Genomic DNA, 495,074 nt, shown 5'->3' on the forward strand with positions numbered 1-495,074 from the left:
GTTATTTTAAATACAAAGCATCCCACCTGACCAAGGCTTTGGACTCCTGCTCAGGCAGTTACTGTGCAGAACTTGGCCAGTGGTGGGCAGATGTAAGCCCATGGAGTAATGCCCACTGCTCCAGGTGGGATTCTGAGAAGCAAACATCACCTGAACTGTCCAATCTGCTGGAAGGGTTAGTCCTGGACAACTGGAGGCAGAGCAGGATCTTTTCCCATCCTTTTGCTGGTGAAATCCAATGAAAGAAAATAGTAGCAATCCAGTTCTTGCAACTGGTTTGAATCTCTATAAATGCACTTCACTTTTTTTTTTCTTTTCCCGTTCCAAGTATGGAATTTCCTTAAACTATAAAATTTGAAAGCAGATTTGATTCAACAAAATCTCTCTGCATGATAACTTTTGAAGTATGGTGAGGAACTCAATTTAAAACACTTTAATTCAATCAGCAGGCTGTAGGAACTAATTTACAGTGGCCCACAGGCCTGCTAAAATTAGTCATGGTTTTATGTTTTTGGAAAAAAACTCTTTAGGGGTGGCTCTGTTGTTACAAAGAACAGGACTTTTGAGTATATGACTGTTGGTAGGGTTAAATTCAAATATGCAAGTGCAGTAGTTTGAGGAATAAATTCCAGAAGCTGTTCAAGGCTGAGCTGCATTACAGAGCAACGATCAGGTTGGGTTAGGCAGAACTGCCGTGGACTGAAACATCTGGAATAATATCACATTTCCCCAAAGTGGAATTTTCTTTAAGAGCAGCAGCAATTGCTGATATTTGAGAGGGTGGAGCGAGCAGTAACCTACAAATGGCTGGAAAATGAATTAAGAATTTATAGAGTGAAATATTGAGACTTTGTCAGGAATCATGATTTTGATTATGATCTCTTGTTTAAAGCATCAGCTAATTCTGAGAACTGGGGCTTTCCAGGCTGTGGGGATTGGTTGGGCAGTTGCTGCCGCAGCCAGAACTCGGCTCCTTGGCACTTGGCTTTTTAGTCTTTTGATGAATTCCGGTGAAACAAGTTGTGGCAAACTGATTTGGAGCTTTGGAGCCAGAATATGCATGAAAAATCTTGTATGAAATGAGAGATTGTTTTGTAAAGAATTTGAATGTAGTTCAGTTAAAATATGCTTGATTTAAAACTGTAAATGCTATTTTGATTTTTAAAAGAAGGATAAAGGTTTCCTCAATTCCTGCATTATGGGTGTATTTTACTCTTGAAGGATACTATAGAAGACTTGAAGTCTCAGTTGCATATTAAAGTACTTTTTATTAAAAATCTGCTTTGACTACTGAGATATTTTGTATGATTGTGACTTCATCTGTTAGTTTGGAAGGAAATATTTCTGGAGAAGAAAAACATTTCCATGCAAATGACAGTTGTACAGAACAAGAAACAGAAAGGTGCTTAATCACAAGTGAGCTCACCCATTTTAATTTACCTTGGACCATAACACCAAAAAAATAATGTCATTTGGAAAAAAACCCCTAATCAGATATTTACAATATCCATTTTTTCCATCTTGTGAATTGTCCAACACTGCAGTTAATGGTTTACATCAAGCTTTCAGTACATTAAGAATGTGTGCTGCTGTACACACCCCAAAACCAGCCTGAATCCACATTTTAGAAACAACCTAAATGAAGGGGGATTTTAAACAATTTCACTGAACAATAAAATTCAACTGAGTAACTTAAGCCGAATTTCTTAAATCTGAGTCACTAAAGAGCTCCCAAAATGTCATGCACAATAGATTATAACAAAGGAGCAGAACTTCTCTGAATCTTTGCACCGTGTTTGTTACTGCAACTCAAAGTGCTACTTTGAGGTTAGAATTACTTTACTCCAAGTCCCAGCCTAAATTTAGCTCCAGGATTCACATACTGCACTCACTTCATTGGAAGAGTTTGGTTTTCTTGCAGCATATTTGAGCTAGTTTTGCATCTCCTTGGGGAATAAATTACAGCCTGAATGAGAGCATTCACACGTATTTATGGCATTAATGCTCTGTGCATTAATGAGGGGCTGGGTGCAGTCAGCCTTTAAAACTAATGCTACCTCTAGCCCCCTTCCAGGGCTTCATTTAATTTTTGTATCAATTGCCATCAAGGGCAGTGAGAAACAATGAAACATTTTTTATTCTGACAATGTTTCTTTGCAAACATAGCAATAAGTTTCTCACTTTAGAATTTCTATCAGAGTGAACTTTTCCGCCCCCCCAAGCCCAGCTCCATGTAACTGCACTTGTACAGCAAGTTGTTTCACATGCTCCAAATAAAAATGTAATAAATCCAAAGTAAGAAAAATGCTTATGAGCCAGTTTAAGGTGTTATGTAATACTAGTTACATAAAGTTTTGGATGTCTTTATACTTTTATGGCATTATTGCCTTCAAAAAGAACACAAACTGCAATTTAATTTCAAAACATTTGGTAGTAGTTTTGTCTTAAAATACATAAATTTGGCTTGTAGATGTGGCTACATCACGGAATGAATTTAGAGCTCTCCAAAGAAACAGCAGGTGTGCCCAGTGCTAAATAAAACATCTCCTGTATGCCAGCAGAGATCTGATCTGCACCAGCCCAGGATTTACCCCGAGCTCTAATTTTGGTGACGGGTAATGTTTTCAGACAAACAGTCACGAGCACACTTTCATTTTATAGCACTATGCTCAGAACTGTTGGGAAATTCTGATACTTTCAAACCTTCTCTAACTTTGAAGTGTGTTTTCCACACAGAACTATTTTATAACTGGTCAGCTATCAGTATTAGATCAATGCCCGATTACAGTCAGTTGTTTGCAGGCAGCAATCAGAGTTTCAGCGCTTAAAAATACATCTAAAGAGGCTGTTGAAAAACACAGTATGAGCTGTGCTGTAGGTTAGCTTGGATGGGATTATAATCCCTGAAACTCTGACCTGGTGGGCTGCAAACATAAGGATTTATTTAAAAGCTGTGGTCAGGATCTTGTGTTACCTGTGCCTCTCTTGCCTGTGGCCTGCACAGGAGGTGAACGGAATCAGTCACCAGCTGAGCTCTTCCTCTCCTGTCTCCTGTCCCGCCTGAGTGAATTCACACCCGGAAGGAAACACTTTAGTGAAAGAAATGTAGTACATCCCAATACAGCCTCCAGAAATAGTCTCCCACCTGAATGATTTCCACAGCAACCAAAGATGTTACTTTTAATGAAATTTGCTGTTACTTCACTATTCCAGGCACAGCTTTGAATGTAAGCAGCGCTGCTGAGCTATTACCTGACAGCCAGAAGCCTCTTATTCATTAGAAGTATTTCTAAAGGGATAGAATTTCCCCTTTTGCCAAGCATTTCTTGTGCCCCCTGTGTACTGAAGGGCAGTCATGAACCTGGACACTCACAGAGCATTAACTGGTAATGTCTCATTCTCACTGAAGTATCTCATTAGAAGTATCTGGGAAATTGATTCCTCATTCACCTAATATGGAGTTCAGTTAACTTCATCAGCCTAAACAGTGGGTCCTTGGTCTGGACTTCCCTTCAAGGCAGAGGAAAGGGGGAGATGGCTCCAGGGTCAGGGTGTCTCACTGAGTAAGTTAATACTTGAGGCTGGGAGACAGCTCTTACCTCACTAATCAGGAAGTTTGTACAATCAGTTTTGAGTCACAGATGTGAAGGTTCCCCAGCCACTGATGCAAATGGAAAGGTTTTTAACCACATATTTCAGTTAACTCTTAGATTTGCTTGATGGCTTTGGTATGAGAGATCTAAAACTTGTAGATGAGAAGCTCCTCCTGTAACAGGGTGGTTGGGCACTGAACACCCACAGGCACCAGCACCAGGGTGTGCCTGCAGCATCCAGCTGTTCTAAATGTTGCTGTGACTTTCTTTCAGTCTCCATGGCAAGTGAATTTGGTTTCTTTAACCTATTCTTATGGCTCTGAACTAACAGCAATTTTAAGCACACCTAGCTCAGCTTCATGTTGCCAAATCCTGTCTACTTTAATTAATAACATTCAGCAAATTATGGGGGCTGTCCTGTGACTTGTTGCTGTAAGGAGCTTCTGGATATATAGAGTTGGATCCCAAAACCAGGGGCATTCTCCACAGTAACCAGTGGTTATGAACTTGTACCTGGCAACCTGATCCCTTTGAAAAAACATTTCAGAGTAACCCGTAAGAAGTAATGCTGAAATGAGAGAGAAAAGTCCTGTAAATTTTCCCACACATGCAGCACTCAGTCTGGGATCCCTAGTAATGTAAACTTCATTTTCTGTGCAAGATTTTACTGCATTTAGTACCAAAAAGAAAAGCTTAAGCTAACAACAAAAACCAACATCTTAAGCAGAGAGCAATATAGTTTAAAATCTTGAGGTCAACGTATTAGTGCTTCAAGAAGAGTGAGTGCACCTGGGCTTGGCCAGCTGTCTCTCTGGGAACTGTGGGGTTTTTTCTCTTCTCTGTTGTGCCCTAGTATCCAAAACAGACACTTTTCATGAATGTGCTGGCAAGGAACAGCGTGTGATGGGATTAGTGATGAGGCGAAGCCAAAACACTTATCAATATTGTATCTGTTTACTTCCTCAAAGAAGGCTCCCTTCAGAGGCACGTGCCTCTTCACTTGTAACCAAACCCTCTGTGCTCTCCCTCGCTTGTTGAAAATTGATTTGCACATGCTTTGCTCCAGTGGAAGTCTCTTGGCTTGTCCCTGTGAAATGTCACTGCTGGTGGGTGTAGCTGGGCGTGGGTGTTCCCTGCCCTTGGGATGCTGGCACGGCACACGGGTCACACGCCTGCCTCGAGGAGTGGCTCTGTCCAGTCCATCAAGGCTCCCCGAGTGCCACAAAAAGGGTAGTTGTGTCTTTAAAAAAAAAAAGGGGGAGCTTTCAGGTCCCAGTCTTCTCTACTTGCTCCTCCCCAGGGAATGGACGCAATTTGACCTTCCTATATTATTTTGAACTAGGAATAAGCCTTTGATGGAAAGGTGGAAAAGCGCAGTGAAAAAAATTCCCAGGATCATGTAAGCTGTAGCTAATGAAATGTGGATTTACGTGACCACCCATAGCTGATGCACATTTTATGCTTGACTTCTTCCATGTGATGAGTCCACTGCTAGCAGGGGCAATAGTTTCAATTATATGCTCCATATTTTTTAGGACCTTGTACACTGCCCAGACATAAGGGAACTAATCCACGAAGTGTGCAAATGAAATGAATCTAAGTTCTTACCTGAAGCAGTATCCAGGCAAAGTAAAAAACTAAGCCAAATGCTTTTTAAAAGCTTGAAAATGACAATAATTAGCTCATGTTTTAATGTTAATACATTCTGGCCATGTGCGTAGTATTGTAATGCTCATAATAAGTGCAAAAATGGGGAGAATAAGTCCAAATTTTTAATTTTTAAAAAAGTCATAAACTGGACTTTGTGTGAATTCTTTGGGGTGTATGAGCACAGGAGTATTCTTACATTCTTTCCACTTATTTGACCTCAAAGAACTGGTAAATGGAGAGCTCCAGAACACCTGATAGATCTACTTAAAGCTCCAGGTCAGTAGCATGCTTAAGCACATGCTTAACTTAAAGCATACAATTAATCACATCCCTTGTCCACAGAGTAATTAAACTTGTGCTTATGTACTTTGTACAGCACAGTACCTGCCTGCAGGCATTCTCTGAATAATGCTGTGCCTGAGAAAGTGGTGAATCAGAAAGTGATTTTTGGCTGGAGTTTGAAAATGAGCTTAAAAGAGTGAGTTAGGCACCCAGAACTTGTTAGATTTGAATAGCTACGGAAAAGCTGGTCTTCTCAGCAAAGCCGAGTAAATAGCAAGGTGTGGCCATTTACTTTACGGTAATGCCTCAGTTTTGTTTAAATGAAATTATTTTAAAAACCCTTTTGCTTGGTAATTCTCTGCTGCTCTCCTATAACTCTGCTTCCCTCAGTGCTGGGCAGACCAGCAGAGCCCAGGTGGGGCAGCCTCTTGCTGGCAGCTTCTCTCTTAACTCACTGGTTATGATTTAGGTGGGCCAGCACTGGCAGGTCAAGGCCAGCAACATGGCTGCTTTTCCTGTCATTGATCAGTCTGGGCAGGGCTCTGTGGGAACACACTCCTCTGGAGCCATCACGCATAGGGGCACTGCTGGTCATTATCCATACCCCTCAGCCCTCTCCAGCTGCTTCAGCACTGCTGGGGCTAGAGCCTTGGGTTACAGCTGCACTACTGAACCCACCAGCCAGTGGTACTGAGCGTGGTCCTGGGCAGAACTGTGACCTGGGACTCCTCCAGCCAGTACTGGACATTGTCTGAAACTCAGCAAGAGCAATGGGCCATTATCAAGAGGCTGCTTCAATGTGTCCCCTTTCCCCCCTTCTTTTGGAGACTTTAACAAGACAGCAGTGGCCAGACTGGGCTGGCTGGCCATGCCCTGGTTAATTTGCTAGGAATCATGGAGCCTCTTCCAGCAACAGCTCCTCCCCTGGCTTTTTTCTCCTACTGCTCTACTCTTCTCCCTTCCTGTCCCTGTCCTGGTGCCAGCCAGTTTGATGTGTCAGCCATCACACCAGCGAGCTCCCACCTGAGCTGCTCTGGGTGGGTGATTTGACCAGGCAGCACTGCCATCTTCTTTGCCAACCTCAGCCAGGTCATGGTCTCTTGCGCCTTGAGTGTAATGTGGCAGCCTCTAGTAGCTTGTTGATGACTAATTGTTTTATTTTATATACTTTAAGTCAGCTGCTTTAATCTGCTTTTTCTCCAAGGCTCTGTGTATAAATGCTAGTGAGGTCACCATGCTGAGGCTAACCAGGGCAGCATTAAAAGCTCCTCTTTGAAATATTGTCACCTGGGTATCTGAATGGTGGGAGGCTCCTTTGCAAAGCAGTCTCTATGGAAAGTCTGTGTAATGTGTTTGATTATCCAACCTTGCCATTTTCAAAGGGACCCAGTCAAGATGAACAGAGCCTAGATGTACCATCTCCTAAAAATAACTCTGGCTTTCTAGCTCTTCTGCTGATGTTGGGAGTGGGAGAAAAAAAAAGTGATGCTCCAAAAAGGGGATTGTAAAGACAGGAGATGTCAAATGCACGTGGTCAAACCCACCTCTTGTCAGCCCTGGATAAGCACGCTGGAGGATGGGTGATCTACCAGTGGTGCTCCACTGTTCCTGCCCTTTTGGGTCCCAGGCAGCTTCCCCCGGGCACTGGCTTTCCCGGCCAGGAGCTCAGCTGGGCAGCTCTGCTGGAGACAGTGACAATGGGGACATGGTCTGTTCCTTGGCAAAGTGAGACACTTCCTGAATTCTCCTAATGTGTGTATTTTTAATTTTTTGTGGGTGAGGGACAGGGGCAGAACTGGCCAGGATGGATCACAGTTCTCACTGTGCATTCCTTTTGTGCTGTACAGTTAATACTTTCCTGGGGACTGCTCCAGTAATTTTCAAGACGGTGATCAGCCTGATCTTGGTTTTGAGAGAAAAATCAGAGCCACCCCTTGTTCCAGAAAGCAAACCCCACAATTCATGGTTTCTGGAAGTTTTGCCAGCATTTCTCCAAAGCGGCTCATTAATTTCAGGGCCATGCTGATATGGGCTGCTCTTTTGGTGTTGTGTCCACTGGCTCATGCACCTCAAGTCAGCTCCAGGTTTGGGAAGTGTACAGTCCCAGAGTCCTCAGAGCCTTGGTGTACTTTCAGCTGCTCTGAAAGCAGCCCTTCGGCTTCTCCAAGCTACATGGATCCAGCACTGCTGCCATCTACACCCGGAGGCTGAAGCTCTTGTCTGGGCACAGCAGGATCGGCAGCTGCCCAGTTAAAAGGCTCAGATCTCTCCTGCGAGTGGGTGTTACTCACTTGGTAATACCAGTCCATTCCAGCTGAGGATCTGTCCCTTTGTTTTGTGTATGGGACAATTTGTTTTCAATTTTTCTTTCTGAAAGGAAACTGTCAAGACAAAATTCACACTTAAAAAAATTAAGGGAAACAGCCTTTTGTCCGTTTCTAACAATCCCCTTCCATGACTAAAGCTGGAAGAATTCTAGAAACTGCAATAATTTTCTACCTTCACTTTGGTTTTGTTCTGCTCTTGCATTTTCTAAGTTTCAGATACAGCATAACAAAAATAATTTGAGTTAACAGTGTAACCTAGAGATGTGTGCTTTAATCATCAGAATCTGATTGTGCTTTATCTGGAAGTGGGACGGGGGCAGCAGGGACCTTAGGCAATATTCACTCTTCTTGCAGTGCACAGCCTGGTGCTGGCTTTGCAGTCCAAGAGAGAACATGCAAAACCTCTGTGGAGGGTGTTCCCCTTCAGCACATATCCGTGCTCACTCAATTCTGCCAATGACCCAATGCCAGTCAAATAAAACTGGGGGTGAGACAGCCTGCCCAGGCTGCAACAACTCCAGTTACTGCATTTCTGTGCCCTGGGTCTGCTCTGCCTGCTCGTGGTGGGGTCCTGGCTGCCGGGGAGCTTGTGCTCTCCCTGGGGCAGGGGCTCATCAGATTTTCTTCCATAGTGGTACAGCAGCCAGTGCTGCAGGAACCTGGTCCTGCCTGGGGCCCCCCTCAACTAGAAAGAATTGTTTATTGTCAATCCAAGGAGAAGAAAATAAAAACAAAAAACTTTTTAATATAATAACAACATGCATCTCATTTTCATTTTAGTCCTAAAAACTACTTGATGCTCATTCCAAAAGAATTGATTCCTTAAATGAATGAAGCAGCCAGGAGTGCTGCTTTCAGTGTGGGACTACTGATGCTCTGACTCATGTTCTGCTTCTCCCGGGCTCTGGCTTTTATGCTTCATTTAGGACACCAACGTCATTAGCATTTAGAGGGCTGCTGCCTTTTTATTATTATTATTATTATTATTATTATTATTGTTGTTGTTGTTGTTGTTACACTACTGTTGTAACTTTCTCAAAAATGCAAATAATATTTGGATTCAATCATGGCTCATGTTTGATTACCAAATCAAGGCATAGGGTTTGCTTTCAGTTGACTTACAGAAGAAATTGTAAATGAAAATAAGGTGTGGCTCTGTGTAGTTCTGAGAGGGTCTCCACGGTTTTTGGATGCCAAGTTGTCTGTTACCTTGGAGTTTCATCCCATGTGGGATGGGTGAGGATGTCTTGTGTTGCAGAGGACTGGGACCTTTGTGACTCCCCAGGCATCCCTGGTCACACCAGCTGCATGTGTATCCCCGGAGATGGCTTGTGTGAATGGCAGCACCTGCAAACATGATGCTGGCTAAGGGTCCCTTGCTGAGACACCAGTGTGGTGCTTTTTCTACAAGACGAAGGAAAAGAAGAAAAGCCCTGAGAGTGCTGAGGGGTTCCCTGCTTTGACACAAACTGTCCTGGAAATCCTTGAGCATGTCACAAAGTCCTTCTCAAGGGCAACAGCTTGCAGGGATGCTTGCAAGCCCATTATGGGATGGGGCCCACCCCAGCTCTCTACAGGTAGAATTCATGGGGCAACAACAGAGCAGAACTGTGAGAATCTGCCTGTAGTTTCTGTTGAGTCCACTGTCTTCAAAATACTGATTGTTGCCCTAAGAACATGAAGGGCTGGGGTGGGATTTCCAGGAGGACTTATGAATGAGGGTTGAAAATTCCCAGCCAAATACTTAGCCCCTTTTTAGTTGGAAATGTATAGATCTTCCTCAGATATTACTTTAGCTGAAAGTTGTTAAGAAATCAGAAGTAATTCCCTAAAATTCTCAGCCTTTTTTAATAAATTAAAGGCAACTGCTACTGCAGATGGATGTGAACTTTCCTGCTGGGACCTGAGTGCTGCAAGTCCCCAGGGGAGCTCCAAGTGCCCCTGGGGTTGCAGAGTATGACCCAGTGTGGGATGTGTGGGGCCAGTCAGCCCTGGGGTCTCCACTTCCCCTGGCCAGAGACCACTGCTCACGTGGGTGCCGGAACAAGGAGTAATGATGAGGTAATCCTGCCTTTTGCCCCTCTGGCTGGGGTGTTCCAGGGCTGCCTGCAGCGAGCTGTGCCAGGCTCCATTTGGTGGCATCCTTGCAAGTGACAGACGAGCCATCTGGCATTCCACTGAAACTCAGCATGGCATTCACTTAAAAGGAGCCCACAGGGATGGCAAAGCAGTTGCACACCTTCCCCTGCCACGTGGGCTGGGCGCTGGGGCACTTCTGGGCACATCAGCAGAGCCATGTGTGCCACGCTGGAGAGAACGGACCCTGTCAGACCCTTCCCTCCTGGGGACCGACTGAGCGGCAGCAAGAAAAATGAGGGACTTTCAGGGGCAGCTGTGTTTTACTAACCCAGTCATAATGCCCCTAAAAATCCTTATTGTTCTTGCAATAGTCAACTGTGGCACAGGGAGGCCTGGAAGGAGAGCTCGAGGGCAGAAGGCCCTCGGGAAGGAGGGCAGTCAGGTTGGAGCAGGGTGTCAGGCTGGGGACAGTGTTTCTGTAGGAACGGAACTACAAGGACATGGAGTTGTTACCCGTGGTGTGGAGCATGTGCTTCTTATGATGCTCAAGGCATGAGAACTGGAGCGCAAAGATGGAGAAATTAAACAAGCTGAGTGCTTTCCCTCCCTATTGTGTCTGTCTGACATTTTCCCCCCACCAGAAATAAATGCAACTAGAGAGATGCACCCCAAGCCCACAGAAAGAGCCCTTACCCAAACCATTCCTCCCCTCCCAAATCTGTTTTACTCTTCTTTCAGCAAACTCATTGCAGGTCTCTGGTCATCCACAGCATCTTTCTCTGAGCTTTATTCCTGCTCTCATATCTCAGATCAGACCATGATGAAGTAATTGCGTGCAAGGAAGCAATTTGTTAAACAGAACCATAATATTCAATTATTTGCCATCTTTATGAATTCTAATACTTTATTTTCATTTCTGAGAGCTTCTGTATGCTGAGTAAAAGTTTTTATTTTCATTGAACTCCGCAGCAATGTTCAAAGCTTTTATCCTTTTATAACTCCAGGGGTATGGATACACAAATTAATGGCTCCCTGGCCCCACAGCAGCAGCAGTCCTTTCACATTGTCTGTGTGGATTACTTATTCATTACCTTTCTGAAAAGGCTTTGTTTATGGCTTTTAGCATTTTTATCAATTAATTGATATGTTTATCAATTCATTCTGCTTTATATGCTCATGCCAATAGATTAGGAGTGCATGCTTTTTTCTTTTTTTTTTTTTTTTAACTGGGTTTTATGGCTCTGGAGCAAGATTTACTCATTTGTTATTTGTCATTCTCAGGAGCATTTCAACTGCTTTTCTTAAAGCTGAATTCTTTATAAAGGAGAAGTGACTAGAAACCCTGAGCTGAGTCCCAGGTCTGGCTTAACTTTGTAAGGCACACTGACACACCGAGGCTGCTCCACTTAAGGTATGGTATGAACCAGGAGCTGATCCCATGGCTGTGGAATGAGTGTTCACATGGAGTTATCCTGCTGTAGTTATTGCAGCTGCTGTGTAAGCAAGTCCCAAAGGACAAACCTTGTTCCAGTGACAGTGTGACAGATAAGAGAGACAATGGGCACAAGGAAGGCACCGCTGTCAATGAAGGATGGATTCTGTTCAACCCACAGGGAACAAAGAAACCTGGGCTGCTCAAGGCCACACAGAACTGTCCAGGAGTGTCCTTTGTGCCAGCTGATTCCAGGAATGTGACACTTTTGGAACTGTTGTTGTGTTGGGACTTCCTGCTTTGATTGTGATTTCTGAGACTTGTGATTTCTGAGACTGCCTCATCATAGGAAACCCCAGATCTGCTGCTCCTCTCCACAAGGACTTCTGTATCCAGCAACTCTCCTGTCTTCTTTGCATACTGAAATGAGATGAAAAGGCTTGAATATTTCCTTGGAAAGATGGGTAGATGGAATTAGTTAATCTGTTCTGATTCTGACACCTACAAGTCAACTGATCCAATCACCTCTTCTGCTAACAGGCTGCGAAGCAACATTTACTACTGTGGAATATTCTTTGTGATGAAAAGAGGAGGATCGGGAATGGGGGTTTGTAACTTTTTTTGGATGAGTTTCTGTTACAATTTTTATCTTTAGTATCAACACTTTAAATAAGGATATTTCTATGTTAAAATAAACACATTTTTTGCCCTGAAACACTGCAATATGCCTCCCCAGCCTCTTCCTACATCAGCTCTGCCACTGTGAAGAGAAGCCACCCATGGATTTTAAGGTCAGAAGGACAAGTCAGAACTTCTAAGAGAGGATGCACACAGAACAACTCCTGCAGTTCATCCTGCAGCCCAAACCCTGATGAATGGATCTTTTTCTTATGTGCTGTGGGAACTCTGCCTATAGAAATGTCCGAGAAGCTGTTCCAGAGCTTTATAACCTTGTATCTTGTTCCTTGTGGCAAGCTGCAAGTTGCCTGCTTATCCTGGCCTCTGTGGACAAAACCCTCCATGTGTGTGACTGCACGTGGGAAATAGGAGAGCGCTGTGGTTTAGTGCTGTTTTTGTCAGATCTGTTCCCAAAGCAGCTCCCCCAGGTGCCACACTGCCTGTCAGAGAGGAGGGCTGGTGCAGCAAAGGTCTGTAGGTCACTTGGTACATGGCCAGAGGCTCACATGCAGGATCCCTTGTGCACATCCTGCTGTGGGATCCAGCCCTGCTGGTCCCTCTTTAGCACTTGAGGACATTGTCAACAGACCAAAGTGCATTTCTTAGTGCCCACACTAAGACTTCAAGAACAAATCTGACTAGATTGAATTTTCTTTCTTTTTAAAGTTCAGTGCTACTTAACACCTCCAATTTAGCTTGGATAAAAATCAGAAATACCTAAAATACTTTTTAAAGTTCAGTGCTACTTAACACCTCCAATTTAGCTTGGATAAAAATCAGAAATACCTAAAATAAAGGTGTTTTGAAAAATACATGCAGGCAATTATGGGTTTTTTTCAGACTCAGTCTCAGGTGATACCCTCAGCTTCTAGTGCTGTTAAACACTGCCCCAGACTTCCTTCAAGTTGCCATCCCTAGTCTGTGCTAAGCATCATGAACATGAAAATAGATCCCGTTGAAATAAAACACCCCGGTCCTCACATGCACACAATTTTTTCTCTGAAAAACAGGTAACAGCAGATGAACTAAGCCTGAGCCACCACTGATGCTGCTTTGCCCATCCTTGGAAGGTGCAGAGCATCTGGATTGGTGATTGCCCACAAAGAACTGACCCAAGGCAGCACAGAGCAAACGGTGCAGGGTGAGATCCCAACAGGGAAAAGGGGAAAAAAACCAAGAAATTTCTCTTCAATTGCAAGTAATTCTGTTAATGCCTGCAAGGAGTCTTTCGCTGCAGGGGATGCTTGCTGAAATGCCCTGCACTGTTATCAGCTGCTCTCAGTGCACAGCTCCTGTCCAGAACAGTTTAATGTGGTACGTTCAATCAAACAGTAATTGTATGTCAGACACATACATGGCATAAAAGCAGAGCAGGAAACACATTTTGCAGGCAAATTTATGGATTTCTTTTATTGAAGCCCTGTGGTACTTTGCTGTAGTTTCTGATTAATAAATAGGTGCTTCACAGAGGAAATACAGTTATTTAGGCAAACTCCTCATAGCTTAAACATTTGATTTTCAGCAAGACTGAATAAATCCAAGCTTTCAAGGAACCTTTAGCTTTAGCAGGTGGTTATTTGGCTTCGTCTTTTCAATTGGACCAGAATCGGCCACGTTTCACCATGAGAACATTTGCTGGAGTTGGTGGGAAAGAAAATACAACTTCTCCAGTGGGATGGCTGGGCCAACCTTCACATGAGCTGGACCTTGTTCTGGTGCCCAGTTTGTATTGCCTGGGGTTCAAAGGCTGATACTTGGTACTTTTTAAAGAAAAGCCAAAACAATACCCCAGCAAAGTAAGCTGGCATCCCTGGGTCCTAGTTTCAGCACACAAACTCATCAGCTGATCTAGAACACCATGATTGTGCCTTTCTCTGCCACATCAAGTTTGAAAAACTTGTTATGTCATTGGAGCAGGATTTGCCTTCTTAACCTGGAAGCCCAACAGACAGAAAGTCCTCTTGTTACTGAGCTTGAGGCTGCTTTACATGCAGCTTAAAAAAAAAAAAAAAGAAAAAAAAAGAAAAAGTATGTGCTGTTTACTTAGTACTAAGAATACAAGAAAAACAGTTGGGGTGTCCCAGGTAAATAATGCTGTCAGGTCTAATGATTTAAATCCCACATTATAATTGTGAGGAGTCCTCTTGGCTATTTGTTCTGGTGCCATGGGCCCATGACCTGGCTCAGTGTGACAAACACTGAAGGGGGTCCCTGATGATCAGTGTACCTGCAAAATGTTCCTTATATTTTTAAGTTGATATTCCTGTAAACTTCACCTTTTCTTTCTATCTGTAAACTCAGACTGGTTCTTTAAGCTCAATAGGAACACCTTCATAGACAAGAAATGCAGAGCAATTCAGAGTTGTAGCAACCCAGTTTGTAAATCATGGTACCAGTAAGCCGTGGAGCTGGGCATGATGCATTTAGTCTGTATTCAAAGAAGGCATCCCCAGACTCCTCAGGCTGCTCATCTACCTCATGAGAGAAGTTGAGCAGTACTAGGACTCTCTGCTGCATTTCTGAACCTGTGGAAGAACAATTTGTTTTCTCCTTAAACTTACTGTGACTTTTACTCAGCGTTTTTAAAGGAAAAATTAAAGACTTACTGGTTTCTACAGCCTACCCTTTACGAATATACTCCCAGTTAATCTACTTCTGATGATTCATTCACTTCTCCAACAACAGACTGACATCCTGAGTAGTGCCTGCATATACAAGAGGCATTTTCAATCATTCCAGAATAAAGTGGAACAGGGAAGACTGATGATCCAGTAGGACTCGGTGACATTTCCAGTGTGCCATTGCACAGGACGGGTTGGTACCACACTCAGACCACAGCCCCATTACAGTTTATTCTGATATTTATGTCTGGTGCCACAGATCTTATGCCATGTGTAGTACCAAGTAGTGTTTGCTCCATGACAGTTGAGAAGCAAATCTATGGATCCCAGTGTGTGGATTTCCAAGTAGTTACAGCTTGTACTTAATTGGGGGAAAGGAAGCCAAAGGAAATCATGTGCATTGGAATCAAATACCATTTTTAGGAGTGTGTATTTCAACAGTGATTAAAATAGCCAGGGACCAAGGCACACTCACGATTAATGGTCTCTGTGAGCTGAGGACATGTCCCACAGCCTCAGTCCCTCCTGAGAGACACCCATGAGGAGCAGGGACTGCTTGGTTAGGCTTTATCTTCCTTCATTGTGTGGATCAGCTTTATCATGTGGCTTGAATTACTCTCTCCTGTTTCTGGAGCCCGTGCTGTGTGTGAGCAGCTCCAGCCCAGGCTGAAGCAGAGGCACATCCCTGCATCCTGTTCCCATGGGGCCAGCATGGAAGGCACTTCCTGAGCTCTGCCTGGCATGCTGAGCTGGTGCTACACTTGGAACAAGACCAACCAAATAATTATTTTAAAGCCACTCATTTTTTTCTGACTCTGTTCTCCTTCACATTTTGTGACTTCGCTAGTTCCTGAACCCCTGCATGTCCCTCTGGCCAGTTGTAGATACACCACTGAGCAGTGGAGCAGTGACTTCCCCAGTGGGTATAGACGATTTCATGATGGACAAACCTGTGAGACACATGAAGGTGAGTTTGGAGGCCCTCACTGTACCCTGTCCCTGTACATGACACAGCTGGGTACCTCAGGACTGCTCAGCCCTGCTCAGTGAGGCTCCCTGGCCAGCCTCAGTGGGATATGGCAGCAGAGCTGGCACTTTCCAGTTCTCTGATATTTGATGCCAGATGAGAAACTCCCCAAGGCCCTCAGATCTCCTGGAGCAGCTGTGAGTCTCTCTGAGGGTGCTGGGCAGGGTTGAAACACACACAGGAGATGAGATGAGGGCTGTTCCACGCTCCACCCTTGCTCCCTGTGTGGCAAAAAGCACAGGCTTAACCTCTGCATGCCTCCCACCCCGATTGAACCAGAGACAGGGAACTCTCCCTGTCTCAGTGGGTTTCTGCAGCACTTAATTGATTTGTGCTGCTAAACAGCCCCACAGTAAATGAGTACAAGGTGTTAAAGAAGGATGCGTTAGTGGGAAAGATCCAGCTGAAACAAAGCTTAGATAGAAACCATGTGTGTGCTGCGAGAGCACTCTCACCCCGTTCCCAGTGCCTGGCCCTGCACAGGGTGATTAATGCTTTACAGAAACCCTGGCTTGTTTTCAGGCCTCTGGCTTGTCCTGGAGCATCTCTACAACCCAACTGTCCAGTGGGCATTGCTGCTTCAGAGCCCAACCAAGCAGCCAAGTGGCACCAAGGAATGCAGCTGCCCTGTTCCAGCAGCATGCAGACACCACTGCTTTGTCCATTAAGGATGTCTTTTCCTGCATAGAGACAACAATACAAGGCAGTGCTGTAAGAAAACTTGAAAAAGACACAAGTGAGGAACTTCTGGGAATTCCTCAGGTTTTTTTTACCAGCTGCAGAGGAGGGTGAAAACTTTTGGCTACAAAAATATTATAGTTTATGCTGTTAAACAAATCAACATTTGTCAACAGGTAGCTGAATTATGTCCAACTCTGTTGGCAGAGCCAGAACTGATTTTGCTCCCAATGCTATTGTATAGTTAACAGCTGGCAGCAAGCTGGCAGTGAGGGCTGTGCTGGGCTGATAAATAACCCAACCAGCAACAGAAGTGTCTCATGGAGTGACTGCAGCTCTGGCTGGAATGTGTGGAGTAAACGCTTGTTAACAATCTGTGCACAGGCAGAGAACTGCCTGATGAAAAGGTACTAGAAAAATGTTATTTAAATATGACACAGATTTCCTAGAGTTATCAAAAGAACAAACCAGGTTTTAGGTCTAAGAATACCAAACCACAGCAGCGAACCAGCAAATGTTAGCATTTCTCACTGACTGAAACCAAGTCTGGTAATAATGAGTGAAATGTCCCAACCAGTTCTAAGATATGAAGGGCAAGCCAGAAAACCAACAGAGAAATATTTCTGTAGTTGTTTCACAGCCCCCAAATTCTGCTGGAGAATTTTCCATTCTTCCAGATGTTTTCTGAGGGAGGGAGGGAGAGTGATGTTCTGATTTCAAATGCTGTGTTTCTTCTAAGCCAATGAGACCACTATGTACCACCTGGGAGAAGGCAAGGTGACAAGAGACAATGCCCCATGAGGCTCATACCATGATGTATCACTGCCCTGTGTTCTGTACTTAACACTGCTCTGGTTTTGTCTTTGCTTTGCAGGCATTTTATTTTTATCATGGGTAAGACCAGGAATGTGTGTCTCTGAGAGAGAATGAGCATGGGGCTACAAGCTTCATCTCAGTGCAAATAATATTTTGGCAGGAAATGAGCAGGACATTAAATTAGGGGCCTAATGGCTGAATATTAAACATTTCAAATTTTGAGTTCCTTTAAATAAGCAGCTACAGAAAAAGGAGAAGCCTGACAAAATTAGCAGGTCCAAAAGCACCAGAGGAATCCACTAAGGGTGACTTGTTTTTTGATGCAAATTTAAAAAGACTTTTTATTATTATTTTTATTAGTAGCTGTATATGTCAACAGCCTATTTCCTCAATGCCTTTTGAGTCCAGATTAGCCAAAGTTTTACATATTGGCAGACTTGCTACAATGGAAGGGAAATGCCAATGGAATAACTTTAAACATGATCCAATCCCTGATGATTCATTGGATGTGTTAAAATTTCCTTTGGGACCATGTAAGTAATGCAGGGACTGGAGTGCAGAGTGCCTGTGACTCAGCTCTCTGAGGCAGCGGGAGGATGTCAGAATTACTCACTGGGACAGGAGGAATCTCATTTATCTATTTATAGGCAAGGCTGAGATGAGCTTGAACCATTAAAGAGCTGAATTTGCCAGTTCCCATAGGGGAGGAGGAGGGAAGGACTTCACTTTAGTTGTTGAAATCAAAGCTTCCTTCTTTTCCCCCATTTTCAAAGTTGGTGACTGGCCAGTTATGCTTTCTCCTGCTCACACAGGCAGCACAAGGCTCCTCCTCCTTGTTAGAGGCCAGTGCCCACTTTTCCAAAATCCTGTCTGCTGCACGTTTCTAGGAATACAGGGCTCAGCATTACTGAGCCAGTCTCCCACTATCACAATCAATTACATCATATCACTCTTTTTGGCAGGCTATTCCAACCCTTCATTTTAAATTTCCAGCCCTAATATCATTTGTTCTTTTGCCAGCATCGTAATTTAGTTTAAACAATTCTCTTTTTTTCTCTGATCTTTACCTATCAGATGTATTTACCAAAAACAATCCTATCTGCTCTAGTCTTTGTTTTGAGAAACTAAACAAATGAAGCTCTTCTAGTCTCCTCTTGTTCTAAACCCTCTGATCATCCTTAATGCCCTTCTCTGTACCTGCTAATCTTCCTTGAACATGAGTGAACCTGTATCTTCTAGTACTCTGTTTGCCTTTCCATATCAGATTGGTGGCTCACAGTTATCCCTCAGAGCAAGTAATTCTCTCTATGTGGTTTTTTTAACCACCCTGCTTTTGTCCTTTTCAAGTGAGTAATGCGATATTCTAGTGATTAATTTTTAACTGCCTGTCTTTATACTTGGTCTATTCTATCTCAAATTCTGTCATTAAGTTATTGCTGATTGATGTTCTGATCCTTCTCTGTATTAGCAAAGCTTGTGTCCTCAGCAAATTTCTTTATGACATTCCTACAGCTGTGCCAGAGTCATTAACAAAATAAGTAGGACAGGCTCAAGACTGACCCTTGAGGAGTTCCACTCTCTGTCCAGCATTTCCCCTTCCCACAGAATTCCTTGTCCTTGGCTTTAGCAGTTCTGCATTTGCCATCCACACTAATCCCCATCTTCTCAACTTCAACTACTAATTTCCCATGTGGTGTAATATCAGATTCTTGACTTATGTCTGGATAGAGTGTATCACCTGTATTTCATTTGTCTTGGAAAAAAAAAAAATCAGTCATCAAAGAGAAATATGAGGTTACACTGAGCTCCTTTAATGTGCCAGTTCTTTCCAAATCCTGAGGTGGAAATCTGCCAGGGCACCTTGATCTGAGCACATGGAATTCTTTAAGCTTTTCCTTCCGTCTTACATGTGATAATTTTCATTCCCTTAAGTATGTTCCTACTAGAAATCCCATCTTTGCCCTATTGTCCAATATGATCATCTATACTGAAAACGTAGGTAAAGCAGTTTTAATTGATTTTGGACCAAATGTAGACTAGTCTAATCTCAATCCCATCCTCACTATATAATGACCATGTTTTTCCTCTTTTCCTCTTCTGTATTTATCTAACTGAAACCTTCTACCATCTGCTTCATTTCCTTTTCAAAATCTGATTCACAACTTTACTTTTGATATTTCTCATTCTACTCTTATATTTTCTGAACTCAGCAAATTAAAATGGGAAAACTGAGGCAAATAGTTCCTCCAGTCTTGCCCCAACACTCTTCTCTGATGCCACACTCCTGGCAAAGATGACAGAGTAGCTCATAAAGCAGGCCCAGAACTGCTGGACTAAACATGCCCTTGGCACAGGGGCTCAGCCCTGTGCAGGGTGATGGGCTCCAAAGGCAGGTGGTCATTCCCCCTACAGACCTCTGATTTCAGTCCCTGGCTGCACCTGAACCAAACATCCCATTGCTGCTCAGACCTTCTGCCCATCCCTTGTCTGCTCTCACCAAACTCCTGCATGTGTTTGGGGCTGGTTTTGGAGTGTTTCCCTTCAGGGTTTGTCCTCTTGCATGTTCCAGCTAGTTTTGGAATCCAGTTCCCATCGCATTCAACTCCTCAGGTCTTCAGTGCAGTTGATTCCACTAATTTGTTCCCTTAATTTCTCAACATTTGTCATTTGAGAGATGAATACTTTGGTGTGTGACTACAGACAGTGCTGGAGATTCAGCCCTAATAAGGTACCCTTAAAAACTCTTAGCCAGAGTCTTCACAGGCTCTGGATGACTCAGAGCTCAGTGCTTTAGAGACAGTGAAAGAACTTCACTTGCCTTTCTTGTGCGTATAACCCTTCTGAGGGTGAACTAGCATTTTCATTTTATAGACAACTGAGACATAAAGATCACACTTCAGAACATACTGCACTCTATGAGGAATTAGTTAAGTGCCTGAGGTGAAGTACAAAGTCTCCTAACCCCACTGAGATTGCTGCAGCAGCCAGACCTTGCTCACCTGAAAACGAGGTGCCTGTGCCAAGCTATTCACTTTGAATTCTGTCTGGTTCTTGAAGAAAGCAAAGCTCACCCAGACCATGGATTGACCTGTTCCAGACATGCAGCAAGGACAAGCAGCAGAGGCTTAGCTTAAACTGGCTGCACAGGGCTTATTCTAAAAAAGAGGAAACCAACACACAAAACACATCATAAAAAAGTAAAAATCACTGTCATGTAGGGTATCTGTACTCAGAGTGGGACTTGAATCTCAGCAGGGGGTCACCCACCCACCCACTGACTTTTCCCACTGCTATGAGAATCATTCCAGGATCCTGCCTGTGACATGTCCTTGCTTTCCCTGTTTTCTGAGTTGCAGAATGGCAGCAGCACAGCCCTCACTACCCAAAACAGCATGAGAGACATACCACAGCACTAAGACCATGCTGCTGTTCCAAAAAGATGGAAGATGGATGGAAGCTCTTCCATTGGCAAACTGATGCATGTTCCATCCCCGTAGAAGAGATGAAATGGCAGAGCAAAGCAAATTTCTCTCCTCTCCATTAATATACTGTAAATATTGGAGAGGGAGAAAAGCTGTGCCCCACTCCCAGAGCATGTCTGCCTCAAATTCACAGTGCTCTGCTGGGCACCTACTGACCTTGGCAGTGTCACAGGACTAGTGTTTGTCTAAAAAAGTAACCTCCTTGTGAACAGGCTCTTTGCTTTGGGAAACACAAAGCAGTCTTGTCTTCCAAGTGTCCAAGCCTTTTCATGTCTGTTTAGTCCTTCAGTAGCATTTATTTTTGGCCTTGAGAGAAAAACACAACTCCACATTAAAGGGATGGTGTCCAGTTAAACCCACAGGCTGCACCACGCTTTGCTCCCCCCTTGCAGGGGAAGGCAGTGGAGGAGACCAACAAAAACAAGAGAAAATTCTATTGCCTGTTGGGCACAAAACTGCTTTTGCTTTCTAGTGAAAAGGAGCAGAGCATCCTCAGCAGCACAGAGCAACTGGCCAAACAGGCCAGAGCCTGGATGCCTGAGGCTTGTGAGTAACAGTAATAGCAAGGCCAGAGGCAACATTTCCATTTGTCTTCATTTCCAAAAGCCTTTCCAGCTGAGATAGCTCAGAGCAGGGAGACATCAGCGTTCCACATTGTTGTCTTGAGTTGTGGTGGGTCTAACTCTGGCAATGCCAGACTTCAGCACTTCACCTATAAATGACAACAAATCAGAAACACACCTTTCATGCTGCCCCTCAGTGCCCACAGCCCTTCCAGCCCCTCAGGACAAGGCTGCTCATGCTGTGTGAGGAACTGAGGAAGGGCTGCAAGTCACCAGTGCCTCCTGAGGCAGCTGCAGGCACATGTCCACCCTGTTCCAGGTAAGTGCTAAGCCAAAGTGCTCAGGCTTCAGTGGATTATGCTCACCTGTTTAACTCCATACAGGAGAGGTATTCCCAGACACAGTGCCAGCTTTGTCACCTCCAGCAGAGTCTCATGACTGTGTGTGGCCTGAGGCAGCTGCAGAAGGGCTATCTAAGGGCTCACAAAGCTGAAGCCTGAGGCACAAAGTTCAAGGCAGAGATTCTGTATGGACAGTATGTGTGGTCAGGACCTGCATTCCTTGGGGTAGAGGCAAAGAGGACAGCAGGACTGCCTCAGGAGCTCTCCTGATGGGATCTGTAAGAGGAAATAAGCTCATTTTGGCCACAAACTATGTTTTGGGCCACCCATCAGCATTCAGCATCCCAGGTCAGGGAGCTGTGCTCCCAGCCTATAGCACAGTGACTGAGCTGGGCCTCTAGGACAGTCACTAAAGCACTCTGCTCTCAAGCTCCACAAGACAGCAACCACAGCCCTGCTCTCTGAAATCAAGGGGACTCTGGCCACAGTCCTGATTCCTCTCCCTCCTACATCAATACCTTATCTTTTAGGTCCACAGACTTCAGTGATTGGAGCTGTCAGGCCATGGATGTCCATGAGGGCATGGCTGGGCCCAAGGAAATGGAGGACAGAAGCTGCAATCTGTGTCTGCCTCACGCTTAGCGAGTTAGGGGAATATTAACAACGCATCACTCGGAGTAAGTGCTCCTGGTCGACCTTGGCAAGGGGCACTTTGAGAAGGATAAAACTGCATTTTCATTCCTGAGAATCCTCCTCCAGTAATAAGATGTCCCCCATGGGATGCTAATAGCACGTTGGTATTGTCTGCAGAGTAGCTGGGGGCTCAGGGCTGACATTGCTATACCATACACACAAACCACCACTGAATGTCACCAGTACAGATCCAAGATTTACAAACACACAGGTAGGCTGTCCTCTAATTAGTCTGGGAATCTAAAAAAAGAAAACAAGCTCAACCCAAACCCCTCAGTAATTTTGTATTCCTTCCTTTGCATATAAAACATCATTAAAAGAATTAGTAAAACAGATGCATTGTATCAGTAACTGACAAATTAAGAATTCAGTCATGGTTGTTCAGAAACCCACTGCCTCCTTGTAGTACCAATAATGATTATTTATAGCCTGCTCTGAAGGAAAGCAATCCAGAAAAACAGAATGATTATAATGTAATGCACTCATCCCCAGGGAGAAGTCTGGTGCAAGTTGCAGCCAACATCTCACACCATTTTCTTGTCTTGAATTTTAAACTTTATTCTAAGTACTGTTTGTGTATTTTGCAGAGAATGTCTCAGTTCCTCTATAACAAGTATCCATTTTATTGCTGCTGAATTTCATTGAACTTATTCCTGTTATAAGAGGCAGATTCATATTACTGCTTTATAGAGCAATCTCTTAGCTGCCTATTCACAAGAATGTGCAGCCTGGCAAAAGAATGAGCTGAGGGAATGAGCTGGGTGGCAGATGAGCTATTACTCTCGATATCACCACAGCATCTGGAGCAGTTACACGCAGCACTAACACAGGCTATGAGAAATTCTCTGCTCTCGAAAAGAGCTAACAAAGAAAATACACAGAGGGTGGGAGGTATGGAAGAGCCATAGAAAAGAGAAGAAGCTGTACAATGTCACATCGCCAGCAATTGAGAAAGGCAGGAGCAAAGTCCTCGTCTCAGCCCCCTCCAGTTTTATGCTGCCTTTGCTCATTTTTGGTTCTGCATTTGGATATGATGCATCTTTAACTGGAAGTTCAATTCAGAAAAAGAAAGTAATTTTTTTCTTATTTGCTAAGAAAACTGCCTTTCTGCTGTTTGTGCAGACAAATTCTTTCCCATGATTTATACCTGTCTCCTGTGCTGAAGACATCAGTCTCTGCATGGATCAAATCTTAATGAAGCAAAGCTCTCTTCTCAGAAAAGAATATTTCCCATTTTTTTCTGCAAGCATTCCTCCTCACAATTTCCCTTGTTTAGCCCTATGATAATTTTATGATGCACTCCCAACATAACTCACAGTACTTCTCATTATTGTGTGCCACAAGTGTTTACAGAGCCATTTTTGTGGCGGATACCAGCCTTTAGACATTCCACATTTCCTGTTTCGCTGGAGCCAATCACTCACTGTTCACTACTGAGATGCAAGTCCCTAATTAATTTATACACAACAAAGCACTTCAGTCATTGCAATGAAAGCGTAATGGAGAGCAGACCATTAGCAAAAATTTGCTATCAAGCATGGAGAAATTATTTCCTTTTCATGTTTCCATCAATATTAAGATTGATTAATCATCTTGCAAAAAAAACCCCTCCCCCAATACCAAACTGCCTTTATACTTTTCCACCAATGCTGGATGGGATACCTGTGCCAGTTTTGTTTTCTCTCACATCAAGGAAACCTCTCTGATATGGTGAGAAGAACTGGGGACTTCACAAGGGACTTCACAACTGGTTCAACCCTACTCATATTCTCTTTATAGAATCAGAACATAATAGCCTGGTTTTAATGAAAAAAAAAATCAAGATTAAATTCAATATATTCTGAAGGAGTGAAAATTCCTAGCAACAGCTGAAAGAGAAGTGGAATCTATAAATGCCTCTTTCATCTTTATCAAATTACTATTCAGCACAGTCACATTTATTAATAACAACATCCCTTAAACCACATTGTGAAAATCCATTAGCAAGAAATGCTTTGAAATGCTCAACAGGCTGTAACAGATGATTTACCAAAAGCTGAAACAATTAAATACTATGACCAGAGTGGGCATTTTCATGGGCCATGGAACTTGGCAGGGGAACATTATGGTATGATCAGAAATGGACAGTTTGCATAGCATAACTTTTAAATTCTATAATCTCTATTAGGAAGGGGATAGGCAAGCTAAGAGGGTTTTCTGACTTTTCTTTCATCTCCCTTCCTTATGTACTCACCACTAAAATTGCTGATGGGCATTTCAAAGTCATCACCTGTGGCATTTGTTACACACTGAGGTACCAGACTGCTCTGAATCAGGTTTGGAGAGGAACCTGTGAGAGCAGATCACTGCTCCCAGAGGAAACATCTTCTGACTGTCCCAAACCCTGACAAGAAGAGCCCTCTAAGAAGTTTAATTGTCCCCATGAGGGTCTGACCAGGGGGGCAATCACTGCAGTTTTTTCTCCTTCAGCACACCCTGCACTGGCCCTGGAAATTCTCATACTCCCCTCCTGTATCTTTACTTGTCCTTTTAAACACAGTTTAAAATCACTGCTGATCAATTACTGTGAAATAACTGGATATTGACTCTAAATTCAGGAGGAGGATTCTGTCCTTATTTTCCTGCAAAAAAATTGCCATTCCTGGCTTTGGTGCACACCCCACAACATAGAAGGTTCACTCAGGTCCCGGGGGATGATTCCAGAGGGACAGACTGAGAGTCCTTCTCTCGCTGCTTCCAGCTTGGAGCAGAGAACAATAATGGCACAGAGAGCCCGCTCGTTCCCCAGCCGTGACTGCGGCTATCGCAGCCTCCCGCTGCACCAGCGAAAGGAGCTTTGTGATGACATTTTCTTTGTTGCTGCAGAAGGCAAAGCCTGAGTCAGGGATTACAGGGAAAGGTAAGGGGGAAGGGGCAGGAGACGCAACCACAGCTGTGGAGGGAGTGAAACAGCAGCTCTGGGGTCTCCATGCACTTTCTCAGCTTCACAGGGCGTTGCTGTGGGCTGCATTAGGTTTTGGCTGACCTGCTGATAGATCAGGCTCCCCTTACAGATTTGGTCATTCCCCAAATCCATAAAGAGATGCCTGAGGCAGGTCAGATTGCTTCTGAGGCAGATACAGTGCAGCCCAGTTCCCTCCAGAGTGAAAAGCTCTTTGCACGTCTAAACTGTAGGTTTAATTCAGCCCAGCTGACACACAGACCTGAGTCACACACCAGCCACCCTCGTGTTCGTCTGTCCCCTTGGGGCCTTCCACTTAGGAGCACAAAGCAGTGGCAGAACAAATTTGTGGCAGAATGTATCTTCTGTAATCACACACAAGCCAACTTGTTAGATCATTTTCTGTCCCAGCTGAAATTGCAGCTCCGTGATTGCTTGTGATTGAGCAGAACTAAAAAACACATAATTACACAGGCCAAGGCACAGACATGGGCAGCTACAGATGCTGGTGCTTAGCTGGGAAAGTCCAGCACATGGTGGAGAAAAGTTGGAAATGATGTGTACATTCCACCTCATCCCCACTGCATAGCTTTTGGCCTTCAACTTGTGCAGAGCAAAAGGCTGGAATTTCTCAGGTGTAATGACAGATTGTGTGGCACAAAAACATCAAAAACTGTGTCAGTGCTTGAGCTGCTGGGTTCAGCTTGCCCAGCCAGATGAAAGCAGTCTGGACTAATGCTGGTGAGACAATACTTGGCATCTCACAGGCACATCATTCTTGGCTGTAACATGCCCCTCCTGGTTCATGTTCTATTTTCTCTGTTGTTGACCTCCAGTGATGGAAGAAAGGGGTTGGACAGGGAGATGAAAAGGAGAAGGCAGTAGATGGTGCTGGGAACAGAAGAGAGGCCTGAAGGAATGGGAAAGAGAAGGAACAGCTGTGAGGGGTTGGGAGGGAAATGGGGACAGGGAATGAAAGAGATATGCTTCCCCTTTGGGATGGTAGGCTGAGCCAGTGTGAACAAACCAGGGCTAATATGAAAGGGAGGAAACCAGAGAAGAGAAGAAAGATGGAACAAGGGAGATCACAGAGAATAACAGCAAACAGCACTAAGAGGACAGAGATGAAGGCTGGGACATGTTGGGGAAAAGCAAACCATGAAAAAAACTTCAGGAATATTATGCAAAAGACAGAGAGAATTAGAAAAAAAGTCCTATGAAAATGCCAGCAACCCAGCTGCTGAAACTCCTGTACACTTACGTCAACGTCACACCACAGATCAGCACCAGGGGAGGAGGTTTGGGGTTGATTTTTAATTTCACAGAAAGGCTTTCAGCAATGCAGAACATGAACTTCAGCTCCCACTTAAGTCAGAGTGGTTCAGAGGTGCTTACAGCCACAAGAACACAAGACCCAGCCTGATAAAGCCCATGAGATGGGAAGCTACATGACAACCTTGAGAACAACCAGCCTTTACCTTGTCCAACTCCCACCTCAAGACCCAGGGTGATAAGGACCAGCACATGCAGGGAGGGAGCCCAGGGCAGGGACACTGCCCAGCCCTGCCCTGCACCACAGCAGCCATTTGCACCCTTGTCCCCGATGAGCAGTGAGGTCCTTCATTTACATGTCTAAGCTTGAGTAGGGGTAAGAGGCATCCTCTTTGCTGCTTGAAGTGAAATGTTTGGCTTATTGGCACAGCTTGTTTAATTTGGCTGTTAGTGCTCAGTCAGTGTTATTAAAGAAAGCAATAAAAACACATTAAATACAAGGAGCTACATTAAAACAACATGGAGTTTGCAATATAAACCAAAAAAAGCAGGAGGGCTGAGTATGGAGACATCCATTCCCTCCTTCAATCATCCTCTTCTTCCTAAATATGGAGAGTATTATGGTGGAAGGGTGGAGGGCCCAGGGGTCACCATTCATCTGGGAAATGTCAGATCTGTATCCAAGTCTGGCTCCTTCTCCCAGTGCCACGGTGGCTGCTGAGGTCACAAATGGGGGCAGATATTTCACTCTGATGCAAGATAAGAATTCAAAAGCACTGAGCTCCCAAAACTGTAGCTTCTGCCAGAGTGCTGCTTCAGTGCAATCTCCCCAGAGGCAACCGGTGTCCATCCTCAGCCATATCTCCCTCCAATCTTCATAAACCTTCATTAAAGTGATGGTTTATGGCATGTAAAGTGTTCTTCCTCTCCACACATGGCTGCTGAGCTGCTTCCAGACTCAGTTCTTACACTTGCCATGTTTTTCCATTTTCTTGTGACCATATAATAAGGGGCAGGTCCCATCACCACAGAGAGGGACTGAGACACGTCAGAGTCACACCAGCCACATCACCTGTCCTGGCTGGTGCTCACTGCTTGAGCCCAGCTTTTGCAGCTCCATCAGATTTCTTGGGTTCTGCTCCAGGCTTGAGATTTTTAATTGCATTTTATTAACTGATCTGAGCCACAGCTGTGTCCCCACATTTCTGCTGCACCATGAAAACCACAATTGCATGTTACATCTGGGACAATGGTGAGGTGATTGTTGTGAAGCCTGGGATTCCTAAGGAAACAAACCATTACAGGTATTGACTCTGTGTGTGTGTGTGTGTGTGTGTGTGTGTGTGTGTGTCTGAGTTGTTCTAGAATAGCATCAGACAATTTCAACACAACAGAGGAGAGGACATCTCAAAGCTCTGAAGCTCCCAGAGGTGACTGGAGAGGACAGCTGGAGGATACAGATACAGACACCATTAGTATTCCCCAAGGAAAAGGCAGTGGTGAGTGCTCCCTTCATGACAATGGAGACAGCACATGGGTGAAAGCTCTTCATTAGACCTGCTGATCAGGAAAATACTCCTTAATAACCTCAGTGTGCCTGAATACCTTCTCTTGCCGCTCCCATGGGAGCTGGACCCTGCACAGTTGTTACATTCACAGCTTTCCCCACTCACCTGCCCTTCATCCTGAGGCCCAAATTCCAGGGGAAGGGGGTACCTGAGTGCTACTGCAAAATAGCAACAGAGGCAGCAGTGAGAGGATCCAGGTGCAAAATGTTGGAATTGCAGTGCTGCCTCTCAGCACATCCATTGTTACTGCCCAGGGGCAACTCTGAGAACATGGTGGAAGTTACAGGAACTGGATCACTGGCTTGAGCAATGTCCCTTTGAGGGCATTCACTCCCCAATGCCATGAAATGACAAGTTATTATTTAACAGCAGACCTCACAGGGAGGAATGTTTTTCTGTATTCATGGCCTCTAACAAGCATAGCAATTGTTTACTGTACTCTGAGCAACTCAACAGTAGCTATAATGTAATAATTATAGAGAATCCTTCCTAAAAATGTATTTCCAATGCATTAGCATAAATTCAGCTGGCAATGAACACACGAGTTCAGCCCAGCTTCAGAATCAGCTCATGCACTACATTTTGTGATTTTGTGCAGCTGTGCAAGGACCCTGGTGTGGAGCTCTAGAGCCAATGCCTTGCAGTGATGGAGGGAAGGACAAGAAGCACACAGAAGCAGACAGAAGAGCCATAGGTTCTGTTCTCTGTGGTCAATGACAAACACAAAACCAGGACAATTTTCAATCTGGATAAACTGAGGGTTTGGAAATCATAACATAATTTTTTAATCTGGGTGCTGACTTGTTGGTCTCTGGTTTTAGAGGTTCAGTCTGAGTCCAGGCTGCACCAGCATTTTTCATGGAGATGATTCATTATTATTATTTTATTTAATCCCCACACACTAGAATAGCATTTAGAGGACCCTGCAAGCTCCTTGGAGGATCCTTCCTTGTGCTCAATATTAGTGAACTCCAGCTCATGCTAGTGTGCCTCAACTTCCTCACCCGCAAATAAGGCCAAGACATAAACCCCTCAACCTGTCCATTCAGGTTTTGGAAACAATTCTAGCACCTTGAAAGAAGGTTTCCCTAGAAGCCCAGTCTGTGATTTATTGCTTCAATTAAAAAGGGTGTGTTTTACAATCCACAATCTGTTTACACCTCTTACAGATCTCTCTAAAAAGACCTGGGCTCTGGTAGCTCATGGATTTAGCACAGCTTGTCGAACAAGCAGGCTCACCAACCTTCCACAACACACAGCACTTCTGTGTAACTTTGCAGGCTGTGTTTGACTTGTCTGAACTTGAACAGTCACCACTGATTGATTGGCTTCTAAAAATACCCACCCGCCATGTTTCCAAGTCTGGAGAGCTCTTGTTGATTTAGATGGAGACTTCCTTGCTGGTCAGAGGCTGAGACAGACATCTGACACCCAGGCTCTGCTCCTGCCTCCTGCCCTGGGAGGGACCAGCAGAGAGACCCAGGCCTGCTCCACACACTGACAGCTCTCAGCTCTGGGGGAGGATGAAAGCAGCCCTATACACCTCTTCTCTTCCTGCATCCCCTTTTCCAGGCTCCCCCTGCAGCTATTGGTACTCGATGGGATGATCTGCAGCCACTAGGATCTGGAAGTGTCGCCACAGTGAGGGGAGAGCTTCCAGAGGTAGCCACTGCCAGCAGAAGGCATGGCAGCACACCCTGGAGAGAGATACTGGTCCTTGTCACAACAGCCACCAGGAGAAAAGCCAGGCTGCCACCTCCAGCGGAGGCAGTGGATGTCCTGTTGGTCTGTAACCTCTCACTGATGGCACTTCTGTCCCAGCTCCCAGATCCATCATCAAGCCAGCTCTAAGAGAGAGCTCCATCAGAGGATAAAAGCTACTTTGGGCTCCCTGGGAGACCACAGCTCGACGGTTGCCTGTGGAGTACCAGGCTGATAGAAGGAATTAATGTTATTCTGGGAGCATGTGGGCTTGGAAATGATCACTGCAGCCAGACTCCACTTTTACAGCTCCACATTCAATCCCTTTTGTGTACAGGTTACAAAATGGGACCTGGCTCTGCTGCCCCAATCCAAGGTCTTGCAGAACCCATTGTTCCAAGACTCAGAGCCCTGCCAGTTTTCATCTTAAGTGTATTGGATGACAGTTCATAATTATTCTGTCAGCCAAAGATTTCCTTCCTTTTATATAATATTCTTCCTCTGCAGCAGCTACAGAAAGCAATGCCCTCACTCCAGCTCTCCCACACTGAACGACCAACACCCCTTTGGCTTTTCCTTGCGAGCACCACTCACTGTCCCAGTCACCTTCTAAATTCCACTCTGGATTTATTCTTCCAAAAGATGGATGATGAGAACTGTCCGTGGCTTTTCAGATGAAAGTTCAGCTGTTCCTTGTACAGTGGCAGGAGTGGTTTCTCATCTTTTCTGGAAACAGCTTGCCCGATAGACCCTATGATCTCATTTGGCTTTTGTGTTCAGTTTTAAAAGGGGTATAAAGCAGGCTCTCCACTATTTCACTTCATTTTATTTTAGTGTTTGTTATCTGGAAAGAAGAGGATAGTTAAACTGCCTTTTTAATTAAATTCCTTTAAATCTTTGAAAACAATAAAGAAAGAAAGATAGCAAACAAAGTACGACAGAAGAATTACCATGTGTATGACCAGTGGTATTTTTTTCCCGTAGCACATTTATATATAAATCTCTTTTCCAAAAACTTGCAACATTTCTCCGTTGCTCATTCTGTCTCCTGGGTTACTTGACACCTCACAAGAGGAGCCTTGTGCCTCTGCTCTTTAGTGGGACATGAGTCTTAGGAACTCTGTTGAAATTCTCCTCTAAATAAAGAGTATTCCTAATTTCTGGAAGGTGAGAAGAGCTTGGGGTATTGCATCTTCTCCCTTTGCTTCTCTCCATCTTCACAGAGCTAATGAAAAAGGCTCTGAGCAGCAGTAACTTCATTAAACCATGGTCCCTTTGGACACACAGACTTTTTTCTGTAGGTCTGGGAAAAGCTCCTAAGAATTTACATGAGCAAGGAGACAGTAAATAGGCTTAGGTTGGCTGTAAAAAGGTTTAAATCTGCAGTGTCAAATGTTTAGAGCTCCACAAATTAAAAATAAAGTTGAAAAGCCATGGCTTAGCTGAAATAACCTGACAAAGGTCCTCTGCTGTCAGCTCAGAATGTACAGGATGAAGTCTCATGCTTGCACTGGATGTGGAAGAAGGGGGTCTGTCAGAAGCTCAGACCCTGACATTCAATCAGTTCAATGAAGACATCTGAGTGCAGAGCTGCATCCTGCTGCATCCTGCTGCATCCTGCTGCATCCTGCTGCATCCTGCTGCATCCTGCTGCATCCTGCTGCATCCTGCTGCATCCTGCTTCATCCTGCTGCATCCTGCTTCATCCTGCTGCATCCTGCTGCATCCTGCTTCATCCTGCTGTATCCTGCTGCATCTTGCTGCATCCTGCTGCATCCTGCTGCATCCTGCTGCATCCTGCTTCATCCTGCTGTATCCTGCTGTATCCTGCTGTATCCTGCTGCATCCTGCTGCATCCTGCTGTATCCTGCTGCATCCTGCTTCATCCTGCTGTATCCTGCTGTATCCTGCTGCATCCTGCTGCATCCTGCTGCATCCTGTGTCTCAGTGTGCTGGAACCATCAGTCCCAAGAGGTCGGGGCAGTTGGAAGCACAAGTGTGACCAAGTTGCTCATCTGCCATTGCTCCAGCTGGCCACAAGTAGAACAGAGGGGATGTAAAACACTGTAGGTTTGACTCATAGGGCAGTCTAAAATCCCATGATATTAAGACTGGAATGTGTTTTTCATTTTCACTGGAACTGGGGAATCAGCAAGGTGCTGATGTGCAGGTGCTCTGTGGGACAGTCTGCACTGCAGCAGCACCTTAGAGCTCCCTCCAAAGCCAGACCTTTGTGGCAGCTGCTGCTGCTACTTTCAATGTACATTCAGCCTTTTTAAAGTACAGATTTCAGAAATGAAGGACTGGGTACTGAGGGATACTTCACTGTCTACCAAATGGCTCTCAAACATTGCTTGCTGCTTGCCCTTTAGTAATAGCTACATTAGGCAAGGTTTTTACAATTTGCCTGATTTCTTTTTTATTAATTGCTGTTATATGTTTGTTTTTTGTTTGTTTTTTTTTTTTTAATAAGGAGACAATGCTTTCTGTGTCTCCTTCCTCAGATACCACTGCTTTCCCAGGGACCTCTCAAACACCGAGGCCAGAAACCAAGTTCAGTTATTGTAGGTTGAAGTTAATCTAAAATTGGTGACTTGTCAATTTTAGTAGTTTTAATTTCCCAACTGTCTGCTTGGGTTACACACACATAAAACTTTTAAATAATATGCCTTCTCTCTCTCCCCACATAGAAAACCACTGTGTTTCCCTATTCTCCATAGAGTATGTGACCTCTAGCTGCTCTCCTTGCTTATCAAGTTAAGGAATTCATTCAGCTCCTCAGCAGCTCCAACCACTGACTCTCCATTCACATCCCTCCAAAGGCCCCACCAGCTCCTCGATCAGTTTAGAGAGATTTATACTTGTGTGCTCCTTCATATCCTTCCTCCTCAGGCTTTGATTTACCATTGTGGCTTCCTTATCACTCTATAGCACTTCCTACATGTTTGTCTTTATAGCTCCTTGTTTTCCCTCTTTGAAATCACCCCTGAGTTGTGTTTCCTTAATGGCAGTGAGAAAAATCCATCCGTCAGAGAGGCCTTTGCAAGGAGCTGTGCAAACCTGAGCTCCTGAGGAATGCAAACGGCATTCTGCTCCTCACACTGGCCCTAAGCACAGGAAGAACTTTCAACCTATATCAAACTTCCTTGAGCAGTTCTCAGACCCTTGCCTGCTTTTACATTTCCTGTGCATTCTCTGAAGAAAAGCTTTGTGCCCTCCACAAGGCATGAGGAAATATGACCTTTTTCACCTGTTTTCTCAGTGCCCCCTCTCAAAGAGCCACTCCAGCCCAGCATCACTTTCTCTAGCACAGACAGTTCCACAGCTGCACAATTTTGCTCTTCATTTCTTTTTCTCCCTCCTGGGTTTTGTGATCTATTCATTACACAGTTTGTGTTACCCCATTAAAAAAACATGACTAATGAGAAAATGCAAGGTTGTGCTGGAAAGGACAGTGGCTGGGGTGACCACCACTCTGAGGATCCCCATTAGAGCCTCTTGGGGTCCCAGGTGAACCAGTCTGGACAAGAATGATGGATCAAAGGGAGCCACAGCCCCCTCAGTGCTCAGCTGCTCCTTGGCTGGACCCAAGGTTCAAGCTCCTGATCTTTTAACTCAGCCTTTGAAGTTACTTTCACATTCATTCTCCTGCTCCTAAATATTCCCCTCTGCAGGGATTAAAGCTGGTAGTAAAATATCTCACAAATGTTTATGATCACTATTACACCTGTTCCTAGAAGAATTTCACAGTCAATTGAGTCACATTATTCTTTTCATATTGGCCTTTCCTGCCCTGGTATCCAGATTTCCCAATCACACAAACCAAGAGAGAGCCTTGGCAGGTTATGAATTCAGAGCATTCTTTAAAGTGTTTTAAACTCAAATCCTCACCAAATGCAGACATGCAAGCCGGGCAGATAATGAGATGTCTTCAACCAGCTGAACTGCAAAAAAAAGAGGGAATGTTTCCTGTAAACATTGCCTCTAAAGCACTGGGATGTGTATGGCCAAGAACTCAAGCCAGCTGCTATAATTTCTAGATCAATTTTATCCAAATAAAGGCATTCCTACTCTACATCACACAGCTTTGATCCTTTAGGGAGGAATTCCAGTTACCAGTGTGAGTTCATACTGATCTGGATATAACCAATACTCCAGCATGCAAGGGGCTGGGCAGAAAAGCAGGGGGAAAATTTAAGCTTTCTTTGGCATTTATTCAACTTGAATTTCCCAATAGAAAAACAAAAGCTCAGCACTTCTGGGTGAAATTCCCCCATGACAGAGTAAGGTTTGTCTTTCAAAAGAGGAGCTAAGGCAGGCACAGTCAGGCCATTTGGAATTAGACTCTACAAACTCAAGCTAGAAGCAGGAATAGGAAATAGAGCCTTTGAGAGTCCCTACTCCCACCAAAATCACCTGGAAATCCCAGGTGCTGTAAGAAGAGAAGATTCTCCATTTGTAAAATATTCCTGGTCAGAGTTCAAGCTTCACTGTGATCACTCACTGCCAATCAATTTTCAGCCCCTTTTCTCTTGTAACCTACTTCAGCTGTTAGCACCAAGCAGCAATAAAACCATATCCATGTTCACTCAGAAATCACATTGAAATGCCTTGATGCAAAGGGAGAAGTTTCACATCCTACACATCAGATTTCATGTGGGAACAACTTTCAGACTTCCAGCATAGAATAATTTTTCCAATAGGAAAAATCAAGTCCTATAGTAAAGGCTGATCTAATAATTATATTCACAAGGATCACTCCCCATCTTTGAATGTCCATGAAATTGTCACAGAGGTACCACAGCTATATCCTCCTCTAATTCTATGGAAAATCTTATTTCATCCACTGAGATACAGTAACTTCCAGCACAGTGTTCAATAGTTATAGCTCTGTCCTAAAAGTCTAATTGCACAACACAGTAAAAATAGATGCAACACGAGCACTTACAAAAATGTACTGCAATGTCAAACAGCTCTGCCAAAAAAACACAATGGCAGGCCTTGGTCCTGCAAAGCCCCACATGCAGTCACGCTGCTTTTTCACACATTTGGAATAGCTTTTCTAAAATCCATGCAACTACCCATAACAGGCAAGGCCTTTTGCAGGACCAGGGGACTGCTTTACTTGTTCTACTGGTGGAAAATTAGATCTGTTCATTCCTATATAACCTCTTTCAAACAGTATTGAGTTACCTACAAGTTACTAAAATTAGACTAACAAATAAATTACTTTGCAGCCGAGCTGATAAAATGTGACTGTTTACATATGATTTCATCCTAGAACTAAGATTAAAGACTACTTCAAACAGAGCCTTTATCCAGTATGTCACATAAAATTCAGTTTGGTTTCAGCAGCGCCGAGAATGACTTTAACAACCTTGTTAGCCACAGATTAAGAATGGAAAAGGTCCTACTTGGCACCAGGTGTGCCATCAATAACAACTGGGATGCAGGGGAGCTGCAGGATGACTGAGCTCCAGTGCCAAGGAGGAGCTCCAGGGCTGGAGCTGTGCCACGCATAGAGCACAGGCACAGCCAGGCACAGCAGCTCCAGAGCAGCGCGTGGGGACAGGAGCTCCTGAGACCTCCCTCCTCACACCAGCTCTGCCTGAAGTCCTCTAAGCCTGTGGTGGATCCACTGGAAAAATTCAGCAACTATCCCTGGGAATCCAAAATTGCCTAAATCAGTGGTTTCTAGCCCTAATGAAGTCCCCTCCTCTTTTGCTGGTTTGTGTTTTGGATGAAATAAGGCACGAGGCTGATGTTCCTCACCTTTCCCTTGGCAAGGGCACCATAGGCATGTGTTTCAATACATGTTAAGGTTCTTGTCCATCTCTGGGAAAGTCCAGCACTCCAGAGGCACAGGCAGAGGTGAGCACAGCCTTTGTTGGCACAGCCAGTGGAGCTCCTGCCACCCTCCTCTCTGGAGCCCACAGGCACCTGGCACCAAGGCCAGGCTCAGGGACAGGCACCTGGGCACTTCTCATGACAGCTGCCATCTGTCAGCATTTTACCTGGCCATGCCTGTACCTTACCTGGCCATGCCTGTACCTTCTGCCCTCCCTCTCTCCAGGGGACTTCTCTGTGGTGCTCCACAGTACCGGTACCGCCATGCTACACCCTCTAGCTCTCCCCTACAAAAGCATCTTTCTGCTGGGGTGGGCAATCAGCCACTCTCAGGTTAGAGTGGGGTGACTTGCAGGCACTATCACAGAACAGATGTGAGGCGGAAATGGGCTGGAGTAGGAAGAAGGTACAGGCCTACAGGACCCCAAGCCTCAAGTGAAGCCCTGCAAAGTCCTTTCTGCTCATCCAAGGCAGAATTCCAGCACCACAGGTTCTCCCAACCCCACCAAACCACACAGGGAGAAGAGAAAATCTGTTCCACATTAAAGATATCTAACAATCATTTTTAAGCACAACCACAAAGGCTTTGCATGAGCAACCCTTCTCATATTTACCTCCCATGCAGTCCCAAGGTCCCCCAAAATGAACCAGAGACACTCTCCACATCAGAACAGTCTGGTTGCAACAGCTGCCCTGTGTATAAGCACTGGACAAGCTTTCCCACCAAAAACCCGCTACAGAAACTTTGCAAGCCCATCTTTTAGGTTTTAGCTGTTGCTCTGCAAAATCCAGGTCTATATGGACAACACACAGCACATTGGGATGGCATCCAAGGATTTAGCGGGCATTGCCAGCCCTGGCTCACCTCCAGCACGTGAAGTCAGCACAGCCAGCCTGACTGACCACCTACAGGTGAATTATCTCCTAGCTGTTTGTTGTAGTCAAGACAGGAAAATAAAGGGGAGGACAGACATTTCTGTCCCTGGGAGGATAATTTTAGATGTTTGTCATAAATCTCCCAAAGGTAAAAAGCAGAAGAAAAGACCTGGAATCCTCCCTTCTGCTGTGCAGTAGATAAGCTGTGATTCAGCAGGAAAGTCCTTCTGAGTTTTTCCTAGTTCCCATTACCACAGTGCCCAAATATCCCATTGTGAAACAAAGTCTCCCCCAGCGAGGTGCAGTGCCAATGCACAAGAAACATCAGGGGGTTTACAAAAGAGAAGAGCAACCCTGGCGCCTGATATTCTGAAAACGCTGTGCAGCCGACCTTTGGGAAGCAGTTCTGAAATCCCTCTCATCAAAACAGAGGCTCCTAAAATCACCTCTCATATTTTATAATGTTGGTCAGATCTCTGCCCTGACAGTTTAGCAATGGAATTCAAGTTTATGATCTGTACTCCACAGCCTTTACTTGCTGCAATTTACTGCATGTTAAGTCCCAAGTAATTGCAGAGAGCACGCACAGAATTATCTTCCTGCTTATATTGCATGTGGTTTGCATTGTTTCGCTTTTATGGTGTGCTCCATGCTATTAATGCCTTGTGTTTCTATAGCATCTCCCTGGTGAAGGACTCAACGGTGTAGAAAGGTAAATGCAGCTGAAGAACACGGCAAAGTCTGGCAGAACCTCCCACTCTGTAACCATTTTGACAATTTAAAGTTGTCTTGTAAAGTGCTGAGTGGTGCCTTTCTGCTCCTGCAAGAAGCCTGTGCTCCTCTGTAAACTGCTGCCAAGCTGGTGCAGGACCAGACTAGTTTATCCCTGCAGTTCCCCTGGGTAAGTGACTCTGAGCTCTCTGCCCTTTCCACCGTGCAGAGCCAGCGCCTGCACGTACCCATTTCCTTGGGAAGCTCTGCAAAAGGGCAAAGCTGAAAAATGCCCTGCTGTGCAGCCAGCCCTGATCCAGCTCTTCCTCCCCTGCAAGTCCCGAGGGCTTTACTAGCATGCTACTGTCAGTACCAGGAAAAAAGGAAATTCTCCTGAAGGTGTTTGGGAGTCAGGACTAAGTGTGCTGACAATTATTTTCTTTGCACAGAGCTGCCATGTGTTCAGGTTCTTCTGGATAGTTCTTTTTTTCCTCATACAAATCATGCATAGCAGAATTAGAAGACTTTATATATTTGCTGAAAAGGTGGAATTTTTAAAGGGAAATAGAGATAAGCAACTGCTTGTCTAGGATTCCTGGCTATCCAGCAGCCAGTTTGAGAATAGCAGTTGCTGGACTTTTGGCATTCCTGGTTTTGTCACATATATAAGGATCAGCTACACAACAGACACATGGCCCTGAAGATCTGAGCCTGCTCTGTGCTTCTGCAACAATCCCAGTGTCTGAGATTACCCTGTCTGTGCAGATCAACTGCACAGAACACACACAGGATGCTTCCTGCAAATGCTGCATTCATTGTGCCAATAGACAGATTTCTGCAAGGAAATATTTACCTCCACTTGGCTTTTAGCAAGTCTTCCTGTACCTCAGCCTGTCAGTGGGATGCTGTCATCAATCCACAAATCCTGCAAACACCCAGGACAGATATCATTTCAGTTGAATCAAAAAGGTCACCCAAGAGCAGCACAATAACACAACCAACTCAATCACACGGGGTATTTGTCAGATCTTGTTCCCGTGTGTTCTTCTCAAATCTGACTCTCTTTAGATTCTGACTGAGACATCACACTTCTGCCTGTGCCCCTGGTACTCAGACATATGTTCAGCTTTGGTTAAATTTGACTTCTTGTTGTGTTACGCAACTGAGTTTTACTCAGTGTTATCTTTTGATTGACTCCTCCACTATTCCCCTCCCAACGGATTAATCTGAGGCCAATGACAGCCAGCAAATACTTACTAGAACTCTTGTCTTTGGCAGCACATGCTGGCAGTAAGTGTTTTCAGGCAGTTTGAGAAGTGGGTGTCACTTACATTAGCTCACTCTAAAATCTTGACTCACCCTTCATGCACATAATCCCTCCTGCAAATTCTAGGCCATGGATTTTAATAGAGTTTCCAAAGTAGGTGTGAGGGCCACTAACTGTGCTAATTTAGTTCCTATTGATTTATCTTGTCTCCTTTCATGGCATCAAATTGTAAATGCTTCCTTTGCTTCACTGGGTGTTTGTTCCCTGTGTGACAAGTCTCTAGCATTGATGGAATGTGTTAGTGAAAAGTGCCTTGATGTCTGTTTTCAATATCACAGGGACAGAGCCATCATCCAGTGACAGTCCCACTTTGGGAGAGCTGTCTCGTTCAGCTTCTACCCATGTAGCCAGAGAGGAAAGCTGGGCCCTGTGACGTGAAGACTCCATAGTAAGACACAAATAAAAGTCCAGAAGACATTAAATACACCTGTCTTTAGCACTGGAGGTCAGACTTGCTGTCAGTGCAAGTCAAAGAAGTGGAAGTCCATGGTACAGCACTGCAATAGAGGAAAACTTCATTAGTGTGAGCAAAGGCAGCTCCATCCAGCCTTTCGTATGCCGGTTTAATTAGGGCTTGATCCAGGCCTGAGCCATGAGAAAGGCCTGTGCTCCAGCTGCTTTTACTTCTCACTCTTGATTTGAGTACTAATCACATATTTTTTTGCAAATACAGCATGAAGCATTCCCTTTAGTGAAAAGGACATTTAGATGGAGCCTACAAAGACCATAAATTTTCTCTTTGGTTATAATTATGTATTAAATTAATGTTGTTTTTTAATGAACAAAACAAGTGACTTAATCTTTGTAATTACACATTTGAAAAAAAGAAGAATTAAAATGCCTTTTGCAGTGTGTCTCCCCTGCCTCCTGCACTGGGAATCCCAGCCTGTGCCTCTGAAGGAGATATGCTGGGACGGGCAGCTGCCAACTCAAATCCACAAACTTCTGGTTGTGCCAGTTTGTGAATTACAGACCTGCTGTCTCCAAATGACTGGTTTTCAAAGCAAAGGCAGCCATCATTTCAAAGGCTGAGAAAGAAATATATCATAAATCAGTGTATATGGATTTTATTTATAAAGATCTAATTAAATTTTGTTCTGTAATTCCAATGTGCTGTTTACACACACAGTGTATATTTTTTTTCCTCTTTTTGGCCATGAACACAAGCAATATACCTTCCCTAATGTGCCTGTTTTTATGCTGGTAAAGTAACATCTTAGCCTATTGTAACTTGTTGCAGTGCACTGTAGAATTTTTATAGTATGTTACAGTCTGGTTTGGAGATCATCCAACCAAGTAATCTGCTTCCTTTTAAAAAAATAACATAAAATGCTGCATTTTTCATAATATGTATAAAGCCATGCAGAAATCCAAGCATGGAAAATAAACAGAGCATTGCCAACACCAAGCACTTAGCAGTCCTGTCCTAGGCCACAAAATCACAAGTTTGACTTACAAATCTTGAGATTTCAATGAAACATAATTTTGGGTTTCCTCTATTTGCCTTTCTTCCTTTTAAAACTTTTTGGTTGTTTATAAGCTATTCTGTACAATCACAAAAGTTGTCAATTTACCTTCAGCTTTAAAAAATGCTGAAATTATCACATAATTACAGGATATGAGGGACCAGACCTTTGAAAAACAACTGTAACAAAATCCATGGTAAAACTGCAAAAGTTGGTGCCACTGCAGGCTGAAATCCACTACTTGGCATAGAACTGACACATCCTCATCCCTTTTAACCCTCTCTGGGATGCTCAGAGAGCTAAGCAGGAGCTAAGACTGCCCTAAACACATGCAGCAGTTGCTTGTCTCTACTTCCTTTTGAAAATTCTAAAATTTCAGCTTACTATTGGATAGGTTTTCTGCTACCAAACCAAACAGGATTCTAGGCTGGAAAGGGTATTTCAAAATAGCTTGAAATGTTTAGTTCAACCTAAAATATAATTTCCTTTGGAAGAGTTTTGAATACTTTTTTCCCCCAGGAAACACTAAAAAGACAGCATTATTGATCAATCCACATCAGGCACTGCTTCCCCCCACCTGTTCTGCATAACTCTTATTCAGAAGCTGCTGTTCTCACTGCTCTTGTACTGGTTCAGCTTCCATGGAGAGACATCCATGCCCTTCCCTAAGGACAGGCAAGTCTGGTGTCACTGAGAGCTTGACCAAACCCATGTGTGGCTGGGGCTCACCCAGGGATGCACAAGGGGTTTTGGTGCTGTCGTGGTTTTACACACAAGAGTCACACAGAGTTCCCACACCTCTACACGCACTTGTTAGTTACTTTGTTTGTTAAAGGGCAAAAGAAGCACCATAGCCTGTGCAGTGGCACTGCAGAACCGTGGCTTGGGAAGGGCTGGCTGCATTCTCATCCTCCACCTGCACCCAGATCCTTAAAGTTCCCAAGATGGGCCTGCTCAGATTTCCCTGGTAAAACAAAAGCACTTCATTGTAGTGAGCAGGGCCAGACAAACAAGCATTAAATGACAGGTCACCTGTCTTCTGCAGCCCAACCTCAGGCAGGACTCAGAGGGCCTTGCAGTAACAAGCCAGGTGCCAAGCACCTCTCCTTGGCTCTGCCCTGTGCCTGGAGTCAGCACTACATCCCAGGCACAGCAGGGCCCATTGCTCACTGCCCCAGGCTGTCCTGATTCCTGAGAACTCATGTACCTGCTCAGGAGTGGCCTTGGTGAGCCTTCACCAAAGCACCCAAAACCCAGTTGCAGACTGGGGGGCTGGGAACCAATTTTACCATCCTGGGCCAAAAGCTCAAGGCCCAGTCATGTACACAATGTGCTCAAGGAGCCCTTCCTTACATGAGCAGCCCCACAGCTCAGGCAGGAGTGCCTGGCTCCACCATGGATCCATTTACAGATGATTTGTTCTGAAGTACATTAATTAGAGGGCATCTTTCACTGCGGAGCTGGTTGCCAGTAGAAGGACTGTGAGCTGCAGATCTATTCTCAGTGTTGACATGTAAGGGTAGCATCGCTTCAGCAGTGATAGGAAGGTGTTGAAGGGATAAAGCCCACCCTCCCAGTAACTTCAGCTCTGGAATCACAGCAGGCCATGAGCCAGCCAGGCACTGATTTGCTCTGTTCCACAGAGCATTATAATGCATTCCCCAGCATTAACACTAAGCAAGTGCCTGTGGGGATTGCAAAAACCTCACTCTGTGCTTGGCATGCTCATAGGTAAAAGGCAAACGTATGGGAAAGCTAACAAACAAAAAGCAGTTGGGGAAAGATACAGGCTCAGATCCATTTTAGATGCCCAGTTCCTACTGACAAATCCCCAGGAGTTTGAAGGATACACACTGAACTTCAAACTCAGGGCCTCAATGCTGCTGTGGAGTGGCTCACACTGACCTCCTCAAGATCACACAGAGGGTGCACCAATGCAGGGAAAATCAGGCCTGCTCTGTCACCTTCTCCATCAAAGTACACAGGTGTGAGCCAGACAGCTTCACCTTGCTGAGACAGAGGCTGGGTTGGAGTGTAGCAGCATTAGTGGCCAAGCTCCCATGTCCACAGCCATCACAAGAGACCCCCTGGTCCCGTGGGACATTGTACCCTGTTCCCATCAGCCCACAAAGGCCTTTTGCTCTAGTAGAAAAAAAAAGAAATAACAAAGTAGCATGGTTCTCTGTGAAATTCCATTGTTCCTTTAATGTCCCCTCACATCTACCTCAGGCCATGCTGTGAGTCAGTTTGACACATACAAGGGCTGTTTCACAAGGCAGTGTTATGTGTGCCCAGATGTGATCAATCACACAGAGCAAATAACCCTCTCTGACAACTGCCCAGTTCCAGCAAGGTCAAATGTCACTCCTGTGCCAGTGGCAAGCCAACAAGCCTTCACACCTACACAGGGCAGGGTCCTCACAGGACTTGTGAGAAAAGGGCCTCGTGAACGTCATCCTAATGCCATGTCCCCCAACAGTGAGGGTACTATACAAGAATGATTTCTGCCCTGAAAAATGAATCAAATTCTGCCCAACTTTTAGGCCAAATCAGCTCCTGTGTCCACAGTGAGCTGTGAGGCTCCAGGAGCTGCCCTAACATCTACCTGTGCTCACAGGACACTCACAAAGTCACGACATTAATTTGTACGTGGTCGCCAAACAGCATGAGAAGGTTGTGGGCTGCTGGCACAGCCTGAGCTGTCATATAGGATGGAGAGTGGGTAAGAGAACAGACTGGGGTCAATATGAAGTGAAGAACTGTTCAGGAATGCCTTGCTGAAATAGTCCCTGAACTCTGTGAAGACTTTGCAAGCAGCACTGTAAACAGCTTTCTATTGGGTTTTGGCCCTCAGCTTGTAAGGGCAAACCCACAATTAAAACAGGCTGCAAAACCAGGGAAAATAGCAGCACAGAGTGCCACAAATCCCCTGAGAGGAGAAATTCTTCATTCAGTGTCCGGGCAAACACTCAGTGCAGATGTAATGGCAGAGGTTTCTGCAGCCTCTTCTGCACAAGGTTTCCCCCTGGGTGTCCCAGCATAGGAGGGCAGCTCTCCATGGGAGCCAGCCACATGCGGGCTGGGGACAGCCTCCAGATCTGCCTAGAGACAGGCAGGAGGTGCCTTCCAGATCAACACTTGCTTCTACAAACTCCTCCTGTGCTGCATGAGCCATGCCCAGGTCCCCACCGAGGGTGGGTGTCTGCAGGCTAGGGCTCAGATCTGAATGGGGTGGGAGAGACAAGATGTTCGACTTGTACCCTTGTAAACTCTGCTCTAAACTAAGGGGCAAAGCCATTAAGTAAGACAAAAGCAAATAAAAAATCTGGATGGTGAAAGAGCCTATGTGTGTGGAAAAGACGGTATTGACCCAATAGGGCAGGGAGCAAAAACTGCAGCTAAGAATCACAGCTTAGGACAGCACGGTCTGAACCACAGCGACATATTTAGACCTCTGTGTCACAAAATCTCCTTTTCTCAAGGCAGCACCCAGCAATCTGGGCAACAGGTTGTCCAGTGGCACCGGGTGTGAGGATGGCAGGAGCAAACCCTTCTGTGGAGGAGCCAAATGCTCCAGGAGCACTTATCCATAGCAGAAAGTGAGCTACGGCACTCTCCACAAAGAGCTGTCTTGCTAATTGAGCAAGCCAAAGATTTTCTGGAAGGAAAACAAATATATTTGCAGACAGGCTAAAACAATAAAGGAAAATTTAAAAGGCTGAACAAAGGGCCTGCAAATTCAGTGACAGACGTTACAATCTCAGTAGCAGCAGCCTGCAAGTGGGCAGTGGGGTCTCGCTGCCCTGCCAGTGCAGCACCAGGCTCCAGAAACCTAAAAGATGTTTCACACAGCACTAAATTATCAAAGCCAGAATCTGCATCTAGCATTCAGGAAAAAGGAGAAGTGCTGAAGCCGTGCAGTCTCCTTGGGGAGGAGCCAAACGCCAGGGAAAGACGGAGGTGTCGGGGTCTGAGCTGGGAGGAGACGCTCGAGGGGCACCGGGGACAGGAGGTGGCTGCGAAGGTCCCCGTGGATACGGCAGGGAACAGGGAGCCCTGTCCCTCCTCCCTTGGGAAGCTGGAAAGATTACACAGCTTCATCATACACCTTTTCCAAACAGAAGACATTTTATTCTTCCTATGGTTCAACTGTCTGAATCAGCTGTAAGGCTGCAGACCTGCGGGGTGGGAATGTAAAATCCTGAATGCCTGGTGAGACTTTGTTGTCACCTTGAGGCAATGGCCGGTCACGGGAGCATTGAAGATGGACACTCACCAGGGAAATTCCCAGTGCTCCATTGTGCTTTGATACCCAAAGCTGCAGAGTGAAGGAATTAGTCATAAAGAATGTGGCACGGCAAAAGACATTTTTCCAGAAGAGACCCATCTATAAGTGGCCATTTTCTCCAACACAAACCACAAGCCTTTGGCAGATATTTAAGGATGATTATACTGATATTCTCATCTTCTAGGAAAATTAGGACGTGCCTAAATTCATTTATATTTCCTACTTCTAAGCCTGACTGTAAAGATGTGCTTCTCTCCCTGCATTTCCTTTAATGCCACAATAGAGGGGTTTCCTCACAGAATTCACAGACAAAACTCTCCAAAGCACCATTAATCGAGCTGCTTTCCATGGCTGTGGAGAAGCTGGATGGAGGTGGGTGCCTGGCTCTGGGAGTGGAGTGAGCAGCCCCAGATCTACTTGCCTCTGGAAGCAATTACTTAATGAGGAATCCGCCTAAATCCTGGTCTAACTGCTAAATTAGATGTTAATTATTGTGTTGATATTCTGTTCTCCCTGACTTTCAAAGTTGGAACTGCTGCCTGTTCCATTGCTGCCTGTTCTGTTCCATTGCTGCAGCACTGCTTGAGATGCTTCAGCCAAGGCAGGGGTTGGTGGGATTAATCCAAACTGTCTCTTTTCACACACTGTGGGCCACATTTGTGGGGTAAAATCCAGAGTCATTCCTTTGACATGACATATTTCATAGTCATGACTGAAAACTAGTGGCACAATAGGAAATAAGGAATTCTAGATTTACAGCAATGAGACTAAAAGAAAAGCTAGAATTTGCCTATCTTTGACAATTAATTGGGAGGAATACAAGGTGTGAATTTAAAGCACTGTAGTGATGACTGAATTGTTCCTCAAAGATACGCTTTGTTCCAGAATAAAACAGTAGAATTTAGGAATAAGTGTTCCAGGGTAGTATTGTGCTATTCTGCAACTCTGGAGTAACAAGTTCAGCAGTGAAGATTTAGCAAGGTGGTCATTTTATGCTTTATCTTCTGGCCATGAGAGAAACTCCCTTCCACCTTATTTTTTTCAAACCCAGTTGACTCCCTCTCCTGAAACGAGTTTCTGTTTATAAATGCAGTGGGAAATTCTACAGGGTTCACCTGCACCACTTCCTTTCAGCAATAGCTTTTATTGTTTTTATTTAAAGTGAAAAAAAAATCACACAGCAAAGAAAACCAAGCATTTGTAGGAGTATGGCAACGTTTTCCATACATGCTTTCCCCATGAGTCAGGGTCCATCCTGTGCACTGACACATCCTGCAGACTTGCTCCGACTCGTGGGGCAAAACCATGGGTGTGCACAGCACAGGGAGATACTCAGAGAAAACAGAGGGAAAGTTCTGGATCCAGGAGCTGCCACAGGAGACACAGTTCCCAAGGCATTTTCTGCCAGGATATCAGTGTGCTGGCTGCTCACTTTGCTCTGCACTATGAAAGCTGTGGAGGTGCTAGAAAGCAGCTCTTTGTTGATGGGCTCAGCGTGTTTGGAAGAGCTCTGAGAGGCTGCAGTCACAGTAAATACCCCTGTGCATCTCACAGCTTCTGCTGAAACTGGGAAACTCAGGCTTGCCTAAGCCTGAGGAGTGATTCCAGCTGAGGTTATGCATACAGAGCACATGGCTGTTCCCACAAAGTACCACACCTGGACACATTTATCCTGGAATAAAATGTGACTTGATACTACCCACTTTACTCCCTTGGAGAGTTCAGTTGCACTGGCTTTAGAAGTGGATTAGGGTAAGACAGAACAACGCTCTATTTATTCCACAATGAGTTGTGCAGGAATACAGATGATGGAATGAGTCCATCCCTAAAATTAAACCTAGAAAAGCACACAGTGAATTGCATATATTAATAACCAGTATGTATCATTTCAGTGCTCAGAGGACCAAATGGCCTCCTGATTTGGACAACTCAGGTGGCTATCTGTCAGCAAGATTTCCTCTCCAAAACATTGTTATCTAATCTGAAAGCTAGGCAGATAATTCAGTGGCTTGGACTGTGATTTATAGCCCGGTGTATGAGTCCAAACCTCCTGAATGATCTTAATTAAACTCTGAGGGTGAAAAATTAATCACCATAGTTATTTTATTATGCATGAACAGTAAAAAAACCCTTCAAATTTACATAATGTCTAACAAAAAATTATTTAATAGTCACATTGAGACTCATTATTATTAATTATTTAACTTGTCCTTTTATCATTGGGGAGGAACAAGCAACATTTTGGCACCAAGTTTCTGGACAGGAAAAGGAAAAGGGTTGCTTTGGTATTTCTGCCTTCTTCCACAGGTGGCCAGGCTCCATACCTGCTCCAGTTCACTGCAATAATGCCCAGTGCCTCCTCCACTTCCCAGAAACACTTCTTTATCAGCACTCTGTCTCCAAAAATCACTTTCCCAGCAATATATAACATCACACTGAACACCACTAATAAATCTCCAAGGTGTCCCTGCATGGAAATAATTTGCTCTTGGTGCTGAGCAGGTTTCTATGTGCAGGTTTCTCAAACAGGCAGAACATGAGGGACAGGAGCTGCCCTGCAGATCCCTGCCCTGCAGGTGCTCCTGAATGAGCCCCACTTTGTGTCACCATCACATGCCCAGGACTCAGCTTTACCTTTGGGATGTCTCTGACACACATCCTGCATGGGACTCCTAGATGAAGTTGTTTTCACCCCTTGAGTCTCTCCAAGGCCCTGGGTGACAAACTGAGCCTCAAAGTAGCAGGTTGGTACCAGCCAAGCCCTGCCCTGCTGCTGGGGTGAAACAAGCTCTCTCTGCTCTCTGTGTATTGACTACTCTCTGAAGGGAAAGTTACCCAGGACATCCTCACAGATCTCTATGACCTCCTCAGCCCATTGCAGCATCTCAGTTACTGAAGAACCAGGCTCTTCCTCTGAGGAGATGAACAAACTCCTCCTTGAGGTCCTGTCTGCCCTAAGAGGACTCAGGGAGAGACACAGCCAAGGGAGGTCTCCTCAGAAACCTCCCCCAGTCCTTCCCCCACGCTCCATCTGCAGGTTTTTCCCAAGACACTCACTGGATGGCTGTGCCAGGAGCAGGACGTGCGCTGGGCTGGCCGCCTGCACACGGTGGGGACCATAAATCACAGAACCACAGTGCGGGACGTGCCGTGGCACCCGCTGAGAACAGGGGAGCACATTGGCAGGGCTGTCCACATATCAATGCATCAACCCAGAAGAGAGCCCCCAAGGTAAAGATAGCAACCTGCTTTATCAAATTATCACCTTAATGAGCCAAGATTGCAAATAATAGACAATTGTGTGCGCTAATGGCTTGGTATGGAACGAGGTAAAACAGAATATGGACTGGCATGAACTCTGCAGAACACAGTAGACTATTTATACTAATATTCCTTAAGAATACCTATAAGTAATGTTGAATTTGAGAAAGTATCCCAAAAATCAGCTTCAGAAGGAAGTGAAGGAGCGCCTGGCAAACTCTTACGTGCTGCATTGCATTTGCAAGCTAATCTGGAAAATTCTTACACCACGAGAGTCCTTACTATGAGTTTCATCATCGGCGAGAAATCATTGCCTCATGGTAATATCAGCAGAGATCAGCCTGGATGCTCCTCTGCAGCCCTGCTGAAGTGGCTCCCAGACCTTGTGGGGTAACATCACTCTTCACTCCCCACACTGAGGAACCACAGGGGAGGACTGAGCTGCTCTGCTGCCCTGAGCTCCACTGACACACCCAGCAGGCACCCCCAGCTCTCAGAAAAGGAAACTGAGGCAGAGATCACAAAAGAGGTCAGAGATCATGTACAGCAGCTTGGAGATTCCAGATTTTCTGGCCATCTATAACCTCACCTACAGGATCACCACACAGAGGAAATTTCACTTACAAGTGCTGCTCCTACAGGTCTTTAAGTCACCAAGGTGACAGCATGTCCTGACACCGCCAGGGCCACCCTACCAACCTCCTCTGCAGCAAGACAGGCAGAATTTCCAGGCTCTTCTAAGTAGAATGGGAAGTGGGAATGTAACACCATGGAGTAACTTAGACACAATTGAACCCCCTCGTTTGGTAGCCCCAAAAGACATGCCCCACCTCACACCATGTCATGTGCCTGTGCCAAAGTGCCACTGGAGGAAGACTCGGAGGATGCTGAGGCTGCACTGGACCTGCCCCAGAGGAGAGGTGTTAAGTCAGTGCAGTATATATTTATACACCAGTCTTCAGAGAACAGCAATGCCCACTTGTCCTCAGATCTTTGTATGCCTGGGGAGAGGTTTCCAGTTACACAAATTTATTGCACAGTGACACCCAGAGATCTGGTTTCTTGAGAGAGATAATGAAGTCCAGGACCTTCTGGCAAGGAGCAGAAATGTCAGTGTGACAAGCTGATCGCTTACTATACCATAACTTAATACATCCTGTGCATGCTTGGGAGGATGTTTTTGATGAACTGGCAACCCAAATTAGCAAGGAATTTTTAGCATGTGCCTGGTCTTCTCATACGTCAGGTATCAAGATTCACCTTGAATGGGAAGATCATTCCTGAGCATGACTCCATTTGCTCTAGCCTGGCAGTTTATGACCCCAAGGTGCTTGGAGGGATGAGTGGAGAGGGGAATGTCTGCAATTATTCAGGGAAAGCAGATGCTGTCAGACAAGGCTGTACCACTGGCTCCTCCGAGCAGAGCAGCAGAGACAGCTCCCAGCATTGCCTCTTGGTGACCTGGACAAAAGATGGACAGCAATATCCTATTTTCCAAACAGAAGAGGACCGTTTGGGAGTGTTTTGGAATACTGCCTGATCTCAGACAGTTACCTAAGTCCTTCTTTTGTAAATCCCTGTAAGAGTAGGAAGCCAGGTTGGTGATTTTTTGCTTCCAGTGAAACCAAGGACTCTGCAGGGGCATTGCAATAATGGAATTAAATCCTGAAATGGTGAACTTAAATATTGCAATGGTGGATCACAGAGGGAAGAAACAGGGTGGCTGACAGGAATGTGGGCAGTATATAATTCAAACTGCAGAGGAGGAGGACAGGTTTAGGCCTACAGTTTGTTATCTCACTGCAGTCAGATCCTGTTTACTAGACTGACAAACACAACAGCTCGAGAAGTGAAACTGTTTATTTGTAGTAAACTGCTGATGCTCACAGCTTTTGCTCCATGTGCTTCTCGTGTTGCTTTCCCATCCTTCCAAATATAATCTTCTGTGGCAGGCAAGATCTGGAAGGCTTTTAAGCAGGAGTCTCTTCCCAAAGGGCACGGTGCAGTGCAGTTTGGCCTTTACATATCACTGCCACTCAGGATATAGAAAGAAATTATCTTTCTGGAGATTGAACAGGAATCCATACAAACTCAGAAACAGGCAGATTAATTGCTAGGAATAATATTACCAAACCTGTATACCATGTGCAGTGCATGGTTGTGCAGGGTGTTTATGTGTACCTATGTGTGTATATTTACAGAGTAGCTGAGTAGGTGTATGTACATAAAATCTGCCAAGAATTTCACAATTTAAGTTAACTGAGGGAAGGGCAAAGAAGGCTGTGGGCAGGGAACAGAAGGATGCATCCATTTCTTGTATGAACTGGATGAATTGTTAGTCTGGGGAAGTCTCACTTATGTGCCTGCCCAACCTATGAATTCAGCTCCTGATCCTTATGGGAGCCATGGAAAGTCCAAAACCATCCTTTCCTCTTTCTCCTCCTTATGTTATCTGGATGAAGAACTACAGCTTCTATAGAAAAGGAAGCAAAAGAATTTCCAAGATCCAGAGAGAAAGAGTAGGGCTCTGAAGACAGAAAAGGATGGATGTGACATTAAAAACCACCCAGCAGTTTACCAGTACAGAACAGGTACCCAGGTACTGCCAGGGCCCACAAGGCTGCCCATGGTCCGAATATGCTTTGAGAAAAGCAGCTCAACAAGGAAGCCATAGATGCCACAGTAAAATATGTGCTCCTCACATGCAGTACTAAGTAAAATGCTGGCCCACTGAAGTCCATGGGAGTTTTGTCACTGATTTAACTGGGGCCATAGTTCTACCCTGTTCCTTTATTTCTTCCGTTGATAACATTGTAAACAGCCTCACTAAGATATAAAGTGGAAACATGCTCAAGGCATCCTAGTGATGAGCTACATTGCTGTAGGTGGCAACTAAACTGTAAATAAAGCTGTAACTCTTTGGACTTAGCCCACAACAATGCTTTTTCCTAACTAGAAATTCAGGCTTGATACATAGCAGGGAGAATACACTGACTCAAAAAAAACCTCCCAGGGCAGACTGACATGGAAGACCAAATTGATTCCAGGAACACAAATAAGTGACCTCTCTATTTTAAAAAAATCATTCTTTCTCTGCAAAGCTCCGGCACATAAAATGTACATGAGCAGATCTGAAAAAAAAAAATAAAAAAATCAGCAAAAAACCCAAGCAAAGTCTGCCATCAGCTGAAAACAGAACATGCCAGATGACAGCCCTCTGGGCCTAGGGCTTTTAATTGCACTCCATACAGATCTTGTTGGAGATGAGTTGGTTTGGTTTAGGAGTTGGCTCCTGAGCCCACACCTCCCAGATTACTGGGTTCTCCATAAACCTTTTAAACACCCAAAACTTTTACAGGGGAAGCACCAAATTGCCTACTTTGCAAGGAAGAACTGAGGATAATGGGACTGATATAAAGACAGATCTACTTTCTTGCTCTCACTGGCAATCTGGGCTTTCTTGTGTCAAATTCTTCTCTTGTTTTATTCCCCAAAGCAGTACTGCCAGGGCAGCCCAGCCTTTGGGCACAGCCAAGCCTGGGTGCTTACCTGGGAAGGGATAGGGAAAGTCCCAGCTGCACTGAAAAGTCAGGTAACAGAAAGAGGAGAGGAACAGATCCTGAGTTTAGGAAATAATTTGCTTTTGAGTTTTAAACAACAACAATGCTAGTATGGCCACCATTTGGCATTTCTAAAAGCTAGTAGAACCCCCTGCAGAATAATGAGGTTTGAAATGGTGATTCCTGAAGCGAGTTTTTCTCTGGTCTATATTGCAAATCCGTGCTTCTCTAGACTGTGGCACTCAGCAGAGCAGTGCAGTGCCATGGGACAAGTCACCAGATGTCCTGCTGACCATGAATGTTCCTGGAGCTGTGTGAGCAAACCTCTCAGCAGAATGCCAGCAGTACACAAACCTACACCTGAAAGACATACAGGTGTTTAGATCTCCTAATCTGAGCTCCAAATCTCACTCAGAGCCATCTTTGGTTCCTCGTGCATCTTTTGATCTAATCCTTGTCCTGACTTGTGTTGGTGATATTGCCACTGGCAACAGGCAAAGTCAGGAATGTAAGAACAAAGGAAGGTAGAACAGAGACCATCCGGGCCATAAAGCCCAACATCATGAAAAACTCATGAGCCTGAAACTTACCTGAATCTCTTACTTTGTCAAATAAAAGCTTTTTCATCACCCTGGAAACAAACTGGTACAGATATTTTCAATTTGGTCAGTGAAACTCCATTTGGGTGGTATTTTATGTTAAAAAAAATTGTATCAATGAGATCGAAATTATTTTGCTTGTTTTCACCTTTCAGATTAACAGGAAACTATGTTATTGCTACAGAATTAGTTGACTGGGTTGATGCTGATTTAAACCGGTGAGTATTGGAGTAGCTGACATCTCAAAGCCAAGCTTGAGATGATCAATTCTGCATGTGAGAGCTCCTCTGATTTCCCTGGCCTTGCACAATGGCCCAGCTTGGGCAGATCAATCACACTCTGGACATTCCAAGTGGAGATACAGCTCTTATCAGCTCATCAGGGCAGATACAGCAACAGCTGGAGATACAGCACATATCTGCTCATCAGGGCAGCACACAACAGAAATTCTGGCACTGATTGTCCAAGGGAAGATGAAATAAGAAAGGACTCTCATCACTGTGAGACTCAAGATGTTAGAGACAGCTACCAGACATAGAGACAGATATCAGTAAAGCTGTCCTAAAAAACAACATCCAGTACTATTTACTGGGAACCCTGTTTTTTCAGTAGCATCACACATAAAATGCCTGCTCCTGTTCCCATCACAATTAAAAGCAATTCCCACTGTCTGGCCTAAGGATCAGGCCCATTATATATGTTAAGAGTTAGATCAGCAGCTTGTAAAGTCTCTGAAGGGTTTTTATGATGCTGCCTAATTAATTCAGAAGCAAATAGATTGTTTCTCAGGAGGTGAAAAGCAGGAATTATTTAAAAGCTGCCTTTAGGCAAACTACTAGAGAATAAGAAAAATGTAACTACTGGTTATGTCAGATTTCATTTTCCAGATCAAAATTCATTGTGTCAGCTCCTTTTCTTTGTTGTGATTCTTTAAAGATGTAACGAGAGCCCTGTGTCTGTAGGAAAAGAAGGTGCTTTGCTGAGCCATGCAGCATCTCACTGTACTTTTCCCCACCTAATAAATATCTTCCAAATGGGAGTCTGTGAGGAAGAGCCAGAAAAAAAAAATGGAAGTGCTTTCCCCTCTTCTCCAGGTTGCCTCTTCACGGGACAGGAAAACTTTTCACACATTGAATTGTGCAATAGAAGGGGTATTATGGGTCAATTATTTAAGTGTTGCATGACTTTAACCCCTTATATTAACTTCTGCATAAAAGAATAAGAAAGGAGCTCTTATCCAGAGGTCATGTCTTCTAAATATGGAAATACAGGTTTGCAGAGATAGCAGAGCTGCAGATAAAGTCCCACAGCAGGTCAGTGACAGGGCTAGGATTAGCCAGAGTCCCCTGTTTTTCCCAGCACAGCCTGCCTTCAGATTTATAGTTGCTGTAGTTTGGCACAGATCTGCTGAGGCAATTGAAACTACATCTGCCCACACCAGGTCTGGCTTTGGCAACTGTTTTTAGAAATTCTGGCTGGAACACCAGAAGACCAGAAAGGCACCAAACACCCAAGTCCTGGGGTGAGTCAATAAACTCAGATCCCATTATCCCCTCTGAAACAACCCAGCTGAGGGGGAAAGTGATAGGAGAGCTACAGATACATCGTGCATTGGTAACTTAGAAAAGCTTACTTAGTGTAAGCTCTGTGTGTAAGAGGTTTGTGCTGCTTAATCCTGTCTAAACCTGCTAAGACACTGCTTTTTAATTCAAGGTTTGACAAAGGAGGGTGTTAAGCCCTGTCCTGCACAAAGGAGCAAACGGTGTGAGGACCCTGAGAAAAGCACAGCAAGTCCAGTGCGAGGCCAAACTGAGCTTTGTGCCAGTCCCAGGCCTGTGGATGGGCAGGAGGGAGGATTGGCAGGCACAGCACAGCCTGGCTGGATCCTGCTGGAATCAGTGGAGGTGCTGTGGCTGAGGAGAGGAGGTGGCTGCCCAGGGAACCCATAAATAGGTGCTGCATGTTAACTCAAACAGCTGCACAGTTTCAGGCATGAAGTAGCCAGATGACCAACCAGAGAAAAAGCATTTGACCAGAAGTCTTTCCTACTTTGCAATATTTTCCCTGCTTTGCCGCAGTACTGCTGCAGAGGCTCTTCAAAACTGATTCACTTCGTGTTGCCTGGAGGATGTGGGAATCATTCCTGTGCAACAGGACGAGCAAAGGCCTCTGCATTATTCACTCCCACTGCACTGGCAGCCTTGTTGGTTCTCTCCACACACACTATGAATTTCACCCACAGCAATCAAAGCCCAGCTTCTGGACCAAGGTGTGTCTTTGCAGCTCCCTGGCCATGGTCTGGCTTTCCAGGGAAGCTGCTGCTTAGCTGGTTTTCCTTTTGGGGGCAGGGGGTGTTACATGGGGATTTTGAAGACCGTTAAATATTCAAACTTGGGCTTAGCCAGTGAGATTCAGAAAGCATCAATGTCTGAGCAGGCTGGCTCACCCTCCTGTTTTTCTGGGATGCCCTCCAGGTACCTGAAGACTGTAAAGCAGAGAAAAGAGGAGAGTCAATAATTCACGCTTTTACAGGACCGAATTTAGATAAGCCTGAGCAAACTAAGCCAGCCACGCACTCTGCTGGGGCTTAGCTGCTTCAGTCTTTAAATATTTTGTCCTTGGCTCCTTTGAATTCTAAAGGAAAATTAAGAAGCTTGTTGTTTTAAGAGGTTTTGTAAATCTCCTTCATTTAATTCTCTTCATATACTCTGTCTGGGTGTGTTCTCATTACAGCTAGGAAAGACCTGAAGATCTTGTTTCCAGGTTCTTCAGTGTGGGGCAGATATTTGAATTCAAGTCATAAGAATGTGAACACAAAAGAACAAATGTTGAAGAATTTCCTTACTCACTAGTTTTCCCTGTCTTGACTTACGTCTTGGTGACTCTACTGGTAATTTCTGCATTTTTTCACAACTACAGAGCCAAAACCATACTTGATGTGAATGTGCTGAAATTTACATTTCTTCAAAGAGTTGTCTCTATTTGATACAGTTGCTGTTTGGGCAACTAAGATAGCCTTGAATAATTTCTGACTTCGGTGGGGTTTTGATCTCAAGTCTGTACAGCAAAGCAAGAACTGTGGCAAGGGGACAAATGGCCAGGGACAAATGACTAAAGCCTGTTGTGCAACACTGACCTCTCAAGAATACCTGAGACAAAATTCCTTTGCAAATATCACACAGGTGAAGTGCTGTGCAGAACCGGGCAAGTCACTTTTTATGTGTCCTCCCAGGAAGTCTGGGGTGCAATGGGGAGACAGAGCAATAAAGAATATCATTGGGCCAGGCAGCTTCCAGTTCTCTTTTCAAAAGGAGATAGAGACAAAATAAGAAAAAAAAAAAAAAAAAAAAGGAGGGGGAAAAAAGGAAACAAACCTTTCAAACCTCTGCCTGCTGAGAGGAGACCCTCATTTAGTCATTATTGTGGGAGCCTTGCAGAGTCTAAAGGAGATTCAGATGAGAACATCTACTTACAATTATTTCATAGTCTTTGTAATGTTTGCAGCAAACTAATGCAAGCAAGGACTCATTTCTGTTAGTCAGGAAAGTGTTTATGTTGGCAGAAAAATGCATCTTCCAAGCCTGCTGATGCAGCATTACAAAAGACAACAGCAGGTTACTCAAACTGGAGATCAAACCTGTTTACTTTGATGAAAGAAATAGTCTAAGGCACCAAAGGGTGCAGCTACAGCTGACAGGCCAAACACTGAGTCCAATCCCTCAAATGCTTCCTCTTCTGAGGCCAAAAGTCTAAATAACACAAATGATGGGAATATGCACAGCAGCTCTGTTATTTCTAGCTGTAGTTAGGAATAAAACCAATCAGGCCATTTGTCAAGGTGCAGCCATGCAAAACACAGGGGCTTTATCTTAAATGACACACATAAGTAACATTTCCATTGAAGTTTTTTGGTTGCTTTAGCCACAAACTGGCAGTCACCCTTGCTAAGCAGAAAATGGTTAGGTTTTAATAAGCTCTCCTGGGACTGCTGGACAGCAGGGATACTTCAAGACAGTTTATTACTATTTTCTCACTCTCAGTCTCCCTTGGGTGACTTCTGCCTTATCCATGCCAGAGACACTTGGGCTGCCTCCAGGCAGGACAGCTCGCTTCAGCAGAGCTTCTTCCTTTGTGTGAATGTGACCGTGCTGCTCTCAGCAGGCAGCCAGAGCGTCTCTGTCCCACATTCCTGACACTGGGACACCACTCCCATGCCGGGATGTGCACGGCACAGACAGCCAGGCACGTTGCACACAGCCAGCTTGAATAGGAATTGCCGGCACCGAGCCAGAGCTAATAAGGCTGGCGAGACCTGAGCTGACTCCTGCAGTCATGAGTGCAGGGAGCCAGGTCAGAGCAGTGCTGTACCCTCCTGTAGCCAGGAGTGCTGGGAAACAGGGCACAACGAGGAGCTCAGATCCTGCCCAGTTCATTAGCACCAGCTACCCTTCTGCCATGCAGACCTGCCTGGCTATTTTAGATTACTCTTCCCAGTGCTCGTATCACCTAATTAATTTCTCTCTTTACCCAAACCATCCGGGCCTCTAGCATGCAATGGAGAGCTGAGCGTGTTAGAAATGAATTTATAACAAAATTAGAATACTCCAGTGAGTTACAGCCAATCTGCAGCACAACAGTTTTCAGCCAGATGGTCAGGCTATCATAACCATCTAGTCTGAGCTCCTGATTAACGTGGGTCACAGAATTTCCTGTGGCCCATTGGCAGGTTTAGCTCCAAGCATTATTAGTCAACACAGCACCAGCCTGGTTCTCCATCACCCATGTGGTGGCTTGAGCAGGGCAGCCAAGCAGGATGGGTCTTTTTAGGTAGACAGCACTGCTGTCTGCAAGATCCAGAGACGTGGATCCACAGCACTGGCATGTGCTGGGAGCTGCAGAAGCTCGGAGAGCTGGGACTGGGCTCTTGCAGCTCCTGTTGGCAGGGGAAGGAATCACAGAGTCCTGCCCCCAGTTGTAATGAAATCAAGTGGAGTTTTGCTTAAGTAAGGGCTGAGTCAGTCATGAGTCAGGATTCATGGATTTGGCCCAAAACACACATACATTTAAAAATAATTGCCTTGAGTGCTTGGATAAGTTTTCAGCAACACTAGGGAGATGTGAATAATTTTGGTCCAGTAGGAAGATCAAAGATTGCTGCAAATACCCCTGTTACCCAGCCTCATGGGTACTGTTCAGCCCAGCCACAGCAGCTCCTTGCTTCCCAGGGTGAGAACGTCAATCCATGGGTGTCAGAGAGTGAAATCATACCTACTCTTTGATGTATTTATATGGGTGGAGATTCCAGGTCATGCAGTGAAATGGAGTTACTCACGCTCTTTTGTTCCCAAGGATTAAAGCCTTTATCTTCATATTCTCAGCAGGAATATCATGTTTTGGGAAGGGAATCCTAAGATCTATACCAGTTGTATGCTACTGTTCTTTTAAATATATATGATATGTGGTTAGCCTTCAGGACAGAATGGAGAGGCATCAGAGCAAACAAATGAAGTAACAGTACAGTGAGTGTGTGGCTGTGAAGAGCTGAGCACAGCCTATTGGTACAGGGCTGATCTTCCTTTCCCTCACTCCCACAGAGCACTCATCACTTGTAATCATATGGGAAAACTGCACCAGCAAAAGAACGCATTGTTAATATTCCTATGTTGATTCTTTTCTGCCTGTGATATCTTGCCCTAGCTTGAACAGCCCCAGGCACATCTATTACACACATCCAATGGAGACAGTTCCTTATGGTTTGAAGGTAAGGAGGAGATCCATGAAAGCGTTTGCCTGCTTGGTACCAAGTTCATACCCTAAATCATGAGCATCACCCCAACACACAAAGTAACTTTAGAAAGAGGAATAATATCACAAGGTAACAAGTATCAGCTATTCTGTAATAATCGTCTTTTTGCCTTCTCTACCCCCTTGGCAAATACAAAGTAAGCTGAAGTAGTTTTCCCTGCCACAAAAAAAAAAAAAAAAAAGGGATAACTGCACTGATGGGCAAGAGCATGAACAAGGCACTTGTGGTGAAGAACCTGACATGCAGGAACCTGTTACATTGTGGTAATTCACCTGTATGTCAGAGAGAGCCCTGAGCACAAGCGAGACTCCAAAACAGTGCAAATCATAAGTTGGGAACAGATAATACTGGGCAGACAAAGCTGCAGAACCTCAGCACTCCTGTCATGGATCATGCAGGCAAGCCCTCATGCTATGCACTGAAATCAAGCTAAGCCATTTGGCACGGGGGTGATTATTTGCTTTGGTGACATCTCCTAGTGATCTACCTTGGCAGGCTAGAAGAGGTGTGAAACAGGACAGCTATTAGAACTAATTATCATTATTTGCCTTCAGCAGGTGCTGAGAATTTCACTGCAGATGCTGAGAACTTCACTCAGTGCTGGGTGGTGTACAGAACACAGCAAGGAACAGGCAGGATACAAAGGATACACAACTAATGAGAGCAATGTCAATTCAGCTTCAAAACATCTTAAATTATGTGCCTCACAGTCACTTAGCAAATCAGACCTTAAACCACAGTTTCTATAAGACACCACTACATAGCAGTAATGGAGCACATAATTTCTTTTCATTCCTCAAGCCAGCTCTTGGGGGAGCATCCTGTATCCACTGGAAAAGAATATGATGCCTAATGCTCATGGTTTCAAGGCAAAGTAAATATGTCAAGGACACCCTGAAGCAAATACAGCAAATCCCAAGTGAAGATTTAAATTTAAAAACCTGTTCCATAAGTTTATGATGCTATCTTTGGGTTGGGTTAGTTTTTATTTTATATTTTAGTTTTTATTTTATTTTTATTAACATTTGAGTGAGATGGACACTTGGTAAGGGCCAGAACAAGTAGAGAAACAGCCAACAAGAGACTGGTGAGCAGCTGGGATTGATGAGGACAGTACAATATGAAGCAGCCGTGCCACAGGCACTTCCCTCATACTCAGCATTTTACAGGCATATCTAAGAGGACTTCAATATGGGATTTCATGTTCTATTCCTTCACTGGACAACAAAATTGCACTCATGTGCCCTCAGAACAGACACTGACTGTGGGCTCAGAAAAACACTTTCACACAGATCCCAACAAGAGCCTTTTCCTCATCCTGCCATTCCTTGGGTAATCAATGACCCAGTTGAGACTGTGAGAGGGCCAAGGACTTGCAAAAGACTAAAGCACATGTTTAAGACTGAGCACAAGAACAGTTTTACTGAAGTTCAGCACATTTATGAGTGATTTCATGGAGTTGGGCTGAACTCTGCAACTGCTCATCTTTCTTGCTGATTGCATCTGCATCAAGAAAGGGTGGTTATGAGAACAGGAATCAGCTGTGAGTTACATGGAAGGGAAAGGTGAAGAGAAATCAAGGAGGAAAGTTGGTTGCTAAGGAAAAATCAGGGTCTGAAGATAGACTTTTTGGCTTTTCCAGCAATTACAAAACCTCCCCAGCTCCCAGATGGGAGGGTTCAAGTGAGCTGCCTGTCATAGCTGTGACTCTAGTGTTCATAAAGGTCAGCCTGGCCACAGAAAAACACAGGCACAGCCAAATGCCAGGCATTTGTTTGGCTCCAAGAGTCACTTGCTGCTTTAAAACTGCAAATGAAATGCACCACGAAGTTGGAGCACACCAGGACTTGAGCTTTTTCCAGCAGCACAGAGATGTGGGATGCTGGCCATTGCCAGCAGTGCCTGTGGCTGGGAGAGGTGAGGGCAGGCAAGGGTCTGGGCTCCTCACTTCCCCCCAAGTCATTGCCCAGCCTGCATCCTGCAGCAGCCTTGGGAACATTCATGAAGGCTCAGTGACTCCACAGTTTTATCTGTGGTGGAGGACAGGACAAGTTACTGAGCTGAGATTTGTCACTGGGACGGGATAGGCAGGGGCAGGACTCACAGGACCAAGTTTTATTTCTGGCCTGCTGGATGATTATGGATGAAAACTCAATTTCCCACTCTTTAAATTGGGATTAAGCATATTGGCCTTTGTAAAGGTCCATCAGATAGAGGTATCTGTGTATTTGGAAGAGAGGTAGCACTGCTATGCCTGGCATTTATTTACATGCTTTAAAGCACAACTGGCTTTTTCTCTGGGTGTTTGTGTGGTGCACTGTATCATGGTGCTGCTGCCTCCAGAAATCACCAGTTAAATGAATCAACACTGTGTGTGTCAGGATCTGACCTACTGCATTTGGTCAGTTATTGGAAGGATGATCAGACAGCAACAGGAATTTCTTCTTGAGAACAGGCAGCCAAAAGAGCATCATTTACCCCATAACACAGAGACGCTGGGCATCCCACGCCTTCCTCGCAGGAAGCCCAGGGCTCTGCTCCAGCCTGTGTGCGCTGGGGTGGGCACAGCACTGGGCAGGGGGGACAGGTCACCCAGAGACACAGAATCACAGAAGTCAGGCCTGAATGGCTGAGCCCAGGATATGGCCCCATTGCCCGTGAGGGTGTCCAGGGCATCCACAAGTGGGTGAAGGCACTGAGCAGGTTCCCAGCTCTCACTGTTGGGCATCTCAGCCCATCATGTGCAGGTACTGTAGCAGCGAACTGAATAAATTTTTCCTCTCTTGATAGTATTAAAAACTTATTTCTGAGTAATTTTTATAAATCTTCACCAGCTACTGTGACCCTTTAGTCCCTTCACCCCATCCTCTAGTCCCATGGGCCAGGTCCATGAAGCTGAACCATGCACCTCCTCTGCAAGTCAGAGTGCCAAGAGTGCTGCTGAGAGCAGGACTGGAAATCACAGGCAAAATGCTCTGCTCCGTGGGGATGCTAGCTGTAGAAAGGAAACGATTCTGGTTTTTTCCAGCAATGCAACTATTCCTGACAGCTCCAGCCCCAGCATGTGCAAGAGCTGGGGTAAGATGATCAGCTCTGTGATAAAGCTGGATATGACCAGATATGTTTAAATTCAGCAGGCAGAGGCCCTTCTGTGGCTGTCCTGGGATCGGACACACCAGCACCAGGACCGGACCCACATCCCTGACGCAGGGAGGGATTTCCAAAGTGAGTGGGCCTGGCCGTGGTGTGCACAGCCCTGCTGCCAGCCCTGCCGTGTCCCCATCGCCGAGCACCTCCGCGGGCACTGGCGCTGGGAGAGGCCACCCCTGCTGGGGAGCAGATCAGGCTCGGGATGCCACAAGAGGGAGCAAAGCTGCCGGCTGGGTACGGAGGGGAGCGCTCGGAACCACCCAGGGACCCTCGGGCTGCGGTCAGCCCCTGCCTCTCCTGACACCGCTAGAAGGGCAACACATGGCACTGCCATCACGGAACACAATTTCTACCAGAAAGAAAAAACAGGCACAGGAGTGAGCCATCAAAACCAATCAAGTAGTGAAAGCTGATCAGCATCTCTAGATTTCACAACTATGGATGTGTGTATGTGTGTATGCATAAACATATATATATATATATATATATATATATATATATATAAAAACACCTACATGTCTATAAAAAAAATCTTCCATTATCCCTTAAGGCATTTGATTGTTTTGTTAATTCCCAGGATGTAATCTGTTTTGCATTAAGTGGGATGTTAAGCATCTAATTGTCAAGCGTTGATAAGCCATGGGAAATTTTATTACAAGATAGGCATCAGCTGAATGGAGATAAAGCACATCAGACACTGAGGTGTGATTTCCAGGTGAGATCAGTGTATACCAGCACCGGGGCATGCCAGGGATGAGCTGCAGGAGTGATACAGGTGGAAACGGGCAAATTGAGGACTTACAGATCAAAATCTGCTATTTTCAACTGCTCCCTGTTCCCAGCTGTGCATGGCACTGACAATTTGCACCTGGACTGATGACATCATTTGGAAAAGGCCCCAAATTTCATGCATTTAATGTAAAAGCCATTATTTACACCTACAAGTACCAAAGCATCTAAAAATACTATCAGTTACCCGTAAGTACCAGAGCAGAGACTGTAAACATGTTTTTCTGCCTCCTCTTATCTCTTCAAATGAGACCCAATTTACCGCTTGGCCCAGCCCCTTGCCGGCCAGCCCTGCCACGTGCAGTTCATGCCCTTGTAAATGAGGATCAGACACATTTTTGCAATTCAAACTGAGATTATTGTCAGCCCCAGTAATTGCTTGATCTTGTGATTGGCAGCTTTACGTTCCTCCTGCCTGTGTACCTCACAACGTCTTTCACTGTGGACAGAGAGGTCTCTGAGCAGAGGCTCTTCCCATGTCTGCCCCAAGCACAGCACGTGCTTCCACCCATCCATCTTGCATCAACATCCAATAACAGGGTGTCAGAGGCTACTTCATGTCCTGTCCCATTGCTTTTATTACTAGAACTCTTTAATTGTCATTAGACTGACAAGCAACTTTGTCTGGAGTGGCACAAGCAGAAGGAAAGGAAAGCAGATCCCCTTGGAGCTGGGTGAGTGCTCTTTCACCAGACAGCATTGCATCAGCAGGGTCCTGTTATCTCCGTGACCTTCCAACGCTGGCTGCTCTCTGTCATGCTTTGGGAACAGCAGAAGCAGATGCAGAGATTGGGGGTTGTGATACCAACACCCTTTGAGCTCTTTAACCTCAAGTACTGTTTGTTTTGCTTGGCACTTCCCACCGACCACGGCTCCTCCAGTGCAGCCCTGCAGTTCTGAGCTCCCGACCAGAGACTGGCGGTAGCTCTGAGCCTGTCCCCAGCCCGCCCAGCTGCCACCTGCACCCCTGGTCCTTTGGATGCTCCTTGCATCAGCCTCTCCAGAGGCAGCAAATGCTGCTGATGGACTCGCAAGCAGCCCTTCCACAGCACCCAGTGACTCCAAAATAAGCACTTGGCACATCCACCTTTGTTTTGAATTGTGACAGCACTGAGGAGACATTCACAATAAGATAACCAGTTTCTGAAATTTCCTGATTATATGCTGTTAAAAAGCAACTGGCAATAAGTTCAATTCTAGTTCTTTCAAGAAGCTGATTTTTTTCCTTTGCTTTCTTTTCCCGTTGTTGTCAGAGAAGGTGGGAGAGGAAGCCAAGCAGGGAATGCAAAATTCCTGCATATTTTAGGGACAAAAAGCAGTTGTCATTTCAGAAGGTATTTTTAAGAAACGTTCGCTTCATCAGTTGTCAGGCAATTCTGTTCTGCATAGTGCTGCTGCAGGCAAGGCAATAACACAAACTGGTATTATATTGTACATAAAAATAAGGATATATTCTCAGCTGAATCAGAGCTGCCTTCTCACCAGGGCTCTGACAGTCCTGATGGGTGCTCAGGGCTAGTGACTCAGCAGCCACAGGTGACTCAGCACTCACAGAAATCAATGGAAGCACCTCCAGAACTTTTTGTAAGAGCTGAATTAGGCCACATTTTAGCCTGGTAAGGGAAACTCACTTCTGACAACTTGACTTTGTAGCTTCAAGTAATTTTCTGTGTCTGCTCTAAACTAGCTTCAACCGAATTTTCACAAAGACAGCATTTCCCCACTGGCTTCTTGACCCAAAATAGCCTGAATTTCAACACTTGCAGTTATTTGAGCTCAAATCTTCTATGTGTTGCTTGCAGCGACTGTAGGGATCTAAGAGACTTTTGACATGAAATCCTTTGGCTTCAAACAAGCATTTATGAACACAAACCTTTTTTTTTTTCTCATTATCTTCTCTTTACCTCCTTTTTTTTCCTGTTAAGGTGGAATGTGCATTCTTTGGGTCAGAAAGCACTATCTACAGCCATTAGGACTTCAGTTCATTGTTATTAAACAATGTGGTGGAGGTGTACCTCTGCCTCTCAGACATTTGCCAGTTTTCTTTAGGATGAAATTCTTAGTGGTAGAAGAAGCTTGTTAAAAAATGAGAGGGAAAGGGAAGAAAAATATTCAGTTGCTTTGTAAATAATTTTGCCCTGCTCCTGGTATTTTTGGCTGTCTGGCTGCATTCCAGCCCTTTATCACTTCCCCATGTTCCACCTACAGGAGCCCCATGAGCAATGGCTCAATGCTGAGTTACCCCAAGCCAGTTCTGGTGACCCCACACTTAGAGGGCAAAGCCCTACCACAGCTATGGGCTCCTGAAAGCCTCATATGTTACCTGAACCATCCTAAAGAAACATCCTCTTGAGTTAGCAACCACTTTTGGGTTTGAATGGAGATATGGAGGACCTGGCATTGTTTTGTGCAGTGCCAGGGAGGGCCTGGGAGGTGGGAATGACGCCTCTTCTGGCATTTAAATCAGCAAGGCCCAGCCTGTTCATGCTGGGCAGCCCCTCAGGCAGATGCCAGCCCTGCCACCCTGTGCCCACGCCAGCCACTCGGGATGGATGTGGGAAAACCACAGCACACCCACACTCAGAGTCACAGGCTCCTGTCCTGGCTGAGTCAACTCAGCCCCTTATTTTGCAGGGAAGATATGCAGGATCTGATGGAGATTATCAGTTGTGTATGGGCAGGAAGCGGCTGCTTGGCTTCAAAGAGCAAATAAGGCCATCAAAGCGATTGTCAGCCACAAACACTGCCTACTCACCCAGCAGAGCTGAGCACCACCTGGGCTCAGACTCCAGCCTGTCTTCAGGAGCCACTGAGGAGTCAATTACTGTGTTTACTGCTCGCCACTGCTGTCAGCTGGCAGACTCAGCACAGCCTTGAGGAGAAGAGCCATCCTTGCTTTTTGCTCTCTGCTTATGCATCAGCAGCACCTCAGTCTGGAGCTTTACCCTGAGATGCAGCTGTTGTACCTGCACCATGTACAGGAGTCAGGGAGAGCTGCAACCAGGGACCAGCTCCCCACCCTTCTGCTCCCCAAGAATGCCACATAGACACGTTTGGAAGTAAAGGAGTGGTGTCAGGACACACTGTGGGTCAAGGCAGAAGAGAAAGATACCTGGGAAAGGAGAGGGATCCTGTTTAATCCCAAGGGCCCATTCCAACAGAGCACAGAAATAAGAAGCAGGCAGGAAAGGTGACAGGTTTCTCACCCTGGTGAGCACAGCAGAGGGGACTCACCACCCTCAGAGACAGACAGGATGCCAGGGGAGAGGCAGAAGTGGATGAAAACAAAGCAAACCTTCTCAGTTGACTCAGGGCAGGAGCAGGGACAAGACAATCTTCTGCCAAAGCACCACCTCAGGAGGACTCAGATGGAAAGAATTTCTCTTGCGGGCAGGAGGGCAAGTCAGATACAGTATCTAAGCACACTACCCCACCCTTCTCTAGGCTTGTCCTCGGTTTTGATATGCAGCGTGCAAACCTGGAATGCATTCATAAATAAATGTCAAATTCTCAGATGTATTGTCAGCCTTAAAGAAAATGAGCAAACTTAATTAAAAATCCCACTGTTTCTTTGACTCATTACCTGAGTCACATCTTCAGCCTTGCCGCTTTTTATACTTTTAACACAGAAATACACGTATCTTTATACACATTTTACATTATACATTTTACACTGAAATACATTATATCTTTAGCACTGAAATACAATGAACACTTGTAAACTCCAAGAAGTCAGCAGGATGATACTCCAGTGTCTGAGGAAGTCATCCATAAGCTGTAGCAACAAGAGGCTCAGGAAGTCTGAGGAATCCCTATGCAATACTCTCATGTGATAATGACAGGCAGATTGCCACTTACTGAAATCACAAGATGCCAAGAACCCACTCCCATATTCCCTACCCAGTGAGGACATATTTTGCTCCATCAGGTGACAGCACAGACCTATTGGGCTCCTGATGTCTGTAACTAAAACTCTTCTCACAGTGGGCTGGTGCATTCCCCCCTTGAAGTCTCAGTTTGTTCCAGATTTGTTCCTCTCCCGACCCACAGTATCCCGCCTGACACTCGGTGTTAGAAGGAAGCCAGTTCTGGCACCACAAACCATTCCCATGGCTGGCCACGTCCCATTTCTTCCTGGCTTCAAAGGAGTGGCTGTGGGCAAGATGCCGTGTGACAGGGCAGGTTGGGCTGCCCGTGCCTCCCCCCAGGGAGCCAGGCAGGCTCTGTCCCAGCATGAGGCCCCAGAAGCAGTGCCTTCATTGTTTGTGCATTTCCAATGAGGATGAAAGATGCTCCTGAATCCCAGCCCTGACCACAACTGACAGCAAAACCCGCAGAAGGCACCTAACCCTTACACAGCAAGGACAGACCTGCCAGTGCTATCCTATGAGAAGACTTCAGCCAAACCACAACAAACTCCACCATTTCCATGGGTTTTGGCTGAGGTCTGCTTTAAAATCCTTCCTTTTCCAGGACAACCCCTCTCTGGACCCATTTTGGTTCATCACAAAGACAGTGGCAAACATCCAATGATTTCAGTAGTAGGTGCGTTTTAGGAAAATTTTTCACAAACAGGGATAACTGGAAGACTCGCGACATACCTACCTGGTCCAGCACAAAAATAACCTGGCTGGTGGTTTTGCTGCAGTCAGGAGGCAGCAGGCTCTGAGGCGTTCAGCAGCAGCTCTTCCCTGCCCAGCACGCCAGGCAGACACATGGACTAGCTGACCCACCAGGCTCTCTTTCAGATATATTTTGTATTATTAAAGAGTTTCACCATTTTACTGTATCTTACTTGTTATTAACAAGGTTTATCATCAAGGTTTGTCACTAGAGAACAGGCATTTACACCTGATGAAACAGAAGAGAATGGGCCAGCTGCCACTGTGGTGATACCTCTCACTTTTCAACAGTGGCCAAGGACATGTAAGAGCAAGCAGAATCCACCTCAGTAATTTTGCAAACTAGGCTGTCAAGCTCGAGTGCCAAGAAATCTACCTGTTGCAAAATGCAACCTAAACATCACATCATTGTAACATCTGCACTGCCTACTCCCAACTAGGTTTAATACAAGCTGGCCTTTTTCAGCGCAGCAATGGGGCCTGTATTCAGGCCCCCAGTGAGAAGTTTAGCAACCCTCTTACACTGTCTTTTCCCAAGATATTAGAATTGGGTCATAAAAATTTTACTCCAGAGTGGCATTTTGCAGAGACACCCCTCAGCTCAAGTGCAAATAGGTTTTGGTAGCAAAGTGAAAAACTTCCATTTCAGCACTGAGGTGGCCAGACTGTGACACCAGTGTCACCATTTCCCAAGGAGGTTTTTGCCTTCTCATCTCCTCTTCTAGACCCATGCAGTAATGCTGCTTTGTTTAAGGGTCACTGAAGGGCAGTGGGAATTTTCCCATCACCTTCAGAGCCCCATAAAAACATCACTCACTGCTCCATTTGCATTTGTTTCCTTTTTGGTACAGCATGATTTCACCTAGGACAAGCCTAAGCTCAGACAGCCAGCTCTATTTAGTAAAGCAATATGTACATAAGCTTTAGGTCCCAGGATTTAAGAATGGACTTAAAAGCTTGGCTGATATCAGAACTGCACATCCATTTTATTCATTATTCATGGCCCTGACGGTGCTGGAGCTGCCTTCAGAGAGCTCTTCAATACTGCTTTTGACATGCAGAATCACCAGCCCTTGTTGGCAACCACAGCAATTCCCCTCCACTCCGGGAATGCATTATTAATTGTGGAATTTGGATACCAGTGGATGTCTTTACAGTTTCCAGACTCTCACAGTTGAGAAAGCAGGGCCCATAAAAGGGCACTTTGGGACTATTTCCTGCTTAGAAAACAGAGAAAATAAAAATTCAGCAGTTTAGTCCACTTTGGACCTCTTGAAGACTGAAGATCAGGCTCTAACCTCAGCTCCACGGCTCATCCAGAGCACATGCCGAAAAGTTAATGGAATTCCTTCAGACGTTCCCCAGCACGGCTGAGATCAGACACTGGCCCACACTGTCTGGGCCGGGAGATATTCTGAGCCAGACTCCTCACCCTCAGCCTTGGGAACATTTTCATAATGGAACACGATGTTTGCAAAAACGAGTCCAAAGGTGGCTTCTCTGTCGGTAAATATGTCAAGAGCGAATTGGCAAGGCGACTCCTGCATCCCTGGAATGCGCAGGAAATAGCTGCGACTGTACTTACCCAGCACACAAACAGCCTCATTCCCAGCACCGCCGCCATCCTGACATGTCACAGCGGCGCTGATAAAAGGCCACACCACACCATGTGCCCTAAAAATGGCTTTTAAATCTCAGCCCAAGCCTTTCACTACAAGCTCATGAAAAGACAACCGTTCCCTCAGCCTGGCTGTGGTCACAGAGCAGAACAGGAGGGAATTGGAACCACTTCCCAGTCCTGTATCCATGTGTAACCTCCCAGGCAACGTAAACCTTCACTTTGCTTGCCAATGTTGCCACACAAATCAGCACACCAGACTTGGCAGGAGTTTAGCCAAATTTGGCACAAGCTTTAAGTCAGTTCATTTCACAGTTGCTCAGAAAAACAAATCTGTATCATGAAGGTTCTTCAGAGCACTCACGTTTGTGTTTTGGTTCTGGAAGAATAAAAAAAAAGAGCCAGATTCTGCTCTGATTTACTTTGGTGCAAACCTGGAGTAATTTTACAGGCTTTAATCCTCCAGGTTAAATTGCTCTGTATTCAATCACAATGTAGCTCTCAATCTGACACAATGGATGATTAAATTAGGTGAGATAAGGGGGGGTTTTACCTTGTCATTAGCATCAAAATATAATTTGTGAAGCTTAACACCATTTCTAGCTGGGTTATTGATTTTGCTAAATTCTCTGTCAGAACCTTTATTTCAACAATCTTGTCTAAAATAGTTAATTAACTGCTGGCAATATTCCACTCTGCACTAAGAGTAAACAAGAAAAAACATAATTTTGTTTTAACTTTTAAATAATTTTCTACTTCACATCCACTGAGAAGTGTTATTTTTTGACTTGCGATTTGATTTTTAAAAAAAAATATTATCTGTGAAAAGCTATCAATGTCTTAAATATGGGGTTTTTTGGTTTTTTATTATAAGGAAAGAGACACTGGAAATGTACTAGTTAAATTTTGCAATAAAAGTAAGTTAAATATCTGACAGTACTGCTTTGTAAAGAATTTTAAGAGAAATCAAAATTGGATCAAAGCTATGTTCAGTACTACAGCATATTTACAGCAAGTAATTTATCATTCTTCCATTAAAGTGGGCTAACCTTGATAGCCAAAAAAATAGGTTTAATTTTATTTAGAGTCTGATTAATTTCAGTAGTGAGTACTGCATGCAATTCAAATCACATGTGTTTTATGTAACATCATGTTAATTAAAGGCTGAATACTACACTTTGTACATGAGCCAGGCAGGGACGGGGAACTCAGAGCAGAGCAGAGTTACAGCCACGATAACATCCAACAATACACAGCTCCTTAAAATACCTAATGATGTGGTTCTTACTAACCACACTAACCTCTAGGAAATGGATTTTCTGTATTCTAGATGCTTACAAACACTACTCTGGCTGTAAACTCTGCCCACTTCAGATGCCAGAACTGAGCATTCTTCTTTGCAGGGATGGGGGCTGGGGGTTTGCCGATCCTGTGAATCCCCATCCAACTTCATGGCACTCCAAAGCAAAGTAAAACACAGCAAAGAAGCAGAAACTTTGAGGAAGATGACAATCTGGGAAAGCAGGGAAGATGCCAATCCACATCAAAGCTGTTTATGAGGCACGGTCACAAAATCTGAGAAACACCAAACATCGGGGTTCAAGCATTAGAAGTTCTTGTCATTGTGGCTTTTGGGAATTCACAGGAGCACATGTTGGGGAGGGAATGAGAGCTCAGCTAAAACACAAGGGGTTTCAGAAAAAGATATTTCAAGCACAAGTTCTGTAACAGAAAGAGTAGCATGACTGGAAATCATGTTGTCAGTACGATAACAAGAAGGCCAAGTTAGCTGGGACAGTGTGGTGTTTGTGTGAAGCCTGTCAGGAGCATTTGATGCTAAAAAACCCCAATACTCAATAAATTAGAGAGAGATCATCTCCTTGAAAGGAAGCTAAGTATAAAATAGAAGTTGCCTAAAATAGGGGTTTGTGAACTGCAGTTACAGGAAAAGAAGGAATGTGACAGGCCAGTACCCCACTGCCTGGCTGGTGTGGGAAGGGACCAGGGACCTCTGCACTGCGATCACATCCCCAGCACATTACACACTCTCCTTTTTAGGTCAGTCAAGCTCCATCTTAATGATTATTAAGACATTTCTGCCACCTCCCCTTTTGCTGAAGGTGGCTCCAGAACCTCTCTGCTCTGTACTTGGAGACTGCCTCTAGTTTCCAACTTAAATTCATCCATGGCCAGCTTATAAATACTTGTCTTCTGGCCAGAACTGGGGTTCAAGCTAATTCAAACCCATTGAAATTAATGAGTTTTTTTCCCCATTGACTTCAACAAGCCTTGAATTAAGGCCCTGTGTGTGGACAAAAAGGTTTAGGGCAGTTTTTGTAAGAGGAGAGTTTTATCCTGTTGATTTTGGCCTCTCTCCTCAGCCTGCTGTGAACTGTCTGCCTTATTTTAATGCTGTATTCTCATCCTGCTCTAGTGCAAAACTCCTATTGAAATCCAGGACAGCCTTGCCAAGTTGTTATTAATTACTGTGGTTCTCGAGGCTCAGTCCTGCAAACTGATCTGCATGAGCTCAGAGCTTTCTCTTCAAGGATCTGCTTTCAGGATCTGGGCTGTAGGGCTGCAGAACTGAGCACCAAAGGGACCGATCCCATGTCATCCAGCTCTGCCACCCTGGTGCCACTGCAGCCCCAAGGAGCTCGCAAGCCCAGCTCTGCTGTTTTCCTTGGAAGGCAAGGAGGGGGCCAGCAGGGAAACAGTCCTGCACAAGCAGCCTTGCCTTGAACACAGAGCTTTCCAGGCCAAAATAACACTTTGCCTGTTGGAGTTCAAGCACAATTGAGCTGTGCTGGAAGAGGGCATAGCTGAGCTCTGTCTCCGCAGTCAAAGGGAAGAGAGCTGTGTTTTGAGGAAGCAACAACTGCTGTGGGATTTATCTTCTGTGGTTGGAGCATGGAATATTTCTTACCCTAAGAAATGGCAAGGTGTCACACACGATGCATGCGAGGTCAAAAATTTATCGATATGTGGGCAATTTGTTGTATTTCCAGCACCGGGAAATCCTTCTTTTATTACAAAATGAGATGTGGATCCCATGCCTGCCTTCAATACTGAACCCGGTACTTAGTGGTGCCAGGATTGCATTAAAAGCAAGCTTTGGGTATGTCTGTATTGTTCATTTTAGCTGAATGGTGAAAAAATCTGGGAAAAGCTGCTTTGCAGTGGAAACAGAAAAATCTCAACTAGTTATTGAAAAAAGTTATGAGCTCTTCAATTAGACCACAGGCATTTTATAAGGCAAGCAGGTCGGGGTGTACTTTACGCCCTGAACCTGAAATGTCAAAACAGTCATGTGACATATTTGCATTGAGTTACGTAGGATGAGTTTAGATCTCACTAATCTAGCTAGTCAGATGCCTGTAAAAATAAATAAGAACCTAAAAAAGAGTGACATCAGCCATAACTGCTTATTCTGCTCCAGATCTGGCAGGTAAAAACAGCAAGAAACCAAGTGCATTATGCTGTCTGGGCTCTGTGCCTATTTTTCATCATGTAGGGAGCCAGGCCAAATCCTTGACACAATAGCAATTTTTGCTCAATGCCAACTATTCCCAGCCTGGCAGTGCGAATGCAGAGCTGGCTCCTGAGGTCATGGAACTGTAATGGCATCCACACTGCAACGAACATCCCTGCTCCAGGAGGGGAAATGGCTGTTACATGTGAGGCCTGGATTCAAACTCATGCTGTGAGGAGATGAGTGACAGCAGATGAGAACATCCTGAATTAAAGTCACCCTCTCATACCAAGCCACAGGTAATGCATGACCAGTGGCCTAGAGAAAGGCTGGGAAACAAATTTGCCAGAAGAAATGCTGAAGGCTCCAATTCCAGGTGTCTGTGTGAGCTATGACATAGCAACTGTCACTCATGGTAAGTGGCAAGTGACATCTATTTAGATGAGCTCCACTCAGTCAGTGCCATGATAACAAAAGCACTTCACCTCACTACACCCTTCCATGGAGACAGGAACATCTGACAATGGCACAGTAAAGAGTTTAGCTGTCAGGCTGCTACTCACTGCAAACACAGAGGGCTTCTCCTCACCTTTATGGTTGATCATCATGTCCTCTATATTGAACAGTGGGTGGAATGACACTGGCTTAATAATAAAAACATACTGAGATAGACAAGCTAAAAAGTAAAATTATGTATCTGCCACCAACCAGCATGCCCAGCACATGTTCTGTTTGAAAAGGGAGTCCCTTGTCTTCATGCTAGAGAGTCACGGCAAGAACGATCAACCTGCTCAGCCGGGAAGACGCCAAGCCCTTTCCAAGCAGTTCAGAGTCAAAATGTCCTTAAAACTCATTGTAGCAGGAGTAACGGTGTCCTCAGAGGTGAATGAATGTCCTGGAGTACTCAGAAAGGCAAAAAGCAACACTGCTGAGCACTTGTGTCCATAACACATGGGCACATGTTGGTAGCAGTCACCATAAACCATGGGAATCCTCATCCACCCACAGCTCGTTACTGACACCAACAGTGCCTTTACCTGAAAAGGGGTCAAGAGGCTCCCTTCCACCACAAGGCAGACAAGCAGAACAGTACAGCTCTGATGTTCAAGTGTTCCTACCTGCTTTTCTATTCTAACAGTGCCGGTGCTCACTGCTCATGCCCATTTAAACACCATTTTAACCAGCAGCCAAATAGAATAACTAAGAACAGGACACTAAGGCAGCACATAAAGCACCCTGATTCACGTCTCACTGAATGGCAGCATCTGTACAGACTGGGCAGAGGGGAAAACAGGTTCTTCTCCATGTCATCTGGCCTTGGCAGCAGCAGTTTGGGTGATTTCTAAAATCCCATTGCCTAGCACCAAGCTGGCAAGAGAAGAAATAGCCTCATCACTATCTCTCTCTCTCTCTCTGCTAAGGGATGCATTCTATATTTATCTGCAATCAGGAGAGAGAAGAAAGAAGAGTTCTTTGAGCTTTATGCAAAGTAGATTGAAAACTATCCAACTATTTAAAAATTACTTTAAGAAAACCCCAGAGTAGCAGTGATGAGCCTCTGCATCAGGAGAGAACTCCCACTGCCTGGGGGATGTTTGTGCTCCCAGCCACAGGCACCCTTTGGTGCACAGCCCCACTCACACATGGGCAGGTTTAACAGCACCAAAACAAGTCCTAAATGCATGTGTGACCCCATGGTACTTGAGATGCGATTCAGGGCAGCCTGGCCCAAAGAGAGGGGCAAGAGCCTGCACATGGAAACAGCGAGGAGTAGCTGCAGTAAGGAGTAACCCTGTGAGAGCTGATTCACCTGTCTGCAGTCTGCTCCACACAGCACTCACAGCGGTTCTTTCCAAAGCTTAGGCAAGAGTGTTACACTTCATGGCAAAACCATCTCCCACTGACTGAGTGGAGGATTCCAGTGTGCAAACTCCTCCTGGGAGAACAGATGCTGGCCCTGGCAGCTGTGCATGAGGCCAGCCCACACTGAGAGACCATGACCCGCTCACATCCCTCACTGCCAGGGAGCAGCACTCACAAGGTGCTCCTCTGCCCCTGCTGAGGAATTTCCTGCCTCCACTCTTCCTGCTCAGCTGAGTTAGATGGGAAAGGATTCCCAATACCAAATAAGCCTCAGGCAGACAGCCAGGTTTCCAATCCCCTTGCCAAAGGGGAGACCGTGCTTCTGCTTTTCCAAGTGCTCTGTGATCTTGTACTTGCAAAGCTTCTGGAGGCTTTTTCCTCCCACTGCGCATTAGCAATTCATTGAGTGGCTTCTACGGGTCTGAAAGGGAACAAGACAAACTTTTAACATATGAAGTGGAAGAACTGTAGAAGCCTCCCCAAGAGACCATCATTAAGCCCAGAGCAATAGGATCAATAAACTGCTGCACCCTCCAAAGATGGCAGAGCCATGGTGGTGACAGGGTAAAAAAAGCTGCCACCTCCTAAGGATGAAGAGCTGTGTATCTTCCAAAGCTCCCCAGACATCTTATTAGACTTCAGGAAAGTTACTTCTCTTTCCCAGTCTCCCTCTCTGTAAAGTGGTGATAAAACTTCACAGGAGGCTCAATTCATTAATTCTGAAAACATTCAAATACAACGGTAAAGATTCTCTGTAAATATGCAAACCCACAAACAAACCAGTATTTGTAGGGGAGGAGAAACCACAGGTGGGGCTGAGAACATCCAGAATTTGCAGTCTCTCCCAGCAATGTGCTCCTGCAGTTTCCTGGAAAAAGGCTGTTCTGATACATGCACTGCTCTTGTAATGTGAATTTTGTTCAATGGGCTAATATTATTATTTCTAAATTTACTAATACAGGATACAAAACCATCTGTATTCATGAAAACCTGCAAGTTTACAAGCTCTCACACACAGAAACAGAAGCCATTTCAAACACCATGCTGTATTTAGAAGGCTGCTTTGAAAATCTGGCTCTTAGGATCACCTTTGGTTGCTAAATAAACTTCTCTGGAGTAACCACAGCCCACACAAAAATAGTTACAACACAGCTTCATGACTTTAAGTGGAAATGGGTGTTGGTAAGAAGCATGCTCAATTTTTCTTCACTGAAGTTGAAATGTAAAAAAAAATACAATATAAGCTCTGTAAGCAGATTCTTCATGGTAAACAAATATGCAGAGATGCAGAAAATGCTAAGTGATCATTTTTAGAACATTTATTTTTGGCAGGATAAACAGTTTCAGACTCTAAGCAACTTCTCTGTGTGTACAGAATCTCCAACTGTGAAAAGAAAACAAATAGCAGAGTTTCATTTGTTATAATCAGGGTTTTTTTCATGACTGTTTAGAATAAAGCTGGATCACATTTAGAGTGGCTTGGAAATTCATTGTTTAGGCATTAGTCTCCAGTGGTAAACATCCTACAATATGTGTATAATATAGCAACTATTTTTGTACTTCAAAGCCTTCCCTCATATATTGGGAAGGTGCAGGATAAAAACAACCTCTTCTTTTCCCTTCTAGGGAATGATGGTTTCATTGCTTGATTTCACCCAGAAGAGATCCCTGATTATCCCTCACCAGACTCATTTATTCACATAAAAATTAGCCCCAAACACCAGACCACAAATTGCACTTGAGAAATCCAACTCTCTGGAGTAACAGGAGTATAATGGGGGGACTGTACAGTCCTGGAGCCTTATCATTCCCCAACTCCTTGGGGCACAGAGCTTTTTTTAATACAGGAACTCACTGTTGACTCTTCAGGACTGAATATCCTGCAGATGAGGAAATGTGGAACAACAAGGACAGACACTCAGCTGGTTTGAGTGATCACATCTCCATGGTCAGTGCCCCACTGCCCTCCCAGATACCATCACTCCCCTCTCAGAGCAGGCCTCTTTCATCACTTCAGAGGAAGAGAAAGTAAGTTCAGGAGCAGGGATGAAAACTGCATTTTCTCATTTTGAGCATCCTAGTGGAAATATGACTGCTCAACACTTCTGAAAGCACCCAGCCGAGCTGTCCCACTCCGAGTGTCCAAGGAACCAGCAGCCAACATGAGTCAACGCTCTGGGAAACATCAGCCTGCCAAGGTCACGTAAGTCTGTGGCAGGAGAAGTAACAGGATCATCTGGCTCTTCTCCTGTTTCTCAGCCACAAAACTTTCTTCCTCCCCTAACAATTACATATGTGGGTTTCCTTAACAGTTTCTTTTTACATTTCTGTTTAAATAGCACAGGGAAAAGGAAGGGGAGACTTGATGTGGAAAATTAGTTTTGGAAATGTTGAGCAGTGTATACTTGCCAACTTCTGCTTCTCCAGTCAGTTCACTGTCGATGCTCTCAGCTCTCACCGAAACGCTATTTTTAGGCTGTACGTCAGATTTCACAAGTGAGACTGACAGGATTTTTAGAAAAATCAGAGGTTTTTCCCTGAGAATTAAATGAGAAAAACAATGTGGGAATACTGCTTCCCACTTTGTGCTACTGAGGCTCCACCACAGCTACTCCAGGGCAAAGCTCCAAAGGGACCCAACTGCACAGGAGCAGCTTTTCCAGAAAGCATCAGGGGATTCCCAGCATGAGGGAGATGTGCAGGAGATTTCCAGCAGAGAGATGTGCAGAACATTCCCATCACGAGGGAGATGTACAGGTCTTTTACACCTAATGAGACACAAGGAGTTTGAAAATGTTCTGAGGAGGTTTGCAGCAAATCAAAGCACAGGCACAGAGTGGGGCTTCAGAAACACAACTTTCTAATAAAATCCCCCAGCTGTTGCTGGAGCTGCCAGGTGGCTCCTTAGGGGCAGAGGCAGCTGCAGAGCCCCTGTGCCAGGAGCTCCCACTGCTGCCCCAGCCCAGCTTGGGCACAAGGGCTCCCCAGACCTTCACCACCACTTCCTCCCACTGCTTGGTGTCATCTGCTAAGCTGCAGCATTTGAAGGAGAAGGCAGGAATGCAGAGGTGGCACTTTCTGCTGCAGTGAGAGACCAGCAAAATCTGTAGGCAGCAACAGCCATCTCCAGTGCATTGTTTGCTGAGCACTTGTCATGCTGTTGGACACGCACATTAAGAAATTAGAGTTTCTACATGGTTATTTCCTTGAGCTGACAGGTGTCTAAAGCCAGTTTCCAGCTCTGCTTACCATCCAAATATAAGGAACTTAGAGCAGGTTTAACTTTCGGGTATTTTTTTTAATAGAGAGACTCTGTGTTTAACATCTTTGCTAAGACTGTTTTGATGAGGCCATGCACATATTGACAGCCCTGGCAGAACAGGGCTGCAGGGAGAACATCTCATGCACACATAAGCCAATGGCTCAACCAAAAAAGTACTGCTGTAAAAAGACTTACTATTGCAATGCCGCTGAGCAATTTTTTTCAATATCCACGTGGATATTTGAGACTGCTTGGTGATGATGCAGATTGTTTTGAATATTTCAGGGTCATTTATCCATAAGAGATTTTAGACAAGTAATCCAGCCAAATTTCAGCTTGCAGATCAGCATGTCCAGATATTTGACCACACAATCCTACAGAGAAAACATGGTGTCACTGTGTTAGCTGAGGGTGGTGACTTCACACAGGTGTAACTGAGTGCAGAATCTACGTCCCAAGGGTTTTCTGGTGCTTCCTGAACCTGACAAGATTAATTTAGTGATTTGGAAATGTGTTGCCAAGCCCAAGTCCCCAGAAGACTGCATAGCAATAGGAAGATTAAAAGCAGATGGTTCAACAACCAAGGTTTTCTAGTTAAACTTTTAACAGACTTAAAATTCTTGGGCTTCATGTAATCATCTTCATTCTTTCCTTCAATTCAGTGTGTGTTAGTATCTTTGGAGCACTTTCTTCAGACATGAAGCCAAATTCATCATGCTAATAATACGACCTCAAAAAACATACCTTTATGATGGGCTTAATAAGAGGTTAAGGAAATGTTGACTCTAGCTCAACAAGGCTCTGTGCAATTAGACCATCTCCATGTGGCTATTTATTTCCAAAAAAGGATGCTGGCATCTAAAATATGAAGAGAGACGATTTCCAGGAGGAGCTTTAGCAGATGAGCCTGCTAAAGACAACTCAAACACTGTTTAAGCTGACAAAGGGTCTCCTCTATTAAGGTGAGGCATTTGAAAAGGGTCAGTGTGGGAGCCGAGGGTCACACAATGGTCCTGATTTCCTGCTCCCTTGGAACCACTAAACCCCTCTGTCAAGTCTGGCAGGAGTAGGTGTGATGTGGGTCAGGCTGTCAGCATCTCAGGCCTCAGGAGACCTGTGATGGAGAGGAGCAAGGCAGGAGCAGTTGGAAGCAATAACAGTTCTGGAGATTACCTAAGAAACTTAAGAGTTCCTCTGTCTGCTTCAGGCTTTCTCCTCTCCCCTTGCTCTGACTTTGAGTCTTACAGCTTTGACCCATACCAGGCCAGCCACAGTTTGTTGTGCCAAGGTCAGGCTCCCCCTCAGGCCAGTAGGATCCAGACCCCGACCAGTCCAGCTTCAAGTCCTGGGATCATCTCTTCTTTAGGTTTTTTTCATCTCCAGTGCTAATCCTGAGCATTGGTGTGACTGAGACAGAAAAGCAGGCACATCCAAGCAAGTATGTGCCTGGCTGAATTGTAGTGACTTGCTCCAAACTCCCAATTAACATCAGAATGAAGACAGGACAAGTGTCTCCCATTTGTCTACTAAAAATTTTCCCTTTCTGCAGAAGTGGCAGCTAAAACAATCCCTCAGACATTCCACATCAGGTCCAACAAACACCAAATACAGACCAAATACACAGAAACTCTCTGCTGGGAATTTCTTCCTCTGCAGTGTCTTATAGCACCAGAACTAACTTCAGGACAACTTCATGCAGGGCCACAGAATGCCAGTGCTGAGCTACCAAGGACACAATGCCTCTTCTTTGTGTCACCTGCACTGAACAGCCTCAGGATTTGCTTTCCAGGGGTCATTTGGGTCAGCCTTCACAGAAACACTCAGGGGAGGAGGACACCAAGCAGCAAGAATTTCTCTCCATGAACAAAAAGGTGTTTTAACAGCCTTTCTTGCCCAAATACCTGTAGTACCAGGGCAGCATTTCTCATTACCCACCCCAGGGTCCACGAGGCCTTGAAGACATGGGTTTCCCCCACACAGGTCAAGCCCATGTCAGCACATTGCCCATGCCAAAACAGAGCACAAGAAATGTCTGCAGTGCCTGATACTGCAGCCTTCATCCAGAAAACACAGCTGGCCTGATTCTTCCCATCCCTGAAAAGAGACTTGCAGGAATGTTTTAGACTCCCCCCACTGCTCCCCATTTCTGGGTGCCCACCATGTTGTGCCACTCCTTGTGCTGCAGTGAGTCCCACTTTACCCTTTCCCAACATCCCTTTGAAGGCAAAGTTAGTTGCAAGGGCAAAACACTGCACCTGCAAATGCTGAGGAGGTCTGCTTTGAAAAAAACAAACCCCCAAAATACACTTGGACACATGAATAGAGCAGCCAAACCTCAAGTTAAATCTTCCATATGAAGTGTAAGGAATCAAATAATAATCCAGAAGAGATGTCTGCAAAATAACTTGGCTCATAATGTTTTCATTTGGGTTAAATTAAAATAATTGTAAATCTTCAGTGCACAGCACGAGAGCTGCATTCTGTGTAACACTGTACGTATCCTATTAAGCTTTAAGTCAGTTCAATCCTACAAAAATGCTTTGAAAACCAGACTGAGTTGCCCTTCCTTGGGCAACCAATCACACTACTGCAAGAAAGAAGAGGCTTTGTGAGTGAATTTTCTCCATTGTAGCTAACCAGAGCTAAAAGAGGCGCAGAAGAAATATTCCTTGGAACTAAGTGGAAAAGCATCATTACACATTGATCACTTGAAGCTGCATTAAACCTCAGCTGTGCATTAATTAGAAGCCAGTGCCAAGCTGACCACCTCAGACACAATCATGGTTCATCTAATGATCCATTTGTAATGACTCCCAAGTTGTGACTTCCTGGGCATCCTGGAGGTTTAAGGGAAGGTGTCTGGCCTCCAAGGTTCTTCACACACAGAACTGAACCCTGCTGGCTGCAACTCAGGTCTGTAGGGAGCAAGAAACTTTGGATATTGTTTACCAGCTTTTTGCCAGACAGAAAAACCACCTCCATTCACAACACTGTTAAATCATTGTACATCACTACAGATCACATTTGGAATGGGAATTTACAATGAAACTATGCAATGGCTCCAGAAAACCATCAAATTCCTGCCACTCCTCCCCTCATTTTTAATAATTTTGACTCCACCATCCTGTCTTAACAGCTTGAGGGCATTTACAGAATTGGTGTGAACACAGCACAGGAAAACTCAGCTGTAGCCATGCCCGTAGAGCAGAGTCACCACTCACACCTGGGTCTTTCTGAAGCTCCCATTGACTTTGCAAGACTTGGAATTAACCAGTACATGTCTCTAGTTCAACTGTAAACAGAATATTAAAACTCCCACCCCACAGTTGCTTTGGTATCAAGTGCCAACCCTAAAGAGGGCTTAAGAATCTTTTCTAAAGGTGGCATTGAAGGGCAAAAGTCAATGATCAATTGGCATAGTTCTGCTCATTAGTTCTTGTAGAGGAAGAGTTCAGAGTAAGGTAAAACCCCAACACACGAGTTTATTTCCAGAGCTCTTTCTGAAATTGCTTCTGCATATTGGTGCCAATAAATGTCACATTCCCACTAGATACAGGCATACGTTTTTATTTCTAGTTGGCCAGATTAATGACAAGGAAAAAAGGAAGAATAAAGCAAAAGCTGCAGCTAGCAATTACCTATCTCTGATCTGCAGCCTTCTTTCTCATTACTCCTGCAACTCTCATATTTAGAGGCAGCTGAGCTCTCCACATGCAGTTTTAATGGAACACCTATCCCTCAGCATCCAACCGCAGATTCAGCTGGGACTGCAGTTGCAAATAAAAACCTTTGTACTCTTCCTGAACAAGCACAGCAATGATAGTGTAGATAATACCTTGTACAGCTGAAACAAGAGCCATGCAAAGATTTCGAAAAGCTTTACAGACATTCATAATTTAAGACAATCCACATCCTCCTAAAGGTGATACTGGATCCTCACTTTGCAGATGAAGAATAGAGGCATTAAAAAATTTAGAGATTGAGGGACATGGAAAGCAAGTCAGCACTGAACAATGTCCTGCTCACATACATCACAGCAACTAGACCTTGTGATGGTTTCTGCAGGCACTCTAACTATTGCCACATGCTGATGAAGTTTGCTTTATCAATTTCTCTGTTTTATTTCATAAGTTACTCTTGGATACTGTTACCCCATCCCTATTAACCTCATCTTCTCTGCTCTGGATGCAACTGTTTCACACCAATACCAATTACACAGCCTGTATCACCCTGTCTGGCAGCCCGTGGCGACACTGGAGACACCATTCAGGCATGACCTGATTTGGTGAAACAGCTACAATGTTTTAGTTCTTTTTGATATATTATGATATAGATGTTATAGATATTATGAATAACTTATTACATGCACCCTACTTCTATTGCGTTTCCACTTTCTGCCAGTGTTGAAGTCATGGTTCAGTGAGGTGAGCTGTCCTTTCCAGAAGGAACCTGGGGCGCCAGCCTCGTTAAGCAGGGCCTCCTCCATCCTAGGGCTTTCATTCAGCATAGGCTCTGTTTACTGAGTAACACTCAAAAGTTTCAGACCCTAGTTTCGAAGTTTTAATTGATGCACACAGGAAAGCTGGATTAGGCGCTGTCTCTCCTGATGGATCTCTCCCTGCAGACTGTGAAACTGGGGAGTTTAAAAGCAAAGATTTTGCTCTTCACTGCCATAAAATATATCTTCTCACTCTATAATTAATCCCAGTGAAATGAAAGAAAGCAGTCTTAACAGATTCACCTGTTGTGGTGCAAAGTGCAAAAAGACTGATTGAATATACACTTTCAGAGGTGCAGTTTGGCTTTCTTAATGTACCTCTTTAATGAGCATCTTGGACTTGAAAATCACAGAGCACAGGACAGGCCAGAGACACAACAAGAAGAGGCTTCTACAACACAGACAGAGGTGAAGCCACACTCCCATATACCAAATTAAAAATTTTAAAAGTAAATATAAAGACAGTCTGTCTCATGAAAAGCCAAACCCAAATATAAGGCTCACTCCAAAGAACAAGCTTAAAGCAGAGAATCCAGTTTGCTGGCCACCTTTTCCCCTGCTACTCTTCCCTGGTCAAGGGGTGAAGGAGGGCAAAATCAAGGTCTGCCCACCAGTTCACCACAGGAATAACCCCTGCACAGGGATTGCTTTAGCCAAAATCAGACCCATGACTCTGGTGAACAAGGGAAGTGGCACAGTCCTTGCAGAGGGCAGTGAGGGTGCAGCCTTCCCCCTCTCCAGGAATGTCCAACCTCTCTCTCACGTGTAGGCCAAGGGAAGGGCACAGCCAAGCACACACACCCAGGACTGAAGGAACACCACCAGGAACAAAGCAATGCAGTGCTCAGAGATGTGCCTTCACCTACATTTTCAGGTGCCTCTTGAGCAATTCCAAGAGCAGCTGCCTGCTGGCCTCTGCTCTTACCCAAAATACATCCCTTCAGATTACAATTTGTGCAAGAGAGCACAGCACATGAGACCAAACAGAAATTAGTTACAGAAAAATTTCATGGATCTTGAGAGCAGTGAAATCCTAGAAAACAGACTTGCCCCACTAGAAATCAAGAAAGCCTTCCTCAAGATTACACTAGCCCTGTGCTGAGGACACAGGCACCAGGTAAGCCATAAGGTGATAATTCAATTGCAACACTTAGGACTCAGTAAATATACAAGAAAAAATTATGCTACAGATGCTGGTAGATAGTTGTGCAGTAGGACTGAGCTAAAACATAAACGGTATTATGGAGATGAAATAATTGTATTTTTATACTTCAAAAGAGTAAGATAAAAAGCTGAGATTTTACTGATGGACTTTAGTTAAGGAATTAGTCATCATTATACAATAGCAATTTGAATATCCTATCACAGCACGTGTTACAAGAAAATCATTCAAAGTTTGGATACGTTTTAGCTGTATCAATTAAAATTGTACATCACAGTATAACATCAGATAGCAAAACTTATTCCAAGGAAGTATTTACATAGAGCTATTAAATGACAAGGATTTTGTTTTAATTGGTGAGTAAATGGAGCTGGAAGTTGCTGAAGAGATCTCTAGCAACCAAGATCACTGGGGCAGAACAAATTGGTTTACTCTGTTTTGTGTGTCTGAGTTCTAAGCCTTCCAGATGCAACAGCAAATGCAATAATAATATTGTCTAATGAAGATGGGTTTAAATAATAAGTTTGGGATGAGAAAGCAAAGCAATGACTTGTGTAGGGAAGTAGAGAAGCTGACAGGTTTTCTGCCTGGAAAGGGATGTAGGAAAGTGGATCACTGAGATAAACTAATGGAAATTCTCCAGAAACAAAGGCATCATTTAGGTATGTAGGACAGCTTTACTCAGACTCAGTAATTTGCTGCAGCACCAAGAAAGTTTAGTGGTACTGCAGGCAAGAGTCAAAGCCCTAGGAGATGGTAAAAAGGTTTGGAAAATATGGCCAAACAAATCCAGATCTGTCATAAACTTTCATACAGTGCTTACTTGAATGGACAAGGCACTGCAGCACTGTCCTTTCCAACTGATCTAATCCAGAGACTGCTCTGTCAATGTGGACACATCCTCACAAGGACTGAATACTTCCCTCGGCACCACTATCAGCAAAGCTTTACTCCTCCAGTCTCCCAGAGAAGCTGCAATCACCATCTGTACAGATCTATGGCCATGATAATTTACACCAGCTGGAAATCTGACCCACCTATTTAATGCAAGGGAACAGGCATGACTTCTTTCCTGCTGCATTGACTAAGATCTCCCCAGCCATACTCTGAGAACACTTCAGGCGTTGGGATATCAACCACAGAAAACTGAGTGGAAATCCCCAGGCAGGAATAAAACATATGTTTAATAAATGATTCTACAGAAACAGAAAAAAAAAAAAAACACCAACAAAACAAACCAGAGAGAAAGAGGGGGAGGAGAAGGAAGAAAGGAAAAGGTTTGCAATTGTGAGATCATTAGAGTCCGACCATATAAGTGATGACTAAGTGTAATCTTGTGTTTCAAGAAGATGAAGAAAAACATGTTTTTGAAACTGTTGAGGCTGGTGTTCCCAGTCAACAGATATTCCTTTATTGGCCTGTGAGTGACCCTTTCAACCTGGGCTTTCCTCCAGCCCATGGGTCCATGGCAATGACTAGAGGGGAGAAAATCCCCGCTACTGGCCAGCTGTGCTCCAAATTACCTTACTCAACTGTGCCTATAAATGTAATTGCATGTTTCCATGAAATTGCATCAGAATGACCTGCTCACCCTGACATAGTTCATATATCTGTGATCTCTGTCTCTGTAGATAAAAATCTCTTTCTTCTGCGTGTGTCTGAAGATTCTGAACAGAGTCAATTCCCCACTAGCCAAGGAAATGGAGAGAGCAGATAGCCCAGATACAGCCAAACTCTGAAGAGTGCAAAACACAGGTAAATTATATCCTCAAATGGACAATAAGAATATGAAATACAGAAGTTTAGTGCTGCTGCTGAGTACAGACCACAGATAAAAACTGGCAGACCTGCAGCAGGCAGCACATGTGGATACGCCACACTGAGCCCAGCTCAGCATCTCCAGTAGTTGATTTCCATGGGGACAGTGGATAGTGGATATTTAGGAATAACTGCAATTCAAACTGGTGGTGTACAACAGTGTGAACAAACAATGAGAAAAACCCAAAATCCAGTTTAGGTGAGAGCAGAAATATTTCCTGCTAACCCAGAGGAAGTGTCTGTCAAATTGAGTAACTGAGAACTCTCTATTGTCTCGGCTCAGCGTCCCTTCCCAAATTCCATCAGTATTTACTCCTTCTCATGCCCCTTTTCTCTTTCTTGGCTCTTCCCCCACAGGCTGAAGGAACTGGTACATGCAATTTCTATGCTAAAGGAGTGCTGTTCTATCCCCGAGCAGCCCAGAGCAGAGCTGCGGTCCAAGCAAAGAGGAAAATCAAACACAAGCAGAGGCGTAACAGGAGGACGTTTTGGTGGCTCTGATGAAAGAGGAATGCCCTGGTGCAAACTGCAATTTGGGTCACAGTGTGGCTGGGGAAGGAGAACATACAAAGCCCCAGATGGCTAGAGGATGATGTTTGGCAAGAACCTGGGAGATCCACCTAGAAAAATCTGAATCTAAGACAAAGGAAACCTATGATTCAATTTCAAGATGTCAGGTCAGCCATGAAGATAGATATAGACAGAGAGGAGGAGAGGTGAGAATGCACCTCCTTTGCTTTTAAAAGAAAGGCCAGAGAAGAAGAAAAATCAACTAAACATAACAGTCAGTGAAATAAGTAAAACATCTGGGAGGTTTTCTTGGTAACAAGCTAATGTAAATAGACCTTTGTGTTAGGTCATAAATGTGACTTCCACAAAGATGTAAGTGAACTCCCCTCATTCAAATGCTGCTGTGGGCTGGACATTTCCATGGAATTCCCTCCCTGGACCACCACTGTTTCCTGTTGGGCCTTCACATGGCAGAGCAGTCCCACTCCTGACAATGACTGAAGCTCAACACTATTGTAACCAAAAACCAAAATGTGTTCCCATTAAAAAAATCTGGATGATAGCAATTAATTCCACATTTTTGTGAATAAATATCATGTGTTTTGTGCCAGAACACTTTGGCTTGTTCGCAGAAGCTAACAGTGACACATAAATCTATTTTCCCTGTTGCTCAACAGACCATCTCACTCTGCCAACCAGTTTTCACAGGGAAAAGGGTTTTATTCTGTGTCTCAGTCAGCACCTTCCAAGGTCCTTGCTCCCCATCTTCATATCAACCTGTGTGTTACAAAATGCACTCAAAGCTACTGATGTCCAGGTAGTCCTGTGACTGCTTTGAATTTTCACCAGCCACTGATATGAAACAAATTCATTTCCAAGAGCCACCCCACCATTTCCCAGGAGTGATGTCATTCAACTGGAGTCAATGACCAGGATTTCTCCCCTCTCCTGTAGCCAAACCCAGCAGAACAGATGTGCTGTGAGCATCCCTGATATCACAGCTATGCTGAACGACCCATCCTGTTCTCCCTCCCTGTGGCACAGCTAGGAAAGAGCTCCCTTCTGGCATCAGTGATTTGGGTTAATGTGGAACAAGGAAGGACCAACACCTGAGCAGAGAATGGCCAAGTCATTCAGAAAAAAAACTGATATACCCCTGTCTTTTCCCAGGGGTTTACTTTGTTTTACTCTGCTGATTTTGGTGTGTTGCATTGCAGAAGTGTAAAACCAAAGGAAAGCTGTAGGATCTGGCTGTTCTGAAGCTTTACAGATGTTTGCTGGCTTTATGTGGGAGAAACATCACTATTTTATTGACCAAACTCTTTTTTGTTTTAATATGGAAAATCTCAGTGGCACTTCACTCCATTTGTCTCTTTTTTCCTTCTTTAGTCATATGATAATGTACACTTATAACCAGTGAATCATCCCCCCAAAAAGTCATAAAGAGAAAAATAGCTTGTATGTATGTCTCAGCGGTCAATGAATCATTGACAACAGGTATAATGGGAATAATTATATACTGCTGAGAAACTTTACCCAAAGCCCAGCTCAGAGGCTAGTTTCAAAACTTCTGAGCTGTGCAGTTGGATACAAGGCTGTGAGTGCCAGGTTAGGAAGCAGCCAGGAGAATTTCAGATTTGTATTATTGCAAGGAAATGTCTTCCCCAAGTGTCTGTTATGTGTTGACAAATTGTTTATACTTAACCAAGCAATAATAATGAACAGTCTAAATAGACATTGATTTTTATGTTTTTAATTCACTTTTAGTGGGAAAATATCTTGGCAACAGAAATATGGATGTCAAGCTTTGGATGCCAGCCACTGCTTTAGAACTATGCTATTTTAAGCAGTATTATGTATTATTTGGTAAAACAACATATATTTTTAGGGTCTAATCCTGGAAGTTCCTACTCCAATGAGCTTCAGCCTTTCAATCAAAGTTTCTGGAATTACACATATGAATGTAAATTTGTAGCAGACTGGATTCAGACAAAAAAAAAAAAAAAGTTTCAGTTTCAACACAGTTTGTCTGCTGCCTTCCTAGAAATAGTTGAAATATAAATGTGAGGCAATTGCTTCAGAACACAAGTGCAAAATCCTTCTCTAAGCCAGCTCAAAGAACTGGAGCAACTACAGAAGACATGTCCATGGACCAAGTCCAGCTCCAGAAGAAGGCTTTGCTTTCCAGTGCAGGTCATTGGCTATTTTGAAGAGCATCTGTCACACAGAGCAGTCAGGGCTGCCTCCCAGGGCTGCTGGCTCCACTTTTCACCTGGATTTGTAGCCTGGGCTGAGCTCAGCCCACTGCCAGCTCTGGCAGCCCCAGAGATTTTGCACATCATTGTGGAGCCAGACCCCACAACCACCCTTGGGAACAAGGACAACAACTATTTTTTCTCAGATCTGCTGAAGCCTCTTAGAAAGATGCACAAATGTGCCCTCATGATAACACAGCTGTGTCCCTTCCACCAGTGCACAACAGGAATTCTCCTAAAGAACAGAATTCCTCACAGAAGGAAAATTTACAAAATAAATTAAGGATGAATCAGATCCATTGTGTACAGCATGAACTCTGGCATCCACCAATGGCAAACAGAACCCCTAAGCATCTAATATACTTTTCCTCTCAAATATCCCAACGGTGCAAGAAGATGGTGATCAGCCCCATCCTGCTCCTGTCACAGCCATGCAGAACTGTGCACCAGCACCAGCAGTTAATTCAGTGAAGCTGTAATTGCCCATACCTGGGAGGAGATGGTGATGACAGAAACTCTTTCAGTGGGGACAAAAATGGTACCTTCTGAGAGCAAATCTTCTGATCCATCATAGATATCTGCCTGAGGATAAGCTGAACAACCTTCTGGAGGTTCCCATTTCTCCTTGTCAGCTGCAAAGGGAGCATGACTGCAGCTGTGGCCAGCTCAAACATAAATGTCTGGGATGCCTTGAGTTGGAGCAGAAATATTTCACCTTTAGCTGAGAAAGTAGTTGAAGAGAGATGGGTGGCTGCTGTTGCATTTCTGGGAAACACAAGATATTATACGACCTGTTAATTTATTCCACAGTTTCCCTTTATGCTTTAACAATACTGTTCAGCATTCAATTCAAGTCATAACATTTAATGACTTGTGGTCAGCTCAGCTTATCCTGTATTTCTGTGCCAGCTTAAAAAATAAACAGAGCTGTGTCTACTGAATGGCACAATCAGAGGAATTTTTACCCTGCTCCTACCACAAAACATGTATCAGAACATACCAACACAATTTCAGCTCAGTTCAGAGAACATGGGACTGTTCTTTACATCCTGGTATAGGAGACTGAGGGAGTTGAACAGTTTGGTTATGAGCATCACACTTTAGGGGACATGGAAGACTCAGGAGAGCTTCAAATTAACACTACTTTCATTTCAAACACGTCCAGTTGCCTCAGATAGGAGATGCAATGTGCTGGGGGCTACACAGTTACTTGGGAGTTGTTTCCAGCACTGAGTTAACTCAGCGAATAACCAGAGTCATGTCCTCACTCATACAGAAAAGCTGTGGGTTTGGAGGTTGCCTTTGTAGGGGTGGCTGTCCTCCAGAGAGTAATGTGGCATTGTCATGTATGAGCCACCCCTCTGTCAATTCTATACACACAGTGAAGGGTTAACTCCACTGCAGGGTAAACTCCATGCTGCAAATAACTCCCCCAGGAAGAGGTAATCCCTGTCCTAATGAATTTACAACCAAAATCTCCACATAAGGTGTGGCAGGAGGCACAAAGCCAAGAAGAGGTACAGAAACTCTTACAAAAGCACCTTTGCTGTGCCAAGCCTGGAACAGAATTTAAAGCTCAGCTGGTGACAAACAAAAATTTGCAGAAGATGCTCCATACTTTAAGCAATGGGAAGAAAACTGAAGCGTCTTCCTCCCTTAAAAGGTCCCCGCATACTCAAGTGATTCCAGCACAATTTATAAAATAGATTTGTAATTTCTTGGCCTCAAAACCATTCTCTAGACATACCCAGTCTCTGAATCTGCTGCACAGACATTCTCCATGTTCTCAGCTTTCTGGTTTAAAAGCCATCAACCAACCTATATACCTCCATTTCTTCAAAATCCTACTTTAATATAATTTTGGCAAACAGGACGGTAACTATTTAAAGCTGTTCTGTGGGTTGTGTGCTTTGAAGAAGAAACCATTACCAGATACTTCAGAAAATTTCCATTTATCTTCTGTTGTTTCTCTGCTTTTATGCACCTTTCCTACCAGCTGCTGGACCACTGCCTGCCAGCCCACCTCCCCCTTCTCCAGCATTCCACATTCAATGGGCTCTTCTGCAGTCAAAAGCTTTTTCCTATCTCGTGGTGCCTTTATGTTAGAGAAATAATTTGTTTGTTACATTCAAAAGCAAATTGCTTGGTCCTGCCTTTAAAAATGTATGACAGAGTTAGAGTCCATTTTTTTACCCTTTTGCTTGGAAACCTGTACAATTATGATCTTAGGATGAAAAGTGGATTTTTTAGTAGATCAGGCAATGAGACAGGCCATTTCATCACAAGTGTCTATGTGGAACTTGGAGTGGTTTCTTAAATCTATCATAATAAAGCCACAGAATCAAATTGAGTTCATTTCTGAAAACTGAAGCCCTTACCCCATCTAAACCAAACTGTTTCTGGAGTTGGCTGATGTGAGGGCAAAGGGTGAGGAAAAGAGGGAGTATCTTAAAATACTTTTTTATATCCTCTTCCCTGTCCTAAGCTATATACTTTGGGTTTCACCCCAATGGAGACACTTCCCAATGCTCACTGTCCACTTTCCTGCCTATCCCATGAAAAACAGCAGTTAACTACTGAGCTCTTTGCCTCCCCCTTTAAAAGTCTTCAGCATCCACAGTTCCTGCAGTTACATTCTTGTAAACTCTAGATTCATATCTAATAATATGGAAGTTCTTCTGTAGTATCTCCTGAAGCAGGATTTCCAAGCTGTGCAGTGAATATGTATTAACTTGCAGATCAAAGCTGCCCTTGTCATTACATTAATGATCAACCCGGTCAATATTTTACAACACAGATTCTGCACAACCTTCAGATCCAGCCCTAGGAAAATGTCTTCATTTCAAAGAGATGGCTCTGAAACTCCTCAATGACCCCTACTCACCCACCAGCACCACTCCCTACTTATGGGAACTGGGGTACATGCTGCAGTTCTTTCTTCAGGACATCCTGAAGAAAGAAAGGAAGGAAAGAAGAAAGAGAAAAAAAGAAGAATTAGAGGAAAAGGAGAGAAAAAGAGAGAAAAAGAGAGAAAAAGAGAGAAAAAGAGAGAAAAAGAGAGAAAAAGAGCAAACCGGTCTGTGGAAGAGTTCTTGCTGAAACTTTGGAAATGCAATCTTTCTCCTCTTCTGGAGGAAAAGGCAGTGCTCAGAGCATGTGGCAGAAGTGTCACACAAGAACAGGAGATGAGTGGGGGTATCTGGCAGCAGTGTGTGACACAAGCACACAAATCCAGGGGCTTCCAAGGTAGCAGCACCACCAACAGTGAACCCCATCACTACCCTTCCCCTACACCTTCCCAAAGCCCCTCAGTGCATGAGACCCTCTGCACAGGGAGGCCAAAATCCCAACCTGCCTTTGCTCATATTTCCTGAGGGCTGCTAAAACCATGTGCTAATCCTGTCAAAGCTCTCTCTCTGCGTCCCTTGCCAGGGGTGCTCACATAAACCCGCCTCATGTGAGCAGCCACCCCAGCACACGGAGGCGCGGGCTATTTTAGCACAGCTCTGCTTTCACGTTACCGTGCTGGGTCATGTTACACACCCAGTCACAACATACTGAAATACAATACCACACCAGAACAGATATGTGACAAATTCTCCTCCAACCACACAAGTGCCTTATCCCTGTCCTGATCCAAAGTACAGCACTGCAGAGCTCCTGCCAATCGGGCACAGACGCAGCCACGCAGGCACAACTTGAGCTCAAGCAGAGGATGGCACTTCAGAAGTTGGGAAGGAGGGAGAAATAAAAAATATATCTTGTTGTTTATCTGTATTTCACATGGGTGTTTTGTTCAGTTATGAGGAATTCCCTGTTTCCTTCAAGAAATTACACCAAGGACCAAGCACCTGCCAAGGAGGGTGGCTACGGTGCTGCAGGAAGAAGAAAGGAGAGGAGCAGCACCTCCTACCCCACACTCCACAGCTACTTCTACATTAGAAGCTTTAATACATCTGCTTGGCAACATCTATTGCTTTAAAATGGAATAAAGGCAAGTGGTGCAAGAAGTAGGAAGGGTAACAGTATATTCCAAAGACAGGGACAGAGGCAGCAAAAGAAAAAACTTCGTTATTGGGAACCAAAGGATTTCCTCTGAAATCCTGGTTCCATGCATGGGGTCACTGGAATTCCTCAGGTTGCCATTGACTGCTTTGTAGATACAGGGCAGGCAAACTTTGTGCCTCAGTTTACAAACCTGCAAAGGTAGGAATATGAGCACTTTCCCTGCTTCAGCAGAACTTGTTGTGGCTTGGAGGTTTGCAGAGTGCTGCAAGATCAAAGGATCAGAAAAGCATTACATATTCAGCACAGGTCCGTGCACTATTTGAAGATCTGGAGGCAAGGCAGGTTGCTTAGCTTGCAAAGGAAAGCAGGAAACCAGATTTCACAAGCCCTTTTATTGTAATTACTGGGGATTGAATTGGTGCTCTGAGAGATGGGCACACCAGGCTGGCATCTCCCAAATAGCACTTACCTCAGAGGTCTCACAGCCTCAGCATCACAGCTTCAGCATTTGCCCTAAGAGCACCCTAGAAGTAAAGACAATGAGACGAGTCTTCTCTTTGTGAAAACACAAGATTTTCTTAAGTTTGAGAGTCACTTTCAACAATTTGCCTCTTGCCAACTTCTCTATATCACCCTTCCATTTGCTGGGAAACACAATATAAATCCTGGCATCCACAACACTGTCACAGGTTGTGGTACCTTGAAAGTTCTCATATTTCTGCAGAAGCAATAACTCTTCTGCTTGTCACTGTAAGCCGAGGTCTTTCTTACAGCACACACAAAGAAAATAAATGTATTCCAGGAAAGCACAGAGATGAATTCACAATTACAAGTGGGAATCAGTGCTTTTGTAAACACAAACAGACAAAAATTTATGGCACAGATCTCTTTTTCCAGCTACCATGAGAGGTCATTTGAGTCAGACAACTTGACTAGGGACCTGTGGTAGCACGTGGACTCTGTTACACTCCCTTTCATGCCTTCAAACTCATGCTGCTGCCAGTACATCCACAACATGGTCTGGTCCTCCCTGGGGCTGGTCCTCCCTGGGGCTCCTTGAGGCCACAGATCCCCAAGCTCTGGACCTCAATAAAATAAGGGGCTTGCTATTCACCATAATTTCAGGATTTCCACAGTTCCTAACTCATCAATCATAAATGCTCATAGTGCACCCACCTAAAACCAGTCTCCTGCTTGTTAATACTTCCTACCCACCACACATGACGGACAATGAATATAAGAGTCAGTAATGACATTCTCATAGGCACACACATGTCCATTAGAGGTGCTGCACCTGCCACACCTCTCCCTTTTAAAATCAAAGTATCTTAAAATGTTAAGAAATAAAGTGTTTGCCAAAGATTAAATGTTGATCCAGTGCTCAACAAAACCAGTGGGAGTCTCCACTGATTTCAGCACCAAGAGCTTCACACAGCTCTGAATGCACACAAGTCACACAGGATCCAGTCAGAGCTCTTGATACCTGGCAGGCTCCGACCTCATCTTGCCAATGCAAGCAACTGGACAAAATGGAAGCAAAAATCAGTACAGATAATTTTTTATAATTTATCCAGGCCCCTGATCTAGGGCTGAGACACACACAGAAAAAAACTGTAAAAGGTGCAGAAAATGCAGTGAAATAAAACTGCAAAACTGCCAGGGAAGGTTGGGTTTGGTGCTTCAGAAGACATTATTGGAGTGTAGAAACCTATGGAACCTGGGATGGTGGAAATTAATAAAACTTTTATGAGCATTGCAAGAATACAAAGCCTTACATGAGAAAACAAAAAGCCTTAGAAAAGCAGTCAAATGAAAGCCCATGATAATGCTGACATTACCTGAGAGCCTCATTACAGAAACAAAGCTTGGGAGCAGACAGCACCAATCCTGGGCTTTCCTCAACAGCAAGGACAGACGAGATTTTATAAAAAAAGCTTCTCAGCTGTACAGACGGCAAATAAGCTTTTTGGGAATGATGCCAAATGGAAGAGGAATGACAATGAAACCAAATCTGAAAGAACCAGAAAAGAAGTTTACATGGACATTGCCTGTAAGATTGACAACAGGACTAAAAAGCAGCACCTTCCAACCCCCCCCCCCCCCCCCCACAAAACCCACAGGTCTCTACATCCCACAACCTGAGCTGGTCATCTCTGGGCTGGAATGATGTTGGAAACCTCCACCAACAAGGGACTCAAAATGGTGTCTTAATCTGCTACCTTGGTCAAGTAGAGAAAGGCATAAAAAAGCTCAGTGACTACAAACTGAATCAAGAAGTATTGAGACATGAAGTAACACAGAAGTTCTTCACACTAATTTACGACTGTATATGCAAGCTGTGGGACATGGGTGCTGGGGCCTCACCTGAAGTCTCAAAAGCTGAAGTACTCCAAGGGTTCTGTGCATATCTGGAATATTCAAAATGAATTTCCTTCTAATTCTGAGGTCCTTTTCACTAAAAGCTTAAATTGAGAATGGATGGTGTTCTCAGAGGCACGTTCCAGTTCAGCCACTTCTTAATGGCTGTAATGCAGAAAACACTGAAATGCCACAGGCTGTAACATGCAGGTGTTCAGGCAAAAGAATCACAGGGGTCCCTATAGGCCTTGAAATCAGTGAACTGTGCAGAGAGCAATTAAACACTCACAATTTGAGATGACTTTGGCTTCCTTTGCTGAAAGGCTCAGTATGCAGCTGGTCACCTCTTCCTCAGAAGTTTTGCTTGGCAATCCTGAGTGTCAAGACAGAACAGAATCTGATGTATGTGTGCATATATATATACATATACATACATATACAGATATATACAGACACATATGGCCCCTTTGTGTGACTCCATGGAGCAAACCAGAGAAGGGATCAGACTGACAAAGGAAGAGAACCTCTCCTGGAGCATTTGCAGCTGGCACTGTGGCTCAGTGACCGACCAACATCACATGCAGTGGGGAAGCTCAAGGCAGAGGTTCAGCTTCCCCACCAAATAACAGCTAAAGAGAAACCACAGCTCAAGTAAATTGAGGTGCAGAACTCGGGGAGCTCTCAGGCTTGGGGAGTTCTCTGCATCCCTTCTCTTAGGCTGCTATTGGTAAGTAATTCTACCAACTGACTTAGCTGAGGCAGTGGTTCAAACCAGAACACATCCGTACTCCCAGTGACCAAAAAAGTGAAGCTCTGCTAAAGAACGTCTACAAAATTATTCTCCCAATTTGAGAAAACGACTTTATTCCCAGAAGTACTCAGAAATGTGTTTAAATTGCCTACTGTGTTTACATGCCACCCTGTAGTATAATGAAGGTATAAGCATGGACTTACAAGCAAGAACCTTGTGCTGGGTATTTGAAGGTATACTGGGGAGCCAAGGGAAAGAAGAATACACTTGTCTTCCTGCCAGGTCTTTTAAGAAACACCAAAAAAAAAAAACCACCAAAAACAACAACAACAACAAAAAAAAAAACAACCCAGACATCATTAAATAGTAATATCATGCTGTGAACATAAACTAAAAAAAAAATGCACTAAGAAGTATATACTGAAATGAGGGACAAAAATGACACTGGATAGTCTAATGAGTACAAAGAAATGTAATATTGCATCTGTACAGCATCTCCCAATCTAACATTCAGTGGGAAACTGGTATCCTCACCTCCCAGAGAGGAACTGAGGCAAAGAATGGTTATATGACTTGCAAAATGCTGTATCAGATATGGGAAGGCACCCTGCAAGGTGACTCAGTGATCTCTGCCCCTACACACCAGCCAGAGGAATTGTTTCCAAGCCAACACCCAGGTCACTAAAGCTGATAAGGACCCAGGGCCAGGGACACTGCTGCTTGTAACAATCATGTGTCCAAGCCTTGCAGATACCTGGTTTAGTACAGAGAGTGACTATTTCTGATTAAAAGTTTAGAGCATAGCACAGCAAGCCCACACATCTGACAGATCCCAAAGTCTCATCTGGAATGAATCAGTATCAATTCAGACTTTATTTAAACATATTGTTTAAATACAGTTTATCCCTCCTCATGCTGGGTTGAGAAGTTCAGTGTTTCAAGCATATTCTCTTGCACTGAAATTTTCCTCTCTTTAGGAAAAACTTGAGAACACGCAAGTGCATAATTACAGTGGTCAGATATCTTCATCCTATTATCATCAATCTGTGTTGCTTTTCACAAGAAATCAGACTGACGTGTCTGTGGGACTGTACCCACAACACCACAACAGCAGTGCTTGGGAATAGTGACAGCAGGGACCAGATGAGCCTACAGAACATTGTGCCACATGCATAATATACATAGCTTCAGTACATGGAGAGAAAGCTCCCAAACTTCGTGAGCCAAGAGAACTAAGAGCAAAATTTATAGATCAGCTATGTATTTTATTTTTTATAACATTATGTACCTCTGTGACAAACAGCAATTCCCTAGAAATTCACAATTTGGCTTCCAATAAATTTGTCCTCTGGACTATGTTATTTGCTGCTGTGACATCAGCACTCACTTCTGCAGCTCCCTTGAATGACAGCGTAAAAATGCTGGTTACACTGATGGCACAAGATGCTCTAGCCTGAGATAGAAAACCCTTTCATCAAATGCACTTAGACCTTATCTAGAGAAGGCATCATGACTTAAGGAGCTGCTCGCTCAGCTCTGGTCAGCAGATCAAGCAGTGCAGTTTGTCCCTACTCAGCAAAGCAAGCACAAATCCTGAATGGCAGTAACACACCCATGCCTGAAATAAATAGTGTGCTTAAGTGTTTTCCTGATTGAACCTGGACTGCAGCCTGAGGACTAACTGAGCACCTTCTGCCACCTTCCAGAATGTGGAAGAGTACCTGGCTCAGAAGAGCAAGGTACTGCAAGCCTCTACTGACTTCCACAGCACTTTTCCTCTTGGGTAATTATTGGCAAAATCCAGCTCAAGAGTACCACCTAGCCTTCCTCCAACATTTTACAGACACTAACCAGTGAGCTCAACATCACCAAATTAGGTAGCTATTAACTCTTGCACCTGTCCTACAACAGATTTAAAAGATGGACTGAGGACCAGGGTAGGTCAAACTCTACCACAGCATGAAGGGGTGCAAGAAACACGGATTTTTTGGCTGTATCCCACACAGCCTTTGCTCAGAAGGCAAACTTCTCTCTCTGCCCTCCTCCTGTGCTTTCTGCCACATTCATTCCCTCTTAACAGCCAGTGCCAGAGCTGAGCCAAAGGGACTGACTGACTCAGTAAGGGATGCCCAAGCCTTTGTTCAGTGGGGGAGACATCAGTGTCAGTCCCATGGCACTGCCTCAGGAAGGGGACAGCTTCTCACAGCCCTTTTTCCCATAACGATGGACTGGAGAATGTTTGTGTGCTCAGGAATAATCACAGTATAATGTCACAGCCCACCCTCAGTATTTTATAACCCCCAAAGCCACTGACTCATATCCAGTCCAAGTGGTAGCCAGCCTCTCCACAGGCCCACTGTGGCCACCAGTGACACAACCACTTCTGAACTGAAGTACAGCAACACATAACATCAAACAGCAGTATCTTCTTATAGTTTAGCCTAGGAAACAGAGGATAGAGCCCACTCCAGGAAATACAGGGGCATAAATTACCCTGGTGGGTACCTACAGCCCAAAGCACAGTTCTCCCACATAGCCTGGAAAGTGGGAAGGACAATGTAAAAGCACCTGTGTGGTGTCCTAATTGCTGCATTGTGCCGGCCAGAGGAGAGTCAAACTGAGCCTGGAAGCAGCTCTGCAGCCTGAGTAACAGCCTGGTCACAAAACAAGGTCACAAAGAGAGAGAGACTCCTGGCCATGAGCAGGGAGGCCTCAGCAATGCTGGTTTGTGCCCTCAGGACTTGGTGGCTGTAACCTCTGATTGCTCAGGAAACTCTCCTTCAATGACAGTGTAAACCCAGAGTTGTCCAGCCTGGAATCGTGCCAGACCTCTGGCATGAAATTCCATTTACTTGGAGGAAAAAAATAAATCCAGATTATCTGAGTGAACAAGAAGAGACATGTTGCAAAGGAAATGCAGGAGATCTGGGATTTGTTCTTAGCTCCACCCAGCCATGCTGATTATAATCCTTTGTTTGCCTTTTTTTTTCTATTTAGATTATAATTTCTTCAAGACAGAGACAGTGTCTTGGTATTTGTTTACACAGAGTTTATACATCAGTCCCAGGGATTACTGCAAGGAGAATAATCTTTAATGACCACAAATCACTGCGACCTCTGTTTTAGAAATCCTCTAATGTGTGTCAAATAGATGTTCAAAAAGAGGCTCCAAACTAATTACAAGGTCTAAGATACCACAACAGCTCACCACTCCAGTTGCTGTCCATTAAATTTAGCTAGGAAGCAAATCCCTGTATTCTTGGCTCTAACTTACTTTCTCAAGCAGACTGGCAAATGAGTCTCAGTGTGACTAGGAGCACTGTGCCCTTCCTCCAACAGACTCACACTTGACAGAGAATTAAGAGAAGTCACTTCCCTTTTTGCCACATTAAAACCAAAGCAACAAAAACCTAACAAATAAACAAAAAAAAAACAAACCAACCAAAATTAAACAAAAAACGCCTCTACAATCACAGAGAAAGAAATTCAATACTTCAGAGAAGTAAGACAGACAGAATGCCCTTGTACTGGGGGCTTTAAAATAAAAGTACAAAGTCCAAGGCAAAGCTGACCTTAAAAGTGTACCTGGAGCACAGGCAAGAAGACAGACAGGAGAGAAAGAAGAAAAGTGCCAGGAGTGGGAGGGACTCTCTGATCGGCATCTGTTAAACACAGAGCTGCATCTTGAATTTTCTCCTAATTTCTGAGCAGCAGTGTCAAGAGGGAGTGCCAAAGGATGAGCAGCAAACCATCTCTGAGCCCAGGCAAACCCAGAACCCAGCACAAGCCTTACTGCCAGATTTGTTTCTCCAGAACTGCCTGCCTTCCACCAATGGCTGACCACAGCTCCTCCACCTTCACTCAGGTGTTATAGTTACTTTACTTTAGCATAGTCCTAGAACTAAAATCCATTAATCATCAACAAATTCCATAGTTTCAAGGGGTTTCTCTAACCAACAAAACCCTGCCTCAGTTTTTCATCCTGTATGTTCTCCAGAAGTGGCATCATGAACACTGTAAGCTTTTCTTCAAAGGAAGTTTGGTTCTCTGCAATCACTACCTGTCTTCTCTTTAGCACCTGTCCCCTTCCTAGGGAAACAGAGTCCAATCCAAACGGAGCTGTGCAGAGATTAGAGCAGATGAGATACGGGTTTGCTGTATCTCAGGTTTGTGCAGACTGCAGATCCAGGATTTGTTTAGAAAACTGACTCTGGTTTACTTCACATGTCCACTCCTATTGCGCTTCTTCCAGTTGAGATAATTAAAGTACTTGAGGAAAAATTGATTGTTCCCTAATATTCATTCAGCCCTGTATAATGAGGCTCATTTTGGTCCTGAAGTCAGTCCCGTTCAAGCAAAGTGCTTGTTTGCATTTAAGATCTTACGGGATGTTAAGATGAATCAAGGTGCTTGGGGCTGTCAAGTTGAAAGCTTAATATCTTCAAATTGCTGTCCAGGTTACTTTGAAATATTTTATAATGTACCTTTCTTTCCTGGCAAATTACCATTAATGGGAAAGGAGCTCAGAATTACCTACCAGAAGCACCAAAGTCCCTCTAATGGTAACAATTATTCATTCTAACTTTTTTTATATACAATTTTTCCTGTAGTACCTTCAAATTACCTGCAATTCCAGCAAATGTTTTACGTTAATCTAAACTCTGATTCTATCTTAGTCATTTTTCTCAAAGCTGCTGCCTTGAGGAACCATGCAAAGCAATATATAAACAGTGATTTCACTCTTCTGACTGGGCATTTGCTGCAAAAAAATCCCCTTGCTGTTTTTAAAAAGGCCGAATCTGCTTCAGTTGGAAAGCAGGACTATTCAGGTATCAATCCAAGACTTATTGAAACCAGAAGAATATATTCAAAAAACTGCTCTTCAAAGGGGTTAATAAGTCAACAGTGGATATTTTCATGTGGAGTTATTCAATTTTAGACAATTATCATAGTCATTAAAGTCAACAGGCTCTCTCTTAGCTACCTAAAATACTCAAGAACATGTTTATTCAGAGTTCATGTCTTAAAAAAATAACATCCATTTAGAAATGAAGAAGAAAATAGAAGAATTTTAGAAGAAAATAGCGGATTTGCAGTGAAATAATGAAGAATAAAATATTTCTGTGCTGAAATACCTGCATGCCTCACATGGATCCCCTTGCTGAGAGTCAAAGTCTCCAAATGAAACTCATTTAAGAGAACTGTAGAAAACTTGGGAACTGAAATTATAACAGAGAGGAAGAGTGGTTTGAGAGCATACCAGCAGGCAGGACATTTGTGACAGGGTGAATCTGGGTGAATTCCCTGATACTGTGGCAGAACTCCTGCTTGAGCTTGGCTGAGCTGCTCACCCTGTGCAGCTCCCACCTGGAACACTGACCTACACTCACCTCTACCCACCCCAGCCCTCTTCTCTGGAGTGAAGAAAGACTCCCTCAAAACACATTAGCACAGTGCTTTTGAGCACAAATCAGCTTTATTCTGGAGGGAAAGCTGGCCACCAGCATAATTCAAGCAGCTGCTGAGCACAGTGAAAGCCCTTGCCCCGGTGTGAGTGGTGCCATGCAGCCAGGAAACAGCCACTGCTCTGTCATGTATTAACCCAACCCAATTCAATTTTTTTTTCTGATGTCCCCCAGGCAATTTCAGCAATGCACACTAATTCATACTGTGGTCACAGAGTAATTTTACCACAAGCAGTGAGGGAGCCCCAGTTCTGCTGGGCCATCAACCCCACCCCAGAATGGCACCACAGCAGACGCTTCCCAAGGGACTGGGACCAAGGAAAGGAATCTCCTGCAGGAGTTCAGCAGGTAGCAGGTGGGAGATGCTGCAGCCTCCTCTGCTATGGAAAGCTTTCAACTGGTAGGTCCCAATATCAAGACTGATAAGCTACAGAAGTGTTGACGCCAAATGAGACTCTTTGCAGCCATGAGTTGCCCTTTTTACTGTTCTTTTAATATTCTGTCTGAGCATTAGGTTGAGGCTTTTTTGATTCAGTCCAAAACAAGAGGGAAAAGCTGCCTGTAAGGTACTTGCCCTTGCTGAGCTGGAGAGTATTTCAGAGAAGATGGAGCCCAGAAGGATAAACTCTGGACACTCAAGGGCTGCATGAGAGAAACATGGGATATCCAGTTATATACTAAGTTCCAGGGACAGAACAAGCATCTGGATACGGAAGTTAGTATAATGTCCCCAAGGATCAGAAGAAATGTGAAGACAGAAGATAATGGAATAAGGTTTTTAGGGAAAACACTAAGCACTGCAATACACAGGCACACTGTCAATACTGAGGCACTCAGCAAGTTCAGTATGTCTCTGTTTTCTCCCTTAAGCCAACTGCAGTGACTAGCAGGATGCTGGGATGATACTATACTTTCATATGAGAACAAAACAAAACCAAACCAACAAAAAAATTGCAGCCCTCCCAGGAACCACTGCCTGTTTATGAACAAACAAACCATTAAGGCTCTCAGGGAAATGGAATACTCTGGTCCCACCAACAGTGAGCAAGTAAGTAGGAGTGAGATGTAAAAGCTGTGTAGAACACTGCAACAGAGCTGCAGCTCTTTCAGAGTTGAGTGCAAGTACTTACCTTCCCAGTTATGGTACCAAATCAATCTCATATGCCCTATATTTACCTGCACTTGTGCTCTGGCCTCTCTCAGATTGCAGGATATAAATATTTTTTCTTCTTTTCTTTTGTAAAGGGATTGTCTAGACAGTTGTCTTCACATCAGACAAAAAGCGATCACACAGGAAATTCAAAGGAAAATTGATGTGGGCTACTATAAAATAGAGGTATTCAGGATGAGAATGGTAGTTCTGTTCCCTAACAAGGTTCTCAATGCGGGGTGAGTGGCCCACCTGTAAATACCAACCAGTTTTCACCATCCTAGCTTTGCTCTCAGGATGAAGAAATTCAAAGGAATCAAAGGAATCCTTCAATTTTCATCTCAGCTCCACTGAAACCAGCGAAAGCTGCCCCATGTAAACCACTGCTGCATCACTGGGTGTGACACTGAACATCAAAATCACCCACACGGGACTCAGGTCAGCACTGAAAGAGAAAATCCAGTGGGAGTAAGTGTAATTCCCATCAATTTGTAGCAAATGAGTGGAAAACAGACATTAAATAGAGTTTCTGCTCTTTCCCTCTATTAAACATGCTTAAAAAATAGATCTTTGAATCATCTCATGATTCATCAACACGATGTATTGAGTGACCTATCTGGTCACATGGGCAGGTGACACATGAGTGGAGCAAAGTTTCAAGATCAAGAAAGAATTTGGCTGTGTCAATACAGCAGGTGTCAACCTGATTCATTAATTTTCATAGTAACTATGCCTCTATGTGAACTAATTAAAGAGAATTTAGAAGTATTTTAATTATTTCTGGAGCCATACCAACTAAACAAGAAGAGTTTTGATATATGTTTTATGTTCCTATATTTCTTTTTCTTCTTCAGGCAGTATTACAATCAGGATGGACAAAAACCTAAGTCTAGTTCATCAAAAATTGTCAAAGTTGCTGTGTATGAAATGAATGGATTTTTCAGTTTTTCTTTGCTTCTTTTTAATTTATACAATATGTTAAAATGTTCATCATATTTCTCTATAAAGGCAAATATCCATAGCCTTTGACAAGACTTTAAATGAAAAGTTAAACTACAGTAAAAAAAAAAAAAACCCAAAAAAAACCAACCCCAAAGACATACAGTTTAGAAGAAAACTGTATTTTAATAATGTTTAAATTTTAGATAAAAGACCATTTCTCAGTTAAAATCTTTCCCTCTTTATTTTGATTGTTATGCTTTCAGAATTCTAAAGCCCACGTAGGAAACAAGACAGGAAAGAATGAAGGAAAAAGAGGTTCAGACAAGAAATGTATCCAGACCACTTCAAAAACTCTATCAATTTACATCAATTTCTCAAGCCAATGTAATTTATAGTGTTGGTCTTAGAGATAAAAAATTTATATTTAAACATAAACTTAGCTAATGACGGAGAACTTGCAATTAATAATTATATGTTTAAATCCCACAAGAAAGTTTTACTTTTTAATATGACCATTTTTAGGCAAAATGATTTCTGAATTGCTGCTGTCACAGCAATGACAATATTTTAAGAGACTCTAGGAGTAACTCTTCCAGAAGCAATTGCTTCATCTTCTATAAAAAGTCATGTAAGGCATTCAGTAAGACAGTATTCATATCAGAGCAGCTGAAACTCCCAGGGCAAACATGACAAGAGGATTCCTCATGAAGCTCTTAATGCTTCCATAACATTTTTTCCTGCCTATTTTTTTGGTTTTCAAATAATATGTGTAATTTTTTACTGCCAATAAAGTTTACTGGTATTTTCATGCCTAACAGTCACTCATGGTGGAAATCAGAGCAGGGATTAAGGGGGATGCTATTTTTAAAGTTCTTCTGGCAGAAATTGCTTTTCCTCCATGCAAGGAAGTGAGCTGTGGCTAGCGTGCTCTCCTGCAACAGGCAAAGCATGGCTACAGGAGACAAAACCAGAAAGCCTGGAGGAAGGGCTTAGGCTTGAGGGCTGGTTTTTATTCCCCATGGTGTGCCACACAAGGTGAAATTCATCCTTTTAACAAGAAACAAGAAAAAAATTAAGTATGCATCACGCACACTTTGTTTGGAGAGCGGAAATGGGAGCTGGGTGGCAGGACATCTTCAATTTCATGGGACTTGAGTAAAATCCAATTAATAAAAGAACTGGAAAATCTGAGTGGAGGGCAGAAAATCCTCATTCCTTTTGCAGTAACTCTGAGACGGGCAGGCATAGTTAGAGTAGTAGTTAGAGGGCAGCAGCCACTCAGCTCCATGTCAGGGGTGCCAATTACCCCCTCATTCACTAAGTAAACTTTAAAGTATTTCTGTTGGGAATGATCATGCTTGGAAGTCTCTAGCTAAGCAGTGATGTGATCATACCTGAGCTCCCTGCAGCTTTGGCATTTTCCTTTGTCATCTGTTTGCTGAACTTCCCCAGTCTTGTGCAGCTGTTCCCATTCCCCAGCTACAGCAGGGCACTGTCTCAGCAGCAGCAGCAACAACAAAAGACACAAAACCCATCCAGTTACCTCAGCAGAAGTATTAAATTATCTAGTGTTTAACACATTTGAGGTAAAGACCTGAACTACAAAACCTACGGTGCATAAGCCAAGGAGCCGCGATCAGGCCTGGAGGCCGGGGCCTGGCAGCCGTGTCCGGGTTCCTCCGCCGCTGTGCCGGGGACAGCCCAGGCCGAGCCCTGCCCGGGTGCCTCGGCTCCCCTGCAGGAGTTAATGCTCACCGTGTGTCGGAACACCGGGGCAGCCTGGGGCAACACTGGGAGGCAGAGAGGAGCTGGGGTCGGAAATAAGTGGAATTCCTAAGCCGGTCAGAAAGGCTGGCGGCAGCAGTCCCACAGACTGCGTGGAAGCAGGCGTGTTGCTTTGTTTACCTCAAGCTTTATTTTTTAAAGCACCATGACAGCTCTGAGACTCAAGCTGTCTCAGACTAATCTATTTTCCCCTCAACACCTTGCAGCGAGCCGTCCGCCAGCTTCCCGTCCAGGCCGAGGTCAGGAGCTCCCGCAGGGCCGAGCGGCGGCGGAGCGCGGGATGGGGCGGCCGGAGCAGCAGGATCAGCCCGGTCTGACCCTGTGCTGTCCCGCTCCATGGCCAGGACCAGCCCGGTCTGACCCTGTGCTGCCCCGCTCCATGGCCAGGATCAGCCCGGTCTGACCCTGTGCTGTCCCGCTCCATGGCCAGGACCAGCCCGGTCTGACCCTGTGCTGCCCCGCTCCATGGCCAGGACCAGCCCGGTCTGACCCTGTGCTGCCCCGCTCCATGGCCAGGACCAGCCCGGTCTGACCCTGTGCTGCCCCGCTCCATGGTCAGGACCAGCCCGGTCTGACCCTGTGCTGTCCCGCTCCATGGCCAGGACCAGCCCGGTCTGACCCTGTGCTGTCCCGCTCCATGGCCAGGATCAGCCCGGTCTGACCCTGTGCTGTCCCGCTCCATGGCCAGGACCAGCCCGGTCTGACCCTGTGCTGTCCCGCTCCATGGCCAGGAGCTCCGCACACCCCGGGCTTGGCACTCGGCAGAGTCCAAACACAGTGCTTGCTTCTCCAAGAAGTCCCATCTCCTCTACCTGCAAAGCAGCAAGGCCTTGAGGAGCCAGAGCAACTGAACTGAAATACTGCTTTATTTACTCCACTTCGTACAGGTTTGAATTCGGAGACTCCCATTTTTACAAGGCTGCAAAATAAACTCTGAGGCACAAAAATGATTATTCCATTAAGCAACAAGGATTTGTGAGCCCTGTGTTCGGCTGGGTTTCTCTCACCAGCATTTTACCAATCTTTCTAACACTAGAGATGAAAAAATTCATGAGCCAGACTTCTTAAAGATCAGAAATTTGTGAGCTTTTTCAAAATCTGAATCCCCAAGGCTCCCTTGAAAATCACTAAGACAAAAAACTTGCCAGGGTTTTTTACATAAAAGCTGAGTCTTATGCAACATCTTAAGTCTAGGTGCTGGGACTTTCCAAATAACACTAATTAAGGCAGTACTCACGATAAGATCCTGAGAAGTGATCCCACAATTTTTGTAGGATAAACAAGAATAAAATTAAATATTACTGTAGTTACAACTAGATGTGGGTCTTGAAAAACCTCACCAAAAATCCTTTACTTTTCCCAGTTTGCCTTCTATTTAGATTGTACTTCCTTGAGCCAAATCTTTCCCTATTCTTTATACAGCACATGGGGATAGTGAACTTGTTGGTAAATTCTGGACATTGACATAAACCAAAAAATACCAATGTGCAGGGAATTTTATTTTGGATCTCAAAATACAGGTGGAAATTCCCTGATGGGAAGTATCTGACTTATGCACATCTAACTGTCTATATTAGAGAAACTTTCTTTTTCTGGAAGTTTTGGACTTAGCCAAGCACAACCAAGGCAAAATTCTTCCATTGCAAACAAAAGGATCAAACAAAACAAATCTCTGACTTTTGGGATTTTACAGGCAAGGCTAGAAAAATGTGCTTGAAGCAAAAGTGTTTATGACTCTTCTTGCACAGCTGACCCCCATTTCAGGACAAAACATAAACAAAATGGGATCTAATTTGTGTCAGGAACCTCTAACTATTAGCACAGCACACAGTTAACAGCTCACATTAACAGTTTAACTTGAAAAATCCTAACACATCCCAGTGATGGGTAGAAGGCAGACAGCAGGGCTTGCTAACTGGGTCATTCTTTACTAGACATCTTTGAGTGGTGGTTTGGGTTCTCTTAAAACTGCTGGCTAATGAAGTAATTCATGGTTAGTATCCTCTTGTCACTGCAAAAATAATTATTTCACATACAGTATTAACAAAATCTAAATTTACACTCAATAATTTTCCTCAATAGCCATGCAGACTCAGAGCAGTGATGCTCCCAGACCAGCTCCCCGCTCAAATGACACCAGAGTAAAAGGCAGAAAAATAGAGCCAGCAGTTCATGGCATCAGCATCCTCTCTGCTACAACAGCCTGTAAGAGATGAGAGTAGAGAGGAAAAGAAATTGGTAACATTTAGGGGACAGAAAAGCCCATGCCTGAAGTAAGGACCATGCCAGGTCCTCTTCCAAACTTCCTCAAGTCCTGAAGTAAGAGCACAGACAATGCACTGCCACTACCAATGACACCCGGGGAGAGTCCTTCCTCAAGCTCCTCTCAATGCCTGGATTTTGGCTGGGAGAATTCAGAGCATTTCCACCCCTCTCCAATATTCATCTGTGTTTATTATTTTTTTGCCTGCACGACTGACAATGAGCAATCCTGTTCACATATTTTCTAAAAGAGAGAGCACAGTTTGTTTATGTGTCAGCTATACATGCCAGTCCTTAATATGTCTGGGGTTACTAGGAAATAAATGGACTTTCTATGTCATATTTAGATCCCCTTCCCATCCCTCACCAGTCCCCCAATGTGTATGTCTCCTTTGTGCCCTCACAGGAGATTTGCAGCATACACAACATTCTACCCTCACCTCTATTCACTCTGATGCTCAGAGGGCATTTTTTAAAGTATAGGATATTTTTTCAAGGACTTGACCATTTATCATTCCAATGGAAAAAGTTCTCAATGATTTCATGAGGACTGGCCCTTCATCAATAACTGAAACAGCTTTTACAGGATGACCAGATTCCGCAACTTCAACCACCTCCTCACAAAGAAGCAATGGAAGAATTTCATCAGATTTAAGTGCTACAGTGACTTTTATTCCTGGAGCAGGAACCAGCCTGAAGGGAGCTAAAGGTCCCTTAGACATATTTATGAAACAGTTCAGACTTTTTCCTGAGCATTCAATTCTCAGACCTGCAGCCGAAAACCTGACAGGAGTGCATTTTTCCTTAATTGAATTTTTACACATAAAATACTAAGAACCCGAAAAATGAAAATTCCAAGTCAGAAACCATCACATCAAAAAACTGGCCCTGATTTGCACCACTCACTGCCCCACACATTGAGGCTCCTCTGCCTTTGACAGGGACTGACCAGAGCTGAGGAGTGCAGGCTCTGCCCCAGCCCTCCTGGAACACTGTGACACTGCCTGGAGCACTGTCAGGAATGCCTGTTGCACTGACACTCAGCTAAAGGAGAATTGAATGTCAGACATTCCATTTTCTCATCCTTAAGGAACTGCTCTACAGGCATGTCAGGCACATCCCTCTAGATTTAACTAGTCTAAGCATTTAGATGTCCATTCTTCCTTTACACTAACACAAGCATTAAGTCCATTGTCAACCTCCAGCCTAACACCAACATGAACATGGTAAAAGAGAAATGCCCTGAATCCGCTTTTGAAAATTATTTACAAGAGCCAGGATCTCAGGGGAACGAAAATCAGCAAGCAAAGTTAATAAAAACATTCCCAGACTGTCATCTTAATTAGCTTCAGCACAATATTTAATGTGGTTGAACAGCATGGGATGGTTTGGGAAACTTAACATCAAGTGCAGCAGGCATGCAGTGCCTCAGCAAGAAAGGGATAAAATCTCTTTCTGGGACACAGCAAACTTGCTGGGAAATTATTTGTTTGCTGGGAAACAATATCTGGGTGCAGAATGAATCTGCTGCCCAGTTTTGGCTGGCAGAGGGGACTGAGGACAGCACTCATTCCTGGCTGGCATAGGATGCAGTCCTTTCCCTTCATGGCCCAGCATGGGGCACTGGGGAGAGCCTGAGTCCCCCACCCTAAAAGGGCTTTAAAGTCTGGTAGGGGAGGATTAGAACACCTTTTAAATAGAAGGGGATCAAACTTGGGACTCCCAGATTGGATCCCAGCCTCTAACCCAGTACTGTACAGAGCAAGTGCCAGCATTTCCTCCTCCTTGGGCAGCTTTACAAATCTTGGTTCTTCTGCCCCAAATCCAACAGCCCAAAAGTGAAACATTTTATGTGGGGTGGAGTGGCAAATGGAACATCCTTTTGGACACAAAGGAATTGACTTTTTGGTTGTCAAGCCAAAAAGTCATGCATATGCACAGGGCATTACTGAAATACGCAAATAATTTAAAAACCTTGAGCATTCAGACTAATAAATTTGCACTACTATCTCCCCTCTTGCAAAGAGTATCAAATGATCTTTAACTGGTGAAAACCCTGTTTTTGTAAATGTAAATGTCAACCAAGAGTCCAACCCAAAATTGTCCCAGATTCCTAAGGACACTTTTGAGGATCAGCTTTAAAGATCACTGCAGGATCAAGCCCTTCATCTTATAAACTGGCTCCATTTCCTGAATATATCCACCGGTGCTAAGCTCAAACTATTTGTCATCTTCACAGTAATTTGAAAAATATGTTAAGAGAACCATTATATTAAAATCAAGACTAAAACAGCTGAAAACTCTGGGTGGGGGAAGGAAAGTTATCATTGAACAGAAAAACTAAATCCCTGCTACAGTAATTTACAGCTCCATTTATGCTTTTGCACCATCTGAGGATCCTGGCCCCATGGCTGTTTTAAAGGAGGTCAAGGAACAAGTCTGAGAAGCTATGTACCAGTTTCCTAATAAGATTGCCTTGTCTCACATTTCTGCTGATTTCTTTCATACGTTCAAAGTTGTTACAGCAGCTCATAAAGAGAAAATAAAGATTAGACACCAGCCTTTGCCCTTGAGACCATCCCTGACCTCTGGTTTGCCATTTACATTTATTACAAAAGATCCTGAAATGTTTTTGAGTCATGGAAAAGCATCTGATGGTTACAGAGGGTTTTGCACCAATAATGTTCTGTTTGTCGGGTCTCCTCAGATAGAACTTTGCAAGGATATTGAAACTCCCATAGTTGCAGGCAATAAACACAACTATGCCAAAGTTGGGAGGAGGAGATGGAGGGGGATGGTTCCTTGCACACCACTGTTTTCTTATCCATCTGGAATTAGGAAAGCACGCCTGAAAGAAAGAGCCAACAGCTTTGGATAAGTCAGCCCAATTCCTCGGCTATGACATACTCCCTGCATGCACGCACGAGAGAGAATGTGAGTAGCTCATTTGTCTGTATTCAGCCATTATTTAAAATAGAACAAATTAAAAGATTCACCATGGCAGTAGGAAAAGACTTTTTAAAGGATTTGCTAACCAGCCTGGTCTGGGCTGAGGCGCCTCCTGCAAGAAGCAAAACAATCCTGCCTTCAAAATTGGATTTAAGAGGACTTGAGAGTGTTCACATCTGGTAAAATCTGACCCCAGATCAGTGATTCCCTACAGGCTTGTGTCTTTAAAATCAATGGGAATCACACTGGAGACATAAGTGTGGTTAGCTAGGAGTCACAGCAACAAGAGGGCAAGAGTGAGCTGCTGTGACTGATGAGCTCCTGTAAAAAAACATCCTCTCCTGTTTCCCTCCTTTCTAGAGTCGGTTTTCTTCATTTAACTAGACATAATTTGTCCTTGCTGAATAGCTATAGCTTTCTTTTACTGTGCCACTCACAAACTGCCCATTGCTACCACATGCTGCACTACAGCCTAGAGGAGAACAAGGAACTATTTCCCATGAGCATTCATATATTCGTTTCAATTCAATATAAATGTGAGCTTCATTATGACCTTGTTAGCACCCCCTCTCCTGTTTACTTTCCATTAACATTCAGCCTGTCAAACTTTGTTAGCACAAATGACCATAGAAATTGTGAGCTGCTTGAATTCTTGCTGTTTGAAACATATTTAGTGGGTGAAATTCAATCTGTCCAGCAGGCCAAGGGAGTGCTGCCATGCCCCAGCCTTCTGCTGACTTGCAAATTTTGGGAGTGTTCACAAGCAAAATGTGATGACAAGAGTAAGTCTCTCTGAGTAAGAGAAAACAGAAAGGAGACATGTGACTGCCAGGCAGCAGCCCCAGGTACACTCCTGCTCCATCACAGATGGGAGAAAATGTCAAAGGGAAGGAACTGATTCTCCCCCACCTCTGTCACCCATTAGACAATTAGAGAGGAAGAACACCTCAAACACAATGATATTTATAAAGAGATAAAAAGTGGAGGGGGAAAAGTAAAATTAATTACAAGACTCATGGAGCTTTGCAAACCACCCAAGTGTTTTGCATGCAGCCCACACCATCCCACCTGTCCCAGGAGGACATGACTTCCTGGGTGAACTCACTCTTCCCTTTAGTCTCAGATAGATTTCTTGTCCCCAGAGGAATATTATAACATATGGTCAACTTTTTCACATAATACCTAGTTCCCAATCTCACACAAAAACTTCCACAATATATGTCACTTTGACATGGATTTAAACATGATAAACAGTGTAGTACAATCTCCAGCTGTTTGAACAATTCTGGTCATAAACTGCCTCACTGCACTGTCATCATGCTCGTTTCTGCAGTGAGCCTTTGTTCTTTTTTATTCCTTGCATTTTTTTCCTTCCACTCCAAGATATTTTGAAAGAAAAATGCATAAATTCAAACTTCAAATCAACATTCCCTTGGGTTCTTCATGCAAAAAAAAAAAAAAAAAAAAAAAAGGAAGAACCTCAATTTTAAATTTCAGAGACGGACAAAAATTATGTGGCTTCTTTTTTGAAATCTGGTCAGGCCATTCTGAAATATCAGGCACAATGTTTCTATGAATACTGGCAAAGAAGATTTCAAGAGTGGAAGAAAACACAATCCAGGAAAATTACGCATTCCAATATTTCAGTTCAAAATATCCAGGTCAATATTAGGTTCATTTTTATTAAATAAAATTACAAGATCAAAAAAAGCTTCTAGAGCAAATATCTTGTTTATTAATTTATTAATAACTCTCAGAAAAAAATACTTTGGTTTCAATCAATTGCCATGATTTCCTTTCTCAGTTTTTTTTTAGTGTAGCCTAGAAGAACAGAAAAAACCCCCTCCCTTTTTCTGTGCAGTTTTAGTAAAATAAACTTAACATCTAGCGGTGTTGATTAGAAGAGGTTAATACCCACTGGCAGGCTGTTTTCTAAGCTCCATTTCTGGAGGTTCCCTGTGCTGGTTGGATATGAAATCCTATCTCCCCCTGCTCTAGTGACACACAGTCCTGGCAGAAAGCTCCTCTGCTCCAAATGCTCCTGGGATACTCGAAAATCCTGGAGAATATATATTTTCCTACTGTTCTTCTATGATGGCCCAGGATACACTGAAACACTGAAAGATGAGCCCTAGAAAGTCAAGCTCTGAGTCTACCCCTGGCTGTAGTTGCAGGGGGTTTATTAAAACCCTTTCCCATGGAGTTAAGCATTTCTTCAGTGCTCCAGCATAGCTGCAGAATGAATTTAAATTCCTCCCTGCCAACCCAGGTGTGGAGGAATATATTTTAATATCATAAGAAACACAGAGAAAAGGGAAAGGAGTATTTCACTTCATTAGTGTGCTTTAAAAAGGAGAGATCTAAGATAAGGATGAAGGGAAATTTAGGGCAGGCTTAGGAACGAGTTCCCAAGGGAAACCATGGAAGTCCCATCAAGTGAGATATTTAAAATTAAACTGAATAAAGTACAAGAAAGTACATGGCACAAAACAACTCTGCATGCAGTAGGATCAGCTGCACAAAGTGTCTGTTTTCACTCCTGGTTTCTGTTGCTTTCTTTCACTTGTGTCCAAGTATCCCAGGAGCGCTTGCTCCTCCATAGCATCACCCTCACTCCTCAGGCAGCCTGGGACAGCTCCAGTGATCTTAACTGGTTTAGCTTCTTGTTCCATTCCTATCTATAAACACAGACGGACACATTATTATAGGCTCATTTGTGCTGAGTGATAACTTGTTCTGGTCTGGCTTGTAGCTTTACATTTTGCTCCCAATGAAGTTGATCACTGTCCCAGTGCTCAGCAGGGAAGAAGGAACTGGAGCCTCCCATCATTTGTGCCCTTTGATTTCCCTCTGACAGAGAGGCATCATCTTGGGAACAGCTAGCAGGTCCCTGGACAAGGCTTTCAGAGGTCATGCTGCTGTAAGTCAGCAGAGGCTTGGTGGCACCCTGCTATGGCAGGGCCAGCAGTGAAGAAACCACAGGCAGGTGCCTGTGTGGGTAACTTGTTCTTCTCACTGCTCAAACTTGGGACAAAATGGGTTCTGATTTGCAAATACAATGGGACTATTCTTCGTGTAAGAGAAAGAATTACCAAAATCAAATAGGTCAAAAACCATGTTGGCTCATGCCAGGAAAGTCATTAATATAACTAAATACTGTTAACAGAGAATAAGATGAAAACCACATGTCAAGGCTGGGGAGAGGAGGATTTGATTAAAGATGGTCTAACTGATTCGGCAGCCATTAAGATTTCTCTCCAACCGGAGCAGTTCATTCCTGCCAGGAAGGAGGCACTGGGTCCAACTCTCTCCTCACTTGCACCAGTCCTACACTGGTGAAAGCCATCACCTCTGCTCAGGCAGCTCCTCCCAGGCAGCTCAGCACAGAGAGGAGCAGAATCCTGCCCAGAAAGGCCTGTGGCAATTGTACAGGATCAGATAAAACACCTCAGGAATGCAGCACTGAGTGGAGCACCAGGTAATGCTTTCATTTCCATCCTTGGCTTATTCAGTCCCAGCTTTCATTTAGACTACACACTGGTTGGAGAAAAGAGTTTTAACATTAATTAGTTTAAAGGGTGGGGATTACATTTGCATTTTAATAGTGTGGAAATTAATTATCTGAACAGGGAGCAACAAACTGTGGGAAGGGCTGCTCTATGTTTTCTGTTTACCAGATGGAACCAACCCTGGATTTTCTTACTAACTCCCTCTCTGATTAGCTGGCAGCAACCTGGTGGACAGGGAGGCTCCAACCCTGCAGAGCAGACAGATGCAGTATGGGGGATCATTTGTACTGGGGTACAACTGGGGGCCCCAGTTGAGCTCAGACCTGTCTGGGATGGATTCTGCCCCACCATACAATGCCATAAATGACTGCAGGAGAAGCAGACAGCACTTAATGCAGGAGACAGAGTGGAGCCATCTGTGACCTGCAAACTGTAGCTCCAATAGCCCTTTCCCCAGAACAGAACCCAGACCAGATTTGGGAAATGCATCAGAGGACCAGCATGGATCACACCACTTCCCAGGGTAACCTATCTCATACTGATGATTCTAAGAATGCTTTAAAATTAGTTATTAATTCCCAATGCACCTACTAGAGAATTAATATCTTTATATCCCATTTATCAATATGCTAACTGAGGTCCGGTCCATTAATGTGTTGCAGTGATCAATGGCAGAGCCAGAAACAGAAGTCAAAATTCTGCTCCAGGGAGAGTTTGTTCATCAGATAAATAGGTGCATGCACATTTGTTTTATACCTGCATAAACTCAGGGAGACAACATGCTTGCCAGAAGTTTAACAATTAATCTCTGCAAAAGCCTGGAAAGACCCAAAAAATTCCTGGGAGGGAGAAAAAACCCCAAAAAAAACCTTTATCCTAACACATCTTTACTCAGGGTGCTTCATTGGCTTCATTGTTCACATGAGTCATATGCAGTGCAGCATCCATCCCAAAGATGAACCATAAAAAGGCTCTGCCTTGGGGACCATCAGAGTTTTGATTTTTGCAAGGATAATCCCACAGATGAAGAGGCCATGGTTATCTGTCCGTTGAATCTGGCAGAAGAATGTGCTGCTGCTAAAAGTGGCCTGGCCCACACAGACACTGGTTTTCCCAAAGCAGCTGGCAAGAGTGAGGAAGCAAAGGGAGAGGAAAATCTCTGACACAGGGCAGAGGAGGGCTCACCGCGTGCTAACCACAGCAGCCAGGATCTCCTTGCAGTTTGCCCCTCTCAGCCAGCAGAGTATGGAGCCCCCAGTAGCCCCAGAAATCCAGACTGGGCTACAGGGACAGTGCCAGGGCTCTCCCAATTGCTGAACAGGGTTATGTTCCAGCGGCCATCCAGTTTGAAACATCCAACCTTTGTGTTTCTGGAGTGGAAGCTCCTGAGTGGAGCTATTACTTCCTTGTTTATGTTGCTGCACTGTAGGTCTGGACTGCTAAAATTGCACCCCATGAGCACAGAACAAGAGGCTGTAGACAGCTGCTGTATCTTATTTGTGCCTTATTTCCAATCAGGCTCCTGCCTGAAACCTCAAAACCACAATATCAGCCTCTTGGAAATATGCAATAGCGACCAACAGGGTAGTGCTGCTTGTTTAAGACCAATAAAACATGAAGTTGGATGAATGCCACCCACAGAGCTGATTTCTTCAACATTTTCTACACAAAAACCTACCTACTGACTTCAGCAGGAATTGCAGATATGTATAGTAACAAATTTTGAGTTACAGTTCCTAGAAATCAGAAACAAAAGCTTGTATCCAGCACTAGAAATAGAGTTTTGTGGTGGTGCAGGGAACCAACCTGCATGTTCACACCCCTGGCCTGTATGAGTAACTGGACAAACCAGCTGCCCCTTGCAGCTCATCCAGAGTAAGTTTCTCTTTAGACAAGAAAGTGGTGCCATCACGTCTGCAGAGTGAGGGTGGTTGGTTGGGGTTTTTTTTAAATATATCTTAATTTTGGTTACACTACAACTCTTAGTCTTCAAAGAGAAATTATCACAAAGAGCCTGCAAAAAAAATCCTCAAGCACAGCTACCTGTTTCTTGGGGAGCTCTCTATCACAAATACTGAATTGTCTCGGAGAAATTAAGGGAACAGCAATTCTTTTGCTGCTTGCTGGCTCTCCCAGAAGAGCATCCCACCCTACAGCAACACCAAAAGATGGAGGGATGGGTGTGTATGGAATAGGCACATCTGGTGATGGCAGCCTGAGCCATAGGCATGTGTTTCACATATGTACTTGCATGATATATTTGGTACATATTTACCATAACAATTTGTACTGCAAGCAATATTTCAGTTTCTTCTTAACTGTGGTGGCAGTCTTAAGGAAGGTCATGAGGAGATCTTAAGGAAATCATCTTCCTCAACCACCGATTTTGGTTGTTGACAGACACTTCATACTAAAAAAGGTGCTGGTTTGTTTCATCTCAAGGTGCTCATTCCCTTTGTAATATAATCAGTATTTCTTCAGGAAATAAGGCCTTACTGGGTGAGCATCTGAACATTAGTCTCAGGATTAAAAGAAGCAATTTTCAGCCAGCACAGAGGCACACCCACACACACGACCTGAGAAAGATCCAAGGAGACAAAAGGAAAGAAAAGGTACAGTTTAGCTTAAAGCTGCTCTCTGTAAAAAAAGCAATGAACAAGAGCTCTCAAACTACAGGCTATGAATGAAACAAAGAGGCTTGGGGAGAACAGTGGAGTGATTTGGAACAAAGGGAATTTGGTGTGTACAAAGAGCAAGGACAGGAACAGCAGCTAAGTGAGCTAGGAGGATGTTCTAGGATGGCACAGAACACAATTTATGGTCATTAATCTCTGCAAGAGAGGCAGCCTTCTTTTGTGCCATCTGTTTCTAATTACTGTCCCAACTAAGCTCTAGGCCTAGATTGCACAATTCAAACTCAATTCCAAACCACCCAAAGTGCTAAAGGTTTTGGAAGGCACAGGAATGGGAGTATCGGGCATAAATTGCAGGGTTTGTGGTATTTACACAAGAGCACTCAATTAGTTCATGCACAAGTGCCAAAACAATACACGTGAGGACCCTATTGGGTCACACATGAGTGCAAAATTGCTTCACCCATGTACACCACCCAGAAAATTTATGCAGGAATGATCCAGCAGTTCATGCATGAGCACCCAATTAATGCAGGAGTGTCCAGTTAGTACACACACAAGTGCCCAATCAGTCTGTGCACAAGCAGCCAATTAGTTTGTTCATAAGGGCACAATTAATTAATGATGAGCACGTGATTGGTTTGTGCATGGCTGCCCAGCTGGTACATGCACAAGCACCCAGCTAGTGGTACACAAGTGCCTAATCAGTGTATGCTTGAATGTCCTATAAGGTCGTGCTTGAGCACTCCAACAGCATGCATGAGCACCCAAACAACTGAGGGATGTGTTTCATGCATGAGCACCCAATCAGCCCATGCATGAATGCCCATGCAATTTATGCTTGAGAACCCAAATATTCCATGAACAAGCCACAGTCAGTTTGTGTATCAGCACCCCAATATTCACCCCGAGTGCTGCATTGGGCAGGTTTTGGTAGCTGGGGCTGTAGTGATGCCTCTGCCAGGTGCTGGGCACAGCCTGTGCCCAGCCAGCTGTGAACTGGTGAAAAAACCCCAAATGCTCCAAAGCATCAGCTCATCAGAAGAACCCCCGGGATCTCATCTCAGACATACTCAAGAAAGTGCAGCTGTAAGCATTTGAGAAATGTGGAGGGAGAGATGGCTGAGAAGGTGTGGGGCTGGAGATGTGCTCTTGGAAGGAAGCAATCCATGTGCAAGGAGTGCATCCCAAGGGACTGGCTCCAGAACAATTCATGGGTACTTTTAATTTCTTTAATTCTGCGTGTATTTTACAGAAGTGTCAGGAACGTCACATCTGGAACCAGGAACAGAAGTTGCCTTAGAAACTCTGAGCCAGCTGCTTATGATTCTGCAACATGCCCACAAGAACTCAAATCCAGAGAGTAATGACTGTTAGCCTCTAGAGAAAAATCTCACTCTAACAAAATGCACTGACTTCAGAAGAATAAAGGATGAAGCTCTACAACCTGTGCTACACAGGAGCTCAGATAAGATGATATAATGGCAGAGTGGTCATAAAATCTGTGATCTTATCAGTCCAACCTGCTTAGGTCTCTTAATCACTGGTAAGTCCAGCTTGCACAACTTTCCTTGTTCAGGCACAGAGAAAAACAAGGTGCTATGTATTAAGCCTTGCTCATGCCAATAAAAATGTACTACAGGAATGAATGCATTTATTAACTCTCAGCAGTGGTGCCAATGGTTTTGGCTCAACTACAGTTTCCTGGCCTTGGACACAGGGTCAGAAATCTCTAAGACTTTTGAATCTTGCCCTGCACTAAGTCTGAGCTGGAGCTGTCTGCCACAGGGGAGAGAAAGCAAAGCATAGGCAGCCCTAAAAGATAAAATTTTCAGCATTCAAACAGAACAATTTAAACATTTGTAAGAGCAGGGGAAAGGCTGGCTTCAAGATGTTTTGGATCAGTTCTTTGCACTTAGATACAGTTGGATGCAGAGAAGGGCCAGCCAGAGCCCCCTGGCTGGGAGATCTTGCCACAGCCTGGAAGGGGAGGCTGTTCCTAAAAACACTCAGGAGAGCACTGGTGATCCAAGCCCTTGCAGGAGAATGGCAGATGCAGGATTGCCTGTAAGGGAAGAGGAAGCCCATTTCTACCCAGCTGGAAACCAAACTCACAAAAGCAAGATTATTTATTATTTACCAGAACCAGTAATTTCTTGATATAACTGGGAAAAAGCGCTACAAACTCAGACCTTTCAGCATTTTATTCAGAAAATTACCATGGAAGGACAGCAACAAGTCCTTACTACCTAGAAAACAGCAAATGTGGGCATAAACAGGCATCTCTATTATGTTTCCTTCCCAGCCACAACTGTCCCATAACTGTAAAAACCTTGCCATTAACTTCAGGCACCTACCTCCTCCTCTGCATGCCCGAGCTCTCCTTTGCCCAGGACTGGATGTATTTCTTCATTTCATTGCATATCCAGTGTCTAGAGAGATGAGAGGCAGATAACTCACTAGAGACTACTCATGCTCAAACCCAACAAAAACACATTTAGCATTTGCCCATGGCCAGCCGAGCAGGGTCACGGTCAACCTGAGCATTCGGAATGTGTTCAAAGGTGTATAATCACAGTGCTGGCACATCTCTGAAAGTGACTCACCCGAGTTCTTAGAAACACCTATCTCAGTAAAAGACAATAAAAATTATGTTCTTAAGGTCCAAACACTCTAAGCTGTACTTTTAAAAAGTCAATGTCTAATGATTCATGTCCGTAAGGCATCTCACTGGGTCATATCCAACCAACAGCAAATGGCAGGCACGGAGAGTATGTCCTGGCAAATCTGGCCTGAAGCACCTCCTCTGAAAATGGGTCTTGGTCTCCTAAATCCCCAAGCTGTTAACTAATAAATACATTATTAGATTCTGAGGCAAAAAAAAAGACTTTATGGCTGAAAAATTAGTGGGTTTGTGCAGAGACATTTGGAGAGACATAGCACATGCTCTAAGGACAATTCACCAAACAAGATTTACTGGACTCCTGCTCTGCTTTCAAAACAATCCTCTTTACTAGGTGAAGTCATTAACCTCATCAGGTGGAGCCCCCCCATCCAGGCCCAAAGGACAAAATTAGCCAATTTTACTAGAAATCTTTCAGATTCAGATTTCATTTACACCTCCCTGTCAGTTCAAAATCAGGGACCCTTCTCACTGTCTGAACATACTCTGGCCACAGAAACAAAAAGTTTTACATTTCTACAAGAAGCCTAACAGCTTTTTCACTTCAAAAGTAAAATCCATAGATACTGAACATTTCTTCATGTGCTGAGATCCCTGCTGTTACTGCTGAAATTTAACCTATCAGAGTAGGCATTGAAGGAGACCATCAGCAGTCTGTGGTTAAATCCTCAAGGGGAGGTAAGGACCTGAACACCTGTGAAAGCCTGTATTTATAGGTTTCAGCAGAATCTCTCTCTGCCCATAGTACTTTAACATAAACATGAGCTGTATGAAAAGGCCCTGAACAGCCACCCTGCACCTTTTTCATAACACAGCTTTCTCCTTTTGTCCTCCCTGCCTGCATGGGAGGTTTTTCAGGGGAATCTTGCCAATAATACTGTGAGCTAGCAACAGCATATTTTGGACAGAGCAATATTAGCTAGGAGAAAAAAAAAATAAAAAATTAAGAAAAGCACATTTAATTAGGCTAGGATGTGATGTCATCAGTGATACAAAGCATCATTAAATATACTTGACCCAGCTAATGAATTGCAGGCTAGTTTTACAGACATGGATAATCTTGACATAACTAAATGGTTCACAAATCGCTGGCATTAATTCTTAGAGTGTCAGTGGGTTTCCACATGAAACAGGAGAAAAAGGATGTTGCAAGAAGATCAGCAGGATTATTTAGGAGCCTGCTTGATTGATTTTCAAGCAGAGTCTTGATTGATTTTCAAGCAGAGTTTTGCAATTAGGCAAGAGGATGCCCCGTTCCATGTAGACTTAATGTGCAGACTCGGTGGTTGAGAAATAACATGCCCTAGAAGCAGAGGTTCAAGTCCCTGTGTGTAGATGGGAGAGCCCCCACTGCTGCTCCCTCACAGGACAAGCCAGCCACATTCACATCATGCACACAGGGAGCTCCTCCTGTGGCCCTGAGCACTTGCCTGGCCCCCATTTCCACAGCATCTAAGCCCCACTTTGCCTTGCAATACACTCTGGGTGCACTGATCCCCATGACAGTGCTGCAGGGTGGAAAATACTTTCACAGCAATTTTACAGATATTAAAGGGAGGCATCAAGAAATTAATTAACTGCCAAAAGTCACAGAAGAAACCTGTGGAATAGAAGGGTACTGAACAGAGGTTTTCTACACTTCAGATCACTGTCAAGAGTTTGTACTTCTCTTCAGAGCTATTTCTTGAAAGATGTCTTGGCTGTAGCTGTTAAATTCTCTCCTTATCATAACAACTGATTTGTTTGTAGAGAGATGATGCATGTGTGTAAAATGTGCCCATAAACCATGATGAGGTTATTTCATTTTCAAACAGAAACTCCAAACATTCCAGAGTTAAAAATAAAAGTAGCATTTAGCTCTACAGGGCATGTTTTCTGTTCCAGACAAGATTATTTCTGCTCTTGTTTTAAGAAAGTAATAATTTATTTTTTTACCATTCATATACCAGGTGTTTCTAGGGGTGTGTTTGGCCCCAGATCAGCTCTGGATGAAGCAGCAACACAGCACATCCTTGCTGGCAAATGAATCTCTACACATTTGGGAGCTACAGACTGCATGAACCATAAATCTCCTTCAGTGTGAGTGCCTGGACTCTTCTCTAGGTCTGTTACAAAGCAGATAACAAATGGGGTCACTGAACAGTACAGAATAAAAGCTTGTATGGGGCTGGAATATGTCAAGCTTTACACTGAGAGATTAGGATTTGTTCTTCTAGTGCACTTGGGCTCTTCTCAAAGCATCAGCTAAGGGACAAAGCAAGGAAAAGGCTCAGCACCTGCCTCCAGGCAGGCAACGCTGCAAGGCTGGGTGGGCAGAGGGACACAGGATATTCCGTGTTACAACCACATACATGGACAAGCTCCCAGGGCTGTCAGCAGTTGGGCACAACCATTCCCAGCATCTGTGTGCCCTGTCCTCTTTGCCGAGTTTTTTGCTTCTCTCAAGGAAGGATCCACAGAAGCCTGAAATAATGCAAAACACAGGGAGGAAAGGCAGGAGTGCAACTGATGATTCCCAGCTCCTCCATCCCACTCTGTTTCAGATCCCAAATAAGGATCCCAAGAAGAAACCAAAACCATCTCTATCACAGGCAGTATTTTAAAACCTCATTGCAATCCATGCAAATTTCCAGAAAAAGATAAATCTGCTTTACACTGACATACCTTTTCAACAAAGCTACTTGAAGTAAACTGGACATGTTTCTTAGTATATATTATCTGGCCAATGTACCAGTACTATTTATTGCTTTTCAAGGCACGTAGTGGGTATTGTATCAAATGCCTCCATAAGGCATTGTGAAGAGAGTTTTTCTTTCCACATCTGAAACTCCCTGTACAGGGCAGGTCTTTAGAAAAGAAAACATCAGTGAGAAGCAAAATACTTGTCAGAGGGAAGAGAATCACACACTGAGACTTTACTAAACCAGCTTTTATCAGAGCAAACTTTCTTCTACAAAGAAATATTCACGGCTCTGGGAAAGGAAACACACTTATCAGATCAGTGCTGTTTGCATAGGAAATGAAAAACGGTGACTGTTTATAACTTAAAGTGTTTTTAATGAACTTAACTGCTGTATTTTAGTCTGGGAGGAAGAGTAAAAGTGCTTAGGAAAACAAGCAGTACAACTGAGATTATGAGATCTGGTCGCTCCCCTGGAACCACTGTGTGGAGCTGGGATTCCTTCACCTTTGCCAGTCTTGTTTAATGGCATGTGGGATAATTGCAGCCTGGCAGAGAGGAACAGGCCTTCTGCCAAATGTGAAAGTGAGCTGCTGGTACCTGTGTGACCTCCCTGTGGGATTCAGTAAAACTCCTGACTGAACCACCAAGCACTTGCCTGTTCACTGGTTGCCTTTCCAGTGGGTTTCTTACGTGACAGTCTCTGAAGACAGCAAAGCATGTTCCCACTTTTCTGCTTCTGTGGCTCCAGCTGGGGTGTGCTGCAGGTAACAGTGCAGACAAGTCCAAGTCTGAAACCACTAAAGACAGCGAGTTAGAACAAGAATCTGGGAGTGTAACAATTTCATTAATCATCTTCATTATCTTGGCACACATCAGGAACTTATTAGGAAAACTTAGGAGCTAAGCAAAGGGGTATGAATACTCAAAAAACTGCAATTAAAAGAGGACAACACACACCCAAAGGAAGATCAAATGAACACTAATCTGTTAAAAAAGGAAAGAATAATACAGAATATTGGAGAATAGGTCCTTATCACCAGTATGTACCACACAGCCAGATCCTTCTACTTCTACAGAGCCCAAACAGGTTTCACTGTTCCCCAACAGCTGCAGGGCTGGAGCTGGAATGCTTTGGGAATCAGGTGCACAAAAGGCAGTGACTGACCAGACTGACCATGAGGTAGACTAATCCAGGCAAAGAGTTAAACAGAGAAAGAGCAGCTGAGTCCACCTGTAGTGGGCTTGCTGTCAGGTCTGGGACCTCAGCATGTTTCCAGGTTGCCAACGTGTCCTTAAACACTGGCCTCTATAATAAATGCACTTACAGATTGCAGGGAAAGTCTGGCCCCTCCTCAGAGTGACTGACAGCTGGAAATGGATTCAAGAATTCTCCAAGAGGATTTTCTGGAAAGAGAGGTTCCTAGACATGTGTTAGGAAACAGATCTCTCACACAGAACATAAAATCCTGCAAATTTGGACAAGGTAGAAAAACAACCACTTGGGGACTTTCATTTGGGTTTTTTTCAAGATGCAGTTTAAAACACTGTTCTTGGTAAATTTCACAAGTGGAGAAAAAGTCAGAGTATAAGCCTGGCTTTAGCATAGGGAAACCAAGACCTGTCTGGGTTTACATGGAAAAACTGAGACTTGATAGAACGCTGACCTCTGAGGAGTCTCAAGGTATTTCAATGGCAGACACTGAACTTTGGGCAGCCCATTTTGTTGTGAAAACACCAGGCAACAATTTTGGCTGACACAAGCTACATCTGGCATGTCTAAACATTGCAAAAATCTCCTTTGAATGCCAAGTGACTGGTGTTGCAAGGACTTTTGAAAGCCCATAGCAAAAGGACCGCTTAACCTTCCATGTGACAGTACCACTGAAGAATGGAAAGGTGCCTCCCCCCGATGTACTGAAATAAAAGTAGAAGAGGGATGTTCCCAGCAACACAAGCTGAGACACAAAGCAGTCTCATATTGGGATTTCAAGCACAGGCCATAATCTGTCTTTTGGAAAATAACAGAGTCCCTATTCAGTTCAAAATGGGGAGAGCAGCCACTCCTCAAAATGTGTTCCTTAACCACAACTGCTGAAAATTGCACTTTCTAGAAAAAACTTCAGGGCACCAATTGGGCTGCTTCTGATTAAGATAAATCCAGACCTCCAAAGTAAAAATAAAACAGCAGAGGACATCTCAATCAGCTCATACACAGAGAAAATTAAAAAGAAAGACAACTTCCATTCTGCCTCCCTCTGCTCCAAGCACCCAAGAAGTGAAATGCTTAAACAGTTCAGATCTAACCTCGTATTTAAACTCCTACCCGTTTACACCACCTTGGGGGTATGTAAAAGGGTCTAAATACGAGTATAAATAATTATGTGTAATCAAGAATTCAGGCTCCCTTTGCCTGAGGTGGAAAAAAACCCATGCTCATTCCAAATACAAATTCATTTTGGAAATGAATTTTCATGACTGATCAGCGTATCTGCTAATCAACATATCTACAGTCTAGCCTCATAGCATGAATGCCAAGAACAGACAGTACTGATGACAAAAGATGATACAATTTGCATGTTCGTTGAATTTATCAGAGTATGATGGATACCCTGTGCCCTGGGCAGATAATTAAATGTGATTGATTTGAGTTGGAATGGACCTAGCTGAAACCCATTTCAGAAATGTGTTTTTTCTCCAAAGGAATAGCAGAGAGCAGTGACCAAGTCCCTGACACACAATCTTTTCATTCATTGCAGAATTTCAAGGTTGCTCTGCTCAGTCAGAGTGCCACAGGACCACCTGTTCTGCCTGAAAACAGCAGGTCATGACTGTGGATGTGAGCCCTGAAGATGCAGTTGCAGAGCATCCTTTGGTGATGATCACAATGCCTCTCACCAGTAGCTCTGACCTCTGACCAACCCTGCCATGACAAGGCCACCTGACAGATTTCTGACTCAGCTCCTGGAATCTCTTTGCCTTGTGTTGGTGTAAAACTGGGGTCTTTTCAGAACACAATGAGTAAGCCCTACAGACCTTCACTGCTGCACTAGCCCCATCTCCCTCAATCCCTGATCTCAGCTTCATGCCAATAAGGCTCAGTTATTGCATTTAAAACTCCTAGCACACATCCTTCAGAGTCTTTTATCCTAAACCCTTGGCAGAGAATTGTTTAGAATGTGGTAATGGCTGTAAGGAGGGCTTGGATGGGCCTTTGTTTCCCCAACAGCATTAGGACAGGGATACCCTGCAACGGGTTTGCAGCCCTCATCTGTCAGAATCACTGTTTGTTAATTCATTAAATCACTGGAATTGTCAGCCCATGGAAGCACACAAGTGTTATGTACAACTAGGAGGACTAAGTAAGGAAGCAGGCAGGTTTCTAAATACAGTCAGAGCTTGCAACCAAGGAATCATAAAGGCAGATACCTCAGATATCTCTATCATCAATGTCAGCAATTTTGCATAGACATGTAGAATCATCAGCAGTTGCCAAAAGCATCTGATGAATTCTCATGTAGCCACTATCAGTGATTAATTAGGATTTAGAATCTGGCCTTTCTTACTACTTCCCAGTCCAATTATCTGCTTGTTAAAATGGACTGCTTCACAGCTGGAAGGTTCTTGTTAGATTGTCCACTTTGGGATCTGCTATTTTCCAGACACTGAGGATGAGGCATAGCTGGAGAGAGAATATATAGATCAACTTTTGTGCAGCTGCCTCTTACCCAGCCCTTCCCTTCTGCAGCCTCACTGAAGAAAAGAAAAATCAAAACCCCAAACACGAGTCAACATTTCAGGAGTGACCTAGTTAGTTACTGTAGGTTTGGATCCTTCCCATTCTTGGCACTCAGCATTTGCAACTGTGTACATGAAAACCAGCTCACAGAAACACAGATTATTTTTCCCATAGCACTTCAAAATAAGATAAAGGCTGAATATGGCCTGGAAATTCAACACTGGATTCATACTTCTATCTGCAATTTTCAGGCTGTAAACAGGAAAATTATTGTTTCAAAGGAAGAAATAACCCAACAGTGGTGATCTGCTGTATGTGCTTGTGTTTGCATCCAGTTCAAGACGACTGCAGAAGTAAATGAACACCTACTCATTATTTAGATCTAGAGATGGAAAGGCAGCATCTACTGGCCTAATTCCCATGTATCTACTCCCTGGAAATATTATACTGTGAACTTCAGCACCACTAACTCTAGCAGCAAACTGAATGCTGAGGTACATGATCTGTACTGGGTGCTCAAATATGGCTCTGGCCACTTGGCTTGTTATGGAAAGTACTGAGACCTGAGAAACCTTTCCTGGCTCTTCATTCCCATCCACTGACCTCAGATCTTGTAACATATTTGCTACGTAAAGTCACCCGTTATTCAGTAGCAAGGATTAGCAGCTGCAGCGAAAACCTGTGGGCCCTGATGTCAGACCTGTGGGCAGAGGCACTGAGCTCGGAAACTAAAAATTCCTAGTTCAATTTATAATAGACATGATTTAAACAATCGCCCTGGATTTGAAGACCCCAAGTGGACAGGAGGAGCGGGCTCAGCACATCCACCTCACACCAAATTGCTGGCCACTACCACATCCCTACCAGCACATCAAGGCAGCTGCACAAGTGCCCTTTAAATTGATAATTCTAAGAAAGAAAAGCTCTCTGCAACAATCCTGGCTCCGCACAGAATCTGCTGTTGGCTTCTCTAGCTGAGCCTGCTGCTGCATATCCACTTGGCACAGCCAAAGGAAAGTGCACTTTATCCTGCATCCGTCAGCATCGGTGACAAGCAGATTCCACATAAGGGCATGAAATAGTACATATCAGGGACAAGGTACTCGTAAGAAATGTGAGAGATTTAAACAAGAATTTCCATCTTTGCCCTTCTTCCCTGGGAGAATGGACTTGAGGTGCTGCTCAGGAAGAGGAAAGATTTTTTTCCAGAACTGCCAAAGAAACTTCTACAGAATGGCAGCAAATTTTCCTCTCTTTGCACAGTTTCTAATACACTTGGAACTGCTGTGAGCAGTGCTTAGCCTTCTGCATTTCATCTGAGCTCTCATTCACATCAGCAATCCCTGCAAAGAAATGCAAGTTCCCTTTTCCCAAAGGAAGAAGTTTAAATCAAACAGCAGCACCTCAAGACGAAGAGGAAGTTTTTAAAGGCCAAGGTCATATACAGACTGAGCAAAGTGGACAACAAGGGCCTGGGCTCTGGGACAGTGCTTGAGTTGTGCTCCCGAGCTCTGCTGCCAAAATGTAGAATCTGAAGCAGCCCAGCCTGGGAAACAGGTCTCCCAACACTGTTCTGAAAATCAAATCCACATTGCTGTAAAGCCCTTAATGCTGTCATACAGAAATCTCTTTGAAACAGCAGATAATTATTAAAATAGTACAAAAGCTAAGAGTTACTTTTTCACAGCTCACTTCTCCTTTTATAGATGATAGGCAAAAAAAAGAGTAAAATACCTGACTGATTAAATTCATATATTTGCAAAGGTATGTGTGTTTGTGCACATCCATGAACACTGCTGCCTGCCTTTCCTCTCAATTCCCAGGCAATTCCACAAGTTCCTAAATCCCCTTTGGCTAATCAGTTCAGACTATATATGGGCAGCCCATTTCTGGAGTAACAGATGCTCCTAATTTAACCTTCAACATCACGCCTAGAAATTGTCCCATTTGGATGCCAGAGTCCCTAATTTGGAGCAGTGCCTGTCAGAACAGGGATGGTCACAGAGTGAGTTTCAGAGCCATTGAGAACAATGTGAACTATTAAAAAGGAAAAATAAAATAACCATGCCAGAATCAGTGCTCAGTAACACATGCTGCAGGGAGAGGGCAAGGCTGCAACAACTCAGCAAGAGTTGAAATTCAGGCAGGGGAGAAGAATCAAAAATAGTTTATTAGTGAATCAGAGACATAGAAGGAGAGACAGTGAGCAATGGAACAGCACGTGGAGAAGGAGCTCTGCTGGAAATAAATGCACACATTATCACGGACAGAAAATAGAAGAAGTCTGAAATAGAGCTAGTCCAAAACAAATATTTCTGTGAATAGAAACATTTTAAAATAATTTTCTTCCTACTGAGTCCACAGGGTTCTTTTGTATTTGCAATATGTGACAGTTCTAGCAAATAATGTTGTAAGTAGGAATGTTGTAAACAAGAGCATATTAATCATATGTTGGCATATATGCAAAGAATTCACATACAAAAGCATTTTCACTGAAATCCTAGAGTTACCCTCATCCAATCCAAAAAGAGAAACAAAATCACATGTGTAAAATGAAACAGCAGATTATTTGAATTTAAAATACAGCATTGCCAACTCCAGCCATTCAGATGTCATCAGTGAAAACTTCTGCTTCCCACTTTTCTCATGGAAGCTGATATTGATGAATTGAAAGAGCAAACTCACTAAACAGTGAGGCACAGACAAACATGGTAAAAAACTTGTGTGTCTTTTTCCAGCAATTATACCAGTAGGTTTCTCCCAATAAAACCTTTTGCCACCCCAGAGAGGTAAGTGGAGAAAGGAGGAATGAATTTGCCTAAAAATATATGATAGAAATATCATTTACAAAACAAATGAGTTTAGCAATAGCTGGAACCCAGTTACTGGAAAGCAAATGAAGATCTTGGATGAGATGCTCCTTGAGACAGTTTGAATCACTTTCCTAGTATCTGATCCCAGTGGTCTTCAGAGTATGTGGAATTGATGTCACATTGTCTTTAATGTGAGTCAGTGGCAGCCAGGAAGTTAAAATTAGAGACATATTTGCAGCCATGTGTCCCCTAATGAACATGAAGAAAACATTTTTGAAGCAATTTACAGGTTATTCTAGGTGGGAATTGAACTGAAAACATTGATTTGCTTTGTGAGGAATCACTGAATCATGCACTAGTCTCAAGATACCAAGGTGCAGTAATTAAAGATTTTACACCTGCAGCAATTCCATCTTGGAAAGGCTCACTTTAACTGAGAGCAGGTGCATTTCTCAGCTTATTCTAAAACAAAGAGTTGATCCAGAGGTAGGAAAAACACAGGCTTTTTTTGGAACAAAGTCTGATTTAAAAAGAGATTAAAACCAGCAATATTCAGTCTAAACCTTTACTCAGATCTGGCTGTTTTTGGAGTTCTCTGTCACTCGGGTCCAGTCCCAGCTGAGGCTCTCTGGAGAGTCACTCTCGTCTCTTTGGGGTACATAAACTAACAGGAGCTGAATGCAGCTGAATTCCTCCTGTGCACATTGCCAGTGAAACCCCTTGAAAAGAAGAAAAATGTGTTTATTAATTTGTTGATTAAGTTTGTTTTGATTTCCTCAGATTATTTGTATCCACATTTAACAGAAGTGGTGGAGACTTGAAAATATTAAGTGAGTCATATACTGCAGGTTTTATTTGCTTCTACATTTTTATATATAAATAGTAAAACCAGCAATTTTTAGTATTTATTTCTCAACACAGATAAGGGGGTTACCATGGCTACCAGTCTCCAGTAACATGGTTTAAAAGGACAAAAAAAGGAAACCAGACTGGAGCTTGAAATAATCAGGTTGTTCTGCCCAAAACGTACACCATGCGTGTTATGGTAGGAACGGGGGACTAAAATCAGACAGCCTGGAAAAATACAACACTGAAAACAAAAACAAGGAAAAGGAGTCAAAAAGGTATGTGAGCCATGCACAAACTTCAGATTCAATATATTTTCAAGTACACAGAACACCTCAGCAGGACGTAAGCAGCTCTGGCTTTGAAGCAAACACAATAAAGTCCCTGAAAAAAAATTAGAGAAAACTGCTTCCTAAGGAGGTTCATGCAGCTCCACAGGCAGTGCACACAGGACAGCCCAGTCCCTGGGATGAATGTCCATTTTTATGCCCAGGTACAAAGATTAAACACTGCCCAGCCCCTGACCTGTTGTGAGTGACATGGAAAATTCCTCATCATGTCCATGCCCTTCTTCCTCCCCTCTTGCAAGGAAAAACACAGATAAAACCCAGTGCTGTAAACTCAAGATGGAAGTTCTTGGTATTGCTCTGCCCAGATGCCCTGTCCAAGAAGACAACAAGCATGACTTGCTTCTTCCAGAGTTTTTTCACCCTTCTGTTTTTATTAGAGAAGAGTTTAATGGTCTTCAAATATGGAAATCTGATGCTTCCAACACCTGAGTTTCTGATCTACTGAAGGCTTTAGACAGATATTTGAACTATTTTATTGATACAGTACAAAGGACTCTTTGCAAACCAGACTTTCACCAAGAACAGGCAAAGATATATTCTTATATTTTAAAAGCTGAGCAAAGGATGCATTAAATAAAGGCCTGAGAAGAATGTGTGAGGGTGATTCATTTTATATTGATACACACACTGTTCACAAAACTGTAGACTCATCTAAACAGTGTAATATATTTAGAGGAGGAAAAAATTACTTGGCTGCACAGGATGACGCACTTTCCAATTCACTCTCATATGAACAGGATGAGTGTAGTGATAATTTATTGAGAAAAAGTAATTTATGCATATGCAATTGGGACTTTAAATCATAAATATGGCTGTGGGACTCAGATTTTTTTAAAAATACCTTTTTTCCTCTCCCCCTCTCAGCTCCACTAATATCATCCTTCTATTCCCTTACTACTGATACCAAGTGTTTAGAACACACTGGCCCATCCAGCAACAGGCCCCTTTGTGTACACTTTGTCTGAACACTGCTCAGTGGCAGTGGGGAAGGCCTGGTCCTTTCACAAGATCTGCCTCCTAATTTGTCTCGTTCTGAATTTTCTCATTACTTTAAATCACATGAGCAAAAAACAAGATGCCCCCTTGGCAATGCCAGCAGCATCAGCAAATTTTAACAATAGTTTGTTTGTGTGCTTTTCAACCTCATGATGGCCTCTGAGTATTTGACTCAAGAGCTTGATATTTGTTGGAAATTCTGTAGTGCCAGAGCATATTCTTTGTAGAAGAGTTAGAAGTACAAGTTTTTTTTCAAAAGCAACATAAAAATATCTCTCTGAAGATGAGGGGACAGCTTTTTTATATATTTAAATTTTAAAAGGTCCTAATTATACAAGTAAAATATATTTTTCTGTCCCTCACTAATTTATCCCCACATGCCCCTCAGGCACAGCCCAATGAACTGCAGCAGCACTGAAGCAGTTTTTCCTCCTGCTCCAGAAGCAGTGCTTTGTGCATGTTATTTTAATGAAATATCATGATAGCTCATTAAAGAGAATGGCAACAGAATTGTGGATTCTCTCCTGTTCCCAAATTACATATACAAATGAATGCTCACTTTGCTTCACAAGGTAGAGGCAGAGTTCAACTGAGACAGATGTCTGCTGCATCAATTGTGCTAACAACCCCCTCTGACAGACAGCCCCAGGATAAGGCTCTGATTACCACAGCTAGACCTTTCTTATGGGTCACTGGGGAATTATGATTAGACTATACACATTTTTCTTAGAAGGCAGAAAAACAGGATAGAATGAGTAAGTTCTGGCTCACTAGAAGCTTTTTTTTTTTTTTCCTCAGGATGGAGATGCTCAAGCTCCTAATGAATAATACTTTGTGAATGTCTTAACATGGATGGAAGAAGGAGGAGGGACAAAAAGCAGCAAACAAGAAAAGCAGGTAATGCAAACTTGTAGACTGCATTCTGCAAAGCTTTCAGGAAAACAGCATGGGGATTGGCTTTAGCAGAATAGTGTGAGACGCACAGACAAAGCACCTGAACAGCCCACAACTCAACCAGAAAGGATGCAGAGATGTGCAAACACTCCACAGTAAAGTTTTCAGAATACAAGTCCTGGTAGTTGGCAGCTCAGTTCTTGCAGGAACAAGAACTTGGATTGCCAGGGCTGAAAGACTGAGCTCACAGGGAACTACCCTCCTACCCTGCTGTTCCTCTGCAGATTTGCAGCCAGGCTAATGAGAAATGCCCAGTGAGGACACAGTGCTCCTCTGCACTGTGTCACTGAATCCCTGGGGACTTTGGCCTCACTCCTGATGAGCCACCTGACCTCAGGATTAAAATCCAAAGTCAGGAAGGACAGATCAAGCCCTTCAGTTCTCGAAGTGCATAAAAAGGGGAAAACAATCCCTGCTGCAGCTCTGTGAGGCATTTCTCTGCCTAGAAAGGTCTATGAGACTTCCCTTAGCTGAATAAACTGCAGAGTTCAATAATTATTTTATAAGCATCACAGTGGGCTAGAGAGGGGAAACATATGCATTGGTTTATTCTTTGCTATACTACCAACTTCATGTGGGATCTTAGCAAGTCATCAGCCTCTCCTGGACCTCATTGCCCAACTCACATTTTAAAAAGTCTGTGGTATCTACAGACAGGCAAGATCAAATAACAGAACTTTACCATTTTGAAGTTCCCCAACTCTGTTTCATATCAGCAATTAATTTGTTTCAGCATTGCTGCTGGAATTAATAGTTCACTGTTTCAAACAAAATTGTGGTAAAAGAGAGAGAAATTAGAAGAGTAGGACCTTTCATTTAAATATGAGATGTTCAAATGCTAAAACCTGACATGAAGAACATGGTTCTTTGCTCAAGGAGGTACCTAGGAAAATCCTCCACAACCTAAAGAAAATGTCCTGACAAGAGAAAATACCAGCAAAAAGTGCCTGAGGTCAGTTATGCCTTTTAGAAGCTCCTTGGTCATCTATTCTTCCATCCTCAACAGAGCAAAGGAAAAACTTGAAGGTGAAAGATCATAGTTGTTCACCAGATTTACCATAAGAGACATAACCGAACTGAAGATAAAGCACCACTGTCCTTATCACACAGATCATGAAAAGCATTTGACAGCCTGGAGTAGGTTCATTCTGGAACACCTTGAAGCTCTCTGCCCTGCCAAGGAGAACCAGGAATGTCCTCCAGGCTTCCTGTGGAGATGCAGCATGTGCAGTTCGGCAGCAGAGGCTGGAGCACTGGGTGGGGTGATCTCCTGCCAGCCTGGCACTGCCCCGTGGCTCCCCAAGGAAGCAGAGCAGAGACAAACACAGCTGGCACCACACACCTGCCCTGCTCTGCTGGAGGAATGGCTTTGTCAGAGGTGCTGTCCTGCCCTCAGGGTCGATTTGAAGTGTCCCCTCTGTCTCCTCTGGGATTGAAGGGTTCTCCTCACCTGTTACCTGAGAAGTAAATCTTCCTGTAGAGTCATTCATTCCTTACAATTGGACCCTTCCCACGTGTGAATCCAGCACTGTGTGCTCGTTCAACATGGTGAGTTTGTGCTAACCTTCCCATGGATGCTGTAGGACTTCACACAGATTTAATACAGTGGCATTATTATTAAAAAAAAAAAATTAAAAAGTAGAAAGACTTTTCATTTCAAATGTTCAAAGACATTTCATACCCATTCAGTTTCTCTTTAAATCAACTGAATGAATCAATTAAGTTAATAATAAAGAGTAAAGGAGAGCTTGATATACAACACTACTCTGCAGGTTACATTTAGCTGCAAACAGAATAGAAACCATCATAGAAAATAATGCAGAGACCATGAAGGAAGGGAAAGAGCAAAGGAAGGGATGAGAGGAGTAAATTTTCAGGGTTTTGGTTTTTGTAACCTGCCATTTTCCAGTCAGGCCACACTGATGGCACCAGTCACTCACTTTAGGTGCAATCCAGTCATTTGTGGAACGATCTTTTTCTGGCTTTATTTGGACATATCCTCACTACCCCTTCCACATTCCTGCTGAGTCTGTCCCCTCCTCTGAGGTACTTCTTCAGCTAGTAGAAGCTGGTTGGCTTCTACAGCCTACATCAGAAAACAGGAAAAAACCCCAAACTTTTCTACAATACTGGATGAACACTCAAAAATGTGTTTGCTTCACCAAATTCTCAAAATTTGTCAACATTTTGCTTAGAAATTACATGCTTTGAAGTATAGCTAACTGTTTTTCTGGGCAAAATTTTTTAAAAAAAATTTAAAATAAAAGTAAAAATAAATAAAATTGCTAAAATAAAGCACTTTATTAATTCGTTTATTTCAGTAGAAAAAATAGGGAGGGGAGTTGAATCCCAGATTTCTTTGCTTGTTTGTTTGAGCACTGATACACATCAACCTCCACCAGTACATTACTGTGCTGGCTGAATAAAAGTGGCCTTCAGATGAGTCTCAATAAAAGCTCCTGCTCACCACTCTGCTAAAATACTTCAAATTACTCCTCACTGCACCTGTGGCTCTCCAGTTTCTTCAGCTTCTTTGCACTGCAGAGCTACAAAATGCAGATGTCTCCACCTCATGATACACATGTGAGGCACAGAAAGATTCAGGACTCATCTACAGTCACACAAGAGTTGTGACACAGAAGAACCCAAACTCAGATTCCCTGTGCCAAGGCTCATATTTAGAAAGGGCTTGAGCTCCAAATTCATACAGGCACTTAATAAAATACAGAAAGTGTTCTTGAGAGGAGTGCCTTGGAGATAACACAGCACTGGGGCTATTACCCAAGCCTGACAGACACTTTTATATTTACTTAGGTGATCAAATTAACAGCCCTGCCTAATTTCCCATGTAGAGCATCTCTAATATAGCTCAGCTTCTGAGCTGAATTTAAGGCTAAAAATAAATGGGTCTTCTGGAATATCCTGAATAAAGTTTTGGCAATTACTTCTATAATAGGAGTTTTCTAAATTAAATGTGAATAAAAACACAGATACCCAATTCAAAAAAGAAAGCAAGCCGCTAAAAATTTTTATTATTAGGCTTTATGGCTCTCCCAATTTTAATCCTAATTATTGTAGAATCTCATATTCATATTGGGAGTTTATTACAAAATCTTATCAAATTCAAAATTATATTCCCTGTTAAAACCTGTACTTCAATACAGTCCCACAAAAAGCCACCAGCATAATAAGAAGAGACACTGCCAACATTAACAATCTTCTCCTCTCCCAAGTCATTCATTTCCAGTGTTACTGAGAAGGAATTCCTGAGAGCATCCTTCTGGGTCAAGGTATACAGATCATTGATTTATGTATAAACTCATTTAAAAGAAATTGAATCTACCTACATAAATAAAGGTTATAAAATATCAATTCCAAAAGACTTTTTATTCTGTTAATCCAATAATGCATTTTCCTTTTATTTTTTTGCTTTACTTGGTGTTTCTTCCACCCATATTTTAAGGCAATTTCATGACAAGTAAATCCAGGCAATAAATATTTTTGCTGGGTCTGATCTGCGAATTATCAAATCTAATGACACACTGACACAGCGCGTTCTTCCTGCCATGAAAAATTTATCACATGCAAGTCGAGCACCTCCGAGCAGGAAGAGTCCACCGCTCCTGATTTATGCTGCTTGAAAGGAAACGGACATGTTTTAAAGTTGCAAAGCTGCGATTCCATTTTTTCTTCTGCTGGGCGTGTTTGATCAAATCAGAGCTTGCAAACCAAGCTCTCTGCTGCGGTCTATATCTGAGAGGAGAGAGAGTTGTTTTTGTGGGAATGATCTAGCTCGGGAAAAATGCCGAGGTTAGCACACCCTTGTGTAAAACACATTGCCGGCATTACTTGGCACTGCTGCCTGCAGGTCAAGCTTCTGCTCATGTCAGCAGTCTTGGCTCTTTTGGAGGAAGCTTGGCAGGATGATGGAAAAAAATCATACATCCCTCCTCAATGAATCCTCCCCTCTTTTCCTCACCCTTTGGACACCAGCAGCAGGACCAGAGAAGTTGGATAGTTCTACTCACCTCGGCTAGGATACCATCTAACGCTAATTTCGATCATGGTTTTCTTCCCAGGAATAAAATATTCCAAGTTTCCTTGACCTCTCTCAAAAAGTTGTGAGGAATGGAAGAGAAGTAAAGAAATAAAGCAAGTCCTGCTCACCCCAGGAAAAGCAAGGGCAGAGGGAGACAGGTTAAAATGACTTGGTTACATGGCTGATTAGAATTGAAAATAAATCCTATTAATATGCTGTGATCACACACAAGTCTGCTTTGACACTGTGGTACATATCACTGCACATTCAGCACGCCTAAACAGTGACACACATCCACAGGTTGCAACATCATCTCTTCTAAACAATGTTCAGTATCCCACCAGCTCTGACAAACTGCTTCCCAGAAGGAAAGGCTGGCTGGGTGGGACCAGGCACCATGTCCCTCCTCAGGGGACACAGGGAAGGGAAAAAAAAAAGAAAATGGGAGCAAGACTCAGGAAAGGAACAGGCTCCAGCAAACCACAAGGTTGTCCTGAGGCGTCATGCTGCAGTGAAGAAGTGTTTAACATCAGAGAAAACCAGGATTCAGATTCTCCTGCCCCATAAAGCAGACTCTTGACTGCAAGCATTCCCGGCAGCAGCAGAGCTGGGACTGCGCAGGCAGCTGAGTTCTCCTTCCACCCGCGGGAGGGCAGGGCTGCTCTCACATGTTACACAAATGGCACAAGCACATTTTTACATAATACTAAGACGTCTGTAACTTCAGTACCAAATACCCCTTACACAGTTTCAGAGAGCTTTGGTTAGAGGAAGCAAAGCTCTTCTCTTTACAAAGATGTCAGACAGCTGGAGAAACAAATACACAATGTGGTTCTTAGGGGAGAACTGCAAAAGAGAATTCAATTGAGCCCTATAAACTGCAGCTGCAGTCCCACAGCCAGGACTAGGAAATTCCAAAACCAGATGAGTGAGGTGGCAGTGAGATGGCAGGAAGAGCATTTACCCAGGAGAGGAAGAAAAAACTATTTACTATTTAAAAACTATTTAGGACTCTTCTTATGCACAATCGTAAGAATTTTAGTAAAAAGAAAGGACAAGTACAGAGCTCCCCCAGTTAAGATGATACACAGCAAATAGGATTTCAGAAAATGCAATTTATCTTTGCTTTAATAGGAATGAAGTGACTGATATTTGTCTGCATAAAGATGGAACTATCAATACTTGCATATACAAATCTTCAAAATAATGATCTAACATAGGTGAAGTATTTATTTTAATTCTATATTAGGTGTACATGTTGCTACTTTAAGGCAATCAGAGGCTAAATGGAGGTCTCAGTAACCACAGTGATTTCAGCTCATATTACTCCTGTCACTGACAGAATGAAGAAGACTCAAACTACAAACCATATGTACGCTGTTTCTCATCCTTACAAATAACATGTCATATCTCTTTTAACTTAAAGATTTTACCATTTTTTACTCCACATGGAATAAAAATTTTAACCTATTTATTCACATTATCAGATCCAGCAATTCCAACCCCGACAAGAAAATAAAATGAAAGACACCACGCAGGCCAGTGCACAAATACAAAGCATGAACCTTCCTCCAGCCAAAAGAGAAGAATGTCCTTTTTACAGGGCCGTTACATTTGTTTATATTATTTTCATAGAGCAGATCCAAGTTCTGCATTTGGCACACATTACTCAGCAGCCAACAGAAGAATTAAATCAATCAATATAGCTGGCAGTGTGCAGGCCTAAACAGCTGGCCAGAGCAGTTGTGTGTGCAAACATGCACTGCGTGCTCTACTAATCCGTGCACACATGCAAATGCACAGCAGGAAAGTTTAAATTAAGCCATGTCAGTTTAAAATACCTCAGGTATCAGAACTACACCTAATACTCCAGCATAGAGCATTTCAAGGAAGCAAAATATTTATTTGGCAGTTCCAGTTTTTGTTCTTTGGGACTTCCCACCTGCCAGGCTGTAAGGGTCCATTTTATCTGAACAGAGATTTCTTTTCTACTTGAAAGGCAGCTGCCCAGCAATCAGCATCTCACAGAGCTAAGGCTGGCAAATGAGGTGAGGTAACCCTTCCCAGGCTTTGCTACAGAGAAAGCAGAAGTAAAATACAGCACACAAAAGGATCTCCAGACTTCCTAAAGGTCCCTGTCCTGTGTCATGCAAGGACAGGTGGAGGAAGAGCCCTCCTTTGCTCACACACTGCCCTTGAAGGGCCAATCTCCACTGTACTCCCAAAGGCTCTTTGCCTTTCCTTAACACATCCACGTAATGGCCATTCACTGGCCCTCTCCCTATTGTGCCTTCATGACTGAGACCATCTGTGCTGAACACCTGGAGCTGTGATCCTGCATGCTCTGGTGAGGACATGGGTGCACCAAGTGGCTGTCTCCAGGCTGAGTACATTCTTGTTCAGTAGCTGCAGCAATGGAGCACTGAGGAGAGGGCAAAAAAGTGCACAGAACTCAAGTGACCACATTAGCCTATCACCTCCTGAAAATACAGAAACTGCAGCAGGAAAGCACCTGTAGCTTTGAGTGCTGCAGAGAAACCACCTACATGCTCCATGGGAACAATGGAAAATTGCTCACCTCACACCTCTGCCACTGTTTTGGAAAAGCAGACCTGAGATGCCAACTGCTATGCTGGGAATTAAAGAGAAATAGGGAAGGGTGGAGGAAATAAGGAAACAGTTTGCACTGACACTGAGGTGCAGTGCTCTGGGATCAGTGTGATAATCCCAGCCACGTTTTCCTCAGCTCCCTGATGCTGCTGAGATGATCACTGCTAACCTCAGGCAGCAGGGATGGATGGCACCTTGCTTTCCCATGTACCAATTGTTAGATACAACACCCTGTGTCTTGTCAGCATGATGGTTCAGGACACCATAAAAAAGAATTTGTAATGTTTAAGCAAACCCCTCTCCCCTCCAAGCCCATTGTGTCCCAGCCAATGGACAAGACACCACACAGAGACAGATTAGGTCAGTGACAGGCAATGCTAAACTACTCCTAAAGAAATCTGAGTTTGAGCCAATATCCACAGAAGACACTGTGAAACATTCTTCTTCAGTAGGTGTTGGATAAGAGTTATCACTCATCACTCATTACTACATTAAACGGAGAGGGATAAAAATTCCAAAACTAGGACCCTTGGGACTCCACAGCACTTTACCTGGAGACAGAAGGTTTAGCATTAGAGTCCTGATTTAACATTACTTTCACAGACAAGTGTTAACCAGGAGCAAACCCATTGAAGTTAGTGGACTTTCTCCAGTGTAAAACCTGCACAACTGAGAGAAGAGACACGGTCAGCATCAAATGGGGATAGCAGAGGCAGGGATTTTGAGAACTGCTTGTGGAAAAATGTTCACACATACTTTGCACACATCATTTCTATGATTAATTTCTTGTGCATGCATGAAGTACTCAAAATGTGGGCTTGAACTTGCTAACTCCAGCAGGAGGAGAACAGACTCACAGAGCAGATCTTCAGCTGGAGTAAATCAACATAACCCTATCAAAACCAAAAGAACTACGTTGATTTATAGCACCAAAAGATCTGGTCTTGAGGCATTCAAAAACTGTAAATGGAAAATAAACCCACCAAAAACAAAACCAAGAGGAAAAACACTGCTTCTCTATCTTACAAGGCAACTTTGGTTTTCTTTCCCTTACTCATCACACTCCTCTGGGAGTTCCTCACAAAGCTTTCTTACATTCCTATCCATTTAGTGTCAGGTTTCACTCTCATCAGCCTTTCAGTTTAGGGGCTCCCTTGCTGATTAAGTGACCTAGAGTGTCTTGGTTTGAAAAGACAGGTGTCTGCTAAGGAAGGCAGGAGCTTCCCTTGAAATGGAAAATATAAACGCCTTGCCTCTGTATTATTATAATTTTAAAATTAAGGGGCTCTTAGGCAAAGATATGGGAGTAGGAGTTACAGTTTTTTATTAGGAAAAATAAAAATGCATTAATCCAAAACAACACTGACAGACTCAGAATACGACCTGACACCGTGTGGGTCAGGGTGTTGGCAGCAGTCCAATTAAATGGTGGCTGTAGCCCTCCTGGAGTGCCAGGGGTGGTTCTGTTGAAATAATGTTCCTGTAGAACGAGTGTAGGTTTCTTCTGAAATGGTGGTGTAGATGGGCCTGGCGATCCAAATCTCAGATTCTATCCTGTTAGGAATTCTTGGCTCCTCCCTCTGGGTGGAGCATCTTCCGATGGGATGATGTAACTTTATCAGTCATGCAGCGAGACTCAATGGCCCATTAACAGAAGATATCTCCCCAGAGGGAGGATGGGTTGTGGAAGAGGTAAAGAAAACTGCTTCACCTGGTTTTAACAGGTGGCCCATTAACAGAAAAAAACTGTCCCACCTGGTTCTAACAGATGGCAATAGAATACACACCCCCCTAGCCACATCTTGCATTTGCAACCTAAGACATAGAGTAATTCAGTAATAGTCCAGATGCTAGACACTGCCTCTCTAGGTAGCTATTTGAACCCTGGTAACCTTAAACCTTTTATTTAAATCTCCATAATCGACCAAAACACAAATTTTGAGATCTAACTTACTGTGCTTTTGAAGTACTGAAAGCAGCAGGTGGGCTCTAAGGAAGCAATTCTTTATAAATATCATGCTGCCTAAATAATGGTAGCTGTTTAATCCTATGGTAGTTAATGGCCAGCATGCTGGAGAAGAGCACAGGACAATTTATGAATTCCAAATATGGTTTTTCAAACAGAATTCTGGCCTCCAAGAACAGTAATGTGATATATGGAGCAGATGACGCTGATTACGCCTCAACTCTTCTTGAAGAGCCTGAAGGAAAGATTTGAGGCTATTCATAACCCAGGACTGTTTAGCAGCCTAATCTTCAGATTGGAAACACCTTGAATCCCTGGGGTCAATTTAGCTTTTCATCCTTTCAATGTACAATAGGAGCATTGAAATTGGGAGGCATTTCTGAGGATGAAAGCTCTGCAAACAGCACAGGAAGCACATCTTGGGCCAGGGGATACATATCAAGAAGCTTTATGTTGCTTACAGATACCCACAGCCTGGGGACACGTGGATGCTGCCGCAAACCCAGACACAAGTCCTTCTAAAAAGCTCTGAGAACTGTTTTCTGTTAATGTATGTGAACCTTCAGCTTCCTTCCTGCAAACAGTCTCTGTGTGTGATGCTGGGCAGTCTCTCGATGCGCTGCTCCTCTCCAAATTGAAGAAGATTTTCAGATTACACTAGTGATTCTGAGAGTCCCTTGGAATACTCCCATCCTAGCAAACACACTGGGGACTGACTAGCAATCACTTAAAGGAAGAACTGTGACACATTTGAGAAGTTTCAGGCCACAATGAACATTTCTAACTGCCTTCTTACATTATTATAATAAATGCAATATGCAGTAGCCAAAAACTCACAAACACTTCCATCCCTAACACCTTGGACAGGTATGAAAAGAAAACAGGGGTCTCTGTGCTGCAACTGAAAATGGAAGAACAACTAAACAAACAGCAATGGATGTTGATTCAAAAAGCAAATGCAAATGAAAAATAGCATTAACAGCTGACACTGGGGGGGGTTGTTCTGTTTTGGGGGGTTTCAGTAAACATCTGAGCAATGAGTCTGAACTGTACTGATCATGCCCAGGGTACAGGAGAGGCTCTGTTTATGAATCCTGGATCCAGGACTAACCCAGTACTTCCTAGTGTTCATAGCAAAAAATCCAAATGGGCACAAGATTAAACAACTCCACAAAGAGAACAAGGGAAAGCTTGAAAGTGATGTCCCTTCTAAATGAACTGGAAATAAAATGCACTTACCACTTTGACAGCAAATCACCAGGTAATTGTTTCTTCCCACAGACATTATTGTAACATAGACAAAAATTGGTCACCATTAAACAAAGTTTACTCAGTGGCATTTTTACTGTTCTGCTGATGGGCCTGTTAAGAAAACACTGAATAAATTATGAAACAATAGAAGGAAGATGGCTCTTTATAAGCTGTGTTCGATATAACAATTTTAAAAGGCTATAACACAAGCTTATTGAATTTGGCAGGGCTTATAAATCCTAACTCCCATTACTGTGCTGCAACTTAAAAGAAGTATTCTTCACTTTGTCATTGGAAATTTCAGGTTTAAGTGGTCCCAGTGCAAAATGATAACTTACTCACATGCTTGAATGTTTCCATGCACAGACCACAGGTCAAACATCTGGTTAAATGCAGCACTCAGTACTGCAGCCTGTTCATGCTTCTGTGAGAATTGGTTTCTACATACCCAGCAGGCCAAGTATTTCTCTTATTTGAGATTTCATTGGCAGTGCTGTTTTGGTGGAGTTTCTTAAGGGTTTGGGTGTGGGTTTTTTAGGAATTCTGACCCTCTTGAGCAGATTTCTATGATTTGGTGATGCAAAAGCTCAAAGGAGTGCCAGAGCATTTCATTTAGGATGCCCATGGGCACACACAAGCCAGTTTAATGGCAAACAAGCCACCAGAGGGTGTTTGGGGACCCTTTGATGCTGTTGCAGGAACTGAAGCAGCTGCCTACAGAACCTTTCTGGCATTAATGATCTTGTTTTGTGAAGTAATGCTCCCAGTAAATAACCTGGCCTTGCCAGATGTTCTCCTTCTCCAAAGATCATGAGATCTTTAGGGCCCTGCAGCAGGCAACAGCTGAGACACAAAATGCATTGGCCATAAGGCCGAACTGCAGAAATCAGCCTGTGGAATTTCAAAAGGAAAGAGGGTCTTTCCCCTTTCCCTGCAAAAGCATGCTAATATGAAGCTGTTCCAAACAGACAACTCTTCTAGAATATTCTCTTACAGGTAGATACAAATCATTTAGAGCAGAACAGGACTGGATCATTTAACAATGATTTTGAAAGTAATACAAATTTAAAAAATGTTAGAGGCTTAACCAGAGGAAGCTGCTAGAAATACAGCTGCCCCAAGCCTGAAATGCCAAACTGTGACAAGAAATAAATTATTCCAAAATTTGCCAAAAAGGCCAGAAGATTTCTTCTTTGCTTTCATTCTGTGGAAGATATACAGCTCTGCACAGACTTCAAATGAAAAGATACAAATATTTTGTAGTAAGAAATTCACATCATCCTACTGTATTTTTCAATTAATTTCTGCTTTGAATTTGCAGCTGCGAAACTGAAACAAAAATCCATGTTGCAATGATTGTGAATAAGATCTTCCTATAGAACAATATTAATGTGAAAAAACTTAACCAGAGAAGGGCATGAACAAAAGACCAACAGGATATGATTAAAAAAAAATCTTTCGCAGTTTCTGAAGCAAGTCAATGTAACTTTTAATTGCTCCAGTTATGGATATCTCTATACATATAGCTTTGTATAACTGCACAAAGGATAAACTGTGTTTTCACTGTGGATTTTTACAGAGACTAGGATGAGGCACCTATTTTTAAATCTCAATAAAGCTTTCCAGAGTTCTGTACTCTCGATCTACCTTGAAAAAAATGCAGCACCATTTAAAAAGAGGGATTAGAATATCCATAAAACAGTCAAATCTGTTTCTCCAGTGACATAAATAGTTAAACTAGAAACCAGAAGTTCAACACTTGTGCTTGTGTGAAAGCACACTAAGTCAACTGACATTCCAGGTTTACAGCAGAAGATCAGTGATGCTGTGATGACTCCTGGGATGGACTGGCTTCTGAACACCAGCCTTCAGTTAAGAGCTTTCTTTCAATACACACAATAATATTTGGACAGCTCCAATAGAGCAGGATTTACTGCTCTGCTCCTACAGCCCCCTCCCTCTCTAGGATGAGTGCTTTCGAAATACTAATGATTTTATAAGCCTCCTTCTTTTGGTGAGGCACAGAGAGAGTAACAGCTTTGCTCAAAGTCAAGTGAAGTGAGAGAAAGTGATATTCTTCCAGGTCACACTGAAAAACCAAGACATCCAAAGAGCTGCATTCAGACCATGAATCTCAGCTCTGATCCAGGAACTGCTGAAGCTGATGCAAGGCTCTCTGCTGACTTTAATGGGCAACAGACCAGGGCCCTTTGGCCTTAACCCGTGGGTTAATCCTTGGCACAAGCCTGAAGATAAGTAATTGCAGAGCATCCACACTTCTTACAAAGCAGCACATCACAACAAGAGCCAAATTTGCTTCACGTGGACTGCGAACGTGCAGTGCACTGAAAAACACAATTCTCATTGTTATCACATCATTTTAACCCTTAGAAGTTTGACATTGCAGTCTGCTGTTTTGAAAAACAACCTCCCTGTGGACATGCCCCGTCACACCCCCTTTGTTATTAGGGTCAGATACTGCCCAGGATCCATAAGCTCTGTTGTTGCTCAGGTTTAACAGACAAGTGAAGGACACTCAAGTTCCTGCTACCTTCTCATACAAATGTACTGAAGCTTTTTAAAATTCAGGTAGACTGACAAGGACTGCAAGTTTTTATATGAAGCCAGACTGAATTAAGGTACAAACTGTAAAGAGGGAGATTTTGCTCTAAGCTTTAATTTTGTGTATTTCAAAACAAATATTCCCTATAAAGAGTACTGGATTCCTATACATCTGAGAGTCCAGCTGTATTTTCATTTAAGGTAATCACATTAGCCCAAACACTGACTGGATGCTAACAAAACCTTTTTTTTCAAATGTGCTCTAAATAACACATTTTGAGACATTGTCAGACTAAATGCAAACAGAACTTGAGCCCTGACGTGCTCCACACATTAAAAAAAAGGATTCCTAGAAGTTGCACTTTATGGGACATATCACACACTGCTGACGTCCTTGGATGCTCTGCCAGAGCCAAGATTAACAGCCCATTTGAAAGCCTGAAAATGTTTAAGAACTGAAAGGCTCGTGCTGATGGCTGAGCTCCCTCATGTTCCACTGAGATCAATGAATTTGAAAGCATTTGGCATCTTACATGATGGGTGAGCTCTGCTCCAGCTACCAAATCTTGATTAGTCCAAAATAGAAGAACTTTGAACACAGTCTTGGAAGAACACAGAGGAAAATGTGAGCTGTCATGGAGGAGAAGTAAATCTCTTCCCTGTCAGCCACGGTGAATCTTTTTCTCTCTCATCAACTTTCCCTTTCCTCCCATGACCCCAAGGAGGAAAAAAAAAAAAGTAAAAATTAAAAAAAAAATCTATTTCAATGGACAAGCTGGGACCACCTGATAGTGTATTCCTGACCAGCTATTCCCACCTCCTGGGAATTTCAACAAACATCATAAACAAAACCAGGTGGGAAACTGGTTTCATTTATTTTCATTTTACAAAGAAGTTCAGACTCAAATTGAGTTGTTTACAAAAATACAGGACTTTGAGGGGCCAAAAGAAAAAACTATGTCAATCTGAGATTCCACAGTCCACATCTCACTAAAAGCAGGAGTGTATTTATATAACGTGCCCAGAATTAGCAATAAATAAAGAAACTCTGTTAAGATGCAGAGGCAAAAATCCTAGTTTACACAGCTGCACCAAGCCAAAGCATTTTATAAAACTATGCAGTACCTGAAAAAGTTGAATTGCAGCCTCCTACAAAGTTGAGTTTCACAGCAGCTTACAGCAGGATGTGAGGGTGAACAATACACAGTTGTAACTGCAAAATCAATTAGAAAGAGATGGAAGTAAGAAGGAGTTTAGCCTGAATAGAGAGATAACTTGGAACATGAGTTCAGGTGATTTGAAATAAATGTTTCATCTCTCTGAGAAGATGGAGAGTACCATTTGCATTATGTGAAGCAGGGCTCAGACTGAAAACAGGAACATCAGCTAACTGGTCATCTTAAGTATTCCTCAGAAATCTCTCTCCAAAGCATGTTTCAAAGTATTGAAACTATAGGTGGGAAATACAGGATGAAAAAACTAATCTCTGAAGTTAAGACCCATCTGTAGCAGCTCTGCACCACCACCAGCTGGGTCAGAACACTTGAGCACAAGCAGGAGCACGTGAGGTTCCACAACCTCCCCGAGTTCTCTGCTTATGAATGGGTGAATCGTAACTGCAGAGCCCTTAACCACAGGGCAGAGACTTCAGTGGGTTTCCATTTTCTTGACATGACAGTAAGTGCATGTCAAAGAGAAAATGGCAACAGTCCTTTAATCAAAGCAAGGAGCAAGTTTTCACCAGCCGAAAACACAGATTAAGACTTAACTCTGATGAAGCTGCTGTCAGACTGGTAAGATTGAAAAAAGATTCACATCCTTGCAGAAATAGCCTAGAAAATGTCATTTGAGAGGAAAAATAGTTTGCCAGCACAAGCTGATCTGTGTGCAGCTCCTCTGCCATTTTTCATGCAGATTCAGAAAATGCAATTTCATAAGAAAAGGAAAAATTACCACTTCGTAAGAGCTGCAAAATTCAAAACAGCCCCTTTGCATCATTTAGCTGAGCAAAGGAGCTTAAAATATACATTAAATTTAAATTTACTTTAATATCCTGGCAGATTGCTGGGGTGGTACGGACAGTCTTCCACGCAATTCAGAATCAAATCACACTGCAAGTTGCAGAGTGTCCTGAATACTCTATTTTATTAGCACATAGAAAAGCAACACTCAGTACCAAATAGCTTTCCCTTGAGCTCTTCAGACAGTGATGTGCAGATCCCAGCTATGCAGCTGCACATTCACCAACCTCTTTGTGTTATTGCATTTTCAGGAGAAAATGCGCGGACTAGGCAGAAAATGGACAGATTTCCACTGTCAGAAAGTGACCACTGTCCCAAGAGTATAGCTGTAGATGGATTAAGGTAATGTTGAGCTTTGTGTTGCCCCATATCAGGCAATGCAGGGATGAAAGGGGCAATATTTGTCTGAACAGCTCCACCATCACCCTCCCACCACCACTCCCTGCAGAACTCCAGTGTTATTTCTCCTTTCATTAAAATAAATTAATCCCCAAGTTTCAGTCACAGGAAAGGTTCTCCACAAAGACTGTATGAGTGTATCAATTCCAAATGTTTGCAGGCCACATAACAGAGATAAAAACAGAACAGAAAGGAAGATTGGGATAAGAGTCAAGAGGAAAGTGCAGTGAATGGCTCAAGGTGTCCCCAGCGTGTGCCAGCACTCTAGGCTTTCCCCCAGCACTGCTGAGTTCTGGCTGCTTCCTCCAGGGTCAGCCTGGTGGCCAGTGCAGCCACCAGAGCAGGAGGAATTTTAAGTTTAAAAGCAGCACTGCATTAAGAAGTGACCTTGGCCAGCTGCCACAGCCCCAGCTTTGCCAGAAGCTGCCTTCCTCAATCATGCAGCACCTCCTAGCCAGATTACCTAAAGGCAGCTGTGATTGCTCCCTCCCCTAAAGCTGGAAACAGACACAAGACACAGGAAGCTGACAGAAAATAATAATATGAAAAACCTAACCCATTTACACTAATATCACAAGGAACATGTAGCACTTAAAGCACCAGGTAAATTCTTGCATTTCCTAGGCTTTGCAAGATGAGAGCGTACAAAATGAGAGGATCAAGAGCAGTAGATTGAAGGCTGTGTTGGAAGAAAGGCAGATGGACTGTTCTGTCCCAATATGCAAAATATTTTTGGTTGATCTCTGCTTTGGTGTGAATGTTCTGAAATGAGACGTAAAATAAACTTCACAAAGATTACCTGGTTTCCCTGTGCCTCAATTCTCTGCCTACAGTTCCCTAAGCAGCAGCGTATGATACACATGCTAAATGTAATGATGCAGTTCTATTCAAACGTAAGTTCCACACAGGGACTTCCTAATCCCCAGAGAAACTACACTCAGCAACTCCTCTCTCTGAGATTTTTAAATAGATATGCCAAGGATTCATGCAGATCCCAGGAAGTACTATGATAATTTTCAGCAATGAAGATTAGCCAATTATTTCTTGTGAAGTATTCCGGGTACATGCTCAGATTTTAACTTGAACAGATTTTTAAGCACAATGTGATAGTACACAATGGGTTGTAACAATTTATGCCAGCTGAAGTTCTAATCCTGGACAGAACTAACCCTGGAGATACTACTTAAAAAAAAAAAAAAATCAAACAAAGAAAACCCAAATCCACCCCCACCCCCATAATCTCAAGACAAACAGGTTTAAAGAAGAAAACAGGCACCACCCCAGGTTTGTGTTTAAGGCCTCTGTCTGCAAGTCTTCCATAAATCTGTCCTCAAAGTTCTGGCAGCAAGCTATCTCACACCAGAGGTGTTATGAGGGAAGGAGCATAGCTTCAAAAATAAATCATTAATGAGCTGGGGTGTATTGTTATGCAACTCAAGAGCACGTGGTGTACCTGGCATCCACCTTAGAATGAGATGGCAGAGATGTTTGTTACTGCACCAAACAGCCACCACTCATTCAACAAAGCCTCCCTCTGCCATCTTTTCCAATTTCTGGCCTTTTATTTCTTACTATGCTTTGAGTGGGGCATTTCCATGTAGCTACTGTCCAGATGTCACCCATGCAAGCTCCCAGGCAGGTGCAGCACTGACCAACACCTGCTGCTTTGCTGCAGCTCCTGCCAGCTCCCCCAGCTTGTCCTGCTCCCTTGACTTCTGCAGGGCAATAAAGAAAAAAGTCACATCTTCACAGTGAACATCATCCACACAGACAGCAGGAGCCAGGCAAAAGCAACTGTTTCCTGTGGATCTCACTTCAGAAGAAGCCAGGGATTCAGGACCAGGAGCTACAGCAAATGTGTTGCCATCACTCCAACACTCCCCTTTGATCCTGGTGTTTATTTACATCTTCAGAGGATAAGAAGTTAATTCATAAGCAATTTCTAAGCAACATCTTGTAAGTGCTGCTTATCTTTGTCTGAAGTTTTGACAGTGATCTGAAGAATAAGGTGGACGATCCCATTAACAGGAACAATCAGTGATTCAAGATCCAAGGATCTCCAAGTACTTCACAGAAAATAAAATGGGTAACATCCATAGGAGATAAATGTCAATTTTATAGCATATTTTACAGCAGGGTAGAAATTAACATAGGATAATGGAATTATCAAGAACATCACCAGAGCAAGGCAGGAATAAAATGAAAATTTGATCCTCATTTTCCAGCACTGTTTGAGCAATGCTGCTTTCCCTGCTGTGCAATTCTGCTTGTCTTCAGTGTTGCAGAAACTGAGGAGAGCTGCTCAGAAGCACAGCTCATAAGAGATAAACAGGAAGGCATTTCTGGTGAAAATTCAAAATGCCAACAAACAAAAAAAAATCCCATTTGGCAGAAGAGATATTTTCATTTGGAAACACCGTGGATCTTAATTTTGACCTTTTAAGCATCATTCTGAGCATTTAAGCTAATACTTGGGGCCAAAAATGGAAGTTCTACACCTTAAAAAAGCCATCATTTTTATGTAACATATAAGGTTAACAGAGTTCACTATTTTTCTCATGACTTCTATACCTTTTTCCTCCCCCAGCCCCTCCAGTAGTCTGAGTCTCTTTAACGGTTGTGTCCACACCCTGCGGTTTCATATCTAAACTAAACCCTGGGCACAATGACAGCACAATGAAGCCTTGATCAAGCACTCTGAGCTCTACTGTAAATACATGAGATGGGAAGAGCTCATCCTACGTGCCCTCTATAAGCTCTGGATCAAGTCCAGGACAAAGAGAAGTTTATTAATGCACACACATTCCTACTGGCCTTTGAGCTCTTTGGCAAAAATTGTTTTAAACAGGCCCCTGTAGAGACCAAATGAGCAGTATTCAAATATTTACATCGAACAACAGAGTTAATTACACTTCAAGACATCAGTAAGATTCACTCTGCTGCAACCTCAGCAACATACTCCAGTAAAGCAGCATCATAAACCATTTTCTGCAATCGAGGCGGGCAGCTTTCCATCTGGGTTTCAGCTAAGGCAGGAATGTTTCTGTCGACAATAGAACCTCACTAATCAGCACTTCACTAATCCACACATTTTATTAACTTCGCTAAAAAACTCACAGCCTCTCCCTGCCCCTCAGCACAGATTTAATAGCAGAGACCTCAAGCAAAGTCTTTCATTCCCCAAACACATTTTTTAGGCAAATGTTACGTGCATTTGAGTCAGACATTACGAAGCAGTTTGATAAATAATTTGAGCAAAACTAGGTATCACTGACAGAGCCAAATCTTATGCATATCTGGAGAAGAGAACCCAAAGCAACTTGAAGTTGAATCTACAAAAGAATATTTTATCAAAAACACTTAATCCTTAGTATCTCTCAGGATTTGGCCCTCTGTGAACAAAACAACATGCTCAAATGAAATTTACTTCCTTCCAAGTTAACACTGCATTTGCCCACTTACTGGCTCATAAATTCAATAACTTTCAAAGAAATCTCCCTCCAGCCACTTTTGACACTTCATTCTTCCTTTCACAGAGCAGTCTGCATCCTATAGATGTAAGCCAACAGGAACAGCAAAGCCAAAATAAACATCAAGCTATACTCTGGAATGAAAAGCTCTGTCCATGCCAGTCTTGCCTCTGTGTTTAGAACTTTTCGTACCTCTCGGCCCCAACCATTAGTGCTGAATGTCTGCAGCTTTGGCAGCTTCATTTTTCAAGCCCACCAGAGATTATCCACATGCCACCACCTTAAAAATCAAACTAACAGACACACAACATTCATTATCCTTCCACTTCCAAGGGCATTTTTAAACAAGTGAGGAGATAACCAAACAGACTAACGTGCTGGGGTTTTTTTCTTACTCATCAATTATCCTTGCAATTGATATTGATAGAGAATAGGAATAATACCATGTATTGTATCTAATACCATATTAAAAATATAATATATATATTAAAATATATATAATATAATAATATATATATATAATATAATACCATGTACCTGTATCTACAGGCATTTGTAGAGGAAAATAAAGGAAACTCATCAACAGAAAACCAGTAAATTGGATGGCATTTATACTGATCCATTTCTACATTTTTGTGTGGAATATCTAACAACACATAGATAAGAATGTAATTTAAATTCCACAAATGTTATTTCCTTATTTGTGATTTCTGTTAAGACAGAAGGGAAGACTCAACAAACAATGGAGTACTCAGAGGAGGAGAGGAAGCTGTGGTCTCACATGTTCAGTCCAAAAGCTACAGACATCCCTGCTCCATGGAATATCCTCTGCACTGCCCCAGCCCAGAGGAGCACAGACCTGGGCACTCCTACGCAAGCTCACTTAGAGAGCTTATCTTTTATTAGCATCTGCTGCTCAAAGAGAAGGTAGATACAGCCAGAGAGTGAACCCTTAGTTTGACCATCCCCATCTGGCTCTGGGCTCCTCAAAATCTTATTTCCTCAGCCTAGCAAAGTTCAGATGGACACATCAAAAGCACAGTTCCTCCAGAGCCCTCAGGCCTGGCAGCACTCCTAGCTGAAGATGCATTGTGCTGGACAGTGCTACAAACCTCAGGAATATAATATTTATGTCTGTTAATGATCTAATGCGTTTTTTATATAGATCTGGACATTTTAAATTAAATCATACTCTTAGAGTAAAGTAAGGGAGCACAGAAGAAACTCTGATGAATCATAAATCTGAGATTAATAGAAGTAACTGTTGTACCAAGCAGTAACATTGACTGCACATTCCCTCACTATCATCATCTATACTCCAAGTCAGGATTTCTGTTCAATCCTTGCAATTAGCTCAGTAGGTCAAAACTGGAAAATACCATGTTGCATTTGAAGAGCTGAATGTCCTTGAGAGTTAAAGCAATGTTAGGATGTTTAGACTTTCTGCCTACACTTGAATGACACTGGAAAGACAGGCTCTGTGCATCACTAGAGGCAAGATCCACACACCCACCTGTATGTCATTCTCAGCTTCCCACTGATGTTTACAGAAAGATATTTTGATTTATTCAAAGAGATGCCCTGCAAAACACCCACCTCACCAGAACAGACATGATACGGTGGCAGGCACTGACTCTGCACATCTTTATCAGTTACCCCCAAACTGTGTGTTGTCTTAATTTTGGAAAACTTCTCTGCTCCTTGCCTCTTCATTTGAACTGTATTTAATAATAACATCAATTTTGACTTTCTGTAGCATATACTGCCCACGAGTGAAAAATCAGAGGTACACAACTCTTCCATGTGAGAGGGAGATTTTGTCAGGATTCCAGTGAAATTAATTGTCCCACACACAAAAAGCTACTTGGCAAAATGAGGAAGTGAACAGACAACAACTCATTCTCCTATTTAAACTTAATCCTAGGTATTCCTTTTCAGAAGACAAACCTTCTCCCCTCACTGGTGGACAAGGAACAGAGGTACTTGGTAACAACCCTTCTCAAATTTTTTGAGGCAGCAAAAAATCCCTTCTTAAAGGTTTGCTTAAATGTCTCCTGACTTCAGGTGTCTGATCTTACTCTCACATGTTGGCTCCTCTCTTCTCTTCTCTTCTATCGTCCTTACTGGATAAACCTCCACTTTTCATTATTGAATCTACGATGTCACAAACACACCTCATTAGGTGAACCTTCTGTTTTAAGAACCACAGAAACTTTGATCAGACCAGTCTGAGATCAATGAAAGAGGGACTCGTACCATATCTGCTGAAATCACAGGGCTTTGTCATATTGTAGTCGTAGCTGAGCACAAAGAACAGATTTGACAAAACCATCTCTCCAAAGGCAACCTGCTTGGCATCCAAAATAATGGGAAACCTACCCTGAAGTGTCATACTAATGGAAATCCTTCTCTGGCATGATTATTTCAGTCAACTTCAGTACACACAACATGATGCATATGGCAGAGACTTCCTCATTTATAGAGGATCAACAGCCTAGTGTAAATGATATTAAGGAAAAGATTAAAATAAAAATGTATCTACAGATGACTTGAAATAGTCAACCAATTGATTCGAGAAATTTGCAGACTCCATCTTGCCTCTGAAAAGTGAATAAAACCACCTCTTCTACTTTATGTATTACATCCCATTTGTTCTCACTGCTGCAAATTACATTTTAAGTTTTCAGGTAAATTGAGGCAGAGGCAGGATGCCAAGGCCATAGTCTATGTGCAGCCACATATGCTGTAAGCACGTAAACACCCACTTATAAACAGGCACTGGATTTATATAAACATACACACACATATAAATTCACTTTATAAACAGAGGCAGACCACACCTCAATCTTCCAGTCTGCACAGAACTCCAACTCCCACACCACTGGGAATTTCAAGATACGTTCAAACCTGAAGTCTGTCCTGGGTGTGCTTTGACCTCTGAATTTTTGGGCTTAAGACAGTTCTGAACTTGAACAGAAAGGTTTCACAGATCAATCTCCAAATCACCCCTCATATTTGAAAGAAGCAATAGAACAGCAATAGCCAGAAAAATAATTACAGAATTAATATGAACATAAATTAACAACCTTTAGAACAAAATTGTTTGATAGTTGTTATTTCTATAAAGGGATTTAACAAGCCAAAAATCAGGAGAGCCCAAGCATAGCTAATAAAATCAGTATGGAGAGACATGATAAAATTCATGAGGTCTTTGTCTCCACCTACTGTATGGAGGAATAATAATTGTAACTCCCAGAAGGATCCAGAGGAAATTAACTTATACCTTTCTCAATATAAAATCTCAACATCTATTCCACACAGATCACAAGACTTCAGCCTTTCCCAATTACAACAGTTGCTGTCACAAACCTGAGAGACGATCACAATGGCTGCCTTTACTGAGAACTGAGGTGCCCATAGTTACTGCAAAGTGGCAACTGTTATGGTTTTATGGTTCACTCTTCCTTTACAACAAGAAGTTTTGAACTACAAGAAACTGTTTAAAATAACTTATGTAAGCATAAGAGGGGATCTGGGAACTTCCTGAACAGGAATGAAAATTAAAAGCCTTCATAACATTTAGTTCAATCTTTTTTAATGACCAACAATTATATTTAAAAAAAAAAAAACCTGCAGAATTGCAGTCCAAACCTGCACAGGCCTGTGTACACTCTCAGGTGTAAAGGCAAAACAAATTAAACAGAACACTCTTAATTAAAACTGTCAATCTGTCAAAATCTGGAAAAGATTACAGAGAAGTCTGATCTATGATTGCCCTATACTTTGCACTTCCTAATTTGACAAAATAAAATGTAGGTTATGAATTTTTTCTAAAGACAGCTCTTTCCTGCTACTCTGGCACTCATCCAACCAGTTTATTTCTTTCCTACTGTCACTAAATTTCTGTACAATCAAAAGCTAAAATAAAGCTTTTCATTGCTATGGTCTCGGGGAGACTGGTGCCAGATTCTGCTTGAACAGGAACTGGGGGAGCCCCAGGAGTCCATTAAAAACTTGATTGAAAATGTCAGGCTGATGGCAGAGAATCAGCTAGCCTGCACAGCAAGGGGCACAGATGCACCCCAGGCAATTTGGTGTTTTTATTTATACAAACCACATGATGTTTCCAACCCTCAGAATGTGTTCAGGGAACAGATTCAAAAGTGCCAGAAAATTGAACTTTTGAACACACTGGTATTGGTGAACAAGCTCTTTCAGAAATATGCCCTGAATGGACCCAAGTATGCACTCGCAAAGGTGCATGTTATGGGAAGCATTTTGTTTTCACAACAATCTACCTAGAGCGCATGTTGCAGACTTGTGAGGGCTTTTGGCTATTTTCAAAGTTATCTGTAGAATTTAAATAAGCAGTTCCCATTTTAATATGAAAAAGATGATATGGCTGCTGTGGTAATTCCAAAACTTAATCCCTTTCTTCTCTGTGTACAAAATTATATGGGTTTTTCTTACTCCAACTCAAGAGCTCACAACTCCAACTCTTACAGAACAGATGGACCTAAGGATAGCAAAGACCTAAAACAGGTATCTTACATTCAACTAATAAACCTCGGGAAGATTGATACCAAGAAAGAACCAAGCAGTCGGATATAAGGACTGGAAGATTTTCTGTACGTGTCAGAGCTGCACCAGCAGTCGCAGCTGGTGTTACCTCATCTCTTTGTTTTCACCTTCACTTCAGGCGTTCCTAGAGCCTGCTCAAGTCAACAATTAATCAGGCCATGAGTGCTACATTAGAGACCCTCACCCTTCTCCTCTGTGGATGCAGCAGGGTAAAAGGCATCACTGCACTCTCCTCCAGCTGGATCAGCCACATCTGAGAGGGCAGCACGGAAGGGAATGGGAAATAGTGTCACCAGGAATGCTGTGCCAGATGTGCACACTCACAGCAGACAACTGAATGCTTTCATGTCTCCTGACAGATTGTTTTCCTGAGGGACAAAGCCTTGCAAAGCAAAGAGACTTAATTCAGCATGTTCTCCTCCATTACTTATTTACACAGACATTAATGTACACGTTAAAACCATAAGCAGAAGCTCCACATGGGATAAAAAATGTTTGATAATATGCAGAAAATGTATCGCCACAGGAAGAGCCAACTTTACATTATAACCATAGAGGGCACGCTTGGAAACGCCTCGACACAGGCTCTTTTGTGCTCCAGAAAAAGGGAACAATCCCTGACAGAAGTAAGCAGTCTCAGAAACACTTGATCTTTGACATTTGCTGGGCAGATGTGCTACTGGTGAGGGGCAGATTCCAGGACAACAGAGCAAAAATTCCTTGGTTTTATTTCCTCTATTTCACCCTATATTGTTTTTACAACCTTGCTAATATTATTTAATAGTATCATTTACTGAGTTCTGCAAGGAAAGCTGCACAGGTATTGTCTAACAGGATCTCACCACGGGGCTTATGATCATCTCTCCACATTACAAGTAACAGGTTGTATTTTCCAAAAACTCATGAATTGGCCACAATGTCATGGTGGCAGCACCTGCAGCTTCAGAGGAAACGAACCTTAATGGAACAATAATGGCAGAGCTTGAGCATTAAAGTCATCCCTCCTTAAACATTCTCATTTACTACTCAAAGGAGCATGTTACAGCAAAAAATATTCAAAAGTGAAAAACCAATCTGAAGAACAACTGGGCATCAGCCACTCATACAAACACACACAGGACACCCAAAATAGCATTTGTTAGAGTTTTATGCATACTCAGTGGGTTGCTGTGAGTCCCAGTGTCCTCCTAGCCAAAGGATGGTCACTTCTGCTCTGAAGTTCAGCACTAAAGAATACAATTTTATGAGATTTAATTCAAAGATGCTGTGAAATAGAAGTATATGTTTTGGAGACAGCTATATTTCTGGGGTTTTGATTCTTTGTGGCAACAAGTTTCACCAATTAATGCATAAAAATTAAAAGCACTTCTGAAAGTTCTATTTGATTTTACTTAAAGAAGTGGGGGGAAAGGGATTCTTCTTTGAAGTGAAATGCACTGCAGTCCTGGAAACAAGAAAGCTTTGGTAACCACAGCAACACTGTAATTTTCAATATACCTTTTCATAGATATTTAATTTGCCAAATTGCAGACTGGCATTCAAACCATTTTTTCCAGCAGACCCATGCTTTTCAATACATGAATTTATTCACATTTACAAGTAGTGGCCTCTTAGGTGCTTTACAACATCATTCTCTTCCCAGTATAATCATTGTATCAGCCTTGACAAAAAAATTGCTACATGGTTTCTACTTCTGCTGTCATTGTCCTTGACAATTTCATTTTTTAATAAACCAAGTGAAATGTTTGCCAATGTTCAATTTTTTAGAAGACAGAGCAGGCAATGTTCTGTAGTGACTAACTCATAAGTTGTTAAGAGTAGCTGAAATACTTTGTCATCCAAATCCTGTTAAATATCCAAGTTACTTTAAAAGTATGCAACTCTATGGATAGAAAGCTAATGAATAAACCTGCCACTGAGCTGAGGCAGAATGTTATATCAGAATGAGATCCACCTGCAAAAGGCTTTCTTAAATTCACTGCTGAAGATAAGACTGCTAAGCAAGAAAAACATGCTATGTACTATGAGTGAATTTGACTAAGCACTTAGGTAGTAGAATAAGTTTCCAGGCCTAAGAATAAACTGCATTCCTCTGATGTATATTGCTGACTGTAAAAAGCTTGAAAGCAAGCAACTATTTCACAAATCCAGAACTTTTTCAGGATAATTATGATAACTCTTAAACATGACAGACTCCACCAAAAACCATATCTCTGACAGATCTTAAAATCAGCCCAGAAAACATGAAGTCATAAGGAATTTGGGATACGTGCCATTATCACAGTTCTGGTCTCTCAAGACATGCCAACACTGCCATAATTCACAGGATTCTGTCCTAGTTTTCTAGTAGAGCTCTAGTTCAGGCCACCCTGCTTTGGGAGGGACCATGGAAATGAGAGGACACCATTGCCAGTAGTGCAGGCACCACATTTCGTCAGATAATATCACTGAGAGATCTCCTGTAAAAGCAGACAATTGCCATAGTATCAATTTTATGATAGTAAACGGTCAACAAAAAGGATGAGAGAAAATATATAGAAAAAAATCCCAAAATAAGAATCTGTAAACAGTAGCATTAAAACACAGTTAATAGAAGTGTTAATGAAAACAGAAATTAGTCTAATTAAATAATCCCTACAGCATCTGATGGCAAAGCAGATTGGTATACTCATTATTTTACCAAAGCAACAAGACAACAGTTAAAACTACTGAGCTGTTAAAAAATATTAGCCCTGCCATCCTAAGTGTAACAACAGAATCCATATAAAATGGGTATTGAATCCTCATTCATACTTACTTGTTTAAAGCAGAATCTACCTATACAGCCACAAGTACCTATTCCTAGATTGCAGTCCCCATGAAAAGATGCAATGAGATCTCCTGGGCGGAAATTCAGACTAGCCAAAAATAAAGAAACTTCTTTGTTATTATGTTATGTTAGAACATGGAGGATATTTGATAAGACATGGAGAGAACAGCTGTTGCCTACATCATTAAAACAGCGTTGAACTGTCAAGCAGAACCTGCACGGATTAATCATGGGAAGAAGAGCTAAAAATAAATATTCCTCTCACATCAGTGTCATGTCTAAGGCAAAACGGCAAATAAAGAGAAAAAGGACACACAGCACTCTGAACTGGAGAAGGGAAAGCTCTCAGCTCAATTAGGCAAGGCTTCAATTAAAGAGGAAGCAATCAAATGAAACTTGAAGCACACTCCCATTGTACAAATGAGCACAGTTACTGCACCCTCTGTGTTTTCCCATATTTGCCTCATTGCAGCCTCCTCCCACACTCACTGCTGATACAGTCCTCGAGTTGTTACACAAGGTGGACGCTGCCGTAATAGAGAACATTTTTCTTTCCTTTACCTGGCACCAGTTGCTGGGTCTTTGTACTACAGGCAGAAACAAAAACTAAATTTAACCCCCGGCAGAAGCAGACAATAGGTACAAAATTGTGTAAAAAAACTGAAAGAATCCTTCCAAAATGGAAAATTCAAGCAGTAAGTGAAACACAAACCATATACATAAGCCCTGAAACCAGAGAAATCCTATTGCCAAGCCTGGAGCACTGAACTGTGGTGGAAGCTGGCATTAAAGCCTTAGCAATATCCAATATCTAGGTAAGCTGAATGGGAATAACTAACCCAAACTTGACAGGATATGTAGCAAACGAGGCCATTTCCCAAATACCTGGAGTCTCAATCATGGGACAGTTAAGTCCATTAGCAGGACACTGAACTTTGCCCTTTTGTTTGGAGGCAGGCAGGATCACAAAGGCTGGGTGTTACCAATTTCCCCAATCCTCTAACACTCACCAGCCACCCTGCCACATGCTGGACAAATACTCACACCTTCCCCCTTGCAGGGGGGGGAGAAAAATGACAATAAAGGTACATGACAGTTATGTAACCCATGACAAAGACACGGGTCATTTAAGAAGTCAAGACATCCTTCAATCAGAGTTGCATGCTGTGGAGGGAAGGAAGGTGCCTGGTGCAGCCTAAGAAACCCTTCCTGAGCAACTCCTTGCTGCAATTATCAGGTGCCAGTTTTAGGCAGTTATTCCCCTGCACAAGAGAAACCCTGCTGCACTTAATGGGACAGATGATGCAACTCCCCATTCTTTCATCTGAGAATTCACCTCTGTACATAATTAGAAGCACAATCATTAAAGTTAGTGTTCCAAATTGCAGTCAGGAACCAGCCACACAAAGTATTCCTGCAGGGCTACAAGGCACTTTACAGACCACATCACAAAGCCTGTCCTTACACCAAACCCCAGATCTGTCTGAAGAACAGTTTGCCCGCTTCTCTCCAAAGGACCAAATTAAACCTAATCCACTTACTAACACAAGTGCAGATAATAGAACTAAATGTAGTTCTTATCTAGCAGACAGGCAGTCTCAGCCTGAGAAATATTTATCTGTCTTGATATTGTCTGACCAATCCCACTAAAAAGACCAGACGCCTGGCAAGCTGCAGAGCTGGAGGCCCAATCAAACAAATCAAGCCTGAATGATGTAGATAAGCTTCAACTAAATAAAACAGAAGGTAAAAGGTGCTTCAGACCTGGAAAATAATGACCTGTTTGAAGAACATGGAACTGAAGGTACTGATAAAACTAACGCTGAGAACAGAGGGGAGTCTGGTATTCCAGCAAATCCAGTAGGGATGGTAGACAAGACAATGAGGATTGCTGACTCAGCATGTGGCTACTTGCATACTCCACCTTGGTGCATTCATTTCAGATTACTTGTCCTGCTTCAGTTTGTGATTTAAGGAGCTAACTACAGTTGAAACAGAATTTGCAAACTTCCCTTACGTGTTAAGGAGAATGCAACAATTGAGACTGCTGTACAGAATTACTTTGATTTGTTGCCCACGCTTCTGGTGGAACTATCAGTTTCTCCTCTGGCCTTGCTATTCTAATTCTACCATACTATTGTCAGCGACACTGTGAAGACCTGCTCAGCTAGAAGACTTACCTTGCTATCTGGATCTGTAGTTGCATCGTAGGAGGTTGTACTGTCTGCTGTGGGGTATAGGTCCTGTTTTTAATCTCACAGTCACACCTATTTGCTTCCCCAGAAACATTTGGGCATGTAACATGGGACAGGGAGTTACACAATTCCCAACCAACTGTAGCCAGCCAGAAGTATATTACAATGTGGCATATTTACTCTGGTGGCTGGATGAAGATTGCAGGTGAAATTATATTACTTTATCTGAGGTAAAATAATTTGATATTTTTCAGAATGTGTTAAGCAAACGAAGGAATTCCTCAGTGAGAACAATAATGTTTTGGAGTAGTTCCTGAGGTAGATGTAGAAATACTAAATAACTTGTTTAATGTTGGCATAAGAGTCCACAGTAGCTACACTGATTAAAATTGCAAAGCAGCACAATGAAAACTTGGCATCCTCTGCTACCCCAGATGTCACAGAAAATGTGTTGCTCAATGTGTCTTACTAAGGACCAATAGCTCCAGGAGGACTAAGCACTATTTTACTTTGAAGGAAATAAAATAATACACTGAGATCTCAGGCTCACAAATACGTACAATTTATGTATATAACTCATTCTTAAATTCCTGCATCATACAATGAAAAGAGTTTCCAGGTATTAAATGTAGAAGCTGCAGGCACATCAGAAAACATTTGATTAAAAGAATTCAGGCCAAAGAATCAAGACTTGCTGAATCATAGAAGTAAACTTTCCAAGGCTGATTTCATCTACGTGTCCTGAAACTAGCTATCATCAAAGTGGATAAAACCCCACCTAACACAGCCTGCTAAGAAATAAATGCAGCCATTGAACCACATTCATGAGTTTTTCTCAGTAAAGATCAATACAGCTAAAAGTAACATAAAGAAAGCCCACTATACTAAGAACAAAGCAATAATGAAACACGGCAGTAATGAAACACTGAACATGAGCTTTCATTGAGAGATTACACAGGCATTGCATAGGGGCACATACAGGGAGAGAGGTTCTGCCTGGGTAATGAGCTGCCAAAGTTTGTACCAGGTGAAGATCTACTCCAAATGTTTAAAGGAAGTGGTTTCATCACTAAACCAAATTATTGGGATTGTGTGCTTTGCTGCTTTTTTTAGTAGGTTCTAGTTTCTCCTGCCGAGCTAGGAAGCTATGCTATGAGCAGCTGGTACTCCAGGACTAACAACTCCACCACTAATTTATCCTCTAATATTCAAGCTTCCCATGTCTCTGTTTGGAACACAGAACCACAGAGGGTAAAGTATCACAAGTTCCTTCTCCATGCCTATGGAGACTTACCCAGCTTCACAAAATGACCTTTGTTACAAAGGGATTTACACTGCTGTCCTTGGGTGCAACAGATGGTCAGGATGAGCTGCTGCCATCAGCATTTTCCTTTAGTCTGTGAAATTATTCACATAGTGCCCAACAGTGGAGGCGTTCTCTCAGTTTAAAAGTGAAAGCAGACCAGTTAAAAGATGGGACAAAACAACAAGCAAAGCAGCAGTGTCTTTTTTAAAAGACACTGAAATGGGCTGGATTTTGTGGTTATATAAAAAGCAAGAAACACTGTCTCAATCTGATGTATGAATTAAGTGCTTTACCTTATCAACAGGAAATATGAACACATTTCCTACAATTATTTCCTCTTGCAAATCACTCCCTGTAGGTCTCAAAGGAAACAACAGATGCACCCAAAACAAGTTTTCACTTCTTTGCTGGATATTCAAAGAAAATACAAAACTCTGTTTTGTTTTCATTTATTAGCACCTCACTGTTTAGACAAAATCTCTTCCTCAGCAAATTTGAAGTACTTTACTGGCTGGTGTCATTATCTTTACCTACAAAGTGAGGTAATGAGAAGAAAAACAAGGGCAGCTTCAAAGTTCTACCCTGTTCTCATGAGCCACTGTATTATGCCACACTCCTAAGCCACTCCCACACCATAAACCCAGCAAACCTATTAACCTGGAGCAGAGACTCAGTTATTTGAATGGTATCTTACACTGAGAGTTTTGAAAGGGGAAATCTTGTTAAAGATGTATGAGCATTTAACTGAGCAATCTTTGACACTTCCAAGTTTTCCAGCTGATGTACTGCCAATGTGTTTCTTGTGTTCTTCCAAGATTTATGATCTTGGTCCTGTGACAGGCACTCTGTTCCCTCTAATAATGTGAGCAGGTAGAAGGGTTGACTGTTGGTGTGAACTGTTGGCTCATCTGTTACCTTATGTTGTTTTTAACTGCAAATATTCTTGCCTAGAATGACACGCTTGTGTCAACACAAAACAGGCTTGGTGCAAGACTCACAATGGAATTTGAAACACTCTGTAGTGCAGAAACACTGGAATCCTGAGCCTGGTTTCAAATCCTCCCAGGCAGATGCTTTCTGAGAAGCCTGCATCTGGTTTTCTAATCCCCCTGAAGTTTGAGAGTGTTCAGATCAAGCTTTACGTCAAGCCCCTGCCCTAACAAGCAGGGCTAAGTTGAACAAAGTTGTATTTGCCCACACATCCCTGGAGAGAACAGTGCACCTCTGCTGCAAAGTCCTGGTTCTCCAAAGCTGGAGGGGGTGGTGTCAGTTTTAACCTTAAATGGAATCCGAAAACAAATCTTTAAAGTTTACAGTCATTTAAAATACAAACAGCTTAGCAAGGCAGCCATTCACTACAATTTCTCCTCAAATAATAAGACCTTTGAGAAAGACAAGACTGATTGCAATTAAAGATAGAGGGTAGAAAAACACTGTGATTTATAAAGTGCATGGAAAATGGCTTGCAGATTCAGGAATGATGGAATTTTGGAACTGTACAGGAAGAATACAGGAAGAAAAATCACTCCAATCAGTGTTACAAAGACTTTTTGGTTATCCTTATAAAACAATTCTACAAAAGATGGGTTTGCTTCCACAGAATTCTATTAGTTTCATCTTTATTGAATATGGTGGGATATCTCCCACAAGCATAGTAAAAAAAAAAATATATATTAAGCCTGAAGTCAAGTGATGTTCTTCATTCAGCCATGGGAGAAATTTTTCAGTCCAGCAAGTATAACTTCAGAGTGAAATAAAAAAAATTAGAAACTAATCAGGGCCATGAATGAGCCTCACTGGGGAACAACAGAGCAATGCAGAACTCTGATCTAAATTGCTATCAGCGCTAGAAATCCAGCCCGGGGAGCTCATACTGCTGAGCGCACACGGAGCAGGGCAGACAATTTTCTGCTGCCCTCTGCAGGGAAGCCTTGGGCCTTGTCATCCACAGCCAGGCCTGCACAGCATAAACAGGCTCACAAAAGAAACAGTGAGCTTTCAGAGGAATTTTTACAATTTACTGGTGTATTGTTACTTCAACAGTAATCTGCACTCAATTTATCGTTATGAATATTGCACTTATAATTGCAAATCAACTTTTTCACTTAAGATGATGAGCCAGTTATTGGCATAACTGAGGAAGTTTTGCTGGAAATATTAATCCCTAGATGACTCCATCACATGGGAATAAAAGACCAGGCCCTCCTTTTTTCAGCCTCAACACTATGCTTCCACTCTGCTTTGACTGCTAGGTATCAAAACATAACCAGGAACTGAAAGGTACCCAAAGAAAAGCTCTTGTCTCACAAGCTTATTCTCCTGTACTCTCTAGGAAAATATTAAAGAAATATCACTGTGTTATTCACTTCTTCCTTCTAAACTAGTGCATGAATTATTTTGGTCTCATACACTGGATAATTAAAAAAAAAAAAAAAAAGAGAGAAAAAGGAAACCAAAAAAACCCACATTGTACAGTGCTTCAGTTGAGTCAAGTGTCTAAACACAAAGCCATGACAATGTTTTTGAGATAAAAGTGTTTACTGAAACATGAGCACATAAAAAGTTATTGTTACTCAGGTGACCAGTGACCCAATCCACTTATATACTTCATTTGAGAACACTTCCTTTAACTCCAGAGCAAAGGTGAGAAGGATATGGTTCTAGTTCCACCTACTTCTCTTAGGGACTCTGTGGAGGTATTTTGTGTTCTCATCTCCTCATCTGCCACAACACAAACAGCAGAACAGCATCAGGAACCTTAATTCACTACTGTCTGCAGGACACTGAGATAATATGCTGAAATATATGTATATATAAGCAGAGATATTTTCTTTGTCATTGTACATTTGATGTTGCATGAGAATGTAATAAAAACAACTGTGTGACTCTAGGGTAACAGGCCCATACACAAGAAGGTCTGATGTGGAGCAATCTTTGTTGGGAGGCAGCCTTAAGCACCCAGCATTCCTACTGGATGGAGTATGCCCCCCTATATATCAACACATGTATTTGCAAAATGTGTATCATGTATTTGTAATTCCTTTATGCTGAAATACATAAAAATAAACACAAAACAACTTGTTCTGTATTCACCACAACTGATTTTGTTAAACACCAGCATAAGAATCACCAATGGACTTTAGAACCATATGAAAATACAACAGACAAGCTTGAAGGAGAGAGAGTTTTTAAAGCTATCCAAACCAATCTGACAGCATCAAATCCAAAGAAAATAAAACTAAAAGTTGCATAAAAACACAGGAATCCGCATGTCAAAACTGACAGAAGCCTGGCAAACAAGCTGAAGTTTAGAAATTAAATACTTCTCCTCAAGCAATTAATTAGCAACATAGATCTATATAATACAAACAAAACCTCCATAAATGCTCTGACTCCTTACACCCAGCACCTGCACTCTTGTCTCCAGAGCAAGGGAGGGCAGTTTATGAACAGCTCAGAAACAGTCTAAGCAAAACTTTGGAGATGGTGTCGCATTTCTGGCCTCAGGCCCAACTCTGCAAAAAAGCCAAGGGACTTGGCACAGCTCAATTGCTGAAGAACATAATCCAATACCAGAAGCCAGAGTTACTTCTGACCAGACTCAACCTCATTCATCAGCATCATCAAACTGGCCCTTCTCAACTGTTCTAATTCGTGGTGGAAAAACAAGGCAAGGTGTGTGGTGACAGCTTGGGTTGTAAAACCAATCCTCCTTCCATACATATGAGCCGAAAAGATTATTTTCCTCAAAGCTTCCACCGGAGAGATCGTCAGCATCTAAAGATAAAATAAAATATTTAAACCATGGGAGATACTCAGGAAAGTAGTGGAATAGTGCAGCAGGTTATTATGGAGATCTATGGCATCTTCCAGTTCACTATTTCAATTTGATCTGACAGCAGTCATTAATTAGACCTTCATAAAAGGCAAACAGAAAACTGAATTTGCCAATGTCTTCATTTTAAGGAAGGTTCATGCCACACAGACAAAACAGTTTTCCAGAAAGCTCACTGATGTACCTGGGACTTAGATGGTCTGGCACCATCTCTTACAAGATATGCAAGTTTTTTTCACATCTTCTCTGGGAATAAAAGGCTCATGAAATTATTACTTTTATTTGCCTTCCCCCTTGCTGCTGTTTTCATAACACCATCCCAATGAGGAGTCCTCCAAACCCTGTAAGAACTGGGTCACTTGACAGAACGGGAGGGTGGGGTCCTGGAAAAGCTGTCTTGGAACAACAATTTCCACTAGGCTAGAATTAAGCCTAATGGGCCTGCATTTAACCCATCTAGCACAAAAATAGGGCAAAGTGTTTTAACAGAAGCATAAAGATTTCTAGCCAGCAGACACCGAGCAAAGAAAAAGCCCAGAGCATGGAGGAGCAGAGGACCCAGCACAATATCCCACATGTCAGCCTTCCAGCAGCACTGCCAAACAAGCCATCACAGCAAGAGCTTAAGACACTTAAAAAGCCATTAAGTGACCAACCAAGCACATTTTTGTATTTTTAAAAGTTAACAATTCAGACACCTGTACTCAGCATCCCTCAGAAGGACCGGAATCCAATAATCACAGCTGCCTTAGTTTGTGAGGATTTAAAGAGCTACAAGTGGGATGAACAAGTTAAATAAAGGCGGAAAGAGGAACAGTTCCAGTACAAAATTCAAAGCATTCCATAAATTAAGCATATAAGAGATTAAAATGAAAGCTCAGAATGGTAGAGAACGAAAACCTCCAAAAAGAGAACAGTCTTTTTCTTAGATTACCCACTGTGAAAAACCAATACTGTATTTCCATTTTAAAATCAGAATGGTTTTACAGAAAGGCTGAAAAAACTTTCTCACTTTCTTCCATTACCAAACAATGGAATTTAAATACAAAAGTTTATTTTAATTATGAGAGTAAAAGGAACATATTTCCTAAGAAAAGAAAACTATATTAATTACAAAAATATACACATTAATAAGAAGAAAATGGAAATAGTACTATTCTGCATCAACAAAGACACAGCAGGTTATCAGTCACTGCTGGCTAAACTCCATCCACCCATTCTGTGCTAAGAACTAGCCTCGCCAATGGAAGGTTGAGACTCTTTACTATGTGAATCACCATAAAAACAAGTTACAAATTGAAGGAATAATTCAACTGTAAAGGTATGAGTGACACTCATCCTATTTGTTGCCACTTATGTCCATGGGACTGATCATGTGCACAAATACTCAGGAGGATCAAGCTTCAATAAAACCAAACAGACAAACAAAACCAAAAAACCCACTCAAAGAAGTACAGTAAATGCAACAAACCATACTCAGTCACTGAGCACTGTTCCAAACAACTCCATGCTCTAGAGAGACATTATAATGAACAATCCTGAATTTTCTTGAAGAATTTTTACACAAAAAAACCGTTAGTTCCAGCACACCATGTACCTTTCTCTTCTGCTTCGGAATAACAAAGATACACCACTGAAAAGTTGCTTCACCAGAGAAACTCAAAACAAACATGGAATTCACCTCCTTACCATGCCACTCCCTAAGAATTCAATTGCTCACGCAAGAGTTTCATGTGAACTCCACACAACCACCTTTAAATCCTGTATTTGACAACAATATTGTGCATTACACATCCAGGAGGTCAACACAACAAGAAATTGCTTGCCAAAATAGAACATGGAGTTACTTAAACACATTCTCCTGCAAAGCACCTACCTCCAACTATCCAAAACGCAAATGAAGAACAAGTAAATGCGTACTCACCATACGGACCACATGTAGACTCCTCCAATTCTTTATCCCAGTCCTCCACCTCATGCTCAGAGGCATCTTGCTGCCCTGACGACTCAGGTACATTGGAAACTTCACTATCCCACACATCCAGGTCAGCATATATATTGTACCAGCCCTCATCAGTAGAGCCACCGACATCACCTTCATTGGGGGAAGTAGAAGCAGATTCACTTTCTTCAGACTTGCCATCAGGAACATTTGGAATATTCTCCAGCAAACTTTCTAAAATCAGTAAAAAGCACCAACAGGTACACTCAGAAATTAAACAAGAACAATTAAGTGTTCTGCACACAGTAATTGAGAGAGGTACACAAATGTACTTTGTGACTACTAATCTTATTGTAGTACATGCAGTTTCCTATACATGTAATATCACTACAGGGCTGCTTCACATTTCAGATGCTTGGGAAGAGTGGACATAGCCTTGCACCACAGCATCAGCGCAAATCAGGATTTTCTTGTTGGAAAATAACTCTGTAAACTAGGGCAAAGGACACAGCAGTCTTGTTTCACCACATTCACCTGTAGGTATTTTTAAAAAAAAGTAATATTGATTAATTACTCATGTACCTAGGCATACACAAATATCTACATGGAAACAATTTGGCGCAGTAAGTAAAGAGGCATTTCCCATGCAACACCAAAAGGTTTTGAGTAGATTTCTCAAGTAGTGCACAAGTTTCAATATTTGTGGCCTACTTTGTTTTGTCCTACCTTTTCTGGGCCTCCAGATCATAGTTTCTGTCTTAATAGGAAGTTGTTTCCCCTCAGAGTTTGCAGCCTCAGAGGTAGCAGCCATCACCTATGAGACATTTTTGAAGAATGCAGTAGCAGTTCTGATTGCTCATGAAACTGCTACCCCATGTGTTCCCAAGCGTCTCCATTTGTTCCCTCGATGAATCAGAGGTTTAACAACAAACAGGCTTTCAGTTCAGAAGGAAAATCTGCAGAGCAATAGCTAATTCTGCTGCTGCAAAATCGGTCACCCCTAGCATTAACACTACCACAGAACAGCCCATCTTCTCACAACCCCGACCCAAATCATGCCCCTTTGAGAACGGCAGCACAGTGTGAAAGCACCAGAGGCAATTAAGACACAAGGAACGGAAAAAGCACGAACACTGAATCAACCGCTCTGCGGGAGCCGAGCGGGACCCTCCAACAGGCCTGAGGGGCTGGACCAAGATGGGCGGTGAGCAGGAGAAAACCCTCAGCTGCTCCGAGGGGCGCACAGCGAAGGGGACAGCGATTTCTCCTCACACTTCCAGTGGAACAAGGAGGAGCCGGCGGTGGGCGCGGGAAGCCGGGGCCCGCAGGGGCGGCCGCCGGTGGCCAAGGGCAGGGCGCGGCCTGAGGGCGCTCGCCGCCCCTCGCCGCCCCCGGGCAGCGTCAGCCGGGCGGGCCCGCGGCTGTGCCCGAGGGACAGGGTGCGGCTCCGGGCTGAGGCTGGCCGGGACGGTGCGTCTGCTCCCGCTCCGGCCTCGGAGCCTGCAACGCCGCCACCGCCCAGAGTGCCCTGGCTGCGGAGCCCACCGTGCACGGCTTCGGAATCACAGCCCCAGTTCGCCTGGAAAGACCTCCGAGATCATCGAGTGCAACCGTGACCCAACACCACCGCGTAATCGAGACATACACGGGCATAAGAGCTCTGAGAAGCATCTTTTCACTCATGAAGTCGTAAATAAAGTATCAATACCTCTCATGGCTGGGTGGAGTTTTCCCCTTGCTGAAAGGTAACAATTTCCTTCCGGCCTCGTGGTAGCAGCATGCTCAGAACATGAAGAGACAGGAAGCACCTTGGCTGAACAGCTGTGCGTGGCAGGTGTCAAGCACATGTGCTTGCAGGGAATGAGTATCCCGGGGGAGAACGGCCAAGTTCTTCGAGGAACCAGAACAGCTGACAGAAAAGGGCCCACTTACTGAAATGATGGAGTTAACAGCTTTGTTGGACTTTAAAAGCTCCAAACTTTGCAATTAAAAAACTTATAGCTGAGCAACTGATGAAGCAAGTGGTTCAGGAGCGGGAGTAACAGCATAAGGGGCAGGGAGGGTATAAGAGATTATCAGTAAGGAAATCTCAATGTCAGACAATGAAGTGGCAGAGAACTAGTGGGGATAGAGATGGCCTGGCTAAAAGCTTGGGAAACACAAAAGCAGGGTGTACTTCAGATCTGGTCACAGAAAGAGGAATCTTACTAGACTGCTGCTCCAAACTTTATTCCCAGCTAGTTAAGTTACTGGAATTCATTGCTTGAGAGGAGCTGCAATTTCTACTTGAGTGCAAAATCAAGAAATATTTCCCTGTATTGTCATTATATTATTCCCCTTCAGTCAGCAGGAAATTGCACAAAGCAACACTTGCTTCCTGTTCTTGTACTTTCCCTACATTTCTCTGTTGGTCCAAGGATAGCATTTATGTTGATTTCTCAGGTTTGTGGCTCTGTAAACAGCCAAGGACAGCACTCTTTCAAAAAACATTACATGCTTTTAGGCATGGTAGACAGAAAGTTGAAGTGTAGATCAGAGCTCTGCACTCTCACCTCAAGGACATTGCTAACAGATCTCAGCTCCCCTCTACCCTTCATCACTCTCAGGATGCAAACACCAATACAAGGTAGCTGCAGAGGCTGTTTCTCTTTTTGTCATGAGGATTACAGATTATTTCAAGGCTAGGAAGCAATAAATACTGTAATTTTACAGATTTCTAATTACCTAATGAAAAGTGTTTCACCTTTCATGATTCAACTTCATAAGATAAAAAGATGACCCACAGGTGTAGTTTCTACTGGATTTGGTTTGAGTTTTTTGCATTTAGGGGCTGTAATATTAGCTTTCCAGAGTGTAAAAACCGATACACTAGAACTACCTGAATGTTTAAGCATGATCAAGAGTTTGCTCTCAGAAGTCTTGATGAAAACACTCTCAGAGGTTTGCTTCCTCTGACTGTGCTCTTGAACCTGCCCCTGGCAGAATCAACACCAGAAATGACTGCGACAGAGAAGATGATTCTTTTTTGTCATATAAAATGTAAAGGTAAACTTTAATAAATTCCAGGAACATATTTACCTTTGTACAAAGAAGTTTAAAAATGCACAATCGTGTTGTAACTATGTATAGTTTTTCATAAATGTCCAGTTTGCAATAAAGTGTATTTAGAAACAAAATCTTCCACCAGGTCTCCCTGCAACATCTTCATAGCTCGCCAGTGAATGCTCCCACAGTTCTCTGGTTTGCCTTGGGGATGACTTAGCTCCTCCTTGATATAATCCAGCCAAAGGTCTTTAAAAGAAAAGTGAAAGTTCTGGTTAGATTTTGACTAGATATTACTTAATAAACACAGCAAGCCTAACTAGAAACTCTTTTTTTAAGTCTCTTTTAATATGAATGCAGTAGGGTTTACTTTGTGAAACTAAAATCTCCTTTGCACCTTGAGGAGCAGAAACCCTGGGTTCTATTCCCAGCTGGAACAGTAATGTCTGCAGAAATAACACAACAATAATTGAGCTATACTTTCTTCAAATTAATATTGCAAAAATCTTGATTATAAATGTATAGCTCCATACTGTTCATAAATCCAAATTAAAAGTGATACACATCTCATGCCAGCAGTGATTTGCTACTAATTGTGCTGAAGCCATCCCAGTGCCAATGGCCCTGAGCTGACAGTGGAGGGTCCCTGCAGTCTCCTACTCTTAATGGCATAGAAGAAATAAGTTCCACTGCATGACAGCAAGCACAAGGGCAGAACAAACAGATACCTTTCGAAATGGATGGAAATAAAAGAGGCAGCAGTGAATGAATGAATAAATAATAAAAAACAGAATCCCCCTTACCAGTATTTGTTGAACCAAACTCCCTCAAGGCACGTTCATAGTACTCTCTCAGATGAAGCATTCTGCAGGATTCCTAAAAAAAGGAAGGTATTAAAAGGCCACTGATTTTGTACAGAAGTGAATCTGCAGCATGATTAGATTCTGACAAAGGAAGAGAGTCATGGCAATTACACACACACACTGCTGAAGATTAGTTACCATGGAACTTGGGTTTGTATCACATGCAGTGAATCAACTGCAGAGGACAAACATGAACTGATCACAGACTAGCACCACTACTCTGCTTCCTATTTAAATCCCAAGTTAGAACTGTGTTTTACAAATACAAATCATTAATTGGATAGTCAACAACTTACTTGCTCCTTTTCTATTTGGATCATCTTCCTGAAGAAGTCAAGTGAAAATGGACGATTTTCACACAGACTGAAATAAAATAAGTGACTTTAGACTTAAGGACTTTTAACATACACCCTAGAATAATCAGATTGAAGGTATATTGTACCTCGTAAAGAGTCTTTTAACTTTCTTATAACCACTATTTCTGTAAGTCCAGTCAAGATACATTTCTTTCATAGTCACAGATTCAGCAGGTGTTGTGGCATGTAAGGATCTCTGCAAGTTTAAAGGAAAAAAACCTCAAATAAACAAAAAATAAACCTACCACATAACCTACAATTAAATGGCTCAGTTAGTGCTTCTCCCTAGTTAGGCATCTGACACAAAGGAGATCTCCTAAGTCTAAAACACATTTCTCCTCCAGTATTCTATATAGCTGGAACTGGCATTTCCATAAACCCCTTCATGCAGAAGGTTTTGCAATACTCTACGAACAGCTGAATTCGAGCTCCCACCTGAAATACATGTTTTATGTGGTAAATGGGAGGGAAAAAAACCACAACCCAACATGCCAGGCAAAGAGAAAATGTTTTGCCCTACACTACTGAGGAAATCCAAAGTGAGATTGAAGTCCTCATTCTGATCTTGACTTTTCTGTAACAAGACTGATGTTTTCACACAAATTAAAAAATTTTCTTTTCCATGCTCAGATAAATATCTGAAAACAGAGCAAATATTCTAGACCACAAAGTAGGAGTCCATCATTGGTTGTGCTAACAAATATCCATATGCCTTAGAACACAGGAATGATATTTGTGCCTGTAAATCTATGTCCAACTGGTTTTTTTAATGCACATAGTTTGGCTTGAAATTCTTTGATATCTGCACATCCATGAAGGAACTTCAGTATAAAGCATTTGCTGCATGTTCCATCCACACACATTGTTCCATTTTATTGACACAGACATAAAAGTAGATTTTGATTAGCCAAGTACCTGGTAGAGAGCTTCTGTGTCCTCCTTGCTGTTCGTGCCCTCACTCCATTCCACCCAGAGGGTCCACAATGGCAAAGTGCCCTAAAAGGTCAGCAAACAATCAAATGGCTGAAATACAGTGACTCTGATTCACAGAAACAGACAGCAACACAGCCATCAGGCTCTGTATTACCTGCCATAAAAATCACCCTTTGGACACAGCTCTTGGAAAGACAACTTTGAACTGCACACTGAAATCACTTCTCATTTCCTTCCTCACTTGATAAATCATCCTTAGCTGGACAGCTGTGTTGCCAGGGACAAGAACCAAGTTCTGTGCCACTGAGCACTGCAGTACACAGAGGTGACTTCCAAGAACAAAAAAGGAAAGAAATCTCCTTTGTTCCCTCACTCTTTGTGCTTAGGAACAGAGCAGGAGATCACACTGCTAATTCAAGGCTTGAAATACCACACAGGTGTATTAGACAGTGAAGAAAGGGAAACACATTTTTCCATTAAGACACAAACAGCAGCTCGCTGCTAGGAGAATATGTAAAATGTCAACTGTAAGCGTGCAGATTTTAAACATGTGAATTTTAAGTGAATTGACAATTCCCTAATACTCGGGAATGCATTTTGCATGTGAAACGTCAAGTTCTTATTTCTGACCTTAAAATTGGTTAGGGACTTTACATGCCTGGAAAACAAAACAAAACAACAAACAAAAAACCAAACCAACAAAAAAAAAACCCACAAAAAAGCCAAACCAACAACAACAAAGAAAAAAAAAGAATAAAAAAGCAAAAAAACCCCAAACCAACACAAAAAAACCCCACAAGCAACCAATCATCAGGGGTTTCTGGCCCAAGACTAATGCATGCAAGTCCATTAAACTAGCACAGACCTTAGATTTCACATGTTTAATGGCTTCTTCAAAACACTGGGTCACATCATCCCTCTTCAGCTGGATCAGCACCTGCAGCCTCATCTGCCACATTTCCACGGACTGGCTGAAGTGCCTGGTTGCAGCTTCTGCCACCTCCACAGCCTTCTCAGAGAGGCTGGAGTCCAGTAAGAGCTGAAGCTAAAACGCAGCAGACACAGCTTTGTTAAAAAGCAGGGCTCTGAACCAATACAGTTCATCTTTGTGTCTACTCAAAATGGCAAAGGCAGGCACACAAATAATGCAGGAAAGCCTCAGCATCTTTTTCTTCGATGTCAGTTCTTACCCACTGCTTGTAGAGAGCTTCTGACAGCAAATTGGACTCATGGGCTTTGCTGAACACACTCAGTGTCCTCTCCAGCCTCTAAAACCAACAGAGAAGAATAAAAAGAAAACAAGCATTATTCCTATATATACTAGATTCTAGCATTCCAAGAACGCCACTGGATTGTGTATCATGTCAGTGAAAATCTAATTACACATTATGTGTCTAATGCTCTAGGTACCTGCAAACATTCCAAAACAAAGTGGAAATCTGAGCATTTATTTCTCTTCCTTAAGGACCAAAGAACAACATTGCATTGTTCTTTTAGTGTAATACTAGGGAACCAAGTTGCACAGGATAATTAATTAATTCACTGAGTCACACCTAAGCATAATTAAATTACCAATGTGCCAGCACCAAACTTTGCTCAGACTTATTTACAAGAGACATTTTATTCATCCTCTTCTTTGAACAAGCAGAGGTTTGAAGGACCTGTCAGTGAATTTTTAGGATCCCCTTCAACGCAAACCATTCCACGATTCCATGATTAACAAGTTTGCAGTCTTAGCTTTTATCCAAAGAGGTCACTGTACTTTACTGACAAGGCTGGTTAATCAGGTCCAGGTTAATCATGTCCAGGCAGGCCACCGGTAAGCCTGGCAGTAAAAGTGTTCCCCCAGATGGAGATTAAGTTATTTTTAATGATGGCCACAGGTAAGTATTTTTGATAAAACGTCAAAATACGTTTGCTTCTTGTCTGAGCTATTACAAAAGTCAATAAAAATAGGGGTGATTTGTTAGAATTATTTCCTAATAAATTTTACCTTTTGCTTTAATTCTTCACTGTTGGTTTTTCTGTTGTATCTCTCTAAGCAAAAAGTGATGTAGCATTTCCACATGTCCTCTGTAGAAGCAAAGGCATAATATCACACTTCACAGAATCACAAGAATTCCCACAAATATTTGTCTTTAAGAAATAGAATAATGTGATATAAAGTGTAAATGCCAACTTTGTTTTAAAATGTTGTATTACAAGAGAGGCCCTAGATTTATAACATTACACTTTGAAATTACTCCGCAGTCCAAGCTGCAGGCAGTGACTCTTGGTAAAGAGCATCAAGCTCTTCAGCTGAGACTTTTAAAGATCCCTTCCAACCCAAACTATTCTATGGCTTTAAAGGCTGTACAGCAGCAAATTTGAGACCACTCCACAAATTGTCCCTTGACAAGCTCCTTTACAAGTAAGAACAATACCAGAGGCTGAAGCTGGATATCCACTCCCCTGGCAACTCAAAACCATTTCTTACTCACAGCTGACCAGCAACATATCACATTTTCAGTTAAGCAGCTCCTCCAAGAGCATATATACATTGGAAAATAACCCAAATAATACATAAAATAGATCCCAAGAGGTAGCATCTAAGAACTGCTTGCCTTCTCTTAGGTATGGTAGAGCCTGCCATCACCTTCAAGATTTTTACAGGCTGCTCAAGTATCAGAAGCAAATGTTAAAATGCAGGCAGAACATTTCACCTGTTGGGACTGCTCCCACAGCTTCATCAAAGACTGCACAGCACCGTTCCTCTCTCTGAGCCATTTCTGAGACTTTCTTCTGCTTTGTGGTGTGCTCTGTGGGCTGCAGAGACCCCAGCTCCAGCTCCCGGCGGGCCATGTAGTCCCACGTCAGGGGTTCATCAGCATATCTGGCCTGCAAACTGAACACAACATGCTTGTAACAGCCCACAGCCACCATTCCTTACCTGCAGGTAAGCTTAGGAGGGTTGTTATATTGCTACAGAAATGTAGTTAATTGCTAAGTAATCAAATGCCAGAAGAAAAATATTTTTCTCTTCCACAAGAGAAAGACAAAATATTAGCTTTTTAAAATATTATTTAGTATGGATATTCTTCTGAAATAACATGAAACAGACAGGGAGCCGTCAAGAGAGATCTTTCTTTTGAGAGGAACAACTGGAGAAACAAAAGATGCAAAAACCCCACCAAAGTAAAGCAGGAAAATCCACAGTTCCTGCAATGAATTTACAGAAACTAAGTGCACTAATTATTCAGTGACAACTGTATTTTACTTCAATTTTCTTAGCAGCTTTTTAAAGCCCTTTCTGAAATTAGATCCAAGTATCCTCTTCTAAAGATCATGCTTTTGTTTTTCCTAAAGGACTTCACATAAGCCTTAACACTATTTCCCTGGAGGAACAGGCTTTAGTTCTGGAAGTCCAGTCAATGCACTATAAGTTATAACTCTAACTTACAAAAATGTGTTTCTTAAAAACCAAACCAAAATAAAATAAAAATACAACACAAAGCCACAACCCACCTTTCAAGGATTTCTTTTTGCAAATCTTGGGTAAAATCAAAGAGCTTTGCAATAGAGAGCACAGCCAGCTGGAACTCAACACCTACATTTCAAGAGAAGATAAAAGTATCAAGTGGAGTATTTGCTGAAGAACTCCTCAAAATATTACATCAATTGCACTTTGCATTTTTGTAGCCTGGTTCCACGTGCAAATTTAATCAGCACCTCCTCTACTCTCTCACTTGATTCTACTATGAAAACACAAAATGCTTCACACTCAGGACAGATCTCTCCAAAGCAGCACAAAATAGATGTCCATGAATTGTGTCCATCTTGTATCTCCACAACTTACCTTTGGAAATGCCAAGTGACATGACTGGACATAATCAGATCATTGTGAACCCCCACCAGCCATTACTCACTATTTTTGGGTGCTTACAAAATCATTTGTATGCCTTTTCTTTGCCAGTATTTCTCCAGAAAATTAAATTAAACCAACTCTTTCTGAAATTTCCTCTAATGTCCTTTTCCCCCACTAATTTTCAATGTTTGTTATTGTATTTTGCCCAGTCTTCCAAAATATCCCCATCTATCATGAGCAGTCAAAGATATCTGCTACTAGTTTGCAGTTATTTTACCCAATTCTCTCAATAAAATGGCTTATTTTTACCAAGCCTGCTTAATTTAAAATAATTTAGCCTGGTTTATTATCAGTCCAAATTCTTATTTTTTTGCCACTCATGGTAGCTGATTAGTTGTGATCAAATGTTCAGCAAAGTAAAAAAAGTGTGCAACTCTGAACTGCCCTTCAGTTTTCTTTTTTTAAACAATCAAGTTTGAGGCTGTAACTCAGCACTAGGCCTCTTCAGCCTGAAAGCTGTTGTGCTGGAAGAGATGTCAGCCTGCAGGAAAGACATGCAATCAGAACTACCATTAATTTATACTCTGGCATTTAATAGGTTCAACTAAAAAAATGGTGTATTTGAAAAAAAGGATCTCAGTGAAGCCAAGTCTATCAGCATTGCCTACTGCAGAACTCGGTTAAAGGTTACAATTTTCTTAATGAATAAGTACAAGAAATGTTAATTCACCTTTAATTTTCTGAGAAGCATCCCTGTAGACTATGCGAGCCATCTCCCCATTAAGAATTTCTTCAGAATAATTGAATTCCTCCTGAAATATCAAGCATATCATTGAAGAAATTATTGTGCTTTCTCAGCTAACATTTTTGCAAACAGGGAAAGAAAAATCTGAAGATATTAATGTTTTTCTTCATGCATGTCTATTTTTATGTAATTTGTACAAGTCAACTATAAAGAAATGAAGTAGGAAGTTTGACTACTACTTTCCAGAAATTACTGTTAATTTTCAGACTGGGGAATGTAACAAAAGATTCTACAAATGAAAAATAAAAATAAATGTATGAAGTATTAGAGCTGAGCTTCAGCAAATACTTGAAAAGCTCCACAGAGGTGCAGGACATGAACAAAATCTTCCTCTAAGCCATTGTCAAATAAACCATTAATCCAAAACGGAATTTCAACATGTAATACACAAGCAGACAATATCTCTTAATTAAGTTTAGCTGACCTACCAGGTCCATCTTTGCTTGTTCAAATTCCTTCTTCTCCTTCCTCTGTTTTTCAGCATGCATAAGCTCCATTCTGAAGTACTGCAAGAGTGACAACAAAATGAAATTACTCTGGGCATAAATCATAAAAATCTGAGTCCACAAACAGGGTAAAACAAGCTCTGAGGAGATACAAATCAGGACTTTGACACATCCCTCACATGTCACAGAGCCTTGGTTTTTGAAGATTTGTGCACCTACCACTATCTGCCCTGTGTATTTGCACAGAAATTTCCAACAGGTAGCAATGATAATTTTTTAGCCTTCTTTAAACCTCAACTTGCCCCCCAAAGAAAACCAAGTTCCTCAACAAAGATTGGGGATGCCAGACTGAGCCTGACAACTACGTCCTTGCAGAGCTTAATAGTGCCTTAGAAAGGAATTTTGGGGTTGGTTTTTAAAATATTTTTGATATTTTCCTGCTGATGGAAAAACAAGTTTCTCCAGTTGTCCCAGACATATCTGGGAAACATGCTGAATTGATTTGCTGTGATTGAACAAGTAAGTGGTCATAGAAGAAAAACAGGAACTCACTTCTTGATAAAGTTTGGGGCACTCTGGATGGAAGCGCAAAGCACGAAGGAACAAGTGCCTGGCACTTTCTGATGACAGTCGTGTCTCCATTTCCCATTTTGCTGCCATAATCCACAGTGCTGCAATAGGTGACACAAATAAATTTATTTAACTGCTCAACATGAGCTCAGCCCCAGAATAAGACTGATTATCTCCCAGGTAAAACTGTAAAGCAGACAGGCAGATCCAGGAAGTTTAATCTGGTTTAGCTACAGATCTAATGATGCCTTCAAAAGCCAAAAGGCTGTCATGAGCAATTGACATCTCTTGCTTCTACATCTACTGAGTCCCCAGTCCACCTGGGAATTGGTCATCCTGACCTATTTCACATCCCTCTACGACTGCTCAGCACAACCCCTGTCAGAGCCCTTCTCTGAAGCAGCAGCAAGGCAAAGAACAGAGAGTAGGAACTTTAGCCCAACAGCTTGAACTGAGATCTACAAGAACCCAAACCAACACCAGACAATCTATGCTGAGGCATTTATGCAGCACTCACCATTGTGCTATTTACCTGGTTTATTGGAATGAATGGCCAACATGGTAGAAAACACCTTACTGAGTTGATGTTTTGCGTTCTGTAAAAGAAGCAGTTTTGTTTCACCCCCTCTGGCACTGAACTGAACCCCCAGCACCAGAGTTTCAGTAGGAAAGGCTACAAGCTGTAGAACAATTGCTCAGAAAAATATGCTTCTCTGCTACTTCACCTACAGCAGAAAGCTTCTCATATTTACTCACTAGTAACCAGCATTTAAATGTCACCACATTAGAGTAGCATGGCCTACTCAAATTTCTGAACCACACAGCCAACAAATGTTGCTAAGTCCCAAACCCACGGTTTCACTGCCCTGTTCTGAGATAAGAGACTGTATTTTCCTTTGGTCACCTTCTTCAGTACAGAAATGACAACACTTGAATGATGGTAATAATGTGAAGCCTTGCACAGTTAAGTTTATCAAGTACAAAACTGACAGAATTAGGCTTTTCAGCACGGTCACTACAATAAATATTTGGAACAAAATCACAATTCACAGACAAGTGAATGACTCACTCCAAAGAAGGTATAACCAATATTACGGTTCTCACAAACCAACTGGTATTCCAGATTTAATGCAGTCAGCCTCACCTTTGCCCCTGGAAGCATCAAATTTCATACTAACTCACTCTCAGTCAAACTGTACGCTTACATACATCAGTGAAAATCCCAAGCAGCTCCAACAATACCATAAAAATAATTTCAGTATTAGAGCATGTAGCAGTAAAGTTTGTACCCTTATCTTTAAATCAAGTTTCAGATACGTGAATAAGCACCAGTCTCAACCTGGGTAAGATCAGGATTTGAAAACTCACCCACTGCTTGCAAAATGCAACATGGGAAAGCCAGAGCTGGACATCATCCTGTTGGAAATCAAAAGAAGAGCATCAACCTCACAACATACAAAATCACGTGTACACTGACCAGCAAACAACACACCTTTGGTACAATGACCTGGCATACAGAAAAAAAAGAATTCTGAATCTCAGTACAAATAAACCTACTTTCCATTTCCCTGTAGCTCGGTTGAACAGGCTGTGGACTCTATGCAGAATGGAGTGCTCAATTTCATCCTTCTTAAACGAATATCCAATGCGCTAGGAGGGAAAAAAATACTAATTTTATTGCAATAGAAAATTTGGCATAAAGTATTTTGCACTCTTAACAGCTGACAAACTTACTGCTCTTCTTTTCTTGATCAGTTCCAGCAGATTAACTTCATACTAGAATAGGAAGAAAAAAACATTTAACAGCAAATGTGGAGGCACATAACAGCAAGGCGAGAAAAAACAACATCAAGGTTGTTATAGATAATCAGGTGTACAATAAATATTATAGTCAGGAAAACATAAGCAGTAATTTTTGGCTGGGTCACTACAATTCTACATTTACTGCACAGGGCAGCCCAACAATCCCACTTTGTGCCTTAAAGCATTGCCCAAACACTCCTTATGCTCTGTCAGGCTCCAGGCCATGACCATTCCCTGTGAAGCCTGTTCAGCGCCAACCACCCTTTCAGGAATCGTTTCCTATTACTGAACTTACTAATTCCGCTTAACTACACTCATCAGGGAACCGGGGGCTCTACATCCCTGGGGAGACAAGTAACTACAGGAAAAGGTCACAACACTAGAGAAACCTGACCCCAAACTCGGGCACTAACTCCTGGCTGCGCTTCATACCCTGGTGCCAGCAGCTGCTCACAGGTGAACACCAGGGGCCAGGTGAGGAGGGGGTCTCCGTTTTCTGACCTTTTTTCAACGTGAGTCTCTACAAAACTACCCGGGTCTAACGGAGCTGGGTCTGCACCGACAATTGTTCCCTTCTCCCGCTCGATGAAGCCTACCTGGATGTAATTAATGAAATCCTCCTTCCGCAGCGCTCTCCGCTGGATTTTGTACTCCAGAGCCGTGGCTTTCCTCAGGACAGCCCTGCGGGAACGGGAGATCAGCGCCGGGACGCTCCCGGCCGCACCACGTGCGCTCACCCGCCCGCCCGGGCCCCGGCCCCGCTCACCGGATCTCTTTGTGTGTGAAGAGCCCGACCCGCTCCAGCTGCTCGAGCTCCGGGATGCGATCCTCCAGCCGCTGCTCGATGCGCTCTGCCATGGCCGCGAGGCTCCGGTGTGTCCGGCCCGGCACGGCTCAGCAGGGCCCGGCACGGCCGCCGCCGCTTCCGCCCGCTGCCCGCGCCGCTTCCGCGGCCGCTGCGCCCTCTGCCGCCCCCTGCCGGGCTGGCGGGGCCAGACCCGCAGAGCCTCCGCAGACTCGGTCGGGTCGGAAGGGACCTCTGAGGATCGCCCAGTCCAAGCTCCCTGCCCAGGCACCGTCATCTGCAGCAGGGGACACGCAGATGGGTTTGGGATGTCTCCAGAGAGGGAGACTCCACGATCTCCCTGGGCAGCTGTTCAGTGCCCTGCCACACTCCACGGAAAGAAATTCTTCCTCACGTTGAGCTGGAACTTCTTGTGTTTTAGTTTACAGCCATTGCTCCTCGCCCTGTCGCTGGACATCACCGAAAACAGTGTGGCATCATTCTCTTGGCACCAGCCTTGCAGCTAAACTCGATGGCATTGGCCAGGCTCGGTGATGGGACATCAGCCTGGAACTGCTCCAGCACTTTGCTTCTTGGTGGGATTCCTCCAGGATAAAAGGCTCTTTGTCTCACATGGCACCTTCATTCTTTCCACTTTCCAGATTTTGATGGAAAAAATCGTCTGCTGTGAGGGTGGTGAGATAATGGCACAGGTTGCCAGAGAACATGTGGATTCCCCATTCCTGGAAGTGTTCAAGGTCAGGTTAGACAGGGCTTGCAGTTAGACAGACCTGGTGCAGTGGACAGTGTCCCTGCCCATGGCAGATGGTTAGAACTAGATGATCTTTAAGGCCCCTTCCAAACCAAAACATTCCATGGGTCTATGATTCTGAGAAAATTAACAATAAAACCAGGCAACAGTAAATTTTTGTTTCTGAGATTAAGGATGTTCCAGAAAATAGAAATTGAGATGGGAGATAATTTATTGTGAAAATTGCTTAAATGCATATTATCCACTGCAGTATCTGCTGCTTAGCTTTGACTTGTCACTGCTGTCACTGAGCTGGTCAGCCACAGAACCAACCCCACCGCCAAACCTACCCTGTCACAGCCATCGCTCCTTCCTGGGGGAAAAGGCAGGTGTTTGTCTCTGAAAAAACAGGTACAAGCGGAAGACGCAGCAGACTAAGGTCTTCTGGCACAGAATTAGTATGTAACAGCCAAAAAAAAAGTGAGTGATTTTTCCCTTTACAGTCAAAGTTTTTAACAGGTGTTGCCAAGTACAGAGCGAATACCTGAGCAATGGACTTTTGTTAAAAACATAGGTAAGACTAAATACTTTATAAAAACTGTGAAGAACTAATGCCTCTGGCTGGGCTACGGGGTGTACCCAGGAGCTGCATCAAAGCCGGATAGCTCAGCTCTGAGGGGGGTTAGTCAGCCCAAGCTCTAGCAGTGCCTCCAGCCTGCGCCTCAGCAAGCCTTTAGTGATATTCAGCTTTAGTGATTCTCAGTTCATGAGTGATTTCAGCTCTTTAGGCTTGCTAGGCTCAGCTGGGGCACGCAGCAGGCATTCGGAAGACCAGGAAAGGGAGGAGAGCGCTGTGTGAGGTTCCAAGACGATGTCTTTATTGGTCTTCTTCGTAGCTCTTCCACAGAGCGTCTCGAAGGGTCTCAGGGACAGCGGCTCTGCCGAGCTGTGCAGAAACAGGGGTTTATATAGGGCAAGAGGGGATCGAGAATTGTCCAATGGTAAGGGTTAAAGGAAAGTGACCTATAGCCTTACAGAGAGATAAACAAGGGTCTGAAAGCGGGAGAGAGGGGCTCCTAACATCCAGTCCTCATGACTCAGCATTCTGCCTCTGAATGCCAAGGCAGGTTTGCAGGGCCTGCGCCTGCTACAAAGAACAGCAGTAAGTTTTTTCACCTGCTGTGCCTTGGATTTGTGGGGCTTTTTTCAATTTTGGGAACGATTAGGAAAAAACTAAACTAATTCTTAGTGGGACATATTTAGCAACTTTTCATTCTGACAGGAAATAGTGACATGATTTTCCAAGAAGCACCCAAACAGAAAAGCTACCAGGAAATGGAGAGGCACCATCCAATCGCAAGACCAAGAAGCACAGACTGGTGCTGCATTCAGAAGTTGGTGGCCTAGGCAGCTCTGGATTGCAGCTGCCTCATGCCAAGGGACCCCCTACCCACCCCACAAGGACAAGGGCAATTCCTGATGGAGACTGTCCTCCTTGGAGACTCCCTTGTCCTACACTGAATGTCCTCCACAGGTTGGAGGGGGATCGGCTGTGTCCCAGCACAGCCATCCCCACTGGTGAGCCAAAGCCTTCAGTCCCTTGGGACCTAAAGCTGAGTGAGTTTACCTCCCACTGGGTTCAGCTTTCTGTAAAGCAGCACAGCAGTTCTCAGTGGTGGTGGAAGAGTGTTATTCATAAGCACCAGTAACTTGTTAATTATATTAGGTTTGATATTTTGAGATGCACCAGCTCAAGTTGATTCTTGTGCAAGTCCACAGATTTTACTAAAATAGCCCTTAAGGAGAATGGCACTGGGCATCAAAAGTAACATTAGCACACTGAATTGCTGAGCAAGAGTGTGATTGGAATTACTACTGGATTATTTCACTTCATTAGAGTATTTTTGCATCTGAGTGCATGATTTTATACTAAAAAGTATTCTGTACTTAGAGCTAATCTGCCATGGTGCATGTAGACCCCAACATGTAAATGCAACACTACATGCAGCGTAGGAGTTATGAATTGAAAAGGGAAATGCCAGCCATTACCTGAAAACCTCTGGAAAATTCTATTTCTATCTTCTTGCTCTCCTCTCTCTTCAACCATTCAGCTCTTCTTTGGCTGAAAATCAGCAGTAACTAATTTTGGTGAGAGATACCAATATAAACAACAGAGTCTTCTGAAACTTTGATTGTTCTGTCAGTCTGAAAATACTGTTCTGTGATCAACCTCCAGTGTGCTGCCATCTGAAATAAGTCAGGAACTTTGAAACTCACCAAACCATCCATAACTGTTTTAATGCAGATGATGGAGAAGCATGTGCATCCTCAGGGGCCACAGCAACCTCCACCTTGAACGTGCCTCCAGGAGAATTCAGTCCCATGCACTGATCTACCAACAGGTCTGAGAGTTCCCCAAACACTGATAACAATGGGTGTCCAACAAGGCCTCAGAGGGCATTAAATTTCTTGCTAGCACTTGTCAAAGCACCACAATATCATCCCATAGAAGCACATAGGCACAGCACAAACCACTCTGCAGGACCCATCACTGTGGGACTCAAAGGATCAAAGAATGGTGTGCACCAAAACAATAGACTCCCCAAGTTTCTAGTTTAGGGGCCTGGTACTTCCCACTCAAAACCACAAAGTGAGTAACAATAAGATTTAAAATACCAAACTTCGTTGATGACCTCACAGGATTATTTACCAAAAAAAAATAGATCAAAACCCAATTGAAAACATTTTTTGTTCCCTCAGATATCCCTCCTTTCCTGTAGATGGAACAAGTACAAAAATAAAAATGCCTTTCCTTTTCTTCCCCCAGCAAAACAATCCTTAGAACAATTAACATAACGGACTGTCAAAAGTGCTCATACCAAAGTGACAAACGCCGTGAGTGGCAGGCAAGCCCAACCCGACCCACCAGAACACTGCATGCTGGATTTGTCATGCAAATCAAAATGGAACCTGACATGCTCTTTGTTCATTTCCCTTTCATAAAATCTACTTTAAATGCCTCCCATGTGCCTTGTTTTGGAAGCTGACATTCCAAATGCATCAGTGCAAATTAAGGAGGGATCCATTACCAATAAAGACGTTGCGATACAGAGAGTTTCAACAAATCTTATTGGGAAAACTGGAGAAACAACTGCTGCAGCTGCCAACTTCAGGGTCCTGCAGTTTGCTGCTTTTATAAAGTCTCTTTAGAAAAACTCCATCAGTAGGTCCTTGTGGAGAAGTTCTGGCAAGCTGTCACAACTTAATATTTATAGATTATGTCTGCAAGCAATGGATGCATTGTGAATCAGGAATAATCACAGTGGTTTTCCTTTAAGTGTTGTCTACATTAAAACATTTAATGGTTAGTGTGCATAAGACAAATATTTAAATTACAAATTTATTTATATCTATCTTTTAAATTTCTGCTATTTTACCACCTGAGTGCAGAAACAATTATAGCTTTTTAGAAGATGCCCCCAGATCTACAGTATTTTACAATTAACATGTACTTTATGAAAATGCCTTTTAAACAATGAGAGTAATGTTATGACCTCATGAAAATAATTGAGAAGTTTCCATTGACTTCAGCTGAGCCAGTGGTTCATCCCTTCAGGATATATTTTTAACAAAGCTCTCAAAGCATTTACTGAGCATGTGGGACTTCGATTTAAAGATATATGAGCACATCTGTTAATAAAACAGTTTTGAATTTACTCTCAAAAAGAGACTAACCCAAACTTTGGACTACATTAACTTCCTTAGTTTTGTAATTAAAATAATTTACATGATGATTTTGTTTCATCCCTGCCAAAACCAACAGTCAATCTGAATAAATAGTGGTTTCATCACTGCAATTCCACTCTGAGCATCCAAACATTTAGATTTAACGCTTTGCAGTTGGTCAGTTGGACTATTCCATACCAGCATTAATCCTGGTACATGTCCTAGACAGATGTTATTTTTTCCATTCTGATAGAAAAATGCTAGTCTTTGTCAATGCATTGCTTTACTCTTCCAGCTTGCTGGCACAGACGCTGAGACTTTAGATCTGAATCTCTCCAGGAATTTCATTCACTCACTCTTCTCTTTTTTCAGCTCTAAGTGGTAAAAAACCCCAAACCAACAAATATAAATACTTTCATTTAATGCCTTAACAGAACTATTATCTGATACTTTACATATAATCTCTTTTAAAAGGCAAAACCTTTACTTTCTTCTCTGCATTGGCTCTGAACTTGAATTTTTATGAATCAGATTTTTTCTCCTACTCATTTTGAGGCATTCTGTTTTGCCCCAAGATCTGAACATCTATACACAGGGAATTTCCAGTGAAGGGGAATGATGCCTCTGGAATTGTTTCCTTGCCAATTCACATCTGGCACTCAGTATAAGATCCATCTGCTTATTCAGGGTCTCCAGGGGCTTGCACAGTAGTGGCTCTGAGTGTGCCTTTTAATTTGATTTTGTCATTTGGCTGGTTGGTGAGTAGCTGACAGTCTGTCTAAATGCAGCAGGGCAGTTACAACTAGTCAGTCATCATGTCCTAGTTGCCAGTTCATAACCCAGTGGAATGCCAGTCACATTTCAACAATTTGAAACTATATCAGTCATCTCCCCTACATACCACCAAAATGTCAACACCACAAAATATATTGCTTAATTATCTTTAATTTAATTTATTTATTGTCTGTTGTCAGAGGTCTGGAGAGCAGAGTCATACTAAGCTTAATTTACCTCACTAACCTAAATTTCAGAGGGTGGGTGAAATTGTGGCATGGCCTTGGGTGACCTATGTCATAAGTAGCAATTTTGGGAAAGATAGAACTTCCTCAGAGCAAAGCCTCATATCCTTTAAATGCAAGCATGTTGGTGCCAGCATCAATTGTACTGGTACAACAAAAAGCATACACTATACCACATACAGATTTGTTTCTCCTTCCAAAAACTGGAATTAGGTTTGGTCACAATTTGCCTCCTACTGTGTTTCTCACATCCTTCTATAGAGATGGTTTTAGCATGGTAAAAATACTTTGAGCACAATCCTGACAACAACCAGTAAACCTACTTCTGGAGTATGGATAATTCAGCTTATAGGGTGCAGAATCATATCCTCCCAAGCAGCATTCCAGAAACAAGAGAAACTCTTGTAAAAGTGTTGTGAAGCAACCTCTGGCATATGAAACCCCAGAAAACATGAAACTGCTGATAACTCTCCTATGAAACATTTAGATAAGTTTTCCCATGTGTGAATTTTGTGTATCTATGCTAACTGGTAAACACTGGGAACACAGTTTCTGCCCTGATCTTATCCTTTAAGTAACTGATGGTGATAAAATTCCAAATTCTCACTTTGTTAATCTGTACTTGGTTTAGCCACAAAAGAAAGAATTGGTCCCTGTTAAAACTTATCCCTTACTTAAAGCTGAAATTAATTAGCTAACTAATTCAATTGAGGTTTTATTTTACTGTCTATTGACTTGTTCTTTGATCCTCCAATATTCTTCTTTTTGAGTGATTGAGGATTTCATTCTTGCACTGTCAACAGACCTTTTGTTCAGAAACTTCTATTTACATCTGTAACTGACTTAATTCTCAGATCTTCCCAGCAGTTTCTCTTTGATCTCTGCATTTCTGAGTTTAATCATTAAGTTTGCATCTGAAGTGTTTCAGTTGCCATATCTTTCACAGTTTCCGGGACTCAATTAAGAGAACACAAATCCTGAAAGTTCAGTTAGAATCATTTTTTGATAGTTTTGTGTATTACACATACTGCATCTCTGAAATTACAGCATGAACTAGAATGATTCCTAGTCCATTTCCATGTGTTAAGTATTTAAATTTCAAGATTTGGCATGGATTTTTTCTGTGTAGTTAGTATATTTCTGGTTTTACATTTTAATAATCTTAAGAGATGTCCTACCTTTATAGAGTAAATAATTTTATTTGGCCCAGGCTTTTCACAATGCTCTTGAAACAAGTAGTTTTAGTTCACTATCTCGATTCTAATGACAAACACTACTGCTAAAAAGCCACCAAGCAAAAATAAATCATTAACTGAAAATCAGGAAAAAAATTTCAGTGTAGAAGAGTCATGAAAAATACAGTAAAACATCACTAAGCAATTCTGACTACTAATTATCACTGATTGTTCACCATGTGAAAGCAGAAGGCAGGTGACTCCCTGGTGCAAAACATCCTGTGCACTCACTTTTCACTCTCTGCAATAACTCAAGACACACGAGCAACCTGCTGGCTGAAAGCTGGGCATTGTGGGTGCATTAAAATTCCCTGAGGGCCAAGTTCCTTAAATGCTGTGCTCCTGGAATACATTTGAGCAGCTCTGTACAAAAGCAGACCCCAGCCAAACACGTGAATGAGAATCACAAGTGGCTGCTCTGTCAACCTCTCACACACACAGAGCATTCATGGCCACGCTTGGGTTCCTGTGTGGGATCTCAACTCTTCTCTTTTGCTATGCTCCACAGTGCTTCCCTTACAGCAAAGTTTATTTTCTCTTTGCTGAGTTCCCTGCTTATTAAAGCAGGGCAGCACGGTACACTAATATGCAGAAAAAACATTCTGAAACTGAAACCCAACAGCAGCATGATCCTGCCATCCCAAATTCACCCAGTAGTGCACCTGCTCCCTGTTACTCAGGGAGCTGCAACTGCTCCTGTGCTGTTACTCAGGGAGCTGCAACTGCTCTCATGCTGTTGCCCAGAAAGCTGGAATTGCTGCCTTTCTCCAGGTGCAATATTATGCAGCCTCTGTTTACAAGAGTCTGGGAAAAAACTTAGTGGGTGTTGACTTTTGTTTTCCAAGTAGGTAGGGAAAAGTAGCTTATCTAACAAGTTCTGTGACAAATTACTGTTGATTTACATCACATCAGACTGAAAATAAAAAATACTAACTGAAAAACGAATTAATAACTATTGCAGGTGAAGTTAACTCAGCACCTAGTGAAGTTTATTTGTGTGACTGAAAGAAAGGGTGCCACTGAAATGGGTCTGGTTTTGGAGTACGGTGACACAGATGGAACCTTCCCATCCATGCATGAGGTGGTTTTGTTTGTCTTGGTTCTGGAGCATTTGTGTGTCCTCACTTCTCTCATGGAAAACCTGTGTTTGGGAACAGGGTGTGAGAAGGAGAACCTGGATGCATGAAAACAAGAAGCAAGGTTTGGATTTAACCAGAGAAGTGGAATATTAAAGTCTTTTCCATACTGGATGCCCTTGAATCCCACTGACTCTGCTCGTTAGCTCAAGGCCAAAATAAAGAAACAGAGGTACCCAGAACAGTCACTGAGGATTTGTTATTCTCAACAACACCCTGAACACCCAAGTCCAGTGCCTTAAGAGTGGGGAATAACAATGTTCCCTAATAATGACCCTGGCTTTCATGATGGCCCAAATCTGGAACCAATCCTTAACGAAGACTGACTAAAAGTTTATATATTTAGCTCATAAGCACTGTTTTGTTCCAAAGTAACATGCAATATTAATTTCCCAGAAGATAAACTGATCTGTAGTAGTATTTAGTTAGGTACTAACAATCTATATAGACCTATATTTAGATGTGTATATAAATCTGTCTATACAGACTTAACAATCTGTATAGATCTATGTTTAAAGATGTGAGGGAAGCAGTATAAATATACTGACAGAACCTTCATTTAGACTGAATTCCAAATACACAAGTATTTATTTTTCCTTAAAAAAAAAAAAAAAGATCTCTTGTGATAATTCTTGTGCTGAGACACAGTAATTTGGTGGACTGGAAGCTGGAAAGTTAAGTACTGTGGCCATAGGGGTACTACAGGCAAGGAACAAAATCATGTAACTATGAAATGAAACAAAAATCTATAAAATGCTATAAAATATGCATGTTCTTTTACATATATATTTGAAGGGGCAAAAATCACTGCAGTTCTTCCATTAAAGATGACAGGAATGCTGGGCACGCACAGACTGCAAAAAGCCATAGGAAAAAGAGATTTACAAGTAGCATATGCTTTCAATCTGCAGGAAACAAGTCTGATCTTTTGGATATCAAATGCAAATCCCACTAACAGGATGTGAAAACAAGAATGGATTGACCATCTCAAGACTGAAAATCTGACATAGCATGAAAGCACCTCTGCCACCTACTTCTGCTTTCGTTTCAGGGTTTTGTTTCAACAGCACTCTTGGTTTGCAATTGTTTGTTTCTTCCATTTATCATCTCAAGCTTATTAAACTGCCTTTTTTTTCCTATATTCTGTTAGGGTACTCTTTATCTTTATGGAAAAAAACAAACAGTATCACAATCTTCTACTGTTTTAATTTAACCTGTTTATGTCAATTTCAGGCAGGCACACTCTATTTCACTGCATCTTTTTTAGACCACTTTATTAGAAAACACATTTTCAGTGTCATCTGCTAAATATGGCAAACTTTCTGTTATCTGATGAAGATGTACACAAGAAAAATGTTTTAATGTTTTGGGTTTTAATAAATGCATCTGTAAAATCTATAGGGGTTTATGTTACCAGGCAGGTCAAGGACACAACAGTCTCACACCACAGCTCATTTCTTTGGAAGAAACTGGTATGATTTACATCTTTCTAAAAGGAAATGATTTCTTTTTCTTGCTTCTAATTGTGCAAAATAAAAAAAAAATTACTTGTAAATATGCTTGCCCTGTGCTATTTCTAGCCAGCCATTCTGTGAAGCTCCAAATATAGAATGAATCATAGAATCACAGAACGGTTTGGTTGGAAAGGACCTTAAAGATCATCTCCTTTCAACTTGTGCCATGGGCAGGGACACCTTCTACTAGACCAGGTTGCTCCAAGCCTGGCCTTGAACACTTCCAGGGATGGGGAATGACATTTCAGAGTTTTCGAGGACTGTACCTCATGAATACTCTGTGCTTCTTAAGGACGTATGAACAGCCCAGGGCAGCAAATCTGAACAAGTTTAAAAAGGAAGAGACAGACTCTTTACCAACTAAGGAGAACAGGCTCAAGCTACAAAGTGCTCCTGTCTGACAGCCAGTCGTACCTTTCCAGAGGGCTCAGACACAGATGTGCTGCTGCACTGTGTTGTCTCACTCAAGGCAGGAGTCGTAGCTCCGGTCCCTCAGCTCACAAACAGATCCGACTCAATGCCAGAGATTAATTGCTGAATTATATTTTACTCCTGCTTGGAAGATAATTCTGTCTCCTTCCAGTTCTGAAATTTAGAAGGATGACCCACGGGAAGCAGCAGAGGCGTGGAAGCAGTTGAATAAATTAGGCAATAAACAACTTCCAAGGACTGAATTGCAGTTGTACAACATTGAGGAGCCTTTCTCACACATACTTCAATATTGATAAATTCTGTCACTTGTAACAGGGTGTCACCAGCCTCAAGCTCAACCTGTGATCACCTAAAGATACCCATTATTTGGGATACTGCTGCTCTTTAGCCTCTGAGTCCAGCTTCCCAAGCACCAAACATCAGAAGCATCACCAGGAACTCCCAGGTATTATGAGCAAAGAAATTACACATAAGGTCCTCAAAAATGTGCAGTGCATCAAACACTGCTGCTGCCAGGAGTGAGAGACTGGCATGAAATGAAATATTCAGTTACAACACGTGGCTGTAGGGAAATTGAGTAGGAAATAGAAGATAAAAAAGTTGGAATACTAAGCAGAGAAAATTATAAGCAGGATAAAATATTTAACAGTATTGTTTAGAGGAAGAAAACACAATGTAGATAAAGTGGTGGCAACAATTAATTTTCTAAAAATGTAAGAAAATTAAGGCTGAAACAAAATACTGAAAAGATTGCAAGTAAAACATCCATGCCTGATGAGGGAAGGAGGAGTGGAAAAAAGATAAGGGAAGAAAAGATCTTTCCAGAGCAAACATGAAAGATAAATGGTACAGCAAAAAAAGCAAAAAGAGGGGGATACTAATCAACAGAGACTTGTTTATTTGAATGTTTGGGGTGTATATACATAGACTTTCTTTAAACATGATCAGGTTAATAAGGAACAGATGAGACATCACTTTAGAATCTCCCTTTATTGATAGTGTAAGGCACATTTACAGCATGACTGACTTTGATATATAGTTTTCCTCTTAATATCTATCACTAATTTCATTTTTCTTAATGCTAGAAATTAGAATAAATAGATAAACAGAGATGGTGGGGTGGCAGCATCTCAGTTGTACCTGGTATCAGAATTCAAGGCGGTATTTCACATGTAGACCATTCTTACCCTACCCTGTACAATTACCCCAGAGAAGTTTTGCAAAGGAAAGCAAACAGAACGGAACGGCTGCCGAAGCCTTGTGTGTATGAGCTGCCGCACTGCTGATAAGGGGGTGATTAAGTGGAGCCGCTGTTGAATTTCCCCGCGGCCGGGGCGGACTCGGCGTTTCTCACAGAGCTGCTGCCCTGACAGCGGCCCCGGCCCCAGCCCGGCCCCGCCGCAGCTCTCCGGGCTCCGGCCACAGCGGCGCTTCCCCGGGGACAGAGGAAATCTGATGAACCCGGAGACACTTTACCTCCGAATTCAAGTCTCCCTGCACCCATGGGCAGCTTCTTGTGCCTTCCTCTGAGGGAACCTCACGGTTAGCTAAGGTCAAAGCTACGGGATTGCAGCAGGAGCTCATGGCCGACCCAGTATAACCACTTCCACCACAAAACCGATACCGATTTATACCTGAGCTTCTATTTTGACAAATTTAGCTCCTGAGCTCTGCGGACAGCGGAGCGGTCCCTCAGGCAAGAGGGGCATCAGCCGCCTGTGCGGCCGCGGGGCCAGCGGGAAGTGGCATGGAGAGGCCGGGGGCACACGCAGAGCCAGGGGGCACGGAGAGGCGGCGGCCGGGGCAGCCCGGGCTCGGGGCAGCCCGGGCTCGGGGCGGCCCGGGGGCCGGGGCAGCCTGGGGGCCGGGGCAGCCGGGGCTCGGGCGGAGCGCTGCCGGCGGGGTGCGAGGGCGGGGTCCGGCGAGCGGCCCCTCAGGCCGGCGGGGCCCCCCCGTACCCATCATGCCCCGCGCCGGAGCGCGAGCTGCGCTTTCCCGCGAATTCAGTTCAAAGGCGGGGGGTGGGGGGGGCGCGCGCCGAGCGCGCGGACCAACCAAACGCTTCCAGAACCATCCGCGCGTCACGCGGGGGCGGGGCCGGCGCCGGCCAATGGGAACGCGCGGCGCCATCCCCGCGGCCAATGGGCGCGCGCGGGGGGCGGGCGCGCGGCGGCGGTCGGGCTCGGCGGCCGCGGCGCTGAGGGGAGCGGGGCGGAGGAGACTTGGCGGAGTTGGAGCGCGGCGCGTCCCCCCCCCCGCCTCACGCACCCGCCCCGGCCGGCCCTGCCCGCCCCGCTCGGTCTCCGTCCCGCCGGGGCCCTCCCGGGGCCACCCCTATGGCTCCTCAGAAGCACGGTGGAGGAGCGGGGCCCAGCTCGGGCTCCGCTGGCGGCGCCGCCGGAGGAGGAGGCGGCGGCGGAGGAGGCGGCGGGTTCGGGGGCTCCGCCGCGGCGGCGGCTCCCGGTGGCAAATCCGGCGGTGCCGCGGGCGGCGGCGGCGGCGGAGGAGGCAGTGGGTACTCGGGCGGCTCCTCGGCCTCCTCGGCAGCGGCGGCGGCGGCAGCGGCGCTGCCCCCCGTGAAGAAGCCGAAGATGGAGCAGATCCAGGCCGACCACGACCTCTTTCTTCAGGCCTTTGAGAGTGAGCACCGGGCCGCCGGAGGAAGTGGGGGCCGAGCCGGCGGGACCGGCCCGAGCCGCCGCGGAAAGGGCGGGAGGAGGAGGGGAGGGCTGTGGGGAGCAGGGGCTTCCGGGGGTAAACACGGTCGGGGGATGGAGGGAGGGAGGGAGCGGGGCCGGGGGAGGCGGGGGCCGGCGGGTCCCGGGCGGAAGCGCGGGGAGCGGGGCCGGTGTGCGGGAGGGCGGCGAGAGGCGCCCGGGGCCCGCGGGGCGGAGGGCGAGGGTGTGTGTGTGTGTGCGTGCCCGCGCCCAGCGATGAACTTGGTTCTCAGTAGCACTTCCCATCAGGCTTTCGGGGCGGCTGGCTCCCTTCCCTCCTCCCGCAGCCCCTGGAGGCTCTGGGCAGTGAGGGGCGACGGGGCCCTTTCCTCTTTGGCCTCTGCCGTTCGAGCCCCTTTCAGGGGCAGGACTCGATTAAGAGTTCACTGTACTTGGTTTTTCTTTGTTTGGCAATATTTTTCACTTCGTCGAGGTTTCGCGTTGGAAATCGACCTTTGCGACCCAGGCATCCCCTCTGTGGGAGCTCCGCATGGGAGGAGAGTCCCCCTGAATTCACTAGAAAGTTGTTCGTGGAAATCTGGTTTAAAAGCACAGTGCACTAGTAAACTTAAGTTGTACTAAAAGATTTTTGTGCAGCTGCCAGGATTTGAAGGGAATTTTTAATGCCCTACTTGAAGACATGATCCTGTTTTGGGATAGGTGCTGTCAGTGCTCACACTTGCTGTAGACGGTGACTGTGTTGGAGTTTTTGGTGTAGTCTGGAATAAAGCATGGCCGTTTGAGTCTCAGTCCTTTTAACAACGCTCTGTATTCAGTAAATACTGTGCTGCAAATGGGTCAAGGCAGACTTGAGTTTTAAGAGCTTTTTCTCAGTGCCCGAGGTGGAAAAAATTCTGCTTGTGCCTCAGTGTGTCAGACAAGGGAAGCCCAGAGCTGAGCAGGTGGGGATCAGGAGGAAGCTACAGTGTAGATATACAAACATATATACATAATATGTAAACCCTGTGTGCGAATATCATTGGAAAACTGCAGTAAGTAAATACTGGATCAGAGAAATCCTGACACGTGTAGTACTGAATTGCATTCTTCCTGACTGTTTTTGTCCCTTTTCAAGGTCATATGCTAGGAAAAGATAAAAGATTTATTTTAAGCTTTTGCTGAGTAATACAGACTTGTGAGACGTGTGTCTCTCTGCGGGCTGAAGAGTGTGTTTCAAAATTTTTCCACTTGGGAAAACTAATGTTGAAGCAGCAATGTGTTGCCTTTAAGTTAAATTGCATCCTTGTGAATGTGACTTAATGTTTTTATACATTAAGAAATTATAATTATGTCATGGGGTTTTTGAGACTGAAAAACATGGGACGTCTTTTTTAAAGTTGTGAATACTCTGTATTTTCACTTTGTGGCAAAGTGCACATACCTTAATTTCTTTCTTTTATCTTGACTAGAAAAATACAGATTTTATTGTGATAATTTGCATTAAGTAGATTTTCACTGGCTTTCTTCAAGCTTCTAAAAGGAAATACTGAGATCATTTTAAGATTTCCTTCTCTAACAGTAATACATCTCTTTAATTATGTGTTCTACGGGGTCTAGCATTCGTAGCTGTAGAAATAAGGCTGAATCATATCTTTAAAAAGGGGTAAAGGATAGAAAAAGCTGTCCTTTTCTGCTTCTAATTACAGAATTCCACACAATAGGTTTCCAGCTATTTGGAATAAATGTTTTGCAGTCATACGAAAAGAAAATTTTATATTTCTTTAAAAATAAACTTTCTCTTTATGTGGGAGATGGAGGCAGTGTTACCAGCCTTAGCATGGCCATCAATACATAGTCTGTTCTCTTTTGTCTCTCTCTCCACTTGATGTGTATTAAGTCATTTATAAGTTTTTTGCTGATGTTACTTTGTGAAGTTGGCTTTTATTTCAGTTCAAATAGGGAGTATTTGAGTTTAGTTTGGAATTCTTGTTAGAAATAACCTGATCCAGACAAAACCCTTCTTGTCCTTGATTTAATTGGTTAAAACTAAACTGAAGGTCCTTCTCTTCTCTGTAGATCCTTTGAACATTGGTTCTCAGACCTGTTTGAGATGATGCTGTGCTTTAGTGTCTGTTTTGTGAACAGCTGAATTATCTTCTCTCCTTTTGCACTTGAAAACAGTAGTTGCTCTACTAAAAACAACATTAATATCCCACCTTAGAATGATCCATAATGGATCATAGTCCAATGACAGTCCCTGTTCTTGTTTCAGTACCTGCTGCAAGTGACCTTGGTACTTGCCAGAAGTCTAAAGCAATCAGAATCCAAATTATCTGGCTGTGTAAATTTATTGTGCTCTTTTGGTATCGTAGCAGATGTGTTCATGAACTTCATGAAGAAAACTTACCTATATGACCGTAGGTTGTGATACGTTGACGGATTTTTTCTGCCCTTTAATGATACAAAGTCTGTGAGAAACACATTTTGTGGAAAGCAGAGCAGTCAGAGTTGAGTTGTGACCCCTGATATGTGGCACCTTAAACAAGGAGTTGCTTTGTGTTGCAGAGTTGGTGAAGTAACCTTGAATGTGATAAGTTGGAGTTATTTGGACATTGTGATGCTTCACTTAATGGCTTCTGTTATGATTGTTTCAAAGTAATTGCCACACTAAGTTAGATACTTTTTGTCCTTATAAGACTGTCTTTCTGGAGGTATAAGTTGCACTGGGTAACATGTGTTCCTTTTTCTTAGAACCAACACAGATATACAGATTTCTACGTACCCGGAATCTAATAGCAGTGAGTAATTGGCTTTTATCGCTCCTTTACTTTGCACTTGTAGAAAATCTTAATTAAAGCATAACCATTTTCTATTTTTTCCCCCCTGCAGCCAATATTTTTGCACAGAACTCTCACTTACATGTCCCACAGAAACTCCCGAACAAATATCAAAAGGTAAAATTGTTTTTGTAAAGTAATCCTAAAATGTTCACCAAGTAGCAGAAGTCCAAAAAGCAGTGGAGGGTAACCTCCTGTTTTCTTTTTGAATAATTTTAAAATGCATACTTCAGTGTACAGTTGATTTCTGAGACCTAAGAAGTTTTTTGCAATGTGAAATGTATGTGTAGCTTTATCCATGTGACTTCTGTGGATACGGGGAGTATTCAAAGGTGGAGAACTAGCTGCAGAATCCTAACTAATTCTCCCGTGTTTGTTTTCTATTTTGGAGGAGAACTTATTAAAAAAAACCCAAACAAAACTGTATTGCATCCCAGCTCGTGTAAGCAATGGTGCTTAATCATGATCATATGAAACATTGTATTTTAAACTGTAACCTAACCAGTTGTTTTTGAAAAAATCAAAACCCAAATACTAAACTATTTGCTTTGTTAATTAGTCTTGAAAGAATCCAGTAATTATTTCTGTAGTTATTTTAAAAGCTGGAAAATAAAGCAGGTCTGTTTATAGAAGAACTCCAGTAAATGCTTTAAAAAGGTTGCTTTGTACTGCATATGCCTGAGAGATGGGCTTCAGTTCTGATATTGCAAAATAGTCATTCCTGTCATATGAGGTGCTACAGCTGCCTGTCAGTGGACCTGAAAACACAGAAACAGTGCAGAGGGACAAGTGCAGTGTACATTATTTATTAGCAGAATCACAAGGCCCTTCCAGTTACTTCCCCTTCACTGAAAATCCTTTGTGAGTGTTTAAAATTCTTTTGTAACCTGAACATTTAGTCTAAAATATTTTAGCACCAAAGTTCTTATAGCTTAGAAACAGTTGCTGTGGGACTTAAGTACAACAAATATGCAACAAAATGTGATTATGTAGACAATTCTAATTTAGACTTCATATTTTATCTTAGGGAGGTAATATTTGCATGATCTATTGATCAATAGAATTTGCATGTTTTTAGTTAAAGGAACTGTTTATGGCATTGTTGGATCTCTTGGATATTGTTTAATGTTCCTGCTATGAGTTTTAATGCCACAATATAACTTTTTCTTAAAACTGAATCCATAACATACAACTTCAGGTACTTAGGACAGGTAATGATCAGATTTATTTATTCTTTTTAAACTTGAAGTTGCAGCTTACTTTTTCTTTAAAAACTTATCAAAACGAATTTTTTGCTTATTTTAAGGTGAGTCAGAACAAAATGTTAAGAAATTATTTTCAGGCTGTTTTGTTTTCTGTGTTTTTTCTAACTAGAATTGTAGTGCATGAAGTTCTTGCTTATAACTTAGATTAATTCATTATTGATTGCAATGTGAGTGTTACCTGAAAATGTTTTGTTGAATATCTGCTATACTTGCTGGGAAGCAAAAGACAGTTCTTTGCCTGTGCATTGTTATCCACTGTTCCAAATTCCAGTTGATTCAAGTGCAGAGGTAATGCTTGATTTCTGTTTGAAACATACTAATTTTTATCAGTTCCCTCAGCACTTTGTTTTAGAACTGTGAGTTTAGTTGGGAAGTGTTCTAATAACAGACAGATGATAGTTGTTTTTTTCAATAGTTCTGTCAATGCTGACTAATTTAAATCATGCTTGTAATTAATTTTAAGAAGATTAAATAAAAGGTGTGAGTATGTTTTCTTTATAAAAGCACAATAATGCAACAAAAGTGAGCGAGCATAGTTGAAAGTGAAAAGGACAAAGTAATTTTGAAGTGGGTTCCCCCTGGGTTCCCTCTGCCCTTTCCGTGCTCACTCAGTACTGTGGCCCTTCTCTTTCAGCCTATTTAAAACCACAGAAGTTGTAATTTAAAGGTAGTTTTGACTTAGAGATTGGCGAAAGAGTCTTAACTGGACTTCCTGAGGGGATTAGCAGGATCCTTGTTTGCTGATCTGTGCTGGTAAATACTTGCAGATATGCTCAAGACCTGAATCACTGTTGTTCATTTAACACAAGTAGTTAAGGTCTATGATCTCATTATTTTGGTGAAAAAGGGACTTTAAAGAGAGAAAATATCTGAACTATAGAAAATAATCCTGAGGTTTATATTAAGAAAAATCCATGTTTTGGTTTCAGTACAGTGGAAGTACTAGTAAAGTTCTCTTTGCAAAGAAGTCTTTTCTGGAACTGTGTCACTGTTAGCCAGCTTATGTGAACTATACGTGTATATTAATTTATTCCCCCAGAACTCCTAAATGTTGCCATTTTTAAATTGCTGATAATTTTGATTGCCATTTCAGTAAAGAGTGTCATAAGTAAAATATAAAGAACTAATCTCTGAATTTAATAGACCTTACTTAAAGAATAGTAACTATGACTCCACATCTTTTACCTCCAGCTCTATGATAGTCTGAGAAAAATGCCAGACAAATTTATCACTTGGAGGTAGGGAACTAAAACTGCATTTTTACCAGGAAATTATCTGTTGATATTGCTCCACATGTTTAATACTGAGAAAGTGTTTAGAAAACCTAGAATGCTTAGAGCATAGAAAATGGTCATAGGGAATAGTTAATGGGCGTGTGTCAACCTTGGCTAAAAAGGTATTGAAGTTGCTGCTTATTGGAGAGGTGATGAGCTTTGGTCAGATGATACTTGATGGAGAGCTGAACTGGACTTTGTGTCTCTGGGTCTGTCTTCAGGTGTTAGTATATTATTTGACCAAATTATGGTGTTGGAAAGAAGTTACTAACTGTTAATAAAATTGCTTTACATACAGTATTTGGATAAAGGAATAATTATATTATTTATTGGCAAAATAATGGCATGCTATGATGTGACTTCTAATACTTTGCTAATTATTACTTTTCTTGTCTGGAATAAGAATGGGTGTAAAAAGGAATGCAAAAGATGCACATACTTGTTACACAAGTGAATGCTGTCTTGAAAATCCTGAGTGTTAGGGATGGTTATTATAAAAACTTGATTTTGTCTGTTTTGCATGGGAGCATGGTAACATAAATAGTACTTAATTTTAAAGGAATTTCTGCTCTTACAAGTTAACTTCAAAAATCTTTTATGAGTTGCTATTTTTAGTTTCTTAGACTTATTTTTTTAGGAGGTCTCTCTTGTTTTGACTAACCTGAGTCTGGATTTAGCTGTGCCACTGTTCTTTTTGGATCAATAATGGTCACATACTAAATACAAGTTGGGTCAGATGTTAGTATATTTTATGAAAGCTTGCTAACTTTCCCCCATTCTGGGATCATGTTTGTCTCTTAGCTGGTTTTTGGCTTGTATTCTGCTCATGACATAACTTTGGTCTAAATCTGTTTTAAGCAATTCCTCAGTGTGGAGAAAGCCCTCTAAATTTGCTGTTCTGCAGAACAGTGGCTGATTTTGATGAGCTGGAGCAAAGTGCACCCAGAGACATTTTTACCTTAAAATCTGAAACTTTTAATAAATTGCTCTGTTCTTAACATCTCTTGCTTTAAAGTTGAGCACTGCAATGTTCATTGTAATGATCCCACGTTTTAGTGTAGGTAGTCAGTTCTTCAGTTGCAAATGTATGACTCTTGGGCTCAGTGGAGGTCTGAATCAGTACTTGTTTACTACACAAATCATAATTGTTTTTCTCCTTGTTATGTGAGTGCAGCCCTGTAGTTTTTGTTGCCCAGCGTTGCTGCTTAGTCCCCATGTGATGTGTAACTCAATCATTCAGGAGCATTACATGCTGACTGCAGACAGAGTGACATCAGTGTTTCTTCAGTCAGGGTATTTCTGTAGACAAATGCTTCCCACTTCCCCAGAGCATGGTGTTGTTCCCTCAGCAAGAAATCCAGTGTTTGGCAATGGTTTATGTTGTTCTTTTTCTAAGGTGTAAATGTAAAGGAAAGGTGCCCTTGCGCTCTTGCATTGTCACTGTAGTCAAGTGCAATTTTGTGGGCATCTAGATCTGAGCATTAACTTGCCTTTAATGAAAAATGGAGAGACTGTTCTGTAGCATGTTGAGTAACTTCTGCTCACGAGTGAGCTTTATTTAGCAATGAACTTGAAATTGTATGTATGGTAGAACAGGCTGAACATATGAGCGTGAGCAGACTGATGTCAGAATTACAGAGAGGAAAGATTTGAAGTGATTATTCTCTATGACATTGTTATGACAATGACAATGACATTGGTTGTCATTGTCTCCTGTTTCCTGTGAGTGGGTTCCAAAGGTTGCTTCCAAATTCATTGCTCTTTGCATTGTGTCCATTTAATAGAAATGTGTGGAGAAATAAGGGTTTGGGGTTTTAATTAGGCTTTTAACTCTTTCGTCCTATAAAGTTTTAAGCGATTTTCATTATTATGATCAAGATTAAAATAGTAATGACTGAGGGGCTGACATGTCAATTCCTGGTATGGTTAAGTGTCAGTGAAACAGGAAGATTGTCTTTGACAAAGCTGAAATGTGGTTAAACATGTTCATTGCAAGAGTTTCAATATGTTGCTGTTAAATTAAACTTGGAGCAGTAGGATTACTGTTGCAAGGTCTGGGTTTAATTCCTTGTATTATTTTTGATACTGCTTGAGAAACAGTTGTGTCCCTTATAACACAGGAAGGGTACTAGGTCTGAAAAAGTATGTATGTGTCTAAAGGGTGTTTTCTGAAGAGAAGGCTAAAATTGTATATATAGACAGTTTTACATGGAAAATGAAGTGAAAGCTCAGGCTGAATACATTTTCTTGCTGTAAGTTGTGGGTATAGTGGCTGTGTAAAACTATTCTTTTTGCTTTCCTCACAGGAAAACATTCAAAGTAGATGACATGTTATCAAAAGTAGAGAAAATGAAGGGAGAACAAGAATCTCACAGGTACTGTGCTGCTATATTTGTGTGTGGGTATAAATGAGTACATGCATGGGCTGTGAATCAGAAGTCCTTTTGACGGATAAAGTGCAAGTGATAAGAGGCATTACTTGAAGCAAGGTAGTTGCTGTTGGAAATGTTGCTTCCAGAATCTTAAAATGTATGTATGTATGCTGGTCACTTCACTTGGAGAAAAGCAGTATTGGGATAAACTTCCAGTATTTGTTGTGGCATCTCTTAAACAGATGTTTATAGACACCTCAAATAGGTATTTGCCTTAACTTTATTTTTAAGAGTGTCAGTTGTGTTAGTAAGCAATCTGTGTGTGTTGGAATTAAAAGTAAAAGAGAGGTGGATTTGGGAAAATATGAAGTTTTATTACTTGTAGTTTGTGTTGTTGTATACTTGCTATTTTTAACCTGTTCTTTTCCCACAGTGTTTGCAAATAATTAGACTACTTCAGAGGCAGCTGTGCTACAGTGTAGTCTGAAACAAACTTAGAAATTTTGTGTTCTAAGAGGTTTTATGGATTTACTATATATTATTTTTCTTAATTATATTTTGCTCTATATATTGTGTTTAGTTGCTTTGTTGAAACAACACAGAGTATTTATTAGTGTATGTTGTTTTTTGTGCTTTCAAAACTGTAAAAAATGTTCTTTAATGTGGAAAAGTAACATGGATAAATGATGCAAGTTGGTGTAGATAGAGTCCTTTGAATGCTTGAGCTATTGGGCACTTCTGCTGCTCATCTCAGAGCTCTTGGGAATGTTTGTGTTTAAAAATAAGTGTGGAGCGTCAGGTTGTATCTGCCTAAGAAGTGAAGGTGCACAGAGTTTTGTCTGGTGGGGTAGTGGGACAGATAATATTTTGTTCAGTGTGTACTTCAGAAATACTACGTGGTTTTGGGACCCTTTTTAATCTAGATTTATGAATACCTGTTTTCAACAGAAATATGTCCTGAACTTTAGGATTTGAAATAAAATGTGTCGATGGTCAGCAGAATAGTCTAGGCTGTGGAACAAAACAGATGCAGTTATTATTTTGATTGCATATGTTATGAGTGATTTGGACTCCATTAAACTGGTAGCCTTTATTTCTAAAGGTGCAGATTCCCCCTTGTAAAGTTTCTCATTACTGTGCTTAAAATACTCGTTGGTTTGGTTTTCTTTGAATTTACACCAAGCCTCTGGTTCAAGGTGAAATTCTAGAAAATTTCCACCGAAACTGAACTCTGTTGCTGATGACTGTCCAACAGATGTGTTTGCCTGCCTGTGAAGGCAAGATCTCCTGCCTTCAAGCAATGTTCTTCTACTGTAGTGTTAATTTTTTTTAATGTATCAAGTCAGAGCACACAGAGTAAGTCTGTAAAGAGAAAACTGGTGTTCAGTTCTGCATCAACTGCAACTGCTGTATCCAGGCAGTTTCCAAGTAAAGAGGATGGACTGAATCACTTTAGTTATGTGTACTGAACATCAGTGAAGTGGTTGCTGTGAGAAGAAAACACTTATTTGTTCTAACATTTCCTTTTTTTTTTTCCCCCTCCTGTTTAGCTTGTCTGCTCATTTGCAACTTACATTTACTGGGTTCTTCCATAAAAATGGTATGTTTGCCAATTCATTCATTGCCCTGTTAATTTGTATAACACCTTTGAAATTAGTAGAGATCTGTGAGGGGATATTTGAATGTTTTTACTCTGCGCTGTTTGGATGCAGGTTTTAATTTACTTGTTCAGCCTGTCTCATTAGTTCTAATTCAGTAGTGCTTTAGAAATGCTGTAGTGTAATTGTGATGTTAAGAAGATAAGCCTTCAGGGTTTTAGTCAAAACAGTGATTTTGAGAAATCCTTCAAGACATCATCCATTCAAACTGAAATAGACTTTGAGGAAAGTGATTCTTTCCCAAAGAATGTGATTTTTCTGGGAGTGTGTCTTTGGTGTTTGAAGTAGCTTTAAAAAACCCCACAGCCCTCAAATAGTTGGAAGATTGAGTGGCTTCTACTTTAAAATAGAAATGTAAGAAAAAAAACTGTCACATTGAGTCTAGAAATGAAGGAAAGGCCATGTCAACAATTACAAAAGCCATGGAAATCATATTTTAGTGACTTGAAGTCATTCCATGGTGTCTTTCAAGCACATGAGGCTTTGCCTCTCAGTATCAGAATATTGGATTTCCTCAACCAGAATGAATAGTTCTGTTGCTCTGAGAGTAAAAACTGTTTTTCAATTAAAATGAAATGATATTTATGGATTTTTGGTTGCCATTGCTGATCATACCACTGGCAGCAGCTGCCTTGAAGATTCCAGGCTTTAGAAAATTTATTGTGCAGTCTCTGAAACAAAGTCTTATTTTCTGAGACTTTTTGTCAAGTTTGTTTGAGGGTCCTTTAACAACTATTGTGCATTTATTTAGCCTTACATAATATTTAAGGGGGGGTGGTGGTGTAATTTTGTTTTGTTTTCCTTTCTGACAGCATCTAGATCTTAAGCCCAAATTTTAGGTTTGCAAGCTGTAAAGAAAAAAAACTGGGAAAAATAATTCAACTCATCTGTAATTAGCATATACTAACTGTCCTTAAATCTACCCATAACATTTTTCTCTGTTATGAAGGTAACAAGCTTGCTCTTTTAAACTTTAGAGATAAGCTATGCCTTTAAATCAGCCAATATGAGAATAATTATGATATATTCTGAAGTGGAAATTTGTAGTAAGTTTGGGGAGAGTTGAAACTAAGAATGTGGTTAGAGGTCTTTGTACCTGGGATGTGCCTGTGGTTAAAAAGTAATTACAGATGGATTTATATCATTGAATAGATCTTAGCTTTTTCAGAACTTTAAATACTTTTCTGTTTAGATAAGCCATCACAAAACTCAGAGAATGAACAAAATTCTGTAACTCTGGAAGTACTGCTGGTGAAAGTTTGCCACAAGAAACGAAAGGTAAAAATGATCTGATGAACTATTAATATACATTAAAGCAAAATGTTTAGCTGCTTCTAGAATACCTAAGTAACACTGCCTAATAATGATGATTCTGTTGAAATTAGCCTATAAATTTAAGAACTAATGTATTAAAGTTGTTTTCTGTTGGATTTTGCACTGCTTTATGAGAAATGAGTTTGAAAAAACATTCAGTTCTGTTGATTGAGTTCAGCTTGTAAATCACATCCACTTGTGTATTTCAGCCACTTCTGGTTTTACCTCAGTTTTTGTGTGTCACATCATTAAAGTATTAATTCTCTTGTGATGTCCAGAGTCATAAGGAAGCCAGGCAATCACAAAATCATAAAGTAGCCTGTGCCTTTCAGAGTTTAGGAGTAAAAAGGAACAAATTGTAATGCTTTTGAATTCCTCAATCATCTGCCAACTTCTCTCTTTCCTTGCTTTTTCTGTATCTGTGTTTTTTACTTTGGTTATTTCAACTACTGCAGATTTTAGCTACCATGAATCATAAACAATTTTATATTTATTTTTAAAGCATCTTTGAATTTGCTTGCAGTTTTAGCTGTACTTATTTCGCATCAGTTGGCAAATTATTTCCCTAACTACAGGAATATGGGAGGCTCAGTAATGCTTTAGGTTTTAACTAGAAAGAGAGAGATTTGTAGTCAGAGCTGTGGGTTCTTCCCTAATGCTAGGCTGATTTGACAGGTTTTTAAGAACTAATACTGTTTCTAGCCAATTTTGTTAATTATTGTAGTATGGATAAATGTAGTGAGATCAGGAGGTGCTAATGGTTATTCCAAATGTTTTGCTGCAAGTTTCATATTTAGGCCATCTTGTCTTGTTTTCCCAATTCTACACAATGTTCAATGATCTCTTTGAGAGGTAATTGAATATAATTAATCCTAGGTAAGTGGTTCTTTATCTCACAGATAGCACAAAATGCACTTTGAAATATTGCAAGGAGAAGATAGAAAGCCCTTGGAAAAAAATATATATATAACCAAAACATTTAATTTCTTCAGGTAAACAGAATTAAATTGGTATTAATGACTGTTCTACAATCTTTTTAAGTGCCTTATGTTACTGTTATTTTATTCACATAGAGAAAGATGGCTGCTGCCAGAAGGGGTTATAGAATGCCAGTTTTATTTACACTTTATAATATCTGGGTTTGCATTTAAAGTCTGGGATTGTTCCAGATTTTTTTATTTATATCTGTTACAAGGCTTATTATAAGGCTTATTTTCAAAAGTTGGCAGAACAAATGCAGTTTAGAAATGGCATCAATTTAAATACTTAATGTCTTTACTTTGAAGTCTGAAAACCTGAACCTTATCTTTTTCGTTTTGCTGCAGGATGTCAGTTGTCCAATAAGACAGGTTCCTACAGGTAAAAAGCAGGTGCCTTTAAACCCAGACCTCAGCCAAATAAAACCAGGCAACTTCCCATCGCTTGCAGTTTCCAGTAATGAGTTTGAACCAAGCAACAGCCATATGGTGAAGTCTTACTCATTGTTATTCAGAGTCACTCGCCCAGGAAGGAGAGAATTTAATGGACTGATCAATGGCGAAACGAATGAAAACATTGGTAACTTCAACCTTGAAATCTGCTTTTGCAAGGTTTATCTTGTGGGCACGTGTGGAGTTGTCTTGATGAGCAGCGTGGGTCACACTGTGACAAGGGCCAGTAATAACTGAGTGATTGAGCTTTTGTTTGCAGTCTCTTTTTAAATGGGGCTGAAATTCAGCTGATAGTTAGAAATTGTGCTTCTGGTTTTGTGTAAATTTAACACCACTTGTTACTAACGTGATGCTGAAGGTGTGAGGCAACACTGCTAGAGGGGAACAGGGCAAGAGAGCCCTATGGTCACTGAGACTGTCATTATTCCTCCACCAACACTGGTCACTACTGACTCACTGTGTGTGCTGTCAGTGTTTCTCAGCAAAACTAAATGACAAGCCAATAGAAAAATACCTCAATAACAAAATTTTTAAGTTATTTTCTTGTTGAGCAGTGTTACAACACAAACGTCACAGCTTGGAGAGTACATGTAGAATGAAAAACTTTATTGCTCACTATTTTATAGCCACAAGAGGAGGAAGATCAAGTCCCAAATTCTATGCTGACAGAATAATGCAATTAAATTATAAATACATGAGAACACACCTAAAATGTGATTACTGTTAAGCTAAGTGCTCTTTTGTTGCATTGTCCTTCTCTACTGTATGGCACATCTGACACAATCAATAGTCAGTTATATTTGTGAGTGCATGGAGACTATTGGATCTTTTGAATCTGTGCTTATGTAATGATTGAATACTGTATTTCTTACGTGCAGATGTCAATGAGGAGCTTCCTGCTAGAAGAAAAAGAAACTCTTCAAATCGTGAAGATGGGGAAAAGACATTTGTAGCACAAATGACTGTATTTGATAAAAACAGGTAATATTGTAAAAACAAATCTAGCTTCTCTTTATTAATCATTCTATTAATCATTTCTAATCATCATAATATTAGAAATTTGATAATAAACTTAGTATGTTCTTTGTTACAGTGTAGGTTATCTTTGGCTGCATTTTAGTTGTTATTTACAATAAGAACTTAGGCTTATTTGTTTTTAAAACAACATACAGGTTTCATAACACATTTTATACTGAGACCTATTCAGTGACTACTGTAAATAATTCCCATCTGTGAACTTGAATAATGGTAATTTGCATCTGTTTGTCTGTTCCTTGGCAGTTTTTGACAGATGTAATTTCTCTGGTTCTGTTAAAGATCAGTGACAGCATAATTAAAACATTAAACAAAGAAAAGGTCTCTGAAATACCCTTACTGCTTACACTCTGTTGAGTGCCATAATTTTTCCCATGCCCTGAGTGTTGTGGCTGTAGTCACAGGTCTCATTCTCCTGACAGCTACAGAAGACATCAGTTCTCCATTACTACAGGACAATCAAACAAGTAGTTAAAATTATAACAGGCTTACTCTGTCATGTAGTTTAGTTAGTTATTATCATAATACTACTTAATGTATTTCAAAGAAAGTGGAATGTGGTGACCTCATGTGTCAATAGCTTAGAGCACTCTAGATCCAGTTAAAAAGATAAGGACCAGATCATTTCCTGGGTGGACATTTTGGTCGTTTGTGCTGCAAAGGATCATAGTACCAATACAGTACATGAAAATAGGAGTTCTTTCCATGGAAAATGGAGGTCCCAGGTAGAGGTAGGTATTTACATTATTTTTTTTAATCAATAAAAATGGAGCTTGAAGAAAAAGCTGCTTAAACCAGTTCCAACTAATTCTGACAAAATGGTTGTGCATCCAAATAGGGTTTTAGAAGTATATTTTGAGAAGAGTGTTGAAGAAATGTCGTTTTCTAATCTGTATCTTCTTATGAGTCTTGACAGTATTTTGTTCTTTTCTATTACTTAATTCCACTGGATAACTTCAATATGCTAAGCAATATGTGAACCATTAGATGGTTTTGTAGTGATGATAAGCAGGGACATTCTCAGGCATGCTGTTGTATAAGTGAGACTGATTCGCAGCAGAACCAAATCATGCATAAAAATGTATATATTTTTGGTTTAGTCTTTAACATTTTTCTTTGTTATGGATGATGTTTGCCTAAGATTTAGGCCTAGTCAAATAAATTTGCCTGAAAATATGTCTTTAGGTTCATGGAAATTTAATTACTGTGAAATAGTGCATTTTAATAGACAAACAATAAAAGAGCTTTTTTACACATAATATATATTTTGTCTTGACAGACGCTTGCAACTTCTGGATGGGGAATATGAAGTGGCCATGCAGGAAATGGAAGAGTGTCCCATTAGCAAGAAAAGAGCAACATGGGAAACGATTCTGGATGGGAAGGTACGGATTGTTTTAGCGGCCAAGAAATCAGGAAATAATTCTCTTTGGGAATGTATGGACATACATTTTAATTTAGCTCTCAATTTAGAAAGCTTTGGCTACACTGAATCATTAATACAAGCAGATGTCAACTACTGTAAGTATGGCAGCTGTCTCTTTTCAGTGACTTCTGAATTCCTGACCTAGAAAATCAGGCAGTTTAGATGCTATTCTAACAAGTTGGACATATCAAAAAGGAGCAAACTGCAGAATATTTACGGAGAAGAAAGAGGAACCCAGACAGGTGTGATCTTATGTACATAGCTTAAGAGAATGCTGATAAAATGTAGTGATGAAGAGAAGAGGGTGTATCAGTGTAGGAGGAGGGATTGAGAAGAGAGAAGTTGTTGACTGAGGTGAATCAACACTCAGTGATGCAGTGATTGTATGTACTTACATAGTCATGCTCACGTGTCCTGAGAGAGTATGAGTTGTAAGTGATTGGAGAGAAGAACGTGAAGATTCCAGATGGTTGCAAAGTATTTGTATCTCCACATGATCATATAATTATGAAAAAAGCAGAGACGGTCCAAATTCTATAGAAAAAGTAAAGTTATAAGCTCAACTATCTGATCAGCCTCTACCTGCATTAAAATAAATTACATCAGTTTATGTTCTGTGAATATTTTCTTATGATTGTTTTTATGAAGACACTTACTCTGCTGGGTTTTTTTTTTACTTCCCCCACTCTCCAGAGGTTGCCTCCATTTGAAACATTTTCTCAGGGACCTACACTTCAGTTTACTCTTCGTTGGACAGGAGACACAAATGATAAGTCTACAGCTCCTATAGCTAAGCCTCTTGCAACACGAAATTCTGAAAGCCTCCCTCAAGAAAACAAGCCCAATTCTGTTAAACCTACTCAGACTATAGGTAAGCAAACTTTGGTTTTGCTGCTGAATAATCATCTGCTTAACCCTTGTGTGCTTAGGGCTCACTGATGCAGCTGCTTCAGGTTATTCTCAGCAGGAAAAAGCAAAACTGAGTGGGATTTGTTGTATCCCGTATTTTGTCATTTTTTAAGGTTAAAAGCTATATATCTGGACAATATTGAAGTGATTATGTGCAATGCTCATAAAGCCTGCTATGAAATACATTGGGGAAAATCCATCACTAGGCTTTCTGAGATTATCTGGTTTGCCCTACTCACTGCAATTAGTGTTCTGTAAGTTTCTGGATTTATAGGTGCCCTACTTTCAGGTGGAATAGAGTTAATTTTCTGCTCAGTGGCTGCTTTAGTGCTGTGTTTTGGTGTTGACAACACCGATGCTTTTGTTGTTGCTAAGCAGTGTTTAGACTAAGTCAAGGACTTTGCAGCTTCTCACACCACCCCACTATCAAAAGAGGCCAGATAACACAAGAGGCTGGGAGGAGACACAGCTGAGACAGCTGACCCAGACTAGCCAGAGGGATATTCCATGAATGGCTTCATGCTCAGTATAGAAACTAGAAGGAAAATTGGCCTAGATGCCATCTTTATTTTGTCTCACTCCCAGTTTTTGTGGCTTTGTATTAGAACCTTGTGTTGGCAAGTGAAGCTCAAGGACATCTGAAAGACTTAAGTTGTACAGAGAACAACAGGTTGCATCTGTTGTTTCAACACCTATGAACACACCTAGACTCTGGATTGACACCCAGTTCACTTCAGAGTAATCAGCATTTCCAAGCTTGTAACTAGATTGGGACTCTGAGAGGAAGGAATCTTCTAGGTCCCTGTTGTAGAAGTGATTTTTTGGAGTGCAGTGGCTCTGTCCCCAGGCTAGTCTCTGGGGTGTGCAGTGAAGCACCGCTAGTGAAGAGTTGATAGTGCTTTGGAGAACTTGTCCAAAATGGCATTTCAGTCTGAGTTTGGTGATGTTTGGGAGATAGGGTGGTGACAGCAAGGAAATTACTATTATAAGTAAAGCACTGCTTTTCCACATGTGGTTTTTATGCAATTGTGTTACAGTAAATGTTGAGAAACTTTAATGTGAGACTTTCTTAGAGTGGTGATTCTTTGTGCTGTGTTTAGGGCTTTAGTGTGATAAAAAAGTGAGATCAAGAAGAATTTCACCCTACCTGTGCAGAAGCCAATGTCTAGAATGACCCCTAACAGCCTCATCCAACCTCATAGGCATCTTTCTCTTTGGAAGGAGTATAAGAATACTCAAATCAGACTGATACCTGTTCGCTGAATTGAGTATTTTACCTGAGCTAGGGATTGCAGACACTTGGGTTTCTTCCATTAGGATGAATGGCTGACAGTGCACACAAACATTTCCTGTAGAAATTGTTCTGCTTTCTCTTTGCTTCCTTGTACTAGGCTTCCTTGTATTTTAGAGTTTCTTGGAGATCTGTATTGTAATTTGTTAGGCAGGTTTTATGCACAGACTTGCAAAAGAAGTGAGAGTTGAGTTGACTAACTCCAGAAGGTGTGTGGTAGTTTACTGTAACAAATGCAGAGGCAATAGGAACATGGCAAGACTGCATTGCCAGTGTAACCAGGAACCCATTTTTTCTTCCATCAGAAAAGCTAAATGTTCCAGTAAATTGATAAAGTTACAGCCAGAGCAACCTTCCCAAATAGTACAGCCAACTCTCATACACAAATGTAGTGTAATGTGCAGCATTGTAGGGTATTTGTTATGTTTGTGCTGTTTGCAGTGTCTGAATACCATGAGAGTGAAAACTGTACAAAACTTCTGTCAGATGTTCTAGTGAAGATCCAGTACATCTTTCCCAATGGGACATAAATTTGGTGTTGTCATTTTACTTTGGCATATTTCCCAAGGCAGACCAGTGGAATAAAGACATCAAAGGCTTTCTAAATATGGCACCTTAAACTTTGCTGTAATTACAAAGTTCTGAAAGTAACTGAGCCATGGAATTGGGATTTCTCTGATGTGGTGCAGGCTAAAGTGTCAGGCTTCCTCTCTTTTTCATACAAACAGAAAATAAAATTTCCTTTCTTCTCCAAAAATATTAAATATAAAATAAGTGCATCTTCTGTAAGTTAGGTCAGTAGAGCTGAGCCTTATTTTCCCATCTTTATCACCATTCAGAAGCAAGTAGGGTCATTACTTGGTTTCTCTTGAGGGCAGATTTATAAACTTGCTTAGTTATGTGGGGTTTCTCATTAAGTGTATGAAATAAAATACTGTTATAGATTAAAGTGTATGGAAGAGACTCATAAACAACTAAGCAATGCCATTACACATACAAGCAGTGTTCAAGGGTTAGAGTTTCAGTTAAATTTTTGTGTGTTTACTTACATTTCTGCTGCCTGTTAAGAGACTTGTGGAACTTATGAAATCAAATTTAAGTGATGTGTTTGAATGCAGCCATCTGAAAGCAGGGATGGCTTTTGTTTCCCAGCTTCTAGCTATACATAAAGAATTCTCTGTTGAAATGGAGTAAGAAGAATGTTGCTTTTTACCTGACCATTTTTAAGTTCTCTGAATGATTCTTCAGCACTTGAGATAATCTTGTGTTGGTAGTGGGTTTGCCTGTAGGTTTGTGAAGGAAGCTGAGCATCCAGACTTCTCTGTTGCTGATAGGAGCTACTTATGTCAAAGGACATTCAAGTAGCCTGTTTCCTTCAGCAGCAGTGCCCTTCTCTGGACTTCTCAGAACTTCCATAGTTGGGTAAGAAACAATGTTAGTCTGTTCCTGTGCACCAAAGAAACATGTGTCTACATGTGGTTTTTTTCAGCTGTGAAAGAATCTTTGCCTACAGACCTTCAAACAAGAAAAGAGAGAGATGTTTTAAATGAACCTCGACAGAAGTTGCGAATATTTTACCAGGTATTGAAAATAATCATTAAAGGGGAAAACTAGAATATAAATATTGTGTGTGATTAAAATGTTTGCTTGGGAGCTGGGTGGAAATTTCCATTTGCCCTTTCTGTGGATGCCTTAAAGAGTCTCAGATTCACAGACTGAAAGCCATTCCAGAGACTCCTCTTTACAGAAGTGTTCTAGAAAACTAATCTTGAGGGCACATCTGATGTTCTGAAAGACAAAGGACATTGCTTGTTAGACTTCTGGAGGGGGACAGGTGGGTCTCCAATGGGAAAAAAAATTCTTGAAATACCAGTGTTTCAGTACACTGAGCTCATAGAGTGTTCCCAAGATCTAACTATTGCTGTGGAGGTCTCCTGTAACGACATCCAGCTTGGTTTTGGGGATTGGAAGTTAATGAATGAAACCCATTTGGTGCTAATTCTGCTCTGCCTGTTCCTTTGTTTGCATCAGTTCCTTTACAACAATAACACGAGGCAGCAGACCGAGGCCCGCGATGACTTGCACTGCCCCTGGTGCACACTGAACTGTCGGAAACTCTATAGTTTACTGAAACATCTTAAACTCTGCCACAGCAGATTTATCTTTAATTATGTTGTAAGTAACCATTTTGTAGTTCAGCACTATGAAACTCTGTACAGTCTGTCACAGATGCTACAAAGGCAGGGATTCTGTTTCCAGCTTAGTAAGTTGTAGGGCTGTATCTACAGGTTAGAAGCTGCTTTCTGTGAATATTTGTGTCTTACATGGAGGGAAAATATTGTCTTTGTTTAAATCTATATATATTAAATAATGCTGACCAACTGGAGGCTGAATTCTAAATGTAGCTACTGTTTTTGCATCAATGTGTTCTTTGATGTAGAAAGCAATGTAATTGTATTTGGTTGGAAGTCTCTTGAAGCACTAGGAAATTCAGAAATGTTCTTGCTAGCGATCTTTTGCTGATACTTTGCTTAATTTTATAATTAGTTTTGAGTGGTTTTACACAAAACAGTAACATAGTACAGAGCAAGGAAGCTTTAGTGTAATTTGCTTCTAGAGGTTAAAAATTATTGGGGTGTTGTGAAAGGAAACTTAGAGCCGTATCAGGTTATTGAGAGGTGAAATTTAAGGTATTCAGAATTTAAAGGTTACTTGTTCAAACCTCTTGATGCATTGTCATTACTGTTTGCTGAGTATTTGCAACTGTGTTGCAGTATCATCCAAAAGGTGCTCGGATAGACGTGTCCATCAATGAGTGCTACGATGGCTCCTATGCAGGGAACCCCCAGGACATCCACCGCCAGCCCGGCTTCGCCTTCAGCCGCAACGGGCCCGTCAAAAGAACTCCAATCACACACATCCTGGTGTGCAGGTAGGAGCTGGCAAACAAGCTCTGTCTGTGGGTCACAGATACAACTAGGCTGGAAAAGACCTTGGAGATCAAGTCCAACCTATGACCCAACAACACCTTAGCAACTAATCCGTGGTACTGAGTGCCACATCAGTCTTTTTTAAACACCTCCAGGGCTGGTGACTCCACCACTTTCCTGGGCAGCCCATTCCAATGCCCAGCCACTCTTTCTGTAAAGAATTTTTTGGCCTATAGACCAGATTTGTGATATCGGGGGATTTGTGAATCTGCAGGTGCATATACACAGTGGTAAATTTCACTGTTATGACTAAATAAAATGTAACTGAAGGAGGGTAACATTACCCATGATTTTTCTATATGTTTCCAATTGAGATATCTATTCATAACAATGTAGCTCTCTTTAACTGTCTTCCCCTAAAATTTTTCTTCCCCGAAAGGTGAAGTTGGAGGGTTGGATCAGGGGCTCTTGGGTTTTTAATGGGGATTATTTAATTGTTGGGAGATTTCCTCCCCTCAACATTTTTGCAAGCTAGAGCTTAAAATGATTGGTATTAATCAATGACAGTTGTCAGTATTTGCATCTGTGATGTGCTGGTGACAGCAGTGACTTCTCCTTTGGCAGGCCAAAGCGCACGAAAGCGAGCATGTCGGAGTTCCTGGAGTCGGAGGACGGGGAGGTGGAGCAGCAGCGGACGTACAGCAGCGGGCACAACCGGCTCTACTTCCACAGCGACACCTGCCTGCCCCTCCGCCCCCAGGAGATGGAGGTGGACAGTGAGGATGAGAAGGACCCAGAGTGGCTTCGGGAGAAAACCATTACTGTAATTATTCCGTTTGTACAAAGTTATTTCAAGCAAATTGTGGTTTTTAAAAGATGATCTGCAGTTGTCTTAGGGAACAATTGGGCATATGTTGTGAAAATCCTGCATTTTGTGAGCAGAAAATTTTGCTGAACTACTGTTGATGGAAATTCCTGGAATCAAAGTTTGTTTTTTCAAGTATGCATTCAGTTTGCAGAGTTAGTTCAGTGCCCTTGTGTTAGAACAAGTTTTCATTGTTTGTGGCTGCTTTTCTCCTTCAAAGAGGAGATGCTAGAATCAGGAGCACACAGTTTGGGCTGTATATAATAAGATTTATCATCAAAATTCTATACATCAAATGACATTTTTCTAACTTATTTGACTGCAGAGCCTGAATTTTCTATATATGTTTTTGTGTGTTAGTTGCATTTTGGGGATGCTCTCACTACTTGGCAGCAGATATGCAGTTCTCATGGGTGTGTTTGTTTCTTTTCCTATCCTTCCTCCCAATCCTCCAGCAAATTGAAGAATTTTCTGATGTTAACGAAGGAGAGAAAGAAGTGATGAAATTATGGAATCTTCATGTTATGAAGCACGGGTATGTTACTGTGCTTAGTTTTGATACGAACAAATTATAGTATAGATTTGGTTGATCATTTTGCATTGTAATTCACTTAATACTTAAAATTCAATTGGCTCAGTTGTTTAGGAAAGGGTCATTAAAGGGTAATTTGTAATAAGCTTCTGAGTGTTCAAGCTTTTAAAGAAGTTGTGCCTGGTAATGTTTGGGCTTTGAAAAGAAAAAGTATTGGACTGTGTAATAGCTGCTCTTTGCAGTTACATTGATAAATCATGTTGTAGAGTATCTTTTTGTTTTTGAAAGTATTCTGATTGCATAATGATGGTTTTCTTATTTGACAGGTTTATTGCTGACAATCAAATGAATCATGCATGTATGCTGTTTGTTGAAAATTATGGACAAAAAATCATTAAGAAGAACTTGTGTCGAAACTTTATGCTCCACCTGGTCAGCATGCATGACTTTAACCTCATCAGCATCATGTCCATAGACAAAGCTGTGGCCAGGCTCCGAGAGATGCAGCAGAAGTTGGAGAAAGGAGAATCGGCGTCCCCCACGGACGAGGAATCTTCCGAGGAACAAAGTGGGACAGCAAATGGATACAGTGAAACTACCATGAGAGAGAGGATTTCAGAAGTGGAAAGCATCTCAGGTGTCACGAAACAGAGCAAGAAACAGAAGCTCTGAAGTCAAAAGTCAATTGTCATTCAACGGACAAGCATTGAAGTGACATTCTAGGGTGCATGAGCTCTATAAAGAATTACACACAGAAATAGAGATTCCAAACAGGCACTGCTGGATGGAAATAAATGATTTCAACAAGGATATCGTTTAAACAGGGTTTTTATTGAGTTACTTATGCAAGTACTACATGTATATTGGTTTTGGTGATGTAATGACAATATTCTAAGAGTTTGAGCATGAAGAGCAATATAAAAATCTTTTTTGTAATTTTAGTAATTAGTGTCTTAAGAACTTTATGGAATTTACATAATTTAAGTATATGTAAAACGTTTTTATATTAAGATTTTTGCATCTGTATCTGGCTGTTTTTCCTACCATGGAAGTTGTGAAACATTAGGGAAGGGGGATTGGGATACAGTTTCTGCTTTTCTTATTTAGAAATTCTCCAGTTAGCTTTTTGTGAAAATAACGTCTTGACTATTTACAGTTTAACCTTGATCCTTGTATTTGAAATCATTTATCAATTGATCATAAATTACAAATCAATTTGTTTTACACTAAAAATTATCAGAGTTGGCAAACTTAGCACTTCCTTTGTCTTGTGCCTGTTTGGAAAGATCTTGACTTTTCACGTTCCAGACACAGTGAAGTACCACCTTGGCTTTTTGAGGTTTAACCAGCAGTTTGGGTTTCGTGGATAATTCTGATGTATTGATCGCCCAGTGTACCATTTTAAACTTGAACATTTAGCTCCTTTATATTTTTATTACACATTTACACAGCTACAGAGAGGGTTTGGGTGCAGCCCCTTGTGCCTGGGGTCGCCCATCCTGGGGTGCCATGCTAAGGCTGGAGCCTCGTGTCCGTCTGCAGGCGCTGCATCGCCAACTTCCCGCGACGTTCTCGCCTCAGCACAGACTGCAAGGCCAGGCCGTGGGTTTAGCTTTGGCTTTCGAGATGCCACTCTTGAGGGAAAAATGCACTGTAAAATTGGACCAGAAAATGTGTTGCACTTCTTATGTAAGTATTCTGTGATGTATTGTATTCAATACAGATACTAAGATGCTGACTAAACTATATTTGAGCAGTTTTGCACTGCTGTTAACACATTTTATGCATACGTTTACAGATTTTTTCCAATGGAAAGTGGTTTCACTACTGGTACAGTATCAGCACCGAAGGGTTTTATTCCAGCAAGCACTGTGGTTGAGTGACATCACCTCAATTTTTTATTATCCTTAAAATATTTCATTTTTCATATTCTTTATTTATAAAGGAACAATGCTGCTGTAAATACAGGTATTTTTTGTTTTTTATTTCATTCCATCACCATGAGACGCAGTTCCCTATTTGTTGAAGGGGTATATAAGCTTTCTAATGGTGTCTTCAGAAATTTATAAAATGTAAATACTGATTTTGATGGTCCTTAAGATGTGTTTAACTGTGAGACTATTTAACTAATGGTGTGGATGTGATTTGTCATCCAGTATTAAGTTCTTAGTCACTGATTTTGTGTACAAAATAGGAAAGAGGGAAACTGCAGCTTTTCATTACAAACTCCTTGAATTGCCAGCTCTCTTGAGTTTTAGCAAACTCTAATTATGCCTCTGGATAGTACATCATGCATTTCTCTCTGGCTTTAATTTGCTAAAGCTGTGCACATATGTAAAGAAATAGATTATTTTAGGGGAGATGTAGTTCTAGAATTATTGCTTATGTCATTTCTTAAGCAGTTATGCTCTTAATGCTTAAAAGAAGGCTAGCATTGTTTGCACAAAAAGTTGGTGATCCCCCCAAAAATAGTAATGAAATTACTTCTGTTCAGTAAACTTTGTATGTCATGTCAATTTATAATAAAAGCTGAAAAAATCCCCTTGTTTTCTATTTATAAAGATGCCTTTTCTATTTGTACCTTTGAAGATGCCATGTAAGCTGGTTAAAAAGAATTTGAATGGTACAGTAGATGTAAAAACAAAAGAAAACCCTCCCCCCACCAAAAACAAACCCAAAACAAGTTCAGCTGTTTAAATGAACCATTGTTTTTCATTAAATGTTTTATTTGAAATCAGCTTTTGTACATGAAGTTCAGTAATACAAAATCTGCCGTGATGGGTGTCCAGTCATTCCATGTGCAGACACCTCAAGCAGCACCTCTATAAACTCTTCTGCACAGCTTAAAATTTGGATGTGTTCTCCTTTGACAGATTGTTACAGTTCTATTTAAAGTATCTCCATACATTTCCAGGGTTTTAGCCAGATTATAATTTCATTCTCCTTTCTTGGGTAGGACTTGAATACCTGAGATGGGTTTAAGTTGTGCTTTACTGTGCAGAACTGTAATTCTTAGAAGTGCAAATGAAACATCCCTTGTGTTGTCAGTTACAGAATTCAGATTTGTGTCGTTTTTACATGCAAGTGGTTAATTTCTCAGAAATTTTCCAGAGTATTTGGCTTAAATGGAGTAAAGTTTAAATAGGCATCAGTTTAAATCCCGTTTCTCTGGGACTGCAGACGATGGATGTTCCAGGTACTGTGGGACAAGTCAGGAATTGGATTGCTTGGCCAGGTAGTGACTGTGGAATGGCAGACACTGGAAACCTTTTTCCATGATAGGATTCAGATCCTGAAATGCAGGTTATGCCAGCTGGGCTCTGCAAACTGGACCTCAGGCTGCTGTTGGGCTCTGTGTTCTTGTCTCTAACATTGACTAGGTTCTCCTGAGCTGGCCTTCAGCCTGCTCATGGCAGGTTTTCATGATGTTTGGTACTTGGTGATCACAGCAGGTTTGTGAAGCCCAACCTGGAACCTAATATGATTTGAATTTTTAATTCAGTGCATTAAATACTATATTCAAAAGTGGTAGATGAATTGTTAACCTTCTGTGTACATTGCTTGGAGTGTGTCTTGAATGTAGCCCTTGAATTTTGAGGGGTGGGGTAAAGATTCACTGCCTGGAATGAAGCAGTTGCCCATGATTTGAAGTGTTCTGGTTATTTATCTAATCAACAAAACAAAACTCCCAACCCATACAATCCCCCAGACCACAAATTTGGTTTTACCTCTGGGAATACAGGAGGCATTCTGTGAGGGTAATTTTGGCAGTGTTGTTCCAAGTTAAATATTTCTTAATTCACAGAAGTCTGGTGCCATCATCAGCGAGTGGAGGTGTTCCTGGTTACTGTGCTCTGACTGTGGTTTCACATCCAAGAAAACAAAGGCTTTGGAGTAGGTAAGTCCTTCCCTGACTCTGACCTGCAGTTTGTAGGCTGTTCAATTTGAATGTGAAGCTGCAGCTCTGCAGGAGAAACACTTGGCATCTTGTCATGAAGAAAGCTCATGTGAATGGAGTATTTATGAGAGAAAGCTGCCAAGTCAGCAACTTCACTTACTGGTTTCACAAGCTGTTTTTCCTTTAAAAGAGACCAAAGAACTGGAACAGGCTCCAGGTAAAGCAGAACTAAGGGAATGAAGTAAAGCTGTGTGTTAGTCCAACAGGGACTTTATTTGAAGGTGATTAAATACCTCTGCTGCTGGCCAAAAACTACAGATGTGTAAGAGCTGCACCATGGAATGCACCAGTAAGAGATGGGAACAGTAAAATGGAGACAGACAAATCAGCTGGGATGGATTATTGAGGGAGGTAGCTCATAGATGCTCTAACAAATTTCATTAAAAGAAGGGAAAAATATTTTTAAGAGATGTCAGTTTGGACATAAAGGTAAATGCACAGGTGGTAAACAGGGCAAATTGAGACTTCTGAGGGACAGGAGAGTAAATAAATAGGAAAAAATGGGGAGAAGCTCTTAAAGAGGACTGCAATGCTCTAGAAAACATTCTTGTTAGAATGCTGTGGTGCTCAGCTTTATGCCTCAATAAATAATTTTCTAGACCATACAGTTGAGGGATAAAACTTTTATTTAAAAAAATTCAAATTTCTCTTGACACATAAGTCTTAGTTGAGGTAAGTTAATGTACTAGCTTAGGAAAACAACTTTCAGGATTGGGTTTCATAAGCCATTAACACTCTGTTGCTTGCAGGGCTCCAAGAGCTAGAGGTGCAAATTGTAAAGGAAGTGTCAAGTTTTCCATCCAGCTGACCTCTGCTGCAGAAGAACAGAATTTACACCTTTTAGTTCAAGCTTTTTCCGCTTCTTTGCATCCTTTGTTCCTTTAGTGCTCGGGTCTCTTGCCCTGAGACTCTTCACTCCTCCTCTGTTCACAAGGTGCAGCTCCAAGAGGTGGCTGAAAGTACCTCATTGGCAATTTGGACAGCGAGGCTTGTGCCAAGTTGAAATAAAAAACAAAACCACCACAATAACAACAAAAGAACCATTGGCAAACTGCCCTTGTTCAACACACAGCTAAAGCCCGAAAGCAGAAAAACTTTTCTTGCCCTCCCCAGCTCTCCAGGGCAGCAGTAGGGGCCTCTCATGGCCCTTCACAGTCATCTTCAGCTGCTTTTATGTATATTCTGAACAACCTGACACGGCATTGCCACCTCTGGAAGTACCTGAATTCAAGGCTTAAGCTTTATTTTCTAATATGTAAGTAAATATCCTGAAGAATCTATGACCAGCCCCTCCAAAAGCAGATGAAAAGGTACCTGACCCATTGGTACCTCAAGTGTGGATATTCACAATTTTATTTTCCATATGATAGAAGTACTAAGTTACAACTAGTACCTGATACCTGAAGTGTGTAAGTCGAACTGCCAGCACTACTATATGGAGCAAGATTTAAGTCAGCTGCTGTCTGGAGTGCCTGCCCGACCCTCCGAGCAGGACTGACACTTTCATCTATTGAACCTTTATGTAAAAGCACTGAAAACACTCTTCACAGGAGAACTGAAGTAACACTAAAAGCACAGGATATGCCAGTATTCTCTTTTTCCCTAACACTGAACTAGTGAAGCTTGAAAAGCTAAGAGTACTGCAGGCCCTTTGTTGCTAACAGTGGATGATGTGACCTGCAGCAGTTCACTCTTCCTCAATTCTTGTCTTCCAGCCAATTCCACCCCAACTGCCCTGTGCAGGTTCTCTGCACTCATCTAAATGCACACATTTTTTTCTCCTGTAAATGGTGTAAATACCAACAGCCATTCTCCTTGTCTGAAATTCTTGTACCCCTGCTACAGCTGCTTGGGGAAAAATTCAGGCAGGATGGCTGATCTTTTTGTACTGACAGTGTGAGTATGGCCAATGTTAATTAATTGTAAAATAAGCTTTTGTGCTTTAAGCTTATTATGGTAGCATAGAGGGCTAATGTAGCACATTGCCACTGAAGGAAAGACAGTATGATTGTCTAGGCTTTATAAAAATAGTGCTACTCTAACATTATAAAATATATTTAATTTTAATTGAACTTGAGGTAAGAAGCCCATCAGTGAGAGTTACTTTTAAATATTCCTTAAATCCAGTAGCATTACAATCTTTTAACCAGGAATAGGCTCTCTTTGAGACTGAGCCTATCCCTTTTAGTTGCTCCTTAGAGGAAAAATGTGTAACTTTACGTAACTTCTGAATTCCGAGTAATTTAATTCACACTATTATTTATTCCATCCTACTCTATGGAGGAGACAGCTTAATTACCACCATCTCTTCAATTCTGACTGCCCCAGGTCAAATCTGTGCAGGCAGCCCCCCCAAAGCCCATCTCCCTTACTCCAGGTGGAGTCTGTCTGCAGTGCTTGGGCCATGCACCTGCACTGACTGCCCAGTGTCCCCAGGCAGAATTTGGGATTGCCAGGAATCCTGCACATCACAACAGCACTTGTGTTGGCAGACAGTAAGAGAAGGTTGTCTCTGACTGTTAGGAGGGCTCTGAGGAATCACAGCTGCCACTCCACAGGCTGGCTCAGGCACCAAATCACTGAGACTTGCTCTGACACAGGCTATGTGTGAATTGTAAGCAGGGAAGACATTCAGAGAGGCTCAGGATCACATCCTGCTCTGGCTGTTGGTCTGCTCAAGGCAGCCGTGCATGGTCAACGTAAGCATCACCATGCAGCTACTACAGAAAACATATTCCAAGTGTCAACACAGAAAACAGCTCAAGAAGCATGGAAATAAGGCACTTAAGTGAGACAGTAACAAGCTGGCTCCCTCTGAGCCCCAGGCTGGCTCAGACCTCCCTGCTGCAGAGGGATGAACAGTACCGTGCGCGGAGGAAGCGGCTGCCGCGGGCAGCCCTGCTGCCCACGCAGACTCCTAAGGCAGCATCGTGCACAAGAAAGCATAGTAGGACCTCGCTGCTCTAAATACTGTGCTCCGAGTGGTAGAAATACAGCTTTGGTCCATTACCACCCCTGAAACACTTACTTCACAGAGCAGCAGCTTTAAGCAAAGTTAATTCTACACAACACGTGTACCCTGAGACGAGTACAATGAAATACTGACAAAAATCAAGTCTAGAGGAAAAAAGGGAAAGGTCTGATGGACTGCTTAAATTAATTTGCCTACACAAATGCTTGTTTCTAGCTTTTACGGAGTAACAAATCCAATGCTTCACAATTATTGTTTAAATGAATCCAGTACAAAGTACAATATCGTGGACTTCAAGTACTATAAAGACAGGGGTTTGTTACCAGATTGTTGTCAAACAGCTGGAAACTCAGCTTTTAACATTACACTTTACAGGAAGAACAAAAAATCCCTTTACTCACTGCTAAAAGACCAAAACCTTCCAGCCTGGGTATGAAAATGAACATCCAAAATACAAAGAGCCACAGCACTGATCAAGTACCCAGTCAAAGACCACTTCTCTGTTGTTAGAGCTGATGGTTACTCGAAGCTTGAAGTTTCCTCCCTCGTTGCTGCAGGGTCCCAGCTGCACAACTTCCATGTCAAATGTCACAGTGGAGCCAGAAGTAACAGCAGGCAACTGGTTTGTCATCTCTTTTCCATTTACAAATACTGCCCCTGAAACAGTCAGCAGATTTAACAATATTTCTCATTTTCTGTACATACTAACATGCAAGACCTTATCTCTCTATTTTTTGCAGGCAAATAGGGAAGTAACCCTGCTACATTTCTCTTGTCACATGGAACAGACTGCAATAACTGCGAGCAGGAAGAGGAGATCTGTGATCTCACCAAGGATTTTTAACTGCATGAGCAGCACATACATGAAAGTTGCTCATATGTAATGCAGGGATTTAAAGAGCCAGGGGCTGTGGGTTTTGGGAAGGAAAATTCCTGCCTGTATCAGGAATAGTGTGGCCAGCAGGACCAGGGAAGTCATCCTTCCCCTGAACTCAGCACTGGTGAGGGCACACCTCGAGTGCTGTGTCCAGTTCTGGCTCCTCAGTTTGGGAAGGACGCTGACATGCTTGCACATCCAGAGGGGGCAACAAGGCTGGAGAGGGGCTTGGAACACAAACCCTGTGAGGAACCACTGAGGGAGCCAGGGCTGTTCAGCCTGGAGAAAAGGAGACTCAGGGGTGACCTTATCACTCTCTATAACTCCCTGAAAGGAAGTTGTAGTCAGGTGGGGGTTGGTCTCTTTCTCCAAGCAGCACTGACAGAACCCGAGGACACAGTCTCGAGCTGCATCAAGGGAAATACAGGTTGGATATTAGGAAAAAGTTTTTTATGGAAAGAATGACTAAGTTCTGGAATGGCCTGCCCAGGGAGGTGGTGGAGTCACCATCCCTGGATGTGTTTAAAAGGGGACTGGATGTGGCATTGGGTGCCAGGGTTTAGTTGAGGTGTTAGGGCAGGGGTTGGACTCAATGCTCTTTACAGTCTCTTCCAGCCTGGTGATTCTGTGAACTCTGTGGTTCAGACTCACCATTTGTGCTGACACACACGGCCTTGTCCCGCTGCAGGGAGTCGTCGCCGTTCCGCTGCTCCACGCACACGCCCAGGCTGTCCCGGCGGTCTGGCTGGCCCACGGTCTCAATCCTAGCAAGCAAAATGTTAAGTCCAAACCTGAAGCTTTAAATCAAAACATACCATGAAAGCCAGACAGTCACTCCAGACCCCTGTACTGTGCTCCAGGGCTCTTAACAAATTCACCCAAACTTTTGGGGAGACCCCTGGTGAATGACAAAATTCCTACCAGCTTTCCCAAGAGCTCCACTGAGCAATACTCTATTAATCTTCCTCTACTAATTAAAATATGAAGCAAACCTTTGCTTCCTGCAAACTTCCAGTGCTATTTAATACAATTCTCCACTATCACAGCTTAGAAATGACCTTTTGAAATTATTTCCAGTTGTCTGAAGCATACAATATGCTCAGCTGGACCATCAGCTATACCACACTACTGGTCAGCATCATGTATTATGGCAAGACAGCTATTATGTAGCTTCAGCAGGGATTTAACAAGCATGACTGAAATAGGTTTTTTGGACCCTGGCATATTCTACTGTAATGAGATGAGGATGGGGTGTTGCTTTGGGGGTAGATTTGGTTTGGGCTTTTGTAATAAATCAGCCTGGTGCAAACCAAGCAATGCCTAGAAGAGCATTTACATGTCTGGCCTCTGCTCAGCTGTATTTAGAGTTTTACTCTGGGGAAAGAATCTCTGAAGAAAATGCAAACAAGTTGTGCAAATGACCGGGGACTCAGTTCCCTGTGGGCCCCAGCAGAGGCGTGAGGCTGTACAGTTCGTACACTGAAGGGCTGTTCTGGACTTGAGTCCTTTCTCTTGTACTGCCACCTCTCAAAGGTGCTAAATCCTACTTTACAGAGAGCCTGAGTGACTCAAGAAATTCAGATGGTCTTTCCTAGAAAGTAAAGCAGTTGTTATTTTCATTGCAGCTTGAGAGAAAGAACAGACTGATCCATGGTTGTTGGCAAACAAAGGAAAACTTCAGCAAAACTTCCCAGAAACAGCAATTGAAGTGGACTGGCACACAATGGGTTAACTCTTTAGAGGCAAAGATAAAATTGGAACCATGTTTTACTTTTGCACTCCATTAGGTTCTTCAGTCCCCTGGGAATGGCACTAAGAGAGCAATAGCCTTGCACTGTAAAGCAAAGGGAAAATGATTACTTGAATCTCCAAGAAGCTTTTACTTTGGAAGGGATCCACCATCTTTTCCCAGAGCAACTCTAAAGGAGATTTCAAATTCCTTTTGGTGCACAACAAAAATGCTGCACAACAAAACCTTGTCTCTGCCACTGCAGCCCAGACACTGAACCTGGTGAACCCCTACCAGTTTCCACTTGCCTCAGAGCACAGAGAGGTCCATCCGTGGGGCATGACAGGCACTGCCTCAGCCTCAGCTGTCAGCAGAGTTGTGCTGGGTTCCTGACAAAGTGTGACCACCACAGGGCATCTGCTGGGTGAGCCCAAATCACTGTGTGCCTGGCCACAAGGACTGTGGCTCCCCACAGCAAAGAAAGCTTTAGAGAGATGAAGAGCGGGTCACTGTGGAGAGATGTTCCCCTCCCTAAGGGCAGCTCCCTGGAGGCTGCAAGGCAACAGGAGGAGACTTGACCTAACCCAGTGATGTTTTCCTACAGCTTGGCCAAATGCTTCACCTTAGGACAACTGCCACAGTTTATCTTTAAAACATACATACAAAGCACTGTGTTTATCACAACTTCACTGCTCACTGACAAGCTGTGCCTGAGTCCTGAACACAGAGAACACAGAGCTACTGGAGAATAATAACTTGTGTTCCAACAGCTGGAGGAAGTCAAGCACCAAGTACTACATCTCCCAGCCCAAGAAAATCTCTCACACTTCCAAACAAGAAGCTACTCTTGGACCTTGGAAGAGGAACAAAACCAATTTTTGAGGCTGTCTACAATATCAAGATTCGTGTCACAATACTTCTTGTGGACACATGTTCGTTCGAGCTCTGCCATCCTGAAACAATCTCCTCTTGGAGAGATGTCCATAACCAAAATGTGAAGCAAAATATTTTCATATGCTACCAATAAAAAATGATAAAAAGCACTGGACTGAGAGAGAACCAAGGGAAACCTCAAGGTTCTGCCTTTAATTTCACAGGCATTGCTGAGCCAAGAGAAGTTAAATCTAGCAACAGATTTCAAATAAAAGCTTTAGATCTTTTTATCCATCTCAGACAGGGCAACTGAATACTGCCTCACACCACAACCATCTAAAGTTAACATAATCCATTATCAGGAAAGGGATAAATGAAACACCATGGATTAAGTCATGAAAGTATCATGAACAGACCTTTTCAATTGCCTGCGGGGGCTGCCTGCTGTACAGCAAGTAGTTTTATTTAACCAGGGAAAAAATTAAACAAAGCTTCAGAATCTCTGAGGTCTGTAGTCACAACTGACATATCCACAAGGACATTCCTCATACCCTGTTAAACAGCATCATCTCAGGGATAGGATGACAGGCAGCAAAGCTGCCAAAGTTTTTAATCATGTTCTGTGTCAAATGGAAAACCTGAAATTCACAAGATCCCTTCTCCACTCTGGATCTTGTAATTCCAGTTTCAAGCAGTAGTCTGACCAGCACTAATTATCTCACATGTTAAAGGCACTGCTGCCAGACTGTCATCCCAACAGCACATCAGTGTTTTCATGTCTTCAGAGCCAGGGATTAGTCTGGGAAGGAAAGCACCCCTGACCCAAGGTTAAAAGGAACTAGAGGCAAAGCTCCACTGACTTCAGCCAGTAACAGCTGCTGCAAAACATCAGGAAGTTCAACATTCCACAGATCTGCTCAGCATGAGCTATATTTTACCATCCCTCAGGAGTTCACTCACTTTTATTTGATTGCAGGTCCTACAAAAACATCAGGTGTTTTCCTACAAAGCCAGGAAGCAGAACTAAAGGAAGGTCAGATGTCACACAGAGGCACTGCCTTGACTGGAGCTGAGCTGATTTACAACTCAAACACGCCTCAGGTTTACACACAACTCAGATGTGACAGCTCACAGGGGATGATGCACCAGGCACCAGCCACCCAAAAAGGACTTGCCTGAATGTTAATGTTTGTCCACAGAAATAAGTAGGAGCTTTGGAGTAGAGCACACCACACGACTGAGAATCATTCCGAAGCGCTATGTTTCTTCGGCTGCTCAAGCTGTAACCCTCCAGACCAGTTGTCCATTCTTCAAAGAAAACAAACAAAAAAAGCAAGAAAATTGTGAACCTCAACTTGGTCCTGTCTGTGCCAAATCAAGCCAGTCCCAATGTCTACTCAGTCCACCTCATGCCGCTTAAGCTATGTTAAAAACAGGGGCTGGTTTTGCCCTTTTCTTATGGAGAGATTTGTTTTTCAAATAAATTGTAATTACAAAAAGTATTTTCCAGCTCAGAGTTCACCAGGAGTTCACTCTTTGCTGCAATCCCTGCCAAGTCTTATTGTAAGAAAAGGAAAGCCTTCATTACCCACTGCGCTTAGAAATTTGTAAGTAAAGAGAAAATTTAAGTTTTCTTCTCTCCAAGATGCTATGAACTGTAGGTCATCAAAAATCCTTATGTTGTAGTGAGGGAGAAGAAAAAATAATGCCTTTCTTCTGGCTCACATACTTTCCAAGGCTAAGGAAGCAGTGAGCCACCTGTGAAAGGCTCACTGAGTGTCCCTCAGCCAAGGAAGCCAAGAATGCATTGCAGGACAGAGGGACAGCTCATCACATGTCACACAGAGCCCCCAGAGGCAGGGACACCCCATGACACAGCAGCAGCTGCAGCCCCTCAGTGTGAGGCTGAGCAGTACCGTGGGGCACCAGCGTGGTGCGGCCGATCTGGGGCACGCTCCAGGGGCTCCACTCCTGCCGCCCGTCCCCGCGGGCGCACACGCGGAACTGGTAATCCACGTGGGGGTCGATGTGCAGCACCATGAACTCTGGCTCCGAGCCCACGTACACATCCTCAAAGGGGCTGGCGGGGCTCTTGCGGTACTGCAGCCGGTAGTCCTGGGGTATGAAATCTTCATCCACCTGCAGAAACGTTCACTGCGTCAGAAAGGAGCCCTCTGGTTCTCCCTTCCCCCCTGCGGGGGCACGCGTCACGACAGCACTGCAGGTGATCAGACCCACAAGGTACTTCAGAGCAGAAAATGTGCCTTGTAGAAAGTAACATCAGTGTCTGAACCAACAGATGTATCAGAATCATTTTATTACAGTTAGAAAATATCTACAGAAGAAGAAACATTTAACAGAAGGCTGTTCATTCTAGCAGAGATATAAAAAGATCCTCCAGCCAAAAGCTTTGCAGAAGAAATTCTGTGCCAGTTTTTAACAGCAAAGGAAAATTAGTGTTGTCCTTCATAAACTGTTCCAGGGAATGATTTCCAGTTCTTTGATATCTCTGAGTCAAAAGATATTTACACACACACACCCTGAAAAAAACCCCTCCATTATCCCCCAGGCACAACCAAATTCAGGGAACTCCTGTACAGCACGGAAAATCAGACCCCACCTGAGACAGTGGCTCCGGTTTAATAACCTGAGTCCACATCCTTTACAACTGAAGGGTGGCCAGCAATGACTGGCTGTTGCTAGAACAACAAAGGTTTGTTTGATGCTGCCTAGGAGCACAGAGCTGTCCAACAACAACTAAACCACATCAGACCACAGCAGTGGTTTACTCAAAAATAGTTTTTGTGTGTTGAAGAGAAAGGCTACTGGACTAGCTAATATAGCAATATTTTCTTCTTCTACCCACTGCATCTCCCTAGGAACACAAACGTGTTTAGGGGTAAAAGCATTACAGAGCAGGTCCAGCCTCCTCCTGGGTCTGCAAAGCAAGTGTCACTGCAGACAGACACAAACCCCAGCACCAGCCACACACCATCACTGCACTACCTTGTCTTTAAATGACACCATTACCACAAACACTTCTAAAGTTTTTAACTCCACACTGGAGTGGACTAGTCCTTGGAAGGCAGTAGAGAGCTCAGAAAGAAAGTGAATTGTTTGGGTTTTTTTTAGAAAAAACTCAAGTCTAAAGGAATTTCACATAGGATATTTTACCTACCTTACACCATCGGACTAAAATACCTCCAGGCTTTTCCACAAACTCCTCCAGCTGCACAGGTGGGTGGGATGCCACAGTTCCATGTCTGAATATTTGATTTTTCAATATAGTAAGGAGGCAGTCATCCAGCTGGGCAGATAAACAAGGCACATCAACCAAGGAGGGCACTTCTGGTAAGCTGAGAAAGGAAAGTTTGCTGTAATGAGAGAAGCCAGCTTCCACAAATTCATATTTCATCCATACACTTGAATTTGTGCAGATTTGCAAAGAGAGAACAGCTGCAGAAATTGGCACGTGCACTCCAAACTTAAAAGACTCAGAAAACATTGTTTCAGCCCTAACCAGACTGTTTGTCAGCAAATACTCTGAAACACAGGCTGTTCTACAGGGAGTGGCTTCATCCTTCACAAATAAACAGCCTATATTTCCACAGAACATATGGTGGGTGAAAACCCCCTCCATTTTGTGAGTGCCAGCCCCAAAGAGAGTCTGTGAAACAAACAGGACAGCAGCACCTCAAATGAATTTTTGAGGCAATGGAACAAAAAGCTTTTGTTTCAAAGGAGAAAAGATCCCCTACAAAGAAGGGAACATGTGCCATTGCCTCAGACCACCTCAGAACGTTGGTGTCTTACCTATCTAGCTGAATATGTAAAGCTTTTTTTGTAAAGTTGCAAAGTTTCTCATTCTGCTGTCCCACATCTCCATCGACTGCACTCTCTCCTGCAACCAAACAGTAAAAATATTTCTGATGAGACAACATCCACAGAAGGCATTCTTTGCTTCAAAGAATAACCAGTTCTGACATGAACAACCAATTAAATGTGAAGCACTCTCAGCACTTTTGCTAGTCTTAGCAAGAAAATGCAATTACAGGTAACAATATAAAGCCTATCAAGCAACTTTTGAAGCTCTGAAAGCTACCTGTAGACACACCCAAACAGATGTAATAATTTGCCTCAGGTCTCAGACAGAAGCAGAACTGGGGTCAGATGACAAAAAAACATGATTATTAATCCCTTTCTCCACTAGCTTTAAATGAGGAAAAAAGCAAAGCACATTCACTGTGCACTTAAAAAAGCAAAGCAGGCACTTAAAAGCAAGAGATAATGTCAATCATTGTTCTGTTTGCTACAATCACAATCATTGTCACAATGAAGGAAATAATCTAATCCATGCAATAAAGTGTGGAGATAAATGCAAAGATTTTCCTAAGCTTTCCACATAGAGCAGCATCCCACACTTCATCTTACAGACACATATGCTCCAGTCTCCTGTCTGCTGACTTTAGGGTAATTTACAACTTCAGCAAGCTCAGTCCTTTTCCAAGTGGAAGATTACACACATTACAAATCTCCAAAGGAAAGCACACGTCATAATTGGCAGCAGGAGATTTAACAACCACAGAGGCTTAACTGCTCTGTGCCTCAGCTGCAGCCTGTGCTGGTCCTGCCCACAGCCCTGGGTGATGCTGCTGCTCAGAGCACCCGGGGGAACGGGAACTGCAGCGAGTCAGCTCCTCATCAGATCCCACAGAATTTCACACAAAAAACTTCTGCCACTACGCTGATTCAGTAACCTGAGACTTAAAATAAAATCAAGTGAATATCAGCTGTCCCAGAGCTGTGGTGGTAGAAAAAAACCCAACAAATTAATACTTAAACATGGTCACTGCTCCTGCGAGCAGGAGGCACTGAGCTCCCCAGCCAGCACAAAGCTCAGGGCTGAGGAGGAATTGGGAGCTTTCCCACTCCTGGGACACAGCTCAATGTGCTTTAGCTCCCAGAACTGAGCTCATGCTGAAAGAAAGTTAAAGTTGAGACATGAGAACAATGCAAGGAAACTGCCAACACACTCATGGCTCAGACACGCTCCCAGTAAGTTCTCCAGCCTGGGGAAAACAGGCAAGAGTGACATTCCTTTCTGCCGAGGTATTTAGCATCAGCAGGGTATAGTCTGGCCCTTACAGTAATATTCCAAATGTCCATTTTTGTCTGCCTCATCTTCAGACTTATTAGAGAAATTTTCCCCATACAGTGGCCATTTGATTCCTCATGTTCCCTGCCAACAGCAAACATAATCACACTCAGCAGGACAATGTGCTTATTTCAGCTGCTATTTCAGCAAGACAGATATCATTTACTTCACCAAAACAGACACTTTGCTATAGTGGTACCCACAATGTATTTTATTTCCAAGTAGCCTGACATACTTTTCTGTCTACCCTGGAGAGGTAGAGAATGTCTCTGCAGTGAAATAATTCTCAAATAGTTACTTCCTGCCCTCCAGGAGAGGCTACACTGGCATACGTACACCCTAGGATTGGAGTGAAATGCTGAAATAGAGATTTGTAGGAGATAATAATGATGATCAGCTCTTTACTACATCTACCCAATTCTTAACATTCAGTTTGAGATAAGTCCAAAATGAGGCAAATACACTGATAATAATGAGAATATTCCAAACTTTTGACAGACCCACACTGGAAGGCAGAGCTAAGACTCAGCACCAGGTCCTGCCTCACCTTCCCGGAGCAGATCATCGGCCGTGCTGACTCCGTGCTCTATCAGCTTCTGGCACTCATCCAGGGGCTTGATGCTCTCCTGCTCTATGACATCCACCTCCTGCAGCAGGCACGTCAGTCGCTCGTCCAGCAGCTTCTTCAGGGTCCCTTTCAAATCGCTGAAATGCTGCTCAAGCACATCTCTGGTTGATGTAGCACTATCTTTGATCTGAATTCAGGTAACAGGAAAGAAGGATGCAGGATAAAGGCAAAGGCCATGCACATCTTTTACTTTTATGAAGCATCTCATTCACACTTGCTGGAGAAAAGCTGCAAGCGGAGTCTGCTTTAAAAAATGACCACTGGCAGTTAACAAATTAGTGAAGTCATTTTTAGTACATGTACAGCAGAAAGGAGGCAAAGAAACCAGCCTGGATGAGGGGAAGAGCATATTAACTAAGTAAAATACAACTTGGGTTATGGCTGCTTCAATCAAGGAATTTTTCTTGTCAGAAAAATCCAAATGCTCTGTAGATCTCCTCCCTGCTGCCCCTCAAAAAAACCCCACTGCTGTAATCCTATCTAAAAACCACTCTGCCATCCTCTGGTAATCCTCCTTGCAAACAAAAACCTATCAGACTTTTAGAAAACTATCCAGGAGCGCTTTTCCAAGTGCTATCACTTCACTGGATTTTTAAAATCCTCATAAAACTGCTTTCTTTTCAGTTTTGTTCAAACAGCTACCCTTGGTGACCGGACAGGGTGAACAGCAAGTCTGTTTTGGTTCTGGAAGAACTCGACCACAGAAGGTTCTACAAGTGCTCATTAAAATGTCTGCAAACTTGCTGAATCTGGCTTTTGGGGAAGAAAACACACTTGAACATCCCTGAACTAAAGATGCAAAAATCAGAAGTAAACATCTCCCTGTGAACAACTTTTCTAAGTCACGCACACAAGGAAATGCTGCAACACACTGACAACCTTACACGTAATTTCTAGATCTTTAGAAGTACAGACAACCAACACAGGAAGTTCTCTGGTTAGGTAAAATAAATTTCCTCTACACCAAATACTCATGAAGCTCTGCAGCTGCCACACAGCTCTGTTTCCCTTTTCTTGTAAGTTCAACACTTGAGGAAAAAAAAAAGGAAGTATTTAGCTTTGTGAAGGGGTGGGGCAAAGGAAGACAGAACACTCACTTCTCCAAGCATTTTACCTCCATTACAGGCAGATACAAATTCAGCAGTTCAGCCACAGAATTAGATACTGCTCATCATGCAAAAGAGGAAATGCAAGTCCCTGAACACACAGAGCTCTGTGAAGTTTGCGGAAAATCATGTCCCATTGGTCCAAAGGAAAAGGATGTAACATGAGTGATCCAGTCCCATCACATCAGCCAACCAGTCCTCAAATAATAAAGCTGCCACAATACAAACCCCAGTCTAACACACCCAGCACCTTGGGAACACAGGGAACTCTTGGATGTGCACAAAACAGCAAGAAGATGGAAAGAGAGAAAACAGAAACATGCACACAGCAAAGGAATTGCCCCCAAGAGCAAAAGGAAAGGTGAGCTAACTACACACTCACTGCACAAAGGCACATGGGCTGCCTCTCACTGCCCTTGGAACTGCCAAGCAACACTTTGAGATGACAAGTGTTGCTTTGGATGAAAGACAGCCATGAACAATTAATTTTCTTAAGCAGTCTGTGGTTTCAGCACTGCCTAATTAAATATCCAACGATCACCCACACGCTCTGGGAGCGGGACACTCACCCAGCAGATTCACAGCAGGTTTCTGCACTAACGTGATCCGCTTCAAAAAAACTAACAGGTCACCACGGAAACACTCCCCAAGTTTGGTTTTGCTTGGGTTTTTATTTACCCCTCGCAGAGCTGAATCAAAGACAGCAAGGCATCACTTCCAGTCTGCAAACCTCCATACGCTGAGAGGCTGCCTGAGCAGAGGAGCCAGCCCGGCGCTGTGGCTCTCCCTGCCCACACCTGCCTATCTGCTCCTGCATCTCCCGGCGGGTGGGTCACAGTCCGGGAGCTCTGCCCCGGCTCCTGCAGACAAACCAGCTAACCTGGAATGCTGGCAGCCCTCCTGCCTGACCCACGAGTACGTGACCCAGGCACTGCGGTGCATGGGGACAGCAGCCTTCAGCACAGCGTCCAAACCAGGGAGCAGCTCGCCCAGGCAGCTATCCGATGTGAAGATGGGCATAACACACCCTATTAAATCAGACTTAGCATCCCAGCTACTTTGGAAAACGTAGTTCTTTAAGATGTTATTCGCGGCTCGGAAAGCTCCCTCTTATCCCAGAAAACGAAGCTCAGCTCAGTAACAGACTTCAGCTCGCATCCCTTTCCTCCGACACGTCGCACATCTGCCATTCCCAGCGCTCCATCCCCGGCACCCCCGAGGCCACACGCCGGCTCCCATCACCCCCGGTGCGCCGGGGCTCCCGCTCCTCCACCCTCCCCACACCTGAGCCCCATCGCGGCTCTCCCGGCGGACAGGAACCACGGACAAACACCGTGCCCCGGCAGAGGAGCGGCCAGGGCCCGCCGCGCCGCCAGCGGGGACCCTAGTGCCGGCCACCCCCAGCGGGCCCGCCTGCGGGCACCGGGCAGGCACAGGGCTGCGGCCGCTCCCCACGGGGCAGCTCCGGAGCGCCCGGTCCCGTCCCGTCCCGCTTCCCCACCTGCTCCCGCGCCTGGTGCAGCCCCCGCAGCCGCTGCTGCAGCTCCCGCCGGTAGCTCCGCGCCGCCTCGATGCTCTCCCGAGCCTCCTGCAAGAGGAGCCGCACCTGGGCCTCGGCCTCGGCGGCCTCCATGGGCAGCCGCGGCGGCAGCAGGCGGCGGCGGGGCGGGGCGGGCGGGCGGACCTCGGCCCCGGAAGGGCCGCGCATCCGCGGGGCGGGGCGGGAGGCGGCCCCGGGGCACGGACCGGCGGCTGGTGACGTCAGCGAATCGTGACGTCAGCGGCGGGCAGGGCACGCGATAGCTGCGTGACGTCACGGCCGAGGCGCGAAAACCCAACTGACAGCGGTGAAGGCGGGAGAGGGGACAGAAGGGGCGCGGCCTCGGCAGAGAACGGGGCGGGGCGACCGCGCCGGTCCGTCCGCGTCACGTGACCGGGACAACGGGCGGCTGTTGGGCCGAGGGCGCGGGTCACGTGGGAGCGACCCGAGGCCCCGCCCCCCGCCTTCCGCGCGGAGGATCCGAATCTGGTCCCGCGCGCGCTTTTACCGCCCGCCCGGCGCGCGCGCCCGTCAGGCGGCGCCATCGGGGCCATGGCGGCGGCGCGCGCCCCCCGCCCCTGAGGCAGCGCCCGGGGCCGAGGGCTCCGCGCTCCCCCCGCCCCGAGCGATCCGGGAGGGCTCCGCGCCCGCAGCAGCCGGGGCATGGTGGGCAGGGTCGCCGTGGCCGCGGCGGCCGCCTCCCCCGTCCTCCTCGGGAACGACGGCGACGTTCAGGTGGGGACGCGGGCCAGGCGTCGCGCTGTGAGGGCGGAGAGAGGGGTTGAGGCTGACAGGGGGCCCCCCTTTGGCGTTGGCCCCCCTTTGGCGTTCTCCCCTTTGGCGTTCTGCTCTGACACGGCCCGTCCGGTGTACCCGGGGAGCCGTGAGGGCCCGCTCGCCCCGGCCCGTGCTCCCAGGCGCCGCTGACGCTCGGCGCGGGCCTGGCTGTCATTAAACGCGTTCGAGGGGCTTTGGGAAGAGTCGTTTTCTGCTACAGAGGCTGTGATTTCCGAGGAGTTCAGTTTCTGGTAAACCAGGAGTTACAGAAATCTTTATGAGCCAAAGTCTTTCTTGGAGCTGTAGAAGTAAATGCTCTTTAATGGTTTGAATCACTATACGGGATAAGAATTCTCTTGTGTTCATTTTCTGTAAGTACTCTTAGAGGTACAGTGTCTTCCTAGGCTATGTCAGATGTTTACGGTAGGATCGGACCTTTTTAAGTGATGTTGGAATCCCCTCTTAAAGGCTCTGCAGACGCTCTGGGGAACATCTCAAGGTCGATCATCTGAATTGACCCAGACTTTCAGACTTCCAGTATTGTGAAATATCTGCAGAGCTGTTCTGAAGACCCTGTGATCCCGTTCAGTTTTGACCATCTCAGGGTCTCAGAACAGGATTTTTATTTATCTGAAAGAGCAGAATCTTTATTTCAGGCTTAAATGGCCTTTGAAAACATGGAGATATAGTTGATGCGTGCCCAGTCTGAGCACATTAATGTGAATTTTTGTCTTCTGAAAAAGTTCTGTATAAGTCATCTGATATTTTTTAAAACTAAGATTCATGTTGTACCTTTTACAGCCATGCAAGAAGCGGCGAGAGGAAGATGCTTCTGCAAAAACAATCACAAGGTATTTTTCACCATTAGCAAAACCAGTGGAAAAAGCATTATCATCACCCAAATCCAACAATATCTTGGATTATTTTAAAAAGACATCTGCAACTGAGAATGCTGCATTCCCACTAGGAGCTGGAGAAAGTAAAACACTGTTGGACGCTGATGAAAAAGAGTGTAAATCATCTTTCAAGGCATCTTTAAAGCGGAGGAGAAAAGGGAAGAAAGTTAATTTAAGTAATATGCCAAAAGAAATGAAAAAATCTGAGAATGACCTTGAAGTACAAATTAGTAGTGATGACAGCGGAGTAACTACAGGACTGCAACAAGACAGTAATGACTTTATTGCTTCTCGTACTCTAGTAGACAAAAAGTGTGCAGGAGAATTAGCAGAAGATAATGATCAAAGAGAGAACTTCCCAAACATTATCCCCTCCAGAAAAAATGCAAAAAACTTTGGTTGTGAAACAAATGAATCAAAAAATAGGATAAAAAAATCAAGGAAAAGGAAGCACAAAGTAAATACTGATTTGTCTGAAAGCTCGTCATCGGAAAACCAGATGAATGAAACATATAAAAAGGAAACTGAGGAGAAGACAAATACAGTAGCAGAGTGTGATGCTGCTACTGGTGATTCCAGTTTTGAGGTTCATATGGATGATGGAACATCCCAGGTAAATGATTGTATAATAACAGTGTCATTTGAGGACTTCTTGAGAAGTCAGGGAGAAAATAATGTTGAAGAAGACACAAAGCCAGCAATGGACACTTCTGGTACAGCAAATGAAATGGACAAAAGTGATAGTGTGAGTGACCCAGAAAAGTGTGAGGAATCCCAGCAGCTGCCACTCAGAACAGTGACTGTCCTCGCACAAGTTCATTCCATTCCCCCCAAACTACCTCCCTCTAATAATGGGCAGAAAGGCTCTAGGAAAATAGCTTCCATTTTTTTGAAGCAGAAAGGACGTGTAGGGGAAAGAGAAAGCAGCCCAGCCCTCTTGGACAGTGAGCACACCGAACAGGTGACTCAGAAAAGAAAATCCAACGTCGTTATTGAGGAAGAAGAATTGGAGCTGGCTGTACTGGAGACTGGAGGGGCGGATTCTCTGAGGCCAAAATGTACTCTGGAAGAAAAGCATCAGTTTATGAAAGCTTTTAGACAACCGACAGCAGATGTAACAAAAAGTGGTGTTAAAAAGGCACCTGGAAAACAAAAGCAAGCTGCTGCAAAGTCCTCAAAAGAAAAAGAGGGTTCTGAAAATGTCGTTCCTTCAAATAAAGGATTAGAAAGCGGGATACCAGAAGATTATGTGGACAAATGTACACATTCTAAACCTAAAAGCAATAGAGCTAAACCCAGAAAATCTAGCAAGGTTCAGAAAGAAGGAAACAGAAGAAAGAAGGCTTCAGAAACTAAGGAAACTGATGTCTCAAACACCAGCAATTGTACTGGAGAAGAGGAATCAGGTGCTAACGTTGCTACCGTGGAAAACACCTTAGATGTAATAATTTTATCAAGTCCAGAAGTGAATGAGTTAAGGAGGAGTTTAAGGCAGCAGAAAACCAAAACATCAACAAATGTTACACCTAAAAAGCCCAGGGCTAGAAGTGCCTGTTCTGCAGATGAAGTAAGTGCCTGCCCATTAGAGACTTCCACCCCAAAAGCACACAGACAATCCTGCAAGAAAAGCAGCATGTACAGAGCTGAGGTGATTACTGTGCCCTTTGATGGAAACAGCCCAATAAGGTAAACCTTTTAGAGTATATTCTACCTTTTTGCCCATTAATTGTATGCAAGTATTTTGAAAATAAGACATAAATAATAATGGACTGTATATCAAAGTTGCATGGATACTGATCATGGTGGGTAAAAAAAGAGAGGAATCAAAGCTGACTATAAATGTGTTTGTACTAAAGACCTGAAAAAAACCCCAGCCAAACAATGAAAAAACCTCATCCACCAGTTGGGAGATTGCTTCTGTTTACAGCACTGTAATTTTAAAGGCTCTTGAAAATGAAATTGAGAGTAACGTTTCCCTTTATTAACCAGTAATAATTTCATAATACTTTTTTCCCTAATTAGAATGAGGTTTACACGTATCAAAGCAGCTACAAAATCAAATAAAGCTGAAGCAATGAAAAATGAAGAGTCTCACTCCAAAAGCACAAAGGTAATTTATGTAACAATTGGTGTCAGTATTTTGTCATTTCCTATATGGGTATAATTGTGGTGTATTCAGTATTGTGTAATAATCTAGTGTAATACAATATGGCACTTCCCAGCTGCCCTAGGGAAAGGGAATATACTCTGATTTATGATGAAATTTCAGATAGTTTCTTGCACCTTAGATCTTAAAACATGTTTTATTAGTAAAAATCCACCTTTCATAACAGAAAAATTCCATAAAATAGCATGCTCCTGAGCTGCAGGTTCTCAGGATGGGATATAGAAATGACTGGATGTTGCACTTAGTGCCATGGTTTATTTGACAAGGTAATGATTGGCCAGAAGTTGGACTTGATGGTCTCAGAGGTCTTTTCCAGCCTAAATGATCCAGTGATTTGTGATAGTGTTTGGGCACAGCTGAACCTTAAGAATGTCACTGCTCATATCTGTTCCATGAAAAAATTTGGGATCTCCTTGCAGGGCTTTCCCTCCCTTTTGAGAACTGTTGATATCATCGTAGTTTGCTTGTTCTTTCAATTATTTAATTTGTTTTTTCATACCAGTGAAATTTTGCAACAATTACCTATTTCTATGAAAGTGAAAAATAATACTTATATAATTATTAAAAAGTATTTAGTGAAGAGAGTGCTATTAATTGCTATTTCAGTTTTTTGTTCTTTGTTAACAGATAAACTCCACTTCTAAAAACAGATCTAAAGCAAAGCAGCTGATTGAAAAAGCAAAGGCTATACAGCAGAACAGATCAAAAGTGAGTGAAGACTCAGCAGCTCCTGTGAGGCGCTCGTCTCGACAGCGAGCTCTTGCTGAGAAGAAGAAATTAGAAGAAAGTGATGTAAGGCTGTACTTTTGGGGGGGATATTTTTATATATTTGTTATTGATATAAGAAACACAAATATTCCTACTTGATTCTTTACAAGAAACGTTTGCAAGCTAAGGTAGATATCTGCAGTGTGTTGTTAATAAAGGAGGAGAAGTTGGGTTTCCTTTCTTACTTGATTTGCTTTCCCTCTAGGAATCAGTAATAATTCTAGGTTCAGAAGTGGATAGTGGCACTACTACAGAGCAGAGTGTGAAGGAAAAGAAACTTCGGAGCTTAAATGATGTTTTGGGGAAGAAGTCTAAAAACTTGAAGGTTGCAAAGAACTCCAATGGTAATTGGGTTTTACTGAATGTGTTTCTTTTTTATTACAGAAACATTTTATATTATTGACTATTGTAACTTTATCTCATAAAGCTGCCTTTGCAGGATATTAATATTTTCTTCTGATTTATCTTGTATGATATTCCAATGTATAGCTTCCCTTTTTATATGAATTAACAGTGCAGAGGTTATTTACATAACATATTTATGTTATTTACATAGTGTTGTTTTGCTTTTTCTTCATTCAGGGAAAACTGTTTATTTGAAAAATTGTCAACATATATCATGTTTTGTTACATCTTCTTTTTTTCCTAATGTAAGAAAATAGCATCTGTACTGAGGAAATAATTAGAAACAAAGCTATAATGAGTTTTGTTAAAATACTCAACTTTCCCTTAAGAAAAGGAGATTCCCTGATGATGTTAAATGGAACATACAGGTAGTGAACACAGAAGCAAGGTTAGAATCTTGTATCAGTGCTAATCTAATAATAGGTTTTTTTCCTTTTTAAAGGGAAACTGGGATGTCCACCTTCCTGCCTAGGCAAAAATGCTCCAAACTCTGCAGGTGAACCAATTGTCATCTTTGATGAAAGCAGGTCAGTTGTCAAGAGTGCAGTTGCTTAAAAATCAAAATAGGTTTCAAGGTTACTTTAACATTCTCTCATTCTACAGGTTTAAATACACTTACTGAAACGTGCTATAAATATTCGTGACTTTTATACTGATTAATATTTTAATCTGCTTGCAAAATTTTAGGGGTTTTGTGGAGAGTTCCTCAACCATTTTATAACCATATTGGATGTCTGGAAATGTAGTTGGTGACTGATTAAAAAGAAATCCCAAATTGCATATAAAAACACAAAGCCAAAGAGAATTTTTTTAGATTATAATTTTTAACACAGAATTAATTTCACACTAACCACATTAAAATTTTAGCAGTTCTGATGGACTACTTGCAACTCATTTGGAAGATAATGGGATTAAATTCAGTCTTGCATAGCTGGAAGTTCTACTAATTCTATCTTCTTTTCTTTCTTTTCTTTTTTCATTAAAGCCAAGATGCATCTGAAAATTCTCAAGATGGTGATCCATTCAGAGCAAAACGTGAATTCCTGATGAGTGGATTGCCAGAGTCACTGAAAAGGCAGATTGCAAAGAAGGCAGCAGCAATGGAAGCATACTCTCTTGCAAGTTCCTGTTTTAAGACTGTCATCCATGTACAGCAGAAGGATGACTGTAAGCTTCTGTTAAGTTTTTGGGTTTTGTTCAAATGTACATAATAATTTCTGAGGAATTTGTGCAGAAAAGAATGAATTTGAACAGCTTAGGACTGGAATAGGTGGGAGTTTCCTCATGTTTTGTGTCTCAGTAAGAGAACAAAACTTAGTAGCTTCCAGTCAGATGTTTTTGAATACAAAATTTACAAATAAATTGATGCTAAAGTCGTCTATACATGCATGGGTAAGGATGAAAAATTCTTAATATTTAGTCAAAAAAAGTTGGTCTGTTAAGTTCCAATTTGGAGAATAAAGATTGTGTTGGACTGATTTGGACAGAAACCATTTCCTTCTGACAAAGACAAAAGACTTCACAGAAGAGAGACGACCAGCCCATTTCTTTTCCCTAGAATAGAAGTTAACTCTTGTTTTGTTTTTGGTGGGGGTTCTTTTGTAGGTTCTCCAATGTGGAAATTGCAATCACCATCATGTCCTCTATTAACTAAGCTGAGGGAACTGAGTACTGAAGTCACCAACATCACAAAAATCACTCTCTCACTTGGCGAATTTTCCACTGTGAATTCAAAACAAACTGGAAATTGTTCTGCACCTGTGGTTAGTACTTTAAAATTCAAATTGTTTTGATACTTGTTTGGAGTTATGTTTTTAATAAATCCTGTTGTTTGAATTTGTTTCGGTCCTGTAATTTGTTTGGGGTTTTTTTAATTTTCCTGTGTGTGAGTTACCCATTTTGTATCTTACCATTAGACAGTTCTCATCAGTTTCTGTTCACCTCTGAATTTAACAAGATATTACCAGTTTAAATTATGCAAAGCATTCTGTGTAAAGTTTTTGAGTAATTGAGTGTGTGTGTATTCCAGCTTTCAGGCCACCGACCACCTTTTCCTGATGCATTCAAGAAGGATTTGCTAGATGAGATTGTGGCTTCTAATTCTCAGTTTCCAGTGAGAAAATACTACTCCAGGTTCCTGAAAAAGCAAACAGAGCGGTTGGCTTTGGAAAACAGTACACAAGGTTAGGAAACTGTGTAGGGAGAAAGCCACCCTCACTCTCTCTAGCATTAAAAAACAACTGGGAATTAAAAAAAATGTGTTACTGAAGGAATACTGTTGTTGGAAATACATTGATCCTCACGTTTTTAGGTTATTTTGACCAAATTCTTCAAATATGGCTTAGCAAATGTACAGTAGTAATGGACTTGGCCTGAAATTTTAAATGGATGCAATTTTTTTTTTCTTAGAAAGCAGAGATGGCACTGCAAATCTTGATGTAATGGAGAAACATCCTGACAATTGGAAGGAAACAAAGAGGAAAAGGAAAGAAACAGAAGATCGCAAATCAAAAAGAAGAAAACAACTTGAAGGTACAGAGACTGAAATGAAATCAAGAGTTTCCAGGAACCTTATTCCTCCCATATCTGGAGAAAAACAGGCAGAGACAGGACAAGCCACACACTTGGGAAAAAACAAGACGCAGAAACCAGATAGTGTGTCAGAAGACAGTGGCTGTTTATCAGATCCAAGTGCACTTTCAGGTAACTGCATTTCCTATCTCATTTTAATCTTTGCATTGAGAAAGTGTGTGTGTGATCTGTGTCAGCTTTCCACTGTGATGCAAAAATCAAATCTAGTCCTGATACTCTGCTAGATGTGATCAAGTCTATTGCATGAAGAACTGTTTAAACATGGACATTATTTTTTCTGTAGGTGTGGAAAAGGAAGATATGCTCTGGACAGAAAAATATCAGCCTCAAGATTCCAGTGAACTTGTAGGAAACAGGAAAGAAATTGAAAGGCTACACAGGTCAGAAGTTGGAACATGGATGCATTCCTAAAATAATTCAAAACCTCATGTTACTTGATAATGCTCAAGTACTGAGAGAGCAGTACTTGTCTGTACTTCCCTACAAGCATCCTGATAATGACCTTGCTGTACTGTCTGCTTTTCACAGGAATTTAGCTTTAAATTCCACCTGACACATCGTGCTTTCAGTTAAATTTTCTGTGTGTGCTTAAGTTACTGGTGTGGCTCTTACTCAGAATTTAAAGATCCATCTGACAAAACAACACTGAAGTATGAGTGAATAAGTAGTTCGCCAAATGACTTGTTTTTATACAAGTCAGCTAACAGAAGGTAGAATGAAAAAGGAAACCTTTTCTACAAAAGAATCAAATCCTGAACATTTTTTCCTTTTACCTGAAAGGACTTGATAGATTTCTGTGGGACAACAAGTGGCTGATGTCCCCTAGTTTTATGTTCTGTTCCATCTTAATTTGGTTCACTTAAATAATCAGCAATTTTTATTCTTGTTTTCTTCCTTTCTTTTATAGTTGGTTAAAAGAATGGAAAAAGAGAGCTGATTTGGAAGAAAAACGAAATCAGAAAAGGGAAAAGGAGGACAAAGAGCAAGAAGGTACTGGTAGAATTAATAGAGCCTCTCTTTTGTTGAAAGTTGGCAAAAAATAACAGTAATCCTTTATTTTCTTTTTACTATTTCTACAGATTCTTTTAGCAGCCTTGATTTTAAAGATAGTAAATCTGATATTGAGGAAGAGACAACCCTTTGCAATACGGTTCTGATAACTGGCCCACCAGGAGTGGGGAAAACTGCTGCAGTGTATGCTTGTGCTCAGGAGCTTGGATTTAAGGTTCGTGGAGTTCTTTCTTTCCTCAGTGCATTTTTCTTATTTGTAGCTCATGATGCAAAAGCATTTGTAATACAGGATGTCTACAGTTTAATTTTCTTTTTTTTTTTTTTGTAAAATAAATACCATTGCAGATATTTGAAGTCAATGCCTCTTGCCAGCGTAGTGGGAGACAGATTTTGTCTCAGCTGAAAGAAGCTACTCAGTCTCATCAAGTGGACAAAAAAGGTGTGAATGCACACAAACCTTGTTTTTTTAACAGTTGTAGCACTACCAAGTCACCAAGTAAGTGCTGTGGTTCTTATCTGGGGTTCTTTGTTCGGTCTGAATTATGGGGTGGGTTTTATGGAGGGGAGAAGGTTGTTAAAGACTGATATTTTAGATATCAGTTGTTTTTAGAAAGATAGCAGATTTAGCTTACCTGGCCAGAATAGTAAGAACTGGTCTGTTGGTTAACACAACTACAGACTAAATGAAATAATGACTTTATTAAAATACTGACTCTTGATTACATTATTTCTGCAGTGGTGGAGCAAGTGCTGTGGCATTTGAATAGAAAGTTGAACAGAAAGCTTTTCCTATAACAAGAGAAAAGAAAAACAAGCAAAAAATCAGCACAGTAAACCTGTCATTTACCATAGATAAAAAATGGGTTTTACTTTAAATTTGTCTGAGAAATATCAGTTTGACATTATATCACCAGATGAAGTTTAATATGAAACATACCTTGCAGAAAAAATGTATTCTCCAAAGAAAGTTATTTCTCCAAGAAAACCGCCACTGTCACCAAAAGGAGCAGGATTAAAACGAAGCTTGCCCTCTAAAACACTTGCAAACTATTTCAAAATTTCTGCCAAACGTAAAGGTGTTGATGGAGAAGCATCATATGAAGAAAAAAATGGAGGTAAGTATTCCTTTTTAATAATTAAGAAATTACCTTTGGAGGTGGAAATGCTACACCGTGTATGTAGCATGTATGGAGCTGTGTGGAGAAAAGAACAGATTCTCTCAAGCATTTGATACATAGGGGATGTTTGAAGCCAGTACCTGGAAAGCATTAAATGGTTTCACTCCTCCTTCCTGCTCAATTGTTCATCCATCTGCAGGAAATACTCAGAATTCACTGGAAGTAAAGAAAGATACTCAAATTAAGTCAATAAACAAAGAAGAAGGAGGAGAACACAACAGGAAAAGTGCAACATCTCTCATTCTTTTTGAAGAGGTAAAATTCACATGAAATGTACTGTGACTGTTCACAGCTTTTAACTGCTGCTCAAGCTATTGATACTATGTTTGTTTCTGTAGGTGGATATAATATTTGATGAAGATGCAGGATTTCTAAGTGCAATAAAGACATTCATGGCAACTGCAAAGAGACCTGTAATTCTTACCACCAATGGTGAGTAGTGTTTGTGACAGTAATTAGGCTTTACAGACAGAGGAGCCACCTCTAATTAGAGGCTGTAAATGGTGATGGTTGAATACTGCTCCTAAATGCAAAACTAAATGCGTGGAGACAGTAAAGCAAGTATTTGAGTGTGTTTGAATAAAGGTACTGGCTGCTCTAATTGATAAAGAAAATAACTAGGTTTGAACATAATGTCATGACAGTTCACTGATCTCTTTATAGATCCAACATTCAGCTTAATGTTTGATGGCTGTTTTGAAGAGATCAACTTTAAAACCCCTTCCTTGGTAAGTCTATGTCTGGAAATGCAGGTACATCCTCAGCAAGTAATTGTCAGCTGATTTCAGTTTGAAATTTAAATGTTGGCGTAGGTTTATATATTTCTGATGTAACATACTTGTTTCATCAGAGACAGACACGTCTTTGGGGTTTATGTAAGGATGTGTAGGACGTGTTTATTTTTACATGTAGAAGCTGTTTTACTGGCATGGAAGATTTATTTTCCAAACAGTTTAGTGAATCTGAGAATTACAATAAGAACATCACTTCATCGCTTCATTTAGTTTTTAGAATGTATTTAGATAAATATCTGATAGCTCTGATCTGAAGGTTGGTTATGCCAGTACTGGTTCATTCATTAAAAATATAGCAGTTATTTTAGAAGTATTATGGGTTATTCCTTTAATGTAAACACTAGTGTTCTGTGTAGCAAATAGTTTTATTTGCAGCTATGTATTAGGTGAAAAACCTAAATAAATGAGAATCAGAAGGACCTAATTATTGAGAAGGGGAATTTCTTAATGTGAAACAGAAAACCTGTTGGACTTCCAGGCAATTGCAGTGTTAAAAGAAAGAATGCAAGAAAAACCTTCAAAATTAATATAGTTCAGTAAAATCTCATAATTGGTGATAAGAAGCAATATATTTGTGTGTTTGTTTTTAATTATTTCTAAATTGAACTTAATTGTCTGACATAGGCTACATAGATTGGGTAGTTTGCTTTTCCTTACAGGTTTTAATCTAACTGTAATCCAATTTAATAAACTAATCTTCTGTATTAAAAGGCAAAATGTATTGCAAGCATAAATAGAACAATTTGCTCTTGTGTGACTTCCTGCAGTGGGATTGGCAGGAGTCATTTCAGTGGTCTGTGTGTAACTCTTGTTTAGATAAACTCTGTGAGCTACCTGCAAGCTCTGTGCCTGGCTGAGAACCTACGGACAGATGTGAAAGACTTGGCTGCTCTCCTGACCACAAATAACTGTGATATCAGACAAAGTGTCCTGTACTTACAGTTCTGGGTTAGAAGTGGAGGTGGATACTTGAAAGAGAAGCATTTGGCACCTCATGGTATGTTAATTTAATTTAATCTTTAAAAAATATCCATCTATTCATATGAATTTGACTAAATCAAAGCATTCTTAGACATGTATGAATAAATGGTAACTTCTTGTAAGACTCCTAAATTGGGGGGGAGGGGAGATGCTTCTGTTATTTTTAGCTACTTCAAACCCTTGTATTAATGCATAAGGAATTTAATTTTGAGGGTTTTATTGTCTGTCATTATGGTACTTACTATCTCCCTTTCATGTTGTGAGTAGCAAAACAAGGCAAAGAAGAGAACCAGTAGGAATCTTCCTCAGAGTTTGCAGTTCTTTATCCATATAGCTGATAGGCAATTCACCTAGAAGAAGCAGAGCTGAAAAAGGGGTAAAAGTGGGACAGCTGGCAAGCAGGCAGGGGTAGGAACTTGATCCCAAAGGATTCAGGAAGGGTTTTAGGGGTGTGAGGAAGTGACAGGGAGAGACAAGTGAGTCACAGCCTCCTTCAAAGGCTGCTTGGGAAGCAGAAGAGCAGGTTGGTAACACTGACAGCAGTGATGTGGGCATGGGGATGTCTCATTTCAGCTGCTCTGTTTCTTCAGCACCACAGCAAGGTGTGACAGTTACAGCATCCTTTGTGCCAGGAATTGAGGCAAAGAGGTGGAAAATCAGTTTAATGATGCATTTGTTCCCTTTCAAGTAAAACCTGCTATCTCTGTGCAGGAGGAGAAGAGACAAAGAAGGCAGATAATGTCATTCATCCTGCAAAGTGTAAGGATTCCAAGGAGGATTTTTCTCAAGCTGATGATTCACATCTTCAGGAGTTTCCAAAATGTGATACAGGCTGTGTAGAGACGTTGCTTGGCCTTAAGAACATCCTGTTGCCTTCAGAAGATTTGTTTACATTTCTTAAGGTATTTTTGTAGCTGACTTGGTAATACTTTGAATGATTGCCAGACAATTGAGTGTAAACAATGGCATCATCTTAGAAGCAAATCTCTGAAAAGGTTTGTTGTAGAAATTAGAGAATTTTGTGGTTAGGTACAATCTGAACTGGGGTGTCTCCTACAAGCAAAACAGTTCCTCACTTCATAAGCACAAAGCCAGGAGTCTGAGATTTTCTATAATAACATTTTTATTTAAAAGAAATGAATTATAATATGTTGATAAAGCTTTCACATTATTATTTTACAGCACCAAATCACAACTGTGGAGGAATGGAATAAATTGATGCAGCTTCTCACAGAATTCCAGATGAAGCATGTGGATTTTGTATATAGTAATCTTGAACTTATTCTTCCCTTACCAGTGCAAGTTCTGTCAAACCAGTCTGAAGCCTCAAAGTCTATACTTGAAAGGACTACTGTAGTTTCCTCAAAAGACAGATCTACTAAGAGTTCTTGCTCTAGGAAGAGTAGCCCTGGAAAAAGGTCTAAAAAGACAAAGGCTCAGAAAAGACTTGAGATACTGGATGATAGTGACTTATTTGATTCTGAGCTGAACTATTCAGCTGAATTCATAACTTTGCCATCAGAAAGTCCTAAATCATGTGTTGAAATGAATAAAAAGGAATCAAAATTGTTGGTGCATAAAGAACAAAAAGAAGTTAAAACTAAAACCTCAGTAAATGAAAGAAGGTCTGCAGTTGTTTTTCAGTGTCTGAATTCGCTGACTGAGTTTGTGGAAAACATGTCCTTCCTGGATTGCTGTGTAAACACTAACACCAGGGAACCACTGGAGTTTTCTAAAAGTGAAGAATTTCATTGGACAAATGCCAAAATCAGAAACGGTCTTTGTGATGAGTTCAGTATAGAAAATACTGATTGGTGGAGTTCACAGAGCTGTAGTGAAATAAAGGCAGCGATTGAAGCACTCAGCTTCACTAAAAGTTTTGTTAATATTTCACAAAATTTGGAATCCTTTTCAACTACCAGTAAAACACCTGAAAGTGATCAGCTGAAGGGACTTACTCTGCCTGTCTCAAACACAAAGAATTGCATATCCTTCAGTCAGGCAGCTGATTCAAGGTAAGACTTTGCTAATATTTCTGGAGTGTAATGCAGTTACTTGTCAAGAAGAGCATTTCACAGGGTGTAGGACTATTTCAGATTTGATGTATACACATTCATACCACTATGCCAGTGTGCCTCAAAACACTGCAATATATTGTCCATTGTGCTTTTACAACCTTAAATTAACTTCTTGTCAATCTGCAAAAAGTTACTTTTCTTGATCAGCCTGACTCTGATGTTGTTAAGGAATGCTGGCCTTAGTCTAGTTATTTCAAAAATGGACAAACAGCACCACCACCCCCAAAAGAATAACAGAACCCTGAAGGAATGGCTTTTTCAAGATTGATGGGATTCTGCAACTACCAAACATGCAAATTCGTCACCTGCTCATATTAACTCATTTGTTAAGTGTGTTGGTAGGTGTTGCTTGATGAAGACCTAACAAAATCCAAAGTAAATTCTTTGTAGTAACTTATGCTAACAATGAATAACCTTTAATGCACTGTAAAAGACCAAAGAATGCTATTAAGTGTGGGTATGAAACATTGTTTTTAACATAAACACCTCATCATAGGTAAAACTGGCACAATGGGTACTTAAAGCCCATTCAGGGGTCTGAACAGGAAAATGGCTTAGAGCCTTTCTTCTGTAAATCAGTACCCGGAGGAGCAATGGCAGAATGGATCTGACCATGCATCCTGTTACCAGGTTTATGTCATGGGTTAGACACTGGACCTGACACTGATATTCTGGCAAATACCAATTGCATAATGCTTTTTATTTTTCAAGGCCACAGATGCTTTGAGTTGTAGTTGTACTGATCCTCACATCCATATCTAGACTGAAGAGCTTACCAGATCAGACTCCTGATTAAGACAAGAGCTTTGGCCAAACAAACGGCTTGCCCTGATGTTTCTGTCCAGGTGCAGCTTTGTGATGCTGTGTAAGCAGCACACAATTAGAAGCTGCAGACATCTGATCCATTGGGATGCACTACTGGATATCAGTCTAATGGAGTTTTAAACCAGGGGCTTTGATCCTAAAGAAATAAAACCATCACTGCACATTCTTGAATAAGAAACAATAAAGCTTCATTCTCTATTTTAGCACTCACAAAAAAGCACAGAAGAGGCTGGCTGTCATCAAAACTGTATTTTCCAGAAGTCCTTTGAACCTGGGCAATAAGCAAGCCAGTACCCTTGAATACCTCCCCACTCTCCGCAGTATCTGTAGGTCTGAGAAGCTCAAAGAGCAAGGGAAGACTAAAAGAAGGTAAGCTTGGGTTTTCCTAAATCTTGCTACTTTTCATTATCGAAGGTGGTTAAGGATTTTAATAAAATATTTTGTCAAATAATTCTAGGCAAGGAAGGTGGACATTTGTCTCTCAAAATAATAAAAGTGTTGCCTTATATTTGGAAATAACTTTGTTCCCTTAACAATCTTTTTTACTTTTTTTTAAATAGGTTCTTGCATTATCTGGAAGGGATTCATCTTGAAATACCTAGACAAACGATAAATGGGCTGTCTTTGGACTTCCCTTAAAATTGCCAACACCAGAAATACCTTGTGCCTAATGGTGGTATTCTCACCATAGTTTGTTTGGGTTTTTTTAATTACCACATTATTGTATATTCAGAGCCATTTGTATATTAAATTTTTATAATTATTTAAAATACTGTATATATCTATTGTCATTATACTGCTCTCCACAGCTGAAATGTGGGTTTGTTTGGTGCTTGTCCAGTAAGGGCATTCATAATATTAAATGCAAAAACTATTCAATGGGGACTTCTTGCTCTCTTTCTCTCCAATTCGTGGATCACATAGCAAGAAGTCCTTTTGTAACAACCAACTTTCACAACTTCCACAGCAAAGTTGCTGTTTTCTGAGGAGACTGTTCTGTTCAAACAAGTTTGTTTCTGAATTTGCAGTTAAAGTGATAATAACTTGAGGTGGGAGGGGGGCAGCAAGTCCTCCAAAGTCTAAATGACTAAAACCAACTCTTCACTTTGACCACAGGGAACAAAGTCCTTACAAAGCACTATGCCTCAATGTACATATATTTGTATACATTCCTTTCGTTGTTTACAGCTGTCAGATCTGCATGTTAATCTCCTAAAAAGATAGAGAAATTATTACTGTAGCTCAACATGGTCTCAAGAGATTTAGGCAAGATTTTGTAAATAACAATTATCCCAGTGTTACTTTGGGTACAGGAATATGTAACTACTTCTAGTCTTGTATATTGTGTTCTATTCTTAAGCTTCTTTTTTTTTGTATTTGACAAGACTTCAGCCTGATTTTTTGTGATTGAATCCATTTTATACGACAATAAATTTGTGAGACTTTGCTACAATCTCAATGTTTCTGTTTCATGAAAGGTAAAACTCCTGAAACATATTTTTTAAAGGATTTTAAAACTGGAATTGGTTCAACCATGTACTTTTCTGCCTTTTCTTAGCAGTTGGACTGTTCTGTTCCTCAAACTGAGTCAGACTGCTGCCGTGCACTGGTGCTCCACTTACCTCAGTGTCTGTAAAAATAAGGAAGGCCATTTCCTAGTTCTGGTCTCATCTTACATTTTTCATGTGTTAAAGATGTTCAGGAATTAGAAATATTTATGGAAACAGTCAATTATTTTAAGCTTCTGTATTGTAAATCATCTTCATAGTTTATTCTTTCCATTGTCCAGAATTATCAAAAAAAGCAGTGGTGGCTGTTAAAATCTTCATGGCTTGATTTTTTTGTATCAACAGTCTATGCTTCTCCTGTATGATTTGTAAAAATAAATACACATTTTAAACTTTTTTAAAATAATAAAGTAAAAGTGTATCTGTCGACTGCTTTCTAAGGGCACTATCAATCTAACTAGATTACAGTGAGGACCTCCATAAACCAGAAACAAGTCCTATAAAGCAGTAGTATTTTAGGAAATTCAGGGATAATTTGAAAGACCCAAATTAGAAAGCAGTGAGAGACAATTTACCTTCTTTTGAAGTCAGCTCTCTGGTTTTAATAACTGCCTTAAGAACTTGTTTAGAGACTCTGCTGTGGTGTGCACAAGGTAAGGTGGAATTCAAGTATTTCCCTTGATCAGATATTTACCACATGAAATCACCTCAAGCTACTCTGATTGAAAGATAATCTGTGTGTGATAATTTGAGTTCTGATAAATTAGCACCTCTGGATTTTTACGCATCAGGTATGAGCATCTTTTGTATGCTAGCATAAAGCAAGTTTCCAGGAGGGATGCGTTTGAGGAAGAGCCCATGGGGCTCTCCCTGGGGCTGGTTTTGACTAACTCTGCTTAGAAAGAAATGCTTCACAAGCTCCGTTCCAGTACTGTGAAATTTGCCTACTTTTGATGCAAAATATTTTCCTGTAATAGTCTGGGCCCTGGTTAGTCCTTTATGTACTGCCCCTCCAGCTAACTTCTGTGTCTTGAAATCAGAAGTAAAAACAACCCTGGAGTTTCACAATGACTCTCTCCCATTCAAGCAGCAGTTATTAGTAGATATGCAGCAACTTAAAACCAAAACAAACAACCTTGTTCTTCTTGGGGAAATCTCAACCAAGTTTCAAGATTTTTTTTCTCTTTACTGCCATTCCAGTATTGCTTTCCAGAATGTAAATTAGGGTGACATTATTCTACCATCCCCTGAATAATATAGAAAAAAGCAGTTATGGTTGCAAGAATGAGCCAAAGGCTTAGACTGTGTTAATGCTATTGCAGAGTAGAAGTTGGAGGAGGGAAGGACCCCTTCAAGAGCAAGACTGGCTCAGGTCTTTGTGAAATATATATATGTCTATAAATAACCACTCCCCAGATGTCATACAAAATGTTCCTTTTATTCCACAGGAGCTGTAAGGACACTACAAAAACTAAGCTAGCCAAAAGCTTTGGTCTATGGCTTGCAAGATTACCTGGGGAAAATTAAATCCACATTTACATTCCAGTATGCAACAGTTCCTAGAAGGGGAATGCTGAAAAGAGATTCTATGTGAGTAGCTGAACAACTTTTTCAGATATTCTGCTGCTGTGTATTTCACAACTTCACAATAGTTACAAAGAAATAAACGGCATAATATTATTTAGTACCTAGAAGATGGAAAAAAGGTTTCAGTATTTGCAACTGCTAATACATGTCTACTGGAGTGTTTAGTCATCTACAAAATTACAGCATTTTCACAAGACTGTCGACAAACTTTACTAAAGAAGCACTGTGTATACTACTGCACCATAGCAATGCGGATTAAATTTAACCCAAAACTAGAAAAATATTTGAATACTCAATCTTTTTCTGAATTAAGTAACCTTCTTGAAAATCTTTGTCTTAAATTTGTCTCTCCTCTTTTCTCTTGTCTTAGATAAACAGAATATTAAGGCACGACTTTTTGGCATTTGCTTTAGCATGGAAGAGGAGCATTTTCAGTAGGGTTGAAATGCTGTATTGTCCCTGTGTTGAGCTACGTGGGCAGAGTTTTTCTGGCACTGCTTGGTGTCACCGAGCTCCCTCAGAGCCTGTGCTGAGCACTCGCAGTGGGGCAGAGCTGCTTTGGGAGAGCGGCACTCACCTGCCCCGGCGGTCCCGGTGCTTTTTCGGTCGGTATCTGGGGCACCACTGCCGTTCTGTTCCCCAGCAAGCTTTGTAAACTTACTTTCAGAGAGAGCTGGGGCTGAGGCAGACCTGGAGGTGCGCGGACGAGCCCCCCTGGATAGAGGCCCCTTAGTAATGAACTGTCAGCGCAGAACTTCCGACTCGTTGCAGGAAAGCTGCCGGGGACCGGGCCAGGACAGGAACGCCGGACGGGTGCCCGCGGGCCGGGCCGAGCCGGGCCGGGGGGGCCGCGCGCCCCGGGCCGCCGGCAGGAGGAAGCGCCTGGGGACACGGGAGGGGACGGGGCGTCCCGGGCGCCGGGGCCGCTCCTGTTCCTCATTTGCCGGCTGGGCCGAGCTTCCCGCAGACTCCACGCCGGGCACCGGGGGCGATGGACTACGACCACAACAAGGCGCTGCTGCTGGAGCTGAAGCGGGCGGCCGGGACCGGTAACGATCGCTGCGCCGACTGCGGGGACCCAGGTGAGGCGGCTCCGCCGGGCAGCGCCCCTGAGCCCCCGGACCCGCTTCCGAGCGGACAGCGGCCGTGACGAGGGACCGGCCGCCCCCGTGTGGGCGCTGGCCGTCCCGGTCCGCAGCTGTGTCCGCTCGGTCCGTGCGGGGAACCGGCCGCGCCCCTCGCTCCGTGTGCCGCAGGGCTGCTGCGGGCCGGTCCCGCGGCGCTGCCCGCTCCGGGACACGGCTCTCGGGGAGCCCCGCGGGGCCAGGGAACCGCAGCAAGGGGCAGGAAACGACCTCAGCACCAGGCGTTTCCCCGGGTTATTTGTGGACAGGGCATGAGGCTGCAGGAGGAGGAGGGTGCGTGGGGTGGATTTTCAGTTCGGGGAATGTCTCTGCGCAAGGGTTGGGGCAGAGAAAAGCACGGAAAACCCGGCGGAGCCCCCGCGCCGCGCTGGCGCCAGTGCCCGTTCGGGTGGGTCGCGCGGGAGCTGAAGAAGGCATCGAGTTGCTTCTGTTTAGCGTGATAGCGAGAAGTGGGCGGTGGCGCAAGCCAAGGAAATGGTCTTGCCAGAACACTCAATGCCTATACGGATGCACCTGTCAAAGCTGCTTCAGGCGATGTAGCAGCAGGCAAGAGCAGGAGCCTTCGCGGGCAGCGGACAGAGTCCTCGCTGTAGGTGGTTGTAGTCCGTTGTACTCTCCATGGTGCGCTCTGTCAGCACCTTCCTGCCACTGTTAATTCAGCAACAGCAACTTTTCATGCAGAAGTAATAATTAGCTGAGCTTCTCCATCACCAGTCCCCTGCCTGCACAGTCACCTTAATTTTAAAGTAAATAGGCAGTTAAAGAATGTACAAGCGCAGGGGCCGCATCTTTCACTGGGGAAAGCTGGTATTGTTCCCCTGAACACAGTGAAGTGACAGCCATAAACGGTGGGGTGGGATTTGAGGCATTTACTAGGTGTGAAGCCTGGGCTGTGCATCAGATGTGCGCTTTCACCCTTGCCAGTGGCTGTGCCTTTTCCTGTGTATTAATTGATTCTTTGTGTTTTTATCTAGATCCAGAGTGGGCTTCTTACAAACTTGGAATATTCATTTGTTTGAATTGCTCTGGAATTCATCGCAATCTTCCTGAAATCAGCAGAGTCAAATCCCTTCGGCTTGACTTCTGGGAGAGCAATTTAATACAGGTATAGAGGAAAAAGTAGCAATTCTCCACATTTCATAACCTTCTCTGCCATGTAATTCCTGTGCCATCCACCATGGACAGTGCAACAGAGCCATGTTAACTGCATGGGTTACTTTAGGGGGATTTTTATGACCTGCTCAATCAAATGACATTGATAGGTCACTGATAGGTGACCATATTCCTAACAGTCTGTGGTGTGTATTTTTGTATACACAGTAACTTCTCCCTGTGGCTTAGAAACCCACAATTATTTCCTGGTAGTATGTTCAATTAAGAAAGCAACATACTCTTCTTAAATTTTGGTTCAGCCTCTCATCATTCAGTTGAATTGTGTTAATAATACAATCACAGTTAATATCTGGGAGGAGATGAAGGAATGGGGAGATCATATATAAATTTTCTCCTAGTTTTCTTTTGTTCTTTTCATCAACAACCACATTTTTGTATTCCTTCACACATGGTTCAGAACTGTAAATACTGAAAAAGGTGCATCCACCTAAAAACAGCAAACTATAACCCCAAAGGGAATTGATAAATGTATGTAAATACACACTGAGAGTTATGGCAGGACTCAGAAAAAAGTGCAGCACTCCCTTTGATGCAAGTCTCATTCTATATTCATGACATGGTGTTGATTTGCAGTGGCACACCTAACTGTAATTTTTTTTTGTATTTCAGTTTATGAGGAATCATGGGAATCTCTGGGCCAAAGCTAAATATGAGGCAAAGGTCCCTCCATACTATTACATCCCCAAGTCCCATGACTGCATGTAAGTTAACGGTATATTCACTGCTGCAGACCTTTACATCTGCTTCCCTTTCAGGTCTCCTTGGCTGGCTGCTGAAACTAGAGTAGAGACAGATCAGCTTTATCCATGTTTTCCTCTTTCAGGGTTTTAAGACAGCAGTGGATTAGAGCTAAATATGAGCGTGGGGAATTTCTTGACACTGGAGTCTGCCACGATCCCTGTTCTGCAGGTAAAAGGATTGTCAGGGAGGTCTCAGCCTCAAGGCCAACAGCACAGTGTTCTGTTGGCAGCTTTGGAGATCTCTAAGGTTGGCTTGTCACATTTGAATTGCTGGATGTGCAGTCACTGCTTTGAGTCTAGCTTTGAGAAGAAACTCCTAAGAAAAGGCACTTACACAAGTGCAAGGGTATTTTCAGATCTTACAGTTCTCTATTTCCTCCACTTAATTTTTCACAAGGGGAAAATTCTCAGATGGAGAAGAGACTTGAAACTGTGCTGTAGTTACAATATTTCATAAAAATCCTTTTGTCAGGATTTTCTTTTCCTGAGAAGCGGAGAGCCTCAGGAACAAATGTAAACAAATTGTTATCTGCTGGTGTAGAATGCAGCAAGTGCTTCCTTGATTGGTCAATGTAAGGTGTTTCTACTTACTGACCAATCAAGGGGGCAACTGGTTGAGACTCTCTAAGAGTCACAAGCCTTTGTTATTCGTTCCTTTCTATTCCTGTCTCGCCTTCTGATGCATCTTTCTCTCTGTTCTTGTAGTATAGTTTTAGTGTAGTCTTTTTAATATAATATATATCATAATATCATAATATCATAAACCAACCTTCTAAAACATGGAGTCAAAATTTCTCCATCTCTTCACCCTTGTCGTAGCTGTCCTGAAAAAAACCACACTGTGCCACATCACTCTTAGCTAAATTGTCCTGCCCTTGTGCAGGACTTCTCTGACACTTTTCTGTCTGGTCTGCAGGCAGCCGTGAAGGATGCCTCTGGAAGCTTGGGAAGGGACGCAGACAATTCCAGAAGAGGCAGTTTGTCCTGTCAGCAAAGGAAGGGGTGATGAAGTACTACAGCAAAGAAGTGAGTTCTTCAGCCAGAGCTGGCCATAGGTAGCAGGTCAACACCTACCTTCAGACCTTGCTCTTTGTGGGCAAAACCCAGCACAAGTAGCTTTGTTTCTAGTTTTGTGGCTAGCCTGTGCTTAGAGAAGTGCAAATTTCTCCCTTAATATATGTGGTATATTGGGCAATTTTGGATTTAGTTCTTTTTCTCATCCCTTATCTCAACCTTGCAGCCTCCTCTTTCTTAGTGAACAAAGGAAATGGGTACTGGCAGTTGAATAACAAAACAAAGAAGAGATGTGCTGGCAGTTGTTACCTCTTACATTACCAAATTATCCTCTCATCAGCTCCTGCAGCAGGGTCCCCAGCAGGGCTCCTTTCTGTGAGAGACTGTAGCTAGCTATTCTCTAACTGGGAGGCTGGAGATAGACCTATCCCTTGCAATGCCCACCCCGCCCTCTTTAGTAGTGATCCAGCATTTGTGAAGGAATCTTTCTACGTGGTTTTATGTTGCATGTAGTTAAGGCTTTATGTTTCAGGTATATGCAATATTCAGATACTTTAGGACATCTGCTTTCTTTTCAGTAGGGGTCTAGGTCTCATACAGCTGATCTGTTCTGCAGTACATTCCCTGAGAGCACTTTAATACAGTGATGCTTTTCATTTCACAGTCCAAAGTTCCAAAAGCCATTATCAGCGTTGAGACTCTGAATGCAATGTTCCAGGTGGAGAAAATAGGACACAGTCATGGGCTGCAGATCACATACATCACAGATGGTCAAACAAGGAACCTTTTTGTCTATCACGAAAGTGGAAAGGTAAATATAATGGAGACTCTGGAGTAAGCAAGATGCTTAGATGTTGGATCTATATTATGGGAGAGTTACTGTGTCTGCAAGATCTGGTTTTAGATGGCATCACTAAGACTTGTAGAATATAGGAAGTTGCAGAATTTGATACTCCTAACTGTAGCATCTTGCTCCTTTTCTGTTGGGGCATACATTCAACCTCACCCTTTGGATAGTCTGAAGTGGTGCATGGATATAAATCTCTGTAAGGTAATCGTCTCATGGTTTTACACAATTTCATGGTTAAATTCTTGGCACATATAGAGAATATTGTTCTACATTATTTCCAAGACAACAATGATAATTAAAAAAAGTATCTCTATAGATATTGTTAGACTTCTGTTTCTTCCTTCACCAGAGTTCTTGTGTCTTTCCAGGTACAGAGGTTTTTAAACAACCCATAACTGAATCAACTGAAAAAGCCTGTGTATGCAGACTTGGGTAGCTGCCCATGCTGAGAATGTCTTGGGCCTCCCAGGAGGGGCATTTTAAAATTATTTTCAAGGGTCAGTGTTTTTCAGGTGTCTGGGACAAATCACTGACTCTCTCTGCCCCTTGCGGAGAAAGTACCTCTTTACAAAGAGGTCACAAGGAAGGACAAAGGCATTTTGGAGAAGCAGTGTTCTTACTCTTCTTGTTGATCTTTATGTCTATATTTGCTGTTTTCCCAGGAGATTGTTGACTGGTTCAATGCCATTCGGGCAGCACGTTACCATTATCTCAGAACAACCTTCCCAAATGTCCCTGAGCCTGAGGTGAGAACTGAACAGAGCTTGAAGCAGTCTAGCCAATAGAGCATGGGAAAACATTTTCTCACTTCTTCTGACAGAGTTAGGTGCTTAAAAAGCAGCACTTGGGTACAGGGAATGGACAGAAGAGGTAGAAGGAAAGGCCACACTGAATAACACGCAAAAACTAGGTTAGCATTTAAGGCCTTAAAGTCTCCATGTGATTCTTACACAGTGTAATCTGTCAAAAATGTTATGTTCCTTCTTACTTCAGACTTCCCTTTACCAAGCAACCAAAAAAATCCCAGACCCCAAAAGCCACAATTGATGGTGATTAACTTTCACAAAAACAGAGCAGAAATGCAATCTTGAATGAGACGGGCTGTCCTGGTTTCAGCTGGGACAGACACAGACTTTTTTTTGTGTTTGTGTTCTCCTAGCTCATACCCAGGATCACAAGAAGTTTTGTCAAAGAAGGATATATGGAGAAAACAGGACCAAAAGTAAGTGCATATTTGGCATTACACAAACAGGAGCATTCCAGATAGAGAATATTTGGTAGTTCAATGATCCTGACTTGTAAATTATTTGCTCAGTGACTCTCTGCTTCCTGGGTTGATAAAAGACACCATATTCAAACCTGTCATGTTCTTTGGGGCCATGTTTTATTTTGTGTGGAAAATAAGATCGGGAAGAAGAATCCTTGAAGAGTAAGCAAGGTGGATTAGCTGTCAATGGACATGCAAAGTGCTATTACACAACACCACATGGATTGTTATATCTGCTAACTGCAGCTCCTGCCACAGCAGAACATGATGTACTGACCCCCCCCTACTTCTCTGTTTCAGTTAGAGTCAGTTGCACTTAAGTCACATCTACTTAGAGCAGCAAAGTGTCATTTGAGCAAATTTCTCTACAGTGAAGCCAATCATTTGGTTTGTTTTATTGTGGGAAGTGTTTGGGCCAGTACTCTTGGAACAGAAGAGTGGGGTTTTGGGCACTGCTGAAGGAGGAGATAAAGATCTGAGGTCTTCTTTGAGCACAGCCACTTCTTGCCTTGCTCTCCTCTGAGTGAACCATGAGCCAAGTCCCATTATAAAGTTCAGCAGTGCAGTGCTGATACTGAATATGCTGGGTTTTGGCCCAGCTTGTGCCAGTGTTCCAACACCTCTTCTGCAGGTATTTGCACAGAGCATGAAAGACTTTGTGTTTTTCTCCTGAGGCCTAAGTTCTGCTTAAACTGAGTTGAGTCCTAGAAGAGGCCTCTTCAGTTCAGCCTGGAGCAATTAATAGCTCAGGAATGGTCAGGTAAGTGTAGCTGATGAAATTAGCACCTAAAAAAAACCCAACTAGTATTGTACACCCAAAATTCCAAGGACAACCTCCCTGATCAGGATGTTGAAATTGATTGCTCACTCTCTTCATTATCACCACTCAGGGGTTATTCTCTGCAGTGCTTTCAATCCATTTCATGCAACTTCCTTAATCCTGTTAATTTGATTACTCCCCTGCTCAAAGGATTGTCAGTGAATGTAAATCTGTATTTTGAGCCCAGGGAGAAGAGAGAGCTGACGGCTGCACACAGCAGTCGTGTTATCAGTTGCAGGGATGAAGGAAACTGAACTCCAGCTCCAAGTCATTTAAGTGGTCCTGGGATTTGAATAGACCAAAGTCTGCTTTGAGACTTGGGTCTTTAAAGAATTCTTTAAAGAATTTCTATCATTTCTTTGCAGCAGAAGGAGGCCTTTAAGGTACGCTGGTTCTGCTTGGATTCTCAGGAAAGGAACCTGCTATACTTTAAAAATCCACTGGTAAGAGGAGTGTTCTTTGTTCCACAGCCCCTTCCTGAAGCACATGGGGAGGAAGGGTCTGTTCTCATCCACCTTTTCCAGTGGCTCTGCCAGACTGGAGCAGGCTCAGCCTCAAGAGGCCATCTCCCTTGCCAAAGGATGTTTCTGAAGCTGAGCTGGTTGGGAATTCTGGCCTGTACAGTGGCTGTGAGAAAGATCTTTTAAAAGTAACTGCTACTGCCTGTGATGTTCATGCCCCCTCTCCCCCAGCCCTAGTGCCTCTGTGTCTGTAACCTTAGCCAAGATGAGCAATATTCCAGTTGACAGCCCCAGTATCCTGCTTCCTAGCATTGCTTTAGTCATGGGAATGTCCTTTCCTGCCCCTTCTGAACACCCACCAACCAGCTCTGTGAGGGTGGGACCCTGATTTCTCCTCCTAAGAATGCCTGTGAGTGCAAGATACCCCTTTGTGTGTTCCCTGTTGGTGTCACCAGTCAGTGTCATCGGTTCCTCTCTGTGCATCCCCAGATCCTGTTCCATGTCAAAGGACAGAGCAGTCCTGCTGGAGCTCCACTGTCTGCTGGCTAATGGCTGTCTTCTGCCTCCTTCTTTCCAGGATGCATTTGCACAGGGTCAGGTTTTCATTGGAAGGAGGGATGAGGGATATGAAGTACGAGATGATTTGCCCCAGAAAGTCTGGGTGAAGAAGAAAAAGCCAGTGATCACTCTGGTGACGCCAGTGAGAGAGTTTGTGTTTATCTGTGAGAATGACAGGAAGCAGAGGGAGTGGATGGATGCCTTGAACGGAGTCATCACCCAACTCTGATGTCCATAGGGAAGAGCAGGCAGGCAACAACATACCACCTAGCTGCAGCTTCTGGCCACACAGGAACAGGATTGTTTTCAGCAGAGTGGGATGAATGTTTCTTACAGCACTACATTTCTGGCACAATAAAAAAACAAGCCAAGTTTAAGTTGTGGAGGATACTGTAATGGAATCACACAGATTCTTCTAGCTCCTCGCTTTCGACAGTCTCTACTGTTTGGCTTTTATGTGAGTGGTAAATCCAACATCCAATGATTTTTTCCAAAGCACAACCCCACACGGTGCCCCAGTGAATGTGTCGAGAGTAAAGGATGAACATACATTGATCTGGCTTGCCCAGGAACAGATGAAGCTTAATGAGCTTGATTAAACTGAACATTGAAAGGCAGAAGCAAGTTTTAAAACTATTTTCTTCAGTGACTTGCTTGCAAACACTCTGTGAATGAGGACTGGTGTTCAGTGTTGGAGGGGAGCCTTCTCATCACGTACGACTGTGTACAGGAACGGATGGAGATTGCACTGGCTGACACAGAGCGCTGAGTGTTCCATGCCTCAAGACAAAGTCTGAGATCTGGTTCTACCAAGCAGCAAGTAATTCATACATTTAATTCTTCTTTACAAATAGCCTTATTTTGCAAATCAAGAGGAAGTCTTGCAGACAAGTTTCTGGTAAGGCTTCCACCTTCTGCTGACAATTGCCAGCTGGTCTTGAGATACTCTAAATAGTTCTTTTTTTTTTTTTTGCGGAAATGAGAAGTGCCAATATTTGCAGGAATGAGTGACACTAATTTGTCTTTCTCCCCAGCCCCACTCACCCAATAGTGCAAAGGAATTGTATGAGTTGGTTAATCGTTCTGCCTTTCTCGGCCAGGTCACTGTCCAGCTCTGAGTAATGTGCAGCAGTTTTATGTATTGATACACTCCCATGAACTTTCCTGTATTCCAGGCTCTGTTCCTACACAACCCCATTCGTTCTAGCTCACATGGTGGTTCAGCAATTCTATTAAACCACCTAATCCTGCAGCTCCTGAAATCAACAGAGAGCAGCTTTTGAGTTGTAGGAGGAACAATGCCAGTCTTCATTGTTATTTTGAGATGACCTGAGTAGCTTGGGATGACCTCAGAAGGGTTTGGTCCTTCAAGTAGCCTGGATTTCAGTCAGATAAGGTCTGCACAGTGCTGTGCTGTGCCACTGCTCTCCCGGCTGGGTCAGCAGACTGCCCATGTCAGCAACTCTCACTATTACAAAATCGGGAAATTCGCGGTGGAAATGAAATAGTGCAGATAACGAGGACTTTTTTGGACAGTCAATGAAAGTGAAGGCAGGCCCTAGGGAGTTCTGCGTCACAGTCCATTTCCACCGGCAACTCAAATCATGCGACCAAGGCACGTGAGAAGAGCAGAGCGGGGCAGAACCGGCGCGCCCGGGGCGTTCTCGGCACCGGGGAGGGGCCCGGGGAAACAGAAACTGCGCGGCCGCCGCGCTGCACCCCGGGCCGGGCCATGGCCGCCGTCATCGAGCTCGAGGGGCTGGAGCTGCAGTGCTCCTGCTGCCTGCAGCTCTTCGCGGAGCCCGTGCGGCTCACGGGCTGCGGCCACAGCTTCTGCCGGGGCTGCATCCTCCGGTACCGCGCGGGGCGGCCCCGCGCCGCCTGCCCGCTCTGCCGCTGCGCCTTCGAGCTGCAGCACCTGCGGCCCAACCGCGAGCTGGCCGCGCTGCTCAGCCTCATCCCGCGGGAGCTGAAGGAAGAGCTGGAAACACGGGAGGAGCCGGAAGCCTGTGGAGCTGCTGCCTGCAACGACCTGAGCTCGGCGGGGCGGGGACGTGGGGAGAAGGTACGGCCGGAGCCGACACCCGGGAGCTTCAACCCCTGACGTCCTGGGGCTCCTCCGCGACACCCCGGGACATTCTGGGATTACACCGCGGGGTGACATCCCCCGACTCCCTCGGGATATCCCCGGGTGGCATCCCCTGACTTTGAGCGAGTCTGCCCGCTACATTCTGGGACAGCGCCCAGCGGCACCCTCGGGCCAGCCCGGGTTTCCTTCCCACAGTAACACATGGAGCAGTTGGGTTCGGGTGGCGGAGTTTGGGCTCATTGCTGGTGTCTGACACATTGAGAGCTGCATAGCTGAATTAGAAGAACTAATACCTGTACATATTTCGCTGATGCACAGTAGTAGTAAGCGTGCTGGGTGTTATTTATTGCGTCAGCATTGCATTGGAGACTGCTGAAAGGACACATAACATTATTAGACAGTGCTACAGCTCCACCCAGCTTCATGGCACAAAATGGGACAGATTCATGATCTAGGTCTCTGCTTAAAAGGACTCCCAGAGGAGGAGATGAGAAAAATGTGTTGATCTTCATTATTTTGGATATACGTATCTTTTTCAGTCAAGCTAAGAGCGTATTGAGGCTCACAATTATAGCTGAACATCTAATTAATTGGTGACTGTTGATGTTGACTTAATTGTGATTGTTCCTACTCAGAATTGTGTCTTTCAGACACCTCCTCAAACAGTCCATTGCTTAACTAATGTCAGTCATGTAGGGAATTTTTATTATCCTGCAGCTTAGCCTAGTTATGCTTTCTCTGAGGTTTATATAGATAAACAGTCCAATGTGTCGCTTTAAAGGAGGAAGAGATATGGGAGAGCTCCAAGCAACAAGAAATAACTGCAGAGACCGTCCACCTGTTGAGGAAGGATCTCAATAAAACAAAGGTACACATTGTACAATCATCACCTACAGTAAGTTTCCACTCATCTGGGCTGGAGATGTGGTTGACTGCAGGGTTGCCTTCCAGCTCAGAGCTGGAATCTTCCTTCTGGTTTCCTTCTTTTCTGTCACAATTCTGTTTTTACTGATGAGAATGAATATATGGCATCCGCTGCATTAATTTGTGTCTTGGCTGGCACAAAGGCCACTGGAATTGTGCATTGTTGCATTTTTCTGCTTATCCCAGGAGTATCCTGAATGTTTCTGGTACACTTAGATGCAAATTACAAATCATAAGAGGGAATATTGAACTTTCTGAGTTGTCATGCAGACTCCACTGGCCATAAAATATTCATGATCCTTAACATGCCCGAAATCTCATTGCATGTAATGCAGGATAGTGTCAAATGTATTTTCTTCCTTTGAATAAAGTTTTCTGGTCTGCAGGGGTCAGTCAAAGAGCACATTGGATGGGGCAGTAATTCTCATGTTCCATGCATCTTTCCTAACCACACAATGATCTCCATATTTTCTGCCTTTCAGGAATATACATCTCAGATCAAAAGCCAGATTATTAAAGATTTCTGTTGCATGAAGGAATATGTTGAAAGACAGGAGAGAAACACACTGATGTTCATTGAACAAGAGCAAAAAGCTGCTCAACAGAAAATTGAAGAGACTATTCACCAGCTCACGGACATCAAAGTCCAAACTGTAAGTGATGAAATGAAGTTGCAGAATATGAGCAGAAACTCAAGCTCACTGTCTGGGATAGCTGAATAGTACAGAGCACCTTTGAGGTCCCCACTGCACCATTCTCATAGAGACAATGGTGCCAATCCATGGACATTGCTGTCAGCAGGGAGAGTTTGGAGTGAGAAATTCAGAGGAAAAAAAGTACTGAGAGAGGCACAGGCTGGGAATGGAATTCAGAACTAGATTTCTTTCCAAGGGTATTAATGAGCTGGAATGAAGTGGGAGCTGCAGGGCTGAAATCCAGTCCTCGGTCAAATCTAAAGTCAAGATCTTTCATGATCTTTTTGTTTTCCAGAATTTGTATTTACACACAGGTATGCAAGTTAAAAAACTCATAGAGCTATTAAATATTTTGTAACAGTTCTCTTGTGTAAAACATGTCAAGGGCCCTCAAAAAGGCGCAGTTAAAGCGCTTCAGATTGTGCAGAGCCCGTTTTGATGTTGAAAACAACAGTGCCAAGTGATGGAAGTTAGCCAGCAGGAATTTGGAGTGGGGCTCACAGGGTGGGGCAGTGCCATGAGACAGAGTTGGACTTCCAGGGCCCAGGCACAGGTGCCCGCATTGGAATTGACCTGATCCAGGGTCCCAGTACAGGCAGTGAGGAGATATGGGTACTTTCAGTGTCATCTGGCCTACTTGAGATATCTGCCTGCAAAGGAGATTAATCCAGCCTCCAAAAGGCTGTTTCCTCCTACAGGCTGTACACACAGACTAACAGAGCAACTTCAGATGCAGATTTCCACAATTTCTAAATTTAGGCAGACCAGGTTTACCCTTTCATCACACGAATACATTTTCAAACTTTTGGTTTCGGTTCCAGAAGAAGAAGGAGGTTTTAAAAAGAGTAATTTTTGTGTATTCATATGAATACTTAAGAAAGTTGTAATATATATATATATATATATATATATATATGTATATTTTTTTTTTAGTTGCATTCTTAGTTTTCTTGGGGAAAACACAGTGTTTTTATTTTTTAATAAGAATATCCTTTACTATTTTCTGTGAGATTTCAGGTTGGTTTGCTTAGGTAACTGTCCTATAAAGGAAACTTTTGATACAAAGAATAAGATTCTTGGCGAGATCACTGCTCTTTTTCCACTTGGGCGTTATAATCTGATCTGCAAGATTAAATAACTGCTGCTGTTTACATCTTTCCCTTGATCTTTTTGTCGTTATTAGAGAGACTTATGTGAGAGGCAGAGGTACGGAGGCTCACCTTTGACAATAAATAAAATTACACTTGATGAAAAGCTTAATGTTGTCAAAAGTGCTGTAGAAGATCTTAAGAGAAAGTTGGAAATTTTACTCTTGGAGAATTATGCTCAGCAACTCCCACCAGGTGAGTTTCCCTTATTTTGAAATCTTTTTCTTAAAGCCAGTGGATCTAGCGAAGAGAGTAAAAAATTACTTTGTGCTTATGAAATGCACATGCAAATAAAACAAGAAACATGATACTCGGCAAAAAACTAAAGAACACTGTAAAATTTTTTAAGACAGGACCTACTTTATCTGCACAGAAGATCCAATTGCTTTACCCATCTCACTCTTCTGACAGTTCCCCTCTGACCACACCAGCATAGAGTGTTTTGTTAATTTTGGGTTAAAATGGTTGCCTACACATCCTTTGTAATTTATACAATCAAAAAAAGCAACTCCTTGTTTTGCACTTGAACAAATAGCTGCGTTTATTTAAGGTGTGTTTTTCTTTAGAAGCTTAAATACTTCCTATGTGCATTTTGAAGAAATACCTTAACAATTCACTTATTTTTGTATTAAGTGCATCCTCCAGACTTACACCAGGAGCCAAGTGTCAGCTCATCACCTCCACAGTCTGCAGCTGAAAGTCCTGAACCAACCATTTCCAGCCGGTTTTCTCAGTGTAAGTATCCAAGCCAGTAGGACTCTTAACCACATCCAGGTCACCCTGAGACTGGATTTGCTGAAGAAAACTGTCCTTGCCAACATCAGCAGGAAACGGGGCTGTTTACTGAAGCATGGAAACACAGTGGAGTTGCCATGAATGAATCAGTTACTGGCACATAATGTAACATTGTGTCTGACTGCGGATGTAGGATAAAAAAGAGATAAGAAACGTGTTTAGTGTAAGCTGTGTGGTAGCTTGTGCTGGCTGTGGAGTCTGAGCTGGTGTACAGGCAGTTACTGCACCTCACTCATCTTTGCTGTTAAGCTGTAGTTACTCCAGTTTTTACTTGAATTCTGCAACATTTTGACAGAAACATTTTTGCAACTAACACACTCTACTACAGCTGTAGCTTAACACAGAAAACAAATGTTTTTGCTGATAAAATATGTAAGAACTTGTCCCAGTGAACAGATGACTGTAAGCTTTATGAAGGTAAGCATCCCGTTTGTTATTGACAAAAAGGTAATTTTTTTTAAAAAAAAAAGATCGTGGCTAGGAATAAATTCCATCTGGTAGGGTGTGAGGTACTTTCACCTTTCCACCGGAGTGCATATGAGTCTGTCATGGATATTTACACAGTTGTGCCTGTTAAATGTTTCAGTATGCCCAGGATACAGTTGATAATGCTTGGTTGAGGATTTCTGAACTTTGATTCAGGTTTATGGTTTGATCATTGGGTTTCATTTCTCTTCTGGAGCAGGGATGCACCTGCCTTCTTGTTGCCTGCATGTGAGAATATTTTCCTTTCTGTTTTCCAGGGGCAGATGATGTGACTTTTGACCCCACAAGAGTACACGAGCGCTTGGCACTCACAGCCCAGAACAGGAGAGTGATGGTTTCCAGCCGCCTGACCAGTTATCAACCATCACCCAAAAGATTCTGCATCAGCCAAGTCATGTGTTCACAGGGCTTCTCTACTGGGTGCCACTACTGGGAAGTAATTACCAAGGACAGTGATGGATGGGCTGTTGGAGTTGCTCATGAAATGATTGGTAAAAGGGACAAATTGGGAAGAACTGAGCATTCGTGGTGTGTAGAATGGTTGGGTCCTAAAAAACAGCTGTCAGCATGGCATAAGGATCAAGAAATAATATTGCACAAGGACAAACCACTGAAGGTTGGAGTTTTCCTGGAGCTACAGAAGAAGACTGTGTCATTTTACTCCGTTGCTGACAAAGAAATGCTTTTGCACACCTTTGAAATCAGTACCTCAAATCCTCTCTACCCTGCTTTCTGGCTGTACACTCTAGAAAGAAATGGATCTTTAACTATAAGTCAGCCAAACAGGAGATAAAGGCTACTGAGAACAGGGACAATTTTGCCAATGACTGCAGAGTTTCTGTAAAAGCCTCAGTGTTTAGCGCAGGAGTGTACCAAGGAATGAATGCATAGCTACCCAGGCTTTCCTGGGAATCAGCGACTGATCCTTCTGTCTGCTCTGCTTCTCTTCGTGCTGTGCTCTGGTCTAGCCATACTTCATTAAAGAAATTTCAGCCTATGCTTAAGGTAGTAACCACCCCTCTAGAAGTCAGGTGGGTTTCTCAAGCAGCTTTAAGTAGTCCCAGGATATTCCTAGGAAGGAATGGACTAAGGAAGCTCTAATGTTGGGGATAAGCTCTTCTCACTGACCTAATTTTTCCTATATTGATATAAAAAAATACAGGAGAACAGATTATGCCGTTACTTTCTGTCAAGTGAGTTTTCTTTAGACAGATCTGATTGATTAAGGAATGCTCAGAGGGTAAGAATGTTACTGATCTTGGGTATGAAAATCTTTCCTTTTAGGGTAGGCACTAACTATGAAATAAATAGGCTGTGGATTTGAGGACCTGACACTTCGGGGAGGTGTCCCAGGAGAACATCATCTCCTCAGAACCACATTTTAGTCTTGCTCTGGCCGAAGGGTTGTCAGTCCTGGTGGTGGTGTGACCATGGGCATGCTTGTGGAAGCAGATGTTGGGGTGTGTTTATACTGGCTAATAAATCATGTGGTCACTTTAGTGCCCGTTTAAAGGGCCTGGAAACAGGACTGTCATGGAAAGGACCATTTGGTCTTGCCAGTGAGTCTGAGACAAAGCAAGAGGTTCTCAGTTGCCTGTGGGGGGTGAAGGAACCAGAGCTGAGGTCCCACAAAACCTACGGACAGCTTGATTTCTGAGAGATGCACTGCTTCATGCAGGCACACTGAGAACACATTCCGAAGAAGCAAAAGCTTTTTCAGGAAGACTGTGACATTCCAGAATTGACAAAATAAATAGTTTATTGTGAATAAAGCATGTGGGATTCAACTATTTTGTTTAGTGAAATGGAGCTCCTTGTCTTTTAAAGTAATTGACAGAAGTGCTGCTCACCTTCAGAGTTACTCTGCTGCCACTGAGCACGCTGATGGCCTAAATGCACATTTGTATGATCCCAGGGGTGTGCCATTCAGCATCTCCAAGGCTGGGGTGGCTTTCCTGGGATAGCCGAAGCCACTGCCTTCTTAGCATTGAGGTGTCCTTTGCTGGTTCATTTGGAAAAGCAACAGCTACACCATGAAGTGCTGACATCCCTAATTTCCCACGAGTTGCACCGCAGTGCCCAGGGGCAGCAATTTGTTGTGGTTTGGATCACAGCAACAACGCACCTAACACCACACAGTGCAGATGGGAACCCACTGTGTCACTATTTGACCACTGGAAGAATTTCCTGAGTAGGTGATTAAACATTGGGCCGGGCTGCCCGGGTTGGAGTCACCCTCCCTAGGTTGTTTAGGGAAGGACTGGGCTTGGCTCTCGGTGCCGCGGTCCGGTTGACACGGTGGTGTTGGCTCATAGGTTGGACGGGATGATCTCGGAGGTCTTTTGCACCCTCACTGGTTCTGTGATCCCGGTGCGCTCCGAGTGCCTCGGGCTGTCCCTCAGCGCTCGCTGCGGTCACGACCGGCCCGGGGAGCCGCCACCTCCCGCCCGCGCCCTCAGGGGCCGCCGCCGCCCCGCGCAGCCGCCGCGCAGCCGCTGCTCGCGGCAGGTCCCTCGCGAGCCGCCGTAGCGCGGCCGCCGCGTTCCGTGAGGGGAGCTCGGGCAGCCCAGGCCGCAGCGGCGCCGCCGCCGCCGCCCCGCCCGATGTGAGCGGCCCCGGGCCGGGGGCAGCGAGCGCGGCCATGAAGAAGGACGTGCGGATCCTGCTGGTGGGAGAACGTGAGTGCCGAAGCCCCTCGGCTCCCTGCTCCGGGCACCAGCACGGCCGGCACTTGGTGGAATTGTGCAGCTTGGACGTCCCTGGAGATGACACCGGGGTGAAATTCTTGCCCGGTGTTTGGCCACGGACGGTTTAAACTTTTGGTTTTCTTCTTCTTCTTTTATGTCTTTTTTTTTTTTTTTTTTTTTTTTTTTTTTTTTTTTCTTTTTTGCCCTTGTGAAAACCACACTTGCACGTTTCCCATTTACTGTCTCGGGAAATCAGTGGCCTGATGTGCTCCCAGTGGTTCTAGGTCGGGTGTTGTGGGTTTGTGGCCAGGACAGGGCCAGAGAGTCCAGATCCCTTTTTTTGCTTTTAACTTTCTGTGTGACCTTGGATAAACAGCACACACGAAGGTGCATGCTGGAGGTACTGTGGGTCTGGATTTTTTCATGTGTTCCTAAAATTGTGTGCTGAAGTTCATGCTTAGGTACCCAAATAATTGACAAGGCTCGCAGAGGCTCAGCTTCTCATCGGTATAAATAGCAGAGAGGAGCTTGTTAGTTTGCAAAGAGAGCTTAAGTACCTCGAAGGGAAAGAATACAGAGTAATTACCATGGGTTATTAGTAAAATTACCTAGTTATACTAAGAATGTGGTACTGCTAACAAAGCTTTCCTGAGGATTGAATGCCTCGTATATATTTATAGTACAGTTTAAGCTGTTGTTTCATGGTGCAGGTTGGCTCTGTCTGTGCTGCTCTGTGACTCTTCTAGAGAGGAATCTTGAGGGAGCTGTCACTGTGCAGAAAGAGCTAACTCATTAAGATTGTATTTTGTTAGTTTTGCATGACTGTGTTTGGGAATTGGTGCCTTTGAATACACAGTTTAATTCCTCTTTGGAATACATGCCTGATTTACCACATTGTCTTTGGCAAGACTGTGTTTTGGGCTGGCTGTGTGCAGTGGTTTCAGCACAGGTGTAACAGGTACTTTGTTTTGGTAACAAGGTTCACAGTGTGTCCAAACAGGAATATTAAAGATACAGGTTTCTTAAATACAGCAATGTGTAGTACATGGCACACATCAGAGATTGTGAGCATTGCTATGTTACGCTTCTGTTTGACTTTTAGTGAGGAGGAGGGACAAATTTGTTTTACAGATTGGTAAAACTTGTCAGTTACAGTGCCAGTCCTGCTTTGTGTATGTGTCTCATGTATATTCATTAGTCTGAAACCACAAGTTAGTCCAGACCATCTAAAACTTTTTAATGGTAACAGCAGAACAGGTTCAGAATGTGAAATATGCCAAGAACTCTTCATTGTAAGCATGTTCCAAAACTCAGCCTTTTCCATTCCCAGTGGTCCACAGTTTAGGTTTGAGTTGATTTAGTCCTCGCATGCTGGGTGCAAACATCAGTTTTTAATAGCCAGTAATTTTCAGAATATGTTCAGCATGTTGTGCAGCATGATGTAAAAGACTTATATATGAGGAAAAGGACAAATTAATTATCATAAAGTGCTATGCTGCTTTCCTTCAACCCAGTCAGCTGACACTGTTTAGGCTGTTATTTCTAAGACTATGAACAGATTGGGAAGGACAGAGGGTTGACCTAGATTTGAACAAAATAACCCAGATCTCTACACTAGAACCTATGGATTTTCATAAAACCCAAGGGTACTAGAAAGTGTATCAAGAACTTCTAAATACTGAACGTTTACTCACCAGCAATACATAATCTTCTATTTTCAGTCATAAGAAGTGGGTTTCTATGTCTGCAAAACCAGCTTTGCCACTGTTTGAAATTACAACTGTCTTGGTCAGCTGCAAAACACACATCCCTATTTTCACTTATTAGTAACTTTACTTAACTATAAGGAAAGTACTCATCTTTTTTCCCCGTGGAAGTAGGAGAGCTTCTGAAGCTCTTTTGATTCTGTCAGGATGAAAATTAAGATGGAGTTGATGCAGGAGGATGCCTGGCAGTTTAAGTTAGGATTTTAGCTCATTTGAGTATCTTTGATGGAAACAGAACTGCACTGCTGTCGGGAAACCTGCAACCTGCTGCTCTGCAGGGAGTACCACTGGGGAACAGTTTACAGCTGTTCTTTGTAAGGGAAACAGAAATCTTCCTCCTTAGAACAGCTTCTCTTACAACTACTCTTCATCGTGGTAAGTTAAAGAGAAGGTTTTATTTCTGGATGTCAGAACATGTTACTGTACCAAAAATAGACCTAGATAAGTTGAGTGTACTCTGACTGGATCATCAGTTCAGTAACACCAATTCCTGCACAAAATCAGCCAGTGGTACAGTCATACCTCTTCATCTTCCACATTGAAAATTCTATAGAGTTACACAGAGAAGTGTAAATGCAGTGATACCAGCTGAGCACCTTCTGTCCCCTGGTGACATTTTCTGTTCGTTTCAGTAGGAACAGTGACACAGGCTCTGACTGGTGGTGAGCAGTGCCCTGGCTGGTAACTCCTTACTGCTGGCAGAGGTGCTGGTACATCCAGGGTGAAATTGAGTTTTGCTTGAATTGAGAGGTGTTGGAAATAGACGGACCCAGAGGATATTTCAATATGAACATTTTGGTTTTTAAGAAATGTCTCAAAACCAAATAAAGCGGTAATAGTCTTACAAGGGTTCCAGAGGACCAGAAAATTCCCAGATGGGGGGGTTTAGAGAGAGTGGAACCCTGAGAGAAATTGCCAACTCTTGGTTTTAAAGGGTCACATTAGATCTAGTCAAAACCAGCAACTACATTGTGATATCAGAAGACTGAACTTAGCAGGTAAACAAAGTCATTTATTTGATTGAATGGTGTTGGATACTGAAGCTGAGATGATCATCTTGGATTAAGAAAACTGTGACTTTAGAAGGGTTGGTGGTTTGGGGTATTTTTCACTTTTAGTGGGGGCCAGCTCATTTGTATCAAAGGGATTAAGCTCTTGCACTTTTAAAGTAGTCAAAGTACTGCAGACTTGGTTCGTGTCCTCTTGTCCAGCTCTCATCCTTGGGATTTTAGGACTGAAGTGCAATCATCATCTCAAGAATTCTATAAAAACAGTTAATTTCTGCATGCTTTTCTCTGTGTGCGTTCTTTATATTTCTGAAGTTGTATTAAAGCATTTCTAGTTCATTTTGATTATTTTTTTGTTTAAGTGTTCTATGTTAAGGTTAAACCCTGGCAATTCTTCTGTGTAAGGCAGAGCAAAATTCACTTCCCTTCTGGAGGAAATACAGAAGTGGGAGATGGAGCCCAAGTTTTTGCAATAAAATAATTATGAGAAAATTGCTGTTGTCCATATTTAATATGATTAAACAATAGCTTAAAAGCTTTTCATGTGGTGAATTAGAAAATGTTTTTAAAATCTTCCCATTTTAAGATGGGGTGCAATTGTTAAGTGTAACAAAACAAATTATCTAATATCTGTTTTCAATGCTTTTGCAGCCAGAGTTGGGAAGACATCACTAATTATGTCTCTTGTCAGTGAGGAATTCCCAGAAGAGGTAGAGCACTTTTATTTGTTTTCTAAGTTTTATTTCTATCCTGTCTAAGTTAACTAAGTTAACAGACTCTGCTCTAAAGTAATGTTTAAAAACAAAATAAAGCTTAAAATGGCAAAGATGACTTCAGGAAGAGCAATGTAGGTTAATTTAAATCTATTTCTGCATGAAGGTGAGAAATACAAGTTTTATCTAAGTTCCTTATTTTTCACATTGTTAATTAAACTAATTGTTTTATGTGTGATGAATGGTAGGTTTTTTAAGGAGCTGTAATTGGTCCAAACTGTCAGCATATTCCAATATGAGATACACATAAATTGGAAGGTGCTGAAAGAGACAAGACAATTAATTATTTTGAGGGGGATGTTGCATTTAAAGAGCAATTAGATTGTAAAAGGATAGAGAAGGAGGAATTAAAAGTCACATTGTATAGCTTAGCCATTTTTTGTGATTAAGCAAGACATTGCCTTTACTTCTGTCTTTGAAGAATGTTTTATTGACTCTTGAAGTAAAAGCTGCAGAAAATGCTACTTCTACATATTATTCCTTTGAAAAAGCAGCACATAATTTGCTTTGTACCATAAAAAGAACCAAATAGTTAAGCTCCTGCAAATAGTTAAGCATTTTACATGTAAACATGAATGTTTATTTCTTCTGATCACAGGTCTTAAAATAGACATCATGTGCTGCTCTTTGAATCTACTCTGCTCGGAGTTTAATGCAAATCAGTGGGTTACCACAGTTCAGGAGTCAAGATTGGATTGTAAACATAACTGAATTTTGTTAACATAATAGAATTTAGTTCCTAACCTTGCAGTTAAAAAGGAGATCCAGTTCCTTTGGCGAGTTGTTTCTTATTGTACTTAATGAGTTGTAGTCCTCTGTTCACTTCTCACTTCTTCCTGCAGTATAACCTAGAATATTTATCTGAATTGGCACGTAGAGAAAAAAAGTAATTCATGTATAGCACAAGATCTCTCTGAAATTACAGAAAAAACTTTTGCAAAAATACTGCATCCTGTAAGAGCTGCTGAAAGAGACTTGCCCAGTTCCTCAGGCCAGTCAGGCAGATCAGAGCAACATCATGGGGTCTAACAGGCCATTCAGGCTTGGAAATAGTGTTTAATGTAGGGTGTTATCAGTAATCACTCTTGAGGAAGAGCTGAGCAGAGCCTGAAGCTTTACAAAGAGACGTTCTTGTGGTGATTGACTTTTCTTTTTCCCTTGTCTTACTAAAAGTAAAATATCATGAGAGTTCAGTGTCAACAGGTGAAAGGCAGTAAATAGATGTGCAGGAGATTTTCATTAAAATTAGGTTTAAGTTGATTGTTCCCAAATATGGATTAGTGTTCTTTGGAAAAAAGGGCTGTCAGAGTTTACAGCATTTTTCAGAATTAGCTTTTTTTTCTAGCATCATGTTTTGTTTTGCAGGATTTTCTGGATTTAATGTTTAGCACTGTCAGAAGCAAGGACGACGTCAGGTTACAGTTGTGTAAAAATTGAGACTTGTGTTTTGTCTCTCATGCTTGTTTAGGTGTTGGATAGAGTGGGTTTGAGTTTTATAGAAGTACTCTTTGAATCCTTAACAGCGTTGCTTTTCTGCAAAGCATGCAGGAAGTTCCATATGCAGTAACTGGACAGGTAAAAAATGAGAAGGTAGCAGTGACTTTCAGTGCTTTTAAAAAAGGAAAACCAAACAAATAAAAACAAAAGTACTTGAATACCTAAACAACTTGAACAACTAATATTCGTTGCACTGCTTAAAGCTGACTAAATGGCAGCTGTATTATAGTATATGATTTTTTTCACCATCTGGATTATCTTGAAAGATTCTTTCTTGGTGTTCCTTTCAACCCCAGGTTCCACCGCGAGCTGAAGAAATCACCATTCCAGCGGATGTCACTCCTGAAAGAGTGCCAACCCACATAGTGGATTATTCAGGTAGGGACTGCTCAGTACCCTCACTGATTTGGTGTGGAATTGTTTGTCTGTCTCAACAGCCCCTGTTGCAGTCAGACAGGTCTGGGACCTGAGCTGCAGGTGGGAGAAGCCTGGAGTAAAGTAGAAACTTTCTGAATTTCTAAGTTAGGACACCTCATGATTTTGGGTCAGTTTACTCTTTTGTATTTTTTTATTGTATTTTAATCTTATTATTGAATAGATAAATAGATTCACTGTGAAGGTTCATGTGCTGTCATAAATCTGTGCAACTGTTGCACAGCTGCAAAAACCTTTCTGCCATTTACAGTGCAGGCCAAGAGTTAGGCCTTGTTAGCAGGTACCTTCCTGTCTTCTCTCTCCCATCACTGCTGAGGAAATGTCTCTGATGTGTTTAACCACCTGGAATAAGAAATAATTTTTATTGGTGGACTTGATCTTAAGTTTACGTGGAGTGAGTTTTTCTTTCTAGTGAATGAATTTTTCATAGATTCAATTAACAGAAGCTTGGTATCACTATAAAAATCATCACCACTTTATTAAAATCAACATATGTCATACTCTGATGTAAAAGTTTACATTATAGAAGGAGGAGGCTCTTGAGAAATGTAGAAGGATGCAAACTATAACTTGTTCCAAAGAGAACCTCTCTACAAATATAATTATTCCTCTTCAAAATAGCTGTAAAAATTGATGTGCAGCAGACTGTTTCTGTCTTACAAATTAATGGACCAATTTAATTATTGTTTTGGAAGGAGCACTCATTGGAGTATTTTATAAAAAGAAGTTTAAATAACAAGGCTTTGACAAAGCTTCCTCATGAGCTTTCTGAAATGCCCGAGTTCCGTTTCAGAAGTTTTTTTTAATTTTGTTGGCAAAAATTTTAGTATTAATGAATAACTTCTTCTGTCAAATGCAGAAGCAGAGCAAAGTGATGAGCAGCTTTATCATGAAATATCACAGGTAAGTGTATTTTAGTGTTTGCTAGAAACTAGTTTAGGAAGAAGTCTTTTCCTTCGAAGTTCTCTGCATTAGATGGGCTTCAGTTTGAATTGAAGGAAAAAACTTTTCTCGCTTGGCATTTTCTGTTTTGTTTTGTGACTTGTGCTATAGGAAAGATACCTCTAAGAAATCTTAAAGAAAGTAGGTACTGGCACTGTGTTGGTGAATTGAGCTTAAGCTTTGTCCTTCCAAGTTAAAGGACAGAACCTAAATATCCTTTAATCAGCAAGCCAGTTTTGTATACATAATTTTACCCTGAAAAGATGATTTTGCTTCTTTCTGTCACATGGTACTATTGCATTTATGAATAGCACAGACTTCTTGGTGACTTTGTCATCCCTCCTGATTCCTATTTTCAGTTCTTTCTGAGCACCTTTGCACATTTTCTGCACAGTCTGTCATGGTGTTGTGTTCCATTTCTGGCATTTAGTTTGGTGCTTCAGTGGAGGCTGCACATTATGACTCTTCAGTTTGGATTTCCTGGTGGCACAGGTCTCTGCAGGCACAAGCTGTGACTGTCACACTGCAAAATGGGCTTTTTGGCACTTCTCACCATATAAGTTCTTTGTTTTAATCTTGTTGGTCAGGCTCCAAGTAGCTTAAACAAGCCAGGAACAGAGTTCTATAGTGAGTTTACTCTGATGTTGTTATGTGTGGTCTTTAATTGTCTGTGTTGCCCGGGGGTTTCTGAGCAGTGGAATTCAATGCCTTTCCTTTCTCTTCATTTCAGGCAAATGTGATTTGTATAGTCTATGCTGTTAACAACAAGAATTCTATTGATAAGGTACAGTAACACATTTTATCCCATTATTGAGGTGTAACTTGTACACTGTTAACTGATGTCAAGCTGAAATCTTGATTAGACATTTGAAATGCCTGAGATGGAATTTGAGATCAGTTGTTAAGAGAATGAACAGATGTGGGTTTGCCTCTGCTCCATTTCAACGTACGAGTTTTTAGTCATTTCACTTGTCTGAGAAAGTTGCTCATTAATCCGCTCCATCTTCTCTTTCCTTCTTTGTGGGTCAGTATGTGCCTTTTTGGGAAAGAAGCAGTAGCAGTTGTAGTGAAACTTGTGCACAGTTCAGTCGTGCTTAATTTGAATATGTATTTTTCATGTCTGTTTTTAATCCCACTTTAGGTAACGAGTCGATGGATTCCTCTCATCAATGAAAGGACAGACAAAGATAGCAGGTGCTTAAGTAAAGATGAGAAGTGTGAATTAGGCTGCACATCGATGGGTGTCAGTGAACAGTGTTGAGGATGTTAATTGTTTAAGACAATCAAATACTAAACTTAAAGTTTGTATAAGAAGTCCAAGAAGCCAGAGATCTGAAGTATGTAGGTCTGTTACCTACATGTGCCAGCAATGTTATTTATTTTGAATTTCATAGGCAGCTTTTACCAGGTGTGTTTATATTTGCTGTGGTGTAACTGACTTTGGCTCTATGGTCGGTATAGCTTTTCTGCTGATGCTGGTTTGGGTAATAACAATGTGATTAGTTACCATTGTATGTAAATGTGTGGGTTTTGTAGAATTAACAAGAAGTACATTTCTGTCTTAAGTGTATATCAAAACACTTTATTTAAACTGCTGTCATTTAGTTTTGCCCATTGCCGCCAGTGGCATTTAATTACATCATGAAAATAATACAGTGTTTTCTGGTGGGACATAAAATGCTAAATTAAGATACATATTTTTATCCGTCTGTTTATAAAGCTCTTAATATTCTTTTGTTTTTAGGCTGCCTCTTATATTAGTTGGAAACAAGTCTGATCTAGTGGAGTACAGCAGTATGGAAACTATCCTTCCCATTATGAATCAATATACAGAAATAGAAACATGTGTAGAGGTATGCAAGACTTTCTGAAGTCCAAGAAAGTAACAGAGAATACATTCTTGCCAAGCACAGATGGCAACTTTATAGCAGAAAAAGGGATTCTGTTGTTTTTTTTTTCCCAAACTAAATATTTCAAATATGAGTAATTATAATAGTGAGTTTTCATGTTATCTTTCATTAGGAAAGATTACACTATTGTATAATCAAATGTTACTGTCAAGTTCTAATTTAGAATTCTTATTTAGAGCCTCCTCACATAATTCCCTTTAACAAGGGTTTTCTATTTAATATTAAGCCATACAGATGTCTGCAAAGTATTCAAAATTGATTTAATATGTGTGGATATGTCTTTTTTTTTCTTTTTTTTTTCAGAGTAGATACTGCTTTTTGATTTCTCTTCTTGCTATGACACAGATTGTAGTGAAACATCATTTGTTAATTAACTGAACAGGTACAGGGGCTGGATGTCTTTTTTCCAAACCAGCCCTGTACCAACAGGAGGGGGCTAAGTCTTTAAAAATGTGGTGCTTACTTAAATTTCAAAAGAGATCACCAAATAGTCAAGAAACTAGCTCATCAATGTGAGGATTTCTCTTTCAGTGTTCAGCCAAAAACTTGAAGAATATATCTGAGCTATTTTATTATGCACAGAAAGCTGTTCTACATCCTACAGGTCCTCTTTATTGCCCCGAGGAGAAAGAGGTATTTATCCATAGATTCTCAGAGCAAATAATTTGGGGGGGAGTGAATCACTTTCCTGTTTGTTCCTTTTCAGCGGATTTTGCATCTCTTAGTGTGTTCTGTTACCAGCACCCCACCCCTAAATGTCAGGCCTTGCATCCCAGAACCACTGGGGCTGTTTTGTGATGTATGAACCTGACCTGTCTTTCCTCTTCCTTCAAAGCAGTGAGGACAGTTTTTTGTTGCTGTGTGAGCTGCTGGGTCAAACGAGAAGCTTTGCTCATGGCTTTGAGCCAAATGTAATGTGACCCAAATTATGTCTTCAATTCAGTTCTCCTTTAGATGTACATTTCACAGGAGCTCCATTTATTTCAGGGAAAACCCTCTAGACTTGGCCTGATCTAAGAGAATTTTTTTTTCTGAGATCTTGGGAAACTTTGGCAAAAGGGATAAGAAACAAGTGATGAGTCTGGTTTTTAGGTATCAGGTCGTTAGCTGAGGGTATTATGGAGTATTTTTTAAAATAATTTTCTGGGCAAATACAAATAGACTCACTAATTGTATCCATTTAGTATTGGGAAGTAGGAAAGTTGCTTCAGCTGTAAATTCTTTGTTAAGTAGAGAATCAGAGAATAATCCTGTTTTGATTTCTTCCATCAGAATCATCTATATGAGTTAGTAATGTTGTGATAAAATTGTTGTGCTGAAATCTTTTTGGTTTTCCAAAACCAATGTCTATGCAATCTGTGTGACCTCTGTGAAGAGAAGAGTCCATCATCACGGTAGTTGTTGGGAGAGAGTTACCAGTGTCTGTTTTCCTTCACTTGGAAGGTATCCTAGCAGTTCTTTTGTCCTAGAGATAGTCCATATGCTCGATGCTTTGCCTGGTAGATGAATGAGCCCTGTGAAGGTTTTCAGTATTTGATGTTTGAAGTGAGCTGGCTGTAGTTCTAGACCTATTTAGTTTTGCAAAGCACTGGGATTTTAAGATGATTTTTTTTTTCCCCACCAAAAAATGTTTTGGCGGAAAAAAAAATTATTTAGCTGTTTCTCTAAGTTTTCTATAGCAATAAGACTGAATTTAGAGAACTGAGTTTTATTTTTTTAAATAACTTAGTAGTGCCACCTTCAGCTTGTGAAGAGCTTGAGATTCTTCTAATAATTGAATAGAAAAACATTTAATGTGGAATAATTTTTTTAAATTTATAGACATAAATTTGCTAAATCAATTTTTATTTCCTCTTGCTTTTTACTTTTGTGTAGATGTGAATGAATGTCTCTGTTCTGAAACTGTAAATGAAGACTAGTGTGTGTTTCCATGTGATTGAGCTGCCTGGTGTCATTCAGTGTAATCTTGTTATATTCAAGCCTAGAAAGATACTGAACTTCCTTTTATTCCTTAGATGAAACCTGCCTGTATTAAAGCACTGACTCGCATTTTTAGAATTTCTGATCAAGATAATGATGGTACTCTCAATGATGCAGAGCTCAACTTCTTTCAGGTACCTCTCTTGCTTATTTTTCCACCATGCTTAAAGATGCTATATGATGCTATATATATGCTGTATAATTCTAGAAAACAAATTATTAGTTTTGAATAAATAAAAGAAGCATGAACTGTAAGGGAATCAGGCCTAACTACTAGGTCTCAAGTACAGCATAGAAGAATGGATTTATAAAAACAGAAATTAAATTATTTTTATTTCTTACCATTGTTAAAGTTTGAGTTCAAGACCAAAATTTAAAAAAAATCTATTAATGTAGTTAAAAATAAAACGCAATTTTTACACCTTTATTTCCACTGAGAGATTGTCTTGTTGTCCTTAACCAACTTATCAGAATTTTTAAGGGTGTATTTCATACAGGACATGCTCTTTGTCCAGCTCAGTAGCCAGTGGTCCTAACATGCTGGTTTTGGGTTTTGTGTTAGAGAATTTGTTTTAATACACCACTGGCACCTCAAGCTTTGGAAGACGTGAAGAATGTAGTCAGGAAAAACCTAAGTGATGGAGTTGCTGATAATGGATTGACATTAAAAGGTGAGTCTTATTTAACTCTTAAAAGATTATAGAGTTGATAATCACTTTTACATGAAAAAGGTGGTCTTTTGGAATAGGATCTCTGTCTCAATTTTCAGACTGCAAGAGCTGAGCTTGCTAAACAGTGATATCTTGGTGTTCTTTAAGCCCTGGGAAGTGCCAAACAAAAATCCTAGCCAGTCATTTTGATACAAGAAAACTAAAAGCAGTCTTCCATTAAACCCCCCTCCAGGCTCCTCCAGGCTAAAGCTTTCTGGTTTAAACTATTGAAAATACTGGGTTTATTTTCATACAGCTCTAAAATGCTGGTACTGGAAAAAGCAAACAACAACAGAAAACCAAGGGATTGTTTGAAGGAAATAGTTCCTTGGAGAACACTTCTACAAGTACCACGATTTCTGAATGTTCAGTCTGTGTAGATAATGCTGTACTAGCACTCAGGAGGTTTAAAATTGTAATGTGTATTTTGAGCTTCTTTTATTTCCATATTTAATACTGATTCTATTGAAAACACTTGTAGCAGGTAGAGCACTTCAGGGCCTTAAGATTTCACCATTTTTGATTTTTAGGTTTTCTTTTTCTACACACACTTTTCATTCAGCGAGGAAGGCATGAGACAACTTGGACTGTTTTGCGTCGCTTTGGCTACGACGATGACTTGGAGCTTACACCAGAGTACCTGTTCCCTCCGTATGTACCACTTCAGCCTTCTAAGCTGGAGTTTAGGCTGTGCTGCTCCTGCTCTGGCAGGAGGACAGGGTTATTGCAGTGTCTTTATTTAACACATTGTTACGTCAAGTACCTCTCTTACTTAAGAGGTAAGTACCTCTCTTACACCAGCCAAAACTTTCAGGTGGCTGAACACGAAGGAGGAGCTCCCTTGTGCCAAATCATGTTCTCTTCTCTTTCTTCATAAGAAAGGTGGCAGAAGAGATTCTTAATATAAAACTGGAACATAAATTTGAGCAGTTGATCATTGTATGTGGCATTAAATTCTAAAAGACTTGTCAATATTTTCGTAGCATTTGAGACCTATTGAAAATCCCCAAATTAAAAAGAGATTGACCAATCCTGTGGCTTCTATTAAAAAATGTAACTGCATCATTTTTTTGTTAAAAAACCCCAAACCGCAAAAACAAAGCAAACCAACAAAATGTGACTACTGTAAAGCTATATATCATATAAAGGCACTCACTCATCATTTTAGAATTCCTAATAAAAAGTATGTGCTTTGATCTATGTGAAGATAAATTATTAAAGTTAAGTGCCAAGTCAGATACTCAATGTTATAATTCATAAAGTATGTATTTTGAGTTTTAATATTCTGTGTTTCATAAACAATTAATGCTTCTTGTATCTGTTTTTGTTTTCAATGAACAGCCTAAAAATCCCCCCTGACTGCACAACAGAACTAAATCATCATGCATACTTGTTTCTTCAAAGTATTTTTGATAAACATGATTTGGTAAGCATTTAATTTGAGTGTGTGTGTGTGTGTCTTTATACTTATGAGCCTTGGTTTGTCAGGAGTTTTGCTAACAAAAACATATTTTTAACATGATGTCATTTTATTCAGAAACTGGCTTCAGCTTAACCTGTAGAGTCAGAACTAACCTGCAGCTTATGATTGTCTACAAGGAGACTTGGCAGTTATAGCTGTAGTACCAAATTGTTTCGAATTAGCTTGTACATTTAATCTTATTAAAGAACAAGGAAAGAACAGTGATTAAAAAGAAATAAGCTTGGTTTCTTGAATCTTGCAAGTGTACAGCAAGAAAATACCAGTTTAGAATAGACACGAATTAAATTGTGTCTGATACCGTATTTTGTTTCAGGATAGAGATTGTGCTTTATCTCCTGATGAATTGAAAGACTTGTTCAAAGTCTTCCCTTACATGCCATGGGGACCTGATGTGAACAACACAGTTTGTACAAATGAAAGAGGATGGATCACATACCAAGGGTTTCTCTCACAGTGGACGTAAGTGTGACACAGGACATTTTAGTGGTTGAGAACTTTGGGTGTGATCATGTGTTTGTAGATTCCTCTTAAAAACTATTGGAAAGAGTGGAAGTTTTATAGTTGAAAATTGATCCAAGCAATCAAGTTTTTGTAGCCATCCAGTGGCCTGGTCTTCAGACTGTTGTTATAACTTGTTCAGGATTTGGCCAGTTTTTACTGCTAACAATGAAGAAGTGTCTTTTCAAAATGTGGAAATCCCTATGATCCCTGTTGAAATGTTACTGCTGTTGTTCTACTCCTTACAAATGGTTTGAAAAATGGTGCTCAATAACGAGGGGTTTTTTTTCCCAATTTAAAATACAGAAAATGAGAAAAATGTTATTTGGGGAGATGAGAAATACAGTGTGGGTTGACAGGCCTCTGCAAGTACTGCCTTTGTAGAGTTCTGGTGACCAGTAAGACTGGTTATCACCTCTTACTCTCAGAGACTTTTGTACTTCAGTACTGCATAGTGCCAGGAATGTTTGTATCATGTCAGTCTGGAGATAGGAGATAAGGATTGTTTCAGTATTGTGAAGAATTGGTACCCCAGATGGTGACAATTGAAAGTTCTTTCTGTTCCCTCTGCCAGACTAACCACATACCTGGATGTGCAGCGTTGCCTGGAGTACCTGGGTTATTTAGGGTACTCCATACTTGCAGAACAAGAATCTCAAGCATCAGCAATTACAGGTAATAAAAATTTGATACTACACAGAAATTTAAATTTAGAAATATACTAGAGAGTAAATTGTTTAATGGTTCATCTGTTTTCATTTACTCTCTTTTACTTTCTGCTCAAGTGAAACCTTTGATTTAATATTTTGAGAGATTGTTTTGTGTGCATTTTCATGTTTTCACATGCATTTATATCTTGTGAAAAATATTTGTGTTTTTCCAAAAGTGACAAGAGATAAAAAGATAGACCTCCAGAAAAAACAGACTCAGCGAAATGTCTTCCGGTGCAATGTTGTTGGAATGAAAGGCTGTGGGAAAAGTGGAGTTCTTCAAGCTCTTCTTGGAAGAAATCTAATAGTAAGAAACATATGGCATCTATATATGCTCTTGAGTTGAGATTAGACAGCAGAAGTGATTGGTCTTAGAACTTTAATGGTTATTACTCAGTTTGCAGAGTTCTTTGAGGAAATACAGAATTACTAAGGAGGAGTTTGGGTTTTTTTGGTTTTGTTCTATTTTGGCAGTGGCTATTGCATGCAATGATGACTTATACATCAGAGAGTATAGCTATGCGTTTCCTTGCAAAAAGCCCCAAAGATAACTATAATTTTAATTCATTAATAAATGGAGTAAACCAGCTGTTCAAATCTAACTTAAAGGGTAAAGTTGTTGTGGTCTAACATGAAATTCTGCCTTTTCAGAGACAGAGGCAAATACGTGCAGAACACAAATCTTACTATGCCATTAATACAGTCTATGTATATGGACAGGAAAAATACTTGCTGGTAAGACTGCCTCATTCTTGTTTGCCTAAGACTGGTTAATGTTCAAATTCTGTGAATTATTCAGAGTCTTCTACAACAAACTAGTTTTAATTCTCTCTTCTTAACGTGGATTCCTCCCAATTATTTTCTGTCCTAAATAATGTCTTGGTTTTTTTGTTGATAATTTATTAGCTGAACCTGGTCAGACCTGTTATTTTTGAAACCTTGACCTGAGTTGTAAAAAACCAAGTCCATTTATGGTTACACTGCAGTGTATCAAATTATAATGTGTGATAAATGATCAGAAGTCAGTCTACCTATTCAGTAAGAAGCATCTGTCACATAGAGCGATTAGAATGGCTAAAATTAGTATTCAGTGGGAGAAATCAGTTCTTTAAGGCTTGTTCCTTTCTAGTTCTCCTGTATGATAATATGATGTCTCTCTTTGTTTTCTGAGATCTAGTCCTGCTCTGTGGTTTTCCTCTGTAGGATGAATGCCCATTTCTGCGGGTGTCTAAGCCTTTGTTTTAAAGTAAATATCACTTTTTATGTTGAGGTGGTGATTGTCTGCAGATGTGATGTTAACAGCTCACATATACTGGCTGCATGGTAAATTCCTACTGTTCTTTTTCATTGATTCTGCCTATTGTCAGTCCATTAGTTTGAAGGATATATAAAAATAAGCCATAAAAATTATGAGACAATTTACAAAATTCCTTTAACTACATAATGACAAGCTTTCCTTCCTCTGCAACCATCTTTTTTTCAGCTACACGATGTCAGTGACTCAGACTTTTTAACTGATGCTGAGACCATATGCGATGCTGTCTGCCTGGTATATGATGTCAGTAATCCTAAATCCTTTGAGTACTGTGCCAGGATTTTTAAGGTTTGTAGAGTTTATATTTACAAACCTCTACATTTCTATTTCTTCTCATTGACTAAATATTCAGTATCAGTTACCTGACCTATACACTGGTTCTAGTGCTTAAAAGACATTTTATTTCTAAGTGCTGGTTATATATCAGGATGCCTTAGCAGTGGTACACTTCTGTTACTCATACAAAGCAAACATCTACTTTTCTATGTAAACTACTCTGCTTCTAGACATGCCTGACTTCAGTGGCATGAATATATCTTGATGCTGCTGCAACCAGTGCAATACAGCCTGTTCCAGGTTGAATGTGTCATATACCGTTTCTTTCACTTTTTTTTCTTTAAATTTGCAGCAGCACTTCATGGACAGCAGAATACCGTGTTTAGTGGTAGCTGCCAAGTCTGACTTGCATGAAGTTAGACAGGAATATAGTATTTCTCCTGCTGAATTCTGCAAAAAACACAAAATGCCTCCACCCCAAGCCTTTACTTGTAATACTGCTGATGTGCCGAGTAAGGATATCTTTGTAAAACTGACAACTATGGCAATGTATCCGTAAGTACTGGAGCTGTTCTGTTTTCCATGTGCATGGTCACACAGCACCACTCACTGCATGCCATTGTTAGCCACAGGATGGAACTGCCTCACTGAGCTTTAGCAACAGAGAGACATGAATGGCCTGAGTCAAATCTTTAAACTATTTCAAATTGAGGAACTAGGCATATATCCAACAAAGAAATCAGTCTCAGCTATTGTTGCTACGGTGTTTTTGAAGAATACCCTAGTTCAGCCAGCTCATGATGCAAATTCCAACAAGCAGGCTTCTGTTTGGTCCATATTGGGGATACAAAAAGTATATAAGTTTTCATATCTTGGTATTTTTGAGACTGCTGTAATCCTCGTTGGTAGCTTAACTTGACAGCTGATTACAAGCAATGGCACCTTAGTGCACAACAGTTCCCCCAGTGCATTGCTTAAAGTACTTTTTGTTTTCAGGGTGTTTACTACTATGTGCTTGAGTTAATTAATCTAATAAATATTATAATTTTAATAGAATTTTTGAATAAACGTCTTTGGACTTCAGGTACAAGATACTTAAGTTTAGATTCTTCACTACGCATCTCACTGTTGCTAAACTCACTTTGCATCACTTTTTTTTGGTGGGTGAAGCTTTTAATATGGTGATGAACTACATAAATATTACAGCAGATGGAGTCTAGTATGACAGCTGACATTTGCTTTAAAATAAATAGAACTAATGTCACTTTCACCCAAAATAACAGGGTATTTTTAATTATATGAAACTGAATTTACTGAATTACATCTGTAAAGCTTTAGTTTTAGTTTTGGGGTTCGTTTTTTTTTTCTCTTGTGTTCATTTTGTAGCACTGGAATACTGGGAAACCACTAAAGTGTAGCACTGACCAAATGTCTGTCATATCAATATCCCTGCTTCTCCCTTAGTTTTCAAGCATGTGTGTTTGGTAGGGTGGGAAAAATAGAGGCAACGCTCACCCTGTAAAGAGTGCATTCGAAGTGGTAGAAAATGTGGCTTCCTTTCCTTTGAAAAAGGGGTGTTATCTATTGCTGTGCAGACATACTCAGAAGCCTTTAAGTGCTTCCCTTTTATGGGAACCTGTATAAATTCATCAGACATTTTCATTCATGTTTGTGCTTTGCTGTTAAGATCTCTATATGGTGATGATGCCAAAATGTCCAAGACATAGAACCTCTAACCTTTAAATTCTGCACAGCTGTAGTTGTACCCTTTCTTCCCCAGTGTATTTTTTTTTCCTCCTCTCCTTACTCATTCAAATGTACCTTTTATTCCTAAATCTCTCTCTTGGTTGTGGCACAGTCCTAATGTGCACCTGATTTGATGAGCAAGATTTCAATTCCTGTCCTTCTGTGTGTTTTCGCAGCCATGCCCGGTTACGCTGTATGTGCGCCTGCAACAGGTGTACATTTTGCATCTGTCAGAACTTCCTCAACTCAGACTTGCTGCAATCTGTAAAGAACAAACTCTTCACTGCAGTTCTTAACAGGTCCTTAACTTTATTTACTAGGTACCAGGTGTGCTTTTAAAATAAAGGGTGTCTTTTGGAATACCAATTGGTAACCTTACATACCACAGATTTTTCACCCCATATCCACTAAATAGGCCAATACTTTAATAATTGTCATAGAATTATTAAACGTGGTTTAACTTGGAGGTTCTTTAGAGCTTAGTTTAGACATTTTTGTGAAACATTACCAATTTGGTTGTTAATTCAGGGTCTTTGTGATTGCAGAAATACTGTGCAGGAATTAGGACTGTTAAGGAAACTGCTGTTTTTAGGGAACTGCTAATAGTCATTAAGTAGTGTCTGCAAAGCTGTGTAATGTTTCTTACTTGAGACATTACTGGTTTGTTTAGTATTGATTAGAGGTAGTGCCTTTTAGATCCCAGTTACACAGATACTTTCATAAAGGCACAGCTTGACTTACAGCAGCACCATGTAACATATTACATTTATAATTGCTAATTTGATATTTGGGAGTTCATAGAATTTCTGTGTGTGTGTGTGTTATGCTTGGTTTACACAAAGAGTGGGCATTTTGTCTTAAAAAATAATCCAGATCTTTAAACATCCAATTCCTCTCTGAATGAAATGCAGCATGTAAGTAGTGGTAAATGCTTAAACATGTGCATTTCCAGATACTTTTGGAAAAACACTTGGTAAAGAGAGATAACTGGTTTTCAGCATTGAAAACAGTGCTATAGCTTTTCCTGCAGGCAGCTTTTGACACACAGGATTTACCAACACCTCAGTACTTGTCATCACACCCCAGCAAATGGGAGTTCAAACCAAACAACTGTTGCAGTGCAATGGTTCCATCCTCTATGGCCTTCTTGGAGGCTTAGATGGTAAATGTGTTTATTTGAAGGCCATGGTTGAGGTATCCTGACATGCTGCTGGTCCATGGATGTTACTCCTTGTTACAGGTTTCAGATGTAGCTGCTCCATGTAAGAGTGTCTGCCTCCTTTTAATGCAAATGACATACATGTAGGAGGTCTGCTGATACACCCACCTACAGGATTGAGCGTTTTCCTTGTCAAATACCACTTTAATCCAAGATACAAGCATTAACCACAGAGTGAGAATTCAAGGAAGGGTGAAAAACTCATTAGCTTAGGAAAAGACTGAATGAGTGAGGCTCTTCATGCTGCATCTCTTCTACAGCAGTCATCCCATAGACGGAAATACCTTGAAACAGCAATCTCTTTGCATATTGTCACTCTAAAACTTCATTGAGCAGTCACTACTAGAAAATCCCAGCTCTTCATTACTGAGGCTGAAATCTCCTCTAACACATCTTCATTTTTTGGAACTGGTATGGGTTGCTCCATTCGCTGTTGTGATTTGTTTCTCTGTTGTATGGGGTTTTTTGAGTCCTGCATTAGACATTGAACTTCATTCTTCCGAACTGCTGTTAGGGTCTCAGGGTACTGAAATATTTTATTGAGGTTTGGGATGCTGTCATTCCACACCTTATCACTAGGGAGTCTGTAACAAACATAGGAATCCACTACTGCCTAAAAAGGCTGTAATTCAAGGTGAGGAAAATTCCTCGTAGACACTTCCCTCCTGAAAGAAGAATTATTTGCTAGAATCCCCTTGTCTCTCCGTCACTAGGGTTTGTTCCAGGTTTCCAGCACGCTCACTTCATCTCACCAACTCCCTAACCAAACACCTTGCTGCAGGTTATTTACCATTCAGCACATGAACTACTGCATAACTGCACATATGGTGGAGCTGGGATACCTGTAAACAAGAGGAAGTAGCTCCCAGTTGTAGGCATAGTAAGGTAGAGATGGATTTCTTGTCTTATAAAAATCATACATCCAGTGATGTGTGATTAGAGAAAGCATTTGGATCAAGAAGGACTTTCTGATTCAGTTAGTTTCTATAACTTTTCTTATTTTGCCTTCACAAGTACTTACCATTAGGTCAGCTAGTTGGGCAAAAGTTAGATAACTGATGGGGGAAGAAGGTTTCTAGTGAATACTTTATTCTCCTGATCCCCTCCTATTCCCTTGGGCTGTTTTCAGGTAAACTGAAATTTTTCACACGGGACCCCTTCCTGTACCCTTTGTTGCTGAGTAACCCCTAAACACTGTTACCAAAGCACAACAAAAAATCACATTTGAATATTCCCAGCATAGTAATTAAAGGAAGAACATTGCCTCTGTGCAGCTGAGAAACCTGCTCATGCTCCTGTCAGTTTCTCTCTGCGGACAAATTTCAGGAGTTCCCCTGAGTCGTGCAGGCTGTCAGAAAGGCAGGTTCAGCCTGGAGATTGCTGTGTTGGTTTGAACTGCCCAGGGTCACAATTTATTGGTTCTTTGAGGAAGGAGGCATAGCATTCAAAGCACTGGACATGCATGTAGGAGACTTGCTAATATCCTGTAGTATTTTTATAGTTTTAAATTGTTCTTCCCTTTAGGTGTTCACTTGAATTTGGCTGGCTGGCACCTAATCTCTTTTTACTACATTGTTTTACCAAAAGCAGTCATTCTAACCCTTTCTTTAATGATGAGCTCGGATTTTTGGCTTTTTTTTTCCTTGGTTTCAAATCATCCATGTTGCCTTTTGCTTGTACAGTAGTGGCATTTTTCTGTCAGCTAAGTTCATTTCAAAATAAGATAATCCTAATGCATGAGAATTGTGTTGTTCATCAAGGAGACTTCTCGGAGGATGTTTGTCTTTAAAAGTTTTTAAAACACTGTGGAATTGAAGTGAAATTCTACTTCCATATGAGAACCTGGTTGTTTCAGGAATTATTAGTAAGGTTTTGGTTTCTGTGACAACCTTCCTTCTGTGAAATTAAAGTTAAGACAATAAATTATTATTGTATTTTCCTGTAATAATGGTAAAGTTTTAAGAGTATAACCCAGGATTTACCTTTCACTATGTGCAGTGTACACAGTATTTTTTTCAAAACTTGCATATTGCTATTAAATCTAATTGCAGAGATCTGTCTCTACACTTAGGTGTCCCCCCAGTTAGGACATTGCTAAATAACATCCCCAAAATGACATTAGGACATTAGAAATTGCTCATTTATTTTCCTCCTTCTCTAAGCTGTTTGATGCCCCAGACTGCATAGAAATTTGCAAAGCTGTGTCCCCTGATTTCTTTCTAAACAGAGTGTAATGAATTGGCATTCTACATCCATTTTTAGGTTTTGTGGATAATAAGATGCCTTTGGAGCTTTTCACATTTTAGATGACTAATGCATGGGGGAAAATTCTAACTGCTGGACTTAGTTTGCAACCTAGGAAAATATGTGCCTGAAGGGAAGCTGCAGCAGCTCGTGCAGGTTATGTGATGCTTTTGGAATTCAGCTGCTTATATTAATGCTAAGAACCTTTGTCAGAGCAGGCTGCTGCATGAACTTGCTTTGAGTTCTGCTGTGAGTAAGTAGCCATGTGAGCAGCCTGTTAGCCTCAGCACTGTGCTTTTAAAATGCTTTGCAAGTTACTATAGGAATGTTTTCGAAGTCCTGTATTTAAGGATAAACCTTCCCAGACCTGGGAATTATTCTGCTGCTGACCTTGGGATAAGTGTCAGCATCAATGTGTAACTCAGCAGTTTTCTGTGTGTACCCATGGCAGGCATGCTCAGTTAACTTCTTAGCAAGTGCATGTGACGAACTTCTTGTGAGTTGTTAAAGTCTCTTGAAAAAAAACCCCATTCAGATGTCAAAGATCTTAGTCAACAAGTGGCATGGTACTTGACTCATTGTTAAGGGTAGGTTGAATAAAAATATGCCTTTTTTTTTCCAAAATGTGCACTAAAATATGAATTTTCTGCCAAAGGCAAAATTTCTAGACTTTCATATATTTGTGGAACTAATTGTATGATTAAGTACACGCAGCAGGCTGTCTGGAAAGTTTGAAACAGTCTTATTAATAAGCAAGAGTTTCAAATGCAGCTTCATTTATGGAGTTCTGACTATTCTCTGTGTGTATAAGTGCATATCTATTTAGATTATTTACCCTTGGAGAGAATATTTTTTTCTAATTCAGGGTTACTCTCTTACTAATTAGGCAGTAATAATTTCCACCACTGGTGAAAATTAGTTTCAGAAGCACAACTAGACTGAAGTTAAGTTTGAACGTTATTTTTTGAAAAGTTAGAATTTTTCAATGTGTATTGAAAAAAGGTTTTGTGCATTGTAGCCACCCTCATGTTAAAGAACCTGCACTAGAAACAAGTATTGATCCTTTTTTATTATCTCAGATTTTTTTTTGTTCCTTTAATGGCAGCTAAACAATATTAGAGATTAAAGTCGTGAAAATGGATTTTATGACAGCATAAGGAACATTGAAAGAAGAAAAATTGGATGTTTATGAAGTTGTAAAGCAGTTAGACATCCATAATGTTCTGAATTTCAGTAAGCATTTTGAACTTTGGATTTTCAGGCTGAGACATTCAGAGTAGATTTCCTTGAGGTTGTAAAACGAGTCTCTGTCTCGAATTAGTTCCTTATTTAAATGAAATAATTTGCTATTGTTAGGCTTAGAAAAGGGATCAAAGCAAATTTAGTCTCCCTTTAGACATTACAAGAGGATTTTATCATGGCTGAGAACATATTAATTGCTTTTAGAAGGATGAAGCGTGCTCAGCAGGTTTCTTGCATACTATTAAATATGGACATGTGCAAAACAAGGCAAATTATAGATAGGAATCAGAAAATCTAGATGTGAGAGATAGTGCTTTATGAGGCAATGCAAAAGCATTAATTTGTAATTTAAACATTGATTTGCTTATATGAAGGGATGGGGTTTTTAAATTGTACAAATGGTTTGACATTTGAATTAACCAAATTAAACTGGAGACTTGTTAGTTACACAAATAGTCATCCAGCAGTAGAATAGGCACTGTGTACTATCCAACAGAGCTTGTCATGTAATCTAGTAAAATCATGTTACCTACAAGTGATTCATTTTACATACACAGATTAGTTTTATAATTTACATATCTGAAGAAAGGGATTTCACAGCCTTTTACTAAGAAATGCCCCCAAACTACCACTAGAGTGATAAAATACAGTCTTTGAGTTCTCAACGGTAGTGGGATCTCATCGGTTTTATGGCTGACATGCATATGGTGCAGGAGTATTGCAGTGTCCTGTGGGACACATAGAAGTTGAGGCTGCGGAGATGGAGTGGGAAGAGAAATCCAGTTTCATAAACAGGTTTCTTTATCCTTAAAGCAGTGGCATTTACCTACATGAAATCGTACATTTTGCTTAGCTTATTAAAAGCACAAACTTGATTTGTTTCTGTTTTTCCCCAAGACTAAGTTTTAACAACTGCACAAGAATCAGGGGCTAGGTGGCTATAAATCAGAAATTCTCTGGGCTTTTTGGTTTGAGAAGGTTGCTGTTGTTGAGCCATGCAATGAACTGCACTGTGCATGTGTGTGAAAAGGTTAAGAGCCTACCTAGCTGAGGTGGGGGCCATGCTGTTAGCAGACGAGGAGAGCAGGATTATGCAGCAGGTGCACGCCGTCCACTCTGTAGAAGATTCCATCTTCATGGAGTCATCTCTTGGTCCACGTTTGCTTGAAGACAGGTAACAACAGCCAAACCCAGGTGACCTTGCCATTGCCTTTTCCCTTTCTTCCCCTCAGCAAGCCACTTGACATCCAGTTTGCAGAGACTTTGTCAAAGCTAGCTGTAGAAAAACTAATGCTTGCAGGAATTCTTGGATTTGGTCTGTTCTATAACCCAGCAAGACATTCTTAAATAAGATCAGGATTTTTTAGACTAAAGAACACTGTGTCTGCATCAAAGAGCCTGTTCTTCAGCATGTGGTATGGCAGAACTCTGATTAACTATCTGGCTGTTATGGCTCCTGCAAAAGTCTACTAAAGCATATCCAAAACTGGTTTTGTGTGTTTTGATAGCAAGTAGTAATTCCTGATCTGTTAAACAGCTTGTGAGCCACAGCTCTGCAGTTCTCACTCTGTGAACTCCTATGTGTGCTTAGGATCTCTGTGCTCCTTTGCTTAACCCTCCTGCAGCTTCACTGAGTAACCTATGGCAATTAACACAGGCTTAAATATGTAGGCTAGTGAAGTTCTGTTCTGAGTTCTATCTCTAAAGCAGACAAACAAAAAAATCAACTTTACTATTGTTTAGGAACTTCCTGTGCTTTGAATTATGGCATTTGTGATAACTTGTTTTAAATGGTAGCTCCTGCTTTCTGGTAAGCTGTCATACTTCAGACTGCTGTTAAGGGTGGCCAGCCTTGCTTAACTGAGCATGTTCACCAACTTCTTGCAATATTTGGGAGAGTTGGGTCATTGCCTGTCTCCACTGTCATGTGAGATGTGGATTTTTCTGTCATACAGTCACTCCATACTGTCTTTTTCTGTTGGTGCCTTTGTCACTGCTTGTTTCACTCACACACTCTCTTAGCTTTCAGCTTGGTGTTGGATGACTGTTTCTGTTGCTGTTCTTGTGACTACTGGGAAGAAAGGGATTTTTAAATTGTTTGATTCTAGCTTTTGGAAAAATATTACTTGCTACTTGTCAGTAAACTTTTTTGGGGGGTGTAGAGTAAGTAGATATTCAACAGGACTGGGAATTTTTTAATAGAAAAGCAGAAATATTAAACTCAACATTTAGAAAAGAAAGAAAGAAAAAGGGATTTTGGTGGACAGAGTTGTTCTCACTATGAGTTACTAATTATTTGTAGCAATTTTTGTTTTCCTTTCCTGAATGCTTGCTGGTACTCTCAAAGGAGACACCCTGCCCTCCCCACATCCATGAGTAATGATCTGCTCCTGCATTTCTCCTCAGCTGTGTGAGCGCTCTGACTTCAGGGAGATCGGATGTGCTCAGGGCTGCAGATCAAATCCTGAGCTTTAAGAAAAGCAAAATGACTGTAAAGTGCTCGTAAGGCTGAATTGTGAGCTGTTTGCCTGTGACAAGTGTAGTGATGAATTTCCAAAAGCAGAGTAGTTTAGCACAAGCTCTCTGGAGTTCCTGTCATGGAATTAACCTGGTTTTGTATGTGTGTTAAATTTCAGGCATGTGACACAAGCGGACCTCAAGAGCTCAACGTTCTGGCTCCGAGCAAGTTTTGGTGCTACTGTGTTTGCAGTTTTGGGTTTTGCCATGTACAAAGCACTACTAAAGCAGCGATGATCTGAGAAGAAGCACATCTGGCCCTACCAAATAAATAAATAAAAAAACACTTTTATGTACATTCTGAATGCTTTAAATTCTGCTAGAAATATTTATATATGCAGAGTTACTTTATTAATATTTGTAATTCATGCTTAAGATTATTTTAAATTATAGCTCCAACTACAGTATTGCGTAATGTGTGGAAAAAAGGAATTGCATCTTAACAGCCAGCTAAAATGGCTTAACTTGTAAGGCCAAAAGGGAATTCGTTGTAAATAACCTGTACATATTAAAGCAAGTAAGACATTGCTTCCCAAAAACCTATTCAAAATACTGTTCTTAGATGTTCACCATGGTGACATTCTAGTGTATAGGTGAAATTCATTTTCAGTAGAGTAGACTCAACTCAAGGATCATACTTCCTCAAGGATTGCTTATTTATTTTACATTCATATGAAGTGACTTCATCTTTTTGGACTATAAGCTATAGCAGGCAGAATTTGTGATTTTTGTTCATATTTTTAACTGATGAACAAATTTGCCCCTCTAATCATGTATTTCAGGAAGGAGTCACCTTTGCTGTCCTGGCCTGTGATTTTGTATTTTACATGACCAGTGACATATTTAGAGTCTGGTCTATTTTAAGAGGAAAAAAGTAAATTTTGAAAACTGCCAGATCAGCTTCATATGCTGTGTGTAACCCATGTTTTTCATTTTTCACTAAGTTGTGTTTTATAACCCTCATGAATCAGACAAGCAAATTTTGTATCTTATAAAAGGTTATAATTTGGAAAGTGTTGCAGTTTAATTTCTCACATCTGTCAGTCATACTCATTGAAAGCTGTGTATATGAGAAAACTGCAATAGTACACAGTGCCTATTCTACTGTAGTATATTAGTTGCATGGATCACAGTGCATTCTGTAATGGGCTAGAATTACCTTTAGACACAGCTTTTTTAACGATCAAGTAAACCAAACATTAAAGTCCTCATGACAAACCTATTTTTCCATTGCTGGCCTTTTCAAGTATTTCAATAAAATAACTGTGTACTGTGTCTGTGTTTGTCTTCTTTTTCTTTACCTTCCCATGCCCCAAAAGGTGGAGTTTACCAAAACTTTGTCCATTATGTAAATGGATGCTGCTGGTGCCCTCACTTGTTGGAGGTTACATATCTTGGCAGTGCAGTTTCTCTCATGCCTCCAGCAGAAGTTTATTTCTGATTTATATCAGAAGACCAAAGTGCCTTCTATGATACTTAAAAGCTTAAATGCAAATAGTCAACCATGAATTCCGTTTTACTGTCAAGGACAAAGACCGGGAGAAAAGACCAAATACTTCAGTGGGGTGTAGGAAGCTGTGGGCAGTGAATTGGTTAATATTTTCCTCTTGATTAACGGGCTCCAGCAGTGCGGCGTTCCCGGGGAGCTGTGGGGAGTCCCGGGATGCTCCCGAGGGAATCCCCCGAGGGACCCCAGCCCGCCCGGGACCGGCCGCCAGGAGGCGCTGCCGCCGAGCTCACGGGGCCGCGTCAGCCCGGGAGCGGGAAACGGCCCCGCCGGCCCGGCCCGGCCCGGCGGGAGCGGCCGCTGCCGTGTGGAACGAGCGGCCCCGCCGGCCCGGCCCGGCGGGAGCGGCCGCTGCCGTGTGGAACGAGCGGCCCCGCCGGCCCGGCCCGGCGGGAGCGGCCGCTGCCGTGTGGAACGAGCGGCCCCGCCGGCCCGGGGTTCTGCCGCCCCTCTGAGGAAAGCGGCCCTGCCCTGAGGCGCTGCCTGCCCGCCCTCACGGCTCGAGGCGGCCAGCACAGGTGAGGGACGGTGCGGATCCCCGCCTGCTTATACAAAGCATGCCTTCCCCAGTGGTCTGGGGACAGGAATTTTCTTAGGGAACAGCGTACAAGTCTTGCTGTCCAGCTCTGCTGTGGCCTCATCCAGGCGGGTCGTTGGTGTTCCCTGAGGGAGCCCTGGTGCCGCTGGCCAAACCCGGCTGGATCCTGTAAGGATTAGAGTTACCGTGAGGGGAAGTTCTTCTTCTCATGGAGTACATAATGAAGAATGTCCAAAAGTTAGCTACTGCAATTAAGTGCTGGGAAGAAGGAGCAGCACCTCAGCCAACTTACTCTTAACAGCGATTCATTTTCTTTCTTCTAGTGCCGTCAGTTTTCTAACACTTCTTTCATTGTATTTTCCACAACCAGACTCAATTTCTTCCTGCTCAGGCTGATGCGTGAATTGCCTGACCATGGTGTAAAGTCACTGAGAGGACAAAGGCCTTGATTCATCTTCCTTGGAGACACATCCTTCATCCCTCAGCTTTGACCTCTTGTCTGAAAGCTTGTCAGTTCAGGATTAATAGTAGGCAAGACTTGATTTTTTGTTGGAAATTAACCTTGAATTACTAATTGGTCTCCATTTCAAACTATTTTGTTTAGGGATGAACCTGTGTTATGATCCCAGCAGGTAACAGGTAAAAACAAGCAGACATCTTAAAATACCACAAGGCTGACCAGATAGGAGAGCTCCCTTTTAAAACAACTGCCCCAAAAAGGGTTAATGGCAGATTTAATTGTTTCCCTAACTATAACCAAAAAGACAATTCGAACCAGCTGCAACCAGTAACAGTTACTGTGGCAGAAGAGGGCTGCAGGTGGAAAGCCTAGTGCTTTTTCAGTGCTGCACTTGGAAAGTTATAAGTAGAACATGGAATAGGGAGGGTCACAAGGACAGTCTTTCAACACAAGTTAGAAATCACAGAAGAGGTTGGACTTTCTTTTTTCCCACTATTCCTTCACCTCAGGAGGGAGAGTACCCATGAGTAAGGGGAAGCCAAATAGTCTAAGCACATATAGTCTAACATATTGGTTCTGAAAGGTAAACTTGTGTTGTCCCAGCACAAGGAGTATGATGCTCGAAGAGTCCTTTACCACTGTTACCTTTTGGACTTGAGTTTAAGCCCCTGTCTCAAACCATCTGTGGTCCTTAGAGGTTTTCAGCTGTTTTCCTGAGTGTGAAGGGGTTAATCTGACAGGTCTGATCCAGTCCCAGCCGTGTATGTGCTATCTAATATCCTCCTAAGGTTGTGTTTGTGTGCAGCATTTCGGGGTTTTGATCCAAAATGCTGCATTTTCCTTCAGAAGTTGCTTCCCGAGTCTGGCCAGCTGGCTGAGCTCTGGTATGGAAATCGAGCTGGGTAGGTTTCTCCACATAGTTCCAATTGTCAGAATTGGGAAATTTTGTAAAAGCTACAAGGGAAGAACTGGGAAGCTACTTGTCAGAATTGGGAAGTTTTGTAGCTTTGGGGCTACTTTGGGTGGAGGAAGGACTGATGAACGAAGTGTTTCAATTCGACCCTGAGGGTTTAGCTAACAGACGTTGGCTGGGTCCCTGCTTTGAGGGGGGTTATTGCATATTCATGAGCTGACCTTTTGAGCCACTTCCAATGCAGGGAGGATGTACATCTACATTTTGTTTGCAGTAATTTGAAATATAACAGTTGCCTATATGACTGAGTGTGAAAATGGATTGGGGTTTATTATCTCAAGTCCCTTCTGTCTGCATTTCTTCTGAAGCCCTTCCTTCTGTCTGCATCTGCTCTGGGGTGGCCCACAACCCCCCAGTTTATCTAGCAATTACTGTCTTCCAAGGTAGAGTCACCAGGGTATGCAGGGGGAGAAATGACATTCTAAATTAAGAGCCTCTCACACACTTGCAAGATGATAATTTGTCTGTAACAAAACTCCTCATTAGAATACTGTTAATTTCCTTTCTGTGACAATTATAGCACAGCACTAGCTCATATGTGCAATGTGCAGAGATATTTCCCTAAAAAAAAAAACCAAAAAAAAAAAAACCCCAACAAAACCTATCATTACCAGTAGTGAAAAACAGTCCTTAGAGAAGAAAAATGAACTTGTAATTTTGCAGCAATTTCTCAATTTAGTGGGAGTTTGGTGTTAAGGTAAGGAGTTCTGGGGGTTCTCCCTGTTGTTGATTGCATTCATGTTAGACTTCACAGTTGGCATTTTCCCACTAGCATCTGGAATCAGAGATGATACAGTCCCCAACTGAGTGGAACCTGTTACCCCTGAAATTCAGCTCATGTATTCTCTCTTTACTCTACAAACTCGCTTCCCTCCTCCCTACAGACATCTTTAAATTACTGCTGTTTCTTTCTGTTGGCATAGCATATTTTTGCTTATCCATCTGTTTTGAAGTTTTGATGAGGTTTAGTTTTTCAATCAAAAAGAGATTGTTTGTATAATCACTGTTTAGTGCCTGGAATATTTGGCAGGAGTGGTGTTGTATGAGTGAAGTGGGTTAGTGCTTCTCAGAAGTGCTGGATTTGGTATCCTGTTCTTATGCTTCAGGACAGCAGGCTGGACAGGCTCTAGACCAGGGAGAAATGGCTCAAGGAATTGCCTTTAAATGTGCAGAAGGTCTGCTCTGTTTCACTGACGTCATTAAGGGGACAGAAGCCCTCCTCTTCATCAGCTGCACTGAGGACCTCAGAATAGCTTTTATCTTGTTGTCCTTTTCCTACCTGAATCCTGAGCTTGGAAAGTTCTCTTCAGGTCCAAGGGCTCTGGTTTCACTTCTCTGCTGTATGCTCTGCTACTGCAGGATGGAAGACCCTGCTCCTTTTCCAGAGCTATTCTAGCTGATTTGTTTTACTTTTTGTTTTTGTGGTTGGTTGATTTTTAAACGGGTTGTAGAGAAAAGAGGGACTTCTAGCTTGGTTCTGTACTCGTGGCTGAGGTGTGTCTGATCTGATACTGGACCTTTTCATCAAGAAAACATGGCCTGTGGTGCTGGACTCTGCTCTGACTCTGCTCTCTCTGGCTTTTAGCAGAAAGCAGAGGCACTGGCACCATGTGGATCAGCCTGGTTCTGCTCGCCCTTCCCCCTTGCCAACTTGCTATTTCTGTACTTGATTGGAAGAAGCTAAAACTGCTGGATTTTTGCCGGCAGCCAAGGCATTCCTCAAGTTCCTAATCCAGGCTCCAGATGGTTAAGTTGTCCATCCTGACATATAGGAACAAATAATTATGGTGAAAGATGTAAAACCCCACACCAGCCTCTCACGGTGAGACTCTAGGACAGAGAAGTCGCCTGCAGGAAGCCCCGATGAACCGGCACGTCTGGTCACCTGTCCGCGGGCAGGAGGGCAGGGCTGGAACCGGCCGGGTCCCACCGCAGGGGCTGCCCGGTGCCGGCCACCGCCGAGCCTCCGCGGGTCGCCCCGTGGGAGGCGGTGCCGCCCGTGGGCAGGGGCCACCCGGCGCCGCTCCCCCCGCCGCCGCCCAGCCCGCATCCTCGGACGTGCTGCAGCTCCGGGCTCTGCCTCCGAGAGCCCCCGGGGCTCCCCCCGCACCGGGAAGGGCGGACCCCCGTCCCCGGGCGATGGCTCGGGGGAGGCGCCGGTCGTGCCCGGGCCGGGGACACCGCCCGGCCGCAGGGGCGGGAGGCGGGGAGGGGTCACTGCCCCGGCCGGAGCTCGGCCGCCGGGATGCCGCCCGCCGGCGCTGCCCGCGCTAATTGGATGTTCCGCGGATGGAGGATTTCCTCCCCTCCCGGCTGCGGGAGTCATGAAGGCAGGCTCGGCTGCGCTTGAAAGTTTGCCAACCAGCAGCTAGGTTTAATTTCTTTAAGGATCTGGGGAGAAGGGGGGCGGGGGCTGGAGGGGGACCGTTTCCAAGCATGGGAGACAGGCTGCCGGAGCCTCACGCCAGCTCTTCCCCCGCTGTGGCTGCCAGCTCGGAGGCGGAAGAAATCGAGGTGCTGGACTCCGAAGATGTCCTGCCTATGGCCGCAGAGGATGTAAGTTTCCTTTGCTCGGTATCTTCCCCCTTTTTCCCAGGGCCGGGATAATCGGCTTAAGCTATTCATAGCTGAAGCCCGGGATGGGCACAGGAGCGGGGCCGGTGACCCTGCGGGACCAGGGGAAGCCGCCTTCCCGCCGCCCTATGCGCCTCCCGCCGCTGGGTGTCTGCGGGCTCCAGCAGCCGCCGGGCTGGCTCCGTCCCCGGGGCCGCAGCTCCCGTCCTTCCAAGCCCCGGCGGCCCGGACGGGCTCCGATTCGCTGGGTGCCCGCGTCCGGTGGGGAGATGCGGGCGGGTGGCGACTGATCGGACAGGGGCATCGGACTGCGCACGGATGCGACTCTGGAGCCTGGAGAGGAGCTGACCCCTTGTCTCGAGGGGCTGCCGGGGGACGGAGAGCTCCGCCAGAGTCACAGCCACCCTGAGGGTGACAGATGTGAAACGCTCCCGCTCTCGGGAGCTGCTCCCTCTTCCAGTCCCCGAGCAACAAACAGTCGATTAAGTTTTCTCCTCGGCTCGACAGGGCTGATGGCTTCTCTCTACCCTCCGAGCTCTGATGGCACGTGAGGGTGATAACTTAGCACCGGCTCTCTGCTCACCCAGCCCAGAAGGTCGCGGAGGGGTCCTGCGCACCCCTGATCTGCTCCTGCCGTGCTGAGCGGCGGTGCCTGCAGAGCTGAGGCAGTTGTTCTGCATCTGCCGGACCCGGAGGCAGGAGCTCGCCGTGCACCTGTCTGGGAGGGAGTGAACGTGAGAGATCCTGCATTCCTGGTGCATCCCAGGACTGCTCACAGCTCATTCCCAGCAAACTCGGCCGGGATGAGAACTGAAAATTGTCTGCTCAGTCTGCAGCGGTAAGTGCAGGATCTGTTCCAGCCTGTCAGACATAAAGCAGAGATACTATTAAATGTCTTTCTGAAGCGGGCTCTGGCTCGGGTCTTGCACCACTACAAAAGGGACACTTGGGAGCTGAACGTCCAGCAATGGCACATCCCCTCGGCCCTCTCTCTACCTTTTTGATGCTGCTGGAGGAAGCCGCCCAGGCATGCTTAGGGACAGAGCCTGTTCTTCACCCCCTAGCCCTTCCTTCTGAATCACCTAGAATTCGGTTGCCGTTGGATTTTCCTCCCAGAGGGCAGTGGAGGAAGTGCAGTTGCTTGCTAGAGCTGCATTCCCCAGTCTGTATTCCTGAGCACAGTGCAGTCAGGAGGGAGCGTGTGATGCAGGTTGACCTCTGCTACAACACTGCCAGACAGTCCTAAGAGGAGATGCCTGACTCAGGGGTGTGTGTAGCTTTGACTTGGAAAGGATGGCTTTCCAGGAGCTTTTACAGTCCAGGTTTCCAAATCCCATTGCTTGCTTATGTCAGACTGTGACCTTTTCTTCTCTGAAAAATTTTGTGCTTGTCTGGATGGTCCTACAGGAAAGATTTCCTATTGTGATACACGTGAGCCCCTTGGAGTTGCTCCAGCCTCTACACAAACACAGCCATTAGCAATTCAATCCTGCCAGGGGCCCAAGAGATGCTGAAATGCAGAGTGCCTGGCAGGATTGGGCTCCTGGGACAGGAGCTGTCCCTGATAAAGTCTAGATCCTCATCCCAGTTCTGCTGCTGCCTTCCTGCTTGACCTTGAGGTAGGACAGCTTGGGTCAGATCCAGCTTGCAGTGTCTTGCCTTTACTTGCATTGTTATTTGACTCTGGTACCTTGTTTTCTATAATCAACAAAACTAAAGCCTGCAGTTGCACTGGTTATGGGAAGCTGCTGAGACCTGGCAATAGATGATGTGACAGCAGCCTGAGGTATCATGTATCATCTGCAAGTCAGAAAAGCAGGAAGCGGTGTAAATGCCCTCCTTCTACTCCGCCAAGATTTCCTGCTGAAACAAGCAGGCTACAGAGCATCATCTCTGAAAATTTCAACTGCTGTGTGCTACTCTGTGCGCTACTCTGTGCCCCCTGAGACCTAACTGGGGGTTGATTTTGTGTTACTGCTATTACATCTGAAAGCCCGATGGAAGCTCTCTGGCTTGGCCAGCAAGAACTGACACAAGGTCAGTTCTTTAAGTGTTATTAACCACAAAAATATAACACAGTGGAGGTTTGGCTGTCACAGCCTTGACAGTGTGTAACAGCTCAGCTGTGATGTCATTGTTGCTCCCAGAGCAGCATTCCATAAAGCCAGGATTCAGACAGTCCCAGAATGTTCTGTTTAAAGTGCTGGACTGATTTATGATGATAAATGAGAGCTTATAAATGGAGAGAGACATGGGGAGGAGGGGAGCCAACAACTTAACCAATGAAATGTAATTCAGTGGCCTGATACCCCATTGTCTCTTCAGTCAATTCTGCTTTAGATTTGTCTACCATGTGAAAGGAAATTATCTTCTAGGACTGGATAAGCCTCTCACCAGATTTCTGCTTTGCTAATAGCACTGTGAGATTTGCTTATAAAGGTCTTATATTTGTTGTTTTACTCAATTTGTTTCTTTTCTGGGAAGGTGAATGAGTCAGAGAAAACAACAGACCTGGAAATGTGCAAATGTTTCTGGGGATCCTAAGCCAGTAGTTACCCCAGTGCTGCCCCATGGAAGTTGCTGTCTTCTCAACTGGCCCCTAAATCCAGGATAGATGAGAGCCTTGAACAATTCAGTAGGAATTTCCTCTGTTTCATGGGACAGTGAGGCAGCAAGTCTGGGTCAGGGAGATGAGCTGATATCAGTCTCTCTACAAAGCATAAACCAGAGCCAGTTTCCAGCTAATTTTTCCTGTTTCCAAGTGACAAGGACTTGTGGAGTGTTCACATGGTTGTGAGCATCAAAGTGGAGCTTCCTCCTGTACAGAATTTTTAAGGCAGATCTGATAGAACAAAAGATGTGGGGTAAATCCTTGCAATGGGCTCTCTTCAGCCTTCCACCCTCCCACCTTGCACAAGAGGAATTATCTGTTTTTCAGATGTGGAGATGTGAGGCTCAGAGAACTGATGGGTTATCAAAAGCCTGCAGAAAGCCAGACTCAGGAGCAGGCAGTAGACAGGGCTCTGACAACCCAGCAAAGAAATTGATGGGTCAGTGTTGGGCCACAGGATCTCAGAAAGTGATCTGGAAAAACATTGCTAATTCATCCATTCCCTCAATATACACAGAGCTTTCTTGATCTCTGTGAGTAAAAACCCCTTTCTTCCTTGCTTGCCTGCAAATAGACAAAGTGGGAGAAAACAGAATTAACACATGAATGTTTTGAGTTCGTCCTAATTTGGATTTGTAAATGAAAACTGTTCTCCCTGTGTTTGGTAGATTCCCCTTCCTCCTCCTCCGGAAGGGTAGGTGATTCTGGGATGAAGAAGGATGTTGGAAAAGGCATTAAATCATTTGGTTATTTCTCTGTTAGAATATACTTCTACAGTTTACTGCATGGTAATGTCGTTGCTCTTATAACTTCTTTTTACTCTTTTTCCTCCCTTATGCTGCCTCTCAGCACTGGAAAGCCCTATTTGATCAGGTATGTGAACAACTGATATATTCTCTCTGTCTTGTGAGCAAAGAGCCTAACCTCTGGTTAATTTCCTCTGTACTGGCTTTCCCCTGCATTTAAAATACAGCCTAGGAGTGATGTGCTGCATGCTCCCAGTTCCCAGGATGCTGGTGTGCAAGTCATAATTATCACAGCTGCTTTGGGCCTTTCTCTCAGGTCCTCTTCAGAGTAGCCAGAGACAGGAGTGAGCCCATCCCTGGTGGCTCCGGGGCTGAGCCAAGGTGCTGCAGCAGGTGCTCTGTTTCCTGCCAGTTGTGCTGTCCTTGCTTGTGGATTAAAGGATCTTCTACTCTTTCAGGCAGGCAGACTAAGACCTGTAAAACCAGCACAGTGTTCTTTTAAATGGCTCCCCAGCTGCTAAACTGACTTCTGCAGGGTTACATCATCCAGGCAGGACTTGCTGTTTTAAACTTGCACAGGATTAGCAAAGAATCTGCTTCTGTACCAAAGACTGTGGTTGTGTCAGGTGAATGCCTTGGGTCAGATCTGTAGCTGGCTGAAGTCAGCACAGCTCTAAAGAGCTCTGAACTATAGCTGCTGAGATTTTGGGTTGTGGGTTCTAGTTTGTAAATTATGCTTTTAGCTGCTTTAATGGACGTTTGCTTTGTGGTATCCCTTCCATCTGCCGGGTTGAAATGTGTAGCAGCTATAAACAGAGGGATTTTTCTAGGGTTGATTTGCTTCTAAACTGCAGCACTCTCTTGATGTCATAAACTTTTGCGGTGTTGTGCATGCATGTAAATGTCACCTTCTGTGAGGGAGCTTCCTCTGATGCTGGCATCATCCTAGCAATAAAGTTCGGATGGGATTTCACCCCTGCTTTATGAAGCAATAATCTTGCCTCTGTGTCTGGCTTCACTACAAAGACAAAAGCTGTGGTGCACCCTGCAAAAGGATGTCCTTGGTACCCTGGGGGTGCTGTTATCATTCAGCTATTAACTGGGGCTGCCTGTTCTGATGAGTGCTCATTTATACACAGTTAGCCGTGACCAACTGCTAATCCACGTGTCTGGACTGCAGCAAGTTGGCTGTGGTACAGGCAGCGGGCAGCTGGGAGCTGGGTATGATGATTGTTGATCACACCTAAATTGTGTGGTGTGTTTGAATCTGCTGGGGCTCATAGGGGTTGCTGCCACTGAAAAGGTGGATGCACAATAAATTGCTTGTGGTCTGGGCTGAATGTTTGTTCCAGCTGCTTTGAATTCTCCTGTCTCCAACATTGGCCCTAATTTGGAGTCTTATTCTACAAGCATCCTTTGAAGTCATTGAGTCCTTGTGGGATGGGGCTGTTGGCTGGTAGCTACCTCAGGCTCAAAGAGAGGAATCTGTAATTTCCCATTGGACTTGCTTGAATAGTAGATGGGATTTTTTCCTTTTTTTTTTTTTTTCTTTTTAAGGGGAGGGAGTCTGACTGTTGGATGTACAGAACACTAGCCTAGTAACAATGGAACAGGCTGTAAAGACAGACCTTCAGTAATTAGCTGTGTTTCAATTAGGGCTGCAGCTGAATTTTAAACCTTGTCTGTAAGACTTTATTATCAAAGAGAATGCAACCTGTGACAACTACACATAAGTCCTGAATAAATCAATAATATTCTTGTTGCCTGTGGGCAAAGCTGACGTCTTCCTGGAGCATTATATCAGCAAAGCAATGCAATTAGTCCTGCAGTGAATTGCAAGATGCTGTTTGTCATGGAACAAAGTTGCTATTCCCAGCAGCAACGTGCTAGGAGGAGAGGGGAGCACTTTGTTTAGCTCTGACTGGCATACATGTGAAACATGAGGACAGTCTTAATAACTAGAGAAAGCCTGTGTGTTGACACTGGGAACAGTTGCAGATCACCCTGGGAGTCAGGACCTGACTGGGTGTGTACTTGGAGTGCAAATGGGTGGCCCAGGTTGCACGTGCATTTGTGACTCATGGGCTGGGACTGAGGTTTGAGAGCCACCTTCTCAGTTGAGACACGTGGGCCTCTGCTCTCACCACCTCCCAAGAGAGCAAGAGAAGGCTCTGGAGAAAATATTAAGAGTAGTTGGGAATTTACAGGCTGGTAGTTTGCAGGTGGCTTGTTGCTGTTATACTCCATCACCCCAGAAAACTGTGAAGGAAAGGTCAGCACACACACACAGCCTTTGAGAGGGGAATGAAATTATTATTAATGCTTGTTTGTTTGTTTTTTTCTCTGAGGAAGTATTTTTAAAACTTTCATTTAAGTTTACTGACAGAAAAAGCAGCAAGTTTTCTGTTTAGACATACAAAATTTAAGGGGTTTGGGTTTTTTATGATCTCCCCCTCCCCAGCTTAAATTAAAAATTCAAAACTTCTTGATGGAAAAATTGCTGCTCAGCCATAAAACAGTGCTTTCTGCTTGGTTATTTTAGGAGAGAGGAGTGACTGACCATGTTTTCTGTAGGAATTTTTTATTTGTTTTGATCCAACTCTAATCTGTCATATCAGGAACTGTCAGTGACTCAAGCCAAGATCTTCAGCCACTTGCAGATTGATTTATTTAAGAAGGAACTTAAATTCAACAAAAACTCAGACCCAGAACTGCTTCTTGTGCTTTGAGGTTCAAAGAAGCCCCTCCCAGGACAAAATCCTGACTACGCTGAAGCAAGTACCCAAATTCCTCCTGGATTTAGTCGGGTCATCACTTCCCCCAAGAGTTTGGGAACAGGCAGGCTCACAGCTTTTCAATGCTGCAGCCAGACAGTTACAGTTCAGCTGCCGCCTCATACTGTGCCTGCAAGATGTGGTTTTTATTACAAGGCCATGGCCCTCGGGCAGCTCTAACTCACTTTTATATGGGAACTTTTATAGGGATTCATACATTTATTTATTGTGCTCATAAACACCCTCCACCCCCACACGCACATTAGCTCTGCATCTGCTGCCTTCTGCAGTGCCTGCACCATCGCTGTGTGCTCTGTGCTGTCTCTGTGAAGAATCTGAGCTCTGAGCAGAGCAAGCTCTCTCCATCCCTCTGCAATCACTTGGGGTTTTCTTCATTTGTTCTTCAGTGGCCAAAGCCCCATTTTTTTGTTAATCTTCTGGTAAAGTTGAAAATGCAACAATCCCAGGAGCAGCTGCTGACAGTTTCATGCTTCTCTGTGTTAATAATAAGATTTGTTAATTGCCTTGCACTCAGAGATGAGGACATCTCCCAGTCCTTGCTGGAGACAAGTTGCCTGATGGCTGGAGAGTAAGTCTGCAGATGAGTGTCCTGAGGAGCTGTTCTCTTTGCTATGTCCTCTCCAGGGCCTCGGGTGCAGTTCTTTGCCACCATGTCCCCAGTGCCCCTGCTTTGGCAATGACTGCAGCTGGTTGGTGTTACCCAGCCCTTGGCTGGGCTGGGTGAAAGGGGCTATCTAGGACAGCAGTGTTTGTTCTTGGGACAGGCTTGCCTTGTGAAGATGGCTTTTAACCTTGTTAGATGCTAAGAGCTTTTATCATTCTCTCTGTTTCCTCATCCTCATGGCTGTTGAGATTTTGAGGGTGAAATAGCATTATCAGCCCTCATCTTGGAGTTCTCACTTCTTCTCACCCATACTCTGGTTTGTAGTCATGACAACAAACTTGTTTTAAATAGACACACAAAAAACTCTCCAAAAAGACCCTCCTTACTGCCTCAACACCTTGATCCTATTGCTTGTCAATCCAGGCTGTGTTTTTGTTGCAGCTGCTTTAGAAATCCTAGATTCCTCCCTGAGACTTGTATGTGGGTGTGATGGCAACAGATGAACAGAGTTTATGGGGAATGCAGAGAGATGCCAAGTTACCCAGTCTGTGTAGGCAGCTAATGGAAAACTTGAGCTCAGCAACAAGGCTGTAGAGATAGACATGCACTTGTCAGGAAGAGTTCAGTTGCTGACACTACCAGCAGTGGGTGCAGCTGAACCTGCTCTGCCATGGTCTCATAAAACATTAAAATATGCTTTAAAAGATGCTGACTTTGCAGCTGCCTTAAATCCAGGGCTGGTTACTGCACAATTGAAATTGCAGAGCAATCCATAAAATTGGGGCAGCTATTATCATTGATGGTGGTAACTAGGGAAGGGAATTATTATGAACTTAATGATCTTTTTATGTTAACTGTCCCTTTTTTCTGGGTAGCCTTTAGTGCAGGCAGGCAGGGCTATTCCCACGCTATAAAAGAAATTCAAGTTTATTTACTGGGGCTCTGTTGAGCTAAACATGACCCTTCATTTTGAAACATTCCCCTGCCTATTGTTGCTGGCAAACCCCTGCCAGCTGTGGCTGCAAGACCTCTCCAGGCAGGTCTCACTGAGCTGTAGGCAGTGGTTTGTGCCTTGAGATTTCACCTCTTTCTCTAACAAACAACTTGTGTCTCACTGCTGGTTTGTTGGATCACTGAGAACAGGTGGAGCACAAACTGTAATATAAAGAATAGGAAATTATGGCAGTGGTAGCAGCAGTATAGCCCGGGGGGTTGAGCCCAGGGTTTTGTGTAGCCTTCAAGTCCTTGTCTGAGTTTTGGACTATTGCTGCCTTTATAGTGTTCATTGGGACATCTGTCCGCATTTAAATGGAGTGGTGCAGCAGATAGGAGGCTATGGAAACTGCGATTAGGAAATAGTCATCAACTTGTTACTTCATCTGCTAAGGTGACTGGGCAATCAGAGGTGCTGGTGGGAAGACTGTCCATGGTAATAAGAAATTAGCATCCAGGCCCCAAACCAGGTTCTGCCTCATCTGCCATATCAGACACTGCTGAGATTGTGACAGGAAATGTGTCCCCTTCTCCCCCTCTGCCAAGCTGTGCATTGTGAAGGGGAGAGACATTTTAAAATCTACAAGGGTCTCTTTACAATGCACAGAGGGGGTTCTGCATCTGCCCCACGCCTTGAAGTCTAATCTCATTTACAGTTGTCAGCGTGGGCTGCTGGAGGAGATGAAAGGCAGAGGACAAGGAGGGAGAATAGATTAGTCTCGAGCAGAGGGCACTGGGAGTGCACCTGCCTCTGCCCCGCTACCTTGAGGAGGGGCAGCAGCAGCAGCTGGGCATGTGTCATCTGCTGCTCTTTGAGGCACCCAGCCATGGAGCACACGATTAATGACTCAAGGGGCTGGGCTTTTGTGAGTGATAAAGCCCTGGGATTTAGGCTGGGCTCTCAGGCCTTTTCTCTGAGCAGCACCATCACTTTACATTTCTCAAGTGGCGTTGTGGTCGCAGTGAGCTGTCTGCGGCCACAATGCTTCCCTTTCTCCTCTCTCTCCAAACTGGGCTGACCTTTGCCGTACAGCATTAACCCTTTGACTCCTCCCCTTTGGTTTATGGGGTTGGGGGAAAAAAAAGAATCCCTTCAAATTCATCGCCCTGTGGATAGCCTTGAAGGGAAGAAGGGGTTGGTAGGAGATGTGTTTTTGCTGAAGGAGATTGGTTTGCTGTTGCCCTCTAGATCATCAATTCCTCACTGCCTTCAGCCAGAGGCTTTTTTGAATACTGCCTGGTAAAGGGGAGGGGAATTTATCCTTCCCTCAGTCAAGAAGGGAAACTTGGGCATTGAGCAGCAGATATATGTCCAAGTGACTATTCCCTCTGCAGGATAATGTATTTTACCATGCCTGGATTAGCCTCTGTCCATTCCCAGTATTGTTACAGTGGATGGCAATCTTCCAGCACTTCCAGGCTTATACCCAGATTTGAATTTTAGCCAAAATACCCTGGAGTGATGGCTCAGCATGAAAAAGCCACACGGAGGTCATTAATGATCTTCCCACCCCTGGCAAGATGAATAGCAAAAATGTCCCGGGTTCCTCCTTAATCTTCTAATATCTCTGTACACGGAGCACCAGCCACCCCTTACGCTGAATGTGGATCTCTTTATTTTACACCTTCCCTACAGCTTGAAAAGTTTGTGATCAGCTATCCCATTTCTCCTCTCCCTGGCTATTTGGGCACTCCTCTCTCCAATCCCACCAGCCTGTACACTGACTGTTGACTTTGACTAGTGCAAAAAGTTGGAAGTAGAAGCCATCAGTATGAACCAGATATTGGCAGCATAGCAAACACAGCACTCTTAAGCTTGTGCCAGTAAAAGCAGGCATCTCCTGAAATGTTTCAAGGACTCATAACAAACACCCCAAAAAACACATGGAGGCTGAGTCAGTCTTACACAGCTTACGAGTTACTGGCAGCTTGATGTCTCTAGATTTGTAAAAAGCCTCAGGAGGCTTCCTACTCATTACACATTTGTGTACCTTCCACGTCTGAGCCTAGAAACCTGCATGTTGGAGTGCAGTGTCCGAGAGGGACGTTGAGCTGTGTCCAGAGCCGTGTGTCTCTGCTGCTTCCTGATCCCAGCTGCAGCAAGGGGCTTTGGAATCTCCGCTCTGCTGTTTCAGCTGGATGTGTGGGATGGGATTTAGGCACATAGATCCTTGCTAATGCATTGTTCTCAAATCCTGTCTTGCACATAGAAAATCACTGAAGCAATAAAAACGTTTAAGCCTGTGGTTTAGAAAGAAAGGGGAGAAAAAGCCATAAACACAGAGTGGATTGATGCTGTTTTGCAAATCAGCTGGTGCATTGTGCTCTGTGGCTGTGCGCTGTCATGACAGAGAAGGGGAACAGATCATCTCATCTCCAGAGTGAGTGGAAACAGTTTGGAGGAGCTTTTCTACACCATCATCACTTACACCTGTAACATTTACACTACTTTTAAAGTTACTCTCTACCAGACAAAACAAATGTTTCTCCTCTGCAGTAGGAAGTATGATGTTCTCATTGCTTTCTGGTATTTGCAATAAGTGCAAAAGTACTGGGGCACGTTTGCAAATTAAATGCAGCAGTGGGAGTGTTTGAGTTTGACAGCAGCCGAGAAAGCTGTGATCTCTTTCTGCCTCCTCACTAGGTGTTGTACTATATGTTGGTCTGAAATCAGTTAAGTAACAGACCATGAGACAAAGTTGATGGGATTCAGCTGATGGGCTGTTTTCCTGCACCACTGTACATACAGGCTCCCGAGGAAAGCTGATCTCTGAATGCCCTGGATTTTTGTGTGATTCAAACCTTGTTATGTTTGCCTGTTCAAGCTGTAGCACTTCTTTCCCTCTCCCAGTCTCTTGAGTGGTGGCATCAACCCCAATCTGGCTGCTCAGGGTGCCACAGGGAATATTCTGTTCACTAGAGACAATATTTCTTGGTGAAAAGTGTAGTGAAAGTCCTGAATGTTTGTGATCCCTCTGAGTCTCACTTGGGCCTTGAATTCTTTCAACTTTAAAAGTTAAACCCCACACTAGCAAGACACAGAGAATTTATGAGTTCTTAATGTCCATTCCTGGTGCTTACGAACAGGTATTTGCAGTGACCCTGTGTTGTTGGTGAGGAGTAAGGATGTATGAAACTGATGTTAAACAAGCAAGATCAATTTTACCTCAGGAACTGTTCTTCATGTTCTTTGATACTTGACGTACTTTGTAAGTAGCAAATACTCTGGAGTTTCCTGGGTTCCATGAGGGAAAGATGAATGAGACAGCTGGAGGCAGAGCTGTTTGTGACTATCGTCAAACCTCTGGTCTGATGCTTTTCTTCAGGGTAGTGTTCCCTGAGGAAACATCTCTGCCTCAGTGAGCCTTCACAAATAGGTACCAGTGATCAATAGCAGTGCCTGGTTTGTGGAGCATACTTGTTTATGATGTACAATGGTAGTGAAAGGGTTTGTTGATGGCAGCCTGCAGCCAGTGAGATGTAGCCTTGTTTGCCTCTTGCAGAGAAAGGATCAGTATTATAGAAGGTGAAAAACTGGAACTGTCACAAAAACTATTGGAGGACCTGATCCTGAATGCTCTGACTTGGTTTAGCAAAGCACTTGAAAACAAGTGTGACAAATGTCCTGGATTGTTTGTGTGTCTGACATAAACTGTGTTTTGCCGGGGTGGGTATCAGAATGGGGTGTGCCCTAAGGAATTTAGAGACCAAAGCGGGTTTTTAGTTCTGCCCCTTGGCTCTAAGTCAGAGCCAGATGCTTGTCTTCTGCCACTCCTCTCACGTTTGCCCTCACACTGAGAAAGAATGGGAATTAGGACTTGAGCATCTTTTCTCACGGCAGGCAGTGGCCTCCATGGAATGATGTTGGTTTTTAGCCTTGTCTTTTGCCCTGGGGAGGAAAATCAAAGTGTTTATTGTGGTTCCTTCTTCCATTTGAACTACTGCCTCTTCCTTCAGCTACTTCTTGGTTGCTGATAGAGGAGTTGCTTTTGCACACAGTCCTGGTATCACTGGATTTCTGTCTCTGGGTTGTTCTCCTCCCTGTCAACAGAGAAGGCACAAACATTTTTCCTTTATATGTCCTCTGACAACAATATTTAGGTCTTGGGAAAATGTTTATTTTTGCATGGATTAGTGCATTTAGGCAGCCCTTTTGGGGGACACTGCTGTGGAGAGCATGGGAGATAGTCCTGCTGCTGCTGTCCTTGGTCTCTGAGCTGTGCTTGGAGACCATGACTGGAGGAATAACTTCCTTCCAACCTAAATAAAGTGTCTGAAGAATTTTTATTAAGCTGTGTTTGCTTTATTACGCTTGGACTTGCCAGCTCTGGGAACTGTTTGGGCAGGTCTTGTGCATATGTGCTGTGTGCAGGATGTGCCTTTGAATATTCTGGTGTTTTCTCCTAGGGCTTAAGGAGCCAAAGTCCCTTTCAACAAGACCAGTGCTCTGGATGGCTTGTCCCAGGGTAGCCAAAATTCCTCCCAAATAATTGTTTTAATGTATCTGAAACAGTGTTTTCCATCTTTATTCCCCCTGTGCTCCATGAGCTGAGAGCTGCCATTGCTGCATTGATTTATGGGATCTTTTGGTGTTGGTACTGGTGGCCAAGAAGATACAGAAAGTCATTTGCCAGTTGCTGATTTATGACCCTAGTGAACAGTCCTGAAAAGCACAGTAAGAATTTTTTGGGCCTTATGCAGTTCTAGCTGCCTGGAAGCTCCAGACTGTTATTTGACCATGTGGAGTAATAAAACTGTAAAAACTAATTAACTTTTGTGCCTACTGCAAAACAAACAAGATCATGCAAAAATACTCCACACTTGCAAGCAACAGTGACTTTATGGGTTTATAAGCCTGTGTTTAATGACCAAGCATGTAGTGCAAGGAACTATGTTTGTTTTGCTGACTTCCAAAGCTGAACAGAGTATAACAAGCTTTACTGATCACTGAGGCTCTGAACACCAGCTTGGGATAAAGTTCTCTTGCATCCTTATTAATTATGTAGCTGATGTGCAGGTGGAGGTTTGACACAAAGCTGCATTGGATGGTTTCTTGTAGCCCAAACCAGCCTGAATTACACTGAGTGCTGCAGTTCATTCAAGGAGCGATGCTCTCTGCAGTGGGAGTGCTGTAGTCTTTCTGAGGTCATTCTCTGCCTGTCAGATGTAGGCGAATGAGCTCTTTCTCAGTGAGAACACCAAGGTGTTTTTGTGATGTTAGCAGCCCTGCTCAGGACCTGTCTCCTGTGGTGGGGATGCTCTGTGTGTGCCAGCTGTGATGTTGACATCAGAGCAGAGATGTTTCAGAGTGCCCTGGTGTTGTGTTCCTCGCCAGTGGCAAGGCACTTACCAACACCGTACAGGTGATCCAGCCTCTGTCATCCGACAGAGAGGGAATGACTGGCTGTCCTTCTCCCTTAATCAAATTACTAAGGTAACCCTCCTTCAGTCTCCTCACTCCTGCATTGCTCAGTAGCCCCTAATACTGGATGTTTAACTCTGTGTTGTTAGGCTCAAAGCTGCTGATTCCTGTTATCCTTTCCTAGGATCTACCATTTTAGCCAAGATACTTGTCATGATTGCTGATATGGGAGCAGGTATTTGGAATTTGAAAGAGAAAGTATCCTAAAAGCAGGAAAACTGTGATGTGACAAGATTAAAAAAATTATTTATTGTCTTTCTGATGGATGTGTTCAAGTTGTCATGGTACTCAGTACCAGAGCACCAGCCAGCATGGGTCTATCCCAGCTTTAGTTTTCTCCACAATGCTTAGTATTATTGCAGAGCTATTATTAACCTAAAATAAATGTGTGCGCATACTCGCTGCTGTAGAATTCTGTTTTTCACACATCAAATCAAGTCCCTGTGTATTTTCACCTTCCTCCCAGATCTGGCAGACAGTGAAAGGGGGAGCTATTTTTAATTTAAGCTATTTTTATTTTTATTTCATTTGAGCAATATTCTGAAATGTTCTGTGTTTTGAGTCCAGAGTATGAAAATGTAGTTATTCTCCTGACAGGTTTCATGGATTATTGCTATAAAGCTTCATGTCTATAAAGGAAGGATAAAACTTCCTTCAGGAGGGGCAGAAGTTCTGATTTTGGGAGATGCAGGTTTTAGTTCCTTTTAGAAACTGAAAAACAGCTGCAGTCACTGTCCTCATATTAAAGAATTTACCAAGAAGGAGGAACAATTAATCAGAGGAGACAAACAAAAGTCTTGTGGGGCAGAGTGGTATCAAAAGATCCAGTTCTCTTTCGGGGGGAAGATGAAAGTCACTGGATTAGGAATCATTTGCCTGAAACAATATTTCTGGCAACCAGAGAGATTGGCATCACTGTCAAAATGGTGCTTACCAACATTTCATCACCTTCTAGCTGTCACTACAGTTCTGTCATCCCACTGGAGTGCCTGCTCCACCTGTCTTCCTGAAAGGCTGGCCTGTATTGTCCAGGACAGAAGATGAATTTCTGGTCCAAATGTAGTCCTTGCCCAGAAGAAATGCATATAGAAAAAATTTCCTTTCCCTAGTGAATGTGCCCTTCTGTGCCTGAGCCCTGTCTGATGGGCCATAGGGGAGGTCACTCTCCAGAGCAGGTCCGTCTTTCCGTGCCGAGTGTCTGCACCCTGGGGTGTGGTGATGGGATAGCCAGGTGTTACCAGGGTGCAGATGCTGGTCACACCAATAAGGGCTGAGGCCACTGGTTTCTTTGTACTCTACAGGGAGGAAGAGGGAGAGAGGCAGAGCAGATCTGACTGTACAGGAAGGCTTGGGTTGGGGAAAGCAGAGTGCCCAGTTTTGCAAGGTAGCTTTAGGTCAGGACTTCAGGCCAGGCAGTAGGCAGGAAACCTTGGATGCCACAGGAGCAACATTCCCACATCAGCACTGAACCAACACTGGTGGAGCTGCTTCAGTGCAAAGCCCAGCTCAGCTTTTTTCTGGCTCCCAGTGCTGAAGGGGCTGTTTGTGACAGTCCAGGTGGTCTCTGTGCTGGTGCCCCTTGAACTGGCACAGCCCTCACCTGCCCTGTTGCTTTCTTTTTACACACAGAGTCACAGCTAATGAAACACAAGGTAAGAGGAGTTCCCTGCACTTGTATGGACAGAACTTTTCCTTGCTGAGTACATTTCCCTGGTTCCCTGGTACACCCTGGTTTCCACCTTGCAGCACGTGGTAGGCACAGCCCTGGTCTTTTGCTGCAAGGGGTGTCTATCGCAGCCCATCGGTCACAGCATCCTGGCACCTGATAAGGCTGAGGGGGACTGCCAAGCTCTGAGCCCAGCAGCTCTCCCATGGGGCTGCCCTGCAGTGTGCTCCACTCTCTTCTGCCTGATGGAGCAGAAAAGGGAGGAGCAGCAGGAGCAGCCCTTGTCTCCTAGGGCTGCCTGGGTCATTGGTGTTTCTGCCTGGGCATCCTCTTGCCAGTGTTGCTCACCAGACATGTCACTAAACAGCAGCAGAGAGAGACCCAGTGGCTCAGATCTGATTAACCTCTACAACTTTATGCTGTGTCTTAATTGGATTAGCTGCAGGGGGGTGGTTTTGCCCTTGTTCCTGATTTTTTCTTAAACAGGTTCTTATCACTGTGACATGTGATGGAAACAACAAGTTCGAGTAGCAAGACCTGTGAACAAATAAGCAGTGTTTGCTTCTTCCCCGCTGCTCAACTAACAGCTCCTGCCCTTCCTTTCTAAGATACTGCTGTAGCTGATGCCTGTGAGATGGCTTTGAGTAAGCCCTGCAGTCAGATCTCTTGGGAGGTGTGGGCTTTGCCTGACAGCCTGAACCCAGAGTCCCTGATTGGTAACTGCAGTTCTGTCACTTTTGGGAAGGATTTCTGCTCAGCAAATGTTCAAAGCAATATTAACTTTCCATGTTCAGTTTCTTTCATCTTTTATCTGAGCTTTTTAGTTCCCTTCAGAGCCTGATTCTTCTGCACCTCAGGGTTTTTTGCATGTATCACCATAGTGGCTGTGGGCTGTAGGGAATTGGCCTTATTCAGCACTGCAATAGCCCTTCCTCTTCCAGGACTTCAAAGCTCATTCTCCAGTATCAGTTCATTTAGTTTCATAGATGGGAAAATGGAATAAGGAGATCAGTGATCGTATCTGTTACAGTGGGGAACTGCCTGCTACAAACCTGAGAAAGGAATTGAATCCATTTGATTGTGGGATTGCCCCTAATTCCTCAAGGTGTTGTCTGCCTGTGTGGTGCCCAGTTGAAAAAAGGAGAACCAGTTTAGGGGAGTCTTTTCCCCATGTCTGTTCTTCTGCCTGCAGCACCCAGTTCTCTTTTCAAGAAGCTTAAAATAGAAGCCTTTCTCCTTGCCACAGCTCTAATTGGTCCTGGATTGGGCACTGGAGATGTGATGGAGGGGGTACAGGCTGCTGAGACACTCTCTCTTACATCTGTTTCTAGATAGCTGTGCACAAAGAGTGAATTGTAGGTGTGATATCAGGCCACGGTTCTGTTCCAGGAGGAATAATAGATGTACCAGCAACAAACTGGCTGTTTCAAGATCAAAAGTGCTGTTACATTAAAGCTGGTAATACTGCCTGGCTTGGCAAAAGCCTGACAAAGCGTTCCAGGGTTTTAATGTATATTCAGATAAACTATCTTCCACAGGGAGGTCCAGGCCTTTGAATTTGGTCCATGTACAATAACAAAGGTTTTAGTGACTTGGTAAGAAGGTAGCTCCAAGGAATTCCCTCTTTGTACAGGGCTTGAGTGTAATTCATTTGTGAATGCGTGCAGTGCAGTTACAGTCTCACAGCAGAGGGTTCAGTGCTTCTTGGCACCTGGGGTGCCTTTGCAGGGTGTGTGGTTGTCATGCATGGGCTCTGCTGCTGCTCCTAAAGAAAGCATGATCATTAAGTTGAGGTATAATGGACATTAGTTTCCTTTCTCAGATTTAATGCATTCATGTGTTTTGTGTCCACTGGCTCCTCAGCAGCTCACAGGCTGGGTATGTAAATTGGTAGCTGCAGAGGATGACTGATCTGTTAATAGGTGGAATTTGATGCTCATAAAATGAATGCATTTAATGTTTCATGGCAATGGTTTGCTTGAATTTTAAAGTTTCCTGAGAATCTCTTGTAATTCTGTGGCTCTGGCTGTATTTGTTACAAAAAGCAATACAAATGGAGAGGCTCTGTGGTTTCTGAGGGCTGGCGGTTCTGTTGTCTGCAAGTGTCACTTCAACTTTTTCTGTATCAAATATTATTCCAAGGAAGCTGTGAAAGTGGGAAATGCAATGATGTCTGAAAACAAAACACTGCAGTCAAATTCATGGCGTCCATAGAAATAGCTGTCTTTGGAGATCTGCTCAGATATTATTTTTCAGGAAAAGCCAAGTTTTAGTAGATAATTTTTCATTATTAGGCTTTCATTGAAGGATACAGAGGACTAAAAAGATTTGGTGGGTCATTAAAATAAGTACAGATCTGCCACTGGGGGGTTTTAAACATAAAATTAAATCCTGGCCTCTTGGAAGGGGCCTCCCCTGCTTCCTTTGGGCCCCATGCTAATTTCATTGCTGGTTTCAGAAGGGTAAGGACTTCCACTGATTTTAATTTTACAATGTTTCTTTTAGTATGCAGGCATTGAAATATTAAATTTCTTTTGCTGAGGGTTTCATTAAAGGAAGCTGTTAAGCCCTTTCCACGGCAGAGCATTTGTATGATAAATTGCATTTTACAAACACATGAGGTGGTGATGATCCTTCAGATATTGCAGAGTTACACTCAGAAAACATTGGTGTTTCTTGTTTTTCCCTTTAGCACTGTGAGGCAAATATTTCAGTTTTTCATCACTTCCACAAGCCTGGGCTGAAGGTACATTAACAAATATTCAGGGAGAATATTATGATATGCACCATAAAGTTGTGCCAAGGTGAAAGAAATATACAGGCTCAAATGATCCCTTCCCCTGAGGCTTTTGTGATTTATTTTAATATTTTCTAAGGTGAAGTGCTGGATCCAAGCCTTGCTACCAGCCAGCATCTTTCATGTCAGACAAAAAATCTTTTACTTATGTCTACCTCGGCCACCACCCCTCCAGATACTGGTGGTTTCAGCACCGCAGAGTTTGGCAGTGGAAAGTCTATCCCTGCTGTCCTGATGTGCTGCTCTGTGGGTACTGCATCCACCTCTGCCTGGTCTGTTCTCAAGGGGTGTGTGCCAGGGTTAGACTGAACAGTGTCTCAGTTTTGCAGCCTGAGGAAATGGCTGTGGTTTGCTGTGTTTCTGAGAAGGCCATTGAAAGAGGTAGATTTGCTGCGTGGGCAGCAGGAATAGAACCAGGTTCCTGAAGTATCAGTGTGGAGTGGCTGAGGCTGTGGGTGGCACCTCCATGACATTTCTTTCTCTCATTGTGGCATTTGAAAAACTCCCCCAGAGGCAAGCAGGGGTGCCTGGTTATGATGTCTTGGCTCTGAAACTGGCTAGTTGTGATTGCAGGGATCTGCAGCCTGCTCTGGGTTAGTATAAACACATCTTTCAAATGGTAAGAGACCTGCTGTGTTTCCTTGAAGGACATCAGCGAGTATGTAGGCAAACCTCAGCTGCTTTTCTTCTGGAGGCTTGGTCTCCCGAACAAGATTCTCACGAGTCGTTTCTCAAGTCCATGAATTCAGTGGCAGCTGAAGGTATTTGGCAGCTTTGGGTACCAGTCACTCCTTGGGGCTGCAGAAGGCAGCATTGCACTGTGGACAGGTCAGTGTACCCACCGGCTCTGTGCCACTGAGCTCTGGTGCCACTGAGCTCTGGCTGGCGTTGCTTGTGCTGCCTGAGCTCACAGCCCTGTGCACAGCTCATGGGGCTCAAGGGGGAAGGAACAGTGAAATGTGGAGGGCTGAAAATGACCTCAAGAAATTTCTCCCCTTCCCCATCAGCCCCGCCACCGCAGATTAAAGTTATCTAGAATGTTCCTTTTCCTTGGTGTAGGAGGGATTCTCACTTCAGCTTGTCTGAGACCAGGACCACAAGGCCTGGGAAGGGAAGAGTGAATGGAGAAGCTACTCGCCAGGACCTGCTTCTTCTGGTGACACCAGGTAGCAGTTTCTGAAATAATTTTTACTTTAGCTGCCTCCAAACTCTCTAGAGTTGAGAACTGGAGCAAGCAATACTGGTCAATTAAAACAGCAATATAATTTTAATTGACATAATAAGACTAAGGTATGGTATAATGAAATTTTAATGCAATAAAATAGGACAGGAATTAATCTCAGCTAAGCAACCAGTCTGTTGTATTTCCTTACTTGTTACAATGAACATTTTTCTATGCAGTGAGATTTTCTAGCAAAGAAATGCTGGGAGTAGAGGATGATGGCCATGGGCTTGCTTTCTAGCTGGCCCAAGCATGCTGATGTGTAGTACTTTACTGAGGGCTAACCAAAACTAAAAATCCTGTCTATATCTCCTGTCCAGCTCCTCCAAGTCAGTGTGATGAGCACTGGTTATATCTGTTCTCCATCTGTCCCTTCCTCTGTCATCTTTGCTATCGTTAATTGTTAATATCTGGCCTGAGAGATTGCCTCTTACTTAGCACAGTGCTGATGGGATCTTTCCATGGAGGATTAAGGCTGGAGTGGATTGGCAGGAGACAGTATCCTTGCTGTGGGAAGTTTGCCAGTTTGTGCATGCTTGGTGCTGTTGCTCTTCCAGTTACTTGAGTTCCTATCTGGACATGGGCAAGGGTCAATTGCAGCTCCATGACCTCTGATCAGTACATCAGGCCAGACATGGTCTGGTCTGGGTTTGGGAGAGGCCTCCTGCGCCCAGCTGCTGCACATGGCCTTTGAGGAGACTTTCTGTCTGTTTACATCAGCTGCACCATCCCTGGTCAGGTGCAGACCACTGTGTGGTTACAGAGCGTTAATCAAGGCAGTGATAATGCTAACAGAGTAGTGGGAGTGCTGGCAGGGGGAGTTGAGATGTCATTTCTTACCATGTCATGGTCCCCAGGTGGTTAATGTGTCTGTAGATCACACAAGTGCTTTCCCATAGCTTTGCTTTCTGCTACTGCCTCAGCTGACAGGATTTCATGGGACACAGATCTCAGCTTGTGGTAAACGTGTGGCCTCCTTTCCCTGTAAGGGTACTTGGTATACATTTCCAGTGCCCTGAAGCCTAGCTGAGGGCCCTGCTAACCTCGCTGAATCCAGGCTCTGAGAGATTATTTCATTTTGTTTTATCAGGTTTGCTTTCCCATGGACTCTGTATTTTTTCCTGTGTCTGCACAAGAAGCATGGAAGTATTCCATGGCATTTCAGAAGGTTAAGAGCTTCCCCTTACCTGGCTGGTCTCCTGGTCTGCTCCTGGGAAGCCCTTGGAAACCCTTGTTGCTCTTTCCCAAAGGTGATATGTGTCCTGCAGTAAGCAAAAGCTATCTGTTACCTTGCAAGGGCAGCCTGGGGCCTGGAGGTGCAGTTGCTGCTGGCTGTCAGTAGCACTCTCTTTTTCCTTGTTCAGGACAGACTGACAGAAACTTTCTGTGCTTTGAAGCCATCACACCAGGGAGGGTTTCCATGTGTGTTGATGCTTTCTACAGCTAGAGAAGCTGTAAAAACGTCTTCTCCTAGTCTAGAGGGAAACCTTTATATCTAATTCATCTCAGACTATAAATCATAAAGATAGCCAAGTAAAACCAGCAGAGTTTGCACCAAAGGGCTTAATTTTGTTGGCTTCTTGAAGGGGATGTTAAGAGATGTTCACAGTGTTTAGAAGCATTGTTGGATTTGTTTGTTTATTTTTCTATGAAAATCTCACTGGTTGGTATTCCTATGTCCCTTTTAAGCCATTTGAGATGAAAAGTTTCTTTTGTTTCTTTCATTATACAACTATTTTTATCCTGGTTCATGGGACAGTACAAGTAGAAATTAAAACACTGCTTGTAATTTCCTTGCCCATCCTATCTGTTAGTCATCCCCAGCTCCTTTCAGCTCTCCCCAGCTCTCCCCCCTCCCCTCCCCAGCTTGCCTTGAAGGGCTGGGAAAGCCGGCGCTGGCACATTATGTTGCCTGTCTGATTGTTGTGGGGTTGTGTTTGTGTGGGGAAGGTCACGAGACAAAAAGACCACCAGGCAGGGGTGGGTGGGGGCTGTTCAGTCCCTTTCCATTCAGGCCTGTTGGCAATGGGTGGGAAGAGTCTTGTTTGCGTGACAGGATTTCAGGGGGCCATTGCTTTTTGTTTAGATTTCTTCCACTGCTGCTGCAATGGGCCCTGGAGGGCTGCAACAAAGGTAGAGCTTATGAGATTCATGGGGTAAAGCTCTCAGTGCAGGAGTGACTGAGCCTGACCAGCCACTGTGCTCCTGCAGCCTGCAGACTGCCAGCGATTGCTCTGGCTGGGGTGTTTGTGCCATGTCCAGTTGTGGTTCTGGTGGGAGCTCTGATTCTTGTGGGCTGAGATCCTTAGCGGGATGAATGCTCTGGAAGCATTCTGTCTGTGGAATGAGGGTTGGAATGCAGGGGACAGCTCCACAGACCTGCCACAGTGGCTATGCTTTCCTGAGTATTTCTGAGACTTCCAGTCAGTGACTTTTATTTGCAGCATCTGCCTCTTTCCTTGCTATCAGGTTGACATTTTTGAAAGCATTCTTGCATTTAAACAGCGCTTACTTCCTCATCATCCCTGTGAGAAGCTGAGCTGCTGTCCCTGGGTGCAGCTCTCCCCTCACCCCATCCTTAGAAAGCAGCTCAGTCTATATTTACCACTGGTGTGCACAAAGGCAAACATTGTCAGGGACTCATTGTAACTGTCCCAATTACCCTAATTTCATTTGCATAAGATTGACCAGCCTGTGGCAGTGGCACTGCCTTGGTGTCTGATACGGGACACTGTCATTTAGGGAGCAGGAAAGAACTGGAACCCCAGGCTGGATGTGGGATGGAGAGAAGGGGCTGTTTTGTCCCTAGCAGCATGGGTGCTACAGCAGCCCTTCCTGGAAGTAGGATAACTTGTCAGATCTCAGGCACTGCAAGTCCCTGGCCCTGTCTGATTCAGATGTAAGAGCTGCCAGCTTCCCAAAGATGCAGATTCCAGGTACTCCAAGCGTGCCTGAGTGTCTGGCTGTCCCATGCAAGTAAATCCTTCCCCTGTGTATTGTGTATGTGTGTATTTATCTATTTTTTGTCAGTAGGTGTTGACTCTGTTTGAATGCTTCTAGACTAAGCAGTGACCTGCCCTGTGTTTTTCACTTCCCTCAGGCACATGTAACCTCTTCTCCTTGTGTTTGGATTTTTTCCAGAAAGGTAGCTGTTCCTGCAGGCAGGCACTAAAGCAAGAGGAAAGCAGCTGGGATGGAGCAGAAGTCAGGAAGCAGGCTGAAATGGTATGATCTCTTGACCCAAAGCAATAGCTAGTGCTGGTAGGACTTGCTTGCACTGCAGCAGCTGCACAGCTCTCGCTCCTCTCACTGGATTGAGAATGAATCATATTTTCTCTCCCTTCCCCCCAGTGCCACATGTAACATGATCTCCCTGTGCCCAGGCTGGCAGATGGAAACCCAGAACTCTTCTGTTTGCAGTAATGGTTCTTCATGGGCTCAACTGGCCTGTGAAGCTGCAGTGTTCAAGCTTGTGAGCTTTGGCAGAGCAGCCTTTCTGTCCCCTGCCCCTGCTGTGTGTCTGCCTGCATAGACATCCATGTCTTCATCTCCCTGCTGCTTCCAGGAGAGACTCTTGCTCTTGGACATCTTTCCTGGTTGCGTGTGGATATCACCAAGCTTAGTGTGCTTCATGGAGGTGCTTTGACCTTTACTCCATCTTACCCCATCCTTCAAAGTCTCCCCTCCAGTATTTGGCCATTAAAAATTTTTATTAGTTAGTTACTAGGTGGCAATACAGGAGTGTGTCATGGAGGTGGCTGGAGCACAGGCAGCTCATCTCAGCTACAGTAGTATTTTAAGCCTCTTGCATCCTTTGGTGAGTTACTTTGTCTCTGCAAATTACTTTGGTAATTTGTAATTTGGTAATTACTTGGGTGAATTACTTTGCCTGTTTCCCAGTTCAAAAGTGGAACTCTTTATGAAGTGATACCACTGTGAATTGTAAAGAGCGCAGGTTATCATTTCAAAATGTACTATGTCCTAGAGACCTGATTGCTAACAGCCAGATCCCAAGTCTCTGTCCTTACTTTTTTGGATCTCTCTGAAGGAGATTGATGATCCAGCCCAGATTTCTCAGGAATTCCTTTATTTCTTTGGCAGGACATGGAGCAGGGAAAGAAATCCTTATGTGCTTTCTCAGATGATGGTGCTTGTGCTCTGACTCCAGGACACTCACATTTTCGCCTGAAATTACCCACATTGATATTGTTATGTTTGTTAGGTGCAAGGAACATCAAAAAAGAAAGGGGCAGAACAGAGTCTCAAGTTGGGGCACAGATAGGCCCCTCATGGTTCCTCTAGCAACCCTTTAAAAGCTAGTTTGTATGTTTGACTTCCCTGATGTGTTGAAAAGGCAAAGTAGGGTCAAGTCTTACATTTAAATTTAGGTTCTTTCCATTGTGTTTGTTTTTGCAGGGAGTATCCTACCTTGTACTGCATTTCTATGACCTCTCATTTTAGCTTATGTGTTAGTGGGGTCTATTTACAAGCAAGCAAAACACATGCTTCAGACACTGAATTAGCTTTTAAATCATTGTTCCTAACAAATATGAAGTGAGATACTATGATTTAGGTACTTACGCAATCTCTTTTAAGCTGAGTCACTGTGTCTTTTGCTTTACATTGGGAAAATAACTTCGGCACAGGTTCACGCAGTGGTGACTGATGGACCGAGGAGGAAAACAGAGACATGGGCCACCCAAAGTGGAGAGGAGGGCATCCAGTTTTCAGCTCTGCCAGTGAGGTTCAAGTAATAAGATGTGCCCTTTTAAAATGCTTTGTTTTCCCCAGCTGTGCAAAGGGAGGAGGTGGTTGAATAATAATACAGAGAGTTTTGTTTGAAATTCACCAAAAGGCCAGGGAAAACAGTGCTTTTTTCTTTTCAAGCAAAATATTTAATTTGATTTGAGCTGAACCATCTGGGCACTCTGAATAGGAATGTAAATGACAGTTTTTAAGGAAGCATTTTGAAAATAGCAATGTCCAGTGCTTTGGCCTTTTAGAATCTGACGGAACTTCTAAACAATCAGTATTCAAACAATCAGTATTCAAATTTAAGGCAAATTCTCAAGAAAGTCTTGGCATGACTGAAATCTCAGGAAATCTCTTTGCTTGGAAAAGTTTTGTTTTGAAGAAATGTATCCTTGCTGTGTAAGTGGGAGACAAGTACTGCAAATAACACTGCTGATAAACATTATATTCTGTATATAAACTGCATCTTGTCCCGCCCTTGGAGCAGTGTTACACTTGCATCTCTTGGACTGCTGCTCGTAATTATCCTGGTGCTTTATCCCATCGGCCGTTTCCATGTCACTGGTTCAGTTTTGCTACAGCTCCCTTTGATGGGGGCAGTCTGACCTTTGGTGGCTGCTGTTTGATTTGCTCTGGGTTCATGAGAATTTGTTGGCAGGGAGCAAAGGAGGTGCCCAATGGTGGAGGGATTATACAAGGACAGACGATGGTAGCACTGTCTGCTTGAGGCAGCTTTTCTGCTCCTGGATTAAAGTTCATGCTGTGCTACTTGTCTGTCTCTCTAAGGCCTTGTCAAGTCCATGTGGGAAGCTGTTCTGTCTGCACTATTTCACTTTGTGCTGCTCAGCTCTCTTCTTGCCTCATTTCTCCTCCCTCTTTCCCCTTCCATTCAGGCGGCATCTTTCAGTCTTCCCCATTCAAGCTCTGTCTTTGCTCTCTGCCCTGTGTAAAAGTTCCATGCCCTTCCTACCATTCATCACCTCTTGCTCATTCACCTCCCTGCTTTCCTTTCCCCATTCATATGGGCTTCCCCTCACCCAGTCTGGGCTGCCCTCTCCTCCTGCCCCTTCCACAGTCCTCCTTTTGTGTCTTTGCACTCCCTTCTCTGTGGCCATCCAAAGCTCAGCAGTCTGCAGTGTGCTCTGTGAAGATGCTCTTCTAGAAGTTGGCCCCAGCTGATGAGCAAATTAATCCTCAGTGGAAGCCTGGTGGGACTGTTTTGGGTGGATTTGTCTCTCTAGTTACCCTGCAGGTGAGAAGATTTCTTTTCCCTCTACTTCCTGGAGATGTATCATGATGTATGAACAGGAAGAGTATTACAATTTCCTAACCTTCCTGTTCAGTCTGGTCTTTCTGTCTCTCCCTCCTGGCTTGTTTCCCCTTTGTTTGCAGCAGTTGCAGGTCTCAGGTGACTCCTTGGGAGGTTGGTTGGATTTCCTCATTTCTGAGGAACGTAACATGAATATTCTTAATTATGTTGGCTCTGTAATTATGGTAGTTGCCTGTGTCTTCTCTACTTCCTTCTTTTAAATCATCTACTTGGAGGCTGTATCAGTTTTGTCAAGCCATCTCTGCTCTCCAAAATGTGTTTTAAGTGTTCCCCAGGAAACACAGCTCATGAATTGTATTACGCAGGCCTTGTTGTTTCTGGGTCTCAATGCAGCCACAACCCTGTGCTTGTGATGCAGACACAGGAAATATGGACCACAGCCTCTGCCAAAGATTTTCCAGCTTGCTGAGCACCTGGTCCCCTGCAGCTCCCACAGTGCCAGCAGCATGCAGACATCACCCCATGGTATTGAAGGAGCAGATCTCTGCTGCAGTGTGGCAAGAAAACAAAGTGGGAGGTCTGCTGGCCTGTGAGTGCCCATGGGAGGCTTCAGCTTTGAATGGTTAAACAGCATTCAAGTCAGTCTGGTCAAATAAAAGCAGAATATTAGAGCTTGGGAGGAGTGGATAGGCTTGGAGGTGCTCTGTGTGCTCCCTGTGCCTGTGGGAAATCTGATCAGCTCAGTAAAGAAGACAGAAACGAGGTAGAGACGGGCAAGGAGAGGGGCTCTGTGAGTGTCTGTAGGTTCAACTGACAGGACAAGCTCTCTGTTTTGTGGGAGGCTGTGAAAGGACCATCCACTGCTGTCTCATGAGGCTAAAAGAAGCCACTGACACAGCCTGGCAGGGCCAGGCTCTGGGAGGACTTGTCAATTCTCTGAGAAGGACCCTTTCCCCTGATAACTGTCTCAAAGTGGGATTTCAAACCCTGCTGTGGTTTGTTGTCAGGCTGGTGAGTGTGTAAAAGAGATTCCCCATTCATCGTGCTTGTGCCCCACAGAGACATTGAACCTGGCAGGGCACATCTAGCCCCAGGCCAGCCCTGCATCTTGTCACCTGCAGGCAGGAGTCTCTGCTCCAGCAAAGCTTGGACTGGGAACCTGGCACAAACAGCACTTCTTCCTCTGAAGTTAGTTGCATTCCTGTTGTGGAGTTTATGTAGTCATGATTTGCTTTAAAATGTCAGACACATTTTCTTTCTGTTTGAAAACTTGTAGCAGAGGAACTCTGGAAACATTGTCCCTTGTATCCAGTAAGAGCATATAGGAATCCAAAATGCAGCTTGATTTTTCTGATTTGTGGTTTTACAACTTTGGCACTTGGACAAATCTCTTCTACCCTTAAACCAAAGCACATTTGACATAGCAGACATGGCTGAAGTGCAAACACTGCAGAAATTACTATTGCAGCTCAATGCCTGGATGTCATCCAGGAACGATTTGGATATATCGCCTAAGAAACAATTCCAACCACTACAACTTCCAGCAGTCTGGCTCCTTCCTGCAACTGCAACTCCTGTGATCACCCTGGAAAGATGCAAGTCAGGATTTCTTGCTCTCAAGCTTTTAAATGGTAGAAGTTAGAGAATAATTAATGCTCCCAGCTCGAGGCTGCATTTGGAACCAGCCTGTCTGCAGTACCTTTGAGATGGTTATGTCGTTGCAGTGTAATGTCAGTGCCTACAAGACATTCCAAGGAATCATATGATACCTCTGTCTCCTCTTCACAAGGCTGACTTAAACTTCTGCTCCAGTTTCACTTGGAAAGCAGAGTTTCTTTGGTAGCTTTCTTCTCAGCTTTTGACGGAGCAAAGCCAATTGTAAGACCAATAGGAGGTAAATACCTTTCCCAGTCCATTTAGCAGGAGTTTTGCTCTGTGGCTGTTGCTCAAACCAGATGTGTGGTTTGAATTCCAGTACAGGTGGGTCATTTTGGCTACATGTGTGCTATGGCACTTGTTAGCTGGAGCTTTAAATTCTTCTGTTTGGCTTGAGCTTTTCTGAACCCTAATAGCTTGCTGTCAGATCAGAAGAGAGCTGTTGAGACATCTAGTCTCTCCTAATGTAGGCAGGAAGGTTTTCTGAGTGATCTTCTGCTTGACCTCAACCATATCTCATCTCCTAGGAGAACTTGCAATTTAATTGTAAAACTTCTGGTGAAGTTAGTGAGATGTTTCTTTTGTTACTAATAAAAATAATCAACTTAGGCTGATCTAAGGCTGTTCAGTTTGACTTCTAGCCCCTAGATGTAGATTATACCCTTGTCTTGGTGGACACTCCTGTACTGCCAAATATCTGTTCCTCCTGACAGTGATCAAGTCATTGCTTAACCTTCCCTTTCATAAGGTAATGAATTGAGCCTGTTAGTGCAGCCAGTCAGACTGTACCAGTAAAAAGAGCCAAAGAGGTAATGTCACCTCATTTACAAACCTGCAGGTCACATTTCCTTTTTTACAGGCAGTGTTACCTTGAAAGAACTCACTATAATGAGCAAGGGTTTTTTTTTTCCCCTGCCAGGAATGGCTGCTGCTGAAGATGGCATTCCCCACCCTGCACACTGGCTGGCATTCCTGGCTCCTGTCCAGATGGCTTTCTGTTTATTTTTAGTGTAATATATATTGTTTGCAAGTACCCAGATTTACCAAAAGACCTTGCTCACGCTTAGTAAGTTGCTGCTTTAACTCATCTGTGAGTATGACTTCCTTAGTTTGCTCCAAAGTCACTAATGAGAATTCTGTAAGAGGAAGAATGAATTCTCATGGGACCCCATTAGTGGCATTGCCACATGATAGTGGCGCTCTGGCTCAGATTTATTTTTGAGACCTGTCAAATAGCCAGATTTCAGCATGTTGAATGTGTGACAGCCTGAGTTTGTGTCACAGTAAATCCTCAGACTCTGGGTTGCCTGGTGATGTCAGATGCCCTGCAGAAATCAGTCATACCAGCGACCTTGGCTTATGATCTGTGCCCAGTTTGTCTTCTCATCCAGATAATATCAGATGGACATAATCTGTTTTCTATGGCCTGTTCTGACTGATATTAGACCAATCCTCCTTCAAGTGGGTGTTACTCAATATCAGTCATTTGTTCCTTTGCTGTGGGTTGCTGTTAGACCATCAAGACCTGCTGTATCCCATTAAATTCTTGCCGGGCAGTTTAGGGAGCAGGGTGCGTGCCTGTCACTGTGATTGCACAGGACTTTTGGAGCCATGGTTAGAAGGGCTGTACTGCTGATTCAAAACTGGAAGAAAGGGAGCAAGCAGATCTTGATGTTCTTCCAGTGTTCCCAGACTTGCAGAAAATCAGTATTTGTAATGACTTTTTAAAACCTTTTGGATGAAAGTTACCTTGACCTGCTGATTCAAAACTAACTTTAGCAGCTGCTGTGTAACATTCTCCAGAGTTACTGCTGGGACAGAAAGTGCATCATCATCATCATGTGATAGAGATAATTCATTGGGCTTTTGTCCACAAAAAAATCAGAAACATTTCAACTCCCCTGACTCTTTCACACTGATATCACCTATGCAACTTTTTCCAGATAATATCAGACTAAAAACCTGTTTTGAATGAGAAGACTCATAGACTCACATGCTAGACTGTACTAGCATAGATGCAGCTGTGACAGGAGACATTATCTATAGCAGTGAATTTTACAGAAATCTTATGTATGAGTAGTTGACCCAGAGGTAAGCAGGGATCTAACTGCAGGACCTTGGTGTGAAATACAGCCCCCCCACCCCGAACAGCTCTTCTCACTGTTGTGCATCAGTTTCTGGTTTGCTTTGGTTTTGGTTTTTTTTTAGCTTTTTTTGTAGCAGTAGTGATTAGAGCCTGTCTGTCTCACAGTTGTGAGATTGACTGTGCATGCTTATGTCTTCTGGTGAGTTATGTAATGCAAATCAATGCAGCATCTCATCCACAGTGTGTTGCATTTTGGATCTGAATGAAGTAACTTACATATTATGTTCCCTCATGATGTAGAAGCCCTGCAAGATGTAGTTAATATTAATAGAGAATATTGAGATTTTCCAGTCAGATATGTCTAAAACCACCTAAACAATAATTATGTGGTGGTGAATGAGAATATCACGTGTCTTATGATACTACGGATATTGCTGTTTTCAGCTTTTGATATTTAATGCCTTACACCATCCAGATGAAAAGTGGAGTTTATTTTATCTAGACTGCAGAACTCAATGCTTCAGGAGATTGTGGAGGCCTGAAAACTGGAGGAATTCAAAAGGGAGAGCAAGAGATCGGGCATTCGTACATTAAGAATGTTGGGGCCTGTGCTGACAAGCAGATCTGCAAAGTTATAAACCCCTTGCCTCAGGATTTAAGAGAATATTTTAACTGTTCATGTGAGTTTGGTCACACCAATCACTAGGTGGTCTGTTGTTGGCTTCATCTTGTCCACAATCTCAGGAATGAGAGCTAGCACCAGAGCTTGGGCTGGTGCTGTTGGATACGTGACTCACCTGTCTGGGTCACAGCCTGCCCAGCCTGTTACTGCAGCTGAGACAACTACCCATGTAGGAATGTGCAGCATGGTCAGTGCTGGATCAAGATTAAAAAGAATATTTTCATCTAAAAAACCCCACCTGTGACTTTTTAGAATGCCTCAGCTTCTTTCCAGTAGCCTTAATGCACTGCCATAAATAATAAAACAGGAAGAAGCACAGCTGGAGAAGGCTCAGTCTATAAACATGTCTCTTTGCATTAGGCCTTGTGGCGTAATGGAGGGCATCTCCTGCCACCCATACTGTCTCGTTAATCATGTAATTATCTCCCTCACTTTCAGTGCTGCATCTCCTTCCCTGTCAGTGATGCTGGTAATGGAGCTTTTATTTACCCTGGCTTCTTTCTGGGGAGCGGCTCTGGTTTCAAAGCCAGAACAGTGGTGTATTTTGAATAATTTAGTTCTGGGTGGCTTGAACACTGCCTGTAATTCCCCAGCTGAGACTAGAGACTTGTTTCTGGCAGTATTCTGCCAGGAGGCTGATTTGGAGAGAGGCAGAGGGATCGCTCAGAGTGGTGGGATGTCGAGGTGGCCAAAGACTGAAAACCCACTCAGTGGGTCCTGTGAGCACCTCTCAGCTCTGTCCTCTCTAAGTGTCTTAGCAAGGACTTGCAGCAAGAAACTCACAGGCAGAGGATGGATAAGGAAGAGAGTTGTGTTAAAAATGAGCATGGAGACAGAAACATGAATTTGGGTACATGGCTGAGCATGATAGGCTTCCCCTGCAGGCTGTGGGTCAGAAATTACTGCAGTCTCCAAGTGTAGGATTTGCTTGGCCTATGGTGGTTATGGACCAGGTTATGTAGACCTCTGTAGAGTCAAGAAGTTCAGTGTGGTGTCCAGCTGTTACTGGCTTTGGAAAGTCTGATGGTTTCTGCACCTGAAACCTCCCCAGAAGGCCATGTCTGTTGACAGTGCCCCTGTGCTGCTTGGTGGGACAATTGCCAAGCGTCGTGGCTTGGCAATTGCCCTTTGCCATTGCAGCCATCATCCAGCCACACTCTGAGTTCTGCACAGCCCTCACTGTGCTGGATCACATGAACACAGGTGTGGTGCCTGTGCGCTGTAGATGGGGAGGTCACAACACCACACAAGTCTGTGGGCTCACTCCAGCAATCTTGACAAAACCAAAAATCAAATCTGGCTCCAAGCCCTCTTTCCAGTCTGCGTCAGAACTGAGTAGTGGCACACTCCTGAATCTTTAGATTCTCTCATTCTCTCATTCTTGAATCTGTGCTTCCACTGTCTGTTTAGATGAAGTGCTTCTGCAGAAGGTAACAACAGATGGTAGTAATGTAGGTCCCTTCCTTGTCTTTATGCCTAAGACAGTAGGAGAAATAAATGAGAACAGAAATGCCTCTATAGATTGGCCAGCTAGCTCATGAACCTGGTCTTTCAGGCTATTGTGCTTTTCAGGGAAAATAGAACCTTAAACCAGCTCCCTTTATCTCCACTTTGTCCTGTACTGCATGCAGAGACACCCAAATCCAGGTGACAGGCCCTCTTCTCTGGAATGCCTCCTGGCCTAGGTGAGAGCTGAGCTGGGCAGCTCTGTGCTGTCACTGCATCTTTCCTGAGGAGCAGGGGTGTCTGGGAGCACTGCTTGGTGAGGGACTATCCTCTGTGTTTAAAAGCAATCTGGCTTTTGAGAGCTGGGTGGTGTTTCCAGCCCTCGGGTTCACCTCAGGTCAAAGCAATCTAACATGCCCTAAAAGTACTGCTGGACGGCCCTTAATCACTTTATATTGTCTGGGCAGTAGTGGGTAAATTCATTATTTACAGGGGAGGCGAGTGTGCGTCACTGGAGCCAGCACTAATGTTTTACCATGTGTGCTCAGGCAACTGAGATAAGGTGACTAAATGGTGGGAAGCTGGATTTCAGGGTGGAGGGATATGCATTTACCTCTGACTGGCCTTCCTCTCTGTTGGATCAGGATTTCTCACATGCACTTCTCTCCTTTGAAAGAGAGAGAAAGATCGTTAAGCATCCCTAGATTGCAGAGACGGTGCCACCTGACATCTGAGTTCCATCCAGCAAAGCTCAGAGTGGTTTCTGAAATCCTTGAAGATGAAAAGATGTTGCATGCAATTTCCATTTTCCGGTGGAAAAGGGCCTACATGTAGATAAGAAACAGGCCAACTATTGAGAGCTCCTTTCTGGTGGGAAATGAATCAGGAGTTGTCATTTCTATATAATAGGGAGGAGAAGCTGAAGCTCAGGACAACTTCTTTGCAGAATCTCCTAGTCTGGAGCAGAGCTGGGGTCAGTGCCAGGAGGCCTGACACTGCCAGGCCAGTCTCTCCCAAAAGTGAAGACACCACTGGACCTTAGAATGACTCAGATTTTAAGGAACTGGTCCAACTCAAGGCCAATTTCCAAATTAGATGGAGTTGCTTGGAATTAGATGGAGTTGCTTGGAGCCTTGCCCACTGGAAAGAAAACTGTGGTTTTGGTGATGTTGAGACAAAGCCCTTAAATGAGGAAACTATGGGTGGTAGCGAAGTCTGTTCCTGCAATCCTAAAGCCAGCCAAGGATCCTGCTGTTGAGCCCAGTTCAGCTGTTGACTCTCCAGCTGCCCCAGTGCCCCTGAGGGCTGTTTGCCATGGGGAGAGGAGCAGCTGGCTGCACTCTGAAATGCCTGAGTTTTCCCAAGATACTCATTGTCTGTCTGCAGCACCAGCCTCCACCCTACTTGCTCACTCAACCGTGGCTGATGTGTCTTTAATTAAAGAAGAGGAGCAATTTGAGATTTCATTTTCTTTCCTCAATTGAATTTCCTATTTTCATCACATTTTGTGAGGTCCCCTCACCTTACTTTTGTCTTGTAGTTTTGCTGGGGGACCTTTAGTTTGTGGTGTGTCTCCTCTAATATAAGGAAGAAACAGGAGAAAAACAGATTGTTTTGGGCCAGGGAATTAAGATCCTGGGTCAGATGGCTGCTACGGTCATTAACATATTTACATTTTTGCTTAAGAGCCTCGTTGAGGATCAAGGGAGTTAAGGGCGATTGTCATTGAAATGCGGATGAAACCTTGCATGAAATTGCCGTTAGTGTCCCATTGTCTGGGGGCACGAGGGGGGGGCAAACGGCTTCCTCATCCCTGCTCACTAGCCTGCCCGGGATCGGGGACTGGCAGAAGGAGCTGCGCTGAGGAAGGGCTCCGTGGTGCCTGTGCTGCGGGAGCTTTGCTCCCCGTGGGGCTGGAGCCGGGCTCAGCACGGCCCTGCTGCCTGTCCTCGGGTGAGGCCCTGATGCTCGGCTGGGCTTGTGGGACAATTGGCCCCGAAGGAGATCGTCATGGATAAATGCATGAAGCAGCTAGCAAAGGTCAGTTGCCTCTTTTATAATTGATGGAGCTGAGTGTTTTGAGTCTGCTGTCACATGTTTTTGCACTGGTGCAGCATCACCTGGACTGCTGTGTGTAGTTTTGAGCATCATATTATGAAAAAGACATGAAGCTGTTAGAGAGTGTCCAAAGGCACGAGGATGATGCAGGGTCTTGAGGGGAAGCCGTGTGAGGAGTGGTTGAGGTCACTTGGTTTGTTTCGCCTGGAGAAGAGGAGACTGAGGAGTGACCTCAGTCTTCAACATCCTCATGAGGGGCAGGTTCTGATCTTTTTGCTCTTATGACCAGTGACAGGAGTCAAGGAAACAGCTAGAGCTGAGTTAGGGAGAGGTCTAGGTTGAATATCTAAGGGTGGTTATGCACTGGAACAGGCTCCCCAGGGCTGTGGTTGCAGCACCGAACCTGTCTGAGTTCAAGAAGCGTTTGGACAACACTCCCGGGCACACAATGGGATTCTTGGGCTGTCCTGTATAGGGCCAGGAGCTGGATGGAGCATGGAGGACTCGATCATCCTAATGGGTTCATTCTAACTCAGCACATTCTGTAATTCTATGATTTGCCATGGGTAGGGACACCGAATATGCAGGACCTGCTCAACCCCCTGATTTTTGTGGATAGCTGTGATATCAGAAACAGTATTTGAAGCAGTTTGAAGTATTGGTGTGGATTTTGAGTGGTGACAGATGAAATTTTATATACTTTTTATAGAGAAATGTTGTACAATTAAATTTTTTTTTAAACATAAATAAGAGGACTTCCTTACAGCTGGGGTTGACAGTAAAACATTCTGCTCCAGGTTGTGGAACCTGTGCTCTGGCCCTGCTCTGAGGTATTTGAGTTCAGATGTCAGTTGTTCATGTTCATCTCTTACTCTCACATTGTTCAGATCCACTGGTTTACTTCAAACTTGTTTCTAATTATTATCATTAACATGGTGCCAAAAAATAATTATATATAATGACATGGAAGAGGAGAAGAGACTCGATAGCCAAATTGCACTACAGAAAACACCAGCTACCTTCTGCCGCTGCTTTGATTTTTGTGGAGCAAGCAGGAAGACTTCGGTGAGCTGAAGGAGGAATGCTGATGCCTATTGGTGGGAGAAAGAAGCAGATTCACTTGCAGCCACCAGACAGCTACGGCTTCAGCTGTGCCTTTGGAAGCCAGCAGCCAGTAACAGCAACATCCTGAGTGACAGGATGTATCAGCTCCAGCACTAGTGAGCTTGAAGTCATTAGTGTGTCCTTGTGGGCTGGGTTGAAGTTTTGAAGCCATTGTATAATTTCTGCTCTTGGTTACAAAATGCTTCTTTTTGGAAGGCTTGAAAGCAGAACAAAATCTGGGAAAAGTGGTTTGTGATCTCAGCAGCTCTTTTGTTCTCTGGAGGCCTGTGTGCTTCAGCTCTGTATCTCATCTGCCCTTTGAAGGAATAGCCATGCTCCCTGGGGCTGCAGCCCTTGGTCTTCCTACAAAGTCAGTGACCACACAGCATGGGGAGAGTCCCACACTTTGGGTGCTGACCCTGGCCCTCAAAGTAGAGAGGTACTTAAGCCTTCAAGGAGCAAATGGTTTTATCCTAGACAAGCTAGGTTCTGACATTTTAAATATCAAGATAGAGGTGAAGTGGTGCAGTTAAGTAAGATGTTGATTAGGTCAAATGTTTTTGAGAAACAGGGGTGAACAGAGCAGTATCTATGGGGTTGCAGGTCTTAGATCCATTCACTGAATGACTCATCTCACAGCTCCTACAAATTCCCCTTGAGAAAGGTCATCCCAGGTATTGTGTATTGTGCTAATAATACTTTATTTCCTGGGTATGTGTGTCTGGGATTGGGCACCACAAACAGGCTGGCCTGAGAGTCACAGCAAGAGCCAAAACTCATGAGAGCTGAGCCTGAGTGCAAAAGCCCTGACTTTTGGGGTTGGTTTTAGAGTTTGATCTGTTAACTCAAAGCATCAGAGTGGGCTGGAGTATGGGAGCTAAACATCTCCAGGGATTAATATTAAGCCTTTGTTTAACAGTAAACAGCTGATGAAATCCACCTTTGGCTCTGGGTGCCATCTGTCAGGGAGGTACATCCAGGCCACCTCACAAGGGCAGGACAACCTTTGGCAGAGAACAGGAGAGAATGCCCAGCCCTGACTGTCCACAGGTCACTTGGTTTATTTTGTTTTGTGTAATCCCCAGCAGCTTCTTCACAGAGGGGCTGCTGCTTTGACCAAAGGTAGATAGTCCTACTCTAGCAAGGAGCTGTGACCTCCCCTCCTCAGGTTAGATAGCTCCTCCTCAGCCAAGCAGCTGGGGAAAGCAGAGCAGCGGGACAAAGGTGTTCAGGCCAGAAGGACATGGAGCCAGATCCTCACACATGGGCACTACAGCCTCTAAACAAGCAGCCCATGCCTGGGGCTGCTCTGTTTTATAGCTGTTCTGCTCACTGCAGAGCTGTGCCAGCCCTGCTGCTGGCAGGCTGCATCCTCTGCCACATCCTCCTTCCTACCCCCTCCCTTGCCAAGGCACTTCACTCCACTGTGTCTGATCGAAGGCCCAGCGCCTGTTCAACTTTCGTTCTTCATTAGGAAGGAGTGAGGATTGATACGACCTTGCCAAGGCCTATTATGTCCCGAACGTTTCCATGAAAAGACTCCCTCCTGACCACCCTGCCCCCTGACAGCCATTCAATCCAGCCAACAAGCTTGATATCATTATCTACAAAAGGAGGCCAGCGAGCACCAGGGTCCTCACAGCCAAGTTTGGGAAATCAAAGGCAAAATCTCCCAGCAACAGAGAACTGGTAGAGATCAGACTGCGCCAGGGCTGTGCAGACTGGTCTGGCAGCTTGCAGCCGCTAGTGTTCCAAGCACATCAGAAAGGTGCTCAGCGTGGTGCCAGCACTGGCTTTGTCAGGGCTGAGGCTGTGCCCTGTGAGCTGGCAGCCCCTCATAGAGTGCCCTAGAGGCCACTGGAGCAATCATTAGTTTGGACAGCCTTATAAAGGTGTCTCTTTTCATCAGTGGCATTTCTAGATTAGCCACTTAGGCTCAGGGAGAACAGTGATTTTTTGGTCAGAATGGGATTCACTCCAGGTCTCACCTGGGACTTTCCTTCTAATGACTCTGTTTTACATTCTCAAAATGGCATGTGGCTGCTTTGTCACTTTTAGTTTGACATGGTGTTCATCTGCTTTGCTTCCTGTCCAAAGATTTTCTTTCCCAACTGTCTTAAAATAGCTCTTCAGCAATGAAAGCACTTACCATAGTGAAGGCATCTGTAGAGATGATCTGGAAAGGTGACTGTCAGAAACACTGAGCATGGAAGGGGCTTGAGGAGGGGTAGCATATTCCTGTGGTGCAATTGTGTTAGGAAATAAGGAGTAAAACTGTTTTCAGTGCATTTTATCTCACAAACTGCATCTCTAGTTTGCTTGATGTTCCAGATAGAAAGAGACATAAAAAATAGACAAGAGAAATGATGATGCAGAGGGCAGGAAGGTAAAGGGAGCTGATGTAGCTGAAGCTTGGGTGGAGATGGAATGGTGGTATGTATGATGGTGCCAGGACTCACCCCTCTCTGCAGCAGGGTGCTTTCTAGTCCCTGAGTGATTGCAGGGCAGTGTCACCAAAGCCTAGAGCAGCCCCTGAGTCCCTGTGGGTCTGCAGTGGGTGATGAATGCATAGGAGGACAGAGTTGTGTGTAACATGGGGTTTTTAATTGTGGCACTCTCCCCTCCTATCCCAGTTTGATCCTGACAACACTGGCTACATCAGCACGGAGAAGTTCCGCTCCCTTCTCCAGAGGCATGGCTCGGAGCTGGACCCCCACAAGCTGGAGGTCCTGCTAGCCCTGGCAGACAGCAACTCTGAGGGGAGGATCTGCTACCAGGACTTCGTCAACCTGGTGAGTGCTCTGGCTGGCAGGGCCTGCCAGTCCTTGGCTCTGCTTAAAACATGGGCTGTTGAGGGACAGTGTCTCTTTCCCTCCCTTTATTAACATCAGTGTTTGCTGCATCATATTCTGCATGGACTTGCTTCAGCAAGAGTCAAATTGCTTCTGATTTTTCCAGGGAAACAAATTTGCATGAGAAGGAACTGTGGGAACTGTAGTAATATTGTGAAGCAATGGCTGCTGCTACTTCAGAAGTTTTTGCTCTCAGTATCAGTTGCTAGCTGCTGTAATGTTTGCAAGAAGAGGTCTGTCAGTCTGGATGTCTCCTGTTTTATCTAGAGATTTCACCACTTCCAGACAAAAATATATAGATAACGTTGTGTTGACATGCTAGGTGGAGTCATATTGAAATGCTGTAGGCATTAACAGCACCAGGGATAAAGTGTTTCTAGGTCATGTTCATTTTATCCCAGGTGAGGTGTTTTGGAGTGCATGAGTCATGATCTGGATGCCTCTCTATCTCTCCTAATGAGTCAATTAGTGAAAGGATTGCTCTGTTTCTTGTCAAGGCAGTTTGTAGAGTCAACATAATTGTAGACCTGTGTTGTCAGGTGCCCAGGATGGCTTAGAAATGTTGTTTGCAAGATATCTTGGACAGTGGCCATTCAGAGGATTTGCCTTGTTCTTACTCTGTCACTGAACACCTGAATCTCAGATTTAGTGCAATATTAATATAAGCCTGGGCGACAAAGTCAAAGAGGAATGGAAGTTGGTGACATCTCTGAGGTTTCTGTGGAAAGCTGGATGCGTCCTTGTTGCTGAGTACAGTAATTTGTATCTCTGTGTGTCCTGCAGACAATGTGGGGATTTGATCCCTTTATTTGTCATGGTCACTCATGCACATTTTCTTGGTTTAGAAAGAGTCTTGCTTATGTCCTGTTTTCACATTAATCAGAAAAGTATGACAACATGGCCCAGCTGTCAAGGACCCAGGTCATGACCTCCATCAGGCTGTGGGCAGTGTCAAGGTGAAGTTACTTTGTTGGAATGACATAAACCTGCTGTATCTAACCAGGCAGTCTTGTAAGCCCCTTGCCCGTGTCTCGGTACGCAGTAGAATAAATGCAGCAACTCTTAAACAGATTACACAGCGTGAGGTTTTCCTCAGCTCCAGCATAACAAACAGTGTGGTCCTCAGTGCTCAGCAGAGTATTTATAGTAACAGCTGCTTGTTCCACAGTTGGGGATATTCAAAGTACTGTGCAAGCGTTCACTAATTGGGCTGCACAACACTTAGGTAGCAGGAAGAGGCATCATTGAATTTCTTTTACAGGAATGATGGCCTTGGGCCAGCCAACACATTGGCAACAGGCTCAGGAATAGAACTGGGCTTTTTTCTCTCTGCTCGCTCCACAGGGCTCAGGAGCAGCACGCACTAATGAGAGGTAGGTGGGAGCTGGCATGCTTGGACATTCTCCTCCTTTGGGAATAGGAGGCTGTGCCAGCTCACACCCAGGTGATGTGATTTCTGCAAAACAGCAAATTTCCTTCACTACTATTGAATGACTCCTATAAAGAAGCCATTGATTTTCCTGTCACCAGCCCCTCTATCCTTGTCTTCATTTTTTGCATTTTCTAATCAATAGGCAATGCAAATGCCAAAACATTATAAACTACTTACAAATGACATCTCTCTTCTCACTTCTCCTCTAGTTTCTATTGATTTCCAACATCAAAACTTTTTTTAGGACTCCTTCAGTTTTCCCTCCCTTCTGAACTTTCTTTTGAACTTCCTGATGGAAAGAAGCAGCACAGTTGATGCAGAATCATTGTGAAATTAGGGATTTCCTTCACCTCCTAGCTGTCAGTCCTCAGTGTGCTGGTGTTTAAGTGTGTGTTTGTGCTTGATGATCATTAGCCCTCTCTGCTTTACACTCAGGTTAATTTGTCTGTTTCAGTAGCTTAGCAAGAACTGACCTGCTGCCAAAAATGATGGTGCTGGGTGTGGGGATGGAAAGGCTGACCTTTTACTAAACCAGAGGCTTTACAAGCAAGGCTTTCTGTATGTATGGTTTTCCTTTTCTCTAGCATCATTATGAGCACCAAAAACTCCACCTGCGCTCTCAGGCACTGTGATCCCCAGCTAAAGGACTGCTATTGAGCAAAGTTGTCTTATCCTCTGATGTCCAGAATGTTTTGTGAACTTCTAGATACATCAAAAATGTAATTACAGGACTTCTCACCCTAATAGCCATATTCATACATATGCCTGCTCCCAGCAAAGCAACTTAAATTTATGAAATTGCAAGTTTTAAAATATGAGACTAGACCCCAGAAAGCGCTCAGGAAATAAATTGAGAAATGAATAAATTCAAGGAAGATGAAAACTCCTGGTGTGATCTGCAAACAGAAAAGGCTCAAAAAGATCAGATAGGCAACCCATTGGAAATTACTTCTCCTCCGTGTGTATGAAATTCAGCTTGTATAGTTGTAAAACACAATGCTGCAATGATATCCATTTCTGTTTCTGCACTGTGGTTTGTAGTAACGGCAGAAAACAGTTTCAGATGGGATTTCTTGTGCTGTGTCTGAGACAGTGCAGAGTAACAAAAGTGTTTCCTGTACAAGTGGAGACATCTTGTGCATCTCTGCTCTCTGGTTGCTTTGCAGCATTGTGAAAAGAGATGCACAGAGAAAATTCTGGCTATGAACAGCATGGACCACAGGAGGAGATAGTGAACGAAGGTGTTTAACTAACTTTGCTACTTTTAGAGAAGAGACAAGCCAGGAGTTAATTATACTTGAGATATTATTTGCTGGGATTCTTGCTGAACAGCAGTTGCTGTTGGCAGTCCTGGATTACTTCATGTAATATCCTGTGAGCTGTAATAGAGCTTGCAGTAAGTAGTAAGCTCTAAGACAGAGTTCATGTGACTTGGGAAAAACAAAACACTGCTGCTTCCAACAGAAATGTTTAGCTGTGGCTTTGTAGTAACTTGAAGTTGATGTAACATCTCAGTAATGAGCAAAATATATTAACTAATTAAATGCACATCCTTTATTTTCCAGATCAAGAATCACTACCTGCTTTGCTTTCCCTGGCCTTGCTGGCTTCTAGGGACAGGCTAATGCTACCTCATTTTTAGTGTGAACAACACACATTTTTGAAGCTCTGTGTAACAACGTTATTTGAACTGCAATGTTAGTCTTGTCCTGCAAGCAATGTTCTTTCAGGTAACCTTGCAATTTGAAAGCGTTTCACCTTTTCTATTGGAAGTGCTGGAAGGCCTAAGCCTGGCATATTTAATAGGAATCAGGCAAAACCTTGAGCAAGGATAATTTATTTTGTCTCTCCTGCCTCTTTCTTTGAATCCCTTGAGTAAACCACTGCTTGATCAAACCAGATCAGAATGTTGGTATTTGGTATTCAGGTTTTTTTCTTTTTGATACTATTTGGGAAAGTGCTACCAGGTTGGCTCAGAGGATGTGAACATCTGTGACAGATGAACTTAAAGCTGAGATAAGCATTTTGGGAAAAGCTGTCTCTACCCACATTAGCATTTTGTAGAAGTGTGGGCAGAGGGAAGGAAATAAATGTGAATCTTGAAAGCAAAATTGATTGGAGAGGTTGCATTTGTAAGTAAAGTGGGTTATAAAACTGGAGCTGGCAGAGGCTTTTAAAAAGCTTGTACTAACTTCTGATTTAATGTTCTGTGTCTTGGAGGATCAGAGCTGGAGAACTGAATGCATTGCCTGTCACAGAGCTGCATGTGTTTAAAAATAGCTCGAGACCAGTCTCAAAGATGCCAATATGTAATCGGCAGAAATCCATGTTTTTCAAAACCTTCTGAGTGAGGCTCAAGAAAACCATAAAAAGGGTACTGTGCCCCACACAAGCCCTGAAACTGGAGATAGGGGAAATACTACATGACTTGGCTATTGATTATCTGAGGTAGCCACAGTACTACAGATATCCAAAGAACTCAGAGAAATTGGTCTGCCAGTGGGGATGGACAACTTCCTTTGCAAGTTGCAGATTATCCCAGAGTAATTTTGGAATGCCACGTGTGCTAAACAAAAGCAGGGCTTTGTACTTCATCGAAGTTTGTCACTGTTCTACTCTTGACATCCTAAATGTTGACGTTTTCAGTATTGAAGACAGGTTCAGATCTAAGTAGGAAAAAATTTTCCATTTGCACAGAGGTATCAAACCCAGCCCTTGAGCAGAGCTCTAGCACTAAGCCTTAGAGCACTCTAAGTGCTCTAAGCTCTAGCACTTAGAGCACTAAGCACTAAGCTCTAGGCTAGCTCTAGCCACTAGCCTTGGTTTGTTTTGGTAGGATGATACCAAAAGGCAGAGGTGACAGCACCTGGGTACCAGTCAGCTCAGCCTCGCTCTTCTGCAAGGGAAATTTCTTTCTCTCTGCAGAATACCATTTTGCAGGCAGGAAGGACTAAGGGAATGTGTTGTTCCCCACTGCTGTCTTCTCTCTCCACATACTGTTTGCTGTACCCATCTGCTTGCAGCTTTAATATCATGCTCATTAAAGAAGTCCTAGATCAATTGCATGAAGAGGAGTGGGGTGGGCTGCCCTGGGCTCCTGGAGCCATGATAATGTGCAGGCCAACAATGGGCCTAGTGTTCTTTCAGCTGATGATTAAATACTTGGCTCATAAATACCAATATTATGTAATTCCAAAATCCAGTCAGCAAATTGTGACCATATGCAAGACTCTGTTTGAGAAGATTTGAGTCTTCCAAAGTCAATCTGAGGAACAAAATAGACTTCTCATCAAGAATTGGTGAGAGCAGCAACACTGACTTAATCCTCTGTCTCTCCTCATGCCCATCTCCTCCTAGCTAGATCCAAAGGCCTCTGGGGTCATGTGAGTAGGGCCAGGACTGCTGTGTTTGCTTGAGCCCTGGCAGTCAGCCATGCTGTCTCTTTGGAGATCATCTCCTTCGTGCTATGGGCAATGCATGCAGGTGGGGACCAGCAGGATGCCTCCTTCCCGAGAGGCCTGATTTTAACAAGGGCTCAGTACATCCACTCATCCACATCTTGAGGGATTGTGGGGGCTTTTCAGCGTGTCTGGCACACTCCTGATGCTTTGTCCCTGCCTCATCGGGGTGCAAAACCACGCCAAGACTGCAGCATGTAGAGGGAACCTGGACCTTCCCTCCATATCCATTGCTCTAAAGAGGGTCTGGAAAAGGCTTTCATGTCCCTTCTATGTTAGCTTCTGTGTGGGGTGTGAAAGGTCCTGTGATTTATTTTCCTCTCTGGAAGGAGGAAGGCAGAGCTTTCTGCTGAACAGTAGTCCAGTTTCTCACTTCCTCATAAGAGCCAGTGGAGGCTTTGGTCATCTACAGTGATCCTGCAATATTTTGCTCTTAAATCTAACAAGATGTTTCCCTGTTTTGTTTTTAGTATTTTGAGGAACATCTTCAGAAACGTCATGGTGATGAATTTGCGGTGCCGTGGCTGTTTTCTGGGCTCCATGGGCAGCACAAGCATTATTGCAGAGAGGACATGGGACTGATGGGGCTGTGCTGAGTTCAGGTGACTGAACTGAGCCAGTCTCTTGCAACAGACGAGTTCAGGGGGCCTCCCTTAGGATCTTCTGCTCAACAGATGCAGAGAAATCTTTGTTATGATCCTAACCATGGACATCAGCAGCCTATGGAGTTTTCTGTCCATCTCCCTTGGCAATCTCTGCACTGATGAGGGGATTGTCTGCTGAGGGTGGCCAGCACTTCTTGATGCTGAACTGAAATGATGATTTTCCTTAACTCTGGAAATTATTATCTTTTCCACTGAAGTGCTGCAGCAGGGAAAAGCACTGACTGTTTTGTGGTAGGCAGGAAATCCCATTTATCACTGTAATTGGAATAAGCAGATCAGCAGCTCCAGTCAACTGTCTGGTATCTTCAGGCAATTTTATCATTTCAGTCTGAATTTATTCTTGCCTATAAGAGGGGCAAAGCCAGAGAGAAAAGAATGAACTTCGTGAGGGAGCACATGCAGAACATCTCTGAAAGGCTGTTCTGAACTAACCTGGAATGAAGCTTTCTTCTGTGGGCACAGAGAGGTCATTAGGTGGCTAAAAGTATCTTTGAAACAGATGTACATCTCTTACCTAGCAAAAGGCATCTCACACATGCTAAGGAAAGCACCTGTTGGATATTTCTCTATGAAAATATTATCTTTCAGTATGAGCAGGCTTTCCTCATGCAACAGAGGGCCACAACAATTTTTTCCCCCTCATCTTCCCTAGTTTTAGATACAGGCCTTTGGATGATAGACATGAGAAGACTGAGAGAGAGACTTTGTGGACATTTTTTTTCTTCTTTGTTTTTCTGCTTTTTTTACAAGTGTTTTGTGAATCAGTGAAGGAAAGAGAGAGCAAAGGAGAAATACCGCAATGGAGAGAGTTGTTAGGGTAAAACATCTTCTCACTGAGAGAACTCAAAGAGAACAACAACAAATTTTTCCTCGGTTTAGAAAATATAGAAGAACATCAATTGACAGTCAATGCTCCTCTGTGTTGGGGGGACAGGCTACAAATGAAGGCTAAGGAGGGACGGGCAGAGCGGGTTGCAGTGCCATCACCTCAGATGGCCCCTTGCCTTCCCCCAGTGATTAACAGGAGGTGCTCCCTGCAGTGATTACTGTATTTAAGCAGCTTGGTCCAGCTTGGAGCAATTCCCTGACTGCCTGGGCACTGAGAGCACAAGCTCTGGGCTTTGCTGGCTTTGGGATATCAGCTGAAACCAGCATGATCCAAGACAACTGCTGTTGAGTGTCTTCTCTTCTCTTGCTTGGTTCTGGGAGGCTGGATGTGCTGGTGGTTTGAGAGCAGTTAGCAGTTCTCTCAGAAGAAGGACCAGGCTGTCGTGTTTGCTTTGCTGCCTGTTACAGTGGAAGGTCCCCCTGCAGCAGCCTGTGTACACAGTGAGGCTTTGGATCTCCCTGTCAAAGATTCAGCCATACAGACAGTGGCTCTAATGCAGCAGGTTTGTTTGACATCAGGGCTAATTAACAATTATACAAATCTTGGAGCAAGCTCTTTCAGACCTTGTTTGTTCCCCCACCCCCAGAAGACTAAGCATAAGATTCCATCTGCCTAATTTGCAAATGCAATTGCTTTAATTATGCATCCAAACTGGTAAAGTGTGTGCTCAAAAAGATAGCTAAATCTATGCATGTAAGGTGATAATGCATATACAAATTAGCTGTAAGCCAGTGCCATCTCAGAGCCTGCCCTCTCTGAGGATAACTTATAAAAGAAGCCTTGTAAAGACTTGCAAGCTTACAGGAGCTAAGACAGCCTGTACATCCGATTAATTTGTTGTTTGTTGCTGTTGCTCAGGCAGTTTTGTTTTACACAAAGAGATAATTTTCTTTGCCCAGAGCTAACTCCTGCCACAAGGGTTAGATGTGCTGTGAAAGTGCCTGCTGCTACATTTGAGAAATTTCCTGCCCCAAGACAGCAGGGAAGTTTGATAGATCAGGAGGAGCAGAGGGAAGGAGGACACAGGAATATGGATTGTGATAACTGATGGTGAAGATGATGCATGGAAGGCTGGAGAATAGGCCATAGAGCTCAGCCAGGTGCATCAGCAGCCTCCACTCTGCCTTGCCAGATTTCTGCTCTGACCTCATTTATTGACATCATAATGGTAGACTGTGGTATTCGTTTTCCTTGAACCCCAAGTAGGTCATCCTGTCATTGTTCCAAGACCTGGTTCCTAAAGCTCAGCCTGGTGGTGGCTTTCCTGCCTGCCTGGATCTGGTGCTGCCAAACTGGCACTATTCTCTGTGATGCCTGTGCCAGGCCTTGCTTTGTACTCATGGTTTCTTCTGTTCCCTTTTACCCAGATGAGCAACAAAAGGTCGAACAGTTTCCGCCAAGCCATCCTGCAGGGGAACAGGAGGCTGTGCAGCAAGGCCCTGCTGGAGGAGACGGGGCTGAGCCTCTCGCAGAGGCTGATCCGGCACGTGGCGTACGAGACCCTGCCGCGGGAGATCGACCGCAAGTGGTACTATGACAGCTACACCTGCTGCCCCCCGCCCTGGTTCATGATCACCATCACTATTGTAGAGGCAAGTACGCTCCCTGGGAACCTCCCCACACTGCCAAAACCTCTGCTGGGACACAAGAAGGGTTGGAGAGGGACTCATTCAGACCTGGACAAGGACAGATGGGAAGCCGGTGGCCATTTTGGTTGCCTGTTGGAGTGTGTTTAAGTGGAGACTGTGATCCTGTCACTGGAACAGTTTGTATATAGGATGACACAGTTTGGGAAATGAGAGCAAAACTGAGGAGTGAAAACAGGACAGTTCTAGAGAAATGGATAAGTCAATGGAATTAGAAATTTCTGTACAGCTACCTCTGTTCTGTGAGTGGAGAGAAAAAGGAGGGGAGAGAACCTCTGGGTTAAACATTCTGACCTGCTCATGTGTTGCCCAAATGAGATCTTTGCACATTTGCTGAGTAATGTGCTCAAGTAAGTACAGAGTAGGATATGACACTGATAGTAGGGTGCTGACTGGGAGCAGGTTCCTCTGACTCAGGGGCTGGTGTGTTACAGGACACCACAAATACAGTTATATCAATGTGTGGCAGGTTCCTCAAAATAGGGAATTTTCATGCTGTATAAAACTGTCAAATGGGAAAAAGTTTTTCATATATTATTTTTTCTCCATTTTTTAGCTAAAAGGTACGTTTTGGTCAGAAAAGGCATTTGCTAACCAATGAATCTCTGTGCTCTTCTAGGTTGCCTTTTTTCTTTACAATGGAGTGGTCTTAGACAGATTTGTGCTGCAAGTCAGCCACCCCTTGTACCTGAAGAATGCATTACTGTACCATCCCCAGCTTCGGGCCCAGGCTTGGAGGTACCTAACCTACATATTCATGCATGCAGGGTGAGTACTTACAAACAGTTCAGGTTCGCCAGAGAGATAAACGAAGTGACAGAATCAGCTCAGAATTAAATTTTAAAAACTCAATTATAAATTGTGTGTAAAAATCTGAAGACATTGTGGACTGTTGGGCAATGAGGTGCAAACCTTCACAGCTCTCTGAAGGGACAAGGCAACAAAAGGAACTTAACAGATGCTGCTCTTCTCCCTAGCAGTGTTGGGACCACACTTTCTTCTTACTGTGCACTTCCTAAAACCAGGTCAAAGCCCAGTGTTCCACTAAAGGAGCTGTGCAGGTGGTAGAACAAGTCTGCAAAGATGCTGGACTGGTATTTAAAAATACAGGGTATTGGAAAAGTCAGTTAAATTTCCTGTGTCTGGGACATGTCATCACTCAGTAATGTTGGTGCCTTCTGTAGGGACTGAGCTGACCCCCTAGAAGGCTGTGTCAAGCCTGAACTCCCATTTTGTACACACTGAGCAAACACCAGTGTTCCTGAAGAGTTGACAGTCTCGGGTGACCAGATGGACACAGGATGGTGTCCATGCAAAATGAAGGTGCACAGTAAAATGAATCCTCCTTCATCCCATGGGAGGTATGTAGCAGGCTTGGGAAGAATATACAAGGTGTGGGGATTCTAACTCTGTTCTTCTCAGCTGTGCTAGTCCTCACAAAATTTAAATATACTTAATTGTGTAATGTTTGTGATGCCATGGTGATGAGTAAGTGTCACTGGAAAGTTCATCCCTGTACAAAACATTCTACCCCCTCTGAGCAGTTTCTCAGATCATTATCTTCACACATTCCTGGCAGATAACTGCAATTTTCTTTAATTCTGTCATTGAAAAATGACAGCAACAAGCCTTTCAGCAGTAGTGTAGAGTTTGAAACTGCATAAGGACCCTTTGTTCTTAAATAGAAAGCCTATATTTCCATCAGTCAATGTTCTTCTATGAAAGGCCAGAAAGATCAAGTTGATCTTTGCCTTTTTTCCACATCCCTGATGGAAGACATGCTGATGTCTCTTCCCTGCCATGGAATAACTTCCTTGGTGTGTAATTGCCCTGGAGCACAAGATCTGCCCCAGATCCCTGGATAAAAACAGACCCCACCCAAAGGAAGACTAGGGAAAAGTTTTTAGAAGAAACTTCTGAATGTGGCAGCCTCTGTCCTCTGCATGCTGAATCCCTCCAAAGAGCCCATATTACATAGATTTCATCCTGCAAGTGGGGACTACTGGGCTTCGACATGAGGCTGGTTACATGAAATGAGAAGTGGAAATTTCCATCACTGAAAATATGGGGAAAACTGGGCTTGTAAAAAAAAGAAACACTTGGTTATAACTAATGTTAGTTAATTTGTATTTGGGCTTTCTTTTGATGGTGGTGGTGTTTTACCATATCACTTCTATAACTACAGATTGCTCTAGGATACATTGGAGGAGAAACAGCTGTACAAGGACAATTTTCCAGCTTTAAATGCCTTTCTGTGGCATGCTTTCCTAACCTGTGCCAGGTCACCCTTGTAGAAGGCATCTCCCTAGCATTCTTCACACTCTCTGGCCACAAAATCCCTCAGGTTTATTTCACCTCTGGCTGACTCTGAGTAGAACAATGGAAGGTGGTGAGCAGGGGACTCGTCATGATGGATTCCAAGTCCTTTAGCTACATAGCCTTTAAAGCAATGGAGACTCGCACTGGAACAATAAACCTTGTGATTTATCTGCAGTATCTGGAGTTAAGCTAAATGTTCCTTTATTTCTAACTTCTCTGTATTAAGCTCCTTTCTTGTGAGGAAAACAGATAAATCTTGGAAAGGTAATATTGGTTTTTAGTGGACACTCATAATTCTCCTCTCATTCTCAAATGAGAGGATAACACAATGCCATGGGTCTATTGTTACCCTGCTTCCAGCTGAGACTTTCAAATGGTAATGTGGACTGCTCCTTAATTTAGTGCACTCGGTCTTTTTTTGAGGAGCAAGTGGCAGCTGGAAGGTGTTTGAGAAGGCAGCAGTTGCTAAGGCTTGGCTGGCTGTGCCTCTAGAAAGATTCCAAAAATGTACAGGCTGTGTGTTGGTTCTGATGGAGGGAGCTTTGTCAAGGGCTGAAAAGGCAAAGTTGTAAATTCTGCCCTTCTGTTTTCATGGAAAGCAGACGTTGATATCTGAAGCCCACACATTTGTATCAATGCCATAACTAATGACTTGCAGTTCCATTTGTTTGGTCCCAGGGAAGGAGAAAGTCCTTAATAAATCAACGAAATTGTCATTTCAAGAATGACACATTCAGCACTGGCAAAGGGTAATTATATTTTATGGGTACTTATTGATTCTGGTGCCTTCAAAGCTCTTAGCATGATGGGGAAGAGAAGTGAATGGGATTGCTCCTGGGAAGTCTTTTAAGAACAGCTGTGAATCAGAGCAGTCACTTCAGAGTCCAGGATAAACTTTGCTGAGCTCTTACAAAAGCTTCCTTTGAAAAATAAGACCCAGTGCTTTGTGTGGAAATGTCAGGTGCCACCTCATGATGTTGACTGTGTGCCAGCCAAAGCTTCTTCCCTCCCCTCTGTGAAAGGGCACTTGGATGTTTGGACTCATCTCAGTGATCTCAGTTTGACCTTTGCTGGTTGTTCCTCATTTAATTCCCTGCGTTCTGTGAGCATGTGGGATCAGAGTGAGTGCTGACCATACCCAGTGGCTTCAAAGGGCTTGAGGAAGGTAATGAAAGAACCCAGTTACATGCAGCAGTTTCCCATGATGAGAAATTGCAGTGTTGAGTGTATTGTGCAGGAGGGAAATTCTTCTTTGGAGAGAAATTCAATGGAAACAAACTTATTAAGATATCAGGAGAGGATTGTTTTCTGCAGTATCATTTCTAGCACTTTTTTGCAATCCAACTTTAAATTCTCATTTATGAAACTGTTTTGTCATTACTGAATCTCACCATCAGTGTTTTTCTCTGCTGTATATGGGAAATTGCTATGGTAACATGAAAAAGATCAAAACAGTGGAAATGCATATAATGTAAACCAAAGTTTGCTAGTGCCTGCCTGTGAGCAACCCTTTTCTTGTATAAAATAGGAGGATATATATTTTCAAGGCATTAAGGTACTTTGCTCTCTTTTCCCAAAAGATGCCGCCCTTCTGTGTTAAGGCTACCACTGTCATCTAGATCCATCTGTTTTGTAAGCAGGTTCTCTTCATACAAAAAGCAGTGGGATGACACCATTCAGTGAGGTCACAGTCCTGGAGCCCAGGGCAAATCTCAGACACTAGCACAGTGTTGAGGATCCTGTTCAGGGCCTGGTGCTGGTGTTACCTCACTGGAAGGCCCTGTGGATGAATGTCTGTATAGAGCTTTCAAAAGTGGCAGGTCAGGTTTGTTAAGTAGTATTGATTAAAGCAACAGAGAACTTGCGTTGAAGCTATTGATTCAGCTCAGAGGAGATCTGCCACACTGTAGTCTCTACCCAATATACACATCTGAGCTGTCACACTCTGCATCCAGGCTGCAAGTGGTCCTGCACTGTGTGGTAGTGGGGCTTTCTGCAAGAGTTCCCTCAGCCCGGCTTTTTCCTGTGTGTTCAACAGGAGTTTTGGAGTTTTGCCATTGACTGTTATGGGAACAAGGGTGGGTGAAGAGAGAGCATCAGTGAGTATGCCTGGGCACCTGAGCAGAGATCAAAATGCCCTCTGCTTCCCACTCTGACCATTGAAGTAGGCACAGCAGAAAAGGGTGAGGGTCAGACACCCATGCTGTAAAAGCAGCATTACGGCACCAGGAAATGGCAGGTCTCCTAGAACTTCTACATTCACCTCGTTCTTAACAACCACTCCCCATCATGGCAGTGTGATGTGTGCAGGGAAAAGTGGAATCATTAGGAGGGGAGAAGAGAGGAGCAGGTCAAATTTCTGGCTTCTGTTCCAGGCTCTGCTGCCATCTTGCTGACTTTTTTTTTTTTTTTTTTTTTTTTGACAAGTCATCTAACTTTTTCAAGCAAAGAAAAAGGAAAAAAATGTCTGTCAAAGAACCAAACATTGTATGAGGTCTTTAGCTGAAAGGATCTGTGTGGATACAGAAAAGATAAAAGCAGCAAGGAGGGAAGAAACATTGCAACTCTGGGTCTGATTTTTTCTGGAATCACTGTTTTTCCCAGTGTTAGTCTACTTATGTAAATCAGGTGCTATTTGATTTTCTTTCCAAGATATCTGTGTCTCATTGGTAGAGAAGGGAGATGAAGAGTTGGAAAAGAGGACAACTGTTGTTTTTCCTTGCTGCAGGATAGAACACCTTGGGCTCAATGTTGTCCTCCAGCTCTTGGTTGGGGTTCCTCTGGAAATGGTGCACGGAGCTGCGAGGATCAGTTTTGTATACGTTGCAGGAGTTGTGGCAGGTAGGTGACACCTCTGCATGCCTCAGGTGGAGAAGCAGTGAAAATGGTGTGGGCTGGCTTTTGAGTTGGAGAAATGCTTTGTGATATTTGGGATTAGGAAAGGAACATTCACGGATCTTCTGTGCATTGAAATCCTTTGAAGGGCTGGACATAGAAAATATGGTACAACTTGACTTCTGTTTCTTTGTAGCCATAGACTCTGTGTTTAGGAGACCTACTAAAAATGCACCAACTGCCTGTTATTTTAAAATAGCCTTGCTTTAGGTGATCTTCCTGAATCTGGAGTCATGCTAGTCCTGTGGTGGTTCTTCCTCCATTTGTCCTGTCTGTCACCTTTCTACAGCCCAAGTAAGCAAGAAGTATTTGGTTGTAGATTGTGAGCAGTGCACAGAAATCTGGAAAATTAATTTCATCATTAAGCCATGGGGTCTGATTGATTTTTAGTCTGTGCTGAATTGCTTTTATTTATGTTTGGAATTTCCAGCAGTTTGGAGGTGATGGAAGCTGACAATAGATCAACATCTAGTTAAAACAGAAGGAGGGTGTGAAAACATCCAAGAGCTTTACAGTGGAACTCAGACAGCGATTGACTGCCTTTGTTCAAGATTTATAGTGTTTGTTTGGTTTTTTCACATAATTACTTTTTTCCATAATAAGCAGATAAACCCTTTGTAGAATGGGCTGCCTTGGTACTAATAAATCCTGCATTCCAGGAGACAGTCTGTGGAAAGAATAATTGGACTAGGACACAGGACGAGGCATGGTACAAACATCAACGGTATTTAATGCAGAGAAAGGAGTTAGCAGAGCAGCTCCACTGTCCCCTGACTATTATTTTAACAAACACTAACAAAAGTGGTACCCAATTTGCAACTTCCCAGATCTAGCTTTTCTACACAGATATACCTACCAAACCCCAGGGCTTCACTGATATCTGAGCCATTTATGAAACATCCTTTATTCTTTGTCACATGCCAAGAGAGAGGAAAATGGGTATATTCATGCTGAGGCAATATAAAGATAACTCAGCTGCTAAATAATCAGGAATAGACAAAATGTAGTAAAATGTAAAATGTAGTTAGGCCACAACTTTTATGGTTCTTTCTCATTTGTCTGGCTTTACTAAGAAGACACATTAAGAATGGAAATTGAGGCGCTCAGTGCAGTATCTGAGGACTTAACTGCAAGTTCTTATTACTCCTTCCTTTATTTCTCATTAACTTTTTCCTTAATGGCAGAGTTTAAGAGCTGAGAAATCTCAGGGCCATACAAAGAAGGAGGGAGCTATCAGCAGAGTTAGCTGGTGGAAGCTCAGCACTTTCTTGACCTGGAATCAGTTGGGCAATTAGCAAAGAAGTTCATTAGATTCTGTGCTACCAAGGACTCTCTCAAGATTTGCCAATATGTCTTTTTCCCATTCCAAATCATCACAAAGATCTTCATTATCCCTTCCTTGTGACAGCAAATCTGCCTTTCCCTCTATTGCTTAAATTAGTCTTAAAGTCAGCAATGAAAGGAGCTTTGAGCAGATCCAAGCCTCCAACTGGGATAAGAAGAAGCAATGTCTATGTTTGGCTGTATTGTTATTAGTGGTGCCTTTATGTACTTGACCTGTCATTTTGCTGTAATGTGCCTACTGCCTCCATCCAGGTTATTTTTGACTAGTTTTACTCTGAAGTTTTACAGGTAATAGGCTGTGCTTTGATCAGAGGCCTGTGCTAAGTTACAAGTCCCTAGCTTCTTCTCCCTGTGCTAATATTTTTGTTGCCAACATGGGAGCTACTTCTGTTTTATCTTCAGGTGAGAAACAAACACAGACGTTTGTCTATCTCCTGCTCCCTTGTTCTTTCAATCAGGGAATAAATGCCTTTTGCAGGACAAGTTTAAAGACGCATTGCTGCTTTGCTTGGCTGCTTTTAAAGTAGGTGCAGAGGAATCAATCAGTCACTGTCTTGACAGGACTGAGTTGGCTTCACGAGTCAATCAATTCCCCCTCCTTCTCTTTCTGTATTCCTGACCTGCAGCAATTAGCACAAACAGGCCATAGCAGGGAGGTAGGGTAGGAGAGAGTGTGTTTATTTGGCGGGCAATTGTCACAAAGCCTTGTTGTTTCCCCCAGGGTCCCTGGCAGTGTCAGTGGCTGACATGAGGGCGCCGGTGGTGGGCTCCTCTGGAGGTGTGTATGCTCTTGTCTCTGCTCACCTGGCCAATATTGTGATGGTGAGTACCAGGGTAACTGTCTGACCTCAGAGTGAGCCATGTCTGGTGGCCCAAAGGGCCTGGACGTCAGGCCTGACCCAGCTGTTGGTCATTCAGAGCTTGTCCCAGCTAAGAGTCTTGTGTCGATGGTGTGGTTCTGGAATGGAAATATTACCTTGCACATGGTGGCTTGGTACCCTGATGGCTGACAATTTGCCAGGACAACCTAAAGATGTTGGTAATCCAAGATTTATCAGTGTTCTCCAGGCTATCAACTCCCCATGGAATGGCTGACAAATGTTTGAAAAGCAGACTGGCTCTGCAGAAGTGGCAGACCTGTTTCTGTCTGGATGTGCTGTGTAATTTTAGTGAGTATCTAAGGAAATTTAGCATTCAGTGGATTCATGTGCAGAATATTCCTTATCTCCATCTGTAAAACCCAGACTGAAGCTGGACCCTGGGTGATCTAATGATGCATCTCTTTACTGTTTCACCTCATGAAATACTTTACAAAGGTGAGCAAATACCAGCATTGTCACTCTTGTAAGGTTGGAAACAGGAGTTCATCCCCAGCCCTCAGCTAGGTGGTGGCAAAGCCCAGCACAGCTGCCTGGGGGACTCCTCAGCTGACACCGGGCAAAAAAGGCTTTGCTGATAGAAGATTCATGTGTGGTGGCATATCTGTCCTGTACCAGCAATATCAGAGCAGAATAACCATAAAAATGAGGATAATGCTCCTCCCCTGGGTCTGAGTGGGAAGATAATGTGAGGCGGCTGCAGTAGAGACAGAAGATCTGTTATATGGGTGCTGGAAGATGTGTGTGTGTGGTGGTGGTGGAGCCAAGCTTAAAAGAAAACCTTGTGCTTGATGCTTGTCTGCAGTAAAGTCAGCAGGCTCCAGCTGTGACCCACAGTGGTGCTGCTCCAGACAGCTTTGTAACAGCTGGGAAGTGAGAGATATCCTGAGCAGAATTGGTCTGCTTCACCCTCTTCAAGCTTTTCAGAGCATGAATGAGCTGAGGCTGCTGTCCAAATTAGACAGTTGAGTGGCTGGCACAGAGGTCAGGAGCAGAGGAGAGGGGCTACCCGTATAGCACAGGGTTTCTGCTGGGGAATTGCATCCCTACATTCAGCTCTTTTCAGTGTGATTTGTGTTGCCTGCCACTGTGCCAAGGGAAGCAGAAGGGAGCTTCCTCTGTCTCTCAGAGTGGTAACACAGACACAGGGTTTTTTCACACCACGATTCACAGGGTTGGAGGGGGACATTGGAGGAAATTTTGGTCTGCTTTAGAGGAACAGGCTCTTCCAGAAGCGTGTGGAGAGTCTCCAGCAGTTACCTTCCCTGACTTCTTAGAACATGACAAAGTGATCTGTCATTTCACTTACTCATTGGCCTCTGCCAAATCTATTTAGCACCTGCTACCTTAGCGTCTTTATTTCTCCATTATCCACTGCCTCTCTTCTCATCTGAAAGGATTTTTGCTGCCTTGGAGGGATGGTTTTGCTTTCCTTTCCCCCCTTGTCTCTCTGTGCTCACTTGTTACCTAGATGCATGCTGAAGGGTGTGCTGGCTGTTTGCTGGCAAAGCTCAGTCTGGCACAGCTGGGGACAGCAGGGACTGTGGCAGGGAGGGTCTCTGGAATCTTCTGTTCCCTCGTGCCTCCTGGTAACCAAAGGAAATGGAAATATTCCTGCTTGGAAAAATAAATAATATTGGAATTAAATACATAAAATAACCAACAGGGGGAAGCAATAACGCATGTCACCCCAAGGAAAAGTGTGAGGGGAGGGATTCAAAGCAGCTACATGGAAATGAAAAGTGAAGGAGGCAGCACAGTATTAATCAGCATGAGCTCAGAGCTTTCTGACTGGGATAGGTCTCTCTGTGGATAGAGAAAATCAGTTACTTATTTGTGGAGGTTGAATTTTTTGGTATCCCAAGTGCCATTAGAGATAGTCTGAAGAGTTTATAAGCATTCTTTTTATTTCTTCAGTGTGACAAATAGGGAGCTTTTCACAAGAAGACTGATCATCTTGGTATCTCAGTCTGCCTTCAATAGGCAAATTTTCATTTAGTCACATAATAATAATAATAATAATAATAATAATAATAATAATAATAATAATAATAATAATAATAATAAATGTTGTCATACATCTGAGTTTCTCAAAACATTATATATTTTCCTGCTTTAAAATTATGTGCAAGTGGAAAAGGAGGACTTTTAATATTTCTCCATGATTTCTGATTATCATTCAGAGAATTTTATCCCACTATATTGATTAATAACCAAGCCTGGAGACAGAGGAGACTAAGTTTCCTTGATATGCTTTTATTGAAGTCTTTATTGTTTCTCTGTGCTCTGCCAAAGATCTGCAGAATTTCAGGGAGCCAGAGGCACAGAAAGTAGCATTGAAAAACAGTCGGGCTTGAATGCACTGAGAAGTTGCCTGACAAGTGACAGATTAAATGTAATATCCCTTCAGGTTTGTGTGCAGCATTACTTTGTTTTCCTTGTCTCTTTTCCAGAACTGGTCAGGAATGAAGTGCCAATTCAAACTCCTGCGCATGGCTGTTGCCTTGATCTGTAGTAAGTACCATACAATGCTTGGCACACGTGCAGCCAGTCCTGTTTTGTTTGTCCTTGTCATAATACTTCATGCTGATTCAGAGGGTTTTGACTTTGCAGCAGTTTAGGTAGGAACTTGCAGCTGGAGCTTCTGGCAGCAGGAATAACATTCCTCTCCACTGCAGATTTTGGCTTTCAACACAAGCATTTGTAAACAAGGATTTGTCGTTAGCCAGCATCTGTAGCTTTTGGTGTTTGTGAAGGAGCTTAAACATCTTCTCTTTGCAGTCTCAAACATGCAATGCTTTCATAATGATAATACTTGGGTTTCCTAGAGCACGTCCTGTCTGGGATGGCAGCAGCATTGTACCCACACTGGTGAATTCTCTTCCAGCCCTATCCCTAGAGGGGAAAATAATGGAAACTAAACTGTATATTCATCACAGACAAATGTCTTCAAATTCTAACTCATTTTTGTTATGGTTTTGGTGTAAATTTTGGAAAGTGAATATTCCCCAACTTATCTACACTCTCACAAACCAAGACCACATTCCAGCCACTGGAGAGACCTCATGTCTATATGCCACAACCCTGACATAGCCACAGCTTCCCTGTGCTCATCATACAAGGCCATTTCTCCCTCTCTGTCTCCTCAGGGATGCAGTGCTGCCCGCAACATGGACTTAAGAAAGGATAAATCTAGACAATTAACCTATTTTTTATTCTTTGTTCCAGTGAGCTTTGAATTTGGAAGAGCCGTGTGGCTGCGATTCCACCCCTCCGCTTACCCCCCATGCCCCCACCCCAGCTTCATGGCTCACCTGGGAGGGGTGATGGTTGGAATCACCCTTGGTGTTATCATCCTGAGGAACTATGAGCAGAGACTCCAAGATCAGACTTTATGGTGGATCTTCCTTTCTATTTACGTAATTTTTGTCTTGTTTGCCATCTTCTGGAATATTTTTGCCTACAGTCTGTTGGATCTAAAGCTACCTCCCCCTCCTTGAAAACATGGGACAGAAAACTGGAGAGCAGAAGTCATCTGTCAGCTGTGTTAAGTGAATGAAGATGGAGGATCTATTTTTGTATTTAACTTGGGAGGATGATTCTTCTGAACACATGAGTGTGCTGGAGGAGGTGCTTAAAGATCTCATGAAAGAATGGGCTGATCAGTTTGTTCATAAATCCAGCAGGTTCTGTAACTCTGGCTGGCCATGCCTTGCAGTTTCTGCCCTGCACATGGGCACTGACTGCTTGGGTTGTTATCACACATCAATATTTTCTACGAGATATTTGTATTTCCAGGTCAGTATTGGAATTATGGCCAATTGTTCAGTGAATTTCCTCGATGTTACTGAACACTAAAAGTGAAAAAGAGCAGACATTTACTAATTAGAGACTCAAATGGTACTCACAAGGCAGCTTGAGTCTGGTTTCTTTGGACACATGTGACTGTTCAGCCATACCAGTGCCACTGTCTAATTACTTGAATGGTTCCTAAGGTATTTTAGCCTCTGCTGAAACTTGTCTTGCACAACTTTCAAAGGAATCGGCAGAACTTGATCACACAAAGTGATGGAGACTGGTCTTCAACCACAGGTCAAATGAAATTGCACTATAAACATTGGGAATCTTAGAGTGTTGTGGATACCCAGCCAGAAGTGACTTTCCTGTGCATGTTTCTCTTGATTTTAATTAATTATTCCCCCTTCCCCAGTCTAGCTGTGGCTAGAGGGTGTGGCTGGATTGTTGAGTTTTTTGGGGGGATTTTTTGTTGGTTTGTTTGTTGGGTTTGTTTTTTGGTTTTTTGGGGTTGGTGTTTTTTTGGTGTTTTTTTTTTGTTTGTTTTTTTTGGTTTTTTTGAGGGATGACAAAAAGGAGGGCAAATGTTCATTTGTGGTTTTATCAGACGACAATCAGGTGCTGTTTTCTTCTCTTTTTTTTTTCCGACCACACTGACCTAACACCTGGCCTGCAGTGAGCTCCTAGCAAGGATCTCAACACTTCCAGCAGGTTCTTACGAGGCAAATGGGACCATGATCACCTCCAGCAGCCCAGGGTGGGAACTATCCAGTCTTTACAGCCATACAATCCATTTGGGGCCAAGTCCACTGACAGCAGTGGAGTTAAATCAGTTTGTATGTAGCACTAGTTTCCCAATGAAGTGGAGAGGGTGTTATTTGCTACAGTGATCATTGTGAAATGAATAAAACTGGTTTTAATATGACTTCTAAAATTTTGAGGATGCCTCTTCCTGAGGCAACGGATGTCAGGAGCCCCAGACAAGAGTTAGTTGCAGTGATGTCTTTTTCTTTAATGTTGGTCAAGCCCAGTTCAGGCAATCTGTAAGTGGGCTGTGGCACAGTTCACAGAATTGCCTGCACAGACCTAGGGACCACATGGGGACATCTGTAGCACAAGCAGAGCTTATAGGTACTCTTCTCTGTAAGGTGCTTATTTTGCTTGTCACCTTAGAGAGCTGCCAAATTACAGTCCAGGAGTGTGGGTGCCCTCTTTTTCTCTGCCCTTTACCCACCTATTCAATGGTCTGGACAAAGCAGCCATAATAGTCTCTCCAGATAAGCTCCTCTCTTCCTTTTTTCTATTTCCTGCTGATGCCCAGGCACAGCCACCAGAGTCTTTCACAGCACATCCCACAGGCACCGTAGTGGTTGTGTTTGCTCTGTAGAAAAATGTCTCTGTGTTGTGGGCTTTATTCTCTCAGCTATCTATCCTTGCTGCCAGATGATACCACAAGCTAGTAGGAGCCTAGCCTGTCCTTTTAGAGGGGGCATCCACAAGTGCTTATCAGCTGCCCCCTTCTTTGCCTCTTATGGAAAAATAACTCTGGGTTGAGGGGTAAAGTCTTCTCCTACCAGATGCACTCATAAAACTTATGTTGCCTCAGAAGGAGGGGATAGAAAATAAGTGTATCTGCAGCCTGGAATAAGCCTTACCTGCAAAAGAAACAATTTTTGGCACCTTTGTGCACAGAAATGGGATTTCTGAGGGCAGTTGCACTTTTTTTGTTCTGCATGGCCAGTACGTTGCTCATGGGCCCTCACTGTGGACCAAGAGGAAGGGATAAGGGCCAGAGCTCTGATCATTTTGGAGAAGGGATTGGTTCCCTGAGCCATTTTACCTCTTCAGTTTGGGTCCAGATCCCAGCAGTCACAAGAGTTCCCATGGATTGTTGCGGGTGCTGGCCCAGTGAATGTTGTAGCTGTGGATGCCCCTGGGAGCAGGCAGGAAGGAGAGTGGGAGCTAGGAGAGTTCTGACATGGTTATCAAGTAAGGAGGACATTCCTTCCCTCACCTATTGCTAAGCCTTTCTTACAGATGCCTTGAAAACAGAGGTGACCAGGAATGGGAATTCTCCTGAAATCTTAGGAAAGCTTTTAAAATTTTGGTAGAAAATTTCAGTTGCAAAAAAACCCAGATTATTTTGCCTATAATTTACCAGAGTGCAATGTGCACCAATTGATTTTTATTTTTGGTTTCTCAGCTGAAAGCTACTTACTGCCCATGAGTTTCTTACCAGTAAAGGTTTCCATGCCTGCCAGTGTGTGCTCTGAGGTGAAGCAGCAAGATAAAAGTTCAAGAGCCGTCAGTTTCTTGATCAGCTTGATCATGGCCAAAATGTCTTTACTCAGCTCAGGAGTGGGAGGGAGCTGAACAGAGTATGCAGAAGACAGCCTTCCTTGGTCCTTTTTCCTTAGATGAGTGTAGTTTACATGAACTGGTTGAAAACAGTTCTGAAGTTGATCTTAAGACTTCTTCTTTTAAACTGTTGTTCATCTTTCTGACTTCATTCTGTGTCCCCATACCCTGCCTGAGCAAGTGTACAAACAACCCTGGGGATCAGAAAGGCCAGACTTTAGGGCAGTGTTAGATTTATGGTAGGTGAAGGAATGAAACCCTCTCACATTCCTGTTCATCAGAGCTGAAATCTCCTCCCATCCATGGAGCAGTTTGTGCACAGAGCCTGTTGTCTGCTAAGAATCAATCAGCCCATGGAGCCAGAAGCAGCACAAAGTGCTTACGCTTTTTAATTATTTTTTTAATCATTGAAATTACAGTGTGAAAACTTGCTATGTTTTTACAGAGTATCGCAAATTCCAGTTATGTTATTTTCTAACATACCCAGGAGTGCCACAGTGCTGCAGCACCACAGAGCTAACAGCAACCAGGCTTTTCTGTTACCTCCAGATGTCCTTGAAGCTGCTGGCTCACGTTGGAGATAGAATATTCTCCATCCTGCTCATTTGTGGTTCCAACCTGTCACAGTCAGCAGCATGTTCCTGAAGGAGCATCCATTGAGGGACTGGTTTCAGTGATTTGTTGTGGTTGTATTTCAGCTACTGCCAGGATTTTCCATCAGTCAGATAAAAGATGAATCTATTGATGGTCATGACTGTGCAGTGCTGGAGCAGAAGGCAAGGACTGTCACCAGTGTACAGGTTTGAACAGAGCACCTCGGAGCAAGTTATTTTACGCTGTGTCCTTGAGCGAGGACACAACACCTGGGGGAGAAAAGAAAAAAAGCAGCCGTTAGTGAGGTGGATTTCCCGCGCGGTGAGTTCATTGCAGCAGAGGTCCGTGAGGATGAGGAGCAGTGCGGCAGGCGGAGCAGCCGGCGGCGCTGGATGCGGGGCTGCCAGGGACACCTGCCGGCGGCGGGCAGCAGCGCCGGCCCGGCCACGGCGGGACGAGGGGCTCGCACAGCCGTGGGGAGGAGGAGGAAAGAGGAGAAGCAGGCAGATCAAAGTCCACGGGGACTGCAAATGGCACCTTTTATTCCTAGACAGGTAAAGATTGGTGTTATACACAGCGATAATAACACAGACATGAGGAGGGAGAGAGTTGTGATGCAGTGGTGAGAGAGGTTTCCAGAAACAATCTGTGAGTGAGGTGTAGCAGTCATAAAAATGCTGATGAATTTACTTTTGCTGAATTTTTAAGACAACATCTTGTGTCACTGTTTCCCTGTCAGTTGATGAGAAATCTTAGCACTTACGTGGCATATTGTGCTTTTTCACCACTTGCTCCTTTAGCAGTGGGAAGTATGTCATCAACAGGGAAGGGGGAAGCTAGAGAAATTGTTACTAGAAATAAAGCTCAGGGATTCTGTATCCCAATACCTTGCTGCTTCTGATGGATTATACTGTCCATGTGTTTTAGATCAGATTGGGCCATTTCAGTTTGAACTGTGCTATGGAGGATGGAATCTGACATGTTCAGAGCTTATATTGACATGACAGCTGACCTCACAAGGCAGCTGCTGTTCTCTGCCAATATTTAGTCTCACAAGATGGTGGGTAGGACTTTCACACATCCTTCAGTGAGTAAAGAGCTCAATGTCTGTTCACAAACATTCAGTCTCAGCCCAATTGCTTTGGAACACCCATCCACTGGCTTTGCCCAAAGTGGAACTGGAGAATGGGGACATGGTAGTTCAGCACCAGCCACCTCTGGGGGCAAGCTGGGACTAGAGAGCACCTCTGAATATTGCTGCTCCCCTTCTCCTGTTACAGTGGTGGCTGCTCTGCCGTGCTTTGTGTGGTAGAACTCAAAGATTCCTTCTCTCATCACTGATGCCAAGAGCTGGTTATAAGGAAGTACAGAGTATTTTGCAGGCCCATATAAAAGAATCACACCCAAGACAGAAACCAAGCTTATTTAAAGGCAAATGTATTTAATGTCACCAGTAATCATTGGCTTTTAATTGGAAAAAGCTTTCTAATATGCCAGTAGAAGTACATAAAATTTATGTTTCAGGGTACTTTACAGCACAAAGCACAAAATATTCCCTATGGTTTAAGTAGCTGAAGTACCTTATTTTCAGTGAGCTTGATAGACACGTTGTCACTGACTCTCTCCTGACTCCCACAGTGTCTGTTCAGTTTGCAAATAAAGCCAGATTTATGCAGCTTTTCTTTTGCTTACACTACTAATGCTAACAACACATCCGAGTGTTAAACACAAAGCACTAAACTACATAATTTTCTGCCTTAAAATACTGAACAAATGGTACTTTCCCTGTGAAGGGCTAGTAAAGCAAAATGATATTTGCAAGGTAAGATGCTATTGTATGTTTCCAAATATTTTTGTATTGTGTACATTCTGTATATTTTTGTTGTGACAATATTATTTGAGCGCAGAATCCATTAAATTTTTTTTGTGGTTTTGTTTTCTGTTTCATTTATCTTTTCCTTTTTTTAAATAAAAATGAGTTGTTCTGTAGCACATACCAAAAAACCAAGAAGGAACTTTCAAGGACAATTTAGTAAGTTTGTCTACAGTTAACATGTTTTTTAACAAAAGAGACCTTGGTTTGGAGCTCTGCCGTGTAATCTTCTAATAATGACATTGGTAAATCATTTTTATGTCTAACAGATAAAGGGGAGAGTGAACTGCAGCTTTATTTCTCCACAAGATCTAAAGAGAATGCAGAACTGGCTTGGGACTTGTATGGAAATTCAGGTGTTGTCCCACCTTTTGGCAGCTGTCCCTTCACTGCAGTGACCTCACAACTGCAGGGAAGTTGATGACATTTGAGTAAATTTTTAAACATTTTTTTTACATTTGAGTAAGTTTTTTTACTAGGGAAGAAGGGTTGTGCTTTTTTAACATCAGACTCTACTGAGCGTTTTCAAATCTGAGAGCCAACACTGGTATCTTGAATCAAGAGTGGAAACAACATATCCAGAAAAAAGTAAACCCCCAGCAATAGTAAACCCCCAACTGATTAAAATAAAAATCCTTCTACCAGTGTGGAAGGCAGAGTATTATTTTGAAAAGTAAGTTGTGTTTTTATTGGGAAACACTGGGTTATAAGTGTAATTTGTAGGAATGAAAATGTATGTAGGAGCAGTTCCTGTGCTACTCCTAAGGGAGGCAGATCACTGCTACCATGTGTGGGACTCAGCTCTTGCTCAGTCCTCTGCACGGAACTGAACTTTGTGAGACACTCAAATCACTCTATTCATTAGCTGAGGACTTTCAGCATGAAGGTAAGGTGGGTTTTGTCAGCTTTTGTCAATTAATATAAAAAGTGTTTCAGCCTACTAGCACCATGCATTTTCTTGCTACCTGTTCTTCACATCCAACTTACTTTTTTAAGCACTGAGCTTTTTCTTGTGTCCTGATCATCCAAAAAACTGAATAACCAGTGCTCCAACTTTTTTAGAAATGTACAGGAGCAAAAGGTGACATGTTTTATTGAGTGTTGCTATCGTACTTACTCATGAAGGAAAACACTTGTTTCTTCTCAGCTCCTGCAAATGACTGAATGAGGGGGTTGTTTTCTTTCTCTCTACTTTTCTTCTCAAATACATTATATGCCACCGTGGCTGTTCATGCCACACTCGCAGGTCCTCTGCATTGAGAGATAAAGGGTTTTCAGCAGGAGACATCAAGGACCACGCTCATTGACAATTTACAGGCACACTATTGAGGATTTCAACGTGTTTTATTGTCAGCCTTATTACAGGTTCAACATGGTGGTGTCACAGGAAAGCAGCAACTGCTGCTCTCACAGTACAGAGCACCAGCACAAGTCACACTGGACCACATTAGTTACAGGCACTGTTTCAAGGAGTTCAAACACCCTCTGCTACAAAGGGAACCAACAGGGAATTCTGCTTGTATCAGGTTTGCAGAAATTGCTCTCTTTATGAGGTTGCTCAGAGACTTCAGGAGTTTTTATTCCAGCTGTAGCCAAAGATTTCCTTCAGGTATTCTGCTGCCTATGTGTCCCATGATGTGGGTAAGAATCCATTGCTGATACAGTGCAATGTTTTGAAGTCTGAGTAATTAATTTGGGAAGTTCGATCACTTCAAATTCTGAAAAAGTCTTAATATTAAATGTGGAAACTTTTTCGTTTCTTCATGACTGAAAAACATAGCATTATTTACAGTTATGCAAAACTGTAATACAAGGACACACGAAGAAGATCTTGATCACATCGCAGACTAAGGAACAAGGGGATACATCAAACAGCCTGGGAATTTCAAATACCTGTTGTGTGTGTATGCACACACAGAGGCACATACAAACTGATCACTGCAATGGCTCAGTCTTAAGGCAGCTCTGTTTCATACAATTACCAACTTGTTTATCCAGTGGCAGCAGAACAAACCAGCAGTTTGAAAGCAGAAACCAGACAAAGACTTGGTACCTAGGTTCTCTTACCTAAACTAAAATTATTAAATATTATCTAGATCTATCCAGATGTTTGTACTTCTTTATTAAAACAAAGCAGCCAGATCTAAATTATTTTAAAGATATTTAAAATATTAGATATTTTAATATTTATTTAAAATATTTAGATACTTAGAACAGTGACATGCTTGCCAGGTAAGGGATTTGGGCTTGGTTTTGCAATGACTATAAAAATCAAATGTCATGATTTCCTCAGAACAGGAGCAAGTCAGTTGGAGAATCTGAAAACTCTGCATGAGTTTGTATTATCTGATATTTACACATTAAAAAAGCTCATAGTGCTTTGTCTAAAACCAAGAAAAGGCAGGTGAAACTGCAGCTAAGGTTTGGCTTGGGCAATACTTTTAAATATAAATTAAAAATCCAGCAATAGCTGCACTGCACAGAAGAAATTAATGATTTATACACAAGATAATTTTAAGCCACTGATGTTTCTCTCATGAATTCCTCCAGGACGGTCACTACGTTCCTGGCTTCTGGCATTTCTGCATGTTCTACTTTCACAATCTTCAGCAGGATGTCTCCACTGCCACAGTTCTTTAGGAACAGGTAGCACTTGAACAAGGCGTAGTGGTTCATTTCAGCCTGGCGGATAAACCTCTTCAGGTTGTTAATGTCCTGGATAGCCTGGGCAAAGAGTAACAGAGCGTTTTCTTATCCTGCTGCATGGAATGGTTTTTACACACTATTGTGAAAAATAAAGGATAAATAGCAGGAGAAGCAAAAGCATTTCCAACAGAAATTTTGTATTACTACTTAAGAGTAATATAAGAATTTAATATTGTCTTGGATGCATATTATAGCTTCACTGTAATCATGCAAAATGTATGGACACAACCTGATGTGTCCAACTTGTAGCATGAATTCTATTATGGCAGCTCACCTAAGAAGTGTTAGCTACTCAACCCCTGTTACCAGTTACATGAGATTGTGTGTGCAAGTCTCAGATTAACAGTATTTGAAGAAAACAACAGCAACAAAGAATGTGGGTCTTACTTTAAATTTGAGAAAACACCCTTGGAGCATTCACTGAAGAAACCTTGACACTACTTTACAGCTGTTCTTGTCAACTACAAATTAAGCCCTCAAATTAAGCTTCAGAGTTAGTCAGTTAATGGACATACAGACATCATAACAACCTAAAACTTTTATTCAGTGCAAAGTAACATTTTGCATGTCGTACTTGCTCCCTCAGTAACCCAAATATCTTCTTCAAGTCTTTAACATATATGAACAGGTACCTTCAATTTAAAGTTTTCCAAAATCTGCCGGAAGAGAAATGGATTTCCACCTTCAGCACCATTCACAAAAGCTTGCATCCAGTCCTCACAGAATCTGTTGCTTCCTGTTAAATGTTCCAGAACACAGAGAAGAGATGAGAAAAAGCAAATGAGCTCAACATAAATATACAGCTGCATTCACCTGGTTTAATCACTCTCACATAAAAAGTGATAGCAATAGACCTGGGCCAGGAAATGAGTCTTAAGGAAAAACAATACATGTGGAAAAGAAAAGCAAACACAGCTACAGTATTTACACAAGACTGTGTCTGATTGGTGAATCCCTTTTCCCAACATTTGTCAAAAGCACAACAAGAAAAAAAGTTCTGCAGACTCCCTGAATTGTACAAGTCATACTTTCACGGTCCACAAACTAAATGTACTGTGGATTTTACTACCAAGCATTTTCAACCCGGAATTCCAGTGTGTCTGGTGTAACAAACTACTCTGGCACCTCATAGGAAAACAGAACCTAAAGTTTCTGGGCCTATGATCTGAGTATCTTTAACTGCCTCTAATGTCACAGCTCTCAGCAGCTGATGGATCCAAGGGAGCAACAGGAAGTGTTCCCAGCTGTAATCTCACCTGCATTATGCAGCTGGGGCTGAGGTCCACTACAGTCTATAACCATGGACTTGTGCTGTTCCTCTGTCATGGCAATGCACAGGGAGGTCATTGTGCCTTCCTGGACAAGTCCTTGGAGGCTGGCAGCTGCCAGGAACCTGACACAGAAAGCTCTTGTCAACTGCTTGCTCCTTTACAGCTCCTGCACACTAAGGAGATGGTCAGACACAGTAGCCAAGTTACTCAAAGGTTCCTTGGGCTCTAAGTATCTTTACCTGCTGATGTCCTTTTCTGTTCTTTCATCTGCATTTTTGACTTCTACAGGAGTGTAACTCAGAGCCTTAAACAAAAAAAGAAACAAAAAGAAAAAAAAGGAAAAAGCTGGATGCGACTTCAGTATTACTTTTGTAGCTATATTGCAGTTACGAGCAATTAATACATAATGCGGTACTTTAAAAATTGTTCTTGTCAGGGCAGTACTCTGCATTATTGCCATTACAGCTGGTTCTGCACTCAGAAGAAATTCAGCAGTTATACTCTGTTAGCTATTCCATCCAGAACCTCCTCAAACTCAGGGACTAGAGCTAGGATGAGTCTCTTTTCTGTTTCCAGTGAATTACATAAGAACGTACACAATATAACACTCCTTTTCATTCAGACAATCATGGCATGGACAGACTGCTCATGCTATTTCTGAATTTCTTACTCTAATGTCAGTGTGGACACCATTAGGTGATTTTTTTTTAAGTGACAGAAGAAATTGTTATGTGCTTCTTTAGCAATAAGCAGGAGGAAAGTGCTTGCTCTGAATTAAAAAACAACAACAACAAAACCCCACAAACAAAACAAAAAACAAACCCAACAAAAACAACCAAAAAAAGAGGGGTTTTTATTTTCTCCTGCGGGGAAAGCAAATGCAAGAAATATTTTAATCATGCTGGAGTTACTGAGATGCCTACTGAAGGTTTTTTAGCTACCCAGTTTTAAATACACTTACAGCATGTAGCAGAGAGGCAAGTTTGTCCTGGAAGAGCTGCACAACCCTCTGGATAGGGCAGATGGCATCCTCAAACCAGCTCCTCAGGTAGGGGCTAACACAGGCCTCCAAGTTTTTTTGCTGTAACACATTGAAACATTAAAGTTTTAACTAAAAATCAGATTTCTACATCAATAGAAGCCTATTAATAATCTACTAAACTTAAGATAATTGGATGTTGTAACCTTCTTAATCTCAAACCACAGTGAACTAAAATGATGAGTTTGAGATTTAAAGCCTCACTTTATCAGCAATGAAAGGCTTTGCATTTTAAGAAACAGCCAGACTGTAGTATTATGGTATATATTGAGTGAAGACCATGCAACAGCAGATGGGATGACAAAAAGACTTAAATTGCAGAACTTCCACTAGAAAATTGTGACAAGAAACCCACAAATGTCCTTTCTTAACATCCAGAACTGGTAAGAATTGAGGTGGACATTGATAAGTTCCTTATATACCATTACCTTTTATTGGTTACTCTTCTCTCCAAATTTAACTGTAAGTGACCTTTAAGAGATTTATGACTGACACAAAAAGGTCCCCCCTTTCTTTTTCCTTTTGACTTGTGAGGCTGATAGCACCTTAGACATTCATTGTACTACAGTGAGTCAAGTATCTCTCCCTGTGTTTCATACTGGTACTTGAAAAACCTATTTGGTCTCTATAGATTAGATCTTCCAGATGGTTTTAGCAATTAATCTGCATAAATACTAATTTTCACCACTTAAAAAAAATTAGGCTTTACCTCCAAATCAAGGTTTATCTTCAGATTTTGAATGTATTTGTCCAGCTCAAGTCTGAAAGTATCTTCTTAAGGAAAATAAGATGCATCAGTTAAGACCCGTATTTTTTCCTTTCAGTATATGGCTGTTACTGACTTTTGCAGTTACTGAAAGATGTGCACAAACGAGCTGATTTCAAGTAGGAACAGACAAAATGACAAGATAATTTTTACATCATCCCCCTCTCCATACAGGTAAAGAAAGTTAAAGGTAAGGATATAGTTCCAGACCTTTCTCTGAGCCACCTAAGAAACAAACCACATATTCTGGAGCATTGATGTCTGATTCCAACGTTGCCATTTCCAGGAGACTTTCTTGTTGGAAACGACAGTAGTAACACCCAACTTTACCTTCTGGTATGCTATGAGAAAAGAAAAAAAAGAAAAAAAATATTTTCTTCCAGATACATCAAAATAAATGAGTGCAAAAAGCAGACATACAGGATTTCTGAGGTAATTTTAACTGTTAACACTGGTGGCTCCTATGGCCGTGGTGGGTGCAGCCATAGATGCAGCTCTTAGACCTTCTCTTTTTTCTTCTGTGTGATCAGAGTTGTTTGAAAGGAAATAATCATAAACATCTGTAGTATTTTTTTACAAATTCAAACAGTAAATTATTTAAAACAATGTTTTTCTCGAAGTTACCTAAAAAAGGAAAGTACCATTGTGGAATGGTATAATTAACAGCAGCAAAAGATTGGGAACATGGAATCAGGATTAAATCCAAGTTCAGCAGCAGGCAGGCAAGATGTGCCAATGCTCCTTACAGCTCTCATTCACCAATAATTTCAAAATTTTACCTCAGCCCCACTGATGCTACATTCCCCATTCCTTCAAACAGCGCTCCTTTAGTAAGACGCTTAGCGATGAAACTGCGCAACTCCGTCTCTGCTTCAGCTGGTAAGTTGGTGTCCAGCAAGGAGAGGCTTTAAAAAGCAGAAGAAATCGTTACCAAAAGGCAAATGTTATTGTTTAGTGTCTCTCAGCACGTGCAGAACCTGCCTCTAGCAGGGGGTTCCCTGCGATCTCTCTCTGGTGACAGCTAAGGCAGCTCTGTTACTTTTGGCCCATCATGAACAGTCAGTGGTTTGCCCACTGATCAGGAGTCTGGCGATGTGGTGTCAGCTCATGCTGACCTTCCCAGCAGCTACAGACAAGACACTGCCCTCTTTAATACAGAGTTTATGGAAAGATGTCCACTGAAAATTAATAAATTCTTGTCTCATGTTACCTACGTGAAAAACTAAATCAATACAGCAATATCAAGTACTAGTAGCTAAAAAAAATTTAAAAAAAGAAGAGAGAGCTCAAACTCAAGGATGACAGTTTCTGCTTAATACATTACTTGAGCTCTGTATGTATATATGTATGTATGTATGTCCATTCCCCAGGTATTCCAGAAGAAGTGCCATGGGGACTCTAGAATGCTTTCACAGGGAGGCTGTGTTTTGAAAGGACTGAAAAGGACCTAACAGTGATCTGACAGCAATACGGCAAAGACTTCAAATCGGGGTATTCCCGTGATTGTGCCGCTCTGCAGCTCGGCTTTACCTGAAGTCTTCTGTGGAGGGTGTGTGTGCCACGGCGCCGCCGGCACTGCCATCCCCGCCGGCGGCTCCCTGCTGCGCGGACCTGGAACCCAAGAGATTCCCGGGAGTGAGTTTACAGCCGTGACACGCAACAGGGAACAGCGGCTGCAGCAGGGAAAAGGCACGGCCCGAGGGCGAATAAAAGTAGGAGCAGGGAATCCGTGCATTGTGGGAGGGAAAGAATCTCACCGGGGAGAAAGAGAGAGGGGAAAAAAATAAAGGGAATTCAGAGAGCTGGGAAGCCAAGGCCTGGGCACGGCCTCCCGCGGGGGAACCCGGCGCCTCACCTGCGGTAGCCATAGAGGCCGTGGTAGGTGCAGCCGTGCCGCTCCGGCCGCCGCTCCTCGCCCGCGCCGCCGCCCTCCTCGCTGCTCTCCAGCTCCCGCTCATCGCCGTCCGGCAGCGCCGGCAGCATCGCGGCCCCGGCCCCGCCTGTGCCGCGGGGAGCCACCGGGCCGCGCTGCCGCCCCGCCCCGCCCCGCCGGGTGTGCCGTGAACCCGCCCCGGGGCCCGGCGCTGGGAGGAGCCTTCGGAGCGCCCGGGCCGTGTCCTCACCCCGCTGAGGGCGGTACCGAGCCGTGCTGAAACGGCTCCGGCTGCTGCAGCTCCTCCGTTTGTGTCATGCACAGAAAAATGCGATACAGGCGCCCCAGTGCCTCAGTCAGTACTAGTAATCCTTCAAAGCTGGTCACTGACTTAACGGCAGGACTACTCAAATCACATTTGGAATTATAGAATGGTTTGGATTGGAAGGATTAGCCATGCTGTCTGCTTTTAAAAACTTCTGCTCCTGAAATACTTTTTCCGTGTTAAAACAGCACATTTGTTAACTCGGCTTTGTGGCTACCAGGTAGTTACAGAATCACAATCACAGAATCGCTAGGGTTAGAAGGGACCTCTGGAGATCATCCAGTCCAACTCCCCTGCCAAGGCAGGGTCACCTGGAGCAGGAACACATCGAGGTGGGTTTGGAATGTCGAGGTGGGTTTGGGACGGAGACTCCACAATCTCCTTTTGCAGACAAGCCCCGAAGGGAGCAGCTGCGACCCCCAGCTGCAGCAGGGCCACTGCCAAGGGTTGGACGTGGCTGATGGCTGGACTTGATGATCTTTTCCAACCTCAATGATTCTGTGATTCTCTTCTAAGCACCTGGTGGGCCTGCAGTGAGCTGGAGAGCCATGGGGGTTACACAGACACACACCCTGATGGATTGTCACTGTGACAGAGGGACCAGCCCCCATCCAGGTACAGCTAACTGATGGCTCAACACGTTTAAGTCGGTTTTATTGTGTTCTTGCACCCAGCAACACAGGCACAGCCAGCTTCCTGCCCAGTAACACAGTGCGGAAAACACAGTTTCTCTGTCACATTAAAGACGAAGACAAGCAACAGTTTAGATTAGAAGGAAACTCTTTGCTCTGAGAGTGCTGAGGCCCTGGAACAGGCTGTCCAGAGAAGTTGTAGCTGCCCCATCCCTGGAAGTGTTCAAGGTCAGGTTGGATAGGGCTTCGAGCAATCTGGTCTAGTGGAAGGTGTCCTTGCCCATGGCAGAGGAGTGGAACGAGATGGGCTTTAAGGCCCCTGCTAGCCCACACCACTCCGTGCCTGTTCCTGTGACACGCTCAGGTGCCCCAGGCAGAGCACTTACAGCCCCGACTGAGCAAAATGGCGGCGGCGCCGTGAGGCGTCACGGGACAGCCCGGTGGGGGCGACCGCGAGCGCGTCACGTGGGCGCCCCCGCCCTGCTGGCGCGGTGTGTTCTGGGAGCTCGCAGGCCGCGGCGGCGCCTGAGGGAGCTCGGCCGCCATTTTGTGCCTCTCGCTCGGTCCGGGGCGGCCGCGCGGGCGCTGCGGCTCTGAGGGAGCGCTCGGCTCTCTTGCTTTGTAGGTCGGGGCGACGCCGCCATGGGCCGTAAGAAGAAGAAGCAGCTGAAGCCTTGGTGCTGGTATCCTTTTTTGTGGGACGCGGCGGATGCAGAGAGCTGAATGGGGGAGGGTAGCGGCGCGGCCTGGCGCGGTCGAGGCTCGGTCCCGTTCCGTCTCGTCCCGAGATGGGGCTCAGCCCTTCTCCCCACGCTCCTTACGGTTTGTCTCGGTGCTTGGCCCTGTCCCAGCCCTGCGCTCTTCGGGATGGGGCCCGGTCCGTGCCCTTCCTGTGCTCCCCACCCCCCGCACGGCCTCCGGCCCGCTCCCGTCGCCCTCGCCGAGGCCGCGGCCTCCCGCCCGATCCCTAAAGCTGGGGCAGCGGGAAATGGAGAATTGTCTTTATCTCTTGAGAGGGAGGATGTTAAAGGGAGAAGATCCTGCTACTGGTAAATACATTTATTCACGGAATGAGGTGGGATGTGGTTAAAAGAGAATTTTTTAAGATTTTTTTTTTCCTTCGTGACGGGGAGGAGCTTTCAATTTGTAATTGCTGCATCATGATCAGGTTTAATTTTTTAGTATCCAGAAATACTGGTGGAGTTTTATTTGCTTGCTCCTTCAGAATGTACTCACTGTTGTGGAGTGATTATAAATTTATCTTCTCTCTTACGTTTCTGTCCTCTAGAATTGTTAAATAAAGACGTTTAAAAGGTACTCCGAGGTATTTTACCATTTTGTCTTGGAAGGCAGCTACGATTGTTTTAGGCATTAATTTATTTCACGTTTTGGTGAAAGCACGGGACACATTGTGCTAGCAGTGTTAACGTTTTCTTAATAATAAATAGCGAATGTGTATTTGTCTCACCTAGGAAAATGTGTGGAGTGTTTGCTGAAATATCAGTGCTGACCCACAGAAAGGAAATGCAGTTTGCCTCTTGTGTTATGTAGATGTGCAAACAGTTTTTTGCTTAAAATATTTCTTTTTAAAAGCAGAGAATTCTTCAGTTACTGCAGCAAATTATGCTGTGTCATAAAAATTGATAGCTAGATAACTGGAAGAGAAAGGGAATTTTAAACTAAAACCTCTGTTCTCTTTTATGATTGTTAGTTACTGATAATTGATTAAAGAGGCACTTCTGAGTGATTTGCATAATTTCCTTTTTGCTGATTTCAAGCCTGTTTTTCCTTCAATGCTGTAGCTGCGTTCACACCCCTGAAGAGAAAAATAGGTAGGACTTGAAAACCATGAGTCAAACAATATGGAATCAGATGATGATTCTGATTGCGTGCAGACACCTTCCCACTTCTGTACCTGTGTCAGGAGGGGTGTGCTGGACCAGATGAGGGTGTTTGTTTTCAGACATCGATGAAATATTTGTCACCCTTTGAATGCTCAGAGATGCTTCTTGTGCCTTTCCTTTGCTTCAGAAAAAAATCACACTGGTGCTGATTACCTCAGCCCTATCTAAAAGGTCAATTCCAGTATTAAATGTTTCCTTAACAGTCTTCAATAGGTACTGTAATAGGGATTTTGATGATGAGAAAATCCTTATACAGCATCAGAAAGCCAAGCACTTTAAATGCCATATATGTCATAAGAAACTGTATACAGGACCTGGTTTAGCTATACACTGCATGCAGGTAAGGCGTTTTAGATTTACATGAGCTTTTCTTCACAGTATCTAAAATTTAAATTGAGAGTCCTTAAGAAGGGGGGTTGGGGGCTTGCAGAGTCTGTAAAACTGCTGAGAAGAAGACAGCAATGGCCTGTTTGCAGCACAGGAGTCCTGCTGTGTCAGCAGTCAAATGGCCGCTGTGCAGCAGAGACCTTTCTCAGGAGTTCTGTAGGAGTGAAGGAATTGTGCTGTCTCAGTTTTTTTAAGTTTATGTAAGCTGGTTTTAGGGGTAATAGTAGTTACCAGAGATTAGGAGGCACAGATCAAGAAAATGCTTGACCAGAGAGATTAGTCCCATTAAGGATGTTCCTTTCTGTCTTCAGACTGCCTGAAGAGCACAGAGAATTTACCCTGAGATGTGGTCAGCAGGATTTATTCTTTTTTTTTTTTTCTTTAGGTACATAAAGAAACAATAGATGCTGTTCCAAATGCTATTCCCGGAAGAACAGACATTGAACTGGAAATCTATGGAATGGAAGGCATTCCAGAAAAAGACATGGAGGAACGGAGGAGGTTACTTGAACAAAAAACTCAGGGTAAGGTGTAATGTGGCTGGTTTTCTGTCCTTTCCCTGGTGTGTTCCTTACTCTGCTGGGGCACTCAGTGAGGGTGGGATTTAATGCTTTCTCTGACAGCAGCTCCAGGCATTTGCCAGCCACGTGGGAGGGATTTTCCCTTTCCTGTTCAGAAGTAGCTGCTGCCAGAGCAGCTACAACAATTACCTAACGAATATGGGCATGGTCATTTATTTGTGAGGGTAAGGGGAGGAAAGGCTAGAGGTAAAACTGTCCTGATGATTCCCAGATGCTTCAGTTTCTTTGCTGTTCAAGCATACCTTTGGTTGAACTGCTTTGGTCTATGCTGGACAGCATGACACTGACACGAGGGCACATCCCTCTGTATGTTCAGGGTAATGGCAATGTGAGTCGTGTTCCTTCCCTTTATTTGTGGCTGTAGGTGGGCTCGCTCAGCATTCTTTCTTTGTCTTTCTGTGACTTTTTGAACACTGGCAAGGCTTGAATTTTGCTATTAGTCAATTTTATGGCATATAATTTGTGTTCCGTTTGACCGTATGTGTTGTACTGTCTGCAGAGAGCCAGAAAAAGAAACAGCAGGATGATTCTGATGAGTATGAAGATGATGAATCTGCAGCTTCAACTTCATTTCAACCCCAGCAAGTTCAGCCACAGCAGGGGTACATTCCCCCAATGGCACAGCCAGGTTTGCCTCCTGTGCCAGGTGCACCAGGGATGCCTCCAGGTGAGTGGGTGTGTTATGTTAGGTTGTTGCTGAAAACCTCAGTACAAACATGAATTGCTGCTTGTGTGCTTGAGTAGCAATCTGCCCTTTTAACACTGGGCTCACAGAATAGTTCTGGGAGGTGCAAATAAGTAGTTTGTTAATTTTCTTCCCCTGTTCTGTGCACAAGCACATCTTCCTTGGTGGACTAGATTCAGGTACCTGATGCTGGCCTGTAGATTGAAGGCCTCTGGTAGTAAAGCAGGATAGTGCTTCAAACAGAAGTCTACCAGTGATACTTGCTCGTAGTCTTTATAACAGGCTTTTGGGAGCAGGGCAGAGCTGCTGTGCATCTGGAGACATCTAACACAGAACAGGCTGTTCATACACAGGCCACAGATGCGGTGAGGAAAGCATTTTAATCAGTGAGTGAAGAATGGTCTCTTGTAATAAGATGTCTTCTTGGGAGACCACTAGGAAAATTCACAATCTTGCAGGGCTGAGGACAATCAAAGTCAAATTTGCAGATAGTACTTAATATTGCACTGTTTGTAAGCAATATTATTTCAAAACCCAATCTTTTAGAACTTGCTGTAAAGCATTTATCCAGTGTAAACTTACTAGATGACATTTGTTTGCAACTGTATGTTATCAGAGTTGTTGAAAATTTTTTTTTCTTTTAAGGTATACCCCCCTTAATGGCAGGTGTTCCACCTATGATGCCTGGAATGCCTCCAGTTATGCCTGGAATGCCACCTGGGTGAGTAGCAAGAAAGATGTAATATTACATGTTCATATTGTGCATTTTGAACTGTCGCTGAAAAATTAAAGCTAATTAAAAGAATGTATAATAGCGAATTGTGAACTCTGTAACTTAAATATTTAGATTAACCAAAGAACTAGATGGCTGTAAACCAACATGTAAAATGTGGCCAGACTGGGTTTATCTATAAAGTATCTTGCCTTTCTCCTGACTTAATAGTTATTAAGTAGTAATACATTAATACAAAATTTTGTTGTGTTGGTTTAGAGCCTTCTGTGAGCCACTGTTCCCTTGTGTGTTGCACATACGTTGTGCATCTGGTTATCAGTCATCAACATAACAGGAAAAAAAGTACTGGGTAGTTTACATTTTTCTTGTATTTTGGGCAAAAGATGTTGGTTTTTATGCTTGTTATGGGGTTGACACCATACCCTATCACAATGTGTTTGGAAATTCACAGTTAGATTTTTGATTTTGTCATAAATTTTCACAGATTACATCAACAGAGAAAATACATGCAGTCATTTTGTGGTGGAAACATGTAAGCATCTCATTAATGTAATTCTAGGTACATTCATTATGCCATTTTATGTCATGTTTTTGATAAGCTAGAAATTGTTTTACTGAAAACCTCTGAATATTGCCTGAGAATTTGGGGAAGGTGTCTAATTAGGTTTTGTCACTGTATAATACGTGAAGGTTTTATGTTTTTATCTAAATGAATATTACAAAACTGCATGTGAAAGGCATTCTACAAAATATAAACCAAATAGACCCTTAGAGACTTAAAGCCTTTCTTGAACCAGAGCTTGAACAGCTCCATGTACTCGATCCTCCACGCTGCAGGACATTCTGCAGGAACTCAGTTTAGATTAAACTTTAGGTTAACTGCGGTGAAAGTTCATTGTCTTCTGAGACATAAATATTAATTTAACAGCCTTTGAATTTAAAAATCATATCTTAGTCGAATATGGTGTGGATGCTGATCAGAACTTAAGCTTTTCTGGGTGGAAACTCAACAGAATTTAATCAGGTTGTTGGACAGTTAGTCCTCATTAAATTCCTTCTTAAGTTCAGGTGAATGTTAATGTCACCTGTAAAAACGCAAATTAATTTGCCAAAATTTCACTGCATTTCATTTTGGGAGGAGAGGATGGTGTTGCATTATGCTTTTGTCTATTCTAAAATTTTGCTTACTTAACCTGATTAACTTTTGTTTAAAAATGACCAAAGAATTAGGAGACACAAAGCAAGTTTGGTGTTAGTGTGACACCAGTTCTAGCACTATCTGCAGTTTCTCAGAAGTCATTCTTCTGGAGCAGCATGCAGTGAGCATCCAGCACTTGTTTTGATGTCTGCTGGGTGGCAAGACTGACTTTGCCTTTTCCAGCCTAAAGAGGGACGATGGGTCTGTGGTCCCAGTCACTGCTGCTTCTGCAGTGGTTGTTCCCTGTGTAGCAGTGATAGATGAGTTGAGAGCAGAAATCAGACTTGCCAGCAAGAATGCTCATCTTCATGGGATTTGATCTGAAAACAGCAGTGGTGAAGGTGTCTTAACTGTCATACAAACAGAAACTACTTATTAGTGGGGTTTTGGTTTGTACTGGAGTGCTGCAGATCAGCTTATCTTGCTCGCTAAAGTAATAAACATTCTTTTATTTTGTCTCCCTAATCTGTTTTTGAATGTCTGCAAAAAATTAAGCAAAATTAACTACACTTGTTTGTTCCTTGTAAAGGGCTCATACATATTCATTTAGGAAGAGAAACCAAATGGTTTCTTTTTAATGTGGAGAAAAAATATGTTACAATGAGGATTTTTCATATTAAAAAACCAAAATCCCACTTTATCATTAGTGTGTGGAGTGTTTTCTGTAATTAAAACTCCAGAAGCTTTCTTGCCCTATGGTCTCTGCTCTGCTTTTGTCAATATTTTTGGATAGCTCTACAGCTCTGGGTTATCTGCCAGTCAGTGTCAGAGGGGAGCTGTACAGTGATTGTAGTGTGATTGGAGCTAGCTGGTTTTCCTACATTCAGACTCCATGAATGTACTGAGATCAGGTTCTTGGAACATTCTGCTGCAACTTGTAGTCTTGAGAGAGATTTCAAGAGACACTAGTTCTAGAAATCTCATATTAGAGGAAGTGAGATCTTGAGAAATTAAAGTTCAAATGAGTGTTTGGGGTTTTGGGTGCTGGGTTATGTTTTGGTTTTATTCTTGTGGAGGTGGTTTGGATTTGTCTCTCTTGATAGCTTCTTGAAATTATTTACCATTATTTTTTGTCTAATACAGGGATGTGCCAATTGTCTTAAAACTTTATCATGCGTGTTCATACCAGTGCTCATTTTCTTTTCAATAGGATGATGCCAATGGGTGGAATGATGCCTCCTGGGCCAGGAATCCCACCTCTTATGCCTGGTATGCCACCAGGTAGGTCAGGGTTGTCGAACTCATACTATGGTGAGAGTTTAATTTTATTTATTTATTTATTTCTGCTAAGATTTAGAATTTATGTAAAGAACATACAGACTTGTGCCACCACCTTGATGTGGTTGGACTGCCACAGAAGCCACTCTTGTGCAGAGGTGGTTGATTTATGGCTTCTGATTATAAATAATTATTTAACTTTTGTACCATCGCTAAAGTAAAAAATAGAATACCTTTGTTTTTGTTTATTGCATTTTCTTTTTTTGGTTTATTGCAACCGTTGTGGTGCCTGGGCTGTCTTCATCCTTTTTTGAATTAATGTTTGTGGCTGCAGTTGGAAAACAGTAATGACTGAAAATGTGGAAAGTGGAAAATAGTTGGGTGGTTTACCCAACTAATGAGCCTGCAGTGTTGAGAAACTTAACTGACATTTTGGTGTCTTGCCATAGCTAGAAGAGTTGTTTGTTGTGGTTGTGCAGCTCTTAAGTTCCCTGGGTGTTCCACCTGGCCAGTAGCTGGTTTGCTTGATGGAACCCATGGGAGCTGTTAACTTCCCAGTGATCCTCTCCTAGAGCTCCACACACACCAAGTGCAGGTATTGTGGTGACACTACAAAATGTCTCAGTCCACTTTATTGATGACCCCAGCAAAGCTGGCAGTGGTTCGGTCACAGTTCTGGTACTGTTCAGAAACAATTCAATCTCTTAGAATTTGTAACAGTGCCATCCATGCTCTTGGCAGCATATCTGCAGTGTGTCAGAAGCAGTTACTGCATGAATTGTATTGGTTTATTGAGAGCATAAACTTCATTATTGCAGCTTTAGTAAAAAAAACTTAATCCAGCATTGCTCTAAAGTGTTTGGGGTTACTTCCTGTGCATGGTCATTGACTGGTGACTGCCTTTGTCATGTTTTATTTTATTGTTGCCTTAAAAATACATCTTGTAGTGGGAAGCTTTGTTCCAAGGAGCACTGGGAGTGGGATTGTCTAAGGGAATATTTGTGCTTCCTGGAGCCTGATCGCCACCCATTGTTTGTGGTTTGTAGGGATGCCCCCTCCTGTTGGGCCTCGGCCTGGCATGCCTCCAATGACACAAGCACAGCCTGTTACAGCCCCAGGCATTCTGAACCGGCCTCCAGCTCCTGCTGCAACAGCACCGACCCCACAACCTCCAGTTACTAAACCACTCTTCCCAAGCGCGGGGCAGGTAAGGTATCCCAAAGCCTGGAATCTCTTGTTAGATTCTTCAAATTGCCACTATGTCAGTAGTGCCTGTTTATTATTGAGGAGGCCCTAGAAGTGACTGGTTCAGGTTTTTGCTTGGGTTGATGTTTAATTCAGTGTAGTGCTTGAATGAATTTTAAAATACTCTTTTGTTTATCTTAAAGCAGCTGTGAAACCAGACAGAAGTTCTGTAAGCACTAGGGGAGAGAGGAGTAGGCAAAAGACTCTTAAAGGCCTTTAAGTTTGTTGTTGTTAAGGGAACTTTGGGTGGGTGAAGAGATGTGTTAGCTGCAGGAGTCTGATTGCATAGAACTCTGCCTAAAATTTACAAATTAAAAATCTTGACGTGACTTGTTCTCACTCATAATGGGCTCTCTACTGATAAATGGACGAATTTACTCTGTAGTCTTGTTAAACCGGTTAAACATTGCCTGAGTTAGGAGGTTTTTTTACTTCAAAAAGTTTAGGAGTAAGTCAGTGTAGTGAAAAGTTAATTTCAATGTTTTGGGGGGGAAGTGGGGAATTGATAGTGGCTTGTGACCTCTTCCCTTTGAATGCACTTTTTCATGGGTCCTGGAGTTCTTACTTGCTTTCAAGTGTGTTGCAGAGGCCTTTGTAATGTACTGTTTGCATTTTGGGCTTCTGCGGGGGACGATTCATGTTTACAAAAATACAGTCCTTTCATAAGAAAGGGCTTAGTATAAGAAGTCCTTTCATTTGGATACTTTCCACCCATTTGTTTGGAGACTTTTCACTGTTTCCTTTCTTTTATGCTACAGATGGGGACACCTGTCACAAGCTCAAGTGCAGCTTCCTCCAATTCAGAAAGTCTCTCAGCATCTTCTAACGCTCTGTTTCCTAGCACAGCACAAGTACGCAGGAAGTCACAGTTTAAAACAAATTGCTTTGCAACTTAACCCTTTGGACCATTCTGTAAAATCTAAAATTGACTAAACATCTTCAGATATTTTTTGTTATATTCCTGATTATGTTTAGCTGGTAAAACTGCAGAGTCCTTGATAATGAGTTGCATCTTACCAGAAATAAGCTTGTCAAAGTGCCCAATTTTTCTTGGTGTGAAAGAATGAAATGCAACATCCTGGTTCTAAAGGGTTAAAAGAGCATGAAAGCAGTTAAATGCATTTTAGTGGGCAGTGGTTAGCTTGATGCATGGTGAAGGCTTTTTAGTTTATGTTGTTTAATATGTTACATCATAATGTAGGGAATTTTAAATTTGCATTATGTGCAAAATGTTTTGGTTTTGTTTTGTTTTTTTTTTTATTGAGAGGTTCAGATAATTATGAATATCCAGTGACTAGAAACAAAAGCATTCTCTCATAACTTATGTGTGCTTTGGAGAGTGCTGTGTCTTCAGAGACAGCTTTGCAAAACAGACTTTTACAGGGTTTTTGTAACAGAAGAGTAGGAGAGATGAAATGTTGAAATCTAGTGGACCTTTTACCTGCTTCCGTTGAGTCTTCATTCACAAATAAGATTAAAGTTCTGTGGATAGACATAGTACTTTGTGAAAATACTGCATTGTGTTTATAGAGAGAACGCTTAGAGCCCTGACACAATAGAGCTTTCTTAAGTATTTGATTAAAATATTTTTAAATACATAATTTTAGTGAATACTAGCACTTTGAGCTGTACTCTAAACTAATGGTTGCTGAAACATGTTAATTTAGTGAAAGACTAATGAATTTGTGCTTAGAGGCTCCTAAAAAATAGTGATTCAGGAAAGATTTACACATTTGCCAAATTCAGTGTTTGAGATAAAATAGTAGGGTGTTTTTTTCTTTGTTCCTTTGTTGTGGTGGCTTTTGACCTGCAGATTTTAGACTTACCTGTGTGTGTGTGTGTGTGTGTATATTTATATGTATACATACCGGGGTTTATTTTGTCTTAGTTTGAGTTGCTCTAGTATGCAATAAGGCTGAACTTTACTTTTGTCAAGCTTGTATCATTATATATCTATCTTACTGGAACGTTTCAGAGGTCTAACAGTCATCATTTAAGTTTTCTTTAATGAACTTTCCTTATTTGAGAAATAAGTATTGATCTGTCTCTGTGTTTCACAGGCTGCAGCAGCTGTGCCAGGGCCAGTTGGTACTGATTTCAAACCTTTGAATTCTACACCCGCGACAACAACGGAACCCCCCAAACCAACATTCCCGGCTTACACGCAGTCTACGGCCTCAACCACTAGCACGACAAACAGCACTGCAGCTAAACCAGCTACATCTATCACAAGTAAGCCTGCTACCCTCACAACAACCAGCGCAACCAGTAAGTTGATCCATCCAGATGAGGATATATCACTGGTAAGTTAACGTGTTTTCACTGTCTTACTGAAAAATGCAATTTGTGATGATATGGCAGGTTGAATGGAATTTCATCTGCTCTGCATTATGTGTATTTTAGCAATGGTGAGAGTGCAAACTGTGCAGAGCAAATGTAACTGAGAGAACTTCTTTGTAGTGTGATGACTGGCATGCTGCAGTCTAACCTTTGATGGTGGTGGGAAATCTCTCAATCCAAAATACAATTTGGACTTTTACTGCACGTGTCATAAACTTAAAGTTAACTGGAACTGGGTACTAAGTGTAGAACAAAAGCCTGAACACTTTGAAATTGTTTTGATGCTATTACAGCAGTTAGAAATACGGAATTTATGGATAAAACAAATGAACATTAATTACAGTTCAAGATCTTTAGGTTTGTGTTTTTAAGAGAAAAAGGCTTTATTCAGCTGGGGGAAAGGGAGGATTTGAGTTCCATGCAGAATACTCAAATTGGTCTGAATTAAGGAAGAAAGTCTGCAGAAAGGGGGGCAAATCCTGCTGCTGCTGCTGCATAATGTTACTAGTAGTCTTTGAATTTGTAAGATAGTTAAAATAGTATAGTAATCTATTTTGTTGCACCTCTATTTACTTTGCTTTTGGTGAGTTTTAACATGATCTGTTGTGATTGTTTCTTCTGCTTTTAGGAAGAGAGAAGGGCACAGTTGCCTAAATACCAGCGCAATCTTCCTCGACCAGGCCAGGCTGCCCTGGGTAATCCACCGGTTGGACCAATTGGAGGTATGATGCCACCACAGCCAGGAATTCCTCCACAACAACAAGGAATGAGACCTCCCATGCCACCTCATGGTAATCATAAGTTTCCCAGCTTACTGTTTTTGGAAAGATTTATGAGGTTACCTATGCTAGCAGGGAGGGATGAAGCTTTTCACAAAATGCACTTCTCACTATTTAAAAAAAAATTTAAAAATTATTCTTTGCATCTTAACTATTCTGTTTATAGGTCAGTATGGTGCTCATCACCAGGGCATGCCAGGATATCTTCCTGGAGCAATGCCTCCATACGGTCAGGGACCTCCGATGGTGCCCCCGTACCAGAGTGGACCTCCTCGCCCCCCGATGGGAATGAGACCGCCCGTCATGTCGCAAGGTGGCCGCTACTGATGCTCCTACTCGCGCTCTAATAGGTTTGGAGATTAAACCTTTTCTCATCTTGTGCTGTTAATATAGCCAAGCTTCCGTCAATTAAGGCTTCATTGTGACTCTTAATAAGTATCTTCCCACATGCAAGGAGCTATTGGACATTCTTATTTTACATGGGAAAAATTATTTGGAATAATAACAGGAACTTTTCCTGATGTTGCAATTTATACTGTATGGCTTCTTTTTCATGTTTCATCTAGGTTTTTAGAAGTGAAGTATAGTAAATATGGTTCGTTAAATTGTGAAGGCGCTGGAATTACATGAACATACCACCTTAAAGGCAAGTTCTGTAATGTTACGTTGCTATTTGTGAGATGATGCCTTCACAGCACTTCAAGTGCTGTTGGACTTCATGTCCCCAACATAGTTTGGTGAGGGCTGTAACTGTTCCCAACTACTTGTACATTAAAGTCTGAACTTGTAACAATATTTAATGTATTTAGAGTTCCTCCTGTTCCAGGGTTTAAGTAAACTGACCCACTAAGGTCATGTGACTTTTCTGTACCGTTATAAACTTCATTGTAATAAAAGAGGAGAAAAATTTATATGCCTTTTTATTCATGACCAGCTGTGGACAACTGCCTAAAAGGTTTGTACAGATGCATGCCGTGGTAGCCATTGGTGTAATGAACACAGTTATTGGTGCTGTTTTGATAAAGTCTGAACTCCTTGTTCTAAAAAGTCACTCCTTAGCTGTACGTCTGAGTAGACAAAGACCTGTACACTTATTAACTGGCTCCTCAAAACTGAGGCTGCAGGAGGCACATCCTAACTCTTGGTTGTAACTTCTCTTAATGCATATGTTTCTTTATTTGTGCTTTCTTGTCCTCAATAAATTTTAAATGATTTCTAGTTCTGGCACTTGCTTGTAGGATATGAAAGTGCTCTGAGATACATCCTAGTGCCGGGGTGTGTCCCATTAGTTCACTCTGCAAATGACACTTTTTAATGTGAAAGTGCAGATGGATTTTAGGATCCTTTTAGGTGAAGATTTCTAGAAGCTTAGGTGCATGGCACATGGGTGAGTGACTTCCAGTAAATGTATTGAAGTTGACCTGCAAAAGAGAAATAGTAGCTTAACCCTCTTAATGCATAGAAGAGGCAAAGCAGGCAAGAGTAATGTGTTATGCTGTGTTTTTACTTTAAATATTCAGAATTTCATGTTTTGGCAGTCTCTGAAAGGTGAACAATCTGTAACCATCTGTTGTGTGCTGTGATCACATGTTATCTAAGTTTTCTTGAGCCATTCAGTGAAAGTTTCTGGAGTAAGAGACATTTTTATCAAAGAGACGTATTCTCTCTATGAAGTAGTCATTTCTCTGTTTATAAGAGTAGAGTGACAAGTTCCTCTTAAGGTTGTAATTAAGTCTGATATCATGTGTTCTTGTGTTATACCTCTGATAAGAACGTAGTGGGAGACTTTTTGGAGGGGAGGGAAGGGAGAGCCTCTCAAGCTTCTTCTCAACAGGGAAAAGAGTGGTGAATTTTTCATTTGCAGGTCAACTTTAAATACATGTTCCCAGCCTCAAGCCTTTTCTGCAGTTTCAGTAATGGGGATATCTCTTCTTTAGTGTGGAGTAGAAGGATCATCAGCATTTTTGTGTCATTATATTCATAGATGTTTTTGTAGATAGTGGAAGTTTTTCATTTAATTTTAATACTGAGCATCATGGCTCTGTTTCTTGAAAGTCTTGGGGTTTTGTACAGCACTTCACGTGGCTCTATTGTGTACTGTCTCTTGAAAGTGCAAAAATAACAGTACATGTAAACTACTACATTATCTCAGCTTCTGCACTGTGGTCACAGAATGTCTCAAAAGCATTAGAGCATCCAGTGCAATCTAGTTGCAGCTGAATGGCCTTAGTTTAACCATTAAGAATTGCCAGGCACTTTTTTCTGAAGTGTTGAATTTTAAGACCATAAGTCCAAGCCTCTGTTGAGAAGCAGTTCTCTCTGGTCACTGGTATCTACTGATCACCTGTCAGATGTGCAGTATTTGGCTTGCAAATGTGCTGAGTGGGCCTTGATGTCAATTCTTTTGTTAGCTCTTCATCTTGCTTTAGACATAAGTCTAACAGATAAAACTTGTTTTGCTGAGGCAGTACTTTTATACTCTGGTTTTCTTCTGCTTACCTAATTAGGATCATTACGAAACACTGAAGAGATTTTTCTGATGTCTTATATTTGTCCTTTTTATAATATTACACATAAAATTCGTACATTATAAAGTGATCTTAACTACTGCTTGTAAAACTACTTCTTGCTTTTTCTGAAGATCATATTGCTGCTCTAAGGATGCTTTGCCCTTCTGCCCCAGTCAAGTAAATTCCTTCTCCCTTTGGTGTCTTTCTGTAATTTTCCGTATGATGTTTCCAGACCCCTACTTTTCCTGGGATAAAACCTAATTGCATGCACTGTTAACTTGGCATATTCTGCAAGTTGTATTAGTTAAGCTTCACTCTTTTAAACAGCGAGTGTCTCATTCTGATAATGGTACCATTTTGTAGCTAATACTGCATAGACTTAAAGTTTGAATGCATTTTAAGAATAATCTTTCCTTAGTAATGAAGTTACAAAAGCCCCTCGAGTAAGTACTGCCACATGTATTTCATTGGTACTTGCATACAAGCAGGTGATCGATTTTTCCGCAGTTTTCACCTGGATGCTTCGTTTCCTGCTCCTGTCATTCCTGTGCAATAAGAGCTGTGATGTGGCTGCCTTCAGTCTTCAGTTACTTTTGTCTCTTGTGTGATCCTTCTGTAAACAGGCAGATGTTTTGGTGCCTGTGTTGTCTGGTGGTCCCTGCCTTCATTTCTTTCGATACTGCTTCTTGATGTTCAGAGAGTTGGATTTATGGTGCATTTACCCCAAAACAGTAAAACTACTTTGAATGTAATAGTTTCTTGTATAAAGACAAAGACTTAGTTTATCCTACCAAGTGTAATCAGCATGGCTCTGCCGGCAAAGTCCCTGATGTAATGCAGCCATGAAAACAGGGTTTTGCTTTAGTTAATCCTTTCTTGGAAAGAGGTTGCAGAAGCCTTTATGATTACAGAAATGCATATCTTGTGTAGCTGTTACAGGACCCTAGTGATGTAATTACATAGGCAGAAGCTTTGTTTTTTAGTTGTTGCCTAAATTTGCCATGGCAACTCTTGCTTTGAAGTTCACACTTGCAAGTGCATTTTAACCAGTTTTGAAATTGCAATATAATGCAAATGTTGAATACAAAGGATTAGGCTACAAGAAAATTTCAGACACAGGTGGGAAAATAGGCTTAACAAAAAACATGCCTGAATTTATTGTATCTAGGATTCTGTAGAAGGTTCTCAATTATTTTATGCGTGGTCTCAATATCATAATAAGCAGCTGTTCTTTAGAGCAAAATGGATGAGACTGGCATGAAAGAACCTTGAAAAAGCCTGGGTTAGTTTTTTAGAAGTCTTCATATAACTCGTCCATACAGCCATTAGAATAGCCTTCTGCCACTGGCAAAGTTGCTTTAAATAAAATACCACTTAGCTGGCATATGTAGGCTGAAAATTCTTCTGAAACCTTTGGATTACTTTTTTTTTCCCCACAGACGATATTTTAGGTGCTAATAATAAATTTGAGGCTGGGCTGTTAATCTAATAACAGTGGATAACTATTCCTCGCTCTGTGCATGCATGGGACAGTGTAAACAAGCTTCTAGAAACACATTCAGCTGCATCTGCCTTCTGTGGTTTCTGCCAGTATTTTAGTCTGTGGAGCTCTGGAGCAGTACTGACACAGAACTGGTTAACTTACTATCTTAAAACGTGGATGAAATTGAATGGGATAGATAACCTACAGTTACTTTATAGGAATCAAGTAATTCTGGATACAAAATGAAAACAAAAATACCAAGATTACTTTGGTTTTGTGAACAGCAAGAAGGTCATTATGACCTTCAGTTAAATTGAGACTGATAAACCAGTCCATGAGCTGGGGCCACAATTTAAAATGGTAACTAATGACACTTCTTAGTAAATGTCTTAATAATTGTACTGGTCTAGTTTCTACATGAACACTAAGACAAGGGTGAACATTTTCAGTGGCTGGTGGAATCTTTAACTCACCTTTTCATGAACTAGTACAGCAAATACTATCAGTTATGGGAAAAATGCCCCAAGAAAACTGACTGACGTTCCATTGATCAAGATACAAAGCAAAACAAGCTGTCCAATTCAGAAATAGCTACCAACAACAAAAAATACTGCTTGGACCTAACAAAAGAGGTGTTATAGCAGTCATTTTCTTTTGTTTGCTTGATCACTGGAATTTTGTTAATTTTTAATGCATGTCTTTCACTTAATTGGGTCATGTTTTTTCTAAAATTCAAATTTTTCTTCTTCCTATAGCCCTGCCATAGGACAGGCTGAGGCAGAGTCTCAGTGTTGCCCTGTTCAGTCTGAGGCAAGTGGGATTTATTTTATTCATTCTGGGGGCTTTCACAGCTTTATGGCTGTTGGATATTTATGTCCCCAAACTTGCAGCAAGTTTGGTGAAGGCCCCTAAATTTATTTTAATTTAGGTTTTTTATTCTCTTTTGGTAGATGGGCTCTATATTAATATTTATCTTTTTATTATCACTGTGTTTTTAAGAGTCTTAAGGGGAGGGAAGATGTTTTAAGATGTGTGGGTACCTTTTCTCTTAATGGAATGCATTTCCTTCAAGGCTGCTCAGGTAGTCCTTAAGACACACTTCCCCTCCCCATCTTTCCCTGCATTGCATTGCATTTGTGCTGTATTTGTTTTTGGGTTTGGTAGTGTTCATTTTGTGTAGTCTCTGAATTAGTGGCATGTAAATACCAATTATCAGTGTTTTCTGAGGATATGTATCTATTGAAAACCTGAAAGTAGATTTGAAACTAGTAAGTTAATTGCTACAAAAAATTTGTAGCCCAAATTACAGAATACAGTTTGTTTGAAGAAGGTTAAGGTGTTAATACTGCTGTGTTTGTGAGCTGCACCTCAACAAATATTAATGTAGAGCCCTGTGAAGAAATACAGATCAGGTCCAAGTTGGTAACACAGAACAGAAGAGTGAGAAATCAAAGCTGCAGATTTTTCAGCTTGCCATTTTCAGAGAGAACCTTTTCCTCAATCTCTTTTTCTTCAGTTCAGGGAGAACTTTTTCCTCCATCTCAAATACATCAAATTAGAAAATGTTTTGACTATTGCAACAATAGTAAGAGTTGAAAAACTTCTCTTTTAAACCTTGTGAGATTCTGTTGCATATTCAGAATTAACTTTATTTGAAGTTCCTTCTTTCACGTGGTGCCTAGCAAAAATTTCTACCTTTTGTGAAGAAAAAGGTGCTCATTCTGTTGCAGATACATTGTTTGTGAATGCTTGAGGCTGCTTAAAGAAAGCTTTAGAACATCAGGTTTTGCCTAAGGAGGTCTTGCAGCATACCAGCAGTGAAATAGTAAAGAAACAAATGTGGGAGTCTGGTTTGACTTTTTTTTTCAAGTTTTTGAGATATTTTTAAAGTTTGTGATGAGGCTTTTTTATGAGCATAGTTGTTTATTTCTTCAAGATTTTGCTTAATAATGACCCTTAATGAGATTTCAAGTAATTTGAATTCAGGGATAGAGTTGTAATTAACTTAGAGTGGATTGCACATTCTGTTGTACCCTTCTTTGTTTGTACTCTGCCCTTTGCATTTTTCCTGTAGACGGCCCCCCCCCCCCCGCAAATCCTTGTCTGACTGGAAGATTGACATGTCCTTGTTAACTGTTTCAGAATGGTTATTGAGCATGGTCTTGCTTTGCTAATTCTCATTGTGGTGCTCCCCCTGATAACAGTGAAGATGAGAACAACTCTTCAAGATAAACTACTGCAACTAGTACTTCTTTCACTTGCTTAATTTATAGGACCATTTGGCTTAGGTTTTTTTTCCCTAGAATGTCTAAGGAAACTGTTTAACTGAAAATAATACATTGTGGGGCTTGTACTTCTTGCTTAAAGTATCTGAATCTCTTAGTCTCAAAATAAAAAATAGGCGAATTTCAAATGCCTGTTTATTTTGAGGGATGAAGTGTGTTCTTAGTTACATTCCAGTATTGCAGCTCTCATTGCAGCAGTTTGTGTATCACAAAGTTGGACATCTTGCTGTTAGTGAAATTTCTTTACTAAAGGTGGCAGTATTTCAGTGACATGACTTTTATCGATATTAACAAAATGAGTTCTTGGAATTCAGGTTTTTTTAAGCTTAAGAAAGGGGCACATAACTTTTTTTAAGGAGCAGGGTTTACTGGTACTCTGCTAAATTGGGTAAATTTGCACCTGATCTATTAAACAAGAAAAGTAACTTGGAGATGTGGTAAATAAAGTACATACCACACATGAAGAACTTCAAAAAAATATGTATGCTTGCAATCAAAATAATCAGACCAGGGAACCAGTGGTAGTGACTGGGTTCTGTAAGAATGCAGCTGCCTGTGACTGCTGTTCTGTCTGTCATGGTTGGGCTAAGTTGGAAGTAGTTCAGAGAAAAGCAGGTTTTGGGACAGCCATTTAAGGGATCAAGAGGAATCAAAGTCTTTGTAAAGTGTAACGCATATAAAAGTTCTTTCTGAAGTTCTGAAAAACACTTGGTGAGAGGTTTCTGGCACACTGTAAGCAGCAACTTAGTGCAGTCTTGATTGCCAGAGCACAGATTCCCAGTAAGGCTCTGTTAAAGGAAATGCAGTTCTACTGCACTGTTGTGAAGGTGTGGCTGAGGGGACTGAGCACTGGAGCCTGCTGCTCTGGCAGCCAGCCACATCCTGTCCTGAACCACAGGATCCAGGGTGTTACCCTCTAGCCATTTGTTCCTGGCATCCTGCTGAGTCAGTTCTGACTGTCCCTGGTACAAATAATTGTCAGGCTTGGTACTTAAATACCTGGGCATATACCTGGACGCTGTTGTGAATAGTGAGGCCCTTGTATCTTCTGAAGAAGTTTATAAAACCTCCAAAGTTCTTGCAGGCTTTCTTGCAGTAGGGACAGTCAGCAGCACTGCTGTTTTAATGGCAGTGAATTTGACTTCTGCAGGAAGGTTTTTCTTCCTTGAGGATAAAAAGAAGTGAAAAAGTTTTGAGGAAATAGTAGAATTTTAATGCCAATATCATCTTAACTAAAAGCAAAGAAGCACATGACATTGAGAGCTTGAAAGCTTCCTTATAAAGTCTCTTGTTAGCAGTTAAAAGTGTGTCTGTCTGACAGCTAACTGCCTTATACAAGGTTCACGCTTCTGACATCTTAAACTTTTTTCCCTTAAATTTTGTTTTAAATCTCTACCATATTCAGAAAGGGGGCATAGGTTGTAGAATTTCAGCTTCTGCTGCTCTTAATGTAGAACTGGTTTTTGCTAACAGCGATTTTACTTACCTGAAATGAATGCAGTACAACCAAAGGAAACTATTTCACCATTTTCCAACTTAGGAAGTTAATGTAATGCTTTGAGATAAAGATGTCATGCAGAGCTTTTTTTTTTTTTTCCTCTTTTTTTCATTGAGTTACTTGGACTGAATTCTCTAGCTTCTTTCTCATAAACTTAAGTGGGAAAAAATATATTTTGCTCTTTCACTTGTAAAGTCCAGAATAAGAAAACACACTTTAGGACTTTAATGAAGGAACCTGGCAATGTAAGTATTGTAATTTCCTTTATGTTTTTAGTAGGCAACAGGTGACCTTGTTAAACTTTACGGGTTATGTGTGAAAAATCACAAGGGCAAATTGAAAGTAGTTTTATAGTTGCCTTTACTTCACATGCTTTTCTTAAGCAAGAAATTACAGTAATTGAAGTTTGGCAGCTTTTTTTTTTTTAATAAAAAACTAAATTATGGGTAAAACACCTTGGTTTAATACAATTTGTGTTTCTGTTAACTAGCAGCAGAATTTCAGCATTTGCTACTTACTGGTAGAGAAGAAAAATTCCACAGAACTGCCAGTACAGGTTAGTTTAATCTGTAAGTACCTGATGTTCCTATTTGAAATAATTTGTTCAAATGATACCACTTTAATACCTGAGGGGAATTTTGGTCTCTGAAATGTGATTGTTACCTACTACTGATTCCAGTAGTGAGTGAACAGACTAGATTTTTTTGGAAGATCTATAATGGATTTAACTATGCTTGTGGACAGGTAAAAAATATCTGCAAGCACCTTTAAGGAAAATTTATTACAGAATCTTGACCAGCAGCCTTTGGTGTTACTGAAGAATGTCAAAATCACTGTGGTAACATGCCAGTTATTAATGAGGCTGTTTTTTTACCAGCAAACCAGCAGGGTCCTGTGTTTGTTGTGTTGGGGATTAAGCATTTCTGTTTCTAAGAATCCATAGCAGTTTGTAATCTTTCCATTTTCTTTAGCTATTGCTAATTACCCTTTCTTACTCACAGATTTTTACTTTGTTAGGCTGGTAAGCCAGGAGCTTGTTCTTCTGTGCTTTTTTAATTACCTTTGTCAGTTCATTTCAGCACTTCATAGGCTACCTACAAACATGGTTTTGTCCAACTGTTAATCTTACATCAGAGTTACTGCTCTGCCTCTATTTTAATTCTGCCCTATTCCATATTCCCAGAAATTCTGGTATTTTATTTCTATTGTATAGAACGTTTTATACCTTAAAACAGGAAAGATTCTTTGTGAATGAATAAAAGATGCAGCTTTCTCTGGAATGGCTGCACATATTTATTTCTGTTTAGACTTTGTATATCTCATCTCTGGATATCAGTAGAAGAGATGAAAACTTTTTCTGTGCTGTAGCACGAAGCAGAGATCCACAGCTGGATGGGCTGTAAGATTGTGCTTTAATTCACTTTTAAGGCCATGATGTCCCTCTCTGAATTTGAGGGGCTTTTGACATCGCTGGTGGGTAATTAGTCAGTACTGGGAAGGTCATAGTTATGTGGTAGCTGAACAGACTCTTCAGTTTTGGGGGCTCATCTGAATGGTCAAGAGTGGGTTTATGAGTGACTTGCCACTTCCAGCAGAATTGCTTGGTTTAGGGTCCCAAAATCTTAAACAGTGCTGCAGAATTCATCATAAAAACACGCACAGTTTCAAGGCAATTGTATCTTCCCAGGTTTTAAAATAGTTACTCTTGCAGCCCATTGCCTGTCATCTTGTCTACATTAGTTCTTGGTAATTAACACTGAATTGCTTTGTCTTCAAAATGAGCTACAGGCAAATTTCTGACTAATGTTGCATAGGTTTTTCTTCCTAGAAGGGGGAAAAAAAGGAAATCATACATTAATGTTTACAATTTAGCTTTATCTCTCTTTGCTTAATCTTAATTGCAGGTATGCAAGAATAAAAGGGATACCTTGTTGTGAGGCCATTACCCTGTTAACAGAATGTGTTTGTATTTCTTATGCCATCTGTGGTTGACCCTAGCTGATGCTAGCATTAATGCAATGCTCAGTACTGAGTTGGAGTGAGTAAATGCTTTTGGCTGCTCAGTTACCTTATCAAGTCCTGATTTTGGCAGTGGCTGGATGCAGACCTGCACTACTTGTACACCAGCCTGGCAGTCAGTGGGGATAACTCAAGGGCAGAGTATGTTCCATAGTGTCTTAACAAAAAAAAAAAAAAAGTGCATTTCTCCAGGATAGATTGTAGTAGAACTCTGGTAGAAAGACATCTCATTGTGATACTTTAAATGGCAGTTACTTATGGTACTTCTGGTAGGATAAAGTTTGTTTTCTTTTGAGATAGGACCAAAACAAGACTGGAAATTTGAACTTTGATTACCAGGTAAACAGTGTTAAATTGTAGCTCAACTTCTGACACGCCATTAGAGCAACTGTCCATTGTAAAGTAGTTCAGCAGTCTTCCCTCCCAGTTCTGGTACTGTGCATTTGGAACAGTTTGTCGTTTCCCACTTTTTCCGTAGACTCTTTGCTGACTCCCAATTGCCCTTTTAGTGTTTCTGGTCACTGTGCAGCAAACTCAAAATGAGCAAACTCCAAGCTTGTTTTAGTACCTTCATAAAGGACCTTGAAGCACATGAGTGAATAGTGTCCCCTCTCGGTAGCAGTATGGCCACAAAAGTTAGTGTGTTGTGAAGGGCTTTTTTCTGTAACTTGATACTGCTTTTGTGTTAAGTGGTATGAAAGGGCTGGGATTACTGATCTTTTTCAAAAGACAGGTGGTGGCAAAATACTGGTGTTGAATTTAATTCAAGAAAGTGAGAGACTGGTAAGTATATGCATCACTTTAATGCATGCAAATAATAGTAACAATAACAAGCTTAATTTTATAGCGTTCACTTTACAAAGAAGATTAAAAGAAAATATGGAGCTGACATCATTTGCATCCACTGGGAACCTTCTCTGAACTGTTCTTCAGGAATGGGTCATTGCACATACAGCCATCTGTAATGTGTGGCATTTTGTAACAGTCTCTTATTAAACAGAAGAGAATCACTGTTTCTGTGTATTTTTCTTTTCTCCTCTTGAAAACTTATTTAAATTATTATTGCAGCAGATGTTATGGTGAGAATACCGTGGTACCAACTTACTGATTCTCTGTAAGCTGCAGACTCATTTGTGTCAGTTCTGACTTCAAGTGGAGACAAACAAGTGAATCCTGACTTCTAAACCTGTAACTTCCTTTTGCTGTTGATCCACCGTCCTGCTGCTGAGCAGGCTATAAAAAGCTGTTGAAGTTAGAAGAGTCAGAATATGGAGGAAAAGTTTCTAACAGTGTTTTCATAAAAGTTGGTGGCATGGGCATGCTGGGAGGTGCTCTGTTCTAAACCGTTTTTGAGCAGAGAGAGGAGGTAGCTTGGGAAATGGCACCTCCTGTGTATGGGATGAGAATGGGTTACTGTGCTAGGCTGGTTGGGTTTATTTAACTACCACTGTTCACTCATAGGTTTATTTCTGAGAGGTGGTAAAGGGAAGATGAACAGATACTTTAGTGCCGTGACATGGACCAGTTGAAGGCATTTTGAATTGGGTATGTGTGACAAGGAGGAGGTGCAGTAGAGGACCTTTCAAGGAAACACTGCTGTGCAGAAGTTCTTAATGGGCATTTGTCCTCTGGCCCTTTCAGCTCCAGGAAATCTGAAAGGATTTGGGAACTGCTTTGTACTAGGAGCCAGTTAGAGCAAGGGCAGCTGTGTGTTGCCTGGCAGGCTAAAGCCCTCCCAGTGTGAACATGACTGGTAGGAAGTAGGAAGGGTGGGTTGTACTTGTTGCACTGTGAGCCTCAGCTGGTTGTTCTTGCAGTGTGGGACCCCAAGAGTTAACCTGTAAGTTTACACCTTAAAACTTGATTTGGTGTTTGTTTGTTTGGGGTTTTTGTTATCGGGGGGGGGGGGGGGGGGTGTGAAGAGTTTAAATCTAAACTTTTAATTTCTTAAAAGGTAAAAGTGGGCATATATGAAGAGCAAGACCGCTGTTTATACCTCAAAGACTCAAGCTTGAGCAGTTGTGTAAGCTATAGGGCAAAGCACTGCTGTCTGCAGAATCAAGTTGGGTGTAGGCAGGCAGTAAACAAATTACAAGACAGACCCTCCTGGCCAAGCTGGCTGTAATTTTTCATCATGGTAACAGTTCCTTTACAAAAACAAAGTCTTGTTTCTACGACAGTGTTTGAGCAGGTTGTGTATGTGGTGAGCAGTCAATGCTTTGCTTTTCAGTAAGTTTACATATCCTGTTTCTGCTCTGGGTCATCCTAATGCCCCAGGCTAGACTTGGGGAAGCTGCCTAACCTCAAATGTAATCCTGTCCCCTGCATCAGGGCTGGGGAGCAGAGGGGGATTTCTCTGGCCCTCCAGCTCTTCCTTTTGGCACTTGTTTCTCCTGCCTGAGGCCAGAATGTGAAGGCTTGGATTAGACAATAATCTTCCATCTTCTTCCTTCTGAATTCACCATGGCCTGCAGTTCATTGTACAGTTTTTGGCTGTGCCCAGATCTTTGCTGCAGTTGGAAAAGCAAATCATACCTAGCTACTGTTGGAAATACATCCTCAGTTAGGGAAATAAAGCTCACAGAGAAATGGTAGTCCTTCATAAAAGATATTTATTTGATTAAAACAAGGTATATGACAGGTGGTTTTGGCAATTTTAGTCACAATATCTTATATCAAACAATGTGAAACTCCAACAACTCACATTTTTGTTAATAGAAGTTGAATGTGACATCATGGTTGCAAACACAGCACTGAAAACCACCTCTGCATTTTTTAAATCACAGATGTGTGCTCTAGACAAATTTCAGTTCTGTATTCTGTAGCATTCCTTGGATGATAATGCAAAATAATTTCACCAAGTGCAGGAATTGTTTGGACTGTGAACACATAACAGTGCTTACAAATAATCTTTTATGTCACCCATGACTCTGCTCACATACCTCTCCACCCCACCCCAGATATAGATATGTCTAGTAAGGTAATATTTACACAGAGAAGCAATGTAGGATTATGCAGAATTTGAGACCTGGTTTTTATCAGTCAGATTCTGAAGTCAGCTTTAGAATTGCTTCCATACTGACACTGGCTTTCCAGTCAGTAGTTATTTCATACCTGGTACATGTCAGCAGTGTATGTGGTCTGAGTTCATTTTTCTGTTGCTCATTCAGAAAGAAAAATCTAGTTACTCTGGACAAATTCTTTTACCGATCGAGACTATGCAGAAATTTATTTAAAATCCTAATCTGAGGGGTAAGAAGAAAGGGATCAATTGCTGTCTTTGGTTTGAAATATTGCTTGCCATAACTGCAAAACTATCAAAGGCTTGGCTCAACGTTCACTCACTCATGGTTTCAATTTTTTTTTAGTTATTTGGTCACTATTATAGTTGTTAATTCTCTTGTTGCCTGGTAGTTACCCAGGAACAGTCCACTTTTAGTTTTAAATGTGAGACTGGACCCTTCCAGTGCTGTACCCTCTAAGAGCACAGTGCATACAGTACTGTACTTTATACCTTAGGTTCTTTTGATGGCTGGATCATTTTCAACCTCAATATTGAAAGCAACAAGACCATTAAATGAAAAGCCTAAATAAAAGGTCACATTTTCATTTCCAGCAGGCACTGACTCGCGATGGAGTGGCAAGATATGGAGTTCCTTCACGTGACCACGTATAAATAAATTTCTGTCCTTGGTCCAGCCAGAAACTCTTTTGAGATTGTCACGAATTATGGAAATATTCCATACAGTTCCGTGCAGCCACTTCATTCTCCTCTCATCTAAGGATCCCACCATCAATTTGTCAATTTTAGTTTTGTGTACTATCTTACCTAAGCCATAACCCTTTCCCAGAAAAAAAGGGGTGTAGATTCTTTTCTTTCTGGTAGGAACATCTTTCATTTTGATGTCATATAAGCGTTTCAGGGTTTGAAGGGCTGAAGTTAAAATTTCATCATTAATGGGATTAGGCTCTTTGTCTAATGCCTCATCAGGCCAGTACAGCAAGGTGAGTAAAAAATAAGCACTTGCTGGAAATTGTCTTTTTCCTTTAACAAATCTTAGACTGAGCTCACGAAGAGTTGGCAGTGGAAGGAGTTTGGCTGATCCTGGTGCTAAGCAGGCTAATGTGATGTGGCACAAAATAAAATTGATCAAGTCATTGTCCTCCAACCTGTTCCTTGGCGGGTTTTCTGGATAGAAACTAAGGATCCTTTCTACCTTTTCAGCTGACCTGTTCTCTTTCTTATCTGTTAAGAATGACAGGATATTAGTGACATTTCCTCCACCACTCCCATAAATACTCATGCGTCTCATGAGCTGAGTGTCAGGACCATTGTTGCTGTCCTCTATAAGTGATGCCGAGATGAAGAATTTAGCGTATACCGCTGACTGCTTTCTCAGCCATTTTCTGGGATTATGAATTTGTTCTTCCTTATCATCATTTTCATCATCCTTTTCTTGGTTTTTATCTGTTTGGAAATAACTTAGTTCTTCTGAAATCCATTCCAGAGCATTGTACAGGTTCTGGTGCAAGCCTTTTAAGCGGGAATGAAGCCTTCCCCATGTTCTTTTTATGTCTTCAGGAATGTAATCTGTGGTGAGATATTTCACAAGCTCAGTATGTTCTCCCTCTGGACTTCTGTGGAATACAGGCAGTGTGGACAAAAATCGAAGAAGGCGACAACCTACTTCTACTTCTCCAAAATAGCCAGCGTTGTTCATACTTTCACGTTCTTCCTTTGCTGCCTGTTGTGCAGCCCTGAAGCATGTCATAGCTTTAAGAGCAAGCAATATCTTCTCAGTGGTCCTTTCAGGGGTGTCCTCCTCTGTCATTTTATCCACAGTGAAACTAAACCATCTCTTGTAGACTTGACCTTCTGTATCCAAAATAAAAGAATCCGTTGGCAAATGTGATTTTGCAACATTTGCCCAGTATTCAGCATCTTCAAATTTTTCATTGCTGTAATTTAGTCTGGCAAGCTGCTGGGCAAAAAAAGGATCTTTTCCAAGGAGTTCATATGCAGCTTTTAAAACGTCAATGGCTTTTTCACAGTCTTCAGCTTCACAGACATGTTCAATGAATGGGGAGAAGAGAGTATCAGTATTGTCACCCCTGCTTCTTTTATCACGTCGAATAAACAAATGTCTGATAAACTTTATGAATTCTTCTCGTCCAAATCTGTGTTCAAAGAGTATCTTTTCCTGAAGAAGAGTTGTTGCAAGTTGACTTAGTGATTGATTCCCTGAAAGTTGATGCAGAATTTCTTTTGCAACCAGGCAGTGTATTATCCGAATAGATGAAATGTAAGTGGTGCTTTCCCTTAGCTCAATAAAAATCATTCTTACTTGTTCACTCAAGTGATGTTTGAAATCGTATGCTCTTGCTTTACTCTCTGTATATGCCCCCAGCCCCAGAAAAGCCTCACAGTGTGACAGTGAAAGGTATGAATTTGGTACATAGCAGTTGAGCAGAGCAATGTAACGCATCAAGCAGGTGTCACGAGAGGAAGGGTCGATGCCTTGCAGGATGTGCTCTACCATGTCTGACACGTATGTTTTATTGAACTCTTCACACATCAGCACAAATGTAAGTATGAATTCTGGTTCAGCATATTTCTGCTGTAGTTTTACAAGTTTGGTGTTAAACAGATTTTTCTCTGAGTCTGTCAGTTTGTGAGTGACAGCAACTGTGTCCAGTGGCGAAGCCTTGCAGAGCCTTTCAGGGTCATTGTATCGTCTACAGCATATGAGGATGAAGTACGGCCTGGAGGTATTCATTTTCCTAGTTGCTACAGCCTCTATTAACTCACTCTGTAGTTCATCGAAGTACTCTTCATCATAATCTTCAATCAGGAGCAGTACAGGAAAACAGTGAGTGATTTCCTTTTCTTCATAATCTCTAAGGGCGAGCACATGATTACAAACAGTTGAGGGTGAATATGAGGTCTTGATAACAGCACATCTAAAACGCTTTCTGCTTTTCCATAGAACTTGCCGTGCTATTGTGCTTCCACCACTCCCAGGATGGTGAAATATCTTCAGTTTAGCCACAGAATAATTGTGTCCACCTCCTCGTAAAATGCCATCCAGCAGTTTGCTTGCCTCTGCGCATGCTTCACGTTCAATGATGTCCCCACAGAGTTTATTATCAGCAAGCCACAAGTTTTCCCACATGATTTTTCTCCCACGGTAAAAATTTTGTTCTATTTCTTGTTTTTGTTTTTCAGTCCAAAGATTTAATTTGATATCATTACATTGGTCAGCACAAAGGATTTCTAGGGAATACAGTTTCTCTTCTTCCCGCAAGGGAAGTGTACACATGCCTCCAGTGGAAGCTGGCAGGTGTCTGGGTTGGGCTCTAGAAGGCAGCTTTGATTGGATGGTGGCATCTACGTGACTGAGCTTCATACCCACAATACTGCATTGTTCTAGGGTCTCAATGCTGCATGATTCCTGAGCTAGACTAGCCCACTTTCTGTAATTTTCTCTGGACTCTGCAATGCACATGATGTACTCCATGCCATTCATTTCTGTATAAAATTCTTGAAAAGTGTCCACAAGTGGTTTCTGCACTGGTGACAGCAATAGAAAAAGCACAATGAAAGAGCGCTCCGGCAGAATTTCCTCACAGATACAAGTAATTACTTTCTTCAGGTATTTTTTTTTTGTTCTAATCCATGTATTTTCATCACAAGGTTTTTCATCCCCAAGGAAGTCACTACGCCCATTGCAGAATATCCAGCTGGTCTGATCAAATAGTTTCTGAGAGGGAGAATTATCAGTCTTAATTTCTTTGAAAAAATCCTGTAAAAAATAAGAAGTTGTTTCATGGTGCTCTTTGTATTTGCTGTACAGTCCTGACACATTAGAATGTTCATCAAAGTCAAAGACACAGAAAATGTTCAAATGCATTAAAAAGTTGATGTGGTTCAGATTCTCCTGTTCACATCTGTTTGTGACAAGGATGTACCGCAGGGAATCATCCATGTAGCTTTTGCCATCATTTAATAGAATCGATAACTTTCTTCCTAAATCTTGAGGTATTTCTGTAGGTACTTGTGTGCTGGAGAGCTCAGCTCTTTCTCTTTGAGCATCTCTGTCTGGCATGGCTTGAATGAAAGCAGTGAGTTTGTTACGCTGCACAGGTTCAGACTTTGCTCCCAGTCTCTGGTAGAGAGCTGGTTCTTTGGTCAGGATCACCTTCTGACTGTTTTCATTGTATTTTGGCAAATAAACTTCAAAACAGTTGTTCTTTACCAAGCTGAATGTTGGTTCAATGTCAACCTCCACTACAAATCTTTGTTCCTTAGAGTCTTTTGAAATCACTTCAACAAACACAGGTGGGTGAATACATTTCCTTGCAATTTCTTGTAAATTATTGCAAAAGCACTTTTCTATATAATCCAGTGCGTCAACAAAGTCTTCTCGGTTTTTGACCTTTATGCCAACGATCTGTCCGTGTTTCCAGCCCTTGTCCTCAACACTGTCCATGACACCAAAATGGATGGTGCCATTTGTTCGAATGTTCATGCAGGCCGAAGCAAATCGGATCACTTCAGAGGCAAATTTTGATTGCAGTTGATGTTTGTTCAGTTCTGCAGCAGTGTCACACGATTTGTATTCGTGGCAAGGAATGATTAAATCACTGACTCCTGATTCTGGAGCAAGAACTGTGTCTTTCACATATTTGAAATCAGTATCCTGACTTCTAAATGGCCGACAGTTTCTGACCTCTAAAACTTCATCAGCACTTTGAAGCTGGGATTTCTTGCTTCTTTTTTGCTTCTTGCCAGAAGTAGGAGCTGTGCTCTCACTGCTGGTGGTACCCACAGCGCCAGAGCTGCCTCCACTGTCCTTGCCCTGAGCAGGGGCATTGCTGGCTCTGGCTGGGCCTGTTTGTGCATCTCCTCTGTTGGGTGTTTTGCTGCTGGAGTCCTCAGCTTGCTGTGCATTGTCCTGGAGCCGCAGAAGTTCATTTCTCTTGTGGATTAAGATCTGGATTTGGCCTTTCTTCATTCCTATGTCTTTGAGGAAAGACTCATCCAGTTCTATTAATGCTGGACCTGTCACTTCTTCTGCATATAGTTTATCTACATACTCCTTCTTGATTCCAGTAGATTCCAGCCAGCATTTGACGTGGTTCTCAACCCATTCACTCACAGGTAGCATTTTGTAATCTAGAAGTTAAAATCATGTATTACTAATACAAACTAATGTTTGTTTGGCCACACGTTATTTTCTTTCTACCAGTCACAGTAAGAGAGCAGGTCTTAACTTCTCAAATATGTCACTTCTGATGACAAAGTATCCATAACCTTAATCAGGAGCAGTCTAAATGGTGCAAGACTAATAAATCAGCAGAGCAGGAAACTAGGAAGGAGACATGGAAATGATCCTCAAAGGGAGTCAAGGAAATAACCCAAAATGTTTTTTGCAGGGAACAATAAGGCTTATGAGAATTGACAGGGCTGGATTCCCTGAACTGGATAGGTTTGGATAGATCATTTACCCATTTGAGTCTGGTTATTTTTATATTATATTAAGTGAGGATAGCATCAATACAAACCCTAAGATAATAGGAGTACTGATTAGTTCCCCTTTAGAGAGAAATCCTTCAAATGCAGATATTAAAAAGCAAATTGCTACATGCAAAGTAGAAATTTTCTGAAAGCAATACATACCCATTGTCTTTCGTGAAGGAAATCCTGCTGTTAATGAACAAAACCCTAGAAGGGGGAGAAAGTAAGTTTTCAGATTTATAGTTCATGTTCCTGTGATAGTTCAAGCTGACTATGGTGTTCTGTTTTCTCAACTTCCGCTCCACCTTTTTGGTCTGAGGTCATTTCTGTACCTCTAAACGCCTGTTCTTGCCAGATGTGCTGCTTCTGTGTGTCTGTGTGAAGGCAGCTGCTCCTGCCTCTGACACACACGTGGATGTGAAAGAAATAGGGGGTTGCTGTAGAGGATTGTGCTGACAGCTGAGCCCAACAGTTCTTCTGTTAGATACTGGAGAAAAGGAAGCCCCTCACCACTGTATCCCCCAGGTTCTATCTCTTCACTTTTTCTCACTTTCCCTGCCTTTTGTTCCTTCACACTTGCTTCCCCCCCACCCCCCTTTTGTCATGGGAACACTCTCCGTGGCTCCATCTCTTTTCCCACATCTGTTCTGCTGCTTACCAAAATTTCCAAGAAGTAGTTTGACTCACGGCCCAACCCAGCAGAAGGTTTTCTGTTTATTGGGGTGTCCTCCCCTGAGTCATGACATCCTTCTTGTGCCCAGCCTCCATTCCAGGGGTTCAGAGATGGGTGGCAGCACGGACAGCCTGTTCTGTACTGCAGGAGGAATGGGTTTGTTGTAATGAAGTTCTATATGTCTAATTTAATAACAAAATAGAATTTAGCAACAATTTCATGTAAATAAATACAATCAAGCATATTAATATAATAAGATTTTTGTATATGCTTGATTATATTTAATATAATTATATTAAATATAATCAAGCATATACAAAAATTTGGCAGTGGTTAATTATGATTAAGGTTCATATAAAGCATAAGCAAAACTGAGCGGGGTACAGGGAGGGTTTCTCACCCTGCCTCACATATGAAACAAAGGAATCCAAATCCAACTCACCTACTGTATGCTAATACATATTCATCAATATTTTCCTGTAAATCTCCTCCTATTTTCAGTTCTTGAAATCTGTGTCACTATACTGCACAGCGCATGCTCCATTTGTTGCTAAGGGGTCTCCTGGCTTTTTAGGCTTTTCAGAGGAAGGCTTGCTGCCATCTGAATAACCTTATAGGTTGCCCATGCACATTAAGCTTTATTATGTAAGTAAGTGTTATGTTCCAAATAAGCCTTATTTTTTCATAGATAAAACCACTACTTTATATTCCATATCAGGAATCATCCCAGCTTTTTCCATTCCAAGGCCGATTCTGTTTTGGGATCTTGCTCACCTCAATACTACAGCCCCTATCCTGTTTTTCACATGTAGCATCTGCAAAGGGACCCATCTGCTTTGTAACACTAATCGCATATACTTTTCCTTTTTATTTCATAACAATTGTTTTCTAAAATATTGATATAGTTACAATTTAGTTAGCAAGAACCTTGTCCATTTAGCACAGGTTAAATACACCTGCTCAGTGTGACATTCACAGGCAGCAGTAACCATCCACAGCCTGGTCACCAGGGTCACATTAAAAGGTGCACTGTGGTGGTGCTGGTGTTTCTTCTCTTATGGCAGTGTGGACACTCAGCTCTGGTTCAGCCAGCTCCACCCCTACAGCTCATGGTGCTAAACAGTGCTCTCAGCAAGTGTCAAAGGAGCAGCCACCAATGCAGCTGGTCCAGGTCTCCACAATATCTGCGGGTGTAATGGTGGTGACTGGGGGAAGGAGAAAAGAGTTCACTCCCCAGGACCAAGGCTTGGCAGGAGGTGGGTTCAGCAGAAGGGGATGGTTTGGGGAGGTACTGCTCAGGGAGAATAGGGTATGCTGGTGTTATGTTTGCCCAATTATCCCATAAAACCCAAACAAAATTAAATGTAGCAGCAATTTTGATTAAGTAGCTTAATATATATAAAATTGAATATGCTCAAAATCTTGACAATATAGTTTGGTTAAAATAAGGGATAATTTGGTTCTTATAATAGCACATAAGCAAACAAAACAAAATAAAGAAGTAACGGTGCGAACTACACGCGGGGTACGGAGAGCAAGGCTTTTGGACCCCCGCCATCTCATGTACAAGATTATCAAGCTACGATTCCCCTTTTTATGCTGTATGTCACCACTATTTCCTCCCATTTTCAATTTGTCACACTTGTATCTCCATCATGCATGCTCCACCATCCTTTTATGTGGTTGCACCACTCTTTGGGGGTCATCTGAAGAAGGCCTTCTGTTCTTCCTTGGCTGTCCTTTACTTCACCTTTTGAATTACACATGCGTACCAAGCTGGTATAGTATAAGCTAAAGCTAACATAATATAAGCCAGTATTATGTTCCAATGTTAAAGCAATAAATCTCATATAATTAACATTTTCCTGGTATCTAACCAAGTTTTCCTCTCTTCCAGTTAAATTTAGTAATAGTTATCTCTTGCTTCTTCCTGTGCTGAACATCTTCAGGAGAAGGCCGGGGGAACAGACCCCTCCTCTCTCTTTCTTTTTTTGGCATTTACCTTTTAACTGTTTTATTATTTCCAAATATTAATTACTGTATCAATATTGATTACTGTTTAAATTTTGTCGAATCACACGAATTCACACGAATCACACCTATTTGTCGAATCACACGAATTCAGCACGAATCACACCTACTTATCACACTGGAGAAAGCCAGCAAGTGCACATTAACCCTTTCTGCATCCGGTCAGCCCTGTGGACGCCTTGGCTGGCTGAGGCACGAACATGGCTGGAGCTTTGGAGTGAGCAGGAGGCTCTGAGAGGGGAGCCTGTTACGGTACTGCCCTGATGTGCTGTAGGTGTAAGGCATCCCTCAGAGTAAGTGTAAACGGGCTGATTTTGAAAATGGTGGGAGACGGATTTCCACTGACACTTGGTGCAGCCTTCTCCGAGAAAGGTGGATAAAACTGTCCCTGAAATACTGATCTTTCAGTGCCTTTGGCCACGTCCCAGGGCTGGGCTTGTACTGTGGAATCCCTTCCCGCCCTTGTCTCCCTGCCCCAGCCCGGAGGGACAGCTGACGTCAGGAAAGCGCTTCAGAACGAAGAGCCTTGCCGGGGAATCGAAACTGGAACGGAGCTGAGCAGGGCGGGGGCAAGGCCCGGGCAGCACGGCTGGAGGGGGCCCGCGGGTCCCTGATCCCTCCTGGTTCTAGGAGCAGTCGGGATTTGCGCTCCAGTGGGCTCTGGGTGCCCCGGGCTGCAGGCGTGGGCAGGGCGGGTGCAGCTGCGGGGCTGCGGGCAGCGCTGTCTGCGCCCCGCTCCCACCTCTCCGAGCTGCTCGCTCGGTGCCGCGGGGTGCTGCCGAGCAGCTCCGAGCACAGTGGGGTGGCGGGGGGCACAGAGCTGGGCGGCAGCGGAGGGACAGCGTCACTTTTCGTTTAACCCGGTCCCAGTAAAGTGACCCGCCCGGCTGAGAATGAGAATGAGAATGAGAATGAGAATGAGAATGAGAATGAGAATGAGAATGAGAATGAGGGCTTACCTTGCAGAGCCCGCGGGTGGCCGAGTGTCCCCAGTGCTGTCTGCCCGCAGGGAAAGGTTTCCGTAGCAGGAAAGGAGGGAAGGTGCTCCAACACCTGTGGTGCCAGGCTCTGCACGGGCAGCAGTCTGAGCACTGTGGGTGTTCTGCAGCTCCTCCGGGTGTCTTGAAAATTATTACGGAAATAAAAAGGGGAAACTGCTTCAGACAAACATTCCTGATGAGCTGTCAAGTCTCCACCCCCTTCACAGCAGTGCTGCTGCTGGTTGGTGCTGCTGATACAAATCCAATAGCCTTAGCCCCACCAAAAACAGGTGTCAGGATGGGTGTGGGATATATTTATTCTTTGTTTTGTATTTTAAACTTTCAGATCCATCTCACTAACTGCCCTCTATATGAGCTACCTGCTCACTCCAGGCTCCCTCACCAAGTAGTGGAAAGGTTGGCGAGAGGCTCCCCAGCCCAGCCCTCCGTGCCGCTGGGTCCCAGGAAGGCTGGGCTGCAGCAGAACTGTCTAGTGGCTTTCTGTTTCCTGTAAAGCACGTGATCAGTCACCAGCTCAGTTTCACCAAAACCATTTATTTGTGGGTATTTATTTATCACACAGCAGCACAAAGTCCTGCCATTTTATCTCGTCTGTGCACCTGCCTCAGCCACCAGGCTGGAGGGGGCTGCTGCCTGGGGACTGTCAGAGTAACCAACGAGGCTCTTGGGCCTTCAGGGAGGCTCCCCCCAACCTGAACAACTCCTGCATCCGCTGTGGCATCAGCAGGCAGGAAATGCTTTGAGCAGGCTCAAAAACTGGCACGTGTCCCTTCCCGAGGGCGGCAGACCAGGCTGCTGCAGGCCTTGGCCCCTTCCCTGCTCAGTTCTGACAGCTCTGCCAGCACCAGGCCTGCTGGGCTCCCTGGGCACACAATGGCACTAAAAGCTGTGGGGTTTTAATCCGAGTCTTTATTTAGTAGATTTATAAAAGACCTTTACATGAGAAATACAAAAATATGAAAGATTTTGAATCTTTTTAGGTAAAATTACCATTATTTTTTCAAGCTTTAGAACATGTAACCTGCACAGTTTGGCATATTAGGTAAATTGCTCTCATACATTGTAAAAGTAGGAAAAAAACATCCTGTAAAGTATCTCCAGAAAAATAGCTGTACATACCCCATCATACATGGGGTATTACTAGCAATAATTTATTTAAGACACAATGGCACAGTCATACAAATCCTCACTTTCTAATTTCCCTTTTAATTAATTCCATTGAAAGATGCAATATCACTTTTCCTCTTCCAGTTATCTGATGATTAAATATAAACACAAAACTGATTAAGACTGATTTGGCATGCTTCATACTTGTACCACGTGGATTTGATACCACTTTGTAGTAAAAATTAAATAAATATAAATACATTAAATAAATATATTGTAAAAGAACACCCCAGTTACATTAGAATTCAGCATTTCTTCATCCTAGCACACGTGACACTTTGTCACAGCTTCAGGGCCAGTGTAAAGAAATACTGCACCTTTAACCACACAGGCTGCCGTGGATGGAATTACCAACCCACAGACTCAGGAAATGGGGTTCTACAGCTCTGTGGCACCCCTTAAACACTGCCCTGATTTCACTGCTCTGAACAGCTCTTGGTTCCTGTTTAGCTCTTTTTCCCAGGACTCATCTCACCCCTGGCTCTGTGGCTGTGGCCTTTTCTTAGCCCTTGAGGGACACTTGCAGTTGATGAGTCACAGGCAGCTCCCAGCTGCCATTGGTGGTTGCTGCAGGTACTTGAGCAGATCTGTTCTCATACTGTGAGTTAAGTCGAGGATTGTTCAACCTGTTCTGCAAATACTGCTTCATATTAAACAACAAGGGTTATTTTCAGAGTAGGAAAACCTTGAATTGATGTTTCAAGTCAGTATTTTTTAAACTGTTTCTGCTCAAGTATAAGGGACTACCTTTCCAGAGTAGTAGTGGTTAAACAGAAATGGTACTTTTATACCATTTTTAGGATAATCATGAATGATTCCCTTTACAATCACTGTGGTGTGCCTAATGTGGCAGCAGTGCAATGGCAGGTTCAGATAATTTGCTACAACCAAAGGGCTCCTTTTGCACATCCCAGTCCCGAATAATTAATATGATTTCAATCACTGAATTCCTTTTTTTTCTTTTGGTAGTAAAACACATCTGTTACAAAATCACATACAGTACAGGGATATTGGGTGATGGTTATATCCAGCTTTTGCTCTTCATTTCCACAGTCTTGAAAACTGCCTTGGAGTCAGTAACTCCATCCCCAGGGTTCATCACTTTACCACTCACGCCCTGAGCTCCACCATCTCCTGATCCAGCACAGCCACAGGTACAAGGCACTTTTTGGAAGCTTGGTTTCTTCAGAGAGAGAGAATTCAGCTCTTTGATCCCACTTTTCCCTGCTAAGGGTAGGCCTGTGCTTGGAATGTTGGTCCCAGAGAAGAAAGTTCCATTCCTGTCCTCTCAAACCGTGTCTCCTGTGAGGCTCAGCTCTGCAGAGTCCTCAGCATAGTAATGCTGGAAGAGTCTTTCTTGGCAGCAGATGTGCATAGCGTGGTAGGTGTGCAGGAGCAGGCGAGGGAAACGAGATGTGAAGTAACACACAAAATCATCTGGGATGGAGCCCAGGGTCTCCTGCACTTCGGGAGGCAGTTCCCTGTAATGGTGCTTCTGTGGAGGAAAACAGAAGAGGGTTTGTTAAGAAGCCTCTTGTAAACAGAGCTGTTGGTGTTCCTGGACACAGTAACCTCCTACTGGGCTCTTGTAAAGGAGCTCAATACCTCAATCAGGGTCTGATACAGGCTGGCAACAGCAGCCAGAGGCAGGAACCCAGAGTGCACAGGAAGAAGACTCCTTTACCTTATTTCTCATTGCCCTCAGAAGGTCCCGGACAGAGCCACCTTTATAGGATCTAAATTTTCGAAGATCTGCAAGAGAAACAAATGTTTTTGTGTGTTGTGATGCAGTTTTAGGTGCTGGGATGTATGCCTGCAGCCACAGATCCTTGTAGGTGTGTTTCAGTACATAAACACATACTTCCATTTGAAGAAACACTTTACTGACAAGTAACAATGATGTGCCAAACCTGAGACAGTGTTAGCCTTACTTTCCTGTCCCAAAAACTGGGAACAGCAGGTAATTCCCACTCTGCCAAAATGCTGTCCATTACCTGTCTGAAGAGGAACAGTGATGTGCTCTCTCCAGTCCATTTTCACCACTTCTCTTCCACCTCTTTCTAACTGCTTGACTATTGGACCATCTAAAGATTCTTTCTCTATCCGGTCACTAACATCCTGGAAGAGACATTCAGATTATTTCTAGTTTTATTTCCAAGTTTTTTCCAGTATTTTCAAATTGCTGCTTCTGGCCCATTACAGCCTGTCCTGGTAGTAAAGTTGGAATTCCACTTCACTCCATGACAGTGCTTGGGAATAGGATACAGAAGTTTCCGAGATTATTTGTTTCACCCTCTTTCAAAGCCTTTTTAGCACAGAGGAGAAGATAAGGCTGCAAAGGATCTCAAGCCCTCAGCCACTTCCCACCCCACATCAGGATTCAGTGCTTATTCATTCCTGTTCTTGAAAACCCTCCTGGCCACGTTCTCTGTTGGTACTGCAGCTGCTAGAGGAGACCTTCTCCCACCAACTGACCTTGGTAACATCAGCTCTGGCCCCCTCTGAAAGATCTGCTGTAAAACTAAGCCAATTGCTTAGGAGCTCCACCCACGTTTTACACCTGGGCTGCCTCACTCCTCTCAGTAAGGCTGTGGATTCTGTGACCTCAGGCACAAAAGAGAAACTGAATTCAAGACCTGAAAAAGCCCTGAGAACCGAGAGGAGAGAAAAGGTCATCACAAACCTGAAAGAACTGGAGCTGTTTTTCTAGACTCCAAAAGAAGGGGTGTTTGAGCACACAGCTGGCAGATGGCCGTTTCTGAGGGTCCATGTTTATCATCTGCTCTATTAAATCATGAGCAACAATGTCTTCTGCAAGGAAGAGTGTGCAAGGAAATTTACTTCTTTTGGTTTATTTTCTCTATGTTCTTAGGCTGTAGTGAAATGTAAAATTTTGTAATTTTATAATATTTTGTACTTCAGAAATTAAATATGGTTTCTTCTTCCTCCTGCCCTGCTAGTTCAAGTGCTGCCCTCACAAATGTGCTGGTCAACCAAGAGAAAGACTATCAAAAACTAAGAATATCAAAGTTAAGCTCTCTCTTCCTTTAAAATACAGGAAATAACTTCACAGTCAAGACTGCACAGTTGCTCTGGAGTACTAACTCCAAGAACTTTAGGCCCTTTACTTCAGGAGGAGCTGAGGAGTACAGCTTTCCTCTCTGCCAGGCTGGGAGTAACTGTGGGCCTTGGTTCTGTTACTGGTGCTGGTCTTTAGCAGCCTGGGCCCTCACTGATCCCTGCAGTGCAGTCCTTACCGTGCCTCCCTGCCTCCAGAGCCTCCAGGCTGTATGCTCCCAGCAGGATGTTGGCTTGCCGCTGCAGGGACTTGCCAAAGGGATGGCCACCTTCAGACACCACGTAATAGAAGACACAGCCAGCTGAAAAGATGTCCACAGTGTATGTCTGCAAAGAAACAGCCTTCACTAGCACTGACATCTCTTCCCCCTGAAAGCTCTGATTCTCATAGATTTTTCATGTGAGATTTTTCATTTTTTGATTTTTTTCTGACTTGCAGATTTGAGCTGCAAGGCAGCCTGGAGGCCCAGGCACCAGGTGCTGGGTCTGGCCTGGTCCTGGGCTGGGAAGGGTGAGGACTTACAGGGTTCTCTTTGCAGTCTTCACTCAGCATCTCTGGGGCGATCCAGCCTTCGGTGCCCGGCACGCCCGAGCGGCGGCTGAAGCTGTGCCTGCCCACTGCCAGCTTCTTGCACAGCCCAAAGTCTGAAATCATGGCTTTGACTTTCCCGTGAGCGTTGGGCATCGAGATGAGGATGTTGTGGGGCTTCAGGTCCCTGTGGACTGTTACAAACACCCACTTATCCACTCAGGCAGTCCCAACAATATTTGTAAATTTTTAAGTGGACCTTTCACAAGGCTGAACCACCATTCATGAAAACAAAGTCAAAGCTTCAAAGTATTGTCATTGGTAATTTCATTTTTTTATTCCACCATGTTTTATATGACTCCTATCTAAAAACTTCAGCATCCTGCACCAACAGTAAGGACTTGCCTTAGTACTCCAAGGCTGCAGAACATTGCAGGGACAAGGCCAGTGTCAAATCATAGAACCACAGAGTGGTTTGGGTCCAAAGGGACCTCAAAGATCATCTCATTCCAACTCCCCTGCCATAGGCAGGGTCACCTTCCAATAGGCCAGATGAACAGTACCAGACCAGTTTCTCTTTATTTTACAGCTAAGAAAATGTAGTTCTCCATCCAATCCTGAAAGGAGAGGTGTTCTTACCAATATTCAGGGAGTGCAGGTAAGCCAGCCCGGACGTTGTCTGCTGCAGGAGAGTGATGGGTTGTAAGCCATGGTGGCTGAAGGCCTTCTGCTCAACATACTGTAACAGAGAACCAGGAGAGTCAGCCACAGCACTGCTTAGAAGCTGCATAAATAATAAATCCATGCACTTCACCCACTAAAAGATAAATGGATGAATTGTGCTAGCTGGTAGCACACAGCAAAGAGCTTTTTTTTTGGTTGAAGGTGATGATCTCTAAAGTCTCATTCAGAGCTAGAATTCTGTATAGCACTGTGCTCCAGAAAGAAGAACGGTCTTCAAAGTCTGCATGGTAGGAGGGGGAGGATGACTAGAAGGGAGTCCTTCACAAGAAGTTAAAAATCAAAGGACAACAGCTTCTCTCCATAAATCAGTCCAGGGTTAGGGATGTCTTTCGACAGGTTTGGAAACACCCCTGTTCTAGGAACATGGAATTGTCATAGGAACATGGAATTGTCACGGAGGTGACAGTGGGAGTAAATGGAACATCCCCTGTGTCAGGCACCTCAGCAACTTAAGCCCAAGGGAAGTAAAGGCCTTGCAGGGAGAAGATGCTCCCGGGCCTGTAGGTCACCTCCTGCAGGGTGGCAGCGCACAGCTCGATGGCGATGTACTGGAACTGCCGGTCCCGCTCCGTGCAGAAGTAGCGGATCACGTTCGGGTGCTCGTCGGACTCGCGCAGCAGCTGCACCTCCCGGTCTGCGAAGCTGAAGCACTCGGGGAGAATCCTCTTCACTGCCACATCACGGTTATCAAAGGAGCCCCTGCAGCCAGGGAGGGAAAGCACAACAACCCTTCACACTCTGGAGCCACAGCAGGTACAGACAACGTGACAACAGAAGCCATTGCAGAGGCCAGTGAAAGCATTTCCTATGCTGGAAACAAGTACATTTGGCCAGTAAACACTTCTTGGGGAAGTAAAGTAGTTTTTGCTGGTGAAGAAAATGCCTGAAAATATTCCAGACACATGCAAAAAGTTTCATTTCTGTTCATAGTAGATGTGAGGGCTTTTATAAAAAAACAAAAGGACCTAATACAAACACAACATTGGTCTCTTTAATACACACATTCTTTTCTACCTGTAAACAATTGTCCCTTCAGCACCATGTCCCAGTACATCTTTAGGGTTAAATGAAATCTTGCCAACAATCACTCGGTTTGCTTCTTCATCTGAAAAAGAAAAGAAAAACAAGCACTGGTTTAGGATGGGGCAAGGCAGCCTTTTACAACTGCACAGACTTTGGGGCCAGTCTGTAAAAGTCTTTTAGTTCACGTTTAAATTTAACACAAATATGATCAAAAGAAATGAACATGTCCACATTGTTACTTACTCTGAGTAGGCAAATAGTCTGTGGTGACCCAATGAGCCAACATCAAGAATCAAAACACACTAACACACACCTTATGGCTCATGACTGGGAGAAGTGAGTGGCTCTCAGCAGCCAAACTCTTTCTAAAAGTTGATGTTGCATTTAGGAAATACTGGCTGACAGTAATGGAAGTGGGTGTAGTAGCCTTTGAAGAGACAATGAGTGCACAGGAAGACCAGGCAGGAAGGTTGTGCTGCCTAATCCCCATTTCTTGAGTCCAGTTAAACATCTTAATACGTGTTTTTATTTAAATGAGTATCTGTGGGGGGGATAGAATAGAGATGGTATAGAAAGTAATCTTACCCCTAAGGAGTTGCAGCTGAGCCAATTATCAAAAATGAGGAGGAGGCCTAACTTCAACAGGCCACAGCTGTAACTAATAAGAACAACAGGAGCTATAAAAGAGTGGGTTGGTTTGTTAAGAGAACATGCCCCAAAGTAGGAAGGGAACTGGAGTCAGTTGGCTACCTGGTGAGAGAGGAAGGGTGTGCTCGGAGGAGCTGCTCACCAGAAAGTACTGGAAAGGTATGAAACTTATGTAATAAAGAGATGATAGTATAAAATTCCTGTTGCATATATGACTACAAGTATCTCCCTGGAATGGCTGCAAGTGACAAGAACACACTGCCCTGGGCAGCACAAGCCCGCAGCTGGCTGTTACTGTAAAGCAACACTCCTGCTGAGGTGCAGGGCTCAGCCTAAACGGTTCTTTTCATCTTGCTGAGCTATGAAGTATCATCAACAACTATTCTACAGTACCATCACACAGACTGGGGAAACAGAAACACAATAAACCACACTGAGTCAACTTTACCTCCTTCTTCTTGCTCAGTGGAGAGGCAGCTCCCAACATCAGATGTGGAGATATTGGAGTAGGCAGAGTGGTTTGAAGCTCTGGGGGACAAGTTTGGGGTGCTGGCAGTTGAGCTCTCCGTCCGCCCGTACGACGTGTCCAGGAAATCTGCCTCGGGCGGGAGATCACCGGGAGCACCAAAGGGCAGCTTCTGCTGCTGCAAGAGCTGGATCTTCTCTTCCAGCTGATGCTGCCTCTGCTGCTGCTGGTGGACACTCTGTGAGAAAGGACATCAGTGAAGATTTGGCAGTCAGGTCATGCCAGGGAGCTCTACAGCTAATGGAGAGCTAGTTCTGAAAGGTGGGAGCCAAACTCTCCTGCCCTGTCCCTGCCAACCACACAGGCTGGGGAACGTTCACTCACAACTTCTATTTCATTCTCGACTTCCATTGCCAAGATGAGAAATCACATGGCTTGGCTAAAAAAGCTGTTACTAGGTTCACCAGGGGTCTTTAAACCACAGAAGGATAAAGGCTTTGATTCAAAACCTGGAAAACCTGACAAGGGTTCAGGTGAGGAAGAGAGGAGCAAAGCCAATATGCTGAGATCATATCCAGAAAGAGTAATACCAACAAAACCCACAACTGGTGGATGGAAAAGAAAACGTCTCCAGAGCTGGCACATATGGCCAGAGAAATCCCTGTTAAGTCAAACTTGTGCCTTTGCTCCCCAGTGCACATCTGTGAAGAGGGAAATATCCCTGGAGTGTGCCACTAACTCCTGTGTCATTTCTGGGCTCTACAACATTCCTGATGCTCCCAACACTCAAAAGCCCATCAAGCCAGGTCAGCATTACCATTGGGTAGGTGATGATAAAAGCCACCCAGCCCACAAGCAGGAAAGTGCTGAGGATGATCGTGGCCATGTCCTTCAGCATGGAGTCCACTGGAGCCTCCGGCCGCGGGATGGGCCGAGCAGGAGTCTCCTCGATATCCTTTGGAGCAGCTGGAGGCCCTTCTGTTGAGGAACCTCCAACAATGTCAATGACCTGAGGCAAAGAAAGCTCTGTTAGCCCAGTATCTCTGTGAGTAATGAGGCATTCATAGCCAGCCTTTCCGCTACATCGTTTTTAGTCATTTCTAAACCTACCAAAGTCAAAGTTTGCACGTGGGGAAAAAAATGCAGCAGAAAGCCTTAACTCTGAAACAAGGAATGACACTTCCTCATACCAGTGATTCTACATGCTAAGTACATGAACATCTGACACAAAAAATGTGAAGTAATTCCATGCCTTTTCCTTCTGGATCCTTCCCCAACTTCCACTCCTTTATATTCTTCTCTCATGCAGTAAGAGAATTATTCTCATCACAAACCTCTTCAATAGTGGCTTTCTCAGAGTCAGCTGGAATCACATTTTCAGGCCTCTTCGGTAAGTTGCTTGGGAATTTCTCCAGGATCTTTGTGGGGGCAGACAATGGTGTTTCATGGTGCCCTTTAAATAAAACACATTTGTTGAAACAGAAAGTTATCCTTTTTTAGGAAAGATATCCTTGATTGCAGCATCTTTGCTGAAGTGTGAGAACGTCACAAAACATGATGCTCATGTATAGAGCAGGAAAGAGAAAGGAGAGGGGAAAATGGAGGGCAGAGGTCACCAAGAGCTGCAGAGGAACATGAACTGCTTCAGGGAACTGCCTGACATGCAGAGGAGAGGAAGGGAGGAAGGGATTAGCAAGGAAAGGGATCATGGGAAGAGAAAGAGAAAGCTGAAAGCTGCACACTGTCCCTGCCCCAGAGCTCCTGTCACATACATCACTTAATTATCACCAGTCATCACTAAAAACTGAACTTCAGACAGTTCCTCATTTTTGAAGCAAAATTGTAAATGCACTGCAAAGTCAATTCCAAAATTCAGGGACTTGGGACACACAGGACAGGCTGACAATTAATAAACATCATCTTCAGCCTCTATGTTTTCATCCATTTACAAAATGGAGAAAACATGACTGATCCATATGATGAGAATTAAGATAACAGCATGCACAATAAAAAAATCCAAATGAACTTCAATACAGTATTTACAGTGAATAATAAATTACTATACCCCTCTCTGAGGGAGGGGGCAAATAAGCAATAAATAACTTTCCACACATGGAGCACTTCACCTCGTCACAGAATAAGGCAGGAGCCTTGGGAAAAACAGAAGGCAGGTGGATATGTAAGACATTATTTCATATGTAAATGAGGATAAATTGGACATTATTACTAGAATTCAGTAATTATGGCCAGGCAGGGCCTCCCACACCTATCAGCAGCCAGTCATTCCAGTAGTTGAGCTTGTGCTTTTCCTTCAGCCTGCCCGAAAACTTGACATCGGTGCTGGGCGTGATCACGCACTCGCCGCTGTCTTCAATGGTGACTCCTTCTGTTTTTGGGCCCTCCAGCAAGGGAATGGCACTGCCACGGGGCTGCAGAGAGATCAGTGTTACAATTACTGTTACTGTGACCTTAGAATATTTAAATAGGCAACTACATTTAAAATGTGGAGGTCAAAATGGGTGGGCAAGCAAAGATTACTGGCAGCAAAGTCACTGTGAGTAAACACGGCCATTATGCCCTCAGCAGCTGCTGCCACAACCTTGGACATTGGACCTTTTCAGGGACATGTTGCCTAGGAGATGAGATTACTCTTTTTTTGTTTTCCCCTATAGTTAAGCAGGATCTGTATTTCCTACCTGGGAGCCACAGTGAGCAAAACAGAAGTATGATGCAATTTCCTGTCAGTGGGGAGTAACTGATGAACAAACCAGCAATTTTAACATGAACCACAAAGCACCAATAGCAGTAACCTCAGGTCTGCTCCTGCTGAGCCTGGCTGGCACAGTTCCTGGGGAGCTGCAGTTACTGCTTTGCAGCATTGGAAATCATCCTGGAATGTGGTCATGTATTCTGTGGTTGTTAATTGTTTCAGGAAACACTTAATTTGCTATGCATTTGTTGATAAAAATCTCAAAACCCTCAAATTTCTGTAGATGTACAGTCTTCAGTGTTTTATTTTCTATTTTAATTTAATAGAATTTTATGCACAATTCCATTGCCAGCTTTCTTCCCAGCCCAGGAAAGCACTAATTTCAGAAAGGCACTTGCCCACCCAGCAGCTGCTCACTTACCACGACAGTGACTCCCTCGTGCACCATGGAGGGCGACGCGTACAGACTCGTGGAGTATTTCCCTACGTACAGGGTTGGGCTGCAGAAACACAGTCACTGTTAGCAGCTGGCAAATGGATGTGTTAACATCTCAGCTAAAACCTGGGCAGCACAACCCTGCAGAACCAACGCCGGAGCTTCCCAAATCAGCAGTATTTGTATCTTGAAAAGCCTTGATCTGTAAAATTATTTGAAGTACTGCTGCACTATGAAGCCTTTTTTTTAATTATGAAAGCATTGTCAGTTCATTATTCACAGCACCGTCGCTCATTTGACATAACTCATGTCCTATTTCTGCATTTCTCAATAACTGGCATTTGCCAAAATGCTGTGCACCATTTTTATAGTGTGAAAGGCTTCACATTAGAAAAACAATTTAATCCTCATTGTGAGAAACTATTCAACACAGAACATCTGATAAAACTTAGGAAAATACACTTCCTAAGTTTATACGTTTTTTGGTTTGGTCTCTGACCTTACAGACTAAAAGATCAAATATTATATAAAAGAACATCTGGAGAACTAGAAATGCTTTTATGCATTCTTTTCACCATGTTGCAACTTGTAGCACAACCCTTAACTGTTCTGTTTAATGACAAAGCTGTCAAATGGACAGTGAGAACAGCAGAATCTCAGGCTCACGTTAGTTTGCTCTTGGTCTCTGTTTCCTTTGGGAAGGGATATTTCCACTTGGTGATGTGTCCAACCTCCCCGGACATGAAGGTCAGGTAGCGCAGGGTCTCGATGCCCACGTTGGTGTGCAGGACTTTCCTCAGCCCCTCTCGCTGCCAGATGTAAAAGGCCACCACGGGGGAGGCGTAGTTCTGGATCCACAGCACGTCCCCAGACTCGCTGTCCACGGTCACCACCAGCCCGTCCCCGTTGGACACAAAGTGGGACATTTCTGCAATGCACAAACGTGTGGAGGTTTCCTGGATTCTGTAGCTTTGACAGTGCACAGGAACAGCTCTGGACTGCAGTCACACCACACCTTTCACAGCACAGCAGCAGAGCAGCAAAGCCTTGGCCAGAACTGGGCAGACACTGTCCAGCTGCCATTCAAGAGCATTGCAATCAGGTTGTGCATCACAGTTCAGAGCTGCTGCCTCTCCTGCCACTTCTCACTGATTTTAGGGAATCACATCTTCTAGAGTTGCACCCTGCTAGACTCAATTTACCTGAAGCTACCCAACAGGCTTTAGATATTGCAGTATGTGATGGATAAAAATGGGCAGAAGTACATGCACCGCACAAAAAAATCAGAATATTTTTGCCTATATACAAAACTCCATTGCAGGAGGAAGACAGCAATTAAATTCTTACTGTATTTTATGTCTTCATCAGGCAAAGTAGCTGCATAATCAAAATAGGTGGCATTCCATCGCAGCTCCTTCTTTTTGGTGTCATACATTGTGATCGTGTACTCTGTTAAAAAATATACAGTCTGTGAAGCAAAAAAACCTATGAGAGAATAGAATCAATCTTCTCAAACCTGAGACACTCCTCAAACACCACACAGCACTCACTGCTGTCAGCATTTCATTTTCCCAGCACTATCCCATGTAAAGGGACACATTGATAGAGAGGTTAAAGAACAAGTCTGTAACACTTATTCCTGTTTTAGTCAGTGCCTCCATGGTGTTGGTCTAACTTTACCAGTTACTTAGCACAATGCACTTGTGATGTCAGTGGATCTGCTCTATTTCCATCTTCTTTAAACAGTTTTTTAAAAGCTGTATGTTACAGAACAGTTCACAGCTGGTACTGGAATACACCATTAATTACAATGTAAATGCCACTTTGTCAACAAAAAGAATAATGGACCTACTGCCAAAGTTTAAAAAACATTATCTCTCTGCTGCTAAAGTTAATAATTCTTTTGTGTACAGTCTAAAATCATAATTCACAGATGTTTTTCCAAGAAATAAACTTGAAAACCTGAACTGACCACAGGGTCATTTGTTATGAGCCCAAAATTTCAAAATCAGAATTTTCTTTTAAACTACAGGAAAAAAAAAAAGCGTATGACCTGTTCTCCCAAGATACAGGAGGGATGTTGATGGGCAAAGACTTTCTGCAAAAGAGGAAGTCAAGGTCTGCTGTTTCTCCCCAGTCATGAGGTCAACCACATACCAAATATCCTGCTTTTTACCTGAAATCATAATTGAAGTCACATTACCATTTGAAAAACTGCACTTTTATTCAGCTTTTCAGTCTTCTTTTTTCTTTAGTAGACTCATGGACTTAGCACAAATAAAGCATTTTTAATAAAACAGTTTTTCACAGTCAGGCTTAGGTTCATCATTTAGCACTACTGGCCAATCCCAAATGCTGACCACAAACCCAAAAACAATATTTAGAAGAGTAAGTACTACTGGCTGAATGATTTTTTCACATATAAAATCTAACAGAGCTCTGAGTGCAGCAGATCCCAGGAGCTCTCAGATTAAGAGACTTAAGTGCTCATGGTGAAAGACAGGAGGTGAAAAAAAAAAGTGAGGGTCTATACCTTACAAATTGCTTAAGGATTGTAGTCTAAACATCCCACTCAAGACTATGTGAGCCATGGCCTTAAGAATTTCTTTGAAGTTAATACATCTTTGCCATGTTTAGAAGCTTCAAATAAACATTTTTCTCTCATTTACTGGCATGACATGAAGCAGAGAACCAGAAGGAGCATTGGCCCTTCAGGAGATTTAGAAACACCAATACTAAGCTCACTCTGATCTTCACATATTTTACTGTTGTGATAAGTAATAACTGTCCTTTCTTCTCCTTTTCTCCTCCCAAATCCATCTGCAATTAGAATGAGTCAGGACAGTGTGCAATACATTTATTATCTGTACTATAATTTAACTGACCGTATGTCAGACAATGCAGGATGTCTCACTGTGGTGCAATGGGATGTCTAATTTTATCCTAATTATCAGGCAGTCAATGACATTCATAAGAAGATTTTAAGTAGAAGTCATATTTGTGTTGACTGCATCTCAAGAAACAAAAAAAAATACAGGGATTTCACTGCTAAGAAAAGGTATTTACTCCTTCAGGAAAACAGATTGGTTTTAATCATCACACAGGGACTGCATTCTATATTAATCAGATTTTCTGTTATCAGAAAGATTTATGAACAATCATAATTACTACCCAAAATAAGGCCTATTTCCTTCAGTCTATCTGGCAGTCTCTGCATTTTGTAGTTGCTGAACATCTTACAATCTAAAGGAGATAAAATCTGAGCTCACCCATGTACAGGATCCCATCAGAACTGCGACAGGGAGATGCCTGCACCAGCTCTGGGATAGTAAATGGAAGTTTCTAGGGGAAAAACAAACAAGCAAGCAATAATTGTATTGGTTATTTCTAGTATTATAATATCTGAGAATTCAGCCAGAATAAATACTAAAATATTTAACAACCCTGACGTTCCTAAGGGAAATTACATCAGCTGAGGAAAAAAATCTTGTAGGAAACCAAACATTTTATCTGAATATCACCACAAAGTTTGAAAATGAAAGTCAAGCATTAGGCAGTAGCTGTGGCCTACATGGATTGGTGACTAATTTGAAAGGTTCAGCATTTTTGTTTGCTTACCAAATCCTATAAAAATCTTCTAAAGGGGTTAGCACAGAGCATTTATCAATCCTGCTTCTGGCAGATGGAATGTGTTTGGGGAGAGTGACACATCTGATTGGTGTTATTTTGGGTAGACCCTTTCCATCAAATCACTCTGAGATTATTCAGAATTTGGATAACAAAACATAACTTTTATTTGTAATTATCATTATTTTAGCAAGTTACAGAAAATTCGTACATGGGGACAAGACGTGGTGTTGATCTTTTCAAGTAGAAAGCACTTCCTGACAATCACAAGGTGGCAACATTCTGCTCTAACAAAATAAAAGTATGTTTTCCTTCTGCAAAGGCATGAGGTTGACTGGGGCACTTTTTAGGAGAGAATTTAAAATTATACTTACAGTCAAGCCTTCACTGTTCTTGCCACCTAGTGTGTACAAACTGCCATCATTTGGGTCGGGAAGAAAAGCTGGCCTAGGATTTAAGCAGCAATTATAAATTATAAAAATGCACTGTGCTTCTCAGAGAGCAGGAAAGAAACTGTGGTCATTGCTGGCTTTACAGAGAAGTTCACCTGACATTAAATGTTCTGAAGTTTGATTTATTAACTGTGAAAATTAAAAAATATAAGGAAGTTCAATAACTGATAAAATATAAGCCCCCTAACGTATTTGAGGGCACAAAGATTCAAATGTGGCAGGCAATGACTCAGGTGAAAGCTTTTAAACTAAACCTGCAAGCTCTTAAAATGACACAGATTTAGAACAATCCTAAACAAATAAACAAAACCAGAGAGCATAAGGAAGGCAAGAAACAATGAAAGAGTTTCCAGAATTAAGTAAATTTGAAAGGTAAATTGATCCCTACACCCAAACTACACAAAGATCCCCAAACTCACTCAAACCCTAATGTCTATGGTTCTATGATCAAAAAAAGAAAGGATGTCACCACTGACTTCAGAGACAAAGTTCAAGCCCCAAATTTACTACCTAAATGTGAGGTTGCTGCAGGGACCAATCTGAATTTACAGCTCAAGCATGTCATTTGCAGATTGTGGCTGTGGTGGTGGCTCTAGTTTCCTGTATTTCACTGGTTTTAGTCTCTGTTTGAGGGGGGTAGGTACAGAACCCAGAATCAGTCCTGGCTCTGTCACCTCCCACCTGCCACCCGTGGCACAGTTCACAGCCCTGATGTCCAAATCCAGCAAGGACTCCAGAGAACAGGCTGCAGACAGAATGCTTCTTCTTAGCTATTATGTATAGCTAATTCTATCCTTTTATCTGTTCCCCATACCACCTTAAATGGCCTTCTGCAAAGTGTGCAGCTTGTCTAGAACATAGATTGGTTTGGTTAAAATTAAACCAAATTTCAAGATGTCAGTGAAAATCAAACAAGCTGTAAATGAGATAAAGGAAACAGACTTACTCTTCCACATGGATCGGCACCTGGAGGACAGGATCTGCACACACAGAAAAAGAAAAAGTCAAAATACTAGCAATTGAATCCCTTGAACTCACCAGATACAGGATCAAGTCAGGCTTGCAACATCTTTAGAAAGGCTGATGCACAGTTTGAAAGTAAACTCTCAGCAGCCTCTTCTTGTTCCTGGAACTTGGTTCATAAAATGGGAAACTACAAAGCACCTGAAAAAGTCTCCTGAAGTCCTTTGTTCAGTTTTACCAACACTTAATACCTCAAAATTACTGAGAGCTTACAAAATCCTGAATCACAGGATTTTCACTCCTGATGCAAACACCATAGAAGTATCCTGATTTATAAGACATACTCTACAATTTCCAAGACAAACATGTGCTTATTAATGGGTATGCTGGCAGAAAATACCCCAGAAGCCAAGAGGATGCAATCCTCTAAGTATCTCCACTTCCACAGGGAAAATAAACTCCACTGGAATGAGTCTGAGTAAGAGGATGAAAAATGACCAAGCAAACCCTGTTTTTCACCTCTTCTGTCTCCATGCAAACATCATGATGCAACAGGAAGGAAATAAGAACAAAAACATTGATGTTTTGACAGCCTTTGACTGGGAAACTGGCACAGATTCTGGGCAGCCTGAGTGTACTGGGATATCTGCAGAGCTAAGCAAGACAAGAACAGGAAATTCAGGGTTCAGTACCCAGGGCTCACAGTCTGTACCACTCTGCAGGGCATGGCACCACACCAGCAGCTGGGTTTGATGGCAATGGCCTGCAAGGATGACCTGGTTTTACATGGATTAAAAAATCATAACCCCCTACCCAAGCAGATCTCTGGCTGCAACACAGCTGAAAGCAGCAGGCACCCAAAGAAGCACATTTCATTCCAGAGACAGAAAGAAAGCAGGATATGAGGGATAACAGTATAGTTATCTTTATTTCATTGATTTCTTCTTACAACAGTAAACATGCAGAGCAGCTTTGTTCAAAACATAACTTCATGTAATTTTTTTTCTCTTCAAGCCTAAAAATATTCCAGGATACACTCCCAAAGGTGTCAAAATAAACTCCATTTAATTCATTGAGAACCCAAACACACATCAAAGGCCATAAGAATAATTAACATTCAAACAAAGGAGTTTAGTGACTCATCTTCTGTATCTGTCTCTACAGACCAGGCTGCTTAGTCAGACTTTTTATGGCATTAACTCCATGAAGCAATTCATTTCTATCCCTTGTGTGAAGAAACTGGTTTCAGGATATGTTGGGAGGGACTCCTGCTCTCATTGATTACATGTTAATTATTTCTCAGTGTTTGCTTGAAGTATTCCACAAGCTTTATAATATCTAGTACAACACATGGTGACTTACATCATCAGCTCTCCATCCCTAGGGAAAAGCAAGAAAAAAGCATTTTTTGCCCATCATATACAGTGGATTGACTTGAGCTGAGCTGCTGGGTTGAACTACTAAAGGCAAACTGAGACCAAGTGTACGGGCTCAGGGTATCCCTAAATCTGGGTGAAATTACCTAAAAGAAGAGAGACATTAAAGACCAAAGGCAAGAGGTTTTGTAATCACAAATGCTTCATGGGAAAGGAACGCTCAGTTTTGTGAAAGAAACAGCATCATGAATCAGAACAGTGACACCTGGCTCAGAACAAGCAACACCTGGCTCAGTTAGGTAAGATTTAATGCAAATGCTACAACCATTGCTAAAGGCAAAAGCTAAATAAACTTGGTGAGTCTCTTGAAGAACTGATTACACAAAGAGAGTCTTGGTAAGAAAATAAACTCTCACCTGTGGTGGCAGTGACTATTGTGAAATAACAGCAGCTTCACTAGCAGCACTGGGGCAACTCTTTCCTCTTCCTACAAATGCCCTCAAATGATCACTAGGAGTAACAAAGCTGCACAACTTGTTTTTGAAGTGACTGCGTATTTATTGTTTCATTTTTAACAATGCAGATTTTCTACAAAATCACTTTCTAGTCAGCCTGGGCTAAACATAAGACTAACTAACATAAATAGCTTATTGTCAGAATAATCTTCAGAAACTTTTCATTTTAATTAGAGGACTGCTTTTTCTCTGAATTAAATAGTGGTGTGAAGCTGTTATATGACATTACAGAGTAAAACCACTACAATCTGAATAAATCTCCAACTTTGCTAACTGCACTGTTACTGGCAGGACACCTCAGAGTGAGGTGAGACCAACACAGACTGGGATTGCCTCAAATATCTCAGTATTTCAGGGGTTTTTCAAACACTGCTCAGGAAAACGTGAACAGTTACAGGAAATTTCAAAGTTAGGTTATGTCTTCTAGAAACTGATGCTGGTTTGTCCATGACATTTGCAGGAGAGCCTGGTTAGTAATGCTTCCCTAGAGCTCTCTATCCTGAAAATACAGGGGAGAGTAGTAATACAGCAAAGCATTTTTGGGCTAATACCTTGTTTTTGCTTAATTTTCTAAGACTGGGCAATCTACTTTTATCAACCAAAATAAAGTGCTCCCCTCTGCTCCAGGTAAAGATCTGAGGATTTCTGCATGATTTTATTGCCCACACAGTACTACAATAGTGAAAGGACACACCCACACATATCTGTGCAATAATTACTTGCATTGAGTTTTATCCCTCAGCTTGTATTTCTGAAAGCTGTTGGGAAAATGTCACTGAAAGCAGTTTCCAATGTCATCAATACAGGTCTCCTACACTTCAATAAACAATGCCAGAAGTCTCACGAAGGTCTCTGTTTGGCAGTGTTTTTCTGAAGCACTGCTGCCTATCAGATGACACGAAGGAGTCTTAGGGCACATCCCAAGCCATTCAGTGTGTACAGAAGCATCATTGTCATGAAAGTCCTTGAACTTCTCTTTAGTATCGGGTCTTCAACATCATGTCCTTCATCAGAAATGAAAAAATTCCTGCTTTTACTTATTTCTTAGTAACTGGAACTTGATTTATGAGCAAAGATAAAAAAAGTGGTAGATAGAACAGATTAAGAAGTTATGACAAAGCAGCAGGAATTTTTTTAGTACTTAGTGGCACATGAACCAAAACACTGATTATTCTGATGTCTTCCTGCACAGAGAAGTGTTGTGTATAAACTGTTAGAAAGCATTTACAGATTTCTGATTAATTTCCACATATGAGGCTCTTCACAAGGATGGAGGAGTTAGTTTTCTAAAGTGAAAGGAATTCTCCTGTCACTACTAGCACCATCCACCTGGAAAGACAGGCTGTGGAAAGACATTTTTCTACATTTTTAGTTACTGAGATGATGTAAATTTTCTCATTTTCTTAACACTTGCATGATCTTGAACCCAGGTTGTGGCTCTGCAGAGATCCTTTGAAGACAGACAATAAACTCTTCACATTGACTTTCATGTGGTTTGGGACCTGTTCCAGCCTCTATTTCAAAGTTTGTTTTGACATAAGAACTTGCTCTGAGATAAAAAGAGAATCTTAAGTTCAATTAATTGTTGCCAGTTCTTTCAATAGTTTTCATATGCTTGAGCACAGAGCAGTAAAAGAGTGAGCCCTCTTGTGACTGAAGTCACCTTTTGCTCCACCAAGGGGGCAAACAGAAAAAGCTGTTGCAAAAGTCAGAGCACTGAGGCCTCCACTGCTCTCCAGCTGCTCCCCACTCAAGTGCTGACATGCTGGGACTGAAGCACGACACTCTGCTTCCAAAACTCCCTGGAGTGCAGCTCCCTGTACCTGGGAAAGTCCCTCCACCAGGCCTGACCTGTTCCAACACCAACAGCAGCGGTGACAACCACTGAACACAGCAGCAGCTGTTCTGTACTGGAATGAAAGCTGGACAGAAAATGTGATCAAACTGAAAAATACATCTCCCTCAAGCCTTCAGCCATGTAGCAGGGAAAAGCCAAATTCTTGCAAGGTCCTACAGAAAGCTTTTTCCACTTTCTAGACTAAGAAAACAGATGTCAAAACAATTCTGGAGCATGGTGGGGGCAAGTTAGGAAGCAAGACAACATCCTGTAATTATCTCCAGTGCTGGAGAGAAGACTGAGTTTTCTATAGATATTTCCATGGGTTTCCAATATTTTTTTTCCTGCAGCCTCCACTAAGACAGATTATGTTACTGATTCCTACATTAAAAACTTGCAATTCAGCACACATCAGCTTTAGTTCCTAAACTGGTAACACAGCCTCTATTAGCAAAAAAAAATGTAAAATAAACCTTGTTAAGAAAAAAAAAAAAACAAAAACAAAAACAAAAAAACAAAAAACAAAAGGAGATTGATCCTACATTATAAAGATTTATTCTAGAACTCCAAGTGTTTATTTACAAGTACAGCAGTTATTAAAAAGCTGTTAACATAACGTCTGCCCGGTAATTTGGTAAATTATTTGGCTCTATTCCACTTCCCCAAAATGAACATTTTGACCTGGCAGCAGGCAGATGTCCCAATCCAGTTTGGGTTGCATCATGGCCAGAATATATTTGTGTGTGAGCAGAAGTGTATAACACGGTTCAGATGGTTCTGACCCACACTTTGCATACATATATGGAAAAAAGCCTTATGAAACTGTACCCACACACTAAATATAATGCACTTGACTCTTCTCCATATTTCACAAATACATTGTAAGATAAATTTGCCCTTTGCCCAAACTCCGAGTATTTTTAACATACAAGATAAAGATAAAGTTGCATGTTATCATCACTGCAATGTGCCCTTGGAGCCAATGACTGGAAAGGAGAAGTGGGAGGCTGAAACAGTGAGTAAGTCACCGCCCCACTGGAATGAGCTGGGAAAACGGTTTCCTGCCCTGAGGCCCTACCACAAGGTTTGGTCTAACGGGCCAATTGAAACCCATCCTCATCTGCTGCTGCAGGGACTGCAAGTGAGGCTAGAGACACAAACTGTGCTCTGGAATTTGCTGAAAACAGTACTGTTCTACAACTGGTTTGTTTTGACAATCCTTATTAATTTACAACTATGCACAAAGATATTATTTCTTGCATGGGAAAAACCACTGTTACTAAAGCAAGACCTACAGACCTCAGACATGCCCTTTAAAATCTGTATATTGGATCCCATAAATAGATAGAATCTTTATACCTTTGTCTTATCATAAGAGCCCTCTAAAATCTACAGGTTATAAGTGAGGTGTTGGAAATCAAAACCTTTTAAATTGATTGTGCACCATCATTTCTTGACTGCTACAAAGAACTGAAGATCATAACAAAATTTCTACTGGCTCTAAATGACAATCCAAATCTGCATATATTAAATGTTCTTCTGGCAAAATACTTTGAATTAGTTCTTAAGGGAAAGCTTTTAAGGAGCTGGTGAATTAAAAAAAAAAAAAAAAAAAAAGAGACCCCTTTGAACAATGCAACAGGTCAGAGAGAACAGAGGAACAGCCTGCCCAAGAGTACAGCTTGGAACACTGCAGCCTTAGCATCTCAAATTCAATGCTGAGTTCAATAAACCAAGCTCTTGAGTTAACAGAGGCGTACAAGGTGAGTTTTACAAAGATGTGAGGGAACAGCGCAGCCTTAAAATCAAACTGTTAAAGCTCACACTGAAATCAGAACTGTGAAATAAAGTCTGACAGCAAGGAGGAAAGCTTTTTCCAGATTCTGCCTTGGCAACAGGTTCTCATGACCATCTCTTTCTCTGTCCACTTGCATGTAAACACAAATCTGAAGGGCTGCACCTCTGTACCTTTCAAAGAGGTCTGTAGGAAATGACAAAAGTTTTCCATCAATTTTGGGAAAGAGGTTTCATCCTAAGGAACCTTACTGAGGATGCTGACTAAGTATCTTGCTAGTGGCAAGTGCAGAAAAGTGGGAGCCTATGGGAGCCCGTGCCACTGTCACTCGGGGCTGACAGCTCCTTGTATTGATCAGGGGTGGCACCAAGAGCCTCATTCAGCTGATGTGAAATGTGAGCCACAGCCCTTCCAACACCAGCTGTTAGTGTGGGCTCACAGCACAAGCAAAGGTGCCTCTCAGAAATTACAGAGGAGGAGGAATATGGGTTTTTCTCTAAACTTTCCAACCATTTGCCAGCTTTCCAAGGCCCAGGAAATGAGCAGCAATAGCTGCCTGCTCACTGAAAAATCCTGAGAACTGCCAGAGAACAAGAACCATTGAAGCCAACAGGAAATGGAGATTTTAATCACCCTCAACAAGTAAGTCCACGGTCTCATCACATATAACTGCAGGGACACAGCTTATTTCTGACAGTGGTAAGTCCTATTCCTAACTAGCCTACTTGTTGCCTGCTTTATGGGCACACAACTATTCTGACTGCCTTTCTCGCCAGCACTCCATGAAGGAAGGAAACCCAAACATGTTATTGTGGTGATAATCATTGCCTCATTTACTCCACACACCTAAGATAAGCTTCAGTGCTAAATGAAAACAAGCCACACATAGCAAGATATTCATGTTTGTTTAAGCACTGCCTGATAATGAACATGGCCTTGGTTTTTTCCCCTAATGAAAATAAAATGTACCTGAATTGCCCTTTGTTAAATACCTTGCTGCTCAAGTGCAGTAATAAAATGTTCCCTTCCTGGTGAGTGCCACTGCAGTGCTCCAGGTGACCTCCACAACTTCTCAAAGCACCTGAGCTACAACACATGGTTTATCTGCTATAATCAGGGTAAAATGGCACCTGCAAGAGCACTGCTTGCAGGGCAGGCAGCTTCCTGCCAGGTAGTCTTTGTTACAGCACCAGCATGTTGCTGACAGACAGTGCACCCAACTACTGTGTTTATACACTAATATTAATAATGAATTCTGCACTATTAGGTCTCTCCAGGGGTTCAGCACAGAAAGCTGAATGGGCTTTCATTTGTTTCCAACACTGTTGGGCCTCCCACCCACAGGGTGACCACCAACAAATACAGATTTGCAAAAATAAATAAACCCCCTCCCACTACAAATAAATTCACCAATTTATATGCACAGGCCCTTGTTCCGTGTCCACTTAACTCAGTTAACTCAGGAGGCATCTTGGAACACTGACACCTACCACTAATTCTTCTTTCACTGACCCCTGTGTGTTGCCCCATTACACAGAAATGAACTAAGGAGCAGCAAGTGTTTTGCCAAAATCGAGCGAGCACATCTCATGTACAAAAGATGCAGAAGTTAGCAGCAGAGAGGAAACAAGAAGTTCCATAAAACTAGATTTTCCAGTCTGGCAGTTCTACAGAACCAACAAGAGTTTTGCAACAATTCTTTTTTAAACAAGGGAAGTTCCCTGAGCAACACACTCTGATCAAGATTACTTTTGTTACCAAAGTGTGTTCATTTCTTCTGCAAAAAACCTCTTGCCATTTACTAAGTGTGGCTGCAAAGCAATGCCAGTTGTGATACCCTCCTAGACTAGCACTAGGCAGGGTATGTTTGTGTCACTGGAATGACAAAGAGACCAGCAAGTTTTTCTTAGCCTACAGCAGCACTAAATTGGGAAGCTGACAACCTGCTTTTAGGCAGGGCTGTTCAGGAAAAGGATGGGTCTAAATTTAAACAGGAGATGGGAGAAGACCAAGATCCTTCAAGAAAATACTTGGCTTAGCCCCTTCTACTCTAAGAGCTACGAAAGCCTTCTTTGCTCATTTAAAAAGTTAACTTTTTGTCTGATAGATCTGCTTTCAAATACAAATAGCTTCACAAAGAAGAACAACTGGTTGGTACTGCAGACACCAGACAGGCACAATCCATTTCCCACCACTTCGGCTCACCTACTAATCTGACAGGTTTAAAAACAGAGGACAGAATGATGCAGTCACTGACTACTTCCATTTGACCCTCTAATTTATTTCCAGACGTGAAGGTGCTACTATCATATCTGCCATACATAATCAGAGTCCCACTAAAAAAAATTTGCTAATTTTGTTTACAAATACTAATTTTTTCATCAAGACAGAACTAGCTCTGCTCAGTAATTAAAATTACAAAATCACTTCCAGTCACTGAACAATGTTAAATTCCTTTATACAAGTGCAGTTCTTTTAGTTAAAAAACTGTGTGTTCCTAAACATCTGTTATAGAAAAATCCCTGAGGTTTGCAGGATATGCACTGCACCAGAGAATGTAGGGTATTCCAGAGACAGCAACCCTTTGCCATCAGTTCCAAAAGCTGACACATCTATTCTGTTCTATGCTTGCTTCTATTGCAGTCATTCCCATAAAACATGACACCTACCAATCATATCACCACACCTTAAACATCCAGGGGAAAAAAACCAAACAAACAAATCCCCAAAAACCTAAAAAAACCTCATATAAACCTGGAAAATACCTACAAGTAAAATTATGAAGATGAACATGACTCTAGAAACACTGTAGCTTAATTCTAGAACAAGAACAAAATTAAAAAATAAAAGAAAGTATTTATCAGATCTTACAACAGTTGGAATTGCCAATTAATCTGTTGTTTCTGCTACTGAGTAGAGGCCATCAGGACACCTCCTGCTCACCTTCTTTTAAAGTCCACTTGATTGCTCCTGTCCTCTTGCTGACAGCATGCAAACTTCCATCCAGGGTTGAAACAAACAACAGTGTTTCTGGCACAGTTACTGAGCTGCTGTTCTGGAAAAGAAAAACCAATATGATGAGTATGATTATTCACTACAGAGTTTACTCATAACTGGCAGACAGTACATGGGCTAGAACATCCCTTCTTTTAAATGCACGGACTGAACAACTTTCTTGCCCCTTTGAATTCAGTGATTTTTGGTTTGGTTAATTTGCTGTTAATACTGCAGATGTTACTGTGCTAAGTTCCTCTAGAAACAGACTGGGATATGCTTTAACTCCAGCTCCATTTTCAATTTGATATCAAATCTTCTTGCACTAGTATTAGGAGAGACCAGAGACAGGGCTGATCTAGGAAAGGACTGACAAAAAGACCATGCAGTAAGTTATGAAGAGTGAGGAAGTTCAGAGCAGCTCAGAGAACCCACATGTCAATGTCAAAGCCATTCTCCTCCCAGGTACACAGTACAGGTACTCTGCCAGGTTCAGCCCCCTAGAAATGAAGAGCCCTTGGCTGGATGGAACCTGGATAAATACAACTGAACAATGACAAATAGTCTGCTGTGGCTGAGACAGGTGGAGCTGCAAGCACTGTCAGCTGCCTCTGAGCAAGGGCAAAATATTTAGGAGAGATGCAGTTTAAAGGCTGGAGAAGATCCATACTGGTGAATCTCTTGTGGTTTTATTCCTCATGTCTCCCAATACAATACTGTCTGTCTGCAGTACAGAGCACATAACACTGTTAAGGAATATGACCCATCAGGATGAGCACATCCACAGTCATCTCTGAGAAAGCAGCTGGCTGCAGGGCTCAAACCTGCATTTCCCATTCCAATTCATTCTGCCCCTGGGGAGCAGTTTGGTGCCACTCTCCTTCCTCCAGCCCAAGCAGGTTTTGAGCCTGGCCCTTGCAGGAAAAGGAATTTTATTAAAAGGGCATCACACAAACACCAAGGACTCAGAACTGTGCAATTATTGTGGGAACTGAGACTAAGTCCAAGGTCTTCCATCACATAAAGCAGAACAAGCATGTTAATTTAATGCCTGCTCTTCTCTTCCTGCCTAAAGATGATCCCAGACATCCTAAGACTGACCCATTTCTGTTTTCCAGGGCTCAAGTTTTTGCTCAAGTAACTTTTTGTTTGCAGGCTGTATCTGCATTGCTCATCTGCGTGACACCTGCCACGCTTCAAAGTTTCACAGTTAAATATAGTTCTTAACCTACCACACAAAATGAAAATGCATTCATTTTACAAAACTAATGTCTTCAATGACTTATTGTAAAAAAACAATTACTGGTCATGTTAGAATTACTGCAAAGCAAAATACTTAACTGCCAAATTAAAATACAAGGAATAACTTTGAACGCTATACATTTTAGTGCAATCCAACTAAAGCATTATACTTTCAGGCAAAGCACAGAGCTAAAAGGATAATACAGAGATAAAAGGATAACTAGCCAACACTCAGATTGCACCTATAAATATTGTACATTCTTCTTTGCAGTCATAATCAGCTGGAGCACACAATTGTAAAACACACAGTGCAGAAAAAAATGGAAGTACAAGTCAACCATAGATCAGAAATAATTGCTGTAAGGCCAGAAAAAAAATGGGAAAAGTATCTTAACACATAAATATAATATTGATTGCATGGCATTAAATTATGCAGGCTGCAGAGTCATCTGCACCTAGATAAAATATTTACATCTGGGATTAAACTTTGCAGTATTTGTTCAAACAGGGACAGTGCATAACAGTTGCCCTATAAAAAAGCACCTCAAGATGCTACTGATCAGAACTGAACTCACAGTACCTTTCAAGCCTAACAACCTGATTGGGTGTAAAAGCAGAGGGGCTCTGTTATAAAGTTAGGAGATCTCAGTCGTCTGTATTATTACTTTTGTTAAACTGTTGTAGCCACTGTATCAAAGTAATTAATGAAAATTTTGTCACCAAGGTATTTTTGTATACAAAACTACACTTAGGATGGTGTAATTGATTAATCATCATTAGCCCAGTCTTCCTAAATCAGCATTTAACAAGCCAGATTCACTGATTCTGCAGTGAGAGGGGGAAGACACAACCTACACTCCACTATCACAACCCTTCAGGGCTGAAAACCATCTGATTGTGAGGCTCAGTTTAGTAAGCACAGTGAAACTGCACCTAGAGTGAAACAGTAAATTGAGCAAGAAAATACAACTGTTAAAGACAGGAAATTAAAACTATTTGAGTTCCTTTAAATTGCAGGTGGGAATTTGACACCCAGAATGTAATGACTGGTGATGAAATTTAGTTGCAACTAAAATACAACATACAGCAAATCCACAACATCATCTGTGTATACAGACTTAAGATTGTTTTTCTAGGCTACTTCTTATTCTCTGTACAAGTCTTATCTTTTATCTTATCTTACAGAATCAGTATATTCTTCATAAACCATGTTCTCTTCCTGTCTTCTGATTAAGAAATAAATACATGTAACATTTTCACTAAACATTTGCCTGTAAAATAACCATCATGAGAATGGTTGGGTATCACATATCAGGAATACACAGTGTATAGAACATTACTTGTTGTAGATTGTAGATTTAACACTTTCATAGATATTCATTTGAATATCTATTTATTAGGGCATCAAGGATACAGAAATTAAGGAATTAAATGTGAGCTCTGAAACTCTGATCAAAACATCAGTAACCAGTATTGTCTTCCAGATTGTTGGTGTTTTAGCAGGTTCCTAGGACTTGGGACCCAACAGAAGTACAAACATGCAAAGGGTTCCTCTGCACACTGCACTCGGAGCAGGAAAACATTTCTGTACTTCCCTCCAGTCACAAGCTGAACAACAGAGAAAGAAAACCATAGCTGAAGAAGTGTTCCTGCAAGTTTCAGTGGAAAACCAAATGAACACCTGGCTGTTGCCTAGACAGTCCTAGACAGTTCTCAGAAAGCTCTTAGATATGACCAAGATCATGAAATCCCAACAGCTTTTTCTAAAGCTTTTAGTGTAGGACCCTTGGCATGGGAGAGGAAAAGCACCACTTCCAGCTACCATCCCATGGTGTCTGGCATGGCTAACAGGGAGATGTGAACTTTCCTGGGATGGGAAGGACTTGTGGCGTTCACAGGCACCACGGGAACAGCACCCTGGAAGAGCCATCAGGTCTCTCCAGCCAGGGAACCCATCGGCTCTGGGCCCAGTTCTGCTCCCTGTCCAAGGAGTTTCACTGGGACAGAAACCAGCACGGAGGCCCTGGGATTCCTTTGACAAGGAGATCCTGCCACATGCATGCATCGTTTCCCTGTAAAATACACAGCTTTTCTGATGTTCTCCCTCAAACCCCTTCCCCCTGCCACCTCCGGTCTATGTTTAAGTTTCACTTCTTCTGAAGGGCTTTCTTATATTCAGCTATCAAAGTCACATTGATGTGGTCACTGCAACCGTGTGTGTTGAAGATAACATCTCCTTTGGGGGAAAGATTGAATATAGGGCAGAATTCATTAGTTCTTCCCTTACTTATAAATTTGTATTTGAACACAGATGAAATACATAAAATGCCATTATTAAAATCATCTATTCACTCATCATTTTCAAAGCACGTGCTATCATGCAGTTGACATCACCCAGCTCAGTAGCACACTGACCCTGGTGAAGAATTTGACCTAAATTTAAGAAAAGCCCCAATGACTCTGTAGATTTTGCTATGCAATATTGCTCATTCATTTTGTTCAGTGTGTACAGTAGTCACTTGGAGAAGGCAAGGGAGTTTGTATAATATTATGGAAACAAGGCTTTATTCTTTCAAATTTTATCAAGCAATAGATAGAAAATGGAACAGATTATTTAAATAATTACTTGTGTTTCACCCAGACTGAGAAATTAAAAATACTTTCTCTTGGGGTTTTTTGTAACTTATATCAGTGGCTAGAGACTGAAGTATCAAAGTTGCAACTATTGAATAGATTTATTTTGAACACAAAGCTTTGTAATTAATTGATTAATGGATTAAAGCCTGGGATTAGCAATGCAATGAAAAACTATAGAAATTATAAAAATCTGTATGTACAAGACACACTTGTTTTCATTTTTCTGTGAAGTATGTAAGAGCTTTCTCTACCACAAAAAGATATCATAATCTCAGTCCTGAGACAGACTCTATAATAACTGGTAACACAGATCCTGTCCTCCCTCCCTGCAAGGGTGAGGTCCCAACTGTTGTGATGCAATGCAAATTCTTAAGAGACTTTTATTTCATATTGCCATTCTATTTCTAGGAAGATACAACTGACCCCAAGAAAAATATGTCAGGACATGAAGCAACTAAGCAAAAAGAACTTAATTTAGTGAACGAAGAAAATGAGGCGGAAGGAAAACCTGGTTTGGTTCCTTCTTTCACTTCATCTGAAATTGCAACATCTATTTTAACACATACCCTCTTTGGAATTCAGTAAGAGCTTCTACTGCCTTGACAGTCTGTACTCATAACAATCTTCCACATCAACAGCAATATAAGGTTAACGATTTCCAATAATTTGAAATTACCTGGGGACTGCTTTAGAATTAATTTTAATCATTTAATTCAAAAGACAAAATTTCAAGCTCTCATTGCATTCAAATTTGACAAAAGTTTTAAAGCTGACTGCTAATAATCCATAACAGCCTAAAATTTGTGGCTAAGCAGAAAAGAGTATTTTTAAGCTAGAATAGAAATATACTACCTAATAGCAAAAGAAATGATATATACTAGTAAAGTCTCCCATAAGACTCTTCCCCTCAGTCTAGATCTACCATATCTTTAGTTAAAATGTTTTAGAAATCCAAGTAACAAAATTACTCAAAACAATTCTGAAGGACCCGGCAGTGAAGTGAAGGTCAGTGAAAGCTGTAGAACAAGTTCTGGTGCGTGTGGTGCAGTTCAGTGTCAAGGGTGATAACATCTTTCACCCCAATAGCTATGATTTTTCTAAGGATTACCAAAGCTATGCCTTAGTTTGTTTTATTGTGTTAGAAGAGAGCAGATTCTCACAGCAATAATTTTTTCTATTAATTCATCTGCTTAAAACCACCATTTTTGAAACAAAGGTCATCAGGAAGGCACAAATCACACTGAAGTCAGTGGGAAAAGCAGATAGAAAACCAGGCCACTGAGTTCCTTGAGGTTACAGCTCTGCAACCCAGAAATATGTTTTGCTGTGGGGGTGATACCACACGAGGTTCTTCAAGTATGAATAAAGAACAGGAAAACACTTCCCAGTGACCCCGGATGGATGACAGTGTGTGCTGATTTCAAGAACTGTTACTGATTTCATAGAGATAATTGTGTGCTCACGAGTAAATAAAACCGTGCCATGTCTTAGCAGGGAAATAATTTTCTTTTCTGAGTCTGAAGTAGGAGCACATATGCACCAAACTTAATGTGTTGGACTGATGGATGATAAACGATGGACGGTTTGCTAACTATAACAGCCCTCTAATTTCTTTGATAACACCTGGCTTACCAAACCAAAATGTTGACAAGATACAAATTATCACTCAAGGAAAAAAAACCTCTGATATTCCTCACTCCGTACTTAGCCTCATAAACATCAGGCTATGCATTCCCATTTTATTCAAAAACTATTAAAAACCAGCTTCAGCACTGACAGCACCAGACACTATCCTCACAACAACAAAAGCCTATACCATAATTGATGCTAGTGGAACCACAGCTGGTAAACCCATAAGGACGCAAAGCAAAATATTTTTAGACATTAGCACACACTGCAGGCACTCGGCATATTCATCACAGATAGCCTGTGAATCATTACCCTGGTTTTGACAGCTATCTCATTACACTGCCAGGCTACAGGCTAAGGCTCCCTTGTGCATGATAAAACCAGGCCATGAAGAAAGTCTTTGTAAAATTCAGTAAACTACTGGGGGGAGTTTTCCAGTATAACTAATAACGAAGTTAAGATACGAAAGAGAGTTGACAAAAATATGTTTTATGTTCCTAGAAAGCGAAATGAAATCTACAGATCTTTTAATCTTAAACTGAATTTTAACGGCTTGGTTAGCCATTTCTCATCATGCTGTAACCCAGTTCAGTGAGTTCTCATTCATACACCCATTCATACACCCACTCCTCCATGCAATGGAAAAACTGAGCAGTACAGGAGATCCACTCCAACTGTTCCCTGCCTGGACTCACCTTGGAGTGGTCTCTCCACCAGGAACTTCCAGCAGAGCTTTCACATTTGATTTTCTGTGTAAAACCCAAATGTATTTCAATAGCCACAAGAACACCAACAACCCAAATGACAGCAGAGTTATGAACACATGAATTTATACTCCAGGACAGAGTTGTCCATGATAATTTAGGTGTGCAAGACAAATTACATTTCCCTCCCCCACAAAAAAAAAAAAAAAAAAAACACCTCTAAACCCTATTATACTATTTTTTTTAGCAACTAAGGAGATCTGCAACTCAAATAAAAAGTATTCATTAACTCAATGCTTGAATATGTCCTCCGTAAACCTTCTGCTGTCTCACATGGGTTTTCACACCTATCGGTTCTCTGGCCAAACACCTCATGCTGAGATAAAGAACACACCAGAAGAAACAGCACCTGGCTGAGGCCGGGGTTTTTCCATGTCAGGTGCTGCCTACACAGTGTAACCCAGCACTGAAACTCGTCCCACCGGCTGCAGGAGGGGACAGACCCATGTTCCAAATGCCACTTTAATCCCAGGGAGGTTGGTATTTTTCAGTTGCACTGACTCTGCATTAAAAGAGAAACAAGCACAGTTTGCTACATCCCAGGGCTCACAAAAACAAGGGATTTTTCACTCTAAAGAGAGCTGTAAATCATTACTGTGTAATATTGATGGCAACTGTAATTTACTGACAGCTCTGCTGCATTTCTCATTGCTCTATCTGAGATTTCATCTTTTTAATGTGCTCCCATTCATTGGAGGGCAGTTCCAAGAGCTGTAAACTGTGTCACCCAAACAGCAAGAAGCAGCATTTTCCTGTCTGTAAAGAACAGTCAGGAAAGGAAGACGAAAGGAAGACCTTGTATGAACTTATACAAACTAAAAAAACAATATTAGAGATGGGCTATTAGGTAACAAAGAGTACAATTATCAGCCAAAGAACTTACAAAACAGCAGATCACCACCACTACTCTTAAAAGAAATCTACAGAAAAAACAATCTGCAAAATCTTTAGGCAACCTCATGTTTTGAAGTTACCTCAACACTGAAATTGTATGCCAGTCTTTCTCATGGGAGTTTATTAGTCAAGTGACATGAATAGTTTTAAATAAGCCTCCACAGTTAAATGGGTTATTCACAGGTGAGATGACTGGGACTGAGTTCACAGGAATGAAAACTAGTTCTGAAAAGCAACTGAACTACAGAATAGATTTCAACTTGGAAGTCATGGTGAGGATCCACAGCTCGCAGAGCAAAAAGACCAGGGTAAGAGCCAAGAAAAGGAACAGAAATGGAGAACTCCGACACTGATCTGAGCTGAGATGGCAGAGCAGGGAAACCAAGGGAAGAGGGAAATCTAGAGAAAAAATGGGCTGAATTCTACCAGGACAGGAGTCCAGTCTTTTGTGATTATGCAAGTGAAATTATATAAAATTTAGCAGTAATCTGGTGATGTCAAAAATAATTTAGGTATTTAAAAATATTTCTTAATGTTCTTATTCAGAACTGTTTCTAAAACTCAGTAAGTTGCAAATCAGTATTTTCCTTGCAAAATATGAAACCCAAACCTGTGAGCACCATGAAAAGACCTCAGTCCAGCCTTACAGACCAGTCTAAGACAAACACATTAGCACTATACAGTAAAGATTGTAAAGTAATTTTTGTTGACAGCCTGCATTTAATTTTTTCCAGTTTCCTAATGAAGTAACAAGAGTAGGTATGTTGCCAGCTTAACTGCTAATGTGTTTACTCTACTTCTAAAGAAGGGGAGTGGAGTTATTATATCGCAGGTGAAAAACAAAGCCTTCAGCTTTGCTCAACCTGAACTAGAACCCCATATATTACAGCAGCTTTTTCAGGTAACAATGAACAATCCATCAAAGAACATAACATAAAGGTTTTTTTGTGCTACACTTGAGTATAATGGAAACAGTGAATGCCAGATGGCCTTTCCATTGTCTCCTGATCTGGAGAACCTGCTAACAAGCACACCTTTCAGAAGTGAATTTTTGAAGTTAGCTATCCATCTCAGTACACACACAGCAGACAGCACCCACTGTAAAGTACACTGGTTAAAATTATTACCTCTGTAAAAATAATCTGCTCAGCATTCCATCTGCTTTGCACCAGTTTCCCTATTCCATGCACTTTTATTGCTCCACCTATTGCAATACCTTATAACCAACCTGGTTATTTCTTAAGAGGTTTTGTAGGGCAGTGACTCGTGCACTTTGTCTTCCACCTTTGAATTTAAAACTGTGGGTTTGGATCCCAACCAACCACATGTACGTTAATGCACATTGCTGCATTTGCTCTGGAAACAGAGTGATCAAAATGCCATGACAGTATAGAAGGAATGTAGGCAATCACATGTATTTGGTTATCAATACAATGTGGGGTTTTTTCCCAGAAAAAAACCCAAACCCCCATACTTATTAAGGGACAGAGCAAACCTTCTAGCATGTCTCACTGGTTCCCGACCCATCTACAAAGTTTCAGTTTACAAAAGTTTCTTTGTACTACTGTTTCAAAAGTTTTTCTGTGCTACTTTGTACAACTACCTCGTGGGAAATGAGCTGTATTTTCACACTGCGAGGTACGCATACATACGCGTCCAGGTAACATGCCAGGCGGGCTCAGCTGCAGGTACACGGCTGGTGGGCTGGGACAGGCTATGTGGCTGCAGCCCCTCGCCTGCGCGCCCAGGGGCACACGGCGGCAGCGACGGCGGACCGGGAGGTGTGCTGGCTCTGCGGACACCGCCGGGCTGCGGGCACCCCCGGCCAACCTTCGCTAACCCCGGCGGGAGCCCCCCAGCTCCCCTCCCGCGGCCCTCCCCGCGCCCCGGCTGCCCCTGCCGTTCTCCGGCCCAGCGGGCCCGGGCTTACCGCGAGCCTCGGCGGGAGCAGCAGCAGCGCGGCCAGGCTGAGGAGGAGGCGGCGGAGCGGCTCCATGGCTGCACCGCGGGGCCGCTCCCCCCGCACGGCGCTGCCTCCGGAGCGGCGCGTCCGGCGCTCCCCGCGGCGGGCGGGGCGGGCTCAGGGGCCGCGCACGTCACCCGCGGGCGGACGGGCCGCGCCGGGCACCGCGCTCAGCGACCGCCCGGGCAGCCGCCGGGCCGGGGCCCGGGAGCGGCCCGAGGTGCCCCGCGGTTCCGCGCCGCTGCCGGAGCCTCCCGTTCGTGTGAGCCCCGACCGACCCGCCGCCCGCTCCGGGGCTCGGCCGGCAGCCCCACGGGGAACCGCGGGGTGCGATGGCAGCTGGCTACTGCTGCTGTGTAGTGATAAAAAAATACCTAAATCCAGGCAGCACCAGTCAGTCGCCTCCTTCCCCCGGCACCACCCTGCCCGGAATAACTGGGCAGTCAGGCGTTGGAAGGGGCTGCCCAAGGGAAGTGATGGAGTCGCCGTACCTGGAGGTGTTTGAGGCGTCTGGATCTGCCACTGAGTGATATTTAATGGTTTGGGGGCTGCAGTGGCAGTGCTGGGTAGACAATTGGACTTGGTGATCCTAAAGGTCTCTTCCAACCTTGATGACTCTGTGATTCTTGTTTTCCTACTGATTTTGTATTTTCAGAACAGATCACGCCAAATGTATTTGGCATAGCTCCTGCCTTTGACAGACTTCGTTAACCCTGGGCCTTGCAAGGCCTTAAATAAATGCCAAAAAAAAAAGCCCCAACATGCCCCTTTGAACCAAAAAACCGGTCCAGGCTTCTCTGAACAGATAAAAATAAACACAAAAAGTGTTGAACCAAATGGAAGAAGCTTCAAACAGAAGAGATTAAATTTAGAGTGCCTGGCAAAGGCCCAGTGTTCAGCCACCTATTTATATAACAAAGCCACTTTGTCCTTGTACACATTGTTTGCTTTTTAATGGTGATATCACTAATGGAGCTGCAGGGCACACAGAGTTCTGGGCATATGCACACACGAGCTCTCACAGTGAGCGTGCCTTTGATGGCAGGAGATGTAATAATCACCCAGAATCACGGAATATACTGCCCTGGAAGGGACCGAGGATCAAGTTCAACTCCTGCACAGGACAGCCCAGCAATCCCACAGTGCCTCAGAGCCTTGTCCGAATGATGACCTGACCTGTAAGTCTGAATATATAAAAATATGCTGGAGCTACAAACCACACCATGATTCCAGTTCTCTGATGTGTTTCATTATGGGGCCTTGACTTTTAAGAATTTGTGCCATGTGAGAAGAAGCAAACCCCTAAACACTCTGTGTGTGCCATGGCAGCAGCACCCCGTTACATTAGAGGAGGAATTTATCAGTTGTTGTATAAATGCTGTAGTATGCCAGATCCAAACTGGAGTTATTTCACACTAGCGTCTCCCATGGCCTCAAAAGAGATAAAAAACCCCCCAAAAAACCGGCTGAGGTAGGAGGGGAGCCGGGTGTTGGTGACGTTATAAATGTAATTGCCAATTAAGCCGGATCAATAATTTGCGAGAGTCAAATTATTATAAAATAACAAAGTATAAAATTTATTTTGCATTCGAATTCACAATTTAAGCCGGCCACGAATTAAAACGGACAGAGCCAAGCCCGGGACATTGGCTCTGGTGACACACGAACGCAGCCCTGAGCCCCTGTCGCGTCAGAGTGGTAGTGGCACGATATCGCCATGTCCGAGTCCAGTTTTTAGACTCTTTTTCTTGCCAGAGGCAAGGATGTCCTTTGTCCTTTTCATAATCAGACGAGCTTCCAAAGCTTCTCCTGTCCAAGGATAATACTATCAGATGGGTAAACAGTCCAGTCTCCGATGTCTTGGGAATAATTCATTGGTCTCTTGTCTTCTGCTAGACGAGTTCTCAAAGACCGCATTGCAATACACAAAACCGTGGGGGGGGGGGGGGGAAGATAGACATGTTAAACAGTCTTTTACCAGTAGTCCTTTACATGTTAGTGGATTTCCCAGAAACAGACTATAGGTTAGGTAAATTATCGTAAAATACGCTATCTCTCCAGTTATCTGTGGCCAGGTGTGCCACTGATGTCTTACTCTCTGATTTAGTTAAGGTTTCCAGTTCCTGTGCTGTCCCCTTTTCTTCACATGTAAACTCAGCAAGACTATAGGTGGTATGTGTCGGACAACTGGTTTCCCAAGCCTGAAAGTTTCAGTGTAAACCTCATCTCTTGGCTTTGGCAACTAGTCTGGGCATGTTCCTTTTAGCAGTATTCCTTTGTTGAGTGTAGCTGTAAACTTTTAATATTCTTATAATAGAGCTATGTTTTAGTACATTCATAATACTAGATTTATAATAGCACTACATTTAATATATTTATAACATGATAATGTTTTATCTGCCTATGAATTCTGACATATCTATAACAGTGAGCACCCTCAGCTCCCAGCTGCTCCCCTCAGGAGCCACCTCAGCACCCGCTCTGCCGGAGCAGATCTGACCGTGGCCTCAGCTTTTAGATTTTTAATACCGAACGTTATTTCTTCACAGCAACAAAGCGCGAGAGCAAACTAGGAAGAGATGAGTGCTACTGTTCCTGAACAGGCGAAAGCTGCCGCACACGGCGGGGGGAGACACGAAACCAGCGCTCCCTCAGACCCCCCGCTCGACCCCTCCGTGCCGCCCCGCCCGCTGCCCTCACGCAACCCCGCCCAGCCTCGCGCGCAACAGCGCCCAGATCAGCACGTGCCCCCGGCTTCCCACTCTATTGGGCGAGACGAAGAGGGCGGGGCTAGCCTCTCTATAAAGAAGAGCGCGGCGGATTCCGGGCCTTTCTGTCGGCGTGGCCAGCGAGGTGAGCGGGGTGGCGGTGCCAGAGTGGGGCGGGCGGGCGGTGAGGCCGGGCCGCAGTGATGTCTCTTGACACGTGTTAGACTGCTGACATACGTGAAGCAAAACTACTGCTGAGCGCCCCGGCGGCGTCCACCCTGCGGGGCGGCCGGGGTGTACCGCATCAATAACCTCCCCTTTACTCTCGGTGTTTTGCAGGGCCCGTGCGGCGAGCGGCGGCCGGGAGCGGCGGTAAATAAAGCTCGTGTCACGCAGAACGTGTCCGGCTGGTTCTTCCGCGCGTACCGCACTGCCTTTGACCCGGCGGTGCCCGCCTGGCGCCGCCGGCCAAGCAGCGGTGCTACAGCGAAGCGCTTGTTCATAACTGGCGCTGCTCGGCCCGACCCGGGCGGCGCTTTTAAAAGCAAGTGACATTTGTTTGCGGGTGCGTGTCACCCTCGCGGGGACATAGCGGCGGGGGGGCGCGGGGCCTGCCGGATCCTGCGGCCTGCCCCCCTGCAGGGGAGCCCGTTCCCGGCCGGAGGGTGGTGCCAGGCCCCAAGCAGAGCCGGGTCCCGCACCGCGGTGCCGTGCGACTGAACCTGCCGAGGCGGCGGCGGTTGTTTTCCTTCAGTAGTTAGCGGTTAAGTCGTAAGAATTTGAAAAAAAAAAAAAAATAAAGTCCTGGGATTCCTGCCCAGCTGTTTCAGGAGTAGAGCAGCTGGGCGAACCAGCTTGGAGGCAGGAGAAATGCATTCAGGGCTGGGGCTCATTATGCGGGCCGTGCAAACTGCCTCTAAAGACTGCCGTGACTATGCTGCAGCTTCTGAGGGGACTATTTTCGTCTGTATCCATGCCAGTAGGGGGTGGTACGGCATCCGCTGTTAGTACAAAGAACTGTAACCACACAGGACTAGACATACAGGAATAGCGCAGAGTCTGGGCAGACTGAGGGGTCACTGATCTCCCAGGGGCTCTTCAGGGTGGCAGAAGTGGATGTGTGTCAGCTCTGTTCTGTAACTGCTGGTAATCCTTTCAGTTTTACCAGCTATGCAAACATGTTCTTTAAACATATTCCTCATGAATAGCAGCTGTCATGGTGAACTTTGGTTTCATGACAGTAAAATTAAATTTAGCTTTTACTTTCAGAGCTCAGCACTGGTTAACCCTGAAACTGTCATGCCACAACCACCAGGTACACGTTTATAGAACTCTGCAAAGCACAGGGCACACTCATATTAGGAAGCTGCCTTTCCAATGAAGTTGCTAAATCAACTTGCCCTAAATAGTGGCTGAATGCTTTAGAAATGAAATGTGCCGAGTTGTTTGACATGGGATAAATTTATTTAATAAAACAAAGCAAGCAGATTGTAGTTACCCACAGTTTATGAAGTGCAGTATGACAATCTTGTGTAGTAAGTCTAAATCTGTTTACACATTAGTGCATCTAGTCCTTCGACTTTTGTTATTGCACATAGAAATTAACTCAATATAAAAGACCTGCGTACAAGACATGCAGACTTCATGAAAGGCAAATAATGCCTACAAAATCAGCAACCCCAGAATATACACAGCCTGGAATGGTCAAGGAGGAGTTCAGGTAACAAATATAACTACTAATATTTCAATTAAAGGTAACCAAAATAGGTGTTCAAATATAGAATTTAAATTTTAAATATATTAAATGCTTTTGTTTCAGGCAAGGTGCTGTTTAAAAAACCTTCAATATAATAGATTCATTTAGAGATGGTAAATCAAGTTACACATGGAAATTTTGATTTACATCAAGTGTGACAACACAACATACAAAAAATTTCTTTAAAAGTTACTTGGAAAAAAAAATGTTATAAAAGGAGAGCCAAAACTCGCCTTCTTTGTAAACTAAAACATTTTCTGACATCCATGAACAGTTGGCAACACTGAGTATCAGAAAAATATTAAGTGTTAAGGAGCGGATATGTAGTGTTCAAACCTTGAATTTACTGCATACATTTAGCCTTGATTCATTACATCTGACAAATTAAAGGCAGTTCCCCCTTCCCCATAAGTTTTGGCCACTAATTAGCAGTACTAGTCTTCAATCATGATCACCTCAAACAACTGTAATGCTTGAATTCTTATACCATAAAGTCCAAGAAACCAATGCATGAGGGTCAAAATCTGTCAGCCACAGCTGCTTGCACAAGCAGCAGGTGCTGTCATGTCTGGGGCTGTAACTGAGGATCTGGGCCCATGCCTTGGGTGTAAACAGTGCAATGGAAAAAACTCACAGCAACAAACTCCTGTCAGAAAGAACTGGGTGTTTCATCACAGCAAGAGGCTCTATGCACAGTTAGGTCACTACTGGAGATGTGCAGTGTTGACACTTGGTGTGTGTGCTCATGTCCCTATAAACATTCAGAATTAATCAGGAACCAAGGTGATTGTACCTCACTATAAGGCGGCTTGCTATGGTTTGGTCACATGGCTTTACCAATTTTTTTTTCCTCATTTACAAAATTCTGACAGTCCCACCTTCACTGATAGTTGTGTGTTTTATGGCTAATTGCTTCCCAAAAAAAGCACAAGTTCTTTATGAAAAAAGTAATGTGTATACAGCACATTGAATCACAATATTACCTATACATCCAATTTACATTCTTTTATCCTGAAAGCATTTCATATTTCGATTGCTTGACACAAGCTATTGACTGCAGAAGTGAAAGAACATAAAACAGTTCATTCTACACCTCCAACTGCCTGAGAAAGAAAAATATTCTTCCAGTTATATAAATTCATTCCTTATTTAGGATTTTTTCCATTTGGCACGCAGTTCCTTTGCTGCCAAACAACTTTTCAATGCTTTAATGCACATTAACATATCATGAAAACAAGCTGAACAAAAGGTGCATCAACAAGCTCCTTGATCTGTTACATTTGAGTCCCTCCTCCCTCCCCACAAAGAACAGGTCACCTCAGCCTCCCAGTTAAAATCCTGATGGCAGCCAGTACAAAAGTAAATCAACAGCTTAATGGAATGGAACTTCATGTAGCTGAAGTACACGGGAACAATAACCAGGCAAGTGAGCACACAGGAACAGGGAAAGGCAGTCCTTGGGAGGGGGGAGAGTGGCACAAGTTAAGGACAAGAACTACAGCACAGTTTATAAAACCATGAGAGTAACTTTTATAATACTGTAAACTGCAAGAGTCTTCACATGTCATGGTTGATCAGAGGCCTCCGTGCTCAGATCTTGAGGAGGGCATGTGGAGGAGCGGGGATCCATGGCTGAGTGCATTAAAGGAATATAGACATCATCCATGTTTGGCATGACAAAGATTTTCTGGGAAAAAGATGCAATGAAATGAAGTTACATTACATATGTCACTTGAAACCTTAGTTTTCCAGTTTTCATTTAAAAAATGCAACACATCTGCAGAGAAAAGGTTCTCAAGCTCAGCATTGTTTGAGTCAGTGCAGTGCCCATTAACTGAAACCATTTTGTTGTGTTCCAGTTGTAAATGAAACTCAGAAATATTATCTCTGCATATTTCATTCAATTAAAATGGCACTACGGGAAACATCACCAACTTTTCCTAATTCCTTTCTCAGCTCTTACCCATCCATATACTTTCAAAATGCACTTTTAGTAAAATAATTGATTTTGTTTTCTGGTTGATTGTATAGGTTGGGGTCCAGAATCAAGCAGGTCACTATTCCTATCCTACATGTATTTGGAGGGGGCTTTTTCCTTTTTTTACTATGGTCAACGTGATATTTTAAAAATTACTTTAAAGGAAGCAGTAATAGGAAGTAGTGCCTTATCTGTCCCTAATTTTTGGCAAAATTAAAAATTTTTTGGCCCCCTATCATCTAAGAACATGTAGGATCATGTTCTTATTTGAGTACAGCAAATTTTACCATGGTACCTATTTCAAAGAAATGTAATTTTCATCTCTAAAACAGATTTGCACCCAGGTCTACACATGAGTCTTGAGACCGTCCCAGCAGTCAGTTTCAGCTGAGCTCTCAACATCCATCCCACTGGCTGAGAGCAGAAGAGGGCATGACTAGTTATAAATGAAATAGAGGACATGTGAAAATTAACACCCCACCCCTTTAATTGACCAAAACTATCATCAATGAAAGGAGAATGTTGAAGAAACACACCTGGAACTCTTGTTCCAGTTTCCTTGCTATCCAGTCTGTGACGTGAACCAGAGTCACTTCTCTCTCACCAAGTTTTGGCCGTGCTTTTAACTCCAGGTAGGGAGGCCTTCGGAAGCCGTACCTGGGGAGAGAATATAGAGCAGGATTTATTACAGACTCCCCAACAAAATAAGTACTTAAACCTATAAAAACTTGCTCTTAATAACAGTTCCTACCTCAGTTACAACTCATTTGTACTGCTCCTTGCCCAGAACCCACTTGAGCCAGGCTTTACCTTTGTTCTGAGCTGCAACCCCTTGTGTACCACACCTGAAACATTGCCCAGCTCTGCTCTGAGCTCCTCTTACCATATTCTGTCAGTGGGTGGAGGTGGAATGTTAATCACTAGTGTTCCTCTGCACTCTTGTACTTCAACTGTTAGCAGCAATGGAGTATTGGAGACCTCTTCAATTTTTTTCTTAATAAACTCAGTCTCTGTTGCTTTCTGAAAGTATTTTGACTTTGTAATTTTATCCACAATTCTCATGATTTTACTTGTCCGATGTCCTCCAACATACCTTTAGATAGAGAATAGAAAAAGAACATCAAGATAATTTTCTTAAACCTATTTGCTAAGACAGACATGGATTTTCTATTAAATCATTGAAGTTTTTTTGATACAAAAATTCTGAACAGATATGTGGCCAAGCAGTTCATCCGAGGGCCTGCACCCAGCAGCTTCAAGTGTCTGGCAGAAACTCTGTTCAGTCTGAACACTCCTTCCCAGATGGCACTGGAAACACAACAATTTTTAAAACTGCAAATACACTTAGATCACTAATGCCAGCAAGATGGCATGAGAAGTGACAACTTGTCTACTACCCTTCTAAAAAAATTGTAGAGACACTGATACACCAAGATGTGCACAAATCATCAGCATAGAAGGCCCAACCATTGTGTCTGATTATTTAACTGTGTGTGCTGAACAAAAATGTTTTAATTTTAAGGTACCGTAGCATTTACGAATATAAGGATGCTGAAAAAGAAGAGGAAAACAGTTTTAGCAGTGGGTGGGTTGATATTCCAAAAATGGTGAACTACGTCTGAAGAAAGTGGGCTTTTCCTGGCATTTGTGTCAGACAGCATTCCTGGCTTTTCAAACAGATGCTTTAAGGGCTGAATATGTTTTTTCTTACCCCTATCTCATGTTGGAAATACACACTCCAAAAATAGCACATTTGGTATTTTCTACACACTATATCATGTCTAATTGTGGCTCTTGGTGTTACGTTGCAGAGATAACCTTCCTAAGAAAATGACATTTTCCTATCCAGGGGAAAAAAAAAAATTATTCTTACACAAACTTTTACAGTTTTGTCCTTAGCACAACATAAGACAAAAAACTGTTCAGTGACATAAAAAAAAGAGAAAATAAATTTTGACTTTGGGATTTTATACTAGCTGTATCTTTACCCAGAGAAAGAAGTTAACCTCCCACCAGATTCTATATAGTGGTAGCAATGAAGATTTTTAATAGGTGTAAGAAATTTTTTTCAGTATTTTACATTAAGATTCTTCATTCTACCTCTCTGTCCTCTTGATAAAGAGTTCTTTATATAATCTATGAATTTCAAGAAGATATGAAATGCATCAATTGCAGTAATTCAAGCAACTCTTCACACAATTTTCAGAAGTGTTCAGGAGTAAAATACTAAAATTCTCTGGAACATTTTGAATAAGTCATGAGTCTGCTAGTATATTCACTGTAAAAATCACTTAGATATGTTCAGACATAGAAAACATTGTGACTGTCTCAGACATTCTGGGCTCACACATTCAGCTTTCTCATTGCATGGCATAATTGCAATCAGATGCAGAAAGCAAAAAATCAGAGCTGCAGCCAAAACAAGGAATGATGTGGCATCAGTGATGTTGGGAAATTTTCTTTCAAATCTATGCACAGCATCAGAGGGCAGTATTGCACAGCCCAGACACACAAAATCCTCAAGGAAAAAAAAAACCAAAACAGCAAGAAAAACAGGCTTGAGTAACAGTTGTTTTCTTGAAAGAAAATGGAACGCTGACAATAAGGGATCAGCAGGATAAGCAGAGGGGTAATACTGCATAGAGAGGGTTTCAAGTTTTCACACAAAATCCTGTTCTTGGCTCTGCTACCAGGTAAGATACCCTGGGGAAGGTCCCCAGAGCTTCTCTGGCCTCCCAGCAATCCAGCAGAGGAAGGATGGGAGGTGCCCAGGGCAGCTGGGAGAAGTCCTTGCAGGGCTGGGGTGAACAGGGCTCCTCTGCTGCCCTCTGCCCTGGAAATGGGCGACCGGGGTTGCTTCATTGCTTGGACAGCCTCACACTCTGCCATCCTGGGGGCCAAAGAGCATCACAGGACTGGCACCAGCTGTCAGGTGTTGGGGGAGGGAAGGATTAACAAACAGCTCACCCTTCTCCTCCTGGGGTCACCTGCTTCTCTCCTGCCAGCTCAGGAGCATCATCTTCCTCCGAAGAGCCAGCGCTGGAGGATTCCTCATCGCTGTCTGCAAGACAATACGCCCTTGGCCTGAAACTGAAACAATGCAATTTCCAGGTCAAATGTAATATCCTTAAATAGCTTTTCAGCCTGTACAGCTTTGGCTGACATTACAGGTTTCTGAACTGTCCCCTCCCCTCTATTATAAACGCTATCTAAAAAGAACAAAACCAAAACCACTCTGAAGCCAGTCTGGCAGAACCAGCCTTCAAAACAGAAATCTGTTTTCCCCAGTGGAACATAATCCTTCATGAAAGAGGCTGGCACGGGGGTGGCTATTCTACACACTCAAATCACATGTGGAGATTATTCAAAATACATTTGGAAGCATATCTGTTGTGGCTCATGGTTTTTCATGAGTTGAGCAGAATTAGGATTGGACAAACCATTTTGTTTTAATGTCATGGGGAAAAAAGTGAAGTAATAAACAAGCGTTGCCCTTTGGGTACAAAATACCACACAGCAGTGACTGATTTCTAGACTTGAACTGTGGAAGATTTTATGTACAGAGTCACAAGAAAAATTTCAAATCTTTTAAACGGATTTAAATGAGAGAAGGATACAGTGGATACACTTCAGAATTAACAGATCTTTACTGAATGTGAGAGCTTGAAACAGTTACACAACACAGCCTTCTAAAGCACATGGCTCTAGCCCTAGGGACTATACCCAGGAATATAATACTCTACAGCATGTTTAGAATACACTTTATAGCTGTGTCTTCTTTCTTTTTTTTTTTTTTTTTTTTTTTTTTTTTTTTTTTTTTTTTTTTTTTTTTGTGTGTGTTCTTGGAAATGCATTTGAAGCATTAATAACCTCAGACAGGGCATGGACTGAGGCCACTGCCTGGTATTCTGTACACAGAACAAACTGGTGGTTGCTGCATGAAGTCCTAATGTAAAGGGACAGTTCAGGTGCAGCTTACAGTACACAACACTCCTTCCCCACTGGAGCAGTAAACCCAGGACCTGTCCACACTGAAGTGTTTCCTACCCAGGCTGGGGAATTGTGGAATCACAACTGCAAACCTCTTCCTATCCAGAGCAGCATTTTGTACCTGCAAAGGAGTGAAGGAGCAAACCAAACTGAGCCACCTCCCTGAGGACATGGGGGTGCTGGGTGGTGCCTGTCACTGGCCCAAATAGCAATGCTGGAGCTGTTCCTCACAGAAATTCATGTTTTTAGGTCAGATTCAAACTGCACATTTTCCACCAGGGTGTAACCTCACTTCTCTTTCCTGTGCACTTTATCATCCAGTTCGAAGCATGCTCAGGGCATTCTCAGGTCTTTCAAAGGTGTCACCTTCTTACAAGGTGTTTTATTTCCTAGTTGAAGGGGTCCTCTGAAGTGCCTCACAAGCACCAAGTGGCTCAGACCACAGGATTTCCTCGCATTAAACAAAGCAACAATAAATAAGCTTGAGTGAGATTTCAGGGGAGCTCTGTATACAATGGACCATTTATATGAGACAAACATTGGCAGAAAAAAATCACTTTGGAGCTACTGTATTGTTCCTGTAAAGATTGCACAATATTTTATGAATTGCCATTTGTCAGTTTGTTTTTATGTGGTTCAACAAAGCCAAAAGGACTAATGGGTTAAGAAGGTGCAGTAACTTTGGGTTAGTCTGCCTGCTTTTGCCTCAACTCCTGTTTAGCAGCATCTGTAATGTATTGCTTTTATAAATTGTCAATTAATAGTTTCCTCCCCTTTCTGAGAGCAGCATTTTCCTGAGAGGGCATGCAAGACAGCATTACCAGACTGTCTCAGCAGACTTCACTTCTATTTCAAACAGCAAGTGCAACAGTGACCCATTTGTCTTGCTTTACACTGAACAACAGCCACAGACAGTTACACCCCAGAGCTGCTCGCTCCTCTCCTCTCTCTGGATGAGTAGGTGCCTTTCTCACACCACTTTGTGGTTACTGCATCTCAAGAGATGGTTTGTTCTGAGCTCATAAGGGCCAGAAATGAGCTCAGCAACCAACACACATCACTAACTGACAACGTGACCATGGATGCAAACACATGCAGAGTAATCTCATTTGTCACAGCAATTGTCAACTGATAATTTAAAAAGCCAGCAGAATTAAAATTAACTAACAGATTGAAAGGCATAGATGAGAATCAAACTGTTCTATACTTCTCAGTCCTTAATTTATTTAATATCCATTTTAAGGAAAAAAAGGAAAAAAACCCAAGCAACAAAAAGACCCTCATCCAAACTAGAATACATTAGATTGTTCTTTATGTAAAGCTGCTACCTGGCTCTGAGCTTTGAAACATCCCAGCCCTGTGCAGGGAGCAATGCAGTTAATGCTGATACCTTCAAGTAACTGGTTGCTTGGCTACAGGCACTTAAATCTGCCTTGCTGGGGGCCTATAGCTCAGCCAGCAGCAACCTGATTTTTAAATATGAATCAGAGTGTTCACTAATTCTTTCTGAGGCTGTTCCTGCACTGAACAGATATGAAAATACACAAAGAAAATCCTGGAGGGGTGGGGAAGAAAAGCAAGAATTTGATTTGTATAGACATTTCCTCCTCTATCTCCCATTTTTTGGGCAGGCAGGATTAAACAGATTTTGAAAAATTCACACCTACCAGTTATAGTGATGTAAATTCAGAAATATTTATTTCAAGCAGTGACAATGAGAAACTAGGTCGATTTAAAATCCTCTGAATTTCTACCAGTGTATGAGATCATTCAGCCATTAGTTTTTTTCACATTTATTTTCTTGTCATGACTGCACTGACATATAGTGTTGCTGTAAGTATTACTTCAAGCTATCTCAGAATAAATGGTCAGAGCTATGACATACGTATACAAAGCCTCTAGTATCTTAATTATGAAAGACCATACCATTTTGTTCATAGCTAAACAAATGGCCAGGTTTAGAGACTATTTTCTTGATTTATAGGCAGTGGTTGTACATGAAATCAGAGATCAACTACTGTTCAGGGCCTGCAGATTCAGGTACAAAGAGAATACAGTACCAAAAAATATTTGAACTCAGAGCTGGGAGTGGATCCATCCAGGGATGGATATTTGATAGGTGCCACTCACTAAGTTAATACAAATGGACAGATGGATGACATTCAAACATGGCCAAAATGAGAGGGAAAGCACAAATACAAAGGAGGTGAATTACTGCATGGTGTCTGCTAATTAGTTCATCTACATAAGCCATTTCACTTAGGCATAGCAGGCAAACCGAAGATGGCTAGGAGGAAAAACAGAGACTAAAGCAGGGATGTGATTACACCCACGATGCAATAAAGCTTTTGAAAAGGTCTTTACATAACAATTAGAGCCTGTTTACCTTCCACATTGTTTACTACTCCATGGTTTCCAGCTGCAGCTGCACCATGCTCCAGCAGCCTGTAACACCTGTCTATCTCTATTTCTGCATGTGTGTATCTCCAGTATTTGAGTTCTATCTGACTAAGCCCCAAACCAAGCATAAGACAAAACTAAATTTTAGTCACAAGACATTTTAAAACCCAACTGAAATATATATATCAAATAATTATACCACAGAAGCCTTTTATTAAAATTATTATCAATAGCATGACCAAACAGTAAAGTTGTACAGAAAAGCCACGTTTCACCCACTTGTATGAAACATCCCCAAAACTCCTTTCAATCTACTGCAGAGCCAGAGCTGCAAACACAAAAGGAAAATCCCAGCTTTTCCCAATGAAAGCACCATTGCCATCCCTTACCCTTCCCTGCCGATCTCGCCAACCTTAAACGCCTCCCCAAGCGGCTCTTTACCAAGTTTGGTCAAGTTCATCTTGGTCTCCAGGGTCATTAGAAAAGATCCATTGTAGGACATTTCCAAATCAACCCAAAGTCCTAAAATAAACAACAGAAAAGATGTCACTTGAAGAGCAATCACAAAGCAAGCTTTCTGATCACATTAAGCTCATGGAACAAAGCCAGATTTAAATCCAAGCCACACTGAAAGAGAGTGGTGAGTATAGCTAATGGTCTAAAAAAAAATACACACCTAAACTGCTTAAGAGATGTGAAATGACATAAAGGAAACAGAATACCATCAGGGATTCACTTCAAAACTATTTACAGCATTGCTCCAAGCCAAGCAGTAATGGGGACGCTCCTCTGCATCACTGACGCTGTCCAAGAGAAGCACAGCTTGAAATCCCACAGCAACATTTGCATCTCTCACACCACAACCTGCTGCCTCTTGTTTGGCCAGTGGTGTATTGAAGATCTATGACAAGGCTCCCTCAGTAACTGAGCTACAGGCATTCTTTTATGATTCAGTGTAAACAGGGTCATTACTTACACAATTCTAGACATGCAATATTAAGTTAAATCCTACTGTCTGTGCAAACTATTTGCTTTTTGCAATCTCCAAAAGAATTGTCTTGGGAATACCTTAAGATTAGCTCAAGCCTTTTAAGTGACACCCTGCACCAAAGCAGTAGGATTTGTCATCCAGAGGTTAGAAAACAGATGCCAATAAACACAGATTATACTTCTTCCTTTTCCAGATACTGCAGCTGCACAAAACATTCCCTCACCAGTACCTGGCAAATCAACCACTGACCTATTCCACTTTTATTTACTTATTTGGAAGCAATTAATGGTGAATAAAACTGAAACCAGTTTTACAAATGGTAACTACCCTTTGTGTTTTTTTGTTCTAGAAAAGTCACACTTTATCAGCTAAAGAACTATTGTTTTCTTTTCTGCAAAAACATATCCTAATCATAATCCCACCCACATGTGGTAACAAAAACACAGACAGCTCCCAAAGACCTGGTCCCTGGCACCCTGTGAGGTTACATGCTGGAAGCAGGATGAAGGCAAGTTGGTGCTTTACTAACCCAAATAACTCTTTTCCATCACATTTTATCTAACACTGTTCAAAAAACCAAACACAAGAACTCAAACACAAGCTTGTAAGGATTTTTTTCTCTTTACAGTGGGAAAAGTATCAGTAAGATCATAAATACCCTGAAAACAGCTTAATAGACTGTTTGGATAATCAATGAGTCAGCAGGACTCAATCATCAATATAATTCTAACAGTAGATCAAATTAAGCAAAGGATGCCATTACTGAGAGGGAAAATTCCCTCTGACCAGAAAATGTTTATACACTTTTTCCAGAGGCAAAAAGGGAGGGAGTGAAGAACTGGGCAGATGGTACAATTTATTCTGTTTTCTGGTTCCCTAGCCTTGACAGAATTACAATAAAAGCTACAGCATATGCTGTCACCCAAGCAGGACTGCATAAACAGAAACAAGACTTTTTTTATAACGTTGTCTGTTAACAAATTTAATTAATTAGAGAAGGCATATAACAAAAAAATGTATTTTCTTTGTAATCAAGCACTGGTAAAAAGAAGTATTAATGAAACAAAGCGCATCACAATTAGTAACTGCACTTTAAAGCCTCACAAAGGGCTACCCCTAATGACTGCCTCAAACACTTACTAAAAACCCCCAAAAATCTAGAAGCATTCATTCTGGATACTCCCCTGAAACTACAGTTTTTTTCCCCCACATTTCCCAATAAACCGAGTCATTTACCCATAGGCAAAGTTACCAAGACATACATTTATTCTTATGAAAACAAGCATTTCCAATTATCATCCCCTTGTTTATGTCCTTTTAAGTATAATAAGGGAACAAGTTATTCTAGTAATTGTTCACTACAAGCTCTTAAACACCCTAAGGGCTCACACGTATGTTCACATTCAACAGTATGGAAGAAGTTAAAAGAATTAGAAATCCTACCATAAATGTTTGCTTGTCACAGTTTAACTGAACAAGAAACTAAAGGAACTAATTGATCTCATTGCTGTTTCAGCAATTAATTGAAGCCAAGTGTTCAACTCCTAAATCCCATCTCATGACTTAGAACTACAGTCCTTGGTTACAACTGAAGTTATGAGAACAGAGAAAGGAATTCAAAAAATGTTTAAATCAAGGCAAAGGAAAACACACTGAAAAGAACCCTGATTAAAAAGAAACTATTAAACCACTCCACAAGCCACACACACACATAAAGATTTTTAAAAGTTTTCCTTTGTTCTGTAACTCCAAATAAAACTTCTACCAATGGTGCAACCACTTCATTGAGAACACTGGAGGACTTCCCAAGTACTGTGGAGAACCTGCTGTCCCACACAGGAAGCATAAGACAAGAAGCAGCAATATGCTTTAGTTCCCCAAATACTGACTGCACTCCAGCTTATTTCATCTATTCAACTTTTATTTCTCTTAAAAGGACAGATTTTGTTCCTCATGACAACCAAACAGTTTGCTCTTTTCAAACATGTTTTGTTTATAAAGCTCAGTGGAAAATAATCTTTGGAAAAATTGAGAGCAAAGTACCCAGTGTTTTATAGATAAGGCTTTTCCCCAAAGGGTTGCAAGTCCCAAGCAGATAAAGGCAAACAACAGCATTTGGATACAACAGGCAGCATTAACTAATGTATGCCCAGGAAGATTTTAGTATTTCTCCAAAGTCTGCTTTGCTCAGATTTATGAGGGAAAGGTTAGCACTTACTATCCTCATGCTTTTAGTCAGTGATTTGAGTGGCACAAAGTTTTAGTATTAGAGTTTATCAACGTCCTCCTAAAGTCCATGCATCTGGTATTCTTGCAAAGGTCAGGTGACACCACACCAGCTCTTCTAAAGAAGTATTTCCCTTTAGGCCAATTAGAAATTTCTCCACGTTGAGTGGAGAAACTCTGATACAATTTAAAATTAAAAACTGCTCTGATTACATTTTAGACGGCATCTAGCTCTCCTCAACACATAGAATAAATGCTTTTGAAGCTAAAAAGCATTATTCCAAATTTTTCTTTTTTGCAAGACTACTTAAAGTGACATGAGCATCCTCAAATATGTGACCATATGCAAGCCAGAAGGAATAGAAAACAAACAGTTCTAATTCATAATGCAGCAGTATGAAAGTCATCCAGCTTTTAAAAAGGCTGTATTTAATATTAAGAACATAAAACGATCCTGTATTTTGAAGTTTATTTTCAAAACAACACTATTCTTGTTTTCCGAGTGGTTACAATTATATTTTCTGAATCCCTGTTTTCAGGACAGGGCAGCTTCTCTTGGAGAGACAAACCTGTTTTCTCCTGTGGTACAGAATCAGATCTGTCCCAAGGAGATGTGCTTTGCCCTCTGCAGTCCCTGACAGTATCAGATAAGTGTCTGCATCTCTGTTGCATGCAAATTTTAGTTTAGTTCAGTAATTATTTCCTATGGAAAGATATGATCACAATTCCATATATACAGAATTACATTTACACCAAACATTAGATAAAGTCCCCTGAGTATCTCAGAATAAGATCTTATTACATGTACCTAAAACATGCACAAGATAAACAGATCAACATTCTGCTCTCCACAGATACAAAGGCAATACCAGCACCTGCTATTTTTGTATTTTACCTCTGTGATCAATAGAAGGTTTGAAGGCTTGAAGGATCTTGGGCACTGCTATCCCCATGTCAAGCTCAGTCAGAGTCAGCTCATTCATGAAGTAGGGCAGCTAAAGGGATAGAATATAAAAAAATCAAATACATGTTATGGAACAAAACATCATTTTCCTGAGAGAAGAAAGCTCATTAAACTTAAGGAATGGACTGAGCTGAATTGTCACCACTGAAAGAACACAAATGTAATTACACAAAATTCTTACTATTCTAGAATTTCACAGTTGCCAGTTTCAAAACTTTTTAGGGAGAGATTGGGCATCTGAACTTGTTTTTTAAATTATGCTGAAGTTTGTATGCTGACCTTAAAACATCAGCATGCTTTTTAGTCAAAGTATGTAAAAAGTTCAAGAATGAAGTGCTAATCCTATTTCACTGTGAATAAAAATCAAAGACTGCTTTGGATCTTAACTTCAGTCATATATTTTATCATTGATGCTTTATCAATGTCTCAGTTTCTTTTATCTTTGGCAAATTCTTTCACAGAACATTACCTTTTAAATCTGTATCATAATTGTAGTAAAATAGAGGCACAGAAATCATGATTCAGGTATCTTACTCTTCTAATTGACAGAAAACATATCTCCTGTGAATAGACATTGCTTTAACACATCAAAAAATACACCCAGTCCCCACTGCCAGTCTTTCCACTTAAAAAGTTACCAGTGAGATGTCTGGGTAGCCTGCTGTCACAATTGTGCAAGCAGACAGGGCAGATTTAGGCTACTGGTGATTTCCCAAAGCAAAGGCAGCACTATCTCACAGCTGGGGCTAGCAGCTAAATTTCCGAGCTTTTGTAAGCAAGACAACAACTTCCTTTGCCTTTAGGAACAGGAAAACTCCTCCCCAGACACCAGGAGCTGAAGTCTGTGGTGAACTGCTGCTGCTCAGAGGGTTACAGAAGGCAAGGGGAAGACTGAGAAGCCACTCAAAAGTTTCACTCCTCCCTTCACCCTTGAGATGGTGCAGCTGATGGAAGCTGATGGTGGTCCTGCCACCCCACAGAGCTTTTTCCATAACTATTGCTCCCACTGACCTCCTGCAAGTAGTTTATGTCTGAAGTTAACAGGAACACACTACAGCTGTGGCTCCATGATGTCCTCCAACTTAAAGGCAATCCACTACTTCCCAAGTAAGATTTCCTCATTTATATGCAGTTCTATTCATCCCTAATGTAAATACAATAATACTCAAATTTTTACATTAAAATTTGACAGATACAAATAGCTAATCCAGCTGTAGTTCATTTTAAACAGAAGTAGCAAAGTTCACATGCCGAGATGCATCAGAAACTGAACAGCCATTCTGTAGCACAGTTATTGTCTTCTACATTTAAGTTCGAAATAACTCTTCCTGTACTATTTTAAAACTCAAAGACTATGTGTTTCACTTCCTTCAAAGGAGTGTATAATTCAAGTCTCCAGATCAGGTACCTTTATTTTGCTAAGTTTCATTTGGATCTTCTTTGACACTAGATCAGACCAATACTTCTCTCCTAAAAAATCCCAAAATATTCTTCCAAGCAGAGCGTTCACCCAGGCCTCCTGTTCTTCTTCTTCAGCTTCCACATTGGCATCTGGCAACTGAAAACATAAAGCAGGTTATTCAGCTCTATAAATTCTATAAAATAAGGGAAAAAAAGGCCTGATTTATATGGGAAGTTCAGTATTAAGAGCCTGGGTCAACTCAGAACACCAAAAGCTCAGCACAGGGAGCAGCTTTACAAATGCATCAGCTGGGCTGCCATGAGCCTGTCATCATCCTGACATGCAGCAGAGGGAATGAGACCACACAGACATAGATTGACCTCTGGCAATGAAATGAGAAAGTTGTATGTAATTTAACCTCTGGCAGAAAAAGCAGATAAACCCAGAGTGGGCAGACCTATAAACTGTGTTTGCAGTAAGAGATATTCTCTCTTGCCAGTCAGATCTGGAAGAACAGGTATTCTACTCTTCCTTTGTTTTATGAAAAAATTGGAAAGCAAGACCCAACCTTACATCCTTAAATCCAGTTCAGAAACACCACAAAATAGATGATAAACACAGTATAGGGAATCACACTCCTCCTTCCAGTGTTTGCATATAGGATTCAGAAAACTATACTGTCCCCTCTGCTGCATTAAAGGTTTTGTTTACAGTCCAAGAGAATTCTGTCTTGGTTTCCCTGAGAATCATCTTGAAACACCTGGAAATATTATACATTCAGATGCTGCTTCACTGACTACACACAAAAAAGCCAAGGCAGCTGAAATAATTTTGGGTGTGTACACACACTACCACAAAAAACCAGGAAGTTTCCATGAAGGAAACACAACATATTAAGTGCCTGCAATGACAGAAGAATTCACCATCCTACATTATTCCAGGCAGAACTCCTGAAGCTAGCAGAAAGGCAGCACTTTCTAAGACAGGCAGGTAGACACTGCAGTTCTGAAGATCATCTCTTGGCAGCTACTGCTCACAAGGGCTGCAGCCTGGCTGTGCCAGGGTGAGGAGCCTCTGCTGTGACGCAGGTTCCCTGCCAGCACTGCTCATCTATTTATAGAATGGCTTCTGACACGTGCCAGATTCAGCAGCAAATCCATCACAGCTTTAGGAGTGGTTGGGGGCTAGAATATGTTTTCCTGGGGGAACACAAGATGTGCTCCCTCCTATTCTCTTTTCTGGGTGTTGTATGAAAGTTTGGAAACAAAGATGCCAGATATGAATTACCACTATTTTAAATAAAAAGTGGTCATGCTTAACATTAAAGATGTGTTTATAATGAGTGTTGTACTTAGTATTAAGGTTCTGTTTACTGAGAGTGACTCAAATGCAGTCCAGGAGGTCAAAGGATTAGTAAGAGCTACACTGTTCTTTTGGAGCACAAGTATTACCTTTTTCACAGCTGTAGGGCTGCTGTCTGCACTGAGGACCGGACTATCTGAAGGGCTTTTCTTTTCTTGTGGAACACACTTTGCCATATAAATATTGTAGTCGAGAAGCATTTTCTGCCTCATGTTGCCAGCCAGGTCCTTGTGCTTTGGCTGGGATGTGATTTCTTCTGCACTTCCCTTGCTGCTGCTCCGGCTGTGGGTGAGAACTCCAGGCTGACTATCAGTTCTGCTGTGTGCTGGCAGTACCCCTAAATTCAAAGGAATAATACCTGTTCAACAGAGAACAAATCTGACAGCCAAATACCACAGTGGATCATCAAACTTTAAAGGAACATGTTTATTCCACAGATATTTCTCCTGAAAAAAGACCAGCATGGTGCTTTATTATTTTAAAGGCTAAAAGTAAATTATACTGCTGTGTGTTTAGGTGGTCCTAAACCCAAATTAGCCAGTATTTGCTATGATTCAGCACTCAGCAGGGTGTGGGACTGGAGGAGTCAGCTGATCAATAGCATATTTAAATATGGACACTCACATATGTATAACACATGGCAAAATTCCCAACAGCCCTGCTGGGGAATGCCTAAAATAAAAGTCAGGTGATTGAAATGCACCTATGACTAAAGTTTTTTTTTTTTACTAATCTAATTATAGGCTGTTACAATTAGAAGGACTGCGAAAAGCACGTAACTATTGGAATTTTAATTAGCTATTAATTTTGCATTTGCATTTCAAGTTACATGCCAGAAACAATAATGTTAACTAATTTTTAAAAAGCTTTTCAGAGAATAAAGGCAGAAAAGCATGAGTCATTCAGGTTTAAAATCATATCAGAGGATGGGTTTAAATTAATATTCCAAACAATTGATCAATACTATAGACTAATGTCTGTTGGTTCAGATATATATATATTCATATATATATTAGTGCAGGACCCTTTATTTAAACAGAGAAATGTGTTTTCTTGTGATACTAACCCATGAGAAAGGAGACAAGAGGGGAAGAAAGGATAGAGGAGGAAAAACAGTTAATGAGAGAACTGAGTCTAATATTGTAAATGTTGACATCAGTTCCAAAATACAGAAAAAGAAGAGACTGAACAATTCCTCCTTAAAAAATATCACAGGATTTATTACAGTCACTGAAAAACAATGTGTAATAATATTTGAAAGCATAGAGCCAAGACAGCAAAAGGTGAGGGTAAGGTGGCAATGAGAGGCCAAGGTAAGGAGAAGAGTATCTTTGGTAATATTATTTTTTGCTTGTAAAGATCACTGTGGCACCACCAAAATATAACTTTGGTTTGTTTCTTTTAACAGACTTCTACAAGAATACAAAATCTAAGTACCTGGCTTGCTCCCACTGGGTGGCTTCTTTACTTCAGACTTGAGCTTTGATGCAAGAAGGAACCTTCTGAACCACTCCTCCTTCTCCCTACCCGTCCTTCCAAAGAGGTAAAGCACTTGATCCTTTTGGCAAGTGGACTTCGCTCCATCCTGAGGTTTCTTGGATTCCTCATTGTTCAAGTCCACTTTTTCAGCAGGTTTCTCCTCTGCAGTCTCCTTCTCAGTCTGGGCCTTGGCCATGAAGTCATCCTGTTTGGCCAGTTCAATGCAAATAGGGTATTTCTTATTCCAAATGCGTTTCCGTGCCAGGCTCTTAGGAACCAGGGATATCTGAAGGATATATGAAAGGGTTAAATGAATTTATTTTTCACTTGTATCCTCTACGTTTCTATACTCAAGTAAAGAACATAGGAATGCAAGAGATAAAGATCCCACACTGGAACTGCCCGTTTAACTGACTCCGAATTGCTGGATGTCCAACCCATTGCTATCACTAAGTCTTTGGTGAGCCAAGCCTTGGAATTAAAACAAAGGCCATTTAAGCAGATTATACCATGTGGATTAGAAACTCTGTTTTCATTTCGATTATCTTATTCTCATGGATTTGCAGAAAAAATAGAAAACCCAAGAACTTTATTTCTGGGACCATGGGGAGATAAATAGATAACAAGATAAAATAATCAGAGTCCAAACTGAGTTTTGAAGACAATTTTTCATGCCCATCTTATGAAATTGAGCATTTGAAGTTGGTGACAGCCACATCAAATACATAAGAATCAAGCCAAAAGACTGATCTGTGGATAATTATACTCTAAACTCAGTATATTTATATCAAATTAAGACAATGCAAGTGATTAGAGGAGTGGTTTTAAAAAAAAAAGAGTTAAAAATTCTTATGTGGGGGTCTATACTCAGCAGTGTTCTCCAAAAACGGTGGGCAAGTCCCTTGAAGAACAGGCATTCTTTGTTTATTACAGTCAGGGCACTTGGCCCTTCTGTAATCAATCGGGGCTGGGTGGGGGGAAGGACTGGAAATTTTTCTGAGATACCACAGGGAACCACCATCAGTCAAGTGCTCCCACATGACAGCTTTGCTTGTCTTCATGATGGGAAAACAAATCTGCAAAAGGCAGGAATCTAATTTTTTCTTTATCTTTTTCACTGTCTTCCTTTAATGGAAGGCAGAGCTGACAGCACACGCCTTTCCCATACAGACTCAGAGCAAAGGAGGGAGGTTTTCCTCACTGTTGCCTTGGTCCCTCTCACTTCTAGTCAAGTGAAGTGTGGTTGCTTCCTACATCTGTACTTCCAAGGCTCTCAACTGATGCAGCACATTAAAAAAAATCCATTCCCTTAATAATTAGGTATTGATGTATTATTTAAAACAATGCCAATGGAATCAACTTCATGTGGCAACTCTTGACATATTTGAGGGAGGCAAACAACGTGTAGGAAAACTGTCCTAGCATTATTGTTGATGCACTCTTCCAACTGCAAAAACCCCCATCTCCTTCCCTAGACTGGGGGTACCTAGAGCAGGTCACGTTCCAGACTCCTCTCACTCTCCTCCTTCACATTCACATATGATGTACATTCCCTGTTTGAGTGAAATACAAATGTTGTCTCAGCTGCCTTGGGGTAGAGACAACCACCAAAGATGAGGCATTTTGGTGTAACCTTCAGAACAGTCATCTCATGCACTGGGAACGAGTCTCAGAGCTCCCATGAGTTAACTCTGCTCTCAACTGCCAGAGGAAAATCATGCCTTTCCCTTATTGTGTAAATATGTACTTTCTTCCAAATCCTGCTCAATCTTCCTCCCCAGCACAATCTTTTGCAAGTTAGTCACGACAACAGTTTCGTTTAAATAATGACAGAACATGAAAACAGACGAGTGAAAAAAAATTTGGAGTTAAGAAGAATTTGCAGGGTATTCTTTGTTAAAATCAGATATAAGTAAGACACTCACCTTGCTATCTGTTAGTTCATAAATTTTTTGACTGACATATGTGACTTCAGGCTTTGGCTCATTGTACACAGCTCTTCTAGAAATATTTTTATTGGGTTTTGAAAGTCGTAGGGTGCTGCCTTCGAGTCGCACATAGACAGAGTGAGTCAACGTAGCATGGTACGTTTCTGGATCATAATTATAAATTTCATTCATCCATCCCTAGAGAAGAAGACACTGTTAACAGGCTTTTAAGCTGCTGGAAAACCAAGTACAGCATGTACCTAAAAACTTTAAATTATTATCCAAGCTTTTGCCAAAGTTACTTCACCTAGTGCACAAACAGAATGAGGCAATAAATACCCTAAACGAGGTAGCACCAAACCAACAGAGCACAAGATGAGGATGAGATCTCAAGCACACCGTGTGTTTTTTCTGACTCAGTCACTTTGTTTAAGTAGCACAGGGTGCTCTCACCTCTTCCCCAGGAGCCAGGGTGGGATCTGCAGATGCAGGATGCCAGGAAGAGCCACAGGGCAGGAGGGCTGAGCAGCCCAGCAGCCCCTCTGCTCCCAGCAAGCTCGGACACTTGAATCACCCAGAGCCCAGGTAGGGCAAACAGCCTGTCTGCTCCCAGACAGCACTGACGTTGTAATCACCACAATTAAGGACTCAGTGGAAGACCACAATGGAGTTTGCTATCATGCATCATCACTGTTTGAGATCATTTCACATGTTGTGTAACTGCCCAGCTACAACACAGGAGTCATACATGTGGATTAAATTCAATTAATTTCTGTGCTGTAAAAGAAACAAACCAAACCAGCTAGTCCTGCTGTAACAAGCCTCTAAGTGCTGACTCTGACCATGGGGGGGATGTTGCTTCTCTTCTCCAATATCTGATTACAGAAATGGAGATGATAAATGGGGTAGAAGGTAGGCAGAATACTCATTCAAGGAGAAGTCTTCCTTCTCTTAACCTGCCATGCAACATTCTTTGATCATTGTTTTTATCTGCACATCAGAACCTTAAATTCAGCACACTCAATATTCATCAATGTCAACAGAAAGTGACGGGGAGCAGAAAGTCAAATGGCAACTTTATAAACACCTGTGTGATTACAGTGGGGGGAAGTGGGGAGAGCTGAATGAGCACCCCAGTATTTCTCAAAACAAAAAGTCATAACTACCTTATGCAAAACATCCCAAAAATTACTGCAAGATTTCAACTTATTAAAGAAGTTTCCACCCACATGCAGAAATGTAAAATTTACTTTTATGCTAATTTTCTTCAGTTTCAGTGCCACATGATTTCCCACAGTAGACAGCATACACTTTCTTAGGTGCCATAGTAACAGTGATTACTGTTTTGCTTACTCCAACATCTAGCTCCATTTCCACTACAAACCCTGAAAAAACTAGATAAATTAGCATTTCTTTTATGTTCAGGAAAGATTAAGTCATTCATCTTTGCTCAGCTCCAAAGCAGATTATGTCCTTTATTAATAGAAATGCCTATACCAGGATCTATTCTTTGAAGAAGCTTTATGGTTGTTTTTTTCCTTACAGTGGGTTATACACACCTCCCATAAAGGAAATACAATGCACAAGGAAGAGTTTTCTATAAGCCAACAAACTGCTCAGCAGGGATGACGCAGGTTTGAGGCACATCCCATCTCCTTCCTAGAAATTATTTAGCCAAGACATCTCTGAGCAGACAGCAATTAATTTTCAGCCAGGAACTCCAGTCTGGACTTACTGAAGCACAAGAACATCACATGAGCTGCCCAAAGCCACCGTGTGCGGGAACTGGAATAGCCATATGGCCCACAGATCTCTGGAGCAACTCCCACCTGCCCCCATCAGATCTCCAAGCTATTTCTAGCTCAGACGAAGTCTGGAGCCTGCAGCCAGGCAAATGTACAGATGGGAATTTGCTGCCTCAGAAGTTTCTTGCCTTCTCCTGGAGGGCCGTTCAGCCAACACCACACCAGCTGGCACAGAGCAAAGGGCTGCTCGGAGAGTGGGTCATTATAGGAAGCTTAGTCACATGAGCCCTTTCTCTAAGTCTAATAAGCTTTCTATTTTCAGTAGAAAGGTTGGAAACTTATGGGTACATGTGGTACCCAGGAAGGAAGGTCAGACTGCACCTGACATTCCTTTAACAGCCTGCTTGAGATGGAACTGTCATGAAAACAAGGAGTGATTTACCCATCAAAATCTTGACTTCCCTGTGCCAAAGAAAGCAAAAATCCCTCCTGCTTTTCTGATCCCTACCATGTGCCCAGGCCTTCCAGTTCAAACCAACTGATTAGCTGTACAGTCTGCCAAACACACAATTCTCACACCCTGTGCCTCCCCCGTTCACCTATAACCCAACAGAAGTCCAAACACAGCACAACCACCAGGTTATCAACAACTGGAGAACCAAGCTCAGGTTTAAGTATTTGGGATTTTATTTTCAGATACCAGTCAGGATGAAAGAGACAGCACATTACTACAAACCCTCCTTATACACAAAATTTTAGTTTTCTAATTTTTAAGGATGAAGTTTCTTCCTTGCACTCGATTTTCATGATATTTTGTTACAGAGGTCCACTGCATGGCTGACAGTAAAACGTTAATGCTTCACTAAATGGTGATTCTTCGCTCTATTAATGAATCTGAAAATGTGTGGCAGCTGCAGGAATTTTATCTAACAGTGTTAAAGGAGGTAACAACACCACCTGCCTTCTCACTTCAGTGATCTTCAGTTCTGTAAATTGTTTCACCTAGCTTCAAAAACACTGAGAAGTTTATCCAAGAAGCCCTTAAAGTCATTCTCAAGTTCTTGCACTTTAAGAACAATTTCAGCAGAAATACCTCTGCCTCGCTTTTTGCAAAACCAAATTGGAACAAAAGATTCACAGCCCTCAGAAACCATTCTGCAATGCACCCAAACAGAGAAATTGTGTTACCATAATGTGCTAGCAACAGATAAATTCTCCCAAACTACTGAAGCAACAATGGATTTCCTTGTGTAGGAGAGGAGTGACTGTAGGATCGGTCTTCTCTGTTCTAGCAAAGTTGTTAAAATAAGAAATTTAGTAATTCTGGGAGGACAATGACCATAGTCATATGCCACTGTGCAGCTGCTGGCCATTTACACTGATCCTGTGATCTCCATTTCTAAAGGTCAGCAGTTGCTCCACACTCCCAGCTGATAGCAGAACGTGCCTGGCCATCAGGCTGGGGAGCACCCTGAACACAGAGCTGCTCCTTGGGCTGGGCAGCAGCACGGCTTCCCCAGCTCAGGTCACAGCTCCAACCCACAGCTGCTGCCACTGCTCCAGCCCCGGCAACACTCGGCTCATGGGACAGGGCAAAAACAGCTTTAAAAACCCCCTCAGTTTGGTTTTCCTCTTTCCTGACTCCAGGCTCCAAATATTTTATTCAAACAGCAGTTCAACAAAATAATTTAGGTAAGAACTGCACAATCAGGCCTTGTAGGTACCAACTTTTTAGTGTTACTTATTTAAGGTCTCATAACCTGAGAGGGGAGGATAGGGAGAACTGCAAAAGACCCTTTTGCAGGACCCAGAGGGCCGGGGGCACAAACCTGGCCTGTGGGCAAAAATAAATTAAAGTAATTACTTATGATACTTTTAAATACATAAATAAAAGAATCAGCAAACACCACTTTCACAATACAAGCCCAAATTTGGATTAAAACTGTCTCTAAAGTTTCTTAGTGATATTAACTGGTTAATAGCCATTATTATTAAATTATATAATCAAATGCTTTAGCACCAAAATTTTTTCAAGACTGTTGATCACTCAGATCATGCAATTGTATTACTATCCCTCTTATTACCACTATTTTATAATACTTCAATAGTAATTTGCTTCATAAATGAGGGAAAAATATAATGCATTTTTTGAGCTTCTTTCACAGCAAATCCAAAGACACAAAAAAGGTCTGAGGTAGGAGAAGCAACCATCACCTTAACTGGAAGAAACATTTGTCTGCCAGAGGCCACTATCAAACATGAAATCCCTTGGATGGTACTCAGGAATAGCACGCTGATAAAAAGCCTCCTCTTTCTGTACAGCTGTGGCTCAAAGCCTCCATTTCTCCAGCAGGCACTGCCACTGTGTTCTCCTAAAAGTTCTTTCTAATGGAAAGGGTAAATATATAATTTCCATTTTAGCTGTTACTTAAAACCTTTCCTATCAGTCAGCACAACACAAGAGAATGCAGAGCTGAAAGGCCAAGAAGGAAGTTAGAAAAGACTAATGGATTAAAGAAGGAAAAAATGTGAGCAGAAAAAAAAAAAGAAAAATAAGGAAGCCAGAGAACTGAAAACCAAGGGAACAGGCAGATACAAAAACATGCAATGAAGATGCAGGACATTTGGCAGAAGTAAGCACAGACACCTATAGAAACACTTACCAGCACAAGTCATTTACTTTTTCCCACTGCCAAGAACAGTTTTGTGGGAGACAATAATCTGTTCAAGTATTTCAGCAATTGCTATGGGGAATTTTGCACTAGTTTTCGAAACCTAGGAAATGCAAACTTCTCAAACAACGTTTACATGGGGGAGAATGCACACATACTTCTACAAAAATAATCTGACAGCAGTTTGGCAGAATCCCAATTCTGTGAGCCCCATATGAAGGGATCTTACTCACAGCATTTATCATAATTGCACAACAGCAGTCCAGGCCACAATACCAGACCAACAAGCTCTGAAGAGAACATCTTTATGCACGAGCATCAAGTTTGATTTTCCTATATTCCCCTGAGTTTTGTTACAGATTAAGTCTTTAGCTTCCTTTTTAGATGTTTTAAGTTGTCCAGTACTCATTTTGACAGATGCAAACAGAAGATAGTTGTATGAAGTGGGAATAATAACTTGCAATCTGCTAAATCATATTACATTATGTTCCACTACAATAAGGGCATTGAGCTGGTTTGTAAACTCCTGAAGCATTTACATACTAAAGACAATTACTTTGTGTGTTATGAGCACAAGAAATACTCATCAGGTCATAAAAACCATTAATCTACATTTATGCAGACTTCTCTGCACTGTTCATTTCTTGCCGACAGCCATTTTCATAAGATGTCACTCCTCAATAAAAGCATTAAAATACAGTTTAAATGTTCCTGAATAAGAGCTGACATCTCAGAGACAGCCTAACACCAGCCAATAATGATCATCAGGATCTTTACCAGATGTCAAGTATCGAGGAAGGGTCTTGGCTCCAAATAACAAGGGACTGGAGTTTGTAACAATTTGTAAGTGGGAGTAGCAGGTAATTCAACTGGGTAGACAGGAGTGTTGAGTCTGAATTCACTACAGCAAATAATAACCACAACTCATGCCATTCACAAAAAAAAGGAACACCAAGGTAGAATAAGGGCTAGACATGCAATTACCATTGTTATGCAACAAAAGCTGGTTTTCTAACTTTTCAGTTATCTAAAGACACATGAAATTAGCCATCAATACATTACAGATTCTACAGTATATACCCATCTGAATTTAAACTCATGAAACCTTTGTGCAGTTACAATTGGGGATGCACCTTCAAAAAGCTCTTGAATATTTACACAAATACAAAAAATGCCTCCACAAATACTCTGATCAGCATGTGATATCAAGTGAAGGCTACACCACCAGCACTCAGAAATGCTTCTGCTGCACATCAGAAACCAGTGGATATTTTATTGCTCAGAATTCTGCAATTGGGAAAATACTCTTTTAATTCATCACAGATGGAGATTAGGAGGGCAGGACAGGGACCAGAAGCACTGAAAGAACAGAGGGGTTGGGTGGATCACAGCTGGACAGGCAGCAAAGTGACACACAAAGTAACAGCAAACTTGCAGTATCTCAACAACAAGGAGGGCAGAGAGCAGGTAGGACAAACTTTCATTCAAAACCCAGCCCTCAGACACATTTGGCTGAACTGTAATTCCTCCTCCCATTTCAATTAGCTCATGTTTGAGGATGACCCATATGCTCTCCAACTCTCTATGCTCTACTTGAACACAATGCTTTCGTCTCTGCTTATGAACAGACTAGACAAACAAATTACTGCCTAGACAGCAAAATATGCCAGAAACAAAATACATCTCCCAAGACACAGCTTCAAGCACAAATGTTATTTTACACACTAAACTCTGACACTACTTGCTCTCAGTATTTCAGTTGGATCATTTCAAATCTATCAGCAAAGACATTTGTCCTTTTACTTTTGAAGAAATTCCATTTTCTACTAATCCCTAAAGACACTGAAGTCTTACATATTCTTGGATACTAAACCATTTGTGCCCCTGTGAAAGTGAGTTGACCCTAAAAAACTATTTACATATAGGGACATTCAGCTCATTTACACTCATTTACATATAGGGACATTCAGCTCAGGATAAATCTGGTTTACTCCTTCTACCCAAAATAATGCACGCAGACACACACACACAAAATGCCAGGACCTCACCTTCAGTATTTCAGGTTCTTTGATGTCTAGAGCTCCTGTATTCCATCGCTTTTTCATGCTTTTATGAAATTTGAGATACTCATGAGTACGTGGAATAAGAAGCCAAATCACACAGACAGCTACCATAAATCCAAGGGCCATTCCAAGTAAAAGTCCACTTAAATAGCCAGGGAGAGGGATAATAAGGTAAGCATAGACTAACAGTATTAATAAGTATAAAGTTTTCACTGGTATTTCAGACTGTTGCACATCCAGATTATTTTCATCTTCACTACTGAGCATAGTAACAGTTTCCTCAGTCATCTCAGGCTCGACCACAGTTTCAGCAGGTTTATCAGTTTTGCTTTCTTCCTCTAGCAAGAAAAAGTCTTCAGAATACAGTTCACAAAACTCCTCATCTTCCCTGCTCACTAGAGCAGACAACAAACATTTTTCAAGTACAAGTGAAGGTTTTGACCCCACATCCTTTGTGCTTGCAGACTGAGAGCTTTTGGTCTCCATCTCTTTTGCATGTTCTTCTGCCCCTCTTGACTGATCGCTTTTAGCTAGGTTAAAGTCACCCCCAGAGAAATCCCCTTCAGAATCACACTCCTCTTCCTTAATGCTGTAGTTGTTATTGCTTTCCAAATGGCCATTCAAACTGGAAAGGTTTGAGAGTTCTGAAGCACTTGAAGATAAGGCTTTGGGCCTGTGGCTACTACTTTCATCACCCATTATTTTGCTGAGCAGCTGAAGAGGCTCATAGATGACCTCAGAAAGGCGTCTTTTTGTATCTTCAATTTTAGCCTCCATTTCAGGTACTTTAAAAAAGGAACGAGTGTCAGAGGGGGATGTTAATGGAGAGGAGGGGGCAGTTTTAGAATCACCACCTGTAGCTCGAGGTTGAGTGAACTGTTTGAACAGATGCAAGTTCAGTTTCGAGTCAGGTGGCCTGTAAGACACAGCTTCAGACTCCTGTTTAGAAGTGTCTGTAGACAGAGACTTCACCAAGGTTTTCATTAAGTGTCTATGTCGCATCGGTGGGGTGGGTTCTTTTGGTTCCACTTCTGTTGAAAAGGACTTGACTAACCCCTTAAAAGGCTTTGAACTAGAAACTGTGGATGATCCGCTAGAGCAGGCAACTGATCTGGAAGGGGATGAGGATGGGGAAGACAGACTGGATTTCTGTTCCACAGATGGTGCTGCTGCACCTGATGAGCCAAATGTGTGACATGAGTGTGATGATGGAGACAGGACCGGTGGCACCGCACTGAGTATTTGGGATGGGGAAGGAGAGTCCAGGAGCTTTACAGTTTCTGCAGCTGGCAGAACTGCAGGCGATGAGGACAGCGGTGATGCAGAGTTGGCCATGTTAAGCGAGGTAGCTGGACCAAAAAGGTCATGGCCGGTATGCTCAAAGCAGAGGTCTTCCTTGGCTTCAAGTGCTGTTACAATGCTTTGGTCATCTAGTTCCTCATCAAGAAACTCTTTAAACTCCTCTTCCTCCTCTTCTTCCTCCTTCCCAAATGCAGAGAAATGTATTGTGATGGTTTCTCGGGAGACAGATCGTTGGACCTGCACTTTTGGTGTTGACTGCTTTGAGGACATTTCACCAGTTTTGTCTGCATGGCTACTGTTCCGACTTGTCATTGCAGGTTCCAGAGATGTGTCAGAGAGTCTGGGAAGAAAACACAACATCACATTAAATGCATTTTCCCCTGCTTCAAATACCCTTATTTTCAAGCATTAAGTCAAACACAATTTTACGTAGACAAAAAATCCCAAACCAACTCACACCAACAAAAAAACAAGAAGCAGGAAATGCTTATACTGAAAATTACAGATCTAGTTGCTGTGTGCTGCTTAACATATTTCCACATACCACAAAATGGCAATATTAAAACGCACCAGGCTGTAAAAATTATCTTCAAGTGCCTTAAAATTACAGTTAATCTCTGAAGCACGACCTTTCTATTTTCCCTGCCAGATGTACCTCTGAGTTCCAGAGCCCCATCCCACCTCAACACACTGAAATTCTTCACTCCTAACTCTTAGTCCCTTCTACATGCAACATTTAATGTTTATACTTTATAAATAAAGAAAACTTGAAACTGAAAGCAAGGTCAGAAATATGTAAAGGTCGCAGTGTGGAGAGCACATTACTTAAGCATTTAGTTGACCCATGAAAGTGAATTTAGCAGATATTTCCATGGAGAGCAAATAGCATGCATTTAAACCAAAGCACTGGCGACCATACACAGAGATGGGCCAGGAATTACAGGATTAGCTCTGCCTCTCCAGCTGGGAGGCAGCACTTTATCTCCACTGCCAAGACAGCGAGTTTACCACTTCAGTAACTGAATTATTTTTCAGAAGCTGTTAAAATGCTGTAATCAAACTGTCAAGCTGAATTAATGCGAGGCCTTTGCTGACGTTTAAAGAGCAGTTCAGAAGAATGATTATGTGATGGTGAAGAAATTGCACTTCACAAACAGTTGTGATATCAGATTGTATTATCCAGCAAGCCAGTGCCACCTGCTCGGCATCATCATCCTACTGAAGGTTGCAGCCCTTTCTACTTCCTAGCAGAGCTGCTCATGTAAACATTTTTTAGCCTGTCACTAAACTAAGCTGGGTTAAACATTTTAAACCAGCAGATCTTTGCTACGCAGCTTATTCAGAGCAAGTATCTGTCCACAACTTCCTACGCACTATAATTGTCCATTTTATGGCTCCTAAATTGCTGACAATTCCTTGCTTCTTCCAGCATTTGTGAACTTCCCAAGCATGCTGTATGGAAGGGGCTGGATGTTAACCTGCTTCATGCAAAGCCTTCAGAAATTCCATTTTCAGGGTTTGTTTGGTTGGTTTTTTTAAGTCTCATTTCTGCTGCACATGACAGGGAGCCATTTTGGGTTCAAAGGACCAAAAAAAACATTCAGACCCTGGTCAAGCTTTCACTTGACATCTCACCCTTGCTCTGATGACCGCTTAGGAGACAAAAATTATTTCTAAAGATCACTTCTGACTTCAGCTTTTACCATGGAACAGTTTTCTTCTGTCCCCGGCAAAATCCATGACCCATCCGAGCAGCAGCATTAACAGAGAACTCCTTTCAGTGATGGAGTTGTGCCTCCAGCCAGTCTGGGGCTCAGTAGGTTGTTATTCTTACTACATCTGTGGATCAAGCAGTTATTTATCCAAATATTAAGGACTCTCAGTTACCTGAAGTTTACATGTACACTTATCAGTCACCTGTATGTATGTACAACTTGGTGAGCGCTAAGGTTGGTAAGGAATTTGGTCTCTCATTTCCCTGTTGGATTAGCACACCTGGGAACCACCAGCAGACAGAATCCATGTTTCTGTCTGCTGTCCACCACGGACATGTTCCATTTCACATAGTTCAGACTGCAAATTACCAGATTTTTTTGGACAAATACACCCAAATTTATTTTGGAGAGGGGGAAAAAAATACTACTGGACAAGATACGTATCCAACCTCATTTCTATAGTGCCAGGCCATCAGCTATCACACATGTTTAATATTTTGGCCCAGTTGTGAAACTGCAAAACTAACACACCAAAATTTGAAAGTACAAAACCCCTATACATTTTCCAGGTCACTGAGCCATCAAAACATTATACACTAAGGAAGGAAAAAACAAACTTACATCAACCCCCCACAAATATAATGACAAATTTCTCCTGCACACAATGATATTGGCATCAGTTTGACCCTTTCTCTTCTGCTGTTCAGCCTTAATAATTTATCAATAATCTAGGAAAGCAGGAGAAAAAGATTAGCAATCCTCTTCCCCCCCCTCCCCAAAAGCATTTTCACCGTGGCATTTTGTATCAGCTAGAACTACATGGGTTTGGATAGCTCTTTAGCACACTGTGTTTACACTGAACATTAATTAGCTGGTGTTTAAACACCAGTTACCATGCTGTGCTAATGCAGTGCTAATGACCTGAAACAGATGAACTCCACTTGCACACACCAAATGTACTGAAAAGAGATTTTACTGCTTACTGAACAAGCAAGATTTTCTTAACATCATGATTAACTTAACAGAGAAAGGAAGGAAATTCTTGATTAACCAGTATTTGCCTACCTCAAGCACGTTACTGTACCACAAATTATGTCATATAAAAGAACACGTTTCCAATCCATTCCAGAACACAATCCCTGTTTTATTGTGAAGGATTTGGGCTTTTGTTTTGTTTTTTCTTCCCAAAGCAGATGCTGAGAAGTTTTTCCTTGACAGCTTTTTCAGTAGATGCTAGGTTTTGATAAAGCTATTTCATCAGGCTCTTGAACCATACATTTTTACCCTTTAAATAATTTTAACAGATTCACTTCTTACTCATTTCTGGCTACATTTTCCTCACTCATTTTCCTTCCCCTACTCCTCAGCTCCTCTCCCAGCTGTTTGAAGACCTGATATTCCAGCCTCACTATCTGAAGTGGCACAATTCCAAACTGATTGTTTGCAGATATATTGGTACTTGCAGAAACAAAGGTTTTCCCCGGTCCTTCTTTTGAAGGCCACACTGTTTCCTATTCTCTAGCTGCCTCTTCAAGGTTTTTCTGTTGATTCTGAAGATGCAAGGTATCAGTTTTATTTATGTGGCAGGCAGATCTGAGTAACAGTCTTACATCCTCAGGCTTCAAATGATTCACAACATGAACTTTTACCCGGAAGGGAAGAAAGCTGCTCAGAAAATAACTCCTTTCCCCCAAAGGTTTGAATTTTGAATGCTGTTGCAGGGTGGAATGAGATAGCTGCCAACCAACTGCTGCCATTTCCACTTCTGACCTCAAGGCACTGCATCCCCAACTCCCACAGAAGAGCAGTTTATAATCCTCACCTACAGGCATTGCTTTTAAAGCTCCAACAACAGGAAACACTGAGCCAGGCAAACAGCGAGAGCAGCTGCCTGGGACAGCCAGCATTCCTGAGCCAGCCCTTTCCTGTGAGCAGGGAGGCAGCAGGGCTGGAGCCGAGGATGCCTTTGCCTGGGTGCCAACACGTCTCCACTACACTGTGATGCACCTGGTGACAAACAGGGACACCCAGGTAGAGGCCAGGTGTGGGTTAGCCCATGACACCTCTTTTAAGTGTCCCAGCAGTAGCTGTGCTCCTTTCCAGGAATGACTAATTGGGAGTGAACAGGAAGAGCCAAGAACCCAGCAATGTGTCCTTCTGCCCAGCAGCATAAACACCCTCCTGTTCCCTTCTCCTGCAGTGGAAAAACACCCCACCCTTCTTCAGCTGCGCCCCAGAAAGCACCTGTTCACAGCCCTGAAAAACACACAGTCCATCTGAGAGCCTTGGACAATTATCCCACCAACTTTATACAGCAAAGCAATTTTTTTCATATTAACAATGTAGAAAGTGATTCAAACAACAAAGCAGCAAACTAGGAACTCATTTTAAAGGTCGAAGTTGCATATACCACACTTAGTCATAATCATTTAGTTGGAGAAACAGGCTGGATTGGGTAACTAAACTCACATGCTCTGCAGCAGCCAACTACTCCAATCACATTGCTATTACTTATTACAACATCTTCATTGGGGGGAAGGATACACAGTGCACTGTATTAGCAAAATGCTTTCAGAAAAATGTGCAACAAGGTTCAACACTTGTATTTTTGTTGCTACTAAACACAGACCAAAAAATGTGTTTTCCACAAACCAGAAATTCCTTTCCTCCTAAGTAAAGGAAAAGCCTCACAGGTTATTAAACAGCACTGCAACACTTTCCCCTGTATCTGTCAGTTGCACCAGAAGAACAAGTCCTAAATGCAGTACAGGAAACAATTTCATTACTGATAATGCCACAATTCAACTTCATGCAGATTGCCACAGCTGCTCACAGGGAAAGATGCTTCTCACTGGTTATAACTCTGCTTCCCCAGTAACCCTTCTGGGCCATCACTTATCCAACAGGCAGCTCGTGCTTTGGCAGACTGGGAAGAACACACAGTTGTTCTTTAGGATTCATGGGGCCTTTTTTTTAATTTTGGGTTACATGATAGTAATTTTCGAGTGTCAGACTCAAAGCTTCATACTCTAAATCCACCCTTCATTTGGCAGCAAGAAGCAGCAGTATATTTGTTTTAGACAATCTTTGCAGCCTCCTTATGGAGTGAGAGATTTTATTTTAACAGGACCCCACTAACACATTACAGCCATGTTCCAAACCAGGCCAGCAGCACATTAAATCCTTCTCAGACAGGGAACACCTACACAAGGCAATATGATCTGAAATTCATATTTGCTCCCAGAAATTCTAGATTCTGTTTGATTTACTAGAGATTCAAGCAGTATCTGCCTTCCAACACTGAGATATGTGGGAGAACTGCTGCAATTCTTTGTACTTAATTAAAATAAGTAACAGAGCCCTCAGCATCAGGCAAAATTTTCTTTTAAGAGCAAGAAGTCTTCATTTCAGGTCCTTCAAAATGAAGCACAGTATTAGTGAAAAGTACTGCTTTGCCACAGAAGTAAAACCAATTCCTATTTAGCCCAGAATGCCCTCCCTGAAGCAGAGAGCACAGCTGCTGGGACATTATCTGTCACATGGACTTCATCTCATTCAGCAGATCTATATCATAAAAGACAAAAAAATGAAGGGATACAAAATGCAAAATTCAACGTTCTTTCCTATCCCCATTCAATTTTCTAATTACGATCAATTAAATTCCCCTGGCATCTCCATGAGTTAATGTATTCCATAGTTAACATCTATTGTTCCTTTTACATCCACTAGTCATTACTTTTAAATGAACTACAGAGCCAGGGTTGGTAATTACTATCACACAATAGCCCTGTGAAACCTTACTGTCAGGGATCCAGTTACCTAGCCTGGAGAAAAGGCTTTAAAGCTCAGTTTCCATCAGGAACAAGAAGGAAGTTTCCTTCCCTTTCCAAGTTCATGCAACTGGATTTGAGATACAGAGGTGGGGGGAAGAAGGGAAAAAAACAAAAGCAACAAAACCTGTTTTAAATCCAAGGGCAGAAATGAAAAAGTTGATATCAACATCAAGTACTATTAAAAGACTGTGTTTTAAATGTGTTGAGCAGAAGCCAATCCCAGATCATGGCCAAAACTGATGGTGCCACCCACCATGGATCATGACATACACAGCACATACCCCTGACAGAGAAAACCAGGTCAGCACAACTAAGCTTTTTGAGAGTTAAAACACCTCCAGCAGGAGATCTCTGAGCATCGTTTAAAAAAACCCAAACATTCTTGCGCAAATGCTTTTGAGTTCAGAAAAATTTAAGTTAAATAATCTCCATTTAAGTATGCTTAGGTATACTTAAAAAGAGAATCATAGGCAAAATTTTAAAGTCTTGTCAATGAGATTATATATTTAATGAAAATTATAAACCTATCAAAGAGATAAGTAAGAGTCATTTTAAGTCCAGGACAGAAAAGCCAAGTAAAATTGCAATGGCAAACAAGTAGTCTTCAAAACTACTGGAATTTTGCTGCAGACAAAATTACTGGAATTTTGTTGCTGCTGCTGAGGTCCCCAAACTTGTCTTTACAACACTTCAAAAATAATCAAGCAAAAATTGTTTAATGTTAGCTAAGCGAGTGTATTCTATACGAACATTTTCCCCAAAGACCTAAGAAAGGTCAGCTACCACATTAGTTCCTCTGCCTTTACTGATAAAAGAATTATTATTATTATTTCCTATTCTCCTTCCATGACACACCACTTACCAAAACTTTAAAAGCTGCACTACAGTCCCATTTTAACAAACACAAAAAGCTAAGCAGTTAAAGGTTCTCCAGAAACTCAGAAAAATCTAATTTCTTCTTATTTAATGATTTTCTGAAGGCTGAAGTGAAGCAGTATTTTAAAGAAATCCAACACTTTCCCTTAAGAGAAGAAATAAAAGAAGTTTTTAGGCAGAGCTCTGCTCTTTGGAACAGATTCAAACTGCACCAGAGTATAATTATATTAAAGAACATTTACTCCCAGTTGGCACAATAAGAATGAATAAAAATTCTAGTACATACATAATACTTTCTCCATTCATGTGTTCTCCTCCTATGAACTATATTCTTGTTTATAATTTCTAATTGCAAGCAACAGGTAGCACCTTTTCCTTCCAAAACACTCTACATTGAACAGTTCAAAGAACCCTTTCATTAGTTTCCAGAACAAAAAAAATTGTAACAAACCATCACCATATTCCCCCCTCCCTCCCCCAGATTTTGGAGTTTTAGTCATTTCCTATAACATATATTGCTGTCCTTAAAATTATGTTAAAATATGTGGTTTTTCCAGGTAGCTAGCTGCTGGCATCGAAATTACTTTAAAAACTAATTTAGCCACAAGTGAGAAGAGAAATGCCCCAGAAAAAGACAAGTTTACAGACCTAGATCTGAAATTTCTGCAGCAAGGGATTCAGAAATAGATACTTTGAAACAAGGGCAAACTCAGAGGCAGCCTAAAGCCAGCTTTTCCCACTGTCCTTAAACTGCTGGGTTCTCAAACCCAACAGTGGTCTTACAGTTCTGAGCAATAAATACATAACTGCTGCATTTGCTCTCTTCTAAAGGGAGGAGAGTCTACACCAGGATCTTCTGGCGCTGCACAAGTTCTGCATCTCAACAGAACATATTGGATTTCTATAATAATAAAGCATCAAAAGATTACATGTAAAAAATGACACCCTGTGGAAAGGGTAAATGGTGAGGTTAAACTGTGCAGAATTGTAACTTGCTCTCTTATCTTGGTGAAAAAAAAAAATCATCTCCTCATTAATCTGATAAAATATTATCTAAAACCTCCATGGATTAGTCCACAGCTGAAAACTCTGCCCACATCTCCGATTAAATTAAAGGTCACTAGGAAATCTTTAGGGGAAATTTTGACCGAGTGACTTAGAGAAAAGCATGTTTCCAAAATTAAGTAAAAGAAGGTGCCCTGAATCCTAAATTAAAAAGAGCTTATCAGAATTGTCTTGCAGGCTCTTTTTCCCCTGTACAAATGCACATCAATAGGTAGAAGTGGCTAGAGGTAGCAAGTGAGCATTCAAAGACTTCTTCTTATATTTACATTCATTTCACTAACAAAAAATTACAGCTATAGTCACAGTACCTGCCAAGGTAAAACAACCATCACACGCCCTCATATGAAAAGGTTTTAAAAATAAACAGGCTTGTCCACATGAGGCTGAACTCAGATACACAGAGGAGCAGCACTAATTAGTAACTCAACCTCTAGGTCCCCATGTAAAATGTAGTTATGAGAGATTATTAAAAAAGGAATGGAATCTACAGGTTTACCCATAGATATCTAAAGACATCTTTTTTTTTTTTCAGGGGATTTTTAATGATTGATCAAATTTCATATTTCTTATGTCCAGCCTTCATTTTAATTTCATGTTCTGCAGAGTATTAGCATGCAAGGTGCCTCGTGGCTTTTTAAGCTGACAGGACAAACAATCATGGTTTCCTTAGGTCTGAGAGATGCTTTCAAAACTACAGAAGGGGATATTCTCTGGTGCTATTAAATAGTACTCAAGCTTTTAATACTTAGAAGTATTTTGTTTTGGACCTAGCACATCCCTAAGAAGCAAGGTAATAACTCCTCAAATAAAATAAACAATTAGAAAAAACAGGCAAAGATCTACAGACCAGGCAGCTGGCACAAACCAAAACAAGAACAAACCAAAGCAAGGCTATTTTCAGAAAGCTTACACTGTCTAGGGAAGAGAGGAGGGCTACATTTAATACAAATAAAGTATTCATACCTAACTAGAAAGGCAGTTGTACTTAATACATGAAAATTAATTACCTTAAGGCACCTGAAGATACAGAGCAAGCTGCAAATATTAACATAGGGAACTGCTGTTAGAGGGCACATTGATTACAGTCGTTCACCTCCCTGCATCTCATCTACCCAAGGAAAAGTGTCTTTGATAAATGCAGAAAATGCATTTATGACAGATCAGGATTTCTCAGAAACTTCTGCAAGCATAAACCCAGAAGGTCCAAAGGACAGAAAAGGTTAAGAAAAGGCCAAAAAACAGGACTTCAAAACATGCAAGTCTTTTCAGAGCTGCCATCAAGTTTGAGGTAGGTGGGACAAAAGTAATTCAACCCAAAAGTCAAACTTCTCTGCAAAGTTTCTTTAAAATAATTGTTCCCAGCACCTAAGAGAGGCAGTCCTGCCAATCACTCCATGCCATGCAATGGTCTCTCCTGTCACTGGATTCCATGAAAAAAATGGAGAAAGGTACTACCAGCATTTCCTGCTACCTGGAAACTGCAAAAGAAACATAAATCAGCACCACATGAACAGAAAAGCTCTTTGTGATCTAATTTTGGAAGAAAATGGACTAGAACTCCAGACTTCTCTGAAAGCCATGTGCAGGTAATCATGTTATTTTTAGTTTCAGTATTATTAGGAGGGTTAGAAAAATTTTGCTCTAACTTACCTGACTGAAGAGCAGTGTTCACACAGATTATGGAACAAGTAAGATCACAAAGAATCACTAACACCTTAAAGTAGCAACAGCAAAGACTGAGAACCACATTAATGCAGCTCTAGAATCACACATTCTAGCAAGAACTGTGCAGAGATCATAAACTACTGATGACAGCTTCAGTGCATAAAATATTTAAACTTCTAATTCATAGAAAGATCCATAGAAGGTAACAAAACAAACTCTAAAGAATCCTTGTCCTAAGAATAGCCCGAAAATAAAATGTCAGATTTGGAATTGCTGAGTACCAGACAGTTCTCTCATTGCTTAAGGCAACACTCTTCTCATTCAGATTTATGTTCAACTCAAATACCTAGAAACTAAAATGCAAAAGTTCAGCACCACTGTGGCTTTCCAGCTGGAGGACAGTGACGAGCACAGGACAACATCCAAGACACTGAAATGGAACCCAGATGGACACAAACAACCTGAATTTTTACCATGCTAAGGACAAAGCATTCTGCTTATTAACAAAAGCCAAAAACCCAAGCAAACACACAACACAAAAACACTGTACACCCTCAGTGAGCACAGATATCAAGTGAGGCTCAATAAAAACATTAGGACAGCCAACTCAGACCTCCCCAGCTTCCCAACTGACTGTCATGACATAAAGGTTCTGGGGAGCTGTCAAAAGCTTCTAGAGCCTTGCAACTGTTACAAACATTTCAGTATCATCACTCAATGACTAATTTTGAATTAAAGAGTGGCTTAAGAATTTTATGATTAAAAACACTGGACTATGAGACAGTCACAAAAACACTCACTCAAGTGCACAGGGCTGAAGCAACCATACAATTCCCAGTTATTTTATTACAGTACATTCTACTATTTCACAAAACCCACAAAAGCATTAAGGCAAGAAAAACAGTATGTGGCAAAAGCATTCCCATGTGTATTTTCACATAAATACATTTTCTTAGTTTTTCCATAGTATTTATAACAACTCCAAGCATTTCAAGGTGTAAACTTATTAATTGACTGATATTGGCAAGAATTTTCCTTGGACCTTGTAATTCAGAACATGAAAGAGGCCTTGCCACAAACAGCACTGAAATCAAAGGCAGCAGCTCCATCTGCATTCCCCTCTGTTTCTTGCATTACACACAGAAGTGAGCAGTACTCAATGAATCACTGAAATATATTAAAGCTTTCTGGTGGTTTGATTTCGGAATGCTTTTCGGTTTTTTTCAGGAGCAATGGAGGTAACTCCTATTTCTAACAGCTGCATTACACTTTAATTGCAACATCTGACAGGTCAATTACAGATTGCCTGACCTTAACAGCTGCTTTACAGGCCTGACTCCCATTGAAACCAACTGAGTCAGAAAATGATGAGCACCTCCCACAACATATTTTTTTTTAATGCCTAATTGCTAAGAAACCATGGGAGATAGATGAAAAAAAACCCTCAGCTTTGCTGGCATTCTGAATTTAAATGATCATTTCACAGCAATGGAAAGACACGTATTGCTCCAAAGGAGAAAGGAAGTCAGTACACTGAGAGGGTAAAGTGAGGTCCTTGGGCATATGGGGATCCTTCCCACACTGTTTTTCTCTCTCCAAATATGGTACTGATAACAAGCCTGGAAGGATCATTTGTCATGTGAATACTCAAAAAAAACAAAAACAAAAACAAAACCAAAACACAAAACAAAACAAAAAAAACAAAAAAAAAAAAACCAAAACAAAAAAACTACCAAAAAAACCCCCAAAAACAAACCAAAACAAATATAAAACAACAACAACAAAAAAAACCACCAAAACCCCCCAAAAAACCCCCCCAAAAATCAAAAAACCCCCCAAAAAACCCCGAACAAAATAAGATTGGGAAGAACATAACCAGACCTCTCGTCTTGTTTTTTCAGCAGCATGGATCTACCCCAACACAGTCATTCCCTGTGTGAATCAGGCCACCAGTGTGAAATTAAAGAAAAATAAAATTTTCCCTGAAAGGTTTAAGTTCACTAAAGGTTTTCTGAACTTTTCAGCACTCCTTGAGAAGTGTTCCCACCCATTATTCATTTTCTCTCAACCTTTGCTCCTCTATGGTATAAGTCAGTCACAGCACACAGACACAGGTCCTTAACTTAGTGGAAGGCAGACCAGTGCAATGGGACTTCTGTAAATGAAATCACTCCTCCAAAACTGTATTTCAGAGAGGCACATACTAAATTTTGACCAGCTACATAGGGAGTTGTAAAGCACACACGCAGATCTCACTTCTGAGAACATTAATCAGCATAGCTGTCTCCAGGAATTTCATCTGACAACCCCACAGGCTGAAAAGCAAAAAAGTCAGCAGGTGGGTGTCTTGTAGCAATACACACCAAAATTCACCAGATACCTGCTGAATTCACAGTGCAATACGAACAGCTTAAAAAAATTTAATGAATTTTTAAGAACTCCAGTTCTACTTTACATTCAAGCTGTATTAATGCAAACTCTCTATTGTCATTCTCCTTTGCAGTTACTTCCTTGTAAAAAAGAGCTAAAGTTTTCCCTTTCTTATCCTATATTTTTTATTCAATAAACAGGTATCATCAGTGTAATTTGTCCAGGAAATGCCTTCAACACCATAAAAGTTTTTACTACTGCATTTAGAAATAATTTCTATAGTCTCAACCAGCTAAAAAACAGTGAATGCACTCCCCTCTATGTGAGTTACATTTTGTGCACATGCATGCACAGAAAGGGAAGTGTCATTAAAGCAGCTTCAAGGAAATTAATTTGGGGTCATCAATTTTAAGGTCTTGATTTGCTGGGAGATAAAAGAACAGCAAAAGCCACCAGATGGATTCAAAAGGGCAAAGGGAAATAAGTGTCTTTGAGCCATATCCTGCCTTGTCCAATTATAGAATTATGCAGGCAAGTCTAATTTCAGATATAAGGCAATGTTCCTATATCCATGCTTAATTCATCCACCAGGCATTTGTTTATCAAAGAGAGCCAAGCTCTGAATTACAAGCACCACGAGCAGGTTTGTGGGTATGCACAGCACACACTCTCAGGGTGTGGGTGTGTAAACGAAGCTTTTAATTGCTCAGAGAGGTCAGGGCTGAGAAGCCAAGCAGGAGTGGCAGCTCAGGCTGTCCTCCAGGATAAGGTGACAAAATAGCGAGGAGTGAAGGGTGAGGAAGCTGCTCCCATCTCTGCAGAGCTGCCTCTGCTGCCTCTGTACAACAAATGCTTCAGACAACACCGGTGACTCTTTAGGGGAAACTGAACTGAGCAGCGCAAGTGGAAATGCACACATGGGATGGAAATCTCTCATCTCCATTCCTCACCATGAGCTCCTCTGTGAAAATGAGGAACAGCCTCCACACCCCCTCAAAAGCTCTCCCACTCCGTGAAGGATCAGAAGTGTTATGCCAACAGACAATCCCTTCTTCAGCAGCCTGAGACCCGAACAGACCACACAAACCAGCACTGATTTGGCTGGGGTTACAGGAGGAGGAAGCTCAAAAAGCCACTGTTCACACCTCGCCCATTTTTGTCCACAAAGACATTTGCAAAACAGTCAGTCCATGGTATTTTCTTTGGTAAATGCACTGCTTAGGGCAGCTGGATGGAAGAAGCAGATTAAAAAAATACATCCTGAGAAAGCAAAACCACTCATGGGGCAGCACCACTATTTACTCATTTTTATAATTTCAGTTGTGAAGTTTTAATATGGAAGAAAGAATGATAGCTAGGATGTAGACAGGATTTAAAAGTAAAACTGGAAAGTTGGTCCAACTCACCAGAAAAGCAAAGGTTCATACAATGCTCCAAAACCATTGCCAATCCACATCTCAAAGCTGCATGACAAAAGAAATAGAGAGCCAGACAACTAAATATTTACACTTTTAAATATAACCCATTTCCTAATGCATCTTTTCAGACACTCACAGAGTTTTCTGAAACTGTCAGGCACTGCTTTCAGCTTGCCTGAAATCTCTCAGCAGTGTTAAGGTTTCTGGGAACACTCAACCTGTTGTCAAAAAGGGAATGATAAAAGGGAATAAAGGGAATTACAAAATAGGTGAAAGTTTGTATGCACAGCTAGTCTGTTCTCCATCCACATCTCTTGCTACTCTCGCTAAAAATAACATAAAAATAGAAGAGTAACACTTTTTTCTTTTCTATAAAAATACTCTTGTAAAGTTGTCACGCATTTGCTCAGAAGGTTTATTCAAAACCTGGCAGAACGTTTATTAACCAGCACGCTCCTGAGTTGACAGACATTCAGGATTATCTCCCCCTTAGTTCTTTCCACTTCTCCTAATTCCTTTGTTTAATACTTCAAGTCAAGTTGAAAAGGAAGAAGTGTGGAAATAATAAGACAAAAAAAAAAAATGTTACCGAGGAGGTCCTACAAAGATAAGCCTTATCAAACGTCACAGTAGCTCCAAACAAGTCAAGAGTTGTACAGATCACTTTCATTTCCTACCAAAGTACATTTATTTATGTGACCAACCCCAAGCATTACACAAGAGTACCAGGAAATAAAGTGAAGCCACTCTGGGCAACAGGGATGACGGATACATATTAAGCACGCAGAATGGTAATGCCTGGCTTGGAAAGCATGCAGAGAGAATCTCCACCTTGCCCTGGCCACAGTGGGGCAGGGAGATGGGAACAAGAAGTGGGAGATGACAGCAGGCAGAGCTGTGGGAATGCTCTGCAATGCTCTGCTCTTGCAAGGCATCACTTCTGGCCTCAGCCAGAGGAGTCTGGGATGGATCCCTGGCAGAGCCTGGTGCAGGCAGGCTCTGGATACCCGGGGCTTCAGAGGACAAGGAAGCCAAACACGCTGCAGCTCGCAGGCAGGAGACAGCGAGCACAACTCAGACACCTCCACTGTCTCTCCATGTCACATGTCTGGTGACATTTCCCACCCAAGCTCCCACAACACAGGCGTGTGAACACCACCAGCTCCTTCCCCACACAGAACCCCCATTCTTCCAGCTCCAGGGAAGGAGCCCTTCCAGTCTGGGCTCCTAAAAACAGGGGTTTTTTCTCAGTCTTAATCCTGACTTCCAGGGAAACAGAATGTTTTTTAGATCTCTTTTTTTAATTTCAGATCAGTACTTTACTGCAGCTCATGACAGGTCACATTCACATTTCACTCCTCTGCCATCTGCTTTGAGATTCCCAGTACCAAAGGATCCATACCTTTGTGCTTATAATTTTGCAGTCCTATTTTACAACTGAAGTGTAATTTAAACAAAACACGTGAAATCCAGAGTAAGATCTAAAGTCTTGTAGCTCTGTCTTCTATTTCCACTACTAAAACCCAATATAGTAATTTTTTGGACCAAACAGATCTTTTAAAAGAGCACTCCAATGCCTGAATAACCATTTTTATACTCTTGAAAGAGATCCAATTCTAAGCATGACCATCCCACCTTCTCACAGCTCCAGAATAACAATCCTGCAGGACATACAACACAGTCACAGCACTAAGGGACATTCTCCTGCAGTATTCCTGTCATCCAACACCAGCAGGGTCAGAGAGCACAACACTTTGTAAACCACTGAGACACAAGGTAATGAATATTAAAGCCTGGTTCACACAACGATTCATTTCCGCTGCCCTCCTGGCCTTTATGGGGAAACACCACTATTTACCATGTTTATTGATCTTCTGTTATCCATTGTCCATCAGTCCTCTTCCCTTTTAGAACCCCAACTGCACTGGGTATTGATTTGGACTTTGCATAGCAGAGTAACACACCTTACTGTCTGGAGAGGAGTGAGTTAAAACAAATAGGAAAGACAATGAACAGAGAAGTAGGAGTTTTGAGGAGCAGAAAGGCAACATCAGAGAATAAACCCTGTTTTATCACTATATTCTCATGTCCCTCCAAGTACACTAACAATTGACTTCAACAGACAGTAACCAGAGAATAAATATGACTGGTAAATAACACAACACCCTGGAACTCCTCTCCTCCCAGAGGGTGAGGCAGGAAGAAAAAACACCAACAAAACTTACAGGGATTACTGCACACTGCAGACGCCTCAGTCACTCTGACCTACTCTACCATCAAAACTTGCTCCTCTGCTTCCTTTCTCACCATTTCCAACAGAAGCAAGACTGGCCGTGGCTAACACAGGAAGTTTTCAAGCAATGCCTCTCAGATGCTTCAGTTGAGCAGTTTCAACTTAAGACACTTGGTTTTTATTTTTCAGAGATAACGGTCATCAAGGAGTCCATTAAAGGAAATTATGAAAGAGGCAGATTCTGCTCTACTGAACTGGTCTGACTGGGAGTCCTGCACTACACTGGTTGCATTGTTACTGTGCTGACCAAGGAGAGGAGATTTTGCTCTGTACAGACTCAAACTCATGAAACCAAGTTAGCACAAGGCAGCCTCCAGTGCAAAACTCCAGTAAGGACTTGTGTGAAAGAACACAAAAATCACCTTAAAAGAATTAAAATTCCATTTGGCAAGTATGTAAATACTTTAGGATCTGTGATACACAAAGCTTGGCCCAAATCCAAGCAAATCCATTCACTTATAGCTCTTCTGCAGAGGACACTACTTCAGTGCTATCTCTGCAGGAGGTCAACCCCCATCCCTCACCATGCTCTGAGGGAGCAGGGGCTGAGCCTGCTGGGTGAGGATAAATCCTCCCAGCCAGTGCACAACCTTCAGGTCTTGTTGCTTAAGCTGGAAATGGGATTTTGATCAATTATTATTAACTTTCTGCCTTCAAACTTCTGTGCTTGCCATGTTAACAGCAGCTTTATAGAAGCTGACCTCCAAGAAGAGATAATTCACAATCCTGTCAAGAACAGCTGATCATATATTTTTATGACTCAATAATTGGGAATTTTGTCCAGCAAAGATGATTAATTCAACCACTTGCAGTACAAACCCCTCCAAAACAAACCCTTTACTTTGTGAATCCGAACCATTTAGCACAATCCTCTACAATAAGGAGTGGTACACATTTTTGTTTTGGTATCAACAGCTCTGACATGATATTTTTCTCTCAGTAGCTCAGTGTTCTACACTCCTCCGCCTTGAAAGCACAAGACATCCTTTCAAGTGTCCACTTTGCATTACTTAAAAATGTTCATGCCCTTTATCAGGCACATGTGGCACCCTTGTGCACTTCCAGAGTTGGTTTCTACTCTGAATACATCTCTTCTAATACAAAGTACACACTCATGACAGCTCGCTGTATTAACTCTTATCTTTTTTTCTCTAATCTCTAAGCCTACATTGTGCTCTCATTTTCCAGCATACATTGTCATCTGATTGTTTCATTTAGGGCAGTAAGGGTTTCTAGAACATGAGGTCTTTATTCATAGATAAATGTTTTAGAGCACACTGAATTAGCATTACTGCTGTGGACATCTGATACTGTAATTTCTAGCTTACCAAAGAAAAATAATAAAAAATCCAGAGATTTGAGGGACTTTTCCAAGCTCCAAGACTGTTTTTAAGATCAGAATTTACTTACCCTCCCCTCTATTCTTTTGGAACCTCCAGTTTATCCTAATAAACAGCCTTCATTTTTCCTCAGCTCCTGGGCAGGTGTCAGTTACACTCTGCACACTCACACCACAATTTATTCATCTCACAGGCAGAAACTGGCTAAAGCTCAGTCCTGGAGAGCAGGACAGGGCAACGTGTCCTTACCTATGGCCACTGCCACGCCTGTGACTGGTCACCTTCACCCACACAATGCAACTCCAGTGGCCTTTCAGATGTGCCACAAGAGAAACCCTCTGATTTCATCACAGGGAATTGGTTGAGTTGGCATAGAAGGTTGGGGTAGAGCAGCACAGTCCCCAAATGCATCAACTAAAAAGCTGTCTGAATTCCACAATGTATCCTCAGTCCTCTAGCTCCATGATTTTAAATGTATTTCAGTTCTATTAGCCTTTTATTTGCTAAGTAAGTTTCATTATCTCCCATTACTTTGTTTACACACCTACCACAACACAGAAATTACTGGCATTACCCGTTATGTCCAGGCTTCTTGCTCCACATTCTTTAGTTTGAAAAACAGTTGGTTTAGAAGTTCTTTAGTTAGAAACAACCTGGAAGTCTTAAGAATTGTTACCACACAAAAAGAAGTATGTAATTAATACACACTACTGGGCCATGTCCTTCTTCAAGTTTTAACTTTGGATTTTATTAAATGAATTCTTTTTTTCCTGAAATAGGTCATTTCAGTAAGTTCTTCGCATGGACCAGAAGTGCTGTTCACAAAATAAGTGTTCAGCTTGCCAGTACAACTCCCAGGCCATATCATACCCCGGCAAACTCCAGCATAAGACATCTCTGAGCACAGAATCAACTTCTTGGTCTTCTACTCAAGGGAGAAAGCACCCTGTACTGCTTTAGAAACACTACCTCACTCCAGCCTCAGCACCTACTTGGAGCACAATTAATATGCCACCCACAACACACCACCTTGTTGGATCGGCTCTGAAGTCAGAGAAGTAACCTCTCATAAATCATAAAACAGCATCACGTCAGAGTCTTTAAAAGTCAGTTTTAACATCCCAAATAGCTAGTTTACCATTTTACGCTTAAGGTGAAGTCCTTTTACCTCTCATTTAGGACATTTTCAGTTCCAAGAAAATCAAAACAGACTACTCACTCTGCCTGAATTTTATTCAATTTAGGAATATTAAGTTATTTCAGCACTAAAATGACAACATCTTCTTGTAAAAATACACACCCCTGAAATTATAACCCCTTATTTTTCCTGAGTCGCATGGGCAATATCATCTTGAAAGAGGAGTATGACAAAGCATCTTAACAGAAGATAATCTTACAGCACTGAAGACTTACGCTAATTTATCTTATGGTTATAGTACTTAGGTGCCATACAAAACTTTAAATTAACCTCCGCTGTATACTTCATTTCCCAAAATTATGATCAGGAGCTCCTCAAGACATTTGCTGGCAGACACAAATCACCAAGAAGTTCAGCACAAACATTCAGGAGGAACTTTAGCACACGCTGAAGAGACACAGTACACGGGTTTAGCCCCTGAACTGCAATGAAGATAACACAGATGACACTGAAAATTTTAAAAGAGAAGCAGAAACCAAGGAGCCGACAGCTAGGGCAAGAGAGAGGAAACAATTTTAGTAGACAGGAAACCTCTCGCCTTTGGTGGCAAAAGCTAACTGAAAAATTTTCCCTCGGTTTCAGCAGGAGCGACCGCTGCCGCCTCCTCTGTCACTTGTTTTTCAGGTGTCGCTCGTACTCCGGCAGCTCCTGCCCAGCGGCACCCCCGGCTCGGCAAACCCCGCTCCCGCGCCGAGGAGCGGCGGCTCCATCCCGCCCAGCCCCGCATCGGCCCGGCCCCGCTCCCCGCGGGCTCCCGGCTCTCCCCCGGCCGCCATCCGCCCTGCCCGGCCCCGGGAGCCGCCCGCGGCCCGGCCCGACCGCCGCCCTCGGCCCCTGCGCTCCTCCCTGCCCGCAGCCCGCGGGGACCGGCGGGCGCCCTCACGGCACTGCCCGGCCCCCTCACCTCAGCCGCGGCTCTCGGCACTGCCCCAGCGCCTCACCTTCAGCCGCGGCTCTCGGCACTGCCCCAGCCCCTCGCCTCAGCCCCGGCTCATGGCACTGGCCGCTCCTGCCCGCGCCGGGCGGCGGCAGCGGCGGGGAGGCGGCGGCGCCGCCAATCCGGGCCCCGCGGGGGGACGGGCCTGCCCGAGCCGCCGCAGCGCCGGCCCGAGGGGCGGGACGGGGCGGGACGGAGCGGGGCGGGCGGGGGCGGGGACGGGGACGAGGGGACTCCTGGCAGCGGGAGCGGCCCTGTCCGTCCCTCGGGCGCAGCCGGTGTTCCAGCGGCCGGTGGTGGTGACGCTCGGAACGGCCCCCGGGGCGAGGAGCCGCTCGGGCCCGCGGCCGGCGCGGGTGCGGAGCTCCGGCCGCTCCCGGTTCCTGCCGCTCCCGGGCGTGCCGAGCCTCCCGCGCCCCGTGCGGGCCGCCCCGATAATCCGCCGGTTCCAGGAACTCGGTGCGGGTTTGTGTCACGGGCTCGGTGCGGGGTTCGCCGCTGACATCGCCGAGGGAGCGGCTGCGGCAGGAAGCGTGTGCGCGACCAGGCGCAGAGAAGCTGCTGGTGTCTAAACATCGCAGAAATGGCCAAAAATTATCGGCTCCCTAACCGAGGAGACACTTATCCCAGGAAACCTGCCCTGGCAGAGGTCATTTTATTTACCCTTCATATTTCCCAATTTGCAGCAGACAGAGGAAAAAAAAATAATTCTCTGTGTCAAAAGGTTGTTTTCTCAATAATGGTCTTACGCAAGAAATTACAGCCTTTCTACTGCTTTTACCCTTTACTTAATTGCTCTTGCCTTTGAAGGCAGTTAATGATGACATTACAGCATTACACCGGGTCAGGCTGATGCTGGCCCAGGTTTCTTTAGTCAGCCCTTGGGTTAATTTGGCTGTGCCAATTATCTTCTCTTTAATAATTTCAGTTTGAATTAAAACATAAAGAATCCTGCATATCTTTCAGACTCTTTATTTCATACCAGCCTTTAAATTTCTGATACTTTATGAGGTGATGGGACAAAATTTATTTACTAACCAACATTTAGTGGGATATGTGAGCAGAATTCAAATTATTCCAAACTAGCCATTGAGAAGAGTTAAATATAAATTATTAATTTTCGAATGGTTTCTGATGTTACCTGCAGCTGTAGCTGTGCTGAGGTCAGGAGTGCTGTTGCATTAGGCATTATACATATGGTACATAGTAGGGGTTGCAGTCTAGGTCAGAAGAAGGTGCAGGTAGCACTCAGACTGCTTCTCTCATTAAATGGCAGCAATAGTTCAGTGCTTGTGGAAGTGAATTATTCACTGGCATCTCTGAGCTCTGTTTTTAAAAGCAGGATTCCTGCATGTAATGGTAAACCAGAGTTACTGAGAGCAGCCAGCACCTGCCAAAATCTGCTTCAGTGAGGAATGGCCTGAGCTCACCAAATGGATGGTCAGAGCCTTCAAGCTGTTGGATGTCCAAGCACTAAACTCAGCAGTCTGAAGGGTCACAGCTGAAGGAACCCTGCAAAAGACTGCACTGTGTGAGTGTCACTGCAGAACCTCAATTTAGTCTTATTTTTTTTTTAATTAAAAAAGTGACACTCTATTTGAAATACAGATACACATATTCATCTCAGACACGTTTCTGTTCATGGCTGTCCTTGTATATAGGAAGACCTTTGAATCCTTATACAAATCTGATGTTAATGTTTCCAGACTCTGGAGATAAGATAATGGTTGTTTCCTTAACAACAGGTTTTTCCTGCAGGAACAGAGCCTACAGCTGAAGCTGTGGCTGATGGGTTGGTTTTGGCTGTATTAAACTACAATCAACTCACTGGAATCTCTGAAGCTTTTCCTGCCCTCTCTTTGCATGTAACTTAGGCAAAACATGGACTAAAACTCCTGACCTCAAGATAAATATTTGTGCACCTGGAGTTAGGTCCTCAGCAGAGGCTTCTTCCATAGAATGGTATGTGCTGGAGGCAGCCACTGGGAAAAACTGGGCACAAGCTGTGCCTGACCAGGGTACCACACTTCCTATTCCTATGGGAATCCTCTTCTAAAGGCAAGTCCCAGTCAGGTGGAAGGAGGGCTAAGGAAAAATCTCAGAATATTTGAATCACTCAGTGCTTGTTGGATTATTTACCTTCCACCTATCCTACAAAAAGACAAGAGAATAAAGTAATGCTTATTTATTTTTAATATTTCAGTATCCCATGAATAAGTATACAGTCATTCTGAGAAGCAGCAGCCTGCAGGCTCTAGAAACAGGTATCTACAGTCATGAGCTGCTTTTGAAAAGAATTACTTTAATCTTTTGGAATATGTGAGGGAGACATTTAAATACCTTTAAAAGCAGTGCTTGAGCAGGCTGTAAAATAATAGGTAATATTTCTCCCCCAGAGCTACTGTCAAGCTCAGTTCATTTCTCCATAATGTCCCCGTCAGAATTTCACAGCTTAGGGCAGTTTAAAGCCTCTGCTTTTGTGAGAAAAGAACATTACATGAGCTTTGGGGTTCCACATGGTTTTCACAAATCCCGTTGCTGTCAGATCCTGAGGAAGACCTGAGAGCGGCAGGACAGCCCTGCTTGCAATTTTATGCTGAGAAGCTTTAAGAGGAATGAGGCAGCAGCTGAGCCTGAACGTGTGAATCTTGGCAAACACAGGGTTGTGTGTGTGAGAGCAGCTTTATTGTTGGTTTGTTTGGTTGTTACCAGTGCAACATTGAACACAACGGAAAGAAGCTTAGCATGGAAAAACCCAAACAAGGCTCCAGCCCACCCAGTGTGTGCAGAGCCCAACAAGGACTGGCAACACTGGGCATCCCAGTGCTTCAGCTGGCTCCGATTGTGGGTATGGAGGGGAGTATGAGCTTCCTGAAAGCCACATTCCTTCCACAGCTCTTGTGGGCCCATCTTCCGCTCGTCAAATGAGTGAGTGTTCTCAGCACCTCCCAAATTCTTTCTCTGCCAGTGGCTCCGCTGCTGTCTTTGGATCTGAATTGTTTAACTTGCAAATTGCCCATCCTGTCCTCTACCCCATCACTTCTCCCCACACTGATCCCAGCCCCTGGGCCCGGCTCCTTGCTGGCACAAAGGGGCACAGCCTGGACATACCCTCCCCTGGGAGCCTCCCCAGTCAGCTCCCCAAGCCTGGCTCCAAATCTGCTACTCTGTTTCTAAAATCCCCCTGGGAACTGCAGAAATTCTGAGCTCTTGTTGCTTCTTGTGCTAAAGCACATTATTCTGGGGTTTGGGGTTTTTTAATTGCTGCTTCATTTCTAAAGCTGAACTGAGGATAGATCACAGAATCATTAGGCTTGGAAGAGACATCCAAGATTATTGAGTCCAACCTTTGATCATCACCTTGTCAGCTAGATCAGAGCATTCATAACTCCTCAATTACAAAAGCAGGCAGGTCTCAAATCCAGCTGTAAAATAAAATATCCAAAAGAATGGTGGAGAGAAACAACATTTTAAAATTACAGGAATTTAGTTCCTGTTTGCCTTTGTGATCTTCCTATTTTTTTAATTTTAAAATTTTATTTATTTAAGGCTTCTAGACTCCCAAGTATCTGTGGAGAAACAGCTCTATGCAACTGCTCATGTCAAGTCCTTGCACTCAAAGACACATTGCCAGAGCCAGAGGAGGTTCCAGCTTGCACCCGTGTCCAGCACAGCCTCTGGTGGCTGCCAGGCGCTCAGGTGGAGTCACAGGACAGGCTAAAGCAAGGCCAGCCAGTTGTGCAAGGGCTGAGCCTGTCAAGGTGTGCTGGTGCTGCCAAGGTGACACCCAGAGGCAGAGGTGCTCCCAGGGAAGGTGCTTTGCAAGGCAGCCTGGGTCAGGCAGTTTCAGTGCTGGGAATTTGCACTGGTTTCTCTCAGACCTGCAAAGCATTCTGGATGGTTCTCACATGGGTTTGTCTCTCCCTGACGCTGAATCCACACTGGGGAAATGGCCAGAGCACACCTGCAGCAATGCCACCCATCACAGGGGAAGGGCAGGTCCCTGGGCCACCCAGAATAGCCACGTGCCTGCTGCCAAAGTCACAGCAAGGTTGTACGAGCTGGTGTCTGTATTTCAGTGTACCTGGCAAATGTACAAAACTCTAAAAGCCTGAAATCTGATCTGCACATGGTGGAGAAGTCAATACTCCTCCCTCCACCGAGACCTTGGTGAGGGAGGATATTGTGGCTGGGTGCTGGAGTGCTCCAGAGTGCAACTGTGGCAAAATCCAAAGCTGGGGGAAGGCTGGGGGAAGGCTGGGGGATACAGTGGCACTAAGGCTGCAGTTTGTCTGTGCAGGTATTCCACCGCAAGGCCTGACAATAATGTCAGATGCTACAGACAATTTTCTGGTAATCAGGACAAGCAACACACAAAATAAACAGTATGTCCTGACCTTTCAGCTGCCAAATCATTCACCTATTTTAAATCTACAAGTAAATTTAGTTCTGACATTACAGAGCAGCTGAAGATACGTGTTTAAACCAGCCACATACACTGCAAGTTTTCCACATGCACAGGAGCATTAACACCAGGCAGCAGCACCTCCTGCTCCTGCCTGGACAGATGCTATGGTTCTACACTGGTGGGCCTAATTTAAATGGTTAGTTAAGGGAAAAGAGGACTGACTGTAGACTAGAAATGAACAGTAGCCTTTAGATCCACAAGTCAAACCAACTGACAGGAGGTCCATAATGTTTTTTGGGGGGCAGAAGGAGAACATATGGTCTGTCTGTCTCTGGTGATTTTATTGCCCCTTGTTTTCACAGGGAAAGTCAGAGAAATTAATCTGAATTAATAACACCTGTGACTTGAAAGTTACGCACATGAGTTTTGTTACTCAGAGTTAAAGTGGCCTTCATTTGATTTAGCTTTCTTCATTTTCCAAGTAAAGTACACTAAATCAGATTAATGCCATTTAATTCTGAATATGAATATCTGCATAGGTCTTAATAGAATTTAACTAATCTACTTTAAAATATAATTCAGCTCAGGTTCCCTGAGTGTCCCCTTCAAGGAAAGACTCACATCAATAGACTTAATGGGAATTGTTCCTCGATTGTGCTGGCATGAGATCAAAACATCACTGTCATAAAAACAGCTACATCTTGCTTAGATGTCTTTGTTCTGAGAGCATTAACACCCGACCCAGAGCTGAATGTATACCTGCTGAAATGGAATCAGAAATGGCAGCATGGAGTGAACTCTTAGTTACAAAAGAGGGAGAAAACACTGACCTTGGTTTTTCCAGTTGAGATGGAGAACAGGCATAGGTGGTCAGGGTAATTTCCATGTTCTGAAGGTCTCGGGTTTCTGTGCCTGTGATGACTCCCCAGGTGTTAGAAAGTCCTTTTTCTCCCAGTCCCGTGACTGAAGAAGAAGCCACGACTCATCGGTTCTGCTTCTCAAGGTTGTTTATTTTTTCTTATCTATTACATTCTTTCTCTGACCTGCTGAGATCTGTCCAGCAGGTCGGGTTGAGGCACAGTCTCTGCCCTTGGGGTGGTGTTAGTTTTTTTACTAAAAACTACACGTACTTTATTTACAATAATTTCCCAATACCTATCACCCATGTTAGACAGTCTGTCTCTACTCTAAACTAATCACAAAGTGTCACTATCACAGCAGAAGATGGAGGACAAGAAGAAGATGAAAGACAGGACACCCCCAGACTCCTCCATCTTGCCTCTTGAACCCCCCATTCTAAAACCCCAAAATTCTACCTTTTCACCCTGTGACAAGTTAACTATCACTCTACTCCAACTCTTGTGGCTTGTAAATCTTCACACAAAGTTGGTAATTTTTTCCATGGGCTAAAATCGAAGGCACAGGTGTTTTTGACTCCGACCCTTGCCAGGGTCTCGAGTCCTCCAGGGCAGCCCGAGGAATGTCCTGGGTGAAGAGGAATGAAGGTGTAAACAATATGCATTATTTTCATAATGCTGATATAATTTAGGCTGTTGCGCAGTTCTAGACTGTAATTTCAAACCTGAAAGTTGCTAGAACCTTTATTTACATGAACTTCACGGAGGTGTGAGGAACTGCTGTCTCTGTGACAGTAACTTGAAACCTTCCACTGAGCAGTAGCAACCTTGTGGCCCCATACCTGCACATCTTCTTTATCCAGCTGAGCTTTGCTGGGTAGGCTGGGCTTAAAAAATGAGAACACGAAGGTGCAGTCACACCCTGGCACACACAAGAGCCCAGCTTTGAAAGCAAGCACAGGATCGTTTTCCGAGGTTAAAGAATTGCCTCTGACAGAACACTCAGTGCCTGTCCAGTCACACAAAATGACCATAGCCAAGATTCAACCCTTCCCTGCTCTCCCTACAGCCAGCCACCAGTGGCAGCTCCATTCTGGCCCATTTCTCCAACAGATCTCCAACCCAGTCTCCAAAGCCAAAATTTCTCAGTGCCTTCACAACTGGATTCTTCTTCTGGACTTCACATCCTCCTTTAGCACTTTAGGAGGAAGATCTCAGCACAGAGATTTATTAAATAACACCTCACTGTGACAATCATTCAGGTGGCTAAATAAGGAACTCCTTAGGATATCTGTTATAGGCAATGAAAAGGAACAGGTTCCAAACAGGACTCTCAGTGGCAGGACTGGAGAGAAGAGCAGAGCAGCTTCTTGGCTCAGACATGCTCTCGTGAGGCACTGAGAATATTCTGCTCACCTTCCCTGTGTAATTTTCATGACCTGATGCATAATGCAGTCTCCAAACCTGCCCAGGTGCCCTGACCCTTCTGTCCAGCTCCTGCAGCCATCCCCTATTGCCACTTTCTGCAAACAGCATCACACTGAGCAGGGCAGCATCTGGCTCCATGTGACCTTGGGGTTTTCTTAGAGTGCCTTTAAACCTTTCAATTAAATATTGCTCGGTAATCTATCCAATAATTCCTGAGTCAAAATTTCAAGTGCTGATGGATGATGTAGTATGTTTTCCACAAAAATCCAATGAGAAGTGCTAAGGAATCTGATACGTACATGCAGAGTCTGCCCTGGAATAAAAAGTAAACTAAACACATCTAAGCTTTTAGAACATCACATCCAGATTCCAGACAATATTTAAACCTTCCAGATTTGAGTGAGACTCACCAGTCCATGCTGCCTTCCACTGCATTTAGAGAGAGAATTAATCTTGATATTCAAAGCCTTCCAAAACCTGCATGTTTCAAAAATAGCAAAATTTATTTCTCTTGAAGTATGGGCTCATTACAGCTACTTAGGAACCTCTTACTGAAGTCAGATGGATCTTGAACCTCCCCTGGGGATGGTTTAGATGTCAGTGTTCATCCATTAACAGATTGGAAACTGTCCAGGGCAATATTGCACGAAAACACACCATGCCCAGGCTTTCTTCCGGTTTCTTCCTCTGTTAAACAAGACTCTCTGAGCAGTTCTCTACAAATAAATCCAAGGTTAAATATGATAAATAGGGCAAGGAATGCAGAGAAATTCAAATGGCTATTAGCAATGCATCCTGCTCGTTGGTCAAAGGGGTATTTCTCTCTATTGGAAGGTGAGTATGGGCAGTGAGAACCTCATCTTGCCCCAGTTCCATCCCTTGTTCCTGCTCCTTGTCACTGACAATAAGTGTGCAGAGGTCTTACTCTTCATCAGCATAATGCCACACACTGCCTGTGTAACCCCTATTGACACAGAGTCAGGCAAAAGCTTACCAGGCCCAAACAGGTTTAATGTTGCCTTTCACTGGATATTCTTTTGCATGAGAAACAACCGAGTTCTCATACACAAGCAGGCAGCTGAAAGAGGAACAGCCATCCTGAGAAGGCAGAAGGGCAAATCTGGAGGAGAAGCTGGTGCATTCAAGGTTTCTGCCAGCTGGAAAATGTAGGCTTGGGAGATGCAGGGAAGGAGGGCAGTGCTTTGGGGAACAGGGAGCCCCCAACTCCTACAGGAGCAGCCTTCTCTCCAAACCAGGCAGAACCAGATGAACCCTACAAGAATGACCTTGAGAATAAAAAAGTGCTTCTGGATAAGTGCTGGCTAAAATGATTGAAACTGCATGCAGAGAAAGAGAATATTGTCTGATTCCTCTGATTTTAAAGGAAACAGAATTTTTACTTTCTTTGTAAAAAAAAGGGCTGCATCAAAGTACCTGAGTGATCAATTTTCCCTGCTATTACAAACAATCTACTGGGCATAAAACCTTTTAAGTGCTTTGGTCAGAAACGGGACATAAAAGCTCCATTCATTTCCTCATGGAAGGGCAGCAACTTCATCCCTTTGACTGCAAATGCACAGATCTTGAAAAGCCAAGGATGCATGAAGGGGATGTGTGCTGGGGACATGATGATGCTGACACTCCTCTGCCCTCAGCCTCATCTTTCACTGACAGAAGTACAAAGCAGGTGTAAAGCAGCTCTGTGATTTGTGCTTTGTGAAAAGCACCAAGTGATTTTGGACCAGTGAAATTGCTCCAGAAGACAGAGCAATGAGGAGCACACAACCCTCTCCATGTTTGTATGCAACGAAGAAAACGCAGATGTGACCTTTGTCAGCAGTCAGTGCACTCATTAGTGTGTCAGAGATAATAACTCTCATGCACAAAAATCTGACCTACATATGCTACACAAGAGGAAAAGGCAACAATTTACTTAAGTCTCTATTATACTCTTAATGATTATAAGTTGGAAAACTAGAACATAATGCAGGAAACTTGTAATTAAAAAGCATCAATTATCATTTTCTCCTTGCAGGGGACATTAGTCAGGTTTGCTTTCCAGCATCCCCTTGGGAATACAGATAGACATGTAGGGCTGTGTGATTCATTCTGGAACAGTCAGAAAGGAAGGAACTCGGTGGGAAAAGGTTAGCTTCAAGAGAAAAAAAAGAAAAAGGAAATGATAGTTAAAGACACCCCATTCAGTGTTTGTTGTTTGACAAAGCACAGGTGCGTGTCAGGTTGTTTCTAACAGACCAGCCCTTGCCTCTCTCCAGCCATGACTAAACTGGATTTCTGCAGTGCACACAATGTTCTGAGGCTCCAGGGTGGAGCCAGCTGATACCTTCAGTCATGCTGAACATACCATCCTTCTGCAGAGATCAACTGGTCCCCGAGCTCCCTGGGAGGAATGTGAAGCTCTCTTCAGAGGGCTGCAAATTTCCCCTCTCTGCTGCCTGAAGGTCCCTGACTCTTGGCCAGGGTGAACAGATCATCTGGAGGCTGTTTCAGACTCAGCATTCACAGGTAGAACCAGTTTTTCAACAGTGCCAATGTGTGCTGTAAGCCCATTTAGAGTGGTTCTTGCAGCCCTAAGGAAGTGCCAGGAAATGTGATCCATCACTTTGTGTGCAAGGACTGCATTCACCCTTGGCTTTCTGTGCTTCCAGGTATGCCATGGATCACACTGCAGAATCACAGCTCTCCTCCAGCCACCCCTCAGCTTCTGCCTCCTAACAGCTACTGCAGCCCTCTGCATTCCTAATAAGAATGCTCTTCAAAACTCCTGTTCCTTAAATCAGCAGGAAGTTGAAGCAAAAATATTAAAAAACTCAAACGGCAATAAAATCAAACCTAAGCTTTGCATTATGGGAGACTATGAGATTTTCATCATGCTTTAAATAATTTAAAATTATACAAAAGCAATCTATATCTCCTATTGACAATCTCATGTTAATTTAATAACCTGTATGGCTGTAATGTTCATTAATCGACTTACACTCTGACTGCATCTTAATAGATTGACAATTTTTCTCCTATTACACTCTCACAGCCAAGGAGGGGTGCCAAGTTCACCCTTCCAGTAGTCCCATGATTCGGCCCACTTAAGAAAAGCTCTCATCTTTGTCCTATCTTTGTCAACTTCTCTGTCCCCTCTGCTCCTGGGACAGACCAGCAGCCCTCCTTATCACTGCCTTGGAAGCACTTCTCCCCACACAAGGCAGAGAGTTTCCTAAGCTGGTTGGAGCTTGAGCCACTGCAGAAGGTCCCACAGTGAGACAGGCTGGGAGGCTGGGAGAGCCCCAGGGAGCTCAGGAGTTTGGCTCAGGTTCATTCCATGAGGACTGCACTCACTCAGGGCTCTGAGCAACACAAGTTCTCAGGAAAGACTCTTCTGCCCTTGTAGTGCTGTCTCATTGATTTGCAAAGTGAAATTGTGTCAGTCACCGTGCATGTAGTTAAACAATGAATAAAAACCAAGGCAGTGCACAGGATTTAAAGCCAAGCTCTCCCTAGGAAGAGCTGACGGTGCTTTGTTGAAACAGGTGATTTCAGCAGCCACAGCTCCTTTGCAAGCACTCAGCAAGGGCTTGGATTATGCCAGCTGAATAGCAGTGTAATAGGATGTTTTCTTTTGAAGCACACGTTCCCAGGCTGGTGCCTCACACAGGCCCCTTGGTGCCTCAGGACTCCACATCCCCACCCAGGACTGACACACGGGGAGCAGCAGAAACCTGGGTCAATGGTGCCATTACCTGCAGCTGGGCTTTTTGTTAACATATTTATTTTCTGCTTCTCCTAGTGGTCACCTGACAATGATAAACACAGGAATGTTTGGGACAAGCCACCTCCACAGTGCTGACTCTGTCACAGCACATTCCCCAGAGCAGCACCAGCACCATGAAGTGTGGAGCTGTTAGGGTAACTGGACTGATGGGCTGTTTCTTCCAAACCTTTCACAGTCTGGAGGATTTCTCTTCACCAGCCCTGCTCATTCCCCTCTGTCTTTCCTTTCATCTTCTTCTTCTTTTCTTTCTTCACTGTACTGAGCCTTCATGCCAAGATCTCATTTCATCTCCTCAGTAAAACATTAAAACAAAAAGACAACTACAGAAAAATCAGGGCAGATAACCAGAGGACAATGAACTGTCACACTGGTCACTTCTGATTTTTGTTAATTGAAAAAATGGTTACAGTTTTTATCATTGCCCCAAAGGAGACCCTGATTTCATCTCCCTCTCTTACACCTTCAGGATTACACAGAAATATATTGCTGATCTATTAATTTCAGAGGCAGAATCCATCTTTACTATGACGAACAGTTTAGTTGTGGAATTTCTTCTCAAACAATACCTGTTGGACATGAATTCCTCTTAACCATGGGAATGTGGTCCAAGCAGTGTGAGGTCCATTTCTAACAATCACCATTAGAGCTTTACATGCAGTCAAATCCAGGCTGATGGGGGCAGAGCCTGAGAGCCTTTGAAGTGACAGCTTTGCCCTTTGCTGCTTTGTGCCCAATCTTTCATTTCAGCTTCATGCTGCTGTTCTGTCATCAGACTTTGCAGTGACTCCATCCCCAAGGAAACTGTGATTTCTTTTGCTCTTACATTTAAAATTTAACTACAGTGATTATCCTCTGCAATGGTGAGGATTTTTTCAGCCTTCCCACTCAGAATGTTTGTGGCTGGTTGGAAAATAAATTACCTATATAAATAAATGCTCACATTTAGCTGAAACCTCCCATGCAAGCGACATTCTCAGGACTGCTCAACTGTCTAATGGGAGCACTTATGATTTACAGTGGAACATTTCATAGCATGAAGGCAATAAGCCCCACTTTTTGTAATTCCTTAGATATGTCAAATTGCTTATTACCTCCCAAATAACTGCAGAAGTGATGTTTATTCTGCTTTCACCTATTCAGAAAGGCCTTGAAATTCTAAACAACAAAATGTGCTAGCATTTCAAATCTGTACTGATACTTTATTGTGTTCAGTTTAATTGGTGGGGAGTTTTTCCATTTGGTACACCTGTTTTCCTCAAGCTTTGCCACATTTCCCTGTGCCTGCCCTCTCCTTGCACGACACGGGCTGCACTCAGTCTGACAGCGTCACCTCCCCTGGCTCCAAAAGCTGGGCTCAGTACAGCTCCGTGATGAACTGCAGCACAAAGAACTCGAACCGAACCGAGCTCACAAAGCAGCAGGGGGAACAACACCGCGGAAAAGTAAATAAATGCTGAGATTTATCAGGAACTGCCCAAAACAGTGCCCCAGCATTCACAAACAATTCACTACCCTGCGGGAGAGGGGAAGAAGCCACGGTGGGAAGGTTTACGCTGCATTTTGCACAGTGCTCTTTAAGGGTGGCGCAGGTCGGGGAGAGGCGGGCGAGCGCTGCAGGAACAAAAAAATCCCCGGCTCCGTTTGTTTATGGGAAAGATGGGAAAGAGCCGGGACGGGCCCAGCCCGGCGCTGCCCCTGCAGAGCCCCCGCAGCCCACCAGGGGGCGGCCCGGCACCGCCGCGGCTCCGGCACCCGCCGAGCGACCGGAGGCGCGCACGGAGCGCGCGGTACGGCCGCGTTACACCGGGAACTGCCGATAAACCCGCGTTACACCGGGAACTGCCGGTACACCGGGAACTACCGATAAACCCGCGTTACACCGGGAACTGTCGATAAACCCGCGTTACACCGGGAACTGCCGGTACACCCGCGTTACACCGGGAACTGCCGGTACACCGGGAACTACCGATAAACCCGCGTTACACCGGGAACTGCCGGTACACCCGCGTTACACCGGGAACTGTCGATAAACCCGCGTTACACCGGGAACTGCCGGTACACCCGCGTTACACCGGGAACGCCCGTTACACCGGCAACTGCCGATAAGCCCGCGTTACACCGGGAACTGCCGATAAACCCGCGTTACACCGGGAACTGCCGGTACACCGGGAACTACCGATAAACCCGCGTTACACCGGGAACTGCCGGTACACCCGCGTTACACCGGGAACGCCCGTTACACCGGCAACTGCCGATAAACCCGCGTTACACCGGGAACTGCCGGTACACCGGGGAGCTCACGGTAAACCCGTGTTATACCGGGAACTCTGGTTACACCGGCAACTGCCGGTAAACCTGCGTTCACCGGGAAACGCACGTTAAACTCGCATTACACCGGGAAACAGGCGCTACACAAGGAACTCCCGTTACACCGGGAAACTCGCGTTAAACTCGCGTTACACCGGGAACTCCCGTTACACCGGGGAACTCGCGTTAAACCGGCGTTACACCGGGAAACTCGCGTTAAACTCGCGTTACACCGGGAACTCCCGTTACACCGGGGAACTCGCGGTGCCGCTTGGCTGCGAATGGAAAAGGAAAGTAACCGCGGAGAGGAGGAGGGGCCTCGATTCAGGCATTTCTGTGTCTCCTCTAAAGGCTCTGCTCCGCAGCAGGAAAAATGCCCCACAGCTCCCCTCGCCTGGGCCGGGCGAGGCTCCTGCAGAACGAGCCGAGTGCAAGCAGCATGTGGGACCTGCTCGGACAGGGAATGGCAGAGGGACCCGCGTATGTATGTGCCATCCTAGTGGAAGTGTTCCAACAGGGAATGGCAGAGGGACCCAGGTATGTATGTGCCATCCTAGTGGAAGTGTTCCAACAGGGAATGGCAGAGGGACCCAGGTATGTATGTGCCATCCTAGTGGAAGTGCCCCGACAGGGAATGGCACCAGGGACCCGGGTATGTATGTGCCATCCTAGTGGAAGTGTCCAACAGGGAATGGCAGAGGGACCCGCGTATGTATGTGCCATCCTAGTGGAAGTGTCCAACAGGGAATGGCAGAGGGACCCGCGTATGTATGTGCCATCCTAGTGGAAGTGTTCCAACAGGGAATGGCACAAGGGACCCGGGTATGTATGTGCCATCCTAGTGGAAGTGTTCCAACAGGGAATGGCAGAGGGACCCGCGTATGTATGTGCCATCCTAGTGGAAGTGCCCCGACAGGGAATGGCACCAGGGACCTGGGCATGTGCCATGCCTTTACTCTGCTCAAAAAGGAAATATTTACCAACACACCTCATTTTCTGTTTGCTGATCTCAACTTGGTGACAATACAGAAATCTCCTTTTTGTTTTCAATAATGAAGTGTTTGAGCTCTAATCTGAGTTTTGATATGTTTAGTAACAGATTCAAGACTTATTTCCCAAATATTTCCAAAGGAATCATGAGGCCGGTTTGACACATGTTCATTTCAGGACTCGTTGTGTAGTTGTTTACTCATGGGCCCCTTTACCTCCTCTTCACTGGTGATGTCTGCTGATTATCGTTCCATGCTCTGAAATACTTTTGTTATCTGCAAGACAAAACAGAAGAGCTCAAAGCAGTGCACAGCACTCTGAGAAATGGACAGTTCACATGTTTCAGTAGGGCAAACAACTTGTACTAGACAACTAAATCCAGAATAATTTAGGATTATTCCAGACAAGAGACAAGCTGAAAGAGAGCAACAAATTCTTCCACTGCTGCTCCATCATGCCCAGATGATATTCTCAAGCTTTCCAAACTCCACTGTTTTCCCAAGCTTTGCCAAAGGCTGGGAAGAGTTTG

General features: G+C 42.7%; 15 protein-coding genes, 3 long non-coding RNA genes and 2 other non-coding genes across 54 annotated transcripts in view; 10 read left to right on the forward strand and 10 right to left on the reverse strand.

The window, feature by feature from the left end:
* Positions 1 to 12,853, forward strand: part of LOC119709267 — an 18,003-nt gene extending 5,150 nt beyond the window's left edge. For both annotated transcript variants that reach the window (XR_005259318.1, XR_005259317.1), the window contains exon 2: positions 1 to 12,853. This exon is cut by the window's left edge and continues 4,125 nt beyond it. This is a non-coding gene — a long non-coding RNA (uncharacterized LOC119709267).
* Positions 12,854 to 92,409: 79,556 nt separating this feature from the next.
* LOC119709582 lies at positions 92,410 to 93,236 on the reverse strand. The gene is made up of 3 exons (XR_005259383.1): positions 93,160 to 93,236; positions 92,877 to 93,035; positions 92,410 to 92,523 (listed from the first exon to the last, which is right to left on the reverse strand). It is a non-coding gene; the product is annotated as an uncharacterized LOC119709582 (long non-coding RNA).
* Positions 93,237 to 161,290: 68,054 nt separating this feature from the next.
* On the reverse strand, positions 161,291 to 165,174 carry COPRS (coordinator of PRMT5 and differentiation stimulator). Its single transcript, XM_038157461.1, has 3 exons — positions 165,090 to 165,174; positions 164,346 to 164,597; positions 161,291 to 162,363 (listed from the first exon to the last, which is right to left on the reverse strand). Exons 1-3 carry the CDS (start codon positions 165,172 to 165,174, stop codon positions 162,194 to 162,196), a joined length of 507 nt encoding a protein of 168 aa, XP_038013389.1. The 3' UTR covers positions 161,291 to 162,193.
* A 2,210-nt stretch (positions 165,175 to 167,384) lies between these two features.
* On the reverse strand, positions 167,385 to 177,962 carry UTP6 (UTP6 small subunit processome component). Its single transcript, XM_038157460.1, has 19 exons — positions 177,792 to 177,962; positions 177,622 to 177,706; positions 176,957 to 176,998; positions 176,780 to 176,872; positions 176,591 to 176,638; positions 175,755 to 175,818; positions 175,205 to 175,323; positions 174,635 to 174,712; positions 174,132 to 174,213; positions 173,062 to 173,143; positions 172,260 to 172,441; positions 171,551 to 171,630; positions 170,748 to 170,825; positions 170,423 to 170,602; positions 169,540 to 169,620; positions 168,711 to 168,820; positions 168,565 to 168,631; positions 168,209 to 168,281; positions 167,385 to 167,654 (listed from the first exon to the last, which is right to left on the reverse strand). Exons 1-19 carry the CDS (start codon positions 177,881 to 177,883, stop codon positions 167,497 to 167,499), a joined length of 1,794 nt encoding a protein of 597 aa, XP_038013388.1. The 5' UTR covers positions 177,884 to 177,962; the 3' UTR covers positions 167,385 to 167,496.
* An 11,829-nt stretch (positions 177,963 to 189,791) lies between these two features.
* SUZ12 (SUZ12 polycomb repressive complex 2 subunit) lies at positions 189,792 to 214,154 on the forward strand. Its single transcript, XM_038157587.1, has 16 exons — positions 189,792 to 190,262; positions 193,031 to 193,077; positions 193,169 to 193,233; positions 197,962 to 198,030; positions 199,578 to 199,627; positions 200,878 to 200,963; positions 202,325 to 202,556; positions 203,308 to 203,410; positions 204,744 to 204,849; positions 205,584 to 205,761; positions 208,580 to 208,671; positions 209,122 to 209,265; positions 209,865 to 210,022; positions 210,645 to 210,843; positions 211,341 to 211,420; positions 211,744 to 214,154. The coding sequence occupies exons 1-16, from the start codon at positions 189,959 to 189,961 to the stop codon at positions 212,087 to 212,089; spliced, it is 2,259 nt and encodes a 752-aa protein (XP_038013515.1). The 5' UTR covers positions 189,792 to 189,958; the 3' UTR covers positions 212,090 to 214,154.
* Positions 214,155 to 215,983: 1,829 nt separating this feature from the next.
* Positions 215,984 to 230,467, reverse strand: CRLF3 (cytokine receptor like factor 3). Its single transcript, XM_038157595.1, has 8 exons — positions 230,216 to 230,467; positions 227,528 to 227,735; positions 225,639 to 225,726; positions 225,004 to 225,181; positions 223,742 to 223,964; positions 223,001 to 223,133; positions 219,875 to 219,987; positions 215,984 to 219,003 (listed from the first exon to the last, which is right to left on the reverse strand). The coding sequence occupies exons 1-8, from the start codon at positions 230,420 to 230,422 to the stop codon at positions 218,750 to 218,752; spliced, it is 1,404 nt and encodes a 467-aa protein (XP_038013523.1). The 5' UTR covers positions 230,423 to 230,467; the 3' UTR covers positions 215,984 to 218,749.
* Positions 230,468 to 230,594: 127 nt separating this feature from the next.
* Positions 230,595 to 246,637, forward strand: ATAD5 (ATPase family AAA domain containing 5). The gene is made up of 23 exons (XM_038157586.1): positions 230,595 to 230,989; positions 231,833 to 233,613; positions 233,950 to 234,037; positions 234,722 to 234,886; positions 235,068 to 235,206; positions 235,710 to 235,794; positions 236,253 to 236,434; positions 236,873 to 237,030; positions 237,297 to 237,450; positions 237,677 to 237,970; positions 238,143 to 238,239; positions 238,767 to 238,849; positions 238,939 to 239,084; positions 239,216 to 239,366; positions 239,815 to 239,985; positions 240,188 to 240,303; positions 240,387 to 240,480; positions 240,712 to 240,776; positions 241,659 to 241,839; positions 242,535 to 242,725; positions 243,006 to 243,838; positions 244,931 to 245,095; positions 245,287 to 246,637. Exons 1-23 carry the CDS (start codon positions 230,918 to 230,920, stop codon positions 245,363 to 245,365), a joined length of 5,490 nt encoding a protein of 1,829 aa, XP_038013514.1. The 5' UTR covers positions 230,595 to 230,917; the 3' UTR covers positions 245,366 to 246,637.
* On the reverse strand, positions 237,072 to 242,528 carry LOC119709619. The gene is made up of 4 exons (XR_005259387.1): positions 242,066 to 242,528; positions 240,129 to 240,204; positions 239,503 to 239,659; positions 237,072 to 237,404 (listed from the first exon to the last, which is right to left on the reverse strand). It is a non-coding gene; the product is annotated as an uncharacterized LOC119709619 (long non-coding RNA).
* LOC119709605 (collagen alpha-1(XVII) chain-like) lies at positions 246,488 to 250,002 on the reverse strand. Its single transcript, XM_038157578.1, has 4 exons — positions 249,961 to 250,002; positions 248,399 to 249,223; positions 247,748 to 247,807; positions 246,488 to 246,591 (listed from the first exon to the last, which is right to left on the reverse strand). Exons 1-4 carry the CDS (start codon positions 250,000 to 250,002, stop codon positions 246,496 to 246,498), a joined length of 1,023 nt encoding a protein of 340 aa, XP_038013506.1. The 3' UTR covers positions 246,488 to 246,495.
* Positions 248,489 to 256,110, forward strand: ADAP2 (ArfGAP with dual PH domains 2). Of its 2 annotated transcripts, none has more exons than XM_038157597.1 (10): positions 248,489 to 248,903; positions 249,941 to 250,071; positions 250,749 to 250,840; positions 250,963 to 251,048; positions 251,796 to 251,905; positions 252,558 to 252,704; positions 253,406 to 253,489; positions 253,903 to 253,965; positions 255,196 to 255,273; positions 255,869 to 256,110. In XM_038157597.1, exons 1-10 carry the CDS (start codon positions 248,813 to 248,815, stop codon positions 256,076 to 256,078), a joined length of 1,092 nt encoding a protein of 363 aa, XP_038013525.1. In that variant the 5' UTR covers positions 248,489 to 248,812; the 3' UTR covers positions 256,079 to 256,110. The 2 variants fall into 2 exon arrangements, with proteins under 2 accessions (XP_038013525.1, XP_038013526.1); XM_038157598.1 differs by lacking the exon at positions 248,489 to 248,903 and adding an exon at positions 249,400 to 249,555.
* A 1,445-nt stretch (positions 256,111 to 257,555) lies between these two features.
* On the forward strand, positions 257,556 to 263,758 carry RNF135 (ring finger protein 135). Its single transcript, XM_038157596.1, has 6 exons — positions 257,556 to 257,914; positions 258,720 to 258,806; positions 259,345 to 259,515; positions 260,741 to 260,900; positions 261,339 to 261,440; positions 262,244 to 263,758. The coding sequence occupies exons 1-6, from the start codon at positions 257,582 to 257,584 to the stop codon at positions 262,777 to 262,779; spliced, it is 1,389 nt and encodes a 462-aa protein (XP_038013524.1). The 5' UTR covers positions 257,556 to 257,581; the 3' UTR covers positions 262,780 to 263,758.
* Positions 263,759 to 264,471: 713 nt separating this feature from the next.
* RHOT1 (ras homolog family member T1) lies at positions 264,472 to 290,218 on the forward strand. 6 transcript variants are annotated; one of them, XM_038157589.1, is made up of 21 exons: positions 264,472 to 264,664; positions 268,098 to 268,156; positions 270,013 to 270,094; positions 271,011 to 271,054; positions 271,824 to 271,877; positions 272,235 to 272,287; positions 272,838 to 272,946; positions 273,535 to 273,636; positions 275,019 to 275,117; positions 275,546 to 275,654; positions 276,224 to 276,344; positions 277,035 to 277,119; positions 277,490 to 277,635; positions 278,249 to 278,349; positions 278,561 to 278,691; positions 279,036 to 279,119; positions 279,868 to 279,987; positions 280,331 to 280,530; positions 281,898 to 282,020; positions 287,457 to 287,600; positions 289,063 to 290,218. In XM_038157589.1, the coding sequence occupies exons 1-21, from the start codon at positions 264,628 to 264,630 to the stop codon at positions 289,178 to 289,180; spliced, it is 2,121 nt and encodes a 706-aa protein (XP_038013517.1). In that variant the 5' UTR covers positions 264,472 to 264,627; the 3' UTR covers positions 289,181 to 290,218. The 6 variants fall into 6 exon arrangements, with proteins under 6 accessions (XP_038013517.1, XP_038013516.1, XP_038013519.1 ...); XM_038157588.1 differs by having other exon boundaries at positions 264,475 to 264,664; positions 280,328 to 280,530; XM_038157591.1 differs by lacking the exon at positions 289,063 to 290,218 and adding an exon at positions 288,170 to 289,053 and having other exon boundaries at positions 264,475 to 264,664; positions 280,328 to 280,530.
* A 4,247-nt stretch (positions 290,219 to 294,465) lies between these two features.
* On the forward strand, positions 294,466 to 356,732 carry RHBDL3 (rhomboid like 3). Of its 7 annotated transcripts, XM_038157382.1 has the most exons (11): positions 294,865 to 294,977; positions 298,456 to 298,479; positions 313,689 to 313,795; positions 316,993 to 317,076; positions 331,539 to 331,697; positions 339,569 to 339,793; positions 340,467 to 340,615; positions 344,895 to 345,007; positions 347,127 to 347,227; positions 349,737 to 349,797; positions 350,512 to 356,732. In XM_038157382.1, exons 4-11 carry the CDS (start codon positions 317,074 to 317,076, stop codon positions 350,781 to 350,783), a joined length of 1,083 nt encoding a protein of 360 aa, XP_038013310.1. In that variant the 5' UTR covers positions 294,865 to 294,977; positions 298,456 to 298,479; positions 313,689 to 313,795; positions 316,993 to 317,073; the 3' UTR covers positions 350,784 to 356,732. The 7 variants fall into 7 exon arrangements, with proteins under 7 accessions (XP_038013305.1, XP_038013306.1, XP_038013311.1 ...); XM_038157377.1 differs by lacking the exon at positions 313,689 to 313,795 and having other exon boundaries at positions 294,466 to 294,977; XM_038157378.1 differs by lacking the exons at positions 313,689 to 313,795; positions 316,993 to 317,076 and having other exon boundaries at positions 294,466 to 294,977.
* A 496-nt stretch (positions 356,733 to 357,228) lies between these two features.
* Positions 357,229 to 363,766, reverse strand: C18H17orf75 (chromosome 18 C17orf75 homolog). The gene is made up of 10 exons (XM_038157356.1): positions 363,541 to 363,766; positions 363,216 to 363,296; positions 362,465 to 362,590; positions 361,886 to 362,026; positions 361,629 to 361,686; positions 360,842 to 360,961; positions 360,120 to 360,184; positions 359,866 to 360,002; positions 359,242 to 359,345; positions 357,229 to 358,627 (listed from the first exon to the last, which is right to left on the reverse strand). The coding sequence occupies exons 1-10, from the start codon at positions 363,666 to 363,668 to the stop codon at positions 358,418 to 358,420; spliced, it is 1,170 nt and encodes a 389-aa protein (XP_038013284.1). The 5' UTR covers positions 363,669 to 363,766; the 3' UTR covers positions 357,229 to 358,417.
* Positions 363,767 to 365,009: 1,243 nt separating this feature from the next.
* Positions 365,010 to 386,390, forward strand: ZNF207 (zinc finger protein 207). 15 transcript variants are annotated; one of them, XR_005259370.1, is made up of 14 exons: positions 365,010 to 365,198; positions 366,633 to 366,759; positions 367,192 to 367,330; positions 367,887 to 368,054; positions 368,718 to 368,793; positions 369,290 to 369,337; positions 371,154 to 371,254; positions 372,268 to 372,428; positions 373,225 to 373,317; positions 374,527 to 374,769; positions 375,435 to 375,597; positions 375,752 to 375,898; positions 376,152 to 376,231; positions 380,334 to 386,390. XR_005259370.1 is itself a non-coding variant. In XM_038157347.1 (13 exons), the coding sequence occupies exons 1-13, from the start codon at positions 365,158 to 365,160 to the stop codon at positions 376,157 to 376,159; spliced, it is 1,515 nt and encodes a 504-aa protein (XP_038013275.1). In that variant the 5' UTR covers positions 365,010 to 365,157; the 3' UTR covers positions 376,160 to 376,812. The 15 variants fall into 15 exon arrangements, 11 of the variants coding, with proteins under 11 accessions (XP_038013275.1, XP_038013273.1, XP_038013272.1 ...); XR_005259367.1 differs by having other exon boundaries at positions 365,011 to 365,198; positions 375,752 to 375,935; XR_005259368.1 differs by lacking the exon at positions 376,152 to 376,231 and having other exon boundaries at positions 365,011 to 365,198; positions 375,752 to 375,935; positions 380,334 to 380,388; positions 383,852 to 386,390.
* Positions 386,391 to 386,526: 136 nt separating this feature from the next.
* On the reverse strand, positions 386,527 to 398,349 carry LOC119709493 (sterile alpha motif domain-containing protein 9-like). Of its 3 annotated transcripts, none has more exons than XM_038157333.1 (5): positions 397,986 to 398,349; positions 397,562 to 397,723; positions 394,557 to 394,712; positions 394,061 to 394,105; positions 386,527 to 393,556 (listed from the first exon to the last, which is right to left on the reverse strand). In XM_038157333.1, the coding sequence occupies exons 4-5, from the start codon at positions 394,062 to 394,064 to the stop codon at positions 388,896 to 388,898; spliced, it is 4,665 nt and encodes a 1,554-aa protein (XP_038013261.1). In that variant the 5' UTR covers positions 394,065 to 394,105; positions 394,557 to 394,712; positions 397,562 to 397,723; positions 397,986 to 398,349; the 3' UTR covers positions 386,527 to 388,895. The 3 variants fall into 3 exon arrangements, with proteins under 3 accessions (XP_038013261.1, XP_038013260.1, XP_038013262.1); XM_038157332.1 differs by having other exon boundaries at positions 397,963 to 398,349; XM_038157334.1 differs by adding an exon at positions 396,713 to 397,489 and having other exon boundaries at positions 397,562 to 398,349.
* Positions 398,350 to 398,492: 143 nt separating this feature from the next.
* On the reverse strand, positions 398,493 to 431,646 carry ERN1 (endoplasmic reticulum to nucleus signaling 1). Of its 2 annotated transcripts, XM_038157341.1 has the most exons (22): positions 431,060 to 431,646; positions 421,913 to 422,024; positions 413,430 to 413,463; positions 412,406 to 412,478; positions 411,674 to 411,746; positions 410,458 to 410,580; positions 409,752 to 409,853; positions 409,071 to 409,332; positions 408,390 to 408,468; positions 407,525 to 407,687; positions 406,593 to 406,711; positions 406,076 to 406,267; positions 405,241 to 405,496; positions 404,136 to 404,226; positions 403,631 to 403,820; positions 403,017 to 403,116; positions 402,372 to 402,571; positions 402,028 to 402,175; positions 401,454 to 401,581; positions 400,765 to 400,888; positions 400,455 to 400,522; positions 398,493 to 400,265 (listed from the first exon to the last, which is right to left on the reverse strand). In XM_038157341.1, exons 1-22 carry the CDS (start codon positions 431,123 to 431,125, stop codon positions 400,059 to 400,061), a joined length of 2,910 nt encoding a protein of 969 aa, XP_038013269.1. In that variant the 5' UTR covers positions 431,126 to 431,646; the 3' UTR covers positions 398,493 to 400,058. The 2 variants fall into 2 exon arrangements, with proteins under 2 accessions (XP_038013269.1, XP_038013270.1); XM_038157342.1 differs by lacking the exons at positions 411,674 to 411,746; positions 412,406 to 412,478; positions 413,430 to 413,463; positions 421,913 to 422,024; positions 431,060 to 431,646 and having other exon boundaries at positions 409,752 to 409,872.
* Positions 431,647 to 433,997: 2,351 nt separating this feature from the next.
* Positions 433,998 to 434,060, forward strand: LOC119709622. The gene has a single exon (XR_005259390.1). It is a non-coding gene; the product is annotated as a small nucleolar RNA SNORD104 (small nucleolar RNA).
* A 165-nt stretch (positions 434,061 to 434,225) lies between these two features.
* LOC119709623 lies at positions 434,226 to 434,357 on the forward strand. Its single transcript, XR_005259391.1, has one exon. It is a non-coding gene; the product is annotated as a small nucleolar RNA SNORA50 (small nucleolar RNA).
* An 885-nt stretch (positions 434,358 to 435,242) lies between these two features.
* Positions 435,243 to 480,936, reverse strand: TEX2 (testis expressed 2). 5 transcript variants are annotated; one of them, XM_038157339.1, is made up of 13 exons: positions 480,773 to 480,897; positions 474,989 to 475,045; positions 460,742 to 462,398; positions 454,274 to 454,474; positions 452,307 to 452,634; positions 450,959 to 451,227; positions 449,514 to 449,663; positions 448,037 to 448,136; positions 444,314 to 444,446; positions 440,502 to 440,624; positions 438,418 to 438,627; positions 438,071 to 438,191; positions 437,062 to 437,243 (listed from the first exon to the last, which is right to left on the reverse strand). In XM_038157339.1, exons 3-13 carry the CDS (start codon positions 462,368 to 462,370, stop codon positions 437,121 to 437,123), a joined length of 3,387 nt encoding a protein of 1,128 aa, XP_038013267.1. In that variant the 5' UTR covers positions 462,371 to 462,398; positions 474,989 to 475,045; positions 480,773 to 480,897; the 3' UTR covers positions 437,062 to 437,120. The 5 variants fall into 5 exon arrangements, with proteins under 5 accessions (XP_038013263.1, XP_038013267.1, XP_038013265.1 ...); XM_038157335.1 differs by lacking the exon at positions 474,989 to 475,045 and having other exon boundaries at positions 435,243 to 437,243; positions 480,736 to 480,936; XM_038157337.1 differs by lacking the exon at positions 474,989 to 475,045 and having other exon boundaries at positions 450,959 to 451,206; positions 480,736 to 480,935.
* Between the last annotated feature and the right edge of the window lie 14,138 nt (positions 480,937 to 495,074).

The sequence above is a fragment of the Motacilla alba genome, chromosome 18 (genome assembly GCF_015832195.1).
Source record: "Motacilla alba alba isolate MOTALB_02 chromosome 18, Motacilla_alba_V1.0_pri, whole genome shotgun sequence".
Classification (NCBI taxonomy): domain Eukaryota; kingdom Metazoa; phylum Chordata; class Aves; order Passeriformes; family Motacillidae; genus Motacilla; species Motacilla alba.

Bases quoted from the DNA above. Each gene is read 5' to 3' on its own strand.
- COPRS (XM_038157461.1), bottom strand. From the start codon at position 165,174: ATGGCTGCTACCTCTGAGGCTGCAAACTCTGAGGGGAAACAACTTCCT. The intron at 164,598-165,089 runs GTAGGACAAAAC...TACTGATTTTAG, and splicing joins GATCTGGAGGCCCAGAAAAG to AAAGTTTGCTGGAGAATATT. The intron at 162,364-164,345 runs GTGAGTACGCAT...TTTTATCTTTAG, and splicing joins GTCTACATGTGGTCCGTATG to ATGCTGACGATCTCTCCGGT.
- UTP6 (XM_038157460.1), bottom strand. From the start codon at position 177,883: ATGGCAGAGCGCATCGAGCAGCGGCTGGAGGATCGCATCCCGGAGCTC. The intron at 175,324-175,754 runs GTAAATAGCACA...CACCTATTGCAG, and splicing joins CATTCATTCCAATAAACCAG to CACTGTGGATTATGGCAGCA. The intron at 168,821-169,539 runs GTACTTGGCTAA...TTAAACTTGCAG, and splicing joins ACACAGAAGCTCTCTACCAG to AGATCCTTACATGCCACAAC.
- SUZ12 (XM_038157587.1), top strand. From the start codon at position 189,959: ATGGCTCCTCAGAAGCACGGTGGAGGAGCGGGGCCCAGCTCGGGCTCC. The intron at 193,078-193,168 runs GTGAGTAATTGG...TCCCCCCTGCAG, and splicing joins GTACCCGGAATCTAATAGCA to CCAATATTTTTGCACAGAAC. The intron at 198,031-199,577 runs GTACTGTGCTGC...CCTCCTGTTTAG, and splicing joins GGAGAACAAGAATCTCACAG to CTTGTCTGCTCATTTGCAAC.
- CRLF3 (XM_038157595.1), bottom strand. From the start codon at position 230,422: ATGCGCGGCCCTTCCGGGGCCGAGGTCCGCCCGCCCGCCCCGCCCCGC. The intron at 223,965-225,003 runs GTAGGTAAAATA...ACGTTTCTGCAG, and splicing joins TTTTAGTCCGATGGTGTAAG to GTGGATGAAGATTTCATACC. The intron at 223,134-223,741 runs GTACTGCTCAGC...TTTTCTTTGAAG, and splicing joins CACCACGCTGGTGCCCCACG to AATGGACAACTGGTCTGGAG.
- ATAD5 (XM_038157586.1), top strand. From the start codon at position 230,918: ATGGTGGGCAGGGTCGCCGTGGCCGCGGCGGCCGCCTCCCCCGTCCTC. The intron at 235,207-235,709 runs GTAATTGGGTTT...TCCTTTTTAAAG, and splicing joins GGTTGCAAAGAACTCCAATG to GGAAACTGGGATGTCCACCT. The intron at 235,795-236,252 runs GTCAGTTGTCAA...TTTTCATTAAAG, and splicing joins GTCATCTTTGATGAAAGCAG to CCAAGATGCATCTGAAAATT.
- ADAP2 (XM_038157597.1), top strand. From the start codon at position 248,813: ATGGACTACGACCACAACAAGGCGCTGCTGCTGGAGCTGAAGCGGGCG. The intron at 251,049-251,795 runs GTAAAAGGATTG...TCTGGTCTGCAG, and splicing joins CCACGATCCCTGTTCTGCAG to GCAGCCGTGAAGGATGCCTC. The intron at 251,906-252,557 runs GTGAGTTCTTCA...TTCATTTCACAG, and splicing joins TGAAGTACTACAGCAAAGAA to TCCAAAGTTCCAAAAGCCAT.
- LOC119709605 (XM_038157578.1), bottom strand. From the start codon at position 250,002: ATGAATTCCAGAGCAATTCAAACAAATGAATATTCCAAGTTT. The intron at 249,224-249,960 runs GTAAGAAGCCCA...CTCCTCCTGCAG, and splicing joins CAAATGAATATTCCAAGTTT to CCTCATGCCCTGTCCACAAA. The intron at 247,808-248,398 runs GTGAGTGCCGCT...ATCTCTTTTCAG, and splicing joins CACCGGGACCGCCGGGGCAG to CATTCCCCTTCTAGGAACTG.
- RNF135 (XM_038157596.1), top strand. From the start codon at position 257,582: ATGGCCGCCGTCATCGAGCTCGAGGGGCTGGAGCTGCAGTGCTCCTGC. The intron at 258,807-259,344 runs GTACACATTGTA...TCTGCCTTTCAG, and splicing joins AGGATCTCAATAAAACAAAG to GAATATACATCTCAGATCAA. The intron at 259,516-260,740 runs GTAAGTGATGAA...TGTCGTTATTAG, and splicing joins CGGACATCAAAGTCCAAACT to AGAGACTTATGTGAGAGGCA.
- RHOT1 (XM_038157588.1), top strand. From the start codon at position 264,628: ATGAAGAAGGACGTGCGGATCCTGCTGGTGGGAGAAC. The intron at 277,636-278,248 runs GTAAGTGTGACA...TCCCTCTGCCAG, and splicing joins GGGTTTCTCTCACAGTGGAC to ACTAACCACATACCTGGATG. The intron at 287,601-289,062 runs GTAACAACAGCC...GTTAAATTTCAG, and splicing joins CCACGTTTGCTTGAAGACAG to GCATGTGACACAAGCGGACC.
- RHBDL3 (XM_038157377.1), top strand. From the start codon at position 294,858: ATGGGAGACAGGCTGCCGGAGCCTCACGCCAGCTCTTCCCCCGCTGTG. The intron at 298,480-316,992 runs GTATGTGAACAA...GATTTTTTCCAG, and splicing joins GGAAAGCCCTATTTGATCAG to AAAGGTAGCTGTTCCTGCAG. The intron at 345,008-347,126 runs GTAGGTGACACC...TGTTTCCCCCAG, and splicing joins CGTTGCAGGAGTTGTGGCAG to GGTCCCTGGCAGTGTCAGTG.
- C18H17orf75 (XM_038157356.1), bottom strand. From the start codon at position 363,668: ATGCTGCCGGCGCTGCCGGACGGCGATGAGCGGGAGCTGGAGAGCAGC. The intron at 362,591-363,215 runs GTAAAGCCGAGC...TGCTTTTTAAAG, and splicing joins CCCTCCACAGAAGACTTCAG to CCTCTCCTTGCTGGACACCA. The intron at 360,003-360,119 runs GTAAAGATACTT...TTTCTGTGTCAG, and splicing joins ACAGAAAAGGACATCAGCAG to GTTCCTGGCAGCTGCCAGCC.
- ZNF207 (XM_038157345.1), top strand. From the start codon at position 365,158: ATGGGCCGTAAGAAGAAGAAGCAGCTGAAGCCTTGGTGCTG. The intron at 367,331-367,886 runs GTAAGGTGTAAT...TACTGTCTGCAG, and splicing joins ACTTGAACAAAAAACTCAGG to AGAGCCAGAAAAAGAAACAG. The intron at 371,255-372,267 runs GTGAGAGTTTAA...TGTGGTTTGTAG, and splicing joins GTTGTCGAACTCATACTATG to GGATGCCCCCTCCTGTTGGG.
- ERN1 (XM_038157341.1), bottom strand. From the start codon at position 431,125: ATGGAGCCGCTCCGCCGCCTCCTCCTCAGCCTGGCCGCGCTGCTGCTG. The intron at 409,333-409,751 runs GTAAGAATTTAA...TGTGCATTGCAG, and splicing joins TGATGAAGACATAAAATACA to AAATGTCCCACTTTGTGTCC. The intron at 404,227-405,240 runs GTAAAGTTGACT...TTTCTTTTTCAG, and splicing joins CACTGAGCAAGAAGAAGGAG to ATGAAGAAGCAAACCGAGTG.
- TEX2 (XM_038157335.1), bottom strand. From the start codon at position 462,370: ATGACAAGTCGGAACAGTAGCCATGCAGACAAAACTGGTGAAATGTCC. The intron at 452,635-454,273 runs GTGAGTGTCTTA...TATATCCTTCAG, and splicing joins ATGAACTAACAGATAGCAAG to ATATCCCTGGTTCCTAAGAG. The intron at 444,447-448,036 runs GTAAAATACAAA...TGTTTATTTTAG, and splicing joins ACCTTCTATTGATCACAGAG to GACTTTGGGTTGATTTGGAA.